At 40.7% G+C, this 576716-nt stretch overlaps 1 protein-coding gene across 2 annotated transcripts; it reads right to left on the reverse strand.

The window, feature by feature from the left end:
- Positions 1-20975: 20975 nt before the first annotated feature.
- Positions 20976-413251, reverse strand: PARD3B (par-3 family cell polarity regulator beta). Of its 2 annotated transcripts, XM_063400371.1 has the most exons (23): positions 412929-413251; positions 388115-388216; positions 295856-296024; positions 280600-280706; positions 250395-250486; positions 240314-240400; positions 236688-236813; positions 231793-232148; positions 230015-230154; positions 229100-229228; positions 215134-215319; positions 209028-209198; positions 205464-205593; positions 199721-199820; positions 197589-197704; positions 185951-185995; positions 157552-157758; positions 156353-156581; positions 117626-117736; positions 101810-102106; positions 71628-71763; positions 51516-51595; positions 20976-25642 (listed from the first exon to the last, which is right to left on the reverse strand). In XM_063400371.1, exons 1-23 carry the CDS (start codon positions 413046-413048, stop codon positions 25288-25290), a joined length of 3591 nt encoding a protein of 1196 aa, XP_063256441.1. In that variant the 5' UTR covers positions 413049-413251; the 3' UTR covers positions 20976-25287. The 2 variants fall into 2 exon arrangements, with proteins under 2 accessions (XP_063256441.1, XP_063256442.1); XM_063400372.1 differs by lacking the exon at positions 185951-185995.
- Positions 413252-576716: the final 163465 nt, after the last annotated feature.

Genomic DNA, 576716 nt, shown 5'->3' on the forward strand with positions numbered 1-576716 from the left:
TCCCTGCTCGTGGGCTTCCGCCGCTGCCGGCCGAGACCCAGAAGCGCCGAGCGTCGACCAGAGCCGCCTGCCAGAGCGGGGAGCGGCGGCGGGGAGCGCACGCTGCCTCGCTCCTGGCACCCGCGTTGCCGCAAGGGACAAACGCAAACCCCCTCCGGGGCCGCACCACAGTTGGCTTCCACGCTCCAAACCCGTTTTTTCCAAGATGCTCTTTAAAAACACAAACCGAGAGCAGCGTTCACGCAGTTATCCTAGCAGTGCTCGTAAAGTTTTTCCGCCTTTGCCCTGTGAGGGTGGGAGTCTCTACCCGAGCCGGAGCTGATGGGACCGTGCGGTTCCTTGTTGCTCGTGTTCACAGACCACAGCTTAAAAGCCGGTATCTGGAAAACTGGGGCTAAGGCACACCTCCATCCTCTTTGAGAGGTGAAATTTCAAAGCAAGTGAAATGAGCCCTAAAACCCTGCACCAAAAATCTGTTTAAAACCAGTTCCTTTCTGTTGTTGATGAGTTCCTAGATTTTAGATTCCACCTTCCAAATAAACAGTGGACAAAACAATTAAAGCCATGTTATCTCCGTTTTTTTAAGTTGGTAATTAGTGAAGAGATACTGGCATGTGGCAGAAGTGAGATACATCATTGTGTGGGTGAGAGGGAAAGTAAGAACATTTCACTGGTATTCATTTAGGGTGATGAGACTAATTATTTTGTACTCTGCTGTCTATCAGTTACGAGTAGCATTACCAGCTCACGTCAATGAAATCACGATGCCAACCTGTTTAAGCACATTCACACAACACAAACGCTTAGAGTTCCTCTGAGGCCAGTGGAAGTTCATTGACAGCAACAGATTTGGCCTGACAGATAGATCTGATATTTCAGCCGTTACCCTGAGGGCTGGAGCATCCCTTCTCCTTCTGTGTGTTTTGATACCTGATTTTGCATCTTCTGTGGCTCAAACGTGCTCCAGAACCCACCAAAGTCAATGCAAAGCCAGTGGCAACAGAGTCTACTGTCTTATTTATTGTATTTTGATGTGGAATTATGCAACAATTATTTACTACTCGCTTATAGTTAGACTACTATCAAGCTAGCGAAGTGTGATTTTTTGCGTGTATAAATAGCCCTTGCAAAACATAGCACAGATATCAGAGTGTAATATAAACCCACAGCATGAATCATTCCTTTCTTAAGACACGCATGGAAAAGGAAGAGGTTACCAAGCCCTAATCAGAGACAGCCCCATCTCACGTACCATATGGCACAGGGACAATTTTTCTTCTATTATGTTCTGTTTCCCCTGGTTAAGGTCAATAGAAGAGTGCAAACACAACCTTGAACTGATAACAGCTCTGATCTGTTACTGAATGAAGAGAAGATAACCCTAGGAAAGAAAATGGTGATGGGAAATGAAGTTACCTGCTGCTCCACAGAGGCTCCTCTCAGCTGCTTTTCAATTGCTCTCCACAAATCCAGCCCTGTGTTTAGTGTCGGATCTCAAGTCTCCTCTCCCCAACATGCCGCTGTCAGGAAAGGAAAGGCACAACTAAAGAACCAGGCAGTATGACTGCAGTTTCTACCACTGCAGGTGTTCAGGACAGGATGATAATAGAGCTGGTGAGACCTATTATTCCAGCTCAGGTAGAAGTGTGTCAAAAATACTTCTTTTGGGAGCGTTTAATACTCCGACCCTCTCTGGGGTTTGAAGGCACTGAGCACAAGGTGATGCCATGTACCGTGAGCTTACCTCTGCTGGTTCCAGGGGCAGCTGCTGCTGTGGGCATTGCTCCATGCCCCAAGGGAGGTTGGACTTCATCAGCTCTTCATGCTTCTGCCAAAGGGCTCAGGGCTCTGCTCAGTCCTCCTGTGGGTATTTAAAACTCACAAGTGAGCACTCACCAAACCCATCGGGAACTGCAGTGTTTTTCCATGTCTGTGTGTCAGAAACATCCACAAAACCTCACTGAAAACGAGACAATATGTAATTTAATGGCACTGTAATATTTAATGTACCATCTGCATTAAATTTGGTTGAAGGGATTTTGCAGCCCAAGCATTAGTCAGAGCTGTGATGCAGTGAAATTTCCCCCATCTCTCCTCCCCTCCAGCAGAAAGCCTCCTCAGACACAGCCTAGTTCCCTGCTGCTGACCTGAGGGCCTGTGTACCTAGGGTTTTCCCTGGCACTCCGCAGCTCTGCTCCTCTCCTCCCTCTAATTGCAGCTCCTTTTAAACATTGATCATGCAGCCTCATTTATTTTCAATCACAGCTTCCTCTTTCTAAATGAGTCCTTCTCTCCCCATGAACTGACCATCAGGAGATGTCTGTAAAGCAGGAAATCCCCAAGTTTTTCCTTAGAAAAACTTTCCTTCCTTTCTCAATCTTGATTTAAAAGAAAATAAAATTAAAACCAAGGCATCATGTATTACTGTAACTTTCTCTGGGCTCCAGAGTAGTTGGACAAACAGGTTGTCTCCCCCAGTTTTGTGTCAAAACATACTATTTCCAGTGCAGATCTTGACAGCCTTCCAGAGAAAACAACACGGAAGGACTGAAACGGGGTTAGGAATGAGAGAGGGGAAAAATGATACCAAGCCTAGATAAAACCATAAGTATTGTCAGTCAGCAGGAGAGCAGGGACTCAAACATTTTTGGCAGGGTATCCAAGGAGCAGGAACGCAGGGCATGGAGGCAGACAGCATGGGTTGTTTCCCAATTCCTTACAGAAATGCAGACTTCTGGTTGCACTTCTCCTCCTCCAGACAGTGCTTTGAGATCCTCAGCTAAAAAGCTCTAAGTGCATCATATAAAATGTTTTTATTAGTCCATCAGGTGCATGATTGTGAGCTCTCATTTTATAGCCACAAATAGCCAATAATTACCTTAGCATCCCATTAGCCCTAGCCTTCAGCCAGACTGTTTGCTGGGGAATTTGTCCATACTCAAAAAGCAGGCCACTACCCCAACCTGGACAAAGCAGTTTGGCACATTGCATTCAAGTCCATAAACTTCCAGTCTAGAGGTGGCTTAATTAGCAAGTTGGACTGTTAATTTTTCACGGGGAGTTCCACGTCTGCTAATCTGCTAATCAGCTGCTGCAGAGCAAGCTCAGGGGCTGCCCCTTCAGCCCTTGGGTGCTGTAGCAGGCAAGTGCTTGCCCTCCCCATCACTGCCTGCCCACCCCATCACTGCCTGCCCACCCCATCACTGCCTGCCCACCCCATCACTGCCTGTCTCTGGGGAGAGCAGGGGAGCAGCACTGACTGACTGCTGCAGGGGAAATGAGGGGAGTGCTGAGGCAGCCTGGAAAGGAAAAATGAGAAGAAGGAGGGAAAAAAAAGCAGAGGTAAAAGAAGAGTGGAGAAGGGAGGTGGAGAAAGAAACAAAGATACGGAACAAGGGGATGGGGGGGAATGCATACACGGCAGGAAACAGGGAGGAAGAAAACTAGTGGAGTTAAAATCCACCATGGGATTAGCGGAGAGAGGGAGGGTGATTCCTGCCAGCCCAGGGGTGCTGAGCTGCGAGAGGGGTGCAGAGGTGCTGCTGGGGTCTGCTCCGTGCAGCAGACTGTGTGGGGGGAGCAGTGGTACTGACATCGGGGAGGAAAGGCCCTGCATCTTCAGAGTTAATAAAGAAAGCTTTCAGACCTCAGCAAGCTGACTAAATTAGGCAGAATATAAAGGTGCTGTATTATTTCTCAATACAGCAGTGGTATGAAAGGAGGCAATGGGTTCTTTTGAAGCAGCTGCTGTGTAATCCAGGGCTTTCAGGTGTACTTCAACCAAATGCTCTCCTGGTTTCAGCAGGTTAACTTCATTAAAGGCTCCATCTACCACTTTAATGTTCACTGAAACCCCACTGGGTGGGTATATTAGGCAGAAATAACCCCCACAAGATGATTGCGTGCTGTTGTTTGGCACAGTGAATGGACCTGGAGGAGAAAATGGAGTAGGGGAGGGGGGCACACAGTGAGCCAGGCTGGAAGGACAGATCCTGAATTGCTGTAGTGTAGCAGCAGGCATGTCCCTTTGCTAAGGGCATCAGAAGCCACTGCAGCAAAACCCTAAGGAGTCATCCCTCCTGACCCTATCTCCACAAATAACCTGCTTGGTTCCTCTCTGCTTTGGCATGCTCCTTCTCCACACACCCACCGGTCCCTCAGCTTGTGAGGAGGATGGCGATTTCCCATAGCTTCTCCTCACTTGCAAAGAGCAGACCATGGAGCTGTAAAGGCCATCTGTTCTTCCAACAGACCCTGGAAATTCTGTGGGCTTTGCTACTGTGAGCTTTGACTGGGACTTGAGTATCTCACCCAACTGTAATTGTTGGGTGCAGTTAAGACTCTTGAAAAATCAAAAAACTTCTGATGTGAGGTGACCCAAACTCTATATGTTCACCTGCTAAAAGCCCCCCAAATGGCCCACTGACTGTGGTTCCTACCACTGAGCAGCACAAGGGCAGCTTCATTCTGGAGAAGCTCCAGTTGGACCACGCTTCTGTTTGGGTCAACAGCAAATTTTCCACAGGCAGCATTAGAGGACATATTTGTGGACTTTTACACAATTAGAGTCACAAACCAAGGGCCTCATTCAAAGTCTGCTGAAGCTGGTACGAATTCATCCATCAGCTCCACTGGTGGCTGGATGTGACCCAAGTGGCTGAGCCTTGCAAAGCCAGCATGATGCCTTTAACTTAAGTGCTGCCGTTGCCTTAGCCAGTCTGGCTTCCATGGTGTGTCATGGTCTGTAGTAAGCACTTACAGGGCTGTGTGCTCAGTGTTAGAAAGGGCCACACCACCGGCCTTACTAAAATGCCTCCTGAAAAATACACAAATTCTTAAACTAGCAAGTCACTTAGACCTCCCTTTGCCTGAAACTTGGCAAAAAAAATTCTTAGGACAGAAGCTATTTCTTTTTTCTTATAAACAAAATGCCATTACCCATGCTTTGGCTGTTAGCTTGATAGATTTTGGCAAGGAAACACATGTGTGTATTTTAAAGTGATTTCTCTTTTTCTTATCATGGTTTAGCTTTTGACCTCACCCTTCTTACCCCTCCCTCCCTCCTTCCCCATCCCAGGCACATTCCGGCGTGACTTCTGTTGTGGTACGTCGCAAACTGGGGTTAGCAGTTAGCTCCCTCCAGCAGATAGCACATTCTTCTGGAGCACTGTCATGGGGGAAAGCCTCGAGCTTTGAAAGGTTTTCTTTCCCTTTTAATCTTTTATTTTCTTTGATGTTCATTTTAAAATAAATTATTGTGCCTTATATTTATTATGGTACCTGGCTGTGCAAGGACCAGGACCTCTCTTCTGTCCAAACACAGACTCAGAGACAGTTCTTGCCTCAAACAGTTTACAGTCTGAAGAGACAAAGCAGACAAAAACCAAGAGCCAGATACAACATGGATGACAAGCCCGTGGATTACTTTAGCATTTAGTTAAGTTGTAAACTGTTGAGGAAGAGATTGCCATTTGACTATGCCTGTGCAATATCAGAAGTAGGAACTTTTGAGGCTGCTGAACTGTTGTTTGGTGAGGGTTTTTGACACAGAACACTTAGGTGAGGATGTCCCAGAAAGTCAGTGATTCCTAAGGGAACAATTGCTTTTCACTTGACTTCACCTAGCATACGTCAGTGACCTCGTAACAGAAAGCAATCTCGTAACAGAAAAAGCCATGCCTGATCTGCCAATAAAAGACAGATCAGAACAGATCTAGAGGATCCCAGCAGATAGCTGTAAGCCATGCTGAGCTGAGCTGTGTTTTCACCACGGCCAAACACTCCTGTGTTTTGAGAACATTTTAAAGCATTTTTGGCAAAGAACTTATGTAAATTCTTCCCTTCCTCAAAAGTTCTTGGTGGCACTATGGTCTTGCTGGAGCCAGCTCTGCTGGATGTATCAGGCTGAAGATCGTCTTCATAATCTTCCCTTTGGCATAAGCACACATCTTAAGTCAGATCTCACATTTATGCCACTTCCTAGACAGGAAATCTATAATCTTGGAGGAGCCCTGCCCTGATTCCCTTCCCTTTCTCTGAATGTTTGGAATCACAGTCATCACACTTTCCTTCTGGAGATGGGGCTGCTTCCATATCATTGCAGAGTAGATCTTTTTCCCAAGAGGGCTCACCCCTCTCTCCTCAGGATCCTGCACACAGACCCTATTGATTTTTTAGTGTAATTTCTGGAAATCAGTGGTGCTAAGGCTGTTTCGCATTCAATAGGGTGGCCATGAAGCCCATGACAAATAACTGCACCAGATGGTCCTCCAGGGAACTGGGACTGCACAACAACAGCCAGGAAGCAGATAATTTTCTGGCCAGCTTCTACAGCAGGGCAGTGAAAACACTCTTGTGCTCAGCTGCCTTCACAGGACATTAGGAGCATGTGGCTCCTCTGCAAATTCAGGCTGTGCTTCTCAGAAGTTCAAACCTAGGGCTTAGCAGCAAGAATCTGCTGCAGTAAAAAGGTGCACTAGGATAACTATTACCAGGCACTCTGAAATAAGGGGTGGTTTTGCGGCCGTGAAGCTTCAGATTTGGAGAATCTGTAAGGTCTTTTGGTCATTGTGAGCCAGACAAGTGACCCAATACCTGCTCCAGTGTAACCCTGTGGGTAGTACCAGACCTTTACCAAACTTTTCTTCCTTTCCATGTCAGCAAAATGAGACAGCTGATACCTTTTCCCTCCCACCCCTTGTCTGACTTTGCTTGATGTTGCACTCCTGACTGGTCTCTCCCCATGCACAGCACAGTGGATCCAGTGGTTACTGTAATACAAACAATCCTCAGGTGCAGGTTTTCTTTTTCCTCCTCAGTGTGCTGCATTTATCAGCATCAGCCATGAGCCCAGCACAGTCAGGCTTCCCCTTGCTCTCAGCACCTGAGAGCATTTGGGTTCACAAACCTTGCTATTAATAATACATTGTGCAAAGTTGGTACAGAGCTCAAAGTTTTCTCTGTGTGTGCTGCAGTTTGATTTTAACTGTGGGTATCATTATCATCAAAGAGACTGAGGAATGGCAGCTTTTAGTTAAACAAATGGAAAGCTGCATTTAGTCTCTTTTGCCACATTGTGATAAGAAAGAATAAAGGCTTTTAAATATATTTTACAGCTGCTGTTTCTTAGGTTTTTCCGTCTTACTGTAGTTTCTGTGGTTCTGACTGGGAAGTTGTTGCAAAAGGTTTTTGTTTTTAAGGCTCCTATTGAAATAATACATATTAATTGTCTCATTGCTGAGTTTTTTGTTGTGATGGGAATTTCAGAAGGTGGCGTGGAGGGACAAGCTGTAAAGCATCAACAGTTGAGAGAAGATGTTCTGGGTGAGTAATCAGAGAGGGAGCCTAGATATCACACTGCTAGCAAAGTGTGAAGGAGAAGAGGTGTCTGCCCAGAAAGTGAGAAGACAGTTGGCAGAGGAGCCCAAGGCTCCTTTTAGGGAGCAGGACAGAGGCAAAGCTGGGAAGGGGGAGCTGAAAGTGCTCAGCAAGGAAGCTAGGTGAGAGCAGGGACAATGCTAGAAAAGAGCAGCATGAAACTGCAGTCCTTGATGAGAAGAGTTGGACTCCTCTATACTGTGGCCACCAGAAATGAATATCAATGAAGTAATTAGTTGTGTGAGCAATGGGACAAATGAATGCTGCTTTCCTAGAGGTGCTTAGCATGTGGTTGGATTCATGGGTGCATAATAAAGGTAGAGCTCAGGCTTTTCCTGACATGGTCCCTCTATCTCCCCAGCTGTTTTTAGAAATCTTGCAGGAGCTTTGTATTTCTGATGAAATTGCCCAATGGTTCAAAAGTTGCTGTGGCATCAGCAGAGAAACACGTGGTCATATACCATACATAAGCCTCTTACACACAACTAAATGTATATAGGTATATTAGTACTTGCAACACCGTGCTATCCCTGAGGGCTACAGGCAGTTTGGGAAAGCCATGGTGGTTGCAGTTACCCCCATTTTACATGACACAACACAGAAATACTAGATCCATTCCAGGCAGGGCAGCGGCCCCCATGCTCCTCATCACCACTCACCTCAGTCTTAGGGGCTCTAAAAACATTTTGACCTTTCACCTGCTGAAAACATGAAAGCAGTGTCTCTCTTCGAAGTGCTGTAACGTGTTTGAATCAAAGGTGCCCAGAGGTGTCCATGTGAGATCTCTCCTTCTCTGGGCTCAGTCCCACAGCACAGCCACAGGTGGCTGTCACCCAGAGGAGACTGGTAACAGTGCTGATGCCAAACAGAAGGTGAGCAGCAAAGAAGCCCCATCTGCTAAACACATGAAAGGTGAATTGATGTGAGTTCAAGCCAAGTAGTGAAATGTAGCTGTGAATTTGAAAACTTTGTTCCAAAGAAACAAAGGCCCACTTTAAAATAAGTCCAAAAAAATTCCATCCTGCTTCTATTGAAGTCAATGGCAAAATTCCCACTGCTTTAACCAGGAACAGAATCAGGCCACTTCCAGACAGATTTACAGCCAACACATGCTGTAACGCTTGCATACTGCATGTGCTTACTTCTATTTCCAGCCATGTTAAAAAATTATAGCAAATGCCTATGGATTTCTGTGTATGAGTTATTGTGCTGCTAATGAGAGGAAGAATTACCCGAACATGGTTTAGATGGTCACCCGTTGCCAGCACAGATGAAATTGCTGGGTCATCCACTGGCCTCATACTGCTGTTCATCCCATTAGCATTTCCATTAGAATTATTGCAAAATGTAACTCAATTTTTTTTTTTTTTTTTTGCGGATGAGGGGAGCAACACAGACTGTGTTTGCAATTAGTGCTGCTAAGGAATTGCAACTGGAGCCAAAGGCACACTCCTCTGCCACACTGCAGCCACTAACATGACACTGCTGTGACAGGAGCACTTCTTTTTAACTGGGGCAGTAGGAGAGGTTCTAAGTATAGAAGCAAACAAAAATTACTTCTTCCAGCTGAAGGCCTCTACACATAATGCATACATGTTTGTGCACTAGAAAGCTCTGCCTAATTCATTCCCACATGCTTCTTGCTTTGGGCAGCTGAATCCATCCCTCATAAATGTTAAGAAGTTTGGAAAAAAAAGATCTGTGTGGGGTTTAGACTGCAAACTGCTGCCTGCAACCAGTGGGTTTCTCAGAAGCTGCTGTTTGCCAGCTTCTTTGGTAACTAGACCCCATTTTCTTTGAAGCTATCATTACCAAAAAAAAAAAAAAAAAAAAAAAAAAAAAAAAAAAAAAAAAAGAAAAAAAAAAAGAAAATAATCTCACGGCTAAGCCTCCCTCCCTCACTCCTCCCACTTGGAAAAAAACACCATCTATTGTTTTCCTGTAATTGATCAAGCATAAACATTCAGCTCCACAGTTTTACCACTAATCACTCTACTTCTAAGACACGTGTTTGCAGCTATGCAAGGCACCAGCTGCTGTCATTCCAATGGATATTAATTTATATTGTCTCCCACTCCCGTCCTCCCTGTGAGGATGCACAAAGGGAGTGGGGTGGTGGTGGGGGCTTTAGATGAAGACATCTGCTTGAAAGGCAGACAGTAGCCACGCTGCCGAGATTGCACCTGGACTTTCACTGCAAATCAGACACACTAGTTGCTTCCTAGCACTCCAGGCTTTGGTACTCACACAGGATTTTGACTACAGTTATTTACTGATTTACCTTATTTCCAAGGGAAATGAAATGTCTGGACAGAGGGAGTGAGGCAGATTTCAGGAACAAAACAAAGCTGATTGAAATAAAATATCACAGACGTCTGGTGCAGCAGCAGGGGGGGAAGGCGGGTGATCGGGGGGAAGAGGAAAGCTGGAGCCTCTAATTTTGTCCCCTAAAAAGATTCTTTCATGATGGTTGGCTATGCTAGGCTCTCTCCCTGGAGAGGCTAGCAAGTGTCTGGGCTCTTGTGCAGAATGAACCCACCATCTGCAGCCTTGGGAGGAAGAGGTAGAGGAGAAGAGGACTTGTTGGTTGTCCTTCTGTTAAACCCCACAGAGAGAGACAGAGCTCAACACTGGTGGTGGTGGCTTGGGCCAGTGATCTTGCAGCAGCACACAAAGTTTATGTCCCTCTCACCCACCAGTCACCTCCCAATAACTGAACTACAAAGCCTAGCACACAAATTCACAAGCTCTCCCTCTCTGCAGTGTGATGGTCTCAGCCCTGCACACAGTGAGCACCTGGGAGGCTCCCAAGCCTCCAGAGTCTGGCACAGACCTCCTTGGGGCTGCTGCAGGCTGCTTCTCCTTCACCCAGCCCACTGGGGAAGGTCCTGTGCACAGGGGCACACGGGGGGTAATGCACCCTTGAACAACAGCCTGTTCTGCTGAGGCATTCAGATGCCATCTCCCCGATAAAACAAAGCTGAGGCCTTGATTGTAGGGGATATGAAAGATTTCTTTCTCCTAAGAGCAGGGCTGTTTCCTAATCATGTTTGCTAATCAAATACCAATGTGACTGGGGTCACATTACACTATGGCTGTCAGCTCTAAGTGCATTCTGTATTTTTCATGTCCCATCCTGGTCTGCTGTGTTGTGTTGCAGTTTCACCCCAAGAGGCAGCACTAGAAGACTTTTCCTTACCATTTGCTTTGTGATTTTGCTTGGAAGCCCTTATCGAGGCTTGGATCTGATGCTGTCACATCCCATGCCAATGACCAAGGAAACATTTACTAAGCAAAGTAGTTGGTTAAGCAGTTGCTCTGTGGCATTTAATTACACGAGTAAAGAACTGAGGAACAGTAATGAGCTGTTCAGATATGAGGTGCTGTTTGCCCATGTTTTCTGCAGCAATTTTTCAAAATAAACAGCTCTTCTCAAACTGGAGATGTATTTCAGTCTTTTAAAGAAAGTTTTACTCTTGTCTTGTGTTCACAGAGATATGAAAGTTTGGCATTCTTTTTTATAATGTCTGAGCTAGCAGGGTTTCTGAGACAAATCTAAAAATCCTTTCTTGTTATTACATTACATGCCTGAATTCCCACTGCTATATACCACAAGAAGTCATTTACCCTCTGTGAGCTGGTGTAAAATACTACTTCTGGTGCAGAATTCATATCTGGGCATGTTTCATTTTTGCCCAAGGTAAATGAGAATGTGGGTGCAGGTTGGAAAGGACAACTTTCTTCTGTGTTTTTTTCATTAGCTTAAGCTGAACCTAGGGATTCTCCTGGCAATTGCATCAGAGCCAGTAGTTATGGGAGGTTACACAAGCATTTCCTTTTGCTTTGCAAACTTTTCTTTGTTCCCTGAGGTCACGGTTTCCCTCCTCCACTCTCCCTGCAGGTTTCCAGAGAGATCTCTGCTTCCCCAGGGGTGCGCTTGTTGCAGGGCACCAGCCACGTGAAATATTAGTGTTCCCTTTACATATACACCCTCAAATAAGTCAAAACATTTTGGGACAGAGAAGTTATTTTTAGTGTCCCTGTTCCTTTGCCACAGCCACTGCGAGGAGCACTGACCGCAGTGCCATTAGACAGCTTTGATTGACAAGTCCCACTAAAAGATGTGACTCCTCAAGGATGATGCCAGGAAGTTATACATTTTAACAGACGCTCACCACCCCCTTCTTTTCTATAAACAGAGAAGACATCTCAAAGGGGCAGGCTGCAGATGGGATTGTTTGTCTCTTAGTGATACTCATATCCCAAGTTGGGGTTTCATGGTAATTGTACCCCGGCCACTGGTAAGTCAATATCTCTGATGTGGCATCCATTTAAGGGGCTGCTTTCTGTCTGCACTCTTGGGCAGAGACCTCGGGTCTTGCGGCAGATCAGGGAAGACCCGTATCTTGTGGTGTCATGTTCCCCAAAACTCTTCCTCTGGATTGCCCAGCCCATTACCCACACTTTCTGTCAAGGTTGTCCAGATTTCTAAGAGCTCTGAGCCAGATGATATTGGGATGATTTACTGAGGGTGTGAGATGACAAACAGACTGGCAAGCATTTCCTTGTGGCCTTGGCCACTCAGCTTGAAAAGTGCTTGGGGACTGAGAGAGGCTATGAAGCATGCACAGCACAAACGTCCAGTGCTCCAGCCTATTCCATCTATGTCTGCACAGAAATCCTCACAGAGCATACATACACCGAAGGGAGAAGCAATTTGGTTTTTTATGTTAAATAAACCCTTAGATGTAAGCTGGGACCAGAATCTCAGAGCTTGCCCACACATTGATCTATATACTGCATCTATGCAATGCAAGTCTGTCTAGAAACCTGTATTTGAAACAACAGTTTCTTTTTTTCCTTTTACTTACCCTCTTTTTTAGAGTACCAGTGATTTTTTTTGTGTTTAGCCAGTGTTCCCCCCCAACATGGGAGATAAGCAAGGGTCTCTCCCACTTGAAAGGGCTGTGTTGTGTTTGTACAGATCCTGGAGAACTCTCGTCTCCAAGTGCCAAATCATGTCCCTCTTGCTCTCGCTTCCAAGCACTACAATTGGGTGGGCCAAATACAAGTACATGATACAAATACATGACTTATACATGTACTGTCCAAGGAAGAGTAAAAGTACAGCTCAGATCTTCAGGCCCTTTTCTATACATACATGGTACCTTCCTGCTCTGAGGCTCTTCTGCAGGAGGGACTCATGTGGGTCAAGCTATTGGGGCACCAAGGCTTTGGGGTCACCTGTCTTATGAAGGCACAGACCAGCTGTAGATCAGCTACACCGAACACTTTATCCAGCCTCCATCCAGGACCATCATTTAATCACAGGATCTGCAGCTGCTGGCACCACTGAGAACCATCCCTTGAAATGCAGAGTCTGCAGGGTCTCTTATGGCAGGGTGAAAGGGGACAGCTTGACCTTCCAGAACACAGGAAAATCCCCATGTGCCCATGACTATGGCCAGACTATCCAAGTCCAGAGAAATGGAACTGGAGAATTACCCTCTCTGCCCTTCCAACACTCTCCTGTCTTCCAACTGCTACGTCTGAGCATCTCTCTACTTGTACCATGGCAAAAAGGCATGACATGAGACCAAGAAGCCTCTTTCAATGGCTTATCTCAGATATGCAGATGAGTAAATGGCAGAAGTAGAGGGATGTGCTGTGATGCCTGCCACTGAGGAGCTTGGAGTGGACATGACCTTGCTGAAGCCAGGAGATGTCGGGAGGCAGGCTCTGTCTCTGGAGGCTCCCACATTGCCTCCTAGACAGGGGTGAAAGACTGCAGAAGAGACAAGTGGAGGGTTGGGAGAGGGCCAGGCACAGTCCTGCAGTGGGACCAAAGCCTGAACCTCTTCACCCGTGTTAGCTTGCATGCTTGACCCTGGCTGATCAAAGCCTCAATAGGACATTGCCCTCATCTTCCTGCCCTGTCACTGCCAGCGGGGGCACAAGTTATTTGTCTTTTGTGTGTGAGGACCTCCTCCTGGGGACCTCATCTTTCCTCTAATCAAATAATCAGATGGTGTTTATTGTTGTGGAAATCATGCCCTCCCCTGAAATGCCTGACCAGCAACAACTTCCTGGCTTTGTCTGCAGGCCTGCAGCCTGGACCCCACCTCTCTCCTGGTGTGGCCTGGGGGCTGTGTGGGGGCAGCCAGCCACTTGCTCACCCAGCCCTGTGTGTGCTGTGCCTCTGAGAGAGGGGACCCCTGAGGGGACCCCCACAGACAAAACTAAAAATGCACCCACACCAGGGTTACTGCCTCCATGGCCAACCTCTGTCAGGGGGAAAATCAGCTACATTCCAAGAGGAGGCTTGCATTTGGAGCAGATATCATGTCACTGGGACACATCAGCAAGGGGAGAGGATGTTCACCACCATGGAGCTTCCCCTGCCTGTGCGGAAGCTGGCTGAGGACACTTGAGGCTCTCCTTGCCAGCCCACAGTGGCATAACATGCTAGCCCAACCCACTGGTCCCTGAGTGTGAGGGGAGCGGTCAGGAACTGTTTGCTCATGGCCATCGCACCCACCGTGTGGGGCTGTGTGAGCCCTGCTGGTACTGTGCCAGTGGGGCAGCAGCTCTGCCGGGGCCATCGTCCGACAGTGGCTGCGCGGCCCTCTCCCCTTGGCTGGGGGTGACCCAGAGGGTGCTGCCCTCGCCCCTTGGCTGGGGGTGACCCAGAGGGTGCTGCCCTCTCCCCTTGGCTGGGGGTGACCCAGAGGGTGCTGCCCTCGCCCCTTGGCTGGGGGTGACCCAGAGGGTGCTGCCCTCTCCCCTTGGCTGGGGGTGACCCAGAGGGTGCTGCCCTCGCCCCTTGGCTGGGAGTGACCCGGCTGGTGCTGCCCTCTTCCCTTGGCTGGGGGTGACCCAGAGTGTGCTGCCCTCTCCCCTTGGCTGGAGGTGACCTGGCGGGTGCAGAGCCAGGCCCATCCGTCCCCTCGGGTGCCCTGTGTGGCCTCCTCGCCCACCTGCAGCTGCAGGGACACTGCTGGGACCTGCTGCTAAACTGCCTCTTCTCACAGGCTCTCCTGCTCAGACAACAATGTGCTTGATTTGTCTACTGACCCCCTTGCCCCCCAACACATGTTTCATAATGCATATTTTTAAACTCTGATCCCATATCCTGTCAGGAAAAGAAATGTCCTGACTGCACAGCACCAGCCTGAAGTTTTGGGTGTTTTTTTAAGTTGAGTTATTTTCCTGTGTTTACAGTCTTACAGAGCAGAATTTACTAATTTGAGGATAGGGACAACTTAAAACATCTTGGCTTATGCAGGCTGACAGCAGGGGTAAAAGTAAACTGAGCCCATGCCCTGCTTAATAAGCTGCCAGTGCTGACACGAAGTGCCAGGGCAGCTCCACAGGGCCTGGGACCCCAGCACGCAGCCCCGCTGCCCTCCCCTGCACACAGAGCTGGCAGGAGTCCGTGTGTTTGTCTGCTCGCCACTGAATCACCGTCTCTGGAGCCTGCCTGCCTTGTACAGCACCCACTCAGTGTGCCTGTCTGGGCTTGGCAGCTGTTGGGCCTATTTTATATCTGCACCCTGACTGGTGTTCTGGCTCGTGAGCTGAGGCTCCTGCTATAGGACGTGTGGGAGAAGGGCAAGGCAGGAGCAGACTGAACTAATTGGAAATGTGCGGTTTTTAAATAAATAAAGGATTTCTTAAAAATAAAAAGGCTTAGCAAATTAAAGCAGACAAGCAGGTTACTTGGCAGCTAGAGGATAAACCTGAACATCCTGGGCACACAAAGCATCAAAGCATTCCCCAACACACAGAGCCCCGTGAGCTGCCCTCTGGGCCCGGTACCCAGACCCACTCCAGTGAGGCTGTTTGCAAATTGTGTTTTCATCCCTGCTCCTGAGAGCACTGACAGCAGGGTGTGCCCAGGCCAGTGTTGTCCCCAAGCTCTCTCTGAATGGGGCTGCTGATGGGGTAATTGTTGGCACTCTACACCTAAAACACAAATCCAGCTGGACTCGACCTCACTGAAGTCGGTAAAAGAACAAGTGCCTTTTGTTCAGCATAAACATCCAAGAGGAGACAGGTAACCAAACAGCCAAAACAAAGCTACACTCCTTGAAACGCTGCCCCAAACAACTGTCCGTGTAGGCCGAGGGTTCCTGTTGTTCTCCCAGAGTCTGCAGGGCCAGGGAGGACCTGGAACTCAGCTGGCAGACAGGCTCCTCTCACCTCTGAGGCATAATGAGGGAGCATTAGCCAAATGTCACCACTGCTGGCCAAACCCATGACTTATACAAACCATGTTACAGGGTGACTTGAATCACTTGCTGGCATCCCTGAGCAGGCCCTTGCCAGCAGGACAAGAAAGTCCTACAGAAAAGCCACTGTGGTGGAGTTGGGGCTGTGACAGTGAGTACCCTGACCACGCTTTGGGACCTGCTGGTTGCACCCTTGCTGACCCCTGTCCCCCTCTCACAGGAATCCTTGGGAGCAACTGTCCTGAGCTGAGGAAGCCCGAATACATGGAAATCTCAGCAAGCCCTGCAGAACTGAGCCCATGACTGCACTGCTCCCTGGGCACTCTACCCCAGACCATCGAGGTGAGTCATGTGTGTTACCTCTGATCTGCAAGGGGCCCCAGGGCTCCCTGCTGCCTCCATGTCTCACCCCAGGAAGGGAAAATCCACAACCTATGAGAAGGCTCAAGATTTCCCATCCTTTCCTAATGCTAAACACAGCAGAAAATCCACAGGAGAGAGCCTAAAGAAACCAAACTTGGTGAATGCTGTCTCTGCTCTCAGGAAATTTGGCAGAAGTAAACGTGCAGAGGAATGTAACTGCTGCAGAAGACAGTGCTTGACTTTTCAAATCCAAGCCCCCAATAAACTGTGCTATGGCTATTTAGCATATTTAGCATTCTTTAGCATGTTATTTAGCATTCTTCCTCTCTTTTCTTTCCCTTTTCTGTTTTGTAGCAACAGCAGTCCAACCACTTTCCAATCCATCCTCACCCCCAGCCTGGTTCCCCTCACTGCTCCATCCACTCTGTTATGCCATCAAAGCAATCTGAGGAACTGAGCTGGGAAATGATCCATGTCAAAAACAGCCCAGCAAAGAAAAAACAAATCACTCTTTTTTTCAATAGCAGCTCACTTCCCATTGTCCTTTCACAGCTACAAAAATCCCTACAATGGGGGAAAGAGAAAGGACATGGGGATGGGGTGGGACCAAGTGCTAGGAGGGAGGGATGGGGCAGGAGGGGGAGCCTGGCGGCATGACTGTGTGAAATGCCCTTTACACTGAGGCCTTACTGTCCTCTTGCCATATATAAAGAAAAATGACTGGCCTGGAGGGCTTATTTTCAACAGAGGGGAGAGAGGAACAAAGAAGAAGGGAAGGAAAGACATTCTCCACGGTGAGGAGAATGTGCATGTGCCTCTGTGAAGAGATAAGAAACAGCCTTCTTAAACCTAACACCCCACTAGCTGAATTAGTTGTGATTAATTTGGCAAAATGTGAATACAGAGCTGGAAACTGAGCATGCTTAGAGTGCCTTTGATTTCCTCTGCCTGCTAAATTAACCTACAGACTGTCAGGCAGCTCCATGTTAAGAGCAGCCCCATGACTGCTCTAACTTATACTCTGGTTTCAATCTCCCTGGGGTGCCACCCGCCCTCCCCGTCCTGGCCGGGCTGTGAGCGCTGCTGCTGCTGCACCACGGCCCTGGTGCCGGTCCAGGAGCCCTCACCCCTGCAGCAGCCTTGCCAAGCCTTCCCACAGCCGGGGCAGGGGCTGCCCCGCAAACTCAGGCCACCTCTGCAAATTGTCACTTACAGGGATGCAGGCACTGCAGCGACGTGCAGCATGTGGAAATGCTGCTCTGAGAGCTTCCTCCTCGTTTTGCTTGCAGGGCTCAGGGGCTCTGCACATCCATCCACTCGTGAACCAGGTGCTCACCATTTATACTGCTTTCCTCACATGCATACAGTGCTGTAAATACTGACTCCTTCAGGGAGAGGCTAGAAATAAGCAATTAAAGTAAACTTGTTTTTAGATCAAAAGCAGCAATACCTAAGTGTGTGTCTGTAGATATATATGTATATATGTATATATATATATGGTTTATTCATTTTTGTTTACTTATAAACTAATTTCTTCATATTTGCTCTATTTTTTCTTCTCTTTTCATTCCTGGAAAAAATGTGGCAAACAAAACCTCTTAACATCATGGCTTGCTGGTTTGAAAATTTAGGCTGCAGTTTTTAAGAATTTTTTTTCCTTTGTACTCTGGATTGAAGGACTGATGTATGAAAACTCCAGTTTAACAAAGCCCAGAGGCTAAACCAGATTGTGTAGGTAAGGTTTTGGCAGAGAAGCAGATACTTCTTCCTAGTCAGTACCAAGAATTCAGAGAAGAATGGGGTAGGTTTTAATGTAAGTTTACTTTTCTTGCCATGAATTTTAATGACAGTTTTCACGACTGCTTCTGCGATTCGTAAGAGAAAATTAAAAACCTACACCTTGAAACTTATATGACAAAGCTGCTAACGTCTCACAGCTTCTGGCATTATCTTGGAGAACCCTTCAGTCCTTTTTCTATGCCACATTGTTTTCCACACAAATGTATTTTAAATATAAAACATTGAATGTTCATTTCTTCTTTATATCATTTTTATTCATTATCCGCTGGAGGCAAAGGGCACAGTTTTATATAGAAGCCTTATTGAATGTCTCATTTTGCTATTTTACTGTACTGTACATATTCCCCAATAAATTATTTCTTTCAGATGCAGATACTCTTCTGGAAAAGCGAAGCAGGGCTGTTTCCTCTGCACAGAGGTTTCCTTTTACCATGAGCACAGCCAACTCTTCTGGCTTGGATTAGTTTGTCAGGCATATTTTGGGAACGGGTTTGAGAATTAATTCTGCTTGAAAGACTATAATCACCTTTTTGGCCCTTAAAACTAGTTCAGGATTTTTGTACCAGGCCAGCAATAGAACAGCTTTTGCACATGTCAAAGGACAAGCAAAAAGGCAGATGAAATCTGTGTCTTTCTTACAATCTATACCCACAAAGCACTGATTCAGAAATGACTTGTCCCCGTCTGTAATGAAGGCACAGCCCCACCTCATACCATGTGGGGTGGTCCTGGGGACCACCTACTTTGACTCTTTCAGGTGCCAGCAAAATTATTGGTGTTGGTTAGCTATGCTGACAGATGGCACATGAGGCTTCTCAGCAGTGAAGGCAAAAGCTGTACTGAAGGTCAGCGTGGCACTGGGGACATCAGCGATCAGAGGGAACTGCTGGAAAGGGGAAAGGGGATTGTGATGTTGGTGGTACCCAGGGAGGTGGAGGGAAGTGTGCATGGAACAGGCTGTGAGGTCTGGGTGCCAGCATGTGATCTAGGGAGGAGCAGTCACGTGTGATGGGTGTCTCTCTCCCCATACTGGTTGATGGGTTTTCTTCACAATTCCTACTTGCCCTTTTGCTTTCTCACTCTAGCACAGGTAGCTTTGTGCTGCTTTGTCACTGGTCTTGACTCTGGACACAGTGGAGGGCTGTCACAAGTCTGGGATGCAAAATGGAAACTGGGGAGCTTTAGTTACCATTATCACGAAGTTCCACATTCCTTGTTGGTTTGTGAACTTCACACATCGGGGACAATCCCCTCTCTTTCCCATCTATTTCCTGTTCAGGTCTGACACCTCCTGCCCCCCTTTTCCAACCTATTTTAATTTCTCATCCCCTTTCCTTTGCTCCAGTTGATTCTCCTTATCATTTCCCACCCTCCACCCTTCACCTCTCCTTACCCATTCCCAGAGCAATCCTATCTCTCTGCTTGCCTGTGTCAGATCACTTCTGTCCAGCCCACTGAGAAAACCATCAGCCAAGATGTCCCCCCTGGAGTAAATCCCACACTTGGGAATTAGGATCCCTTCTGTCTTGTTTCCATCCTTTCTCAAGGCATGCCTCAGCACCTCCACACCGTCTCTGTAGGGATGAGCACACCAAGTGAAGAGAGTCTGAGTATCCTCCTCAGGAGACCTCCAGAGCCTTTGAGCCAGAATCCTCTGGGACTGACTGGAAGCCTCGAATGCCTTCTGGGAGGCTGCAGGAGCTGCTCAGCTCCACTTCAATCTTGGTAATGGCATTTTGCTTCCTGACAGGCTCCCAAGCAGCACAGCTGCTGCTCCTCATGCCTGAGAGGCTGCGATGCCCTGCCCGGGCAGAGCACATTGCAGCAGGTCACTGCACTGCTGCTGGGGCAGCGCAGCCCAAGACCCTCCGTGCGGAAAGGCACCGCAGCCCACTCTGCTTGCAGCGGGATGCAGGTCTCAGGAGGGCAGCCTCCTTCATTAAAATTAATTAACAGTCAAATGGCTCCACGTACTTCTTTACACAGGCAGAGCAGTGACTGCAAAATAGATTTTAACTTGAGCTCAGGTCCCAGGGAAGTGAGGGCTGTTGTGGGAAAACCACAGGGGACTGCCAAGGCAGAAGGACTACTACCTCAAACTGTGGTTTCTGAGTTTCCAGCTCTTAACACACTCCTACTTTGTCTTTTGTTACTCTTTGTACAGCTCCAGCAGGAGAAACTGAGGTATCATTTTTATTTGTACAGTTTTTAGCTGTGAGTGCAGGTTATGACCTGACCAGTTCTAAAATTGGCATCTATGTGGTTTATAATTTAATGCATGCTAGAATTGACTGACAGTTGTCCATGAGCTGTCTTGGCTGTAAACACCAAGACCTGCATTCAAAATGTTTTGGAGTGCAGTATATGTGTACTTTTATTGACCCATTCCTGCCATTTCAGTTACACCTTGTGGTGTAAACCTGCACCTTTCTGTCTATTTTGTTCTTTCATTCTTTCCTTTTTCTTCATAGTAACCCATAATTTCCATCTTAGGCATCATTATTCCTTCTCCCTGTACTAATGCCTTTTCACTGAAGTATCTATTTTGAATATTACTCCACCTAACATAACACTCTTGCCTGAATCTCACTGCAACCCACAGCCTGATCCTACAAAGATCTGTGGTTGTGCATAATGTGTGAAAATGAGAGTTACCAGCTTCAGTTAAATGACCAACGTACCTCATGTGAAAAGCCTGTTCAGAACTTTCACGGCATCCCAAATCTCTGGCAGGGGTCTCCAGCCCTCTCAGGTGGTTGGACCTGGCAGCTGCTGCAGGCTGCAGAACACCTTGGCTGGTACCACCAGCAAGAGCAGAGCTCCATGTTGAGATGAAGCTGCCTGGGGAACTTCAGCAATGAACATGCAGCTGCCTCAGTTGAAATTCTCTGCGCTGGCAAGGGACTTCTTTCTTGCTCTTCCTTTCAGTTCTGGGGTATAGAGGCAGGATTCAGGTGATACAACTGAAGACAATGCAGATTTGAGATGGAATCAAGTGAAGTCTTGGGATGCTTTTTTTTTTTTTCTACAAAGCAGCACGTGGCTGCTGTGTTTTTGGTTTTTTTTTTGTTGAAAAAGTCATCTTACCAATTCTGATCCAGCTTGATCATGTATCATCCTCTAATATCAAATCATATCCATGGCTGAGGATGACTTTGTAGACACAAAGAAGGGAAAGACTCTACATACAAGTACATAATCATATATAGTCTTAAAGCCTTTATTTTAATGCAAAATAAACCAGGTAAAATTTATATAGCCATATGTAACAAAAGATCAAAATCTTTGACGTGGTACTAGAAAAAACCTGTCAAATTACATGTTGAATTTCTCCCCCCAAACAATCACACATGATTTTTAAATCAGTTTCACTTAAACACACAGGTATTTTCAGGATCACAAGTACCTCTCTCTCCTCACAGTAACAGAATAGTGTCTTACAAAGCCTTCTTTCCTATGCAGAGATAGTGAATAGCACTTCTGATTTTGCATGTAAGGCTTAAGGACCCTGCAGGACAACTGTGATGGGGAGCACAGGTCTTTTGAGGCCTTTTGAAAGTGCAAAGCAGCCCCTGCTCAGAGCAGAGTGTCAGGATGGGGCCCTGGCAGAGCAGTCGCTAGGATTCACTCACAGCACTAACTCTGATAAACAAATCTGTGATGGCTGGGAGGAAGAGGTAGCACAATTCATCTGTAAAAAAATTAGGCAGCATGTGAAGCGATTTCTAGATCAGGAAGCTGGAGTGAATTGGAATTCAGGACTGTGTGCACTTTTTCAAGGCAAGAGCCTTTTTTTTTCTTCTTTTCTATGCTTAGTTTCCCCCACAAAGGGCAGTTGATATTTCTCTACGCATTCGAGGGGCGCCTAGAGACTTCTGCATCATAATATATCACAGTGGTAATGTCGGCTCACAGGCCAAGATCATGGCTCACTAGTGGGTGGTCACTCAGAAAATCCACAGGCTCTTTTTCTATCTCTTAATCTTTCAACTGCTGGGCCTGGCTGGCCCTGTGCCAGAGCCAAATGCAGGCTGCACGCCACCAGCTCAGGAAATCAAAGCTTCAGCTTCACGTGAGCGCGGGGCTCTCTCCCCAAGTCCTGATGCCTGTTCACACACACACACACACACTCAGGGCTGCTCCTGTGGCAAACCCAACTCTCCCTTCACACCCACCACGTCAGTAACTCTACTGCTGGACTGGCACATTTTGGATGAGGGAGTGCGAGGCAATTACGTGTCAAGAGCATTTCAGACTCATAATTTTCCCAAACATATGGACATATGGGAAAAGAACAACTTGTTACTTAACGGCTCTTTTGGATTTTGCAAGTGTGTATTTTCAACCGTCAGTTGTAGCACCTCGTGAATTCTGCACGGTACATATTTTTCCACAATATGGTGCTAAAATCATACATTTTATGCTGCAGAAAAGCTGACTATATATACTGTAGTTACACATTATACTTTTGAAAATACTGTACTTCTACCAGATATTAAATCAGGAAATGGCAATTTTCTCCCAGAACAATGGCACCAGAGATTGATGAGATGCTCTGTAATACTTTTTGGTCTTGCTCCCCCAGCTAGGTCACACTATTCTTTCCTTCTTCGCTCCTTACATGTAGGATGCATCCATATATTATACTTATAGCACTTTTTTTTTTTTTTTTTTTGATTGGAAGAAGCTCTCTACTGATTTCTGCTTACTGAGCAGAAGCATCAGTTAATAACCTGTTGGGTAAGGTAAGATTAACAGCTCAGAAGGTGTTTGTTTGATCTGTCTGCCTCAACTGAGTGGAGCCGATGCAGTCATGGGGAGCGCTTAAGGAAAGATTCAGGTTACGAGGAGACATTGGGCAGGTCCCTCAAAGGCTATAAATAACCCAGGAGCTGTTTCCATCCAGATTTTATTTGGCCCTGACTCATGAAATATTGTAAATAAGTTCTGTTCACTGTGCTGTGATGCCATTTGAAGGGTTAGTTGAGAGTGATTTACAAAGGCAGTAGCTTATGTTCAGAGCTGTTCTTAATTGTGGCCTGGCTTGATAAAGCCACTGTCGCAAACATTAGTTTCTTTACAGCTGGATCAAATGTATCAGGGGTTATATTTCAAGGAGGGAAAGGAAAGTATTTTAATTTGTTTTTGCTTCACTTTCAACAGCCCTTTATAACACCAGCGGCTATCCTGTGGCTGCCAAGTCCTGGCTGAGTATCCTACAGCATCTGAAGCTTTCTGAGAGAAGTACAAGGCTGTGCAGAGCACGTACATGACAGGCACAGTTTCCTTGGGGAATGCGCCTTATTTATGGAGGGTACTGAGAAACATCCAGCTTTACACCCAACACTCCCTCCAGAGGTTTTTCCCTCCTACATTACTAGGGAAGAGGGCAGAAAGAAATGGAGCAAGAACCAAACGCCCTTGCTTCATAATCAGTTGCATTCCTCTTCCTCTCTCCTCCCACCAAAGCTTCCTCCTGACTGGATTTAGAGCTGTGCCTGCCCCTGCCCCAGGGAGTCCAGCCCTCTATGTGAATCATGGAGGTGCTCCCCCACCACGGAAAGCTGTCTCCTCTCCCCTGCTTCCCAGCCTACTGGTGGGTGGAGGCTGGTGGGAATGCAAGCACTAGAGCCTGCCAGCCACTCAGGCAGTGCAAGCGCTCCCTGTGCCTGAGGGTTACGCCAGGCTGTAACCAGCACCATCAGCAGAGAAGAAAGTAGGCTGGGATTAATTGCTGCTTCTCATCAGGGCCATTACTGGCTGGCAGGACACACTCCTAGCAGGACAAACCTTCCTGGTGGTATTTAACACCTGGGAAATGATCTATGTTTTAATATGTTGCACAGTGAAGGTGTCAAAGTGACATCAAAGAAATCCTTATGCTTAATCCTTGGTCAGGTCACAGTCTTTTCCTGATGAGGAGAGGAGGTTTAGTGACACTCCCAAAAGGCAGAAGTCAAGGAATTAAGGACACTTGGAAATAACATATTTCTAGGTTGCAATACTGCATGGTTTCCTTGTGACAAAATCCTTGAGACAGATCTCTGAGCACTCAGAGCCCTCTTGGATCAGGTTGTGCAGATCCCTGTGGCTGGGGACACACATTCCTGGCTGCAGAGCAAACCCAGGCTGTTTGGGGCAAAGAACTGGGCACGTACCCCACCACCCTGTCCCCCCACCACGGCTCTGCTGTGCTGCTGACACCCCCTCCCCACTCACACCTTCTCTCTTCCTATGCACTGCTGCAGATAACTTGCTACACACAGCTATTCTCACATCTTCCCCCAGGGTCTTGAAGCCCTTCCTGTTACTTTCCTTGTCTTTTCCCTCACCCCTTGCTGTGAAAAGCCCCTTTCCCCACTGACCTGATGGCCTCTGGCTGCAGGAACTCGAGTAGTTTGGCACTTGGCACGGAGCAGCGCTGCCCGAGGCTGAGCTTCCCTCGTGGACTGAGGGAGGCCCCCATGCACAGGAGCCTTCTGGCGGTGCTGGGCTGGCCAGGCCAGGCACGCTGCTGCCAGGCACTTGGCTCCAACACCGCCTGGAGTGGGCCACGAACGGGCTGCCCTGATGGGCAAGGCAGCACCTGACACAGTAACTTAATATGAATTATAGAGTCCATGCCCATAGTCACCTCCCTGGTCACTTCCTTACAGGCCAGCTCCACCGAAACCCCTCAATAACACTTCCTGACAGCAGCTGAGGATCTGGTCTCCAGCGTTTACATGTAAGGACTGCACACTGTATAACTAACAACACTCACAACCACACACTCCCCCCCACAGACATGGTTCTCAGGTGGCTGCCTGTCCTCTGTGAGCCTGCCCAAGCACATGGGATAAGGCTTTTTGCCCTACTCCAACTGCAGCAGGTGCAATAAGAGAAGACTCTTGATACACAAACATCAAAACAGTGAAGGCTACAAAATAAATGTCGCCACCACCAAAAAGGCAGAGGAAGACAGAGGCCAGATCACAAATCTGGAACTGCAGCATCCTTAAAGCAGAACTGTTGGTCAGGACGTGCCTGGATGTGGCCACTGTCTCTGTGGCAGTCCCTTGTCACGACCACGCATTAGATACACAAGATGCCCAGCTCTGCAAGAAGTCCGTACTGCATGCTGTGTTCTCACTTAAAAGGCTCTACAGCAGCACTCTGAAGGAAACTCCAGTGACTCCGCTGCCCTTACACAGACAGCTATGTACTGTAAAGGTGTAACTGGATTCAGTAAATAGCCCTGAGGTGTATTAAGTGTTGTGTTTCATTTCCAGCAGCCACTTTCTATTTTTGAAAGGAATTAAAAAACACTCAACTGTCTGGTACCTCACATACTGAAAACACATCGTACCTCACGCGGCTTTAGTTCGCCTGTTAGAAAGCACCTACGCTGAGCCCAGCTCAGTAAGAACGACTCCAGGTCTGCTGTGCCATTCTTACAGGCAGCTGCGCTTGGGAACAGCTCTACCAGGACGATGCCCGACGGCTCCTCCGGGCCGTGCCGAGGTGCAGTGCACGGCTACACAGCTGCAGTCATGGGGTTCTTCTGCCTGGGCTCCTGCGGCCGGTACCGGTACCGCTCGGGGCTGGGGCCACGGTGCCGAATGATTTCACTGTAGGCCGGTGCTCGGTGGGGCTGCGGAGGGGAAGGCGGCACGTCCTGCCGGAGGGGTCCTTTGTGCTGGTTTGGGATGGGCTGGGCTGGGTAATACTGAGCGTACCTCAGGTCTGCCACTCTTGTGTCTGGCGTGCGGACGTAGCTCCCCTTGGATGGGTGGATAACGGGCTGTCCTCCATGGTAGTAGGGAAGATCTCTCTCTTTGTACATTACTCGTGGCCCTGTTAAATATTCTAGTGGCTCTGCAGGTCCACGCCTGAGGAGGAAAAAACATAATAAAGCACATAAAAACGCAGTCTGCTAGCCCAGTGATATATTATTGTACATACAATCTATGTTTACTTTGGGAGAGGAAATGCCACCTCAAGCATGACAAGTCCTGATGAATGAAAAGCACTTCTGAAGGATAACAAGCTTCCCACCTGCACGCTACAAAAGTCTGTAACATCCAGGACACTGTAGGAAGGGTCTAGCACACATCACAGCCCTTTTACAATGGGGGAGCACTGGAGCCCTTCAGCTCCCAAAGTCAGTCTCCTGTGATCCATTTGCCATAATGGAAACAAAGCTCCTTTAAACAATGCATGTTTGACTGAATCTTATCTAGCCTGAGGATAAACAGATGAGTTGGGTCTGCAAGTCTGCAAATCCCATAAGCTTTACATGCACAAATATTCACGCTTTCCAGGCTATTTCCCACTATTCTGTCCTAATATGTCAGCCTGTAAAACTTTCCAAACACCATAGTTGGAAAAACTGGGGAAGAAACACTAGGGATGTCAGGATACAATACCTGTGTTTAATGGGCAAGTTGCCAATGAGGTTTCAAAAAAATCTGTGATCTAAAAGGCCTGCTATTACAACGGCTCTGTAACTTGTCTGTATCAGTATGGATCTCACAAGCCCTAGTTCACGTGAAAAGCAACACTTGAATGTGTCATCCCCGAGGATGTGCCACAAAGCCCTCTCTGTAGCCTTCTGCATCTTAATTTCATGATTTGCACTAATGAAGCATTGATATTTTTTCTTAGTACAACTTAACTTGTGATACTTTTGAAACGGCAAAAATAATTGTTCTCACAGACATGTCACCAAGGCATCCCCAAAAGTTCAATTTAATTAGGAGTTTTTGCCAGTCTGACTGCAAATGTCTTTGCACTTTGGACAAAACCTCTCATTAACTGCACAGGAAGCTTCTCTGCAAATGAGAGCTTAGGTAAGAAGACAGAGTTTTGTCCCAAAACAGGGGCTGGAAGTATAAATCAATTACACCTGCTCTGTGTCTTTGGGATTGAACTCATCAACTGTTTAAATATACTTTGCACAGATTATGAAAAAAGTCATCATACTGGTACAGCAGATCAGGTGTTCAAAATTTGTCAATGACTCTCTTGTTCACACAGAGATTTTACAAGCATGCTCCTTCTTTCTTAACCTGGGCTCCCAGACTCCGCTGGAACTTGTTTAACATGTAGTAAAACAAAACATGTGGTTTTCTGCTGCACTCATTTAAGCCCATGGGGTAAATCACGGACACAGGCAATGAACAAACATTATCTGCCTTGAAATGAACCTACAATTCTCCTCCTGGAATAACTTAGTGCAAATGTTTCCTGTTTAAAATGGAAAGAGCAAAAGGAAGCATTCCAGGCCTTGGACTTTTAGGACCCTATGCTCCCCTGAGACTTTCTGATTTAAAAACAGAACATTATAAAAGACAGGCACTCCCAGCTTCCCCCCCGCACCTCCTGGTGAGACAGTCCAGACAAAGTGCTGAAGGGCCTGAAGCCACCCTCTGAGATACCAAACCACGCTTAACCAAACGTACTGAGACAATTACTGTCGCTGCTCACACACCTACGCCTTGCAACAAAGCCTAATTTCCAGAGCAGGCCTAAGAGCTGCTGCACATATTTCTGCATCAAGGTTTGTTCACTAGTCAGTCCCATCACACTCAGCTTTAATGTCTCTGTGCACAAAAATATACTTCCAATCATAAAAGGCCCTGCAATGGTAGGAACACAACTGCTTTGTGTCAAGCAGCACACCAACAGGAACAAAGGTCAAACTTACACCCATCACCTTTTAATATAAGGATCATACTCAAAATCCCATACATTGGTTTTTATAAGGTGTTCTCATCAGCAGCTATCATCAATGAAATTCTTGTGGATCACATTAAAAAAGGACTGAGCTTGGAACCTGATCCAGAATTCACTGAAAAGCCAGTGGTAGCTTTTGGACAGAGCTCTAACTGCAAATTGAATTACTCTAAAAAAGCAAATTCAAGATGAATTGGCACCAAAATGATGGCTGAGAATAGGACTGAGCCACCAGCATGACATACTGAGCCTCCAATACACAACTCATGCTTCAAGTGACACCAGAGGTCTGCAAGGTGCAGCAAAAAAGAGGGGAGTGCTCTGCCATCCAGCCCAAAGAGCTGTTTCCAGGAAAGCTCAGCCAGTCCAGTTTTAGGAATCAGTGTGACACTGCTGCCACAGAAGCTGTGACTGTGTAGAGGGTTGTGCACTCAGGCTGCTCTGGCCCGGGACTGTGCTGTGAAGAGGCGCCTGAGCAATCAAAGCGTGCCAGACCCCAGAAATGGCCCCAAGCTGCCTGAGCTAATGCCATCAGATCTCCATTGCTGTTACCTCTCCTGGCTGACTAAATCCACCATCACTTCACATACAGCTTAACACCATCTGTGGCTGTGTAGACAAACTGCAGAAGAACATGTGGGAAGAGCAAAATCTTTCTTTAAAAGATAAAACCCCAAGTTGTTCACTGTCAGCACCAGTTTCCTTTCTCTGAAGGCGACACCCATAGGTGGTGTAACTCTTGAGTGTCTTGCCCAGAGTCATGCCTTAGCAGCTGGGAGGACAGGTTGTACACTGAGACCTGACAGGAATCCGCTTCACACGAAACTTTTAGGAAAGCCTCAGGAAGACAGAAGGTATGTGAGTTATTTTAGCAGCCTTGGGGATAGTACAAGCAGTGATCCAGCCAACGATTAGCAGAACTTTTGCCTGAGTAAAACCTTGGGAAACTGGTCACTGTTCAAAAGGCTGACTCTGGGCAGCATGACTGAGGAAAGTTTTGCAAAAGATATACTCATGGCTGCTCCACACTCTCCAGCTCACTTCCCCTAGTGATCCCAATGGGTGTTAACTTGAGATACACAAGCTACAATGACAACACTTTTTTTCCCTTTTATGACCAGCACAGCAAGTTGAAGCAAAGTTATTTCCTGAGGATTCATTCTTCCTACCATCCATGGCTGGTGAAGTTTATTCTCAGGGAACTGCTCATAGTGCAACCAACCAGCCTATGGAGCCTCCATGAACCTCTATCTGACCAGTCTTAAAAAACAGGAGAAAACTGCCCCTCCCTCCTCAAGTGTGACAAATTAACCATCAGAAAGTTAATCTTTTTAATGTAGAAGAAACAACTGCAAATACCAAGCTCTGGCCGCAGAAATGCTGTCACCATCAGCAATGAGTCAGTGATGGAGGGCAGTTCCCAGTAGGAAGAGAACAGATCCTCTGAACCAACACTCTTCTCACTCGATAGCCCACAGTGTAAAAGTATATCCTGTTGTTTATCCTTAAAGAAATTGCCAAAACAAACCAAACCAAACACTTTCTACTTGCCAGTCCCTTGTAGATGCTGTGCTTTTTCTGCAAGAACGAAAACAACTCCTACCTTTTCCCTTGGCAGACACTGCCACCTCTGAGGAGGTCCTAATGAAATTCTTCTTCTCTCTCTCACTGTTTTTGTTGGCTTCTGATGAGTTCAGAGTTCACAGGGCCATATCACACCTCCCAAGTGACCCATGGTGTGGGGGTCAAACCAATAACCTCAAGTGGAAAATCAGTGACCCAGGGGAGTGATCAAAAATCCACAAATTGGGTCAAGCAGGTCCAGCCACTCAAAAGAACCAGGCCAGGAGCGTGCCCTCTGAGAGGACATGCTGAGTAGGAGCTGCTCTGACCGTCAGCTGTTTTCCAGATTTTTGGCCAGTTGTTTGACCTGGGGATATAGTGCAATTAATGGTAGGCAGAAGGCAGGGAAGCTGACACAACATCCTGGGAAGGAACTGATCTCAGAGCTCACAAACTGGTTTTGCTGGTGGTTCAGCTCTGCTGGGTCCCACTGGAAAGGGCATTATGGATGTGGGTCTAGCTAAATGCAGAGGCTGTTGCTGCAGGAAGCAGCTGAACCAAGGGAGAGAGAAGCACCAGGTTCCACAAAGGAGTGAAACTGGTGGCGCAGTGTGAAAACACTCTTCAAAAATGTCATGCACAACGTGCCCCTTAAAATGTCTGCTTTATTTTGAGGAAGCAGAGTCTCATCATCCTTCCCCTGCAGAGAAATTACAGATCACACACAGACGGTTGTGAACGTGTTTCACTTCATATGCTGGTTTGCAGCTCTACCAGTTTATCTTTTAAAGTGTTTCACAACTGTGATCCATTTTGAGCATTAACAGCACAAAATAGCCTTGTCCCAGTAAAGTAGGTAACTTATGACTGATAGTCAATTAACATGTTGTTATTTTCTCTATGACAAGTACAGCCTAAAGCAGGTTTGTTTTTCTATCTCTGCTTTATTTATCTTCCAAGCACAAAAATTATAGTATTTTCTGGCTTTAATGCAAAATTTTTAAGAGCTTCTGGGGTTATTTAAAATTGAACCGCAGGATTTGGAATATTTAGGTAAGACTTATTTTACCCAAAATGTTATTTAGTCACAGGTATCTGAAGGTTTTAAAAGTCCTAACGAAATACTTTTTGCTTTCTGTAGTTCCTTTTTTTTTTTTTAACCTCCATTTTAGTAATTCTTCAAAACTGTGGAAAATCTTACAGCATAGACTGGCATAAATAGCTGATGCTTCAAAAAAAACAATCAGAAAAAAAAATTACATTTCAGGTTTACTGCATTTCATTGATAACCTCCATTTGCAGGTCACCTTTAACATCCTTCGAGATATGTGCTTGGGCTATCTGAAAGGAAAGGAAAGCAAAATGAAGGTCTAACTGCTTGTGCTGTGCCCCATCACGTTGGGGGTTTGGATTTCATTGTGACAAAGGGTTTTTCTTCCCTCTGTTCTATAGGGAGAGTCACAGAGGTCACCCTCTTAGTACCTGGTAAAAAGCAAGGAAGGGAATGTTCTCTTCTTACATCACTATCTCCTCCTTGCTGCTAAGGGAATATTTTGCAAGGGATATAATCTCACATGAAAACCTCCCTTCTTACTTTGTTAGAGAGTACTTCTTGAAATAAACTTCAAAGACAGCCACAGACTAAGTAGCAAATGGAAAGTCCACATTTGGCTGCAGTCTCTTTCATGTCTAAGCAAGACATTCTGAGACTCTGGGTGATGGCATCAGACAGCCCAGGCTGTGATTAAAGAACAGGAGAAAGCAACAAGATCCTATCTGTGTCCAAATTCTCACTGAAGAACTCCATTGTATGCAGTGTGATTTTGTGATGTTTGCTCTCAGCCAGGAGGATCTACTTTTAAAGAAGAAAAGAGAAGCTGATGTAAGAATTAAATTATGCAAACAAACAATCTTGAAGTATCAAATACATTACACCGTGTCTTTATAAAGCATCTCAACAAACACTAAAAACAATTAACTGAAAGATCATGTAGTGCCTATCTCTCCAGATACAGTATTAAAGATACTGCAGCACTGTTTGTAGTCAGTGGCTTTAAGAACTTGCTGTTGCTTAATATTCAGCATGCATATAACATGAAATAAATAAATTAATGAAATTTCAAATCATTGCAAATTTCAAAGAAATCACTGAGATGCATTAAGGTCGGTGTCTGTGTCTTAATAGGTGAGATAATCCTATAATAAATATTCTTTGCCCTTTCAGATCAATACTTCCCACAGCCAAAGAAAGGGTTTGCATTTAAAATTCACTGGGAATCAAATTTGGTGTCTTAGTGCTGGGAAGAATCTGCAGCACAAGTTAATGCTCAGTGGCTGCTGTCTGTGAGAGAGGCTTGTGCCCCTCAGAAGAAGGCAGATGTCTAGCAATGTCATACTGACCTCAAACACACCATACACACTTTATTTATGGGCTGAGCTGGTGGAGGTGCTTCCTTCTCCTGTTCTTTTATCAACAATACAAGGCTGAAAAATCAGATAATGTAAACGAATACAATCCCTGGCTCTCATGTAGCACATGCCATGCAGAGAGAGCTGTTTTTAGTTTGAGGACTGTGTTTGGAATTCCTTCAGTGTCAGGTTTTCTGTTACCAGACCCTCTTCCCTGGGCCAGGCACGACTGCGGTCAGACTGGATTAGCAGAACACTCTGCAATGTATATTACACAGCTTTGACTTCTACAGGCTTTGCAGACCCATAAAAATAATGATCATTTCATGACCTGCATTTCAAGGTGGGGGTGTGTGTGCGTGTCTGTGTGTGTCTGTGTCCGTGTGAGTGGTGGGTGTATGAGTGGAAGAATCTCTTTAAGGGGAAGAATCTCCTCCCTTTTTAAAGAATTCCTGTTTGGTTTAGAGAAGGATGGGTCCCTATAAGTTTGTTTGAAATTCGAGCAATACATTTCAGATGCCATGCAGGCAGACCTCATTCTCTTCCCTTGCATACAGTTTTGCAAAGTCTAAAGTGGTGCTAACTGGCCTGAACAGAGGAGTTTATATGCACAGTTTCTCTCTCTCTCCAATATTACAGCTTAAAACATTTAGAAACAGTTAAAGCACCATAATCGTAGCAGGTAAATGCAGAGACGTGTTTATATTTCTCTAGTTGAAGTCCAGCCTTAAAGCAGTTGCAGAACTAAATCCTTTACTGTTTGCAGAGGGCCACATTTTGAGGTGTTGGGCCCCAGCGGCTCCCTGGGCCATTCTTAGCAATTGGAGACATTTAAGTGTCACATTTGCTTTTACATCTAAGACCAAGGGTACAGTTTAGTCACATACTAGCTTTCCATGCAGGGGAGAGACTGCAGAAACATCTGTAAGATAGGCAAGCAGTGTCTGATAGGTTTAAAACTTTAAATACAACTTATTTTGTATGCAAGAAAATAGACTGTTCTCAATCCCTAATGGAGCAAACTATGTCACAGATTGGTTAACATCAGAATTTAGAGTACCATTTAATTAAACTCCCATCAGCAGCCAAACCATAAGACAGTGTTGCTGCTTTGCTCCAGCATTAGTTTATTTTCCACAGCAAATCTCAGACCAGTTTCTGATAATCTCATGCTGCAGGCAAAGCTCCTCTTTCTTTCCTTCCCTAAATCCAACCTACAAGTATAGGAAGTGTGACAACCAGGATTAAAGCCCTCCAATCAACAAAAACAAAACCCGAAATATGCTAGCTGGTGCTCTATAAATGCCAAAAAAGCATTCAAAACAACTAGTGCAATAATCCTTCCTACTCAACTCCTCACTTGTTTTGTTCATATGCTCTCAGGCATGGTACATCTTTTCTACCAGAAGGCATAAAATAAAGCAGCACCTATTGAACAAGACATCGCTATTCTGTGATCTCTTCAAGCTTAAAGGGATCTTAAGTAGATTGGTACTTTAAGTAGCAAGTCATTACAACATGTGTCATTTCAGATGTTACTCATTATTCAGCACAACATAATGCCGTGTGAGTCATTAACCTCTGGGCACTGGTAACCTACTCTCAATGCTAAGCAGTCATGCTTGTTGCTCAGGAACCCCCATGCTCCGTTGGGGAGAGACCTGGCTGCGATTTTAAGGTCCCTTTGGTCTTTTGTTTTGCAGATCAGTGAGGACCAAAAGCCCTTCCTATAGACTAAAAGAGTTCTTGGCCTTTGGTCTTCTGAGTCACATTTTTGAGAAGAAGCTGACCAAGTTACTCTGGAGGGGAGAAAGCTTCTTTTTAAAGGAAATATGCCTCTTAAGCCAGCAACAGAAGCAGCTGTTTAGGTTTCTCAGTTGAATTTTGCATTTAAATGCAAATTTAAACTAATACAAAGAAGTACTGAACATGAGCAGAACTGCCACCAGTGGAGTGAGATGCTGAAGTGAAAACTGTGCTATGATAATACTTGCACTGTCACACTGTGTGGCAGCTCCCAAGGGACAGGGGGACCCCGCTGCCCCTGCCAGCTGCTTCCCTCAAGAGTGGGCAGTCTTTGAGAAGGGAGCGAGATGCAGAGGCAAGACTCCAACACAGGCTTCAGGGCAGCAGCAGCACAAAAGCCAGAAATACTGGCTGGATGCCTTTGCCTCATCCTAACCCCAACTGGAGGTCTCTGCTTTTTTGAAGGTTATCAGAGTAGAAATTAAGGAGTCTGTGGTGGTTTAGGAGCTTTTAATTTGATTTTAAAGAAATTCTGCTGCCATAGTCAAAATTGCTTTTCAGAAGGAATTGATCACAGTCCAGAAGAGCTCCTCCCCAGCAAAGAAACCTCGGCCCTTTGCCTACCATTCACAGCACTACTGTTATCCACGCTGGTTTTGTGAAGTGCTTTCAGAAATACATAAACTCAAATGCTACCCTGTTCTCATTTTTCATTTGAAATGAAGTTAAAGCATGCTGACCATTCAGCTGTACTATTCAAATGATTTTCAACTAATAACAGGAATCATTGAAAGAATCTTCCTAAGTAATAATAATATGGACCCAGGTCTTTACTATTCAGCCACTGGGACCTTAACATGCTGTCTGATCTTTAGTGGGCTAGTAAAAACCTGTAAGAAGTGGTTATTAACGTTATTACCAAGCTTTTAGGCTTTTCTTTTCTCTTAGAGCATTTCTCATTTAAATTAAAGCATTCCTTGCAGCACTTTCTCCCACTGCCATGATGAAGTATGGCTGTCAATTCTGCCTCCAATGGCACAAACTGGGTAGTAAAACCATGCTTCAGTAAAAAACGAATATATAGCAGATTTTTTTTTCCTTCATTTTGTTTCTTTCTGGTCCAGACATTCTGTTAAACTCACTACGAAGTATCACTCTTTTTTTCCCCCCTTTGCAACAAAGGCAAAGCTCAAGAGCCAGAGAAGAAGGATGGCTGTTTGGGGGGGGGGGACGGGGTGAGAGGGACCTTTAAAACAAGCAGCCCTTATTTCTTTCTTCAGGCAGTGTTTCAGTCCCCATTGTTTCCCTACTGCTCATGTACTGATTTTCTCCTAAGCAGCACAAACAGCCTCTAAGTACATCCTCCCCCCCAATACTTTCTTTTGTTAGAACCTTTCATTTCTATACAGGCATTAGATTATACATTTCCTGGCTTGCCGCACTCCATTAACACTCCGGTAACCACCCATTTTCCAGCCAGCCATTAAACACCACCTTTCACAACTGAGCTTTAAAGGCTCAGGGCATGATAAACAGCCGAAGTTATAACTTTACAGCCTTCTCGATGGAAATGTGTAAATCTCCAGATTTGGGTAGGCAAATCAGTTAATTAGACTTGCACTAAGCGACAAACTTTGCGGGTGCTCTGACAGCAGCTGTCCTGAAGCTGTAAATGACAGGGGAGAGGCCCGCAGTCGCACGGGGCTGGAGGGACGGAAGGTCCCGCGGTGCGCAGGGAGCCGGAGCCCGAGCGCGGCTGCGGGCCCGGGGCGCCCTCGCAGCTGTGTTTGTTTGTCTGCGCCCGGCCCTTCCTGCCGGCTCCTGCGCTTACACCAGCAGCGAGCCGGCCGGACGCGCTCCACCTGTGCTTCTGCTGGAGACAACCCGCGCTTCCCACCCGGCGTCTTCTGCCTGCCAGCTCGCAGGCTGCTCTCAAAGCAGGGCCCACAAGGTTAAGAACTGAGCACAGCTTCCCCCTGCCCCTACCAGGCACTTTACGTGCATGACCCTGAGTCACTGCTGGCCAGTGAAAGTTCCGAACTGGTGACACTGGGAGCTGCAGCCTCCAGTCTCTTTAAGTGCACGGGTAGTAAGAGGTTAACCCTGGGTCGTGAGGCCCAAGGGCCTGTGCTCCACCTCTGCACGAGTTATCTCCCTGTTGCTGCATTTAAAAATACTGTATGTAATTAACTGTTATCAGGTTGTTAAGCAGCAGCGTGCTGAAGTGTGAACTTATCATTCAATTGTTTCCTTTATTTACAAAGCCCTGCCATTCTCTTAGGCAGCAGCCTGGGACAGGCTGTTGACTTGCTCAGATGAAGAGGGTTTGGCAGTCAGATCCTGGAGCAGAAGCAGATTCTGGAGAAGCGAGACACAGATGAGAATCTGCAAACACCCCCTCAAGATGTCCTGCAGAACAGCTGTGCTTGAATGAGACACTCACACATGGCACCACTACCAAATACATCACTGTGAGGTTGCTTTGAGACCTGAACCACTGAGCATGGAGGAAACACGCCATACAGCTCCCAACTGCTTTAGGTGAAGTTTTAACTCATATATATGGTACTAGCTTTAACGCCTATAGATATACACAAATATGTTCCATTCTCACGTGAAGACAACATAACCGCTGACTTTCCTACACATCTGAGCTCAGTTCTTCCCTATTTAATTTGCTGGACGTTGTTTCCTTAAGCAAATCTGGAAGTCAGAGGTCATCATGTCAGACTACAAGATGGAGATGGGTGGACAGGACAACAGCACAAGATGCCGCAGGCCCTGCCTCTCTGTCCTCTATCCCCTCTGTCTCCTCCAGCAGGGCCTAGGCTTGGATTCCTAAAGCCCACCAAGTTTTTACCACTACCCCCTCCTGGCCTGGCCACTACTCTCTTCTTCACTTTCTTTGCCAGCAGCACCAGCGCTGGCAGTGCCAGCAAGGAGTCCCAGGTGACATGAGACATCATCAGATCTGTGTGATTTTCTTCCATGCATTCCTGGCCTGGGGCAGCACCATGCACCCACAGCAGGATTAGCTAGCATGGTCCCTGATCTACGAGCATCCCCCCAAACACTTGAATTAAATGAGATTTGTAGCTTCTAAACAAACTTCCGTGCCATCTGCACACTGTGCTGCATGACAGATGACAAGGTGAAATTTGCAACAGCAAAGACCTTAGAGCAAAACAACCTTTTAGAGAGAGCAAGTACAGGCTGTTGTAACAGTTCTATCAGCTTAGTCATGTATCTAGAACAGAAGATGTCAGGATCCTGGAGCTAAAAGAGGAGCACAAGCTGAAGAAAGAAAAGAAAATCCTTTAAAGACACACCAAAACACAGCATCCTTGGCAAAGCAATGCTAATAGCTGGGAATAAGCTGACAGAGGTGACAGCACAGCACTTGGAATATAGGGTAGGGGCAAGCCAGCACTGAGACAGAGAGAGGCTTTGGACAGCACGACCTGGTATAGACTGTAATTTCTTTTGAAAGCACACATACATCATGTATCAAAGATGGGCAACAAAATCTTATGTGCAGGACACGACAGTGTCAGCAGCTTCAGCTGACATTAGAAGGAACAGCACCACAATCAAAGAGGCATCCCTACTCCACCCAGGAAGGCTGCTGTGTGCCATCAGTGAGAAAAAGAGAAGCAGTAGTGCTTCCTGGTGTGAACGTGGTAAGAACCTGGCCAAGATTACAGACAGCATGTCTCAATTTGGCTGGGGGAAAAAATTAAATAAAACCACTCTCTAACTTGAAACAATCTTTTACATAATGAATCAATCAACTATCTTTGCTCTAGTATGTTCAAATCAAGGGAATCATCATTGAAAATAACAACCAATTTATATAGCTCATTTAAAGCCACAGTAAGCAAGGCTGCTGATTCACTAATGAACAATAAAGGTCACTACTATAATATCTCTCCAAGTATTTTCAGAATGTGTGGTGTGATAGACTTGAAGTGGCAAGTTCATAAAAAACCCATCAAGATACTTTGCAGCAGGAAGTAAAGACAGAAAAACATCTGTGCTTTGCCTAGATATCAGACTGAGAAGAGGGAATAACTTCGATGCAATGAAGAATTTTGTGGCTCAGCCTCATCCAGCCCAGCCAAAGGCTCTGGATGTCAATGGAAGCATTTCAATGATCTTTAGATTAGGCTTTTGCATAGAATGGTGTCTGAAAGGGGAGGAGAGGGCAGGGAGAGAATGAAACATCTGTATCCTGGAATGAAATCAGGAAGTTAAGGCTTGACAGCCTTAGACAGCAAATAAATACCTCGGGTACTAAATGTAGGTTGCTGAAATGCCTCACGTCAAGTGGAAACATTCCTTTTCAGTTGTGTCTTTCAGGTATTCAAAGACTGACCAGAATGCTGCTAATTTATGTTTTACTTTTTGAGTGCCCATGATCTAGAAAATGGTACATACATGTAATTACAAAGAAATAAGACATTCTGCCAGGTTGAACAACACACCTCTGCTCTGTGCATACTAGATCCACGATTATTAAGTGTGGCAACTGGGACACTGTAGTGGAGTGTGCCCTAATCTGCAGCACCACGTCTGGGACTATTACCAGAACCAGATGTTTCAGAGGAAGCTGCAATTCGTGAACAATTAATAGTTTGCAAAGGTCTTACAGCATAAAAGAACCTCTCCCTTCCTCCTCAGATGTTACACAAAAGCAACTACTGGTTTAAGCCTGGTTTTGCAGAGAGGTGAAGGTTTCAGAAATACAAACACGTGATGACATTTCTGTACCTGCAGATATTGATACCAAAAAACCCCAAACATGAGAATATTTAACCTTGACAGACCTACTATTGGAAACCCATAGGAAAAAAGCACAATAGAGCAGAGAGAGCCTGTGGTGAGCTGAGAAAGACATCTTTTCCAAATCTCAGTGTTAAATCTTTAATGCTGCCTTGGGTTCCTCTTAAAAAAAAAAAAGATATGTGATTCTACTGCCAGTAAAATAGGATTTTCTTTAAAAGAACTTTGCAACATTTCAAAGTCCCCTCTTTTTAATGATCAAAAAGTAAAAGAGAGAAACATATATCATATCAAGCAGCTACTATAACCCATTACTTAAGAACATCATTACAGTTTCTAAATCAGAAAAGCACAAAGTAGCAATACCATTTTGAGGATGCAAAATCGTCTCTGTATACTCAAGTCCCTTGAAAAACTTATAAAACTTGTAGTATAAACTAGTACAACTGAAAATAAAATATCTAAGGAGGAAAAGGCCAGGGCTAAGGGTTCTGTATTGATTTTTTCCCCCCTCACATTGGGATTAAAGTGATTTCAGCTGGGACCCAAAATTACAGATGTAATTATAATTTCCATTTATATTTTTAGACTGTGTACAAAGAATTGTAATAATGGACAGCTGAACATTTCCCATTGTCCATTAAAAAGGAAATGTTTCTGATGAAATCTCTGTAAGACCAAGTACCACTGCAGCAATCTCTCAATAACAGAGCTTGCTTCAGATGTTTGGTGACGAGAGAGAAGGGAGAGTTGCCACCCCTTCATACAAAGAAATCAAAATCCAAATGTCATTAAGGTTCTTATTTCCCTCAATAATACTAAAGAGATTTCAGGTTAAGATTAGTAATAAGTCTTTTCAAAGCAGAAGTCAAATTATCATTAAATAACCTTTCTTGACATTATTTACAGGGTATGTAACACAAAGCATTGCATTAAGGAGGCATTATTTAAACCGCATAAGGTCTAGGGATTGAAAAAGAGAAATTTCTCCAAGTACCATTGCCTGTCTGCCATCCTTCCTTCATCCTTTACAACGTCCATTTAAGCCCAGGTTTCCTGGAGGTCTCTGATAGCGAGGCAAATAACTGCTATTGAAAAGCAAAATGCATTCAAGGTAAAGCAGGTGCTTAAGTGCTTTGATGGATCTGGGCCTAAAAATTCAAGTTGTAAACCCCAACTCAATTTCAAATGACTAATTGAATTTGCCTTTTTTTTAAAATGCTAAATTCCCTTTTGTTTTAAACCGATCTGCTCTGTGCTTTCTGCCACGAAGTGTGGTGCAGTCAGTACCGCAGCACAGCCCGTCCCACCACGCTGCTCCTGCTTGCCATTCCAGAGGGGCAAAGAGATCCATACAGAAATGCTCAAAAATGCTCAAACCCAGCACTGCTGTGTTCAGGCAGCCTAAATTCAGCCCAATTCCCCAGTCAGTGAGAAACCCAGATGCCTTCAGAGACCCCCACAAAGCTAATTAGAAGACTAGCAGAAGTCTACGCACAGCGAAGTCACATGGGTTTTCTGAGCACGGCTACTGGGATCCTCAAAGCTTTTAACTGATTCTGGAAATCTTTAATCGCTGAATGTACAGTTGTGAAGTGTGTTTGCTGTTTGAGCATCTTTGGAGGAAGGACTGTTAGCATCCTTTTCCTACATGCTTTGTCCCAGCTATTGTGTTGGCTGGTTGAGTTCAGTTCAAGAGCATATCACTATTATCTCCTTAAAAAAGCAAAACAAGGGGAGAAACTGTGGCCATACCACGCTTCTAAAAATACATTCTTTCTATACTGAAGATGATTCAGTTCTCAGTAAACAAACATGCCTTTTCTTTAAAGCACAGGATCTCAGACTGAACCAAAACTCACAGCAAAAATGCTAAATGAGGGTCCAAAATCTGGTAACTGATGGGTCTATACATATAGCACTGCACTAGCACCTAGATCCAACAAAAAGCCAGTCACATGGATCGTCACTGTGAAATCGTCCGGAGATTGGTTTTTCTTGCCAGATTTTGCCATGATCTACAACAGACTGCTCTCAAAGCATCTCCTTTCACCTGTAAAACAAGAGCTATTTTTCTCCTTTAAATGAAGGAAAGTGCCAGCTACTCAATATCCAAGGACCCCTGTTGGCTTGGGGTTTTGCTTGATAACCTGGGCTGGGTTTTGTTCACACATTTCCTGCCCTCTGGATGGAACTCTGACTGCCAATTTCCAAGGCACTGCCTCAGACTATCTAGTGCACAGATCCAATCTCCTTGCTGAATTACATCTGGGGTGGAACAAAAATGGCAGATAATTCACTTTCTATTAAAGTTAACACTCTCCTCCACTTGCCTCCCACGTATGTTATACAGTGGACGTGTTTGCATGTTCTGCTCTGTTTTTTCAGCTGTTGCAAGCACAGAAGCTATCAATTACACTCTATGCAGAGAGAAGATAGTGATTTGAGGAACGGCTTCCCGTTTATATAACTCCTCACCTCATCACTGCTCAAACATTTAAATGAATGCTTTTGGGCAAGAGGCCTGAAGTAGAGAGATTCCTTAGGTGCTCTCTCCCCTGCCATTTCCCCCCTCATTGAATGGTTAATCAGAGGAGCATAATTCCTTAAAACTAATATTTATCCAAACAGCTGCAGGATCCCATCTGCTCACACAGAGCAGAGGACAGAAGCAGTGGAGGCCACAGCAATACCAGGCACAAGCCAGCAGAAGTATGAGTTGTGTCAATATCTCTATAGCCAGCCTAAGTTATGTTTGGCAGACAAAGATTTTGAGTACAGCAAAGATATTACCATTTCCCTAAGGACGTGGTTAAGTTTTTAGCACATGCATGATGGTATTTAATATATTTCAAAATAAGGCTTGCTGAAAGTCTGCCTAGTGGCCTATGTGCTATTTAAGACCAACCACACGCCTACCAAGCTTTGCTGCCGTGTTTCTGGCATATCCATGGCATCTTTACCTGTGGTACAGATGCTCAATGACTCATGCTGATTTTCCCAAATAAGCATCCACAAAAGAACAGTATCACAGTGCATCTTATGCTTTGTTTATGCCATATTTGAAAGAACTGTTCTAGTAGAAAATTTTGCACAGGTGCTAAATGACAAAATCAGTGCTAATTTGCATAACTGTTAAATGCTAGAACAATGCTATCTTTTCCAAGCCTGGAGATGAGGGCAAAGACTCTTAAGAAAGCAGGAATTAATCTTCTCTAACAGGGTACAAAAGGAGTTTTAAGTCTATGCTTGCTCTTAACAAAGTTACTGGTCCGTAACCACTAGCGATCTGAATGTTTGCAATTCTTCAACAACCTTGAATTACATTAATTTTTAAGGACTACTTTTATTTCACTTCTATCTGTGGTAAGATTGCACAGGCTGAAGAAGAACATGTAGAGCAACAAAAGATTTATTTCTTTTACTAGGATCTCCAAAATCTGGAGAGAAATTGTTAACATTGGTGGGCAGAATTCTGGGGGAAAACAAGAAGTAACCTAATCAGAGTTTGTCAAATCACTACCAGACTGACCCAGACAGCAAAGAAATCAAAGAATATGTCCAACAGTGGTTGCATTTCAGTCTCAACTGACTGCAATCATTAGGAACACATCCATGGATTGCAGTGGTTCTGGACCAGGCTCATAGTAGCTTCTAGTAGTAAATTTCTGGCTGTTCTCAAGCTGGATCAATACATCCAAAGCATGACTTTCTAAAGCATCATACTTGAAGAGCAACAAAAAAGCCTTTGGTGAATACGAGCAAAGACATTTGGACAAAACCCTCTAAAATTGAGCCTTTTCTCCTGATGTGTTTAAGGCTTCTGTGCAGAGAAATTAAATATGTCACCTACTTATGAAATGGAAGCAGTTTGGCTGCCAATTGTCTGAGCTGTGTTGAAACAGCTGCTCTAGCAACTGTTTTCACTATTAAATTCTTCAGTGATTCTCTTAATCCCAAATTAGATACCTCTTTCCTTTAATCACCAGTTTATATAAAAGCTCTCTCCTCACAAGGCAGGGTTTCACCAAGGATAACAAACAAAGGCAGATCTGCTCAGTGTGCTGCCCTTGTGTGTCTCCACTCCTCACATCTCCCCCACCCTGCTTCTCATTTCTCGGTGGGTGGCACACGCAGTGCTCACGACTCTGTCCCCTACATGTTTGTAAAAGAACACAGAACTAGATTTGAGGTCTTAGGATCTCACAGCTTGTCATTGCCTTGCAGCATGCAATTAAGACTGTCCACATACAATTCACTTTCCTACTTCATCATTGTTATCTTTCCTCTTTCCTAAACATGTACATAGGAATATCTATAACTGACTCTCTTTAAATGGCTTGCTATTAGAAGCTTGGAACTTGCCATTGTGACAGTACACCGTCCTGTAGGGCTGTGATTCTGGTGTGGGGTTTTTTCTGGTTGTTCTTTTTTATTTTCTTTTTTTTTCCGAATCTGCTTTGCAAAGATTGGATGGAGACAAAGGAATTGAGAACTAACATGGAGAACTAGCTGCAGTCTGCCTCTGAGCAACGGGTGCCACCGCAAAGCTGCTGTTTGCTCACAGGAACATAGCGGAGCAGTGACACAACATACAGGAGGTTCACGTACAAAAATGAGAGCTGCAGGAAGCTTGCTCAAAAATTCCTGAGCCAACATCCTCAAAAATAATGCAGATTTACACCTGATACTGCTGGCTTCCTACATGTTTCCTTTGTTAGGTGTTTTAAAGCACGTTTGCTGACAGCCGTCTTTCAGCCGCACCTCCAGACGTGTTTATCAAGGGAAAGCCGAAGTCAAGAACTGCAGCAGAGGTGTCTTTTTTACAGTGCTCTTTCTCACCTTTGCAGCCTAGAGTCCACACTTTTTGATGAGTTCTGAATTACAACCCAGTATAAGCAGCAACATTTTTATTCCAAATATCCCTACCTACAAGGCAGCCAGCTGAGCTTCCCAGACTGCTGGTCTCACGAGCCATTTCAATATCCATCTTAACAATGCGGTGGATATATTTGCATTTTGGAGCACACGTCTTATTCCCCAGGTTTCACTCAGCACATCACTCTGTTGATGCATTCTATGGGATATATGCTTTTGGTTTTTAATTTAATCTTCTTCTTAATTTGCATTCACTTATCTTTTTTCCACAGATCCTTCATCTCAACCCAACCATTTTGTACTGACACTTTTTTCTTTCATTAATATTTTGTTCCCTAACAGTTGTTTTGTTCTTTTACTCACTGGAGGCATAGTTAATACAGCTTTCTTTTCTGAGGCAATGTCTCCAAGACTTCATTAAATTTTATTATATTAATTCAAGCCCTTTTGTTCAAATGCAATATTTTCCTCCATTTCCTGTATTTTAAAGCTGAATTTGCTGCCCTTAGTTTGAGTAGGAGGTCCTTATGCCTGATTATACACTAAAATTCATACCAGATCCATGTTTTCTGTAAATGTGACACTTGAAAGTATTTTTATTTAGTCAGGATAGTATCTCCTTGCAAAAAGGCTGGCTGTTTAGTTTCAAAATATTAATTGACTTTTAAACTATTCCATATTGCATTAACTGGCTCTTTGCTATGAGGAGTTGACTGACTTATTAGGAAAATTGACAAACCCCATCCATGTCTGCCTCCTTCTACACTTCCAAAGTATTCTTCTGAGACATCAGGCTTTTAATGTTTGGGGTTTTTTTCCAAGCTATGTCCCAGTTGTTACAGACATTTTCTTTGGTCAATTTTCTTTAGTTATTCCCATGGAAATTACAGAGGTGGCCTGCCAGCTGCAATCCATGATTTGATGTCACGAACCTTGACCTTTCTGACTTTCTAAAGTATACTTTTTCATTATTTAGACTTAATTTGGCTTGGATGGAGGCATCATGTTCATTTCAAGTGATATTTCTATTTCACAAGAAAGCTGGAGGTATGCTTTACAAATAAATCTCCTTCCTTTTGTATTCACCACAGAGATTTCTGGAACTGCGATCCTGTTTACAAATTTCTTTCCTCCTTTCAGTCAGGTCTTAAGAGACACAAGACTATTTTTTGAAAGGTCTGTAGTACACTGACCCCTTTCCTACCTGCTCTGCTTTTAATGCCTGAGATTCTCCCTGTAGAAGGCATACACAGGTTATTTATGAACTCTGCACGTTTTTGGACAAAAGTATTTTGACATCATATATGAAATAAAGTCTGCAGACTTCACATATGGCTCTGAGGTGATATTAGGTACCATGGCACACCTGAGCAGAGGGACTGAAACAGAGGTGGAACAGAAAAAGTTCCAACAGAGCACTTCCAGCTCTCTGCTGCATGTACGTGTCACAAATCTCTCCTGTTACAGATTGGGGCTCTGGCCTTGAAGTACAATGATTTCCCTGACATCTCCTAGAGCCTGGGAAGTTTCTACAGCAATCAGCAATCAGTTTTAGTATCTTCTAGAGTTAAAAACGTTAGTTAGCTAAATCTTAAAACTGTTTGAAATTGGATTTAAGCTAATCTTTTAATGAGCACATCAGCTTGGTTCCCAAGCTTGAGCTCCAGCATTTACGAATTATCTTTTTTCTTTGCCTGTATTTCATCTTGGCTGGTTTATTGTAACATATCTTGGAGGTCCTTGACCAGTATTTCCATTAGAAATGATTCTAAATTCACCTGCCATCACTTAAAATCCAACTAAAACCATACATATATTTCATTTATAATGAGATCGCCGCGTTGGAAGATACAGACAGACAAGATTTTGCTGCATTTTCAATAAAAGCACAACTGTCAAGATAAAAATCATATTAAAAATATCCCTGAACTACTGATATCACTTTAGATGATTAAAACAGAAGAGAAAGTTAATAATCAAGTATACTGGAGAATATACTTTTGAATATTGTTTGAATATCACTCATATTTCACATGACTAGGGTGATGAAGTTAGTTGGGCCATTCATTTTTGCACCCTACTTAGTTGTAATCCTGTTGAAAACACCAAATCAAGTCTTCCTAGTTTTGAAGTTATGCCAGGGAAATATTAAAAAAGAAATGTTTTATGTCAAAAATTAAAAAAGACCATTTATAATTAGTTCTCGAATATTCCTCTTGACGATCTCCTCTTATTTTAATCAGTATAAGAAATGAGGGAGATACAGACTTTATTCAGCCACCTGTAACTACACAGTATTTTCCCATCAACCTGCCCTTTACTGGTTTCTACCCCTTTGGAGGGAAAATCCTGGGCATTGCTAGAAATATTGAGTATTATATTAAATGCCAGAAGGTAACAGGCTCACTTTGTAGCTGTGTAACGTATGTGCAATAATATGGTTTCACTGACAGACTAAGATGCGGGTGATTCTGACAGGGTTAATAAATTATTTCACTGCCAGTAAAGTTTTGGCCCCCTGGCCCCCTCCATGAGAGAGTATCTACAGATGCTCTTTTTAACCAGGTGAACGAGGCTTCAATTTAAACAGTACTGCAAGGCAACAATGGCATTTATTCCCTGCAGTTTACATCAGCATTGTCACTCTCTGCCTGCCATTAAGCACCACATTGGGCCAATAAAACACAGAGGAAATCTCAATTTCAGGAGAGCCATGTCATGGAGTCAGCTGGTGAGAGAACAGTGAAAGAGAGGCAGGCTGTTACCAAGGAGTGTCTGAGCACCAAGAAGGTGTCTGCAAGACAACCTGGCAGAACAGTAGCTGTGTGCTGGGACAGAGAGCCACTGTGCCACTGCAGGGCACTGTCACCAGCAGCACCAAGCAGGAGGAGCCTGACGTGCTGTCGGAACCGTGACTGCACCGCTGTGTCGATGCTGTGCAACAATCGGCTGTCTGCCAAGGAGGACACCAAACAAGAAAGAGGAGAGATTGCTTTCCAGCAAGTGATGGAATAGGTTAAATCAAAGTGATTCCAAAACCAAAAAATTAAAAAAGCTATTTAAACCAGCATGCAGGGAATTTTGATTTAAATAATTCTTTTTAAACCTTGCTTTTTCATCTGTGGTCCTTGGCTAGTCAATTCCCAGAGGCTGGGAATGCTCTGACAAGTTGATTTACGGCTAATTATAGTCTGCACTAAAACTGTGATTTCTTTTTTGTTAACCAAGAGAATACACTATATACATATTTAAGTAATGTCAGTATATTAATTTCAGATTCTGCTAGACAATGGTGAATGATGAGTCTTATTTAATAGACAATTAACTTCTTCTCGTGATTTGTGTCAAGTAAATTTCTGATGATGTTTTCAGGATTCAATTAAATTACAGAAATCTTGAATTTTGAAATAAACTCAGTAAAATAAAGGCAAGAACACTCAAGTGCAAGAACCAGCTAATGAAACATGTTAAGTAATCCATTTCTTCTGTTGGAGGAATCTTACTGGTTCATGACACAGATATTACCAAAACTTTGCCTTTGATTCAAAGGGCTCAAAATGTTTTCAAGTCAGCTCTAGAGGCTACCTCCTAAATTGACAATTGACTGCATGGGTACTCTGGCCCCTTGAGTCAATGCTTTCTCATTCTCTAGAGTGTAAGACCTAAGTGCTCAATCTATTTAACTTATTGAAAGAGAGGTGAAAACATAACATAAATGATCTCTGCATGGAAATACTCAAGGGAAGGAATTCTACAGGCTTGGCTCTTAAAATCTAGCAGACAAAAATATTTACTGTAGAATCTAGAATCAGAAAACTGAAATTGGGTAATGTCAGACTTTGAGGGGGGAAAAAAGGCATAATTTCTTTAAGCACTAAAATAACCTCCAAAGAATGTAATGAAATCTCCACAATGTGACATTCTAATTCCAGGTCAGATGCTTCTGTAAATACATTTACAAAAGTAATGGGATGGATCAAAATTGAAATTTAGTCTGATGCAGAAATGTAGGAAGTCTTGGAGGGCTCAGGCAAGGTGATCCAAAGTGTCCTTTCTGGCATCATACCTAGGAATGGAGAGTGTGCCGCTTTCAGCTACTGCTTTAAGAAGTTGCCTGGTCAACCAGAAGAGAAGCTTCCAGCATGGGAAGACTTCCCATTGCCACTGCATGGCAAGGCTAGCCTCTTTAATTAATTTCCAGACTTCCCAGTTGCAGGATGTGTGTTACATTTAAGACAGATACTCTCATGAACAAATTACCAGTTTCCTCAGTAGTCTTGTCCCAGCCAGAGCAATACAGCTGAACCCATCTACACAGCCTGAACTCATTTTTCCATGCTAGCAGTTATTTTCTAATGCTCTCACAGCCTTTCTGCTCCCCTCCTTTTCCTGACATAAATGTGTTCTTCAATAGTACGAGAATTCCAGAGAAAGTCTGAAGTACTGCTTTTCCATTGGAATCAGCATTTCTTATTGGAAAGATGGCTGAGCTTTCTAATCCACACTCATCACGTCAACCAGCGTGTTGTCTCAGTGTCTCTCAGTCTGCTTTTGGTCACAGTCAGCTTTTCCACCACCACAGAAAAGAACATGTCCATGTTCAAACATGAGGCTTCTCTGAACAAGGCTGCCATTAGCAGGACTGTGATCTACATTAAGACAGACTTCCATAAAAGCAAGCTCAAAAATAGAACTGTGAACAAACAGAGCAGCTTCAGCTTCATATCTGTTCCACAGGTCCATCAGGAAAATATTCTGAATTACACCAAGACAGTAGGCATTAAAAATAGTTTAAAAGATACAAATATTTTTCTGGCTCCCAAGACCTTGCCCTACTCTTCTTCCCAAAAGAAGAGGCTAAGAGGTGTAAGAATGAAGCCATTCTGCTCCTAAGCAGGAGGATTTAACATTGCTTAATACTACTACTCAGCACTACTTAGCAATAGCCTGGGGGCAACACATAAGTATTGAGTGCAAAGAACTGTATCTCTCTTGCAAAGCCTCCCATTCTGTCTCTTCCACTTTGCTGCTTTTTTGCAGACAGAACAGCACAATGCAGTGAGAAATGAAGACCTGCCACTCTCCTGCCACAGCCACTTATCATTTAATTCAGATGTTTGCCTCTGTAGACATTTCCAAAGCAAGCCTACAGGCTGGCATTATTTTACCTAGAAACTTAACTATGTAGCTCGGCTCACCACTCCTTAGACCAATGAGACAGAAAGCCTTTCTCCAAAGGCTGCTGCCTCCTGTTTCCCCTTTTAATTAAACATGTAACCTTACACAGGAACAGATCCTTCACTCAAAAGAAAAAAGGACATCACTGCCTTTAGTGAGACCAGGACAGTAATTTGCTGCTGCACCTACTGAAAAGACAAGCACACTTAACAGTTGAATTCCTCAAACAGAGTTAATACAGAATTGCATCACCTGAATTTGGCCCATAATATCTGGACTTAAATTAACAGCTTCAGAGAAAAACAGAAAGAAAAAAACCCCAAAACAAAACAGGTAAAGCCACAATGATGCTTCGAAGCTTAGAATTTTACAAGTCAGCAGCAGCTATGTCCAGATCTGACTTTATGCATGCCTTTGCAGAGGAATGGGACAGTGTCTTAGGGACACCAAACACTGATAAAGAGATTTGCTAGGTGAACATTCCTCCTTCTTGCTCGGTGAGAGGGAAGACCAAAGCTCTCTTAACCTGTCCATGCCCACACACACTGGCATGAGTCCTGGTGGCTTTCAGGTGAGCAGAACAGTTTCACTGTGTAGGTCCCAGCTACTCTTGACATAGCCCAGATCCCCTCCTCCCTCCTCATCCTGTGAAACTGGCTGCAGTCCAAGCGCTTTCCTCTCCTTCCTTCTGTGTGCCACACCAGAGCGGCAGGCAAAGGTCACATCCTCCTGGACTCAACACAATATTGCAGCAGGAATTTGTTTCCCAGCATCTACAACCCTCATCTGAAGCCTCTCTAAGTATCTCTTATTAAACTGGGCTTAAATGGCTGAGTATGCAGACACTTCCATATGGCATCGATACCAGTGCGGCTCAGCGGCCTCACCACTGAGAGACAGCACAAAGGAAGGGGAATAAACCCAAGGCCAAGAAACTGTGAACTAAGACTAAAATGCTGGAGAGAAAAAAGCTACTCTTTTGAGGAAATACTAGCTCTTCATTTCCTTCTACACTCCTGTTCCTTTCTCTTAATTTCTTTTCCTTTTTTTTTTTTTAAATAATGCGGCTCATTACAGTAGTTTTCATGAATCCTCCACAGAGAATTGGTTGGCAAATGGGCGGTTTTTACCTGGATTCCTCTATACTCCTGGGCAGTCAGCCATGAGAACAAAAGAAATCACTCATTTCCATTAGTGGCTGGCAATGAGACTGCATCCCCTTCGTCTGGATTTAGACTTCACTGTACAATCCAGTCATTTGTGACTGCCAGGGCTTAATTACTGCAGTAACATGAAACTGCAAAACTTACAGAACTGAAGTATAAAAAAGCAGCAGCCGATTGCTGAATTGTAGGCACACCCAAGATTGTGTGATATACCAAAGCTCTGCTCCTGCCAGGGTGGAAACCCTCTGGAAACACAGCTTGGCTTGCACGCAGCAGCGTGTTTGGGTTGGGAAGCACCAGCAGCCCTGCTGAAGTGCAGGTCTTCTCACTCTCCAGCATAATCTCCTTAGGCACAAAGGACACTTTCACAGTGATCTTCAAAAGCCTAGGGAATATTTGGATGACTTTCTAAATGGAGAGTTCCTGCCAGTTAAATACTCAAACTTGTTCTAGGAGCTGGAGGGTTGTGTCTCCAGCAAGTTACAGGGAGGTTTGGGGAAAAACACTGAAAAATTCATGATCTTATTCAGATAAATCAACTTTAAAAAAACCAAAAAAACCAAAACCAAAACCCAACCAAACAAACCCCACAAAACCACAAGTTGTAGAGAGGATGCAGCAGTTTGGCAAGGAACAGGACAGAAGGGATACAGAGAACATTTGGTACACAAAGCATGGGCATGTCTACATCTGCACTGCAGTGCTCACTTCTGGTCATTCTCCCTTGAAAGGAATACTGGGGAAATCAAAACAATTCTGTCTTATGGAAGTTATTTCATGGGGAAATTTTAATTTTACAACACTTGAAAAAACATGGTTAATTATCTTAAAGGGTCAATGAATGAAAGAAGACATGATATACAAATATAAAAATTGCTATAGAGAGTTACACTGGGTACCAATTATGAATTTAGTCTTGTAATCCACAAGGAAGTACTCAACAAAATGGAAGTTCAAAATAAAAAAGGACTGCGCAAAATGAAGTACACCTAACTAACATGCAAAAATCACTGCTAAAAACATGATGGGGAAACATGAGTGTTGGAGGACTGTAAAAAAAGATGGCTATTTACCCAGATGAGTAAATACCCACAGTCAGCCAGGAAATATATGCCAGACACACTGTAGGGAAGCAGGCCTCTGTCAGAAAAGCCAGTTACTGCACAGGATGCATCTCCAAGAAAAAATGGCTGACAAATATAATTTGAAGGCAGGAAGTAAACTGCAGACACATCCTTTGGTTTAGAAACCACATACATTAAAAATGCCTACAGATATCCAACAGTGTCTTGTGAGACAGCCTTTATATTCTAGTTAGCAAAAGGAAGATATTCTTTGTCTTTTCATCTGGAATTGGACACAGCATTACATATTTATCGATCAATCTTTCAGTGTACACCTTTGAATGTAAATAGCTGAGTAGAAAAAGAAGCAGCAAAAAGAAACAATTCACTGATCTCCTAAATGCCAGCACTACTTCACAAAAACAACAAAATCTCTTCTTGCATATAGATCTCTATTTTTGCTTTGCTTTTACAAATCAGCCAGCCTGTAGGTCAAGGAGGCATGAGGACTTGCCCATTCCTCTAATTCTAAAGGGGGAATATTTTTCTGTTTTTGTTTTTTCCTCTCCCTGCTTCCCACTCTCTCTTCTAGCATCCTCTCACTCCTCTTTGTGGCTTGATTTATGTTACAGTCTGCTACTAGAACTCCCATAGAAATGAGGCTGAAATCCCTGAAATGCTTCCTTTTTGTTATGCCCCACTGGTTTCAGACTAGAATTACTCTTTATTCAGTTGATAAGGATTAAAAATTAAAAAAAGCCCTCAGAGGATTCACTCATATTTCCAGAGCATTCAGTTAAAGCACAGAGATGCACTCATGGAATAGGACTGCAGTCAGACAGCCCTTGCAGCAACAGTGGGACTTTGGTAGCTGTGGCTGCTGCAGTTGTAGCTGTAGCTGAAGCTTTCCACAGCAACATTCTGTCAATGCCACCTAGGATTAGATCACTACAAACTCAGTCATTTATGCCCTGCTATGACCTGTTACAACTCTTGCAGAGCCAGCTCCCTCCATGTCATGGTCTCTACCTGTGGATCATGACTCTTGGTGACATGTTCAATGACAGAACTGGTTTTTAAAAATTCAAAAGTCCAAATTAATAGTACAGGTATTAAATGGCAGTAAATCAGCAGCAAAAGGTGACGAAAGTGCAGAATAATCTCTGATGTTAGAGCTGTGGGCTGCTTTGCCTCCCGTTGGAAGGAGGGTGAGTCAATGTGCACGAGGTTTGGTGCTGTACCTGGGTAAGGATGCATACTGCCTTTCCACCCCCTCGAAGTGAAGACTGTAGGAGCTCCCATCTGGACCTTTTCCAGGCACCTGTGGAGAGGAGAGTAATTAGAGATGAAGATCAATTATGCAGCCCAGCTACTAACAATGCATCTCAAAATGATAAGCAGATAACACATGATGCTGCAACATGCCAAAATCAACAAAAGAAAGGCAGGGGCTCAAAGAAGCTTCAAATCCCATACATAATCTTATCACTGCTAACAAGAAAGGCTTCTGTATCAAAGAAGTGTTTAGAACAGGTACAGTCTTCAGAGCCTTTCCCTCATCTGCCTGCTAGCTGGGATATTCTCTCCTCTTCCCTGTCCAGCCTTCCTCCTGGAATTCAGTAAAATGAGGACATGATCTAACTAAGCACACCTCCTCTGATTACAGTGGCATAACTACCTGAATCAAAGCTAAAATCTTACTACCAAGTCTGCTTTTCCCCCCTCCACTAGCTTGTTTTGCTTAAGTATAAACTATGATACAAACAGGTTTTCTTTCATTCTTAACATGAATGCAGAAACTTTGCCTAGCGCCACTGCAAAGCTGAGTATCCAGCTGGGAGTTAAGTGCATTTATGATGCTCTGGTGCCATTTCCAAAGTGCAGCATTAGTGCACTCAGTCAAAATGCCAGCGCTACTTGGTTTGTGTTCAAGATGGCAACCGGCATTGGCTGGGGAGCACAATTCTATCAGGAAGGCTCCAACCGGGTACCAAACGGTGAACTTCAATGCTTTTAGCACACAGGAGCTCTCCCAATTTCACTCACTCAATGCCTGCTGATGGCCCAAAGTGTTAAGAGCCTTGTTAAAATGGAGCTATTAGTCTTTTCTTCCATAAATGGAGGAGGCTCTGACTGCCTTTGGTGTTTCCTACATTAGTATGTATTCCTATTCCGGTGCTGCTAGAATCAGCAGTTTTATAAAGCAATATACTAAGAGGCCATTTAAAATCCCCTTCCCCTTTTACAGATTAATAGCAGAAAGGAAGATTTAATGCCTTTTCAAACATTTTTAACAATTCATTAAAAAGAAAGTAATAAATCACATCGAGCTTTCGGCAAATGCTCGATTAGAAAAAAGAGAAAACAAAAATTAACATGTTTTTTGCATTCTACAGGTTAAAGTACATTTCTGTCAGTCCTGTAATTTATGCACAATACACCATTTTCACTGAACAGATGTATAAACCCCTGCAATGAGAAAAGTTGTGCATTCAGGTGTATTAAGTGTTATCTACCTTTACAAAGCACTTCTGTGTACAGTACATAAAAGTCCAATGCAAAGAGAGGCAGTATCATTTGGAGTTATGAGGCAGCTTAGGAATTATTCCAGACAAATTTTGTTATGCAACTTGCCACTCATCAAACATCCAAGATGCTTGTAAATGAAAAAAAATATATAGTACAGGCTCTTGCAAGCTCCCTTTCTCTCATTCAAAACAGAAAGGTGTCCTCACAGAGCTGCTGGCCACAAGAAAAAAAAAAACCTCTGATTTGAAATGACCCATGGTTTAGCAGTGCCTGACTTTGGATGAGCAAAAAATAACAATAATTGCCCTACATTTCAAAAAGAGGGCAGTAGGCTAAAGGGATCATTCATTCATTTTTTCCACCAGAAAAAGTAACATGCAGAGAGACTTTATAGAGTCACTTAGGTGAAGAGTCACAGCCACTTTGGCTGTTCTTACACTACTAATTTCATCAGGTTCATAATTTCCCTTAAGTTTTCAGGTACACTGGTGAGAGAGGACCCTCCAGATTTCTCCCATTTTATGAAGAAGAATGAGGGGAAAGGAAACAAATGTATAATCTGGTCTCTCACCATAAAAAACATATAGTACATGGTCTACCTGTGTAGCTGCAGATAGATAATTAATTATGTGCATGAGCCTGGTAACGATGCATTCACAGCCCCGTGTGAGTTTCCTGCACTCTCACAACTAAAGGGAATAACAGCAGCCAGGCAATGTGAAAAAACAAAAACATTCAGAATTGTGACAGCATCAAGCAGTAATCCCAAAATTTATACCAATCACCAAAAGTAAAAAACAATTACATCACAAGGCCTTTTTTCAGCCTGAAAACACGCCTTTTTTGATGGTTTCCTACAGACCAAATAGAAGGCAGTAGCCCCTGCCAGGTCTGTTTGTATATATGATTTGAGAGACAGTTACCATAGAAACACCCTGGTGGCAGATACACAATTTTGCTAATTTGGATCCATCGAGCGGCTGAGTCTCCACACCCTATATAAAACCCCCAATGCACTGGAAAAGCATGCTCTGGCTCCGCACAGCTAATTAAAGGCTCAGCCATTTCTTCTGATTTCCCTTCTCCATCTGTCCACGCGACAGTAAAAGCGTATCATCACTCAGCCTGGAGTGCCAAAATGGTGCCTGGAATAAAACACTACCCTGATGAAAAGAGAAATCGTGAAAATAGAAACACCTCCTTAGTAGAAGTTATTTATGTTTCAGAAAGAGTCAAAGCAAAGGGTTCCTTTGCTGCCTTCTACAACAAACTAAGCTAAAAATCGGTGTGAAATGTACTAATTAGTAAGATCAAAATATTCCAGCTTCTCCTCCTTTCCTAAAACAGGACATACGCAGCTGGCCCTCAGACCAGGTGTGGAAGTTGTAGCACAGTTAATAACCACAGCATATTTAGGTGAAGAAACAGTAATCTTAGTTAAACAGGACTAAAACCTGGAAGTCCTATCAAAGCCAAATGGGTGGTGACCAAGAGGTGACCAGCAAGGGAGCTGACAGAGGGTGCAGTGCTCAGCTGAGTCCCTACAGGTGCATCTGGAAGAGCTTAGGAGACCAACACCCCAATCAACGGAGAACACGACAGCAGGTGAAATACACATTTTACAAATGTATGGTAACGCACAACAAAAAATGATCCAAAATGTGCTCCTATATTTTTAGGGTTTAAATTAACAACATCAACTTAAATAAGTGCCATCATTATGAACAGTTCATCTCTTAAGAGCAGCCTCAACTAACAAGCAAAAAATGAATATGCAAATATAATGGGCACAGATAAACACAGAAACAGCCATCATCCTATCAGCGCAATTAAAAGAGCAGCACACTTAAATTGAGGAAAGAAAATACTAACTTTATCAAAAAACAACAACAAACAATTCATGAAATGTAACTGTTGCAAAGTATTGGTAGAGCCAAGGCCTTTATGGAATGTCAAACTAATAAACTGGATATGTGAATCAAAGCAACTACATCCAGTTAGAGGAAGACAGTGAAGTCTTCAGCAGGTGGAAGAGAGGCAAGGCCTTGGAGAACTGAATGGGAGAGCAGGACCCCTGTACCAGCAGGTTGTTCTCCTAATTGCCCCTTTGGGAATCCCAGTCACAGCAGTGGCCACTCCTGGAGACAAGATCCAAGAAGAAGTGGCAAGACACTGCCTCCATATAACTCAATGCCTTCATTGTCAGGATTTTCTGTGTGCCAGAAAAGTGTTTTTTATACATGGCTAGTGAATGTTTTTGTTGTTTAAGTCTCTCTTTTTAGAAACAATAATTTTCACTAGCTAACAAGATTTCTGTGATAGAAAGGTATCACTTCAGAAAACATCCTATGACACCTCTGCATCCTTAATTAAACCCCTGCCAGTTCCCAGCAGAAGAACCAGGCTGGTGGAAGAACAGTGAAGATCAAGCCAGAAACAAATATCTTAGAGCATTTAAACATCTGCAAATAAGTTTTAAGCTCTAAACAGAGTATATCTGTGAGCAGGTGTCTTGAGTAAGTCTGGAATTTGCCTACAGGAGAATTCTGGGGTTGCAGAATAACAATTCTTTACAGGAAGAGAAAGGATTTATTTAATCCTGAAGCTCCTGACTATCTTGAAAACTGTACAGAAAACTGCACAAGACTGTGTTTTTTCCCCAAGAGAGCCTGCATTTCATTCCCCCTCACCTGTCTTACACTGCCTTCCTCTCGGAGCATTTGCTAAAGGCTACAATTCAAGCTGCTAGCAGGAAAGCCTCCCTTGCCCTTCCTTATGGATCAACGTGTTAGGGGTTGGACAGATGCTGTGGTACAAAAAAATAACAACTATAGTGATCTTTTTTGAGGTTTAAGCTTCATGAAACCAGAATTGACTTTTTCTTCTGCATCCACACAGAACTCAGGGTGAGAGCTACCACACTGCAAATAGAAATCAGCAACATCTCCTTGTCCCTACCAGCAGAATTCAGCAGGACAGAGTGGTTTTGCCTGGGGCTCTACTTCTCACAGATTCTCACCTGACTCCCTGCTCAAGGTCCATCCTGAGTGAAGTCAGCACAGTGAAAACCCAAGACCATGGACACTGCTTATAAGGCAAATAAATGATGCAGAGACATTTTCAGTTGGCTGTCTCATAAAGTTGCAGTTACTGTTCCCTCTCCTGCAGGTATTTAGATTTGCATACAGAAAACTTCATTGTCACTGCAGAGGGTGGTTGGTTAAAACAATTCTTTTAAAACTTCTTAACCAGCCACTCTTCTGCTCAGAGTCAAAAGTTTCCTACTGTTAAAAAAAGAATAATATACAATGGGTGTTGTATTTAGCACTATTAATTCTTCACTTATATGCTAAGCATTGCTGTCCTTTTACTTTTTAGCCCTTTTTTTTTCCTGACTTCTGAATGATAAGCCTCCTCCAAATATTTCAATTAGCATTAAGATCAGAAAGAAAATCTAGACGATGTGCTGCCCAAATTTTGCTATTATTGCTACTAAGTAAGCAATAATATAACTTCCTCAAGGCTGATGGGATTCTAGCTACGTATTGGTGAACCCAGGGCAAAACACTGCTGACTTCACTTGAGCCGCACCTGACTTATTTAAAATCATGGGAGATCAGGAAAAGCTTACGAAGATAGAAGTCCTGGGACTCCTAACATTTTCACTTATTCACTGTGTATGGTCAGAAAAGTCACTTGAGCTTGTGCACTGTGATTTTCTACCCATAAAACATGGCAGGATACTTCCATTGTATTTTATATGACTGACATGCACTATAAAGCAGCAGCCACCCCAGGAAGGCTGCAATGTGAAGCTTCTGCTCTGCCATCAATCCAAGTGCTTTGAAAATGCCACCCAGTTCTGCTTTTTGCCTGAAAGTCTGTGTATAAACATGACACACAGAACTGCTGCATTGCTTAGTGCATTTTTCAATAGTCTTGTGATCATCTGCTAAAGGACTTGATTCAGATGCTGTTTTGACCTCTGTTCTCAAAGCTTTTCTTTTGTCTGTGAGTGTTTCTAATCACATGGGTTGAGATTCAGCATGCCAAAAAGAGCAGTGGTATAACGGAATTTGCCCTTTAACCTTCAGGTCTCCCCTCTGCTGAGACACAGTTGGTTTTTGTTTTCAATTAAGTGAAAACTGAAGAAAAATGGAGAGGTAAAATAGGATTTGTTCCCCACCCTAGTCTCAATGTTTCATACACAGGTGAAGCATCAAAATTAACCCACTTATTTTTTGCATTTCAACTCTGCCCGGTTCTAGGGACTGCAAGTGAAATTTAAGAGCACCATTTGACTTGCTAACACTTTCTTTAGCTGCTGAAACAGAGCCGGGTGATGTAAGGCAGTGAACTGGATGGTCCATGTGAACTGAAGGAAGTTGATCGATGGGGTCTTCTTAATTCCTTACTGCTGTGATAGCCTCATTATCCCACCCTCGAAGACCTCCAGCATTTCCACAGAGAGCTAGGTCTCTTCCATCTACTTTTTTTATGTTTTGCGTCAAAAGGTAAAAGATTAAGAATTCTACCAGTGTCTACAATTCAAAAGAATTTTCCTGATGTTTTCCATACATACACAAAGAGGGATATATTTTGCTTTCCTGGTTTTGCAAGGAAAGTTGAAACAGTGATTTTGCGTTATTATAACACTCATCATTTCTCCCTCTAATTTGGATGGTTTTTAATAAAGCTCCATTGATTCCTCTGAAAGAAATCCCTCCTGGCAAAAGCAGAACACACACGCTGATTGCTAAATATGCAGCAATTATCATATTCAGCGGCGCACTTTAATATCTTATTTATAGATGTATCTATCTATAATTTGCTTTAATTAAGTTGCATTGATTTTAATGGCAGAAGTAGTCCTCGAAGAGGAGTCTAATGTTCTATGAGCCCATTGGTACTGCTTTACCATTGTTTGGATATAAGACAGAACCTTTAATATTTCTTTTTGATATTCCTAGTCGTGCTTTTCTTCACTAAGTGGCTGCAATGGCAAACCAAGGTGATGTTCCACAGGAACCCTTAAAACTACCTCCACCACTGAAGAGAGAGAGAACTTTCAACTTCCCTGTTACAAACTTGTTACAAACAAACTTCTTCCCAAGAAAAAGGAAGGAAGCAGTATCTTCCCAGCACATCCTGAGACACCTTGTTTTTCTGTTCCGGCTCCATTTCACAGATATCTCAGGACTACAATTGTCAGAGGTTCTTAAATCATGGTCCAGTGTCTTCAGGTTTGTTTTGGGTGGTGTGGCAAATGAACTTTTTTTTTGTTTGTGTCAACAGAAAATACAGGTCAAATAACCTGAAAGGTGAATCAATGGATGGCTATAGATGCCTGTTCATGGCCGAGTCACCAAGCCATGACCTTGCAGTCTCCTAAAGTTCTGCGTTCTGGGCTCAGTCCCAGGGAAGTGTTGTGCTTTCCTCTTGTGAAGCACATGCTCACTTTAAGCATTTTATACTAATCCAGTTTTGAGATTATTCCAAAGAACACTTGATGCTATTAGAACCATGACTGAGTTTGTCAAAGAACGTCTTGAAGAACAAAAGCAAGGTATTGCTCACTAGAAGAGTCACACAGCCTTGGTTTCTGCTAGGTGCCACCACATACACTGGCCCTGATTCAGGAAAGCATGCTAAATATTGGGGGGCGGGCTTTGTTTTAATTTCAATAGCATCTAATTCCTCTTGGAGGCATTCCCAAAGCTAACATACACCTGCATCTCTCAGTGCCTCTATCTCCTTTTTGAGCAAAAATACACAGGAAAAACATTTATAACTCTGCATCCTGAACATGTCTTCACAAATTTGAATACAGCATTCCAGTGAGGATGATTTTGGCATCCTCATCTCTTAAGTAAATCTGTAAGATATTACTGGTTTATATCAGCTGAGACTCTTGTCTCAGAGACTACCAAGGTAGCTTCATTGTATTACTCACACAGATCTTAATGTATCATTCCCTGTTAGTATTTCTTTTAAGTGAAAAAAAAAAAGTGCTGGCTTTTAAAATTACTGCCTTTTGGAATATATCAGCACTAATTTTATAAGAATTGTTCATGTTAAAATGCAAGGGCATGATCTCAAAGAAAAAGCACTGAAGCAGCTATGCAAGTACATTTTCTGTTTCTGGTCATCATTTTTCATTCACTGATTATTGCTTAAGCCTTGATTAATAGTTATGTTCATGCTGCTAGAATGCATTTCCTTGGATGAGAAAAACACCCTTGTCCAAAGGAAAAAAGAGATAGTAATCAAACCATCCTTCCTCTTCCCCGTAAGAAACACAGACACATACTCCAGATTCACTGATGATCTTGGCTTTGCTGTTGAATAGGTTTGAAGATTTTCACTTAGAAAATCAGCTGTATGCAATCAGAACACTACTTGGTTGGTCCGATTGCAAGGCAATTAAATGCTCCCCTTCTGACTGTCTCTCTCCACAGATACCTACATATACATACACATGCTCACACACAAATGTACATACTCAGAGTCACTTGTCCCTTCTCCCTATGCAATGAACACCAGGAACACTGAAAACAGCAGTGTTCCATGGAGGAATTAAACAGGGATGATTACCTCAGGATTTACTTCTCCTCCTTGGTAATGCCCTACCTCTTGTTCAAGGAGGTGAAACTAATGGTTTAGATTTAGAGGGAGCAGGAAATTCTTTATAAAGGCAATAGACTGAGGGAAATACAAACACAGATGGGAACTTTAAAAGGGAAACAGGCTGTTCCCATAACAGTTTAAAAACATGGCAATCGCCTTAGTTTTGTAGAAAACAAGCTCTCAGCATTTGCTGCATCTTGCAACACTAAAGAGAGAGAAAACAGCAAAGATGGAGGTGAAGACAGAATGGCAAAATGTTTTTGCACAGTCCCACAAAGAAAATACCCTGCTTTCTGAACCCTCATTCTGCAATCCCCCCATCCCTGGTGCTGGAACTATGGTTTCCTTTGACCGAGAAAAATGAGATAATTTCCTGGCCTGTGTCCGTCTCTGTGGGTGGCTTCCTTTTCCATTAGTTGTATAATATGTTTTGGTTAATTCTATCTCTTAATTGTCTTTAATGAGCACCAGATTTGCAACACCCTCACTTGCAAACCTATTCTCAAGTTAGAGGCAAACAGAAGTTTCCCTTGAGTTGAGAGAAAATCTTAAAAACAGCAAAACAAAAAACCAGAAAAACCCACAGCACCCATCAGCATTGATTCTTTCCTACTGCAAGGAGGCATTTCAATTGCTCTTCCCCTGAACCAGGCCAAAGTAATTAATCTCTTCCTAGCCACTAAAGAGAATAACTTAACCTGTCACAGAGATACACTTCTGATGCAATATACAGCATACTAATCCACATGTGTGAATACACTTCTAAAGCAGGTCTCCTTTAGTTGTTTTACACTACTATGCCTAATTCCTCTCTCTCCATGAAACCAGTTCTCTGCTTTATCCTGTTTGAAACTAAGCTGCTTCTTGTTCCTCCCAGTCTGGCATTCTTTGCTTCTCTTCTCACTGTAATTAGTTTACAAGACTACTTATCCAGATGATTACTGCTTTTAAATGACAGTCGTCTTTTCTTTTACTCCAGTTCATTGTTGTGTATCATTTTGTCTTGCTATCTGAATACCCAGTTCTCAAAAGCATTTTCTCATTATGTTATCTCCTGATATAAGGCATTTTGAAATACTTCATGAGAGACATTGTATGAAGTGAATTGAATTGAATTTTCTCTCAAAGTCAGGCTTTCAGCATCTTTCTCTAGCTAAGTCAGCAGAGTTCTTGGCACCAATGCCAGGGTGTAATGGTCATGCTTTGCAGCTCAGCTATGAGCTTGAGTACTTTTTAGGGAAAATTAAATGACAGTGTCAGTACCTGGAAAGCAAACAGAGGACAGATCAATATTTCCATTTATGATGAGGATGGCAAAATGAAAATGCTTGGTGTATTTTTGAGCGTTTTAATGCACATGTTGAGATAACGCTATTTTGCTGTGTCTACCTACATCTGGTGTTGGTGCTGAATGTGCACGCAGGGGGTATATGCATGTGTATGTCAGGGAAGAAAAGAGGGAGGGAAGGGGGAAATAGCAGGGCATGGAACTAAATTGCAGAGCAAGTAGTGGAAATAGACAGTGAAAAGCTTCCTGCAGGCAGGCGGCTTCACAGGGGAGAGCAAGCCTTTCATTGTCTATAAAATCATGCCTTGCTGGAGGTCCTCAAGAGTAGAAGGGGTAGCACCTAGAGGCACTAAATCTCTCACTGTTGTATTATTGCATTCTATGCACTTAGCTACTGTACAAACTAGCACACTGCTTCAAGAAAAGAAAAGGGGGAAGAAGGGGGAAAATGACCAAAGGGAAGAAAAGGAAGACGGCAATAAAACTGGAAAACAACCCCCTCCCAGAGCTCTCCCCAGGAATACTTCATATCAAAGAAAAACTGCAGAGTAAATCGTCACGGAGTTAAAAGTTAACTTCAACTCCTTCCATTGTGATTTGACACCACTACGGAACAGTACTCCTAGAATCTGAATGGTTAGTCTGTAGCACAGGGTATTAAATCCACCTTAATCCTGTTAAACATAGATGCCAATAAAGAGAGGCGCTTTCTCAATGGCATCGTGACAAAAGCTCTCCACACTGCAAATTCAATATGGTTAACAAAAAAAAACCAAAACAACAACAAAAAAAACAAACCCAAAGAGCCCCCCCAAACCTGGATTAATACTGAGCAAACATCAGCATAAGCAGGCTTAGAGACAGGAATTGCCTTCCATATGCTATGGCATCAGGTTCCTCCGGATCTTCAGATACCAGTCTGTAAATGTTACAGACATTGTTTCTCCTGCTTGCAACTGCTGTTGGGTGGTGACCTTCTTTGCTTGCTGATACCAATTTAGCAGTTGGTACAGTTTTTCTGTGATTTGGTACTGTCTGTTGTTTGCTGGTACCAGATGGATACCAGATGGGTTACTGTGGGCAATGGTTCCTCTGTGTTCCAGTCCCAAAAATCACTGCCTATAGGGTCAGTCTTGTCAGTTGACTCCTAAGTGGCACTTCAAAGCAGCATTCTGAAAAACCTCAACATCTGTTCCTTACTCCTAATGACCTTAAAAAAATCTTGCAGACATACTTTCCTTTAGCCAGGAGTTACCGTGCATCTGCAGGAAAAACACAACCTTACAGATGCTCACAGCCATCAAACTCACTCTCGCTAATGGCAGCTTCAGGAGCCACCACCTCAACTCTGGAAGTCAGCACCAAATGTGAAGTATAATCAATATATTCTTTTCGGTGGTAGCTCCAAAATGTAGGAGTTGAGAGATATTTCAAGGCATTTTTCAAAAAAGTACTTTCAGCAGTGAAGTGAAAGAATAAGAAAAAAAAAAGTGGCTTTGAAAGGCAGCAGGGATACATGAGGGCTAAGTTTAAGGCATGGAAGGAAAGCAAGAAAAGATAAAGTGATGGGAGAGATCTGTTAACTATTAATTTCTGATTAGTCTTTCAAAACATTGACCTAGTTGTCAAACGATAGACAGGAGCTGAAAGGTCAGTTAATGAAGTTGAATATTGCCTATTGCAATATTCTGTTTTATTCCATTATATTGGAATTATTCCATAATAAATATTCCATATTTATTATCCTGTTTTATTCCATACAACTGCTTTTGTTTCTAAGAACAGAAAAAAAAGTTCATTTAGGACAGTACACAAGTATTTTGGTAAATTCTCTATATGTGCTAGAGCAGAATGCCATCTACAGAAAAATATAGCTGACATGAAAGCATGTTCCCCACCCCCTGTCTTGTTTCATGGAGAAGTTATGATAAACAGGTTATGTGTTCCCTAAGGTTACCATGGAAACTCATTCTTTTCAGGCCATCATTTGCAAAGGTAAAATTTGCATTAAAATGTGATGGAATTTGATTTTGTGCATGTGTGTGTGAAACTCAAGTGGGGTCATGCTACCACGCAGTATAGCTGTTATTTCAAACCCAGGAGCATACGCTTAAGAGAGGGATCTATTAAATCGTGTAAACACCTCAGTGACCAAATTACAGTTTAATTGCTAACTTGACAGGTATCTTCCTGGCAAATTAAGAGAAATACATTAAAAATTAGCTTCAAACGCAAATGTAAATGTTCATACTGATCCACTGGTGGGTATCACGAGACAGCATTTTGCTAAATTCCTGTATAATCATTCCACAGGAAAGACTGGATTTCAGTTGTTGGAATAACTATGTTTTGATGATGGCATACCAGGGATGGAAGGCACAGGCAAGAATTTCAAATTACGATTTTTTATCTTATCTTGAAGAAGTTATGAACAAATTATGACCTATAGAATATAATTTAATATAAACATGCTTACTGCATTATAAGAAACTGTTGAATCCAAGTGACTCCCCTTGTTTTGAGTCACACAGTAACTTCAAAGTCAAATTTTCACTCTAGGTATCTGCTACTCTGACTTTTCTTGGAATAGGTGATGGTGGAAAGCAGAACCTGATCCAGGCTTCCCTAGGGTCCAGGTTCCTTCAGAGATACCGCCACTGTTTGCTGCCATGTGCAGCACTGGCATTCCTAACACAGAAGGGTATTATTTGCAATAGTAATTTTGACAATCATTATTCCAGCCTAGCAAGAAAACAGATGAATAGACTAAATCTAGAAAGATCTTATAATTGGTGACCAGGCTGCATTGTAGAGGAGATAGCAGTATTTGTTCTGCTGCTCAGTTGTACGCATTCACAACTTACATGCTAAATTTGATATACCACTTTATGAAATCTGTGCTACTCTGGATTATTCGCATATCATCTGTCCTGAACAGCAGGACACCCTTGGAGGCAGCAGGGTCAGAACTCATATTTCTGCTTGTAAGGCAGAAATTCCAATATCACCTGGATTACAGAAAACTCAATATCTCCTATCATACAGGACTTACGACACACTGTTCAGCTGGAATGACTCTGCTTAATATTGGGCAACATGACATTTAACACAGCAGTCAGGCCATTTGATGAGGAAAAAGCAGCAAAAACACAGGCAGGAATATGTGTTGTGCTTGCTTTCTTACTGTTTAGGGTCAAAACCACTTGTTTAACATAAAACCCCCCTTGATTAGTGTCTCAAAAACACCAAAAAAATCAAATCAAAACAAACCCTTCAGTTTGGGCTGCAGGTGCCATTCTGCACTGGGAAATTTCTGCTTACATATTCAATTGACTAAACCAAGCAAGAACACCAAAGAAATTTTGAAAAAACAGATGCTAAAAAAGATCAAATTGATTACTAACTTTTGCAGAACTTCTCAAACTCAGCACATTTGATAGAAGGAATGTGTTCCAGTCAGATTCCGTACAGAGTAAGAAGGAAGATGCTAGTCCTCCCTTTTCCAGTGTTTTTTAAGAGCCAGATTTAGGGCTGAACATTGAAGAGGGCTGGCCTTGAGCAGAACAAAGTTATGTACAGCACCAGCCTTACGAGGTAAATGCAGTTCTCTTTTTCCATATTTTGTACTTTATTTTAATGCAGTCTTGATATTAGATTAGCATCTGCACTACAGACCTTAGACTGGGAACTAATAAAGTTATCCACCCAATCTCTCCATGTCTGAGTCAGTGACTTTCTTTTTCATTTTAAATAATTACAGCAATGTCGCCTGTTTGTTGAGAAAAATAGGGCCTTTATATATTCACAGATAATTGCTTATACCCAGCACTCCCTGATACATTCTAATTACTTTTCACACCTTGCCTGTGAAAAAATCTTGAACTTTTTAGTATTTTACTAACTTCAAGACAACAACGTAGCCAGAGCACTGACACCCTGACTGCTGAAGCTGCACCTAGGATGGAATTTAACAAGCAGTTCTGCTAATGCATTTTACAGCGAGGAACTTCAGCAAAACTCGAGAAGACCCAAGGCCTCCACCTCAGGTCTTGTGCTGCAGAAATGAGAAGTGCTGCACAGTTATAGAACAGAAGAACTCAATTCAAAAATCAAAAGTAATGAAAAGTCCATTATTTCGGTTGGCTTCTGTCACATACTTAACTATAACAAATACAAGATCTGGGCTCTCTAACAGCCTCAATGACACAGTTGTATTACTTGACCCAGCTTCTTTCAAGCTCAACCCTTGACCCCCAAGTTCTGCACACACTGGGCAATCATTGCTGTTTGCCTCACTGAGGTCATTCTGCTTTCCCTGATGTTAAATGGACAAATTTTGCAGTCCTTTGTCTAAACCACTCTCTGTTTTAGAAGGATGTTGTCCCTAGCAGGCAGAGCTGGACAGTGACCAGCATCTTCAGGAAAGGGGGTGCTGTCTGGGATAACAGTAGCCAGGCAACTCTTTGGATCATAGGTAAGTTTTAGGGAGGAGAGATTTCTTTTTAATCAACAACACTGAACATGAACACGACCCAGGGAATCAAGTTGTAAGAATTGAAAAAGAAGTCAACCATGTCAGCCTCTATTTGACAAATGCACCGGATACCTGGTAGTAAAGGCCAAAGCTTGTGCCTAAAGGGGGTCAGGTTTGAGGCCTGATTTCAGGCCTGATCCAATGAATACCTAAGTGCATGCTTAGCTTCAGACATGAATTTCAGTGGCATAACAGATTTGTCATGTGATTAAAAAATGAGTGTTGTAACTGGGGCCCCCTTCCAGAAGTTGAAGCAGGCCTCTCACTAATGGCCTGAGGAAGAGGAGGTCAATTTTAAAAGGAAGCCTACTTTCCCCCCACCCTGTGGCCAGGAGCAGCTGTGTTTGATTCTGTGGGTGTGTGGGGCACTGAGCTGCTGGGGTCGGGCCCAAGCTGTCACAGGGAAGCATCACTGAGTCTGAGTAAGGGAGGGAAAGCCAAGGGTGCAAAGGACTGGCTTTGGCAGCCCCAGGCACGAAGGCTCAAGTCTCAGTGCTGTCCCAGCTGCCCCGTGTGACGCTGGCCTGAGAATTGGCACAGCGTGCACACATGCCCAGGGAAAGTGGCTGCACAGGCCCCGTCTACAGTGACCAACAAGGACACAAGAACTTGTTAAAGCCTGTACTGGCAGGAGCTTGCCAAACCCAAAGCAAACTGCAAAGACCCAGCAACTACTGAGAACTGCATCAGGCCAGATGACGGCTAAAAAGGCTATTTGTGCCCATTTTCTGTGCCCCACAGAATAAAAAACCCACAGATAAACGCTGCAGAGGTGTGGGCTATGTGCTCAATCACAGTAACTGTTCAGCACACTAAACAGCATGGATTACCTGCTCACAAACTGCCCTCATCAATACAATTATCAGAGATTTGTTTCTTGCCTCCCTTAAAATATTGGCAAATTAGGCGAAGTATATCCAGTTGAAAACCTCTAGGGCCTTTCATATCATATCAAGTTGATCCGTGGCAGCTGTCACGATCCCTGCAATGCCCCACTCAAATCCTCCATTTGGGCAATATCAGAAGAACCTGTCCTAACTGCAAGGGACATGATTGCTGGCACATTTGGAATCTCTCAGTACTGTGAGCCTGCAAGGACAGCCACAGCCTGGCAGCACCACATGCTTTTGTCTGATTTCTTTCAACAACTTGTATGAAATAAGAGAAATGCTTAGTGTTTGTCTTAGAATCTTAGAACCCCCTGCACTGAAAAGCAACAAAACCCAGCTGTGTGCAGAGGCACCTTGTGGAAGAGATGGCATGATGAATTTCTGGAATTCACATAATATTGTAGGTTATAAACAATACCAATGAGCTTTGATAAGACGACATATGGCACCAGAACTGTTTCCCCTGGTAAATGAGAGCATGTACAAAGTGTATGCATGAAGACATGAGCATTTCAGACTCCCCTCTGGTTCTGATAATCTGTGCCAAATCTAACCTTTGTATGAGTAGGAATGATTCCAAACAAGTTATAGAAGTCACTCTTTATTACTAGTATTAATGGAATTGAATTTGGCTCTCCTTGCATGTGCCATTTGGAATAGTTTATTTTTCACATGAGGTTTGGCAGAGATTTCTCCCAAATAACTTCCCCCCAAAAGCTGGCCTGTAAATTTCAAAATCGCTCTGCTTAGTTAGAAGAGGTCTGTACAATACATTCCAGTCGGAAACCTTCATTAAGCAGAGATAAGTTGGGACCATAAAAAGTTCTCTATCAGCAAGTTAATCATACATTCTAACAAAATATTTTGTGTACTCTCTTAATTAGTGTTTGAACAATAAATACTTCCAACCTGTATTCTTCAAAGCAGCTATACGTTAAATATGTTATTTTTCTTTTTTTTTTCAAATTTTATTTAATGTTTTCTAGTAATAGTCTGTGGACTCAGAAAGTCTGGAATTTGCATCAGTTTCTGCTATACGGTTTCACATAAAATTGTCAGCTTCTCCCATTGCGCTAGAAGACAGGAATGTTACTATTCTAGAAGCTGGAATTCTGGTTTCTAACTATAGTCCAACACAAACGTTTGTGTGTTTTAGGAACCTAACCTATTTGAAATGCAATATCCTGAACCTGGAATTAATTGATCATGAAAAGTACAAACAGCTCCTTATTCATCGTGAAGAGAGCACAGAACCCTTTGACACATTATGGAAAAATAATGCAGTTATTAATGCTCCTTTCTTTGTTCTCGTTGATTTTTAGGCTTGGATTCCTGCCAGGCACACAATAAAGTACGTGGCCTTTAACACACGCAGGCATGATTCTTTTTTCCTACTCTCAACTGGGAACTGACAAAACTCAATACATTACAGGTTTGTTTCAACTGAAATGTTCACAGTCGGTATCCAGAGACAGGTTTTCTCGTATCTTTAGGTTATTTACAAGCTTGCAAATCTGATCTGCAAATAAAGACCTGGCTTTTAGAACCAGTTAACACGAGGTTCTGTATGGTGAAGCAGATGTGGTCACTAACAGGTGAAGAACTATTCGCAATGTGGCCCGTGTTACAGTACTCCTTGAATGTACATTAAAAAGATAAAGTTTCAAGGATTTACTGCCATCCTGAAGGAAAGAATTGATGTTTTAAGTAACTGGATTTGTACAAAGTCTGTAAGACAATCCAAGTAAATCCTCAAATAGATGTTTAATTCCTCATTATTTAAATGCCCTTAAATACAAGTGCAGATGCTAACTGCATGGCTTTCTCTTGACAGCTCCTTAGCTATTTCTCATGATCTGCGATTAGGCTGTGATTCTAAAGCCCTGGAAAAGGCTGCCTGTGAAAAAGCCTTCCAGCTCCTAGAGAGATGAACTTCTTGCAGCTTATTCTTACACAGTTCTTTCAGGGTCTGACTGATACTGCAGCTCTATATGATAATAGTACACAAGCATCTGCCTCATTTGGGAGACCCAGATTATGTTTTTATTGGGTATCTTTGTGAGTGCTTTGAATATCTGATGTCCCACTAAGACATGAGCATGTATGCATGTGCCTAAACCTTTTTTAGAGCTGATACATCCCCAAATTCCCTAGTTGTCAGAAAATTTTAGGGTAATCTCATTTTACACTGACAACAAAAGGCATTTGTTTTCCTAGACAATATTTATACTTATTATCAGCCTGTCCTTTGGCTAACTAGCTGAGGTTTACTTTAAGCCTTGTGATCTACCATACAGAATTTGGTTTATTATTTATCCTAGTTATAAACCTGAAAAGAGGGGGTAGGTGATGGGGGAGGAGAAAGTCCAAAGGATGAAAAACTTGACAACAAACCAAAGCACAATGGAACTGTAAAAGAATTTTAAAGGCTCTGGCTCTATAGCAGAGACAGTGCTATAGACATTTGTCTGTTTATGGAGACACACTAAACTGAATTATTCAGTTTCTTACGAAAAGAAAAGGAATAGACTGTGGGGAAGAGAAAGCAGAATGAAGGCGCAAGAGAGCAAAACATTCATCCAGCAACAGATGAGAAGAACAGAGGAGAATTGGAAAATGGATGCAGGGGGGAGGAAGAGATGATGAGAGAATAGCAGGCCTATTTAAAATGAATTTTTGACCTTATTTTTAAAACATTTATGGATCCCAATTGCCTGTCATGAGATCATTTTCCCTTACAATGCTAGCTTTTCAGTCGGCTCTGCACTTTAACTTGATTTATCCCATTTAAAAAAAGTAGATTGTTAGAAATACCCCTTCTATTAGAAATTCTGTCCCATTACAGTGTCAGCTAAAGGCCACTTGTCAATGTCAGCTTTATCAGATAGAAATTTGCCTCTTGAGTTTTCAGATACTCTTTTGGAGGACAAGACCCAAGGTCCATTTTTGAGACTGCTGATTTGCGATGGGATAGTGTCTTCTTGAATTATCTTCTGCTTTTCCCAACTTATCCGCATGTTTCATGAGATGGTGGGAAGTGATTACAGCAGCTGCTGTACATTAGAAAGACATCTTATAGGAAAGTTGGCTTAGGTAAAACAGTTGACTGAGAAAAGTAAGGAAAGTACTAGTTGAGTTAAAAATACAGAGACCCAGCATCTCTTTTCCAGCTGCAGCTTCCCTGGTGCCATAACCTCCTGTGGGAAGAAAGAAAACTTCTACCAGAAGGTTTTCCTCCTCCTCAGCTGTCTGTTGTCTCTTTAAAAAAAGACTTGACATCCTGAAGATTAGAGTAAGTTTTTCTTTATTCGCAATCATGCAATTAGTCATCAGCATGTCTCCTCACTGATAAGTAAAGGTGGAAAAAAATCAGCTGTTGTTCAATCTGTGCTAACTCAGTACTGCTGAGGGTCAGCTGCCTGAGGTGGGAATGATGGCATTGCTTAAAAGTTATCTTGAGGACTCTCCTGGCAAGATGTTTTGAGACATTTGTGGGGTTTTTAAAATGTATTGATTCTATTTTTGTTCCTTCTTTTCTGTCTCTGTGGATTGTAACACAGGTATTTTAAGGGTAAAGCTACACGCAGGAGTAGAACTTTCAGCCATGAGTTGAGAGTAAGGTGTGGCTGTAGTATTTTCCAGACTAAAAGACAGTGCCTATGAAAGCAAGGCTGGATGGATCAGGGGGTGATGTTGCAATGAAGAGACCAGAAGCCTTTGAAGTTTATAAACTACTTCAACAAGAACTGTTGCAGCAACAAACTTCAGAGTACTAAAGTCCTCAAGATAAACTCTGATTTTTGAGCAGACTGCCATTTCTCACAACAAAACTGTTTACAAATATTCTGCACTGGAAGGACAAAGAGCAACAGTCCTGGTGCCACTATTATGAACCATTTTAAGACTGAGGTACTTTAAGCACCTTTTCAGGTGCTTTGATTAAGGACAACATGCCTCACGGGAAAAGCAAAGCTTTGGAAATCAGTAATCTCTGGGCATTATACCTAACAGGAAAGGCTTATAGAGGATTACCTAGAAGAAACCTTTGTGAAACTACACTGGATCATAAATCTTAACCTCATCTGAGCATTAATAAAGCTTTATCAGTTTCAGATAAGAAAATCCTCAGACTGCTGAAGAGGTAGCACTGACCCAGTCTGAGGCCTGTCAGGACACTTAACACAGAATTTCAACAGGAAGACACATTTGATGCGTATTTTTATTTTAGTTTACAAAAGCAATTCAGAAGAAGAATGGCAGGTACATTGACTCACAAATTTGAGTCACAAAAATTTAAGGCAGTGGATTAAAGTTAACTGCTTTAAGGAAAAAATTATTTCACTGCAGATGACACTATTGGTAATTGAATCAGAATAATATATACAACAACAGTTTTGGAGTTAATGAACAAATATATATGATAATTTATGTAAAAACACCCCTTTTAACTCTGCATCTCTGTGTGATTTCAATAAAGTCTACTCTTGCATAGGATTTCTTGTCCTATAGCTGCAATTACTGCAGATTTCACTTCAGCATTCACATCGATAGTTTGAAGACATTAAAACCAACATTAGTTCAAACTTCAGACAAATATAGATTCTTAAGATTTTTACATATACTGTCTTTTCTTAGACTAAAATTTTGAATTTAGCATAAATTATGTTTTATCAAAGCTTCATTTTTGAATGTTGGTTGATTACTTCTGAAGAGACAGAGTCCACATTCAAAACTTGCTCAGGTAGAGCTCTTGAGTACCCATAGACTATGGCTGTTGCATTTATTTAACAGATATTCAAAAATCTGGCACTGTTGATTTAATCTTTGATTCTTCTATAAGTTAAAGGTTACTCTTCAGTAGTGGGGTAGATTATATGTCTCTGTGTAGTGTGAGTCCTAGATGTAAAACAGGGAATACATCATGCCTGTAACAGTTCTACAGTGTTTGTAGAATATTTTAAGAAATTCGATGCAGAGGAGCAAATGATTACATTTTTCACTTTATAAAAGTTACAAAGGCTGTAACGTGGACAGATTGCTGCTGTCCCATGTGCAGAAGGAAGGGTAGGACAGATATGCCTCTATTTCCTCCCTTTTACTTTGCACCTAAGCACAGAGAGAGTCTGCTCTTCTAATGCTCTTGTTAACCCAGAGAATCACTGGATGAACAGCCAGAGTACCATAAATCCATCTGAAAAGCCTTGATGCTACCACACATGACAAACTTTGGCAGCGACTCTCTGTCTCAGATCTCATGGAGGAAACCTAGGCCTAAACCAAACACAGTGAACAGACCAGTTCATTTTAGCCGAGTTCTCATTATTACATTTTCTTTGGCGGACTGGCATTAAGGATTTCTCCATTTCTATGAACTCTCTAAATTCATGTTAAACTGACACAGGACTTCTGGAAAACACAAACAAGTCAGCACCTTGTGCTAACTCTGAATGCTGCCGAAGCCCTCAGGACCCCGCTGTGGACCTACCCAGCGCTGCTCGTAGTCAGGCAGCTGCGTCCTGCCCTCGTCGTCCTCGTAGAAGGGCAAGCCCTCGCGCCTGGCCTGCTGGTACTCCTTCCGCAGCCTCTGGATACGGTCAGCATTCCCACCACCTGGGCAGCCACTGAGGGGGGAAAGAAAAGAAGAGGTAAATAAAACTCCTATGAACACACATATCTGACACCAGGTACACACAGAGAACTGCCAGACTCCAGACAAAGGGATTGTGTTTGATTTTCCTGATTTGCATAGTTCCCACTGGCCCGTATCAGCTTTACTTTTGCTTTCTCCTTTTGACAGAGCTGCTAATTGTAAACTTGATCCCTGTTTTTAAAAAAGGCTATCCCTGTCCAAAGAACTTAACAATTCCAGTACAAGACAAGAGACAACAGATGGATGCAGACAGATGGGGAGCACAAGAAAACTTTTAACATTCCTGTGAGCAATTATAAATGACCATCATATTTTAATAGTAATGATGATAAGCTGACAAAAAATGTTTTCTTTCGCTCCCATGCTAAATGTGGAATTTCCCTAAAATTACATATGTTCTAGATAAAGAATAAACTATTATTCACAGAGAAGCACAGAAAAGTTTTGTCTCATAGAAAAACCCAAACTCATTCCCAAGCATACAAAGAACTCAAACATCAACCATGAAAATCCAGGGGAGGCAAGAGAAATGGGAAAGCACACTATTAAATCTTGACACCATCTTTTAAAAGTGGTAATTAAACAGTAATTTACTTAGTAATCCACAAAGACTCACTTGTATGCAGAACTGCATACACTGCAAACTGCTCTGGTAAATCCAGTGGAGTTTCTTAACTTAAAGTTTATCAAATTAAACACATGCCCTTCTCTGGGTTTTGACCCTAGTGAGCTTTCTAAAACCTTACAGCTGGGCTTGTACAACTGTGGAAGCTCAAGCTATAACCAGGAAGTATTAAATAAAATCCTGAAAATGGCTAAGAATTCAAAAAATGTTGGTCATATTTAAAATTAATAAATTAAAAGCTTCCTGCAGCTATTTCCAGCCCTGCTGTAGTCAGCACTGGAGTGAGTACTGACTGTATGGCTAAGTAGCATTTACTGGCACTCACAGGGAATTATTAATCATACAATTAATTTGTGGCTGCTCCGAAACTCAAACCATTGTTATTGCAGCACATCACCATATATTCTCTTAATCTACAACCTTAACTCTACCTCACCATCAGTGGACTACAAAGACAGAGATTTGTTCACATGAGCACAGAGTCGGTGGAGCATCTTGCTACATCACTCTCCACAATCAGCATGCCAGAATCCTGGGAAGCCCTTTATAGGATTTGAATAGCAAACTGAATTTGGACAGCACAGATAAAATATTGGACATAAATCCATCAGTTCAGAAATAGTTAGTTTCTAGTATGAATCAGCAATCTAGACTGGTTGGAAATTAACTACCAATTAAGAGAAATTCCACGTAGGCTGCAAATGCAACTGAATATGCAGTTAGGATTGGAAATGGTTACTTGCAGTATCAGTATGTTTCCATGAAAATCAGATGACTTCCTTTCCTGAAGCCTAAGTTATCCATCCACTCTATGAAGTCCCAGAGGTTTCAAGCTTCTCTGGCTGACTTACTGAAATCTTCCAGAGCACATGAAATTTTTCTCATGATCTGCCAAGACAGTACAGAAAACTTGCACAAACTCTGTGGACTACTGAGGGGAAAAAATTTTATTCCCTCTTCACCTTTATTCCTTCCACAGATAAATGCCTCTGTTCCTTGCACGGATTCTCGTCAAATAGTGCAGAACCATTTCTAGTTTGCAAAACACTGAAATTGAGATCTAGCTAATGGGGACTATCACTTAGAACAGTGAAGCTTGGTCCATAGCTCACGAGCAGTACAATACCTGTAAAATCCCCTGACATTACTTGTGAGTACAGATAAAGTGTTTAATGAGGGCTGCTAACATACAGATAAGGCCCAAAGTATTGTCCCCGTTGCTTTGCCAACAACATTGCCCAAAGCAGCACTAGCTAAGTGAAATACAGGCACTGAAATACAGACAATAGGTCTAGTTTGATTCCAGCCTATCTGGCTCCCTTCAACTCTCTGCAAACTGTCTAGCACCTGTCACCAGTGGTCTAAGCCACTTTTTGCCACCAGGTACTTTGGTTGAAGAGGCAAACTGAAAATACCACACACTTTGGGTTTCCCCCCACCTTTTAAAATTAAATCCGATATTGATATATTGTAAGACAGCCAGGAGCCTGTGCTCCACTGACTGTAGATCTGCAGGTGAACTTCTGCTCAAACCCTTTGAGCCAGTGAGTGGAAGTGCTACTGCAGGGCTCAAGATGATTATACATTTTACAAGACAGGGCCTGACAGATTTTGCTTTGGCAAACCTCTGCCACGCAGTATTAAACTACAAACCCTAACCATGAGAATGAGTAGGAACATTTGAATGAAAGATAGCAGCACATGGAAAGTTATCCATCTGGATTAGTGTGAAAACACAAGCATAATCTCTGTGGAAACAAGCAGCTCCGTGAAGTCTGATTTCCTGTGCTTTTCTCCTGTGGGTTCTCTCGTGTCTGATAATGGCTCACACTGCAGTGCTTCTCCCCAGCAAGAGCATTCATCCAGGCCTCTCCAGCAGGCTGCTTATCTGCACTTAGTGAAACTTCGTGTTCCAGTACCCCTTGAACATCAAGTCACCAGTCAAGGCTGGTCAAAAATGGCCAGCAGGTTCAGAATTTGTTAGGAAAGTGAAGGGAACAGGTAAGAAGAGGGTTGGTCAGTACATCCGCTTCGTATTTTCACAACACAGTTAAAACTCCACAATTTTTTTTCTCCACCAGTTTATGGGCACAAATGTAAAAGACACTGGCTTTTGAAAGAGCTGCATTCTAGCTTACCGTGGAAGTTTTACCCACTCCTGAGTAAAGTGAGATAAATATGATGCCCTGTGCAATGCTCATGAAACAGTTCTGAATTTCAACTTGGCTCCTGACAATTATGTGAATATATGAACCACATTCAAACTCACCAGATGAATTCAATCAGCACTGTGCAAATATCGCATACATAATCTATTAGTTTACCCCAAAGAAACTGAAGCATTGAATTCAAACAGAATGAAGTCATCAGTAATAAAAAAAAGAAACTGATAAGGCAATATTAAAAAAAAACCCAACACAATATTCCAAGATTTGCAGAGAAGATCATACATTGACTGTAAACTATTCTCCCATCTGCCTATAAATACATAATTAAAAAATATTGGTTTGATCAGATAGCGGTTCTCAGACAGGGAAACAGCAGATGAATACCAGTTCAAATGTTTCAGATGCAGGACTATTTATACTGAAAGGCAACCTGAGCTTACAGAAGAAATATAAAAACAATACTCCAATCAAAGTCAGCTTATATTAAGGATACTTACTGAAGCTTTTCAGCAAGCCTGGTAAATACAGCAGACAGATTTCTTTTAAAGTAGCTTTACATTTAATGCAGTGCTCTCTTCTTAAGGAGATATAAATATTGCAATCCTCATTGTATGTACAATTCTGTGCACACTTGCTTCCCTGACATGGCTCTGGAGCCACGCTGCGCGTTCTGCAGAGAACCATGCAACCACACATTTACCATTCCTCCACCATCACATGTTCCCAGGATCCAAAATTTAATGTACTCATTGACTTCTCTGTGTCACAAGACTGTGAGAGAACCGTTCACTCAGCATTTTCCAGTTGTTTTCAGAATGATTTCCTGAAATTGTGCTACATGTAAGGAGACTGATTCAGAAGCAGCTGACACTGGGAAGTTCTAAAATTACGTTTATGTGTAGGAATAAATCTCTGAGAAACTTCAAAAAGAGTTGTGAAGACTCAGGTGCTGATTTCAAACAACAGTAACAAACATGTCCAAAATCCCAAGCCATAAACAAACTTAAGAGAAGTTCAACAGTTCTTCCAATAAGTTGCAACACATTGGAAGGTTTGTTTGTTTATTTTTTAAATAGACAAAACCCCAACAAACTTATGTGGACATTCAAAAGATGAAAAAGTACATTCCTGTCAGTCATTCCATAGTTTTGTTAAATACAGTCCTTACTGGGAGAATAAAGGCTTCTTCTGGCTTGGGAGAAGGAGAAAAACAAGTCTGTGCTATCGTTTGAACCAACACGATGGTTGTAGCCCAGCTGCTGGGGCTGCAGCACCAACTGGATAAACGCTGAATAAACCACCCTCCCCTCCGTGTGCCAGGAGCAGCACGCAGGGCCCACCTCGCCCACTGCGGGTGCACAGGGGCTGCTCTGAAACGGCCTCCAGCCAGTGCAGCTGGAACACACAGCCCAGGACACAGGGGAACCACAGGGCAGCGCAGACTGAGCTTCAAGGCATTTCACATCATGTAAAATGTGACTGTGAAATCTCACCCCATCGTCTCGGGAGAGATGAACAAGCACCACAGCAATAATTATATATATATTATATAAAAAGCAAATATTATATAATTATATCAATAATCATATATTCAATATGACAGACTAGGAGTTTTTTCAAAGAACTGAAACACCCTACTCAGTATTTAATACATATGGGCTCATGTTTTGCACAGTAAAATCTCCTCTGTGTTGCTAATCTGGATTTCCATCATTCAAGTTCAAATGGCATTTTTTAAATTAGTGACTTCTCACTGCAGCTTTCTTGATAACACAAAATTAAAAACAAGTGTCGCACATATTAAGTAAGATGAACCACTTAAAGCTATATATAAACATACATTTAAAGAGGCAATAAACATTTTGTTTCCAGTGGTTTTCCTAAACACATTAATATTGCACAGGGCTTTTTTGCCAACCACTTCTTTCAAACACTGATTTCATCCTGCTGACTGTCAGTCCCCTAAGCAAACAACTGGTGCTTGAAAGTTAAAATAAGACAAAACAAGCAAACAAAAAAGAAGAAAAAGGAAAATTATTATTTTAGAGAATTTTCCATTAACAAACAAATCCAAGACAAAAGGTGATTCACAGACTCTACAGAATGGACAATCTTCCATTCATGATCTGCTAAAAAACAAAACTGATTTTACATACTGAAAGGAACACAGTGGTCTACAAAGATACACAGTCCAACAGAGCATGTAAGAGTATCTTTCACTTAAGATAAAACTTCCATTTTGAAGTTATAACAAATAAATATTTGAATAAGTTTCTCTTTCAGTTCCAGGCCTTGCATTTCTATCCTGAAGTACTACATTTCTTACGAAGATATTTTTGCAATCTCAATAGTAAGAAGGAATAAAAAGAATGGTGGGAAGTGATAAAAAGAAAATCAATGGTAAGAACATAATTCTACTGTAATTCAGCTTTCATCTTGGTGACCACCAAGAGAAAGAGATTTTAGAGAGAAACGAACATCTGTTGTTTTCATAGGCATTTGAGTAAGGAAATGGTATTACAAGGAAAGACTTGTCAGAAATGCTTTGCTGACATCACTGATGTTGTCTCGCAGGTTCAGGAATCACCTTTGATGTTCAGCCAAAGCCAGCCCAGGTTTTGGCTACACACACCCCACACTGAGGACCCAAGCTAAGAATGACACTTTCCTAGGAACTGGGACCATGCATATGGCTTTACTGGTCTCCACAACATCTGCTCTCTTGCTCTGGGCAGGAATATACTCGATGTATACACAACTGCTGTCTTTCTCAATGGAGAGGGGCTCCACGAGGACACTTGATTTGGATCTTGTGCAAAGTGACTGGCAGGTAGACTTTGAGCCCTGTTCCATTTAGGCAGGATTATCTGAGAAGGTCTGCATAGAGAGACTGATGTGAGAAGCATTAGAGGGATGTGTTTCTCTCTAGGTACATAAAAACATATAAAGAATCATAAACAAACTGCAGAAAAACAAGAAGAAGCCATTTACACTTAGTTATTAGCCTGTATATTAAAGTCCCCTAATCTTAATCTGTTTAATAATATTTTAAAAACTCCTACCTGTGCTTCAGTGGAATATGTGCTGTCACCTTTCCATTCTTTAGGTGAACATAAAAGCGGAACAACCACTTCTGTCCAAAAGGTCAAAGCCTCCTAGGGCAGCACATGACTACCATTTGTCTGGACGTAAATTGAGTCCTATTGACCCTGTAACATCACTACTGACCTCTTGACATTAGGAGCTTAGTGGAAAGAGAGAAGATGATATTCGCAGGTTCCTACAGACTCATTAGGAAGAAAGAAGGAAAGAGAACCTTGCATGATATGAATTAGCAATGTCATTAACCTTTTCTTTCCCCAAATAGCTCACAATATGTTTACAGAAGCCTCAAAAGAACCATTTGAAGATTGAGACCAACAGATTTGTATCACTTTCAGTTTTTCCAAACTGTTTATAAAATATCTCTCAGTGGCTTGACACAAGGCAACCTTTTATGCTTCCCTCCCTTCACATGACATACAACACCTTTTCCTGTTTGTCATGGCAGACAGCCTGGATATTCTAATGAGCATCATCTTTTCAAATCAGCCACTTCTCCTCTCCATTACTGTCCTTTATAACTTACAGTTGACTACAGCTGGTCAGGAATAATGGGAGGTATAGTCTAATTTGTTGTTTTACAGAAACAAAATTGGCACACTGAGGTTTAATTTCACTGTAAGCAGATACAGTATATGCTGCTCTAACAGAAACACATTATTTGCAATCAAGTAGAAAGGAAAGAGAAAAAGGCATACAATTCTTATTTGTAGCCAGATTGTCATCTTTATTTTTTAAAAAAGGTAATTTTTTCCTTTTCTCTGCTCAATGTACTGTGCCTCATCGAAGAAGGCAATCACCAGATCTTAACTAATAATAAAAAGATGCTTTTCCAGTTCTGGCTGGTTAATGGCAATGCCTGTTTCTGGCACGGGACCAGTTTACTGCTGTCTTGTTGATGTGAGATGTGCACTTGTCTCCGAAGGGCTAGGAAAGCAGGGAGATTAGGGACTCGGCTGCTGACAACAACCAAACTCTCCATAAACAATACACAATGAAAATAATGAAAAACAGATTTTCCTGGTATTTTCAGTAGCCTCTAGACAATGCAACAGTTTCTGGTTTCTTCACTAAAGATGATATCAATTATGCCTTTTATCCACCATGCACAAGTCACGTGTGAGGCATAATTGAAGGCCTTCTCTCCAAGGTAATTTCATCTGGATTTACGCGGCAAAGTACTTAAATTGCCTTTTTTGGCACTTTGTATTACAACACAGCTTGGGAGGGGGTATTTTACTTTACTGATGTAAAGCAGCTGGCATATTTACAATAGATAGGTCACATCAACACAGAGCAGATTTTCAGCCCTCCAAACTCCATTTACAGCAGCTTTAACAATCCAACAAAGCAAATGCTGAATGCTAAACTCCAGTGTAGAAATGTAACTCTATTTCTTAAAGACTATCACACCTGCCTGGAACTGCGTTTTTTTCACTTACAGGCTATTGCTTTTTGCACTACCATTTATTAAACTTATCACCAAAGCTGAAATAATAACTACTTTACAAACTTCCAATGAATTAGCTATTCAGGAGTCCCTCAGGAATTCTCTTTACCATGCACAAAGCAAAAGCAGGAGGAAGAGAAGGTGACTATTCAGTGCAGTCTTCATTTCTGCACTCCCTTGTGAGAGAAGAATTGAGGATCTAAGAATTCCCTCACAGTAGATGCCACTGCCCATGTTCTAAAACATATTTTGTTTAAAATTTCAAAGCACAGAGTTAACTATCCATTTTCTCTCAGAAATTACTTCTCCAAGTTTCACACTAGAGGCTCTATCATCTGCTCTTCGTTACATACGTGCCAATCTATGCCACTGGCAGTGGCAGCAACTAATCCTCTATGTTGTTTGCTTTTTCAATACTTGCCTAGCTAGAGAGGAGGTAGACAACTCAACCTCAACTAAAGAAAATGTTTTCTTTGTTTGTAATTCTGTGATAGATAAAGCTTACATTTTAAAAATGAAAAAGGATTCACATCATGTGCAAAACATCAGGGAAAAGCGCAGCTCTCAGAGCCAAAACACATCCTTACTATAAAGTTGGCTTTTTTGGGGGGTGTTTTTAATAAATGGTCACTACAAGGATAGCATTAATCCAGTGCTAGGACTTTTACAGGAAAAAAAATACAAATGTAATTTATCTTTTTTAACTGTCAGTTGCATTTCTAACGCTTTCAAATCTGTAGCTTCCAGCGGCCTTTTGTCTTTCTGCCATGGCAGGAATATCTTGGACAGCTGTAAGAGCTTTGTAAGCTATCTTTCTCAAAATCCATTAGCTAATTCAAGGAACCTAATTAGAGCTGCCATTTTGATGGAGCATATTGAATGCTCTGTATAAACTAGTAACACCATCAATGTTTATTAAAAATTGCAAGAACCAAAGCTCTCTGTTCCATATAAATATTAATGGACAGATACACAATACTTATTGAAATACAGAGGGCATTATGACCACAGAAATACACACAGGTATACTTACAACCCGTGTGATGCATTTATTCACAAAGGCTGAAGTTCGCAAGCAAAACCTAGGGACAATTTTACACAAACTGTTGAAAATTGACCAGCTTCCATTTACACTATCCTTATGTGCATTAAGGGAAGCAAAGCACACTAAAGATGATTTGTTTCTTGCGTTTTTTCTGAGTAGTGTGCTGACAATTTGGAGTGCATTTTGAGCTTACCTCAAGAATGCACTCCAGCTGGAACCATTTTATAGCTCCTCTTAAACCAGCCACTCCAATCACTGTACTTTGTAGACATTTACACATACTCCAGTACTATACTGTTTAAGGGTATCCAAAGATTCAAAGGGAATTTGCTCTGTAGAGTTAAAACTCAAATTTTGCTGTAGACAGCAACAAAGTCGGTGAAAGGAGCCAGACATCTGGAGCAGTGCTTTCCTACTTTGTGCTGTGTGAAAGCCCAACCAGAATGAAAAAACAGCTCAGACAACGATACAACACATGAAATACTGACCATTCTAAGAACGTACTGGAGACCTAATTAGGTTAGGCTGCACAAGCACATGCCTTTGGCTGCAGAAATAAAAAGTTTTCTGGCTATTTCACAGCTTTGTTTTTAACTTGATACTTCATAAATGGAACTGCAGAAAACCTCATATGTTACCATTTCAATCTGACGTTCACTTTCATATGCATCTAACAGTGCCTGGATTCTATTTATATATACAACTAAATATATGTGCATAGAAAAACCATCAGATTTGCTACAGAAAGACAGCAGATGCTCTTATTAAGCCACTGGCACATGCAAGGTGAAGCGTGTAAGCCTTCCAGAAAGCATTTAACACTCCAACTACAAGCTGAAGAAAAGACAACAAGTGAAATTTTTTCTAGCTCATTTTGCTAGCTGTGAGTGCAAGGCACAGCAAAGCGAAAGCACTGCTGAGTGTGCTCAAATGACTCCTACAACACACAGGGCTTCTTGCAGAGGGGGCATAACCCATACACACCCTTCAAAACATCCCAACTCCAGTGCCATGATCTGAAGTCCACTTGTTCAGAATATATACTAAAATGACACATGAAACTTTTAACAGATGTGCAAAAGAAACAGGCGTAGTAATATTTTTTACACTGTAATAGTGCACGGGGCTAAAAATTTGATGACAATCTTACCATGGGGACAACCCTGAAGGCAAATTCATTTTGGTTCTCTGATAGGGCAGTATTTCCAAACTACAACTGAGATTTGAGCAGTTTCACAGGAACACACTCGAAAATCAAAACATCAGTTACCACTGGCTTCTCTCAGGAATTATATATGGCAAATTTAGCTTGTGGTTATTGCTCAACAAAAACCCTGACAGATGCTGAAGTGGTAGATGGATTTTTGCAAAGTTCTGCTGCCCCCAAGGCCACCCTACCTATCGTTCCAGCAGCCTCCCCCCTTGGGCACTTCCCTTGGTGCAGCTGGGTCCTGGGACCACTATTGTTTAGTTTGCATTCACAGACCGGGGAGCACACATTCCTTCAACCCACTTTCATCACAAGCTCTGCATAAACAGAACTGAACTCTTTATAAGCCAAACTGTATTTTGGAGAAGTATTTCTGAACTTGGAGGCCTCAAGTTAGCAGTGTAACTTTATTGTTTTGCATTATGCAGGCAATGGAAGCTCCTGGAGTTAGAGACATACATTGTTTTTCTGGCTCTTCTTACAGCTGCAATTCCACTGCACTTGTGATAGGAAATTATTCCTGCTTTTCCACTTGGAGAACAGAACTGGTTAAGACTGAAGGTAAACCCTACTCCTTTTTAGTAATTGCTTTGAAAACTGTTAAATCAAAATGGAAAAAAACCAAAATAATGGAATCTTCAAACCGTACAAAAGCATTTTTTGGCATACCTTGCCTGGGAAAGGAAGATCAAACCTATCTCTCTGTGTTTGGCTGGGAATCCCAGAAATGCTGGAGCAAGTGTTCTGGTTCAGGCTCACCTCTGCCTCTACAGAATTATTCTCATATGCTTTCGACTGTCATGTTTACAGACACACCTTACCGACCCTTTCCCATCTGTTTTTGTCTTGCTGTCTCAATTCTCTGTTCTCATCCTGATGCTTGGAAGTCTTTCCCTTCCTTATCCTTCAGCCAAGGATGCCAATTTCCTCCACCCATTATTGGCTTCCCATACAAGCAAATCTCTGTCCCGCAGGCAGCTGTAGTACAGAAACCTCCCCTGAGGCACTTGGGTCAGCATGTCTCCTTCCAGCACTCCTTGAGACCCATCTCCCAGAAGCACTTCCCAAAGCAGCTGCCAGTGGGGATGGGGCTGCAGGTGGCATGGGACATCCCTCAGCACCTCTTCCTTTTGGCACTGGTTCAAACAAGGTGCTCATGTCTGACACACTAACACAGCATCCAACCTGCAGTACTGGTACACTTCTCTCTACTTCGTAGCATCCACAAATTGTCCACAACTACGCCCTGGCCCAGCACTCCCCTTTGCTCTCCCCATCCTCTAGCTGCTGCTCCAGCCTCTCCTCTGTTCTGATTCTTGTCCTGCCCCTCCATGGCGTTTTTTAGGGCATTCAAAGCAGCTCACCCCTTTTTCCCCCTTGAAAGGTGGGGTGTTAGGGCCTGGGAACACTGATCATCACTGAACACCCTGTTTACCTCATCCTGCATTCCTGCAACAGGAGTCTATCTGGTCCCTGCAGCCAGAACTTGCTACTGGAAAAACATGTATCGGCTCTGGCAGTTCAGGACAAGTGCTTTTGGTGAAGTTAGCAGCCAAGTTTCTATCATGTGTGTGGGAAGTACTCTCAATCTTACAACTTAGTCAAATTGTCACCGTTCAAGGGGTGGCAAAAGCCACAGTCTGGTGTAAGACTAGGCTGTGCTCCCTTCCAAAATATAAAGACCCCATTCCAGCATATGGAAAGACTATACATTCTTGTTGGAAGAATATATGCTGCTGCTTTTTACTTTTTTCACAGACAAAACAACCCCTTGTCATCTTCTCCTTCCAGCTACACCCCCCTAGAAAGCCCAGCTGTTATCTGATTCCATAAAAATTCAGCTTCAGCACCCTTCCTACATAGACATTTTCAACCCAAATGGTTGAAGATCGGTTATCAACATGTGGAAATACAGTTTTCCAAGGAAGTGAGGCCAGCAGCTCCCCAGACACCAGTGGCACAGCCTGTTTCCACAGCTGTCCCCCTCCCTGCCCTATAGGACTGCGTTCTCCCTGGTCCAGCAGGTTGCTCCTGGCATCTGCAGGATGAGCATTCCTTAACAACAACCACAACACCTTTGAGGGTACAGCCTGGCATGCACACAGTACTCCTGCATGTGCTCCAGATTAAGCTGTAGTCAGCTTAATGAGAGATTTAATTGATGAGTGCTACTTCCTTCACTTGTCCATTAAGATAAGTACAGCACATGGACATTTCAACCCATCAAATAAGAGAAAACGCATTAATTTTGGTTTTCTTAGAGCTGTTAATAAATCTGACACTGTCTGGCAGTTTTCTTCATTTCCTACCATTTGACAGATACTGTGATCACAAGTTACAGAAGATGTTTTTCCTCTGAAATTATCACTCTGGTAATACAAGCCAGAAGGAAGCTTTATCAAGATACCAAGAAGCTGGGTATCGGTTTTATTTTTAACTTCATGTGGCTGGTTTGTGAATATCTCAATGTGATAAAAAAATAAATTCCACCCAGTACTATTAAAAATAATACACACACACACACTCATGGACACATTACAAATGATGGTATTACAGCAAATAATCACACTTTATTTATCAGTAAGAGCCAGTATTCCTCTCATATAATCAGCCTGGGTCTACTTAGACCCCTTTACTGTAAAACCTCCTGCAACTGTTTTCTTCCCCTTTCTCTCTCACAAATTGACATTTGTATGGAATCAAGAAAAATCTTCCTTAATAATTTTTCATTACTAATGGCTTTTTTTGGTATGTGTATTTGAGAGGAGGGAAGGCAAAGGGCAGGAAAAAGGAGCTTTAAGTGCTCTGCAAATTATCCTCCTGAATCTGGGCCTCATAAATCCTATCAAATGTTATATTTCATCAATAGGCTGGAAAAGCTTTTTTCTCTGCAATGATGAAGCCTGAGTTTAAAATTTATGGTTTCATTTTAGAAATGGACTATAAAAAGAGTCTGACTTGGCTGTCCATCAACTGTAGCTGACATTAGCAAGTTAGGTGTGGACTTTCAAAGTGTGATATGTATTTTTTATTTATTGTACAGGTACACAGATATATACATACATAGAGGAGGACATGTATATCACTGTGGGTTTATGCATGCATAAATACACAGCTGGATTTAAAAAAAAAATTGTCTTAAAAACACATTTTTCAATGCAAGAGGATCTGAGATATTCAGCAGATTAGATTGCAAAGTGATAAAAGTGTCCAGAACAGAGTTGGCTCAAGGACCTGCAGCAACACAAGCAAATTGCATTTTGCTGCACAAATGATCGAGATAAAGTAGTTTAATTTGTTCTCATTCATGGGGTGGCAAAATGCAATTCAGCAATGGCAGAGAAAGGTTCATCGAGAGGCAGGGAAGATTCCAACAGGCTGTGAGGAGAAAAGGGGAGGGGAGCAGGCAAGGACCAAAAGGTTTGAGGCAGGGGAAGACAATTAGCAAAGGACTGATAGATTGGGGAAGAGTGGGTGCAGAGCTTCTGCACCCGTCATGCACGGTGGAAAGGGAGGGAAGGAGACAGCCTCTCCCATCTCCATGCAACTCTCTATCTCTACTGCCTTCCTCCTCTTTTTCCGAGCCCTGGAAACAATTCTGCCTCCCCAAGGAGCCTCTCCTACTTGCTCTCCTGCATTGCCTGAGGTAGGAGAGCACTGAGATTATGGCTCCCATTCCTGTTGCTGCCACCACTGATGGGAGCCATGTGGGTGCCACAGCTGTCCTCTACAAGCCCAAAAGCTTCCTCTGGCACCCACAACAGCATCTCCCTCAGATGGAGGAGGAGGCAATCTGTGCTTGCTGCCGAAACACCCACTCCTCTCCTCCCTTACCATCAGAGCTGGAGGTCTGTGGCTAGTGATTACTATTTAGTTCCACCTATGCTGAAAGGCAGCCTTAAAGACAACACTTCTAACAGAAGCATTACTGCTCCCCAAAATCCTTGTAAAAGGAAACAACATTTAAAATAAAAGTTAGATAAATAAAGCGGCATAACTGCAGTTAAAGAAAGTGAAGTTCCCTTCTGAATGCAGGGGAGCCCATTTCCCTCCATCTGCTACTAAAAAATGTCATTTTGTAACTCGAAGTATTAATGATGGATTATGTGAAAACAGCAAATCAGATCATGCTGTTGAGGCATTATACGAACTAAACAGAAGAGCAGTTAATCTAAATCGCATGTGGGATGGTTATTATTGTGTGCTGCCATCATTGCTGCTGAGTCTGGCTGTAATATTGGTTTTGGTGGCAACACATGGAAAAACCTGAACGTCCTGTTCCTCATTATAAAAGGAGGAGAAATCTCACTCTGGGGAACATGGTCAAAGCTGACAAGTGAGCACTGCGGAAAAGGCTGGGCAGGGGCTGTGGTTAACAGCAAAGGTACTCTGAGTCAACACTAAGAAAACAAATACCATCTTCCACCACCTCTATTTTGTAACACGAACAAGACAAATAAATAAAAGAACCCATCATCCCTGCTCAGGACGCTTGTAAACTGTGGCCTCAGATCACTGTTGAAGCTCCCTGTTGAGAGGATGTTTGGCAAGGCTGCTGTCAGCAGCACAGCCAGGGCCAGCGGATGAGGCCCTGCAGGGCACAGCCCCGCTCAGCTCCCGCCGCAGGGCTGCTGCCTGTGCAGGGGACAAGGGGACAAGGCTCTGCTCACCTTGCACAGCCATGGCACGAGCCAGGGACAATCACTGATGTGCTGTTATCCAGCAGGGAAGCGCGGAGGGGAAGTGGCACCCATCCGCCTTTTGCAAATCAGAATGTGTTCTGCTTCTGGCGCTAAGTTTCCACTGTAAACACAGAAAATACACCGTTCTTTCGGCAATTTATGGAAAGGAGGGGACATGAAATTGCCTGTATTTCCAAAAAAAGATATCTGTGCTAGGGAAGGGTGACTTTATCAAACCTTGATCTACAGATGGTCTCTGGAATTGCACATCTCCTACTGAAAGGTGGTATACAGTAGTGTCACATCACATAAGCAGAAGGTACTTAGAAACAAAAAAATCCTGAACTCTTTCAGATTCATACAAGTTAACCCCATTTAACAATGACAATCAGGACACTAAACCAATACTGACATGGTAGCATTTTCAAACACATATGCACTCATCCTACCATAGATCTAGAATATTTCTAGGAGTATATTATTTCCATAGTTTTCCTGCATGTTTCTCCTTGAAGGTTTCAAAATAACCAAGAAATTCAACTTTCCCTGAAAATCTTGAAATTTTTCCAACCTGAGTTAACTCCTCTACACAGACACGTTTCTGCCATTCTGCAAGAGAATGTCCTGTCACTGTTCAAATCCTTATTTTTTCTCTTCTAAAATCTTTTAATCTGCTTTTCCCCTCCCCCAAAGGATGTTTTGTTTAGTTTTGTTATGCGTTCTTTCTTCCTTCCCTCCTTATTTCCTCACCTCTTTCCCGAGAGTCCAGAGGATTTTAATTCTTTTTTTTTGCATTTATTTGTTATTTTTTTATTTTCCTTGAGCTCTTGTGAAACTCTGACCTCCTTACAGAGAGCCACTCACAGAGCTTAAGGGCTAATGTTTTACCTCCTACTCACCGTTGTGGATCTGGCTGCAGTTATCAGTAACTAGAATTCATCATCATCAATGGATTTTCAGTGACAGGCACTGTATTTGCTCAGATAATGGCCCCATATATTGCCTTTGAAATGAGGGTGTGACCACTACTTAGGATATTCTCAGGAGTCAGTAAGTGGCCCTGCTGCAGGATATGTTTGCTTCATGTTTTGAAAGCAGAGCTGAGAAAAACAAGCTTTGAAGTTTCGGGGTGCTTTGGATGGTACGGTGCTCTCAGGACACACCAATATTACTGAAACACATCACCTGGGACTGGAGCAGGCCACTCACCAGCTGCTTTGGACCACCGGGGAAGAGCCCGCAGAGGCTGCCTCTGAATCCCTCCTTGCAAAAGGCTCTGAACAGAGATATAATCAATAGACAGTCCTGTTCCCACACACAATGGGAGAGCATGGTTCCCAGCAGAGCAATGGAACCAGTGCAAGCAGGTGGGGGAGCACAAGATAACATGGAAACAACACTGGTCCACAGGATGCCTGGCAATGATACTTGATGTTTTAGGAAGGAGGCAAGTGTAATGTGCCAGCACAGGGTGTAAAGACAAAATCAGAGTTTGTGAGCCTCAATGCTGTTTAAAGTCACTATGCACAGAAGACACACTTTTTTGTTAAGAAGCACCAACAACCTGATAGAGCTATTGGACAATAGGACCAAGCTGCTTTAGTAGGTAGCTAACTGTAAAGAGTTTGCACTGAACACCTGGGAGAATGTAGCCTGCAAAATTACTATTTTTGATGTAGGAGAAACATCACTTTTCTAGTCCTCAACTGTACGAGCTCGCCAACCATCACAAATGCAGATCTCATGCCTTAAGTTTTAGCTTTCATGTTTTTCAGATTCTGTGCTGCCTAGGGGTGTAGTTCTGAGGCTCATATTAAGTGCCAGTAAGCTGTCTTCAGAGAGTAGAGAGACAAAACAAATCCTTTTCCTGCTGAAGACCAAGGACAACTTTCAGACCCAAAAGCACAAACAGCGGTGGACTGAAGGGAGGAACAAGAAGGATGGGACCTCACAACCCGAAGCTGTAATTGGACAATTAAACCCCAGTATGCAAATGGACCAAAACTTATAAAAATGTAAGACCCCGTGACCAGTCAGACATTTAGTGTCCATTCTAAGTCCACCTTGGGTGTAGCCCTGGTCAGGCTCTTGTCCTGCCCAAGGTGGATCCTGGAGGCCTTCCAATAAAAACCTACTTTATCCTCTAGCTCTGTCCAGTCTCTATTTCAGGTCAGCCTTCCCAAGGCATCAGATCACAGCCTCCATTCCTGGAGCAGCAGAGAGCTGGGTATGCTGAATCCAGTCTGAGTCTGTACACTGGTCCCACCAAGAGAGAATGCAAGCTAGCCCAGTGAGATGTGGGAGAAAGAAAGAGCGCTTCCATCTGCTGCATTTTTTCTGCAATGACCAAAGTTAAAACCCCATGGATGTGCCATCTCTCTAACTTAAGCACATTGACCATAAGACTTTTCCTTCCCTCATTTTTCTGCATTCAAGTATATCCTCCACTAATGCACCAAACTACCCTTTTTCCTCCCCATCTAATTCACTGCTCCCCAGAGGATAGCTACTAAATTTGATTCATGAATACAGTACATTTACAGGCAAAACTGGGAACAGAGAAGACCCCCCCCCCTCCAATCACATCACTCTCCAAGAGGGAGTTTGAGACACATTGAACAAAGAAGCCTCTAATCTTCCGGCATACAGCTTAGAAATCAGGATGGGATTTCCATTCTGTATCTCTTGCTTCATTACAGAAGATATGGTTCTTAGGCAATTTGCTTTAGCCAGTAATGTTTAAGGCACTAGCTTCGAGTTTTGGTTTTCTGTAGATTCCACGCTGCAGCAGGCAGCTCCCCTCCCTCCAGCCCCACCCTCCAAACCCCAGCTGCAGAGTGAAGATATCCAAAGGATTCAGGCAGCTGCAGGAAATGCAGGACTCTGGCTCTTGGGTCTCATCTGTGTTTCACTCCTTTCACATCCATCTGGATTTGACAAAGTCATGCTTATCAGTTAGATCAGCAGATAGTCTCCTAGCTGTGTTGTGGTGCAGAATTAGGTCAGAAGAGCACTCTGCCAGCTTGTGTTTTGCTGTTTAATCCGGCATAAGTAGTTGTGGAGACAGCAGTAAAGGACATCTCATCACACTAACCAAATTCTTCACCCCCTAATCCTGGTCAATTTTCCAACCTTGTGAGGAAAATGGAATAAAAATCACACATTACTACTATTTAACTGCCTATTCCAAGAGCATAAATTTTTGAGAATACAAGTGAGGCCAGGAGGCAAGTTTATTTTATGAAAATATATCACGTTCAAAGGCAAATGGAATGTTATGAAAATAAAGTCTGAAGAATAGTAGCTTTCAAGTTTTAAGCCGTCTTCTTCTGCAGTGCCATAGCTGGGTCTTCCAGCCGGCCTCACCAGATGGCCACGTTGGCCACCATTGGAATAGCAGTCTGGAAATAAGTGCCCTGCAGCCTTGCCTGAGCATCTTGGCTGGAATACACTCTGAGGCAGCAGTTCTGTGCTCACAACTCAGAGATATTCCCAGTGCGCTTGCTTAAAAATTCTTGAAATTTGTGAAGAGATTAAAGCCAAACTTCTGGTCCAGGAGAGGTCAGGGAAAATAACAGAATGTTGGCTACTAGCTTTTAAATGGTAATTGTCACAATTCACACTAAAAACAACTCCTCCCCACACCAGCACACAGTATGAAAATCTGCTCAAAAATAGTAATCATAAAGAAACACGGGAATTTTCTTTTAAATAGAAGGTAAGTTCAGCTGCAGAGTATTTCAGCAGCTCCATACAATTTTTTGTTTCATGGAAGCTGTACATTCCTCCTCTTACATACAACTGTGCAAATCAGTGTGTTAGTGATGCTTCTGCAAAGAGGGTTTGACAACAATAGAGAGTCCCCAGCCTGCTAAATAAGAAGTGACAACTCCATTTGAAAGCTGTCTCTGGATGTGTTTTATGTGCAGAAATTATCTGTGACAGTTCAGATCAAAATAGAGTTTTCATTTCATGTGGGAGGTAAATGGACGATAGAATAGGTTACTTTAAATGCTGCAGTCTAGTCCAATTAATGTTTCAGACTTTTCTGTATTCTGTGCTCCAAACTTTGGGGTAAAAAAAAAGTAAAAATAATTTTGTCAATAGCATGATGCAAAGAACAGGCCAAAAGGTAATAAAAGTGTTTAACAAAACCAGTCATGCAGAGGTATGGCAGAAATGCTGAAGTTACAGTAACCTGGCTGTGAAACTAATAAGTATAAAACAGAAAAGAAAATATCACTTCATTCTTCCAGGGAGAATCAGGGAGGGGAATCAATTCTGATTTCCCATCTCAATCAGCAGAGATTTTGCCATTTACTTTGATGGAAACAGGACTTGCATATCAGTTTTCTCTCTGAGCAGCAGACACAAATCCACCTGCTATCATTTGCTTTTCAGACTGTGCAACAAAAATTTATAAGTTGTGTCTTATGTAACTATATAAATGACATAATTTATGCTTTAAAAAAATGTCAATCCCAAGGTGTTCACATTTGTTACCTGTAAATCTATCAGTTGTTCTCTGACTTATTTTAAAGAAACATATTTTCTTAAAGGTTTGGACCTACTGCTGTGCTACTCAAGCACACCAGTGGCCATGGTGGGAACTGATACCGTGCTTGTAGCTTTCTATCTTTTTCAAAGTTGGTGGGGAAAGCAGTAGTTCTAGCACAGCTTTTTAGATGTAAGCATTAAGTACTGTTAGTAGAAAAGGTATGGACCCAAAAGTGAGTGATCTCATCCCAAACAAGGGCCCACGATTCTTATATAACCTATTTTGTTTATGCTACGCATTAAACAATTCATATTTTGATCTTTTCTGAGAAACAGCATTTTTCTTGGCACGACTTTCAATTTCCACCCACTTGTAAAAGCAGGTGTCTTTGTGTATCATTGCTCAACCCTGGGAATAAAGAAAACATTTAAAAAGCATGTTAAAATGGTTGTCCTAAAGTCAAGGGACATTAATTTAAGGTTCCATGAGCATTAAGGAACGGACCACTCACTTTAAATGCACTGAGCTAGTAGAAACACTAACTGAGACAAAGCATTCAAAAGATGAGAACTCAGTATCTAGCAGCCAAAGACTGAACACTGGTAATCTTATTCCACGGAGGCGAGTTTTAACACAAAAGAGAAATTAACATCTATCTATGCACTAGAATCTGGAAAAGAAAAACAACAGAACAATGAAGCTGCTCAGACATCTGGTATATTTTCCACAGCTAATAGTAATGAGATAGTGGGCAGAGTGCAGATTAAAGGCAAAAAGGTATGAAAGAACACTTATTTCAGAATCCACACAGACATGGAAAAAATACCAGTAGTCAGACTAACGAGTCTAAATTTTGGGAGGGATTCTCAAGCCCTTATCATGTTTAGATTGAGAATGTATTTGCCACAGCATTCAAAGAAAGAGAATGAGACTTCTGCCTATTCACTTTTGGAGCCAGAACGTGTCACTAAGAGCACGAGACTTTTCAAGCTCTGCAGTAAGGAGGTCAAAGCATCACCCCTGATGCAGACAGTGGTATTTACAGAGAAAAGGAGGAAAAGATCAATCCCTTCCCCCATCTCCTTTACTCTCCCTTTCTGAAGCAGCTGCTGCTTAAACATTGCCATTGTATACAGCGGCACAAAATAATTGCCTCTTGGTTTCTTTTAGTTTCTTTTTTTTTTTTGAATCAGGAACAGCAGAGGACGTTAAAGGAAGAAAACAACACCTTATTCAGGTGAAGGACTACAGACTGCTTGTCATTTGTGTACTACCAATCAATTACAATTAGAAACATTATTGCTCTGATGCTGTTCCCCAACCCTCCTCCACAACCTCACACCTTTTGCCATGGTATGTAAGTGTCTGCTGACACGTAAAGCAGGGACTGCAGCCAGAGGAGGCCTCCTCTGGCATTACCCAAGAGAAGAGCAGAAGCACCCGGGTGCCCTGGTCTGCAGCACACCTCAGCACACAAGTGCTGAGTTAAAGCAATCCTTTCAGACAGTTATTGAGCACTGTGGTGACTCAGGCATTGAAAACAGTCACCCCCTCCCCGCCTCTCCACAAGACCCACCATGTTTTATTGTGCTTCCATTCCTCTGAAGACGCTTTGCTGCTTACTTTTCAATTACCAGGCCATGTACAACACTTGCATTAGAAACATGTTCCACACATAAACTTACATGTCAGTCTCAAAATAATTGTTTTATATGCATTTATGTAAATACTATAATGATCATTTACAGTTTATTCCCATTTACAAGGTAATAACCATATGGAGGACTAAGTAGGCATTTAAGCCTAAGGGCAGTAGTGTTTATAACAGATAAACTCAATGGCTGAAGGACATGTTCTGGCTAATACTGGTTTGAGAAGAAATGCCCCTAAGATACTATTATGCTGAAAATTTTTATTTAAGATTAAAATTATGTGATTGAAGGAATTAAACCATAAATATGGGTCAAAGACTGAATGATGTTGTTTGAAATTTTAAAACATTAGTTGTCACTTTCTCATTTCTCCTTACTGCCACCAAGTCACTGGAGGGAGAGGGCTTTCAGCCTCCCAGGGTGCACGTTCAACAGAGCACTGTGACACTGCACAACTGTCACACTGACCTGCTGGTGCACAGGCAGGAAACTGCAGAGAAACAAGAAGGAGAAAAGAAACTGAGACAACACTGACTGCTCTACAAGCACGTTATATTTATTGCAGTTTTAGCACTTTCCAGAGGTATCTCATACTCACTCCTCTTGCGTTTTTTTATTGTGGGCTGTTTTTTTGTTTTTCTCCAGTTTAGTGGAAGGGAAAAATGAAGGCAGGTACCTGTTTTGCAGGCAACTGAAGAGTATAAAATCTTTCATGCAATCATCCTTCAGTGCTCTCTAAAACAGGCCTCCAGACATTAAGGACAAGTTAGTGATAAAAAGAGATAACCAGTGTGGCTATCTGAAACAACATGATTTTCTCATGTCCCTCTGTCGTAATGAAAGACCTCTCAGGTGCAGACCACGATGTAGATGAAGACAAGTTGTTTCTTTCATTTTCTACGAGAGTCTAACATGACTCTCCACAAAGCAGTCACAATTCTCTTAGACCATCCCAAGATCGATACTGATACCTTGATCAATGTCAGCAAATGCCGTGCTGCTGCATGACCTGCCAGAGGAACAGCTCCTTAGCCACAGTACACGTGGACTCCAGATGGTGCCAGGTCCCCTCGTGGGAATGCAAGGGCAGTCGCTGAGGTTCGGAGTATACACCAACTTAACTACATCAGAAGACTGGAGCTGATGAAACAATAAACTATTTCTTGGCTTGCTATGACCCCTTGGATTACTGTCTGTGCCAGTGGATTTGTGATCATGGATTGAAAAACAGCACGTTTTAGAGTTTGTCATCGACTGTACACTCTGCACAGCTGTCAGACAATAATCACAATTATTGTCTTTTTATTCGGCATCCTGTTGCCTATTAAGCCATTTCCATCACATCTCATCATTCTTCCCAATACTTCTGCTAGCACAATATTGAGTGATTTTCAGTTTTTCAAACAACATCAGTTTTTAGTTTTCTGCTAATCAAAAGATCTGGTTCATGCTTTTGCCTATACTTTCTGTCAACAACGCTGCCAACTAAGTGCTTGGGTAACTATTTGCCCCTGGCATCTTGACATAAACAGGGAAGAAGATCATGGATAATTTTTAGGAGCAGTTGTTTTATCCTGCTATTAGCTGCTTGAAATTTCCATGAGAAGATTCCCACTGATTCATTCTGAAGTCAGGTCTGTGGCCCCCTTAGCCCTTTTATATCTTATGATGCTGCAATTAGCAGTAAAATCCTTAAGATCTGCTGGTGTAAACTCCAGGTGAACTGTGACTGCAGAAAAATCAGTGTACAGTAAGAATTTCCTACATCTTATGGATACATAGAGATGACAGTGATTTCCACTGTGAGGCTTCCACTGCACAGTCAAGCTGTATGAGTGCCACACAGAGCTGAGCACTTTGCCTGGACACGAACAGCCATGCTGGAAAACCCTACCAGAGTTCCTGCACTGTGGCAGCAGAACCTGGCAATGCTGGTGGGTCTAAGGAGCACCCCATGGCTCCCTGTGCTGCAGCCTTTTCAGCTGGTGTAAGCAGCTTTCCTGGAGATCTAGGAAAACCAATTGTGTATTTATTTTGAGAATGCTGTCTCTATAATGAAAGAAAGAATCCCCTTCTCCCACTTCCTAGCAGCTAGGAAAAAACTATAGGAGAGGATTTTTATGAATGTATTGGTTTTGGATAGAGTGTGAGGTCCCTGAGGTCAGCAACCTAGATTCATCTTACAGTGGGCTACATAGCAAAGCTTGCACAAGGCCAAGCCACCAGGGTTTTTCTCTGAACTACTTGTATATCCAGAAGCTAGATCAAATGGCAAAATGAGTATGTCAGGAAGCTGGGGGTAAAAATGGAAGATGGTTAATAAAAAGATTGGGAACTGGGCTAAGAGAAAGGGAAAACAAAAGAAAAACAAACAATTTCTTGGCAAAGGACCTGCTGGAAGGACAAGCCTCACAACTGTGAGCAGCATAATGACCTTCTGCTTGTTTCTCTTCAATCAGGGAAATGGGACTAGGCTCACATTCATCATTTAACCAGAACTGCAGTACAGAATAAACCTGACTGAAATAAACGTCTTTTTTTTTTCCTTAGCTAGAGAGACTCTGCAAGGCTAATGATGGGGCCAAAGAGACTCGTTCTGACAGAAGACAACCTGGAGCAATGAAAAGCTGGGTATTTTGAAAACCCTGAAGTGTATGAAATACAACAGACTACTGGAGAGTAGTGGGAAAACAGAACCACATCCATCAGACTTAATCATGTCCTCTACACTTTAATTAAAGTAAGACTTAACAATCTTATTTAAGATTACCAAATTCTCAGAGGAAATGCATTTCTCTCTCCCTACTGCTACCAGACAACTGTTAACTTGGAAGAAGACACAGTACACAATGCTACATCCATCCATCCTGTGTATCCACTAAGGTATCCTCTCTGTTCAAAGAAAGTATCTAGTTACATGCTTGTCTACTAAATGGAAATACCAAGTGCTATCAGGGTTTGCACTTTCAGTATGGAAGTGACTGGCCTATAAACAAGCTTTAACAGCTTCTCAATTAAACAACCCAGTTTAATTAATCGTCAGCCATTAACCATTCATTTAAAATGCCACTTACAAAATCTTAATTTTGCACATTATCAGCTGGTTCACAAATAGCCAGCTATACGCAGAAGTGGAACGGCCTTCCTCTCTCTTACCAACCTTATAGTCAATTCTGGCTTCTTAATTAACCACACACACATATTAGCATTTAAAATTAAATGGTGTTTTGTTAAAAAAAAAAAAATTGTGCAGAGAGGTGTCAGTACACACATCATTCTGCTGCTGGTAAAGAGGCAAGTACGAGGTTTTGGTCAAATTACATCCTGTACAAGAGAGAATTTAGCATCTCTTGCTCACACTAGGAAATGCACTACGGCAGGAACACATGCAAGGCCATATGATTTCATTACAGCTGCATGGACGATCTCACTTTGTCTTTATTTGTACATTTAAGAGGATGACAACACCATCTGCATTTCCCTATATCCTGTGCTATGGTCTCATCTTCCCAGTAACAGACCTGGCTTTCTCTTCAGGGACCTAGCTTTTGCATTTGCATCCAAACGGCTGAAAGAAGGGGACATTAGCAGTAAACATGCAGAATTAACGTGAAATAATTCCATGGAACAATATATCACATAAGAAAACACAGGGCTGGAGGGAAAAAAACCTGAATGCTTAACACAGCTGCCAAAACTCAGGCTCCCCAGCATCTGCAGCAGGACAGCCACAAGGGAGTTGTGGGAGTGCAGTATATAAAATTTTACACATCTGTCAATAAGTGAGGTGATCCAAATGCAAACCCTAGCAGGCAGGATGCACGCAGGCAGATTTGTGACTATTCCTGACAGAATTTATTTCTGCTGAAGAATGCATGGCCTCAAACAAGCATGCACACATTACATGGGCAGCAGCAGTTTGACAACTTCCTTCTCCTTAGACACGCTCCTAAGTGCTCAGGGTCACCTGAGTTCCGTGAAATCTGGGTTTTTGTGAGAAGTGAACGATAGGGCTTGGGTGCCAAAGTTGGGAGATTTGGATGAGAGGTTCCTGGGAAAATGCAGGGTGAACTCTAAACATTAGGTAATTTTGCTTGAATGCTACCCAGAGATTTTTATTTTTCCCATATAGGTGGGAAATAAACCCAAGGCTTGTTTAAACATGTCTCGTCAGGCAGTCCAGCTACTCAACAGTTCCCCCGATTGGCACAGTGAGTAGGCAGCACCCATGCACCCTTTCTCAGGAAGAAAACTGCCAGCAGTATCAGGAGCAAAATACACAATACAAGTCTAACTCCAGTGGCACAGCCTGCACTGGAACTGGTGGCCAAAGGGCTTTCTGGACTACCCTGCTCCCATGAGCAGGACAGCTCCACTGAGAGCCCCAGAAACCACAGAACCCTGCTGCACTGCCAATGCCAGTCTGAATTTAACTCTTGTCAGAAATCCATCAGCCACAACAGACAGTAAGTTGCCAAACACTAAGATTTTGGTTTTAACTTTATGGGAAGCAGTGACCAGAGGGCAGCCAAAGGTTCGGAAGGCCCTGTGGTATGTTTCAGAAAGAATAAATTCCAGAGGAATCGGAGGAGAGTCTCGGGATGTAGAGTAGTACAACACAAAGAAAAAGCACAGGTGATTTTAGGACACCAAGCAGAAGAGACCTTATGGTAAGAGAGACTACATATTGTAGTATGCTTGTAGTTGTCATACTTTGTAAATCAAAATATTCCAATGCATGGCCATATTTCTCTTTCCACAGCAATGCAAGGTACAGTGGCAAAGGGCACATAAATACTACACAGACTCATTCAATTTCCACCTTGCCTCCATGATATCCATCTCAAAGAATAATCTTCCCTGAGTAAAGGACCATCCATTCCTAGAACAGTGGATTGCTTTTATGCTGGTCAGTGATGAAAAGTGTTGTAAATGAATGCACGATGAGCAATGCCCACAGTGCTCTGAACTGAGAACAAGAAAACTTCAGCTTCTGGTGTATGAGACACACAAGGCTAGGTGCCACACCTGGGCAACCCTACCTCACTCTTTTTCAACAAATCCTTTTCTGCTGAAAGTTCTTTTGCAGCTCAGGATTCCTATGGACTTGGACTGAGCAGAATGGGAGTGCCCATACCTGCCCTAAAGACAAGCATTTAGCCTTTTAGTAAAAAATGCTCTTTTTGCTACATTTCAAAACTCTGGACCCTTTTATACCCTCCTCTCAGGCTTTACACATTGCTTACATTTGGCATTTGGTTCCTCAGGACATGCACAGCAATTTCTTCCTTTGATCCTTTGGAGGGAGAGGCAGGCTGCTCCTCTCTCTCTCTCTAGACTCAGGCCAGCTCTGAGAGTGAGATATGGGGGACACAGAGGTATGGGGGTTTCATTTTCCCATTTTCAACTTAGCATGTTGCTAGACTGAGCATTCTGAAAGACTGCAAGTTGCCATAAGGAAACTTTCACCCTGAAACAGGGAGGATCTATTTTTCAATTAATTAATTAACGTTATAGAAATTAAGATCTTGCACAGTGGGCCCCCAAACAGCATAAAAAAAAAAAAAAAAAAAAAAAAAAAAAAAAAAAAAAAAAAAAAAAAAGCTGGATCAGACTTTGGTGCCTTGGACTTTAATCCTATGTAATAAAACAGTACTGGTTTTTATTGGTATTTTTTAAAACTGCAACAAGATACAGCTCTGAATCTATTCTTGCTAAACAAAGGAAAACTGTATTAGTTTTTGTCAGACCAGCACTTTGAAATTCCTCAAGATAAGCCACATAAATAAGTGAAGAATTATACTTGGCAATGAGTTTGGCATCAGACTAAGTGTTTCATAGTTCTGGGCTGAGAAAATAAGTTGAGCAAAGTCTCTAGAACCTTTCCAGAGATGTACTTGGGGTGTTTGGATATACTTGACAGCACCATCTTCACAGGAAGAAAAAAGACGAAATTGTTTATTCAAAATGTGAGAAAGGGTTTCACCGTGTGACATGCCTGACATTTAAGTGATAATAGTGTTGTGCATCTGCTCTTTTGGCTTTGGTCTGACACCTAGGCTCTGCCACGGTGCAGCTCAGCACTGTCATGGCACAGCCTTGATGACTGAACTCAGAGAAGTGACTTACCACCCCTTTCAGGAGCATATGGGCCACGGATCACTCAGCCTCTGCCGCAGGCTCGGAAACGCACAGCGTCTCCGGCAAAGACCCCGCCAGTTCCCAGCTGCACAGGGTGGCTGTGCAGGCCACACCATCCTTAGGGATGCCATTTGCATCACAGAAAATTGTGGCTAATTAGAAATAAACAGAAAAATGCTTGATTTACAAAGAAATGTGTGATTTTGCCAGCTAATTTTTTTCCACTCTAACTTAACATTCACAGAATACACCGATCATGCTAATGCTCTCGCTATATTCATTAATAAGGACAATTTACATTTATATAGCACCTCTCTTAGTTAAGAATTCCAAAGCTTTCAGCAAAATATACACAAAAAATTACCTCTATTTCACTGAATATAGTCATCGTTGGAATGAAGATCAACAATTGTGAAGCAGTGCAGGAGAACGCTACACAACAGTTATAAACAAGACACAAACCAAACCCCCAAAAACCCAAAGCAAAAGCCCCTGAGATGCCAGATGCAAGTGGAGGTAAATGGGATCTTAGTGCACAAACAGCAAGGTGAAGCAGGTCTGTGTGTGCCCTGAGGAGCAGCGTTGGAGGCAGCAAACATACTTCATAATGATTAAAGCAAGAGAGCCCCTACGTGTGCAGCCTGTTGCTTTCCTGCACGCTGAGGGACACTCTCAGCTTAAACTGTGAATCTGCAGTGAAGAACGAACCAGGAATACATGGTGGATTCTGGTGATGAGAGAAGGGAAAGTGACTGTATGCAAAATGGGAACAGCTCTTTTCTGACCACTGAACTTCATACTTTACAAATGACCTCCTGTTTTTAAAAGGCATTAATTAAGCTAATACATTATTCTGCAAAAATAACATAAAATAAAAATTAACTCCTTGTTTCAAATGATGTGTTTTCATTCTCAGTCATAATGATACATAACTGGAGTTCTCAGACCAAAATGAAGTAATCTATTCTCTCTGTCCAAATCCTTCTATTCCTAACCCCATTTACTTTAGTCACTGATCAAGTTTCCATGCACTATATTACAACTCGAGAGGCATGTGTGTGGGAGAAAAAAACCATCCATCTAAAGTAAAATTAATAGGAAAACTTTGAGAGAAAGCATGCGTGTGTTAGCAAGAGCAAAGCATAAGTGTTTACATGACCAATGTGTTGAGAAATGTTCAGCCCCACAAACACAAAATAACTGTGGCTTGGCTTATAAGCATCCATTATAACCTTTCCCATCATTTTGAGGCAGATAAGGTGGTTTTCATACTTGACCCTTGGAAGCAGACTGTTTTCTTAATTAATACATTATCCAGGGATTCTTCTTTCCACATCTCTTTCTCCTTTCAATACTCTCCCTCTAGCACAGAAAGATTTCCTTGCCTGAAGTTGCCACTTTATTCAACAACTGCTGGCTGAGACCTCAAGACCCACTGCATAAATTCACATAGAATTATTCATGTTTGGCACATTTCTGCTGGTGAATAACAACACCATTTTGTCTCTCAGACAAAGAAAAGAAAGATTCAAAAAAAGAACAAAGGCAGCCTAATAAGAATCTCACATTTCCTATTTTTTTTCCTAATCTGGTTACAAGCCTGAGAAATTCAACAAAGCAAAGTTGTGGACCGTTGGTCTTTCAGTACAGATGGAACAACCTCTCAGTGCGACTTCTGATCAGCTATGAGGTAACTTTTCCTGCCTGCTCCATGTTTTGGTTTTAGCTTTTCCAGCTCAGTTATTGTGGTATCATGCAATTACAGCTAAATCAAGGATCCCAATACCAAATCCAAACTTGGTTGGGACTTCAGTCTTGTCCCTATAGAAAGTCAAGAGTTCATTCACTGTAGTCAAAACCACAATACGATCAATCCACTAGAAGGCAGAATAAAAGACTTGAGCATTTATTTTTTCTGCATGGAAAGACCATCTATAGGTCTCATTTCAATACTGATGATGTATTTAAAATGTAAAGCTCTAAGGTCCTCGTAAAACTAAAATTAGGAAGCAACTTTTTAAAGTTTCTTAGTCCAGTTGAGCTACACATGTATACATTCATATTTGGAGGATACACACACCTGAATTTAGACACTTTCTACTGGGAATTCTCAGTTCTTGGTTTATTGAGTTAGCACAAACTCAGTTACTGATCCCTTTCCCACATGCAACTTCTGTCTGAATTCAGTGACAATTGCCTCAAAACCCTCTAGCTGGCAAAAAGCTGGGATCACTGACTCTTATTTTATGCAGAAGGGAATGAGTTAATAATATGGAAGAAAAGAAAAACCGGCCCTGTCATTATGTTTGGAAAGAACTCTACCATACTGTATTTAGGTGAGAAAGAGAGAGCTACTTGGCCCATTCTCTGCTATGAACTTAGATTTATGCCAGAAGTGTTTTATTATATTTATGGTATTTATAACAATGACTCAGTAGACATTTTTAAAGTAGTATGATGCCACAAACTGGAAACACTCCTATGTCTGTGCTGACATACTTCTCCAAAATTAACGAGTGTGGTATTACTTGGCACGGATTGAGGCTATGGGGAGACACTACAGATTGTAACATGAACTCAGAGTATGTGCAGTTCCTGAAGTCCTCCATGTCTGTTCTCTGTCAGCTCTTCCTTTCACACAGACTTGCCCACATGCTTGTACTTTGGTTTGAAAAAGTCAACATTGATATACTAATGCCACAAATGAAGTCTCACGTCCTTTTAGCCCCAAATTCCAAAAGCAACCAGTTTTAAACTCATCATAATGGTGGGTACATCATCAACTCAGAGGAATTTTTGTTTCCCCTTTAACCTAGGAAAAAACTTGACCATCTTTCTTTAAACCTGGAAGCTTGACAGTAAGGATTAAAAATTGTTCTTTCCTTCCCACTTAGTTATTGGAAAGGCTGTGAAAGGCAATCAGTCTTGTGCAGCCACACTTCATAGTCTGCATAAAAATGCCATGATTCTCAGTCCTCTCCCCAAACTAATTGAAAGTGTGTAATATCACACAGCTGGGAAAATCTAAACCATAAACCATACAATATATCATGCTATCACACAAAACCTGTTACTAATAGGCCCTTGATGATCTACAGGATCGAAAGGGATCTGAAAACTGAGATTATTTTTGCTGCAGGGTAAGAACTCTTCCCAATTGAAAGAGGAAAAAACACTCTTTCAGCAGTGCAGGAATTGAACTGCAGTCAGTTCATTCATTCTGTTGGTGAAATATGGACTTATCTTTAATGATTTCTGTTTGACTGCTGTCCTGCTCAGATGCTCTGGGGTTACTGCTGCAGCAAATCTTGCTTTTGGGTAAGAGGAAATTCATGGCTTTCTGGTCAGTGAAATCAGAACAGTCCCATGTCTGACCCCCTGCCTCAGCCCAGGCTCCCTCCCCACCAAGCTCCCATTTTCTGTAATGCCAGGTGGCAATATTACCTGTCACCAGAAGTCTGTGGGTAGTGCTGCTTGTTTATTTTTGCATACAGTCCTTCCAAGTGCTCCCTCTCCATTGGTGCTGAGGAAGAATCCCGCAGATAAACGAAGGATTCTCCTACTGCTGGTGATGAGGGTCTGTAGATGCTTGCCGGGGGATAAGCCTCTCGGAAGTGGTTCACTCTGGCATAGTTTGGATCCACCTCATCATCATCAATGTCAGGTCCTCCAGGACCAGCAGAAAAATCACTCAGGCCTCTCAGCTGCTTTTGCCGCAACTCCTGATGCTTTGCACCAATCCTAACAATGAAAAACAAAGAACAAATAAACACTGGGATCTGTTTCAACAGTAACCATCACATAAATCTGAAACACCAATGTTGAACCCAACCATACAGAGCTCTCAGAACGCTGTGAAACTGGTGCCAGATTAAACAGAGTGGTGCATGCGGCGATTTTGTTCTTTATCTCTGTCAATCACCTTTGTAGCCAAGCTTGGTCACCACCCTGATGAAAAAGAATCAATGCTGAATATAGTGTGGCTTTTCACAAGTGTGGATGCATGAGCACATGCAGGTTTAATTCTACACCTACTTTCCACACTGCAGTTGCATATACCTAACCCAATCCCAAAACTTTTAATCTAAATTAGCCAGTAAAATTGTTACTGATCCTTGGTTACTTGACCCACCTAGATTCTCCTAAATACATTAGCTTGTGAAAAGTGGATTAAATGTGAACATAAATGGAGAGATGGCCCATTTGTCTCAAATCAAAGGACCACAATTAATTTGCTGAAGATTTAATTTTTTAAAAAAAATTATTTTGGCTACATAAATGTGAAAATCACGCCTTATTATATAGGGGATGGGGACAAAGTAAAACAGCAAAGAAATTAATAGAAAATTGACAGAAATGAATTGGTACATATGAGTGAATTAAAGACTGTTACTGGCAGTATTCCACTGTGATAAAGCCTTAAGTGGTATTACAAAATGCTGCTGCTAATCAGGGCCATTGTGTAAGCTCTTTGGAATAGTAAAACATACTCAGGTAAATTTCAAGCTAAGATGATATTCAGTGATTCAACATTCCTGCTGAAGAAAAAAGATGTACAGCAAGACTGTGAGCTCTTCTGTTAACTGCTCAGCTACTCTTCAACAGGGTGTAATTAAGTGCAGTGAGATGGATCTGGCAGAATGCTGACCACAGTATGTAATAAATAGGATTTACAGAACACAGAGGAACATGGAAGAAGAAACAAGGAACAGAAGAAAGATACAGAGATGCAATGCCTGACAGAAGTCAGCATTTGCTTTTGACTGTAACTGGAACAGCGGTATCATTTGTACCACAGGAGCAAAAGCGAAAAGGGTCTGGCAGACTTGGTTATCCCAGTAAGGTTTAATGGTCCCAGGACTCTGCATATTGAAAAATGAAGGTGTCCCCGAGAAAGTCTTTAAAAAACATGGAGAAAAAGGTTCCCTAGAAAAACAGATGAGCACACTGGAAGCTTCCATCTGACAGACAGGAACTACTAAGTGCAGAATGGGATTCATACTACTTACTTTGTTTCACAAGATTTGTATCATCAAAACAAATGCCAATACTTTGGAAATAATTTGTAGATAAAAAGGTTCACAAATAATTCCAATGAGAACAACATGCATTTCTATATATACACTAGATATGTACCACCCATGTTTTCCAGTTCCGCATCTCCATTAACAGTGCTAGTACATATCTAGAGGTGATGCTGGTTTTCAACACTTAAAATGCAATCACACTTTACAGCAGGATGAGCCTGTGTGGACGATACAGTTGTCAAGGGGATGGGTGCCCACTATTCACTCTGCCTTCCCTCAGTGAAGCAGATGAACTTTCTCCTCTCTGTGTGCCCCACCTTGGGTACCACGTGCTCTGGTTGAGCTTTGGGCGCCTCAGCATAAAAAGGACATCAAACTGTTAGAGTGTGTCCAGAGGAGGGGAACCAAGATGATGAAAGGCCTCGAGGGTAAGACTTAGGAGGGCAGCTGAGGTCACTTGGTGTGTTTAACCTAGGGAACTGTGGAGTGCTTCATCCTCAGTTAGTGACCAGAAACCCCTAAACAGAATTCAGTGCAGGAATATATCAAATGAGATACAAATCCTGTGGCACACATGTACATATACACACAGCACACAGGCAGAAAAACAGGAGGACACTACACTTCAAAGAATGGCCATATCACATGTCAGTGCAGAAGGCACGGCACAGACCCGAGATGAGTCACAGCAATTTCTCAGAAAACGATGAGCCTTCATGTTCTCTGGACCAGCACATCACTGGTCCCCCAGGTATTTGAGACCGCTTTGAAAGCAGAGTAGAGCAGCCAGCAGCATCACGCTAATCTTGCTTTCATGTCTGATAGAATGAGTAATTTGTCCTGCTATCAATACTGGTATATTCTGCACAACAAAAGCTGGAATTAGGTCACCACAATTTTCTTTTGTTCCTGTGAATAAGCCTAGCTTCTTCAGCTTCTCCTTCTGAGCGCAATCTTCAATTGCTGCCAGTATTATAAGTCAAATTTTCTCAAAAACAATTATTTCCATTCTATATTATACAGACCAGTCAATACCTGGCTATGTGAAATTCTTTATGATCAGTGTTTCATCCTTTCAATACATCTATTACAACTGCATTAATATTTCTTGTTTTCTTTTTTAGTCTCCTTCACAAATCTATAAAATTTGCTCAGTGATCTCTTTTTCATTTCAATCCAAACGTTCAAATATAGGGAAACAAAGTATCAGATGGCTGTTTTTTCTTTCTTTCTATTTACCTGTCCTTTTATGCCTTTTCACATGTTTTTCCACCTTTGAAATGTCACACATTTTTTTGAAGTTTTAAACTTCCACACTGTATTTTGGCATCGTGTTTTCACACAGTTTTAAACAATCTTATCCATCGCATATACCAGTAGGTACCCAGGGATTGTTTACTGAGAAAAAAAACCAGAACAACCCAAAAAAGAAGTTGTTCCTTCCATAACTTCTTTAATCCTCTGCCAACTCTACTAAGCAGGCAACTTCTCTATATCCCACTCTAGTCATTCACCACGTCTGCACCTCCCTCTGAAATTCTCCCTATCTGAAACAGCAAAATCTTTATTCCCCTTCCCAAAAATGTCCCCAAACCAATCAACCAACCAGAAAAAAACAAAAGATTTTTGAATTAACACAACTGTAACTGTGAGCAGCTCATTGAACAATTACTACAAGACAACTCCCAACTTGCAGCACTGGATGGGTCTGGTTAAACAACTGGTGCAAATTTGTGAAGAAAGACAAAATGTCCCTCAGCACTACGATGCTGGCAGTGAAACCAGAGCTGAGGAGTGGTACAGATCACCATCTCAACAATTTAGTGTGGCGCTGAAGTTTCTACAAGCTTCCTGGTGAGGGAAAGGGCAAAGAACAATCCATACAGAATAAAGGGAAGTTACATGTATTTCCTTTTGAATACCTCATACCAATTCTGCTTGCCCTCTTCCACCACCGGAACACTGTGCTCTCCAGTTAAACCACCGCACAACTGCACCAACTCCCCTCAGCTGTGTGTCTGTAGAGACAGAGCCGTGGTACAGGACAAGCAACAGAAGTGCCATATCAGGAAATGCCCTTTCTTTTTTTTCTTGTGACTCATCTTTTCCTCAATATTATTCAAACATGTATCCTACTTGAGACTTTCCCTACAACAAAGAGGTTGGAATCGATGATCTCAAAGGTCTTTTTAAAACCTAGTTTATTCTGCGATTCTGTGAAATAATTTCAGAAAATATATGGTTTGATAAAAATATATATAGCCTTAATAGAACTCCAGGCAACTTTCTGAAAACATGTTGCATTTGTAGAAGTCAAGTGAAGACAGAATACATATAGATACTGTACTTATGGAACAGGAGACAGTATTTTGAAAACACTTCTGTACACCTCATGTACTGTTCAGTAGCACACCCTCAGAGCTATAAATCAAGGAATGCTCTCATTTGTCCTTCAAATAATCTTCCCATCTGACATATTTGCACAAATCATACATGGTCAGTTCTCATGTAGTAACACATGGAAAAATGCACACACCTAGAGCAGCAGCCAGGAGAGGGTTAACAGCCCAAACAGCTCCTTCCAGCTGCAGCTCAGACACACGATTGAGTTACTGTGGCTTAACAAGTTATTGTGTTTCTGCTGAGCTACTGTCAATGACCACATATGTATTCACCGCCTGTGACAAACACAATGTAAAACGCTTTAGCCTGACATCGGTGACAGAGACACTGACAGGCAAAAGCTGGATTAAAAGACTGCAGAATACACAGAGCAAAGCAGCTGCAGGAAGGGATGTGAACCACCTCAAGAAAACTCCAGAGGAGCTGAGCAGAAGTGACTTTTGGAGAAGACCCAGAAATGCTTTTGGGAATGGAATGCGAGGGCTAGGAAAAGCCGTAAGAGACACTTCTCATCTCCTGGCCATGAGGTTGGAAGCCGGGTGGGTTGTGAGTGGGTAACAAGAAAATGCTGAAGCTTCAAAGACTCTGTGAAAATTAAAACACAGGACTTAATGTTACCAATTCAGTAGCCCAAAGAGGTCAGAGTCATTAAAAGCTGTGGAGCCCAGAGATGGCCTTCAATGGGAAATGAACAGCAGGACACTGGCTGCAGCCCAGCCTGCCCCACTGGGGGCCCAGCAGGAGCCCCAGCTCACAGTGAGCTTTGCACACTGAGTGAGGCACAGGCTGCTGAGGGTCACTCTGGATCAGCTCGAGACTCGGACACTCAGGTCCTGCTGACTCACGTCTCCCAGGCTGGGGGGACAGGGTGCCTGCTGCCCAACAGGAGACATGAGCAGCACCTCGGTGGCACTGACAGCTGCTAGGTCTGAGCAGAGTGAAAACCCGTCATGTAGCAAGCTTGGCCCAGGACAGACCGTGGGCTCTTTCACTCGGAGACCCGCAAGGCTGCATTTCACATCGCAACAACTGAGTGTAGGGACAGCCAACCAGAACAAGCCCACAACAAAAAGCACCAATTTTTCAGAGGTGTTTGAATTCCTCCTCCCTTGCACTTCCCATGAGCTCTGAGAAAATCCTGTTTCTTCTGACATCGTGGTTGTTTTTTTTTTTTTTTTTTTTTTTTTTTTTTTTTTTTTTTTTTTTTTTTTTTTTTTTAATTTACCACGCAATGACCACACACTTAGAGCAGAGCACAAAGAATGACACATTTTGAGCCTCAAGGTTCATATCTAAGTAGTCAAATGCAGGACCCAGGAAGTATTTGCTAACCAAAATAATGTATTTCACAAAGAGACTTTGTTTATACTTCAGATGAATACAGCAAAATTTCTGACATGGTGGTGTAAAAGTAACAGGCTTTGTGGAAGCATGAGCAGGTACATGAATGAGCAAGACACTGGCAAAGTCAATGAAAGATGTTCCTGGGGAGAAGAGCGAATAAAAAGCAGACAAATGTATAACAGAAACTGGGCCATAGGTCTTTTAGGATAATTTCTATTCCATTTGCAGTAAGAGGAGCAGAATAAAAGTAGTGAATCGAGTGTGCATACCATCACTTTAAAGTATACCTAAACTTAAGAGGACCTAATCCTTAAAGTCTTTTGAGATTACTGAGATGCTAAACATTCTTGTACTCAGTTGTTCCTTGAGAATGGCAGAATAAAAGCTACTCCATTGCTTTTTTCTCCACTGATGTGACTCTCCCTGAGATCTACATACTGTAATGATTACTCAATTTACATCTGATTTAATATCTGCTTTTGTGTCTCATTTACCTAATTCATACATATATTGAGTAACGGGTTGTCTAGAGGCAAGCAGCCTATTTCTGCAGGAGGTCACTTAGATTTCCAGGGGGTTTAATGTTTTAATTCCTTTTTAGCTGCTAGCACAATATATTTTGGTAACTAAAATCTTGTTTTTTCATTCATTTACATAATAGTGAAATGAATACATCCTTCCTTTAGACATTCATAAGCCATAATCACTGATGGGAAAGGGTATATTTCAGATGAGTATCTCAGGAGATAATTTCAGTACAGTGCTTTTAATTTTTTTAAATTCCATAATCGTTTTTCAGACAGACATGGCCTACAATGACATTAATATCCTATCCAAACCTGCCTCTTTTACCAGGAGAAGACTAATTTTTGTTTTTCCAAACATCATCACCTAACAATACTCTAGAGGCAAGCAAGTCCTATAGCTTAAAAAAAATAAGAAAAGATCCACCTCTTGAGCAAATTGAGGGCATCTGATATGGACTCACAAAGAATCAAACAATATTTAATTCAGTATTATCTTTCAGGGTATTCTACTGGAGCCATTTCTGTCAGAAACATCCTCCCTATAAGCTATGCAAGCGATTCTCCATTCCAGCTCATTCTATTGCACTGGATTTGAACATGTGCCCCATAATTAGTATCTGTAATTGTAATCAAGATAGAAACAGTCTCAGAAATAAAGAAAGGCAAGCCACAAATTCAAGGGAGTTAGACTAACTCAGGGTAGCAAGCTATAGCTCTTTAGCACCATTAAATGCCCCAATGATAAAAACCTACCAATCCATAAAATATTGTCTGTTCCACAAAAGTAGCCTGTGCTTGTAAAATACTGAACTGACCCAAGAAGCTGCCTTTGGAGGGTTGTAAGTAAAGAAAGGGAGGACAGAAAAACCTAAGAAGGAGATAGAGCTATGCTGACCTTAAAATTTAAGATTATGAGAAACTGAAGATGAAATATAGCCCTTTCATACCACAAAACGAGGAATGGGAGCTTTGGATAGACAAGACTGAGGTCTTAATGTTCTTCCATTTATTTTAGAGGTGACAAGGAGTGATTACCAGCTTACACAGGATCCTGGCCTCTAAAGAAAATCCTGGCTCTAATGAGGCCAGTGTGTTTTTTCCTGTCCTATGAACTTCAACGAGAACATGATTTTTACCCTTGCTGTTAAATCAGAGAAAGTTTTTCTGCCTGTCTACATTGTACATTGGGTGAAATGCAGGAGATCACAGAAAGCCAACTATCAGAAAAGCCAAGTATTTTATAGTCTATAGTTTACTGCATTATGTAATTTTCTTTACTCACAACTACCCTGGCGCTATCATCTTGAAGGGACAATATCAGTAAAATTTAGATTGTGAGGAACCCTCTGAAGGTCATCCTGCTCAATCTCTTGCTGAAAACAAGGCTGACTGCACAGATCACATTTCTCAGTGTCCTGTCAACAGGATGTTCCTTGTTTTGTGACAATGGGGAATAGGGAGTGGAAACATTCCAGTTTGTCAAAATTACTTTGACATCTTTCACCTGAGATGTTCTGATGCCTTTAAAAGCTCCTCCCCTGCAAAAAGACCTTGGGCCTGCAGTGACTTTGCACCCCTTGGCTGCAGTTGCAAGGCCCAGCTCCCAGTGTTGGTTTAAAGGAACCCTCAGGTTGCTGTTGTTTGCACTTTTCTGTTAAGAAGACATGTAAGATGCTGTGCACATCATACTTGAGTCACTTTTATGAACATTAACTCATTCTGGAACAGTCATGAAAAGAGAATTAAAATAACAATACTCTTGGAAAATAAGACTTAACCTTGCTTACACTTTAGACATTGGGAACTTAATGTCAGGAATGCACACAATACCGATTCAATCAAAGCCACATAATCATCCCTCCAACCTCTCCAACTGACACATCAAACAAACTGTTTCAGAGAAGTTCATCAGACAAACAGAGAACAAGTATAACGTAACCACAGTATACCTGCAGAAGAGCTGTGGGGAGACAGAGACACCCACCTATGAACGGAATCAGTGCCTGTGACTTACATGGCTCCAGCAATTGCTGTAGCAGGTACCAATCAAAACCACTGAGGATTGGTAACACTGTCTTAGGAAAAATACCAGAGATGCTGTAATGACTGTGGGGAGGCACAACATTGATCTGACACCTCATGAAAACCCAACATTCACAACAATGTGCACAACAACTTGGGACAGACCCAGGAAAATTGGAACCAAATCTGTCCCTGGGCCACCTCTGTCAGTAAGGGGGTATTGGAACATCTCCTGGACAGGTACTTGCAGCTCCAATACCTAGTGACACCTCATGAGTTCACAACTGTCTCTGCAATTGCATAAACTTTATGCCTTCATTTGAATGAAATCCTAGTAGTGCAAGGAACTAGCTTCATGTGATATGATAGTCCATGCACATTTCTTTATTCTACACATGACACTGAACCTGGAACCTATTGAACAGAATTTCTCTGTTCAAGAACAGGAACAGTCTCCATCTGCTAGTCTGGGATTCACAGGTTGCTTCTAATTAACAGTCCTTGATTTGAAAGCAAAACTCAGCTTTGCCTGAGCAGTCAAAGCTTTAAGTCTTTCAGGTATTTTGGTTTAAGATCACTATGGAGATTTACACATGCAAACACATTTCCTGCCTGTCTATCCCCATGAGTTGCATTCTCATTTTTATGCTGTAGTAGCTAAGGGAGTCTGAAAACAGGAATTCTGTGTTGTGGCACTGCTTCAAAGTGCATGCCAACGATTTATGATAGACTGTCATAAATCACAAATGGAAGGGCAAGGAATGAAATGCTGCTTCCAAGTAATTCTTATGCCCTTATTGATTCCAGAGTGGGCAAGAGCTGACCTACATTCAGTACTACGTCAAAGAAATCCGTTAGCCAGGATAGTTCATCTCCTAGAAAGCACTCTTTTAGCCCAGTTGGCTAGTACATGGGCCAGTTTCACTTTATTAATTTGGCCTGTAAGTTTCTAGCAGCATTTCAGGTTTACAGAACCAAAACAACCATCAAGTAATAAAACTCGGATATAGACAGAAGAGAACCATGCATTGGCCCATTTAAGCAAAAAAGAGCCAGGCCACTGCCCCCTGAGCTGCCACACCTTGTGAAAATGTGCCTCCAGATCACACCAGTGCCTCAATGACGAGCAAAACAAAGATGCTAAATGGCTTGGATGAGAATTCCATGCTTACATTTTGAGAGCACAGCTATGACACACAGAAGTGCTATTTCCATCAGTGTGCAACACCTGGAATAGCACTGTGATAGTTAAAGAAAAAGGCCAATTCCATGTGCCATTCTGTTATCAGCAGTTCTCAATGTTCTTAACCTGGGACAATCTGTGACTAACTGTAGACCTAATGCTGTCTTGAGAATGTCCTCCAGCAGGAAAAAAGTCAAACAAAGCAGCTCAGAAATTGCTGTCTGGTTCTACAACAAAACCGTGAAAGGTAGGTGAGACCCATCTACTTCAGCTACTCATAACCAAACATCAATCTCCCAGAGTTCCATGGCAGGCTTTTATTACATGTTCTGGTATGCAGAGCAGCAGCAGATCTAAAATGAGAATCATTCAGAATCAATGGGTTGGGATTAATCTGTCCTCCTGTCCAGTGCAAGTGCTGCTACAGTAATAAACAGAAATCTGATAACTTCATACTGTCAGCACAAAATGAAACTATGACCTTGACCTGTGCAACAGCATCCAGTAATTTTTTCATAACTTCAACATACCATACTACACGGCTATGATCTAATAAGAATCTAAAAGTAATTAACTGGAATTTTTGAAAACTGAAGCCTTAATTAAATATGTATTCTTATCAGGGTTGCAAGCCAGCAATAAATTGGGACATTTAAAAAACTGGGATCCAATCCAATCCGTGATCTGATCAGGGTTCAATGGTTATAATAAATTGGGAGTATTAAAACTGGGATCACATCCAACACTTTATTTTGTCTAAACCACAGGACCTAGCTGTGCTGCAAAGTCAGGAATACTCAATGAACAGATATACCATGTTGGATTAACCCTTAATAAATAATGATGCACAAGCTCAGGTGTCCCAAAAACATGTGGTTTAGCACAGAGCTTAATGGTGAGAATAGCAATTATGACCATTTTATCAGAGATCAATATGAACTCTGCACAGCCATAATAATGCTTTTAGACTTGGCAGGAGGAATACACAGGAACAAAAGCGACATGGGGTCGCCAACAATGCGCGCTTGTATGAACGTGCGCTAAGATGCACCACGCATTTAAAAAAATTGTACTTTCATTTTTGCAACAGTCTGAATTTCAGCTCTTGATTCAAAGCAGTTTGGCTTTTCTACCATACTGCCATGTATCTGTCCATTCTCATTTTCATTTTGGTTTCCAGTAACATACAAACTGTTTGCAATTAAATGTAATAAAACAAATGCTGACAGAAAGGGAATGAAGTTTGACTCCCAAGTACTCTCTCCTCTCTAAGTGGACTCTGTTTTTATTTCTGTGTGATGCATCCCTTCATGCAGGGATCTTGCAGCTGCAAAATTAAACCTCTGTTTGCCAAATATCAAAAACATATGTATTGATTTTTTAACTATGGGAACAGGCAACAAGAATCAGGGCTGATAAAACAAGAGGGAAATGCTCTTCAGTTCCTGGAAGGTTTCTGAAAAGTAAAGGACTGTCAGTCTTTAATATAAAAACTGAAACCATTTAGTTTTACCGAAATTTGAGAAACTGTATAACTTTAGTATTCAGTTCAGACATTGAGAAAGCAGGGGCCAGATATTCCTTCTGCTTCTCTAACACTCTACTCAAACCTTAATACTATTACAAAATTTTCCTCATTTAATTCCAATGAAGGCTAGAAAACCAAGACTGTTTTAACAAAACTACTCCCACAAAAATGCGCAGAGGATTATTTTTCACATGGAGTACCCCCTTATTAACTTACTCTCATGCTACTTTAAAAAATCCTCCCATTTGCAACAAGGTGCTTCATTTTGTGAATTTCATTCTAATGTCAAGTAAGTGTTCAATTCTGTTGGAAGAAAGACTTAAGTCTCAGAAGGAAAGTCTCAGTAAAATAATATTAAAACAACAGGAAAAATATTTTTCTTTCAATTGCTAGTCACTTTATTTGCATTTAAAAGGCAAACAAATTATGATGTCTAAAATTCATGCATCTAATATATTTATCCAGTTCATTTTACAATGATTTTCAAACATTAGAAAATAAATAGAACCCCAAATGAGTGCAAAGAAATGGAGGAAGGGAAGGAAACGACAAGGCCTCTTCCAGAATTTAATAATGTAGCAAACATCTTGTCATTAAAATGATAAATTCTGAGTAATTTACACTGAACACACTAAAAATACATATTTGAGTCAGCTTGATCAAAATAACCCTCAGATATAGCATTTGTTTCTTCCATTTATGGGCAGATTCTCGACCTTTGGAGCACATGCTTTATTACAGCCAAACTCTTTGAAGCAGGAACAAAACGATGAGTTTATTTAAAATAAGGCCTCAGTCCAATGAAAGCGAAGCATGTGACTTGTGTAAGGAAGGACAAACCACCACCTCAAAGAACTGTACCACCAGTTAAGTCAATACTCTTCAACTGTCTTTCGATAGTTGAAGAGTATTGACTCTGGAAAAAGACTCTGGAGTCTTTTTCCACTCCAGTTTCACTGACATTGCATCATCACCTTGGCATAATGAAAATTAAAAGAGGTAGGTGGAGAAGAAGAAAATAATTTAAAGGAGGTGCTGAATTCATATTCAATTGGACACAGATAGGGCTATTACTAAAGAAGGAATGCCTAACATCCAAAGTTCCTGTTCACTACTTGAAGCTTGCAGAAGTAGTAGTCAAGTAATAAAGTATTGGCTTTGAAAAGAAAGGAAGCCTGGGGCTGAGGTCTGGAATCAATCTTTAGCCTGACAGGGACTTTTTAGGAACCTGGACAAGCAGCTGCACTGCCTGCATGTCACATTCCCACCCAGAGGACACTTGTTTTTTCCCTGTCAGATTTTCTCTCTTCCACCTCAACTGTAAGTGCTTGGGGTTAGGCTCAAGCTTTCCTAACAGCAATGAACACAATGAGACCTTGATCTTGGTGGGGATTGCTAGGGAGTACAAGCAATACAAGTAAAAAAAATAATGATGTCAGCATTTCAGTGCAGGATGTGGAGCTGCTTCAGAGAACTGCAGCTACAAGGCAGGCCAGAGTTGTACTGAAAACTGAGACTGGGACAATGTGGAATGGAAATAGAAACTACTAGGCTAGTGAAATACTAAATTTATTTTCACCTTCTGAGGTTCAAATCTGAAACTTGGCAGCCCATAAAAGGAGTTGCCAGGCAAATTTATGTTGAGGACCAATGTGCAAGCAGATCCTGTCCTTTAGGGAATCATCTGCATTACAGAGTGAGCACTGAATACTCTGTCTGCATACGCCCACTAGCTCTAACACATTCTGGATGTGCCAGACTTGTTGCACATGCACTGCTCAATTCCTTCCCTGTGCAAGCAGCAAATCCAGCCTGTTCCAGGCACGACGGGCTTACACTCATGCAGCACACCAGAAAGAGCTGATGTTTCCTGTCAGAGCCAGAGTCACTGAGCTTGTACTGCACAGCCAGCCCGTAATTGTGCAGTAAACACATCCAACACTTTTGCACGTCTAAAGCTTGTCAAAATTTCTGGAAGAACGCAGCAGTCTTTACAGAAAACCTATCCCTGGGATTTTGTAGAATATTGTTGTGCCTATCCAATACCAATCAAAAAACTCTGCAAAACTATGAGACAGCCTAGTCCTGTAAACTGAAAATGCACTTCCTACCAAAAAATATTTCTCAGCTGAGATCTTGGAACAGCTTTTTGGAGAGCTGCCAAGCATATATTGCATGCAAAACCAATATCCAAAACCAGGCGAGTTCCACAGCTGCTTAGATGCTGAAAAGCACTTGATCATTAATCCTGTCACACCCAGCCCAAAAATCAACTACTCCAACCTCTTCCACTAGAGTCCAAAATGGACAACATGGCCTCTGAAAAAAACCCAGTCAGATGAAAAATCATAGTATCAATTGGTATGGTAAGCAGTCAGCATTTAAGAAAACTGTTTAAGCAAAAAATCTGACTTTAGGATTGTTATAATTGAATTGAGGATCTGAACAAGAACTAGTTATACAGCTAATCTTGGAAAAGTAAAATTAGATATGCATTTAAGCTATTGTAGAAAGGCTAAATGTTAGAAAAGCAATTTTAGTTTGTTCAATATAGGACTTGATCACAGGTATCAGGGGATGAAACTTGCTCCATTTCTGCAGTCTGTTCTACTATGACATCCCCACTAGTTTTAACATACGCTCATTTCACTCAACAAGAACAGATCTGAAAATATGAATGTGTTCTACTAAGCTTGGGTTTTATAAATACGAGACCAAGTATGCAGGATTGCAGCTAGTGAAGTCATAGGAGCAGATGATCTATGGTGTGAATGTGCCACAAGGTTTTCCTTGCCAATATATGCATTAAAATCTTGGACTTGAATTACATTATAGAATTACTAAATCTTGGGACAGAGCTATAAAACTTGTCTTTGCTGTCTTGCTGAGCATCATCATTAGGTGAACAGTCAACAACTAAGCAAAAGGACTGATCTACCTTCAAGTCAGGCAATGTTTCTTACTGATTTTAATCAATTTCCCAAACAGGTTTTACCCACATAGGAGAAGCAGCTTCTTTATACAACTTTTCTCTAAGAAAAATAAAGCCTCTGCTATTTTATGACCAGCTCAAGAAGGGCTCAACAGTGAGGCTGTAGGTAGTCTTACGTGGGCAAATACAGCAATGCTCTCACTTCATTTAGAAAGTTGAAGCAAATTGCTTGTTTTTACAGCACATGTTGCATTTCTTTGAGGATAACATAGGAAGAATTTCTTTACTACTTTTCTGGCTTTTTTTTTTTTTTTTAATTTTTAATTTGAATTCCCCAGAGATATAAGATACAAAAGTGTGATATTCCTGATACCTGATACAAAAGTGTGATATTCCTTTTCTTGTGCCTTACAGAAGAAGAATCAAGTAAGTGAGTTAAAAATATCATCTTGGTTCATCCACTTCTCAACACACCTGCTGTTCTCCATTTCAGTCACAAACTCTTCCAGGTCAAAACTGAAATCATTACTAGAGAAACCAGAATGATGAAGACATTGAGCTGCCAGTTTCCAATGCAGCCGTACCAAGTTACTGTCAATCAGTGACTGTGATTTAAAAAAACCCCACACAACACTAAAGAAATATTAAGAACAATTATCTTGTGTCCAATTGGAACGCTAGACCTCTAGACAGCAGGGTTCATTCCGTCCAGCCTGCCAACATTTTAGTAAATGACACTGGCCCTTTAACAGATGGGATACATGCTTCTTAGCTTGCCAGGATCCTAATAAAAGACACTGGCTTCTTTAAAATGAAGGACACATACCTCTCAAATTGCCAGTATCCAAATTGGGAGTCAGCAGTTTAATATAAAGGCACTCATCAATCTGGCAAAATCAAGGACACGGCACAGAAATTTTAAAACAAATGGTACAAAGTTTCTCCTGACACTACTTAACTTAGATGAACTGAATACTTAAGCAGTGGCTAAGCATATCCAGTAGCAGTGCTGTAGTAACTAGATACCTTGCTAGCTTTTAAAATAGTAAAAATTAGCAGCAGACTTCAAGGGTTTGGAGTGACTTTTTCACCAACCAAACCCATTAGCTACCACTTACAGGGATGACCATGCAGTGCATGACTCTAATGAAAGCAGGGCGTCTTTTCCCTGGCACTACCAGTACCACAAAGGTTGCCCCATGTGGAAACACTGTCTGCCCAAAAGGAACCACGTCTGCTTCCATGCCATCTCCCAGGAGCAGGATGCTCCAGTGAAGGAGAGAGACCTCTGAAAGTTTTCTGCTTACACTGACAAAACATATTACTACAACTTATAAAGTTTTACAGCAACTGAAATACTTCTTGAGAGCCAGAAACTAAGGGCTCTTTAACTTTTCTGATAGCAGCCATCAGAGGGAAACAAAGACCTTCTTCAGCATACAAAGTACTTCTGGATGAGTTGGGGAAAGGGAAGTGGAGTTTTCTGAACCTTGTTGACATTGACAAACTGTTTCCAGTTTCTGAAGAGTAGACATGGGGAAAAGCAGAAAATTGTCAAATCTCTTAATCTGGAAAGATAAGGAATTCACTAAGACTGGGCATAGGAAAGTGTATTTTATGAACAGCACAGACTACCAGGGTCTTGCCTCAGAAATACAACTACTCCTAGCAGGCACTCCTAGCTTCTTGCCTTGCCTCTCTTGCCCATCCTACTGCTGGCAGACTCCTGCCTCTGCAGACTGATTTTAATCATCTGAACCTGCTTTCTTCCAGGTGTTCTCTCAGCATATTCCACATTTGTTCCATACAAATTTCTGTAACATGTGGCTTACCAGCAAACTGTGCACAAAAGAACATACCAAAATACAAAAACTACTATTTGATGGCACAGCCAGCTGAAGCCAAAGAGGTCTGAAGTGCTGGCAAACAACAGCAGAAGCTGTCAGGAGAGAAGAGAGGAGACTCTTGCTGTAGAAGTAGAGGAGAAAATTACTAAGTCAGCTAGCCTTGGAATGGGCAGAGGTGAAACAGGTTTTGAAGGAACTGATCTTCACCAGCTAAAGCAGGAGCTGGGATTTGAATGCAACAGCGAGGTTCACAGAAACTGCAGGAGAACAGAGGGCTCCAGTCCACAGCAGCTCTGACTGGGCCAGGACCAGCCTAATGCTCTGGCTAGCCTGGACCTGGCTGCAGTGGGCACTGTCTGGGACACACTGGCTGGCTGTTCCTTTGGGAAACCCCTTGCTCTGCAGTTTTTCACTCGATGAACAAAGATGCTGCTGCCATTTACTCACCTTTCACGCTCATCTTTCATTTTCTCCAACTCCTCCTCTTTAAGCATGCCTTGCTTTGGAGTCCCCTTCTGATCTGCCTTCCCACTTTTATCTTCTTTCTTCTTTCCAAATCTGTTAAAGATATCAAAGAAGTCATGAGGAAATAATTACAGAAGAAAAACAGTACTTATCTATCATAAACCACAGAAATTTTAGGCAATCAAAACACTGAGTTTTTATCTTGGTGACTCATAAATTTCCCACATTGCAAGATATGTTATCAGTATTACCTGGGCCATATGCAAGAGGAAGGACTGGTTACAGATTGATTTGGACCCTGTACTTTTGAAAGCTATTGCTTGAAACTTAGTTGAAAAACCCTGTCAAACCTGAAATGCAGGGCATTGCAGAGCTGGAGTACTGATTGTGGCACATTTTAAAGTGAATGAAGGCTCTCCTGGCCACATGACAGCTCTCTGAAAGGCATCTGCAGTGGCTGTGGTGTCAGCACCCAGACTGGGCCACTGCTCTGCTCCTACCAGTAACTACTGCCTCTCATTCATCATAGCCTAATTTTACAATTTGTTCTTTGTCTAAATGAGGATGCAATCAGAAAGAATAAAATCTTGCTTTGTTCCAAAAGTAAAAACCCAGACAGCTCACAAGAGCTCTTTTTAAAACTTCTGGGGTTTTCTTTCTGCCTAGTAATATACTATCATGTAATATTTATGCTGTGAAAGTCCTCCCAAGGCCCCAGTGGGTTTGGGGCTTGCACTGTTGCTTTATACACTGTACAAATATGCATAACAAGTCTGCTTTACCCAGCCTATAAAAGGTGGCTGAACTGGGGAGCTACATTTAATTTCTCGTTAAATTCAGAATACTGGGGTCAAATATATTCATGAATTATAGACCAAACGAAAAGTTTGAAAACCTCCCTTCCTCTTCATGAATTTAAAATTCTCAGTTCCACAAGTAAATGATCAACCTGTGTCTTCCCCTGCAAATGAATGTGTCCTTATATGCATGACAACAATGCAAAGGAAAGTAATTACTACTTGATTAAATATACTACATTGCAAACTGATTACTCTGACTCAAAACTGCAAACTCTTCTGTGAAAATCTGCAGCATTGCCTCGGTGATCTTTCTTTCACCCTTTTTATTTTTCATGTCAGCCCAAACTGCCTCAAGTGGAACAACTGAACTACTGTGACTACACTTAAGCTGTAATTCACTGACTTTATGTTTCTCCACAGACAAAAGCAGAATTTTTGCAAACAGTCAGGCTCATAAGACAATGATCTGATTTTTTTGGTGAATTTAATTAGTAATTCTGAGCTTGTAGTCACTGATGTGATGTGTAGCATGAAGTTACTGGGAACTCTGCAGCAAGTTTTCCAAACAATAACTTGGTTAGAATGGGATGTTAGAGACAGACACATAGCATGTGGTACTAATAAAAAGGGCAAATACAACAGGTAGCAACACGAGATGCTTTATTGTGTCCCTGTCATGGACAGTGCTGGGGAGCAGAGAGTGTCCTATCAGTGCGTGGTTTTCTCGTTTTTCCTGTGTCACAATAAAGATAGATGGTATCTTGCATTATTTGAGGGATCCTTTACTCAAAGTATACATACACCTTTGTCTACAAACAATCTTCTGTTCTTTTTTCATGGTCCCTACTCATTTCAGCACTTCCAGAAATACAGTATATACTTTCCCCACTTTTCCTGTTTCTGAGTGTAGAGCAGCACACTGATTTCACTGCTTGTTTCTGAGTTCCAGCAGTTCCAGGAGACTGGAGCCACACACCCCATCAGAAGGGGGCAGCGGCAGCGAAGGCAGCGGCAGGAAACACGAGAGAGAGACAGAGGCTGTACACACAGTGAGGTGGGTGCACAGGTATGAAATGACCCCGGTGAAAAAGAAAAGCCCAATGAAACTCTGTATGTGTTACTCTCTGCAGAGATGCCAGGCAGCCAAACAAGAAACCACCTGGGTTTGAGCACCAGCAGGCTGCTGCTGAAACAGCCCTGCCTTCTGACACTGGCTCATGCTGGAAGGTCTCATGGCAGTTTCCTCAAGAGGCCATATTAGCACTCGCATCTTGGTCATAATCCAGCTCGGGTACTTTGTTTATATTCAGACTGCCTGCTTTTCGCTCACGGTTTCAATTATACGTTTCTGGAGTTTCATATTTGACTGTAGCACGTATTGATTTTGAAAACATTATTCTTGGGCATTTTGTATTGCTGCAGGGAGTTGAAGTTGGATATGCTGCATACTCAAGAGAAATTTTAAAAAAAACAAAATAGTCCTTAACATGTGTCCCTTCCAAGTCCAGATATTATTTCTTGCTTACTGGAGAAATACATTTTAAATAAAATAAAGTGACAATTTTGATTGCAATAACTGCCAACATGACAAATCTTACAAAAACAGTGCTGTTTGCTGGTAGCGCCGCTCTTGCTGTAAATTTGGCAAGTTTCAGTGTAATTGTAAACTGGGAATAATGCTCTTGATGAAAACAATTTTTGTTGTTGTGCTGCAATAGAGGCAATGTGGCCAGCAGGTTGAGGGAGGTGATTTTGCTCACTCCACTCTCGTGGGACCCCTGAGTGCTGCATCCAGCTCTTGAGGCCTCCAACCTACAAAAGGATGTGGAGCTGTTGGAGTGAGTCCCGAGGAAGCCACAAAGATGGCAGAGGGGTGAAGCACTCTCCTATCAAGAAAGGCTGACAGAGCTGGGGTTCTTCAGCCTGGAGAAGAGAAGGCTCCAGGGAGACCTTATGGAACCTTCCAGTAACTAAAGGGGGCTACAAAAGAGATGGAAAGGGACTTTTCCCAAAGGCAAGGAGTGATAGGACATGGGCGAATGGCTTAAAGTGAAAAGGAATAGGTTTGGATTAGATATTGGGAAGAAATTACTCACTGAGGATGGTGAGGCACTGGAACAGGTTCCCCAGGGGAACTGTGGAGCTGCTGGAGGTGTTCAAGGCCAGGCTGGATGGAACTTTCAGTAACCTGGGACAGTGGAAAGTGTCCCCTGCCTACAGCAGGGTGGAACTGGGTGATCTCTTCCAACCCAAACCATTATATGATTCTGTGAGACTATTTCTTTGCAGTTCTTTGCTTCAGATAGGATTTATGCAGGCTTACAATTTTGACTTGTTATACTAAGTATGCAGCATATAGCTCAAGGCTAGGAAAATATTCAGATATAGGTGGGTTTTTTTGGCCTGTTCTGCACATTGCTATACCATAAAAATCCATTTTCTTATTATTACTGTTTTTCATTCTGTTCTCTTATTATGTTTTTCAGCTCAACAAAAATCTTGCACAAATATTAGAAAATAAAATCAGAACAAAATTTAACACTGTTAAGAAAAGCAATATACACAGACAACATTAAACCACAAAGAACCCAGTATCATCTCTGCCTGAATTTATACACCCTGTCCTAAAAGTTATGGTCTGCTCACTGATGAGTTCTAATTGCCACGGGTTTCTGATGATAAAATTAACTTCCAGCCACTGTAACTTTGCATGGGTTTATGCACTACAGGCTCAACAGTTTCTACTATTTATTGGAACAACAACAACAACAAGGTAGTAAGAAGTACTTGCTGCATGATCAAATTAGGTTTGATCATATTATCATTGATATCAGTACAAGGGCCTCCACTGATTTCAACAAGAACAGGATAAAATCTGTTGTCAAATTGGAATTAATCAAATCCATATTAAAATTCTATGGAAACTGAACGGCTTTAGGACTTGAAAATGCCAATTCTCCAGGCAATGAATAATTGGACTGTGGTAAAATTTGCCTTCTATATTAATACTATTGTTAGCAGAATAAAAACATTAATGAAAAATTGTATGGTACACAATTTTTCAAAATGTCTGTTTTGCTATACTGTGCACAGTCAAATTTGCTTCAACTTAATATCTGATAGATTTATTACTCTGAAAATCTTTTACAACAAATGCAGAGATACAACTAGAAGACCTGAAAACAAATGGATCAGCTGTATCTTCTCATTCTGTAGCCATCTATAATCAATTTATGTGAAATGAAGCCACTGGTCATTGCAATGACAGTAAGGAAATAAATCCATGCCTTCCCAGGTGGAGTGAATGTCCCAGTTCTTTGATTATCCACTGTAAATGCTTGGGAAGCACTGTTAAAGATGTTACAGCCCCGTTAACCTTAGTATACTTTTCAGTTGGGAAAGTTAATATTCCAGCTAGTCAGAGCACAGTTCTCCTGTAAATAAAAACGTAAAGGGACTTTCTTTATGTGAACAGATCTTTGAGCGCTTTGTGCTTTTGGGAAAAGCCCATAGGCGACTGTTGAAAATATGGCATGCAAGAGTGAGGCATTATCCTATTTCTATTAATTTCAAAGGGTGCCCTGCAAACAACTGAAATTGTTCCCCTCAGAACATTAAGGAAATAAAGCCTCTGAATACCAAATGTATGTTGTCTTGCAGTATTTATTACCATTCCATTGGCTATAGCATTAAAGCGTATGTATGCTTCTTTCCAAGGATTCTAAGGGATAAAAATGAAAACAAACCTACTACAGACCTGCTGTGCTATTACTTGGGATAAATGTCTTGCATGCAAGACCTAAAGCTGTGGTCATGGCAACACTTCGTTTCCGTGTGGAGCCGTGGGCTTCCAGATCTCAAATGTGTTGATATTTGCTTCAAGGATTAAAAAGCAGGCAGGTCTATAAAGTCCCAGACTTCTAAGCAGCAGAAACATCTGGTGGGTGGAACCTTGAAGCAGCTTGCTGACTAAATTCAGCAATTTGGATTTCTTAGCTAATTCAGTTCCCCAAGACTGGGAGGTTCCACCACAGCTAACAAGGTACATAATGAAAGTACAAACAGCTGTGGGAAAATAATTCAAGAGAGCCTATGACACAGTCAAGCAAGACAAAAAACCTCACACTGTCAGAAAATCTTGACATCTCCAGAAGTGATCTGTAAAAAACAAGAGTGATTTGTAAAGTACATATAACAAAAGCTCTGACTCTTAGTCATTTCACAGAAAAACGGGGAAAAATGCTGAGATTATTAAAGCAAGTCCCTTATGAAAGGCTAGAAATAACTCTCAAAATTAAATTTAAATGTGAGCAAGAATGAATAAGTGAGAAAGAAAGATAAAGATACTAATAAGGTATGATTTTCAGGTCCACATAGGGACTATAAAAAGCTTATTAACTGCCACTACTGCGGTGTGTTTTAAGTTATTTTATCACTCAGCTTTTACGGTAGAAGAAATACTCTAGAAGCAGTGCTGTGCTTTGATTAATTGCTTTCATACATACACTTTTACAGAGTATTAAACATTGCTGTAAAGATCCTTAGTGAATCAGACTTGATGGTGATTACAGACCAGGCTCATTTTACATTTATGTTAATAGCAGCATTAATGAAATACATCTTTCACATTTTTAGTGGCTCTCTAAATACCTAAAAGGTTTGTTACTAAATGTTTACTTACTGGGCAGAAGCGTGCCATTGAGTATTACACCAGTGGGATCAAGAGCTTTGCAACAGCTAAAAAAACTACTGAAAGAAAAGAACATGTTTTGGGAAAACATGTTTGATAATTTGACAATGGAGCACACACAGCAGGGGCTGGGCAGCAGTGTTCAAATCCTCATCAATATCCCAGAAGATGGAAGTGCCTCCACGCACTTCCAAGTGAAACATGGTCAAAGGGCAGCTCTGTGCTGGGGGGCTGTGGGCAGCAGGGGTTAAGCATCTCTTTTCCTGGCTCTCTGCCAGCTCCTTGCTTCCAGAGAGTGGATCTCATTCCCTCTGTGGAGGATTTAGCCCCAGCAACATCGAGATGCCCTTCCCAGTGCACAACACACATTACAGCAAAATTTCCTCATGGCGAAGCCTTGCCAATCTCCCTGCTTTGGCAGGGTGAAAGGAAGGCACCAGAAAGATGATCAACACAGGGGAGGGCTATTTCAGCCCCTGCTGCTCCCTGCTCATGGGTGGGGAGTGCCCTCAATTCTGGGGCAGTGCTCTGTACAACACCAACACTCTTGGGTAAATTGGAAAGAGCTCTGGAAAATAAAGAGGATAAAAAGAACTTTTAGTTGGATTTAGTGAGGTTTGCTTGCAGGAAAGACGTTTGCAGCTGGGCTGCTGCCTCCCTGTTCCCCCACTCCCAGGGCTCACTCCCAGGGCAACAAGAGGAGGGCAGCAAAAACAACAGCTTTACATGGCAAACAACAGGGCAGCTTGGGCAACCAAAACCAGCTCCCCTGAAAAGGGAAAAAATGACCTAACCTCTAATTTATCACATCAGTGGAGGCATGGAACAAATTGTCCAAGTAAGCTATTCTACAATTATTATTTGTGTTTCACAAATGCAGCTGAACTTCATGAATGTGAGTATCATCATATTTACCCATCTTCAAATTATTTGGGGAGATAATCCACATTATGCTAATGTTGTGATCAGAGTTAAAGTGATTATGATCAGCAGGAAGAGAGGAGTTATGCAGGAGTTGCAAATATAAAAAATCCACCTTATTATGATCCTTTTACACCAAAATTAAGTGAAAAAGTGCCATTTTTGTATTTTAAAATTAATTTTTATTTACTGTATCAGACTGGTGGAACTAGACTAAATGAACTTCCAGAATCAGTCTTATGGGAGTAAAACTTATCTTTAAAAACTCTGATTAAACACAACCTCCCCCCACCCGTTTATTTCTTTGATGCCCAAATTAGCATCTTTTCTGCAGCATGCTGAATTAATTAGTACAGTGACAAAGAATTAGTCCAGATAAGATCAAAGCTGAAACCATATTTATCTGGAATTTGAAATTAAGAGCAGAGAGTATTAACCCTCAGCACTTCAAGGAGCTTTCCACATGGCACACTTAGTAAGCCTTCTGTGAGTTCATTCAAAATAAATCAACAGTGTAATTTTTCCCCCACTGAAGTTTTGCTACAAGGAAAATAAATTTGCCATTAATTCTGCTACAATGCAGAACTGCCTTTAATGCAGACCCTGTACATGCTACTCATTATGTAACTTGTAGGCATCAGTAGAACAAAGCAAACAAAGCTGAGAAAAGATACTTAATCACATTTGTATTAATGCTTGGATTGTCACATTATTCACAGACTTAAGGGCTACCGAAAGAATTCCCAGCACTGAATTTGAGAAGCTGCCTGCTGTAACCCCTCACAGGTAAATAATCTATAATCTTCAGTGGAGAGGGTCACACAGAAATGAAATGTCAGCCAGAAGCCCTAAATTACACAGTGAAGTTTGAAGTTTACTCTGAGAGTATCAACCATGTGGACAGCAATAAAGGAAAATCTTCATTCCTGATATCATTGCCTCAGATTTTATCTGTGTTTCAGCACCAGATAAGACTGGAGGCTGCTTCCCATGTGACATGCAGGAGGCTGATCTTTTGTCTAGAAACTGTAGAATGGAGGCAATTTAAATAGTGACCCCAAATTCTTCTCACCCATCTTCCCAAAGCCTTTGAGCTCCCCGTAACCTTATTTTTTAAATGCAGAACTTGCTCTTAAAAAGACAGAGGTGAGTTACTGTAACTCATTCTGATAATTAGGTACTATCAGGAAATTCTTACCATTAGAATACTCCCGTTCATCTGTACCATATGCAAAATTTTACTTCTACAGTATAAAAAAATGACCAAAGACAAAACGCAAGGAGCATGATGGCAAAACCCTAGGACTTGGGCCACCTGAACTGAAGTGTAAACCACAAAGTCCATCTACAGAATCAATGGAATGGAGTAACTCTCATCAACTACTATGTAAACATAGACAACAGAAGGCAGCTGTGAAGAGTCATCCTTTATACTTCAAGGAGCTTATTTTTAGCAAACATGCTGAGGTAGTCTGAGTCCTGGAGGCAGCATTTATGAAAAGGGGTCACTACTACTATTATCTGACCAGGAAAACCGTAATGTTCAATGGCAGCTATGCACCTGCTTCCATGAAATGATATTGTAATCACCCAGTGACCACATTGCTAGGCTTTTTGGTCACCAGGATAAGAATTTTGCATCCTATGTTACTTATAGTGCAAAAGAAAAATCTGCAGTAAACAAAGACAGCTGTGATTTACAGCTTGATCAGAGGAAAAAAATCAATTTATGGTCTGTTCAATGCAACAAGAACTGCCTGTTTGTCCCCCAGACTGTGGAACTACCCTCTACCAAAGTAAGAAATTATTCCCATATATTCTTATTTGTCTCTACTTTCACAGAGCAATAGTTATTTTTCCCCTCTTGGTTTCTCTTTACAAGCATGTAATTTCTTCTGAAGCAAATACTAATTCTGTTCCAAATCGTGCAGAGAAACACTCTGTACCTTCCTGTAAGGGTCTGTAAATGACAACCTGCCAGCCTCAGAGGAACACGATAATCCCACCCATGTCTTGGGCACGGTAACTCCATATTCAAAGCAAAAGCAAAGAACCAGCCCTTGACTTTGCTTTCCTAATTTCCATTTCACAGTCCCAGGAAAGGGGAAAGGGATAAGAAGCAGGCAGTTAGGCTTGCTATGAATTTCTTTGGATATTTGTTATTCTCTGTCATGCAGCAAAAAAGAAATGCAGGTTGTGACTGAACCCATTCCTCTAAGGTGCAGTCAGTGAGGCAAAGTGGGAGACACAGAGTGGCTGTGCAGTCTGCCAATGCTGCCAGCTGCCCCTCCAGAACTACTCGCTCACTTTGTGATTTTCAAAATCCTGCAGCCAACTGAGAGCCAGCACACCTCTACCCCAGCAGCACCTCCAGCCCTCTGCAGACAGCTGAGAACCACTTGAAGGTGGGACAGGGAAAAGACCAACTGAAGGGAGCTAAAGGGTAGCTCTTTGGGTGCCAAACTTGACAAAAACAGGCTGCTAAATTTTTCTTTTTGTTTCAGGTTTTCTCCTATGTTGGGTGTCTTGTTCCCTTATTACCAGCCACATGATCCCAGAATTCACTGAAGTATCAACTACAGCCTTAGGTATAGGTATAGGTATAATGCATGTTTGTCAGAGGAAGGACTTTTCATTTTTCTCATAGCTCTCATGGTATTCATACTTTCCTTAGCATTTTAGCTACTCATGCACCTTGTGAGAATCTCCAGTTGCACTACAAAATTTTTGCTCAGCCCTCTTGGCTATGGAAAAACAACATAGAATTGTGACATTATCCGAACTGCAGATACAAAACTCATGAGGCAAATTAAATATACGACATTTGCAAAACAAAACTGAAAACCTGCTACGTTTGCACTCAGAGCCATGATATTTTGAGGTGTCAAACTTGCTAATCATCTCACCACTGCGGGGCTCACCTTCTCAACAAAATCACGTGCCTTCCTCCCCTTCCATGTCACAGTGGGGATTTGTTGGGGCTTATCTGACTTTCATGAAGCAAACCTGCACATTGCAGATTCCAACAAGATATCCAAGGAAAAACATGCTTGAAAAACAGCAGGAATACAGAGGATGCCCCTCCCTGTTCCAATTGAGACAACATCCCAGTCTTCATGAAGGCTCCATTCTGTAGAATGCAGTGAGTTTAATGAGTAGGTAATGTTGAGCAAGTATCATCATATCCATTCCAACATGAAGAAACTGAGTCACAAAGGGTAAAAATTATGTGCTCAGTTTAAAAAGTGCTGTTCTCTTTCTCTACTGATCAGCTCAGAGCTATATCACTGCATATTCACCTGCCTCACTTGCCAGCCAGCTTGCTATGATGCTTTTTCCCCTTGACTATTTCCCCCATCTCCTTTACGTCCTCTCCTCATTCATTTCCTTCTTCTCCCCAACACACTTCTCTCTTCCTCCTTGCTCCACACTCCCTTCATATGCTCTGCTGCTGCACTGCTACAGAAATTCCTCTTCATGGGATTTCTGCTGGAGACTGCACAAAGGGAATGTGTCTTGGGCACCAGCACTTGCTTCTGAGACTCTGAGCAGCAATGTGCAGTGCAGACGTGCAGAGATCTCTCCCGTGGCTCAGCAGCCACTCTTTCTCAGCAGGATGCATTAGCCTTATTTGAGCTCAGGCTCAGAGCACTTGAGAAACTCTGAACTAAGAGAACTCACAGTAAAGAGATGCTTTCGAAGGGAGACATAAGAGGGAGAGAGATGGCTCTTGAATAGGCAAGGGAGGTTGTAAAGGCAAAAAACCCCTACTTGATGACTTGCTTTTAGGTTTCATAATGAACTTCTAAAGCTAAAGCAACACAAATTCCTCCTCTGTGCCTTTACTACAGCTGGCATTTTTACAAAGCAGTAACATCCAAAACAACGCCAAAGTAAGAGAGGAGTTATGTATATAATGTATTTTGAAAGATGTGTTTTGGCATAACAAGTAATAGATGTTTTTGCATTTTTAAACTATCAAAATCAGTTCTTCTGATAAATAATACCTTCCCTCCCTGGCCTTGGCTATTGTACATTACTGATTAGACATAGTAGTTTGTGGTTAATATCCTTCCCCACAGATTTATTATTAGCTTGTATATTCTTTTCAGTAGAATTGTGCTAATGGTAAGGTCTGCTGGAGGCCAACTGCATGAAGCCATTGGGAGGAGAAATCTGTCTGCCTGTCAAAACAGTGGCTATCAATTAGAACTGTAAATGTGATTCCTTTAAGTGTCTTGGATGGTAGCAGAGACTTCCAGTGATGGATTAGGGGGCTGAATCACTTTCATATTGCACTAAAGGAAGCTTTCAAGCAAACAGCTATCTGCATGAAACAAATTCACCGGTTTTTTTGAGCAAGTCTAGAAGAACCTGTCTGACCTGCCAAAATTCCCCTCTGCTATTTTCCCAGAAATCCCCAGAAATACAGCACTTAACGTGGCATACTGACAAAACTGATACTAGATTATTCTGTGGTTTTCTTAGGACAACTTGGCTTAGGATAGCTACAGCAATAGAAGAAAAAACCAATGAAGCTGCTGAAAGACACAATCCATAACAAAGAAGTGATGCAATTCCACCGTTCAGTGATTTGGGATGCACTCCTGGCACACAGATAGCAATTTCCCCTCTGACACAAGCACCCAGCTCTCATTAGCATCACTAAGAGTTGTGTGGACATCCTGATGGGAATAGTTCCCCTGTATTTTGCAGGAAATTAACACCACTCGGGGACTGAAGGAGGCACTGTCTGTCACTCTCAGACATACCCTCTGCCAGTTAATTAAGCAAAAACCTCTGCCACAACTCTCAAGAGGAAGCTCTTCCCTATTCTCCTCGGTACAGCAAACCTGACACAAAGCGAAATGTCAGGAGCAGGACCTAGGAAATGAGGATGTTCAGGGAAGGTGAACTTCAGCCTGCGTTTTCCAAGCTCTTCTGCCACCAGGTTTTGGTGGATTTTGAAAATAGTTATTAGGAATCAAAATGATTAGTTATAGCTGAGTTTAAGCTTTCAGAAAATGTCTTCAGCTCTCATACATTGAGGCTTTTGGTTACTAGTTATTTTCAGCAAGAGTAATCCTACATGGCACTTATAAAAACCAGCCAGCCAGACTGCTAACCCTCTGGGACTCCACTGCTATTTTCATGCCAAGAGAGAGTGACTAACCAACAGAGGAAAAAGCAAAGGGCTCAAACTTATTCACAAAATGTGGCTCTGGCAGCTGAAGGACAGTGGTTCAGGATGGGGAAGGCTTCATCTGGTCATTAAACAACAGGCTTTCTCATCAGGCTGATAAGCTACACTGAACATACTAAAAACTTTTCCTTGGTACCATTTTGTAAATAAAAAATAAAGACCAGAACTAAGCAACTGAGAGCTTTAATCAATCATATGAACTTCACAGCTCTGCCATATCTGTTTGCAATAGTATTGGTCATGAACTGTGAGCCAGGAAATTTCTTTGGAAGGTTTCAATGAAAACCTGGCAATCACTCCTGTTTCTTGAATCTTAGAATAATTCTTGTGCAATCAGATAAAGAAATAAATTTTTCTGGGCGAAGTCAGAGAAAATTGCTAGAATAGTGTTTAAAACAATGAAGTACTTCACTTTGCTGGCTACTACAACCATGCACCTTGAAATTGAACGAACACCATCAACAGCCCAGATTCCCAAAATTTTTCCTTCTTGCATACTTCTTGCCTTTCACATATTGACTCCCTAACACAAACATTCATATACTATTTTAAAAATAATTATTTGTTATTGCTGTTTATATTGCCAGACAGATAACTTTTGTGTGACAGTGTGGGAAAAAACCTCTGCTTTCTTGTTCAGATACAGGAACACTTTGGTCACCAAACAAAGGCTTGGACTTCTTTTCTCAGTGCCTCCACAGCTCCACGTCCTGATGTTATATTCACTCATTCAACTATCTGCAGTACCAAACCACTGGTGCTAACTTTACCAAGAGTCCTAAATGAGAACAGATAGCTTAAAAATTCTGCATGTTACCATCTTAGCTCCAAGAAGTTAGTCTAAAAATGATCTTCATTATGAGGGTGATCAAAATAAGTTAAATTCAAAGCCCATAGTGGCATAGAAGGCTGAACAACAAAGATGAAGTCTGTTTATCTCTCCCTCTCTCTCAAAATTCTGCCACAGGAGCTGCCAGTATCACTGCATGAATAAAAACTAAATGGTGCTGATAAAAAACTACTCCAGGCTGTGTAGTCAGTCAATGAACCTAAGTCTCTTTTGTTTCCAAACTGAGTTTGATACAATCACGGTTTCTCCTGAATGTATTAGACATTAGCCATTGTCCATCAAACAATTTGTGAAGAAAAATTCTGGCTTACAAGTTACCCATGAATTACTGAACACAATCAGTATTCAGTACCATGAACATTCTGCTTATTCATCATGAACTGCAACTGATCACATGTACTGTTTCTATTTCTTAACTTGATAAATCGTTGTTTAAAAACTACCTTCACAAACACAGGGGAGGAGAAGCCACTCTGCACTTCTTGAAAAACATGTTTTGGCAACGGGCCCAAAAGTTTACTGCATTAAAAACCCCCACAACCATATGAACACAAATTGCACCACACGAGCATTCAGAGTTGATAAATTACATTTAGCTGAAAGTATTTAATCTGTAAAACAAACTGGAGACCTGACTGTGAAACAACTTAAGCATCTGCATTTCCATTTCTTTGGTGTATGCTTGGTCTCCTATCATAGGAAAGAGTGAAAAGAGTGCCTAATTTATCAAATACATACACCACTCATCATTTGATCTCTCTATACCACTACTTATTTTGATTTATTAGTTACAACATTCAAAACAATTTTTTGTCATGATAATTGAATTGTCTTTGTAGTCTTATTGTTGTGTAGCTAGACAACAGCATTAAAGATGTACCGAATTTCAGACCAAGTTGCATTATTGATTTAGAGTGCCATCATGATGTTATTTTGTCATGGTCTTATAACTAAAAAGCCCAGTTGTCTGGCTTCAGTTTTTCTTCTCGTGGGGAAAATGAAATCCTTTTACCCCTCTCCCAACAGTCATACATCTTCCTGCCACCTCCTGTCTCACTTGTACCACCACTGTCTCTTTCCCAGCTGCTGCTGAAAAGACAAGTATCATTCCAAATATATTTCAGTGGTTCTTGGGGAAAAAAAAGCAACAGGGTACAGGAATGTAAAGCAGAAATTAAGGTCAAATCCAATTTCAATATTTTATGAACTTCAATAACTGAAAAAAAAAAAAGCTGTATATGTGGAAAAAACATTCCCCTCAAGTGCACTCACAATAGCTGGAATTAACAACTGCATCTTTTGTATTGTTAGACATACTTCCTCTAGCAATTAGTTGGCATATTCTCTAAATAACCAGAGTTGTAAAAGCCAGCAAATGCCCTAGCACTTCTATTGGAAATCTTTAACAAAAATCACTAGTATTTAACAGATTGGTTGAAAACTGATTCCAAATAGGGTGCTTTCCTACTCTGCAGAAGACAGTGAGAATTTCATCTTACCTAATGCGGCTATTGGTGTTTGAAACAAATGAAAAAGGAAAAGTAAAGAAATGAAGGTGCCTAAAGGTTCTTATCTTGCTCAAGACATATCCAGAAGGTGCAATGGAGAGTCTGAAAAGCAAAAAAGCTGTGCACTAAATATCTTGACCTGTGAGTTGATTTTATGTTTGTTACCAGCATTTTCTAAAAATGTATTTAGTTCACACCACATTCCAATTTGTCTTACCAGCACAACTAGTCAAAGCCAAATACAAAGAGAGGCATGAACGCCACCCCACCTGGGCATTCTTTCTTTTTCTAGTAGCTGCTCCCTGAATTCGAGCATGGTCTAGGAGACAAGCTCAGGACAAGCTTCCCATGTCATTGTGATTCCAACCACAGCCTATCCTAAGGAAGATCTTGAAGCAAGGCCAAAAGAGAAAGGTCTATTTTATTCCAGCCCATCTTTTTAAGTCCCCCAGTAGATGCAGAGTTTACCATTTCACAGAACAGCAGCTCAGAACGAAACTCAAGAACAGACAGTTGAAACTTCTTTATATGGCTGGATCCTCACATCTCTGCCTTTCCTACTGCTTCTACCTGTTACCCTCATCTAGAACAAATTAATTGCAAGAACTGTGCATCTTTCCAGTCTGTTAACAAAGCAAAAGTTTATTCCATGCAAATTAAGTTAATGTATCAGTTTTTGTATCAGTTATGACTCTCTAAAGCTCACAAAAAACTACAAAACTAGAAAAACCGATGTTTTCAATTGGCTTCTGCCAGTGGTATGAAACATGCCCCTCCCACTCCTTAGTTTTGCTTACATAGCATGATTTCCAAGGGCCCAAAGTGTGGCCTCCCCAAAGCTACAGAACCTGCCAATTCTATCCTCACACTGTTCCATGTGTTTTTGCACCAAAGGGGGAATGATTTTTTTCCCGCAGTATCTAAGAAAAGTGATTAAGGACAGATTAGTGCTTCTGAACTGAAATGCACAGGACCCTATGGCAACAGATTCTTTTTGTATTTGGGAAGAAGCCTCATCAGCAAAGCAGCAAAAAGCCCAAAACTCAAGAACTGACAGTTGAAACTTCTTTATCTGGCTGGATCCTCACGGCTCTGCCTTCCCCACTGTTTCTGCCTGTTACCCTCATCTAGAACAAGTCAAATGCAAAAAAAGAAAACAGTACTGTTGTGCACAAGGTCAGTCAGTAAGCCTCCTGATCACCAGGAGAATGGGATATCCCACAGGCTTCAGGCAGCGACAAAGCCTAGAACTCCAGCTGGAATGTGGCAGCAAAGGGCTGCCAAGGAAGCAGTGGCATGCAAAGAGTCCTTCCCACAGAAGTTCTTCTGGGCAAAAGCTGGAGGCCTTGAGGTAATGCTAAGGCTGAGGTAACAAGATATATTAGCTACTCTGGGATTAACCAACTTTCAGCTACGCTGCCTGCATTCTGATCCACCATTATCCACAGCCCTCACCTCAGTATTGACAGAAATCAGTCAGTATTGGAACAAGTGGAACTGAAATCAGAATACACAAGATTTTTCTCATCTGACATTAACTGCAGAGTTAGAGTAGAACTTGTTTTGTTCAATGAGAAAATCAGGTACACCAAAGTTGAAAATAAAAGTGAATATAGTAAATTTATTCAGAAGTTTTTTGATCCGATCTACTTTTACTTCAAGAACTCCTAAGAACTTCTCATCTGAACTCTTAAAAAAAATCCCCACTCATTCAAGACCATGTCTTGTACAACACCACACTGAAAAAAGATGTTGCAAGACTGCTATCCACTTTTCTTTTTCAACATCCTTCTCCTAGGCAGAACGTGTCCATAGCAGAAATGTCATCACTCCACTTTGATTCAATGCCAGAAATGTGCCTATACAAATCTAGAAGTCCATAACACTCTGTCTGATAATGCCTGCAGGGCAGGTGGACTTGACTATATTTGGTAACCTTGCCTAGCTAGTACTTTTTCCTGTTAGCAGCTTATTGATGGTGTAGGTTGCTCAAGAGCTGCAGAGAATCAGCTGCAGTTGGGTAGAACCAGCAGCAGGGCACTCACGGGCACCTTCCACACCCAGCTCTGCACACAGCCAGCTACAGACAGGTCCTTTCTCAGCTCCCTTCTGAGTTAAAAACAAACCAACCAGCCCAAAGCAGCCTCTGGGGAGAATACATCTAGAAAGTTATCACTTCCAAGTGTCAGAAACAAGCAAAACATCTATCCTTCAAAACATCATAATGATCTCTTTAGGCTGTCAGCCCTGCCTAGCATCAGGTACACAGGGAGGGATGGTAGACTGGCTTAAGGAGTTACTTCTAATCAAGAGACAATTAATGATCACTGAAACGATGATCTCTCCTGAGCCTCACAAATGCCTAGGTCAGGAGGTGTGGGAAGTGAGCCATGGTGTTCCTCATGGCTGGGAGCTGCCTGCTGGCTGGAGGTGTAATAGGGAGCATTTCATGACCAGGGCAACAGCGTCCTCGTGCAGGTAGGGTGTAAATGTGTGCCTACTCAGCTGTACATGGATTTAAATATGCACACGATCATACCCATATGTAAACACGCCACACTTTGCAGTACACGCTTACTTAAATATGCACATATTTAAATCATAGAAATCTAACTGGGAGACTAACTTCCCTCCTTCTCTCATCACTGTGGGCCCAGTCCAATTCCTGGTGAAACAAACAGGAATTTATAAGTAGTCTTTACTGAACATTAGGCTTCAGAAGTCCCCCATGGTTCTCTCCTGTACATACACCATCAAAATTCTTTAACAGCCTAATATTTCCTGTGGCCACATATTACAGTGACCAGTTCAGACAAGGGAATATCAGGACACCGAGGCCTTGTGAGAAGAGAGGCCTGGGAGCTTCAGGGTAGTGAGAGAGGAGAGATTTCCGCCTGTGCTCCTTTCAGCACGTACTTTTTCATCAGATAAATACAAATATGTAGTACAGCAGTTATTTAGTGAGCAGCTTAGGGACATATTGTTCCCACTGTCCTAATTTTCCTGACACAATTGGTAAATTTAGACATCTAATTAACAGTCTGTGCCATTTATCAGGTTACTTGTTGCTGTTTTTTTTTTAAGGCTGTCAATTAAGCTTTCCATACCTTTGACATATTCTTCATTTCCAGACTGAGTCCTAGGCCTCTCAGAATGATTGTGAGTGCTTCTAACATCCCTTTTCTGTTTATGTGGGCTTTACATAGTCCCAGGGAGATGAACCAGGGTCATCTCTACAGCTAGTTTCAAAGTAATACTGTAACACCTGCATGTGTGGGATGGAACAGCTCACCAGGAGAAAAAAGGAAAGGATTTACAGTTCATCTCTCAAAAGTCAGCTGGGGTACAAGTTCATTCAGTAAGAGCCATTATAAACCATCTGCATATTTGTTGACATTTTCATAATTGCATTTGCAACACTCACATTTTAGGCCTTGCTGCTCTATGTTTAAAAATGCACATTTCTACCTTTGCTTATTTGTCCTCTTTTGTCTTAGTAGCTCTTGCATCTAGCATGTGAGATTTTCCATAGCGAAATATTTAACCAAAGTGGTGACATTATTGGACTAGGAGGCGAAAAGGAAAGTAAGGGAATTCAAATAAAAAGGAAGAGCTGTTACAGATTCACTGCCACATACATACACAAAAGCAGCTTGGAATGCTATGACAGATACATGTCTTGTTTGCAAAGTAGAGTCTTTGACCAGACAACACTGCAGACCTGCCTTAATGTGAATCCTCTTTAAAAAGTGTTTATTGTCACTTCTTACCAAAGAGAAACCAACATTCACGCAGCATATAAAGCATACCCCCTCACTTGCTCTGCCCACACAGGAAAGGTAAAATAGATCTTTAATGTTATGCTTAGCTGAAAAAATACAGATAAATGTGCATAGGCATCAAGATTCTATCACGATATTCCAGTCTGAGAAAGGTAGATACAGGATGAAAAAGAGAAGCCCCGGGAGAAAATGAAGCTCTCTTCACCCCAGATATTCTGCTCCTGGGCCATCCTGATAATTGTCAGAAAACCACTACCAGAAGCAGGCACAGGAAGAAAAAACTCTGCACAAGTATCTATTTGTACCTGCTCAAATGAGACGTGTTGCTTTATTCTGTCAGTAGTAACAACCCAATTAAAACCATAAGGTAAATTACCTTCAGGATCATGTGTTGACCACATGAACCTTGTTCACAGGAATGTGGTACACTCAATATCAAAAATGCCTGCACTGAATGTTTAGTAGGAAAAGACACTCCACACCATTATGCAGTGCCAAAGAAAGCTTTGCTACACCTTTCTTTTTCGCACATGCTTTAAATATTCAATTTTCAGGGTGGAGTTGCTGCTTGCTTTGGCAGGTTCTATGAAGCCCCCTACAGACCCCTGCAGAACTGGAAGAAAAAAAATCTGACAAAGATTTGTGAGAGGTTTTTTGTCTGACACCAATCTATCAGTAAATAAAAAAGGCCTTCAACTGGTTATCTTAGCAGATCACCTGACCTCCTGTAACAAAGTCTGACCTTACAGCCTGCAGCTCCAGGGCAGAGCAGCACTTCTGCCACCCAGCATTCCAGAGCCTTGGAAGGAGCCATCCAAAGCAGCCCTTGAGCAGTCTGCTGGGATGGAGGTGGGAGGAAACCCAACCACCCTGTCTCCCCCCACTCCCCTGCTAGCAGCAGTGCTGCTAACCTGTGGTAACCTGCTGGGAGAAGCCAGGGCTTCCAGGGTCCTTAACTCAACAACTGACCCCTTTTGAGTATTCCAGATTCCCTAGAAAACAGTCTCAGTGTCAAGGTGGGGTACTCAGGGAAACCAAACTGAGTTTTCAAAAACATCATGAATGCTTTCCACTGCCTTCCTCATCCCTCCTTGAAATAACTTTAGCTGGGTTCAAATTTCAGTATTGTGCCTAGAAATGAGGGCTCTTGAACATAATTCAGTAATAATAAACTGGGCAGCATATGAGCTTTAAGGTTTTCTCTTCAATTCTTTTGGTAGCTCCTTCTTGCTATGGACAGATTTCTACAGTAAGCAGCAACCCAAGTTCTGCTGGAATTGTGTTGCACACATGCTGGGAATACGATCTCGCTGATAAAAAGAAATCTGTAGCATTTCCTATCAAGATATTCACATTGGAGACCATCACAGAACTCCAGAAATTCAGGTCACAGGGAATTTATTTTTCTGAAAGAGATCAAACATTAGGACTAAAATAGAAAAAGCATCTTACAAATTTAAGCACAAGGTTGTGACCAGTGGCTAGTGAAAATCTACACAATGTCTGTGAAGAAAATAATTATTACTTGTTGCCAAGGTGAAAGGTAGCACCTTTGACTGAAGAGTAACAACTAACTTGGGTTAGCAGAAACCTTGATTGAAACCATTGTGCTTTACTCACTCTCTGTAGCTGATCATGCCTAGGGAGACTTCCTTCATTATATAAAGCGTGTAGGAGATAAATGGAACAGAAATCTCTAGGATAGTTAGGTCAGATGACATACACCACAGTGACACATTTTCCTCTGTGAAGCCAGAAATTTCCAGTCCTCAGACGTGACAGATGTGTCAAGTTTACTTTTCAAGGAGAAAAAAAAAAGGTGCTGTTGTAGTTCTGGCTAACCTTTGTAAAAACCCCTAATTCACAGAACAAGTGTGGAATCTTGTTTGGGAAAAGCTGATCTCCTGCACTATGCCTTGAAGCTACTACATGCCTTAAGTACCCTGACAAGATTTTGAATCAGACAATAAGGATGAAACAGAGGAAGAGTGTCTGCTGGGGCACCGAGAGGGAAGGGGGGCAGGATGAGAACAGCAGATGGTAACATTTGTTACATTTCACTTTCACAGTCCAAATAAGTCTAAAACCCAAAGCAACTATGCTGCTCCCATGTAATTAAGAGCTTCACTAATGTGAAAAACCTTTCTTTATGACACACATCAGAGTAGAGATGAAAGTTGCCTCTGAATGGCCACTCCAAAAAAACCCACCCTAATCAAAGACATTTGCCAGCCTTATCAAATACAGATGCACTAAGTCAGAGGCTGGAGAACATCTCTGTTAGCAACAAAAATTGGCAGCAAGTCTTGGGTAGATTTGAGTACCTTAAAACAGAATTTAACTCTTCATCACACAAAATTCTAAACAGAATTGGAGGTTCTTCAAAGTCCAAGCACACAAAATAATGTTGAACACATGTCGGTCTTCGGTGTACTTTTAACACAAACTCAAGCATTTAATCCAGACTAGCTTAGAGTACATGAGGAATGACTATGAAGTACTGAATTTAGTGGTGTGGAGGGGGAAATGCAAAAGCTGCAGAGGATCCAGCTATGCTCTCCCCACAAAGAAGTGCTCAGCTTCCCCAGATGGCTGTTAAGACCTCCAGAACATTGGGTTTGTAGTTAACAAGCACATTCCAAAAACTTACAGGGCACTGCACTTACCTCCACAGTAAGAGAAACCACTCTCTATTTGGAAAAGAAAACAATAAACTCAATTTTCTAGAACACATCACAGGCAAGACTTCCTTCTATATTATCTGTGAAGAATTAAGTACAGATAGCCAGAGCACAAAATATAACTCAAAAGTAATGGGCTCTGTGATAAATTAAGACATTCCTTTCATAGATTATAGTGCATTCCTGTCACATTAAGGCATTTTGAGCTAAAAAGCCAACCTAGAGATTGATTGGACTATTTTTTCAATAACTGAAGGGATTATATGCCAACATTTATATTCCAAACAGTTTCCTTAAACCTCATTGAGGATATTTTTCTGAATGTTAAAATGAAATAAAGTCAGATTTATGATTAAGCCTGGCATTACCAAGTTAAACTTTGGAGCAATGCTACAAAGCATGAGGAACAGTGCGTGTAACTGACTCATACATTTGGAAAAAAGTAAAAGTCCCACCACTATCAATGGTAATATTCAAAACCTCCTGTGAATCCTTATACCTCCCAGCAGTATTTATTAACCCATGATCCATTTCATGTACCTATGCAGAAGTTGAAATAAATAAATGATATTTATAAACTAACATACAGGTATTTTTTACTAAAATTATTACAACACTCCATACAGAGTAGACTAGCTAGATCTTAGATGCAATTGAAAAAACCACAATAAAAAACTTACTAAATATCTGCTTGCTCTTCAGGCCAGCTCCTAATATCCACTAAGAAATTCAGCTGCCTGACCTCTGCTGCCCAAGCTCCCCAAACGACTGCTTGGGAGAGGCAAATAAACAACATAAAACAGTAAAGCTAAAGAGATTACCAATTTCTCTCCTATTTCCTGCTGATCATTGCCAGACTATGTTTCTGCCCCAAAGTGCAGGCTTCATTATTAAAGATGGACAGAATACAAGCATATTCAGCGGAGGCCGGCTGCTCAGGAAATAGCTATAATTTGGTAAATAGCATAATAAACACTTGAGCATCCTTGATGCAATGGGTAATGAGCCAGTGTAGTCCTAAGTATGTACATAACAATGTTAAGATTATACTGTATTTCACATCATATATCTACACATACAAGTGTAGATGTCCACATAATATTTCAACTACTGTATTTGTTTCCCTTCTCACCTTCATTTATTACTTTTTTTTCCTGTACTCAACCAGTCATTTGTAAAAGAAAGCAACATTTTACTCGCATTCTTTGCTCCTTCTCTTTCATTTCACTCCTAGTATACCTCCATAAACCATCAGAAGCTTTTGTTCATCATGGCAAGCGAATGCATTACACTCTGAAGCACCAGAGCTCCTGGAACTAAATGTAATCTCACAGCAAGTCCTCAGCATGTCTGTAGCCCATGCGGTGGAATGCGATGCAAATCCCCAGCCTGTTCTCCTTGCCACCACGGAGAATAATGACAAACCATAACATATCCCATTCATCTAACAGCTGAAAGGGTAATGAATTACAGAGATAGTTCAGCCACTCATTATTAAAAGATTACAACATTAAAAATGAAGTGGTTTTTTTTTAAAGGCAAATGATCATGTTTTCATATAATGCAAGTGAAACTATACAATATTATGGATTCCTAGCTATATTGTAAGAGGCAGCTTGTAACAAAGGCTTCAAATTGAATTAGATTTAAAGTTAGCATTTCTCTAGCCTGAAACTCAATCCCAGTTCATACTGTTTTACTCTAAATACTGAATATATCAGTATTTTTTAATTGTAGTCTCTAGAATTTCTTGCTATTTTTCTCCGATTACCCATTTTCAGTGAAACTGCATGTGCACACAGCCAGTTTTGGTTAATATCATTCTTGGTCAGGATTTTAAAAAAACCCCACAAACCCCAAAACCCATCAAAATCCCCCAAACCACTACCACCAAATATAAAAATAAATGCACCAAATCCCCTCCCCCCCTTAACAACAACAACCCCACCACAAAAGAAAAAAACCAAACCCTGCCCCAAACCAGTCTACATTGCATGGTGCCAACAATGAAACACGTAACTGGAACAAAGCCTCTACATGACATGCTGGGCTTTTAAGTTATGCAGCCCACGGTTCCAAGAGAAATATCAGTGGCTTCATTTTAGAACAAACCTGTTAAGTTTTAGCATCAATAAAAAGTTCTTTATCAAACAAGCATCAAGCGAGCCCTTCCATCCCAGGGATCTGGTTACCCATAGACTTTTCAGGTTAATTCGGTGACAGATGAAATATGTACATACCTGAAACTGCTCAGAATGTACTACGGGTAAATGCATGTTTCCACAGGAGACTACTCAATCATTTGATACAGGACACAGCATCATCTAATATAAAGAGACTTTTTAATACAGAACATCTGCAACCCTTCTATCAGCTCCATCTAAATGTCTACCCAGGGTCAATTAAAAAATACCTCCAAAGTTTGATTCATAACTTTTTCATTTTCCCAAATACATTTCTGCTGTTTGCTGGGTAGGAATTGGGAGGTGGCGAGAGGTGGGAGGAGAGCAGAAGGTCTACAAGAAAAATAAGGTTGTCAGAAAATGTCAATAGTCACAGCAAATCTTCTGTAAATGATTTTTGGATGTCTGTTTCACTTTACGTACAGCTGAACAATAACAAGCATAATGCCAGCTTTCATTTTGGAAACAAGCTGCAAAGGGTATCTGTATATGGACCCAAACTGTAACCAGTTACAGCATAGGAAAATCCTGCTCTGGGACTTCAGTGGGGCAGCCTTTGAGGAAAATACATCCTTGGCTGGCACAGGCAGGGGAAACCTGGAAAGCTCCTGCTGCAGGGCTCAAAGGCAGGGAATGAAAAGGGATTGTTTTATCCTTAACTGTATTTCCTTTATTCATTCGTTCCCATTATATGATGGATTTCTTTGCAGTGACTGGGAAAGGCTACCAGAGGGTGGATGCATTTCTCTCACTGTCCCTTTCCCAGCAGGACAGGGCACTGTTGTCACTGTGAACACAGGGTGGGGCTCAGGGGATCCAGAGAGAAGAGCACTACCGAGGGAGCCCTTAAATCAGTGTTCTACTCTTTAAAGAAGACACACAGTGTCAGCCTCACTTTTAACAAAATAAGAGGCATAAAGGAGGGCAATGATATGCCTTGATTTTTGCACTGAGTATTCCCTCTCCATGCCTGGAGTGTTGCCATCATTCTTTAATGCTCATTTTCATCTTATAACCTTTCAGCTCAATCTGCTGAGTGGCCTTCCATGAGTATGTCTCTTAGGCCATGATGTTTCATTTTACTTTGAGCAGGTTTTTTACTTTCCTCAGAGCACTCTGAAAGCCACAGTAAATCCTACCAGATCCTCCTGGGCTCCAGCAGGGCCTTGACTGGCCATCACCATCTGTTCCTCACAGCCATCAGTCAGTGCCTTATTAGAAGCTTATTATTACTACTATAGACGATTTTGGAATCAGGAGTTGATTTCACATAAAAGTTCTTTTTAGCTCTGCTCCATGTCCCAGAAATGTCACAGGCCAGGTTTTTAAAATTATTAACAGCAATGACTACACAAAAGAAGTTACATTTTTCAGTCCCATCATGCACACCTTTTCACTATGTTAAACCTTGGGCACAATAATCACTCTACGGGCCTTTTCCTGAAGTACTATCAAATACCACTTCTCTTTCCTAGGATGGTGCTCTCTACTAAGCAAGCAGACTGTGGAGGTTACTGGGTGTTTGTTTGGTAAGCAATTTCTCTTTGTTCTTCAGTAATGTCACGAATGGATTTTTTAAATTGTCAAGTTTTCTTGTATTTTCACAGTAAGAATTTTCACAGTAAGGGTTTTTAAACAAAGTGGCTCTTCACATTAATATCCATCTCAGCCTTTATTAAAAGGATATAAAAATGAGAGGTGAGAGCAAAAATGCATATTTTTAAGTGACCAAACCCTTTCCTATTTCAGAATTAACCCAGTAGGAATATTTAAGTTTTGAAACTGTCTGAACACAGGCAAAATTTTATAGGAATATCTAAAAATTCCCAAGGACAAAAGCCTGTTTCCTCTCCTACCCAACACTGAGTGCTACACAGCACAAATAGGACTTTAACAGATCTGCTGCTTCTGGGAAATCTGCCATATAATAAGTAAATAAAACTAGTTTCTCCCATTTTTTTCTCATTTCAACCCTACACCCCAGGAAAGGTAGTATTCAAAAACCTGCATTTTGTTCTTTTTTAATGAATTACAAAGACTAAATTCCATCTGTAATTATCCTTGTGAAACACAACTAGAAACAATGGGATTGTACAGATGCAGCTACAAGATTAATTTGGTCTCAGACATCTTTGTATATCAGTGAGAATAAATGAGTAGCAGAAATGTCTCTAAATTTTGACTGCAGTTTTCAGGACTACCAGTTAAAATATATTTCTGAAGGAAAAGAAATCTGATATTGACTTGTTGGAAGAAACAGAGAACTTCAGTATACTGGTTTTAGGTTGCCTATTCAGGGAAGAAGTGGACCTTACAAGTTCTCACAATCTCAAGCTAGGATTTCCCCAGCAAATCTGAAAAAATATTCATCACTCCAAAGTCCATAAAGAACTGGGACTACAGTTAATTCTCCTACCCAAGGGAAAAAAGCATTAACCACAGCTTCATGCTGGCTCATTTCAATTTCACTCCTTTTCGTACACAGGACCACTCTGTGAGTCTCATCCAATACAAGACTTCCATGAAGTTCAGCAATCTTTGACTGGAGAACTTTGCCACAAAGCCACTACATGTTTGTGTTTGTGTGGCTTAAGACCAGTCCATATCTCTTTGGAACATCTGTTGTTGTTTATTTCAGGAGGACCGACAGGCTCCAGGATGTTCTCCACTATTTTGAAATGACTGCTGCTTATTTAGGTTCCCCAACCCTTCCTTCTGATCATTCTGCTCTGCTTCACTTGGTATTTCTGCTGCACTTTCTGCAATCAGGTCTGATCACTTCTGCAGCTGATCCCTATTCCTCCTGCTTTTGCCATGAAACAGTAAACATTTTTACCCTAAACCTCACCATGCAAAATGCAGTCTGACCACCTGGACTTTTTTGTATTGTCATCTGAATGTGCAGATGGTATCTCTGCTAAAGTAAGAGGTTATAAAACCTGAGTGCAGCTGTACTTCATCATCTTTCTTTGTTCTGCGTCTGAGACTGCTACTGTACATTGACTTTATTAAAGTTTTGTTTTTTCAAGAGACCAACACAATTATTACCAGTCCAGGCTCCAAAACGGACAGATACAGAATTGAAACTGCTGTATTAATGGGCTGTAACGATCTTTCTTTGCTCAGCCAAATGGATTGTCATCTGTGTTGATTCAATGCAACTCCTCTGAGCCATTCAATACAATTGATCACAAGATGCTTTTATAGAGCATTTGGTTATCCTCGAAATTTGGTACCCAGGGGTCCTGGAAAATGCCCACAGCTTGAACTGTTTTTCAGTGAATACCTTGCTCTATAGCTGACAGTAAAATTGTTCTTTTTCTTGTCTTGCTCCCAAAATTCCCCATACACATTCAGAGAAATTCTGTTTAAGTCTCACTGCCTCATTCTTGATAGCAACATCCACTTGGCAATTTTAATTAAATCTCATGGCTTCAATTATCTGTATACAGACACTGTATCAATTTAAGTTGCTTTCCAGCCTGGCTTTTTTTTCCTCCTCCCTGATGTTTTATTTTGGTCTCACTCTTCTGTTTGGTCAGCCTTTGAAAACTGGGTCCTTGAGAAAGCTATCAACTACAATTTTAAATTTTTAATTGCTTTTAAAATCTCATTTTCAGTCAATATTTACAAACAGAGTGAAAACCTCATACTTCGGTGCATGATTTACAATCTTTTCCTTTTTGCCTATAAATTAGCGCAACATTTTATGCAGCTAATTTAACTTAATTTTTTTTTCCTTCTCTGATCAATGCTAAATATGAAGTTTCCTCTGATTTATATTCCAGATTTCCATATCAACCTTTACATTGTACACTTGGTTTAGGTCTGTAGCTGCTCTGCCTGGTGGATGTTAAACAGAAACCTAGATGTTCAACATAATTTTCCATTTACTTATGTGGACACTTAAGGATGGAGCTGGTCTAAACATGGCTGGACAACACAAAATGTTACCCCTGTAGACAAGAACTCCTCTCCACAGAAATCGTTCTCCTGGTTTCAGTCTAACCTGCATTTTCTAAACACACATAAGATCCCTCACAAAGGAATCTGCTTGAGTAAGGAGAGCCCAAACTGACCAAGGAATTTTGTTTTCTACCTGGAACGCTGGAACTTTCTATTGAGCTTTAATGATTGTGCAAAGCCATTACAACACTACTGCAGTAACTGGTATCAAAGCCAACAGACACCAGTGCTATCACAGGCAAACAGCCCCCCGAGACTGACTTAACCTTTGACCAGCAAATTTGATCTGTTATAGGCAATTTGTGTCCCAAGGTACACAGTGAATGGCTGACGTACACAAAATAAACAAAGACTGAGAAAGACAATAAACTGACAGCCAAGATCAACAAATGGTCCTGGTGTCCCATGAAGCCATTAATAACAATACTCTGTCAAACACGCTTTTTTCCAGGCATGGGCTGGTTCAACATCTTTGAGTGCCTATGTGACCTTGAGAGATGGGGCAGATGTAGTGATGTGACAAGAATATTCTACTGGGAAGAAGCTTCTTTAAGCCTATGCAGTCCTTAAAGATCTCCTTGCTCCCCTCCCCTAGAGGATTTAAGTATGCAAACACGAAATCCATCACCTCCTCTCCTAATATTTTGCTCTTCTTTAAAACAGAGACAGAAATAGTTAGTAAAAAAAAAAAAAAAGAAATTTGGTAAACTAATATACAATAGTTTCAAAGATTTATGTGCTAACACATGAGTTCCATAAAAATAAAAGAACAGGTTAAAATAGCAAAGGTAGAAAGTTTTGAGTTTCTACATGTGATGAGTGAATTATACTTACACACAAAATCTTTACAGAGAACAAATACACTTCCCAAAAGAGTTACCTATGTATTTTAACTGTAGCTCTCCACTGTAGCCTTTTACTATGGTGTAAACATACTGTTTTAATAAAGATCTAGAAAAAAGAAGCCAAAGCACATATAATACACCTGTGGTCTATTGCTTTATTCTACTGGAGTGAGGTCCTAACACTCGGGTAAATCTTAACTACACACTTATTCTGAACCTGAAGTCTCACTTATTTTCCCCCTACTCTAGAGGAGTCGGTTACGTCTATTTTTTTTTCTTCTTTTTAATCTTCTCTAGTGAAAGATCATTTTGTCTGTGCTCCACTTTCAATTCCCTACAAGTGCATGGGCAGCAGTTTATGGTATAATGTAAGTTTTCCACAGGAGATATAGGGCCAGCAGTGATCCTTCTTCCCAACATGACAGGAAAATCATCCTTCAATTTCTTTAAACTCTAGCCTAAAACAAAAAAAGATTAAACTCATTCTCTCCAATCTGAATATCCCCACAGGGCAGAGGAAGCTGGTATTTAAACCAGAATACATATTAAGGATGAACTAAATAAATATAGTGTTATTGGAATAATTTTGCTAGCATATTTTAGACTAAAATTTGGTGTGTTTCCAATTAGACCCCTAGAACATATATTTTGTAGGAGTGTGGCTTCCTTCCTCCCCTCCAAGCATGCCAGAAACATGGTAAAATACTCAAGTATGTCTAAGACACAGATTTGTAATAGTATTTTCCACGCAGGAGATGCAATAACCCCAAATTCACTTCATGTCAGCACTGGGGACTAAAGCCAGTTATCCACTCAGAATTAGCAAGCTCACACTGCCAAGTCAGTTTTCCCTACTCACTGCAGACCTCACAGGCAAACCAACAAACTGTGCAGTTCAGAGGAGCAGCAGCACAGGATTTGGAGCCTCTCACAGCGGCCTTGCACAGCAGTGTCAGCGTTGGTACCACACACATGTAAATACAACTTGCACTGTGCAGTGACTGAAATTAGCACACATGTCACATGTAGGGACAGAGCAGCTGACACCACTGCTACAGGCAGAGAGGATTCACAGCAAATCCATACCTAGAAATTGCTCTTCCCATCTTCCCAAGCCACTTCAGCCCAGAGCTCCTGGAGCTCTGCCTGATCCTGCCTACAGCACCCTCCACTGCTGCAGATGACTGATGGCTTGGGAAGCAACAAATGACAACCAAGCTAAAATAGCCTGAATGGGAATTAATTACCAAAGAGATGAGGCAGAGGTCTTCAGAGATGAAGAGGTACATTAACCTACTGCAGCACTCACAATCATGATAATCTGCTGTTTTAAAGGAAAGAAATATTTATTAATTTCATTTTTAGTAACTAACTCCCTGGTGTATCTATACACACATGTAATCATTAAAAATAATCTGCAGCTGTATTTTGGACATTTTGTCTCAGAAGCAGTGCATTTTGGTTTTGTAAAGTCTTTATTTTGACAAAGATTTATTTAAAAACTTGTATTTTACATTGCAGCCTCTATCAAACCAAGACAAAAAAAATTCAATAATTTAAAAACTTATTGCTAGGAAGACTAAATGAATAAAATTGAACTTCCTGGAGTGTCCTTCCTTGCTGTCTGCTAGGGAAGGTGTCTGCTCAGGAGGCCGAGCAATCCAAGAACATGTAAATGAAAACAAACCCTTCCAAACACAGAAGAGGATATGGGAAGCGTATTTGCGAGGGGTGGGGGTGGACATAAAAAGGAAAGCTAACTTCTTTGAATTGTTTATTTCCTCAATCTAATTTTAATTAAAACCAGAACATTAGGATGTCTGTTATACTGAGCTACTGTAATACAGACTTCCACATTAGAGGATAAGAAGCTAAACACAAAGATGACAGAGGCAGAATGAACAGTGCCTGACTCATTACTCTCGAGGTTTCCTTGGCTAGAAGGAAAATAGCAACCAACAATAGTGGCCTTCTGTCACCAGAAGATAGCTTTACAATTCTATTTACACATTACTGCCAACCAACCTGATGGTAATCTGGGGTTAGTGTGGGGCCAGGTATTCACTGCTTTCAAATAAGGGACAATGAATGGCACAGGCACACAGCTCATTACTTCAAACCCAATATTGGAGTGAAATGCTAAAGAGCTGATACTCAGTGGCTCATGTATCTTGTACTAAATATACACACAGACAGAATTTTTAACACACAGAGGGGGACAGGGTTTTTCATGTCAGCATTTGGCTAGCATTTTATATTTACCCTGGTTACTTTTTATTCATTCCTTACTGTTTCTTCTCCACAACAACAAAATAGAGCAAAAGTGGGAAGTTGCAAGAACAGAAAGGGAAAAATGAGAAGACCTCTTCACTTTCACTCCTCAGAATTATTCCAAGATCTCTTAAAGAGCAAGATCAAACTCTCCCACATGCACCAGGGCCAAGCCAAGATCCTGGAGACGTCATTTTCACTGAATAAAGGAAGCAAGCAGGGGAAGATTCCTTAAACGTAAATATTTTTGTGAAGGAAACATTTGATAACATGATTAACTTGTATGGTAAAGGACAAACAGCGTTGTGACCACTGAGAAATCAGAGCAGCTGCTGCTCATGACAAGGTGCAGAATAGAAGCGACTCACACTGAGGGCAGGGCCCAAACCAAGGAACTCTGCTGGGCTTATTAGTCAGGGCTCTGCATAAGCTGGGTGACAACCAGGACAAGAGAGGTCCCAGGCTGCAGATCGGGTAGAGAGAGGAGGAGAACAAGCTCTGCCAGGATGCAGGGTTGGAGCTGACAGGAACACCAGTTACCTGCTAAGTTAACTGGGTAAGGATCAGTCCTGCACCTTTGCACTCACATCCAAACGAACGAGGGGAGGTGCAGGAGAATGGGACACGACCAAACGTGGTGCAGAGCAGGAAGCTGTGAAGTGCTTTTCTCACTGCTGCTGGCTAGAGATGGAAAGCAGGAGCTGGGCTAAAAAGGATATAAAGCCTTTCTTCATCATCCATTTAGCTGTGCCAGTGCTCACGCACATGGTGGCTGGCTTGCAGAGAGAAGGAAACCCCAGCTTGTCACCACATGCAGTAGCAGCAGCAAGAATGGGTATGGAGAGGAAAATCAATTTGAGAGTCATATGAAAGCTTACTACTTTCTCATTTTCTTAAGAATAAAACTATTTGCCTGCTACACTGTAACAGGAATAACCAGACTGGTTTTTAAATGTATTTAATTTTTAACTGGTTTAATGGAACAATGATAATATAAAGCAGGGAAATGTTGTTATTTTTATTTTTTACAAGCACAGAGGATAATTTTTGTGTCAAAGCTAGGGCTCAGGGCAGTGGAGTTAACCAGTGATTCTGAAGAAATCAGTGGCAGAGCAGGCACTGGAAACAAAGCCTCTTTCACAATATTTCCTGAACCTTGTCCTATCTAACCCCAAACCTAAAACTTTTCCTATCTCCTACATCATCTCTTCTTCATTTTCTGTCAAAAATCCCATGTGGAAATAAAAAAAAGGGAAGAAAGAGACAGAGTAGTTCAAGGGGTCAGGTTTTTTCTGAAGCTAGCATGCTTCATATGCTCTGAAATTGTGGCTACCCCAAAAGGAGATTTCTTTTATATGTCAGCAAAACAAAAGGTCAGCCTATTGAAATATTGGTCAGGTCTGACTTTCTTCTATTAATAACAAGCAGAGACACATTTTTTAAAGTAATAGTTAAATAAATGACCACATGTCTGCAATCATTTCGACTTAAAATGTCAACTGGATTTGAGATGCCATGTGCATTTAATCAATGACTCTGCACTATAATATAAATATTACTTTGGTTTGACTGCATTGTGTGGCATACATCATAATTCAGTGAGATGAGTATATTTAATTTTCTCTGCAGATGGCTGTTAACGGCAATGCCTACGAAACCAGCACCCAGCAGCACTCTGGAGTTAAGGAATCTGTCAGGAATCTCCTCCAGTATAATTTCTCTGTTCATTGTTGCCTCTCCTCCTAACCCCTCCATTTACCACGGTCATGTTACAAGAACTACTGATTCAGAAAATCAGCAAAAACCTGTTGTTTCTTTTGTTATCAAGGCAGCTCTTATATTCTGCACTGTATTCCTGAGCAAAACTTTGTATTTATTGGTTAAAATGCAGCACAGGAAGCCTTAATTCAAATTTTGTGGGCATGTCTTTAAACCCTCTAGGACCTTTAGCCATAATGCATCTGTACTACCTACAGAAACACCCAGGGTACCACAACTTCTGTAGAAAACATGGAATCCAAGCTTTATCCTCAGCTAGATTTTAGCAGGATTTTAGAGCTGGTAACAGCCAACTCCAGTGGATGCTGGATGAACACACTGCAGCAGTGTTCAGTATCCCCCAAGAACACACTTTGCTTTCTAGGATTCTTCTTGCAGAACACATTTCTTGGGAGATTAGAGACAGACACTTAGCAGAAATATGCTACCTTCAGAAAATACCTGGAGTTTACTTTTAGGAGTTGTGGCATGCGCAGAGGTCAATATTAAATGGGCGAGTATCCATTAAAGTAGAATTTAAAGTTAATCCTCACAGACAAAGCACACTGCCTTTTTTTTTTTTTTTTTTTTTTGCTTAGTAATGACTTGAATAATGATATTTCAACTTGAAGTGAACATGCAAGTTTTTCACAAAAAGCATGCTCCTTGCAAACAGTTTGTAATTTTGAGTCCTTTTAAATAGTCAGAGGGAACTTTCTGCTCTGATCTGTTAAGTAAATATAAATCTTGTTATCCAAGTTCAGTAATGAGAGTGAGGGGTCTATTCCTCACTGCACTTGCATACATCTAACGTTAATGAGATTTATGCATGCATATTAAGGGGAGAACAGATGCTTAATTAAACAAATCAGCCTTTAGTAGACAGTCTGCATGATCATTTTTAGTACAAAACCCCCTTATTTTCTCTGCTTTATTCTGACTATGAATGCAGCCAAGGAGGAATTAATATGGTGGAGGAAAAGAAAAAGTCATACATGTAAAATGAAATGCTTGGGTTTTTTTAGTTTAAAATATCTGACAAATTTGAGATAGATTAAATTGACTATTAATAGATATATACTCTCTCTCATTTTCTTATGCTCTTTAAAGGAAAGTGGAGTTTTATTTACCAATTTACCTAAATGAAAAGTGGGAATTTTATTATGCAAAACAAAATCAAGGCCTCTAAATAACTCATCTGCCTCATTAACTGATCCTGTCTTTCAAATACACATGATCCACCTCAGATAATTTTGCAACTGAGGACAAAAAAAAAATCTAAAATAACTTTAGCCTAATTAAAACATAATTTAAGCTCATTGTGGTTTTTTTATCTGTCAATGTCCATATTGATTTTCAGCATCATACACAGATAAATACATTAAAAAGTTATATACATCACCTCTCTCCAACAAGTCACATCTTTATTATTTACTCCTTCTTCATATACTGCTACCTTTTCTCTACAACACTCAACTTTTAAGGGCAACAGAGTAGAAAAAAAAATCTCTCCATAAGTTATCATACTGCCATACTTAATGGAAGTCAATATCTGTATATTATGCTATCTACTCTGCAATACCATTACAGGCTCAACAGTGCTGGTTGTAAAAAGTATCATTCTGAGCACAAGGCCTGTAATAGTGGTAATGAAAAAAGGGTCATTTCTGTCTTCCAACTAGAATGAAAAATTAAAATCACTAAGGCACTTAGCTCAAAGGAAAATTGGCAAATTAAAGGGACAAAAAATAAAATATTCATGGCTCATATTGTGAAATGGAAGGTAAATAATTTAAGATGAACTATTATGTGGGAAATTGCACTCTTTCTAAGAGCAAAAAGCAAATCTAACTAACACACACATATATATTCTTGCTTCCTGGGCTCGCAGTTATACGTATATGTGCACAAATATGCAAGTCATGGTTGAAGTACAATACTGCTGGGGGATAAGGCATTTTCTCACCTATGCTAATTTTTAAATTATTTTCTAGTGAAACAGTCAAGTTGACAAGCACTGCTGTATATGAAGGAAGTTGGTTGTTTTTTCTTCCAGAGTCCAGCCTAGAAGTGAAGACTGAATGAGAGAGTGCTCGCCCACTGCAGTCCAGTTCAGCACAACTCTTTACTCTGAGTCACCCATTACATACTTGCTCTTAGATTTTTATGCCACACAAAAAAATTGTGGCCTCAGCCTCCTGGTCTCTGCCTGGAGGAGCTACCTATTAAAATGCCATTGGTGTGGCTGCAGTCCATTAGCTATCTTACCTTCATATCCATAAAACTGAGAGGGCTGCCCAGAAATTTTACAATCACTATCTGGCAAAGGTAGAGAGAGTCACAGACTTATGTTTATTATACTCCAGCACTCTAACAACTGCTGTGGGATTAGGATACAGAACTGCACTGCACGGCAGAGGTCACATTTCCCTGGTGATTTAAAGGTTCAGTCTTCTGCCAACTTAATTTAGAAACACAAAGTCTACCTTTTTTAGAAGATAATATTTTGACAGTTTCTCAAAGCATTGCAATTCAATAACTACAGAGTACAAATTTAAAATCTGGAGTTCACCACCTAGCAAACTGAGGAATAATTTTTAAATTTATTTTATTAACCTCTTGGTTAGTTCAGCTTTGCATCCTTGGTCTTAAGTAACAATACATTTTGCATTAATGTTCAGCATCAGGGATTTCTAACACCCTGCACCAATGGGTTAATTACCCCTTCCAAACAGCCTGCAGAGCCCTCCTCACAGAGCTGTTGCCAGTACTAAACAATGACAACACACAGTACCTTTTTTCAAAGGCACAAATATGCTGTTTCACTACAGTGTTTCTCCTGAAAATAGTGAACACCTTCAAAAAGAAGTACAGGGAAGCTCATTTGCTCATTGTCCAGCAGTCTTCTAAGACTCACAGTGCCTGGAAAGAATCATTTCTCAACGTGAGAAAAGGGACGAGCCCAGAATCAAACGTGGCATTGTGCAATCTTGCTGCACTCATGTATCTGCACAGAACTCAGTATTATTTCTGTTCTGAAAAAGATTCAGTGTAGATGCTAGACACTAGCCTTGCCCTGAGACTGATATATGCATTTAGTCACAGCTCCAGTAATGAAAGTATTTAAGGTACTTGTTTTCTTGATACACAGTACTAATTTACTGTTCTGTCTGTTGTCTAGTGGTGGGTTATTAGTGAACAGTGACAGCATGATGTGCCAGAAAACATCAAAAAGTAAAATATAATGTTCCTTGGCCAATGTGACACAAAACCAGTTAAGACCCAACTTCTGTTGTTCTTTGGACTGCACATATACACTGTCAGAACTACAGCAGGCAATATATGCATCAGAACCAACCAAGGAAACAAAATTGTGCACTTCAGCACCACAGTGAAATAGTACTTTGGATTACAGAGACATTAACCAGTGTCATCAGCATTTCAAACCTCCAGTACATTAACCTACTTTGCCCAAATGCCACAGCCATTAATATGCTGCAGTCAAGAGTTTCAGTTAATACTGAGTGAAAAAACAGGTCTTTTAAAAAAAACAATGATTACAAAAATAAAAGCATGATTTCTTGATGGTCTCCCTGAATCACAGTCACCTAAATAAAGCTTCAATCAAGGAAAAGCTTAGCAGGAAAGCAATCATTCTTCTTTTTGTATGTGTAAAAAAAGACCAGGAACTACAAGTAAATAGCAGCTGAGCAACAGATGAGGCACTAAGTGAAATCTGTTAGCAACTGCTAACAGCTTTGCTATTTTCTGTTGTTAAATTAAAAAAAAAAGGCAAAAAACCAATGCAGTAGCAATTCCAATATGTTCAAAAAATCTCAGATGCAAAAGACTAAAGCTCAACAATTCTTGTACTAGAGCTGAATACTTGGATTTGGTTTTAATGCCTTGAAATGCTTTGTTATTGATTGTAAAGCAGAAGCCAGACAAGTCACATAGCCACTATCAAGGTAAAACTTACAGCTGTATGAGTGACCCAGCAAACACAGCACAAAAACCCACCATAGACAAGCAGGACATTTCCAGCAGCTGTTTTAGCCTCAAATTCTGCTTTCTTTTGTCCTTTACACCTGACCCCATGTCATTCACCAGAAAATGCATGTGTCTTAATTAGCACTGAGCTTTCTGGCAAGATCTCTCTTTTTCATTGTCCTTCTGGTCCTGGAGCTTTCACCACAGATGCTCAGTTCCTACTTATCTCAAGCCAATTTTGACATGGGTTCAGCAAGTCTGTTTTTCTGTTTGGATGCATCCCATAGCACAGCAGAACCATGCAGGAACAGCTGAAATAGCTCTGAACAAAGCTGCCCATGAGCTCCAAACAGCATGGACATACCAGAGGGGGCTTCCAGCTCCCGGTAGGATTCGTCACATGGCTGCAGTCACCAGACTAGGTGATAACATTCATGACATTGCCTAGTCCCAGGAATGTATTTCCTCTTGTCACCCCTGCCACTTGCTTTCATAACTTTTTTCCCTTGGCTTTATCTCTCCTGTCAGTCTAACAAGGGCTCTGTTCCTCCTTTTGGTGGTCTCATACATGGGGGGCCACAGCACAACCACCACCGTACCTACAAAATGCACACTACAGATTTCTTTCTCCACCAAGCTTTCTGCTCCACTGGAGGGTTTACATTTCTAATGCTCCCTATGTGACAGGTTCCCTTTCCAATTTAAATTCATCATGTTCAAAAACTGGACTCATCTCAGTTTGTAAATACTTCTCTCATTCTTTCTCTTAAGAAACCAAGAATTCGTAGCCACCTTGCCTGCTGTAGAAGCTAACAACTTCTGTCATCTTAAACTTCTCTCTTTCCTTCCACAGATGTTCTACCAATAAAACATGCCAGTTTCATTCCCACAACGTCATAAAATAATCTGGATCTTTCTTTCCATCCGTGTTGCTAAAATACTCATCATTCAAATGTCCTCCCCATCCCCCCTGACACTCCTCACCCTTCACATCAGTATAAGACTCCAGTTTGAAAAAACAATTCTTGAATCCAGTATTTTGTTGGTATTTGACCTGCTCTCAATTCCACTATTAGTTCCCTATTATTTCTTTTAAAAACATTCAGATCAGTTGGTTTTGTTTTTCATGTCATACGTGCCAGTTTCTGTCTGAAAAAATACCAGCCTGGATTTGCTCATCTTGCCCAGGACGTATGGTCCCAATTATTTTGTAAACTTACACTGGTTGCTCTTGTTAAAGCTCTGCTTTACTGGTCTGCACTCTTCTTTCACTTCTTAGTATGGCTGGGATTTCCTAACACTCTCACCTTTTCAGGAAGGAATTTCTTTTCAAATTTTACAAATTCTGGAAAGAAATACCACCAAGGACACAGAACCTCTAAAAACATCCCAGCTGAACTCCTAGTTCTTACCTACTTCTCCTTCTCTGTTTATTATAACATGTTGCTTCCATCATTATTGTTTTGTAGAGATTTTCAGTGGGATGGAAACTCCCATTCTGTGCTGCCATACAGATAAATATTATTAACATTGTCAGCTGGGAAGACTATCAGTCTGAATCAAAGACCAGCTTGTGGAAAGAGCAGATGTATAAACCTTGTGTACTACCAAAATGTGGAACATATTCTGAAAGAGGGAATCACTACAATTGGTACCTGTTGTTCCCAGCTTTGCATACTGAACATTATGAGAGTTTCTGTCAACTACGATAGCTTGTTTTGGATTCTGATGTCATCCCATGTTCTTTCTGGCTCAGATATAATACCCCTGTAAGACTTTACAATCCAAACTCTGAATCTGCGACGTATCTTTGATGCATGAATCAGTACTTATCCTTTTGTCAGACCTCTGCGCCTCTCCTCTTTCCTACTCATGCCAAAGAGCTAAAAAGAATGAAGAGATATAAAGCTTAAGATACACAAGAGAGTTTTTGAAGTTACTCTCCTAATTATTCAGATTTTGGCTACCCTTCCATATTAAGTCCTGTTTCTTTAAACAGTGTGAAAATGCACGGGTGTGTGTACATGCCTCCTCTGTTCCTGAAGAGCCCGTTTGAAGGCAGACTGGTATAGCCAGGTACATCTAATGAACACTAACAACTGTTGAACTCATGCAAATCTGGCATGCCTGTGTATTTCTGACAGTGTCTCCACAGTGCTCAAAAGCTGACAGGGCCATTGCTGATACGTGGAAGAAAGTCAGCTAAATCCTTCCATGTTAATACAACACAAGTAATTCCACTCTAGAGAACATAGTGACAGGAAGTTGTATGGCAGGTTCATACATTGCATGTCCTAATGAAGACCATGATCAGTGACTGATCTTGCAGCTGAATTTTTTAGATTACTAGTTAAATGTATCCTTGCCTAAGCAGTGATTGTAGGTTTTGTATTTATGTGTCCTGTCTACAGTACAGCATGACAAGAAACACCAATAGCCTCCTAAAGCCAAGGTTAAGTGTTCAGTGCCGTAAGTAACCACATGGTCCTTCAGTTTAACCTCTTCCACATGACTAAAAAATTTCATCACATACCCTGTATCAAATGCAAAGAGCTACTTAAACTGAAACACTTAAATCCTCTACAAAGTCAACAGGTACCAGAGTGAAGGGTGTCAGCAACCAGTCCTTACAGCACCAGAGGTTCCAGCAAGAGCAAGGAAACAGCCTGAGGAACTCTGATGGCTCCAGAGTATACAGAGCCACAGAACAAACAGCCACAGCAGCAATCCAAACACTTGCATGCTGGGCAGGGAGGACACTGAACTTTTGTTCACTGCAGGCAATGGCCGAAGCCATGAAGCAAAGATTTTATCATAGGCAGTGGCTTTCAGCAACTGCAAATAACAGCAGACCTTTTGCAGTAGCACAAGGACTCTGCTCTCCCTGCAGCTTGTGAAGGAAGCAGATAAGCAAGGGAAGAGAAGGCCAAGGTCTGACTGTGGGAGCAGGATTTGTATTACTCAGAAATACTCCCCACAAATCCTTCCCCACCGATACATGCCTGCTTTAAGCCTAAAACCTTGAATCTTTTATGACATATGGGAATGCATTTCAAAGGCACAAAAAGACATTTTGTCTGCCAAATGTCTTCTGCCGCAGTTACAAGTTTGGTGTAAAAGTATAAACTGCTTTCTTTTTCAATAACATAAACATTATTTGAGTCCAAGTGAAATAATTTTTCCACTACTTTATGAGAGCATCGGCTGTTTCCTATCTTAAAACAAGAATAGGTGGTTGTTTTGCTTTGTAAAATGTCATACCTCAACATGACACCAAAGCCTTTCTTCTTTTTCTTTTCTGGATCTTCATTCTCTTCCTTCTTTTTCTTCTCTTTGATTTTAGATTTGCCCTTTTTCTTCTCTTTTTCTCTATTTTTTTTGTCTTTTTTTGCTTTGATTTCTGTGTCTTCTATTTCAGGGTTCCCTGGAGGGGCAGATTCCACATTTTGAGCTTCTTGACCACAGTGAGAGCTCTTATCAGAGCCACCATCTGTACAGAATGAAAAAGAAGCAGTAAGGATGGCTACGGGCCACTGAAATGCAAACATGTGAAATACAGCAAGAGTGTCTTCAAAGAGCTCAAATGACTCACAACAGTTACTCATCTAATTGAATAATTTAAAAAGCAGACTAAACAGATCTAGTGGATTCAAACAGATTTGTATTGTAAATTAAACACAGAATTATTTTAATGAATTGTTTTCTAGTTATTGTTCCTGATAGAAGAATCCCGATGCAGTAAAGTACTCTTTGAAATCTAGCTTGTTAACCTCCATCAGCTCAAGAAAACCCCGTGCTGGGTTTCAAACAGAGAGCTTACTTCAACAAGAGATTCTGGTGACTGGCATAACCAACCTGTGCAACAAAATGACTTCATTCACTCCCTGGAATCTTTCTATTTTAGTGGCTGAACAAGACATGGATAAAATGTTCTGTCTGGCTGGAAAAGAGCCATGTTCTTTCTGCTGGGGGGCTCAGGATCCAAGCACAGTTTTACGCTCCATACTAAAGGAGATGTATTTCCAGACTGGGGTCTATAAAACCCATAGTGACAGAACGAGCAGCAGGGTGCTATCAATACACTCTGCCTTATCTACAACATGAAACAAATTTCCTGGCTGGAAAAGGGGGAATTGTAAAACAAGAGAGATAATTTTTAATGTAATCTGAAGAAAGCAGCTGCTTCTTGAAGTTGAAAAACATAATTATTTAAGGATTGAATTCTAAATCCTCCAACCCACCCCTGCCCCAAAGGAGATCAGTGAAAGACTTTACACTAAACCCAGTCAAGGTTGGATGGGGTACTGCAAAGACAGCTCTATTCAGTGTAAGATGTGAACAGCTTTTAAAATGCTATCAGCTCCAATTGGACTAAATCACAGCTCAGGGCGCTCTATCGAGCTGGCCCTCAGCAGTGCTAGGGGAGGGTGGCTCCCTCAGCCATGCCATCAGCAGCATACCCTCTTCTCCATCCTCAGGTCCATCGTAGGACTTGTCGATGGCAGCTCGGAAGCTCTCATTGCATCCGCGGCCCCGCACCACGTGAGGCCTGGGTCTGTGGAAAGGGAGCTCGTTCTTCCTTACTTCAGCCACAGCAGTCTGAAGACTCTCCAGAGAACTGGACTTCTTTAAGCCCAGAGTAGGACCAAAGTCTTTGCCAGAAGAGTCTGGAAAACAAATGGTTAAGTTCTTATACCAAAAACCACACAGAGAAATTAAACTAGTCAGATACATTTAATTGTGTACTTTATTACTTGGGGCCTTTGAAATAGTATGCAATCAATGTAATTTGTTCTAAAAATAACATCAAGTTAAACCTAGTTCAGCAGATATCCCCATTCAGACTTGGAGGGAATGGCACTTAATTCACAGACCTGACAAAGTGATGGGCGATAGCTGGCTCGCTCTGTGCCACTGTAAAGCCCACACCAGTGAGGAGAACGGGGCTGCCTCCTCCACCTTTGCAGTGATGTCCAACTGGACATTGCTAACAGGCTCAAGGAGAGCATTATCTTCAGATTCACAAAACAAACACTGCTACACAACAGGTATTCTGCTTTTTAGAAGGAGACAGGTTGTATGAACGGTTGATATTTTCAAAAACATTTCTCCTGAGAGAAGATATGTTATTAGTTCTAAGTTTTACCCAGCCTTTTTCTTCAAGCTGAAACTGGTGCTAAGATACCAACACGCACAGCAGCTTTTTTAAGAAACAAGCAAAGCTCAGGTTCACATAAACATAACAAATGAGGTTGCTGTCGCTGCCTCATTCCCTGATTACAGGCTTAAGAAAGCACTTCACATAAAATCAGAGGAAACATTGAGTGTCCCAAACCTTCTCTCTGTTTAAATCCTTGACCATATGACCTTAGAAAGGCTTTATTTTGTGGAAGCATTTGTGTTAATCAGTATTAATAAAATGATAGTGGAATAGGTAAAGGACAAAATTCAATGAATAGATGCACTCCAATCAATGAAGAAATTCACAGCTTAATTTAAAAGCCTTTGTAGCATCTACTTGGTTTTTATATGGCAGAACAGTAAATGTGTCACAGAAACACTGAGTAAGAGACTTTGCCTTGCAATATGCCTTCTGTTTTTGAGAACTCAAGGGCTTTTGGTTTCCACTTTTAAATAGTACTAACAAAAGTAACAGGAGAACATAACAGAAGCCCTTCACCTACATGTCCATACTGTCATGCCTGAAGGGATTCAAGGGTCACAGAAAAGACAGATATGCTAGTATGATTTGCTGTGATTTTAGCAATCCTAGAGTGCAAGTAATTCTGAACAGCATGTTCAGTGAATTCTTAAAAGCAAAAAAGCTGAGAATTGGCACCAAATAGAGACTTGTCAGTAGTGTCTACATAAAGCAATTTACACTTCCTTTACCTGCAGACTGATATGTAGCTGAAAACAAGTAGGGATTGGGGGTGTGTGTGGAGACAAACAGGTTTAAGGAAAGCCTGGCTGCTCCAACACAGAGTGCAACCTTCTTCTGCTCACTAAGTGCCATTCTGGACACTACCATTATTGACAAATTAGCAAGTGATAAAGCAGACTTAGAGGACCGACCGGCATAGAACATAAAGGTGCTAAAAATCACTAAAAACTTGTGCCTCAGTAGGAGGCACTGTGGTGCCTACCATAGGCTGAGCAGCAAAAAAACCAAGGCAAAAATAAGGGTGTGAAAAAGGCCAAGTGAAAGGCACTGATGGGCAGAGAGGAAGCTCTCTCAGGTTTCGGGCACCGGGCAGCCTGGGTGGGCTGTTTGGCAGCACCCAGGGCACAGCAGCCCGCCGGCAGGGCAGCGGGCCCGGCCTCCCGGGACGAGCAGCCACCGGGAGGAGCTCCCGGGAGGAGCAGCCACCGGGAGCGGCGTCACGGTGACTGCGGAGGCGGCAAGGAAGCGCCGGGCACGTCCCTGCCCGCGGCGGGACCAAGTGCGCCCATGACTTCGGGAGGTCCAGCACCAGCGTCGACTGCAGACTCTGCTACAGCTGCCTGGCTGGCCACCAAAGTACAAAGTGTTCCCAGTGCAAGCTGCGCTACACTCAATTACTGCTCTAAGCGCCATTACCTGAACAAAAAGGTCCCAAGTTCAATGCTGGTTACAGCCTGTTTTATATACAGCTGAGCCACTTCCTCAGGCTGGAAGACAGCAATGAAGGCAATTCCTCAGAAAACCCAAGCACCACTGAAGTTTGGGGCGCCGCCCTCACACGGCACATGTATCAGCCTGTGTGCTCAGCCTCCACACACTCACCCGAGCACACGGAGCTGTCCTCAGCCACCCAAAAACTTACCGAGAACCCTCACTCACAGACTGGTATTGAGCATTCAGCTGGCCCATTCTATGACTGCAATAATTTAGTATGAAATTTCATGAACAATAGTAAGAACTTTGTAAATTTTTTTACAAATCAGCTTTTATTCCTTGCCCCCCCGCCTTTCATTACAGAGCTGCAGTAATGACATACTGGAGCACAGCTAAAGATACAGGAGCTAAAAAGCCTCCCTAAGCAGGGAGACCTGTCCCCTTGCTTTCTGAGCCAGCATCTATTACTGGATGCTTTCCAGGAAAAGGCACAAGACTCCATAATGGGACTGCATCCCAAACTGGGAAATTTCCCTTTTTCATTTCTGCAGACCTTTAGAACTGCTGTAAGCCTGAAAATGTGATTACTTATCTCATGGGTAAAAAAAAAAAAAACAGATCAACAAATAAACAACAAACCCCCTCTCTTATATTTTACAAGTTATTAACAAGCATTTCTGGGGATACATGGTGTGTGTTTATATCTAGTCTTACTTGGATTTTTAATACAAAAACATAGTTTGGCAATATTCTCAAAATCGAGAAATTCAATTTCTCACGGTGTTAAAATGTTTCTTTTTATGGATTTTAAATTCTTGAGCTCTCCTTTTACTGCTTCTTGTAGTACAATGATAAAAAGCCAACTGAAGCATCCACTTTATTGTTTTTATAAATGGTGAATTACTTTATACATCTCTCCTGAATTTTTAAGAGAAAACAACAGCTGACATCACTACCTGCCTAGACTGGCTGAAATCAAATTGCTGGTTCTTAGATGTTATCTGTAATTGATCATCCTTTAACTGAAAGACAGTGTTACACATACTTTAATTTTCTGCTCAATGCCAACATGGCTAACACAGATTTTTAAATTCTTAATGTACCGGTAAAAGTAAACCTGCTTTCTGTTCTTTTATTACTATTATTATCAGTCAGGTCTTTCCAAGATTATCTTTTTCCCACATCTGCACATTCTTTTTTTTTTTTTTTTTTTTGTAGCCCAGCTGAAGGAAATATGCCAAAAGCATGATGTTGGTCATGAAAATCAAAGGCAAACAAATGACACAGCATTGTGGGCAATGCAAGCCACCCCAAAGGCACGTACAGAGGGAATCAAAATGAAGAGAAGCCATGAATCACTGTCACTCTGTATGAAATACAACTCCCTGGACACCCTAAAGAGTAAACATTTTATACATTTATCATTAACTTTATTTTCTAGATAATGTTTCTTCTTGAAAAGTACAGAAATATGCCTAAAGGAGAATATTCAGAGGAATGTATTTTGTGAGCTAGACTAACTTACTATTTACATTTTGAAAGACATAGTGTGGTAAAAAAAAAGCTATATAGGAAAAAGAAGGGAAAGCATCACTGAGACTGAGAAGATACAATAAACACGAAGTTGTGACAAATTATAAATAATTTGATTCTGGTTTTAGCAGTACCCTAAACATACAGAGTCCTGGTTCCTATTGCATGACACATAGTGGAGGTTTATTCTTCATAGGGAAGAGAAAATAGTTATGAAAACAATGAGTGTTGTACCCTGTGGATTCTGGAATGCTGGAGAGGACACGGGATACTTCCAGCAGGCAAACACTGTTTGAGCATGAAGCACTGACGGTGGCTTCTGTAGAGGCAGGACTCAGAATGAGATGTGCCGAGAGCTCTGAAGGAAGCAGGTACAGCCCAGTGCCTGCTCTGCTTTGGACAGAGCAGTAACCTCAGGTAACATTCATCATGTTCAGCGTGGGCTCACTGAACTCAGGCCTACCCAAACTAACCGAACACTACAAGATTGGAACATCATATGGTGACTTAAAGTACTTCACGTTCCATTCTTTCTTAACCATTTGTTTAATGTAGTTTCATTTATTTCTGCTAGGATTCACAGTATGCACAACTACAAAGGACTTTTTCCTCTCATATTTTTATATTCAGATACTCCTTCAATCATCCACCAATTCAATGCAGAGAATGATTTAGGAAGGAGGAATCTGAAAGTCATTACATCTTTTAGCTTGTGATTTTCAAATGAAGAGCTTTAATATAACATTTCTTTAGAAAAGTCTTAGATCACACCGTAGCTTTTTCTTCAACACTAATTTATACAGATGACATAGAAAAGATTAAGGGCTTGATGAAAACCAAGAGAAGAATCACTATCTTGCACTTACATATTAAAGACAAGATACATAGTTTTGCTCATTTAATACCTCAATCTAAGCATTCCAAATAATAAGCAGAAATACTGAGCACAGAACAACCCTGCAACTGACAGAAAAACAAAAATTGAATAAAGAGAAATCAAAGCATAGGAGAATTTAACATGTTCTCTGATTGTAAGAGACAGCTACATCTTCAGATTTACAGATATTTCAATCTATTTTACTACGTATAATGATTGCAATTCAGCCCGCATTTGCACAAACTGCAATTTCAGCTATGAATAATGACAGATCACAATTTGGGGCCCAGAAGGTAGGGTGAGCCTTAGCCAGCTGAAAAGGAAACGCTTGGGATAAGGCAGCCATTAGGCAAGAAGTGAAAATGCACTATTGTCATCTTGGAAACATGCTGATGTCGCTGTTTTCTACAGTCTTACCACTAACAAACAACAACGCTGCAATGAAACGTGCTACTGTTTCAAAAAGAGTATGTATGGCATTTAACATCTCAAAAATGCTAACAAGTTTCCCAGTGCAACAATATTAAAGCTATGAATTAGAAGCAAAGGCAGAGGTTCAAGCAAAAGCCTCAGTGAAGGGGCACATGCATTTCCCAGGTTAGTGATGAATGTCAGAGAAAATGCAGCCAAGTCTGTCTTTGCATAGAAACCCTGTGATCTTATCTGCTGGAATAATTATTTTTCTTCATCTGGTTACAGAAGTCTACCCTCTCACATAACCTTCCAGTTCACAGCATAGCTCTGCACCCAGCGCAGTCTTCCTAGACATCTGAATCCCTCTTTCTCCAGCAGATTAGTGCTCTCCCTCTGGTTGGTGCAAACTGAAGCACTTGCCCTCCAAACAGGTCCCAATATAAATCAAGCTACTTATCTTGTACAAAGCAGGAGCTTTCTCCTCAAGGATATTTACGTATAAACTGACTTCAGATATAGCTGTTACAACCTGCTACAGGAAAACTGCAATAGGAGAAGCAATGCAGGCAGGAAAAGTCCAGTTTTTAGAAAACAGGATTCCCCAATGGTTTCAGATACCTTGTAAATTGATCAGTCTGGAACTGAGTAGTAGCAAAAAAATTCCAGTGCCCTCTGATTGCTTTATTTCTACTTCCACACCCGCCCTCTGAAAAGGTCAAACATTTAAATCCAGCTTTAAAAGACTGGGAAATGTGACACTTTCTGAGACTAATTGATATAAATTATGCTTCTCAAACTAAACCAACATTTTTGTTCCCAGGCCAAAGTTTAATGTGAAGTAAAGAGTCCCTGCACTAATATTTAAACAGAGTCACTTCTGACGGTATGAGACTAACATCTAGAGCATTACCTTTGTTCAGTGGGGCAGATGGGGAAACTTCTTCAGTACCAGAGGAGAAGAAAGCAAGCCAAAACTTACAATAAAATCATGGTTATGGTCTATTTTGTTAAGTCTTAAGCTTGCTTTGAAATAAGCTGCTGAATTATTACACAATCTTAGTCATCAAGCCTGAAATAATATTTTGAAATATTACTAATTTAAATCAGAAGTAACTAATTAGAAGGATACAAGAAGTTCATATTAAGCTTTGTGTTTACATCACTAATTTAAAGGTTTTTTTGAGTTTTTTACATGTGAACACAGAAAGAAATTTGAAACAATCATATTATTTATAATTCAACGAGTGGTATGTCGTTTTTATGCATCAATTTTTGGCCTGGGCACATCTTTATAAATACTTACATAAGCTGCATGTTCAAGATTGCTTTAAGTGCTGTTTGGCAATTAATTTAGGCTAATGAAACAAGGAAGATGATTATTGTAAAAAAAAAAAAAAAAAGCTAAGGCAGCAAAGGAAAATACATTTCAATATCAGCAATTTAACTTGCAATTAAAAAAAATCCTCCTTATCTGTGAACATTAAGACTTAAGACAAGAGAGATTTTTAATGAAATAACCAGGAAAAGAATACCTTTTGCTCGTCATGGCATTGCTTTTGTACACTTGCCCTCACTTTGATCAGTGAATCCTACAGGCCTGAGATATTTATGAGCTCTTTTTATTGCTAACCCCACCACCACCGAGCTGCCCAACAGCCGCTCTAATTTAAGATGCTCTAAATATTGTTGCCATGGGTGACACATGAACACGGAGTAAGGCAAAGCTCTGCTAATAAAAAGGCTTTCACAGCATTTCAGTCCTTGCTCATAAGTAAAGTTAAAATTTATGGCTTTTAAAATACTGGATCTGAGAGAGGTCAGGTTAAATGGCTGCTAGTAATAAAAGGAATCAATATGCCACAGCATCTGAAGCAGCCAGCAAACTAAATAAACACTTCATCCAAATCCACTTGGCCCTGAATTAAAAGAACATAAAATACTGTATTTATTTTGTTTGCCCTCCACCAGTCTGTAGTTTGCAACACTACATCCGCTAGAATTCTACACAGAGCAAGCAACAAGCATATGTTGGCCAAATAGCAATTAAACTGTGTGTCAAGGCTAGGAGCAATTAACTGGGCATTAACCTTATCAGGGAACCATTTCTGGATTAGCCAGCTACAAACAGGCAAACATCTCAGTCTGGGAAGATTCTGCAACGTGTATTTACAAAAGCTTCAGAGGACTCAGACTTTCTGTCTCAGGCCCATACAGAGTAAATGAGCCATTTCCAGTAATAACCCTTAATTCATAAACCCTGAACAAAACCAGAATCACCTTTTCCAGTGATTAGTGTTTCCTATTAGCATAGGAATGCAAAACAATTTGTTCCTTACAGCACTTAAAAATAAAGCAGACCAAAAGAAGCAGTGAACTTGCATCTTGCACTCCTCATCTACATTTGGTTTGGTTTACAGATTGACTTGCAGGAGAATTTATGAAAATCTATGTTCTTCTGTTGATCAATTTGTATTTCAAAGGAAAGTGCATAGGTTACTTTTCAGTTTGAGAAATTAATGCACGTTTTGCTTGAAGTTGCCAGCAGATAACCTATAAAAAAGTTAGACATACACCTGTAATCAATCTATCTCTATTAAAACACAAACACAAAGGTCATTCACTAAGTCGTGCATATTTTTGAAATTGCTTTGTTTATGAGTTTAATAATATTTGTCTTGAAACAGTTTTGAAAATTTCATATCAAAAATCCATCTCTTAAATGGGAATATGCAGAATTTTGTCAAACCTCCTATTAACTAAGAGAAGGAGTTATCCGACATGGTTGAGACTCAAAATCCCTGCAGAATCTGAAAGGATTACGAAGGTTTTCAGGAAAAATCCTCAGCAAAGGTTCCTTTTTATTTCCTACTGAGATTTTTAATATAATTTCAATGCTTATAAAGTTGATAGCAGTATTTTATTACAGATTCCTCAAAGCTGAATCCATAGTTGTAGTGATACTGGGACTTTATTCAAGCTTAATTTTACATGCTTCAACTTTTTTCTCTTTTTCTACCCCCTCAAACTGTCCTCTGTGCTGAAACTTCTTCACCTGCACTCAGTACAGAGCTGAAGATTGTTTTTCATAGAATACAGCTGCCTCTTGCCACATCGGAATAACTAAAGTGGGAAAAATTCTTCCATCTGGGTAATAATTTTTCCCCTTCTATTCACCAATAACTCAAAATAGACTGAAAGGAAACCTTTCAAGCTTTGCGTGCAAGTACGCTGTGAATCAGATCCTTCACTGCAACTTTAGGAAAGGAAAGCTTGATTTTCACATCTACATTCTATGCTCTTCTAACATTAGCTGGATCAGGGTAAACTTGTATTTTCAAGGCTTTCTTCCACAAAATGGAATCCTTAGGAAAAACAAGTCCAACTCATGGACCTAATGGCACAGGAGTCTTCCTCTAAATAGCTCATTAAAGGATTTTGCTAAACTGTAGTGTGCAGACAGCCTCACACCCAATAACAGCTGGCTGTCTTCTGAGTTTTAACAGACATGAGTCACAACTCAGTTGCACTATTACACTCCCAGTCTTGCTTAAAAAAACCCCAAACCCAACAGAATACTACTTTAGCTGCACTGGTTAACTTTAAGGCCTAGTCTGTACGATTTACTGCATTACACTTCAGATATGTTTCAGCATCTGTAAGAAGTCTGCAGCTCCCTTGCTAGGTATGTCATGATGTGTCATTTAAATGGAAAGGCTGCACTTAAAAAAACAACACTGGCAAGGATAAAAGATATCCTAAATGAAGACCATTTCATAAATCTGTGTTTTCTGAAAACTCATTACAATCTTAGATGTTCAACAAATGTGCACCTAGCCTTTAATCTCCCCAGGGAAAAGGAACCTCCCCAGATCTCTAACTTTAATTTTTACTGCAGCAATTTTCAGTATCCTCAAGATAGTATGCTATTAATTACCAAGGTATGTATTTAGGATCTTTTCAATATTCAGTTCTGCTTGGTACAATGTGTTTAAATAACAAATTCAAAAAGCTAATAGGATTGCTGGATGGAACAACTCAGAATATGATTTAAACAGCAAATCAATACAAACTTTTCTTACCCATTTGTCTCACCTGTGTACAAATGACAATACTCTGTTCCTTTTCACTAGCCCAATAAATGGAGAGCAGTACATGCACACACACATAACGTGGCCCCAGACTGCTGAAATGTGGCATCAAAACAGAAGAAAGGGTCATTCCAATTCTTCTTGGTGATGTCCCTTATCAACCAATGTGGACATTTCTGGAGAAATTACTTGACTTCCTATCCTAAATTATGATCAAAAATTCCAAATGTCTTCAGGATGGTAAGCAGCAGCCACAGTGATACTGCAGCCAGGACAGCTTGTTTAAGCAGTCAAATGATGTTTTAATACAGACAAATCCAAGGTAGCAGATCTTAGCAAAATAAAGGTTCCCTCTAAGCTGGGACTCAATATTACAGAAAACACATCATTCTGCTCAGTGATCCCATATACTCTTGAAGAATGAACCAGAGTCTAGCTATGAGTAGATCAGGATAATCCAGTCCTTAGATAATCAGATGCTTGATCAACTCTGTCAGAAAACTGATACAGTGCCATGGATTGGGTGCAAAACTCAGTGCCCAATTTCATCCACTTCAGCAACTTGCTTGACGAAATTTCAAAATTTGGTATTACAAAGGCAAGTTTTCTACATAAACAAGCAGGTTTTTCAAAGAGACAGCAATCCAATCAAAATACATCAGTACAGTGAAATATCCTAAATTAACACTGAACTCTAATTGTGTGGAGCAGTTGACAGCAGCTGCAATTTTCAAGAGGCTTAATCCAGGATCAAGGCCAAGGTATGCTCAAGTAGGATAGGTAGGTTGATTTTCAGTCTGGTTCAAGCCTGGTGACCAAATCCTCAGCTGGAGTAAATGAACACTTTTCCACTGTCTGCTCTCTTACACCAACTGTATCTGTCTTTTGATCACTGTATTCTGCAAGCGCCACATTTTAGCATTACATCCCTGCCCAGGGAGAGGCCAGCAACAATAACTCATTCTCCACAAGTTACAGCATGAGTGTCAGATGTTAGTAAGTTCAGCCTGTAGCAGATTCAAAGTAGTGAACTGTAGATTAAAAAAAGCTTTTTCTTATTTTAACAATCCAGAGAGTCATCCTCAGCTACACCCTGGTCTTGCTGAAAGAATTAGAAGAAACACAAATGGGTTCATGTGCCTTTCAAGAGGAACCCCTTCACTCTCTGAAAACGCTGTTTTCACTTAGTTCAAGGAATCAAATGTCTGGAAAGAAGTTAATAGCTTTAGAAGTATAAAGAGCACAAAGATGCATCATTACAGATTATCAGCAGTTTTGAAACATTACTTCATGCTTTAAACACATCATCATGCGTGCATTCTGAGGCAAGAGCATCTCTGCCAACTGCAGTTCACAAGAATAGTTGGTTGCAGTATTTCTCCTGGTTTATTTTTTATCTGGTGTGTCCATCTGGTGAGTACAGTCCAGTTAAAAAAAAAATCAAAATAATTTGGAAGACACTTATCTACATTACAGTAAATTTCTACTGTGTTCTTTTTCTAGCTCTACAGCATTTAAAAATTAAGAAGTATTAACATATTTAAAAAAAAACCCACCACATGCTTTCCAAGCAATGTTCTTGATTTGTTCTTTTTCTTATATGAAGTAAGAAATACTATATTCTCATATGCTTCCTTTGCTGATCTTTTACTAGCTTTTTGGTCAGGACTGATGGAATCCATTGAAATATGCTGGATAATTCTAACTTCTGAAATAGGAATCTGCAAATCCTTCATCACAGCTTTGGTTTGCTTTGAGCCTGGCAGTTTACTTTAGCAGGGCTTGACCTCTAGGCAGAGCACCTTCATGGAGTCCAAGTAATGACATTAACGTGCCAGGCAGGAGTTACTGTTGATCATCACCCAACCAGGACATAAATGTGTGTTCAAGAAAATGTTGTCAGATATACAGCACAAATAAATAGAAAGAACTGATACTTTTATTAACCTTTTCCTGTTAGGCTAATTTGAGATTTAGCCGGTAAAAGGTTTTCAAATGCTGATGTGATATTGCAGATAACATTGCCATTTAATACCCTGAATCATTTGCAACAATATCTTCCTTTCTATAGTAATCTCATTTTGAATTTTGTATTTTCCTTTTTTAATACTAGAAGGATAACACAATGATAGCTCTTTGCCCCTAAAACATGGATATTGTCTACAGACAGAGTTTATTTACAAATGAAGGCAAATATATTTGGCTGTATAGAGCAATACAACATAAAGCTATAAAACTCCATTCTTGCAAACACATCACTTCTCTGCTCATGCTATGACCACCTAAAAACTGGAAACCACTGCTTGTGTTATTAGTCCAGTAGCTCTTTAAAACTAAATAACAAATATCAGTTATATTCTTGAGATCAGAAGCTTTTGCTCCAAATACAATAAAAGTCAGTCTCATAAACATTAGGAACAAACATTTTGAATAATGTCACAGATATTAAGCTGCTCTGCCAGATTTCTAGAGATACAAGAACATCCTATTTTGCCTTTTTAACAGTGGCTAATGCTGCAGTTAACTTTTTCAAGTTGACCAAGTCAGTAAGAAAAGAACTCTCATTCAGTGATTCCCTTACATAAAAAGTGATTATCATCTATATGATTATGCTAATTCTTTCTTGTGTATCAAGAGTGAACACTTGCATCTGTATTCCATATCCTATTTTTCATCAAATATTTTCACCTTCTTTAGTTTTTGATTGTGGAACAGTATTTTCTCCACATTCAGAGGGAAAACTGGTTAATCTGTATAATGCATGCCATTCCATATCCTCAAAAGGATAATGCAGAAAAAGCCATACTGCGGCTGAGTATAGACTTGTGGCAATCAATCACTAAAGTATTAACACAATTCCTAAAACTTCATGCATATTAGCACATGGTTAATCAGAGCTCTTCTTCAGAGCTGCTTCTAAAGCTTCACAGTATGTCAACTCTCATATTGGATAGTGAAATGTACTATGGAATTTACTTCAGAGCAAGAAGTTGTAATCAGATTTTGAAACACTGAGGCTAATGTTATTAGAATAAAAAATGTAATGGCTGTTCTACCATATGCTTAATTGGCCCCCCTGTGAAAAAGCAGTCCCCCAGGAAGGAGCTGAAAGCTACTACTTGGGTTCAGATCTTGCTGAAAGAGTAAAAGAAAGAAATGGGCAATCAGTCATAATTTCTCTTCACAGCAACAACCCTGATAGACATTTTTGTGAGTAATTTTTTCTGTTGTTGTGGATACTAAGAGTTTACATATGCTAAAAGGGAAGTAAGAAAACTCAAGAGAAACAAGATCTGTTGAAGATTATTAGCTGAAAAGAAACTGCTCTTGCCTTCAGTCTTGAAGTCCCTGAATATCTGAAGGCAAGGAGAGCTCTTGGAGGAAAGTAAGACAAACTTATCATATCTCTGTGTTTCTCATTAGGCATTATTAGCATTTGGTACTATCAGAAAAAGGACTTTTTGTCCGATCAGTATAATAGTTAATTTCCTGGGATGTGTTACAGATGAAAGGTGTCCAGAACAACATCCCCACCACCACCACCACCAATGATGCTGCTGCTTCCTGTTTCTATCAATTCCTCATTGCCTGCATTGTGAAAACACAGAAACATGGGCCAAAATCCCACTGCACTTGGTGTTACATCAGCTCAAAAGAGAATTAATATTTAGTACCTCTGATAATTTCTGTTTAAGACTACCCATATTCCTGCAATACTGGCTCGCTTTTGAGAGGCAAGACTACAGATCTGTGCACAGAATTTCACTGTGTTCTCTTAAACTGTTTTTGCTGTTTCTGTATTTCATGTCAGTTGTGAGAGAATGGTCCCTTCTTGCATAGATGCCCTTCACAGAATGGGTTAATTTTTTTCAGCACAGATAATTAAAAATCCAACAACCCCCAATGCTGTTCTAGCGCAGAAGCTCTCTGATTTGGAGTTGGTTTTTTAATGGCAGCTTTAATACAGTCTTATTGCCATGTCACTCATCACTGTCTGTACTCTTAACTCTAGAGAAGACTTAAGATGACATTCCTGCATGCTAAAGCATATTGCAAACATGCCTTCTATTCCATTCAGTTTGATCTAAACCAGCTACCCCGAGTAAAAACTAATATTGATATTGCCTGATACCACATGACTTACATTTTAATCACTGGGTTCTTAGTCTAATTAAGCAATTAAATTGCTTAACTGAAAACTACAGTGCAATTGATTTATACGAAGGTACTAAGAAATTCTGTTTGAAGTTTAGGAACAATTCCTTACCAAAGGTTACAAACACATAAAAGCTCTAATTGCAAAAGTATTTTTCAGTATTAGTCATTCTAATATTGTTCTAGGCCTTCTGATTGTTAATAGCTGCTATTTACTACAGGAGTTACTCCTGGCTTCCCTTTTCTAAAAACCACCACTAGGACAGGCAGTCTGTTCTGCTAACAGACATTACAGGAAGACTCCTCAGGCACTGTAAACGTCACTCATCATTAAACTTGAAGAAGAATTATTGTTTCTGCTTCTTGGGCTGTAAAAAGTTCCTTCAAATGTCTAATTTTCCTTCGTTCAATTTGAATCATAAAGTATTTGCTGTAACAAGATCAAAGATAGGAAGAAAGAGGTGGAGCTTTTAATGCCGAGTCATACAGGTCTGAAAGGAGTTATTGTTGCAGACACACTGAGGTCTGAGGAGCACTGAAGTGAGCAGGGCTACCTGCGAGGTGAGACTGCTCAAATAAACAAGGGCAGAGTTCACTCTACATTTTGATCATTTTACCATTTTTTACTCTAGGTGAGAAGATTCATCTATCTAGAGTTGACATGAAATACAACACTCACAGAAGAATGTCAGGACTTCCCCAAAACACCCCTAAAAAAAACCCCAAACCGCCATGAAAATAACCTTGTGTTGATCAGCACAAATGCTAGGAAGTTTTCTCCTGTAATGCTGGGGTTTCCTCACCTAACAGAACTTAAATGAACACATTACTTTGGCTTGAAGAAATCAAGTGTATACCCATATCTCTTAACACTGGTAACATTCACTACTACATAGACTTTCTCTGTTGCTTTGGCATCTCACAGGGTGAAGGAGCAGTAAAAAGACAGCTAAGCTAATCACTGACACATAGCACTGTGCTGACTGCTGAGTGCTCAGGTCAGAATTTTAACAGATTATTGGTGAGCTCTGCCAGGAGGGGAAGAAGGAGAGAAAAAACAAAACTAAGCAAGCAGAGTGTCTGTGGGATTTTATAAAATATTAAGTACTTGCTCTCAGAAAATGAATACTTTAAGGTTTTCAGCTTCAATCGTGTATGTCATAACCCATGACATACTTCCTCCCACCCTTATTTATAATAGCTAAGATAATTTATCTTTTTATACTATCACTCTGTATTGTTCCAAATCCAGAGGTCTGGCCCACCACTAGTTACTTAAAGTGATTCTTTATAGCCTATGTGGTTTATAGACTACAGCAGGATCTTTCAGCATAGTGTTTGTTATATTAATAAACATTTTTATTTGTTTACACATACAGTAATACTGTATCTACTCCATACTAAATAAAATGCATAATTTATTTGCATTTTCCCATCTGATTTTCTGAAAAGGCTCATAAAATTTTAATGAAAGTAGTTAAAGCAACAGACTATGTATTAAAATGATATACAAAAAATGACCTTAAAAGAGTACTATTAAAATCGCAAAGTAAAGCTCTTAGGCTTGAAAAATGCTATAGCAAAGGTGTCCAATTTCTCTCTCTCTCTCTGTGCACATTCTGATAGACTTTCATTTTATGTCCCAAATATATCATGACAATTTTATTTACAAAGCTCCAGCTTCTCTCTTTCAGGAAAGGTCTAGTATTTTCTTCCACATGTAGAGCAGTCCCCCTCCCCCTCTGTACTGAGCACAGATTTGATATCTGACATCAGCAGTAAACAGCCTTCATGCCTCTTTCTCAAAGCCTTAGCAGCAAGGGCTTTTCAATAAACACTAATGACGTCATTTTAAGACAAACACGCACAACCTGTGTCTCAGCGACAGGGAACTGAAACAGGAAGATGAAGACTCAGGTTCCCAAGCCTTCAAACATATTCTTGTAATTAACAGAGGTTTTATATAAGTTTTTCTACATGTGGGCTGTTGGTGAAGGGTTTTCGGTTGTCACTTTTTTTTGGTTGTTTTGTTTTTATGGGGTTTTGTTGTGTGGCTTGTTTTGTTTGTACTAAAAAAAAGCGGTTTTCTTTACTGTATAACTGGTTACCACCTTTTTCTTCTCACTGTCCTAGATCAGCACAAGCTAGTCTCTCCCTCTCTCTCAGTTATGTCTACCTTTCCCACACCGCATCTTCTCACCTACTGCCATGCCCAATCTCCCCTTTCCCCCCATTCCCAGCACCCTTTCCTAGCTCCCCTCCACCTCCCCTAGCAGCTTCCTATCTTCCCAGCCTCTAACTATATATTCTTACCTTTTCCTCTCCTAAACATAAACAAATATCAGAGTTATTTTAGGAGACAGTAAAAGAACAATCTCTGTCAAAAATAAAAGCAAATAACCCCACGCTTCAATTGACACTGGAATGGAAAGTTTTACTTCAAAAGGCTCCGGTTTCACAGAATTTGTAATGCGATGTGTCACGCGTGACACTTCACAGGTGATAACATGGTGACTGCTGCACACTACACTTTTGTGTACTCTGTACACAAAAAGAGAACAGGAAAACCAAACCTCAGTAAAGGAGAGCAAAGGGGTTTTTCTGAGACTGAATGAATTATCCATATTTCCTACAGAATGGCAGAAAAAGAATGACTACAAGAAATCGTTTTCTCCTCTATGTTTTTTCTTTAATGTGTTTGCTCCTTTAGTCTAAACTCAGACTGAGAATTATTCTTTGCAGCTATTTTGTGATGGACATTTCAGTCATAACCAGTGAGTTATTCTATGCAACTGCTGACAAAATCTAGTCCTTCATGTAATGCTCATTTTTCTGGTACCTTTAAAATTAAACTACTGTGCTATTTTTTAAAAAGGAATTTAACTCCAGAAGCTTTGATCGAACAATTTTGTCATTTTGCTTTCAGAATTAGGCATCTGAGAAGATTATAAAGCAATAAAAAAAGAGGCATCTGCTTAACTACACTATATTGAATTTCTCTTTTATAACATCTCTGTTTGTCAACAGCAGCATTACAACTGGCAACCAAAAATACAACTCCTCTTTCGAACACAGGAATTTCTGCCAACTGCAGATAGCAACAAAAATTGTAATTACATGAAAGACCCAAACAAATCAATGCCAGATCTTCTGGTCTGGTCTTCCTGCATAGAAACACTTGAAAAGTTCCATAGCAAGGTAACAGAGGTTTTTATTTGCAATCTTTCTAAGTGTAATCGCCCGTCAGTAATAGAAGCACAAACTTGTGTTCGGGTCACCCCTCCGTTTGCCAGGTCCTGACCCCAGCAGTGGAAGGGACACAATCCCTACATAAGCTGCCAGTGCAGCAGAGCCAGGGTGTTGCTGCTGCTATGGTTCTAAGGAAACCAGCATTTTGAAATTGGGCAAACTGTAGAACTGCAGTCTGACTCCCTCCGTGGAATTCTCTGCTTTGCCCTGAGCCCACTGGTCACACAGAATGAGTGGTTCCTCCCTAACCCCTTCAGTCTGTGAACTGAGCAACTCTAGAACAGGAGGCCTACTGAAAAATGCTCTGCAGCAACAGTTCCTGGCACTTGGTTATGCCCTGCTCCTTGAGAAACTACAGGTGAACCTTGCAGGTCACAGATGTGCTCTCCTCACAGACAGATATTCAGTCTGCAAAGGTTGCCTTTACAGAAGAGAACCAACTTGAAGATGGGGAAGGGATTAAGGAAAGAATTTTCACAACCAAAGGTGAATAATCAAAAAGGGCAGAAATCAGACATACATCAGCCTCAGTACAGAGGTCACACTACTTGGGGGAGGGAGGTGTGGAGGGAAGGAACTGGCATTTTAGTTTCTTTAAAAAACCCCAAGCAAACAGAAATAAGTTTGATCTCGTGTCAACAGGGATCTTCTATAGAATTAAGATACCAATCATTATGCTTATTACTGTAGGCCAAATCAGAACTATCAGAAACTACATCACCCCATGCGAGACTACATAAAAGCAAATGAAAAATTTATCTATTAAGACATCAGGCAGAAAAAACAGGTGAACACAAGAGGAGATAGGTTGTGCCACTGCCTGAGGTAAAGGGAAAGTACCTGCTGATGGTCAATGGTATCTCAAGGAAGTGCCTTTTCCTCTTGTACAAAATGCTTTCTGTTTGGGTTGTCACTGCTATGTACAGAAAAACTCTCCTGCTCTGCTCTTAGGCTTAGTAGGACACTTAATTAGGGATGATATTCTGGGTGCCTTTGGAGTGCTCTGTAAGTAAGTGCTAAGTAGCATTGCTGTATTGAAAGACCCACTAAAAATAATGCTGTTTTATGAGATATACAAATAGCAATGTAATTCTTTTCTTCAGAGTTAATTTCTGAACCATATTGCACTGCACAGCTTTTATTATACAAAAATGTGTATTAATAAATAGCACCAGCAACCCATTTTATATAATAAAGGCTTATTTCAAATGTTATAGGAAGCAAACATTGAATAAGATACTACTCCAGAAGTGAGCTGGACTAGAAATATCAATTACCTTCAAAATCCTTTTTATCGACATTTCAACATGATGGGATTTCAAAATAAAAAATGAAGCTGAAGAATCATTCAAGGTCGAGAATTAAAAATGCTTCTCTATCTATACTCATGCCACAGAAAATAATGCGTCTGGCAAATACACAGTGTAACAAAATTTATAAAAACCGTAAAGAAGCAAACTAACCACAAAACCAAAACCCCAAACAAACCCACAACGGTTGACTCTTCTGTGGGACCATGGAATTTTTAACTTTCAGTCAACTAATTTAAAAAAAGAAAAGTGTACCCTTCCTCTCTTCAGCCAGGAGCTCATTTAGTTCAGTGCTCTTCCTTCTACATCTCATACTTCATGCTCCAAAATGTAAGTTAGAGGGCCAGATGTATTATCTGGGAACTTTTCCAAATTCATTAACTCCTTGGCACCAGTGACTTCAGGATACCCACTGCCAGCACTGAATATTATGCCCAGCAAAAAAACCAGTTCCTGGAGGGAAAGTATTAATAAAATGAGGCATTCAGCAGTGGCTGCTGGTCTCATTGGTCGCAACAAGCAACTGAAAGAATCACAGTAGCTGCCAGCGCTGATCACAGCCAGCTTTCAGCACCTAACACTCAGAAGGTCTTTCCTGAGTATCTGCAGATCTTTCACCACAAACCCTCAAAAAAGCACAGGTATTGCTGGAAGGAACATGAAACCAATAGTCAGAGAAAAGACTGACAGGAAGGCTGTGACTCCAGTTCTAACTGCAGAGGGTGGTAAATGTTAGGCAGGGGTGTTAGAATCACATCATCACTTTCTCCTCAATTACAGAAGACACAGACTGTGGGAATTAGTTTTGCTTTCTGAAATGGATGCAGCCTGGCTGTCAACAGCTAAAGGACTGATGACTGAAGAGCCTTACAGAGCCCTAAAAAGGCAGGAGACACGATGGATTCACTTGTTGTTCTCAGCTTTCTTCTTAGGGCCAAGGAAGGAGTTCCATGATGGAAACCAGCTTACTATCAGTCATGTAGGCACTTTCATGAGCCATCTGTTCAGGCGCCATCACCAGAGAAGCTCTCTACTTTAAAGATCAACATACAGCAAGAGGCCCCTAGGATTTAAACATTAAACTTGCTTTGCTGGCTGCTGTGCCTTTGAATCTTCACAGTTTTAATGAAAAGCACTGATTTATTTACATTCTTCGAATTTCAAATATACTGTTGCTTAACCTTTGCTTAGGCCTAATGCCAGTTTTCTTGGGATCTTGCCATTTCCAGTCACTTAAAATTTAGTAACAATTCTTTCTGCATGTGATATTCCAGGATCCCGAGATACCAAGATGTCAGGTCCTAATGACCACTTCTGCAGAACTGCAGTATCTATTACCCCATGTGAAATTCTACACTAACACAGTTACACTGCTTTTTATTTCAGAGATAGCTTTATTTCTGCTCTCCTCCTCAAGACACATCCACCATATTTACAACCTCTCCCACGCTCGTATGAGTCAGAAACAACCTGGAACACAAGGCAGCAGGAAGCTCCAACTCACAGCAGAAACTTTCAGCAAAGACGAGAAATGTGGCAGGCTCAGCACAGACAGTCACAGAAGAAAGTGCTGCCAGTCTCAGCAAGAGAAGGCACTCCCCAAACAGCCACAGCTGGGAACTCCTGGCAGCACCACTCTGCTTCCCTGCGAGGGAATTTCAGTGCACACGGACAGAGCTCTGCAGGCCGGCACACGATGCATTCACCACAGACACGTGACCAAATACCTGCAGGCCTCATGTTGAGTGGGTACATTCAGCACAACTATTAAAAGTCTACCTTTTACTCCATTTTATACCACTTTAACATTCTGGGGATTTCAATGCTCTCTCGACCTGCTTCACTGAATTCTGCACAGAGCAATATTCAGCAATACTGACCTAGGGGAGAAGTGGCAACTATGGAATGTGAACATCAAAACCCATCTCTAAGCCTCAGTTGACATAACCATATGCCCAGAACCACTTCAGGAAATGAAAGAGGAGGGAAAAAATAAAAAGAAAAAAATAAAAGAAAAAAAAAAGAGAGAAAAAAGTAGAATTATTATTACTGCATGGCTGGAAAAATACCTGTGTGTGTCCGATTTATCTTTCTAATCACTTTTCCCACTTCTGTATCATAATGGAGCTGTAACACCGGGGAACTGCTGAGCTTGAAATTTCCCAAGCCACACTAAACAAAGTTCCTATCATTTTCTTTGCTCCTAGAGCAAAGAGTATTCTCCAAGGAAAAAAAGGCTGTTGCTTTGCAATCCCTGGATGCAAGTGATTCACACTGAGTAATACATAATTCCCATATTACTGAGATGTGATCGAAAAGAAGCAAATCTTTCACCACTATTGTTTATTTTAGAAGACTGTAGTTTGGATATCTGCCAGATCAGGCCTTCTCCCCTGGGAAAAGGCTGTCCTTTCTGTTATGCACTTGAAGTTTACCCAATTAAAAAACAAGGCATTCCTCACGCACAGAATCCCTCTTTGGCATCTTGCTCTAATAAACTCATGTTGCAGCTTTAGCAGGCAGTCCCCTAGCTATGCATTCAGAGGAGTATTTTCTAAAGTTCCTACCTGCAGGAACTTTCAAGTTTTATTTCATGCTTGTCAAATGGAAATATCTTACTTTGGTCTCCTTTCAGGGCACACGCTTCCTTCACAGAGAATTCAAGTTGTTTAAGACTTTCTCAGTAGATGTACGTGCACTTTTGCTCTTCAAGTGAGAACACAAACAGGGTTTTGCTGTTGAAGCCAGGGTTGGTTTACTACCCTTTCCTAGTACAGAAAAGTATCACTTTTCTTACCTAGTACAGAAAAGTATCACTTTCTAGGTGAGACAGAGTGAACTAAATGCTTCTGCTTAGGCTTTTGCAGGGTCGTTTGTTCTCTGGTTCAGCAGCTTTCTGTGATCAGCTGGACTGAAAGAAACCCTACCTAGGGCAGGGAACCAAGCCTGTGGCTCTTAAGGAACACTTCTGTCCAAGCTGCCTGTTCACTCCACCTGGCCCTTAGGAAAGCTTCTCCCTGTTTGTCAGACCCGGCTGCTCTCAAGGACTGCTCAATCTTCTCTCACTCCTCAGGACAGGACCAGACCCAGAGCGCAGCAGCCCAAACAAAACTGGGAGACAGTCAGAGTAGATCAGGAGCAAGTAACATCACACAGCCAAAAATACACAATACCAACTTTCACTGGCCATTAAGCAAACCTCTCAGAAACTCACTTTCAGTGTAGTCCTCAGCACAATAAAAGAGACTCAAACTTGCTCCCCCACTTCCTTTCTTTCAGCACAAAGACATCTCTGAAGATCTGCAAATCCTCTTTCATCCACACTTTCTCCCTCAGATGTGTCTGCCTACCCCCTCCACCCCAGTCAACTTCTTCGGCTTAGGCTGATCCCAGGATCAAAAAATGTCAGTTACAAAATCATTCTTCTCTTCTCCTGAACTTCTTTTTTTCTTGCTCCCTTGACTAAACCAGAAGAATACCATTCTTTTTTGTAGAATTATTTTTCTGCTAGGTTACTTTCCCACAACAGCTCATCATGGAATTATAGGAATAATAATGCTGGCCTAGAGAGAAGGAGAACAGAAACACGTGGCTCAGCCCTTATAAATACAAGGCTATTGTGGGATAACAGGAAAATATTCAGTCAATATGCTATTTTATAAAAACTCAATTACAGACCCTTGAATCTGCATCTGCACTGCTGTTGGTCTAAATTCAGTTTTGCTCTAGATCCTAAATCCCACACAAGAACATGGAGGGAAACAGGTTTCTCCTGCAAGCTTGTTATTGTTCTCAGCAGATCAGATCTATTCCCTTTAATAACTGTAATTCAAAGAAAGATCAACGGGCACTGCTCTGTTGTATCTTAATACAAAGCACACCAAGAGTCACAGAACACAAAGCATTCATAAAATCAAAGTGAGTAAGTGATTTTAAAAAAGATTCTTACATTCTAAGGATGAGACAGCAGGGATGCTCTTGATCAGTTTGCAGAGGTTTACTGCCACTTTTTATTCCCTGGTCCTGCCACTGAGAAAGTGGTTTTATTCATGGCGAGTAAAACAGTGTTAAAATTTTTTTTAAAAAATCAATGCAAGTTTAGCATTTGAATTTAATAAAGATAATGATTAGGTAGACAGCTGCCTCAGTTCTCATATCCATCCACTTGCTGAGCTTCCCTCTTCTACTGGCATGCAAGCTTGTCTCTCAAATGGGTGGTTCAAGGAGATAATCTCAGCACTATTCATTTCTTTCTTGTTCTAATTTTTAGCTGGTTTAGCTCTCTTAACCATCTCACCAGCCAAGCTGTGGGACTGGAATAAAGAAGCAATGGAAACCAGGCAGCTGCAGATAGGAGGCATGATGCTCAAGACTGCTTTATTTAGCAGCAGCAAGCTTTTAGATCAACATCACAGCATCAAACATCACCCTCAAGTGAGGGATTTTTATCTGCAGATGACTTTCTCAGGACCTAACAAAAAAAGGGTCACAACAAATCATCATCACACAGCTAATAAAGTCTTAAAAAAACAACAACAAAAAAAGGAAAAAAAGCTGTCAAAGGAATAGTTACAGCTGGTGAGTTACTGGGAGTATAAAATGATTCTTCTCAAGAGTAAAAATGAGTGCTTGTTTCCTTCCACAGAGGAGAACCATCTAACTGCATTACCTGAGAGCTGTTTATCAGCCACACAGACCTGGCAGGCATGGGGGACTGTAAAGACCTCCAGCCTGACATTCAGATGAGATTCTGACTTACAGCCTGCTTTCCACTAAAATTCAACAATACATTAAGTTCTGTGAATTTAGAATAATGCTTTGAGTCATAGAACTGTAAGTGTCCAGCCTTCCTTCTCCTGAGTCAATGACAAAGCAACCTTCTCGTGCACAAATATATACAATTTTTGTGCAACTAGCAATGTTAATCAAGGTTCTTAATCCCTTCCCAGCTCTAACCAATGAAGAGTCACAACAACAGATAACGTAATATATAACACATGTTAAAAAATTCCATTTTACAAGGGTAGCAAAGCCATATCTGCATTGAGTATTAAGTAAGTTAATGTATCCTCCTAGGTTCACTAGACAAGTTGTGTTTGAAGAAAAGAAAAAAACCTCAGCAGCCAGGGATTCAGTGAAAGCTGAGCATTTTAATTTTTGGACTAGAAATTGTCTTAAACCCCAACAATATAACAGATTCAATGTAACATCCTTGACTTTATACTTTTCCAGACATAAATAAAGGAGAAATCATACACTCCACAAGTGTGGGAAAAAGGAACCTTATTTTTTGCTTCTCAGCTGCACAATCTGATATATATTCTCAGATGAGACTTTATTTGGAACTGTAAGTTCAAAGCAACACTTTGCTTGGAGAATCATAATCAAAGTTGAAGATGATGATAATGTTGATAATAACAGGAACAACAACACTACCACAAGAATATAATCACTTAGGGAGAGAGTGAATGTAACAGGGAAAGAGTGAAAAATCTTGCAAAAACATTCCCCACAATAAAACATCAAACATAACCCACAGCTTAATGATTCAAAGCTCACAGAAGCACGAGTTGTGGGTAATAGAGTGAACTGAAGCATCACAGAAAGGTACTTGTGCTTGTTTTTGTGCCAGTCACACTGAAATGGCACCCAGCATCACATGGGCTGAATGAAGGGAAAAACCAGACTGCCCAGCTTCCAGTGACACTACAGTTTGGTTATATCCAGTATCCATGCCAAGACACATAGGTCAGGCTACACTGGCATTGCTGAGGTGTACTGCACACTGTGAAGCAGACAAGTCCTCCTCACACTTGCAAGAACAATTGAAGCAGCCAAGTATTACACACTTATTCTCAAAGAGAAGTAGAATGAATTAAAATCAAATTTCTCCTCTCAGAAATGCAAAGGGAAGGGTCAGATTCCATATGATATATACTTTCAGTTAGTAGCAAGGCCCTTATTTGGACAGGCACTTCACTGCATGTGTCAGGCAGCTCAGCCATTTACATGAGTCTTTTCTACTGTGGCCCTAGATAATATATTAATCCTTATGAACTCAGTGATAAACCCAACGCACCTTTGAAAAGCTGAGCTTTAATGATATCTACAGCAGCAAGAAGGCTTATTTAGTAAACTTATAAAGTTTGGCATAAGGAGAGGAGAATGGCACTTCCCTACCCACCCCTTCGACATAACTGTGTTACCTGCAAATCAAACCTGTTAAAATGGCACCAGCCTCAAACAAGCCCAGCAGCACACACTAAGCTTTCTGTAGCCTTTCCTAAACCCACTATTAACCCCCACCAGATTCCTGGATTAAAAGGAAGCCTCTTGTGCTACAAAACTATGCACAAATCCCTGGATTTTTCTGGTGTTCCAATAGCTCAGCTTCAGAAAAACCTCAGTAAAATGTCCTTAGAGCAGACTACATCCTGGCATTAAAGGATGCAGAAATACACCAAGACCTTTAACCTCAATTATTCCAGACTATCTCTGCTTTCCATCTGAACTGCAGTTTAGTCACAACTCCGTCACCCACACATGAAGCAGTACAGCTGTGATGGACTCAGGCCCAGGACAGCCTGCCCGTGCAGGATTTAGCTGCACAGCTGCCTCTCTCTTTCCCAGAACACCAACCCTACCTGCAGACTGAACAGCCACCTGGGACCTGCACTGGCAGCAAAATCAGCAGGAAGGGGCAGAGCTGGACCAGAAGCATCCCTCCAACTATCCCAGTGGGCCTTTGCCCACTCAGGTCTAACCCCATCTCTTGCCATGTGTTGTGGTTCAACCACACAGCATTAATTCAAGTTCAGCCTGGTAACAGAGCTGCCCCTGCCACTCAGCCTTGCTGGTACTAAGCCATAGCCCAGTCACACGTTCCTCACAGAGCAGCCAGCAAAACAAGATATTACCCATCTTGTCTCAAGACCGTCTTGAAACACAACCCCAACCAAAAGCATGCTCAAGTGACATTAAAATAAAAATAGGAAAGCTTTTTTGACCATTTTGCTAATTAATATGTCAGAGCTCATAAGGAAAGACTCATCAGCTTTTCTCCAGCACTGCATCATCTGAAAGAGCTGTGTCAGCAGAGACCCCAGCAGACAGTCAATACATACTAAAAAGTGTTCTAAGCAGTAAATTAGAACACAAAAAAGAATTCTAGAAAAAAATTAAAATAGCTGCAAAAAATTCAGTACTCAATTTCAGTATTTGATATAAATCGGGTTATATTTTATATGCAAGTCTTGCCCTTCTTTATGAAAGATATTCTCTTAACTGTCTTAGAACTGCTTTTATAAAAAGCTAGGAGTTTATGAAAAACTAAGCTAAAGCTCCTGATTTTTCATCTTTGTGAATTTTCAAGGATCTTCTACGCTTTACAACAGAGGCACCACTTGTCTGCTTCTCATTCTCATCATTTGTACTGGCATACCATTGCTGAGCACACAGGAAGGCAGGAAGGTAACAGGACAAATTTTTTCTTAGAGGGTTCAGAGAATGTCTCACACTCACACACACACACACTCATGCACTCTGAAGTCTGTTTTTTTTTCCAGAAAAGGACCAGGAGGGTGCATCCATACAGCACTCCAATGCTTTTTCTGATGGCACTGTGGAAAACATTTTCAACACTAAGAACACCTGTAAGCATGGCAGGGGTCCTCCATCCAGCAGGACAAAACACAGGCCAGGTATGAGAACCAGAATTCACAGGCAGATTTCTGTGAGGGTCATGTAAGCATTTGAAACAAAGCTCCAGCCATCCTTCCATAGAACATGCTTACAAGCTCAGGATATGCCCAGACATACTTCTAAAAATCAAATCTACTTTTTAAGGAGGGTGGGGGGAAAGGAACTTGCTTGGGGGTGCAATATACAAAGAGAGAGATGGGGCTAGAGCTACAGATCCTTGTAATGCCTCGGTCTTATAGAGAATTGTGATAACGCTTTTTGAAATTAATGCAGGCCTCTAACTCCTGCTGCTGCTGCTCAGTAACATGCAACATGTGATGGATAAAGTAGCTGTTCCAAAAGCTGAGACTAAATGCTTGAAGAGCCACTGCCCCAGAAGAAATAGAAAGGATATTTCCCTAGAGAGAATTACTCAGCTGTGTATTTTATAGAACAAGTCATGTTGAAGGAGAGATAGGATAATTGCATTGATTGTTAGTAGGTGATAATTAATTCTGTACAGAAATACATTTAGTCTCCCGAAGTCTAGAATAGGATGGAAACTCTTCATTTTGTAATGAGAAAATAACTGTGTTTTGCTTGCAATACAAGAAGCTGCAATGTCTCTCCTTTAACATTCTTAAGGTACCTACGAGAAGGCAGCACAATGAACGATGTTAAAACAGAAGTTCTGTGGTGGGACTGAATGCCAGACAATTGCACATATGACACATAATTCCAGAAAGCATAGAGTAAAAAGGGATCAGAGAAAAAGAACACCATGTTCTTGAACAGACTTTTAAATCAAATATTTGAATGGAAAAATGTGGAAACCAAAATTGCAGCTTGATTTCTCTTTATGAAGTGTTAGGAAATGGAACATAGAGAGCAGGGGAAATGGTATTTGAATAGTATTTAAAGTGGATAGGACCAATAAAAGTAATTTACACACCAACTGTCTCAGAAGTTTGCTCGATTCTTTTATTCTTAAAGTGAGAAAAAGGAAACAACTTGAGGAATCTTTATATCTATTCCTTGGGTGATCTATTGGCCACTGATTTTAGTTTATGAAAAAAGATCTTAGGTATATGTAAGAGATCTGTGAGGAATAAGTAAAGCAAGCAAGTCAAAGTTCAAAAACACAGGTCCACATGTTCATATAAAATTTGTAGGTGTACTCAAAGAGAAAACTTTTCAAAGTCAGTTTTCAAGAATCTGCATAAGTGTGCAGAAGGATCAAATGCTACTAAAAACTGTATTATAAAGCTTAATGTACCTAAAACAATTGACTGCCAAAGAGTTATAATCTTGCCCTCCAATATCCTTTGACAGCAGTGAATTCCGTGGATCTTTGGTAAACTGCATGATGCTGCAATGTTTGTAGTAATTTTTCTGAACAGGGAAAAGCCCAAGGGCAACACCCTCAGCTTCTTCAAGTTGACAAGATCATTTCTTTGAAGCTTTCACATTCCCGAAAGAGAAAGTTGAAAGAATTTTTTTCTTCCCAGGAGTGATAATATTACAAGACATATGAACTATTCCTTGATTCAGAAAGAGAATCCAAGAACTTCACAGGCTTAGGAAAGATGCCAAAAAATTTAAAAAGAATTTGTCTACTAAGTTCAGGAAAAGGTCTTCAGATAAGGAAAATCCACACCAGAGAACTAAAGAAGGACACCCAGTTGTACAGAGAAAGAACACCATAAACAATCAGGAATCTCATAGCTGACCTTCTTTTACATGAATTCAGCTTCTCAGATCTATCAATGGATGGGAAAGGGCAATGTACAATGAAGGGGCAGTCTGAAATTTCAGGACTTTGTAACATCAGAAAACACTGCTGAATAACTAAAGTCCTCTAGGAAGTTTAAGGTTTCTCATGTCAGCTTGCCCACAGCTCATGAAAAATTACAATCTCACGTGACATTGCCTTGGAAGCTTTTTTAATACGACAGCTACGAGTTGTACAATGCCATGGCATGGTTGGCAGAACTTATTTAGTAAGCAGGTACAGTAATTGCAGCATGAGAGATTAATGGTTTTAATTATTATTGCCTGAAAAGTTTAAGAAAAACCAAATTATTTCTCCTGCACAAGCACAAGAAAAGGAAAAGTGTTGGAGTCCAGGATATCCCTCTGGCCGCCCTGGAGGGTTTGAAGGCTGTACAGGAGGGTTTGGAGACTGGACAGGGGGGTCTGGGATCTGTACAGGGGGGTCAGTTAGACCCACACAGAACCCAGCAGGACACTGACTCTGATTCCTGTCCATGGGAGTGAACACTCACATGCAGGAAGAATCATAAGCCCTAAGAATTTAAAATAAGTAGTAGGACTCAACTTGTCGTCTCTGGCTTAGGTGTGAAACACCCAGGGCGAAGAGAAGACTGAAAACCTTATTATCCCTGGGAACAGCAACCCAGAGGAAGCTCCTGGGGAACAGCAACCTTGGGAGAAAACCTTATTACCTTGGGGAACAGCAACCCCAAGGAGAATCTCAGGGAATCTTAACCCTGAGAGAAAAGCTGTAACACTTTTTATTTTACCCTGCAGAATTTTTTTTAGCGTTGTCTTCAGTATTCCTGGTAATGGAAGTGTAACACAGAGCAGGAAGAAAAAGCAAAGAAATATTTGTTTCTCTCAAAGTGTGTATTGTTAAAGTCTCTACACTCCATAGGAGTGCATTTCCACTTATTTGAAAGTGCTTTTTCTTCAATTTACAACATCTGTACTGAAAAATAAAGTTGCAGCTCTTCCTGAGAATGACTTGGCTACGTACACTGCCTGGCTAAGAGCAACCCCTAATTCATCATTGTTCATCTTGGAGTCAGTGCTTGCAAAGTAATACCTCAACTTGCAAGTATCTTCATCACCACAGTTTCTGGAAGCTGATTTCATTTACTGCCCATAACACTTTCAAGTTGCTGACTTTTTCTCCAAAATAGGAGCACAGCTTACCCGATTTGTGTCCGGCCAACAAGCCAACTTTGCTTTCATCTGCCACTGGAGAAATAAAAGAAAAGACACAAAGATCAGAAACTTATTTAAATTCACAAGCCTTTGAAACACTGTCAAATTATTTCAGACACAGCATCCTGAATCTTTAAATTATAATAATCCAAAAAAAAAAGCCTTTCTTTACCTAATCCACATGGGGTGCTTCAAAGTCCAAATATCTGAATCAAAGCCCTCTGAAACCAATAAAAGGACTACCAGCAGTCCTTGTGGGTTACAGATCAGGACCTCAGAACTTACACACTCAAAACTGAGTTGTCAGAAGAGCAATTGCACTTGTAAATAACTCATCTTGCCAGACAAATCACAGGGCATAGGAGAGTTGTAACATTTTCAGATCAAAGACCTCAATTGTAAAAAGAATCCAGATGTGCAAACCTTCCCATCTGCAAGACATCTCACAGACTCACGGGACCTCTGGAGATAATAAGGTCTCCCAAACCCTGATCTTTTTAAAGCCTTATGCATTTTTTGTATGTTATATTTTATTTCGTCTATAAAATGTAACTTTGTAGTATTTCACAACATCTTATAAAGAAAGATGCATGCAGCAGCAACAGTTCGCAGAAAGCAGTGGAGGAGCAAATTCTGAATGCAAAAGGAATTTAAAGTTCTGTTCAGTAACTTCAGTTTATCGTCATATATCTCAAGAAACTAATTAAAATACTCTCCTGGAGGGCTGAGGGGAAGAACCAATTGCTGATTCTTAAAATGAATTCTATGCAAAGAAACAGTGGTAAATGTAATGTTAGAGATGATAAAACAAGAACAGGAAATGAATGTTAGGGTTGAAAGCTTATCCTTCAACTCTGTCTGCCCCAGCACTCCCTTATAACTCACCTTAAAACATTATCTCTTTATATGATAAAATAAATTGTCAAGTCATACCAAAAATTCCATAAATGCAAACTTAAACAAGCTCTGTATAGCGGCCACTATAAAAAGTTTACATAGAGGGTTATCTGCCATGATACCAGAACCTGCTATTTTCTACCTGGGAGAGTACAGTAGTTACTGACATTTAGAGTTACTACTGGGAAAACATTCACAGTAAATATTTTCTTTTATTGCCTCCCCACTCCACATTTAGGGAAGCTTTTACCCTCAAAAGTCAATGTCAAATTCAGGACTGGGATTCACAACTGGAGTCACGAACCCACAAATGTCCACTGTATCTCCTCTCTCCTGCTGTGATCTAATTGTCACCTGATTATCAGCACATGGACACAATGCAGGATTTTTATGGGACGTAGATGCTAAAAAAGGAAGACTAATTCTGTTCTCAGTATTATGTAGAGAGTCTGCTAAACAAAATGGCAATGAGACCAGTCAAAATCAGAAGTGCAACCAAAACTCAAGGAAGTTCTGCACTCCTTGATCTTTCAACTTTTTTCAGTCCCTGGAAATGACAACTATTCAACTCCTTGTATGCAGTTTGATCCTATAACGCAAAATGACTGGACAAGGACTTTCCTGCTCCCTCCCCAAAAACTTCTCTCTAAGCAAAGCAACTGTGGAAAACTTTGGTCCTAAAGGTTGGTGTTTTGACAAGTTATGATTGTGTGAAAACAAGGGATTATAATGGCAACCGATTCACAACCTTAATTACAGCAGTCACTAGTGGCAACCACTATAATGTATGATAATTACTTAAAGCAAGTAATGCTATAGTACATAGGAACTTCAACAAAAAAGACAAAACCCAAGGTTCACAGTATTTTTTTAAAGCTATGCTGATGACTTGGTTTGCCTGAAACTAAGTTTTACATTATTAAAAGGGATAAATCCATTTAACTTAATCATACTTTACACACCAGCTTCACACACAAAAATTAGATTTTAATACTGGAGGGAAAAAAGGAAGACTAAAATGATTAAAAAATGAAAAATAATCTTACCAAAGTACAAGGTTAGCATTATGAGTTTAAGCACACACACATGCACAAAACCTGGGAAATGCAAATATTAAAGTTCTATATCAAAGTTTGAGCAAAATATGTGTGCACCTCCACAGGGTAGTTTTCATTTCATGGGTTATTACGCTTAGGCAGGGCTTTCTAGACTGGCCATCTTTCACTGGACTGAACAGAAGCAGCCCAGAAAAGTTCATTGGATAAGAATCCCACTCCTTCTCTTGTTTCCCCTGGAAACAAAGAGAAGACAACAGAAAAAAAACCCGCAAACCAGAAAAAGGCTGAGAGAAGATAAATACTCTTGTAGCCAAGGTTGAAAACTTTGTTACTAAATATTTCATTTAGGAGGTACATGGGACATCCTGTTCCACAAAATACCATTTGAAAACATTCCTTTGCACGTTGTTCAAAATTGATACAAATATTCAGTTATGACAAAAATAGTCTTTCTCTAGTTCTTGGCCTTTGAAAAAAGGCAAGAAGAACTAAGAGGAAATTTCTTTCTTAAGATTCTACTAGTTTTGGTCTGTCTTTGTAGAAAATCACCTGAGAGATTTTAAACAAGAAAAAAATACTAGCTACTCTTAAAACTCAACTAAAAAGAATTCTAATTTTTTTTATATTGCAACATCCAAAAGTAATTACTTTGCAAATATCTGAAATATTTCAGCTCAAGAAGAGCACACTTGGGAATGCACAGGTAACTATTTTTATGAAGACACCAGAATTGCTGTATATTCTTGAGCTAGAATTACTGAATGCGTAACACCTCAAAAAAATTGAAACCACCTAATTTGGAGACTCCAAAGAAAAAGTTCAAACAAAAATCTGGGAAGGATTCATGCAAGAGAATAAACAGATTCACCAACAAGAAGATACTTCTCCTTAACTTGTGAATCAAACACTTCATTTTGAAATGTCCCTGGAACCACACTGATCTCTTAGTTCATGAAATTATAAATGTTTGTCCATAGAATCACACCAGCTCTTTTAGAGTAACATCTATTTAGGAACCACATTTTCACCACAGAAACCAGTTATGCATTCACTGTCAGTACTCAAAGTAATTGCTGAAATAAAAGATGAAAGTTCTACAGCTACTTAATAAAAGCATGGACATTTGGGGGCCTAGCAAGACCACAGATTATGGAAGATGGAATATTTCTAAACTGAACAAAACTGCCCAGCTGATAGCAAACAACTGGTACTTTTTTTTTTTTTCAACTATGCCAACAACCACTACAGAGGGTAAAAAACTCCATCTCTTTAAGCAATGAATGATCAGAGTTTTTTAGTATTCCCTATGGTAATACTCTGGAGAGCTGTTTTGCTTCAAGAAATTAAGTAGTATTGTTTAGCAACAGTAAAAGCACCCAACGTGCCTTGCTGTCCTTCCACATAATGTTTTGACTGCCATTTCTGTGCCCTGCTCAAGGTAGCCATTTCATTTGAATTGCATGACTTCCAGTGGTTTAGTACACAACAACCTTCTGTACTTCTCAAAGTTTGTGTCAAATCCAGTCCAGGCTTACACACAGGCCAACAATCTAGTTCCAACCTGTGGTTTAGAGAAGCACAAATCAATGCTGCTGCCAAGTGTCATAACCAATTTCCCTCCTTCCGCCCAGTTCAGTTGCATTATTTTTCTCCAAACCAAAGAGTTGCTACCATTCACAATATACAGGGTGCTGCTATTCAACTGAAGTGACTCTTCTGTGAAGGATCAGTTCTGCACATTGACCAAGAGCTCCTAAAAAATCTTCTAAACGTGAAAGTCACGTGTGTTTCTGCTGGACAAACTGACACGTACCTTTGAAGACCAGCTGCAGTGCTGCACTCAGAAAAGAAGCAAACAAGGATTAAAATTACAATTAATGAGGAATAATAAGACAAGACATTGAAACACAGAAGAATTTCCTAGAAAACAAATTTCCTAACAAATACCTTTGTTAGTTAATAGGAAGCCAAATATAAATTTCTTATTGTACATGCATCAATTCACAAGAAGCATATTCCTAAACTATAAATATAAATATGATGCTTCCACACTTCTCTGAAGCCATCAGTTTCTGAGGTATAAACATGTGATAAGAAAGCAAAGCCTCAAAGGGGTCCCTGTTTTGTCCTGGTGAACTGTATCCTTACTCAGCCCTTTCATCACAATGAAGACAGTCCATCATCAATTAGTTTTAGTCAGTGATAGTGCCAAGGACATAATTCTCCTGCTGGTTTTATTTTCTGGCCGAAGCATTTCTCCATCTAGGAGCAGCATAAATCACTTGGAGAAATGGTGTCAATTGCTGTCTCACAACCACCACTTACAAAATGCTGCTTCCTATTCTAGGTTTGCCCTGAAGTGGTACAAAGACAACAGGCTAAAATCTACAGTAGCAACAAAATGTCTATCAGGAAGGGTAAACTTGCACTGGCTTAAAATATTTTCATTCAGTAATTCCCTCTCCTCACCTTTCTTCCACTTACAGGCATTTGTTCTGGGTGACCTAGATACCCACCAGCTACTCACCCTCATAGGTTTAGGAGTCCTTAATAGCTTTCTGCTCACTTTAGTGTTGAAAAGCACAGAGACTACCAAAAAGCTTGCATAAGGGCCAAGGAAAAATATACTTAGGAACTACGAAATAATAAAGAAAAGTAAACCTTTTCCAAAATGGCATCTAACACAACATTCAGGATGCCTCGTTCAGCACATTCAAAGACAGGAATAAATCACATCCAAACCATGATTCTGGATTCTTCTTCTCTCCTGTACAAGGTTTTCTCTAATTAGATTTTTCAGAACAATTTTGTTAGAAGTGATTTAATACTTCAATTCAATTGTACTCAGAGAAGATCCCCAAGGGATACATCTTGTGTGTCAGCACATGAGAATGAAAATGCTTAAGCTTGCATTTGCTACTACTACTTGTTGAAGAACCAGCAGTACAGTTGAGGCTGTCCAGTGGGCACATTTAGCTTTAAATGGAAGTTTTCCTCCTGGCAGAAAAAACCCATTGTTTTACAATTTCCCAGCCAGCATGATACAAATTTCTTCACTTTCTTGTAGTGCCGTATCTACTCCTTCTTGAAGGTTACACTGCTAATTGAGGCCATCACGGCTTCTTTTATGCTTTGCTGTCTTTTCTAATCCTCTCTCACCTCTGTTCCAGAGAAATCATACTAGGCTAAAACTCCCCCAGTGCATGTCTTCTGCATGTCATTAACACTTCTTCCAAATTCCTAGGGTTAAGCTACAAGTTCCTAATGTAATCTGTCACTCACTGATTGAAAACATTGATAGGGAACAGATTTAAGACAAAGTTTAGACAACGTGTTTATACCAGGGTTCTTAAAAGTTACTTTATTATCATCTTTACTCTCTTTGTTATAGTAGCTATACATTAACTTAATTGCTATTTTCTCCCCCTAACACTTTAATAATCTAACTGCATTAACAGATACACTCAAACTTAACACCAAAGCAGCCTAAAAAAATTCCACCTCAAGCATGTGTCAGCATGTTCTCAGCTGTGTCACCATGTTCTCAGCTGTGTCACCATCACAACTCGTACAATGCTCTCGATCTGCTCCACAACAAACTTCCTTGAGTCCCAGAGGATTTCTACAAAACCTGTTGTCCAAACAGCTGATCTGCTCTTTTGCCCACTTCTGCCTTTATGCCACAACTCACTGTCGCCTCAACTGCACTGATTTGGTATAAAACTGAGTAAAAATAATTAGCCTTGTTAAAAGCCTCTCTTTTCACACAGAAAAAAACTAATTTCAGTCTCATTTCAATTCGGTTAACAGTGTCCCTATCACTTAAGGAACGATTTTGTTTCCTTCCTGACTTACAGATCTTACAAACAGAAATTTGAAAGTCATTTAAACTACGAAAACAGCATTGTGTTCATTTGTAAAAATTGATTCTGCAAAGAGCCTCAGAAAATACACATCTAATCTGACAGCACTAGAAAGCTACTCATGACGTAAGTTAGAATAAAGTTAAAATCTCTGTTGGCCCTTGAAAACAAAGATAATCACAGCCATAAGTGATACAGGTTTTCCTTAACCCGTAACATTTTTGTTTTTGAGAAGTCTTTCTCTTCCAAAGATGATTTTTAAATTACTGTTGTAAGCCAGTAACATGGAAAAGACTCTTAGAATTCTGATCCGTCTTCTCCATTTCCTCTTTAATGCTCTAACAAACCTAACTAGCTCCTAAGTGCAGTTCTGAAATTGGTTTCAAGTCAAAGCAAACAAATAAATGTATTCCATATATACAACATGGTTAACAAAACAATGACTTTAAAATACCAAACTGCTTTTTGTGCCACTAATACCATAACTCTCACTAGGGATCTCCCAAATGTGTTCTTTTAATTGTATCTGAATCGAAACATTGCTTGAAAGACAGATCTTCATTAGCTCTGTCTGGTCCTCATTTGCCCATGTTTTGGGATATTTATTTCAGTTTACAGAAATTACACTCTGAGTAACAATAATCTGCTTCAGAGCAAACCATGAAGCAGCTAATAACATCCTGATTCCATTTTCCACATCCTTCTGGATATGGGACACAGGTTTTCCTTTGTTTTGAGGCATTTTAAAACTGTGAACTGTAATTGAATGCATCCCTTCACTAACAAAGAAATTAGCATTCAGTTAAATACTGGCTTCCTTGCAGAATACTCCATACCTTCCACCTTGCACATTTACTTGCTAATTATTCCTAAATAAGTAAGTTGCCTGATATTTTAATAAATATGCCCCAAGGTTAAGGGACTCCAAGTATGTCTAATGATGTTTCAGCAAACAATATTTCACTCACATTTCAAATCGAGTAAAGGACATACCCATTTCTTCAGGCTATAGAGCTTAATCAGTTAAAATTTATGGGGTTTTGCCTTTGATGGGGAAAAGAAGAGGGAATTAAGCAGCACCTTGGGATAGTGGTCATGGGTTATTATACCAACATCCTCAAATATAAATCTACACAGTTCTTCGCCTGAATTGATACACAACAAAATTGCTATATATTCATATGATTCAATTTCATGTTGCTTCAGGTTAAAACAAGATAGACTTTCATGTGTTTGCATACTATTCCCATGGCTGTAGTTTTTACAGTACATTTATGCACAGCCTAAATCACTCCTGTGCATAAAGATTTATGGAAAGTAAGGGTGTTGGAGACAGATAATAGGACACCTTCTTTCCTTTCGTTTTCATAGAGCACACTGATTTACACTTTCTAATGCAACATTAAAAAACCATTTCACATTAACATTACAAAAATCACATTTTTAATATAGTTTAAAGAAAAGACACTATTGAAAATGGATTCTGACAAAATATTATATAGAAATTCTTCTCTAAAGAACTGTGGTAATGCAAGGGAAAATGTGTGTGTGTAGAAGGTTGTTAAAAGAAAGGGTAAATACCCTTCCAATGACCTATTTAGAAGCCATTGATTTCCTAATTTTCAATCTGCTGTTAAGTTCCAAAAAATGTGTTCCAGTCCAGTGTGAAGGGAAAACACAACATTTATTTCCAGTATTTTTGATTTTGTTTTTCATACTATTAACACTGTGCTTTTAGCACAAGTCCAAGCTTTCCATGCAGTGCAGCTCTGGTCAGTACAAAGCCAGATTTTGATTGGCTCTGCATAAATTCTTGAAGTCACAGTTGTAAGGGAGATCTTTGCTTTGCTAACATATGGGTGACCATGGCTGAAGAACAAGAAAAAAATGCAACTGAGAGAATGTGTCCAGTGCCAGGATTAGCAGAAAACAGGGGGCTGTGCTCTTTTTATCACCACCAGTTCAAAATAAAAGTAGGCAAGGCAAAGAAATATCTGCCATGAGACACAGGATATGAACTCTGCTAGTGATCCAGAAAGTGCTGTCATTATCTCAACATAGCAGCAGGGAAGAACATTAAGACTTATAGCTGACATGGAACTAATCTGTAGCCTATTACTCTGAATGAAGCTGTAAATTTTGAGAAGCATTTGATCTCTGGAAATGATGGATGCTGAAACAGGGAACCAGTCACCCTGCCCCCATACACTCTGCAAAAGAACATCTGTACAGATAAGGCAAGTTCTGCTCATATCTGCAAAACCAAAAAATTATCATTACCACTACATGTGCTTTTTTCAATTTTTTTTAATTTCTACAACAGTAACTCAATAACATATGCCATTGATTTTTATTTTTTTTAAAGTAGGTTCAAGCAAAAACTAATTCATCTGGAAAGAATCTGAGTTCTTGAAATACACCAACTTCAGGCAGCGCTGCTTTTGGGTTCCTGCTGTCTGAACTTGGCAGTTGAGGCTTGTGTCAGTCCACGGGACTCCCAGTGTGACAGCCTAAACACGCAGGTGGCAGTGGCTCACAGCCTCTGCTCCTGTCCAGCTGCCCAGCCAAGAGCCCTGACACGCACTAAATGTCAATAAACTCCACTCCAGCTGCCCCACTGGCAACTAACCTACAGCTGGATGTGCCAAGTTCCTTTCACTGCAGGGTTTGCTCTGGAGAGTGATAACAACAAATTGATGCACAATGGTAGCAGCACTGAACACTTTTATCACCCATCCTTATTACCTCATCATTCACTGAGGATATTAATTTACAGCAATTATTATTTTGTAAATAGCTATGACTAGAAAGCAGATTAAGCACTCAAAGATTTCTGGGCCTAAATATATATAAATCTGAAAAGATAAACATCAGTGTTAAATGAGTTTCCATTGTGTAATTATAGAGTAGTCTTTACTGAACAGATTTGCCTGCTGTATATACATCAGCCCTCATCAAAGCCAGGAAGACCCTTACTATACTATTTCACTAGCTCCCTAATTTAATGAATTTAATATTTTCACATAAGGTTCACAACCCCTAGTAACATCTGGGTTTTCTTCTGTTTAAATGTTACCCACCTTCATGATCCTTTGGATGGCGATGACATTACGCAATCCCAGCATTGGTTACTTTGTAATTAGGCAATGGCTGCACTACACACATTTCAAGGTGAAGTAGAATGTTTCCTATGCGAGTACCAGCACAGATTTCACTTTTATGCCCTGTATTAGATAAATTCTGTTGTCTGCTGAATTTGTGATTGCCATTCTGAGTCTCTAGACCCCTCAGATCTCTGGGTGATTTCACAGATCTGTGGAGACACATGATTCTGAGGCGACTTGGTTTAAAAAGAAAGAAACTGCACCTAAATCACGTCTTCTAAGGACTCTGAGCTCTCCTCCTGGACTCTCATTCTGTGTTTTTTCTGTTCATGATGTCAGATTTATTTTTGAGGAGACTGGCAGAACTTGAGAACAAAAGAAAAGTAGTAAGTGGACAGCATGCCATGAGTACGGGAAAAATAGGGTCTAGAACTTTTCAGAGAAAAGACCCCTTTGTTACCAAATTTGCTGGAAGATGAGTTCCCTCCTTCCTTTTTTTTCAGCAGTGCACTGAAATCAGTAATAGGTACACAGCTGCACATTGGGGTGAGAAGTTACTGTTGGTCATGACTGCAGTTAAGTAAGAAGCAAACTAAAAAACCCTAAGAAATAACTTTGCTTTCCCAAAAATCCATCCTGGAAGGTGTATTATATGAATTCTCTATTTGGAAGCACATTTTTATATACCAAGCTATTGGGATTTTATTTGTATTTGAAGCATTTTATATTTCAATTACTTCACTTGAGATTTTCATGTTGCTGTTCCATTTCCTCTTTCAGACAGTAGCTTCTGCTTAAAGTCTTTCAAAAGGTGTTAAGCCAAACATTGCACTTCACTGCTTGCTAGAGAATGACTGTAAAAGGTCTCAGCTTTCATCTTCCTCACTTTCATTATTTGCCAAGATGTGTGCAAGGAATTTTACTTCACCTGTTGTTATTTATAAAACAAAATGGTGCAGATCTTTCATAGCCCCTCCAGTTCCTTACATGAGTGTCTCAAGTAGCTTTACCTTCATATATCCAATCAGACTGGTTATTACCTCCTTTATTTTTTACTTTTATAACATAAGGGGACTTTTCAATAACTGCCTTCTACAGGCAAATATTTTTGGAACACTCTAAAAGATACTTTTGTATCCAATTGTTGTTTTATTTTTGCATCCAATTTTATTTTAGTTTTTAGCCACCATGATTTAGTTGTTCATGTATATTGTCAAAGGATTGCTTCTGGGTGTCAAGAGCAGATTATTTATAAAATCTGAAGAATAAGCTACCTGGTAGTTCTGAATATGCTCCCACACATGCTCCCAATTGCCTAATTTTACACCAATACTCACGAGTATTCTTTCCTGGCACTTCTGTGGGAACTGGAAGCAAACTTTCCAAATGAAGGCTCAGTAAAGTTTAACATTCATTTTTCTAGGGGACTGCATACAATATATGTTTTAACTCAAGTCTGTAAACTCAATCATCTCTGAGGAGCATTTTCATTCTTTAAACAATATCTAATCCATTACTCTTCATCAAAACAGTGGAACAGAAGAGCAAAGTGACCTGTTTTGCCTGGTCATGCAGTGGTGTTATAGTTCTGCCTTAAGACCTTTCTTCAATTAATTTACATCATTCTTATGCATTTCATGCATTAATAACTGTCTGGTTTTCTTTACATGCCATTAGAGGAGTATACAGATTTAATGTTACATCAAAATATCATTTTAAGATGACAATAAAAATCAACAATACAAAACCTAAGACCAGTCTGGAACATTTCATGGAAAAACAACCTGCAAGGTAAAAAAAAGCCACCTTGAAACTATGTATGAAATGAATCACGTTCTATTAATGGTGTACCAAATCTGATCCAACAAAGCACACAAATCTATTGTTAAAGATATCCTAATGGCAGTCCTCAAAGTTTCCCCATCAACACTGGAATTCAAAAATAAAAACCAAACAAGCAACAGATAAAGACTGAGTGTGGCCAAGAAGAATTAAAAGGAAAAAGAAAACCTTATTTGGTTTTCTTTGAGACTTAACAAGCTTTCTTGAACCCTCATTAACATGGCTTGGTTTTCAGCTGCAATAACCCTTCAATCTTCCACCTGCAAATGCTCTCCTGGTATTGAAAGAGCCTTTCACTTTCTGCTTCTCCCCCCTGCAAGATTTCCTGCACAGCACTGATGGGCAGAGAACCATAACCTTATACTCTTCAAGCATTTATAAAGATCTACTGCAACACTTCAATTTCCTGTGTTTGTCATTGTCAATGAAGAAATAAACATGTGTTAGGAATGTTAGCCTTTGTGCAGTGTAGTTTTACAATCATTTATATTCTATAAAAGAAATTATTTTTTGATTGCTGGTTTTGCTTTGTATTTTAGACATACAAAATTTGTATAGCAAGTCTTTCGGCTAATTTTTTCATCATTCCCCCTCTTCCTCAGCTAGGATTTCAATACAATGGGCCTTTACAAAAAAAACCCCCAAAACCTCAACCAAACAAAAAAACCAACAAACTTTCTCCAATAAAAAGAGTATTTGCAAATAGCTGCTAGAGGAGGGTGACCACTGTCCCCAGCACTGCAGCTCCTCAGCAGAACTTATCCCTGGTGTTAGTGTTAAAGGAAGAAAAGCCAGAAGCAGAGATGGTGCAGATGGGCTGAGGCCAAAACGCTGACCTATGTGTCACACCTGCCCTTCTTACCCAGATCCATGCTTTTGGAGGCTTTCAGATTAATTGATTCAGACTGCTTGGCTGGTGTCAAAGATCTGAAGTTGATGTGCTGATCTGTTAAATGCACTGCTGAATTTACGATAGGGCTGTAGGGAGAAAAAAAAAAGTTATGTAAAATATTAAGGTACCAGTTCAAACCACAAGTGAACTAATTAGAGAATGCACAAATATACATGTGTTTCTTCCTCCAGGTGCTTACAGTATGCATTTTTTAAATCAGATATTGATCCTCAACTTCCTTTTCTGAAGCTTAACACTTTCAGTTACCTGGTTTCTCATCACAGATGGAAATATAAATATCAGTAATAACTTTCTTTTCGTTCTGCTAGCTCTAATTGCTGCATTCCAAATAACATGCTACAGAAATACTGGCAATGTACCTGGATCAATTCTGCTCCATCTGCTAATATAGAATTATTTTATAGCCTTGCATCACTTACACAGAGGCTGGAGGTCTTAGGAAGCATGCTATGACTAAGAAATTCCAGGGTATTGTGTTTAGTTGCTTTGATTTTTATTTTGTTTTGGTGTTTTTTTTCATTCTTTTATCTTAAGGCAACTTTCTAAACATTTCAAAATTGCACCTGAGCAAACTCCAAGTCACTCTCAGTTCAAAATGCAACACCTCAATGCAATCTGAAATCTCACGTCTCTCTTTTTGATTAGAAACAGAAATTATTATTCTTTTAAGTACTCTTAGCAAAAAAAGGACATAGAAAGACAAAAAGATTTATTTCCAAATTGTTCAAAAGGTTTAGTTTTATAGTGTCAAAATAATTTCCTAAGTATTTCCCTATGCATTTTGTTGAAATGCAATTTCAGTGAAATCAGTGTGACTTGATACAGCAATTCAATTTCAAGAGAACTTAAGTTCTAAATGGAAAAACAATACAACACTGGAAAAGTCAGGGTGAGACAAAGGGCCTGTAAATTCATCATAATTTTACTACATCTTTAGCATTTAAGAGAATGTTTTTCTCCTAGCTTGCTGGAAAAGTTAGGAACAGATTCTAACAAACAACTGCAGCTGAGAATGTAATGCTGAATTGCGTTGATCTGTGTGGGCTGGTTTATCATGTCATACATACCTGCCTGGGAGACCAGAAATAACAAAATTATTCTGGTGTAATTACTCTGTGTTAGTGAAAAGAAAATAGTTATAAAACTCTTGTAAGGAGCATTCAAGGTGTCCATAATAAAATATATCTTCCCTTTGATACTACAAGCAACCAATCATTTAATGGTAGTTTTTACTCCCACCCATCCACACAAGGACAGACACATGGATACATTTTCAGCTGATATTCATACTTTCTTAATATCATTGCAGGAGATGCATGACTATCAGAACTGAGCACCCAGCAATGTTCACTGTTGCATTTCAGCATCATCATCAGGATTGGTTGCATTCCTCATCATCAGGAGAGGTTGAAATTATGCCTTTGATTTGAATCCTGTACTACTTGAGACAGAATGAACCATCGTGAACTTCAACATGTTTACTTTTTCCTGCACCTCCAAACCTCTGTATTTACTAAGGAAATTGAAGCTTATAGCTGCTATCAAGCATGTCAGGCTTTGAAAAAGAACCTGAAAAATCTACCCAATACCTTTACAACTGGTAGTGTGTTCATTAATTTTTTTTCCTACACATTTCAATTCAGACTCACTGAAAATTCATTTTGTAATCTCAAGAATATCTTTGTGTGATACAAGGAGATTCAGCTTCTTATAAACTGTGTTTGGTTTGGACTTTTAAAGCTTTAAGAGATTTCACACTGCATTTACACATTGCATCCACAGTACAGTTTTAAATTAACCTTTTTTTTAAAATTGGGATTATGCTTTGGGGTTTTTTTTGTTTCACTGAACACAAGACAGGTATCATCTCTCATGGATAGTAAGCATACTGCAGCTTCTGTACAACTGAAATGAGCAACACACTAAAATAACATTCACAGCTTATGTTAAAAGACCTTCCAGGTTACTAAAGAAAGTGGTACAAATTAAAAAAACAAAAAGTGGTTTATAATCAATTGGAACTGTTATCACAACCACTACTGAGCAATTAATGCAGTAACTATTAAGAGCTGAAGTCCAACCTGTTATTATAATCCTCATTCAGCAGATCCTCACTAGGATGTGGTGGGAGAGGTGGAGGAGTTTCATTTTCACTGTTGCCATGATCAGAAACTGGAAACTCTGAAAGAAAATTGAGAGAGGGGTTAAATGACCTGCAGAAACAACTACATTACACCAGTTCACTGACTGATGACTGGAAGGCCTCAAGCAGTGCTGAAGTAAATCACAAATTATTCAAATCCCTAAACTAACTAAACTAGAATTAAAATCACACCAAGCAGAAAATACGCCCCTTGGGATTCTCCTGAAGAGCTGATTTTCAGATTTGCATATATATAATTAAAGGTAAATATAGGGAAACTTTGTACTTATAGCAAAGTTGAGTGCAAGGCACAAATTGTTTTACTCCATTTTTAACTTCTCCATAGCTGCATGCAAACTGATTATAGGTTCATGATTTCAGTCCCTTTGGGGGGAGCATTTATCACCCTTCATGTACAGAAAACCACATTCTCAGCAGAGTTCAGAAGAAGAAAAATTTCTGTTTTCCTATAGCAAGACAACAAAGAGGCATTTCTTAATTACAGTCTTCACTTTCCTACTATTACTGTAACTCTTTACCTTTACAAACAGCATCCAGCTAACACCAGAAAGTTACTTTCTACAAAGCCAAATATGAACAACTCAAACCAGTGTTTAGCAAATTCAGTGGTTTGCTAAGCAATAACACTTAAATAGCTGCAATACTTAGTAAGTAATTTTAATATTTGCTGTGCTCACTTATGTGTCAGTTCATTAGCGTCCTGTAAATTCACTTGTCAGCCCAAAGGGATCATCTTAGAAAAAGTCTCTGCATTTTTCAATGTTTAATATGTCTTCAACCTCCTCGAAACTTAATAGGAAACATGGACATTTCCCTGGGTTTCATTGGCAGGTAGGCAATCCCACAGTATGACATGCCACACTTAAATGTGACCTGTTCTGCTGCATGGAAAGTTGGCAGACGTTTTGTACAATCCTGTCTAAAAGCACTATCCTAACCTGAGAGAAAAAGGGTTGGCAAGGAGGGATCAAAGGAGAAAGCAATAGATCATATTTATTTGATAAAAGCACTCATATAACAAACAAAAAAAAATTGGGAAAAAATTTCCAACAAAAAACTCTCCCAGAAAACCAAACAAAAAACAACCCCCACAGACCTACACTATTAGCTCAAGAATCCTATAACATTCCTATTGGCTGGATAGCCTCCTAAAGATGAGAATAAGAAAAAATAGCTCAAACTCTGTATCTCTGGAAAAGTGTGAGCGTCATCCAAAGGAAGTGAGGATAAGCAGATGAGGAGGAAAGTTTTAAAAATTTAAAAACCTTAAAAATGATTGCCAGTCTGACGTAAAATACAGGTATGCTACCTTACATATACACACAAGCTTCTTGCACTGTGATCCCCATTTTTCCAGGTTTGAATATAAGACCAGGAAACAAATGAGAAGAAAAAGGCAAGTTCTCACAGGAAAAAGAACTTAGAACAAAAGAGGAATTCATACTGTTCAATGTGATACCAAATGTAACTACCAAAAGGAAGGAGACGATGAAATTCTACAAGACGACTGCAGGACATTAGTAAGAAATGCAGGTGAAATTCCCTGTCAGAGACTCCCAAGTGATGTACATGGAAGCAGGGGAAAACTCCTGAGACTTACACAAAGGCTCTTATGGCTCTAGAGCAGTACACGAGATGTGCACTGGATTGTTCCTTCAATATATGCTCAGTGAAGTCAAAGGGAGGCAGTCATTCACAGGTGCAGGAAAGTCCAAACACTCCGACTAGAACTCAGCAGTTAATGGTGTGCCTCATTTTTAAATAGTGCCTAAGGTTTCATTCTCTCTGTCTGAAAAGTGACACAATATAATTCAGGAGCACACTGAAAAGACAGCAAGGGGGGTTGGACACAGGTATGAACACTCCTACAAGGACCACGGATCAGGATTCTTTAGTTTAGAGAAAGAAGCAATAAAAGGACAGACAAGAGGAGTCCACAAAATTCTAGAAGCTGTGCATAAGGTAAAAAGGAAGCTCTCAGTGTCTCATGCACAGTAACAAGAAGGCAACCAGCTCACCTATCAAGTAGCACACCCAGGACAAACACAAAGTAGCGTCTTTCACAGAACTGCCATGAAGATATTTTGGAAACAAAATTTTAAGAGAAGATTAAGACATGTATCAAAAGTTAGAGATATTTCCATGGCACACTGGTCCAGACAGAACTTTGAATTAGAAGTCCTTAAACAACTCATTATCAAAAGCAGGAAAGAGATGCCTGATGGAAAAAATTTAACCTGCCTCTCCCTAGAAAAGAAAAAAAAACATACAAAAAAAGGAAAAAAAAACCCTAAAAATCACCCCAAAACCACAAAAAACCCAACAAAGTAAAAAAAAGAGCTACACCACAGTTACACTGTGGTTAGCCTTTCTGAGCCAACTCCTATAGCCATGAAAAGTGATTGAGCATATCATGTAGTTATACCAACTTAGATTCATAGTAATTGGTACATCACCAAGGCTGTTTGATCATGGCTTACCACTGGTATTTTTCTTACAGTAACAAAAGGGTACACACAGAAAAACGTCAGACTTCCTCAGTGAATCAGAAATGATCACAAGGAATTACAGCTCCCAGTAAAATGGGAGCAGGAGCCAGAGTATGAGGGAATTTAACCTAAGGGGCAGTCACTGGCTCCATGTTCAAGACCTCAGGAAATGACCTTAACGGATCCAGATAAATCTAAGCACTGAACAAAATGTATTGAATTTTCAGATATTAAACAGACTAATAGAGTAAAAAAGTGTAACTCAGGCAGAGTAGAACTTGAGTCTGTCTGTAAGACATGCACAGTACTTACAAGGAAAATCTAAATAATAAAAAATTTCACTTAATTTTCTATCTTGATGCTACCACATGTATGAAAACAGAGGTGGTCGTACAACCATGAGGATTCGGCAGTCTCTGGTATTAGAGAAAGTTTGATTATTTTACTACTTAACAGAGAGATGACAGCATTTTCCCTTGTAACTATTTATAATATAGGGTTATAAGAAATATATCAGAACCTCTAATGAAACACATTCCGGTAATCTTTCAACACCAGAAACGTAAAGCTGCTGGCATCAAAGTATCAATTCTAAAAGAGATTGTTCTAAAAAACACTGTGCAACAACTTGGCAGCAAAAGAAGTGAGGACCTGAAGGCAGCAAGTGTTATTCATGCAAAAATAGAACAAACACTGGCATTTCAACATTGGATCACTATCCCCTCCCCCTTTATTTAAATATCCACAGGCAAGACAAAATTTAATGTTTTGGCTATAAGCACTTTTCCCCAGACATTATTTTTTCTTGCTCATGTATAATAAAAAAGACTCTTAAAACAGACAGCAATATTAGCAGGCCAAGCTTCAGTGTATTTTTGCTGAGCTTTTATAAGAATTTTATTAGTAGGAGCAGTGAATGGTACTGGAAATAACTTATTAGAAAACATTAATTAAGAAAGTGACAATTTATGAAACATAATACAGCTCCCACATTAAATTCTTACATCAAATCCCATATCATGTTAAAAATCTCTTCTGTGTTTTATTATTATTTGCAAAAATGTACCAACTGCACTTGTATGTTCAAGATGTGGAGAGCACACTGTGAGCTTGTATAGGAATCTGTTCCTGCCTGACACAAGAAGCTCACTAGGTCTGGGACTCCTGTCCTCACACAGACACACAGCCTGAAGTTCATAGCTGAGACGAAAGAGGGTGGTGCACATGCAAAGTATTTCACCCTTAGAGATGTCTTGAAACACTGAGGACAAAACTCTTTAAGAATCAATGCAAAAAAAAAAAATTAAACCAGTGATGGGAGGAAACAGGTGACAGGCTCATATGGAAAGCAGAATGAGTATTAGCTCAATAATAATTAATACTATGATTTCAAAATAAGAAAAATATTTCTGCAATGTGTGACACCAGCATAAGCCCGAACTGTCTTTCACCAAAACAATTTCTTATCAGAGCCGTCCCACAGCCCTGCTGCTGCAAAGGCCTGTGCAGTTTTCCATTAACATCACTGAAATTTTACTCATCAAATGCCAGATCTTCAACACAAATCACAATATAACGATATCTTGAGTAAGTGATAGCAACACTTTTGTCATCTCCTGTGCACTGACTCCAATTCCCATCGCTTCCCAGGCCACGGCTGTGAAGACCCAGCCACGCCAAACCCTCCCTGTGCCAGCAGCACTCCAAAGCTTCCTTTTCACACACAACACATCCTGTTCTGAGGCCATCACTTTTTTTGCTATAATGTCTTCTTACCACAATTCTTTAATTAAAAAGATGCCTATTTAAAATAATTTTATGACTGAGCTGAAAACTAGCCACACTGATTTTTGGATCACAGTTGAATTGTTATCTGACTCGTTATCAACTCATCCACATACTTTTTTGTATGTCACAGGTTAGCAGTTGCCATTCATCTGCATCAGTGGCTTCAGCATTTCTTTTTATGGTTTTTAAGGAAGCATTTAAAGGTATTTGCTGCTTTCTGATATTTCTTTGGTAATGCCTAAGTCTACAGGGCCTAGCTCCAAGAATTGGACCCTTTTCTTACAGAATGAGCGTAAATTCCATACAGGAGAAACATAAGGTAGATCTAAGAAAAAGGATCTGATCTTTGAATATTTACAATGCTTCAGACTATACCTAATTCTTTGCCTGGAGTCACACTGACAAAATATTGAAGTCAACATAAATAAGTTATCCCCAAATACTATGGGAGTTTCTCTTGAATTTTACAGATAAGGGCTCTTTGGTTTTGATTAAAAGCACCATACACAGTCATCACAGCAGCCTATGAAATTACTTTTTGCAGGCTACCCTGATTCCACAGTTGTCTAGGAAAGTGGGAAAAATCATGCATAATTCAACTACATCAAAGAAAATCTTTTTTTCCTACTGAAAGGTATTAAACTGTGTGCTTGGCTTGAAGACTGAGAGCACACTTAAAAGGATAGGGGTCAAGACCATCTCAAATACTTAAACTTTTCAAATAACTAGTACCTTGCTGAGTCAGGAGCACATTGGACAGATAGTACAGTTTGCCATCAGAAATGAAATAAAAGACAGGAAAAGAAGTGTCCTTAAATGCTCTCACTAGTATGCTTCCATATGCTCGCACATGTAAGTTTTCTTTGCACAATTTTCACAATTACCTAATTCTTTTTAATGAGTTCATTAATGTAATTCCAGTTTGTAAATTAGGGGAATGTTTCTAACCTTTGAACATATTTTACCTTAAAGTCTAAAATAAGCAAGTGCACTTTTCCAACATCATGTTTTAGTATAAATTAATTAAGCTTCTAATAACCTAGGACATAATCTAAAAATTAAACGTAAAAATCATTGCACTCATTAAAGATATATAGAAAATAAACATTTTGACAACATATATTTTGCACTCATCATTTGTTTTTTATCCAGCCTTACGTGTTGGGGCAGCGAGCTAGAAACTGTTACTTAAACTGGAATTTGTGCCAGGAATCTCATTCACAACTTCTGAGTCAGCTCTCCCACCCTCGCTGGATCTTCAAGCCTCAAAGTAACATGGTACGCACTTACTCTAATTAACTGCTTTTGGTGGCTGTGGATTTCAGGAAACAAAACCACAAAGCACTCTCTTTCTCAGCACAGAGAAGGAAATTTAGAGAGTACCTTTTATTCCTTCCGGAGGACTGCATGTCACAAATTGCTGGAGAATGGTGTCATTGCGGCGGGAAGCAGCTGCAAAGTTGTGACTCCTGTCAAAGGCTGATTTTTGAAAGACTCCCTGGTCTGAGCGTTCCTAAGGGAAAAACAGAACCACACATTGCAACACAAAATTTACATATTCAGCAACACAGAAGAGCATCCATCACTGCAGACAGTGCACGGACACAGTGTGATATAATGTGTTCACTGCATACTGCCTCCTCTCAAAGGAGAAACTTGAGAGAGCTCTTCCAAACTGCAGTCTGGTTTTGCTGGCCATGAAATAAGAACAACATCCAAGCAGTAACAACCATTAAGAACGATGCACGAAAACGAAGACTTTTTTTTTTTATGACCCACAACTGGCTTCATTTAAATTCTCCATCTGGGAGGGCAGCTTGTGACATTGTCAACACAAGAACATGGGCAATGCCAATGGTATTTTTCTGCCAGCCAGCTGGTTCCCTTCTCCCCGAGACTGAGTGCATATGTTCTGATGATCACACACTAGAACAGTTTTGCAAGTACGGAGTTACACCAAACTCCCAAACGCAGGTCTTCTGGCTAGCAGCTAAACAAACTCCTGTCACACCTCTAGTCAGCTTTTCTTTTGAGACATTTCCTACCCCCCCGCCCCATGCATGCCATAGCGCCTAATTTATTCTCCTGAGCAGTTGCTCAAAGGAAAAAAGTTGGGAAAAAAAAATCACAGTTTCTAAAACTGGGACAGACCCAGAAAGACATTTCTGTAGTCATTATCCAGGGAAAACCAGAAACCTACACAGGGAAAATATTATGGCTAGTTTTCAAAGCAACCTTTGTATTTTCTGTGATTTTGTATCTGTTTTTCTGAAGCAGGATCCAACTGGCTTCTATTTTTAAACTGCATGTTCATTATGTCAACAAATGTTATACTAAATATACATTTTTTAAAATTCCATAGTCATATCTACAGAAGAAATGCATGTATCTAACCCATATAATTTATTTTTTAAATGATGCAAGAGATTTGATGTATTGGCAAGTGACTGCCTGCAAACTAAGACATAAGGAAGGACAGCATGTTACACCTCCTTGCAACCTGTTTTTCAAGCTCAATAATAAAAACAAAACAATGTAACTTAATAAAAATAAAATCACAGTAAAATAGCGGTAAAATAAATACAATGAAAAGAAGCATAATAAAGTGGAAAATTTGCACCTCGGAACACAAATCAATGCTGGGATGCTCATGGTGACAATTTGGCTATGAATCTAAGCCTAGTGGACACACAGCACGTGTAATATTCTCTTTTCCTCAGTGCAGAATCAGCCATTTGAAAAAGTTTTTTTCAACACACACACACACCACATGGGCACTGACACTTGTGTTTCCTCTTCAAACGAGTCTTTAGTTTACATCAGCTTCCTTAGGTTCTAAAGTCCACATTTACTGCTTTTTCAAACTATCCATGGGAGACACAGTGGGATAAGGAGCCTTGAATTAACAGCAAGAACAAATCTGCTTTTCCAGCTCTTTGATAAATGACACAATCAATATCCCAACAACTGATCAGTAACCAACCTAATTCGAGTATTCAGCTTATAAAACATAGCTGTCATGGAAGACCTCCATTAGTGTCCTGCCCAATAAAAACAATAATGCATTTCTAAACATCTCCTCCTCCTGCCAAGCTGAGATGCAGTGCTCGGGCGGCTGTTTTGGGGAAAGGAAAGAATGGGCACCAGCCCATTTCTGCTACGGTCTCCAGACTCAAATGAAATTACAATTGAACGCAAAGACTACCCCATAAAAATTAATTCCTGTCTAAAATGAATTTGATTCAATCAAGACCTCATTATGCATTCTTCATAGGGCATGAGTCAAGACTATTTACCTCCTTCATACATCTGGATAATATTCAAAACTACACACTTAACTATAAAAAGCAGCCTCATACTTTTACTAGGTTAATCTGATGTTTGATTGGAAGCTTTTTAAAAAGAAGTAGCCTTAGTTGTAAAGAAAACTTGCAGGATTGAACTTTCTTTGAAGGTGAGCTATCTTTGTTATATCCCAAAAATGCACAATAAATATATACTTCATAATTCTTCCTTACAAGAGGATGCTGCCACGTATAAAAGAAAAGCAAAAATGTGTTTTCCTCTAACATATTCCAGAACTGCTAATGGATACTTTTCATATTTTTCTGGCACAACTGACAATCATGAGGCTTTTCCAAAGTGCCCTCCCAACAAAGTAAGAGCAACATATTTTGAAAATTATATATTTCTAAATCCATTTCTCAATCAATAAATGATGGTAGTAAATGACATAGAAAATTATCAGAAAAATATTTGAGTCAATTAAATTACAAGACACCTGCATCCTCTTCCTCTCTGGGGAATTTTATGCAAATACACCCACAAACATGATTGTTTGTAACATTTTAAAATGTTCCAGTAATGCTCATTACGTAAGAAGCTTGAAATATCTTGGAATTATATAATGAGATTTATTAAAACATTTAAACACCCCAAATCCACTTGCATGTATACTTTCATTTTAAAGAACTCTACAGGTATTTAAAGATGCTTAAAATATTTGCTCAAGGGTTAGAATTAAAACTGGGGTGAGTAGAAAAGGCAGACAGTTTACATGTATATTATCTATGCAAAGATGAGAAAAGAGTGTGTATATGTGTGTGCATGCATAAATGAAAGAGGGAGCAAGGGAGATCATAAAACCAATCTTTTGTTTTAAATAAAATAAAAATAAAATAAAAATAAAATAAAAATAAAAATAAAAATAAAATAAAAATAAAATAAAAATAAAATAAAAATAAAATAAAAATAAAATAAAAATAAAATAAAAATAAAATAAAAAGTGACTGGCAAACATCCATTTATATGATGTCTAGAAAACATTATAGTTAAAAATGTCTTTCTTTTCTTATTTTGTTACCTCAAATAGATTTTATATTAATCAACTCAGAAACCCATCTTGGAGGAATCTACATCTGACCAGGAAAAGTAAAATACTTAATTCCTTGAAGAATTAAAAAAAAAAAAAAAAAAAAAAGCAAGACAGGTCCAGAAAAACACACTAAAAAAAAAGTTAAGTACTAATGAAAAAGCAAGAGTAAAGTAAAATCCTAGTCACTCTAAGAGACTCAGTTGTCTGATTCTAACAACAAATGAAATCAGAATAATTTAAATTGCCTGTATCCCAGCAATTGCCTTGAGGAAGTGGCAGATAGAAAAAACTACATCAATATATTAATCCTAAATGAACTTCTTTTGGAGTGATGTTTCTTTTGTTCTGATACTTGTTGGAACAAAATAAGAAGCAGCTTTTAGCCTAGCCTCAACAAGAACAGCAAGACCAGGAGATATCAACCAGAAACACTTTGTGAGCCCCCTCTCCAGGAGAGAATTAATTTTGCCAGGAGAAGATCTCTGTGACCAAGACTTGAGCCGCCATCTCCTATGTGCAAATCCACTGGGGCTGGACAGACATTGCTCTGATAAATGCATTTACAGCCCCACCTCTGCGTGCACCTCCAGCCTGCGGAGCACCACCAGCTGGATCCTGCCACGGATGTTTCCCTCCATGGACATGGAGCGCCGGAGGGTCTCCATGGCCTCGTGGTTGGACTTGCCCAGGAGCGACTCCCCGTTCACGGCGACCAGCTGATCGTTGACTCGCAGGCGGCCGTCCTGCAGGCAAACACAAGGACAATTAAACAGCCCCCAAGAACTAGTCAGCAGAGGTGCTACATATGGGAAAGCACGATGCAGACAATCAGACATTGCTCCTACAACTCAGTAGATAAAAGACTGGATAGTGGCAGAAATAACTTTGTGTCCAGTAACTGGCCATTTTCTCCTCCTATTTACTACATTCTTGGAAAGAGTTCGTAGAGCAAATACAAACAGATATTCATGCACAGACTGCTGTTTTTCTTGCATTTGCAGTTTATTTGTATCAGTTAAAAAAAGTAAGTAATTAAAAAACCTGCAAACCATACACGCAAAACAGAAATAATACAAACCACAAAAATCCCCACTCACCCAGCCCGTTCCCAAAAAAAAGGAAAAGAAGCTTTTTTTAGTTTAAAGGGCCACACTGTAACTTTTAGTATCCACACTGCAACCACAAAGGAGTACTGCAACCTGTTTTTCATGCATTATTACCTGCTGTTAAGATCTGGTAAGAAATAGTTCCAAATATTTTGTCTTACAATCCTATTGGTGTGTATGTTGTCACAATTCTCATGCCATCACATGGGGCCAGTGTCCTCAGCACAGAATGGTCACTAAAACTTAAGCATCCTTACTAATTAATGCTGTCCCTATTTTACAACATCCAAAACTGCTGCCAATAACAAAATTAGGGTTGAGCCATATGAAGTAACCTATGCTTTGAAAAAGTAATTCAGCTTCATTGGCCAAGGTTAACTGACATTTGCAGGTGTAATAAAATTGTGGACACTGCTATTTTGTGATTTAGGAGTCCTATTGCTGTTGTCATAATGATCTGTGATTTATTTCTTTTCATAAAAGAACATGCCATGGACTTTTCTCTCTAACACGAAAACAAGGGCTATTTAATTGAGACACAGGAATTTCTTTCAAAGCTTGTGAAGTTCACAATTATCAGGCTGGCCTCAGACCTCAAACAAGGAGGAGAAGGAGTAAGAAACCAAAGACATCTGATACAAGGCAATGAAGAAACAATAATAGGGAAGATCTTGCACAGAAATACAGTGCTTGGTTAGGACGAGTCTGATTCCCTCACAGACTCAGCACAAACTCTTCATAAGGCACTCATCCAAACCGTTTACATATTTCATGCATCTGAGCAATATAAAATACATACACTATCTGATTTTTTTCTGTAACTAAGGTGTTCAATTCACTATTCTGCTATCGCTGCCAAGTCTAAGTCATTTTTGAGTGAGTTACAGTAGCTGTGACACACCCAGCTTTATTAAGTGTTATTTTTGTTGGAACTGCATATCATCATTACTAAAGCGGGGTACAGATAACTACAAAGCTGAAGAAAAAACAGTATAAAACAAAATCGAAAATGAACTGGGATGGACAAGAAGATGGAAAGAAATAATTAGGAGATTAGTCACTTAGAGAAGGAAAATGAAGAGAAATAAAACTTTTCTTGGGAGGGTGTGGGAATGGAGGATGAAAAACAGAGAGACCCCTTGAAAGAGATACCAAAACCTCTCCCATCTCTCTGCTGAATATTTTATGCCAACTTAGATGTACATACAGTCAAAGTCAGTAAGTTAACCCCACCCTTTCTCTACATACAAATGATGCCATCACAAGAGCTGAAGTTTAGAGAGACAAGAGTTAACACTGCTGAACAGAAAATTTTATTATTTGCACATGTTGTAATTCCTGTGTGTTCAATCAAAATTTGCTGAAATGAATGGAGCTATTCAGAGCAACAACAGTTTAAGGAAAAAATATTTTATGTTTTGTAAGTTTCTGTAGGACTTTGAAAATTTTACAGGCCCTCATGTCCTCCCTCTATGGTCCTGCATTTTCTTGGATCACTGTTTCTCCTTTCTGGAAAAAACCCACCATGTATAAATATCAGTTAAAGTTTCTTTCTAAAGTATCTACAAATACAATGCCAAATGCATCTTGTCACGACTACATCTGTTAAGTATGCAACTGTCCTGAACACAGCATGCACTTTTAAATGAATCACTGAGCCTCACAAGGCTCTGTATTGGCCCAACTTTTAATTTTCCTTATAGTACTTTTGTGTGAAACTTTTTATTTATTTATATTGTAACTATATTACTTCTTAAAGGGCTTCTTTTGATGCATCCTCCCTTTTCCCCACTCTGTTATGTGCAGCATTTAAATGAAAAATTCAACTTGAATTCAACACTTCAATTGTGATCAAAGAAAAAAGACATGCATCATTCATAACTGTTGATCAACCACACTTGCTAAGTCACCTGTACAAGACAGGCTGCAACACAGCTGAATGCTGTTCTCACACAACAGGCACAAGTTAGTTCACAGAAAAACCTTTTGCCTTTTTAGAGACCAGGAAAAAAAAATCCCGACATCTAAACAGTTTCCAAACACAGATTTTCACATCCCTTGTGTTATGGCCTGGTTTGGAAGCCTGAACTGCAAGAAAATCTGCTTGGCTCAAAACAAGCTCAATGTTGTTTTAACACGTTTCTTCTTTCATCTCTGAGAGGTAGGTTTCTTTGTGGCTTTTGAGTAGGAAAACAACATTTGGCATTTCAGCAGAACAGTTTTCAAATGCCATCTCTGGAACTGCGAGTGAGCTATTCTAATAGAGGCTGATGTTATTCTTGCCTCACTTATTCAAAAAATGCTGTTTTTATGGTGACTCACAGCAAGGGGCAGAATCTACCACCACATGGCTGCCATATCCTTCACAGTCATTCACAAGACTCCACCTTTTACAGTGGAGCAGGAAGATTTAATGCCATGATCTTCAAGGACTTACGTTTTTAATTAAGGCACAAGAAGCGACTTCCCTTATCCCACCAATGACATTCCTGTCAGAAATGCCCTAATGGCAGTTATTGGAATTATCCAATTTCCCCATCCATTGCACAAAACAAGCAGTGTTTATTGCAACAGCACGCAGAAGGACCAAGGATGTTTGGGCTACATCATGTTTGGTTTGAACAAATGCACACAGAAAAGATTACATTATTTCTTGTAATGGCTCTGTCTCATTTCAGCTGCAGTGGAGTGCAAGTACCTGATCCTCAGCAATGCACTGGAAGTGAAAAGCCAAAATGTCTTGAGGTGAACAAGGCTGAAATCCCCAAAGTTAGGGGGAATGATGATGCATTTAAACTCGGTCAAATGTTAGTGTTCTTCACATGAAAGGCTCTGCATAAGTACAAATATCAAGTATTCCAGTAAATTCTTTATCTTAGGGATGTTAAAAAACAGAAACTTCAACATTACAAAAGAGGGTTAAAAAGAGACATAATGGTTCAGTCAGCAACAGCAACTGGTTCTATTCCTGCGGGATACAGTGTTAGAATACACTGGAACTTTTAAGGCATTTTTATTTTTTTTGATTTTGTAGCGAGAGCATTAAAGAGGACTGGTCTTAACATAGCATGTATGATGCTACATGCATTGACATTTTCTAAAACCTTTAGCTAGGACAAAAGAAAAATCATAAAAGATAGAATGAAATACTGAGGTTCTCCATTGTGGTTTTCAAAATATCCCTTATTGCACTTTGTAATGCCATTGGATCTAGATTAACGTGTTAATATATCAAAATACTTAAAAATATTATGGCTCTCTTAAGAGCTCGGTTCAAGCCAATAATAAGTAACAGTAACCAAAAAAGATAGTCTGCATCTCATAGTGTACTCTTCATTCTAAAAAACACATGGGTAAAAGCAATTTAATGTCTCAAAACCTTTATACATCTTTAGAAGGATTGAGCATTTACTTTATCAGTGAAACAAATGTGTTGAAATTCTATGTATTACATTTCTTCTTCTGAGGACAAGCAGTGACTGTACAGACAAGGGGATAAAGTTCCCACTAACATTAGCATGATACACCAATACCAAAAAAATTTAAATTCTAAATGCAGAAGTGAGAAATAGTGAAAGAATTCTCATGTCAGTGAACATTAGGATTTCCTCCTGTGACAGTTTCCCAAGAAAACACTGCACACTGAAAAGCAAATGCACATGTCTTAATCCATAATAATCCATTTCAGAGAATACCAATGAATAGCATGGGAAAATGCTCTGGACAACTACCAGCTGGAAAGAAAGGCTTTTTATTTCAAAACTTGCTCCAAGAAGATTTAAAATAAGGACAATAGGACATCTTTAAATATTTATGTACAAATATGTGCACACTTTTTAACTTGATACAAGAAATTTTATTAATTGTTAATACCCAGTGATTAGGCTGTGTTCTCTGTAAAGGTCATTAGACAGAACAAAGACAGCTGTTCTCCATGCCTTACACAACAGAAGACTGAGACTCTTAAAACATTGCCAGAATTGCATTCTTTGAGCACTTGCACAGAGGATAGAGTCTCTGAACAGTTCTGGAAGCTGGAGCCTCTGCTACTGCCTCATTTGCTCTGGAGCCTACATTCAGATCCATTCCCACAACACAGGTCTAACTGGAAGGGTTGTAATGGAGAACAGGTCACAGGACTACAGGCAAGACAAAGCAACCTCCCAGTCACGGTGACCAACTGTGCCTGCCCACTCAGGGGTGAGCACAGAAGTCCTGCTTTAGGAGTCTGTGGACATCTCAAACCAAAACTAACTGCTCTGGAGCGAGTCACTGTGGGGTGACAGAGAGCAGCAAACACACAGAGCTAGAAAAGGTTCTCCTATGTGTCTGTGATGTGACAAGTCAGGCAGCCAGCCCATTAATACGGAATATGGCTCCACAGCTTGGCTATTCAAAACAAGGAGTTTATCCATGGCAATGCACTGTCCTGCAATGGGTGTGAACACAGGCTGGGCAGCCTCATTTCCACAGTAAAATGAGTCACACTCAGCACACATCAGCACATGAATTGAGTTTATCCAGGCCTAATTTGGCCAAATGTGTGTTAACTCACTTCTGGTGTAATCCAATTAGACGAAGATCCAAGCTTTGAAATAACTGGGAGACTAGGACAGGAAAATAACAGAAGCAGGGAACTATTAAACAATCTCATGAAACCTAAACCCTTGACTATTGCTATTTACTAGCTGCTGTAAATAGATGATCATTGAAGTTTTAATGCTGTGAATTGTCTTACTCAGCAGGCTCATGTCAGTAGAGCAATTTACATAACGCTGAATTAAAAGGTATTTTTACAGAAGAGAGATCTGCAAGGAATTGCTGAGATAAAAGACAAAAATTACATTAAGGTTCTACAGGTGTTAAACATACTAGCCCTGAAAGATTAAGTAATTTGTTTCCAATGCAGAGAAGTTACCTTTTCCAAGTTTTATTTGGGGCAAAAAATGCAGTCAACCGATTTCCTAAAGATTAGACAATAACTCAAATACTTTTTAATAATAAAATATACAACAGTCATTGTATAGTGCTTAGAAGGAACAGAACAAGTCATAATACTGTCATTTACCAATTTAATATTACCTATTCAATCCACCTCAGGAACAACTGATAACTTCTACACAACTGATGTCAAGCTCAGCCAAGACACATTTTTAATACAGTGATAAAATATTATGAATAAAAAGAAGAACATTATTAGAGTTTTTTATTTACAGGCACAGTGTAGGTATCAACTTCTCTGTCACTGAGCCAAACTTTTCTCTTTCTGTAGATTTTGGGGAGGCTGGAAGGCAGCCTCGACTCATACCTACCCACCCTTATCCTTCTTCCCCTTCCCCATTTCCTGCAGCATCCAAATGTTCCCTGAGGCTTGCACCAATTCACTTCCACTTTGGAAAACTTCCTTATTTCACACAACCCCAGAAACCACGGAACAAAATGTTAGATTTGTAGTTCACCCAACAGAACGAGCAACAAAGGTATTCATACCTAGAATGCTTCTCAAGTGAGATTCAGCACTCAATACAGAAATGGCAGAACACATTCACCTCCTGATGTGCTTCTTCCATACCTTAAAAGCAGCACCTCCGTGAATCACTGACTTAATGAAAATCCCAAGATCAGCTCCTGTCTCCCGAGATTTGTTGCCTTTCAAGCTCACACCAAGTCCAGCAGAGCCAGAATCATTCAGAGGAATCTCAAAGGTCAGCTGCTCTGTGGTTTCTGGAGAAAAGAGACTGCAGTTTGGCTCTCCTTTCTGTTGGAGAAAACAAGGATAAAAATAGGGGTGAAAAGTCAGTATGAGTGGTATCCTCAGATTTATACAATAATAAGTAGCCCTCTTTTCCAGAAAGTAGCTTGAAGAAACAGTTTTATAATCAACAGTGCATTTAGCTGACATTTTCACAAGATCTGGCTTAAAATGTTATTTTTAATGATACCTGAGAATATGCTTAAATAGAAGGTGAAATAGCTTAGTTCCACATGATATAAAACTGATGTTGTAGCAGAATGTAGAAAAGACGTTTATACACAGCTGCATTAAAAATGTAAGCCATAAAACTCAACATCTTTACATGCAGCTCACAAACTATAATGACAGTTGTACTGTTAAATCCCATTCCCCTTTGAAAATTGAGTTTCATCCTTAAAAAATTATCCTTCCCTTAAACCTGTCTGCAGAGGAAAGCTGGTGTAACAAAAGCAAAGGTGAAAATTGAAAGCACAGTAACATATTCTGCACTAACTCCCTTAGTACATACTTTTATTCCACAGAGGTTTGATTGTTCCTTTTTCTTTCTGGTATAGGTTAATCCTAAGACTTTCTCTAGATTAGAGAGCTGTTTACAAGACTGTCAAGTCAAGCATACACAGCTACAGAAGATCAGGAAGAACTTTCTTTCACTATACACAGTATCTGCAGTTTTGTATGGCTGTCTGTTGCTGGGCAGAGGGGAAGGGTTTCTAAAAGCAGGTTAGAATCACAAAATTAAACAAAATCAAATTTTTGCCTGAAATATTTATCTTGGCACACCTCAAAAATAAAACAAGGGTAAAGAGACCTACTATGGAATGAATTGTTCATGGAAGGTGTTAGTGCAAAAAGACCTTATGCAACCCGTTCATTTTTATCCCATTTTTCCTTCTCCGTGTAACACTAAGACAATTAAAGGGCTTTTGTTTCTTGTTATTTGGACATTTTCTATTCTTTGAAACAGTAGTAAAAAAGTAATAGGAGAAAAACTATGAAAAGGAAGCACATGGACAATTACAGGTTGAAAGATGACGAGCTGCTGCTTCCAAGGGTGTCAAATCCTTACACTGAATTATTCAGTGGAGGCCACCTGCAAGGAGTGCAGCAGCTGAGCCAACCCTCCTCTTCCCCAGCTAGGGTCACTTGCAGGACCTAAGCTGCAGCACATGCAGTATCAATGCAATTGCCAGCAAAGGTGCCAGCAGGACAGATGTTTCCTCAGCAGCCACAGCACACCTGTGCCTTCAGGTATCATGCTGTCTAAACAATGAAAGTATGACCCCAGAACTAAGGGCAGAAATTCATATCCTGAAGAAACAGCAGCACCTAAGTATCCTTGCACTTATTTCAGATGCCCTTTCACTGACACGGGGCACCAGCTGCGTAGAGAGGAATCACATCAGAAAACTGAGTACCAATCTCAATCCAAATATGCACCATGCTTAAATTTTTCCTGGAATGTAATTACATGATATTAAAGTCAGTACAATTTGCCTAACTGACAAATATAAAAATGACAGCACAAACACTGACAATTGTCTCGATACCAGCATTCATCTCCAGTACCTAAGTTACACATTTGTACTGGTTTTGTTCACCAGAAGTATAGAATTCTCAGTTACACATCTGTCACTTTTACTTCTTAGCTTTACTAGCTTCGGATATGGACATCCTGAACGTAACTCCCAAAATCTATAAATCTGCAACAACTGTGAGCAATAAAGAATGGTAACTTGTAAACGCTCCTCCTCTGACTTCAGAAGAACCAGTGTAGGGTAAAAAAACACTACTGGTCTTCTAACATAACCATTTTGCATTTAACTTCCTCAAGGTTTTAGAGAAAAGATTTTCTGCCAAATCTTTTGTTATTTTTCAACTTGCACATATTCTTGTCAGTTGATTCCGAACTCTTCCATCAGAACTCTACTCAACTGGCACATCCTGTCAAGATTTGGACAGAAGAAATTCTTCTCAGGGTCCCAGCATGTGATGACTCCTGCCTTTAGGACAGGGTTTGGTATTACTTTCCTGGTCCCTTAGGCAAGCAGCTCCTGTGTTTCTGCTCTCCTTCCACTTTAAGCTGTGACATCTGCTCTAGACTTGCCTGTTCTCTGTGTCAATGGTGGGGTTTTGTCTTTGCCCACACCACGAGCAGGGCAGTGAGGGGGTTGTTCCCACAGGACATCAAGCCCCCAGTGCTCATGCCTGTCTTAACCAGAGGAGTTTCCAACTGCTTTAGAGTGCGACCTCAGTACAAACTCGGATTTCATACAGAGCTGGATTTGGTCACCCAAAAGAGTTGCTCACTGTTCTCTTATTTCCGAGCGTCCTTTAACATAATTATGCTGTGTACTAGCCCTTGTTAAGTAACCTACCAAACCACTCTATGCAGCAGGGCTCCAGACAAATACAGCAAACTTTTGTCAGTATTTCATTTCCCATGTTTTCCTTACTACTTAAATTGGAATCTGCAACATTTGTCTACTATTTTCCTTGCTACCATTTTCTGTGAAACACATCAACTAGCTGTATCAAAACCTCAGTAAATTTAATGGAAGCTGCTTTTACCTATTATTGGAGAACTCTCTAATATTTTTTGAAGTCCGTCACAAGTTTCTTGTTCAACATAGTCCAATCATCCCAAACATCTCTCCTTTTCATTATTTATATTCAGTTTTACCCAAAGATGCAGCAAAAGCTGATTTTAAAATAATGTTAACTTTGTCTAATAGTAATAACCAAAAATTTGTTACCATGATGGAGGTTGGATGACCATTCAAAGATTTCACAGGGATGGGTAAGAGGAAATGAGATTCATATCTACAAGTCAGTGTTTAACTCACTGTAAGGCAAGTAAACCCCCTTAAAATTTCCCTCAGCTACTCATTGTACAGCACCTGATAGCAAATGCCTGGTAGTAAGTCTACAACATCAAGACTATTTGGTGCAAATACAAGACTGAAAATCTTATTTGTGGGAGGATGTGAGAAGCAGCACAAAGGAGGAAAACCAGAAGAGAAAAAAGTGACGAACAAAACCTAGAAGCTTGTTTTCATCCTATACTTGCTGAATGTTCTAAAATTATTATCCTGATCATAATGCTGTTCCCAAGCAATACCTTTTCACTGATGACAAAAAGGGCTCCAGTTAGCCTTAACTTAACAGCTCATCAATTAACTGCTTCATTTGGGCAACTCATTTAATGAATGATGGCCCCTGTTCCTAGAATATGCAGGTATGAATATTAAATGCTGATAGTGACTCACAGAGCTGGATTCCTACTGCTTCTATTTCCCTGACTTTGCTAAAACATTATCCCAAGACATCAATACTTCACAATACAGCAACCACCATCAGCTGAATTATGGTCTGGTAAAGGAAACCCTCTCCAAGGCACTAAACCTTGCATTCTATTAGAAACACTTCTTACCTCGAGATCATCCTAGCATCTGAACTCACTCAAACACGGAATGAATGAAATGAGCTGCAACACAAATATGTTTCTAGCCTGGAAAAAACAGCTTTATGTTATAAATTACCCAGTCAACAACCACATCGTGTATTTTCCATAATAAATGTATCATACCCCAGCAGCTCAGGAATTAGATGATAGTATATCACTGAAGCTATTCCCTACTGCAGACATGGGAAAGTAACTCAGTTGTAGCAGGATAAACAAGAAATCTTCAGATAAATCGAAGTCCAGATAGCTACGTGCTGATCCCTCAGGATGGTTAGAGCTTTGAGATGGCCTGGTCTGCACTTTTCACACAGTCTGAGAGGGGGCAAGGCTGGCAGCAAGAACAGTGGGTCATCAGGCCCAATCCTCCTGCTCAAGCAGGGTCATCCTGGAGCACACAGCACAGGATTGTGTCCAGGTACTTCTTGAATATCTCCAGTGAAGGACACTCCACACCCTTGAGCTCCCTCAGCCTTTCCTCATAATAGAGATGCTCCAGTTCCTTAATCATCTTCGTTGCCATCCTCTGGACTCGCTCCAGGAACTCTGTGTCTCTCTTGTGCTGAGGAGTCCAGACCTGGACACAGCACTCCAGATGTGCCCACCAGGACTGAGCAGTGGGGCAGGATCACCTCCCTCCACCTGCTGGCAATGCTGTTCCTAATGCCCCCCAGGGTCCCATTGGCCTTCCTGGCCAGAGAGACTCACTGATGGCTCAGGAACAGCTCATGTGTCCGCCAGGAGCCCCAGGGCCTTTTCCACAGGGCTGCTCCAGCAGGTCAGTCCCACTCTGTGCTGGTGCATGGGGTCTTCCTCCCTGGGTGTGGGACCCTGGATCTGCCTTTGCTGCATTTCAGAAGGCTCCTCCCTGTCCATCTCTCTGACCTGTCAGGGTCCCTCTGAAGGGCTGCACAGCTCTAGGGGGATCAGCCACTCCTCCCAGAAAACCTGCTAAGGAGACATCTGCCCCTTCATCCGAGCCACGGATGAATAATGGTAAACCTTGGGGGACACCAAGGCCTCCAACGAGCCCCTGTGCCACTGTTCAGCCAGCTCTCAATACACCTCACTGCCCACTCATCCAGTCCACTCCTCCTGACTTTGCCTGTAAGGATGTGGGGAAGAGACAGTGTTGAAAGCCTTGCTGAAGTCCAGGTGGACAGTGTTCCTCATCCATCCAGGTACCTGTTTCATTGTAAAAGGCAGTCAGGTTAGCCATGTATGATTTACCAGTAGTGAATCCATGCTGGCTACTCCTGATTACCTTCTTGTCATCCATGTGAACAGAGTTCCCCGAGTCCTTCTTGCCCCTCCTGAAGACTGGGGTGATAATTGTTTTCTTCCAGTCCTTGGGCACCACTCCTGACTGCCACGACCTTTCAAACATGATTGTGAATGGCCTCCTCGGCTCTCTCAGCACTCATGGATGCATCCCATCAGGGCCTAAGGACCTGTGAATGTCAGGTTTGCCTAGGTATTCTCTAACCCAATCCTTCCTGACCAAGGGAAATTCTTTCCAACATTCCTTTACCCTTGTCTCCCAGGTCACAGAATCCTGAGGGCTGGCCTTGTCAATGAAGACCAATGCAAAAAAGGTGTTTGGTAACTCTGCCTTCTCTGCATCCTCTGTTACCAGGCTCTCTGTTATTTGTAGTAATGGCCCCACATTATCCTTGGTTTTCCTTTTGTTGTAGATGTATTTGAAGAAGCCCTTGTTGTCCTTGACATCCTTGGCCAGATTTAATTCCAGATGGGCCACGGCCTTCCTTATCTTGTTTTTACTCACTCTGACAACCCCTCTATATTCATTCCAAGTGACCTGACCCCGTTTCCATCTCCTGTGTATTTCCTGCTTATGCTTGAGTAATGACAGGAGTTTTTTATTCATCCTCGCAGATCTCTTGCTCCCTTTGCCCAATTTCTTGCTTGTTTCTTTCCTTAAGAGGGGTACACTGAGACAGGAACACTCTCGAGTATTAATAAAATTTACTCAACAGAGACACAGGTTGAAGTTAAAAACTAAACAAACACCCCACAAGCAAAAAAAATTCCAACACAAAACTGAAAAACAACCCAACATTTCAAAAACCAGTCTCCAGTGTTCATTTTGTCCTTGCTGGGCAGGCCTTCCCTTAGCTTTGCTAAATCTTAGCCTGTCAGCTTTCAATAGCTTCTACAGCTCCAACAGCTCCAACAAGCTCTGAACTGTTCTCTCCTGGTAAGCACATTTCTGCAGCCTGGTGATGTTTGTTCTCCAGTATTTACAGGAGTCTCCCAGCCACAGCTTCTGCTCACAGCTCCCTCCTGGTTGCACCATCCAGCATTCCAGGCAGCTCCTGACCTCTCCCAATTGCTTGGGGAAGACAAAGATCTCCTCTCTCTTTCCTAGACCAGAAGGCAACAGACAGAAGTTGTCTAGAGGAAATCTTTTTGCTTGCTGTCCAGATTTGGTGGTTAAACAGAACAGAGCAAACAACCAAACAGGTACTGTCCCTCTCCAGGGAAATCAGGACAGGAACGTTTTAATCTACCCAAATGCCTGCATGCAACTTCAGTAAAATCAATTCTGACATTTACCGAATCACCAGAAACCAGACAAAAAAGTTCAGCAGAGTTTATATGAAGGTGAGAGAACACGGAGTTTGCTAGATATGAAAGCAGAAAGCCCTAATAACACAGTACTAAATATTCAGCAATGCAGACTGAAAACCTGTATCTAAGGGTCTCAGGATACATTTAATTAATCTTCTGTCTGAATGATTTTAATTCTTAGAAGCACATCTATACCTCAGATATCTGATTTCTTAATTAAAAGATTATAATAAAGGAAAAATAAAATAAAAATAATCTGAAATTTTACTGGTCTCACCAATTAATTCTCAGTATTTTAAAGACCACAGAGAATATATTTTTAGCTATCTCCTACTCTCACAACACACAACTGCTCAGTCACCAGAGCAGTACAATCAGAACTATAACCTTTGAAAAGAGTTCTGTGCATTTCACTCTTCCCCCTTCTACTTAGTCCATGGTTGTATCTACACAATATTGTGTCAATCCTCTGTCTACCATGGGACACCACTTTCAATTAGTCCTTTTATTTAATCTTACAATGCCTGTTCTCGTTGACCACAGCCCTTTTAATCTGTGGATTTATGATAATCTAATGCTAATCTCTCACTGGAAAGGTTGCCTTATATATCCTTATTGTGTTTTTTGCCAAAAGAGAAGCTTACAAAAAAAATGAGCTCTCACTTAGGCAGGAAGGAAATAGCATTTGTTTAACACAACAAGAGACCTTTCAGTACCTGTCTGGTGCCCTTGACCAACACTCTCAATATGCTGACTGCCCCTTGCCTGGCTGCTCATTCCCGATAAGAGATGTCAACCCCCTGGGGAGCCATTCAGAGCTGACAGCAAAAGGCAAGAGACCCAGGAGGGTTATTTTCAAAGGTTTATGAAGGAAATAAGACATTTGCATGCTTTTGCAATTACTTTCTGATAAAAATATTTAAATTGTGGCACCACATAACTATTATTGGCAGAAAAGCTTGAAAAGAAGATACCCCCTATTTGCATCATGCTCTATTTTCTTTCCAAGCACTTAGCCACAATTAAGAAATACTCTGCTGACAGCTCAGTCGTTCAGTCACTATAAAATCTGCACTGTATTTTGCAATAGACACATTCTAACACTCTTAAAAGTAATACTCAAAGGTAATATGCTGTTGTAGTCTTGTCACAATTTAGTAAATAACTGAAATCATTGCTGCAGGTATTCATCTTTAGCACATCTGACAGGTATTTTATATCGTCTTCTCTAAAATTATCTGTACTCTATACTGCAATAAAAACTAAATGGTCACTAATGGCACACCCGGCTAAGACAAGAAAGGCAGTAGCAAATCCATGGAGATACATGATAGTGTGCTTGGATCATTTTAACATTAACACAGTACACCACAAATTTGTGTCACTTTAGATAGAATGTGTCTGGTTTGAATAACATAGGCTGGCTGGAATTACAGCTTCAAAAACTGACAAAACTAGACTCGACTCTTCATCCAAGGCAGATACAGTGCAGTTCAGAAATGCAGATTCCCCAGTTCGCTTGAGTCCCCTGTTCAAGAACCCGCCAAGGAAATGGCTTGCCCTTGCAAAAATTTTATATTTGTAATTTGGTGTGCACTGCTCCTCAATATTAAAAAATGCAGTCCCACTTAAACTTTTAAGCTGCATAACTATAGGAAACAGAGGGAGAAAAATTAACTAGTTCAGTCCTCAGTCAAGGTCAGCCTCCCTTTTGAGCCCACACACGGGGTGAGCCGTGTGTGTACACAGCCTGCCGAGCTGGAGCCTTGTGCAGCTGACACACTGTGGCCCTCAGAGCCTGAAATCTTATCACACATGAAGATGGAAGCATGCATGATATTTTCAGGGTGGATTTACAGTTGCTGCCACTGCATCATTTCAGAATTCATTCTGGGCACAGGGGGATATACAAACCCAACTCTTTACTCATTTTAGTGCTTACTGTTTTAAAGGTATGGTAAACAATGCAATAAGCAGGGTATAATTCTTTTATGTCTACTTCAAACACCACATGCATATGTTTCACATTAAGTCAGCCTAGGAAAACTTTTTTCGAAGTTTTTAATGTATTCGAAGACAGAAAGATTTTAGAAGTGTTCACATGGTATATGGAATAGAGCTGGTGACCCTTGTAAATGGCAAGGCACTACATTTGTTAGCAGGATTCCAAAATTGCCCAAATACTCTGGTTTTATTAAATGCAAATACTGTAGACCTGGATAAATGCATCTAAATATATGAAGACTTAATTTCTGTTAAGACCAGATTTTACATGCCTCTATTCTGATGTATATATACTTACAATTTCATAGATTAAAGTGGGCTTCCAAATAATTTTGGGCAACCTCAGAGCTAAGATTTACATTATCAAGTAAGCAGCTTTCATTTTCCAGTGTTCTGAGGTAGGGTTCCTAAACCTAGGAATTTTGGGCAGTAATCCCATAACACATCCTAGGAATATATTATCTCATAGTACAAGTAACATTATGTTTTTCTCTCCTTACCCTCTCTCCATCCTCTCTAACTTATTCTTTACCAGCAGGCAGAGCACCATCAGAGGTTTCTGCAGACAATGAGGGTTTTGACCAGGTCTTTCAGACCATCCTCATATTTGCTGGAATATAGGAATATAGGAACAGTGGGCTCTGAAAAGCAAATCATAACACTCTGATGGGCCTGACACAGAAAGCAACAGCAGACCAGTAAGGTCTGTATATAACATGTAATATGCAGTAAGGTCTCTGTGTCCTCAAAAAGGCTGACAACTACTATCACATGGAAAAATCACATTTGCTGTGCTGGTACCCTGATGGGCACTTCACTACATATGAGAGCTCAAGAAGCACCACTTTTTAAAGGTACACGGATTACCAAGCAATTTATTCCCCTTTGGTAAATGAGAGAGTTGCATACAAACCCCGGATAAAGAGATCGTTCTCACTGTGACAGCAAAGATTGTCACATTCCTTCTTAACACTGATTTTTCACTGACTTTATAAAGAGCACAACTAATCAACAAACCTCACAGAACAGTTTCCAGTACTCTAAGACACAATGAAATAGTAACTATCTTCTGAAATACATAATGAAGCTGAAAAACTTTGAGGGGCTACACTACACAATGTTTGGCCTTTAAAAATATACATTTGTGTAGACACAACCTACACTGGCTTTTCGACCATTCCAGATGAAGAGAACAGGTCCAAAATAAACTTTTCTTTAAAACCCTCAGGATATTTAAAAACCTACAGTTTATAAATGATGAAAGGTGCCATGTGCATGCACAATACCCTTGACTTCATTAAATGGAACACCTTCTTGTGTGTACTATTAAAATTCGATATATACTTCTTTTTTCCCATCCAGTTCATCTCCCTTAAAACAGAGGTAACACAATAGAGAAATGGTACTTGCTGGAATCACTTTTTGACTGAAATTCATCCATTTCTGGATAATTGAGCACTAGAATCATGGTTTTGAACTACAAAAACAGGTGCAAAAATGGTTACGTCTAGGCTGTAATTTCACCTATTATTTCCTGCACATAAAAAGGCAAGCAACAATTAAAAGGAAGTAATAGAAATTAAGCTTTGAATATTAAAACAAATAGGCCAACTGGTTTTCCTTCAGGCTTATAAGTTCAAGGCAGTGGAAGAAATTAACTGGGGGAAGACTAAAACATAAAAGTTAATCATATGGTAAGTAGAAAAAAATGCTTAATTGAACTTGCCACTCATCCTGCTTCCTTCCATCCTGTATAATACAAATGTAAAAAAAGACTTAAAGACCAACACCATGTTTAGTACATTGTTCATTTAGCTATTGTTATAAAAATGATGGTTTGTTCCCTTTCACCTCCCATTCTTCAGGAATCAGTTAAAATGCCAAGAAACCACAGAAATAGCAATTACAGTTGCAACTGGTAAGTCAAAGAGATATTTAAAATAAAAAATAAAGGGTATGCAAAAATTACCATGTATGTGCTCTAACTTACAAAAAAACACATGCAAATGTTTCTGGTGCTATACTACTTTGGGCACTTGCAGAACAGCCACATTCCTCTGCTCATGTGCATCATACAGAATAAAGAATTGCAAAGGATCACAGCACAGAATGGGCAGCACCAGAGCTGCTCTCATCCAAGCAGCTTTCCCGGTTTTACCAATGCGGGGATAAAGAAAGAGAAGGGAAGCAAATGATTTTTGCATCATTATTAAGAGAAATGGCACTTTCAGATCACACATTTTCCCTAGAGAAAAAACATGATGCAGCAGACACATGTGATCAAAACACTGTATTTCCAAAACACAATGGAATGATAGCCACAGTTTGATGTGCATTCCATTCACTTTGAGAGGAGCTGGAAAATCTAAATCTATGCAGTTAAACCAGTTTCTTCTATAATATTCACCATTCTCTAAAAAAGAGTGTTACACAGTTTAAAACCCAAGTGCACCTTAAAGAACACACTTATCACTGGCCACTCTGCAGACTGTGGTAATTAAGAGAATCAAGATCTTCCCCCTGAGTTTTGGAATCAGCTCCTTACTTAGCTGCTACATTGTCAACAGCTGGCATGAATTACTAGGAACATTTGGCTAACTGGATAATAAGGAGGACGGCCTGTGGTTGGTCCAAATTCTACTTCACTGATCTGTTTCAATATTAAAAAAAGAGAAAATCTCATTAGAGCCTCCTTTTCTTTTTTTTGTTAAAGGAGTAACAACCTTACAAATATTGGGTTTTCAATTCTTTTCCCTTGTTATGCACAAACACTGTAACCGTATAACTCTCAGATGTTGCATGGCCCAGTGTAACCAAATCCCCAATTCCCTATAATTTAATAATGCTTTTTTGCAACACTGATTCATCCTCATCAGTATCACATCTGCCTGCTGTGGCAAAGGCTTGCTACTCTGAATACATTTTTCTACTTGCTAGCAATTCACAAGCACAGATCACAGTAACAAAACACCCAAACTCTGTTCCCATCTATCTTACTGCAGAGAAAATATTCATGAGACCAACCTTTCCCAAACCACAGCTTTATTGCAAGGTAAAGTGAAATTATATTATTACAGACCCATGCAACCAAATGCCACCCAGAGTGACTTTATGACATTATTTCCTTTGTGCCCATGCAGTTATCAGATTCTCTCCAACAAATCCACATAGAAACCCAGTTCTAGTGGAGTAACATGCTCAAAAGCAGTTCTGTGCATGAGTTTCTAGAGGGTCCAGCTTCCAGATGCATCGTTACCTTGAAGCTGTGGTGAGTGGGTACATTTACTAGGTGGCCCTTCTGCTCTTCAACAGGTAACAGGGAATCTAAAGAAACCCTCTCAGATTACAGTCCCTGGAACTGCTCAAAGCAAGAACAACTCTGATATAAAGCAATTACCGTATTATTGCCAGGCATTAACAAAATCCCCAAGTATTCAGGTAAATTCTGCATGCATGTTACACCGTCAGGGCACTCAGTTACGGCTGTCCTTGAAAAACGTTGGATTATCCACTGCTTTTCCTTCCAAAAACAAACATTTAAAGTGCTGGCATTTTTCTCCTCTTTGATAAAACAGCACTGTAACTTTTGAGGTAGCAGAGGATTAGTCCAATGTAATATCATGGCTAAAGCTGAAACCAAACAAAAAAGCTAAACCAATTTTAATTTATTTTTTTTAATCTTTGTTGAGAGTACTCTCAGACACCTCATGAATTCTAACAAGCATTGTGTTAGCATCAACATCTGGTAGCTTAGTGGAATGGTAACTCACACTTTTGCTGTAAGCTACCAGATGTTGCTGAAGGGCTTTTTAATTTAGATGGGCTGGTTCAATAAATTTATGTAATGTATTTCAGTAATTCTCATTTGTATTATGTTGTACTTGATTGAGACAATGAGGAACACAGAGCAGTATTAGAATTCCCACATCACTGTTGCAGTGAGGGCCATCAGTATTAGAATTCCCACATCACTGTTGCAGTGAGGGCCATCACTTGTGCATTATTCTTTCACAGAGAAAGCAATCAAAGAGAAGGTCAAGCCAGAAGGATAAATGTGGCTACTTCCAAGATTTCAATCATGTCAGTCATAAGTAAATCACCTTTTGAAAGGTGGTTAATCCTTGCTGTAGAGACTAGAATTTATTAACACACAATTGTGGCAGGTAAAAATTATAAACAGCTTTTAGATTCTTCCAATCTTTTATACCCACACACTGCTACAGTGATTTTCAGCAGAATTTGCACAATACATAATAATGGATAATGTTGTGGGAACAGGGGAGAGAAGTGAAGAGAAGAATGCATACTTTTTAAAGTACATTTTCTAAGTAATGTGCTTTATGACTTAAAAAACCTAGAAAAAAGCACTGCTGATGGGTAGCCTTTTCAAAAAATAAGCTCTTATTTAGAAAAGCTGGTGAATGAAGAGAAATTCTACATAGAATAGATAATTTAGTACTTTAAGACTCAGAAGTTTCCCTCGGATCCACACTAACACTGACTTACAGCTCAGGGCTTACTTGCAGAGCAATGCAATGAGCAACTTCTGTGCTTTGGGAGTCATTGACAACAAATGCCCAATTACAAGGCTGAAAACTGCCATTACATTCCTTTAAAATTACATCAGAAAAGAGAAAAATTGATACAAAAATAGTTTTGCTATGACACTTCATAACTGCTCACAACAAAAATTGGGCACCAGTAGCAGAAGAGAAGACTCACATGAGAGAACCTGAATGCTCCTCCAGCTCCCTATCCTTTCACAGCCAACCCTGACCTCAACAAGGTCCAACTGGCAACAGGGAAACAAGAGGAAAACTGTCAGCAATGTTTTGTGAGGAAACACCACCGAGGATTTCTGTAGAAGATCCTGACAACAGTCTAAAGGAAAAGCAAGAAGGCAGCGTCTTAAGAAAAGGATGAAGGCGGTTTGTGCTCTTTGAGGGAGATAAAATGACACAAAAGCAGGAAATGCTGTCCTTCCCTTATCCTGAGGACTTAATGAAAGGTCAAGTATAGCCATCAATCAAGATAAGGAAGAGGCAACCAGAGAAATGACCTTCTCTGAGGGGAAACAAGCGTGTATCAGATAGCACTTTTACTCTGATGCAGTTCCCTGTGTGACAGAAAAGAGAACACAGTTTCATGCCAGTGTTAATAAAAAACAAAAGTGAAAATGAAGTACTTGAGATGGAGAAAAGACAAGCAAAAGCCTATTAAGTCAAAGGCCAGCAGCCAAGGAGAAACTTGCTTCCACTGAGGAGTGCAGCAGAACTCGATTCCTCACCACTCCTGCAGCTGGGCACCTGGCTTAGGAGACACCTCCTGGGGGCAGCCACCCTCACTAGTTTGTTACTGATAAGCTGCAGGCTCATTGCATGCACTTTAGATTTCTGGTTTAAAGCTTGCTGCTTTTCTGAAAGAGAATAACCCATTTTTAGTTATGCTTGACCTCACACTCACAAAATTAATTTACAGTATTCCCCTGTGAGTTATGCTTATGCTGTCATTTTTGGGGATGAAAAATCAGATGGTGTGGAATTGCATTTGTAGTAGATAAAAATCAAACGCCCCCTCAAAATCTAATATAAATACTTCTTGGATACAAGCCTTATGTGACTACCTTTTATTGGCATTTCTCAGCTGACATCATTTCTATTTCTTGGGCTAGTTTTTGACCATGGAATTGTTTCCAAATCACTCTTTGGGAAAGAACAACAAGTTTACCAGCTCTCGAGGTAGAAAGGCCTCCTCCTGGCGAGCCACCACCAGGCAGACGGTCTCGCCCTGCTTGGTGCTCCTCAGCATAGCCACGAGCTCCTCCTGCGTCCTGCCGGTGATGTCCCGCCCGTTCACCTAGCAGCCACAAGAGAACAGAGCCTGTCACAGCTCTGAGGGTAAGTGCTTCAGCAGGTTTGTTAGGCTCCCCTCACCTAGCACAGGTGTCATTCAGGGACTGAGAGCAAAGAACAATCAGCAACAGCTCCCCCACTGCCTCCCCCTCTGGCCCTGCACAAATTGCTTAACCTTTCTCCTCCTCATTTTCACCATCTGTTAAAGCAGCTCTGTAGTACTTACCCACCTTGCAGGGGGTTTCTGAGGCTTAATTAGTTTGTAAAGCACTTTGAAGATGAAAAGTGCAGAAACAAGACCTTAGTATTAAAACTGTTTACCTTAAGAGCTTTTTGAGGTTAGTAAGTAGAAATAAACCATTAGATAATAAGATTGTTAAGTCACAAGATATCTGAAAATTTTCAACAGACCAATTTGAGCAAAATTGCCTTAAAATGAGCACTTTACCAGCTTGGTATTACTGCAGATTTTTGGATGTGGCTGAAGAGGCAAGACATGTTTTAGTCCTAAAGTGATTCATTTATCTGCTTTAAAAACCAAGATCTTATCAGGTTCCCCTTGTTCAAACACCCCAAGGACCCTTGTGAGAAGAACCATTTTTGCACTTCATGCCTTAAAACACTTGTTGACAAACAAGTGGAATAGAAGCTGTGAGAATGACTTTTGCTTAAACCAAGGGCAAGAATTGTAGTTCCATACATCAATAATATGTATGAGGAAATAAAAGATTTATGGCAAAGCTAGCGATCAATTTTAAGCAATGCAAATACAACTGATGTTTATCCTAACCTCCAGGATTCTGTCTCCTGACTGCAAACGACCATCTTTTACTGCTGCACCTTTTGGTAAAATATTCTTCACAAAGATTGGACCAGGACCATGGACTGAAGAGTCTCTGGTAACCACCGTGAAACCAAGTCCTTCTGGACCTAGAATGTCAGACAAAGAACTCACAACACAAATTTCAACACGTAAACGGTGATCATTAAAAGTAAGCAAACAATGTCAGCAAGATATCCCAGAGACTCATTCAGGTTAATTCTTAAAAACAGAAAGCAAACAAACAGCTGTAAACACGAGCCAATTTTGTGCCTGGTCTAGAGAAGAAATATATTGATGTCAAAAACACACACCCAAACCCTCTTAGAGCAGCTACAGATGGAAATATTTGGGTAAGCACATAATAATAAAAAACCAAGAAGGAACTCTCTCTTTAAAGCACTAACCTTTTCTTTAGGTCATTTCAATATTAGTCTTCACTTTAATGTCAATCGTTTTTCACAGAATCAGAGCAATTGGAATTGTTTATTTATGAGCATAAATATAATTTAGCAGGTTTTACTGAAACTTGGTAAATGGGGAAAAATCACACGATTTGAATGCAAAACTTGATGGTGTGCTGTTCAGAAAGGACAAAGTGGTATTTCTATGTTTCCATTAGTGAAGTTCTTTGCTGCTTGGAAATAAACAATCTAAAGTGTTAACAGATATGTTATAATAAATAATTAAGGAGTAAAATAAATATTAACAGGTATTGCTTATTAGCCATCAAAATCATTGGGAATAGCAGGGTCTATAAAAACCTTTTTATATTGGGTGTTATTATTATCCATGTGATAGCTTTCAAAGATATCATCATGTCAGTATCACATTGCTATAATTTCTAAAAATATAAGTGCTTCAAAAATCAAAAACATTAGATCTAGAATGGGGAAATTCTTAAGTAGGTTTTATTAACACAAAGCTGAATAGCTCAGAAGCAAAAATGAGTGATTTAAATAAAGAAACAACAAAAATTAAGAAGTGAGAGCTTGGTTACATTCATAATGTGTTATGAGAATAAAGTTACAAGCAGTTTTCAAAAGGGTCACTTTGCAAATCAAGTTTAACTCTCAGCCAAGCCAGAGACATAAATCAAATAGAAAATACAAATGCTAATTGGAAATTGGTTAAGCACATTTTAGTACATGTTCCTAAACCTGTTATTCCAGTCAAAGACAGACAGATGCACAGTGCAGCAATTAAAGATATACACACAAATCTGGCCTCCTGACAGCTGAATAAATATGATACCAAAAAAAAAAAAGGTTTGCAGAAAATAAAAAGGGAAAGACAGGTAAATAGGTGGTCAAGCTCTGGGAAAACACGAAACAGAGCAGAGTAGATTTTTAAACATACCTTTAAAAGAATGTCATAATAGTGTTGTGGTCAATTAGCAGGTTGAAGAAAATAACAGAGGTCAAAAGCAAACAGTTCAAACTTTTATTCTGTATTTGTGAAAAGACTGAACTATCTCTTAAAATCACTTGTTGCTAATGGAATTGCTTCCACAGTCAGTAACAGAGATGTCCTAATCAGTGAATCTGGCTAATACACATCCAAAATTCATGAGAAAGCCCACTGTAGAAAATGTAACTGTTTACATTCCTATACCTTTTGAAAGTTTTGGAACTTTTAAATGGTAAATAACTTGCTTGTATTTTCAATGTCACTCATTAAATTAAAAGTTAAGGTATTACTATAGAGAACATGATATCAAATTAATCATACCATCGCCAAAGACTTACCTTTTTTCAGGTCTATCTTTATTTTCTTTGCATTTCTCTTATTGCCAAAGCCCATAAGGGGAGACAGTGAGGGAGAAGAAGGCTTTCTACCCAGACGTGGGAGGTTGGGGCTCTTGGCTTGTTGCAGTGTTCCCTGTACCCCTGACTCCAAGCTTGCTCCAGGAATATTTACTGTTTTCACAGCAGGTTTTGGATGAAGAGGAGGTGGAATTTTTGTTTTTGAAACTCCTTCTTCATTGTTCAGAATACAAAGAGGAGCAATAGCAGACTTCTCGTACTGTTCTCGGTTATATGGAGGAAGGACTTCCAAGATGACACTTTGAAATTTCATTGCCTGACGGAAGATGTCCTGAGCCCTTTAAAATAAAGGTAAGAAAATTCATATGACAAGGTAGAAAAGTTGGGCAAAATTTGAAGTTGTTTACAGAGAATAAGATGAAACTTCACCTTATGTTCACATTTACAGTGTCCCTTTTTTAGAGAAGTACACATGAAATAAGATTTCAAAACTACAGCATTTCCTTATATTTCAAGTAGGAGCAGCATATCTGTCGAAATTCCTAAGCTGCTATTAAAACATACCTGCCAGAATAAACTAATGAACACATTTCTACATGCAGAGCATCAGAAAGAGAAGTTCTGATGGCAAAAGCTCATCAAAAGAGTGCTGAAGTTACAGCTTGGTGCTCTTTTCAAGTGCTTGTCTGTTATTTATTTTCTTGTTGGCATAGAGGCACACTGAGCACTCATCACCAATTGTTCTGGTGAACATATCTACTCCAAGCTCAACTCTTCATTTTTTCCAAATCCAGTCTAATTGCTCCTCAGATTCCTTTGTAATCCCTAGTGCAACTGCTGGCTGATTCCGCAGCAATTAAATAGGATTTTATTTTTATAGCATTTTTATTTTAATGTCTATTTTTCTAATAGACATTAGAAAAAATACTCGTGATCAAAACAGTGCAATTATTTGTGTTTCTACATAAATGGATACACAAATAGGTCGATATTACTCACGTCTTTCAAGCAGCAACCTTTTGCCAAGTGGATATGCAGACTTCACATAAACAATGTTTTTACAGATGTGCTCAAATGCAACACCAGAAACCGTGTGAGAGCATTTAAGGGAGCTACTCCCCTTGACATTGATAGGGCAATGGAGAATGGTTTAAAGCTAAAATAGAAAGATTAAATTCTTTACTCAGAGGGTAGTGAGGTACTTGAACAAGTTGCCCAGAGGAGCTGTGTATGCCCCATTCCTGTCAGTGTTCAAGGCCAGGCTGGATGGGGCCCTGAACAACCTGATCTAGTGGGTGACATCCTGTCCATGCCTGCGGGGTTGGAACGAGATTATCTTTCGGGTCCCTTCCAATCAAACTGTTCTGTGATTCTGTGAACTGATACCACAGTAATGACACTGTGCTCAGATTCCCATGCAATGTAAGGCAATTAAGACAAGTTGGCCAAAAGAACTGTTCATAAAGCCTTCCCTGGGTTTTGAATAAGCTGTAGATTCAGTCAGTCAAGCACTGTTACAAACCTTGGATTCTAAAGGAACAAAGGAACTTCCCTCTTTCTGGGCTTTCCTCTCCTACCCTCTGTTGAAGTGGACTGATTTTATTCCATACTGCAGAGGACCACTTGAGCACAAACAGAAGAAATAGCTGAAGCACATTTTGAGAATGAAGAACTGAAAACGTCTGCTTAGTTGAACTGGGGCAAGAGGGGAAGTAATAGCTACATTAAATTTTAAATAAATCGTGGAGTCCTTCTAAGAACATTGTACTTATCTCCTTCCTACACTTCTGTGGTGCATTTATTGGTCTGAGTCAGTATTTTACTGAAGTCATGGCTTTGGATTTACACCCAGTTATGTAACAGGAATCAATGTTGAAAACACTTGTGAACTAATTTTTTTTTTAACACTGACACAGGAAGGAAGCCACTGCAAATATAAATGTCTTGAAAACACACCTACTGCTTTCCCAGATGAACAGAGCTGCACAGTGTGTCCACCTTGCAGCTGTAGGTGGTGGAAAGAAGGGGCTGTTTTAAGAGGGTTTTCTGTAGCATGAAGACATTAAAGTCAGGAGTCAGTCCCAAAGGGTACTGCTGTGGCAAAGAACCATCCCTGCCACACTGAGTGTACAACCACCAAGAGTCAGAATAGCAACATTTACTGACAGGCAATGCTGCCAGAGAGAAACCTCAATCTTGGAAAGGAAAAGTAGCAGGGAGAATGTAGGAAGAATGTAGGAAGACATTCTTGTAGCACCAGCCTCAAGGGTTCTGTTTCAGAGCTGTCACACACTGTGCCCCAGTGTGCCTGCAGAGGTTACAGGTTATCTGTTCACCTACAGCCTGTCAAAGTTCTCAAGGACAGACCTTACCCTGACAGTAGAAACTACAGAACACTTCCAGCATAAAGGATGTAACATTTTAACTGTAATTCTTTCACATCCCATCTTCATTGTTGCAAGTAGCCACTCGGTCATATGTTACAGGGTAATTTAATAACTCAGTTTCAAAAGATTAATATTTAAAATGTATGCAAGGGAAAACATAAGATCTCCTTCAAACAAAAATTAGTGGAAATCACTCAAGACATCCTATGGGAAAGTCTAAACTCAGTCTTCAGGGGCAAAATAACTGGCTGCACTTCAAAGGGAAAAATAATGAATGGAGAAATTTATATTTCTTGAGACCCCAAGTGCATACTTTAAAGAAATAAGGGAGTCAGTTAAAAGAGGTGCTAGAAACTGTGCAGCACAACAGACTGTAATTGAATAGATTAACAGCAAATGAAAAAGCAGACCAACAGTCCCGATATATAGCTATTACAAACATGGGAATACAGAAAGTAGGCTGCTGCTGTTACAGCTGCAGAAGAAGCAATTGTCAGGAGCAATACTAGAAAGTCTTTGCTGAAATTAGAAAGAGACAGCATGTAACAGTCTCTTCTCTCTTCTAAGCGTTAAAACAGCTTTTACAAGGGTTATGAAGAAATGTCAACAATGAAACTAGCCAACAGATTTTCCTCTTGAAGGAGAATCTGATTGCTATTTCTGGGTCAACGGTCACTGGAACAATACTTTGTTGTATCTTTTACAATTAGTGGATTTCTGTAACTTGGACTTCTGTCAGGTTAGTACTGTTATGTCGTGCCAGGCAAAAACTAGAAGGCACCTTCATGGAGATAAGTTTCAACCTGGAAAGAGTCTTTCTTTAGCCACTTTCCACAGCCAGGGAAGAGAGACGATGTAGAAGGCTGTTTTGGAAAACAATTCAGCAGAACAATGTAAGACTTGGGAACAGGCTAGAGCTCATCCAAAATGTTCCCTCCCAGTCCCCAAATACACACTGAGCCCACAATTCCTGTATTTTTTTCTCCTCAGATCCAACGTCACTGCAACCACACTACTTGGTTTTGTAACATGAGGAAATTTAGACCAACAAAATTAGGCTCTGCTCTGAATCACCTTTAAGTCACTTTTCTCTCTCCCAGTGACAGAGTCTAACAAGACCAATCTCTCTAAGCTAATAAATAATCCTTCCAAGTCCCAAAACTTTACACAAGCTTTTAGAATGCAAGTGTCCTGCACGTCACATTGTGAAGGAAAGCCTGACAGAATAGGAAATTTCCTTAAGTATTTCAACCTGCCCCAAAATCTAGTAACCATACAAAAAACCACAGAGTCCTCTACTCCAAAACACCTCATGGGCTGAAAGCCTTTGGAGATGTAGTTGCATTCAGAAGAAAACAGAGGAGACGACACATTGTAAAGAAAGCATCAGATACGATTTTGAACAGAGAGGTTTCTACTCAAGAAGAACCTTATTTGTGAAATTTCATTACAAAACTGGACAGTGGGGCAATGAATGTTTTAGTAAGACATCGACAATTATATTCCGCTAAAATTAGTATTTTATTTAGGAATTTCCATGGATGGAAGAGAATGGCACGTGCTGTAACACAGTAGACAGCTTTTACCACCAAGTACATAGAAAGCTGTAATTGAAAAGTTATCAGGAGGGAAAAAAGCAGAGTGTCAGAAACAGGAATACCTATGCTACAGAACTACACTGGTTTAATAAAACCTGTTTTGAAAATATTTATTCCTAACTGTGAAATTATGTATTTGATTTTAATCTAGAAGCCTTGAACATTTGGCTTACTGTTTAGGAAGTTAAGCCTTGACTCCCTTGACATCCCAATAGGTTTTTGTTATATTATAAACAATCACTCAGTTGTCTAAACATATGGATTAAAAGCAAAAACAAATTTCTGTTTAATTACTACAGCAAATATCAGTGAAATTTGAGAGGCTATTCTTTTGTGCAACAATGCCACATTAATTCATAGATGATCAAAACAACCTATTAGTTAAAAACTATTTGAGATAGATAATAAATGTCAACAGACTTTTAATAAAAGTCACAAGACGTGTGACTTTCCATTTAGCTCAAGTAATCATAGTTTGACTGTAGACACATTTTTAAAAAATGAATAGTCAAAAAGGTGCAGCACAATAAAAAAAACTTATTTCATTTGGAAAAGAACATGAAACAGCATGATGTGATGTTGACTCATTCTGAAGATCTTATAAAGAATAAATTACAAAGAGAATATGGTGAAAGTAACAGAAAAACTAGAAAGGGAAGATAGCAGTTGCAAAACTTAATGGTATTAAATTAAGTAAGCACAGTAAGTTCACTAAAACTCCTCAAATTTCACCTTATTTGGAGGTTTCAGAAAGCAAATTATCAAGTTTCTGTCACATATCAATTTTATAGGCATTTTTTCTGAAATAAATATTAATCCCTTTACAAATCACTTAAACACAGCATTGTATAAGATCCTGGCTAGTTAAAAGCATTGGTAAACCAGGACTTACTGTGCAAAGGTTTTATCTGTAAGGTCCACATGGTTTATCTTCACAATGCATTCATTTTCATGGAAAAGACCATCACGCCTAGATCTGCTGTTTTCTTCAATACCACGGATGAAGAGTCCCAGCATCCTAAAAAGGCAAAACATGGGTGAAAAATATCCTTATTGTGCTGATATGAATTTATAGCAACTAAAACCAGGCATTATTCTCTACTGTGTATGAAATCATAGCCTAGACTGCCTCTCTATCCATGAAGAGTTTAACCTAGAGAAAGGTTTCAGCTGACTCATTAACAAAAAAGGAGGGAATTCCAAAAAATACCACGAAAAATTGCTGCACATTAATGCTTTACTACTTGCGAGAACCTGGGGAACATTAAGTCCTGTAGGTCGTATTTGGAGAAAAAGAGGAAAACACCTAGATCCCTCTCCAGTTCATAATGTCAATGTAGCTTATGCAGTATTTTTCTGCCACTGCTCCAAAGAAAAGCACAGAGTAAAAGTAATTTTCTACCTTGACTATAAGAAACAGGAGTTAGAATGAGACAAAAAAAAGGCTTTTCTACTTCTGAAAACATCTCCGACACGTTTCAGTTGCCAAAGCCCCTTGCTTTGATACAAGACAGCAATACTACTCATTCCTGTGGCAGGACAGCAGCACCTCATCAACACCCAAGCTGTCTGTTAACAAGGTAAGTGCAAGTGAAAACTGAGGTACAGCACAGAATAATGCAGTAAGTGAGCCAGTGTGGGTGGTGCAAAATTCCAGGGTTGATAACACAGCTGGGAGCACTAGGCTAAGCCTACCTGGCCTACCTGGAGCACCTCTGAATTGCAAACTATAACTCAACATAGCTACAACAATGATACCACTACAGTCTCCAAAAAATCCTAACAACTGCATGTTTGTGAAGAACTTTTATAATCAATTTTTGTCCACTAAATTTCCATACCACTTTAGCATCAATGATGGTCATCAAAGATGACCTTTAGAGACCATTTTCTATTGGTTATACTCCATAAAATATTAACGTGCAATTTTCAATGTGCCAGCACTCCAATCACAAAACAGAAGCCTTGTATTTTTGTCTCAGATTCATGACACCCTCATCTCTTGCTTCATTCAACAGATTCACAGTGTGTCATTAACTATTTCAAGTGACACTATACTCACTGAGCATCTGATTTTAGATTTACTGTCTAAGAACATTAAAATATTTGTACTTCTGTCCTATCAGTTACTAAGTGAAAAATTGGTTCCTACTGAATATTGGTTCTTTGAAGTATCTAACAAGAAAAAAAGTGAGTTAATAGCATAAAGGTTTTCTTGTTAGTAGTGTTATCCTTCCCTAAAGGATTAAAAAGGGCAGTGGTGGTGAGGGGCCACAGCCATTTTGATGACATCCAACTAGTGGCAATCGAAAGCTTAACCCTAAGAACTAATTAAATACAACTATGTTAAAATGCAAACCAGTAGAGGTACAGAAATTACACATGAAGTTCATTGCTCACTAATCCTGTGTGCTTAGACACTGCATTCATACAATGCAACAGGATTGCCTCCTTGTCTGAAACTTGTGTGTGCTGTACTGCCTGCGTGGCCTGAGTTACATAGACTGAGGCAGCTTCAATTCATTCCTCCATTACTTTCTTTCCACAGCCTAAATTTTAGCATTTTAATGCACTATTAAATTTTAATTTCCTGTTTTTAATGATATTTAAGTGCAAAAGAAAGGGGGGAAATTATTTCCATTACTTTTGTAGTTCCTGTATAAACTAAATTAATGTGATGTTTTAATGACCTGTAGAAAAACTTTGGCCTGCAGCAGCACCAGGCTAAAGCCTGCATTACCTTATTAGAAGATAACTTCAAAATTGAAATACCAGACCCAGTTAGTCACGGCCAGCATGTCCTCATAAATTCTACCATGTCACCAAAAGAAATAAAAGGTGCTCCTCTGTACTTTCTCATGTTATGATGAGTTACGATTTATATTCTTAGGCTAGATTAAAAAAATATGGTCAAGCCGTTTAAGTCAGTCCAGTGCTTTAATAAAGGTGTCAGTACAGTTCTGCCAAGGGTCACTAAAATGTAAAGACAACTAACTAAACAACCAGTAGTTCATCTGTCAAAGACCCTTCTACTCCAGCAGATCCCCAAAAGCATTTGTAAGCAAGGACATAATAACATAAATACAGTGTAGACCAAGGAACATTTCTTCTTGCACGTCTTTAAAAGCTGTACTCAACGCAGTGATACTTGAGTACAAAACTGCATTTCAGCCACAACAATTACTGATTTTTATAGCTTGCAAGTTTGTCAAAATTGTTTTACAGGAAGATCTTGAACTACAGTGTATGCACTACAACCTTTATAGCATGCCCACATTCAAGAGCTCCGGTCTGCATTTCAGAATGGGTAACAAACTCAAGGGGCTTCCTCAAGGCAAACAGGAGGGCCACAAAGCCAAGGACACAACTGGGATCTCCAAGAGTTGCCATCAAAGACCAACTTTCTTCTTGAGATAGTGATGCCATTTTTACAGACAGCAGATGGACATCTATTTTCCCTTTTGGTAAGTAAAACTATCTGAATTAATTTGGGTCCACTTACAAATTTGGATCTTGCCAATAAAACAGACCTTTACATGGTAATTCAATCCTTCACATTCTCTGTCCTACATGAAAGCTGACAAGTAAAGAGACAACTTAAGAATGAGACAATTTTTACTTCTGCAATAATTGGCTTTGTGTAACAGGCAGCCATTTTACTATAAAGTAGTGTCATGTATGGCTCTGGCAATTTCCCATCTCTTATTCACGGCTGCCAGTGTCAAATTAACTCTCTGGCTAAGCCTCTGTATGTCAAATTTCAGCCTAGATTTTTTTTTTTAACACATCCAAGTTACATAGCTTGGAAAACAGCTATAATGAAAATGCTGACGCAGTCTTAACTACAGCACATCAATATGAGCACACTGCTATAATAGGCTTTTGTGATCTCAACGGACTTTGTTAAATCATTTATAATTAAAGTAATTGTATTGTGACAAAGAAAGGTTCATGGTATAGAGCACATTTTATAAATGCTATGCAATCAAATGTGAAAGATGGCTTGAAAAATATGAGGTGTAAGCAGGCAAGCAGTTTTTTTGACTCTTCTTGTCTGGTATGTCACTAAGGAAGAGCCTATCCAGAGAATTGGGAAAAACAAAACAAAACAAAACAACAAACAAACAAGCTCACAACAGCACAACAAAACCAACCCCAAACCACACAAAACTACTGAGTCCAGTTTACCATTCAGAGAATAAAACCAGAGACAATTATATGAACAAAGACGTTAGTATTGATTGAAAACAACTGGATATGGCACTTCATGCCATGGTCTAGCTGACAAGACGGAGATCAGTCAAAGGTTGGACTCAAGGATCTTTGAGGTCCTTTCCAACCTAACAGATTCTGTGGTTGCCTTATATAGAACTTGGACTAGTAAATACTTTGGTAATGGAAGACAGTGTCATAGACCAATTTTTGTTTTCCTTTTGATAAACAGTAGGTATTTTAAGAAAAGCACAACTGAAATCCTTTCATTGATGTACTTCTTGAGCAATGCAGAAAATATCTTACCTTCCACTCAAGGATGAAAAAAAGGGCACTACATGTATCCCCAAGGGTCCACCTTCCCCAGAAATCTCCACTGTTTTTGTCATTTCACTAAAAAAGAGCACAGGGAAACACATCTCATAAGCTTATTCAGAAAATTTTCCATATTGAAAACAAATTCCTGATTCATCAGATAGCAGAAAGGGTAGAAAAAAGATCTGACTCAGAGCTCCCTAATATATGAAAATAAAATGAAAAGTAAAACAGCCACGAAATTCTGTAATAGTTTTAAATTAAAATTTTCTGGTTTTTAAAAGGGAAAGAAATCAAATACTAGACATTTTCCTAAGTTAGCCTTCAAGTAAATTAATTAGAATATTAAAGAATAAGCTTTTAAGTGAGCAGAGACTTCATCATCAAGAAAAGAAAGTCAGGTTATTTTACATGCTCTTAATTTAGGTTCCATGTGAGTTGCTTCAATTTTCCCATGTGGCCACATTATAAATATGAAGATGACATTGAGGCTTTTAAGTCAAATCATATTTAAATACACTGACTTCTTCCCTCAGTTGCATACAACCTTTCTGACAAACAAAGAGCAAAACAAATTGTGATCAGTAGTGCAACTCAGCTCATTTTATCAAGAAATTTCCTTCCTCAACCACCATCATTAAAAACATCTATATTATCTCTGACAGACTTATGATGTTTCATGCATGTGCTGTTTCACTTCCTATTGACTATTTTACACTGCCAGCCCTACAGTGACCTTAACTCTATTCTGGGTGACCGTGACTTGAAAAGGAAGGTACTTGAATTGGCTAGAACTCGAAAAAAATAGCAATGTCTGTATTTCAGCAGGCCTTGTTCCTTCTTTCCATAACAGTGCTCATCTTCCAAAACACTCCCTCCCCTCCCACGGTCCTGAACAGCCCTGGCACTCAGGATCAGTGGGCAGCAGACAGCTCCTGGGCATTCAGAACACCGCAGCTGTGAGCTGTGTGTGCATGCCAATCCTAAGTGTGGACAGAACACGGAAACTGAACCAAATGGCCCCTTCAGGTCCTGCCTGAGTTAAAGACTCAGTCTGAGTGATCAAGTGCTGACTGCTCATGAGGAAGACACTTCTGATCTCTCCCTGTGCACCAGATCCAGAGCGCACACGTGTGCTGGGTAGGATCACCAGGCTGACTCTGCTACCACCCTGCCCTCCCCCTCAGATGATTCCTCCCTAGTACCACAGCTTCCTCTGGCACCAGCTGACTGCTTTTGCTGATCCATGGTCTTACGATCATTTGATCTGATGCAAGAATCAGTGAAAATGCACCGAAACCCATCAGGAATCTGCAATCACCCCTGAAGTGGCAGCACAGTCACACCACACTAGGTACAACAGGGACCCACATGGCACAGCTGAGCCCTCTCACCAGGAGCACAATCCCTGCAAATGACCTGGGACAAAATCTGGCACTGCTTCCTAGTAACACAGGAATATTGTTTTGTTGTTATGAACCTTTATCCAGCTGCACAATGATTAATGAGAAGCAATGTGCTCTAAATACAATAATTCTTAGTTTGATTGGCTAAATATGGAATAAGGCTGGAAAATAAGCTTATAATTTTTATTTTTTTTAATTAGGGGACAGAGTGAGTTTTGGGGAGTTTTTTTTTTTTTTTATAAACCATTCTTCCAAAAACACTGGCACCGTAATGAATTTATGTTCTCTAGATATTAAATGGAAAGACCCTGAACAACAAGCCACCATTGATCCCAATATAACAGATTTACATGTTACTGTATTTTTAACACAGACACTATCAACAGCCATTTGTGGATTTTTCTTTCCTGTATTCTCCTGCTTCATTAATCAAATGGGGAAATCCTGACAAAACCTTCCTGTAAGATTTTTTAAATCCCTTTTTTCTGGTGAAGCTGGTTAGAAAAGCTAATCAGGGTGGTTACCAAAAACCTCAACAATGCGTGCATAGGAAATTAACTCCTCTTTCAGTTCCATCTTCTACTTCCTCCAATTCTCTTAATACACAAAGAAAGATAATTAAAGGGCCACTTTTATTGTCTTTTGAACTTCTACAAAATCAAAACGCATAAGTAAATTAAACAGCCAAGCCCTTTAGATACAGAAAATTATCAGAAGTAGTGAACGGGCTTTTATTTGTACAAGGAAAATTTAAGTAAGTTATAGCTGTCCCCAAATAACCCTGTGTGCTCTAGGGAGGAGTTGTCTTCCCAAGCAACTGTAAAACAGAGCAGGAATTTCTTTGAGGGCTATTATGACAGACAGGTGAGCTGTCATATTAAATCAGTGCACTTACAGTTATAAGTAGGCTGAAAGCCAAAGAAAACATACAAACTTATTTTTAAACTGAACATGAAATCTACACACTAAGAAAAATAGGCTTTGTGAAAAGAAGTAGACCACATGCACATTATGTATTACTTTAAAAATTTTTTGTACATCCTAAAAGTTATGGGTGTTTTAGAGCACTAAATGTCCACAATAAGAGCACACTTTATATACTTGTATTAACAACTTCACAACTATAATTTTAATCAAAAATCCATTACTCTAAATAAACTTCTTCTCAAAAAAATGGGACTCTTACATCTGAGAAAACAGCCTTTCACACCAACTTTCATGGATCTTTGAGGACATGTTCTTTTTGTATTATACCTATGCAAGCATGACAGTTAAAAAAATTAAGAACCAGAACATCTGGGATTTTATTTGTTTTGTTTTGTTTTTTTTATTTAAGAACCTCAAAGATTAGAGATTCAGACACATTTGGTGCCATTCACTTGTTCTGTCCCTCTCTGGGCAGCTTTAATCTGCCCACAAGGACAGCAGAACTCAGCACTGTATTATTTCATGCTGGCTTACAGTTTATACTGTACTGGAGAAAGTATTCAGGAGCAGAGTAAGGCTGAGTGAGATCCCAAATAGGATGAGCTGTAAGAACACTAATTATTAAACTCCAAAGGCACATGGGACACCCAGGTGCTAGGACTCTTCAGTTTGACAGAGCTAGGTGAAAAAAATTAAAGGAGTAGGAGAAAGCAGAATTACTGTCTAATGCAGGTTGATAGCTGTGACAACAGAGAATGTAATTAATAGATTTTTTTTCAATATTCAAGACATTTTAAAAACAAACATACATCTAAATAGAAAAAAAAAAAATTCCAGAAGTTAGTAACCTATTTGTGACCTACTTCTCTTTGAAATCTCCCCTACAGATCTTAAATGCCTTCTGCAGTAAAAGAAAACAAAAGTCTGGCCCATCAAGTTAGTATAAAAGATCTGGAGTAAAATTCCTAGCTGGGGATGAGAGGCTGGGAGCATCGGTGAGCGATGCACACAGGGTGTCTCAAGTGGGCTGCTCTGAGCATCTCCTGCTTGCTCTCCAAGGAGCAGACAGAGCTCCTACCTCAGGAATTCTGTCCTTGCTGCACTTGGAACTCAGTCTCTATGGAATAGGTAGAGATCCATTCTTACAGCAGTCAAAAAGCCTGAACTTTAAAAAGCCTTTATGTCAGTGAAATTTCTCCAAAGTGCAAGGTCCACCCCAAGCAGAAACACAGCACTCAGGCTTCCTCCAGTACATGCTGGCACCTCCCTTCCCCTTGCTGCACTCAGGTCTCACTCAGGGGAGAACACCTGTCCTGCACGACCTGACTCAAGATGTTGTACTATTGATTTTTAACCCGAAGAAGCTGTCATCATTTACTATTTAAATTCTTCTTTGTTTGATATTATTGATTTCTGATAGATTCTTTACAGTCCATCACATTTGTCAACAAGGCTTGCCCTGCATTTTATTAAAAATGCTGGTAAGTACTGTTCAGCAAAGAGATAGAGAAAGTGTACTCATGAGTAGTGAGTATGCACAGCACTGGCAACATGGAAAGCAAAATTTAAATGGAGTGCTGCACATTTAGTGGTCATATTTAGTCGTGAATCCATCTGATCCTCAGATTTGCAGTGTCCTTGCTGTGGAATACTACAGCTCCCCCTCCTGAAAGCTGGATCAAGAATTAGCAGTCTGTGAGTTACATAAAGGGAAAAGATCTGTGAGCTGAAAGCTTCTCTGCAAACCACCCAAGAACACACTGAAGAACCGACTCCAACCACTGAGCACACAGGTGCTCAAAAGGGAATCCTCTCCAGAAATAAATGTTATGTGTTGTTGAAGCAAGAAAGGGTTCCCTGAGGGGCTTTGACCTTCCCCAGCTACAAACACTTGGCAGGATTGCTCTTGGAGAATGCAGCAGGCACAGTCTAAAGCAGATTAATTGTTTTGCAACACAGTGAAGACAGTGCCTCAGAAAAGCTGCTTACTGCATGGGTTACTGGGCAAAACTTGTCATCGTGTGTATGTCACAAGAACCTACTGCTTGAGCAAACACAAAGTATTTACCATTCCAATGGCATTTTCCTTTGCAATTTTAGTGAAATTCAACACTTTCTCAAGTGTCCTAAAGAAAAGGTACAGATTAGTAAGATGCCATATCTGAAAAAAATCTTTTAGTGCAGAATGTCAATGTTTCCCTTGCAAACAGAAAAGCACAACTGATATTCTGAACATACTATGTGGTGTTTTTATTGACCACAGCCAAGTAAAAGGCAAATTAAATGTCAGTCAGATGTAGAGAGCTCACAGATGCAGTTATTAAACTGTATCTCCTTGCTTGTTCTTCACTTGCACCTCCAGTTCCATGCCTCTTCCTCCAGTGCTGCCATTCCAGCAGGGAGAGCATCCATCGACAAAAGGTGTTGATGTCTGGTAGAGAGCACAGACCTACAGGAGATGTCAAATTCCTATAGGGCATTTTAAAGAGGAAAATGCACAAATTTATCCAAATAAAGATACTGATGACTGCAGTGTACTTTTTTCACACACTAAACCAATACAGTTACTGATGGTAATAAAGTATTTGTCCTCACTCATCCAGAGAAGGCTTCCAACCAGAGTAGTCAGCTAAATTAAACCTCTCAGGCAGCATACTTCCCACCCACCTCCCACCCCTCCTCTGCATATTTCCCTTCCTCTTTTCAACTAGGTGCTCAAACCTTTGGTGAAAATGCCTCGAAAGCCCTAAAGAAGTTGGAACTCAAGACGTTACACAGTGTGAACACACTCAAATTCTGAAAATCAGAAAAATATCTAAATAGGGCTAGAGAGCAGCCTACAAGGAGAAGAAAAAGCAACTCAGTGTGCAGGCAAGGATAAATATTCCAGGTACAGTTAAGGAAACTGGTCACTCTTTTACAAGAGACAGGAACACAGCAGCTGCTCCACTCTAAACACTAAATCAACTATCCACAATTCAAATATTTACTATGAAATAATGTCAAAATCTTCCAGTTTCAAGTTAGAAGAGGAAACAAAGCACCTTCTCCTAACTAAAATGCATTCATCTAGCTCCTACAGACTTATTTTCCACACTAAAATTAGTTAGTTCTCACAAGATTAACTCTGAAGTTTTAGAGAGAAATCAGACAGCCTGCAAGCACTGAGACTTTGTGTCTTTTTTCTTTAAATCAAATTGTTCCAATTCTCTGTTGTTAGACTAATGAACAACACAGTAGGTTAAAAATAGGAAAACACAGAGAAGGAAAAAAAGCTTCAGCTACACTTTAATTATGTATCTACAGTGCTTAAACCAAGGAACTGACCCTGACCTCTGCTAAAAAGAAGTGGGAAGACAGCAAAAGCGAACATAATGAAAACACGCAATGAATTATCTATGCATAAATTACCCTTTGCGTTCCAGCTAATCCGCTGCTATTAAGCTAAACATCCACTTCCAAGCAGATCTGTGTTTACTGCTCCTTAACACAGTGATTTTTACTGAGAAAAGAAAGCTTTTCTAAACCACTATTCCCATGTACGGTGTGCTAAGGAATTCAGTGCTAAAAGTTGTGACCATCTATAGAGTACCAAGGGTCTGCTCTTACTATGAACAAGACTCTCTGTTTTACTAGTACAGAACATGAAAAAAGGCACTGAGAAATACAAAATTTTATACATTGATAGTTTGGCTTCCTTTACCCTAAACATCATCTTTACTCACAAATAAATAACAACAACAACAACAAAAAAGCCACCTTCAGAATTTACAAGAGGATTGTCATTATTTATTCCATTAAAAAACATTCCAATGACCCGATGTTTTAGGCCTCTCCTATAGTAAAGTTCAACTCTCAAAATGTCAAATTAAAATTTTCAGACTCCCAAGGGATACAGTCCTGAGGTTTCCCAGTACTTCTGCAGTGAAATGTTTGAAGAGAATCCAGGTAAGGGGATTTCCCATTAACTCCAAAGTAGAGGAGCCTAAACCTCTCCATACTGACACTCATTTACTCCATGTGCAACTGATTTCACAGACTTAAACCAGCGAACTGCCTTTCTTCAAATCAAACAGTTTTCCTGTTTGAGTGAGGAATACAAAACAATCCAAGTCTGGATCTTAAAGTTCAACTGACTAGGCTTCTCAGTCATGAAATATTAATCCTGGTACCCTTTTTCTCTGCCTCCCTCTGCAATAGCCATTACTGGCTGCAGTTAGAAAGGAACTGTGACCTCAGACAGGCTGCTGCTCTGATGAGAAGGCTCTGACCATTTGCCCAGGTGACGAGCTGCTGTTTGGCTCAAGCATTACAGGCCTTAAAGCTTACCAAACTCAGGGACAGGAAGGAAAGCAGGGAAGGACAGTAGTAGTTTTCTTTCTTCCACAGCCTTTTGTCCACAGCATGGAGTAGCTCACAATTAGGCTGAAATATTACTTTTATTAACATCTCTTCATGTGGCAGATTTAAATGAAGGGTTAATGACCTGGTGGTCCCTCATGGCCCTAATGACTTTAAAATTCAATAAGAAAAATATCTGAATAAATCAGAATTATGAGTAACACTTTTTTTTTCAGAAAGGAGACAAATTAGATATTAAGATGCTTGTTTTACTGCTTGTGGAAAAAATAGTTTTATTATTTAATATTATTTTATTAATATAAACCTTCCTCACAGTCAATCAAATAAAGATAATTGAGACAGACAGATGGTCCCTAATGACTCATTATTTCCCTTTATAAACCTTCTACTTCTAATGAAAACACTTTTGGAAAAGCAGTTTAAAAAACTCGACTTACATGAAAAAAGCCAAACAAAAATGAAATCATTGCTATAAAATTTAAATTCTTTGATTTTTGAAATTCCTGTGAATTTCACAGAGCTATGAACTAATTTCATCTTACAAACTACTGCGTTCAGAATTTCTCATGTTCACTGTTTGAAGAAGGTGGAATATTTTACAAATACTCCAATATAATTCACAATTTTGATGAAAAAGTCCTCATAATACCCATCTCAATTCTTGCAGACAAAACAGTGTTTATTAAAATCTCCTCAGGACACAGGAACCACAAACAAAGCACATTTTGGTAAAACTACTCTACTGTGACTCTATGAAAAACTGCTCCTTTCTCTCCATTTTGTTTTGATTTTCATTTGCTTGGTTGGTTTTGACCCATAGTTTTCAGATAATGCAGTCAAGATTAAGACAATTCATCTCAAAAACAGCACCAAAAACCCCTATTACCAATGAAAAAGGATTCTTGGGAATACCCTGTTCTGGCCAGCTTTCCCTCTGCTCCCTATCTGTTCAACACCTACTTGGTTGATACTCCGGCATCAATCAAGTGGGTCCAAATTTATATTCTTTATTATTTTTCCTTCCACGTTCCCATGTTTTGCAGAATTCAGTAAAAACTGAAAGAGATCAACAGAAACCCAAGTTTATTCTTGGCTGGTTTGTGACATTCCAGAGGAGACATGGCTGCTTCAGAAATCTGAATACCTCTGAAAAGTATCACCAGGGGTTTTGTCATTGTCAGTGTTTCCAACAGACACCAAATTATGAAGCAAACCAGTATCAGAACCTTCTGAAGAATCCCAAAGGCAAGCAACCAATTGTTTAACTTGACAAACAATAATATGCTCTCAGAAAATTCCTAAGAGCACTTAGGTAGCCTAAAACACCCTAGTAAAGGCATAAGGAAAACAGTAAATATGAACAGAGTGTGCACAGAGCTTGATTAATCCCCATTACAAATTAACGGATCAAGAGACAAATGAGTGCATATATTTGGTGATGCATAATAATTACCTCAGGTGAAACAAGCTGGAGAAGTCTTTAGCAATATTCCATGAACAGAAAATACACATCAGTGACTGAAGTAAGTTCTATACCTGCATGATGAACACTAATCAGCAGGCGTGTGACTTACAGGCCCAGCAGGTGCAGGGAAAGCTGGAAAAGCACTCCAGTTCCTTATCATGATGAGACCATTCTAAAAATATGTATCAGTATCGGCAGGCAGGAGAAGGAATTACAAATGGCATAGGCATTGAGTGACAGGGAGGCCTCCAGGAGGGAGGAAAATACCCAGACTGAGTCAAAAAATACAACTGTACCAAGATGATAAAACTGCCCACAAAATTACTGAAATTATGACTCAAAGAACAAGAAAACCTGAGAAATTAATCCCTTTGTAAGGAAAAGAAAAATTTTTGAGATTTTGAAATGCTGTGAAAGGAAAGATGACCCTTCCCCACAAATCCTGGCATGGCCCAAATCACCAGCAATGTTTGAGTCCCCACTTTTGCAAACTCCCCCACAGGCATGGGGTACAGATTCATGCCTCTTTCCCAGACCCCATGGAGGTAAAATTAAGACTTGTTTTTTCTCAGATGTTTGCAAGGATAAATGTTCTAAGATTAAGGCATGCAGATACTGTTTATTTCATGAGTTTTATCTTACACTGTTTTGACAAACAACTATGAGCTGCAGAATTATAGCAAATGACTATCTGCCATCATTAAAATCGAAACAGATTAATTTTTCACATTTTAGCTGTCACGTAGAAGTTTGTCATGTAACACTTCTTAATTTAATTATACAATGTGCTATATATATATATCTCAAGAGTTCAGCAACAAACACAAGATACTGGACAAAGCACTGACTTCCTTTACCTGCTCAAAAAGGTGACTTCGGCACAACCTGAATCACCAGTCAAAAATGAAATTTCAGCTTATGGTGAGATAGAAAAACAGCAGCACGCAAACACTCCACCACCACCACTGAGGAGCTGATTAACTTACTCTCTGACACTGTGGCACCCTGGCTTGATAATTTGGTGTAACAAATGCTATCTACAAAATCATTATTCTTCAATTTCATTTCAGCCTTTTAGAATTTTCCCTTTGATTTAAGGAGCAATAAACATTGTTGCTTATTACCAAACCTCTTGAGAACACCTAATTTCCTCTCCTCTTGTTTCAGCCACACAGGTCTCAAGTTTTACTCCACTGGTTTCTAACGCAGATTATATATTTACCTATTTATATATTTACCTAAATGTTGTTGAACACTTAGACTGGTTAAAATAAAAATTATTTCCCAAAATGGCAATGGGACCATGACCACATTAAGATACAAGAGCATATGCCATTTTAGTTTGTTATAAATGAAGATAAGAAAAGTGTTTATTCCACCTGACTTCTCTAGTGAAGAAACACACGGAAATATTGCAAATATTACCAATAGTTTACACTGTGTATGAACACAGATACAAAATTTACTGCAGGATATAGCAAAGCAATAACCTTACCACTCAATACTGGAGGTGGCACCTAAACCAAAGGAGATAATTTTAGGGTTATGTGGTTCAGTTAAGTAGTTATTTATTGAGATATATATGATTTAAGAACACCCTCTATCTCAAGACATGAAACACTTGCAGGACTGAACAGAAACCAAAATCCAGATCTTCCCCTTACCCTTATACTACAAACAACACAAAAATCATTCCTATTCAACAATGGTAAGAGATTGTCATGTTCAAATATGTGCTCTGGTATGTGAATCGAATGCAATTTTAGGGTGAGAAAGGCAGGAGGAGGAAGAGGTCGTGGTGATGAGAAGCACAGTGCAGAACCAGAGGTGCAGCTGGAATGAGAAGTCAGTCTCGTATTGCATAAATTGATGAATCACACTTGAGCCAGCACCAAACAGAAGATGCTCCTACCTGCTAGGGAGCCGGGCCCTCTGAGCCAACAGCAGTTCTGTGGGTCCAGCGAGGTTCATGTCCCCATCCTGAAAGGACGCCTGGGAAGCACCCTGTGGAGAGATTTCAAAGTGCACACTGAAACCCTGTACGGAATCATGCATATAGAACAGTGTGTGTGTTTTTAAGTCTCTATTTGGAAGAGAAGGTCAGTCATAGAATAACATCATCTCACTGACAGTGAGGACTGAAAGACCTGTTCTGGATGGAGCACCTGTGACACAGCATTTGGACAAACAGGAGAGTCCCTAAAGTCCTCTCCTCGTGCCAGTCGCACCACCCTTCCCCTGGAGAAGCTTAATGTTGTAAAGTTGTACTGCTTTACTTTCTTCTCTGTCTATCTAACCTGAATGCCATTCTCTCCCACTCTGAGCTGCCTCCTTTCTCCCAAAAGATCACACAGAACTTGAGTAAAACCAACTGCTTGTTTTTTTTTGTGCTCTATCCCTTGGCAGTGTTTATCTGGCAAAGACATATTTTCAGAGTAGCTTCCCAGAAAAAGAAATTATGCAGCCATTTGGACAATCAGACACAAAAATACAGGCACACAGAGTCCAGACACCAATGCTAAAGCTCTTGAAAACTATTATTTAACTTTTTTTTTTGTGATTCTTCCACTCAATGTTTGCATTTTTTTCATACTGGGAGAGGGAAATAGTTACCAATGAGATAAGACCACTGTCAGCAGGTGATGTATTAGCTTTAACATACTGTACTTCATCCCAACCCTTATGGCAATAATGTAAACAGAGCAAAATCCGTAACAAAGACCTTTTTTGGAGGGGTCACTTCTGTCAACTCCGTAACAGGAATAGAGCTGGAAGACATAAATCTTCAGCTGTCAACACACTAAGAGAATTGAATTCAGAGCCTGATCTTAACCAGATAAAGGCTAAAGTTAATCATTTTCTTTTGTTGTTGTTGCAGTGGTACAGTTTACCAGTGTATACACTTGCCATATTAAGTTGTTTCAAGGCAAAAGGTAGCAATGCTATAAATTAATTTCAAGGAACAAAGCCAACTAGATAGGTAATTTAATTTTCAATAAAAGTTCTGCACAGGTTATTAGAAGTTCCAGCTTCTCTCAAAAGATGGTTCTTTTCAAAAGATGGTTTTAAAGGTTTGGTGCTTCCAGTCCCTCAAAGATTTGTAGAACTTATTTTTAGTTTATAAGTATCACGAGAGTTGGGGGCAAGTGTGGGTTGCCTTGCACATCAAAATCATGAGCAGCCTTGCAAGCAAACCCTTGAGATACAAACGAAGCTGGATCCCTTTTGGTTCACGTGGTGCTTTGAACCTATAATACTGGCAGTGATGCTCTTTGTGTGTTAATTAGAGCAGAAGCCAACAGACTTGGCTTCAACTGCAAGGCCAATTCAGTTCACTCGAAGTGAACTTCTGTCACTAATAAAGAACCACTTTTAAAAGCTGTGTATTGAGTATGAGCCATCTCTTCCAATCACTTTTCACAGTGGAACCACATGTCAAGGAACAATTCTTGGTTATATGAAGTATGTTCCATACTAATCTTGTAAATCAAGAGTTCGACCTCAAGCAGTACATTACCAACAGAAATCAGACCCACAGCCTTCCTATGTTAAAACCTTGTCTTGACAAAAGCTTTTAAAAATGTATTTAGATAGCAGTAGATGCTGTAAGCAGACAAACCCTTTAAAAATAATGCTCCCAACAAAGCTAACCTGTGTTTCAGCTGCCACTGACAACACTGGTGCTCCTCCAAAGGCTCTTCTTGATGGAAAGCTCGATATAGTCACGCCATGAGCAGATTCAGGGTTGTGATTAACTAGACCCTTTTCCCCCAGACACTGGCTGCAACACAGTACATGACAGAGAATGTGCTGCTCACGCCTCAGAACTGTTTCAGGCCATCTGAAGCCTTCCTTGCACTCTACACCAGCCATGCAAGCAATGCTATTTCTCTGTTTCTGGGCTTTTGGTTACTGCTGTTTTTGCTGTGGTGAGATTACATCCATGCTTGTCCCATCTCCCCTTTTCTGGGAAACAGATTTCCCAGCAATGATAAATGCTGATGTTCAGAACACAATCTCGGATCTTGTTTCTCTTGAGTGATTCACAGATTTTTTGACCAGAAAGAAAAAATTTTTGATCAACAAGTATAAACTCATACTTCAATTTGCTTTGTGGCACAGCACAACATTGCTAAGAGCACAGTTACGCTCCAAGACAAGCAAGAGGTCCTTACAAAAAGATGGCAACAAACAGCTTTCATTTCTGATAAAGGCCAGACCAGCAGAAAGTATCTTAAAACTGGATAAGAGGATTATTATAGATACTAGAGCTATCAGACCTTTGGAAGAGGTCTTCAAAACCAGATTTATAAACATGTCTCATACACTTCGGGGCATGATCATTCCTGTGCCAGAAAATGTGGGGTAACCTTGTGAGGCAGCTGACAATCATACAAGTCCACGTTTTAATCTTTCCACAAGATGAAACTCCCATGAGGAATTACAGGATGAAGTTTGGAGTCCATAACCTTACAGCTTGCTTTTTTTGTTTCTTTAGTTTATGGGGTTTTTTTAGGTTGGTGTGTTTGTTTATTGTGGTGTAGGGGTTTTGCTTGTTTAAATTTAAGAATAAAAGCTACTAAGGAAAAGTAATCCTCTCCTGACTGGAGGGAAGTGTGCTGAAGGATTTCAGAAAAAGTTCCGTGTCAGAATCCCATCCTGCACACCACTGCCTGTTTAGATTTGCAGGAGTATAGTGCCCCCACATCTCACAGATTATCACATGCTCAAGTCAATAAACACAAAGCCAGATATATTTAAAGGCTTAACTGATCAAGGAAACATGAATCATAACACTGACATTAGAAGTGAGCTCTCTGAGAATGACATTAGAGCTCCAGTCACGTAACAATCACTACAAATGGACAAATTCCTTTCATACTTGAGCATTACATCAGAAGCTCAGTAAATTTAAACAGATCATCTCCTGACAAACAAGCAGAATAATAGCAAACCAAAAACGCACAATTAAAGACATTGTCAAAAAACAATGATCCAATACACACAAAAATGCTCAATCTCTGCTTCAGTTTTTAAAGACTGATTGTCAGTTTCTCAATAGTAGCAGGATTAAGGACATTGACTAACAAACCTTGACTCAAATTCAGCTGACACTGTAACAGATTTACAGTGACAGAACTGCAGTTTTCACTTAGGACATAGCAATAAAATTCAAAATGGTATGGTAAAAACAAAAGCCAAGGAAGCATATGCATCTAAGAACAGTGGAAGTTATTACAATTTATTTACATATTTATTTACACAGGGATAATTTGAACTAAGCAAGTCCTCTTAATGCTACTAAAAGCATGTTCTTCAAATTAGGGGTAAGCAGAAGAGAGTGATTCTATTAAATAACACCCTCTGCAAACAACTGCAACCCAAATGTTAGGAAGAGTCTTGTACTCATTATGGGACAGCTCTCGAGTTAGGTAAACGTGTACATGAGACAGTGGAAGGAGTGACAGAGCATGTACCAGTAGTGACATTTTCTACTTTTTGAGCATCCACTCTTCTAAATTCAACAGTCAGAATGGGCATATGTTAGCAACAGCAATAAATATGATGCAGTCAGTCGTGGTCTTATTGAGCTTAGGGAATATGACCAAGTGTATGGGTTTTTTTCTTTAATCCTTGAAAAGGCCTATTTCATAAAACCCACAAAATATCGGAGGGGAAAAGCAAGAGTGGCACTTTTGGACAGAGACATGAAAGTATCCATTTTTGGCTTGTAAAAGAGACAGAGAGAGACAGAATTGACTGAAAATGGTCAAACCAATCGTTTGTAGGGTGCAGCCCTGAGCAGCCAACACAGCAGTGCTGGCCTTGACTGCCAGGCTGCCCACCACTCCCCTGCCCTGTTTTCTCACTATTATTGCAACCCAAAAAATCTGGATTTTGGTATCTTCAAAAAAACCTGCACTACATCCATTTGCTACCTAAACTCTGGCTAGATTGTAGTTTTGAATTCCGTTTTAGCTAACAACAAATCTTCTGCTGGGGTTCTTCTGTAGCTGAAGTTTGCACATTCCCACAAGAGCAGATTATACCACCTAGCTCAGCAAGAAAACTTTAGAAATATTCACTGGCCACCAGTGGCTATAGAAGGGCCCTAAAGTCTGTCTGGTAGGCTCAGAACACAATTCATTCTTAAGACAAGTAGGTTTTTGGGTAGCATAAAATTGCCAATACATCATTTTTAGGAAAGCTGTGTAGCAAAAAACATCCTATCTTCTTTGAAAAAAAACTTATTATACAATAACCAACATGAGAAAAATCCCAAAATAGATAAATTTAGAGAAAAAGGACTCTAAATAAACAACTAGAGAAAATACTGAGTGCAGGATACACTTGGCATATAAAATGGTCATCAAACACTAGGAATAAACTTGAAGGAAATAAGTAAGATCTATTAATAGAAGAAGTACACGTATCTACTCAAATTAGCACTCAAACAGTCTGGTATACCCAAGGGAAAGTATCTTTATCTGAGACTTTCTTCTAACAACAAAGTTAAAAGTGAAAATGTCTGTCTGAAGTTCCAGTTTCCAGTACTGTATTCCCTGAGGGCCCCAGCTCTTTAAAACAAAGGAAGAGTGTCCCAATCAAAGAGCAGAAGGTCATGGAGCAGGGTGCCAGGCTGCAGAGCTCCCTCTCCCTGCTTGGCCAACAGCAAATCCTCCTCCAAGAAGGTTCAGTAAGAGTTCAGATCCCACCAACATAAACAGTGAGATGCAAGGAAACCTGGGGGTGAAAGGGATGCTTCGTTTACAAATGCAGGAAATGTCTCATCTACTGCTCTCACAACAGACAATTTTAATTACTGTATTTAAAAATTGAACATTTTTAGCAACACTTTCAGAATCATGTGAGCATTTCTGACAGCCAAAATGAGTTTAAAAAGCCATAGCACTATATTTAGCTTTAAAAATCAACACTTTCATAAATATTCCCAAACCAATTAGTTGGTGTTACAAAGTTGTTTACCTTTACCTAAAACAACAAATGCAATACCCGACATTGCATACAGAAAACCACATAATTTATGGAATACACACATGAAGGCCCCTTGTTGATCAGTAATAATATAACCAAACACAGGTTAAAATATGATAACCCTATCTGAATGAAAGTTACACATATCTTGCAGTAAGGCCCAGCAGTAACATTCTATGCTGTTTTCAAGTTCTTGGCCAACTGTTCATGACTTTCTAGGCCCAAAAGGCTTCTCTGTGGCTCACTTGGTCTGTTGGAACAAAATAAAAGTTGAGTGTTCCTGAAATGACTAAGAAACTTTGTTCAGCCACAATAACCACTGTCCTTCATTACGATACTAGTCAGCCTCAGTCTGCAAACAGAAGAATGCAGCACACCACAAGCTTTCAAAATATTTCAGACTGAAAATCAGTATCTCTCTTCCTCTATTCAGCCTTAAATCCACAATAGGCCTAATTGAAGATGTGGCACAAAATCCTTTCAAAAAGAAAACATTTATCTTATCTTTATTACTTCCCATGTGCAGAGTCAGGTTATCCCTAGGCCAGGGAACAATCTGGCAAGTGAAATACATAACAAGCTTCCAGTCAGCAGAGACCTGCACTGTAACTGTAGCAGTAACACCTCCGTGTAGGAAAAAGCTTTTGTCATGAGGAATCTTGGTTTGGACTGGGACAGGATTAATCTTCTTCCTAGTACCTGGCACAGTACTATGTCTGGGACTTAGTAAGAGTTAATGTTGATAAACTACCGATATTTTGGTTGCTGAGTAGTGCTAGCCCAGAGTCAAGGACACCTCAGTTTCCCATGCTCTGCCAGAGAGGGGCGCACCAGAAGCCGTGAGGGAGCACAGCTGGGACACTGAGCCCAATGGCCGAGGGGGTACCCCACAGCCCAGGACATCATGGCCAGGACAGAAACTGGGGGGACTGGCTGGGAGAGACCAACCACTGCTCAGGGATCAGGCTGAACATCACTCAGTGCGTGGTGAGCCATCGTGTCAAGCATCACTTTATTTTTTGGCTGTTGCACACACTCATTCAAGGATTAGGTATGAACTTGGTGTCAACATCTGCATTTCATTTGCCCAGCTAATATTTCATTACCAAGGTAATAACAGACTAACTTCCAATCTTCCAGTCCACACAGCTTTACGTAACACCCAAAACCACTTCCTAAAATATATGCAAGAATGGTTTAGTATTGCAAAAGCATGCATAGAAATGCCTCCAAAAATTCCAGATTAATTTTTTAGCTTAACATAGCTTTCCTTTTTTCCTTCTAAATAAGCATAATAAAATATAGTTCACACTGTAGTGCTAACATCAATACATCAAGGGTGGAAACCAATGCAGAGGAGGCTAATAAAATGCTGCTAAACAGAAGGAAAAGTATTAATGTTTGTTACTGTTTATTTCTTATTTTTCCAGTGGTCTGCTTGATTGAAATCACTGTGCCATAAAACGTGGGAAGTATTTCTAAACAGCTTACAATACTTCCATTTCACTTACTGATTAAACTACATCATCCTCTCAACTATTCAGAATGAAATTAATTTGAAATGGATAATTGATGCAATTGTGCCGTATCTACAAATGCAATTAATTACTTGCTAAAGATGATTTTTAGGCAGTCAACTATTATGAAAATAAGAATCACACAGCCTCTTTCAATCTTGTCAACTGAAATGTATTCAACTGGACTGGTAAAAGATATTTTTCAACATAAGAATAGCTGTATGTCTTCAGATATTTTTAATAACATCCAAGTGGATTCATGTTTAATTAGCAGAGCACAAAGAAAAGCCATAATATAGTACGGCTTTTAGCAATTACATGACAGTTTCAGGAACCACAACAGCAATATTCTTCCCCTCAACTACCAATGGATTTCTTGAATATTGTGGTGAGTTGTGATCTTGGCATTTAAAAGGTTATTTTAAACCAAGGGCATAAACGGACACTCTCCTGAGAACCCGTCTGGAGTAAGAAATTATTACCCCAAATTGTTTGTTAACAGCTCTCAGCTGAGGGTCATCATTAAACTGGTGGATTACATCCTCTCTGTGCAGTGCAGACACTGAGCTGCTGAGATCCCCCTGCCCAGCACGCCCAAGTGCTCCAGCTGAGCTGGCACTGAAGGAGGTTCAGAGCAACTGTATCACAGGTGTAGTCCAAGGGAAGTGCTCAGCATCTTTGGGAAAAGTGGGGCAGGAACATTTTTAAAGTTACTGCTTATGCTTTAGCTCAGTGGTCAACAGCTTCAGTCAGAATAACATGAGGGCAAATTCTCAGTAGCACACAGGATGTGCTGAGCCCCCAACACCAGGGAAGGGCACCCCGCTCCTGGGTTAAGCATGGGAGGCAACCTCTTCTTCTCTCCTAATTACTGCTGGCCCCAAGGCAGCAGACACCTTGGAGCCCCCTCCTCCTACATCAGGAAGATAGTGCTAGAATCAAACACACTCCCAGGGAGCACCAGAATCAGGGGAGCTTCACTCCTCCAGGGACACAAGCTGCACCAGCCAGGTTCCCTCCTCTGCCCTCCCACTGAGCTCTTCTGGACACGCTCACCTTCTGCATGTAGAACACACCCTGCCAACGTCAACCTTCAAAATGCTCTCCCTGACCCTTCCTGCTACACCCTACTCCCAATCTGTTTCATCCTAATCATTCAAAAATCTAGCTGAGGAGCATTCTCTGCTAGAAAAAACAATGCTCTTTTTCTGAAAGTCCTATGCAAACACTAAGGTCTTTATTATAAAGAGCACCAAGAGATCAAGGGGATTAGGCCTGGGGTTCAAAATTGTTACACATGATTTTGGCAAGAGAACTCCAAGAATCCTCATATGAAAAATTACTCTACCACTGAGAAAAATATTTTTCGAATTCCAACAGTACTGGAGAGTTCACATCTTCCTTGGCAGTTGTTCTGCAAGGGTGAAGGGAAGGAAGAGTTGCAGCTGGAGTGCCTAAGTATTTCAATTTGTGAAGGGCTGAGAGAAAAAGAAAAATGTAAAAAATACTTCAGAAGTCTCCAGAAGAAGCTTTCCTACACATAAAACTCTGGACTTAGGCCCAATATTTTTAACAATTTCTAGGCTGAGGTGTGAGCAATGCCTTTTCCAAAACAGCAGAAAGCTGCTTTTAGAAGCATTGATGGTATATTGATAAATATTAGGATCTGGCACCTCTACTGGCCAAGAACCAATTCTTAAAATAAACAGAAATGTTCCATTAAGGGTGCAAAAAAACTCCAAACCAAACAACCCACACATCAACACCAACCAAAAAACTACTGGAAACATAAGTAATATAGTATATGTTCACAACTTTTAGGAGCTGTCAATATTGGAATAATTATCCAAATAATGCATTTAGCTGGCCAGCCATATGATCACTGGCACCTTGAAAAAAGAGGATATGTTTATTAGCTCTCCCCCCATTTATCATGCTGGTTTTAATTGCCTGTGAGCTCTCTGCCTGCACTGCAAGCCTACAGAGACACCACAGAGCACTATCAGGAGGACTTTGTGCCTGAGTCTGTAATATTTGCATCTCAGGAAGATTATTAATTTGAACTAAGCCATGCTTAGAGCCCTTGAAATATCCTGGCTGACCTGCTATCTGCCAGGACATTAATATTTATATTTTATTTACCTTGTAGTGTTTTTATTATACTTACATATTTTAAAGACTGTTGTTAAATTTACTGTCCAGAAATACATTTGTGGCCTTTTAATTATAAAGAATATTTAGCAGTAGTATCAACAGTGCAAGGCAGCAAAGAAGCAGGTGTTTCCAAGCTAAAATTTGTAATTTTTTCTGTATCATCCATTTGGAGACAAAAAAATACATTTAAAAAAAGTACACAAACTTTGGACATCTGAGTTACTATATAAATTATTTGTAAGCAATTATTCCCATGGCAACAAGCATCATTTAAAAGTGCACTATCATTAGCTCCACACAAATGCACACTAATCCCTTCTTTTGGTTAGGAACTCCCACTGGGCAATTAGTATTGCAAAAAAAGGGGAAAGAAATTAATGTTTCTCCGCGAAAATCTACCAAATTTTCTCAGACCAAGAGAACACCAGCACGACCTTTCCTGGCTTGACTCACTGCTTGAAGCCTTCCAAGATCTTTAATTGACAGAACATTTTACAAGAGATTTGCAAACTACAAAGCTGCATTTTGATTAATTTCTTCTTTCTTTAGAGGAAAACTGCTCGTATTCCTTTTTTAAAGTAAAGAAAAAATATCTCCTAACCCACTATGTATTACATCAAGATAAACTTTCTTCATAAAAGTAGTACTTAAAGGACATCTAAATCTTATCTAGACAGTATTATCTATGATGCCACATCCCTGCTTCTCCCACAAATAAAATTTGCATTTTATTCCTGCCACATAAAGACACTAATTCTGAACACTTAAAAAAAATCCCACAAATCTAATGCACGATAAAGAAAACTTTAGAAATGTAATTGCACTACTGAATTAAAACTTTCTGCTTTTGTTACAACAGTATGCCCCCAATATTATCTCAAAGGCTTCTAAAAACTGTGTATTATCTAAGAGGTCAATGTACAAGTGGTACTTTAACCTTGCATCTCTATTCCTTGCAATAAATTCTTTACTGACTTCACCTGGTTTTTTAATCAAATTTAAAATTACACGTGTCTTCACCATCACCAATGATGGTGGGAGTGAATAACAGGGGTTTCCAAAATTTAAAGATCAAATCAAATTTTAAAGTTAAAATGGGTCCTCATTAAAGATTGCATATATTTTGCTGTTAATTCCTTGTATGAATGGCATATATAATGAGATGCCTTAAACACGCTGGGGGTCAGCAGGAATCCATAGAGCCACTGATTCTGGAACAGCAAGGTGAACCACACTGTCACCATCAGCCTACCAAGCACTGCTCACAGCCTGTGAGAGCCGGTGCTCCGCTTTGACTCGGATCAGAAATTTCTACTCATTGCTTTGGAACTGTAACATCAGTACGACGCTGCAATGGTATAAGAATGCTTTTTCTCTTACCTCAGCATTCGCAGCTGTAGCTATATTTAAGCCAAGGAGGCACTCAGTGACCAACACCAGAGGAAACTATGAAAAAGGCCACCCCATCTTCTCAGACCCGCCTGTTTGTAACACCCCTCTCACCGGGAATAGCCTGACACAGTCCCTGTGCCAGCAATCCCTGGGTCACACACCCAAATCCAGTCCACCTGGCCACCTCTCCTCCCAAAAGACACAGCCCTGCTGGCTGGGGCACTGCTGTGCTCCTGCTGATCTGCATTTGCCTGTGCATTATGTATTATCATTACAGTGTATTATGTTAAGTTCTCCTCAGTGTGCAATGTATGTTAGTAATTGCCAGTTACATTACTACTATTCCTCATATGGGATTATCATAGTGGAGCAACAGCACTGATTAATCAATTAGCATGGATTCATTAGAGATGAACGATAGGGCAATGTAATTGTGTTTACTGAACAATGGATGACAGTGTGCTTAAAGCCCAGGATTTCTAATAATGATATATACATAACATTATGAATATTTAGAGCACCCTCGCTGCAAAGCTAGAGAGACAACAATCAGGATGTGATTCTGTGTGCAAGTAATGCTGAGCCTGAAGAATGCAAAGATGGGAGAGTCACCAGACAGATGGCACAGTTAGATGACATTTTTTAGCTTTGACTAAATTTCTGTAGAACAGCTACAGCATTTCCTGTACTCCAGAATGCACAGGCACGTCTGCAAGATGCAGTGGCCAACAGTATAAACAGTCAAAGCCCCAGGTGTCTCAGAAACATTAACCAAGCCATGTTAAGCATAAGAACATGAAAAAACAGAGTCCACTCTATGAAATAAACAGAAGCATACAAGGGTAACTTAAAACCTTTTCTCCAGATACCTGAGGTGTACATCCCTTACTGTGTGCCCTTGTCAATGGCTGAACACTGAGCTTACAGCAGCCATTAAAGAACATGAACACCAAACTCCCAGACGCATCTCTTAACATATGATTAGTGCCCCTTAGGTATTAATGCAATAGTCACAGACCCTTCTTCTGTCTGATGGTGATATACAGACTGCCAGCAATTCACATGGATATCAAGAGATGAGACAACAATCAGTTGAAAACATGGTGCAAAGAAAAGATATTGAAATATAGCTTCGGCTGCACTCTGCCTGAAAGGAAGAACACTAAAAAGGAATGTAAAATGTTACAGGGGAAATACTTTGCTAAAAAGTTAAAGTAGAAAACATGTTCTCTATTATAGTCCAGGAAATCAGAAATCTTCACGTAAGTCCAGTACCCAGGTCCCACGAGAGAGCCAATCTACATCATCACAAGGACCTGAATGCTCTCAGAGATCACTCCTCCAGTATTTCCCCAGATGCTTCCACAATGTACCAGAGAAGCACAGTCTGTGATTAGCATAGAACTTCCTCAGCTTGGAATGCAGCCCTTCAATACAAGGTACTAAGAATTATATTGCCTGTTTAGATCAAAGGCACTTTCATTCCTGCAGGGAGTTAAGTATTCCTTCTTAACTTTGTGGGCTGCAAATTTATTTACTTTGCAAAAGATTCACACATTGAGTTAATTTAAAACTTAACAGTTTCCTCCAGTCTAAGCAACTTACTGAATCAGAGACTAACAGTATATTGTCCTGTAGACATCTTTAACCATTTGTTCCATATGCTTAGATATTTTAGAGTCTCAAAAGAAACTTTTTATATTTATATGTACACATATAAAAATACACCTCTGTGTGTGTGCATATATGAATGATGAAGCTTCAGATGAAGTTCTTTCAAAAATCTTATCTGGTCACAAAGACAATATGGCGGGTGCTCAGTATATCTCAGTACAGGAAGGAATTATCTTTAAAAATTCTCTCCTTGGCTCTGAGCATTCTACAAACCAAATTGCCCATCTGCATTATCAACCAAACCTCCCCAATACTGTGGCTAAAAAATACATGATGGCCTAAATTCATCTTGCCAGGCCTCTATTTGACAGGCAAGCCCTAGACTAGATATACTCCTAAGTTTCTCTGTTTCCACACATTAAACCAAATTTTTAAAAAGAATTTGTCAAAGAAAAAACAAGCCATCTATTCTGAAGATTTTTATAAGAGACTATGAGAACATCTTAACCTACAGAGCACTAAACAAGTAAAATAGGGTTAAAATGTTGTCTGAGTCTCTTCAAAGAGTTGAGTTGCTTGCATCCAAAGGGGAGAAAACACGCTGTCCTACATAAACCCCTTGATCTCAATCCCAATTCTCAATGGAAATTAAGGCAACTGCGTAGCATTTTAATTCTGCTGAACTGTGTACAAAACCTTGTTTTCAGATCTGAAAGTACAGGCACAGTGTTATCCCAAATTTATGAGTGAATATTATTAATAAACTTGAGTTGACTCCTGTGAGCCAACACATTACTATCACTGGCTTATCTTAAACCTAGCAGGCAATTTAGACTGGAGACAGATCACCTGAGAGTATATTGTTATTTCCAATAAATCCTTATGAAGCATAATGGTATTTTCAACCTCTCCTAGGATTTTTAAAAGTCATCATAGAATAACCTTTCATAAAATGATCTGGTTCCATGTTATTTATTAACTACATATTGAAATAACAGCACTGGTTAGTAAATAACTTGACAGCACTAAAAATTGCAGTGTAAAAAGACAGGATTTATCACAGGATAGAAAGGAAGATGGGTGAAGAAAACATCTTAAGCAAAGATGTACCAGCATATTTGCTGGGAATAAAATAGAACAGCAATTATAAAACCTTACAGATTAATTAAGCTCAGGAGATTTTAATGAGCACAGTTGTATCTACTAATCAGATTATGATAGAGACTCTCACATCCACTTTTTTTTTAATTATTTGAAGAGAATAAGCAAACAAAATCCCATGGGTAACTTCAATTTCACTTCACTACGAAGTTATTATCACCAGAAACAGCCTTTTTAAAGTTATAGGTGGATTTAATTGTACTATAGTTGTTGACTAATAGCAGCATCTCTAATTGCCAGAACAAAGGTCAGAGAAGACATTGTGTTGCTTAGGTGAGCACAAGAGGTGATGTGGACAAATGAGTAACTCTCCAAAAGCCAGAAAGCAGCAGGAGATCCCAACAGTCCTGTTTCCTGCATGTGCTCCTTGATATTGTTCCAATTCAATGCCTGTTTCCTTGCCTTTGAGCAAAATACAGGGAAGGTACACCAACAGAAGTGCTAGTAATAAAAAGGCCCGTCAGCAAAATTCCCAATTTTTGTTTATTCCTATTTTAAAATAAACATTCTTAATTGTATCAATGACTGCCTAGAAACAAAGTGTCACAGAGACATTTTTAGCACGTAAGTGTTTGCCACAAAGTGGAAGGAAAGAGCTATAACCTGTCTCTTTGCATGCCTTTTTGAAGCTCTACCACTTCCTAACCTCTCCACACAAGATGCTCCAGCTAGTTTCAGATACACAGAGAAACTACACTTGGAGACAAAAAAAGTTCCCTTGCTCCCAGTTCCTCAGAACTTGGAAACCAGAAGTATGGCACTGAAAAGCAGAATAAATCAAGTCTGGCTACCTGTGAGGGCCAAGGTCAGTTAAGACACAGAGAGGAATGTGACAGATGCACGAGTGACAAGGTTCAGTATATCTTGGTTCTTTATGAGGCTTCTCAGCTAAGACACATGAAGCCAGATTGATTTAAACATGAGTATTTCCTTAACTTACAGTAAGTTCCCTTAATTTTAAGAAATGTGTTGACAGAAAACTTGAGCGGCCTGCAAAGTTAACAAAGTTTTTATACATGTGAATTATTTATGCTTTAAAACTTCAGTACAATATGCTTAGATCTAAAGCACAGTAGAGTTTTATATACCAGTGAAATGTTTCAAATACTGTTACTTATGAAGAAATTCCATGTTACTTATCCAGGTCAGATGGTAATTAAAAATACTTCACAACCAGAACTGCAGGGAGACTGGCAGCATGCTGGGGGGTAAGGGTGTGGGTTGTGGTTTATAGTTTGGTTTTGTTTTTTTTTTGTCTCACTCCTACTACCTAGGCCAAGTTCATCAAAATTTACTATTTAGAAAAACAAATTTAAAAGCATTTTGTACATTCGAGTTTCTTCTGCTATCACACAGAAAAACAAAGTTTTTTTCTGAAGATTTTATAATTACATTATAATAATCCAAAGCACTGTAAGCTACAAGAGTCTGCATGCATCTTTCCTGTATTGAGCACTACTGATCTGCATATTTAACAGCTCCACAGCACTGTAAAGCATTCTGGGTACTCACAAGTAAAGACATTACCTTTTCTTCCAGAAAGAAAAGGTAGAAAGAAATAGCTTCAATGAGTTACTTTGTGAAGGCAAGAACAAGGTAGACTTCCTACAGAAAAGCCTCTCATTCAGAGATGAACTTTACCAAATTCAAAAGCAACCGAAGGAAGCATTCACTGCTTTCTTCTGAAAATGAGCTTAATAGTCCAGGAGCTGATACAACCTGCAGGCAAGACCAATGCATCTTAGACAAAAGTTGCCCCCAGGAGAAAAGAAGATCATGGAGGGAATGGCATTTTTTCAAGTGTCTGTGCATAATCTCATGCAGGGCTTTAAATTTCAACCAAAAAAAGCACTGTGAATTAGGCTTAATATTTTAATAGAAGCTACTGGATACATGAAACAAAACATTGAAATAACAGGCTAATACTGATCTTTGTTGCTAAACTGATGTACTGCTGCATTTTAAACTACCCAGTGCTTCTGCAATTTATCTTCACTCCTGTAATGGTACTGAAGTGATCAAGCCTGGAGATCACAAACACAGGGGCCTGGGGAGCTGAACTCCAGCTCAGAAACTAGTCTGAACAGTTTGCTCAAGCGTGAACTGACTACAGCACAGTGTCACGGGCACAGAAGGGGTCCGGGTTCTAAGAGGATAGAGATAAGGCTTTCTATTTGCTCTATCCTCTCCCACCAAATAACCCTTTCCTCTTTAAATGGTTACAAATTTCAATAGAGACAAGTTCAGCCAGTGAACATCACCGGAACTAAAAAAGGAATCCAACCAGAACACTTTCAGGTATAATTAAGTTGATCTGGACTAAAAATCAGTTTGTTTTCTTTGTGCAAGTATCCCCATGGCTGTATCCAATTCCAACACCTAAAAGTGCCATCAAGTCTGGAAAACACAAATGGAAGGATTGAGGGAGCTGAGGGCAAACTGAAATACATTTGAACCAGTTTATTTTTGTCTGGGTTTTTTTCCTGAAGCCTGAACTGTTTTACATACTGGTAACAATCAAACAGGAACTGGTTAGCATATGAAAGCAAATATTATTTCTGTTGTTATGGCTATTTGGACATAGGATAGCCTCAGGCAACCCAAAGAGGCCCCAACAACAACAGCTCAGCTTAAAAGTCAAAGGGCAGATACCTTTGAAGTGAGAGATGACACAGAAACAGCAGTAGACCTTGAAGTTTGGTCTGACAGAAAGAGCCTGAACATTTCAGAGTAAATTCCGTTCATCCTCACAATTCTCTTGACGGCAAAATAGGCACATTGATGCTGAATGCCAGAAAACCTGAGGGCAAAATTCTCTCCCCACAGACCCCTGCTGTACGGCAACACGAAAGGCTACCAGCATTTCAGAGAGGTTCAGCAAACAGCACTGGGGAAGGATTCTTGAAGTTGTTAATATTTTGTGAGCTAGCTAACTTTTATTTTATTGCCTGGTAAATACGAACGATAGGAAACCTCTGTCAAAGAAAACATTAGCAGCGTCTAGTAAGAGGATTCTTGGATTCTTTGGCATCTAGGCTGAACGAGCACAGAAACTTTTAGATAAGAGTGCGTGAAGGCCATTGCTCATGAGCCTGTTGAAACTAGTGGAAAAGACAAGACTGGATTTCCTGTTCTGCAAGCGCATTGATTTTTAGACACTTACAACACAATTCAGGACACAGATAAGGTACAGTACGGAAAATAAATGCTGGGTTCTAGAAGCAAATTGTTTCAAAGTGGAAGCTCACAGTTGTGTCTCTCAAATCTTCACCTGTATCCTGCACTGGTGATGATACTGAATGGCACAGGAAAAACAAAGTGGCAACTACCTTTCTGCTGGGAGAGGGGAACACGAGCCACTGCTGCACAGGAAGGCTGTGGTGTTGGGATAGGACCTCACCCCGCCCCTCTGGAGAAATCCCGCTTGTTTGTGCAATTGCTGCTTCTCAGCAGTGAGGAGAGGTGCACTAATGCGGATAAAAGGTTTCCATTGGGATGTATAAGCTGTTACACATTACACGATTTCAAAGCTGGTCTAGGACATAGACTTGTCATTCCCCTTTAAACCAAAGATTAATAGTAACCGTGCACCCAAGAATTGTAACAGTAAGAGTATATTTGCTATTGGCGTTTTTTATTTTATTGGTGCAGATAATGACTTCAATTTGTGGTCAACAGACCTCTAAATTCCTTGACTACTTTTAGAACATCATCAAAAGAAACTGTGAAGATCTAGCATAAGGTATGTCTTCACTGGAAAGTTTTTGGGAGTCAACAAACGAAAAAAAAAGTGAAGTTATAGACCATACTTCAGATTATAAATTGGTTGGCATTTCTGACACCGACAAAGACAATTACTTTTTTGGGTGGGTTTTTTTAGGGAAGGGACAGAAAATTCCTGGCTTTTGTTTTTCAGAGATAAAACTGAAATGTACCAAGGACTACTGCTGGTTTTTCTCCTGGATACACTTCTGATTTATTTATAGGAGGCTTTCTACCTTTACCTGCAAATGTCACAACTGAGCTCGTGACTTTTATATAGTTTCTTGGTTTAATAACTATGGTAGATATGGCACATGTTCTGCCTCTGCCCCTCTCCAAAAATAAACAAAACCTAATCACATCTAAAAACTAGTTTATATCTCACAGTTCATAGCAAATAGAAAGAGTTGGGCACAGATAACCCAATTTTCACCTGCTTCTGCTTACTGCATACACACTAACTCAATTTAGATCGATCTGCTAATGTTTGCAGACTTACTACAGTGGCACAAGGGTACTACATCCATTCAGCTTATTCTTAAAAAAGACAAACCAAGATGAAATGTTGTTCATACTCCTTTTTAATTTTATTTTAGCTCTTTGTTTATCTCTTCACTTCAAAGTGCTTCCAATATGAGGCACAGTTTCAGTGTGACAACTTCGTAAAATTAAAATAGAAAAAATGTGCCAGCATCAATCTGCTTTACATTGGAAAGCACAACAGCCTTGAGACAGAAATGACGACTTGTGAGAGCAAGCTATAATGAACCCAGAAGTGCTATCTGCACTAGGAAAAATATATTAGACTGGAGGCTGAACACTGCTGAAACAATTTGTCTTCCTCAATAGGAGTCCCCTATTCCCCAGTTGCAGAGTACGGCCAAGACTGACTCCAAAAGCAAGGGAAAATTGTCAATATGAATTGCCCACAGTTCTGTTGGCTAGCTTTTCTTATTTGGAGCTACTTAAAGTCCAAATTAAAAAAAAATACTGCCCAGAATAAAGCTGGTTCTGCAAGGGACAACCCCACACACGACATGTCACTGCTGGGCAGAAGGCAGGGAACCAGCGTGGCAGCAGGACCCCACGGGTGATCCCTGTACCAGGGGCAGGCCCGGAAGGTGGGAGCCGGGGCTGGGCAGCAGCTGCACAGACAGCAAGGCAACAGATGAGGCTGAGCCAGCCTGTCTGCCCTGACCCCAGGCCTCTGCACCACCAGGGCAGGGGAAACAGGACACCAAAGCTGCCAGCTCCATCCCCAGCTCCCCAAAAAGCCCCAAGTCACAGCAGGACAAGCACATCATTAAATATGGTCCTAGTTAAGAGGGAGGCTACAGAGGGTCGAGGGGCTGATCTCAGCAGTAGCAGCCAAGATCCCTGGCAGGTGCACCCAGGTAGCCAGGCCCTTCTCAGATTTCAGTGTTGCTAGGAAATAAGTTTTACTCTCTAGTGAGCTGTATTGTTAGATTCCTTTGCACAAACATCCTTCCATTACTTATGAATTGCAATGTATTTATCAAGTTCCTGCTCTTTTCACAACAATGTACCTGAGGCACAAATTCAGTTCTCTTAAAATACATTATTGGCAAAGGGCATCACATGAATCTATATGCTACATATGCATATATAGAATTAGTGGGTAGCATTACTTTATACTGTTTTCCCAAAGACATGCTCTCATGCTAAAAAGAGCTTCCAGTAGGCTCTCCCAACAGGCAAAGACATTTTTCTGTCTTCTGCTTGAAAATTACTTTGTTTTCCTTAGAGAGCTAGTGAAAGCTGTGAACTTGCTTTCCAACTTTAATGTGTACCTTTTAACTTAATACCTGTTCATCAAAAGCCTAGATTATTTTAACTACTTTAAAATAAAAATAAACCTGTTATAAACTGCATATATTACACCAAAGAGTATTTTCCCACTTGGTTTTTACTGTCCAGACTGAAGAGAGTTGCCAACCAGCCCTCAATGTGCATGTTTGGTTGTTACAGAACAAAACACCAGCAGCAATAGAAGAGAAAGCTAGACCTGAAGTAATCTTACTTATTAAACAAACAATAAGGAAGTAGTTATGGGGTAGTCAACATCACATTCATATGACTATAGAATGATATGTAATAAATTCTTAATATCAAATGATTTCAAGAAAATTTAAATCCCTATAAACCCTGAATCTGCATGTTGCTCCTGACCTTAACACGAAACCAACACATCTGACTCTTGAAGTCTGATTACTGTAGAATTTTAACAGAACTAACATCAATAATTTGATGTTTTAGACACTTGTGTAATATTATAAATACATGTAATAGGCAGCAGATTAATTTCCCAAAAGTCTTCTAATCTTTTGGCATACTGCCAACATAATCTTTAAAAAAATAATTTCATTTATGAGTGCATGCATCTGGTTCTAATGAACTAACTTTACCTGTAAATATCAGCATTTGTGTAACTGATGACATTAATATAATAAAGTTATCAACATGCCTCTCAAAACAGCCTTTTGAAAGTGACAACTGCACACAAAGTAGACAATGAAAGGTAAAAAGGCAGCAAATCACAGCCAGGCATTAAGCAATCATCAGGTTCAGTGTTTTGTAAACTCAAGGACAGCTTTGTTATCACTAACATGGTAGTCCCTAATCTAACAGTATTTCTTTTGTTCTGAAGTGCTTCAAAGAGAAAAAACACACACCAGAAATTCTCTTGTGTGTACTAACTAGATTATCAATTTGAGCACAGGACAGCATCCACCTCTTACCATCCTGTTATCAAGGGATGGACTTGCCCATGAACAGCGATCCAATTTCCCTTCTCCTCTGGATGATAGGATGGAACATTTTCCCAGGCTTAACAACAGCCAACCAGAGACACAATGGTCTGAAGACAAGTGGAACTGACTTCTTTTACCCCAAGGTAATTCCGCTATTTAGAAATCAATAGTACAATTAGTAAATAATACAAAGATTGGGTAAAAACTTCTCTAGCCCTTTCTGTCTCTACTCCCCTGAATCGCCTTGGTAGGAACATAAGGACTTACAATAAAGAATTTTGCATTTTTTCCACAAGGAGTAAAACATTCCGATTCTAGGTGTTCTCACCACTGTACAGCAGAGCACCTCAGTCACCAACATTTTCCAACATTTCGTAGAATAGTCTTCCTTCAGATATACAACATTACTGAATTCACTCTCTCAAGTAAAAATCCCAAAACATCCAAGGCAGCTCATACTTCTCCTGAAGGCAGACACATTTATACATCAGCCACACTGATCTCATAGCTGGTCTTTGTGCCACAGAATTTTACCAATACCATTAACTAAAAAACCCCACAGCTTTGCAGAAGCACACAGCAATATGTGAAATCTAGGCAGCTATGATGATGCTACACAGATCTGAGGAAGATGTTCCTATATTCTTTTAAACAAATACAGTTACGACTATTATCCTTGGCTGAAAAGAATACCACATCAGAAATGTCTGAGCAACAAATATATCTATCTGAAAGTACTACAATATTTCACAGCCTTGACTGGTTTATTTATTTTTAAGATGAAAAATTCATATTTTGGCTAAGTCTTTTAAAAGCAAATTGGAGGGGATATCCTTCTACCTGCTGATAAACAGGGTTTTTTTTTATTTTATTTGTGACTTAAAATCCATTTAATTTGGTTTTGTTCCCTGGCCTCTCCTCCTTTTATCATGCTTACAATTTCTCATAGAAGTGTTTTATAAAATTCCCCTTGGAATATGCCTCTTCTGCATATTCTGAAAAAGAATTCATTTGGTCTTTTATGGAAAGTATCCAAAAATGAGAAAACAAAGACTAACTAGCCCTTGCTCAGTAATGCTGCTTGCAGAACTTACTTTACCCCAAAACAATGTATTTCTGTTTGAGTTTCATCCTGCTGTTTGAAGGACAGAAAAATGTATGCAGGTCATAAAAGAAAGGGAGGGGTGAGGCTGGAAGTGAACGCCACATCTGAGGAACCCTCACCATATTCTTTGACTGACGTGAGGTCAGGTGAAAGAAGGGGGCTCCTTTTGTTTCTACAAAGCTGACAGATGAACCATGAACTTGATTGTACTTGGTTATTCCAAAAGACAGACGAAAGAAAAGGAGGAGGCCAATTTATCTCCACAGGTGTTAAAACGTGTAATCATCTCGGATGCACCCTATGAGGTCAATGGAGCAAGCATGCTACCAGAAACAGCAGCTCTTTCCCTTCAGGCCCAAGCTCATGTCACTCCAAGACAGCTGCTGCATAGACAACAGCACAAATACCAGCACAGAGAGTCATTCCAGCTCTAAGATACCGTGATATGCTCTCAAAGATAGCACGAGTCGCTTCAGTGCAGTCGCATTACATGGTACAGTTCCTATACAGAGGTATTATGGCCTCCCTTGGGACTGCCACAAAAAGGAAACTTTCTACTCAAATTTTAGAGAGGAGCTTGAGAATCCATACTGAAAGCTATATTAAATCAAGGTTTAAAACTTAATGAATTAAAGGCAAAACTTACTGTAACTAGTACTTTAAAGCAGACAATTTTTTAAAAAGGCACAAGCTGCTACTCAATTTGTTCTTAAAAAAACCCCAACAAAAATCTTACAGGAACAACTGTTCCTATAAGGCCTCTCTGGGGGGCATTTTTCTTCCCCTTATGATACTGCTTGGAACGTGTAACACTTTGAACTGGCAAATATGGTTCTTAGGATCTGAATATGTCTCGAGAACAACTGTGCCAAGTGAGACCACAGGTACGTCGAGCTTTGAATACCAGGCTGCCTCACAAACTATTGTCCCTCCTAGTACAGAGAAATAGTGACAACAATTTGCTCTTACATCAACAGTTATTCTTTTACCTGAAGATTTGCATATTTACTATATTGTTTATGTCCTAATTTTAGTTATTTAAAGTTATTTCAGAGAAGCTATACTGCTGACACTACAACAAAAAGTCACATTAGAGGCCAGAAGCAGTCATTGCAATTGCTGACAAAAATCAAAGGTGGAATATTTGTTCAAAATCCTGAAGCTCACTGACTCACCCTTACTATTTTCGTCCATATTCACACTGGTCTTAGTTTATTATTCCTGACTTGAACATGTCAGAACACCTGCAACAGCAAAAGCACACAGTATACAGAAGCACTAAAATATTCCTCCCTTCGTTTCGGTTGTCACTGTCAGAAATTGTTTCATAGGCATGGAATAAAATCATGCTGCCATAAAAAAAAATCCAATGGAATGTGCAAGTTTCAAAGAGACCTACATTATTATTACAGCTCAAAAACCTGTAAATCCAGATTAGCTGAGACACCTGCTATGCACAAGAACAAATCTCCAAAATAAAGTGTCTCCAACAAGTTGGGTAATTTAGTGGCAAAGAGGCCTCACCTAACAAAATAAAGCAAAAACAAAACAAACAAAATAGAAAAAAACCCAAAACCCCCACAAAATTTCCCATCTCCTTAGAGTGTGAATAACTGTCAATCCTGTAAGAGAAACAAAGCCACACATCTGGCTTTTGGAGAAACACAAATATAAACCAAACAAGAGTAGAACTACATACGACAGTGCACTGCAGGATGACATTAAAAAATCCAAAATCAGGTTTTCTCCTAATGTCACAGCAACACTTGTGTCTAGGTAAGTACCAAAGATCCCTGCCATTATTCCTAGTTGTCCATGAGATTGCTACATTTATGGAAAAAGTTAGCTGCAGGCATTTCAGTAGGATCCTGACTGAGAACCTATTTTATTTTAGCGAAATGTTTCTAGAGCTTGGCAGTAAATGATATGCATGAGCCATGTTGACTGTCATCTTCCACTTTTGACTGTCAGACATGGAAGTAACTTGCTAATGTTTCATTCCAATTTCAGCACCATGAGCCTGTTGCATAAGCTGCCTGCTAAAAGCTGTTCCAGATGGAATGACAGTATTTTGTAGGACCCCAAAGATGTAGCTATAGAGATGAGTATGTGTCAACAGCATTGACAGTATGACCTTTTTTCCCTTTTTTTGTCAACAGTTCTTATTTCCACCTTTTAATTTTCCCACATTCCCTGTAAGACAGGCCACATAGAAAAACAGAGTTTCAGTCTCTCAGCTGTCTTGGGTCACCTACAGTCTTTATGTACCTGACTGCACAAGGCAGAGGACAAGAGAGGAAGGTGTATAAACAATAAGGTATTTCCAAAATCACAGCCAAGGCCCAAAAATCACTTTAAAGAGGAAACAAAACCTACTCCCTTACTAACATAAGAATGATGAAGAGATTTGATGATTTTCATTAGAGATACTTTCCTTAATGAATAGTCAGTAAAATGCCAGTACTTCTCACATTGGAAACAACCTGTTAACAGTTAATAACAACTTCTACTGATTACACCATTTTTACTGATAAATTATATACTATATTAACATCACAGAACATTCTTTAGTAGCTCTTATTACATTAAATCACAAAAAGTCTACTTATCCTGCTGAAATAAAAATATGTAAATGACACTCGCTGTTCATTTTAAACAATGCAGGTAAAACAATACAATTTTTCTGACACACAGGCTGTGCAAGGAACACAAAGAGCACCTCTCCACACACACACATCTACTGCTTTACACCCTCAAAAGAGGAAATTACCACAGGGCACCTCTGTCCTTTTTCAGATGAACAGTTTAGTATTCTGACAAACATTTAATTTACATTTTTTAGTTTTTCCTCTACAATATAAAATAATTTCTTTTTGACACAGAATGCCACAGCACACAGTACAAGAAGGGGGGAAGAAAACAGTGCAGGGCTGGAAGGCAGCAGAGAGAATTGAGAAGGAATGGCTTTTGTTATTTCGACAGCCCTCAGCTCGCTGCATAGCTGGGTTTCTAATATGTTCTTTAAGAGCAGTAGTTTTCATGGTGTAAGAGTGCCACACAGCTCTGGTTCCTGCAGCGCTCACACCAACAACTTCAAAACTAACTCACTGCAGATGGCCCTATGATCATCTAATCAGACATCAAAAGCAATATACTGACAAGCTCCTGTGCTGATTAGAAGTGTTCTATATATGTTTCACAGCATAAACAGACACACAGTAGTTGCTTTATAAATGGATTCACCCACATCAGAATTCCCTTTTAAAAGATTCCAACTGTTTGGAACTCCCCAGCTGAATGACAGAAAATCCTTTTAAATCTCCCCACATCTTCTGTTCAGTTCCACATTGCAGAATTTCAAGAGTAAGAGTTACATTATTAATAGGAAAACTTTTACCAGAAAAAACTAAACTCCTTCCAGAATTTAAAAACCTTGCTATTCTGAATGACAGCCTGAGACCACACCATATCGGGGAGGCAGTCCTGCCTTTACCCTCCAACACACATGGCAATATCTAAGATCTATTTCTAAATCTACTTTGATGTCTGATTATTATACCTCAACAGGCCTGGATTTAAAGCATCACAAGTGCACCAGCACTGCTAGTTCCTGAAAAAATACTGTGCATCTACCAATATCTGGTTTCTTTCTCAGAGTCCACTCCCTGCAACACTTGAAGAGGACCTGTAAGAAAGAAGGGGACAGATTTTTTAGTAGAGCCTGTTGTGATAGGACAAGGGGTAATGGTTTTAATCTAACAGAGAGTAGATTTAGACTAGGTAGAAGAAAGGTGTTTTTTACAAAGTAGGTGACAAAGCAGCGAAACAGGCTGCCCACAGAGGCGGGAGATGCCCTGTCCCTGGAAACATTCCAGGTCAGGCTGGATGGGGCTCTGAGCAACACGATCTAGTGAAAAGCATTCATGCTTATGGCAGGAGGGGTGAAACCAGACGACCTTTAAGGGTCTCTTCCAGTCCCAAGTGTTGTATGATTCTATCACATAACTAGGGGAGAATTTCATCTTGAGATCCTAACACATACAAAAGGAACAGAGAGTAAAACTGTCTGACCTAGTCCAGGAAATACACTGGACAAAAGTTCTATCTTCTGCAATCAGACAATACAACTCTCACAGTCTCTTAGTGCAGTGCAGTCTCTTAGCTCAATCTTAGCAGAAATCTGCTGAATCAAGTTATAAACTCCACAGAATTTTTCCACCACTGTGCCAAGAAAGACCTTTTCTGCCCTGCCCTACTTTTAAATAGCATGATTAGATCAACTAATATTTCTGTTGGGTTTTTTTTACTGAAATACTCACACATTTTGTAAGTACCTAGTCATTATCTCACAGCCGAATTTGCAGTGCATCTTTACGTTTACATATGTATACATTATCATATAGAAAGGGAACAAATCATGAAGCTGCATCCTTACACATGTGGACATTATGCTAATCACAGACTACTAATCAGGAAGGCTAATACATCACAAGCACAATTAACAGCCAGAAGAACCAGAGGAGGTTTTGACCCTTTTTAACAAGAGCTTGAAACATAAAAATGTTCTAATTATATATCAACCTTATTCAAAATTGCAAATTACATGTCCACAATGCATGAAATACAGTCAATTTCAAGGCATATCTAGACAAAAATTGAAACTGTATTGACCACTGGAGCAGCTCTTCAATTGATCCAGCATCTCATTGTATCTTTAAATATGGATAAATACAATTTAATCCACCAATCCTATCGATTAACTCCAAGATAACCTAAGTATTTGTCCAGAAAACGTGTAACTATAAAAGAAAGTCACGCAGAAAATAGCATACAATAATAATCAGCAAGTTAACAAGAGGGGGTGAGACCTTAATCCCACCAGAATTAACGTAAAATTCTTATCAATTCAAATTGGATCAAAATTCTCTGCCCAAAACTCATGACAAATCAAGTCTTATGATAGTAGAGGAAATCTGTCCCTGGGCAAAAACAGAGAAGCAGAAGTAAGAGCTCCAGAAACAAAAGTTCAGATGTTATAATTATACATTAGCAATTACTACCTGAATGAACTGAACTGAGAAGAAGCAAAATGTATTCTGCTCCCTAACACCAAACCAAGAGAGCCCCACAATTCAACTTTCTGCCCTGCTGTATCTCATCCCTACCATGTTGTGCAGAAGGATCCAGTCAGGAACTCACCAGCTGGTGAGGAAAATTCAAAACTGCAGCTCTGCTCAGTAAACTGGGAACAAGTGTTGAGCTAGTGTTAAGTGCCCCAAGTATTCTTGTTTCCTCTGGAAGGTTTCAATCATCTCAATCCCACTCCACGGCCTCGCTCCAGAGGAGATCCCTGGCTGAAGACTACATGCCCATTGCTAAACCCACTGAGTGAGGCCAGGCCATTTGCAGCCCAAAAGCAGCCAGACCAACCCTCGGCGTTCGCCAGAGCAAAGCCACGGGCACAGAACTTTTCAGAGAAGTAGAATCACAGAATCCTAGAATGGCTTAGGTTGGAAGGGGCCATAAAGATCACCTAGTCCCAGCACCCCTGATATAGGCAGGGACACCTTTCACTAGACCAGGATGCTCTGAACCCCATCCAACCTGGCCTTGAACACAGCCAGGGATGGGCATCCACAGCTTCTCTGGGCAACCTGTGCCAGTGCCTCACCACCCTCACCATAACAAATTTCTTCCCCATATCCAACCTAAATTTCCCCTCACAGTGTGCACACATTATTCCTGTCCCTACAGTTCCTGATGAAGAGTCCCTCTCTGGTTTCCTTGCAGGCCGCCTCCAGATACTTCTACGAGGTCTCCACAAAACCTTCTCTTCTCCAAGCTGAACAGCCCCACCTTTCTCAGCCTGTCTTCACAGGGGAGGTGCTCTAAGCTCCTTACCAACTTCCTGAACTTCCTGGCCCTTCTCTGGACTCACTCCCACAGGTCCAAGTCTTTCCTGTCCTGGGGACCCCACAGCTGGATGCAGCACTCCAGGTGGGGTCTCACCAGAATGGGGTAGAGAGGCAGAATCCCCTCCCTCAACCTGCTGGCCACTTTTTTTTTTGCAGCCCAGTGTCCAGGTGACTTTCTGGGCTGCAAGGGCACATTGCTGGCACACGTTGAGTTTTTCATCAGCCATCATCCCTTCACTCCTTCTCTGCAGGGCTACTCCCAATCACTTCTCTGCCTAACCCATAGGTGTGCATAGGTACATTAATTCTGTATCACTGAAGTCCTCTCTGGATACCTAGTTTTCATTCTTGGAAGCCTGGCCAGGGCTCTGTGATCCTAAATAGGCAGAAGAGCTAAAGAGTAGCTTTAATAAAGTAAAAATTCATTAACAAATACTTTCTATTCAATACAAACAAAGAACAAATTCTGATATGTGTTACCCCTCTTTTTCCCTGATTACTGTCTCTAATTTTTTCAGTGGCAGCTATCACAATGAGGAAAGAGAGGTTTGGATGAAAAAAGAAACTCAAATTTTGTACCATCTGTTAAATGACTTCCAGTCTGAGGGAACAGATGCTGGACTTCACTATCCGTTTTTGATTGATCTAGAAGTATTTTGTTAATTGGGGCTAAAACTACAGCTAAGATGTGTCAGAGAAAATAGGAAAGAATAGCTCAAATTCTCCTCAAACTACCCGGTCACTCAGAAAAGATTTTGGTTTGCAATCACCATATAGCATTAAAAAATTAGATCTTCCTTTGAATACATGGGACAACATCTGAAAAACAGAACACATGCTCTGCTTGATGGCATAAATACTGTGAACAGCTCCAATGGTTCATTACATTCAACCAGTTCACCCGAACGGGATAGCAAAGTTCTTTTCTTGTATTACTGCATGTGTGCTGTCCTGTTTCCTGCATTACTCATGGCACAACTGAAGTTGTGATTTACCTCCAGGACGTAAATCAGCGCTGTCTTCAGAGAATCCCACAGTACTCACCTCTCAAAAATCTGCTGAAGCACTGGTGTGTCAGTGTAAGGCAGCATTCGGGTATTGCTCACAGAGCCCACTGCCAGTCCCACGTGTACCAAACACCAAAACTCCACAAGTGCCAACACAGCTCAGCTAATTATGAAAGCCAGTTTCAATTACAAAATAATGGCTAAGAATTGTGGCATAGTTACAGAGACTTAATTTTCACCACATGCACAGAAGAATGTTTCATCTAGTAACAGTTCTGGGTCTTCTAACTTGCATGTGACTAAAGGAAGCAGTTTAATGTGAAAAAACCTCTGGTTTGTGGCAAAGGAAATTCAGTATTAGTTTCAAATATTCAGCAGCAACGTAGAGAACAAATGAGTTTTTTCTAAATAGTACTTTAACACTTGAAAGACTATAGCTATTTTCAAAATGCAGTGTTCAGTTATTTCTGCCATGTTTTTTCATTTGTCAGATATTGATTTTTCTGCATGTTTTAAAACAATCTGCACCTAATTTAACCTATGTTATTTAAGCTTTCTGTGCCTCCCAGAACATTATGCCAAAGCATATTTCAGTATGATTGATGATGAGAGTTTTAGAAATTGTACTGTTGTGAAAATAAATATTAGTATAACATATTTTGCTGCAATAGATTTCTGCTTCCCCAAAAAAACCTCAGAACACCACCAAATCACAACTTTCAACTTTCCTCCCCCTGCCCTTCACTTTACATGATGTATTAAAAAAAGTCCTTCTCAGCCCCTGTTCCTTGCCCAGCCTTGACTGTCACCCTTACAGCTGACAGAGGGATGCTCTATATTTTAGCAAAGAGAATTTCTTTAGGCCCAGAGGACTCTTTTGTACTGATGCAAGTCAGTGAAGCATGGTGAGGTTTTAACCTCCGAGTATTACTGCAATCTTCATGTAATGGCATAAAATGCACTTGTCACCACTAAAATTACATTGAAAAACCCAACTCAACAGAACACTATTTTTTTCTTATTTTTTTTCAAAACACACCCTGGAATGAAACAGATTTCAGTTATTCTTCCACCTTTTTTTGCCATTTTCATGGTTATAAAATACCAGGGATCAGCACTGCGTACTGACATATATTCACTTTATATGTTTCCCAGCTTTGCCAAGAGTGTAAGATCTGCACTGTTAACCAAGAATTCTTCTTTGTGCTTTCATTTATCAGACTCGGTATTTCATTAATATGTAAATGCTTGCAACAAACATCAAGAAAAACCTCTCAACTCAAACAGGTCTGACAAATGATGCAGAACTTTGACAAAGTTCAGCCCCCTGTACCATCATAATGTACTTGGAGAGTCACCGAGACTCAAAATTGCACCACTTAGCAAATAACACAAACCATTGTAAAACAAGGTGCACACAAAATATTTAGATGCACGTGCATTTGACCATGGAAAGAAAAACAACGAACACTCAACCAAAATCCCGTGTTGGCCTTGAGAATGTCAGTGATAGAGCGAGACTCACACAACATCATTTGCATGCAAGTCAACTGACTGTATTTATCTCCTTTGACTGACATGACCTGAACTGGAGGGCTGGTCTTAAACACACCTTCAGCTGAGAGGCTCCCCCCTGCAGGATGTGTCGCTGAACCCCAGCGCTCTCCCTCCAGTCCCTGATGTGCCAACACAGCCGTTCGTGTTGGCACATTGGTGGAGCCTTGCTCTAGACTAGCTGTGATCTAGTCTGCAACATCCCTCCTGCACCAAACAAGGACACAGGGTTTCTGAGCGTTGTTTTGTTTTGAAATAAACCAGCAATAAATTGTTTTGCACAGCTGGGGACAGGGAGTGAACTGCAGTAAATTGCACAGAGAATCTAAAGGGGGAAAGGCATAAATACTACAAGCGAATGAAAGCAGCAGCATTATTTAAGCCAGCAATCATGTGGTCTAAAGAAGAATAGAACTAGACCCACCAGAGCTTTCTAGGCAAACACTAAAGAATAGCTTTATTCTGCTTGATACACTTCTGTGTCCCAGCTGACATTCAGAGATTCTAAAGAATTTCTTTGCTTTATAAGTAATGTAGGAACACTTTCCCCACACACAAAGCTTAAAACTGCAAGGTAGAACATGTGGCCCAAGTGTGACTAAGACAGCATCACTTTAAAAAGATTAAAGAGTCTGCAAAAACATATGATTAAGAGTTACTCATCTTCACTAATTGTGGCTTTGCAATATACCTTAGTAATAAATATATTGAAAACAAATTTGTCCTCAAAAGGGAAGAGTCAGGTAAAACAGTAAAGTGAGATAAAGAAGAGACCATGCAGTAAAGTAGCAGGGTACCAAAGACAACAGAAATGCCATTAGAAAACAAGATGAAGAAGTGAAAAAGGGTGAGAGACCAAAGAAGCAATGGTGAACTGGACAACACGATACAGAACAAATAAATAACTGCTGAAAGTTCAGTTCATATTCCAATGCCTTATGACACCATTGAGCTTTATGTAAATCTCTTATTAAAAATAAAATACAACCACTGTTAATTAATTGTATCATCTAAAATAACTATTTTTTTCAGAGGAAATTCTCTACAGAAAGTAAGTACAATGCATTTTGTTATAGATCCAAATAGATACATAACTTATAAAACTACTACATACCAACAGGTAAGAAAAGTTTTGGTCTTAATAAAAAGGTGAGTTAGATGACACCTACTGCCACAACATGCTTGAGGCCATGGTCACCGGGATGAGAAGCACTTGGGAAGTCAGCAGGAGCACCCAAAGCTGGATCACTGCTCCTCCGCACCAGCAGCGGCGTGCCTGTGAGACAAAAGGGAATTCAAAGGTTCAGAGATGCTAAATTAGCACAAGGGAAAGCTTCTTGGGGCTGAATAAGGGAAGTGTGCAGCACTTAAATATAAGCTTATCTGCGGTAATATTCACCTGTTAAATTACTAGACTTGATAGGGTTGTACCATTTCACATTTACTCAGCTAAGGAAGTGATAACATTTTTACACACTGATGTAATAGACTTCTATCCATAAGCTACCTAAATTAGGTAAAAACTGCCAACAAACAGGAGAAAGAGGCACTTCCTCAGAAAAACAAATGACTAGCTGCAGCTATCTGCGACCACACGTACCATCAAGTGAGTGAAATTAAGATTATAAGTGTCAGTTATTATACTAATTACAGTGGCTGGGGCTGATGGCAGCCATAATTATTAGATCTATAAAAGAAGTTTGAACATGCAACAGTTTTCTTGTTAGAGTCTAACAAAGCTGGAGTGACTCTACCACATTTACTTTCAGCACAACTTTGCCAATACAGCTGGAATAAATACCAGCACCTGATGAGCGGCAACCAGAGAACCTAATGCTCTTAACCCTTCCTCATGGTGAGCAAGTTTTTATATACAGGTCATCCCGCCCATGATCACTTCTGCAGGAAACCAGTAAGAAAAGCAGATGTACAACCTAAATTTGTGTCCTGGTATTAAGGGAATGCTTAAGTATCAGAAGGTGAACATTGTTTTTTCTGCCAAGTGATTATCATCTTTGTACCAAGAGCTATGTGTGTTTTTACAAGGAGGATGGGTAGAAAGGGATTGGTCACCAAATTTTGTGTCGTTTTCCAAATGTCAGTAGGTCAAAATGAACCAAATCTCTCCACCCAAATATTCTTGTTCTTCATATGAAGTTGAGGAGAGATTTGTTTCCTCTAGGCATATTTGGTAAGAAGGTGTATAAAAGCTAAAAACAAGTTACTCCCTTCTTAAGGATAAACACTTAAACCTTAAAATATTTTTTTCTGTGTATGACTAAAGTTTCTGGTGGCCTGTATCCAAATTTTTGTCTCTCTTCAATATAACAGTTTGAAAACAGATGCTGAAACATTTTTGTGTGATTCAACACAATTTAGTCTCCAAATTCTTTTGACATAAACATGAACAATACAGAGAAACTATTGAAAACCCTTTGCACCAGTACTTTTATTTGTAAAACTCAGTGAGCATACTGTTCCTTACACTCCTCAAAGCCATCATCCTAGCCCCTCCCTTTCCTCATTTCTGTCCTTTTTCCAAGGTGAGAAATCCACAGCAACTCAAAGAGGGTACAAAAAATTCCCCACAGTCAAGAGGTCAAAGATGGGAAGGGAGGGGGATGAGTGACCCCACACAAAAAGATCATTTATATCAAACTCATCCTCCTCCCAAAGCCAACACTCTATACCTAGATTTCTCCTTTTTTCCTGAGCTGTCTTCTACAACCAATTCCTCAGTTCTCCTTCGTTCCTGTGACTGAGAGGAAGAGGAAGGCTCCCTGTGACTGCTGGGAGACAAGACCCCAGCTTGCTCCAGGGCCTTCCAGCAGCTACACAGCAGGAGAAAGAAGAGGTCTCCTGTACCACACCCCTTCAGCACTTCTGTCTGCTCCTGTATTGACTCCTTCAAGATGCTTCTTACCACATCCCCCATCCTCAATTCTGAAGATCTCCTTTCACTCCCTTTTTGTAAGTTTTTTCCAAAGAAAGTGAAACAAAATTTACAACTCTCTAAACTTTGAACCCAAAGTCTGCAGGAACAGCAGGATTATAGAGAATACCTTTCTCCAGATTGGGAAGATGGCCTTGCAGCTCTTTTCTTTCTTTTTATTCCTGCATTTTTGTTCTTATTTCCATGAAGCAATGAAATTTATGGTGTTCATCTGGCATGCTTCCCTACTAGCAGAAAAACAACTGGACTTTTTGGCTATTATATACAATGTTTTCTCTTTTCTCACAGTATGTTGTAAATTTTAGGATCCTACAGATCATTTTTTACTTGAAGAGAAAACCAGGGTCTATTTTCTTCATTTTTTGAATGTATTTACAGACACGTAACATAATTTCTTGTACAGAAATATCGCACGTTGTAACATCTCTGTGAAACACGTCAGCTGCAGTCTTCAGCTAAAATTATACAAAACAGTCCCTCTGGCCCTTACTGTTTTACATGTGCACACCACAAAATCACAAAACGAACCTTTTATTAGACAAAGATAAACTGAACCAAAATGTGCTTGTTAAGAGGAGAAAATCCACAGCAAAGAGGACAACTGGGTGAAAGAGTGAGAAGCAGCTGTGTTGGCCCTCCTCTGCAGCAGAGTCGCCTATTCTCTTTCATGAGACAGCAACTCTGAGCAGCTCCCTGAGCTAACAAACCCTGCTCCATCTCCCCCCATCTCCTCTGTGGCTCGGGCTGTTCCTAAGAACACACTCCGTGCTGCGTGCCAGCCACTGCTGCGTCTCCCACGGCTCCTTCCTCTCTGCAGCCTTTCCCCGCCTCCCGTGCACTGCAGTCAGGTCTCTTGACAGCAGCCACGCTCCCGTGCATTCCCAGAGAAACCTCCCCACATCTCAGCCTGACTCGGGAGCTGGACCATGTCCACTGCCCACACCTGGAATTTGCTCATCCCCATCTTCCACAGATGTGGACAAAATGGACTGAAAACCCACTAGCAACAGGTTATTACAGAGGGGCTGTGGAACATTACACACATTTTCTTAAGAGATTGTGCCACCCATTTTCTTCTGTCAGGAAATGGAATGCTGCCTTTTCCTCACAGCTTTCCTTTAGTTGTGCTGTGTTTCCACGTTATTCCACTCACGCTCTTACATTTGTGCTGAACATTTATAACAACCAATGTAAGCTCAAACACAAAATCCATCTTTCCCTGAAGGATGAGAGAGAGAAGAACTCCTTCCTGCATACCAACTTGATCACAGAAACATGTTTTTTAATAAGCACTACTATTTTGTGCTAGAGTAGCACTTTGTACTTTAAACTTAGGAACTCAGTTTTAAAAAATACTTATCCTCGTCTTGCAGCGCTGCATCAGGAGTTCACAGACAACAAAAACTGAAACACGTCCTAAAATTTTTCTCATAATGACAACCTTAACCTCAATCACTTCAGGGTGTATACCCCATATTTCAAAAATTTGCAGAGTATCTTTTATTATGGTACCACAGCACCTTCTAAGCACATGTGTCAGCCTTATTCACCTTATTCATAACACTCTTATTTATTCATAATACTCTTAGACAAAGCTGATGAGGAAAAAGTCCTGCAGATTTCCTTGGTTAAAGTCTATCACTAATTTTCAACCAGTACAGATCAATCTTTTCTTTTTGCTAGTATCACCCTCAAAAATTAGTATCTACACAGACTCATGGCTAACAGTGTATTTTCCCTGAACTCTTATGTTTTGGAAATATTTTTTTAACTGCAAATATGGTTGAAACAAGCATATGGTAGAAACCACACTTAAGATTTAAATTGGTTGCATTAGGGAAGAAAGAAAAAAAAACACAGAAGAGAGATTTCTGCCATTTGTGTACAATTAAAAAGGGAAAACTTTCATCAACACAATGGAAGAAGCAGCATCTCCATACCAGATGTAACCCGATTGTCTTAGTTTGTTTTGCTAGTTATTTAAATGTCACCAGAAAGCTGTACACAGACATTAACACATACCATGACCAGCAGTGTGCTCTGCCTTACTGAAGCCCTCTGGCAGTGCAAAAATCAGCATCTGAGGTTAGGAGGGGCCTGACAAACTACAAGCAATGTGTTCAAGAAAACTCTGCAACTGCAGGTAAACAACGCTAGGTCTGGATTTCAGGACCTGAAAATGGTCAGGGGAACTTTGGAGCTCAAGCTGCCCCTGCTGGGGTCCCCCTAAGCACCACAGGGTTTCCAGGTGCTGAGTTCTGGCATCAGATTTCAGGCCTACATTCAGACAGTGGAGTACCACTCAATATGACCAATATCACGAAAAAATATTCCTATCCTTCCTTAATTTCACTCATTTGCTCTAACACCTCTTTGCTCAAGAAAGCACAGTCCATCTCCATGAAATTCCTTTATTCTCTGAGATTTAGGTTGCCAAAAAATGCTGAAGACAACCAGACTTTATCACCCATGCGCATTTTTGGCAGGCTGAGCTATCTATAATGCAGTCAAATCATGCACTAAAAATCGATTTTAGCAATGCTTTGGATGCAGACACTCTCAGACCACTTTTAGGTAAGCTGACAAACCAAGGAACACATGAAACACTAGCACAGGTGCATTGCTGTGCTGATGCATCCCTGACAACTAACATTCTCTTAGGTTGGTTGGGTTTTCCAGGTAACAGGGAAGAATTATCCCAGAGCAGAACTAAAGATACACTGGGACAGAATAATGTAAGTGGGCAGAAAGAGATTTACAATAAATCACCTAGGCAGTTTAAGTCATAATTTATAATTCTGCCCCTGAATATAAAAATGCTGACTATGATGGGAAAAGAGCTGTCCATCAATGTGTATCAAACTATCAGCTGCTGAAGGCCATACCAATGGCAATTACTCTGCTGCCTGCTTCTAAATTACCCCTGCTTGGACAGACAGACAAATTATCTTCTTACCTGCAGGTGCCTCTAAATGTTTTTTCAGAGCTCCTTCTGACTAAATCACAACATTTCAAGTCAGTTGAAACACAACACATAAATACTATATACATGCACACACAAATGTAAAATTGCACTTCAGCATGGGCAATTCTGGGCTAGAAGAGCTCTGAGCAGACACAAAACAAACAACTACCACTTATATCCAGAAGCCAAAATTGCTTTTTAACTGGTCTTGTCATGAAACAGGTCAGGCTCTGGAAACAAAGTTACAAGCAAGCTTTTAATTTATATTTAGATACATAAAAGATTAAAACGTGTGTCTATTTTTCTCCTTTTTATCAGTTTTCACATTAACAGGCATCCAGACAGTTCTTCCAGGCAGCATTTTTGAGAGCACTGGGCAATCAGTGTGTGTGAATTTGGTCACCCTCAGATATCTTGCTTACCACCACCTGATGCACCATGCAATGGTTCTGCCACAGGCTTGTGTGTTCTACCTTGTCATGGTGCTGCAATTTTAGTACCATCACAAGGTAGAATACACAAGTGCTATCAACACAATTTCAAATCTACAGCTGTGCTTTCCAAAGTGCACAGTGCACTTCTTAAATTCCCATGGATAGAAGATTAGGATGGTGTAACAGTTCAGACAATTGACTTAAATCTACAAATGGGTGAAAAACCAGGTACAGAAAGAGCTGTCTTTTACACATCAACCCAGCACAAGGTACTTCCCTATCACTCCAAATGATGTGTAATTTTTCTTACAGAGGAAAATGCAATGGTCTACAAGTAAAACCCAGGAATGGCTTTAAACAGATATTGTTTTGGGGTGATACTTTTTAGTGCCAGTTATTTCAAAAAAAATCTTTTCTCTGGTTGTATATGACATAATGTATTAAGCCAGGTTTCAGTTATGAAGCACAAGAACTGTTCTCTCAGTTTTTATGACCAGAATAAAATATCTTTGGTGTTAAATAGGGCCTAATGAAACGACCATGCAATGTTTACATTTACAGCCTTTACAGTTTCAAAGATGGACATGAAGAATCACCACACATTATTTCAATCATAAAAATCCTGTTTTCAGGATCAAAATCCACATCCATACGATAAGAAGTTAATCACTTCTCAAGGCACTAGGACATATCCATCTACAGAGGATGTACAAATAATGCTGGTACTTGCCTCGCTTTAAACATTATTCTCCAAAGAGCTTCCAGAAGGACAGGACTTAGTTTGGAGCTTACCCCGGTATTCTCTTCTTGCACTTAAGGTCATAACACATGCCAGATACAGAGCAATTTCAGGATCTTCTCACCTCTGTCAACACAGTGCTCCTATTTTCAGCTCCTCATCAGACAGACTTACTGGGGTCCAGGGAACACCGTGTCTCTGCTCCAAAGGATCCTGGCTGCAGGTACCACATGGATGAGACTGGCTAGAGCGGAAGGAGCTGCAGCAGAATCCTGCAGCAAGGATCAATCAGCTCACAACAGACAGTTGGGATTTTTCTTTTTTGCCCTCCAACTCAAACTCAAGCACATGTACAACTCCTTCCTATGCTGGGCAGACTGGTTGGGAGTTTTCTGAAAACACATTGGCCATTACATAAAAGAAGCAGCGCTTTCCAGTATGGGCCAGGTTTTCTCTTACACAAGTGAAGCATCTTCATAAATCTCAGTATTTTCCATCTACTGACTGATCTACATCCTACAATTTATGTCTTTAGACACAAGATTAAAAGTTGCAGCCCCTTCAAACATCTTATGTTTTTCAATTATTATTTTGGGGAGGAAAAATGTTGTGCTACATTAGAATTTCCCTACACACATATACACAGGGGGGTTTTGCTTTGATTTTGATTATTTGTTTGGGGGTTTTGTTTGGGTTTTTGCTTTGGTTGGTTATTTTTTTAAGCTTAATATCCTTCCAATGGCATTCAGATGTCAAAAGAAACTGAACTCCAGCTATACTTAAACCACAAGTTGTCTGAGTCATGCAACTTGCTGAACACAGCAAGAAGCATTCATCTTACTAATCACATTGGGTTTTTAAGCAGCATATTACCTGTAGTTACTGAATTTAAATAAATCATTTTAGGGTAATATATCCTATAAGATTTTAAAACTAATAGATCTTAGACTCTCGCACCTTATTTTCATTCACAGATTGAAAGGTGAAAATAAGTATTTCTTCTATTTCAATTCCCAGCCCATTTCTCAACTTCAAATGAAATACTTAATGAACTGTAGTTGTTGAATAAACTGACACAAAGAAAATATTCTGTGCACCTGCAAAAGAGGCCCTGCTGCCAAAAGCTGGTTTAGCACTTCAGCTAACATCAGTTACAGGTGCTTATGCAGTCACTTTTCCACGGTTCAATGATTTAATTTTCTTTAAAACTTTGGCAGCTAAACTGTACAGCTTGAATATCACTTTGGCAGCATTTTATTGCTGTACTGGAGCTGCAAAGTAATTTTTTTGAGTATTTTAATTGTATTTTAAAGAATGATCACAAATCACAGCATTAGTACACATTTCTGTAATAATTCAATATAACCACTGTTTTAGACATCTAATTTAATTTATAAACCTTTTCTGTTTTGATGTTTCCATAAAAAGAGATGTCTTGCTCTTGCAGATGTTATTATTTTCTATTCTGGTCATAGTAAACAAGGTTTAGTCTTAAATTTCAATCTGTCCCTGACAATTTTCAATTTAAGATAGTGAAACCTCCTGAACCTGAAACTTTCTGTGAGGTTGCAAGGAATAAGAACATAAGAGGAGCTACACTGGGTCTACCTCACCCAGCATCCTGAATCTAACAATGGTAGCAAAGACTCAGGGAGAAACCCTAAGAGTGTTGTATCCTACCAGCTTGCAAAAAATAACCTTTGAAATATTTCCAAATCTGCATAGCATTTAGACAACCATATTTCAAGACACTGATGAGCCATGTCCTGTGAATTTGTCTAATCCTATTATAACTCATCAATTTTGGTGTGTTACATCAAATTTTATAGTTTAGTTGAAAGCTTCATGAGAAAATGAGCGCAGAGTTGTTTTGCTTTTCAATTTGTTGAACAACAGTTGTGTTTGATACTCGAGTTTTTACATGGTGAGGAAATTGAATAATAACTTCTTATTGATCTAGTACCCTGAGACCTTTAGCTGAAGTCCCAATTGTTTTAACTTGAACAATTTCAAACTATCAATCAGCCAGGCTTAGCAGGCTCATTTTTTACCTGAAATACACATTTTGCCATATTGCCTCAGAGCTAATACACCAGAAGCACTGCAGAGAATTATAAACAGACACTCTCCCCTGTCTCACTCAACACTAGTGGGTACTGACAGAGACTGCACTGGGGTTTTGAAGCATGATATCATCCTACAGCCTTTCAAAACCTTCAGCTGCAAATACTTAGCTAAGTGGATTGGTCTTTTTCTTTTTTAAAAGACACTACCTTAAAACCAGCTATGCATCCTAATACAAAAATACCAACAAAAACAGCAACATCACAAAATCCGAAAAACAGGCAAAATCCGAGTAAAAGCACTGACATCAAAAAATGTGTGTCAAAAAGCATCGTTGACTTTTATAACGGAATCCCATCATTTATTTATTCCATCATTTTAAATCCCATTCATTACCTTCCCCAAAACCTTCCCCATGGCAATAAAAGGCTGGAAATCAACATCCCAGCTAGAGAGCTACTGAAGAAAAGTGTCTAACTTGTGATGGAAAAATATTTTTCTCTCTAGTTAACATATTCTCATGAAGATACCCCTCTTACTCCAAAGTAAAGCATATTAAACCAAGTGCAAAGGGAATAGAGACAGGCAGAATAATTGATGAGGAACAATCTTTGGGGAAATCAGAGACAGAAGGGCTATTAAAAAGAGAAGAGATACTTTGGTATCTATGCACATAAATTTATTACCTACCCTGGCCCTAAATTCCTGAGGACAGTGGAAGGAAGGAAATACTGGCTTGTTTTGTAAACAGGCAGCTCAAAGACAGAAAAACACATGGAAATTTTATATACATCTTAACAGAAACCATTACTGTGTTCTTCTGCTGCAATACAAAGATAAAGCAAAACTCATTTCCATGAATCAAGGACAACTAAATAAGACCAAGCTTAAGTCATGAGGTCAAAATATACCAGACTTTCCCTCTGACGGAAATGAAAAGTTATCTGCAAACCTTTAGCTTGCCTGAGAACAGAAACCATTTGTTTTAGAAATGCAAGTAGACTTGAATTGATCATCACAATTCTTTTAGAGCAGATTACACTGGATGCAACAGAGGAGAAAAATCTATCAAGTACAGTGTCATCCTTACAACACCTATGGCAAACAGCAGAGAACAACCCTTGATATCATTACTTTGAGAGGGGCCCTCCAGTGCAGTGAAAGAGGACACAGCAATATTTCCTTAAGGAAATCAGCAGTATTCCCTCAAATCACAGAAAACAGCATGTTCCTCCATAACGCATCTCTTTTGAAATGTACCAATTTCAAAACGTTAGTTTTTCCAGAATCTTACAGGAGAGAATTGTTACTTGAATGCACTCCACTTCATGTACTGACAAACATCAGAATGCTCAGCCAATAAACTGATGTGGCAAGATTAGGAAGAAAAAGATGGCTTTTATGCAAGAAAAAGTGTCTTTCCTACTTACTCTTTTATGCCATATATAAAGCATTAGTAATTTGATTTGGTTTATCAGATTAATAGTTTCACATAGTATGTTTTCACAAATTTTAAAAATACAAAATAATGTTGTTTCCTCTGTATTTAAAAACACAGTCTGCATATCTGTAGTATCTCAACTCCAACTTGAAAGAGGACTAATCAAATATATGTTGTTTAAAATGCCCCCAAGCCTATTACAAAGCTGCCACTTCAAAGAAGATGAGAAAGAAAAGAAATTCTTTCCGAGCTCTGAAGTTACACAAATTGTCAACATCCGCACCCTGCAGATAACAATTTAATCCTTGTCAGGCCTATCAGGGCAGAAAGTTCCAAAAACTCCTGGAAGAAACCTTCCCTTCAATTCCCTTAAACTTCAGACTAAGACAGTGCCAATGAAAGCACCTCTGCTGACTGACTTAGCAACCCAAACACAGAGGGCAAATCAAAATAAGTGTTTTAAACAAACCCATGAAGCAGAATTTAAACTAGAGAAACCCCCAAACCACAGGAATACATTAAGCTAATTGAGTATATTCTCTGTCTGAAGCACCTTCAAGGCAATTCTCTAAGAGCGCAAAGTAACCTTTCCCAAATGTCAAAAAGACATGGCCAGAACAACACCAACTGCATCAAAAATGGAAAATGAAAACCTTCTAGGCTACTACTCTTATTATCCTGTACTAACTAGCCCTTCTGAGGGTTGAAGCATTCCCAGAAATCTCTGTTTTCAGGGACAAAATGTTCACTGAGAAGAAATGACTTTAAATGTCCAGAACCAAAAGAACTGACTGCTCAAAAGCACAAGTGCCTGCATGTAACTTCAAAAACCACTACCATTTGTAAGCTTGTTTTTGGAGAGAGACCATAATTAGCCATTCCAACCATTATTTGCACTTCAGTCTTCCACTTGCCTAGGACACTGATCAGATGTAGAGACATGTACATATAAAAGGAGAAAATCTCAGAGATTTGCTATAAAACAGTCATGCAAAATTTGCAATACTGAAGTAAGACCTTTCAATGGGAAAACCAACACACTATTCAACAGTGAAAGCTTGGAAGGGGAGGAGTTTACAGGAGTATTTTTTTAACTGTTATAAGGAATTATTTCTTTATCGAATCTCAACTTTAAATGAAATTACTAGTTTACACTAGTAAAAGTATCAATCGATTAAGAACATAATTTTATTCTAATAGCCAACAAAGTAATCTAATTGTCTCTCCTTCCAGACTGTACTCAGAAAACAGCTTCAGGATTCTTCAAAGCAATTCCCAAATAAAGGGAAAAAGAATAAATAAAATAACAGACTAAAAAAAAATGGAGATGCCTACTTCAGAGTTTACTTTTTTTCATACCTTAGTATGAAAGCAACAAATATCTTTGAATACTGCCTGCCTTCCTCAAGGCAAAATCCTGACTACTTAACACCAAGGAGATGAGCAAGGCAAGAGCAACAACTAATTTTGTGTGTACTCGACCATCATTTACTGAACGAAGTAAACAAAACACTGAGCCAGTCATGAAGGCACTTCCAGCTCAGAGCGACTTGTCTATAAAACGGATCCTCCATAAATAAATTAGTGCTCTCTCCTTCCTGCCCATATGGACTGCAAAGGAAAAACAAATTGACACAAGGAAAATGACTCCCCACTTCCTGTTCCACGACCTACCACGTGGGGAAAATCACTAGAAAACAACAGTAAACCATGAGGTGCAAAAGGAAACAGGAGCCCTACTGGCACGCTTATAGGTGCACAGCCAATTACGAGATGGTTTATGAGGGCCATAATCTCTTTCCCTGGGATGAGTGTTACCTTACACTCACCACCGGCTGAAGTCACGCAGCTACAAAGTATTCAACACACTGTGATTTCACTGTTCATTGCAGGGTTTTGTCTAAACACAGGTTTATAATTAGGAAATATGGTACAAACAAAAAAGCAGTGAAAACTTTGCAATGGTATTTGGGGCTAGAGATGTTGACGTTTACCTCCAATACATTTTCCAAACGTACATCAGCTCTTTCAGCATTTAGCTGCCTGCATCATTCTTTGAGAACTGTTGTCATGGCCGCATCATTATTGTACTCTGGGAAATTCTGCTCACAAGAAACAACAACACGAGACAGGCTCTGCTGCCATCTTAGCAACTGTCTCAATGCTCTTGTATCCACAGAAATAACAAAATCAGTAGATCCATTTCTTCCCTGTTTCAAACAGCTGCCTGAACACATTAAACAGCTGTGTGCTTCACTAAATTTTGTCACATATCTTAGCAGGTGCTTTATACCATTTGTATTGTAGCATGAAATGTTTTCCTTACCTGAGCACAGATTCTGTCAAATTGGGATTTTTGCTTTTTCACTATTAAAAGACACTGTCAGCAACAGCACCTGGTAATCCAGTGATGTGGGGCAGGGAGGGAGGCACTTAAACCTGTTTGCACCTCACCTCGTGTTATGGACACAGAAGATACTGTGTCCATGAACACTTGAAGTCTTCCTGCATTTTTCTTAAATTAAATGTAAGAACCCTCAATTGCACCTGTTTGGGAACAGAGCTAGCTTTAAAAGTAGAGCAGTGTTTATTTCAGGGAAAAGAAAACAAACAGCTGAATATTTTCCTGAACTATTTGAAGGGGATATATATACTAAGAAAGTAATTTGATATCAAGTAAGTTAAACTTACTTTTTTTCTCTAAAATTTCGCCAATCTATGAAAGCAATGTAAAATATAACATTATTTTAGGTTTTGAGTCAAATATAAGGTTGTTTTTATTCTGGCTCACTTCTAGAGTTACAGATGATAAAGGGAAAAGCAAAGGGTAACCAGCTACATCATGAAAAACCTATGATTTCAGACAGTCAAGCTGATCAGTATTCTCAAATAACAAACAGAAAAATACCCTCAAAGAAGTAAGCATACAATAAAAACACCAAAAAGTAAAATTATTGCCATCTCTAGCTAAACAGGAAGGGCTCTAAGATTTGATGTAATACACAATTAATCTAACTAGGTCACACATACAATTTATAAAAGACAGAAATGTTTTAAGGCAGTATCTCACGTGTCTGTTCTAAGCCAGTGGCAATTCTCTCACATCTGACAAGAGCAGTGGTTAGTTTCATGTGCTTATTAAGCACCAAGGACTAAGTATTTCACAAGCAGATCATTAGCCAGACATTGCTTCTGCATAAAACTATGGATCTGATTTTGTAAAATATTAAATATCCAACAGAAATTAACAGGCAAAATTGTTCCACAATGAATTCCCTGCATTTCCCTCCTAAAACATTCTGGAAAAATACTCAGAAAGGTAGGTACATGATGGTTCTTGAAGCACAGCTCTACCACGGAAAGCAACACTTTCTTCCTACATATATATTCAATCACATCCTTGCTCCCAAAATAAGAACAGCTTTATAAATTAATATTATTTATTTCTGCTAGCAAGTGTTGAGTCAATTCAATAATTAGACAGGAAGCCAGATTACAGTGGTTCATGCATCAGTGATATTGATGCAACCAAATTGTCCTTCTATTTCTTCATTTACTTTTCAATTTGCCTGTAATGGAAATAGCCACATAATTTAAGGACCAGGAACTTGTACGTGAAAGACAAAGGCCAAAATTAAGTCCAAAGAACTGTAAACCATGATGTAAAATCCAGAAGAGAAAACAATTACATTTCAGAGTACAAACTAAGTTACAGGACTAACAGGTAGAAAATTTTTCACTCACCCTGTAAAATAAACCAATGTGAAACAGAACTGGTGAGACAAACCCACTACATTTATGATCTCTTCTTTTAAGAAGCAAGCACCATTTTAACTTCAAATATACATTCATATTACACTGAAAACAAAAAAGAACCCTGACTGCTCTTTCCACATTATATTTCACCTCCTTTGTGCTCTACAGTAGGACTCCATAAATACTAGGACATCAACTATGTGCTGGCTTACCGATGAGCAAAGGAGCTTGAGCACTTAACTGCTTCAAATCAAATTGTGTGAAGCTCTCTCCAACCCTCAACTCATGTAACAACAGGATGCAAGACAAAACACATTTTTTTAATAGTGCTCAGAGGTATTCAGAGAACAATCTCTACTTTCTGAAACATGCTAAAATGTGGTAACAGTGCAAGTTAAAAATATGCAATGAATGAAGTGGCAAAACTTTTAACCACTGAATCGTGAGCTACAAGCTCTTCTGTATCTCATGCTTACAAAAGACACAGACAAATACACACAAAGTTATGTCAATAATAAGTCTTGTCCCAAGATTTGTAGTTATGAGAAATTCCTGTGTCTAATTAAATACAGAAGAATATTTTTCTGCTTTAGAATATAGAAAAAAACACATATGGTCCATTGACAAATTTTACTGTAAAAATTCTCATGCAGCTTGAATTTTAGAATTTTCTACAGCAGGCACAAAAATGAGCACAGACTTCAGTTAGAAGTTAAGTTACACAGCTTCATCCAATGAACTTTAGTTGAAATTTTATTTTAGCTCACTGCTTAAATTAATTAGCCTTTTCCTTTAAAAGTGTAATTAAAATAGACAAGTGAACATTCCATTTCTCAAGTTGTAATCAGATTACTCCATGAGAGTAGCACAACTAGAGGTAGTACTCCTACCCTTCCCCAGCTGCCTATATTCAGATTTTATTGCACAGTGTTTGGAGATGTCCAGCAGCCCTCAGGAGCACGCAGTGAGCTGGGGCCTGCAGAGCAGCCTGTCCTGATCCTTACTCATTTGCTTTACAGGCAGACAGCATTCACTTTCAATCTGGCTTTGAAAGCTTCTGTATCCAGTGCTTAGGTGACAGCTCAGCCTACTCTCAATCTAAGAAAGTTCTTCCAAATGCTTTGTGTGCAACATACAAGACTCCTGCTGATAACTGGAAACCAATCTGAACTCCTGACCAGCCGAGAACACTTCAACAACACAGGGCACCAGGGCTGCAGCAGTTCATGCAGTACCCTCTGATGGAAGAGGGGATTAAGCAGCAGCCTTTCCTAATCACAGTCTGCTCACTTGAAAGTCAGAAAGGCAAACGCGCCCAGTTCTGCAACTTCTGCAAAGGCAAAGAGCAGAACTGTTTGTAACCAGCATATCCCTCTTCCCACCTCCCACCCCCAGAACAGGGCACGGGGTCAGATAACTGGTAAAAGTACTTGCACACAGCAGCTGTACACTCATTGAACCCAGGATCACCACAAAAAGAGCTGGCGTTGTTTTGGTTTTTTTCCAATGACTGTGGTATTTGAAAATACTTAGCAAAGGTTTCATCTTGTGTGCTCTCAGAATACAATGATGGATGGTCAGCAGCTCCTGGCCCAGCACAGGACATCCCCAAGAGTCACACTATGTGCCAACAAGAGTTGTCCAAATGCTTCTTAAACTTTGTCAGCCTTGGTGCTGGGGAACCAATTCAAGTTCCCAGCCACCCTCTGGTTGAAGAACCTTTATCTAATACCCAACTTAAACCTTCCCTGACTCAGCTTCTTGTCATTCCCTTGGGTCCTGTCACTGATCACCAGAGAGATCGGTGCCTGGCCCTCCATGACCCCTCACAAGAAAGCTTCAGACCACAATGAGGTCTCCCTCAGCCTCCCCTTTTCCAGCCTGAACAGACCAAGCGACCTCAGACACTTCAGGCTTCAAGCGACTTCAGGCTTCCCCTGAAGGCCCCTCATTCAACTTCAAGGCAAACAATGGGATGCTAAAAAAAAATTAACCTTTAAATATATAAAATCAGATTCCAGACATACATAGAAAAAGAAAAATGAAAGGAAAAAATGTACAAGATATACATACCCAGTTTCAGGGCAGAAGGAGTCACCTCAATCTCACCAATGGGCTGAAAGGCAGCCAGCTGAGTTGCTACCTCCGCCTCAAAGGAGTCTGGGCTGTTTCTGTCTGCCAAGTTCCCATTGGTGCCATCAGTCTTACGGGGAGTTTCTTGTTCATCATAAACGGCAATCAGCTATCAAAACAAAAGATAACGTAGTTTGATATTTAAAACACTTACAAACTTCACTCTTAAAAAAAACCCAAAAAACTTATACTTCCTTTAAAGTACAAAAATAATGATCTTATTTCAGAACAACTAACAACAAACACACAGATTCCAGAAAGGCAGAAAGACATTTGTGTTTGTGTTTAGATACATTGACTTCAATATGACTTAAGTATATGCTTCAGCACTGCCCTGAGCTGACACACATTTCTCAGAGTTAGCATGCTACCATTAGTGAGCATTTTACATTATTTCAAAACACTTAGAGATGAACATGTTTAAAAACACAGAACAGCGCTTAATTCTTGGGGGTAGAGGGTATTATTAAGTCTAAAAATTTTAGTGCTATGACTGACGTGCTGCACAAAGGTAACACAACCACAGAAGCTGCACTGAGCAAGCAGATGCACGTTTTATTTGTAAGAACACAACTACACTCCAAGGACAAGATCCATGCAGCACAATGACAGAGCATGAGGCCTCTCTAGCTGTCCAGTGTGTCTCTGTTAGGATGAAAGCTGCTGGGTCCAGCACAGCACACATACACCCAGCACTTCTCTACCCACACACATCCATCCCTCGCTCCCATCCTGCCCTGAAAGCCTGGGCTGGGTACCCGTGTCTGGAAACTGTCACTGCCTCTTACACCGCTCCAGGCACATGGGAAGGCTCCAAAGTCTGCTGCCCAAGGCCACGCCAATGTGGCTATGAACATGATTAAAAAACCCGTAATAATTTTTATTTTTTTTGCCTCTGTTAACCGGGCCTTTCACCAAGATCATCCTTTTGGTCTCTATTAAAATTAAATGATCAGACAGTGATTATGCAGAAGTGACTCACACACATGTGGCTGGGTGTAAATAGTATTAAAGTTCCAGTAAGACAATTGAGCATATTAGAGCTCTGGGAGAACAAACCAAAATATGATTTTAGAAGACATGATATTTTCAGCTCTGGGATGCCTGGCACTCCAGAGTCTTCCCCAAAAGCATAGGAGGCAAGAGCAGCAGTTTAAGTGTTTTCCCTACCCCATCACCTGACATGACATAGTTCTTGCACCATTTAAATGGCAAACAGTTCACCTAAGATGTTAATTTATTTTACTTTTTCTGAACTCCTTCAGATTATCCTATTGTTTTCCCAGCTAATTTGCCAGCTAATGAATCCAATTCATTTTCCCATGAAAAATACCACAACACCCACAACTGGTTAGGTGACATCAAGATATACAGAAACAAGTCTAAAGGACTGATTTACTACTTTTTCCTCTCTCTGTATGTTATTTTAAGGTATGCATATGCTCTCTCTTATAAAAATATTAGTACATCAAATTTCCTCTGACACTTCCAAGAAGAGTCAACAATTATATCCTATGAAAAACAGTACACTGAAACAAACGTTTAAACAAACTCATTTGCCCAAGGGAAGAACTGAATGTATGAAGGAAAAGAAAAGAAAAATCCTGAAGTGCTTCTAAAAGGAAGAAACTGACATTTTCAGGTCTTCCACTCATTTATAATTTGGTTGCTAGAAACGTGTCAGCTTATATTTACCAAGGCACATTTCAGAGACGCACAAAACCCTTTAAATAATTACGTAGAAAACTTGCTCTCTTTTTCCATGTGGAGCTGTTTCCTTTCCACGGCCATATAACTAAGTTTCTACAACACACAATTTGCTTTTCACTTGTCCACAGCATATAGAAAAGATTCATTCTAGTAACAAGGACAACTCTCTTTGTAGTTAATTCCTGCATAACATGTCAAGTACCCAAGTGTTCACACTGCATTTATGTTCCAAAGTTACATATAGCCAAAAAGGCTGACTGAGATCCAGATACAAACAGATCACAGCAATTTCCTCCAGTATCAAGAAGAAATAAATCAAAACCCCCATCTTATTGTATCTTTCATTTGTTTCTAAAATGACTATTCATGTTCCTGCTATTATAGCAGCTCATCCTGATTCAGTGAGTTCCACCAGCATTGTACACCAAAAGGTTTGCATTCTCAGTCTCACTTTCACTGTGGAAATTTAATTTCTGCAAGAAAGGCTGTTACTAATGAAGAGGAAATTGGAGATTGTGTAGGACTGTGGCACTGAAAGCACTTTAGGTAATAGCAGGATACAAAGTTCATTTTAGCATCCACAATGTAGAATGGAATAAATGGAACTCAGTTGTGATTTGATGGGAACAACTGAATTCCTCAGCCAGATGAAGCTGAGTTTCCCCTTGGTTTCACACCACAGAAATCTTATTAAATGCTATATTACTTTGGAATATTCTATGCTTATTGCCTCGGGATGTTGCAGAGGTGAAAAGCAGGAATTGGTTAAAAAAAATTAGATGAAGTCATGGAAAACACCAGGAAAAACAGTTAAATAGATATGTACAAGCACTGCCTCAGTCTCAGAAACCTCCAAAACATGTAGTAGTATAAACCAGAAGGGCAAACCAGGACAAACTGATGCTACAATTACTCTACTTCTATGTGCTTTCTGCAAGTCTTTTCTGCTGGTCACAGGCAGAGACCAGGGCAGCAGCCATGTACTGTTGTGTACTGTGGTTTCTAAGCACCACACCTTTCCTTAGTCCTCTAAAGCTCAAATGAATCTTGTGCAGCAATGGAAATATGAAATTATTTTAACAGGCAAGTCAGGCCACAGACTCCTAGCACTGAGATACGGCAGGCCCCTTACCCACCCTCCAGCCCCAAGAGGCGACCGCGTCTCAGCCACTGCACAGCCACTTCCCCACATTCCCAGCAAGGCTGCTCCTGCTCCTCCACGGTCACCTGTCACCTCCCCAGGGCAGGTGACCACGTCCCCACGCTCCTTTGGAAGGGCCCCTCAGTGGAGGGACACGGGTGGGTGGGCGCTGCCCCTGAGGGAGTCCTGCATTCACAGGTCCTGCCCTGCACGAGGCCAAGGCATCAGTGGTGCCCACCCCACCTGCCGAGGGCCCAGGTTAAAATAAAGCTTGGATTGCAATGACAATGTCCTCATGTCACCGACGGTCCCTAAAGCACCTGCCCTAGCACTGGGTGACACTGCCCAAGAGCTGAGGTTACAGTCAAACACCTTCCTCAACACCTGCTCAGGAATGGGCTGGGTTCAGGCAGGCTGAGGGGCAGAAATCACAGCAGATAAAGCCCCCAGGTCTTCTCCTTACATGGAAGGATCACAAACAAGTGATTTGATGCTGCTGTCAGCTCTGCCCCTCGATGCCCCTGCCACTCCCCATCACCAGTCATGACGGTTCCGCACGCAGGACATGCTGACTCCTCTCCCCAGCTCCTGCAGCAGAGGCATGGAGGAGATGACAACGCTACGGCCCTTCCCAGCTGCACCCACACCAGCACTCTGCTTCCACACCCCGAGCCCCAGCACACAGGGCACAGCTGCAGGCACAAACCTGCAATACAGCCTGGCAAACACCTGCAGGCCCATACCTGCAATACAGCCTGGCAAACACCTGCAGGCCACACCTGCAATACAGCCTGGCAAACAGCTGCAGGCCCATACCTGCAATACAGCCTGGCAAACACCTGCAGGCCACACCTGCAATACAGCCTGGCAAACAGCTGCAGGCACACCTGCAATACAGCCTGGCAAACACCTGCAGGCACACACCTGCAATACAGCCTGGCAAACAGCTGCAGGCACACAGCTGCAATGCAGCCTGGCAAACAGCTGCAGGCACACAGCTGCAATGCAGCCTGGCAAACAGCTGCAGGCACACACCTGCAATGCAGCCTGGCAAACAGCTGCAGGCACACAGCTGCAATGCAGCCTGGCAAACAGCTGCAGGCCCACACCTGCAATACAGCCTGGCAAACAGCTGCAGGAAGATTCCACCTGCCAGAGCACACGGGCACAGCACCTGCCTGGAAAGCAGGAGGCCTCTTACTGCTGACACTCTGTGAGTGACTTCTGAGAGAAACCCACAGCTCCTTAGTCTACACTCAGGCACTGTTTTGACAGATTTAAAAAAACCCAAGGAAAATCTATTTCTTTGCATTATGGAACACACCAGTAATTAAGTACCATGATCCAAACTCCCATTTTTTACAGTGTGGGAAGGAGATGCTACAGTACTGCCTGTGGAGGTAGCAAAGATGTCACTCCTCCCCAGGGAAATAAACAGCCATTTGTTTTCTAAAATGTTTATTTGGGAGAGAACTCCTCGGGACCATAGATGCAGCAGCATCTTATCAGTAGCAATTCTAACACAAATACACTGCTAATCAATCCAAGTATTATAAATATCTGCTTCAGCCTTTCAAAGGGAATTAATACAATTAAGGTTATGTAAATTAACTACTCAAAAATAATTCTCATAAGTGACTTCTCATTTCCAGTATGGAAAATTCTTTAATTGGAACAGACTGCCAAAATCTTCTGATTGAAAAGAATTTCAGGATGCATTAAGAAATCCCTGCAACATATCAATAAAACAACACCACTGTTTGCAACACTAGTTTATTCTTTACCAGTTCAATATTTACAAATATTGATAATTCAGTAGGTCAGCTGCTTAGGGTTTTCTTAAAATATTACTGTAGTCATTTTTAAATTGAGCAATTTGTACATTTTTGTAGACTTGCTGCAGTCAAGCACCTCTTTTTTAAAGGTTATAGAAGAACTTGAATATTTATTGTGAAAGATATATATGCATTTCTGTATAGGTGAAATGGTTCTACAGCCATTATTATTGTTATTGCACTATCTATTAACATCCTAACAGTTACTTAAGAAAATCAATAAATTATCAGAATTTAGTCCTTATCTATCATTTTTGATTACTAAACTCTCTCTACCAATACTGACATAGTCACAACACAAGGCAGCAATAACAAAACTTACATTTTCTTTGCATTTTTAGTGGTGTCTTATTACAAGGCACTGTGATACAGCCAAATTTTAACTTTGCATGCTGCCCTATGCCAGAGTTCGTCCAATACTTTACTGATATTTCAATTGCGAAGCTTGCAGAAGTGTAAAACAAGATTATGCACAAATTATGTGACTCCTTTCCCCAACACACTCCTTGGATTGAGATCCAGCGAAGGGCACTCACTGCAGCCATGCCTCCCTGGGCACGGGAGGAGACACCACACACAAGGAGGCAGCTAAAGAAGGCCTTCCAAATTAATACTGCAAGTCTTGTTTCAGTCCTTGCTAATTACTCTTAATTAAACATAACTTCATGGAGTTTCAGAATTCTAAAGAAAAACATGCTCACCTTTGAACAAACAGCAGCGATTTAAGGCGCTTGTTTGTTGAGTCAGAAGCAGCTGACTTCACGCTGCCCTATACACCATTTCAAATAAAAGGCTTCATAATTATTTCTCTTCAAACTACACTTTTGACAACTAGATTATTGCTAATAAGGTTAAAACCTGTATATTTTACTAGCTTTTCTGTACTGAATTAGAAAATAGACACCACTACTTCCCTTCTGACCTCAAACACCAGGCATTAACATGAAGTACTAAGGAAGAAATGGCAAAATACAAGCTTGTTTGCAATTAAATTAATCAGCTTTCAATTACTGTCAGGATAAAATCACTAAGAGAAGTTCTCAGTCATAGCCTAGCATTGGTACATGATTGAAAAGATACAATTTTCAACAGCTGAAATTATATACTCAAAACCACAAAAAGCAATTAAATGCTCAACTTCTATTAATTTTTTCTTTCAAGTTGGATGGCAATTTTTCCTCTTAATTTTTTTCCCACATTCATTTTATCTAGTTTCTTCTCTCACTTAGGGAAAATCAGAGGCAGTAAAATTGTGGATTTATTCCAGACATGTTTGTTTCCTGTTCAGAGACTCACTGTCCATGATTTCAGATGCCCATTTAGGACAAAAGATTTTTTTTAAACCGCATCTTTATTTCTGATGGCCAGTGCTCCTATGAGAGTGGTTCTCAGTTACTCATAAAATAATGTGGCTCAAACATTCTCTCTTTTTTGTGTTCATTAGTAAAAGTCTTTTCACAGAAAGCACCTGAATTTTAACCAAGAGCTGTCAGGAGGGGTGAATGAAAAGCTCGGTGACTCCTTCATTGAGCTTCATGGCTAAGGAGAAGTGATGGCTTAAGCCACAGCAGAAAGTGATGCTCACCACAGGGCCACATTACCTTGTTCTCTGGCCCCTCAAACTGGGATCTGTAGGACTAATCTTGCATTTCTGCCTACACACACATAACAGAGAGATACTAAGATGCACAGTGTCTCTGTATGTGACACACTGATACCAGAACACAGCAATGTTCGAAATAACATCTAAAAATAATTGTAAAAATCAGAATTTCAATGAGTTCTACTTTTAACTTATGTCCACGAGGGCACAAGAAGACTTTACATTGAGGCAAGAAGACTGAGAGTAAAGTGTACCATATGTTGAACCAAAAAATGAAAAAAAGTATCCACAAAGACACTGTGAAAGTTGATTCAGAACTCCACAAACCAATTAATGTAAAATCAGATTTTATATATTACTTATGAAAGAATCCTGTTCAATGGTTAAAAGATGAAAGCCTGGTAACAGTGCAACATAGGACTAAGGTAATTAAGGTAGCTCAAAATGGATGAAAGTGTTATTTAATTTTTCAATTTAAAACTTTCCTGGAGCTCTACAACTGTTCTTCAATGTTCTTTAAAGGTATTCTCCTGGTATATACTGATGAGTGTTTGAAATGGTATTCTTGCATAATAGTATGCCTTGGAATTCCTTAAACTTAAAATAAAGGCTGTCAAGGAAAAACACCAATATACACACCATATGGCAAGCCTTCCTTCACACCTACACATGAAAACAAATTACAGATATATTATATGAAAGCTATGGTGATTAGCTCATCTTGTTTACCTACATGCCAAAATGACATACACCAAAATGTCTTCCCAAAGACCACGTGACACTTTTCCTAGCCTTGTTATTCAGATTTTTTTGCTGTCCAAAGGCAGGCAAGAACAGAATCCTGCTACACACATACAAACACTGGTAGCCTCTGCTCTGAAAAGTTTCCAACAACACAAAAATATTAAATAGGAAGAGAAGCAGCATGCCTAGCAGCTGCCAGCTCAAGACCCAGCTATTTCAGGAGGAAGGGAAAGGAGTTTTTGAAAGGTCATGAAAAAAAAAAAAACATTACCTGATTGATAAGCCCTTCTATAATTCTTCTTCCTGTCCAACCTATTCCTCCGTGGGCACACGTGACTGTACTTCAAACAATGCTGCTGATTGGGTACTTAACGTTGATATTTGTGTCAAAGTTTGATGAGCCCTTCAAGCATGACTGAGATGTAATTTTTTAAGCCACTTAGTAACTACTTGAGAGCTGTTATGGAGATCCATAGTACAATACAGACATTCCTTGAGGGTTGACTTCGGGTAGCTTCCCTGGCAGATATAAATGCTAGTGCTAAAATGTCAAGGATTTATAATTATGATGGCGGATGCATAAAACACATAAAACAAGCCTTATTAGGGTTGATTGAAGTAAATATACCAAAGGACATTTCTCCTTTCTTCTGTAAAAGATTCATGTTCAATGCTATTTGTAGCCTGTCACACTCATTATGTTTTCATGTGAAATAGCTTCTGAGTTTTGCTAGATAACAAATGCCCTTTGCTTTTATTCTTCCTCTATCCAAGTGAAAAAAACAAATTGAAGGAGGACTGTGGAATGCAAGACTGATTATTTCCCCTCTGCTTAACTTGAAACCGACTACTTTCACCTATATGGACTTTACAGAAGATGAGCTAATTTTGGAGAGTCCATTTTAAATGGCACTATAAAAACATAGATAATTAATATCGAAGACTGCATTATTTACTAGAACATGCTTGTCAAATGCACTTATTGGAATCTGTTATTGAAAAGGAAAAATTTACTGTGCCATGAAATAAGTCTATACTTAGAAATGATAGTGACATCTTAGTTACTGTATTGTGAGTAAGGAGCAATGAATGCTCATCTCATAATATCAATTATAGCGACTTCATAGCATGAATTTTACCTACTTCAGTGCTAGATTAACTGCTTAGTTACACAACAACACAAACCAACCTGACAGAACAAGCATTTTGTTGAGAGAGAACCCACAGTGACTCTGGATGCTCCAAGCCACACACAGTCAATTGAGGCAGGGGGTGGAAAGCCAAACAAGGAGAGCTCAGGCTGCTCCCAGTTCCTACTGTGGCACAGGAATTCCACTCCTACTTTTAGCAGGCACCTTGGCATTCAGCAGACTTCTCCAGCATCAACCTCTCCTCGCACCTTTCCAGATGATTTTCAAGTCCTCAGCTGGCTTCAAATAAACTTCAGACTATACAGGCATGTGAACATCTTCAGAAATTTAAACCAGAGCAAACTGTGGTGAAGAGACATTATATCACTTCACCTAAGACCAGAGGGCATAACTGATATTTTTAGGAATTTGCATGCCTCTCCATAGTCTAGGCAATGATTTATGATGTTAAAAAGCAATATTTCAACCTTCTTATATCTTCCAGATTCCAGTTTAATGAGGGCCCACAGAACAATTTAGATTGGAAGGGATCTCTGGAAGTCACTGGTCCATTCTTGCACTCAAAGTAGGGCCATACTGGCATTTGGCTCAAACTAAAAGTTGACTTTGGCTGCTCAGAGCCAAACCAATTTTTCTGCATCTCCAAGGACAAATATTTCACAAGTCTCTGGGCATCAGTTTCACTGCTTGACCATCCCTGTAGTGCAAAAAAAAAGTCTCTTATATCTTAGCAGAATCTTCCTTATGACCATTTAATGTCTATTACCTCTTCATTTGCCACTGTGGACTTTCAGGAAGGCAGGATATAGACTCCTCTACACTCTAATCCTATGAAGTTCACTTACCCTTTCTCTCCAAGTCTCATGTTCACTCCCTGATCTTGCTGGTGATCCTGTGCTGAGCTGGCTTCAAATATGTCAGCGTCTTTCTTGCATCAAAGGAGACCAAAACTAAATAAAACAGTCCAGCTGTAGCCTCACAAGTGCCAAACAGATGGAATTCCTTCCCTTGGCTACTGTCCTGACTGTGTATTTAGCTTTCTTAGATGCCAACCTGAGACAAACGTAGAAAAAATCTGCCAAGTCACTCCTTCTTATTTTCTCTCTCATGGATTTGACAATATGCATCATGTGCAAAAATATCGTTTTGCTTTAGTCCCAATTACTCAATGACAGTGTATGAATTAGATGTTTGTTTGGTTTAAACAGCTTTGATCTTTTTAGAGGACATTACAGGATGGGGCAATGGAACTTTGGAAGTAGAAAAAAAAAAAAAGCACAAAAATGCTTGAATTGTAAAACCCATCAGAAAGTGTAAAACCATCTGTACAGCACAGCACACACAACAACTTCCACTAGTACAGACAGGCTTGATAAATCTTGGGATGCTGCCACACGTCATGCAGTTCTCACACTATGTTTCTGTCTGTGCAGAAAAACATTTCGGTATTTACAACTGCCAAGAGTCCTATTCCTACTGATGCCTTGCTTAGTGAGACCGCATTATTTGCCCTGTCTCTGACAGTTTATATGTCAGGCTCTGGAAAGGCAAAAGGAAGCTTACAAAACTGGTTGTCACCTTGATGAGGAAAGGTCTGTCCCTAATGATAAACTAATGTCAGTCTCTCCTAGTTTGTTATTAATTCTGTCAATACACAGTATTCCTGGGCACTTTCTAGTACATTATAATAAAGCATGCACAGCCCATTGAAAAAACTGGAAAATAAATACATTTTGCCTTTCACACAGTGACCTCATTTGCAGAAGCATCATGACCCTATATGCTTCAGTAGTAGAAGTCAGCTGACCTTGACCTCTAGCAATCATTTCTCTAATGAAAGCTCCTAAACATCATAATGCTCTTATGCATAAAATTTGAAACAGAGGAACATGAGGAGAGGGGAGAGAGGTTTAAAAGAAATGCAACAGAAGTATCATCAAATTCCTCAGAATGTATTTAGTAATGTCTAGTTCACATGAATTGTTTCACCATATTCATTAATAGATTACAAAGTCAATCATTGTCACTCACAGAAGAATTGTGTTTTCTTTTTTAAAGACAAACCAGTTTATGAAGACTACAGCAACTGAAAAAGAAACCTATAAAGTGATGCAGCCTCAGAAGATCAGTAACAGGCAAAATTGTGAAATATTCAGGAACTTTAGAAGCAGTGCAATGGTTCCAAACACAAATACGTATTCCCACATGAATTGCCAGAACAGAAGGACAAGAAAAAAATTATTTTGACTTGACACTGTAATGCACCATTACTGTGAAAACAATGAAACTAAAAGTAACATTTCTAGAGATAGTCACATCCCTGGCAATAACAAAAAACCCTTCAATAAGAATTACTCATTTCAGCAATCAGTTCATAACAGACATCGTACTGCTGCCTTGCTCATTATACTTCTTAAAAAATTATCCACATATTATAAATTTCAGTCATTTTTTTACCCTAACATTAGCTGCCCACAGCCTAATTGCATAGATAAGTTTCTTAATTTCCTAGTGAACAAATTAAATGTTGACATCATGTCCAAGATCCACAGTAAAATTAAACATCTTTTTAAGGTTTTCTGAGTGTTAAAATTCAGAATTCAACCAAGCAAATGGAATTTGCAAAGTCAGTAGCAGCTATGTATGTACACGTGTGTTATGCACACCTTGGACGTGAATGTGTTTCCAAGCAGACAAGACATGACATCAATACCCTTCTACTACCCACGGAGTGATCCCTGTTCTCCATATATGAACACATCCTATTAAAACCGAGTGCACAAGAAAAAAAATAACACTCAAAAAATTACAACAGTAGTCATGTCCTTGTCCTTCCACAACAGGATAGGCTCCAAAAGATAAAACCAAAGCATATTTTCTGTAAGTGATAGTATAATTGCTCATTAGATGGATTTTGACACAAACCTCATTTCTAAGGCTGAATTTCAATACCCTATTAAGTACACTGTTGAACATGTAGTTGATGCAAAGTTTTGTGTAACATTTAGCTATAAAAATGTGGACTGCATGTCTAACCTCTGAGCAATGATTAAAATTATCTTAACATTTCTTAAGCAGACTATTTTCTGCAAGAAAAACCTTGAAAGAAAAGGGAACTTTTTTGTTGTACTGAATATACTGCAATATACTGAGCATTGTTTCTTGGCTACCTTAATTAAACTAAAAATTTTTATAAGATAATAAAAACACTGAAGAATACATTTAGCCAAGATGTAGAATTCAATTAATAGAGTCCTATCCCTCCAAATGATGGGTTTAACATGATCCAAAGCTTTCTTTTTCAGGAAAAAAATAATCTTCATGCTTAGGGCACAGTTTAATTTTGATTACAGTAGTTTGAATATTCTGCAAAACAGTGATATGTCTTGGGAATAAATTACTTCAGATCATTCAGACCATTACTCAGAAATTTCAAATGTGATTTTTCAGAGAGAAGCTTGTTCATTCATTTCCCACTCCTCATTACAAATGATTAAATTGTATTCATAAAGCAAAGCACTTTTATATAAAAACCTTCAAAGTGAATGATATACCAGGCTCCACTTTCACAAGCAAGCTAAACTACTTAATAAACAACACAATGGGAAAGGCATAAAATACTTCAGCTAACAGAAAATTCTCCTGAAATTTATTAGTTTTTCTACATTTTCCAAAGTCTTGAACATCACAAAGTTCAAAGTTGTGAACATCACAAAGTGTCATCAAAACTGAAGGCAAACAACCAGCTCAGTATTTTAGGCACGTCCTGAAAAGTGATCATGGCTATTTCCTGACCTCTCCATGCAGAGGTTTCACCGCACATTTTAACAAAGAATTCTTGTTTTGGCAGCTTTACTGCTACTGCTTGAAGGGATTCACAGGAGAAACACATTTGCCTTCCTCACTGCCACATCACCTTGTTATCCAGCATTATTCAAGGGGTCTGAAATACATGAACGTTTAAGTCATTAGAAAAAGCTAAAAATATTCAGTTCTTTGTCAACTTTTATGGAAGATTTTTTTTTAAACATTTTTTTCCAGTGTGGGAAAAGAAACCAATATGAGAATTATGAGAATGCCATTCCTGCTCCTCTGACTCAGCTGCTGCATGCTGATGCCTTTCTGTTCTTCTGTGGCCATGCCACACTGAGCATTCAGTCCCCTCCAGCTACACCCCACGTTCATAATGGCATGCTGCTCTTTGAGGCTTATGAGGCTTTAGAAAAGCCAAGGGGAAAAAAAATCCACACAGAAAAATTCCAGATAAGTTAACATATATATTAACTCTGCCTTGAATCCTTATCCTCCAGTCAAATTATTTTCTGTCCAAGAAACTAAAAGTGGTTTTTCACCATTAACTGAAATCAGGTCTCAGGGGTTTCTATGCAATGTAAGTTAAATAGCTTTTATTAGTAATTCACCCACACACACTGCAGAACTTGACACTGGTCCTCGCATAGGTCCTTGAAAGTACCTTCACTTCTCATTTAAAGATCTGTGTGCCTTTATAAAAGAAACCAATCCAAAACCATACCTACAAAAGTGCAAAAAAAGCCCAAACCACAACACGATACACTCCACTAGTGATGAATGGGAGCCACAGCTGGCAAACCCCAGGATGTCCACTACTCACTTCAACACAAACTGGGGAGAGATGTTTAAGACAAAAAAATGCCACTCTTTTCTCTCCCAGGCTGTGCTTTACTCTGCAAGTTAAATCAGGGCTGCACACGGGCTGATGGTGCAGCCCGGTGCCCAAAGGCCAGGCTCAGTTTTGGCTGTTCTCACTGGGAGCTCCATGGTCTAACACTGGCACAAAGCATTGCTGACTGCCTGCCCCAGAAGGACAATGCTCAGGAGAAGTGCATGCCCCACGTAGCCCCCTGCATGGTGATAAAGGGATTTCAGAAAAGCTGAGAAACAGAAAACAACAGAAATTCATCTACTCTTCAAAGACATTAAATGACAAAGTACATTCTGCCAAATATCTACTACATGGGATATATCAAAACAGAACTGAACATTGTGTGCAGATAAAAGACTCTTTTTTCCCCTGCATTTTAACTTGGAATTAATTTTAAGTAAGTTTGGCTAACACAAGTGAAACACAAAGACATTATAAAAAATGTGACAAGGGATACATACTCTAAACAGAAGTTCTGACCATATTTGCGGTAAGATTTTTTTTTCTCTTTGCATTTTCCTATACGTGCTGGTTAGGTTACATGGGAATAGCACACAATTTGGAATCAAAATGAAGTCTGCAGAGTTGTGCTTCTAAGTATGCTAGATCCTTCCCTCTATCAGTAGCTTACTAATGACTCCTTAGTACTTGGCTACTAGTACTCCTAGTACTTAGCTACTAATGACTCCTTAGGCCACTTGGCTTTCAGGGCTTTAGTACAAGGAAGAGGCAAGGAGGGCATCTTCATCCTCTACCCTGGGCTGCAGTCCAAAGCCATCACAGTAGTCACTAGGATGCTGCTTCACTTTGCCTCCTCTCTCATTCTGTGCTTTCAGACTCCATCAGAAAACTCTACAGCTTCTCTTGACTCATCTGAGGCATCAGTCTTTGGACATGTCACTCCATTCCACCAGGATTCTAACTGTACACTAGTAATTTCCCATCTACACTTCAACCACAACTTGGCAGCATGAGACAGGTAGGCTGCTGCATCATCTGTAAGGTAATGCAAATCAGACTAAACGTGCTGGTTTGAAAGCAAAACCAGTGAGAGATTCCAAGTCAGAAATACAATTTAATAGGAGAGAGAAAAAAAAGGTAAAATAAAATGAAAGCAATAGCACAAAAGACCACTGACAGTCAGAACACAACCTGACACCCTGTTAGTTACAGTGGTGGTAGCAGTCCAGATGAAGCGGTCTTGTTGAAGCAGTGATCCTGTAGAAAGGTCTGGTAGCTCCTGTCCTCTGGGAATCCAGTGGGTAAGGCCCCTGTGCTGTCCCAAATCCCCCATTATATCCAGGTGGGAATGCTTGGCTCCTCCCCCTGGGCAGAGCATCTCACAATGGGCTGATCTCATCCCATGAGTCCTGCAGTGGGTCCTCGATTGCCCATTAAACAGAGAGAGCTCCAGAGGGAGTTGCCTGTGAGTCATGGGCAAGGCCTTGATGGGTCATTAACAGGAGATATCTGGAGGGAGGGGCAAGGGAAGCACTGCCCCACCTGGTTCCAACAGCTCCTGAAGATGGTGATAGAATACAGACTTTGGGCACATCTTACATTGTAACCTAGGACACTAAAAAAAATAGGAGGATTCCACAGTCAATTCCTACAAAGAACTGCTCACAAGAAGCATGTTCCTGTGCAACATCTGAAGGAAACTCAGAAGTGGGGAAAGCACAGAGCTGGCCTCATGGAAATAGAGCTTTCTGAAGAGATAAAATGATGAGCTCCTGAGAGCAGTAGATGACAATTCTTGGCAAAGAGTATATTCTAATTTCACTTTGTCTAGGCAATTCAACTCCAGAAGAAGCACGTTCAAAATGAAAAATCATCTGATCACTGCAAAGCAGGGAAATTTATTAGTCTTACTTTTTTACAGCCTCTGAAAAATAACTGAATGCAAGAGTTGAGCTCCATTCACTCCAAGACCCTGAGAAATTCCTCCTGGTCTCATCTACTCTATCAGCTGCACAGCCCATCATCTGCAAACTGCTACTGCTCAATATACCAGCTTTGAAGTAAAAGCTCTCCCCAATATACATCCAGAAGGTTTCACATATTTTCTTAACTAAAATTCATTTTCGTTCTCCGCAGTTTTAATTGAACTTCAATTACTAAAACTAGCTTGACACAAGCCATGAAGAAGGAATTAATAGTCTACTAAATAAGAACTGTCACTCAGCATTTCCTAAGCTAAATGTAAAAATTAAGACTCTGAATAAATGTATGTTAAGTATCATTGCATAAATATGCATATAATGCATTTTCTTCTTTTTAAAAAGTGTTAAATTTAATGTACAGACATTTGATTGCACATCAACATTTTAGTGGTGATCAATCACTGAAAATCAACGATTCTTTTAAATAAATGAAGAAATACATTTAATTTAAATCCAATTACTTTAAATACATTTTTGTTTACTTTTCAGTCATTTAAGGCTTCAGACAGTTCAGTGTATGGTTAGGAAACAGGATCTCAGGACATAACCCACTAACTACTGAAGCTTTTTTCCCTTCTGCAACCAGCACAGTTGTTACACTGACAGTGAAATACACCAGCAACCCAAATTTCTCATCCAAAAGTGCATCACTGAGGGTTTACCCACACTCAATCTCTTTACAGATTTTTTTATGCCATTAAAAGATTCCAATCCTATTAGAATGCAAATATAAAAGGGTAGAGAGAGCACACATAATACCATTAACATTCAAAGATTTCTTGCTCCCCATTATCAGATATTAATTCTCACATTAACTGATGTTTTGTTAAAAGAAAAAACCAACAAAAAAACCGGAATCCATTAGCAGCTGCATTAAAAGAGAACAAAAGAGGCAACAACTGCTGATGTGATTATGCACCTAACCCCTTCTGAAAGTTTCCACATCCAAGAGCACCAAACAAGCACTGCTTCAACTTTAATTTCACACCAGGTATGTAAGTACATGTTACTGAAAAACAACCTTGACAGGGTTTCCTGCATACCGGTATTTTTAGCAAGCTTCGAAAAACAATCACTCATTTTTAGAAATCTCTAGATGGTTTCCTTTAAGCTCTTTTAAAGCCACAATATGGCATGTCTGGGGGGAAGAAGAAAAAAAGCTTATTTTTCATATAAGCAGCATGTTTCAGTTTCAACTGCACCAAGGTGGCAGGTGCCAGCCAGGAGCCTGCCAGCAGATGGAACAGCCCAGCTCAAGCAGGCACTTGGAACACTGTCAGCCAGCAGAGCTGGTGCACCCCTCCCTTTACAGGCTTCTCTCTCCTGCATAGGATGGCACGCGGTGCTGTTAGGGGGAACAGCCAGAGCAGCCTGACACTTCCCACAGGAGAGAGATCCCAGCAAACAGCCACACTTCAGCTACAGGCATACAAACAGCACCCATCCACCCCGGCCACTTCATGGGCAGACGTCAGCAAATGCAAGGGGATCCCGGGTGATACATCCTCATCACGACTTGCATTCTCTCTTTGGAAATCCACGAGTCCAAGGTTCTCAGATCAGTGCTATGTTAACAGAAATCATGTCAATTGACAGCATTTCTCTGTTGAAGTCATATCCCCACTCACACCTGCAGGACTCTACCATTACTCTTCCTCATCTTCAACATGTGCTGACCAACTTTGTAAGTCTACAGATCTCCCAAAACAAGGTCACCCGGTGCAGAAATGCACTAAGATGTACTGCACATCCAACCAGATCAGAGCTTCACCAGCATTCAGTAACTCACTCAACTACTATTTCCTCAGGTATTATTAAAAAACACAAGTTACATCATCTGAGTCACTAACAGCGAGTGACTTACCTATATTGTGGGTACTTTCTTCCACATCATATGAACATGAAGCCCACCAACCAGTCATAGCCCCTCTGAAAAGTCTGGCACTTCCACTCTTTTTTCACAGATGTTCACATTACCAATTAATCATCACCACAGGGGAGTCTCAGCACAGAGGCTAAGGGTTGAATATACTCACTTCAATCTTACTTTGGAACTCTTTCAGTATTTTCCAAATAAACAACAAAATGTAAGAGAAATAAATTTAAAAATTCACATCCACACCCTAATGAATAGTGCAGCATAATGAATTGCCATATAATTTCACCTAAATGGGGTAAGATGACCTTAAGGTACCACAAATCCCATCCTCAGTTCTAGCTCCACTATCATTATATAGATTCAAATGCCTCTGACCACATAAACTAATATTTTAGGAAATTTAAAGCACATACAAACACTGTTCCATCATTTTAAAAAGGAACATGAACAGAAAGGCAGCAGCTCTACTAATAAACGGAAATTATTTTTGCATTGTATTTGATTATTTTTAAGAAAACCAAAAAGCTGAATTCATGTCCTACTGAAAAGATAAGACAATATGAAGAACTTCCTCATATTCTCAGTGGATGATGTGTTGATGTTGTTATTATTATTATTATTATTGTTTCCATTTGCATGAACAAAAAAAAAAAATCACAATTCCTTCATTTCAGCTGAAGCATCTCAACCCTTTATGTCCAGAAACTGCACTGGTTTCACGGAGCTTATTTGTTACTAACAGCACACTCTATCTATGCACTCACAATGGAAGGCCACCAAAATAACCAAATACAAGAAGCACACTGTCTATACATACGTGTCCACGTGGGTACATACATGTTTCATGAAGACTTGTGAAGTACAGCAGATTTATCCTCCCTACTCCACCAAGAGACATAAACGCACAAAGAAACTGATTTATCCAAGATCGTGCACGATATCCATGACAAACTTGGGAGTTCAGTCTACATCTTGCAAGACCCTCGCAAGTGAAATAAAATTATCTTTTCTCCTTACTCACATTTTTCTCTTAATAGCTCAAGTGCTTCATGAAGTCTTGATATTACCTTTCCAAACAGAAGAACTGATGTGCTCCATCCAATCCCTCACCCACGGCTGGCCACAAAACCAATGAAACATGTCAGGACTGAAGTGTGTTATCCACTCCCTGTGTTATCCACCAGGCCACAACAGCCCTGCAGGCAGCGTGAGCACTCTAACTGCAAAAAGCAGAAAGGAATTTTAACCTGTTCTCTTGCAAGGAAAGAATTTCAACATCATGAGCCACCTTGCTTCAAGCAAACGTAAGCAGATTTCACATAAATAGAAAGGTATTTGAAATTAGAATTCTTTATTCAGGGTTTCAGGTGACGCTGCAGTTTTCAAGAATCCAGAGCTCTCACAGAACAGACCAAACTGCCTGTTGTACGAAATAACTTTGTTAGAAATCCCCACCAGGTAACGACTTGCACTTTAATTACTTGCCAAGATGCTTTATTGGGAGCACACAAAGTCTGTCTGCAGAGACATGAAAATATTGTTAAGCAAGAATTCACGTGCTCTCCATAAAGCTTGTTTTCCAGCTTCGGATTTCTTTGTGTGGGAACAGAATTCCCATACCATGAGATGGAAATTTTAGAACTGCTGATTCACTCACAGAGAAGCTCTTACTCCTAACACCCATATGTAATCTAAAATAAGGACTCGGAGCTGCAAGGCTCATCTGTAGACAGTGCTGCTAGAAAAAATATCCTTGTCTATGTGGCTGACAAGCATACATTAGTCTGAATTTTTTCATAAACTATACACTCCTCAAAATTCATCCATTTTATGATAAATCAACACTGTATTCTTTCCCAAATCTCATAATTAAATGCACTCTTTCAAAGGAAGAATATATTTCAACAGCCTCTAAAGCAGTTGTGTCTTTCACAAGCCATCATCACTGTTTCTATACAGCAGCAGAGGAGTACATAGCAGGATTTCAGAGCAGACAAAAACATGCAGAAACCAAAGAAAATGCATAATTCAGTAGGTAAATACTAACAAGCTTCAGATAGGCACTATAGGACCTATAGTTTCAAGGTCTTCCTGAAATATGCACTTTTCTTTGTTGGAAAATAAGGATTTCAAAACATACTAAAAAAAAACCCTGTGACCAGGTAACTGAAAATAAACATACTAGGAAATATAATTTCAATACAATTAAGGCAAAAGCACTGCAAACCTACCTTTGTAGAGTTAGGAGAGGAATACCTACAGCATGCATGTAGCAATAACAGACTACTGGATCCTATTGAAATTTTAAGTATTCAAGGCTCAGTTAATAAGAGCTTTGAAAACTGCAGAGATGGATGAAGAGTTTTAACAGGAAGTTGAAACATCCCAAATAAGTAACTGAAAGAGTTGAACACTCGCATTAAATGTCAGCATATACAAAGCGTGTCCCATGACTTGAACAAAAAAAAACCCAAAACAAGAAACAGCCTACATTTAAAAAATGGGGAGTGGAAGGAAGAATAGATGCAGTTTCTCATAATTTGATCACAAAGAAGGAATTAAATCATAAGTGACACCAGTCTAATGAACCAGAACTGACTATAATCTTTTTTTAGGAAAAGGTATGCAGAACCAACAAATAAAATGCATCAGAGCTTGATAAAGATCACTACTTTAGCCTCAATGTTATCTACTGCACATCTGCCACACCGCATTATCTTACTACTCAAGCATCATTTTTGCATTCTAATGTAGTAGCTTCATCAGATTAATGCCCAAGACATTTCAGCTGCGTTTCAAGTAAATAAGTGGACATACAGGAATATTATGCATGGCCTGTACCACTGACACTAAGCAAAGAAAATGTGATTAGCACCAAATTGCATCTGACAGGGGAACCAGAAAGCTGTCAAACACAATGACATGGATTCAGTATTTCGAAGGTAAAAGGGGGAATAAAGAAGCTGGCCAGTCTGGCATTGAGACAGCAATAAAACACAACAGCTATGATAAATTAATTCATTTACTTATGAAAAATTAGAGGCTTCAACATGCAGCTCTCATTTATAATCTTGTCAATCTGGCAGAATAAATAAAAAGCCTATACAATGCACAGTGGGATGGAAGGGGGAAAAAACAAAAGAGGAGGGAAAAGAAAAACAGATTTTTGCATTTAGGCTAACAGAATAATTTCTTATATTAAATCACACCAGATCAAGCCTTTGATAGGAGTGACTAATGCAAGGATACATTACAGCAGGGATTACTGTGTTAACTAGAGGCACACAGTGCTAAAACAACAGGAAGGATTGAGATCAAACACTCAGTAACCACATAAAACAAAGTGAATTTTTCACATGCAAGAGATGCAATGACTAATAGGCTATCAAAAGGATACCAGGAAGAGCTAACAGGACAAAAGTGGAAGTAAACTCAAAAGACTGGTCCTTGGGACAAGAACAGGAACTGGAAGGAGGCAATGCCCTCCTACCAGTCTGCCTTGGAAATCCTTCCTGGATAAAACAAGCTCTGCAACATCCTGCAGCTCTGTCTGTGCAGCGCTTCCCAGGATGTTCTCCTGGGATCCCCGGGTAGACACAGCAGCTAATACCTCAATAGCAATATGGACACGGTAATTTTTCTACTGAGATCACTGTAATAACCAGGAGATGGTCTTTCAGAGGAGTCTTTCAGTGTCTGGCAACTGCCAGGAGGTGAGATCAGACCAGAAAACACCACTTTTCCTCATAATGAAAAGAAACCCTATCCATATCTTAACAGAACGTGATGGATCACCACCACGAGTGCAGCAGCAAGGCCAGCTGTCACCACCCCGCAGCGGATTTTAACCTCCCAGCATTTCACACCTTGGCTGACCACTGCAGATTATTCAGATCTTACCTATGCTGAGCCACGTATCTTGACCGCAAAGCATTTAGGGTACAGTCTGTTCACACACAGCTCTGCATACTGGAGAGATTGCTCCCAAACCCCGTGAAAAGAGCTGCCTCAAAGACAGACTTGCTACACATTTACTCTGCAGCAGCCTAGAAGGACCCCAGGAGATCAGGCAGCCACTGAGCCCCAGAAATCAGTTTTGATGCCCACGGCAAAGGCTGGCATCAAAAGCCAAGCTAGTCACTAGCTGCATTCTCCCCCTTTAACTGCATGTCCAGCTTACAGCGGAGTGACACACCAGGGCACATGAGGCCTTTGCACACCAGAAGTCTGTGGCAGCACACGTTCCAGGGCAGAGCTGGAACTTCAGCCCATTCTCATTTAAGACTAGGACTGATGGCTTAGTCCAAAAACACCCTTCTCCCTGTCAAGGGCAGTTCAATCTACAGGACTTATTTTTATCGGCACATGTGTGGAGTGGTGGAAGAAAAGAATGAGGAAGGCAAGTGTCACCTCTAAACCAACAGACACAGCCACGGAGAGCCAGGTCTGTGGCACACAGCAGATCTGTCAGCCTTGTGACTAATGCTAGTGTTACTTCTTGTGTCCTCATCTCCACAGTTAAAAACAATTAGTACTGGCACACGGCTATTTTGAAATCTGTGAGATACTTGAGAACAGATACTTTCTAGTTCACTTTGGAGAATTAAATTAACCTATTTTCACAAAACTATTAGCCCTCAAGGTTTTGACTTTTGTACCTTTGCCACATACCCCTAACCACTACGATAATTTTTTTTCATATGCATTATTTTAACTAAAATATTTTCATTTTGGTCTACAAAGCACTTTGTATCCAATTCAATATATATACAATTCAATGCACATATACATACTGTTTGACACCTTCTGTTGCAAATCCACAGATTACAAGTGTTGCAGGGCCAGCTGGGTTTTACTTGTGAATTTCTGCAAGATTCTGATTTTTCCCCCCATTTAAATTTAAGTATGTAAGCCTTATGTTTGAAGGACCAGCCCTCCAAATCCAGGCTTTATCCTGGTTATATAAGAAGATAAGGAAAACAAAGATGGCCATGGCTTAATGCCTAAGACAAAAACCATTAAGCAGGACTAGAGGCATAATTGATCTCCTACCTGTTCACATTTAGAGGCCCAGTGAAAATTATCTGTTAGTGAAATAACCATTTATTTTCCCAGAGTTCTGCATCTCCACAACAAAATCAAACCAATCCTGTAGTATTCCTGCAGTAGAATATTTACTACATTATCATATGGAAATATTTTTTTAATACAAGAGTACAAAGAGTAAGGGTTTAGGATCAGCCAGTACTTCAAGTTCTCTGCCAATCTGTGGCCTGCTTTGCTTTTCCATCACTGAATTTTACTCAACCTTTTGAGAAAGACAATCTTCATGTACTTTATGATCCCAACAGTCAAGGCCTAGAAGAGGGCACTAAGTGACCCTGAGGAAGCCACAGGTCAGGCTACCCAAGAACATTTATTAACTGACCACCCAACCTTTCATCAGTCAAATTCACAACCCTAACCTCAAATGAATTTTTAATTATTTTATATCTGATTTTTACAAAGCTCGAGACAGACATTTTAAAAGGCTGCACTGTATGTATTACTTGCAACACAACCAGAGGGAAAACCCCACAATTATTAAACGACTGCTAAACATCTTAAAATTTTAACATCTAATTTCAGCCAATTTCAAGCATAAAGTTATGAAAAATGTGTACGTATAGAAGTTTACATTACCTACATGAACTCAGGGCATAACCAGAGTAGGGAGAAAGGGAAAACAAAACCCCTGATGCCTCTGTGTGACACAGAAGTTACAGGAAATACTTGGCGCCTGGCTCGATTCCCACACCATGTAACCGCCCTTTAAAGCATGTTGGAAGTACACTTTCCTCCACAAATACCTTTTTATTTTGATACTATCTGCTCCACTATGGAAATGCTATATTACAGCTCAGAACCATGCCATAAAAGTCTGGCTTATGATTAAATTTCTTGTCCTGTACTCTGGAGCAGAGTTTTAGTGTTGTTCTTGCTTTTACAGCACGCCGCTAAAGAAAACAATTTTTTTGTTGTTTTCACTAAACAAGTATGTTAAAAAAAAAGAATTTTTCAAGACATTTATAGCTGGAATTGCAAGAAAGTATAGACCAGATAATCGCAATCCCACTGTCACTGAGAATTCACATTTGGTCACAATACAAAACATCCCCAGCTATTATAACTTGCTTGAGCATTTGCTGTTCAATCAAGACAGACTGTGGAAACATTTTCCTATTTTCTTTTCACCTGCACTATTGCAAGAGAGCCATTTTAACCCACAAGGCTCAGAGAAGAAGCAGATCACAGACAATACAGCATTACTGGAAGAATCATTTGGTCTACAAATTCTAAAAGAGCCATGGATATTAAAGTGCACTGCAAAAAAGTACTGAATTTCAGTCTAAGTAACTTGTTTCATTTCTAATCCACAAATTCAAGTAATTTAAGCAAACATTTGAATATTTTGAAATATTTAAATCTGAAAATGGTATAACCCCATCAATTTCTATGTTAGTCCAGTAGGCACAGACTAGACCCAGGTCCTGCAGTATCTGGCCCATTCAGGTACATCTGGGGAATCTGTCCTGACCTACAGGGGCATTTGGGGAACTGTCTACACCAAGGATGGCTGGGGATTGCAGCTTTTCAGAGTGCTGCCAAAATCACTCAAGCACAAACTGGCTTACACCCCAGTAAATGTAGCACAACACAGTCCACTGTCATACACAGCCAATCTCACACCTGCCAGCCCACAGGAGGAAAAATAAAAGCACTTGGCAGGTGACTTTCTGCAGAGGGTCCAAGACCTCTGCTGTTCACCAGGAACCAAAGTGGAGCTGCAGGTTGGAGCTGCCCAGTGACGCTGTCGGGGCATGAGGAGCATCCCCGCGGCACAAATGCTCATCCAGGCTCCCGCGCGCTTGAGCTGAGCTGCAGTCTGAAGGCCAGTGAGGGCAGGCAGGACTGATGGCATCACCAGGGCCCCAAACAGCTTCAACCTGAACTCTAGCCCAACTCAAAATAAATTTCTCCATCTCTATCCTAAGAACCACTTCTTACCCATCCTTGTGCATCACTGACTGCACCCACTGTCCTCCCTCATGTCTCCTCAGCACGTAAAGCCTCAGGGATATTAAACAGATGCCACTGATGAGGAACAGGAAAGAGAAAATAGGGACACTACAGGTGTATCTGAAACTGTAACTCAGCATAACCCCTGGTGATTACAGGGAAGATTAAACGAAACAGATGATCCCAGTTTTGGGCAACTCTGTAGGCTAATAAATGCCTGGTACTCTAGAAGTTTGGGATGTAAGGCGGGCTCAGTGGGGAATGAACACTGCACCAACTTTTTCTGCAGAACCCACATTACTGAGCATGCAGTTTTTCCCCATATTCCCCAATTCTTACAATATCTAGCATTACCAAGGGTGACGCACACAGACTAATCATTTTGCCTTCATATAACTGTCTTAAAAATTTTATTCCCACAAAGAATTTAGAATTTATTGTACTGAAGAAAGGCAATGTAACAGTTCTTTTTAGAAATGCACTAATACAGAATTAATGACGAGGAAATTGTTTATCTCGTCTGGTTTGCAAACATTTCTTTATATCTAATAGAGTGATATATTTGCTAAGTATTAGCAAATATATATCAGTATTAGCAAAGAAATTACTGCGATAAAAGTATTTTTTATTGAAATCACGTTTATACAAAGTGACTGATAAAACAGCAGCCAAACCAAATATTTAGCTTTAACAGTGAAACACTAGCTGACCAAAAAAAAAAAAAAAAAAGAATTTTAAGTTAAGAGTTAAGGCTCTCTATCTTCACTTTTGAAACTACATCTAAACTTCAGCAATGCGTTTTCATTTCTCTGCTTTTATCAGCTTGCATCCATAAAGCAGCACAACTTTGCTGTTAACTGGATCTGTTTGGTCCTTCCAGTCTGCTTCTGCCATTGGACAGCACCTTCCCTGAGTTTGCTAGGAGTGAAGGAAAAAGTCCCATTTCCTGAGAAGCAGTTAACAACTGAAAATAAGTATTCCACAGAAGGGCAAAGAAGCAGCATCAGATAAAGACAGAAAAGGTCAAAGAAATTGTTTTAAAGTAGATTTGAATACTCCAATACATAATTAAAATTTTGATTAATTTTTCATAAAACAGGTTTGCTTTGTCTTATAAAAAGAAAAAATTTTAACCATTTTTAACCTACTTGGAGCAACTGAGCAGATACAAACATCTTCATAACGATAATGCATCCAACATACAATGCAAAGAAATCAACTTAAGAATAATTCCACTTCACAAATCAGGAATACAGAAATATTTTCCAAACACAGTCAGATATTAAAAATCCTTTAAGTGGATAAAGTAATAATTAGTACAAACACAGCTATCATAAAACTTAAATACCAACAAGAACAATTCACCAGCAACCACTGGCTTTGGAATGTAACTGCAGATCAATCACTCCTGAGGGCACACTGGGCACCTGCAAACTTTGGATAAGCTGGTTTTCAACACTTCTTAAAACATTCACTGCAAATGAGCTAAAAATTGTAACAGAACATATTGACATAGCAGACAACACCGGTTACTTAAAAAAATAAAACCATTACTGTAAAAATCTTTAAAGTATAAACTCTCTGTAAAAAGCTTTATTATAATTTATCAGAAAAAGGAATTTGGCCAAAGCATCAGTTATTTTCAGGTTTAGAAAAAGTTTAAAAGACTAAGAACACAGCTGAGAAATCCCATGAAGCACCTGAAGTACTTCGAGTGTCAAAATCAAACCCCACACCGGTACTAACAGTCTTCTGTCAATTAGAAATTGTTGAAAAACATACTCAACATATTGTAACGCAGATTAATCACTTCACCATTCTCAATCGGTCAACATTTGCCCAATCTCTACTGCTTAAGTAAAGCTACACATTTCTGTTTTGTCACACATTACTGATTTCAAGGGTTTCAGGAACTTGTTCTTCTAGAACTCACTGGAAATCTGAGAAATTATGAAGAGTTCAAAAAAACCCTGTCAACAGCTGTTTCTATAGAAACAAATACTGAACCTGCAAAAACAAGCTGAAAGTTATTTGCTTAGTGGACTGTGAGAACTCTATTTAAAATAGAAAGTTAACAGGGTCTGAAAAATCATCACTTCTCAAAATAGCAACTGAAATCCAAATAGTTCATTTTGATTTTCACTGAAAATTAAAAAAAAATAAACAAGTGTACCTTATGAGACAAATCCCAGAGGTTCTCATAGCAACAACAATTTGCACACCAAGTCCAAGAGGCAAGGGGTGAGGAGAGGCTCCCGCCAGCAGCGGAGCCCTGGCACAGCCTTTATTTTATAATTTGGGGTCAAGCATAATTATTTGAAAGCAAACACACAGAGAAAATGGTGGTTTAGAAGTTACCCCAACAACAAAATCTGTGACAAATCTACAGCAAGCAGGGTACTCCCAGTATTTCAAGTACAGAATATTTTAATAGTTCTTTGCAAAGAATAAAAATCTGCTCTGAAACAAAGATTAATTGTACCAACTGAAGAAAAATCTCGGACACACAGAATACGCATTAGACCAAGCATCAAAACTATATTTTAAATAATTTTAAAATTTTCCCAACAAATAAAAGTATATTAAATTTGTTAGCTCTAAGCCATTAAACTACCAGACCAAAACTTGTGACATGGGATGGGATCAAACCATTAAAAAAAAAAAATTAAAAAATCATTATCTGGGTGGGGAAACTGTGAGTTAATGGAGAAATTGAATTTTCACTATTTAAAAGAGGACACAAACATTCTGCTTTCGCATCTGTTCATAGGTTCTACTGCAGCAGACAACCAGAAAACCACCAGAATTTTAACTGTCAAAACAAATCCTCAAATTAAAGAAATGAGGAAGAAGTAAGCACTGAACAATTACACACTCCCAGCACCACAAGTCTAGCATTTAGTCAGAAAAAACACGCATGCAAGAAGGACGGATGCAGTCTTAACACTCAGCCAAATGCTAGGAGGATGACTAAATTGGAAAGGCACTCAGACACCACACGCCTAGTTTTACAGCAACGTGCTGAGATCTATGAAAAAACCTGGACTCAGACTCGAGTGTTACTTATCCCTGCCAGGCCATCAAAACACATGCTCAGCTTCAGGCCCTCCAACAAAACCCCCTTGGTCTGGGGACAAGGCCCAGCGCTGGGCACCTTCTTGCACGGCTCCCTGGACCTGTCAGTACAAGGCTCCTCTTCTGATTTATAACTCTGAAGCAAGGTGGTGATGGTGAAAAATTATTACAGCAGAGCAAAGAGACACTCGCACTGCAGGAAGGCACAGAGTCCCTTTAAGTAATGTTCATGGTATTGCTGAATTGAAAATCCAACTTTATTTATCACTAAATGCAATTATTTCCTCTTCAAGGAATTTAACATTTACATTTCTAATGGTCCTACTCAGTTTCAGTTTTACTTTCTGCATTGTAACCATCCCTTTATTTAGAGTGCTTTTATTTTCTTTTTCTTTAATTTATTATTTTCTTTTATTTTAAAATAGAATTTTAAAAGATCTTAAAAATACACACACACCTGATGTAATGACCTTCCTTAACAATCCATATATGGGTTTTAACTAGTTTCTTCAAGGGGAGAACCTGGGAAAAAGACACTGTTGGAAAGATCACAGCACCATAAATGAATTGGGACATAAGGTGCTTAACTACCACTGAATGTCCTAGTAAATACTGAACTGGGATGCAAATTACAAACACATCTCACTCTCTTCCAAGCTTTTGACATCACAGACCCCAGGACCATCACACTGCCTTGGAAGATGGTCACTAGAGACCAATTTGAAAAGAACCCCACTGACTACAGCTTTAAACAGATTTTTAAACTTCAACAGGTGATGTTCCTGTCATCTGAGCTGATCTGACTTCCAAAGAAGACAAGGGCACCCCTGCAGTAGCTCCTACTACCACTGAAGAGTTTAGGGATTAGAGAATCTTCATGCAAACAAACACCAGTTTTGGAATCTGAGCTTGCATTCCAGCCTACAAAAAAAGTGACACAGAAGTGGAACTCAGATTCTCAAAATATTGTTCAAATCTTTCTTTTGATGTGCTATAAACAATACTTTAAAAAGGAAACTGTCATAAATGTAACTGAAGTGAATACAAGGCACTGGAAAAACCACTTCTCAAAGTTTTCTAGTTTTCAAGCAGCACGTAAGAGCTGCAGTTGGCATCTGAGGAATACAGCAGCAAGTCACATCAATATCAGGAACTCCATAAGGGCACATGACTAATCAGACCATCTTGAAATGAATTTTTCCTTCTGTAGAGACTAAAGAAAGGAAACAGTTGTTGAAGGAACAGACTCTTCTATCAGGGTCTATATTTTAGAAATAAAATACTTTCGGTTTGTATGAATGATGAACTTCTTTGCATATATACACATCCTTTCATGCTTTTGCTATGAAATTGAAAATTCAATACTGTCATGTTATTAATACCCAGCAATACCTACAATCAGCAGTTACTACTGCATGTGTAAACAGGTGCAAGGCAGTGCATATTTTTCCATATTTTATGAAATACATTCCATGATATTAAGGCAGGTGGGTAAATCAACTGCTCTTCTTCACAAACTGAATTTGATATCAGACTGCTGGCACAAATTAGGTTGTGATCCGATCCAAAATGTTTCATATTAAAAATGGAAAATGCCCAACAGTACTTCAGTTTTTTGTGTATCTGAACCATACTAAGCAGACAGGGAAGAATGCTTTTCTGTTTAACTGATCAAATTAAACAAGCAAATTTAGTCTGAAAATAATAGCCTGGAAAGTGTAACAGCCATTCCTTTTTGCTTCACCATGCAACACATCTTTGCCTATAAAAAGGGGAAAATTCACAATTAAGAAGCTCTGCTTCTCGACCTTGAACACAGAAAGACCAGTCATTAAAAAGAAAAGTTTTAATTTGAAATCATGTTGCATTCAGAAAGGTCTGAAATGAATACTGGACTTGAGCATCTCCTTCGTCCCCATCTTCCATATAACCTTCAATTTAGAAAGTCTCATCCAGATTCTAGGGCTAGTTCTGCAGAACTTGTAACTTGGTGCTTCTTCCTCCCACCCCTCCTCCTCACTGCAGTCTTTTAAGAGCGAAGTTTTAGTCCACATCAGGTGTTTGGGTTGTTTGCTGGTGGCACCAGGAGTAACACGGAATGGACCCTGTGCAGCAGACAACGAGCCATGTCAGAAACCATCCATGGTGGCTCCAGCTTTGAGAGCACATTTTCCAGCACACCAACATGAGGGCACGTCACTGGCACCAGCACTGCCCCTGCACATGGGAGCAGGCAAAGCACTGCATGGGGGCACTGCCAGGAGCTTGTTAGCTGGGACAAGCTCAGGACTGGACTCGAGAAAGCAAGTAATTGACGTGTTGGGCTTTAAAGGTGCAAGTCTGGTTTTCAGCAGTGCATTTCCCAATGAAGAGCCTGCTCCAAAAGGCTGCCAAAGAGGCAGGATGGTGCTGGGCTCAGCAGTGCCCAGGAAGCCCCAGCAGTGCAGCAGCAGCAGCTCACCCTGTGCAGAGACACAGCCCCCCAGCCCGGGGGCACCGCTCAGCTCCTGTATCCCCCTGGGCGGGGAGCATCACAGCTCAGCACCGACCTCTTACAAGGGTTGAGCCACGGAGCTCTCCTCGAGACACATCTTAGGCAATCAAGGAGCCTGCACTAAAACAGATCCAGCCAAACAATTGTTTCTGAAGTGGGGGAAATTTGATTTAAGTACTTTCTTCCTTATGGAACTTCAATACAGCATTCTGCTCCCTCATTCATGGTAATTTCCTTCCAGCCATTCACTGGAAAATCAAAAAAAACCCCACTTTTTACTGCACTTACTTACATCTCTTCCCAAGTTCAGTTACAGAAAAGGAATAATTCACCATCAAGTCAAATTACCCAGAGATCAAGATTTTAACAATACGTGTAGGCAGCCTTTTTATCAAAAACAAAATTGAAAGAAGTTTGTTTTCATGTCTAATAATACTGCAATCTTTACCACAGTGTTGGAACTGACCCAACATACAGCAGCCTATGAAACCAAGATTCAGATCTGCCGTGGGGAAAAAACAATTTTTCAAAAAACAATTAAAATAATTTATGCCAACCCATCTGACCACCCTCTTCAACACTGTAAAGTCAAACTACCCGTAACTTGCTGTGAAATTTGGCAGAAAAATAACTTAGCTCAAAAATCTGCTGTATTTGCTGTTTCCATTATAGAGACCTTTCCCACAGCCTATGCAACATCTATGTTTACCCTGGGTGCCCATATTATGAAACATCAATACAATCTGTGTTTATATCATCTCCACACTAATCAGATCGATTACTTCTGATATATTGCCCTGTCACACCACCATAATACTAATCAAACAAATGGAGCTGCAAGGAGATGAAGCTGATACATAGGTCTTTAATATTGCCTTTTTTCTTCTTTTTTTTTTTTTCTTTTTTTCAATGCTCATGAGCACCACTGCCACAGGAAACAACTGTCACAGAGCTGCCAGCAAATCACAAGCACTACACGAGTAGCACTGCCCAGTTTTGTTGGGGGCCACCCAATCAGAATATAATCCAGCACAGTTCGACAAAAGCAGCCTTGAATGAGAGCTGAGCCTGCTGGTCTGGCTGCAGTTCTGAGAGACAATTAGAACTCGCTATTTGAGAGCTCCCTGAGAGTGCCTTAGGGTAACAGCAGGACACTGACTAACAACCATTTGCCTGGTCAATCCTTAAAGAACTTGCTCAAAAGACATACAGAGATAACCTTGCAATAAAAAATGTCTTTATAAACATAATAGCTTTGCAAATTTTTATTATAGCAAGACTCTTTCACAGTTAATCACTGCCTACTGTAGTATTCCTGAACAAAGAATTTTAACTTTTAGATGTCATTATCTTTTGAATTCCCTTTCATCTCTAGAAGCAACCAACATTATTTCCAGAGCACTATTAATCTCATTTACAGCTACCAAACCAAGACAAACTGAATGTATCACTGAAATATACTTTATCTATTACAGAGCTGTTAAAAGCATTCCAGTTCATTTCTAGGTCTATTGAAGCCATACTCCATCTTAACATATGGAATGAAAAATTAGCCGACAAGAATTTCTTTCCATAAAGATAACAGGGAATGTAAATATGTAATTGTTTTTGAATGCTCTCTGGTCTAGCTTTATTGCTTTCTTCTATGTGTGGAAATGTCAATTAATAATATTTTTTAAGAAATTTTTCTGAGTTTGCTTTTTTCTTTCAGAGAACAAGAGTTCTTTGTAATAAAATCAACGTTTATACAACGTTTTCTGGACTTTGACATCCTGTTTCCCTGATAAGAAGGGGGTGAATTCTAACCACTGGCACTCTCAGAACAGTTCAACAGTCCAAGCCACAGAGTAACAGCTTACCAGCCCATAATGAGACGGAAATAGGTTATTCCATAATAAATGGAATATTATTTGGCATACGTCAAAAAACTTCCATAACTTTCCTATTTTCCATAAAGACAGGTGGGTGATTTTCTTACGGGGTTACCATCAGAGCTACTGTGCAGGCAGATTGCTCTCCTCCAGCAGAGAGAATTGTTGACCAAGATGTCAGGACAGTTTGCTCTGTGCTGCTGTGCTGCTCCCATTTCAGTCCTCTCTGAGAGCACATCCACCACCTGGGCAGAGCTGAGAGCAAACCCCACTGTGTAAGACAGGACAGGGCTATGATGAACACACAGGACAGAGAAGAAGGGGTTGCTGGCCAGCATCTCATTCACCCTCCAGGGAATGCAGGGAATAAGCCCTGTGCTGAATGACTTTGTCCTGTGTATGTTCAAGTGGCTTTTAAATGGAAAATGTAGCAAAAGGAGAAAGATATTCTAGAACGTGAACTAAAAATGCCCTAATTTACCATCTATAGGCAAGAGCCATAAATATCTAATGTGTTTATTGTACTGACTACTTGACTCCTTTCAAAGAAATAAAATACGTATTTTTTGTAAGCACACATTAGTGCTGTTACAAAAGTATTATTACTAATTTCAAAGCACTCTACTTACTCCATCTGAATAATCTTCCCAGAAAAACCCTCTAAGCAAACATTAAATCTGAAAAAATCAGTTTGGGTCTGCAATTGCTTAAGCTAAATACAATGACAATGAAAATCCAGAACATTATTCAGAAATTATAAAAGCTAACCTTGATTTCTTAAAAACACACCAACAGAAGCTTTAAATTTAAAAAACCCCTGGACTGTGTTCTTAACTTTTTTACATAAATGTTTTCAAATTGCTGGAGCAGTCAACAAATTATGGCCAGACACTATTCGTTTGGGCCAGAGGATAAAAAACACTCCAGAATACTCCCAGACCTCAAAAGAGCAGTAATATAGAGAAACCCTTCAGATGAAGACAATATGTATGTCTGAAATCATAAATTATTTCAAGAAAGAGCTAATGAAAGCCAATTGCACCACATCGAATACATGTTTCTTAAATGACAAGGGACACAGGTCTGCTGTGAGCTCCAGAGCCAAACATGGACAAACATGGCAGAAAAGCCTGTAGAGGAGGAAGGAACCATAAAAATTCTGGGCTGCTAAGGGAGACACATGCTTCACACAAAGACTTGGTAAGAAATTAATATAAATGCATGAAAATTCTGCTACTCTGGATTGTACATTAGCAGTGTGTTTCTCACTCTTCCCTCCCTTTTATTTTTAATACTGATCACCGGAGCATAATGAGACATTTGCTGCTGAATTGCTGATCTACTTCTGCTGCTTATTCCTCACCTAATATCTCAGCCTACCACAGGACCGTAATTAGGGCCATGGAGATGATTAGGTTCAGTTGTTAGGACTGGAACTGGGCACAGCCTGACATTTTCCATGAGGCTGGGGGGAGACAGAGGGAGCGCTTTCTCATGAGTCTTCTGCTTTGCTTTGCCACATACAAAGCCTTCCTCTGTCCACTACACCTCATTTTGAATCTTGCCTCAGTTACACACCAAAACATGGATTAACACAAATTTGCTTTAAGATGATTAATCAGGGCCTGAAGTTTCAGGTTCACAGGAAAATCAAGCAAATTCCTTCTAGCTCCATTGTGCAACTTGAACGCCACTCTAATTACACTGTCAAGCTGAGGATTGTGAACTCTTAATACACAGAGACCTGTTTTCATGCAAATTTTGCTGGTAATAAAAGGATAGGAAGAAACATATGTCAGCAGAATTGTTCCGGTAAGCAAAATGTTTTTCAAATGCTTTCCTGAGTTGTCAGCAGCTCTAAGCAAAAACAGTTACCAGGGTAAAGTTTTGCAGTAGCAGCTGAAAGTTTTCAAACATTCTACTTGAGACCAGCGCAGTGGAAAGGCAAAGGTAACAGCTATAAACACAGGCACAGTGGTCTGCGTGCCAGGCTTACACAGAGGCAACACTTCCACATGAATGGCTCCATTCCATTAAACACCACACGCTGGGCGTGGGGGAGAGCACTCACAAACCCAATGCAGCGCTCCGCTCCTCCATCCGTACGGATCACCCGCACTGAGCCCCTCACCTGCAGCACAGCACAACACACTGCCACGGCCAGCCCCAGCGCACTCAGCCAGCGCTGCTAGTGAAGGCTGCAGCTACGGCAGAGTCAGGGCACTCTTAGAACACAAGGGCAAGACTGCCACAGGAAAGTCCCATATTTATTCCAAATAACTCTCCCACCACCACAGTGTCAAGCTGAGGATGCCAAAGCATCCAAAGAATAAGCAAAATAAAACTGAAATAATTTGGTTTTAATCCCTTACATTCAAATGTAATATCTGGTATCTAGAATATACAATATTGCAGAAATTATTGCAATAATAACAACAAATTTGTTTTTACACAGAGTTAATAACAATTTACCCTAACTTAACAAAGAACTTTTCAAAATATTAAGGTACAGATCACCAACTAGGACCCAGTGAGCCTGCAAGTCTCAGGGCTCCCGGCTGCTCTAAAAAACAGCAGTGAAGAAAGCATTTACCTACTGCACAGGGGTGCAGTGACAATTAATTAATGTTTGTAAAGTGCACTGAAGCTGAAAATTACAAGATACCACGCTAAATATTAATTACCACAACTACAACAAGGAACCAGAACTGTCATAGTGTTCTCATTGTGAGCTTCACTCACTGAACAAGCTGAGAAAAGTTTTCAGCAGCAAGCTGAGGTGAGCACCTTCTACACAGACGTATGAACACCTCTGAGCGTGGCACCTTCCCCGGCAGGTCCCCTCTGAGCACACTCGCACAGGCCCACGGGCACGGCACACGGGCTCGTTCCTGGCTGTGGCTGTGAGCGGGCTGGCACACACAGACATCTGCCTGCACTTCCCCATCTGTGCTTGCTTCAGCCCACTGCGGAGTCACCAAGAGCCTGACTGCAGTGTGCCGGTGCTTCAGATCACCAGAGCACACTGACTGCTCGGGATCCCCTCTGCACAGGGTGTTTGGGGAAAGAAGGTAACTTTTTACAGACACAGTACTTCTAAATCTGGTAGAAATTGTTTCCATCATCGTTTTACAGCTTCATCACCTTTTTCCTTTCTGACATACAGCTTTTTCAAAGGGACTAAAATAAAGATAATTTAAAAGTGAAAAGAATGGCATCTTTAAAGCAGATAGTAAGTAAGTGATGCAATATACATAGAAATAAGCACTATCAAAATATTTTGCACTGTCACCTGTTTGGAGTACTTTAAACAAAACCAGTTCAATGGGAAGACAAAAAACACCCCCAGACTGGATTGGTAGTTGCCACATGTGCTGCATAGAGAATGCAGATGATGACACTCAACAAATCTGAAAATTCTAATCAATACCACATCCATCTCATCGTGAACTTTCTGCACTGAAGGAAATGCTGCAACCTGTTTGTTCTCAGCCAACCACAGGCATAAGTATAATCAATAACTCGCAGTGATATGAGGTCAACCCATGCAGCAGAGATACAAGTAGGGTTGAAAAAAACCACTTAACCATTCTTGTTAAGTAAGTGAACACACTACTTTGCTTCTAGCTCACTCACTGGGTGTTTTAAATAGGAAGATGATAATAAAACATTAATTGAATGTGTCAGAAGAAGGATGTCACAAGAAGCATATCAATACAGAGAGACATTGCAGCACATGTGCTTTAAAGTAATTGCAGGATGCTGGCTCTGCTCCTAAGTAATTATTACATCAGTTATCTTATTCCCTATAGAGTTATGCAAATTTATTTATTTATTTTAAAAGATAACTTGCCCATGGGAAAGTAATTGCTGTGCAGCTACACAACAGCTGTAAGTTTCTGGAAAATAATGATGAGTTTTACCCCATTGGTTGTCAAACATGCATTTTGCTGTCTTCCAAAAATACTGCATGTAACACTCAGGCTACTAGTCAAAGACAACAAGCAAAGAAAATCCAACTCCACTGATGGATGTCCTACAACTACACTAAACATTTTAAAAATCTCCCCCAAATCTCTCCCTTACAGGAAGAACAGCAGTCTTCATTTTTACATCATTTTGAATGTCCTGTAATAAAGCAGAACAGGGGCAATCAGAAAAGGAAAAAAGTCTCAGCTGGAAATGATATAGAAGAGAAAAGGAAGCCGTTTAGTAAAGAGAAGTAATAGCCCACACCCTTCCTTTTACAGAGAGAATAATTTCTTTCCAGATGGGATTTTCTACTCCACATAAGAAGTGAAATGCATCCAAATAGTTACACAACCACCACATCTTTTCCTATTAAGGCAAAGAAAACACTGTGCAGTTTAAGTGACTGTTGCAAGCAGGCAGATTTGTCACTCCCTCTGCAAACCAAGCAGCTCACATCAGTGTGTGTCCAATTAAACATGCACTGTGGCTGGCCTTTGGAAATGGCTGGCAGAGATCCTTCTCCAGCTCGTCTGGTACAGGCAACCAAGAAGCCCACGAGAGCCACGCTCCAGAGCTCAGGCTCTCGGGCCCCACGACGCACAGCAGCCTCTAGGCAGGTTCCTTCTTTTCCATCTTTTAAAATTTAGTAGGGGATACTCTTCCACACAGACCCACAGATCATCATTGTAATCCTGTCAGGATTTCATTAATGACAACCAACTGGCATACCTGGATACCTACCAGATGGTCTTTCCAGCCTTGTGACAAGCCAGTAATCCTTCCTTCTGCAGTGCCAGACACATCCCGCAGGGAGAAACCTGTTTCCTTACCTAAAGCAACTTGGTTGATCCGTTCCCACAGATCTCTGTTCACCCACCTCTCTTGAATGCTCTTAGAAAAAATGTATCTAAGCAAACTATGAAACCACGAAATATTTTCTGTATGCATTTGAACAATATGCAGAGTCACTAAAAATGGAATCTAACACTGCTAACATTCATACCTCTGAAACTAGAACCTAAAAATCACAAGGGACAACATATGAAATTGTAAAATCTGTAAGTTACTGAATAGTTTTTATTTCCCTTTTAGGATATTTCACCAAATATAGGAAGTTTTTTTAGATTCCCACCCAGTTCCTCCCTCTCACTGAAATCTACCATAAGAGACAGAACAGAGTCTTTTACTCAGAGTTGCCAGCTCCCAAAACGCATTAGTGCATATCTCACCATAATTGATCTTATCTCCAAACTGCAGCTCTGGGACACAGTTTAGGAGATGAAAGTTTCAGCTTTGACTTAAAGGAAGTTTGTTACTTTTTGCAATCTGAAGAAACTGCCAGTCATGAGGGTACATCCCACCAACCCCCCCAGTGAATTTACAAGGCAAACAAAGACACTGTTTTCTTCTTTCACAATATCTTTTGAAGGCACATCAATCTCACGGCCAAGGGAGGGATTAATTGCTGAAAACAGAAAACTTTAAGAGTAGGTGACAGTACATTTTCTAAGGATGGAAGTTAAGACAGAGCATTTGCAGGACACAGATGTAAGTGTACACTCACACATGCATTAGAAAGACATTAGCAGATTTCATCATCTCAAAAAGAAATAAACAGCACAAATAATCACAGTAACAATGAAGCTTGACAGTACGAGTATACAAAAGAAAAGCTAACTATTAATAAAGTATCATTAACTCTTCTTCTGAGCATCTTCCCAGCTCTAAACAGCACATTATCACTACATTAATCTAGGAGTACTCATGCAGCAGTAAATCACTTTGCTGATTATCTATTTTTATCTGTTCTCTATTATTTCTCTTCCACAATGGAAACAAATAGCCCATGAACAAACTCCAATTTCCTTCTTTTCTAGCCTCTGTATTTAAAGGAAAACAAGCTTAAGTATCTTGTTAAAATGATACAATGAATTTCCTTCATCAATAGACATTGAAAGACCCACTGCCCACTTAACACACCAGCCTATCCACAAGTCTCTACCAGCATCTCAATCTTTCTGCTTTTTCAGACAATGCAATGACCAGCTGTGCTCCTCTAAGCATCGTGGAAAGCTATCTAACATTGTATCCTAAATTTCAGTCCAGTATGAGGAGAGCTTGCAAAAAACCAAGCTTCAGGATACCCAGACTGACTATGCACACATGTATAAAATGAGAGACCTAATGTTCCTCCTTTTCTCAGTGGAGTGCTATTTAGGATATTGCTACAGAGGTAAGGAAATGCAGCTTCATTGCCTCTCTTTATACTGTGGCCAAACCACACACCTGCCCAGATTCTGCCGGTAGGAAACAGAGCAGCAGCTGGGCCCTCCTCATCTCACACAGAGCTGCTGCCAGCCCAGAGTGGCTTTGTGGTGTACCTCACTCACAACCCCAGAGAAGGTGCTTAAATAGCGACTCCGGCAGCTAAATTCAGCTAGCCTTGTTCAAAGGGCTTGGCCAGTCTTACTAAGGAAGATGAACTTTTCTGAGAACGTGAAAGGTGAAGACATGAGTGCATGCACGAAGTTATATACCTCATAATATTAAAGAAAAAAAAACTTTAGCTCTCTTTGTTACAATCCTACGAGGGAATCCACATCATCTACTTTATACATCACATTTCAAATGCTAAGATCTCTGCCTAAAGCAACAAACTCTTCCAGCAACCCTTTCAGGGTACATAATTTACTAAGCTTCTAACACAGGCAAATAGAAAAATACTCACTCTCCGATGGATGCAAACACTTGTTCCAATAAGGTAACACTGTAAGTACATTTTGAAGCAGACACAAACTTTAAATAACAGCAGATGGTGTCCATCCATTTCAGAGGTCTCAGTCTCTCTCTACAACTCAAGACAAATATTGACAAAGTACCCTGCTGCCCTTGTTCTTATCCACATACTTGGTCAGCCAGCAGAGCTACAACACACCAACTAAAAAATCTCATCTGTGAAAGAAAATTCAAGTTTTATTTGTGGTTTGGATCAAGCTATTTGAAACACACTTGTAGACACTTCCATGTTGAAATTTACAGCTCAGCTTCTTGAATGGCTTTTACTCACACAAGAGAAATCATGGGACTAGCTGAAATTTCTCCTACGTAAAAAATTGCAGCTCTGATTTAAATCAAGGGAAGGAAAGATGCTAAACACTAACACTAAAGATGCTCAGTGTTGTAATATTTGCATACAGTAATCAACCCATATACAGCAATTATGTATAACCTATAATACTTTAATGTTTAATACAATACTAGAGAAGTTTGTCAACTTTCTTCATAAGTGGAATCATTTCATAGTCCATTCATTATTGCAAATACTTTTTAAAAATCTAACAAATCTGTTTTTTAATCTATTCAAAGTGGGATATGAAGTATGCACAAATGTAAAGAACTGTGGTTCCACTGAAGAATGAAAACACATAATGAATACTATGTACATTATGACATAAACCAAGCACTACGTAAAAAATTATTACAAATACCTTCATCCAAAACTAGGGAGGAAGAACTGCCTGATTAGGATGAGGCTATAAAAAGGATCCCAGAGTGCTGGATTTTGTTCAGTGTCCTGTGACACAGTGTCCTATGCAACTCCAAGCCTTGCTTCCTCTATGCATTTCATGCCCGTAAAATAAGAGCAATATGTTGCCACACTGCAGCAGTGCCAGGGAAAAAATCATTAGAAACTGTACACTTATGAACACCACGCAAAAATAAAGAAATACAGGAACAAGAACGGGTAACCCAGAAAAGCAATTCCTATCTTCCTGAGAAAGAAACTGATAATTTCATATTCCAGACAAGCATAAGCACAAAGATGCCAATGCTGATGGTTCTCTGCCAGCAGACCCGCTGCAGACTGGAGACTGAGCCACCTCATTCAAACTGGACACTTCAGAGGTGATGAGCATCACCTGGAAAAGATATAACTGCTACCATTCCCTGGAGTGCTGCCTGTTTTCTACAGATAGAAATTCAGCCCTTGGGCCTGTCAAGATAGCATCTTTTGCAATATTCAAACCTCATAAATTCGGAATGGAGAAAATACTTTTCTATTCCTGTTCAGTCCCCACACCTGTCCTCAGCAAAGCCAAAATGACAGCCAGATAGAAGGAAAAAATTAAAATAAATAAAATGCTAATATTTTTAAGAGTTTGAGCAGTTAATAAAATACCTAATTGATTCCAGTGATGTTTGAAAACTTAAAAATTGTGGTGCTCACCATCGAGATTATCTGCATATGTTAACAGCTAAGGACCTGAGCAATCCTGCTAGAGTATCCAACACAGTAATTTATTGCAATTAACTACTTCAAAGGTGACCTTTATTAAACCATCTTACCAATACACAGGATTCTTACTTGAACAATAAACAAAAAATCTAGCACCTCATGTTCTTTTCCTATCTGTCATGCATTGGCAGCACAAAGCAACAGCACAGTTATGACAAGAGCGGAAAATAATGGGAAAAACTGGAGTTAGAATTCTCAGGCACTATTAAAAATTGGCTACTAGCTATCATATCCCTATATCTGTGCAGAACTCAATCCTGTGAGCTCCGCCGACCCTGCTGTGATTACAGGACCTTCAGCAGATTCGCCAGGTTCATCATGTGTTCATCCTTTCCAGTAGCATTCACGCCTTATGCAGTGTCCTCATGATACCTCAGATGGCAATTTTAACAGCACCTTGATGGCCCAGAGGAGCAAATTTCAAATGCAATTTGTGCTTTTCAAGTAAGGCAATGGTTGGCTACAGCCACAGTACACTCACATCCCAGGCCTTGGTTAAACAGTGCCGCTTCCCTGACCAAGCATTTATGGGGTACATGTGCTCATTCTTCATAACTCTTCAACAGACAAAGGCAGCCCAAAAGCTCACACAGAAACTTGAGAACTTGGAAGACTCCCTAGCACTGTACCTATTGACAGAAGATCTTATAGCTCCATCTAGCTCTGTATGGTGGAAATCACTGGGACACCTCAGAAAGCACAACCAAAACCCAAGGAATCTCATCACACACACACTGATGTGGGGTAACACTGCCTGTCACACACTAGTTCTTAATCAGTACAGTAGGACCATTCTTAAAGGTAAATGATTTAACCACTTTTGTGCATGTGTTTCTATTCTCCATTGCAACCATTCTCCTCTCAGCTACGTAGTTCATTTCATGGAAGGAGTGCCCAGTCAACAGATGAAACAGAAGGGCTGTGGGGTGGCAACTCCTTGACCTAAAATACCTCTTGCTGCTCCCGTTTCACGTGCATTATAGCTACAGGCTATAACAGCTACCTGAAAAGAGGCTTCAGTCTCCTCCAGAAATCGCAGCCACAGGGAAACAGAGAGGTGCAGTAAGCACCTGCAGGCAGCCACAGGCTCTGCCCCGGAGCTCAGCGGACAGCTCTCAAAGCGGCTGCAGCCCACAGCTGCTGATCCCACATGGGGCTCACTCGCAGGGCAGGACAGCCAACTGCCATGGAGAGCTCAATGTTCTTAAACAAGAGGGTACACACTCATTTGCACTGGGACAAAACATCAGCAAGGCAAACACCAGGTCACAATTCCCTTCCTCCTGTGAAAAAGATACACTTTTATAGCTGAATAATTTCACAAACTTTGTGCCTAATCTAAAGTACTATCATTTAACTCTTTGGAGAGAAAACATGCAATACTTGAACATGTAAATAAGAATATTTATAAAATACACTCTGTCAACGTTTTTCCTCAATTTATGTTAATGCTTATTTAATTAACAGCATAAATTCAACTATTTGAGCTCTCACTTTAAAGATTCTTCAACAAGTCATCACAGCATGTACTTGTATCAAATTTTCCTGCCATAGGGAAAACCATATCCATTACAAATCCAGAACTCAGATTCAGGATCAGGACAAAATACTAATTAAGATTAGCTCAGATAAAAAAAGGAATAGAACTCTGCTAATTTTCAGTAGGACACACGGCAGGTAACTGCGTTTTGCCAACTACACACCAAAAAAATTCAACAGCCTCAGCAATTAAAATAAATTCTCTTCATTTATCGATATGTTGTCCTGGGGTGACCTTATGATGCTTGTATCCCAAATGTCTGTTCTGTTTATGCTGGATATCAAGTTCTACACCTTTAAGACTGGTTTTGAAGGGGGAAAGAAGAAGAGCAGAGTTTGTTTTTAAATCTGCACTCACTCCTGCGCATTCTGCTCCTGGACTGTGTTGTCCACAGACACACAATAAGAGAGAGCTCTCCTTTGTTTTTTAGTTAGTTTTACCTGGCTGAGGCAGAGAAGTTCCCTGGACTGTTTTTTTTTCTTTTTCTTGGAACTGTATAAACCTATTTGGGACTGAAAAATTTTCAATTCAAGAAGAGCAGGCTCTCATTTTGGAGCAAATCTTCCTGAGGCTTCCTCTTTCATAACTGCTATTAAATCTTAACAAAAAAAAAAGAAGAAACATAACTATTCTAAAATATCATAACTACTTCTAAAAAAGGAATATTTTTAACATCTTCCATGACAATTTTTGTGATTCCTTTAGACTGCCAGAAAGAGTTTCCATAGCATCTCATAATTAGAGTTTCTTTAGGATTCTCCATCACTATATCTCCATCACTCCATCTCCATTCCAATATTCTTTCCTTCTTCGATGTGCAATACTTTGCTGAACAATCATGAAATAGCATCAGACATTAACATGTTGTCAATTTATTTAGGAAGCTCAGTACTTCTAAAAAAAAAAGGAAAATCTGCAGCAGTATTTTGAATTTCACATAGACTGCCTTAGAAGTTCAGCATGTTTATTCACAGCCAGAGTAATATCCTTATACATTAGAATACCAAATATCTCTACCCCCATTTGTGGAGAAGTTTTGATCACAGATTAAACTGACAACATCTGACCACTGTGCTGTAACGACACATCAAATGTTAAGAAGAATACATTTATAAGTAATCCTCAAGTGAAAAAAAAAGGTTTTTAGTACCCATTTGGCTTTCTTTTCTAGCATCCTTATGATTTGGAATGTTCTCATGCTTCTCAGACACTGTGTCTACAAGAAAAACAGTTCTGCTAAGCCAAATTAAAGAAATACAAATCTTCACAAATTCTGAGAATGAGCTGACACCACTGCATTTGGCTCCATGGTAAAGCTTACATCGAATTCCTGGATGAGAATTCTCCCAAGAAGACAGTGCCTTTATCAATACAGACTGAGCTAAACAACAGCAACTTGGCCATCACAAGCCCCTGCCTGCAAGGAATGGCTGTAAGCGCTACAGGAAGCAACACTGAAATAAATACTCCAGTGTCCCAGAGAGATCCCATGAGCCTACATGTGACCAGCTCATCTTCATCTCACATTTCAGCACGTCTTAGCACAGATGAGAACAACTTATTTTGTACCATCAGTCCAAGCAAAACTGAGGAAAACTAAAGACCTACTGAAAACATAATCTGCTTTTATACCCCAAACTGCTGGCTTCTAGAATTCGATACTGCTGATGGTGCTGTTCTCAGTCACAGGACAAGGAAGCAGGGAAACCTGACCTCACGTTACACTTAGCTCACTTTGGAACAGAGCCAGAACAGGAAGGAAACTGAAATCTACTATTCAAAAAATTCTCATCATGCACTCCCGAGCCAGCTACAGAAAACTCTCCCTCAGCATCTTTGTAGCCCAGTTCACCCAGCTTCACACGTTCACCTGTAAAAATCTTCACAAAATAAAGCACTCAGATTAGATTTGATTTTCCACAGTCACCAATACTGCAAACACAAATACAACTTTCCTTTCAATCTTCTATATTTAGTTTCTGAAAGGACTGAAGCTACCTCAAGATGCTCATATGCTCTCACCATGCAGTGTGAAACAAGTCCTTCCATCTCAGTTTTGAGGGTTTTTCCCATGAACTCTAGAAAGACACCTATAGAGTACCTTTCACCCTTCTTTACTTGCAGGATTCCACGTGTCATCTAAGCTACTGCCTGTCACCCACCATCCAGAGCTGGGGGTACTAGGAAAAAAATGAACATGTGCTTTCTGAACTACATGTCTCTGCTTAGCACTAGAAGTGTTAAAACAAAATACTTTGATTAAAATGTTAATATTTATTCCATGTCACATCTGATACCCTCAGCTGGGTTTCGGTTTTTGTTTCTTATCTGTTAGCAGAGAAAAACAAACACACATCACTTGAAGTAATAACAAATATCAGTGTGGACCTGCTGTACAGCAAAACCTAACGGGACCCAGCAGAAGATACACAGGATAAACAAGGGAAGACACACACACGATCATATTGTTTTCTCAAACGCAAAGGAAAGCTCTTTGAGGGACAGAGTCACTACCAAAAGCAAATCTTTGTTTGCTAAAGCCTTCTCACCCTGTCTGGGCTTACACTGTAAGAACCAACACAATGCTGGAACAAGCAAGCCCTGGCAGGACCTCCCTGTGCAGAAGAGATTCACAACTGCTAACTGCACACATCTCAGAAAGCACCCTGGTGGCTCATCTTGCTCTTCCCCAGCATCAGAACTGGGGGTAAAAAGAGATAAAATTGATGCAGCAACATCACTCAATAATCCATTAGCACTTTTCATTTGTAAACTGCATTTGTATTCAAGATCTGAAGTATTTTTCCCTGTTACAATTCTCTTTATTTCAGTTTCTATTATGACTGCTTGCAAGTCCTGTGCACTGCAAGAGCACAAGTTGATTGCCTTAGTAAGATACATCCTTTTCTTAACACATCAGGGGAGTTTTTGCCCAATAACCCACGGCATCCTGCTGCACTGCTCCCTTCTCCCAGTGCTGTCTGCCAGTCTTTGCATTTCACAGTCCTCTCCACCCTGAGACCCCCTTGCCACTCTAACTAAAAACTCTGCAGAGGTGGTAACACCGTTCAAACACAGCCCAGATCAAACAGACTTGTTATTTCTGATTAAAAAAAAAAAATACAATAAACCACCACAATGAACAGAAAGCATGTTTGCTGTAAACCCTTAATAAAGATCTCAAAAGAATTCAGACAGTTTTACTTTGTTGAGGATTTTTTTACCTAAGGACAACTACTTGACTGGACCTGCTGCTGAGGTTTAAGGTACATTTTACCAAAACAAGTGACTTTTACCTAAGAATTAACTAGACACTGACAACACCATAAAATATGATTCAGGCTGAGCTCTGCTAGTCTTCATATTAATCTCCTTAAAATTCCTGACTTTTAAGAACAAACAATGGTCGCATTACAGGCTTATAACAAGGTTAAGCTTGAGAAGTTCTATTAATACCCTCCCTAAGGGGCACCAGAAAATTCCTTAAAGCAAGTGATTTTTTTGCTTTGCCATGGGGATTATGCTCTAGGGTAGTTTATTGAAGCTCCCATAAAATGATGAGTTTATCTTATGTCTGCATCAGCAGCCCGTCTCCTTTCGGGGCTGAGATGCTCATCAGGAGTCACAGAATAAGTTAACAGAAAAATCTGGAATTCTGCCATATTCACTCTCTATATCCTGCACATAAATTAAGTTTTAACTGACTGTCAAGCATCTGATTCATTTGTGAGAAATAACAGTTTCATCTGTCTAAACTCCAAATACTCAAGAGCTGAAGTCCTTAGGAAAAAAGTGGTGATCTGTTGTAATGGATCCATGATAAGTGTCTACACACAGTTAATGCACTAACGCATTGCCCTAGTCTGAAAGGAGTAAAATCAGGGTCACCTTCCCTAACCAGTACTGTCTGCATTTATTTCTTTAATGCTTCTTCTTTATCACAACTGTGACATTTGGAATTTAAACAAAAAACGTTGCTATGGATATGTAACTCTAAATGAACCTGAAAACTGAGGTACCAGTTTGCTGTTAAATAAAACTAAGCACACATTTCTTTTCAATTGCTCAGATCACTGCCTGAATCTCATGGAGTTACTGAAAAACAGCTCCAAAATAATTTATTTCAGAAGGGTTATTAGCAAAGTCCAGAGCAACCAAGAGAATCATCTCAACAGTCTGTAAATAAAACAACTGAGCAGAGCTTAACAGAGCCTGTCAGCTCAGCTGGACTGTGAAGACACCTTAGTGAGCAACGCATCGCTATCTTAAGACATTCAATTTTGTGAATCCACAATTAGTAATTGTTTTGCCTTGTTCTGCCATCCAGAGGGGATGTCTGTAACTGTTCAAAACAAAAGAATGGTTGTTGAAGCACTGCAAAGGAGAGAAATTGGATGTCCACAAATGAAGCAACATTTACTTCTACTAAGTGATGAAAGTGAAGTTCAGCCAGGCAGCTCCCAGCATGCAGGGATGGGATCAGCTTTCAGTCACATCCACGGCTCAAGAAGTGGCCTGGGGAGGAGAGAGGGTGGTGGTTGCTGGTTTGGGGCGGGGGGGATGCCGAGGGTGGTGGTGTTTGTTTTTTAAATGAAACACTGCATTTGTGACTTTCCCTGCCTAATTGGTCCATCATATTAAAGAGCCTGGGCCTGTGATACGGCACTTTTAATAAAAAACCTGCTCGGCTCTTAGTCATTGAAGCAATACAACTTGTATTAGCATTTTCCTTTTTTTTTCCCCAGGAATAAAATGTTGGCACATGCTAAACACTTGGCCACGTTTCTTTGTTCTGAAAAGCCATGGTGATATTAGAATTGTGTTCCCCATAGAATGAACTCACTGCTACAGACCACTGGCCTTAATTGCTTAGTTGTGTAGACTTCCTAAGCAGTGTTCAATTAATCCACTGAAACCCACTTCAAAAACATTTTTGCACAAGGGCCATTCGTATAAACCATACACATTACAAATCTGCTCTAGCTACACCAAAGATATATCAAGTTTATCCAGAACACCTAACATTTTGAATTGTTTTACTATTTGAAAGTCTATCTTTTCCAATCAGAAATCAGTAACTACAGTAAAAGGGGAAATCTCCCATGCTGAAACAATAGTCTAACTATTCCAATTAAGTTTTGCTCTTTCTTCTTGCCTAGTAAATGCCCTGTTAACCAATGCATGTTTGAAACTTATTAACTGAAAAGAAAAAATTTTTGTAGAAAAAATATTTGTAGATAGCGTCTGGCAGAGTTATAATCCAATCAAAACTCAAAGAATCATCAGGCACTGTATATTCTGTAATATTAATACTGTGTCAAGAAATATCAACGTCTCCAAAACACAGACCAAACTATAAAATACAATTTGCTTCTTTATGTATATATATATATATTCCTGTTAAAAGGAACATACTGTTAATGTTTTTTCTACTTTTTTTATTATTATTTTTACTCAGAGTTAGTGTTTTCTTCCTGGAATAGCAACAGGGACATCATCAATATCTCTATTTGTAATAATTTTGGAAATTCTATTCAATGTAAGGCATGTCCAAGTAGCTGTCAATTATTCCTTATTCAACACTGCTTTTTTAAGGTACCTTCCATATTTAAGCTGATTAAATAGTTTTAACCAAACTGATGAAATTCTTAGTATGCCTGTTCAATTGGGAAGCAGTTACACAGGGCACACTGCAAGAACACATCTCCAATATCCTTTCAGGCTCAGTGTACATTGTACAGTCAATAACAAAAATTATTAGTGCCCTTTTTCTTTCAATAAGATTACCATCACCATAAGCAGGTGTCAGAAAAACTTCAGATATCTCTGCTTTCACTCTTTGAAAGCTTCTACACCAGTACATCGATTCTGAAGCGTGTGGAAGACAGGCCACTCCCCAAAAGCAGCTTTCCACAGAGACTCTCACAAGAGCGGATGTGGTGAGGCAAATCCAGGCTGGAAACCATCCCATCCCTTCTGGCCTCAGCTTTCACATCACCTCCAGCCTTTTGTACCTGGGCCTGTGGCACCAGAGGCTCTGACCAGGCATCAACAGCCACACGACGCACTGAACTCCTTACCCGGGCGCCATTTACACTGCTGAAGAGTATTGTATTGTTAAACTTTGTGTAATGTTCACTGAAGCCTGGTTAAGTGATTGTTGATGCCATCTCAGGAGGAAAAACACAGTGCAGAAAGGGAACTTGCAAACATTGCAGTAACAGTATGATTTAAAAAAACCCCATATTTTAGCAAGTGAAACCCTTAATCTCTTGCTTCCGTAGCACGTCCTTAATTGTCTTTTTAAGTAACACTTGTGAGATTTATTTGCTTCATTAAGATTCATCCAGGATGTTCATACCACGATGAAGTTATATGCACAACTTATTTAAGATAGTACTTAAAAATGGAACAATTAGAACTTTCATACAATTAAGAATCAGGATCCTCTAGAGGACAGTCTGTCTGCAAAACTACTACTTGTCACTGCTACATTAAGGCAGAAGCCAAAGGCAAATTGACTTCGCCTTCTGGGAAATTTAATGATCCCCAGAAATTGTCTGCTTAGAGTTAAGTCAATTTTTATTCATTAATTCTCTATTCCTGAAAAGGGGTTCTGCTCTCGCTTCACCTTTCTCTTCTGTTCATATCATCCTCTGATGACAAGTTAACCCCCAAGATTTCATTTTTAAAAACAATATGTGCAGGTCAGAGTTCTACAAAGATTTGCCAGGTTCAAACAATTTCATATTTAAAGGGACTTTTTATGGCACTTTAGTTGCTCTCTCACAGACAAGGTGCAGTAGATTCTGCAGTAAAGCTCTTCTGGTTTTACTTTTTAAGAACTGCAGTCATAAAAACTAGTGACCCAGTTTTAGTGAAGCTTTGCACAATTGAATACAAATACTTTATAAACTGTAGGGACAGTGATGTCAACTAAAAGCAGCACTGCTGTGACAGGAGAATCCCTGCTTTATGTTTAAAGGAGTCGGTTTGGCAGAATGCGCAGCAGCCCGGCGCTTCCACAGAGCTGCAACACTGAGAGCTGTGCTTTCCTTCACTGTTGACAGCTTATTATTTTCATAACCATTCCACTTTATCACTTGTTAGGAAAATTAAGAAATCTAGTTCAGGTTCATTGTCTAGTAAGCCGTGTTTCTGTCAGGCTGCCAAAAAGTATGTCAAATGTAATGGGAGGCAGAAAGCACACCGGGAATGGTTACATGGGAGAAACTGAACTGAAATTTTCAATTCATTTCACATATAAATCTTTCTATTAAAAGTCAATCCAAATCAAAAACTGTTTCTAAACTAAGTTTAATGTTGTATTTTATGATTGCAGGTTCTATTCCAACTTTTCAAGGCAAATCATTAAAAATTACCCAAATAATTTCATAATTTCTCACTTTTACTGGCTCCGTTGTACAAGTAATAGTGATCCCTTTGCAGTAAATCCTCTGCAGAAATGTACTCTCTCTTCATGACCCAAGATCACAAAAGTGATCTTCATCCTACTGATAACTTGTCTTTCTGACTTGCAAATTGAAGTTTGGTTTTGGAAAATGAAATACAGGAAGATGTTTGAAAGGTGTTGGACATGTCTTATCCCACTAACAGCACAGCATTACATTTTATTGATTTAAATAAGACTGCATTTTTTAAAGTTCCTTCTTATAATTGAGTTAGCTCTGGAATGTGCTTCCCCAATTTTGTCCTGGGTAAATTTGAGTTATAAACAGGACATTTTACACACTGCAGCATGATTAGATCAGGCTAAGAGCATAATTACAGGTCGATTAGAAAAACTGTAATGGTGCAAAAAACTTGCCTGCACAGCATTTCAGCAGCTCAGGCCTTCAGTGTGAGCGGAATGAAGGGCTCTGGAGCCGAGGCACAGGAGTCACGCTGCTCTCCCCTGGGACCCTGCCGTGCCAGCTGTCCCCGAGCCAGCCCTGTGCCTGCACTCACCTGAGGGGACAGCAGGAGCCACCCCGATACCCACACACAGAGCGCCGTGCTGAGCCACGGACCTCCACAGCAAAACCCCCCGTGGGAATACTGCTTCTCTTTTACACACCAGTATCTTCCAGTATACACTTCATACTGAAGCAACAATATCAGAATTAATTCTTCTCAAGACCCAGATACACAACAGTTCTTATGATAGAATTACTATATGAAACATTCTTACAAAAGTGTTTTAAGAAATTCTATCAATCTTTACTTATTTTAACAAATATTTAAAACTTTAAATTTACAATATCCAACATTGTTCCTTTTAGATCTACAGAAATTATTACATTTTTTAAAGTTTTTGCTTGTCTCAGCTAAAAAAAGAATTTCAGCCTACTATCCTAAAAGTGATGTTGATGAATGCTTCAATGAGTAAAAAGAAGCTTTGAGCTTCACCACTGCTGGAGATCCTCAATATTCTGTCACACAGTCCAAAGATTAGCCAGGGGCAAGAGCAAAGAAACAGCGAGGAGGTCATGACGCCTCTGGTTTAATCCCTCCACATCACATCCTGCTGCATGCAGATCACAAACTGCTCTCACCTTTCCACATGTAAAACAAGAACACCTACTACTGGAATGTGCCTTGAGTTCTCTTACTCTCAAGCTTCTAATGCATCTTATCACCATCTTATTTTTTTTTACATTTCCATTGATCTAGTACGTTGTTCTTCACACAAGAACAACCCCAGCCTTATCCTGGGAGTTTTGTTTTCCTTTTGGGAGAATCTAGAACTAAAAGCAGCATCAAAACAAGTGGTTGGTACATAGCATTGTTAAGCTACCTGGAGAAATCACAGTATTATGAGGTTTTGTTATCTTCACATAACAAATAAAGGATTTTTCCACAGCAAAGATTTATTCATTTGGTGAACAATTATTCTCTTTCATATTAGTCAAATCATTGGTAAATTCAAAAGCACAGCCCCTAGCATTGCATTCTTCAACTGATTCTGAGACCTTGATTTTGTTAGCTGGATTTTTTTTTTCTTAAACCTTGCATCAGCCATGCATCCTACAATTTAAAAAAACTTCTACAGAAGATGTCAATAAACTGAACTCTCTCCAGCATTAGAATTTAATTCTGTCCATTTAGAAGAATATAACTTTCATTTGTTTTCAAAGGAAAAAAGAAAAGGCAACTAAATCTACTTTTAATTCCACGACATATAAAGCAGAGATACACAAGCTTTCAGGCCTCTTCCTTCTCTGCTAATTCTATCAACATATTTAAATATTAAGTAGCCACCCAGAGGTTCTGACTCCTGTTTTATATAACTCCAGAGACTACATTTAATAGGCAATGAGAAAAATAAATGGTCTATTATTTACATTTCTGAATTATGATCATCATAGCATGGAATCTCTCTGCAGCCTTCACAAATTACCATAAAACTTTTTGAAGTAATAATTTCTAAGGTTTTTTGTCTTCACAGTGAGTTACTCACATATTAAATTTCCTTTGAAATTAACATGACTTCTGGAAATGCAACATCTTAAACTATATTACTTCACTTATCTATACGCCTCACTGTGCTTTATGCATTATTCCTAACAATTTCACAATATAAGGAAGTTAATTTCTAAAATTACTGCATTTTATTATTAATGTCGCTACACTAAAATCAAAAGTATTTAAGTGGAAATATGGTTCACTGTACAGTTTTCTAACACTCTGAATGGAGTGCAGCTGATAAAACTAAATCTAAGGCTGGTCCTTCTACTTTAGCTGGCCTGGTAGCCTTTGGAAGACAGGGGTGACTCAGTCTGAGGCCAGGCGGTGTCAGGCAGGTAACTCCAGGCAAGTCTCTTCCAGCACGCAGGAGACACGGCCAGACACATTCCCTCAAATCTGCTGGAAAAAAAGAGCTCACCTAAGGAAGCCTGGCCTCGTATTCAAGCCATCTCTTCAGAAAAGGATTTGTGTGAAGGCACTATTTTTATTGTCATAAAACAAGAAAACAAACACCCCAACCCTGAAACACTCAAAAAACAATCACAAAGAGTAATGTCACCCCTACTCCTCCTCTGAAGTACTCACAGAACAATCATCATGGAAAAATTCCTGGGAACAGCTATGGCACCAACACCAACCACAACACACTGACTGTCCGGCACAAAGTGCATGCTGAGGCTACTGCTACCACTGCTAGCATCCTGCAGCTACAGAAGGACTATTACACTTACTGAAATTTCCCAAGTAAAACTTCCAACGCCATCAGGTCTGAAAATCATCCTTATTGACAATATATACCATTGAGTACCAATCTTCCAAGCAGAAGTATTAGAGTACAATCTAATGAGCAAGAGCTAAAACCAGACAATAAATTCAGGGATGACAGGATTTTCAGGCTCGAGTGTTCTCTCACTGAAACAAATGTGGCTTATCTCATGCTTAACACTGTGCAAACATGTCTGCTGGAGAAAGACCAAAGCTCACAATTCGAGGAAGTTTTGAGAATGAGTCCTGAAGTCGCTAACAAACATGCATGGTTTACTTAATATTACCAAATAGCACTTCAAAGTTCAGTTGTGGACTACCTACTATAATTGTCTGATCTGGAACATGAGCATTGAGTTAATTTTAAAAATCGTGTAATTGCTTCAGTAAAATGTTCAAGGCACATTCAGAAACTGAGGTTTAAGCTAACAGAAAATACTTTTTGACCTTTCTTTTGAAAACGCAGCAGATACATTTTGAGATCAAAATGTTTCACTTTCTCTTTATCAGGCTTGGCATGCATGTAACAATTCTTAACCCAATTAGTTGGAAACTGATTTATGTATATAAAATATAGGTGAAAAACAGAAGAAACTATTGCAAGCAAGGAACATGAAAGACCTAGGAGGGATCTCACTAAAATGTCTACTATTTAGTTTTATTTACTAACTCATGTAACAGTAAGGGACTGACCCACCAGCCCTCCAATCCAATTGCCTCCTGTGCAGCACTGCTCATCTTTTGAAGTCAATTTTTATCGCTCACTGAGTCTTAAGCTCATGCTCTTCACTGAACCATTTAATTCACTAATTCAATGCAAGTGTTAACTCTGATCTAGAGAGAATGGGGGAGTAGGGGAAGTATCACTGGTAAAGCAACATGTTACTTACCAGTAGAAAAAGAAATGGAAACAAAAATTTTGTTTTTCCTTGCTCAGGTTTTCCACCTTCATCCTCAGGGCACTCTCACTTGATACGGCATAACAGAGCATAAAACATATTCAAATATCAGAATACTTTAATACCACAGAATGAAATGCAGGACATGCTAATTTAACTTTTTAAGAACACCTGTACCGGGCTTTAAAAAAAAGTCCTGCACTGCAATAGTAAATTCATTACTGATACCAAAATCTACCCATTCGGGCCCACATTGTCCTCTGACAAAAGAAGAGCTCAGACTATGAACTCAAGACATTGTGCTGCTGCTGTGAGTAGATAACACACTATCTGGTCTCCCAGTTTGAGAACACTCTCAATAATACTGCTTCAAGAAACTATTGTCACAGATACGAGATACACATGAAAATTAGGACCAGGATTCTGAACTGGGAAATGTAAAGACTGTTAGTATTACTTTATTGGCTTTCATATTTTGATAAAGAAAAATGTGATGATTAAACACTAATAAGGAAAAAAAAAAAACAAACACACCAGTGATAAAATTAGGAGCACTTGCCATGAACTGTTTTGACAGGAGCTGCTGATGTAAACATGATCACATCCTTGCTAACTCAGACATCCCACAGGACATCAACCTACCAGAATTTCAAGCACGGCACTATTAAGAAACCAGTGTGCAGCAACTGGAAATAAGATAAGAAAAGCCCTAAACATTTAAAGAGTTTGATGCCTCCTCCTTTTTCCCTTTTCTTTCCTTCTCCGAAGATTTTTTTAGATAAACAGTGTCCTTTTGCTAGCTGCATTTGCACACTCCTCAGTCGAAGTCTCCAGAGGCGGGGCTCACGAGCACCTGTGAATTCTCCGCATGCTCTGATCCAGCAGAGCACAGGTCAGTCCTGCTGAGGAAGCGCACAGGCACAGCGAGGGATGACTGGATCTATAGGAAACATCACACAGGCTGAGGAGAGCCAGCAAGAGACTCCACAGAGCCCTCAACAGCGAGAAACAGACACACAGCAGCTTCTTACGGGCTGCCATATATACACGTCTATGAACTGATACTCACTGATGTTACCAGCAAAAGGCAAACTGATGCAATTGCAGAGAAGAGCACAAAGGCAATTTTAACCATTAATAAGGAAGGAATCAACAAATTGAATATTCTCTCTGTCATGATACAACCAAAAAAATCCCAAAACAGGATACAAGGGCATCAGACAGAAAATAAAACAAGAGTTTCTATTGTCACGCACATTCCATAAACCATGTAAAAAAAGCATTTAATGGTATTTACTGTATTTGAATTTCTACAACATCTCCCCATGCTAAACTTTGGGAGTGACTGAATTTCAGTTGATTTCCTTTCATAGTGTGATCCCAGAACCACAGAAGTCACTGGGCAAGAAGAGCAGGTATGAGGACATTGGCACCTCCATTACAGATGGTTTTACTGCAGAATCCACAACCTGTTCCCATCGAACAAGGAGAACACAGTTCAAAGACAGACACTAGTTTCATTTAAACTGATTTTATAAATTATACCCCCATAGAAGAGCAGGATACTTCCACCTAGTGAAGCAGACACCTTTATGATCTATCATAACAGACATTTGTGTTTCAATAACCATCTTACTGAGGAGCCAAAGAACGGGGTACTGAAAGTACAGATTTGGAAAGACTCCTTCAAAATGCTGTAAGGATGCATTAAACCTAATCCTTAGGGGGGGAAAACAAAGCCTACAGTGCTCTGTCATGTTAAGATTTTTCTCTTAAGATGTGCGAACATGACAGTTAAATTAACTAAACAAAAATATTTGTGAATATTCAAACATTTCAAGTGATGTTAAAGAAGTACCTTAGACACACTGCAGAAAAAGAATCTATTCAAAGACAGCATGAAGCTACAAATAAGCTTTAAAAACTAATATGTACCATTTGTCAAATTGACAGCCTAAAGTGGCTCACTTGTGAGAACTCATGCATACTGCACAAAAAAGCCAGAATATTAAAAACCAGAGAAGAGTCAAACAATAAATTACAATGTATCTGTACATCATACTTTTGCCCCTCTATCAAAGCGTATTATCTGTTATGCTTACTCCCCACCCCTTACAACAAAGTTTTAGCGATAACATCTGTACACGATTAGGACTAACCAAATGATTAACTACCAGTGCGAAGAAAAGGTTTTTTGAAAAAAAAAAAAAAAAAAAAAAAAAAAAAAAAAAAAAAGAGAGAGACAAAAAACTGGTATAATGGTCTTTCATTTCCTAATCCAATAGCATTTTCCTATTCTGTGAAGCTTTTGAGAAACTGGGCAAAGCATTATCTACACCAGCTATGGTACTGAAGATGCCATAGGTCAATAAGAATTTATTGGTAAAATGAAAATTTTGACCCTATATGTATTATGTATTTAATTTATAGTCTATAAACATTAATATTAAGAGTAAAAAACCACAGAAGTACTTTGTATCAAGTGAAATGGGAGGAATTAACGGGGAGAGAGTATGGATTTTCAATCCACAAGGCAAGAACTTAACTGAATTCTTCTAAATCAAATGCCTGAAGACAACTGAGAGAGAATGGAAAAGCTACAAAGTCTTAGCAGAAATTTCAGTTTATGCTTGTAAGAACAGACAATCACAACTTGTTTCCAAGTATTCTTTAGTTCCTATACTACTGCTTTTCCCGTGAGTTGAAGACATGTGTTAAACTGGTTACAAGGAAAATGTACTGCTTAATGCTAATTCTGATTAGGAGACTCAGTTATTAGAATAAAACTGTCATGCTGACTACAGGTGTGTTTGGTCAGCATGACAAATCTCATAACCTTTTGTAAGAAATAATAATATTCTCAGCAATGATGTCAGAATAAAATAAAAGAAGGGTTGAGTTCCTTTTGGGGAACAGCGACTTCCTAGCTAGAAAACTTCCCTGCGTAGGGATTCATGTTCTTACGTGCCACTGTATTTAACTTTGCTTTCATTGGAAAAATCTATGTTCTCTGTGTAGACAGAGTCCCAAAAGACCTGAAAAATTCAGTGCCAGATTACAGATTTGTAGTTTTGCTGTACGTGAAGGAAGAAATGGCATTTCTAAACTCTATTGCTAATGGGCTGAGGCGACACCTCTACCTTGGGTACACGGGGAGCTGCGGTGGAACACCAGACTCGGCTCCTTCACTCAGCTACTTGCACTCCTTTCCTTTTAACTCTCCACACTACCCTTCCCTCTGCATTCTCCATGAAGTCTTGAGACCTGCCAGGTCTGCTTGAATCAAAAGAAAAATGTCTGTTGTCTAAACTTGGGAATTCTTGCCAAAACCCTTGCAAGTTCTTGACAATGAAGTATTTAGCAGGTATTTAAATGACTTAATACTGACTTGTCAGTATTTTAAAGCCAATACTTACACAATACATATTACATTATAATTGAATTTGTAGTCAATACTCTTAATATTTTTAGACATTAGGGTGGATTGCACTTTATATGTTAAACGCTATGAACTGTGATAAGGACCCGCCCAGTCAGCCTCCTCCTTGCTTCACCATGTGGTAAGGCGAAAATTTTTCTAAATGCAGAGCATTAATACCATGAAACTGCTTTTAATTAAATAGCAAGTAAGCATGATCCTGAACTCATCTGGTCTTGGTGAAAAACCTCACTGGACAGAAAAACTTTATTATTAATGAATTACAGTCTTTCCTACAACCGCTGGTTAATGCTTACTTTGGCGGGAAAGTATGAAAACGTACAAAAGCCACTATGCCCTTCCTCCACAACTAAGGGTCTACTTAATTCTTCAGAGAAAGTCTGAAATAAGCATGTGTCATGGCCTTTTGCCTGATTTGTGTTCTTAAAGCAATGCTTTGCTCTTTTCCCCTTTCTTCCATCCTCCACTATTCCCCATCTTGTCTATAAACTACATACAATGGAAAGAGACTGATAGGAAGTGTGAGCAAAACTTTACCTTCCCCAAACCAGCAAATCACAATCTCCTCCTTTGTAAAAATAGCAACCCTTTTCATAAGACTCCAGGTATTTATGGGAACATGCCAAAATCCTTCCTTGGGCCAGTCCTTACCAATAGTTTATGGAGTGATCAGCTAGAGTTACAACCTACTCAGGATGGTATCTGGGCAAGCACAATGAAATGAAACATTCTCACTGCAAGACAGGAGCCATCATTTTTAATTTGTTTTCACAAACTCAGAGGGCTTAAAAGCAGAGTAGTACCCCTACCATAAATTCTAGAACTGGTTAGCATAAAAATAGAGCTAAAAATTACTCCTTTAGGTATAGATGCATTGGCAGGTATGAATTGAGCATTCTCTCACAAAGATCAGAATTCAGACTAGCTCTAGGAGATCTGCTTTGCTGTGTGAGTGGCTGTATGGATAGACATGGATAGAGAACACACGAGACAGCACAAAGGTGGAAAACCACTTGCTCCATTTCCCATTAAGAGCAGAGCAGAAATCAAGGAAGCTACAATGGTAATAAAAGAAAAACTAAAGCTTTTCTACATTAAAGATTTACTCCAAAATCACTATCAGATTTTGTGAAACATTGCACGACGATATGATAAAGTCTTTTGCACAGACCACAATTACATATTATATTTTAAACAAACTAAAGTCCTTAAAGTTTACTGTTGCCTTTTCAAAATACAGCTCAAATAAATTTTGAAATTACGTACTGAAGCAATTGAAAAGAATGTGGGCAAGAAGTCTGCTGAAACAAATGGCAAAAAAAAAGAAAACATGGGTCATTCTCAGGTTAAAAAAAAATCTAAACAATATCCTGAATCTGATCTGGTAAGCCATACAAAACTGATGAGTCACTTATCTGCCAAATAAAAGTCATGTACAGCAAAGCATATTTTGAATAAGTTCATTATATTCTCCAGGTAATATACACACCCATTTTGACCAGATGGAATTCCACTGTCCCTAGAGGTACCTGTACACAACTGTCTACCAAGCATTCTGCTATGAAAAAAATTCAAAGGTATACAATTACTTACAGCTTTTTACAGTGAGGAGAAACATTATTGTTAGTCAGAGCTGTCTTTTATCCCCACTCAACAAGTAAAAAAGTCAGTTCTGATCTATATAATTTTATATCTAAACCCTAAATATAAAAATATAAACACTGCAGAATGGGGATTTGTGACAGTCACTTGCACAAACCCAGTATTTAGTAACCTCATCTCCTGTACAACAGTGAATACTTATTGGACTTCCCACACTCCACAGAGAAGCCTGAAAAAATATTCCAAGACAGCAGTAAGGTCAGACTGCTTGCATTAGTTCTAGATACAGTAACTTCTCAGTAACAGTGAGCATGGATCATTGCTTCATTCACATGATTTACGTCTTTAATCTCATGTTTGCTTCCAAGAAATAAACAACCACTTAAGATAGTGACTAATGACCCAAATATACAGACAAGGAAAGCTTTAGGAACTGAAAATTGCACCCAAACCAATCAAATATGACATCCGTCCTTTAAACTGCATTAAAGCATCTACTCATTGTCAAGCCTGCTTGTGTGAGGAGAGGGTTTTTCCCATTAATCTAACAGCTGTCCTCCTTCCAATGAACAATGCCAGCTTTCTCACCCCCATCTCAGTGCCTCTTCACTCTGTGGTTTTACTGCCTGGTACCAGGTCTCTGTTGTTCTGAACATCTCCTGTCAGCTGAACTAATTTTCACTGAGGTGCTGAAGTGTGTGCAGAGACCAGCAGTGAGGCTGGTGAAGGGTCTGGAGCAGAGTTCTTAGAGGAGGAGCTGAGGGAGTTCAGCCTGGAGGAGGTTCAGGGAGGACCTTATCACTCTGCAACTGCCTGAAAGGAGGCTGTAGCTGCAGGGCAGGCTCATCTCTCAGGTGAGAAGCAACAGCACAAGAGGGAATGGCATCAAACTGTGCCAGGGGAGGTTTAGATTATAAATTAGCATTGATAACCCCAGAAGGGGTTGATGGCATCAGAACACACTGTACAGGGGAGCTGTGAGGTTACCATCCCTGCAGGTATTTAAGAGATGTGTAGATGTGGTGTTTAGGGACGTGGTTCAGTGGTGGACTCGGCAGTGCTGGGTTAATGGCTGGGCCTGACAGTGATGGATCTTTTCCAGCCTAAACAGCTCTATCATACTATGGTCATCTATCTCATTCCAAAGAACACTTACCTACATGACACATCTGCATTTAATATAAACAATCAAGCCAGAGTCTGAATAGTGGAATACTTCATTAGAAGGAATACCAAAACTACATTAAGAAACCAATATAAGTATTTCTGCATCTTATAAGAATCATGAAATTCTCAGAGCTATACAAACACATCAATGAACCCACCTCTCTCATCCAAGCAAGTGCTGACTACATAAGTTACACACTGTAAAAGTTCAAAGAAAAATAGTCCATGGGGAAAACAGTAAATTCAACATAAATTTAAAAATAAGAAGTAGAAGAATAACTAGCTGGTGAGAAATAGGCCATTTTCACATGATAGAAAACCCAATTAACAGTGTTTTTCATTTCTTTCCAACAGATAATTATACCATCTACATACACGTTCTAACCTAATTCTGCATCTGTTTAGTAATGAAACTTTTCTCCAACACAACACAGTTTTCCATAATTCCTGTAATTTATGTGGGCAGGTATTTGTGACATTATTTTTGATAGCTATTTAAATGGTTAAGCTTTTCTTAATAGACCACAAGCTTATTTTGTCAGAAGTCCAAGAATGAACTGGACAACACTAAGTAACAAACAAGAAAGGAAAAAACAATATCTGGACTTTCCTGGGGGGAAAAAAATATCTGGACACTACCATGGCCAAAACTGAACATAAGAAATATATCCCAAGGTAGCAGTGAAATTAAAAGAACACTAAATATATATACAATATAGGCATATTATCAGCATGAGAAAGTGATACAAGTGATTTCCAAACAAGATTCAAGTGAAGGACACCAGCTATTAAACGCAAAGTTTTTTCTTATTATTTTAATGAAGGGAAAAGAAAAGCTCTCACATTTCACAGACAAAGCCATGTCTTTAACAGCCTAACACACTGCAGAAGACCATTTGGTTGCAGTTCCTGGGATAAGGTCAATTCACAGGAACAGCTCATCTGGTATCGATCTGTCACAGCCAGCTTTTCCACCCCACCTCACCCCTTCAGTGGACCAGGGAAAGCAGCTATCACACAGCCATGGAGTGCAACTATTTAAAACTGCCTTCTTGGGAGGAAAACCCAGCAGAAATCCTTTGGTTTGTGGAGGCAATCCTGTGCTCCAGTCTTAGCCCTCAAAGATGCTGGGTGGGAACACACAAGTCTTTCAAAAACCTCTGCACGTGGCTTCCATCCATAGAGCAAGAAGATTATCAAAATCAAACATTCCATGTAGCAATTCCTAAAACAAGGATTTTTACGAAGGGAAGCCCTCATTAAAGCAGCAATCAGAAGTGGCTGAGCCCTTGCTCAATCAAACTATGCATTAACCACAGCAGTCAGAGACATGACCTTTTTTCTTCACACAACATGGCTGCTTCTCACTCTGCCTGATTCAGAAGCAGCAGAGGTGCTACACTCCAATTGTAATATCCAACCTTGACTTGATATTTATCTCCAGGGAAGAAAATAATTGGATGTCACACCTACTAACTCAATTTCATTCTGCTAATTATTCTTTAGTGGAATTTTTTTCTTCCTTCATCACTGCATTCTGAATAGGATTAATGAAGTCACTGGTGAAATTATTTTGAAGACTATTGATCACATACACACAGTAAGTACCCCTCAATATCTCTTCAGATAAAAGGAGTATATATTAAAAAAAATCAGGTTTGGTATTTATATTGTAGTCTTCGGCAAAGAAGATCCAACACATCTCACTATCTACACTTTTACTTTAAAATGCTTAAGACATGGTTATTTTATTTTTACAGCACTGGAAAAAACAAACAAACAAACAAACAAACCCCAACAACCCAGCTGTATAAACACCAGTGAGCCCCCTTCAATTCAAGAAAGCCCTTCCTAGTTCCTGCACCACTCAATTCCTCACTGCAGCACAGGCTCCTGCAAAGGGCCTGGTTTTATTCAGTATGGTTCTCCAAGAAACCCACAGAGAATGAGCACCAAAATCTCCACTGTCCTTTCTATTACTGAGAAAGTATGTTCATGGACAAATACGTGTATCATTAATGTTCTATGTCAAATATGTACTGGATTCAAGCTTTTACAAGTCAGAATGTGACTCTTGCGTCAGTTACCCTGGTGATCCAAAGGCTAAACCAAGCGCAGAGAACACAACAAAGAAAAGATAAATTGCTGTTGTTTTGTTTTGGGTTGTTTTTTTTTAAGTTTTACCGAAGATTATAACATAAATAAATCCTTGCACAATTCTAATGACGGTCCAAAACCTAAACGCTACAGAATATTTAACATACACAAGCAAGTGCTAATTAACTGCTGCAACCTTCAGCTCCAGAAGGGCTGAAAACCAAAAAAAAACAGCAAAAGACTTGTTGTTTGGAGGGTGTGGACATAAGAAGGGCAGATTCAACAGTTAAAAGGCACATAAGAAATCAGTCTCTTGATTTAACAAGTTAGAGGTGCACATGAAACAAAACACACATGCACATGATTGCAGATTTGCAATTACTGTATATTATTATAATTGCCACAGGATTGACAAGTCAGTAGGATAAAAGGCTCCCAGGTGGACTCTCCTGGCTGCTGCATTTCCTTCTGGGCAGCCAGTAAACACTGAGCAGTGGGTGAGCTGTGCAGAGCACAGGAGAGGGCAGGCAGCTGGCACAGAAGCTTCTCCACCTCCCTCTGCCCTGTCCCCAGGGAGTCTCTGCTAAAGGACATCCAGGGCTGAGCCTTCCCCAGGAAAGCAGGGAGAACATACACACACAAACCTTGGAGGCAGCATAAACCCTTTCCCTTTGGCACTCAGGAGTCCAGAGGATTTGGTGTTACACAAGAGGCCCTCAAGGGCTGGTGAGCCAAAAACAAAGCTAAGAACTGGATGCAGCAGAGTGGGGTTTTGGGAAATCCTCTCCATGTTCTTGCCACATTCCATGTTTATGTTCATTTGTTTATATTCATTCCTTTTAAGCACCTTCACTATCCCAGGTCATGTTGTAATAAAAACACAGCTTTTGAAATCCACCATGCTGATAGACAGATTTCCCTTAAAATGCTGGCAGTGATGAAAAATACTACCTGCAAACTTCGCCCAACTTAACATCCCATCTCACATTTATATACATGTTCCAGTCATTAAAACATCACTATGAGATTAACATATCTGTAAGAATTAAGTTTGTCTCCCTCAGCATCAGTTCAGGGAGGCAACCATTTCATATATTTATGTGAAGGTACCCTGGAGACACACCAGCTGAAGGGACAGCTTTGTCCTGTCTCAGTAAGCCAGTGGCATCCTGCCAGGAAAACACCTGCAGACTGAACAACCTGCAATATAATATGAGATACAAAGAGAGATGAGCCCAAAAACAAAACAATGACAGCATTAATTACTCAAACAGCTCAATGACTCACAAGTGGGACAACATTTATGCCAAGTTAACGCAGGCATTTCCTCCCACTGGCTAGTTTCAACATTTTGATCCTGCCATCAAAACAAGTTTTATTTCTGCCCACTGCCTTGCTCCCTGTATCCCGAATACTCACAAACACAGAGGATAGTCTTGCCCAAATAATTTATCTGGTCCAAAGCACAATGGCTTGGGATTTATTTCCTTAAAAACAGCACCACTGCTGAAACAAGTTAGTTTCTCTCAATTAGGACAAAATCCATCCTAACATGTTTGAGCAGCATCTCATTTCCTGACAGTATGTTGTGGTACACTCTCCCCTGCATTTCCCAGCTCTAGCAACACAGAAACCACCATGATTATCACTGCTCTGTTCCAGTAACCTACCGCCCCACACAGGCCTGTGCTATAAGTATCATGAAACAATAAGAAGATTTTTGATTACTCCTACCCTTCAAATCAGGTTTCCTTCTACACTTCAGACAAATTATAAAGCAATTTAAACCATGAAGGACTGAGTTGAGTTCCTCCACTGCAAAAAAAGCACCTTCATTTTTCTAAAACACAGACTGGTAACAACTCAATCTCACAAATAGACAATTCCTATTTTCAAGCCTGCTACTCCTACAGGCCCTAATGTTGTCCAACAGTGTTCACTTTTGACATTTCTTCTCTTCCCCTTCCATTTCAGCGGTACTTGCCCCTACCACTATTTTGCAAACTGACACAGAATTTCTTTCAGTACCTCAATTATCAGTTTAAATCAAGTCTAACATTAAGAAATAACATACATTAGAAATATACTGAAAGCAAAATGGAAACACTAAAGACATTTTATTTGCTACTTCACTAAATTTTACCCTTAAATTGTCAATCTGGCAGAAAGGGCATGGGCATAATATTTCCACACAAAAGCTTTGGAAAATACATAAGGTATCTAAGAGTTTTTTTAGTGTTGTCTAGTAACTCATGCAAGTATTCTATCATTCCTGAACTTGTGCAAACTGGTAGTCCTTTTATCACATTGCTATTCAAAATTAAATAACCAGAATTTCACAATCTTCATCATTTTAGCACCAAAATTACTAGCCTTTGACTCTGGCCAGTATTCTTTAAAAATATTAACTCCATAATTTAAGCTAATAACTACTGAGGTTTCTATAGTTACCCGTGAAGGGGTCATAGCTCTCTGAAATACATGCAGGCTCTAATAATAAGCTCCACCACAGTATGCTAACAACCTTTAATGATTAATTAGGCAAAGACCAAGTTCCTGGTAAAGCAGAGAATCCCAATATATTCATTACCTAGTGAAGCAGCAAACAAAACAACTTTGGATTTTCATTTAAAGCTGTGACTTTACATTGCCTCTTTGCATTCTGGCAAGAGCAAAAACCCCATGTCCACAAGCTGCACAATTAGCCACAGCCCACAGCAGCAGCCAGCACAGCAGAGTTCCCACACATGAGACACCACCACCTTCTCCCACCTTTCCTCTCTGGTGCCTCCAAGGTGAGTGTGATCTTGCATTAGCCTCCCTGGAACTTTCCTGAAGAGATGACAAAGTATCTGGACTGTGCAGAGCACTTAGGAACAAACTGCAAGAGCAGTAAAAACTAAAGTTCATCAGCAGATCAAAGTATGGGACAATGCCTGTCATGAAAGCTAACACATTAAAAAAAATGCAACGCACTTGTACCTCTCTAAATTGCTGTTCTCGTGTTGGCATTGTGATTTTCAGGTTCTCTCATTTTTTTATTTTGCATTTAACCAAACCACATAGAATAACACATCACAGTAGTTACCATGAATCACTCCCAAGTATTATATGTTCCTATTGGCTTGGGAAAAAATGAAGAGTATTGTAGAAAACCTTTAAGCAGCTAGAAGTTTAAAAATTAAATAAATGCAGTCAGGCTATAAATCTAACAAAATACCATTTTGAAGCCATGTAGCGCAAAAGATAACACTCCCTTGAATGTTTGTGACCAATGCCTGTATATTTGCCAGGCTTCAGGTGAGTAAGAGACCCCTTACATCTCCAAAACCCCCTAACCTGCAAATGCATTTGTGGCATTATGGAAGTTGCTCATGTGTTAGCAAATGCCACTATTGGAAATGAAGACCTTCGTTTCTCCATGAGCTAAGAACTTTCACCCCACTCAGAGGGCCCTACCCTTACACATGCCAGACTTCAGCCTGCACATGGATCATGCAGATGACTGATACAATATTGAATCACCTATATATATAATATGTATTTTGCTATGTGTATATCTATTTAGATACCTATAAACCAAGATACATCATGTACGATTTATCTGTGTACTATTCTATTTGATATAATTCTGATAATGTTGTCTTTCATATATCTGTGATACAGATATAAATATCATATCTAACATAACACATTCTGTATTACATAACTGTATACATACCTATTTTATATCTACAGAGATATATTAGCTATATGTGTGCTCACATCTGCTATGTATATTACATCTAACATAACATTATATGTAATATAACTGTAAGAGGAGTTGCAGCTTGTTTTTGATCTAGAAATTAAATTATAGAGCTGGAAACAACAAAAATAAATGCAAGAGCTCAAATATAAGCCTAGAAGTCAATATTCAGAATTTGCAGATTTAAACCAAATGCTAATTAGAGTGAAGCCACTCTTATATTTTGCGGGATATTATGACTTTTTTGGCTTCTCACATTTCCAACAGCACTATCAAGTCAAGATCAAGTGAACCCTTGAGTTCCTCGTTGGGGGCAGACCATTTGGGGGACAGGTTGTTCGGCTTTTGTTGGGTTCTTCTACTCACTGGAAGCTTTCTGGTCTTTGTTAGATTTGGCATTTTTACAACACTGGTTTCAGTGAGAGCTCTTTTGGGGTTTTTTGTGTATTTCTTAAGCTGAAAGATTACATAGCTAGTTAAAAAGCTGAAAACACAACAAAACAACTTTTAACCTGTCAATAATACACCAAATTTGAAGTCATCAATAGTTAATTAATTCATTTCTTAAATCCTCTGGGATGAGAAGATAAGTTTGCTTTGCCTATAAATTGCTCTAAATATTAATTTTTTGCTTGCCTACTGGGACTAAATCAAACACAGTTAAAATGGTTACTGTGGTTACAGTGATGGATCAAGAAAAAATAGAAAAAGTTATTTAACCCTCAAAATACAAATGAAAATCCTGCAGAAAAACAGCAAAGCACTACTGGCATTTACACGACAAAGAAAAATACAGATCCACACCCCATGCAATTTCAGAAAAACAATGTTTGTGATCCCAAATCTCTGACAGGCTGAGTTTTTTTCCTCCAGTATTTATAAAATACAGAACATTTACGCATTTTTTCCAGAACACAAGTATAAATATATTATTACATCTTCTTTATAATCATTATAAAGCAAAAAGAAATTTTTTATCCAGCTAGTGAGGGAGGGCAAGAACAATGGCAAAATGTTTACATATTCCATATTCCAGGTGTAGAATTATTTGAGGGGGGACAAGGAACACACAATAGACACAGTTTTTATGTAAACCTGCTGAAGGAAAAACATTATTAGTAGAGATTTCAAATGAAATTACGCTGTGGCTAAATAGCCTATATGAACAGTTCTGCACAATCAAAGGCATTGCTCACACGAACAGCACTGAGCATAACAGCACCAATCCACAGCTGTGCAGCAAGTGCTGGAAACCAAAACCCAGCACCTCGGAAATAGTTTCTTTATAAATGAAGCAGCAATTTTAAAGGGTTGTGTAACAAACTCTAACTAACCAGTAACCCACACTTAGGGGTGGTAAGAGAACAATTCTCACACAGGGCTGGTTTCCTGGCAGCAGCACTGGCTACGTCAAAGAGAGCACGTGCAACATCACCTAGCACAAGGGGCAAAGACACCCCAGAGCTCCTGAAGTGGTACCCAATCCAACAAAACCACAAAAAAAGGGAGGAGGGAAAACCTGAGCTTATTTGAAATTAGTGAAAGAAGTCAATAAAACACCATAATTATTTTAATAGGCATTACAGCAGTGCCATGTAACTGAGGCTGGATTTTCACACGCATGCAGACCCAATTCTGCGACTCCTCATTGAGCATCTACAAATTCTACTTAATTCTAGTTACTTACTTGACAATAATCTGGTTTATATAACTCCATTTTTTTATCTATTGCATAGATCATTATTTTATTTCAAAATAAATGTCCTCACAAAAGTATTACAGTTCACATCTTTAGTAAAATGCAAAATACACAGTGCCAAAAACCTGTAAAGCAGATTCTTAAATACAAAAATGCTCCTGTTTTCTGTGGTGCATTTTTGCTTCAATAAGCATGGTTCAAGAAGGGCAAAGTCAGCATCCACTGCTTCTCATAGGAGAGTATGTTAAAGAAATAATCATGTTCATTACACTTCACAGAAAAGTTGGAGGACCAAGGATCTAAGAGACATACAAGAAGCATTAAATAAACCCAAATACAGACAGCCTTGTGCATATCCAAGGAATTTTCATAAAGATTTGACATCCTCTTCTACTGCATTTTGATTTCTATTTTTAGAGCACCCATTCCTTGTCCCAGTCTCCTGTAGAAGCTAAAAGTTTCAGCTAACACTTCTGAAGCTTGGCCAGCTTCTCAGAATAATCTTGCAGTTTCCCTGTACACATGGAACAAGACAGTCTGCGGAAGTATAAATATTTCAGTAAACTCCAGTCTTCCTAAATTATATGCATCATCAGTCTGTCATCCAAGGCTAGAGCTGCAGACAGCTATCTGCAAACCACCTACCCTGATTTGAACAGAGGTTCATCCAGCTCCCACTAAAACTGTGTGTGTAATAATGCAAGAATGTTGCCGAGTGTCTGCTTGTGTTTTATCATCACAACACAGCCTCATGCATCATGAAGCTTAAAAAATTCTCAGTCTTGCTCTCAGAACTTTACCTGCCTCATTAGTCTTACTTTTGTCTCTACAGACTAGCAGTGACAAAAAAATGATATATAAATTATTAAATGCAAGCTATAGAAGCTGTGGAATTGCACATCAAGGCCACATTTTTTTACTGCCTGATTATATTGAGAAGACACTGCTCTTAGACAGCTCTATATAGCTGTGTTTCTAATTTTAACGTGCTTGTTTTCATGATGAACCTGCCTTCCCTTTGACTATTGTCTAAAGCAAACACTGGATATTGAAATAGAACCTAATAAATTATTTCTAGTTTGCTAGTTTGGAGAGAGGAACAGATCTTTCATAAATAGGGAAACAGTCTTAAATTCCAATAATACAGTCTCTGTCCTGCTGCACAGTTATATCTAAATCACTGTCTGTTTCCATCTGCCTGGGTACCATTTCAAGTTCTTCTGAGAAAAGAACTGATGTTTTCAAGCAACTTGCCAAGCTCTGGGTCATTGTGACAGGACATTCTGCAGGAAAGGAAAATATGTAAATCACTTGGCATAATGTGTCTTTTTGCTTCCCAGTTCATTATTTATTACATATGCAAATTATGCTTACAGCAAACACTAAAATGAAGTTGTTCCCACTGCAGCAGTATCTGTTATTCTCTAGGTAATGGTTATCATCCATAACACTCACCAGTCTGCTGGAATTCCATTAACCAGCGTATCTCCAAGAAGGGCAGAGGGATGTATTCATTTTAGACCAGACATTTTACAGACACTGAACTGTTTCTTTCATTATTAGTTTTTCTGCTGCCTCAGGACAACTGTCAAGAGCTCTTTCCACCTCTCACTATTTCTTCTAGGAGTAAATATAACCTTTCAGTGCTTTTATTTTCAACAGAAATGGAAGTCTATGAAAAATGGGGAAATACAAAGGAGAACATCACTGCTGTCATTTTGAAGCAGCCCAGCAGCAGAAGGGGTAGAGAAGATGAGATTAGGTGCAACATGGCTTTTTGGGCCATCACTAGGGTAAGAGATTGACGGTATTACAATGGGCAAAAAAATATCTCCCCTTTTCCTACTCTTCCTTTGCTAACACTGTACTTCAAAGCCCTAGACACAAAGGAAATTTTCCTGTGGAATACCTAGCTATTTCATTCAACACGAAATAATTCCACTTGGTACAACACACAATCTTCACTTTGTTCTCTAATTGTACAGAAAATCCAATGTGATTTCACCACAAGTGAACCCACAGTTCTGGGTTATGTAAAAGTCCTCTCCATTATATTAATATTTTTAACATAAATACAACATGGAACACTTGCAGGTTTTTCAACAGATTCTTTCAAAGGTGAAGAAAGCCTACCCAAACCACAAAAGTAAACAACTGTTTGTCTCAGGGAACTATTTAATTGAAAAAGGAGATCGTGTAACAAAACTATGTTGAAGTACTGGTTACAAGCACTGGTTCAGTCTCCTTGGTCTAAAACTAGCTCCTATTGGGCTTCCCTTTATGATAAATTTAATTAACTGTAAACAACCCAAGCGAAACAGAGAAAGCACACACATGGAGGTGTACTAAACGAAGAAGAGCCCAGTTCACAGTCCAGCAACTTTAGACAGGTAAGACCAAAGATAATGAAAAAAACCTCCTCAGAGACAGCAAAACCACACAAAACTTCTATCCTGAGATGCTGACTCAAGACAAGGAACAGGGCTAGCATAAGAATAATGTAATAGAAAAGCTTTCAAAACTCATTTCATCTTGTTATTTAAAATACGATCCCAGGATTAAATAGTCAGATTTTATAACCACCTGCACCCACGTTCATTTAAACAACAGTTTATAGTTTCATGAGATTTGACATCTCTGGGTTTTCTTGCAAAAGGGGCAGATGTGGAATTTGCAGGGCCTTTTGCCATTACTGTAAGGCTCCAGAGGAATCAACTGCCATCCTGTAACATAATAATAACAGTTTTAAAGGTGAGTCCAATGCTCCTGCCATTCATCATTCTGCAAAGTGTTTTAAACCAAGTCATTATAAACAGAATCAGTGAAGACTATAAACAAAACCCCTCTTTCATGTATTTTTAAGCCAGTGCTCTTTAGACACATCTGTGCCTGCAGGCTGTGATAAACTACACAACATCTTTGTGAGCAGACACAAGGAGAAAAGAGCAAAGGTCTCAGTGTAGTCGCTAGGACACAGGGACACAGAACAGTAACACTGGACAAGGGCCAGAAAGCATCGCTGCTCCCAAGCCAGCTGACTGCTCCCCCAAATGGCAAAGTGCTGCCCTCCACCATGAATGGGACCTCCCCAAGCTACAGCTAAGAACAATACCCAACAGAAAGACCACAGCTATGAACTACTGCAATCCAGTAATCTGGAAAGCTCGTGAAAATTAATTCGAAGGATGAAATTAATTATGGGCAACCCAAACATCAGTTAGCTTCTGTAAAGAAGACATCAAAGACCTTCATTAGCTCCCTTATTTTCCTTGAAGATTTTAAGAAATCTCTCAGGCAAATAACCCCCATCCAGCATAATACAAATCAGCTTTAGTAACACTCCAATTAAGGGCCCCGAGTTCACCCTGATGACACTTTCAGTTCCGACTATCTTACAAGTGTTGAGCGGACAGAGTAACAGACTGGATCCTGCCAACAGCTCGTGATAACCCAGAGGAGAGGCAAGAAGAGAGATCAACCAGTATTAGAGAGCCTAAGAGGAAGAAGAAGGAAATGCTTATTTCTGATTCAAAGGGGTCTGACATACCCCTCTTTTTAGTGGCAACACTTTCCTTCTCTGATCTGAAGATGAAAGTATGTACAGAGTGGGAAGGGAAATCCTGAACAAAGAAGAAAGAACTGAATCCACACAAGCAATTGCCTTTATATGTCTTTAAGCACTGAATTGGATTAGATGATCCTGCAAGAAACTACTCTGTTTTCCAGGCTTGGCAACATACAACAGCAGCTCTAAAAACTAAATGTTCATTGTGTCATACAAGAAAGCGAAAAATGCTGCTAGGTCAGACTCAGAAGAAAACAAGGGACCAATTTTTTTCAAATTCCTACCCGCAGTAGAAAATAAATTTACCTTCTTCAACAGACACACAGCAAGATTTATTTAAGGGAAAAAAGCATAAAGTTTATTTCCAAGTTATTTAGCTTACACCTTTGACTTCTTCCAAGACAAAAGAACACACAATAGTTTACTGCCTCAAAATCGAAAATTGCAATGACCAGGAGACAACTGTACACAACAGCTGACAATAAGACACCATAAAAAAGCTTTTCCTATGAAAAATGAAGTCTTTTCCACTTTCCATAGGACTTTCTCTCCTAATTCTCTTCTCACTCCTGTCCTTGAAGATAACATTCAGTCAACAGACATTTTCTGAAGCCGGACTAAATATTAAAACAAACTTCCTGCTCTATAATTTCCAGAGTTAAACCTTTAAGTGGTAGGTACCTTTCAGTCATGTATTCTTACATTAAATAAACAAAGAAAACTTGCTTACAGGATAGGTACAAAATGTCATTCTTCCTGTAGGAAAGGCTATTCCTGGATTCACCAAGCATTTTATTATTTACACACACTGTTTTCAAGGTAGAGAACTCCATATAGCTGGATTTGACACTGTAGCTTTTTTTTTTTTTGCAAATACCCTCCAACCTACATCAAGTTTTCTACACCTATCCTGCAAAAGCATTTGAAAAACTGGATGCATGAAGAATTAATTCTTTTCCTTCCTTTATTAACATGACTTCTTTGTCTGTCTTGTCTGTGCCTGAAGGGAGATCTCACAGAAAATACAACTGAAAACTGTTTCTGATCAGAATAAACTCTTCAAAAATTTCCTAGATTGTAGCTTTCCTTTGTAACTCTAAACATTTAAAAGTTGAGGAGGAAATAAAAATGAAAAATTTGGATTTCAAGCCCATGGCCAAAGTAAGGAGATTGCCAAATAAATACAAGCTGAAGATGTTTTTACAGACAGGCATTTCCTGAATTGTTCATTCTCAGTACTGAGGCACAGGGGTGGCTCAGGACTCTTGAAGGGAAATGGAACAGACCAGACTTTAGTTAAAACCTTGACATTTCATAGACTATCAACTCTATTCCAGAAGACCCATGTAACCTAAATGTCACTATAATCTGGTAAATACAGGGAGTTTTGCATTAAAGGTAAGCGAGCAGCTGCAAAACATACAGAATAATTATATGTAACATGTTATTTTGACAAAAGTTTTCTGAGAGGCTTTCAGCTTTTTTTCGTCTTTTCTTGTTCTTTTAGAAATATCTAGAACAATGGTATTTCTTTAACTGTTCTCTCATTAGGACAGCATTACAACCAAAGACATTGGTTAGTTATTCTTCTAGGCATGCCCACACACCTCTAGAATGCTGATATACACAGTTACATATGGAAACTGGTAAAGTTCAACAAAAGCTATGTTTTCAACCCATTACAGGTGTTGCTTCTAGATTCTCACACAACTTGTTTATAAAGAAACAAAATAGTAGGATTTTCCCATTTTGTCATAAAATCCTGATTCTTGGAGGACAAAACCACAAGAAAATGCCACACCAATGTACCTCAGATGATACAGTAAGGAACAGCACGCAAGATTTCACACATGGCAGGGAGACAGAAGCCATTTCTAACTCATCACTTACTTCTATTTTTGACATGACCTCCCTCTGACTTATTGTCGACTTGCAAAACAGAAGGGTAAAGTCAGCATATTTAAACATCATTCTCAAGGTGAAGACTCAAATGCTGAAGGCTAGGGGGCAAGGATTGTAATCAGGATGTACTGCACATTAAGAAAACTGTAGTTCGTAAAACGCATGGCATAAAGCAGACGTTTTCCCTGAAAAGATAGAGATACCAGCACAAATCAGTCATAGATGGGCTCCACCACCTTCTCCCTCCCTCCAACAAGCTTTGCCTTTTGATTGCACAGTAAGATATGTACTCTTCATACTTCTGTTGTCTGAAATACTGATTTTTGTTATATGTGCTTAACACCACAGCCTGCTGTCAGCAGAAATCAACACAGAACAGAGCAAGTTGTGCCTTCTGCAAGCCTGCTGCTTCTGAAAATAAGTTGTGACATGCCTCACGTGATTTTTTTTCCTTCTCTTAAACTGGCTTATGTGCAAAATTAGACTGATGTTTAAACAGTGTCAGGCTGTCAGAGGGAGAAAATGACAGTGCTACTGTGACACAAAACATGACAAGGAGAAAGATTAATCACTTACTCGGAAGTGAAAAGTTGAATACAAAACACATAACCATGTGTCTCAAATTTGTTATAGCAGGTGAAAGACTGAATGCTGATCCCAAGATATGCTTCATAAATTCCAGTTAACTGAAAAATGAGTTTATTATAACAGCAAACACACTTTGAAAACAAAGATGATGGAGCTGGAGGTAAAAGTTCCCTAGGGCAAAAACATTTGCTTCAGGGTTAAAATATGTATATATACACCTGAAAAAAGTTAGCTTCCTACTCAGTACTAGAAAAGAATTTCCAAACAGGAAACAGCTCCACTGAGAGCAGACGGGATAAGAACTCAGCTGTAAATAAAACCAAAAAGAGAGTCACAGCTACAATCAAAGTATTTCAACTGTTTATTCTACTATTTTCCATCAATCATGCTACAGCATGGTAAACACTTAAATATGACCTCTGCTTCCACAACATTTCCATTTCTCCCTGAAATCCTGCATCCTTCTGTTGGGCACCTTTCAGAATGATTTCCCAGTTGTTGTGCATGTGGGTCATGCATTAGTTTACTAATGAGACATGTCTGAAGCCTGAAGAGGTTAGTCAGCCCTGCTGTTGGTGAATAGGTTGGCAAACTGCTGGAAAAACAAAGAGGGAAATAGGAAAACTAATTAAGTGCATTTATAATGATGTGGTGAGTGATAACCACAACTCGATGATTAAGGATTTTTAATTCTTCAGGTAAGAGGATATTTTGTTCCTAACTGCAGCACAGCTGAATTACTCCACTGGAGTGAGAGGTTAAAAGCATGGAAATAGCAGATGATTTACTCAAAAACAATGCAGAAGAAACCAAAATAAAAATATTTCCCCTTTTAACAGAAAGTTCCCATTTCCCTGTGTCCCAAGCACATCTAACAACTTCTTTATGTGCTCTGTAGTTAAACTACTCTCTGAAAAATAGTTCCCTATCAAACCTTTTTCCCTTTCACACATTTCAACCCAATTAAAGACAAGAAAGATTAGTGTGAAAGAGACAGTTAATTTTAGAAAATTTATGCATAGACCCAAATGTGTTTAATTACTTCACTATTTCCCACATGTAGGAAAATCACTTTTAAGTAGGCTGCAAAACAGTGTTCTAAAAAGCAAAAGCTCTGTACTGGATTGCTCCTGTCATTGACATCAAGTGGATAACAAATGAAAATTTAGCTTCTTAAACACTTTATTTATTTTTCATCAGATTTTTAAAGAAAATCACAAAACATACTCAAAATTGTTCACTTATGTGCTTATCATGAAGACACTGTAAAACTGTAAGGAATTGTACAATTGAATTATCTCCTTCTGCCCCTTTCCCTTCTCCAAGAAACAAAACCCGGACACTGTGCTTGAGATGAAGCAAGAAAAGCCCTCGTTCAGTTTGCCCCGTCCATCTCAGCAACCAGCTCCAGAGCCCACAAGGAGCCTGGGGCACAGTACAACAGAAGGGCTGAAGGATGCACAGAAACGTTCAGACTTTTACAAAACAGACAACATTGTGCATTTACAAAATGTTCAAATAGTATTTTTTAGTCACTTAGTTTTGCTCCAAAAGTCCAAAGTACCTAATATGGCACTGATCATTCAGAAAGCCAAGGACAGTAAGACTTAAAAACTGACAACTTCAGGATCATTCAACAGCACTGTTTTTCTTTCCAGAAAAGGAGTAAGAAAAAGAGGAAAAGACAAAGAAGACTATCCAAGCTCAAATGGAAAACTCAATACTTTTAAATAAGGTTTGCTGAGCCAGACACTTGAAGGCTATGTATCTACACATCAGATTTCATATAGAACCAAACCCATGAATGTCAAAATTCGTGTTATTTGTACCTGGAGAACTTGCCAATTTAATTACCCATTTTCCCACAATGAAAACACTAATGCCATATATTCTTGTACATGTAACCGTACACAACACTTTAAAATTGCCTCAACATGGTAGAAAAGAGAAAGAAAATCTTAGCAGCTGTTTAATACTTAAATAACTAGGCTTAAATTACTGGGAATCAGAAGCTAGAGCATTTGGAAGCCTGCTTTTCAGCCATGTAGCATTAAGACAATAGAAATTCGTATTTTGTTTAAATCTGTCTTCATCCTTTCTTTCTTCACCACCAAAAGCACTTCCAAGGGCCTTTAATAGCACCAAGTCCCTCAAGTTACAACACAATCATTAAACACTTTGTAAGTACTGCTGTGCACCACTTCTTTCAAATTTACAATTTGCTCTAAAACATGTCATTTAAAATCTATGGCGAGAGGAGCATGTGCTGAGGCACAATGCACAGCACGAGCAACTATCCAGAATAATCCACAGCCATTATCCAAAGGCATCACACACATGGGTCAGCTGATTCCATGTTCAAACAGTATCAAATCTAGGAAACAAAATATTTCAATTCACCTTAGGTTTTTTTTCTCCAAATATTTCTGCATTTTTCGAAGACAATCTATTCATCCAAAAATCTCCCTTAGTTCAACTTATTCAGTCCAAGCTTTAGCTGGAGCAGAGGCTTTCAATTGAAATACACAGCACAATCTCAAAACAATATGTAATTACACTGTAAGTCACTGCAGACAGAATATCCTTCTCCAAATACTGAAGTTTATCCAGATAGATAAATGAAGAGATGCTGCCTCACTATAAAAATGTAGTCAAAAAACCCCCAAAAGACATTATCTAAATTACACAAAGTATGTGATCACACTGTTGGGCTGTTAAGTTTATTTACATTGTGCACTGCTGAAAGCCAATGCATGCAGTAACAAACAACTGAACTTATTAGAAATTGTTTAAAGAGCCCTTTGCAATTAACAACTGGGAAGAACACGTCAATATGTAATTAATAGAAAAGGCAATTCTTGTACAAGTTCAAAGACATGTCTCTTAGATCCACTATAAAAATCCTAGTTACACATTTCTCAGTACTAGCCAGCTAACAAAACACTAGCTGCTAGAAATTTTAAGAAGTGCTACCAATGATTCCAATCTGATAGTTCTTCTTCCTTCTGCTGAAAATGTTTAATTGCTTAAAATGTCAGTGCATTCAGCATGATGAATAATATTCTACTGCTTAACTGGCTTTTCAAGTCTTCTTTCACAAAATTTTCTTTTCAGATACACTACATGTACAAAACCATTTTAAAATATGATGCACCATGCCTGTGCCAGAAGTATTACATAATCACTAACAGTGTTAGCTAAAGAATGAAAGGGGCAGGAGTTATGGCTCCACAAGCATTCAAATGCCACACACCAGGTTACAAAAGCAAGGGAAGAGAACATGGGAGCGGCAGTCTGCTAGAGAAAAAGGAATGGTGCCCAAGACATCCATAATTATTTCAAACATTCTCAAAAATTGTCTGGCACTTCCAATTGATTCTATTCTACACCTACAATCTTTCATAAAGCACAGGTGACAAGATTTAATAAATCTGTTGTTTGTGAAGAGAAAATAATAAATAATTTTTTCTTAAGAAGTTCCTTATGTGCTCCAGTACTCTGCCAATTTTTAGAGGAGATTGCCAAAATAAAGCAATCTCAGCTTGGATAAGCAGTTGTTTGCCACTCTGACAGAGCTTCTCAGACTTTATGTTAGACTTCCTTAAAGAAATGGTCTTGCTTGCAATATGCTCATCCAACCAACTGTCCCTATCTATTTTTCCTGGCAAGACAGCAGCTGGAAACAGAGGAATTAATGGGAAAAAGTTATCAGGAATAAGGAATATGCTTTGCACATTTGGAAGTTCTCTGGAAAACATAATTTAAAGGGATTTAGCAATGGTAACAGACCAGTCAGAGATTACAGCCTCTACAGCTACTGGTTTATACCATAAAGATCATCTAATCTTTTAGCCTTTAGCTGTATAGAAGAGCTGAATGCAGGTATCTGATGCAATGAGTATCATTTATACAATTAGTAAGATAAATACAGGTGTAACACATGCAGTTCTGAATGTCACACTAAAATGTGTAGGTGTAAGCCTGTATGTAAATGCAATCAGAGAGAATGAAGAAAGAAATGGAAAACGGCTGCAGGTTAGAGAGAAGTGAGTGATCTGAGTTTAGCCCATTTAGCTTCTCCAAAAGTTCAGAGCTGATGACATTAACACGTGATTTCTCAGAACAAACATTTAGACAAGGCTTGCTTATCAAAAAAGAATCAACAATGAAAAAGCTCACACTGGGCACATCCAAACAGGAAAGTAAAATAACCCATTTTCAAAAGTGTTTGTAGCCAGTCCTTTGCCCAGATTAACACACCCTTTTCCAAACCATAAACCAGGAATTGCCTAGTAGTTTGCACACTGAACAGAATACTGGAAGCAGAAGGGCAGGCAGAAACTGCAAAACAAGCTCTTGGGGTTCTAAGATGATGATGCAGAGATGGAAAACTCTGAAACTAAACTGAAATCACTCAATCTACAAACCCGTGTTCCCTAGTCCTGCTAAACAAGTGCTGCTGCTGCTGCTATTTCCATAATGCAGTAATGGTTTGGGGTTTTTGCTCGAGGCTCTTTGCTGTTGGTTTTTCTCTCTCTTTCTGGAGAAAAGAATTTGGGAAGGCAGGACATTGAGGAAGTGAACTACATGCTCTCAGAAACCCTGGTTTCTAGGTATAAACAAACAAACAAACAACCAAAAAGGCAGTCTGACTTTTTTTTTCTTGGTCAGTTGGTTTTGATGGGGGTTCTTTGTTTGTATGTTTGGGGGGTTTCGGTAGCTTTTTGTTTGCTTATTTAAGAGGGTCAGGAGAGGGTTTACTCTCCCCTTCACCTTAAGTATATGATTTTTTTTTCATCTGTTACTTCAAATATCTTTTTGGTAAATTCTCAGAATCGACTGGCAGCTAATAGCATCCTGTTTCATTATACTGTGGCTTTCCCAGACCCAATTCTGGTCACACTTATGTCAATGACTTTTCAAATCCTGCCTTATCCCTCACAATAAAAACCTTAGGTGTCTCTGCCTAACACAAGAACTAAGAGACAAAGAAAAGATCAGATCTCACCCCTAAATAGTAAGGATATTCCATTCACTACCCTCTCCACACAAGGCCAAATACTGCATCTTGTTCCTAATTTCCCAGGGAAAACACAGTAAATTGTTAGGTCAGATGGGAAGGGTAACATCTAGGGCCAACTGTTAGGGGCAACAAGCAAGAGCACATGAAGACCACAGAGGGCTAAAAGAAGCTTTTGTTTTCTTGGGACATAAGCAGTCTAGGAATTATCTTGACAAATGTCTGCACTTACAGAACAATGTACTAGAAATAAGCAGTTCCTCAGTTTTAACAGATAGTTCGATTTTCTCCACAACAGATTCAGTCAATAAGGTGTTTTCCAATAACTGGATGAAACTATTTTCTACTACTTGAAGCTCTACTGCACAAAAATTAAACAGGCAAATAAGATAGTGTTTGCAGTGTGTTCACAGTGCAAGTCTGGGTTGTTTTTTTTTTTTCCTTTCCTAAGAATAAGGAACATACTGGGGGAAAAGCCAAGTACTGCAAGTCCCAATAACACCCACTGTTTATAATGCAATCAAATGTTAACACAAGATAAAAATACTTCAAACACTGTTTGTTATTCTTCCTCAATTCTACCCTATATGACTTGAAGATATTTAAACTATGTTTATATTTTCAGCTATCCTCCACGGAGTGGCTAGTGTTACTAAGTAGACAGCCAACAACAAAAGGAATAGCTGGAAGTATTTACTCATATGCTTTAAGTAATTGGGACAATTTCAAAATTTCACTTATGCAGTAATAAATAAGCCAGAAGAAACTACATCTCACCTGAACTTCCAACAGAGCTACACCACATGTTTTATCTGTATTAATACAGGGATACAGGTGTACATGTAGGTCTAAATGATGTGCCATGCTTTGCCTACCAGGAAGCTGGACAGTCATCTGCAACTTTCCTCTTCTACTCTGAGGTTACCAACCAGATAGGTCTGCTACAGTATCTGTGCATATTAACTTTCAAGCTAGTTCTACCATAATATGGTTCATTAAAGCAGAAAAGCAGGCAGCCCACAAACACCTCATGGCCAACATTTATAATGATCCAGAGCATTCTGAACTTTTGACATAACTCTCCCAGTACCTGCTGACAGGAATGTACAAGTTTGGATTTTTGAAACAGTTGTTGATCAATTAAGTATCACAGCACAAGAACAGCCTTTTCAGTCCCACAGTCTCTGTTTCCAGGTCTTGTACTGCTTTTCAGGCCTCCAAACTGCAGAATTATTCATATCCTCATTAGTTTTAATGAAGAAAAGCTGAAGTTCCAACTGCTGCAATTATCAGGTTTTCCTCCCCTATATGTTACCAATCATCAAGTTTTCTAAACTTTGAAGCAGCACGGCTAATCAGCATAGCTACAAAGCCCTTTCTGCTGCAGCATAATACCTCTCCACATCTTTTTTTTTTTTTTTTTTTTTTTTTTTTTTTTTTTTTTTTTTTTTGTCCAAGGAGGTGAAAAACAGGTCTCCTGAAATATTTTTGACTTCACAAAATACAGCTTCTTGGTTTCCAAACTACATGTGGATGAAGCAGTACATAGGTTTCTTTTTTAAAAAAAACCCTCCTACATATCTGTCCTAAATTCTAAAACCTCCTTTAAGAGCCAGACCTGCAGGGCAGGATGAGAGACAATGCCTTCTTCTGGGCAAATACGTAGAACTTCCAAGCAGACTGGATACAAGAGCAACAGCCAGAGCTGGAAGGTACATGAAGTGGTATAGGACAGTTCTTACCACACATTCAATCACAATTTCTATATCTAAGGTATTATATAATCATTCACATGTTCTCTGCCTTCCAAGAAACAAATGGAACTTCCTTGATCAGAAGACAGTGGCAAAAATTAGACTGTGAAATGCCAACAAATGCTCTGAAATCTGTGAGCTACTACAGCAAAGAAAGTCCAGCTCAACAAAGCAGCACAGTCAAAGGAGCAAAAGATGGTCTCATTTCCCCAAGGATGTTTATTGTCCAATTCCACTGCATTATTGCTTAGCTACACATTTTGGGACTGAAGTTCTTTCTGTGGTGGTTGCAAGCAAAGAACAGGACTCAGCTCCCAATGTGTCACAGCAGCACGACCATTCATAAATAAACACCTGCCCCTACCCAGAACCGCTGCCTCTCACCACTTCTGGCAAGAACAGAGGCCACAAAAGAAATTAATTTGGAAAAGTGTTCTGGGTAAAAACAATTAAGTTTTAAGTTTGTGTCAAATTAGTTTAGAGGTAGAAGTGCTCCTGTACAGTTCAGAGGGCAAGAGCAGCAGGACTGGTGTGGACAGATATAACCCTATCTTCGAAAGCTAACCCTTAGTTTGGCTCAAGGCTGCCACCAAACCACAGCTACTGCAAAATTAAGCCTAAGAAACATTTACTGAGTGCCTCTTCTGCAAGAGGAGCCTTCAGCTACTGCAGGAAAAGCCTCTTTTCCAGAGACAAAGGAAACCTAATAGGCCATGTAAGCACAAGCACACACAACTGCTGCCATCTTCACTTTTGCGTAAGAAGACCAGGACAGCATTCTAAAATGGTTATAGGGGAATGGAAATGTGAATCGCTTATGTAAGATGTAAAGAGACCATATATAGCTACATCTCCTTTGCTGTACCTCAGGCGAGCTTTGTGGGGGCTGGACGGAGCAGGGAAGGTTTCGAGGAAGGGATTCTAAACACAAAAATGTTGGAGCTTTGTAGGCTTTCATCTTCAGCAAAAAAACCAACTTCAAAGAGAGGGGAAAAAACTTTGCTGTAGTGCATTTTGTATTTTATTTCTTAGATTAACTACTACTCTCTCCAAATGAATTCACTTTTCCAGGTTGTGTTTATACGGGAGACTCAATTCTAGCTGTGAAGGCATCACTTAAATAGCCATTAAGTGAAGGCTGCTACTATACAGAATAACAGAATAGAAACTGTTATCCAAAAGGAGAAATTTAAATTCTTCACTCCTTTATTCAACAGTTACTATAACCAGTTTGCAGGGAGGAGGCACAGAAATAAGAACTACAGTTCTATACAAGGATTACAAATAAAGCCAGTGGGTAGTTTTAGCTTCATACAAGATCTGGTAACTTGAAAACTAAATACACCACACACGGTGATCAAAGCTCCTTACATAATACATTTCATATCTACCTTGAGCAGTTTAGCTCCAATATCACAAAGGGACAGCAAAGTATCTTAAGACACCTGACTCCTGTTGCTGCATTGTTTGTCCATCTCACTATCATTATTCTACACTGACCCACAGGAACTTCTTGATCATACACATTTTTTCCTTGAGGCTTTGACTGCTAGAGGGAGATATTAGATATAAAGGAAAGTTTTGGAAAAATCTTCCTTAAAGGCTGAACATAAAACGATGTAAGAAACATGCCATCTAAGAAAAACTTTCAGAAGTGTTAATATAAAATGCATTAGCACCATATGAAAGATTCCTCGGATTTTTAAACACATAAAACATTAAGATCGGGAAAATCTCAGTACTCTGAAATTCAGTTCTTTGATTTCTTATCAGCCAGTAATCTTTGTGTAGTCCCAGGAAGGCAAGCAATCATAACTTGAAAGTGCCACTGGGTCAAGCTTAACCTAGCAGCTTAAGCTGAGGACCTCAATCAACAGCAAACGAGGACATTTCTTCAGCAAAAGAAGAGCAAGTCTTCATCTTCTCTAATAGACGTTCTTCCAAGAAAATGATTAGCAACTTGATTACATTAACTTGATTGCATGATCTACTGTGGTGTATTTTATTACCCTCTTGAGAATTACACCTTAAAGTTAAAAATGCATTGGAAAAGGTGTACTTAAAAAAAAAAAACAACCTAATTACTATAATTACTATAGCCTGCTAAATAATCACATAAGACTAGAACTTGAGTTCATCGAAAAGTTAGCTCTTATTTTGTTTGAAAAAGCAAAGACATGAAATGGCTTCGTCAGGAAGAGAGTAACCAAAAAAATCCCCTGTGGGCAGAAAACTATCTAGTTTTAATTAGTAAGAAATCACACACCACATGAAGAAATGCAACTTTGCAAAAACAATGGTATAAGTCCATGTACTATTTGAATGCTGTTCTAGGAAACCACATAATGCACATCTGTACTTGGCTAGCTGCTCATGCATTTTTATCTCACATTTTAACTACTGCTAGTCTTCAACTCAATTTTCAACAAAAAGAAACAGGAAAAGCATCCACAAATGAAGATTTCAACCGAGGTAAAAATAAATCAGCTTCATTTTTAGAGCTACCCTTGGCCATGTATTGTTTGCAATTGACATTCCACACCATTTTGCCAACATAAATGTATTTCAAGCATATGGGAAGTAAAGATTATACTTTATTCAGCTACAATTATCAAGGATTTCTTTATCAAATGTTTTTATCCTAAGGTTTTTTTCTGGCACAGGAAGCCAGGAAGAACCTTGAACTGGACAAGCTAAAGGTAGCCTAGATGCCCTAAATTTTTTCCTCCAGTTCCAGCACTCTCTCCTGAAGACAGAATAGTACCTGAAAACCTCTCAGAAGTCTGCACTTCTGCAGCTGCTCTCTGGCTACAGGAGAAACAGTGTCCCTGCTCTCTGCTGTTACTTCACCACTTACAGTAACAGCAGAAAGCAGTGACACGGTTGCACTCACACTTCTCAGCCTGGTCTTCCAAAGGTCTCTCTCCCCTCAATCCACCACCATCTGTGCCACCTGCTCCGGAGACACACTGCTTCCTTCTCCATGGCAACCTCTGTCCTCAGCAAAGCCTACTCTAAAAACCATTTTTAACATCTCCTTTGCTCTTCACACTGCTTCTTTCACACTTGTCCAAAATGGTTCCAAACAACAGATAAATTTCAATGATTCTTAAGATTCAGGCATCGTGTGTCCATTTTCAAATCTGAGTGATTCGCAAAACCTCTTATTTTCAGATATTGCAGGAAAATCCTGAAAGCTGGAAACCCTTCAGACCTGAACAAAATATTGCTGATGTCCCTTCTCCCAAATAGCTACTTTCCGTTATATGAACAAACAGGTACACCACTAAAAAATAATTTGTTTTAATACTTGTAGGAGTATTTGCTTTCACAATAGCAGTGGTATTAGACATCTCACTAGTACACCATCCTCCTTATAAATGGAGGGTGCCAAGACACAAATCCCAATTGTTTGCAACTGCTGAAGTGTAAGTGAGATTTCTACCAGTGTTTCAAAATTTTAAACAAGCTTTAACTTTCTGGAGGGAAGAGTCAGAGAACTCAGTAGAATAGAACTTGATACAGGAGTTGAGTACTGACCAAAAATAAGGAAAACTTACTAATACTGAAGCATTTTACCAAAACTGTACATCGACCAACATCAATCCATTAGGCCAGAACACAGTAATTTCTGAAAAGGAATGAAATACCAATACAAAACTTCTCCTTCACCACTGGGACACAAGGTATATCACAGCAGATGTTTAATTCCTTGTACTAAAAGAATCTTTGGAGCCCCAACTGTAGAACAGAACGAAAATCCCTTACTCAATTCATATGCAATCTAAATAGGACACGTGATATAGTAGCATCATAAATAGTTTGGGTTGCAAAGGACCTTTAAGGGTGATCTTGGTCAACCTTGCTGCCACAGGCAGGGACATCTTCAGCAACATCAGGTTGCTCAGAAACCCATTCAACTTCACCTTGAATGTTTCCAAGGAGGGGGCATCTGCCACCTCTCTGAATACCCTGCACTGGTGTTTTACCACCCTCATTGTAAAACCTTTCTTCCTTCTCATCTAATCTAAATTGACCTTCTTTCAGTTTAAAACCATGACCTCTTGTGCTATTGTAACAGGCCTTGCTAAAAGGTTTGTTCCCGCCTTTCTTATAGGCGCCCTTTAAAGTACTGAAATGTCGCAATGAATCTCCCCAAAGCCGCCTTTTCTCCTGGCTGAACAAGCCCAATTTTCTCAGTTTCCAAAACATATCATAATTAAACCACTATGTGGAAGTATTTTAAGAGCTCAGCTTACTTTATATAGCAAGACAACCCACCAAGTTATCTTACCACCACAAGGCTACAGCATTTTACAATGCCTATTACTCCCTTGGTAAGCATTACCATGTGTGTGCTTAAAGGCACTGAAGCATCAACACGCGTATACAAAATTCCAAGTATTCGTTACATCAATGAAAATCACTAAGAAGGACTAAGTCTTCCACCAGGTTATGCTTACACAAAGAGATATTAAGCTTCTTTTCATCAGGAAATTTGAATGTTCATTCAGTCCATTGTGGCCAGATGCACTTAGAATGACCTCCCTGCACCCCTCTCACTGTGCAAGGAACAGAAACCAGACAGCTCCACTTGTCACATCACCAATTAGCTACAGTACTTAGTGCCCAGATGACAACACACATTTTCAGGTCAAGAGAAAGTGTCCTGGCTGTACAGCCGAATACTCCCTAAAAACTCCCGAAAATCTCCCATTTAGCATTTAAATAGAAATTTTTATTCCTAAACTATCAGAAATTTTATTAATGTCACAGATCTGATGTCACAGTTATTTAACTATTTTTTAATCTGAAACAAGTAATGGAATACTTATCACAGTTGGAAAAAATCTGATGGTTACAGATGTTCACAGAAAGAGTTCACAGTTCAGAATCTTCAACCACAACATTACACTGGAAAAAACTAAAACTGTGGAGTCCATCTGGTAGGAACCCTCATGCCCACACTACTGTTAAAGTAGGTAGAGCTGAAACAAGTAACCCTTGCAAGATGTTCCAAGATATCTATTTTAAGAAAAATTACATTATACAGCAATAAATTTGTAAAAACTTATGAATTCTTCTAGGATAAACAGGAGGTAAATTTATGCATACAAGCACTGTGTTAGGTTCTAGTCTATAAAAGGGAATTTGCTTTAATAACCTAAGCAACATTTGACCAGGTGTCTGTTCTTAAAGCTATGAACTTATGCTGAAGCATATTGCTAGACCTGAAGTTTTGTAACAAGAATGTTTCCAGTAACCAGAAGCACATGATAGTGTAATTGCACACCCCGGAATGTAATACCACACTTAAAAAATGGTTATTTTAATGATTACGCTAATGAGTTCTGAACTTCCAACCCATGTGCATGCAGTTTCATAATTACACAGCTTGAAATCCTCATCAGCAAATCCAAATGCTCCTGAAATCCAAATCATTTTAGAATCTTGAATAATGCATGGCACCTCTGCAGCAAGAAATTAAAACAAATTTCATAAAAATGCAAAGCTTCATAATCTGTATTCTAAAAGACAGTGCATTACTCAAATACAGTGTTGCTTAGTAAGTACTAACGATGGTGATTTTTTTGCCACCCCCCCTGTATTTACAGTTCAGACCCTATGTCAGAAATAAACAGACCATCTCCTACCAAAATACCTTTTTTATATATTTATATGTATACAGTGGCTCACAGCACACCCTACAACACAAGAGTGAAATCAGACATCTGTTTCCTAAACAAGCATTGGCTCAAAATTGCATGAAACTTTTTCTTCCTAAAAAGTGTGAAAACATTTCCTTAAAAATAGGCTGCAGCTTGACTGGTTTGCATATTATTTTGTCGATAGCAAAAACAAAACTCCATCTTAGTTCACTGAAGGGCCAGCAAATCAAGGTCTACAGTTTCTCTGTAAGAATGACCCCAGCCCCAATGCCTTTTTTTGTTTGACTGATTTGAACTACTGGTAAACCCTAGACAAACTCAGTGGAAATTCTTAGCAAGCTTCAGTGCTGTCCTTTTGAACAAGTCCAAAAGTCTTGTCGAGATGACAAGAGAAGCCATTATTACAATCAATGAGCAATCACAGGATGGTTTTGGTTGGAAGGGACCATAAAGATCATCCAAGGCCCCTGTCACAGGCAGGGACTCTGTCCACCAGACCAGGATGTGCTCAGAGCCCCATCCAGCCTAGCCTTGAACACTTCCAGGGATGGGACATCCCCATCTTCTCTGGGCAGCCTCTGCCAGTGCCTCACCACCCTCACACTGAAGAATTTGCTCCTTATTACTCATCTGTCTCCTCTTTTACTTTAGAAACCTTCCCCCTTGTCCTGTCACCATCTGCCCACATAAAAAGTCTCTCCCTCGTTTGTGTGACCTTTTAGGCATCAGAAGGCTGCAATGAGGTCTCCTTGCAGCCTTCTCTTCTCCAGCCTGACCAATCCCAACTCTCTCACCTGTGTTCCCAGAACAGGTGCTCCTTCCCTCAGATCAGCTTCATGCCCCTCCTCCAGACCCTCCAACAGGCCCACATCTTTCTTGGGCTGAGGAATCCTGATCTGAACTCAGCATTCCAGATGGAGTCTCATGAGAGCAGAGGTGAGAGGGAGAAACACCTCCCCCACGTTGCTGGCAATGCTTCCTTTGATGCAGCCCAAAAGGATTGATACTCTGTTTTGTTCTTGGATTTTCCTGTGTCCCACATTTCCACATCTTAAGGTGCTAACAGGGATAAAGGTATTATTTAAAATATGCCCTGTCTAATACTTCCCTTCCTTGGGGACGTATGATGTATTGCTAACCATCAGACACCTGAAGAGCTTCTACTGGGACTCCCTTGACAGAACAGAAATGGCATGGAGCTTTTATTCACAATTCTGGTTTGTCTCTATAACTTCATCACTCAGAACTAGATATGAATATTTAAATAAACAAATACTGTCAGCAATAACAATTTCATATCCTAATAACTCTGATTATTGGAAATAACAGCTGAAACTTATTACAAAGAATTTACACAAGGAAGAAATAGAGTACTCTAAATTTAACAAAGATGTTAATACTGTATTATGCTTTTGGAGGTTGTAAACATGCTATTCAGAATAGACATTAAATCCATTTTAATTTTTACAACATAGGGTTTGAAAGAAGAATGCATTATTAGTTATCCTTTTGCTAATAAAATTTTAAGATTTCTGGGCATCTGTAGTATCTCATTACTGAAATCACAAAATACAAATACAAAACCAGATGCAGTGAGGAATAGTCACAAACAGCTACACATATGGCAGAGATACTAACCACAACTTCAAAATTAAAATAAGGGGGAAAAAACCCAAAACAAAAATACATTAAAACCAAATCAAAGAACAGCAACCCTTACATACAAGTTTTGCCAAATTTTTGCAACTTCCTTTTTCTCATCTTGATCATATCAGGCTTTTTGATCAATTAAACCCTTGGTTTACCTCATTAGCAGCAAGGAACTAAACATCAAAATTGGCTGCCTCTGGACACCCGTTTTTCCAAAAAGGATTCAAATTTACAGAGTGTAACCAAGGCTCTGCCAGAAGCACTAAGCGTCAGAAGCCTGAAGCTGTATTTGCTGCAGCCAGTTCAAAAGTCAGCAAAAGCACACACATTAGAGCAGCAATGGGCCATGGTATTCACCAGCCAAATGTCATAAAACGTTATGTCAAAGCCCTAGTCCAGGGCAACAAACCACCTTATGAGGAAGAAAGGCTGTAATTTTTTCTTCTTTGATTCTTCTTTCTTTTTGATACAGATTTTATGAAAGACACAGAGCATCCAAGTTTTAACACCATTTTGAGCTATCCTTTGTTCACTGCACACTTCCAGTGTTACCTCCACATTACATGAAACTAGCATCATCAAATTGCTTTCTGTGCTACCAGACATGTCTCTCACATTCTTATAAGAAAGGGATTTTTAAACTTCTCCAAGGGAAACTTGCCCAATATGCAATAATTTGTGCAGGAGTATACATAAAAACCACTGCAGCATAAGCTTCAATAGGTATATAATATACTATTGTACAACAAAAAGAAGAATAAAAGAATCCTCCATTCTACACCCCAGTTATCAGAAAGTTACAAAACCCTAGAGAGCTCAATTACACAGAAGTCTCAAGTTTGAACAGCGTTTCTCTAACTTAAGTATGCATTATTGCATGGATCATATATTTGAGAATCAAGACACACGCCAAAAAAGCTGTAAAGCATGACATTTACAGGCTCTGCTGACACACTGGGAGGTAACTTAAACCAGCACTGAGGCCTCTGCCACCAACATCCAGGGGAAGCTTCTAAAGCAGCAATGCTGTAATTCCATGTGAGGAGAGACTGCCTCAAAATACCCCAGCTCTTTATTTAGACTACTGAGACATTTCTGTCCACTAGCCCCCTTCTCATTCTCACTTAATCTTGCCATTTTTCATTTTGATGTAGAAATTTTCCTTATCACCTCATAGTCTTCAGTCAGAGCTTCTACACCTACCTAAGGGTTTACTGATTTACTTCTGTTCATGAGGAATTATTTCTACTTCTGTTTCATGAGGAATTTGATGGTTGAATAGAACAGAAACTGATCAAAGGGGGAATTAGCTCATTATAATTTAAATACACATTGCACATCAGAGTATACCATCACTTTCACAGTCAAAATGACAATGCTGAAGGTCTACAGAGTCAAACTCAGGTAAAAAATAACTGCTCTGTGGTGCTAAACTCACCCCCAGTGACTAAACCTGCTGCTAACAACAGAAAAGTTCCAAATTCACTGCCAGAAAACATGCCTGTCAGCATGTCTTTCTACCTGGAAAAACATTTCTTTTGTATAATTACATCAGTTTTGAAGTTCACATCTGCTTCATTTTTATCGCTTTGTTGAAAATATTTCTCCAAACCAGCCTCACACTTGCAAAAGCATCACTGCAACTAAAGCTACCTGCAAAGGCTTCTGTCTGAAGTAGGACTTCAAACAGTTACTTAGCATCTGTGACAAAAGCTTCAGCCAAATCTTGAGCTTCTTATCAGGAGCATGCATGGCCCAATGGCCATTTTGAACAGCCAGCAGCTGATTTCCCCAGCATTTGGAGACCATCCAGGAGACATGTTTTCTCAATATTGCACTTCTGCTGGTAGTGAGCTGAGAAGAATTCATTGATTTTCCTATTTAATATTTCATTAAATGCTTAGCTAAAATAGGTATCTGAGCTACACTTAATTCATACCATTTACTTGATATCATCATTAGAAACACTTAAATGACAGTTGCAGTCACTACAAATCTTGAAAGAGTGTCACTATTTCAGCATTTCATTGACGTTGCTTTGTGTCCTTCAAAAGCTTCCGCTGCTGTTAAAAACCCCTACTCATCTATATTTAACAAAGGAGGTACCCAAGAAAAAACTGATTTCTAAGATCATATTGGTATCCTGCTTGAAAATTTCAGTGTCAGCACAATGCCCATCACAAGGACTTACATTTTTTATTCCTTCCACTCCTAAAAAAACCACCCCCCACCACAAACCACCCCCCACCGTTCACAGCCGAGCTGCCATTGAACAAGTCTCTGGTGAGCTTAAACCCACATCACCTCCTAGGATGATATGCCAAATCTTTTGCCATCAGCACTGATCAGAAAATGGATCTTTACAAAAACATTCAGTTGTTGGCTCAACCGTAGCTACTGCAATACTGCCCTTGCAAACCCAGTGTTACAAAACAACACCCAAGATATCCAAAAAAACCCAAAACATACCAAGCAGCAAGACACAAAAGCAAACAAACAGATGAAAAAAACCTACTAAACAAAATCAGAACAACCCAAAGAAAAACCCAGCACCCTGGCCACAGACCACCATCTCCTACTTCAGAAGGGGTCTGTTGAAAAAGCACACCTGTAAACATGTTTTGCTTGTATTTAATCCTGTCAAAATATGAACACATATATACAAAGTTTGATAGAAGGGGTATTTCCCTGTAGACTTCTACATTTATTCAGGAAGCAGAACTGTTCTGATCTAGGAACCTTGTTGTCCTATAAGCAAAGCAAGTTTTAACTTAACACACTCCTCCATGACATCCTCTTAGCCTCCCCAGGTGTTTGCATGTATATGAAAACATGATTCCACATAAGAATCAACAGGAAGTCTGGATGGGCACATTAAGTTCATGCATTTAAGACATGTGCCAAACACAGGGCTCATGTACACAGTGCTGTGAAGGCAAACATTTTGTAGTCCATCTTTTACACAGCAAAGAAATTTTCTCAGAACGTTTCCTTGCTCAAGAATTCATTTCAAGTGGGAGATCTGTTAAGAACAGTTATACAAAGAGGACTCCATTTACAACTTCATCATTAAAATCAGACAATTTAAATAGCATGTTCCTACTCAACAGCCAAAACTTGGGGATTTTAATTAATTCATCATTCAGATTATCCAGACATGAATCAATTGTTTATAGGATAACTCAGGATAACTCACTGAAAACAAGCTATTTTAAAACTATTCTACAAAACTATGTCAATTAGCTCTGACATCCAATTCAGGCCACAGATTATTGCTGAGGCAACAGCAGCAAGAGGGACTCTCAGCCAGCAGAATTTCCAAAGCATTTTCACATGACACGTTACCAAGCACACATAATATGAATTTAGATCTGTTTTATAGGCAATTTAAAAATTCCACTCTGTCCAGCACGCATAACTGTGCGGTTGACAGCTCTTGATATCATTCACTGAACTGCTTATTTGTTGAACTTTGATTAATTGGGAGTTCAAGAGGAAGCCAGGAAGTAAACATAAGCAGAGCTCAAAACCACTGCCACTCCCAGAGATGGGCATTTTGCATTCCAGTGCCATTAGTTCAGGGTTGGAACTTCACCATTTTTATTCCATTTTTTGGTTCCCTCTCATTTGTACACTAACCCACCACAGCACTCACTGCTTACCCCATGAATAGTTGTGCCTCCTTAACAGTCTATTGTTAAGGACTGTCAAAAGCTTTTGAAATTCTAAATAAATTATATCTGATAACACTCTCACTGTTTTGTTGTCACAGTGAAAGAATTCAATAGATTAGCGGAGACATTTTCCTCTGAAGAAATTGTGCTAATTTGCTGCTATCAAAGTATGATCTAGAGTAGATTATCTCTTCAAAAAGCACCAGCATTTCCTCTGCCACTGAAGAAGAGCTTGATGGTCAGCAGTGCCAAATACAACTTTGGTTAAAGGCACTGAGGTTAAGTGCAAGCTTATTTTTATAGAGAGTGACTGATTTAAGGTAAAACTATGTCACTGGCTTAGATGCACAGCGAAGGATGACAAGGACAAGGGAGCAACAAACCCACGGCCTATTCATTTACCACATTTACAGATTATCATAACCAAAGACAAAACACAGTTAAATGAACCAAAAATTCCTTCATCTATTCAAAGGCTTTAAACGCCAAATAAGACAGCAGGTCTAGCTGACCTGAATATCTCCTCCCCTTTTTTGCAAAGCTTAGAGATCCTCTAGAAGAGATTCTCAGTGTGAAATAACTCTGGTGAAGGTTCAAATATTAACAGGCCACAGTCAAGCTACCAAAACTGATTTGCAAGCCTTTTATAGGGCCGGTACTTGGCTATCAGACCATATCAAACTTTGGAAGTAGGTAGTTTGGACAGCTCCTTACACATGCTATGGGCCAGCTGCACGCTCAAATGAAAGAATTCCTCAACCTCTTAGACCAGCATATCCCTTATAACAGTCTCACTTACTTTAATCAAAAAATCTGATTTTTCACTGCAGCTGCTCTGTTCAGCAAATCTCTTATCCCTGTTTCACCAAGCCACTCCAAAGAAGACAAGATGATAGTGATCCATCCCATGCAATTGAGACACCAGAGGAAGAGAAATTGAGGAGTTTGCTGTATTTCTAAACCACGCCAGACCACTTCAAAGAGTAAGATTCCAGTTTCCCAGTGAGTTTTCCCCAAGGCAGCCTCAGGGCCTCACTTAACATTGAGGAAGCTTAGACCCACAGCTGTGACCTAGAAGCTTATTCAGCTACACACCCTCAACCAGCCACCAACAAGGTAAAGGCTCTGGTCACAAGTTAAAAACTGCATGATATATCAAATATTCTGAACATTGATGCTCACATTTTCAAAAGTGTTCCTCTGTCAGTACTTTAAACAGGGAAAATCCTGGGTAAACATACTTTCATTAACTAATCAGACCAGCAAAACATTCCTCTTTGATGCAGTATCTCATTTTATGACATCTTATGCCTATGGTCTTATCCTTTATACACAGCTGTTCAATTTCAGAACTCAGTCTTTTTTTGTCCAAACACTCCTGGAAAAAAAAGTCTTAAGGTGTCTTAAGCATATTTTCAGTAAATATGAACAAGCAAGAAACACAAATATGATAAAAAGAATATATAACAAACAGAGTTCCGCTGGTTTTAAGAATTCCCACAAAAACCACCCTAAAATGACACTGAAGTATACCCTGAACAATTTTCTAGGATACAAAGAAGCAGCATCCCATTAATCATAAGCAAAATGTTCTGCTTTGTATTAAGTCATTGAAGAATCAACACAGCATACAAAACTAGCAATTCTGTTTGCAAGATACTAAATTATTTTTAAGTCATCAAGCATATGGCACTTTAAATAGACAAAGCAATTTGTCTAAAAGCACAGGCATATCTCATATTTGGATCTTCGGTTTAAAGCCATTAAACATTTTTTCCTCTGATTTTATGAAGAGAAAAAGAAAGATAAAAATCAACAAAGTTTTATAAATAATACCCTTCCCCCTCTATGCTGAATAAGTAACCAATAAGTTTCCCAAACCTAAATTTTTTTGACAATTAAAAATAAAATTAAAAGAGGTTTCTCTGCAGTTCCTACTTGTCTGCCCAGAAAGGAAACTTGTCTTAATTAAAATTTAGAGACATACAGCTTTTAAAATGAATAGGCAGCCTGCTTAGACTTCTAGTAGCAAATCATAGGATCTCCTTCCAAAATTTAACAGCTGAAATGGCTGTTCTGTCATCACAGGATTTGTCTATTTTGTCACACTCAACCACGACATCTGGATGACTCTCAAAAACTTAGATTCATACAACGGGAGAGATTATAGAAGATACTTTAAGTGGCATAAAAAAGAAAAAAAAAGTCTTGTAAAACTCACATTCTTTCACTATGCTATTTGAATATAAAAATAAAAAGAAACACAGAACTGCTTGAAAAGGTTCAGTGCTAAGTGAACTGCTAGGGCTTCTCTTCTCACTGCTCAGGTCATGCTTCCCAGCCCCCATTCTGCTCCAGAAGGGGAGAGTTACAGCAGTTATGGGCACATGTGTTTAAGAATATTTAACACCCACTTCACCTGCCAGATGTCCAAGAAATGAGAAAGCAGCACTCGTTAGCTGAAAAGACACATAATATTTTCATACAAGCTCTACCTTATCTTTGTCTTCCACAACATCTGCCAGCACATCATCTGGGTCCAGGATTCCTCCATCTGTGTACTCCAGGTGGTGAATATTTACCCAGGAAGCTGGGTCCTGTAAGACAGATAAAGACTTCTTAGCCTACCCTTGCATGATTTTAGTGCTGTCAGACAAAGCAGTTTTGTGTCCCATTTGTTTTCCATCTACGTCCCTCTATAGCCACAAGGTAGAAGATTGGAGCCAATACTCAAAACTGAAGAGCAAATGTAAACTACAGATGAAAAACAAGGAAATACCTATAGAACAGTGCACAAAATATCTTTAAAACATACGCTTTTATTTCCTTACCAATCTTTATCTAATTTGAATGGTGAATTTAAAATAATAAAAAAACCCTTTTTGTTTTACAACACTTTATAGATGGAATATTTTGGTTATTATCAGCACAAACACTTAAACAAACAAACATAGATAGATGGACATGCATCACTCCTGCCAGATTGTGGGGAGGTGTATATATGGATATTTTTAGATATATAAAACACATCCATCGTTTCTTTCTCAGAAGAGGCAGATAATCCTACTGTGGCAAAAAACCCCAAATGAATAAGTAAATCCCAGTTTGCCTTCACAAATAAATACTCTCAAATTCCAATGCAATACTGTGTACCATATTAACAGGGATAATATTAATTCTCCAAAACTAATGCTTTCTTCATACATTATTAACTCCTTCACTTCACTAACCAGGAGTTCAGCCATCGTTCCACTGACCCTGAAGCCAAAAGGCTCAGAGTGTACTGCTCAACTCTCCCTGACAGGAAACACAAAATCAGAGAGCTGACAAACAGTCTGCAGCCCCTGCCCCCAAACGGTACCTGTGTGCACAGCCTCCAAGTGATATTCATGTCTGAGCTGCCTTAGTTAGGACTTGTCCTCCTAGGACCAGTTACTGCTTAATGAGCTCATGGCAGCTCAGTGAGTCACAGTGATGTGTTTGAGTGCTCCGTGGTACCAGCACTGATGATGGTTCTGCTACAGCACAATGAAGAAAGAAAAATGCCTGGTGCCTAGTTAGGATTATAAAGGATATTTGAGTCCTCCATCAGATATTATGTGGAGTGGCCAGAATATGCTAAAATTGAGAGCCAGGAAAGGGGCATCCACACACATAACTTTGAGAAATGTTTCAGAAATGGACAAAAAAAAAAATGATTGCTGATGACCTGCAACTGAGGTGTAACTAGATACATTATTGCTGCACAACTACAAATTAAGCTTCTAAAAGTACATCTATTTGTAACATGTGCATTTAATCTCTAATTTACTCCTTACTACAGTTATTTCATTCTGCAATGAAACCACCCATTTGTGAAATAGCAAATGCTTGTTCATTCTAGGTATCACTTGTTCCAAATTACAAAATTTAAGAGTATCAATTAATACGCTTTTTTCTCTGCAAAGTGACAAAGTGTGGACAACTATTACAGCTCAAATTTCTATCTTTAAGCCCAGGGCTTAGGTATTTTTACCATAACCATAAAATTCTAAGATGAAAAGGCAGAAAAGAAACATACCTTTATGCAATAAATAAGCAGGTTAATTTAAATCATACAATTTACCTAACACAGATACCTTGAAAAAAGAGTGTCGTTTGACCCTACCAATAAACTTAAAAAATATGATACTCTAAAACCAGAACACCTCAGTAGTTACAGATGTTCCTCCTGAACCCTTTAACTAATACAACCACAAAGCTTTTAATAGTTAGCAGCACTAAAACAGCATAACAGAAAATCACTCCTCTTAACTGGGCAAACTTCTGTGGCTAACCTATTTGGCTGAAGATATATTAAAACCTGCTGTATGTATTATGCTGTTGAACTGTTAAGAATAAAACTGAAGTTAAAAAATACACAGCTGATTAGGATATTTTGCTTTCAGTGTTCACTTCTATTTGTGATTCAGTAGCTGCACCAACACAGATGTGTCATAGAAACAGAAACAAAGAAAAAACAAGTGTAAAACCCTATTGTCCCAATAGAATGCTGCAAGTTGGCAGGACACAAGCTCAAAACACAGCCACCCTGAACTACATTAAACTTAAATTCTTAACCTTCTTTTACTTTGGGCCACAGCAAATACAGTAATTTAATTATTTTTCTTAGTGGCAGTACCAAGAGAATATCTCTAAAATAGTCTCAAAGAGCAGAAGATGCCATTCCTCACCAATCTTCTGGAACAAGAGTAGCCAACGTAAGATTCTTTAAAAGAAAAGATTCAATTCACACTGAAGTACAAGAACCAAAGCAGAGCAGGATTCACTGTTTCTTTTGAAGACAAATACTTCTTAATGGTTTAGACACATGCTGTGGCTCAGGTACACACAGTATGAACACACTACGACCTTCTGATCTCAAGGACTCCCCAATTACAATAACAGCACAGACTACAGGAAGACTGAACACACTCTGCCTCAGAAGTACAAATGTGAATGGCTTCCATTAACTTAACTGAACTTCATCCCTCAAAGTTAAAAACCCATGCTGGGAGCAGGGAGCTCTTCATAATCTTGTTTGGTGAAGCAAATAGTAACTACTGCTACACAGCCTAGGTGGAAGAGGTTCCCTCTGCACAGCCACAAAACTAACAATGGTTCATCTGACCAGGAAACCCGCTCAGCCATTCAAAAAAGATTTCAAAGTCAGAGAACATTTTCTGTTCTTTGGATGAACTCCAAACACTGCCATGCATTGGATAAGAAGTGTCCATACAAAAACAAACAAAACACCCAAATAACAAAAACACCCAACAAAAAATCCCAAACAAACTAAACCCCCCCCCCCAAAAAAAACAAACAAACAAACAAAAAAAAACCCAAACAAAAAAAAACACCACCACAAACTAAAATCCATATACCAGCTGCTTCCATGTTTCTTTACTCACACCAAGAGTCCAGTCAGCTTCACTAAATAAGACATTAATATTTTAGAAAACCCACCATATAAAAAAACCCATTAACTACCAGCAGATGTAAAAGTTGAGTATCTGAAGTTCCACATAGCACTGTATCCACATGCATATGCACAAACTCACATTTTGCATATTATTTAGAGCTCAAAAGGAGTTGAATGAGTCCAAAACATAACTGTGGTACATCCGAGGTTGAATCATCATGAAAGAAAATGAAACTTGCTCAGGAAAAGGATCACCCTGTTTTAAGGTTCTTATGCTTTACTACGACAGAACAATCAAGAGGAGCACCAAGAGTTTCCAGGTGTACTTAGTTTTGAAAAACAAGAAAGTCTCTTATAAAATAAAACACTAACAGTGGCCTGGAAGCTCTGGGCAGCATTCAGGTATGGTTACCTGAATCTATCTGTGCTCCTAAATGCTCTCTTAGAAAGTTCATCTTGAAGAAAACACAACTACAGCTCCAAAAAATCCTAGCACCACAAGTGGAGAGAAGTTCTCTTAGGGCACAGTACGTAACCCTTAGGCAGAAATTCAGCTGAGGTACAAACCTGTAAAAATCCACATAAAGAAAATGTATGACTAAGTTACCTGGTATAATTCATAACAGCACTTGGCAAATGAATATTGAACAGTTACTCTAATGTGCATTTTACCTTAGGGCTGCAAGTCATGTTTGTGTTTAACATCAAGCCACTTAAAAGCTGTTTATCATCATTTCCTTTATGTGTGGGAGAACACTTTAGGAATTACTATGCAAATATTTACCAAATGTTAAATTAAAGCCAGGTCACATGAATGCACAAGTGCAATGCAGGCAGAGAAGTGACATAAATTTTAACAAATGGGCTTGACATTCATGCTGTCACAGAACCCTGACTTAGCTGTTGCCACCTACTACAACACTACTACAACAGCAGCACCGTTCAAAACATCTAAAACAGGTTAAAGAATTCTTCTACGTATTTATTTTCAGTCAACACACACACAAATGAAAGATACATCAATCTATAATTAAAGCACTTCCATTTATTGTTAGGTTTTTATATAAATCTATGGATTCACATTTTTAATGTATCAGAAAGTAGGAGTGCATTCCTAATTCTTTTTGTTCCCAAATCTGATAGAAAAGTATGTCCTTTTCTGAAAGCAAAGCAACATACTAAATAAATATTATAGTCCACATTGGGTATTTCTGAGTGTTAATGAGCAAGAGAATCCCAACAAGTTTAAATACGTTTCAGCTAACCATCAATAAAATAAACACCACCACTTAACGATTTCACAATTAATTATTGTTTGATGCTGTATTTTGTTCCACTGTGCAGAACACATAAAATTAATAGCAGACGCTATACTGGAATTTTTGTTTTAATACAGTAGCAATAGAATGCACTAAAAAAAAAAAAAATCAGGAAGTAGGACTGAGTTACAATTACTTCTCATGCTGATACAGTTTCTAAGTACCTTCACATCAATGCTTCACTAGAGCAAACAGACTCCAATGAAATACATAAAAATGAAAATCAAGTATGCCTGTTCCACACAGACAATGGAATAAATGCGAGGTCAAACTTGGGGGAAGGAGTAGCCTCTGGTCACATTGTTTTCTGTCATTTAGACAAAGTAAAATTAAAAATCCCATAATCATAAAACATTTTCTGATGAAGGGATATTTTAGGTTAAGGACAGTAAAAGAGGTATTCTACCACTTAGTCATTTTTAGATTATAAATTGCAATGTGATGCATTACCTCAATATATTAAGTAGTATTTAATGATTTCTATAAGCATTTTAAGGCTACACAATGTATCATTATGCACAGCCAAACAGCACTAAGTATTAGTTACTCTCAGACCACAGCTCGGAGAACAGAGCACATCTTGGAGAGGAACAGACAGATGAAATTGGTCACAGCCTCAAACTTCATCTCTAAACCCTTCTCAAAGTTTATCACTGAATTAGATCAGCCTTAAGCATTTTTGGTTTGCTTACCAAAACCACCTCCAAACAAGCCTGAACCAGTAGTTTATTCAAATTTCATCTCAACTGCCACCAACAGGGCTGCCATCTTCAGCTGTAGCAGAGGTGGGGCTCTATTTTTACAGTAATATGAATACTGAGTTTTTAAAATCAAGAGCTGATCACAAAGAAATGTTTGCACAACACAGACCATCACAATCTGGAGCTCAGCAACAACACAACGAACGGGCATTGATGGCCTTGTACAACCTAAGAGAAACCCCAAGAGAAGAACCAAACACCCCAACATGCATCACACCCCATCCTTACAGCAGGCAAACAGCACCACTTCCACTCTCTTCATATGCACCAGTGTAGAACTGTATCAGTGCACACAGTATTGCAGGTTACAGGCATAACAGTTTCATGGAATAAACACAGCCACAAGAAGCTTCTGTAAAAATCAAATCAGCTACCTGCACAAGAGATTAAATCTGTTCCAGACATTACTGAATGCAGCAGTTCCTGGCACAGACCTGATCTGAATAAGCCTCCCTATATAAAGTACATATCTCATACACACGTATATATATTTACATATACACACACTTGTAACCAAGTACAAACTGGGTCTTCTTTTCACAAACTTTAAAAAATAGAGAAAAAGCAATATTTAGGTTTCACTGCTCAGGAAGCCTCCAGAGTTTAGTTTACATTACATATAACAGAGGATGCTACAAGCTCATATTTCTAGGTCTTACTGTTAAAAAATAAATTCTTACCTCTAATTACATTGTCTTTATAGCATAACATTAACCAATAAATTTTAACCCTTTCCAGTTAGAAATTCAAAAGCAGCAGAAATCTTTAAGATTAACACACTACAACACAGTGAGGTAGTAAAAAAAAAATTCCATATATATTTCATAGCACTGTTGTTCTCCTTCACCAAAACTCAAACTTCGCTTGCATTAGAAGTGAAAATGCTGCAAGATGCTGCAAGAGAGAAGATAAAACTTCTTTATAGCCTTCTACCAGCTGGAGTGACACACATTCTCTCAAGTTATTAATATTTAAGAAAGATCTACACTGAGTGAGCTCAAAGACAGAAATTAAAGCTGAAGCAAGGGCAAAGGACAAGGTAGCCTACTCAGACAGAAACTGCTTTTAAGCATCCAGAAATAAAACTACAGAAAACACAGAAGGCCATACAGCAGAAATAGTCTTAGAAAGGTGACTTAAGGGATGCCTCCTAATCCATACTCCAGATGAAATAAAGTACCATAAAAATAAAGCCACACAAGAAAGGATCTTTGCAGAAGAATTCTACCTTAAGTGGGGGGGGGTGATGGGGAACAGACAGAAGTTCATTCCAAGCAATCAAACTTATGAGTACATGGAAGAGAAAGCTCTTCGCTTTTCACTATAAATTTAGCAGGCCTAATAAGCTTTCAAACCTCATGCCAAAACACGATCACAAGAAGTAATGCCAGTCTAAGCTGTCGTACCCATGACGCTTTGCTTCTGACCAAAGCACACATTTGGATTTTTTTTTAGATGGGTCAGGAAGTTTACTTCACACAGTAAGATAACACAAGAAATTTTACTCTGCCTAAAAGGAATAAATTAAATATTCAAGTATGAGGTGAATTAAAAATTATTTTCTTCAAAACAATACAATTTCTCCTACTGTTTAGAAGGATCTCTTTTCAAACTATAGTAAACTATTCCCTGTAAACAAGCTATGTAAAAAATAAAATCTCATTTTATGTATTTTCATACTACTAAATTTTTTATTCAGATTCATTAATTTTATCTCTTAATACTAGCTGTGGAAAATATATTCTTCCCTCAAGTACTTTTTTTTTTAATCATAATTAGATGTGATCTAGCCAAATGGTAGAAAGTAAGAAAGGAGTTCTGAAAAAACAGTAGTTTACATCAGATCACTTTAAATATTCCATTTTAAAAGTTTCTGTCTTTGAAAGTGCTAAAAACCTGATGTCAAAAGGGAAGCTAATCAGATCAGGTCAGCAGAGAAACATTTATCTTTGTCAGAAAGGCTGGGTTTATCTCAGTACACTTGCAGTTTTTGCACAGTCTGGTCACACTGCCCTGCTGGTCCTTAAGGATGGCAAGAGCACAGAACACACAACCAAACAATTCATCCATGAAGCCTGTGGAATACCACAGATTGCAACAGAAATATCTGTTACCCATCCCAAAAAAAATCAGAACAATCTTCTCCTGCTCTTCCCAGGCACAGTGAACATCCAAAAAGCAGAGCTTCTTTTTAGTCTTTGGAATGAGACCTAACACAGCACAAGTACAGCTCACCATCAGCTTTATATTTGATATCCCAAATGGTCCAAAATACCATGAGTCAATCCCCAGTCACCAGAGGAACCTAGAATACCTCTTGATCTTTAGCCATCTCCAAATTATTATGCTCTTAGAAATTACAGGACCAAGTATTACCATGACTAGTAGTCAAAACACCACAGCGAGAACTGCTGATCACTTCTTTCTATCATCACACCACCATATACCAAACTTCATTTCGGAGGTATGAAACTCCTCCTTCTTGCACTTTTTTCCTTCTTTGATTAATTTTCATGTACACTTAACACATTTTGTTTTCCTTGGGAAGACAGCAACTCAAACAGCAAGATGGGCTTAGACATCAGAGAGCTCTCAAGGTGAAGATGTGAGCTACAAGGAACCCGGCACACAGGAATATCTATGACTGCATATACATATGTTTTCATGTGTTACAAATGTCCCAGATCACATTTGAAGATAAAGATCCTGGCCTGAGATCCCAGTAGACAAACCACAGAACATGAACACAGTGAAAGCTCTTCACACAGGCTATAAACCAAGGACATTGAATAAGAGTCCTCCAATGAGTCACTCAGTGCTTGCATACTGCAGGTCACAGCAGAAGGAAGGACACCGAGTCTCTTCTGGCTCCCAGAGACAGTGCTGGCAAAGAGGAACTAGAGGATTTCTTGTCCTTTAGCCATCTTTAAATTATTATGTGCTGAGAAATTACCAGGACTATGTCTTAATAAAAAGGTCTCATTTTTCACAAGGCAGGTAAGGTACCTCACTGTAATCAGAAAAGAGGAAGAAGACAGTTGGTTTATCCTGACAGCTGAATATGCAGTGGAAAAAATATCTATCTCCTATATTCAGTCTGAGAAGGAAAACAGAAAAAGCTGCTACTATCTCCTTATCATGGAATTCTCTATTTGTAAGAGCACAGATATATAAATCCAAAATGACCCAGATTATTTCAACTAACACTCCAACTTTTACTTGATTTGCAGCACTGGAACTCTTAAAAAATAAGAGCATTCTGATTTCAGACTGAATGTGAATGAAAAACCACTCTCTGAATGTAACTGAGTATCACCTGAATAAAATATGATGCAGAGAATACATCAGTAGAGGTTCACATGGCCCACCTTTACACTACACTCCAACATTTAAGAAGACGATTTCAGAGAAGACCAAGTATGCCTTTTTTTGGTTTTACGAAGAAAGCTGGAGATACACATTTAGACAGAGGTCTACACACTGCACTTGTAACAACCAGCCAAAAGCTCCCCTCAAAGCCTCTAGGTACTGAATCCAAGATAATTACACACATGTAAGAATATAAGTGCAAACTGATCTTCAGTTATAAACTAAGAATATCCTTTAGCTTTTCAAGTCCATTAGATTAGACTACTTAAACAATAAAGAAACACAAAAGACTCAACCTTGTGCAAATTAGCACAAAAGTTCCTGTTTTAAACATCTCTAAATAAACCTATAAGATTTTAAGGCCTACCTTTCATATCCCAAGTCCTCCATGTCAAATATTATCTACAATATTCAGAGTACTATTGTTATGCTAATAAGCAAACTGCTACCCAGCTCCAGGCACCTGGCAAATCACCAATTACCATTGAGTCTGGCTTTTTGTTTGATTACCTAAAGGAAACACTGGGGGGGCTAAGGACCACAGCCATGATTCTTTAAAATACAACATTAAGACAGAACTATAAAGTTACTCCTTCAAACTGTCATACATTTCTCACACAGAAAGGAGAGGGGAAGAACAAAAGTAAGAAAGGCATGTGTCTAAAAGTAGTGTATATCAAAAATAAAGTCCAGACAACACTGTTATTTTGCCAATAAAAACTGACCATGCCTTAAATTCAAATCATTCTGTATAGCTACAGATAAAAACAAGGTTGGCTGCAAATTAACACAACTCCACTTTGTAACAAACGCAGCACTGAAGGATACCAGATCTCCAGCAAAAAATGATAAATGGTTCACACCTCCAAGGGCAGCCAGCACTTCAGCCCTGCATCTAGAAACCATCTCAGATTGTTTTATTTACAACTGTTGGGCCTTTCTTTGATAAAGTGATTAATGCATTTGCAGCTGACACTGGACTGCTTATCAGAAGCAGCTGGGAGCTTCAAAGATGTGATTGAGTAACAGAAGAGACTAAACAAAACTGAATGCAAATGCCTGTAAGACAATGTAGGCCAAGCATGCTGGAATCCTGTCAAACTTCAACATAAACTCAGCTTTAGACAAAGCTCAAGTGAGAAAAAACAGCAGTAAACTATAGGAGCATATCCTTAATTCCTCACAGAAAGTCATTTGATATTTTTTGGAATTCCACAGAACAGCAAGACTTTGCTGCAGTACCACCCTATTTCCTGCATGAGTCAAGCACCAAGCAGCGACTGGGGAGGAATTTTGGCAAAGACTGCCAGATTTGTAGTGTCAGTGGGACCAGTCAGAGCCTGACCACCGCTCCCTTCTCACACATCCAAAGCTGCATTTCAGAAATGTCACCAATTCCCACTGGTGACACTGCCCAGATCGACCTTAATCAACTCTCTCCACACTCTCTGAACACCTCCTAGCAGGCACAGCTCATTGCTCTCCTTGGAGAGCAGTGAAGTGTGGACCTGGGGTCTCTCTCCTGACTCAGAGAAAATACGTGACCTTCCACAGTACATTCAGTGACTCTGGTCCAAAATCAAGCCATAAGGGACAATCACAGCCCCAGTGCTGTAAAGATGCTGAGACAGCCACGGTAGCTTTAAATAACCAAAGCATTAGAACCACTTGAAGATGTAAGAAGGATCCCTTCAAGGCAGAAGTAAGTTCATTACAAATGAAAACAAAAAGGAAAAAAAAAAGAAAAATTAAAAAAAAAAATTAGAAGAGTGGTGGTAGAAGGTAACACTCAAAATCAACTCTGCACAGAGGAAAACAAAGGGGTTTAACCATAGAAGTGTTGGAGCAGGATTTGCAGGTCTGTACTAGATGATGCTGCAACCTATTTTGTCCTCATGTGAAACACTAAATTAACGAGCTTCTCTCCTCCCTCTACTTCTCAGGAGAAAAAACAACCTGGTCAATAATATTCTCAAGGCACAGCTAACAGCCAAGCACTGCCTAATTCCACAAAGCCTAGCCAGCTTCAGTGGTTCTGGCTATTGTTCAAAAGAAAATAATCTGGAAGTTTAAAAAGTAATACAAATATTTAGCATGTTAGTATTACACTGGGGGGATTATGATATAATCTGCCATATTTTGTGCTATATTAATAAAACTTATACCATCACAGTACAATGTAGGTAAATTTTAGTATTTGACTTCCAAGATACAGCAAATATACCTGGTGAACAGCAGAAACAACCTCTACCTCTAAACATATTGCCAAAGCCACGTGACAGAACTGGATGAAATCCAAACAAGGCTTCTGAGAACAACTTCCACCTTCACCTGACTGAAACACAGAACATGCCAGAATTAATACCTCATCAAAACTTGATGGCATATGCCTAACCTCAATGCATGATATGGCCAGATAAAAAACAGTGAAGAGAGTGAGATGATCCATTTTTTAATTGAAATTTAATACTACTAATGTGCATAAGGGTTCACCCTGCCCTGCCTTTATCCCAAAGGGCTTTCCTCTGCTATTCCAAGTGTCTTCAGGAAAACAAAATCACAAAAGAGCTGGGAAGAAACATCTTCACAGATTTCAGAGGGAAAAAGAAGGCAGCATCAAAGTCATTGCAAAACACGTAAAAGATAGGTAGGTCTAAGTAAGTCAAGTACATTTAGCCCAAATGTGAAAAATGACACCTGAGGCACATGTTCCAGTTACTGTTTGGTGGCGACTTTCCCCAATCCACAGCTTGCAAGGGGGCCACAGGGAAAAAAACCCCCCTTACACAACTTTAATCCAGCCAGTACAACCCCACAATACAGTAAAAATGAAAACAGCTGGTAAGAAAACTTGTTTAAATGCTGTATTTGCATATATTTTTCATCAGTCCTGAGATGCCATTACAACCTTCATTTTCATTTGCAGCTTGATGCCATCCATCACTGATACAAATGAGCCCAATTCACGTTTGAGTCAGCTCCCTCATTCATTCTCTTTGGCCTCCAGAACTGTATCTACATACATTAGCTCCAAGTACCAACAGAAATAAGAAATAAACAAAGATCTACTGAAAATGTCTAGAGCTAAGCGGACATAATACAGCCATTATTCACAGGCATGCTCAACTCTAACCATGCTACAGGAGTGCTTTAGCACAATGCCCTGTCAATAGGACTTGCAGAGTAACAGTTCCCATCTCAGTAAGATAAGAGATGATCAGATGTGGTTCCCAGCGCTCACACAAAAACAGGGAGAGAGCCTGCTGCTGACAAGTTCAGCCACAAGATGCTGAAGGCTTTTCAGCAAAGTAATTGGATCTACTGCCACTACATTTTATCACAGTGCCTGGAAAGGAAACCAGCACGTGCAATGAGGCAGTTCATTCTCTTCTTTAAATGGTTACTAAGGACACTGCCATTGTTAGTTAATAGGAAAAAATTATAACATCAGAATTTACTGGACTAATGGTCATAAAGTGAGTGATTTGGACTCCTACAGAACCTGCAACAGCTTTGGCTGCATTATTAAAGTTATCTCTTACACTATGACGTTAGGCTCAAAAGCACACAGAAAACCCCCAAGAAAAACAACCTGAAAATCCATTAAGTGTGCTTCAGCTTGCAACAGTATTTAACAGTTCAATCATGAACCTGTAGCTTGTATCTTTCAATGTGAACTCAACCATCATGAAAATACATGATTCAAACTCACCCTTTAAAAGTTAAATCTAGCTTTTTTCTTCCCAGTTAAAAGACGCTCAATCCCACAAAGCCTCCTTCACCAAAGTTTTTCTTCCCAGACTGCAAAAAAGTATTTTTTCACTAACAAAAATCACTAGCATGAAACTTATCATACACAAGATGTTTCAAAACTGAAACAACAACAACATTTTGCAGAATGTTAACAGTCCACTACAAGCTACTGCAAAACTACTTTGGTCACAGCATGTACAACTAAGACCCACACCACCAAGTCTGCTTCTGAACACCAGCATCCTGGATTTCGCTACACAATCAAGTTGGAGGTTTTTTTACTTTAAAATCCATATTGATAAGCCAAATAGTTAATCTCTAAACACACAATGCATAAAAGGGATCATTTCAAACCAGAAAAATGGAAGACACTTATAATCACCACAGCATTCACATTTGAATGACAGCTAAACATAAAGACACATCAAGCATTCAGCCATCTGGAAAGAAGATGGCTTTTTTTCATATTGTCTATTCTCAAAGCCTTAAGGCAAGAGTCAGAGGTTGACCAAGACTTCCATTTAGTGAAATGCTCATTTCCTATCTAGAGCCATTAACAAACTGCACTATGAACAATAAACCAGACTCCTCCACTTTCACTGCATTCAAAAACAGTTGTGTCACACCAGGACAAACAATGTGTGCATACTGCCAGATGTACTTTCTATTTGGAAAATAGGAAGTTGCCAAAAAAAGCTACCTAGTGTTTTCCTAGTGTCCTTGAATATGGCTTATTTAATAAAATTATGATAGCAATTAATACATATTAATACATTATGCCAGACAAGAAAGAATATGATACATATATAATTGCAAAATTCCTGATATATAAATAAAAACAACTAAAATATGTATTCAGGCACTATTCAGAGCTAAATGGTAGTGAATATTGCTGCAGCAAAACAAACAAAAAAATCACACTGCCAGCACAGCTACCATAGACCCAGGATGACCAGAGCAGGATGCAGTCCAGCCTTAGCATTACATTTTTAATAATATATGACAGGCCTAATAAGAAAAAAGCACCCTGAATGTACAAACACAAATCATCTACTCCTTTCACATTCTCCCTTCCAGCAAGTACTCCTCCACAACACACAAAATTCAATTTGAAGGGAAAACTACCTAAACCAACATTTTCCAGACTCAGGGATTAAGAGGCCAACACTGGCATGCTCTGATCCACCTTCCTCCAAGCGGACGTATGTGACAAGGAGAAGCCTTAGAGCAATTCTGTTCTGCTGACAGCTTGAAAAAGTAAGTGGATTGAACACAACAGTAATCAGAAGGAGGAAAACACCCTTAGAGTAATATATTTAAAATGCACAGGTCACGAGTGTTCTAAGCATTTATGAGATATGATGAGTTTTTGGAGCAACTATTAATTCTTAATTTTGCACTTTATGACATCAGTGAACTGGTTTCCATGAACTGGTTTTCCATGAACTGGTTTTCCAGGTAAAGTTAGTACCTCCCACCAGTGAGCAGCGGAATGAGAGCTATCCAAATAACTGCTCCTGAAACATTAACACAGAAGACTTCGCTGGATTTTTACGCGCAAATCTTCTTGCCTCACACAGAAGAGTCATAATTTATCACTGACAAATCCTAACATTAAATTATTTTTTTCACATACACATATACTTCTTTTCCTCAAAAAAAAAAATGCATCTTCCTTTTTTATTACAATCTAAACAACACCTGCATCCTGACTACTACTATGCAAATGCTGGTCTTTATGCACAATGTTGAAATGCCAATGAACTTTCTCCTTTCTGTCACCCAAAACAACTATTTCAGGTTTCCAGCTCTTCAGGGAGTTTTCTTTTTGTAGCTTATAATGCCAGGAACTCCTGAAACATTTGTTCAGGGTACATTTATTACAGCCAGCAGGGGAAAATTAACTGTGAATTGGCAGCAGCTTGGTTTTTCAAACGAGCCTAATTCTGAAGGAGCTGAGCATGTTAACTCCCATCAGTCCTTAAAAAATTTCAGCAAGTTTTTCCACTCTACACAAGACATGGGAAGAGTCAACTGAAGAGGGAAATCGCCTCTCCAATGCTCTATTCTTTGAGCAGACAATGAACAGGTTGAGGGGTGCCAATAACAGAAGATGACAAATTTCCAACATTACTAAAAAATATCTGTTAAATAAGGCAACCCTGAGAAACAGACTTTCGAAAAATATGCAAATTAATCAAATTTTATACATTATACACTGTTGTAATCTATGCTATAGAGTGGGGAGGGCTGGGGGCCACCCTAGAGAAAAATACAGAATTTGTAGAGAAATCCCAGCAGAGTGAGTAACCTAAAGAAAATACAATTGAAACTACAGTCAAAGTGAAGCATGCCACATTTTAATACACTAGAACAGAGCCGATATTTCCACAAATTAACTCATACTCGGTATGAAATAAACTACCTTGTAAAAATAATCTAATGGATTGCTGACAACCCCCTACTGCAGCCAATTATTTTATTTATTCAAAAAAAATCATTATATACCTTAACAAAAATCACTGTTACAGCAAATAACTTTTTAACTCAGTATGAGTAGAAGGAATGTGATTTAGAGGCAAACAGCATTTCATAGAGTTCACAATATATAAACATTTGATTGATGTATATTATATTTGCCTCTTTTTTTTTTCCTGTAAGCTTAACAAATACTGTACTTTTTTTTTCTAAAAGCAAGACCTCTGAAGTCTTTACCCAACAAAAAAAATCCTGTATGACTTCTGTTTTCCATACAGGCTTTCATGTAGTATAACCCCCAGTTCAAATAAAAACCAAGGTAATGAAAATAAAACATCTTTAGAGAAATAAGCAGGGAATGGAAGAGTTTGAGACTATTTATTTCAAAAGCTGAAGCCTGTTTCAGTTTAAAAATGTGTACAGGTGAGATGCAGCACCATCACCCAATTCACTGGTGATGAAGTATGACAAACTAGAGGAAGTCACTTGGTTTTGCCCAGGATAGAGTGAGGCACAGTTTTCACTGCACAGCTGCAAGGGTCTCACTACCTGTGAAAGAGAAAGGTACAATGAGCCACTCTAGACATAAATTGCTGCAAAATGGCAATATGGCCTGGGTCAGATTTGCAGAACCCCTGCACTACTTCTATTTCTAGAAGAGCTACAGACACACTGTCACAAGTAGCTTTCTTTATTGCTTAACCTACTTATGCACCACTGTATTTCTGTCCTGCCCTAGTGGTGTTTAATATCTAGGACTGACCAAAAAAAATTCTGAGATGAAATTTCTCCATCAAAATCCTTACTGAAATAGTTAAGAAAGCCTTATAGAAAAAATTGTGGCTGGAAGAGAGAGAATTTTAATAGCTGCTCAACCAGAAATCCATAGGAAGGATGTTCTGCAACTGACCGGCAGGCAGGAGGAGCAGGGTGAGATGGCACGTGGAATTCTGACAAGCTCTGGAGGAAGAAGTTGTTCAGCAGAGTTCCAGGTCACATTCTATCTTCTTTATTCATTAAACTCATCACTTAAAAAAGCTCTGTATCCAAAGCAGCCTGCAGCCAACATCTCCAATAAGAGCAAAGTCTTCAGAGGTTTAAATTTATAGTCTGTTTCACTCGCAGCTTGTGCTCAGAAATAAGAACTGGCAAGCAGAAGATGTTAGTGCAAAGCTTTCTAACACCCAAAATACTACCCACCAAATGAGTATCACAGAGGATTTAAAGAAAAAAAATTATTATCATCATCATTTTGGGCAAAGGTCACAGCAAGCAAACTGCACCACAATGAACTGCATTTAACAAAAAATGCCTGACCTACAGGAACTGAAGTGAATGGTGCCTTATACTCAGCAGCAGTAAAACTCCTCAAAACATGGAAAAATTATGGAATTATCCCCAAATCTTCACCATGAAGTTCTGGTCTTACCACCATTAATGACATCCAGCATCGCAAGACTAACAAAAAATACAAACAAAGGCTAGGAAAGACTACATGGCCTCAAAACTTGTAGTTGGAGAAGAAACATAAACAGTGAGCTACTTTACTATGGACATCACCAAAATTTATAAAGACACACGGAAGAGTGCCTGTCCCCCTGGCACACCAGCCAAGAGGACAAGCTACAGAGGAGGTACAAGCATCTTTTACCCGGCCCCTTCTGCAGCAGACCATCACCTGAAGATCAGGCAGATCACCCACGTACTGACTGGACAGACAGAACCTCTTCATGGCAGCTTTCAGGGCAATGTCAAAACACTTAACTGTTTTAACAGCACCTCTCATAGGTAAAATAAAAGGCATAAAGCCATTCCCAAATTATAAGAAATAGCCTTTAATTGTAAAATGGTCAACAAATGAGTGCTCCAGGGTTTGGATACAGAACAAATACTCCATATACATGGGATTAACCCACCAAGATTTATCACTCGTCTCTCCTTCAAAGGTCCAAACAGAGATCTGCCTGATTCTAACTTCTTTTGAGCTGGAACTATTCTTACTTGAACAGTACATTGACACTCAAAAGAAACAGGAGATGATTATATAAAGGATTTTTTGTCTCCTTTCAGAAAATCTACAATTTAGATGTTTAAATTTGCCAATAAAGACCAACTCAGCTGTTGATGGATTGATGAGAACGAGATATTATCTTCTACAAAAATGTGAAGGTCTTTGAAGGTTTTAGGAATGAGATACAAGCAGACAAATGGATTAGTCAAAGTAAAAAAATGAAGTCACACAATTTTCAAGGAATGCAGGTCTCTGTTCTCAGGATTGCACGTAATTCTCCTTTAAGCATTCCATTTTCTTCTACTCATTGAGAAATTACTGCATTTTTGTAAAGGAAATGACAGGGAGGGTGTGTAGTATGATTCACCAGTAGATAGCATTCTATTGCTAATCTGAAAAACACTCTATCAGACAGGCTATACTGCAAAATCATTTGGCTCAATGAAGCCTCATCTTTGAGGTCAAATCCCTAGCCAGGAGAAAGAGGGAGCCCAGTGCCAGCTGCTAGCTTCTACCCATCAGAGTGCATTCTGTGATTCCAGCTATCAGTCTCTGCAGAGTACAATCATCCATCTTCCTCCCTATCTACCCTTCATTCCAATGGCATCCTTATTACAGGCTATAAGAAGCATGCTCATTCAAGCATTTTGAGGATTTCTTTTCCATACACACAACAGCCAAGAAAGAAAAGCACTGAGGTAAGAAGTCTCTCTGTGGCAACAAACGCTGCCATTGCATTCTCATGAAACCAATGAGCAACTTGTCTGAACCTCCCAACTCAGGAGCATTCCCAAGAGCACCGGAGCAGTGCTGTGGCACCAGCCACAACACAGCCAAGCCACCAGCTCTGAATGGATGTACTTGGTACAGGTTTACACTGGAAAGGAAGAGACATCCTGATTACATTAACACATTACAACAGACCCTTCAATGGACGTGGCCCTAGCACAATGATTAGGCATAAAGAGAATGAAAACCCAAACATTTACAAAATCAAGTCTTACATACTTTCTCTTTAAAGTGAGGAAAATAGTCCAGGAAAGTCCTATCCAGTGCAAGGAGTAATTTGTTATAACAGTAAGTTTCCTTTACAAATGAGTTACTGAGGTAATCCTATGGAGGTAATAAAGTACTGATGAGAAGGCTTACAGAACTACCACAGCAACATATAACCTGAGGGGAACAAAAAATGCTTTTGTTAATGACAACACTACACAAACACTGCAGAGGCTTTTCTCCAAAAAGTTCTTGTAACATGTTGATTTTCTAAATTTCTCATATGAAGCAGCTTTCTCAGTTTAACAATGTACTCAGGGCACTGTCTAGTACAGTGGAATTTACAAGACAATTTCTATCAATAAGCCATTCACATGAGCCTGTCATTTCTGTTCAGTCAGTTCCCTGACACAAAATGAGTATATCCTTATGCATAAGATGCAAGAATGGAATATGAAAATACAGAGCAGAATCTGTTTTCCACGATACTAATTGCTCATGACCTTTAGTGTTATCATATTCATTAAGGATGAAACACAGGCATGTTTACAGGGGGTTGGTTAGAGGGAGTCTGTAATAATGAAGCAATAGGTCTTCATGCCTAGGAGAGCTGCAGTTCTGGCATTCAAATCATTAGGAAAGCCTAAAGAACGTTCTGCTCAACGGGGGAGGAAGTCTGCTGCTTCAGTAGCAGGATGCCAGACAGCACAGTATGTTGCAATTCAACTGACCTATCATACTGCATGAGTAAGGAGGAAAGTAAAGTCACACAACATAAAACATTATGCCCAAATAACTGTATCTCTTAATCTAAAAACATCATGTTTTTCAGAAATTATCAGTAGAACACAACCCCCCATTTTCAGATACTTAAGAAAAAAAAAAAACCATTAAAACTGCATTTTATGCAGCAAGCAAAAACACCTCCTGGTTCCATCCCATGCCAGAAATACCATTTGAGGTTTGAATTCTTTCTTCACAAATTCCTGCAAGTCTACTCAGAGTTCATCTTCAACTTGGCAAAGAGCAACAGCAAGCAGTCACTCCTTAGAACTCGGTACTGCTCTTTAATGGTTTCCTCCTATGACTGATTTAACACTCAGCTACCACACGAATCTTTGCTGCTTCTCAATTAATAACTGCTGAACAGCACTCAAAACTCGATAAATATGACCTAGGAGAAAAGAATGGACACTCGGTATTATCACATACACTGAAGTCTGACCCGCAGTGTTTCCAGGGTAGGTTACTCTCGTTTTGCCTATTGAATTTCCCCCAGTTTTATCCAGCTCCACCCCTCAGCTGAGCTCCCCTGAAACACATTAACGTCAGGTAACTCAGTATGCAGCCAAAAGACAATTACTGGCAATAGTCAACTTCTTATAAGGAAAAAGGGGATCAAAAAGAACTTTTTTTGCTGTTAGGTAAGTACATAATGTCCTAGAAGACATTTTCTATGGCAAATCTAAATTCAATGGCAGTTTTTCTGTAGAGATTATAAACACCTGCGAGAAAAGGAACCTGAAAATCTACCAAAAATCTCATTACCTCAACACTAGTGGCTATGATGCAACACAGCAGCAGCAGTTTTACACAAAAGTGATTAAAAGGCAGATGCTTTTTAACTCTCAGTTTTTCTGGGTCACTGTAAAAGTGATCCAGAAAATTCTTTAAGGGACCCAAAGTTCTGCCACTTGAAAGATGTTCCCAATCTCAATGAAATGTCACCACTAGAGTTTCTAAATCAATAAAGAGTTTCAGAAATCATTTGTTTCCTTCCATTTTCTTTACTTCCCCTACTCACATAGCCTGTATTCTCATATATGAGTCAGTTACTCAAACTCATAGAATAGTAATGAGAAAGCAGCATATCAAGTTATAGTCTCATTTTTTAGAACAGTACCATAGTGACAACTCCAAAGGCTGAATACAAAAATGATAATCAAGCTGTTCATTGAAATTTATCAGTTGCCAAAACAATGTATAAGCTCATTAACATTCTGTAGTTGATTAGGCATACTAAGAAAAATATGGAAATTAAGAGTTAAAATAATTTCTAGCCAAAAAAATAATCCTACTTGAAGACAGAGCTTAGAATTTTTTTGGTAAAACAAAGATTATGGATTCACCCCATCCCTACTGGAGAAAAAAAATAATAAAATAAAATAAGATAAACTGGGATAGGGAAAAATACCAAATCTAGAGACCAGGTCCAAGACAAAAGTACACACGTGCCACACAAATACAACTTTATTACTCTGCCTTTATAAAAGACTGAATACTTTCAATTTGCCCAAAACAGAAAAAAATGCCATTAAAAGGACTTATTTCAAAACTTTCCACCTATATCTTCTGAAAAAGTCTTCTGGTTTTGCAAACATCTTTTGTAAGCATTAGAGTCCAAAAAAAATTGTCATTCTTCCTATCCCAAATATATTCAGAGAAACTACAAGAACATTTAGTTCTTCTGTTTGCTGGCTGATTTACAACAGCAATACCTAATTCCAGAACACTAATTGTCATGTGCTCAGCAAGCAGGAACAGAAAGAAACGAAGAAAGTATTTTATTAGTAGAACTCACCAAATTATATAAACAATCAACCTGCAGCATTAGCTCTTTAAATGCATCTAATTTGGGAAAGATTAACACAACCCAAATCACCTATTTTTTCCTCATTTTAATCAAAACCACAGCATTCTTGAATTAACCTACTATCTTACTGCTTCCTGCTCAGTGTGACTGCAAATCAAAATTCTCATTGCCGTTCCAGGATTAACTGCTGCCCTCTGCATGTTCTCATGAATGGAAGACACACTCTAACATCTGATACAGGTGGAGATCCAGTTCCTGGAAGTCAAGACAACCAATATTTGACTGTCTCCATCCGCATTCCCAAAGGAGGCTCACAAGGGCTGCTGAGAGTGAGCCACTCAACAATTCAACTGTGCCTACAGTGACAAATTTTAAACCACAAATTGCAGTGCTTATTAATTTTGCTACACGACTTCCATGTACCACCCATTCAGCTGGCTTCCAGGAACAACACAGCAGACAGCCAAAGCAGTCACTTCAATCCAGCCATCCAGGTAAGTGCTGTGTATGCAAACATGAGAAAACGAATGCACAGATGATCACCACCACTTCCCCATCTCTGGCTCCTCCAGAGAGATAAGGAACATCTGGAGCAGCAAGACGTTTCACACATTTTCCTCAGAAAAGTTTCACTGCAGCTCAACGAAAAGTCACGGTGGATTTTACTTTGCTAGTCTCATTTCCCTGGGCAGACATCACTTTCTGTACCAACAACACTCAGGGCCTCCGAGACAGCAAGCAAGGATCTCCAGCTCAGCCAAGGGCTCCAGTGCAAGGCTGGTAATTCAGCCCTTGCCTCAAATGTGGGAGCACAGCAATTCCAAGGGGAGAGATGTGAGTACCACAGCACATCTACCTTGAGTGCATTTAACCCCACGTGCATTTTAAGGAATTGCTTTCAACAGGACCATGCCAATCTAGACAACATCACAGGAGCCCACAAAACCCTTCATAATGACCCAGAACTCCTCTTTTTCCTCTCATTCATATACTTGGGGGAGGGGAAAAAAGCCTCTGACAGCTGACTGGAAAGCAATCAGCAAGGTGCCTTGTCCTGCATCCAAGGCTGTGTCTCACAGCTACAGAGAAGCAAACACACCATCAGGCACAGCACCTCAACTCTTCTGCAGTACATCTGTTCTCACTCAAGCAAAGAATCCTAAACGCAACAGATGACACACAACTGCTCCCCAAGGCACCAAAACATCAAGTTAGGGACTGGACTGACGATAAGGAATCATTAATCCTGCTGTATCTACCTGTCAGCAGGAAGCATTAATGTACATTACTGAACAGCAACAAGAGCAGATCCTGAGTCACAAGAGTTCAAACAAACTTCATTCTGCTCAAGTCACTTTCTGAGACGACAGGGACTTCCCTGAAAAATTATTTCCAATTGTCAAAAAGCAGCTGATCAACAAACGATTTCTTAAACATCTATGACTACTCACATCACAAAATCCTAGACCACAGAAATCTATTGTTGATACTGTAACACAAAGTTCCTAAGTCCAGGCAGTTATTGTATCTCCAATGAATCAGACAGGACCTGCCCATTCAGAACTACGACAGCACCTGCAAAAGCCACTAAATTCAGTAGCATCCAGAAATAATTACTGTCTAATTTCTCAACTGAAACTGGCCCAGGGTTTTGGTTCAGTTAACAAAGCAACTTCATTAACTGAGGCAACTGAGCCTTCATGGCCAAACCTTGCCAACACAGTCCAGTCAAGAAACCAAATCAAATTTGCCAAGGAAACACAGGGAGGCTACAATAAGTAACTGCTCACCAAGTTCTCAGCTATCTACCAAAAGTCTCACAGAAACGAGAGACTTCATCATTTACTGCATCAACTTTCCTCTCATTGTAAGTATAAAGAAGTGTGAAGTAGTTTAAACCGATTTAAAATTTTTTATTTGCATATGGGTACTGAAATATTTCACAATATACACAAATTATTACTCTAATCTTGTATTTTCCCCTTTGCCAGACAAGTGACTGTAGTGTAAGACTACAAAGCTAGACTTCCAGGATGACTTCCAAAATGCAGAGCTCTCAAACATTTTTGTGGTATTTGACAGTACCATAACTAATAAAAAGTTCCTAAAGTTTGTATCCTAGCTACCTTTTTCATTTTCCCTTCTACAACTATGAAAGATATTCCTTGTATCAATTCTCCCTCCTTCTCCAAATACTTCAGGCACTTTAACAATGAAATTTTCCACTTAGCTTTTTAAAAAGATTTTAACACTTGAAAAAAAAAAAACTTAGAAAAAGAACACTTAACATGCCAACAGAAAGAGCAGCATTCTGTCACAAAGTATTCCAAACATTCTAAATATTTTGAAAAGAAAAACAAATAATCAGTTATCTTTAGCACAAACCTGTTTATGTGCACACCTCACAGCACATTTTAGCTGCTGATTATCTTGAGATAATCCCATCTCCAGTAAGATTTTACATACAAAAGTTAGTTTTAGAAAGAGCAAAGAGAAGGGAAGTGGCAAAACATCCAATCCATCACATTATATCAGAAAAAAAATGCTCCAAAAGGTAATAAAACTAATTGTTTGAGACATCTGTATGATCTATTCTACCAACCCCAAATTTTCCCCCAGGAAAGCAATCTAATGCTGAATGATCCTTGTCAAGATAAGAAGAAATTTATCTTTTTGGCCAGTTGCACTGCAAACCATGTAGATTGGAAGCCAGCTAATCAAAGCACTACAACAGAATTGTTTACATTTCCAGTGAACAGGGGGGAGGGAGAGAGGATCCACAAGGCATAAAACTTTGTTTTAGCAACTTGAATGAAAACCTATTCTGCTTCTCAAGTCCTTATGCTGCTCTCCCACTCTACCTCTTTACACATCCTTGTACAAATTCCAGCTCTGAAGCTCCAGTACTCAAAGCGATCAGCAATTCTTGAACAAATTGGCCCCTACACACTTTGTCTACAATGCAGAATAAGGAACTCAACATTTCCATAAGGAAATAAGACAAAAAAACCCCAAACAAACAAAAAAACCCGCACCAGCTTATTTGGAAAGGAAGAAAGGAAGAAATACAAGGTCACAAACATGGACTACAAGGTCAGAGACATGGACTCTGGCCTCTGGCTGTCCTATAAAGAAGGCTGATGATTTTGACCTCATGCTGAAGGGCATAGGAGAACATAGGAGATGATTACTAGGCATAAAAAAAATCTTCAGATACTACTTTAATAGCAAATTGGCTACAAATTCATGAGAACTGTAGTACACCTTAAGTGTCTGGCATTTATCCGAAGCTTTCTCACACTGTTGGAATTTCTATCCTATAATTGCTTATTGAGCCTTCTAGAACAGTCAGGGCTTCACCTGGAAAGGCAGGCACCCTTCTACTCCTTTCTAAAGGAATAAAAAAAAGTAAAAAAAGAGGAGGAAACGGATTTGAAATACTTTATACAAAGGTTTTGTAGGCCACCTTTAAACTCTCATCATGAAAATAATTGCAATGTCATCACAAGCACAAATCAAAAGCTGAAATCAATTGGTAAATTTCTAAATTCAACAGCTGAAAGTAGTTCTGTTCCTGATAAAGCCCATCTCTTGAAGGCATATTTTAGTACTCTGAACTATACTTTAGAGCAGAAGATCTCATTGACTGTTGATTCCAGCAGCACCAAGAATTCTATAAACATTTTGTAGTTATTACACACAGACAGCATAAATAGGAAAAAAGAATTTTAACGCAAAATATTTGTCAAGCTCTATGTGTCTTAAGGCAGGTTAAAGCATGACACTTGCCATGCATGACACAGAAGGACCAACATAGAGACCACAGCAACATCTACTAGAGCAGTCTTAGCTGTTCATAATGTATTTAACATATCAGTAGCAAGTTTTTCTCAAAGTAAATCTGCAAGAACAAGAATTTGTTTCCAGTTTTGCATTAAGGACACCAAACAGTTGACTGGGCCCATAAGAAACCAGCACATGTCACAAAACAGACCCCATCAGATGCTGGCCGTACTTTTTACTCAGACGTTATAGAAGAGGAACAATCCTACAAGCCCATCATTCAGGGCTTGTAACTGGAATCTCCTTCACAAAGCGGTATTTGCAACACTAGGCCCTTCATCACTACTGAACAGTACCCCGTTAGCCTTCAGCACCTGTCTCTTGGAGAAAAAAAGAGAAAATACTTTTATGCTCAATTAGGTACAGCCAAAGAAAAACTTAGAGCTCCTCTCATGTAAAGGAAATCACCTTCCCATGCAGACAGCACCTCACTGAGCAGCTGATGCCAGAAAACGCCAGCTTGAATGAAATTCATTTATTGTTACACTCCAGTCTGTTTCAAGTTTGTTAGTCAACACGCACGGCAGTGAGAGCCCCGCTGGCTGGGCAGCTGAGCGGGACACGCTCCCGCCCCGGCACCAGCTGCTCACACAAAGTGCGGGGCACTCGGGCAGGGCACCGTGCCCGCAGGGCCGGCACCCACCCGCGCCCCGGAGCCCTGCAGCCCGGCCGGCCCCCGCCGCCCCGGCCTTCCCCGGCGCCCCTCAGCGCGGCCCGGCCCCGCGCACGGCCCGGCCGCCCCTCACCTTCTCCTGGGCCTTGCGGTAGCGCTGCAGCGCCTGCTGGGTCAGGTCCCGCACGCGGAGCTGCCCGTCCTTGCAGGGCACCACGATGCCGGTCCGCCCGAAGCACACGGTCACTTTCATCTCAGCGCGCCGCCATGCCCGCCCTGCCCGCCCGCGAACGGCGCCCGGCCCGGCCGGCAGCGCCGGCAGGTGCGGCTCGGCGGCCCCGGGGGCGGGCGGCAGGTGCTCCCGCGGGGCTGCGCCTCCGAGCGCGGGCAGCGCCGGCAGCGAGGCCCGGCCGCGGCCTCTCCTTCCGCCGTGCCCGCCCCGCCCCGCGCGGCGCTCCGGGAGGCGCGGGCCGGGCCGGGCCGGGCGGGGCGGCCGCGGGCGGCGGCGGCGCTCGCCCGGGGCACGGAGCGCCGGGCCGGGCTTAAAGGGGCCGCGGGGCAGCGCCCGGGGCAGCGGCGCCCGCAGGACGGGTGTGCCCCGCAGGACGGGTGTGCCCCGCAGGACGGGTGTGCCCCGCAGGACGGGTGTGCCCCGCACGCCGCGCCGTGCGGAGCGGAGCGGGCAGCCCGGTGCGCCCCCGCCGCAGCACGGCTGGAACGCTGGCGCTGGAGCGCGGGGCTCCGCGGGGCACGGAGAGCCGAGTGCCCGGCCGGCCCTGCAGCCCTCCCGCCGGCACGGCGCTGGGCACGGAGCATCCCTCGCATCGAGCAGGCCCTGTGGCACACAAAATACACCTAAGAGAGAAACTGTGCCCGAGCTGCTCCGTGGTGCAGCGACCAGGGCCACAGCACAGCCCTTGCCCCACGAAGCTGTGAAACACCTGCACGCAGCTGCCCACCCCGACCTTCAGGGACCTCACACGCACCTTGCCACAACGCACAGCGACCTTCAGGGACTCCCCAGCACCACATCTGCTCCACAAGATAGGGCAACACACGGAGAAAGCCCTCGCCCCGATACAGTGACTGCCCATACACTTCAGGACGTGGTACAGCGAAGCCACACAACCTGCAAAATGGGATGTGAGGATCTGCAGCGCTCCCCAAACACCTGCTGTTCTGCAAAGTACACTTTTGTGTACTGCTTGGTAACCAAGTAGTGCTCCCTGCATCCTTCCTGCTGCTAGACCACATACAACGTAGTACAAATACTCGACACCATCACAGTCATAGCAGATCAATCTACCCACAGAGATGTGTGTTACCAAAAATCACTGCAAAGCAAAGGCAGTATAAAAATACCTCTAAACCACAGCATGACATCACACAGCACAAGGGGACTATTACTGCAGTAAAATTGCCCCACCAGTTCACATTAGCATTCAAACAGGCAGTCCAAGGCCTGTGCTGTGTGACATAACCAAATGACAGTACCAGAGAGGTTGCAGTGGAAGTGGGCCAGAACAGCATAAGCTGAAGGTTGAAGTAAATAGAGAAGTTTTGGGATGAGATGAGGACAGAGCCACATAAACTCCAGCAAGTAGAAAGTTCATCGTGGTTCCTTAGGAACAGGCACAAGTGGTGTGTGAGACTGGTGCAGGTGGTAAACAATTCCTCCTTGTCTCTGCAAACCCAGAAGTGTCTGCCACCAGCCGTGGCGTTTCAGAGCAAATCACAGGGAAATAATCAATTAAGCCATATATAGAACTGCTTTCCCTGGGTGTGTACGTGTGTTTGCATGTGCAAGTGAACAAATGTGCATCCCATATGCCTTGAGCCATAGAAAAATTACTTTGTTTTCCCTCCAGGAGCAAAGAAGCAATACAAAGGAACAGGAATCTTCTGTTTCTTCAGAAAACACTGTGGGTAAGGTAGCACAGCTTGTAGGCCAGGAACACCTCCAGAGCAGCTAGGACAGTGCTGGGGGCAGCTGAAAGGTTCCCTGGAGTCAGTCCATGTGGCCATTTCAGTCACACCACTGTGTCCCTGCCAGCTCAGCCCCAAGCCAGCTCTCTGCTGGCTCCCAAAGCAGAGCAGAGCTCAATGGTTTCTTGTGGGTCAGCACCACTGTAAAGCATTCATCATTCTAAATGGGCATTCCAGCCAACTGCTGGAAGGACTAGCAAGTCAGATAGGCTACAAAAGTGATTTACATGAAAAATAATCAAGGAGCAGGAAAAGGGAAGCCTTGGTATAACTCCTAGCCAGTTCTGTAACCTGGGCAACAGGGGTACCTGGCGTAGTGAGCAACAGTTCATCACGTCTTTCTCTGCTCCTGAGAAATGATAGGGGGGAGCAGTCCCACACAGCAGCCTCAGAGCTGAATCAGAGGGAGCAGGAGGCAGGAGGAGTTCAGGGCACTCCCCTAGTTCAGCTGCTGGCGTGCGGGTGGGAAGCCTGTGTCCCTGTGGTTGTATGGTTTTGGTTACTTGGGTTAATAATTGACTGTGAATGTAAAGGCTTCTCTCTTTCTCCCTTTCTCCCTCTCTGTTTATAAGCAAGTCTGACACACTGAGGAAAAAACGTGGTATGATTTTCTTTTTCCTCAAGTTCTGAGAAGTGCAGGTGATATGCACTGTAACTGGAGTTGGGTACAGCTTGTTGACAGAGAAAATGTGTTGTGTTAGACCAACTGCTATGTCTGAAAAAAATTAAGCCACTTTTTTCCCTAACCCCATACCTGAAGCATAAGCAGTGGGTTTCAAAGTGTCTGTGATTAGACTATAAGGACATATAGCTGTTCCAGAAAGAAAGGAAATAAAAGGTTGTCTTTAACTTTGTGTGTTTAGTATCTCACAGAAACTGAGATTGTATTTAATTATCACACATCAACAAGGGGGAGTGAGAAAAGGTTGCAGAGGAATCACCAGTGTGTTTACCGTCTGCCAGTGTTTCTTTGAAAGTTATGCATGGTATTGCTAGTAAGACATTATTGTGTTCTGGGTGAATTATACATTTGTTTATGCTGAAACAGTCTGAAAGTCTTTGAAGCCATCTGGTAACAATTAACACCTACATATCAAGGTTTTACCTGTAACTATCCCTGGGACTTCAGTCTGCACAACTTTCTGAAAAAAAACCCTTTCTTCTATCAGAGAGTCGGCAATGATGAGGAGCACTTTTCCAAAAGTAAGTTCCTCCAATGCAGGTAGGGGTGTGACAAAAAAAAGGTGTCATATTGGCACAGCTAAGAAGCCAAGTATGGGAGGACCAGGAGTGTTGAACTGGAATTCAAAGAAAACACTTCTTAAGAAAATACAGCATGAGTTGCAATATGGTGAAAGAGAAAAGAGGGTAATTTTTTACTTATCAGATCCCTACATCATTTGCTTTTGAATGAGATCATCAGGAATCATGATCAAAAACTACTTTCCTGGAAAAAAAAAACCTTATGGACCTCTGTGACCTGAAGGCTTCCAAATCCCAAAGCTCCAAACCCACTTCCTGTTGGGCACAAAAAACCCTCTAACAATCAAGTCATCAATATCTCATCCTTATGTCCAATTTAAACTTACTCAGAGTGAAATACAGCAACTTTTAAGACTGACTAATAATGAGGTCTTGTTTTTATTTTTGTGCATTTCAGAGGACCTGCCTGCTTGGTTCTGCAGCAGAAATCTGAACCATATTTCATTTGAAGTAGATCATCATCCAGCTAATGCTGTAAGCAGCATAAACTGGCTTTGCCCCCCAGAGGAGGACTTCTGCTCCCTCCTGGCCCCAGCTGTTTGTTCCCATCCATTCCCTTTCATGTGCCAGCACGCACAGTTGTAGGTCTGTGCATTGAGATGCTGTGGAAATTAATTTTTTTGCCAGATTAGCTTTCAGCCAAATCAGTTCCGCAGAAACCAGAAAATCAAGATAAATCAGAACTCAGTTCTGTAATGGGGTTTAAAGCCTATGCTGGCCCAAGGGAGAACATGGCACAGCAAGACAGCAGCCTTTTTCTTTTGATTTATATCAGGTTACAGTACTTTGCAGGCAGCCTGGTTATGAGCTTCAGACACAAATACATATCCATGAGATAATATTCATAACATTCAGGTATCAGTTTCATGAAAGGGTTGAGCAGATTTAACAACTCATTGTCACTGAGGGTTCCTACTCTTGCCTTCCTCCCTTTCCATCATCCTTTCCCACCTGATGCTTCTTGGATATCTCCATGAGCCATTTCAGTGCCTCAGTCTGATAGAAAACCAACACAGGAAAAAGGAAAACATTGTTTTCTGCTTTGTTGGCAAGCAAAGGCCATCCAGGGAATGTTCTGACACATCCCAGAGCAGGCTAGAGGGCAAGGGCAGGGCCCAACGGCTGGGAGCAGAAGGGGAGTGGACAAGACCTCCACTTTCATCAACCACAGTAGGTTCTTTGCCCAAATGACTGCCTTAGCTAATTTCTTGCACTTTTCATGTGAATTTGTCCCACAGCTGACTGGTCTGATGTCCCCTGTGGCTCCTCTCCACACAGGCTGTGGGTTGTCAGATCTGTACACTCAGTTCCTGAGCTCCTGAGCATTGAATGGGAAACTCTAGACACCACACAAGGTGCTGAGCAGGTATAAGCTCCCTTTACACCCCTGTCATCTCCTGTGCTGGGCCAGCCCTCCATGAAAGCCCAGGGCTCCCATCTGATGTGATGTTTCCCAGGGCAGCAGTGTGGTCACAGCTCCGTGCCTGACCCGGCTCACGTTGGTTCTGCTGGCAGTTTCCTGCTGGGCAGATGCTGTGCCAGCACTGCAGCCCCACTGACAGCCCTGCCCTCCCTGCTGACCATTCCCTCCCACAGCAGCACTGCATTAGCACAGTGCCAGCCAGAGGAGTGGAATTTAAAACTTCTGAAATCATATTTTTCTAGATTGAACGGTTCTTGCACTTTCTCTGCTGTAACTGGAAATTGCAATAAGGATAATCAGCACTTCACTTTTATATCTGTGAGACTTTATCTAAAGATCTCAAAACAATCAGCAATTGTGAAGATTTGCAGTCACTGTGCCAGCAGACATGGGCTGGTTAAGCAACCTGCTTAAAAACACAAAGGAATTTTTCCTCGTTTTGCTGCTAACAAGACAACACAAGCGTTGACCTTTAGTTCTTGGCTCTGAGCAGTGTCTCCTTCCTACACCATCACCCATTAGGCATTTAACTATTTGACATCAGTAGCCAGGGTTGCCAAAGAAGATGTTCCTAGAGCACTATTGGCTCAGCCTCTTTTTTGCTGTTAATAACCCATGTGAGAGTAAAACATTCAATCTGAGTTCAGAAACTTGAAAAAGTCCTAAAAGACCCTTAAGATGTTATTATTGCAGGTATGTTTTGTTCCGGGGTTTCAGAGACAGGAATGGATTTGAGATGAAGTTGAACTAGATGAAAAGAAAATAAAAAACTTTATCATTTAAATCAATCTCATGATCCCTAGAGATCTGGTTTGTGGTTTTTCAAACTATTTTCTGGTAACACAGTAAAATGTATTTGTTTGCTCCTTACTGAATGTTGTTACCAGTAAACCCTTCAATTACTAAAGGCAAAAAGGGTCATAATTTCTGCTGTTTATATTTTGCATTTCTCCCAGCTTGGATAATGAAAATCAATAAAACCACTTTCACTGCCAAGTCTCAGTGGTACAATGTTGGTGAATAAAGGGAAAGCAAACTAACAAATATTCTTGGAAACTGCGGTAGAACTTTTTAAAATACAATATAAAAAAATCTGTTTACAATCTATATAAAATCAAGTTCTTGCTAAAGTTTAATTTGAACCTAATCTAAAGTTGAAATAATAAATAAAGAAATGGTGAGACTTGCAAAGCAAGATGATTCTGTTTCCATTCATGATGCCACCCCTAGTTCACCTTGGATTTTCTTTCTGCTCATATATTGATTTAGCTCAAGAAAAACATTTTTTAATATCTGTGCTCCATAAGAACCTGAAAGAAGAGCATGCTTGAATATCCAGTACTATACCCCCTGTAATATCAAAATAAACATCTGGAACCAGATGGGAGAACTCCACTTTTGGTTAGTCTAGCAGGTTTCAGACGAGAAGGGATCTCTGGTTGCTGCAGGAGAGCTGGCCCTGCCCTGCCCTGAGCTGGGCACCAGCCGGGCTGCACCAGCCCTGCTGGAAGAACCTGGGCATCCCTCAGCTCCCACGGGCACAGGGACACCAGTGGGTGCACGCCTGCAAAGAACAGGCTGAGGGCACAAGAGCTGAACACTGAGGGCCAAACCCCACCCCACAGTGTGGAAAGGAATGTTTTGCTCATCGCATAATGATTTGTTTACAGTTAATTAAGCATAAGAGCTGTTGATAACAAGCTCTGTTTACAGTGTGGGCAGGAGATGGCTCTGCCTAAATAGGTCCAAAGGATATGAACATTCTTAAAAGTTTGGCAGGTGTAGAAATTAGTGCCTCAAAAAAACCCAAAGGTGTGTTCAGAGAAATCCAGAGGGGAAGGAAAATCTTAATAAAGCCCTAGGGGAGATTTATGTATAAAAGTTACATGTCTAAAGACCTCTTCAAAATGGTCCTCAGCCACAAAGTTATGTAAATACCTTAGTGATACAATCTTTAGGACACAGAGAAAGAAAAGCCTTTTGAAGCTAACTTAAAAGCAGAGGTAGATATAATCCTAGATTTCTTTTATATTTGTGTTCACATATCTCAAAAGAATCTTACTCACTGTTTTCACTTTGACAACTAAATTCTGCTTCACTCCAATCTCCACCTCATTTGGCATGAAGGGTGATTTTGTGGTTCACAACACTGAGGTCCCATTTATCACTTGATCAGGGTTTCATTCTTGCTCTGTGATATGTCTTGCCCAGGATCAACAAGATGTTTCTCCAGGACATCCAAGAAGGACCAAAGTCCTCTTCTGCTCTGCAACGGATTGGAAAGACACAGCTCTTTGTGGAAGACATGTTTTGTGATAGGGAATGTTATCTGGCAGGGACATGGTAGAGAACATGCCCAGCTCTGGACTCCCCATAATTCTCCGCAGTCACCTAAACTCCAGAGTAGAGGTTTATTAACTCTGAGATCATATCAGCTGTGTTCTATCACCTGGGATTTGGTGTGAGCCACCTCTCCATGACAATCTTGCTCATCTCAGGTAGCTCCATGTACAAACAGGGTAAATAGAGGTTGTGCAGGAGCTCATAGCCTGCCCTGAAAATCACTTAGGCTTAAATTTTCCTCACAGGGATTTGTGGACAAAAATCTTTAACGGCTGCACATCAGGAATTCTCCTCTTGAGCTAGAGAAGAAAACAAAGGTTCAGCTCTTTACTACAGCACTGATCAAGGAGATTTAGGTTAACATCTTGGGGTCTGTCAAATTAGTTCAGATACAGAACATCTTGTGTTTAATATGTGTTTTAGAGCCCGTGTCCATGGGATGCTCTCATGCCCCGTGACAGCTTTACAGTGATGATGTTCTCTCCTGACACGGACAGTGTCACCCTTCCTTAGGAGAGTGCTGCTCACTTCCCAGGGTGGCTTGGAACTGCAGCACAGCAGAGCTGCATTTGCTTACTGATCTGAGCACGGGGTGTTGCACCGGCTCTCTCTTCTTCCCACCCTAAGGCTATTCCTGTAGCAATGCAATTTATTCATCTCTCCTTACTCAAAGCTGTGCCTGAAGGCACAATATAGCCTTTGATTATCCAAGAGAAAAAAGTGAGCTTTCAAGGGCCACCACTGGCTTCTATTAAATAGTATGTAATTTCTAGATTCTGTTTACTTCGAGCTTTTAACACTCATTTCTTTTCCTTTGGGTTTCATTAGTTGTTTTTTGGGTTTTTTTGTGGTTGTTGTTTTGGTGGTTTTTTTGTTTTGTTTTGTTTTTTGCAGCTATTGTTTGTGACTGCTAATGGCAACATCTATATGTGTTGTAATCTGGCCGGTATCTATCATTTTAATTAATATATGTGATTTTAAAATGTCTGTTTCAGCACAAAATCCATGAGAAGACATTTACATCACAGCTAAAGGTGCAGGCTTTTAAAAATATTCCATCAATTCCCAGTTTTCTGTTTACTTTCTCCTGCCTTTTCCCTTTCTTCCTTTCAGGCTATTTTATATTGTCCAGTCATAGGAGCTCCAGATGCTAGAAGATTTTTACCCATTCATTCCCCAAAGCTGAAAGATTTGCTCTAAACATGGAAAACCTGTGGGCTCCCAGGCCAGATCAGCCCTGGGGAATGTCAGAGAGAGGAAATTTAGGTCTCTGAGATCACAAATCACTCTCTCTAACAACATGGCAGGGAGGAGAGAGGACTCAGTGCAGAGATGCTGTGCCTGTTGCCAGCATTACCTTCAGCTGCAGAAGGAGGAGGGTGCATAAGTGTCTGTTCCCCTCCCCTGACCACAAAGGATTTATTTAAAATGCATGCCAGAAGGAGGATTAGAGCAGAGCCCTCCCTCCTTTCCTTTGTTCAGGAGGAGGAAGGGAGCATAGCCCTTGGCTACTGGAGTCTGGGCTCTCCTACTACTCACAGCCTACTTCTCTTTGCCTTCCTCTTGTAGTTTGCCACCACTTCTGAAAAGGATTGCTTGCTATTCCAAGAATGACATTGTGCTTTACAGGAGTATCAGTCTCCAGCCTGCTCCATAAATTGTGCTCTACTTACATAGACTGTGCCTACAAAACTATCTGGGTCAGGCATGCACAGCAGTCTGCCTTTCCTTTAATGTTTTACCACCGGCAGTCCCTCGCATGATCCTTTTTCCAGATGGTCCCTAATCCTTGAACACATCCAAAATCCTTCAGCTATGATTTCTTGATCTCTTCAACAACAGATATTTTTCCTTAATGTACACAGTACATTGTGTGCTTTCTGCTTCTACAGCACTTTGCAGTATTTCCCAAAAGCGTTTCAAAATCTTCATTCTTTTCCGTTGTATTCCAGCTTTCACACCTAAGGCAACAGCTGAACACCAGTGAGCCAAGCCAACAGCCTATCAGCCTGACTTATGGTAACTGATGCACACCTTTCCTTCCAAGAAGCAATTCATTTATGCAGATGTTTTCTCCAGCTGTTTCTGGAATAATCACAGATTCATTGAGGGGAAAATCTAAACAACAGCAATGGTCTCTATCTCCCATCATAATGAGTTTCTGCTGATGAAACCTGAGCTTCCCATTGGCCATTTTTCTCCCCGTCCCTCTGTGGTTTTTACCCCAAGCAGCACATCTACAAGCCGAGCACTCCCAATCCCTGCATTACCAGGTATGGAAGAATGGGCTCCGTGCACCAGCAGGGGTTTGGGCTGCCTCTGGAGGGTGTGAATGTGCTTCCTGTGGCTCCAGCTGGGCCCTGGTAAGCAGCACGGACACGCCGTGGTGACTGCAGTGCGCTGCTCTCCTCGGAGCTCTGGGGCCCCTACTAACAGTAGGATGAGTAGGAAAGCAAATACTACTGAGACAGTTGGTACTGTCAGGACTGGGTTTGGACAGAACACAGCCATCAGAGAGAAGAAAGCTTTTCCAGCCATCAATCTCAGTATTTTGGATGACAGACTAATCTTCTTATTAAAAAAAAAAAAATCCTGCTCTTATTTTCTTTAGGGTTAGGATTCAGCCCTGCTGAATGTATTTACAACTACTCAGCATTCTGGCTGCAAAATGAATTTTGTTGCTATTTGTGTGGTATCCAATATCCTGTCTTTTGTATTCTCACCTCCTTCCCCTTTCTTTCCAAGAAGCCAAATAACATATTCTCCTAACAAGCATATAATTATTTAGTTATTGCACTGTTTGACGATTGCATTGTTGGTAATTGCTCAATATTGCAAGTGATTTATTAGTAATTGCAGAGTCTTTGAGATCTGTCTTCAGTAGGGGAACAAATAGCACCTTGCATCAATAGACATCAAAGTCTTCAGGAGGGATTTTTCTTTAATGATCTTTTTTTAAACTATCTTTCCTACTGCAGCCCTGAGGGCTAAAGTTTCTTTTTCTCTTTACAGAATAACTCGAAGTTTCACTCCTGCCCTGCAGTGGAAAAATACATTACCTCAGTCTTTGAATAGGACTTTATTCTGCAGTCTGGCTATCACTGTCTTGTAGTTTCCTCTGCCTCTAATGGGATTTTGCTGTGGTGATATATATTCAGGCTGCGTAACTCTTCAGCCACTCAAACTCTTCTTAGAGCTTTTTGACAATAATTAAACTGCAAGTGGTTTTCAGATATTCCAGCCATTTAGGCCTTCCCACAATGACTGCAGTTGGGATTCACAGGTGGAATAGCTGAGAATTCAACTCCTCTCTCATTAATGTATGCCTTCTGGTTACAGCTTGCCAGCCTTTGTGTAAAGCCCTCTATCATTTATAACACTCTTCCTCCTAAGGGATTCCTCAGCTTTCTACCAGCTACAGCAAGAAGCTCACGCTGCCCAAATTTGTCTGTGTGGCAAACAGGAGGAGCTTTCCCAGCTCCTCTCAGTGTGCCTGGAGCTGTGCCCCCAGTTTTCCCCTGCCTCCCACCTACTGCTGCACCTTCTCCTGCCACTGGTGCCCACTGGGAGCCCAGCCCTGGCTGAGCCCTGCGAGCACAGAGGCAGCAGGCAAGACAAACTCTCTCCTCTCCTCTCCTCAGGAGTCCACATGCAGCCTCTCCGTGGTTATATCCACCCTAACCCCACCTCTGCTGTCCCAAGCCTTTCAGGATGAGCTGGCAGCAGTGCAGACTGGGCTGGAGAGGCCATTCAAACCAGCCTCACCCCTGACCAGCCATTCCCGTGCTTCATGGAAGGTGTGAGGAGTGGGGGGACACAGGTTGTGCACCTTCACAGGGGTTACACTGTGCTTAACAGGAGTGCACCCACGGGGCTTGATTTAAACCTGCATTTAAACCACACTCCTGGCACTGCCGAGAAGAATGTTATTTTGAGCTGGACAGAAGAAATGAACCCTTCACAGATGGCTGCACAGCAGTACTGTGTATTTCCTCATTAGCCTGTGTGGGTGGCTTCAGAAAAGCAGGTAAGCATGGAGATAAATAAAAGATAAATAAATAAATAGATGCAAGACACAAATACTTCTGCTGACAGCTTTCTCCCGTCTCCCAGTAACAAACTGATCTTTCCTGTGCTGGAGAAGAGAATAATTTCCTATTGAATTCACTGGCTTCAAATGGAAACTGTGTTTGTCATGGACTCTTCCAAAACTTCTCTGCAGAGGTTCCCACACTGCTGACCCACCCCGTGTCTGCTGGGGACAAAGCTGCCCCCAGTCAGCTTGTGCAAGGCTTGAGGCAGCCAGCTTGGGTGCTGCACATAACAGAGGAGGCAATGGACCAAACCCAGACACCTGTGAAGAGAGGCACGAAACACCAAAAGAAACCACAACAGTAGTCCTCCACAAAGCAAACCTACTGTCCGTTTTATTAAATGTTACATTTTGGGGAAACAAGAGTTTACCTTTGCTCTCATCTAATAGAATGAAAAACAGGAATCTGAAAATTTGGGATGAAGTACAAGTAATGTTCTTGTTAGCTACATGCAAAGCCAAAGGTTTTTTTCAGAAAATAAACTAAGATTGTACCTGTATAGACAATGTCAAGTACTTACCAAATGCTGGATCTGTCTACAAAACAGAAAAATGACTCCTTTGCTATTATTCACTGCAAAGCTAAGGCTGGAGGCCATAACATTGATATTTAAAGTAAGACACACTGCTTAATGATAAATAATATTTTTCAGCTATAATTCTATTTCCCCAACATGTTCAGACACATTGCAGGGATCAGTAAGGATCAAAAATAAAATCTTGTACATTATCTAGATTCGTTATATTTAAGCAGTAATTAAGGACATGGCAATCTAAGCAAATATGGTTTAGTGTTATCCATTAACATCATGCTCCTTGGTTTCTCTTCTTTAATCCCACATGGAAGAGGATTTTCAGGAACCTCAAAGCTTGGGGAAGCACAAATATGTATCTGCCAGTTCCTCAGAGTAGGGGTTGGGTTTATCTGAGGCTTGGGTTTAGTTGAGGCTTGGAAATCTCAGTGATTTCTCCTGTGAAGAGAACATTACCCTGAAAAACTCTGCAGTTACACCCTACACACACTATCCTCTGTGCACATATTGACGAACACAGAGGGGAAGTTTTCATGTTGGCATTAAGAACAGCTTCTCACCCCTCCAGAACTCATATGAAATAAATGGCAAAATGCTCTTTTTGCCCTCTGCTAGGCTTTGGGAATGAAATACACCCACTAAGCCCATAAGGAAAAAAGCAAACAAACAAACAAACACATGCTGATTTCTTTTCCTCGCTGTTTCAACAACTCATTCGTATTTTTAAAAATAGATTATGATCTGGTCATACTAATTTGTTTGTATTTGGATTCATCATTAAATAACTTTGAACACTGAATAATCATTAATAATACTATGAAATAATGTTATTGGTGTTTTTAGGTTCTTTTCAATTAATGCAACAAAGCGTGGAAATTTTTATTTTTTACTTATTTTTTACTATAACTGGACCATGAAGTCTTTTGCTCCTTTTTCATGTTTGCTACAGCATGGATTTTTCATTATAATGTTAGCTGTTAGTTTTTCATCTGTTTACACAGTTTCCTGCAGCAGTTACACTTTTGGCCCCGAAGTTAATTTTATGGTCACATGAAAGTCTGTTCCTGGAAAGCCTGGGTGCTCCCTGCTCAGCAGAAGGATTAGGGTTTTTACAAGGTGCTGTAGAACCTCAGAGTAATTTGGGGTGATGTTTTGGTGTTGTTTTATAGTAGCTCCAAGGGAAGGCATCCCAGCACTGGGTGCCGAGTGCCAAGAGCTGCCACAGTCTTTGCAGTGCACCGCTGCTACTCAGCGCCTCTGCACCCCGGCCTCTTCAGCAGCAAAATCACCTTCTTACCACTCTGCTCCTCACTTTGTGTTCCCAATCCATGAAGGCACAAAGCATGAGACGGGCTCTGGGACACAGGGGGTCCAGGTCTGAGGCGGTGCTGCCTGCACTGTCCGGATCCGCAGCACACAGGCACAAAGGTTCTGTCCCAGGTGGAAGGTGGGGACGTGCCTGGCTGCCAACCCCCTCTGCTGTCTCCTCAGCTCAGCTGAATTCACACAGCCTCCCAGCCTGCCTCGGCAAGGCTTGTAATTAAAAACATCTTTTAGCTTCAAAACCCAATCCTGCAGGGTGGAAACCACTGGCAGAGACAAACAGAGGCAGACCCTCTGTTGCCATTTTGAGAGTCAGGAACACCCTCCAGCCAAGAGCGAGCTCCTCCGGCAGCCTCCAGCCAGCTGCAGGGCTCAGGTAGTGATTTGCATTCCTGAGAGTGCAGCAAGGACAGGAGTTAAGGCGCAGAGACACCACTGAGGTTTTCTGCATTCTCCCCCACAGGACTTTAAGGAGGCTGAACTTGGTTTTGTTTGAACTTTTTCAAGCTGACTGCGAGAGATCAGCTTTGGAGAGCCCCAAAGCGTGGAAAATTCCAGCTCTGTTGTTTGCAGTTTTATTCAAGTTCAGGCTGTTTGGGAGCACTGGATTCTTTTTTCACTAAAAATTTTGCAACTTCAGTTACAACAGCTGTTACCAGGCAACTGACATAAATGGGAACACTGTGAGCCAATGAAACAGACAGTTTATTCGAGTTGCCTGGTGCCCAAATACCATAATCATGAGAACAGCATTAAATAGATAAATAAAACAGCACAGGAGACAGGAGAGGCAAGGAGTCAGCATGAGGAATGGGTAAAAAAAGCAAACCTGACTGCAAGGGGGATAAGAGATAGGAAACCACAAGCTCGTGTGTAACACAGCAGGAATAGGAAAGGCAGGACACCTGGACAGTAGCAAAAAGCCTTGTCAAGGAATGACATCTTGAGGAAGCTGCTAAGCCAAGCCATGTATGGCACCCTGGTGCAATGGCCCTTTGTCCCAGCTCTCTCTGCCTTTCCATTGATGATCTGAGACAGCAGCACCACAAATGTGTCCAGGTGTGCTGTGAGAAAAGCCACCTTGAGCGTATGACCCGGGCAATGGATATTAGAGCTGGAGCCGTGCCCTGCTGTCACAGCCTGTGTGTACACACTGCCCGTTACCTGCTGTTGGAGCAGCAGCAACGCTGAAGAGCCTGTCCCAGACATTTTCCCAGGACTGGGATCTCATGTTGCCTGATGGCTGTGGTGGGAATGGTGTGAGGGGAGAAATGCTTGGGGTTGCAGCTGTGGGACAGACATATCAGAGACGGATTCAGTATTTAGTATTAGGCGATCTGGTATTTGAGGACACCGTTAATTGAGCAGTGTGTCACACTTTGGGATGGCCACACTTCAAAGCGGCTGTTGCAAACTGCAGAGGTTTAGAGGAGAGCTCAGAAGGACTTCAGCAGTACAAAACTGGCATCGTTGCCAGAGGCCATCTAAAGTCATTACACTGAAGAGGCAGGGCCACGGGGATCTCGCACCTCTGTGGCAAAGACAGAAGAGACAGCTCTCTATTTGAGCTGGATGGAAGTATGACAGGATCCAGTGGGCAGAAGTGCCATACCACGTTACCCATGAAATGCCAATAAAATAAAATAATGATTTCTCCATTAAACTTCAGCTCTCCTAATGGAATACATTACAGTAAAACTGGTTTTGCGTAAGAAAGCCGTAGGTGTTGTATTAGGAAGTTTCTCATGCGGTTCCTCACCGTAGGGAGCTCACTTCAGAGTCTGATGACATTATTTAATTATGCCAGTGTGTCACCGTTCTCTGGATTACCTGAACAGGGTATTAATGTTCAGCCTCCCTGCAAAGGAGGGAACTGTGCATGGGAAATGGCACAGTTCAGAGTACAAGGGCAACTGCAAACAAATATTTTTAGCAGTGCTGTGTAGAAAAATGGTGTTAAAGAGAAGTGATTAAGCACACAAACCATCAGAATATAATGATTAGAGATTTAGAAGCAAAGACAAAAAGAACAAAAAGCAACATTTTATATTTTGGATGCTGCAAAATGTGAATAATAACTTCTCTGTGATATTTTTGCCAGGTTTTTAATGTCTGCTACAACAAGTGAAACATACCATGGAGATGATTTACATTTTTCTAATTTATTTGACACTTTAACAGGGAACGATTTTTTTTTAGTCATTAAGATTTTTGAGGTAATCTATAATGCCAGTCATATCATTTATGGTCCTTTAAATACTTTTATTGAAATTTTGAATTGACTCAGAAGGATTTGAAATAGGATATTTTGAATAATTAAAAACATTTACTTAAAGATTTTAAATCAGGTTGCTCTCTTTTTATAAAGAATTTGCAGATTAATGGCTGGAAGCCTTAACATACTTCTTAACACTTTTCCTCATAGGATGCTCTGTTCTCAAAAGATCCTTGGGAAGAAGGTCTCAGCCACAAAGTTGTCCAGACATACATGGGTCTTTCAGAGCGTCTCTGAAAGAAAGGTGCTACCATTTTGGTATTTTATTGAAGATACTAGAGAAAACTGTGCCAGAAAAGTAGTATGGGTCAGAACTATGAAGTCTCAAGAGCTGTAGTCTCATTGTTAAATCTTGAAGGGAAATTTCTATTCAGATATATCCATTTCTATAGCAGGGAGTTCAATCCTGTAATCATCTGCCCCATCTGTGCTCCCTTTGGATCCATTATAGCATTTAGAACCATGTCTTCTTTTATTAGTCCTTGCATTTCTGGCAGAGGCAAGAGCTTATGAAACCACAGGGATAGCTTTGAAAAGGAAGTATTCTCTTGCAATTGATGGTGTGGAGTATTCCTGATCCAATGGGCATACTTGAGATATTGTCAGGTTACTTTCTTTTCCTTGACTTAGTTAGTTTTGCAGTCCTAACCTCACAGCTAATGCAAACTTCTCCCCTGCTGGCTGATAAGCTCAACTTAAGATAAAACTATGAATGGGCAAAACTGAATCTCGTGATACTTAATACCATGCTTAGAGCCCAGCAGATGGAGGCAACTTACACATACACATTTCAGATTTTGGTAAAAAAAACAGGCAAGAAAGACCTGCATTTATTGGGGCCAGACTTCTTAAGTCATGTGTTTTCACTGTAAAGACTTAGAATCCAAAAGAACATATTTCTTTTTATTTATTTATTTTAAAATTTGAATTTTAGGACATTTTCCAGTTGGAATCATCTTGCTCCGTTTTAGAGTTGTAGCATTCTTTTGCTTGGCTGGGGGCTTTCTGGCTTACTTTTTTGTTTGTTTTTTTTTCTTAATTGTTTGTTTGTTTAACTTCTGCATTTGTTTCAAAAGAATCATCATTTCAAGCAAGTCAGATAAAATCGTGAGTTACTGTAGTCAGTGGTGATGTATAAATAAACCAATGTATTTATGCATGCCTAGATGACAGCTAAGGGCTTTGCTGGGGAACAGCATAACAGAACACCACCAGAAGCAGTGCATTTGCATCTGCCTCCTCCTCTGCTTGGAATCCATCTGTGCTAAGCCTTCTTCAGCTTTGGTCCTAGAGCAAAAGTCAGTGGGAGTCACTTCCCTTTCTCTGCAGTATAAATAAAGCTCAGTTTGTCAGAAATGAAGTAAAACCTGTCACCCCCTCTCCACCAACCCTGTGCAGAACTAGCAGATCCCAGAAGGGCTGCACCTACACAGGACACCCTTCCTGTGGGCAAGGAACCCTCCACCTCTGCTCTCGTGGCCTTGCTTAGCTCTCCTGCCTCAGCTGGAAAGAGCACAGGCGCTGGGACCAATCTTCCCACAGGCTCTTCAGCTGCAGCAAGGACATCAGAAATGCTCTGCTGTTACAGAATCAGCAGCTTTGGCCTTCGAGGCCGCTTGACTTTGATGGTAATTGTTGCAAATCCGTTTCCCCTGCATGGTGTGCTGCAGTTTATGGGGAAGAGAAGCAGACTGCCCCAGAGAGCACAGCCTCCGTGCTGTGCGGGCCTCAGCCCGTGGCCTCTGGCACACTGCAGCAGCCACAGCCACTGCACCACGGCGGTGACCCCGCCACGGCCCCGTCCCCACCTTGACATTGAACTCATCTGCACTTCTTGTTTTTCTGTGTTTGTATACAAATGAGAGTAGAGCACCTAAAGCTGAACCCAGCACAATTAGCATTTATACAAACGCAGCATGTCTCTCTGCTCCTGTCTGTGAGCCATGCTTCCAGGCTCTGGCAGAGCCCACAAAGGAAGTAGTGAAAAAGGTTACTCATGTGCCCATTTCTGCAGAGGTGGGAACAGCATGCATATGCCCCAAGGTCACACTGAAACTTTGGAAGAAGAGTTAGGAATGCATCCCACACCCAGCTGACATCCACAGCTTAGCCAAAAGCAGAATTTTGTTTGGTGCACTGATGGATCTTCTGCTTTTTGGAGAGCACCACGCAAGCATAGTGACCCTTTTCCAGACTCAGCCGTGGTTCTGCACCCTCTTCACTGTGACACACACCACTTTGAAAGGCTGATAGTGCTTCTTGTGTATTTCAGCAACAATTAGAGCGTCATCACTTGTGGTTAAGAGCTTCAGGGACATGTTGAATTACTCTTCTGATTTTATCTTTAGATTATTTCAAAGCTTAGCATATTCCAAACATTCATCTTCTGTGCTGTCTTGAGGCAATGTGATAGAAATTGCTTTGTCAGCTAAGGTTGTGGCAAAAATGCCAAGCATGACTTAAAAAAATAAATAAAAAGTAATCACTCCCTCTAAAAGCCTTATTTCCCATATATGCTTGATGTACCCGTTAGTTCAGCCACAACACTTGCAGTCTTTACAGACATCTAGCAGAAGCCATTCATTCTTAGTAAAATAGGGCACCCAAAGTAAATTTACAGAGACAGACACAGGAAGCAGTTTCCCTCAATAAAACCCTCAATACACAGAATACAGAGGTTACCTTTGGCAAGCAGGGAGCACTCCAAGAGTGACGGCATCCATGGGTCCTCAATGCCTCTGAAATTCAGACGCCACCCTGCTGCTCACCACCCGATCTGGGCTCATGCAGGCACAGTCTGCAGAGCACCTCTAAGAACAATGCCAGGCTCAGGACAGCTAGGATGCCAGAGGGGTGCCACCACACCACAGGGCAAAGACAGGAGATGAAATGGTGCCCAAATTGTCTGCAGCCACCCTGCATCTCAGCTTTGGTCTGAGTGTGGAGCAGCAGCACCAGCAACAGAGGAACAGGCAACCAGATTTCCCAGCTTCTGTTTCTGGACAATAGGCCCTTACAGGGGGACCGAAGGTGGGGACTTATTAAATTACCCCAATAAAAATGCCAGGGTCTGCAGGAGTGCCCCAAACGTGCATCTTGCTCTTACTGTGTTTAGTGCTTCATATGTCAACACAGATATTGACAGTTCCTAAATCCTTCACACTGGGGGCAGCAAACATGAGGCATATGCTCAACCAAGCAGAAAGAAGCAATCCTGAAGATTAACAGCCATATCTGGCACTCCTTCAATGGCTATACTCTATCAAAACTCCTATCAAAATCAATACCATTTTTAAATGGGGACTCAATCATACTATGTTCAGAGTAAGGGGGCAGCTTATTATCAGAGTCCTGGAGCAGAGCAGAGCTGCTGTAAAGGCCTGGCAGTTACTAGAGGTGTGAAGCTCCTGCATGTCAAAATCTTGTGCATGCACACTCAGCCCCACACTGGCCTCCCTCTATTAGAGTACAGGCTCAGTACCACAAGCCTGTGTGCTTACAGGCTTGTCCTAAGGAGCAGGAACCATCACCCCTTTTGACTGCCTTGGGTCTAAGCTGCAAGACTGCCTGAAATAGCTGTGCCAGTTGCCCATGCTCACAAACAAAAGTAGGATGTGTGGAAATGCTTGGGTGTAGCTTTTCCCACTATGCTGCTACCTGTAGTCCAGGAGAGTGGTGATGAAGGCTAATGGGGCTTTGTGCTTCCTACAGCATCTATGCAGAGCACCACATTGCAATGAAGGAAATGCAGGATCAAGGCCCTGTTCCATTCCCCGTGCTTCACAAGGGTGTTTTCCGAGTTTCCTCAGGAGAGATGAATTTCCTCTTGAAGGCATGTAACAAAATGCTCTATTCAGAGGCTGTGAATGCACACTGAATGGGGGTTACCATTGCAGACATTGATTGCCACAGAAACAGTCACAAAACCAGCATTTCAGTGGGAGAAGCATTGCAGGAAAAGCCCAGGAGGATCAGTGCAGTCAGCTCAGAAGATCCTAGAGGAGCAGCTGCACCTAGTGAGAAGGGGAAAGCTGCAGCTTTTTTCCAGAGATACACACCAGAATCTCACATTCCCACTCCTCTAACACCTGGGTAAGCAACTGTCAATTTAATATCTGAAGTTGTGGGTTAGAATAATATCATTCACTGGAGAATAACTGGCTTGGGATATAATCCCGGTGATTGAAATACAATTGCAGGGAACAATTTCCAACAAGAAAATTATTTGTGCAATTTTGCGAGTGTCACATTCAAACCTGAAGTAATCCAGACAGTGTCAGGTGTTAAGCCAAATTCAGGGGTGTTTTCACTTAAACTTTGACTCTGAGCACCTCCTGGAAAGAAAATACAGACAGAAAGTCAACCATCTGCTAATGTGCACAGGTAGCTTTGAAAGTGAAATCATGAGAAAAAGGTAGACACTAAACAGAGGAAATGTCAGAGAAGTGAGTAGCACAAGCAAGAGTGACACCCACCTCCTGAGAATGCATCTGTTTCCTCTCATGTGCAGAGTGCACATTCTTCTGGGAGGATCACACTTCCCTGCTTTTATATGCTTTAATGTTTTAGCAACAGACTGACCCCACTGGCATCTCTGCCAACAATTACAAATCCCTCACTCCCTGCTAGGGACTTGGCATGTCTAGGACACCTGCTAGTCCCAAAATTAAGGTGGAATCACTGGGCAAGTATCAGCTGTGATATAACTTTTCTTTTGTGTTTAATGTCCCTGAAACGGCTGAGCAGGCTTTGCCTCAACAACATGGTAAAAGCACAGGCATTCAGCATGTATAATTTAGAGACTGAGGTTTTGGCCTCCAGGGCCTTGCTTAGCTGATGATAATCCACTTGACAGAGTGATTTTTTCCCTAAATGATTCAGCATATCACACCCCTTTTGTCCTGCTTATTCAAGGAGAAAATACCTAACTGAAACGAATAGCTTGTGGGGTGAGCCCACAATGTCTGGCTTTGGTTTCCTCACAAGGAAAGGGACCTTGCACAGAGCATCCAGCCCTGCAGAAAGGCTGTCTCCAGCCATGCTGATTTAACCTGAGGTGGCTGTGCCCTGCCTTTCTTTCAGGGCTCTAACTGACCCTGTGGCCAATGACAGCATTGCCACCCTCTGCCCTGGTGAGTAAAGGGTGAGAGGTGCCCTCCCCAGCCTGTCTGCAGTGATTCTGCATGCACATGCCTTGGGATGCAGCTGGAGCCACATGGAAAAATCCAGTGCCAGGCAGTGTGGGGCAGCCCGTGAGCAGCTGCAGTGGTTCTTGTGCCCTATTGCCTGCTGTTCAGCTGTGTCTAGAGAAGAAAGAACACAGGGCGGGCTCCAGGGCAGCACGTGAGCTGCTCACATTGTCCAAATTCAGCCCAGAAGCCTTGGATTTGTCCCTCCTATGCTGGTGCATTTCTCACAGTCAGCCCTGCCTTATTTTTCTCTGCCTTAGTGTTCACACAGACTAAACCTTTTTGTTAAACTAACATTTCAAGGAAAAAGTGCTTTCCTCCCTTTCTGTCCTCTCCCAATAGGCCAATGCAGAATTACTGAGCAGGTTTAAGTGTAAAGATGTGTGCCTGAGAGCAGGTTCATCCAGCACTAAGCAACTCAGCCATTTTGAAGCCTGAGGCCCCTGGGAGCCCTGCTTGGCTTTCTATTTTTGCAAACACTGCTTTCTAGGCTGTGCTTAATAATTTCTGTTAGATGTATCTCCACAGATGACCCAGATTCATTTGAAAAGCCTCTTTGTTTTAGATTGTTATGCACATATTTAAAGATGGGCTTAACGGCTTTCTCAGATCAGGGCCACATCAAAGAGTTTTGTTCCTGTAGCAGTAATGATTGCCTGCATTTGAAGTAGATGTGCAGTCACATGGAGCTTGTCAACAACGTGCAAATTCATCTAGGGATTCTCTTGGTTGCTTCTTTGCCACTTAAAACGTACATCTGACGTAACCAGCGCTTTTTTGCTTTTAAAAATCCCTGTTACAGCAAGCATCAAGCTTTGAAGGCTCCAGCCTGTCTCCTGTGATTTGTCAGACGAAGGGACTGCGCAGCATCCTCCTTGCATGGCAGCTTGCTCCTCACAGCCACGGAGTTCCCAGCTTTGTCACGTTTCCTCGTTTTAGATGACTGTGCCAGACTGAAGTGTCAACTACAGGAACTGGAGGAGGGATAGCTGTGTGCTGTTGCCTTACTATAAATGTAAAGTTGACTCTGGATATTTTACATTCAGTTTACTCTTTGAAATGGGTGGTTCTTCCTCTTCTATTCCTTCTGACTATTTTTCACCTTTATGGGGTGGACTCGTTACACAGTGATACCGCCGTGCTCCAAACTCTTTCCCTTCATGCGATATTTCAGTTACACTGCTTACCTGGCCTTATGCCATTTCTTAACTGTTTCAAGGTGTGGGCAGGAGAGTTAACACATCCCCCAAAACAGTACATGTGAAAATCTAAACAGCTAATATTCATGCCAAAATACTGCTACACCCATTGCATTAAGATAGCTACCAGACATGCACTGTTGTGACAATTGGCTGCAGGGTGTGTTTTGGCAAGAAGGGTGATCTGTTAGTCAAGTTGGAAAGGAGCAGCACAGCATCGGAACAGAGGGTCTTTACAACTCTGCTAATGAATTGTAACGTAGCCGAAAGTGTAACTTCACCTTCACAAAGTCAGCATGAAGAGTGCCACTAAAAATACCTGATGAGAGAGGAGGAAGAGAGGGGAAAATCAGAATGAGGAAAAGATGCAGTTTTGGTCTTCCTTTTACGAAGAAATGCAAATGATGCAGAATGCAGAATGTATTCCATTCTTTGCTAGAAAAGACACCACAAGTTCTGCATCCCAAGGAAGGAACTGTCATTGGAGAAGATAATTTATTGGCATGGTCCTTTTTCCAGTGATATTTTCATCATATTCAGCAGAAAAAATACTCTCTGGGGCAAGCCTCAGGCATGTGCTTTAACCAAGAGCCTGTAGAGTCATCCTCCACATGAAATACTTCAGCAGTCCCAAGTACAAAGTACAGCTGCAATCCCGTGAGAAGAGACTGAGTTCATGTTCCAAGTACTTAAAGCCTAGTTAGAAAACCCACCTAAACGAGGGTCCTGCTTAAAATGTAGCAGTTCTGAGAAGGATTTGAACCAGTCTCTTGACATTCAGGGAAGGCTTCTTAGGCACTGAGCTACTGAACAAGAGGAGAATAACAACATTGTTGCATCCTCAAGCAGTTTTCTGAATCTCAGTCCTTGTTTCTTCTTTTTACTTTTTTTTTTAATTGAACCAATCAAAATTTTGGGGAAGGGAAAAGAAATAATTTTGTTAAGCAGGACAATAAGTCTGATCTAAACCAATTACAAAAATTGGATGCCATCATTTCTTAAAAAATCAATTATTCATGTGGCCCTAATCATGAAGACATTTTCTAAGCTCATCATTTTCTACAGTCACAGTGTTCCAATAAATTTGCAGGTGCAAATTTAACTGTCTAAATCAGCATCCTGATTCTTTGTCACGGCTACAGAGTTGCTGAGAATGCTGTAACTTCTTTGGCAAAATGTATTAGATTTGGGGACAAAAATATGTGAATGCAAGTATATAACTAAGCCTGAAAATATTAGCCTACAGGAATAAAGACTGCATTTGTGTCTTCCTTTGTACATTATTAAAAACAAAGCGTTTTTTCCATGCTCATCTTTTGGCTAACTTGGAATATTCCCCAGTCAGAGCCTGGGGGTGATGTGCAGAGAGGGAGGAATGGTTGTGTTGTAGCTGTCTTTATGAGCCGGGTTCAAAACCACAACCACTTACACTCATCGATGCCAAGAAGCTTACAAAAGACACTGGAGATTGTAACAATCCACTGCAAAATTGGAAACACATTCGACTCCACCCCACAACAAGATAATCAAATAAAAACTTTAAATGTGAAAGCACTGGAAAATGTGATTCAAAGCTTCTTGCTATCCACTTGACCTACCTACCCTAAAATATTTAACACAGGCAAAATAGAGACTAACTGATTTGTTTTGTTTTATCTGTGGGAACATATTAAACTTAAAACTGCAAAATAAGTCTGTAAAGTTATTCCTAAATAAACTATGGCACTGTATTGAAATGAGCTGCGTGAGCATGAAGCTAGATGAAGTCACTGTAGAATAACACCAAATAATTCTTTAATCATTCTCTCCAAAATGTTGCCATCAGGTAATAGTTTATACTAATCTATGGGTTTGGGATAATTTAATAACATTATTGTTATTTCTTCCTTAATGAGGGTGTAGATAAAACAAAATGGCTTTATTTTGTTAAATCACAGTTATTTTTCTGTAATCTACATGTATCTTCTCATTGTACGTAATTTGAGTTAATAACATTCCCAAATAGTAACATATAAATCAGGATGTATTCCTGATAGCAAGACCTAACACACTAGTAAGCTTCTTTCCACCTAAAGGCATTTTTTCTCAGTTTTAATAACACAACAAGAAATGACTACATAGCTATGAAGCAAGGAAGGAAGCCTTACTGTACATATAAAAAACAGGCAAAAGATATTTTAAAGAAAAACTGGTTACAATCAAATTCTTATATTATTTTCTCCCATTTCACAAAATATGCCCTTAGCTGGACTATGGAATAAAATAAAGATTAATCTTATTTTTTATTATTATACAAGCTTTCATCTCAGGAACTCATCAGGAAGTTCAGCAGTGGCACAATATCTTTGTGGCATTGCTCAGAGTTACTGTCCCCGAGAGGCAAAGGGACATCTTGGGAACCCATCTGGGGCATCTCTCCCATACTGAAACGGCCGTACAATGCCAGCACAGAATCCCCACAAGGTTTGGGCTGAAGGGCTCTTACAGCTCACCCAGTTCCACCCCCTGCCACGGGCACAGACACCTTTCACTGGAGCAGAACGCTCAGAGCCCCAGCTGAGCTGGCCTTGGGCACAGCCATGGGCAGGGGAAAGCAGCTCTGCAGGCTGGCTTGCAGCTTGAGAGGAAACCCCCACACGTGGAGAGGCAGAGAGGGAGGCACATGGAGGGCAGTGCTCAGGGCATGGCAAATCCTTTGTAGACACGCTGTTTCAGTATTTAATGAAAGGCTGGGCTCACAGAAGGACTGCTTTCCTCAATATCCACAAGAATTTTGCTTCAGAGACCACTAGAGAAAGTACGAATTTACTCTAATTCACAGCTCTGTTTTATTTTCAATGCTCTGAAAAGAAACTGTCGGCAGCCGCTCACTATAAGGCCAAGGAGACTTCAACAAATACCTAACCAGTTCTCCCACACAATCAAAAAAATTCCTGCTGTGGGTACCCTCCCCCAGCAATACATGAACTGTGCAGCTTTCATAACAAGAGCTATATAGTGCTTATTTTCTTTCAAGAGAGCCTTAAGGCAGACAGATTATGGATGTAGGCCTCAGAAATCTCTATGAGGTACTTCCTACTTAAGAAAAAAGTAAAGAAAAAAAGCCACTGGGCAGATCAGCACTTTGTCACCGTTCACTATTAAATGAGGCAGGAACGGAAAATATCAAAATTGTCAAATCAGTCCTCTCCTAGTCCCAGTCAGATGCTGTATAGCTTCCTTGCACTCCGGCAGCCCTCGTACGGCTTGTTATGCTAATAGCTTCTAATTGAATTCTGTCAGTGGTGATGCCAGCAAAGCCCTTACTGCATGCAATCGAGTTACCGTGCTCTGCAGGTCCTTCAGATGGGACCAGATCCTTTCCGCCGTTCCCATCTGTAAACTTTAGGTTATCCATCAGTGGCAAAGCAGATAGATCTTTAATGCAGCCTGTGAGGGATCAGAGGTTTCTATTTCCTCCTGGCCCCCAGGTGACCCTGTGCCCGGTGGCAGGCAGGCTGCAGCCCACCCCCAGCCCACTCTTTCATCTAATAACACCGGCACAGAAAGTCCCAAACTAAAGTGGGTGTTGAGCCCACTGCTTTCTCTCCCTGCAGAAGCAGATCAAGTAACATGTCCCTGGGTGTGTTAGTTCATTGCCTTTCTCTTCCCTCTGCTTGCAAACACCGTGTGGGCATAAAATGCCTGATACAAAAGACCCTCTCCTGTCTGTGAGACCCTTCACTGACTAACCTACGCTGCCTGCACCTCTCGGGCTCACAGCTCAGCCTGTGCCAGGGCCAAACTCAAACTCCCCAGCTGAAGAAATAGGGCGAGCACAAAGCATGCATTGCGTTGGCTCAGAGCATGGGCCCAAACTGCCTTTCCTGTAGTTTGGGCTGTGCCCAGGGGAAGGGCTGGGTGTGCTTCAGCCTGTCCAACAGCTGAGACTTGTTCTCCCTGTGGGCACTGACAAACTATGTGTTAATTATTCTGGGTTCACTGCTGCGGAACATGGTCTGACATCCCTCATATTTGGGTTCATGTTGCAAACATCACCACCTACATGTAATAAACGAGGAGTAAAAATGTTAAACTACCAGGAAGTCAGTGAGGGCTATTTTCTTAAGACAAGTTCACCTTTTCCAGATTTCAGCTGCAGGCCTTTTTAAAAAAAGCTTGGCTTTCATTTTCTTGAAAGCTCAGAGTGTTGTAGGGCAAAACAAAACAAAACAAAATAAAAAGAAACCCCAAACAAACACAAAACCTATAAAAATAATGAAACTAGAGATGGAGGTATGTTTTACAGCACATTGAACTAGGAGCAAATAGTGCAAATTAGGAAAAAATAAGAGACTAGAGAGTGCTTATACAGACAAACCAATGTTTTCCTGAGACCTGAAAAAAAATCCGCCTAATAATAAATGACAACTTCCATCCCACAGCAAAGCAATAATTTAAAACTAAATTTACATTGTAATTAGCCTTTCAGAAATGCAAAGAACTTCAATATAGATGTCCATTAATAATCTCACTGCTGTCAAAAAGCCTTTTCCACCCACACATGATACTTAATTAAACTCAGAGTTCCTCATTCATACAAACAGACTGTTATGAAGAACAGGTGGTTCCTAATTTGAAGATAATGGATAAGTGAATCTCAGTATAACTTCAGAGGCCCAGATTATCTCATTTAATGTTTTATTTGTACTTTTGAAAATTTTACTCTAAGCGCAGTTTTGTTTCTCTTACAGCCGTGACATAGCATATCTATAATAGTTGATGTTTGTCTTTTGATAAAATGTCACAGATCACTTCCAGAGCCATTAAAACTCCTTAAAATGAGCTCAGGAGTTACAGCTCAGCCCATAACATGCTGTATCTTTGATGTGACCACAAGACTGTTGTTCACTCACATACATATGGTGGATAAGTGCTCGGACATTGTGAAAGTGCTGAACATTTCTACCTCCTTTCCAGGCTTCAGAAACGTCTGTTTCCAAAGACAGACTTGCTAGGGTGGCCTTCTCACACAGCAGCAGGCCTAAAAGATGTCTTTGAGATGGATCTAAAGAAAAGACTTGAGGACAGTTTCCTACCCTCATGTGGCATGAATAACGTCTTCCCACACAGGCTGGCCATTTGTAAGACAAGCTCCAGTTCCATCAAAAGCCTCTGTGCCGCAGATGATAAGTGCAGTGATGGGAAGGCTGGTGTGCAGCAAAGGTCTCTAAGGCTGCTTGCAGCTGGAAAATTCCCTGCTGCTCTGCAGGGGAACATATTGAGAGCATCCTCAAAAGAATCAGTAAAACCTCAGCTGGCTGGTGGGAGAGCTTTGTACTGTCAGAGGAGTAGTGAAGGCAAGAGAGAGGGGTCTGGAGAGAACAGAGGTGGACGATGAACAAAGCAGTCCCAAAGCTCCGTGCTGGGTTGCCAGACCTGCACTCAGGCTGCTCTGCAGGGATACTCAGGTGGTGCTAAAATCCCGTACAGCACACTCAGGACTGCTCCCAGAGATTTGATGGCTCCCTTGCATGTTGTCACAGTGTTGTGTCAAGGCAAGCAGCAAGCTCAGGCCTCAGGCCATCCAACTGCTGCTGAGCTGGCTCTGGACAGAATCACTACGGATACCCCTTAATTAATTAGTATTCAGTCTAATTAATTAAACGCATGACGGGTTGTCTGTGGGTTGATATTGTTCATAGGCTGCACAATATTTATGGGGAGTTCTTTGCCTGGCAGTTTCTATCTAGAGAGAGCACTCAAACCTGGAGGAATAGGCTCGATTAAACGGAGTTTTTACTGCCAACTGCAAATTTTAAAGCACTTTATGTGGGGTTTCACTACCCTCAGCTGACAGTGCATGAAATGCTGGAAGAAAGCAAGGCAAGGACGAGCTATGTATGAGACTCAGGTCTCCAGACACCCTATTTATCTGATAAAAATCACTTCACTTGAGCTGAAGCCTTTTTGTTTGTCTCTGTTTGAGAATTATTTGAGAATTTCTGGTGCTGCAGAAAGTTAAGTGGCTTCTCTTACAAGGGGGTGACAGTAATAACTCGTAAAGCCTTTGTATAAGATTTGGAGCTTCCTTTGGAAGGTCATTAAATAAAGAGGAGCAAGACTGAGTGAGATAACTCCCAAATATCATCCAGAAAAGCATCACGTTTGGCATTTCAGCTGTGCAAACTGCAATGACTAATTCAAAACAATGAAGCTTTTAAAGAAAGAGACTATCTATAGTAGAAACAAATGAGTCTTTTATAGCCAATTCTAACAGCTATTTAAAGAGAAAATATAATCACAGTGAGTGATTAAAATAATCAATGGAGTGAGTAATATTTACTGGTTGATGAATGTCTCTCTCTGGAAGAAAGAATATTTTTATGTTTGACTTCTGACAGCTGAGGTAGCTGTAAGATGCACTCTGAAATAAACAGCTCTTTTATTTTAAGAAAGCAAATGATTCAAATAGTGTAGGCAAAGCCACAGTAACTCACACCTCCACTAACAGTTTATTAGCACCAGCCTACTGTTTCTCTCGTTTGAACTCTGTTCTACCTCCCACTGTTACTGACACAACTTCTGTTTTTCAGTAGAACTTTATTACAGCCTTGCTTTTAAATAAAAAGGACAAAGATGTTATTCCATGATGTTACAGGTTACTGCCCACCAGCTGTCAGTGTGCATGATGAAGGTTTGAACAGGAAGGAGCGCCCTAAGTTGTGCTGCTTTGCACAGCTTGGCTAAGCCGGGATCCTTCAGCGTGGGCAGGGCCACGCCTGCAGTTCAGCAACTGCAGAGGAGGTGCCATTACTCAACTGTGTGCCACAGCCAGCTCCACTAGAGTGGCTGATTTTTATGTGATGAGACTCTTCCTTACCTGCATTTATTCAGATGAATATGCAGATAAATAATCTGTCATATTGAGTTTAAGGATGCTCAGTCAAATAACTGCGTCATGAGCAAGTGGAGAACACGATACCATAGAAACCACACACACCACATGTGTGTGCAATACATCTGAATTAAATGAAACATTGTTGGAAATTTTAAGGCTGAGATTTTTTTTCTTGGGGAAGAAAGACTGTACTAGGAGATATTTTTCTCAGTTATTCTACAAGCCTTTTGAAATATGCACCACCTATTTCATGTCAAGGATATGGAGGCCTTTACCACCAAGACAGTCCTGTGCCTCATCCATGATATCATTCTATATCATCCATCTTTTTGAAATTTCAAATAATCCTCATACTATACAGTACTTGGCAGGGAGATAGAAGTATAACAGTTAATACTAGTACAGGAGATGCAGTGTATTCAAACTCCACCATCAAACTATAGGCGTCTGGTAAAGGCATCAAGAGCAGATTGTCTCCTTCGTCTTAAATCAGCTCTGTGCCCATCAGGTGAACTCTCTTCTCTGTTCCTTTATTCCTACTCACACTGTTCTCTTCCTCCTGATAGTCAGCCTTGTGTTTTTCCTCATAGTTTTATTTTTCCTGTTTGTGTAGCCGTGTGACACAATAAGCATAGCTGGAAAGCTCCATTTCAATTACACAGAAATAAGAAAAATCAAATGAGAGGTTTGGGTTGCAAGATCCTTTAAGCCCATTGTGATGTTCGTGGATGAAGATGTGTCTCCTGCTATCAGTCTCCTCTTTCTAAACAGGCCTTCGACATTCCTCTGGAGTGCAACATCCTCATGCTCAAGTCCATACTTTACAACAGAGGTACAAACAGTAAGAGATTAATTTAAGGAAATAAAGACTTCAAAATGTGTGAGAGTGGAAAAGGTGTGTATTTGTTGCTCTTTTTGTCCAGGTCTCCAAACAATGTTACTAAAGCCTTGGAGAAAAGTTCATGTGCTCAGAAATTCATCTGGCCCCTCTCCACCAGCACAGTGGTTGATTTAGTGAGAGACAGCACCTCTCCCTGCAAGCCTTCTCACTCCAATAGCCAGTTTCTCCTGAACCTCTGGCATGAAAACCCTAATCTCCCCCACACACATTTTATTACTTTGGTGACTTTGACCCTGCTGAACACAAACTACGAGGCCTCTTGTTCTCCTGCTCTTACATTCCTGTAGATTCTTCCTTCTGATTGTATTTGTATACGTCTCCCTAAGGTCTATGTGCCCCAGCCCATCAAATGTCTGACTTCATGCTTAAACATTACCCTGAACAGAAACTCTCCTTTGAGTAGGGGCCTCATTTTGGAACAGCCCCAACTTCTAGTCCAACAAGCTCTTTTCTTTCCTTCAGAGCCCTCTTTCATCTAAGCGCTCATTTCAGAAAGCTTTCTGCAATCAATTTCCTCCTCAATGTCATCTCCACTTCCCCCTTTGTTTAAACTATTGCCCTCTTTTTTGCTTCTGTCAGATTTAGAGTGTAAGCACTGTGACCAACTCTGCATGCCTTGATGGCACTAATAATGTATCATTATATATAATGATGTAATCAGAGAAAGTTCAAGAGGCAGTTCAAGCACGGGGAGGCTGGAACTAGCCCATCTTCAGATGTGTAGAGCCTGACATACGATTTGAGATAAAAGGAAAATATGTAAATAAACAGTTAAAACCATATAGGGGAAAAGCAAGGATAAAGCCATGATATTAACTTCTTATTAACACCATATATATTGTGGGAAGAGAGAAGGGAAAGTGGATCTGAAGTTTCCAATTCCTCCAAGTAGTGCTATATCACTGAAGATTTTGCATGGGACTATTGCATAATGGGAAAAGCTCGTGCTTGCAGGACACATTCCAGCAGCAGCCAGGAAGAAAGGCACATGGTGTGGCTTTCACCTTCTCTTGCCAGATTCCCTGTCATTATTTTAGGAAGGCACAATTACAGGCTCAAAATTTTCATAGATTTTTTTGAAAAATGCTGCACTGATTAGATTTTACAAACCGCCCAGAAAAGGAACTCCAAAATTAATGGCAGGCTGACATAGCCTATATTAGTGTGTTCACAAAACCTCTTTGTAACTGTCAGCATGTGGATTCCATGGCTGCAGGATACACTGTCAGTTTCTTAGAAAGATGGAGGAACATTGCCAATTCATTTCTCTTTGTCAAACATTTCATTTATTATTGAGCCTGTATGCAAGTTAACATCTCTCTCCTGTGCCAGCACTACTGCAACATTTTTGTATTTCTGTTGCCAGCTAAGTTTGTGCTACCCATGCTCTAGTAAAAAGGAGATGTTCATGGCAGTACGCGCTTAATGAATGAGCATAATTAGCATGAAGATGTCTCATCAGGCTGGTGAGGTGGCAGCACACTAAATTGCTACATAACCTGTAAAATGAAATGACTCCCACACCTGGAGCTGGAGATAAATATGCCTGACACAATACAGTTGCTGGTCTGTTAACATGCCAGTCTGAGTTCACTTTGCTATGGACTGGAGGCTGGGGGAAGCCATGCAGGTGCCCTTCATCCTGCACCCCTGGGCTCTGTGGGCAGAGGTCCCTAAGCAATGGCCTCATGAGCAAAGGAGGCTGTAAGGATGTCAGTGACCCCCCAGTGCTTGACACAAGGGGCTCCCTTCCCTCCGCGCGGATTTGGGAGTGTGGAACTGACACTGTGTCCTTAGCAATTCCACCTTACCATTTGCCAGCTGAGAACAAATCTCCTTTTGCTGCTGATTCAAGGTAAGAAACTGCAGGCAGCAGTGGCAGCCTGGGCAGTGCTTCAGACTGCTAAACCTGTCACATAGGGAGTGACCTCTGGGTGGGACAAATTACCTGGGGAATAACCACCTTGCCCCCCAGAGGCAGGCATGCCAGAGTCCCTGTGGTGCTGGTGACACTGGAAAATGAACTAAGAACAAAAAAGATACACCTCTGCTACCATAAATCTTGCTAGCAAAGAGAAGGTACCTTTATTTGCATTTGCAAATATTTCTGGGTATATATTTCAAATATACCATGCCTGCTCCATGAGTGTGCCTGCAGAACCTATGACTGCAGCTTTGTTTCTCTGGGCAAAGCTAAGCAAGATGAGACTGATCTAAATGGAAAAAAAAAAAAAAAAAAAAAAAAAAAAAAAAAAAAAAAAAAAAAAAAAAAAAAGGGGAAAAATGTAAAGCTTGGCAGGTATGTAGTGACATGAGAACATGAGAGCTGGCAAAACAGGGACTGGGATCTCTTCATTCTTCTTAAAGACGAAAGAGAGCTGAAATGAACCTAGAGCCTGTGTTTCAATGAAGATCTCTGTTCTGCAGGCTGGGATGCACCCGAGTCGTTGCAGGTTATTCAGCACGCAAAGGGATGCTCATATGGCTCCAGTGCTGTCCAACCCCAGTTTATTGTGGGTTAGGCAGTCAGTGTGAGGGAGTTCTTCGCACACACCTACAAAAGCAGACAGCGCGGGTGGGTGCTGGCTCCCGGCCGTGTCAGACCATTCGCTGTGCTGCTGTGCCCCCAGCTGTGCCACCGGGGAATGAGCTGGGTTGGACTCCGCATCTCCCACACTCAATCACGTCCACATTCCTCGCTCTTTGTTACCAATGATGTTGTAATAAGCATAAAGAATGCAGCTTGCAGTTTGAGATCCCAGGATGAATTTGCAGTGCTGACAGCTAGAGAAATCATCTCTTGATATATAATCAGAGGGAATTTGATACAGGAGTCACTGTGAGAGGATAAATGTGTCATTTTTAGAGTTGATTTGACTATAGCCCCACTTTAATTGCAAAAAATACAAAATAAGTGCCAAATGGAAGTATGAGAAGCAATTTTTTCTGTTCATTACTGACACAAAATAAGCCATGAGCTTATCCTTTCAGACTGAGAATTCAAAACACCCTCTACATTTTAAGCCCTATTTCTCTAGAATGAGAAGTAAAGCATATTTGCATATTGTTACAATTATAAAGCTATAGGAAAAAAAATCTTTCTTTTTTATAAGTAAGATTGATAGGCATTTTCCACAAAACTTAATTCTGAATGAGAATATAAATTAGAATTTTCATGTATGCCATGCCGTATGAATATTTTTAGTCAGTATGGAGATATTTCATATTGTTCAGGGGAGACAAAAGAAAACCACAGCATCTAACAAGAGTTTTACTAAATATTAGTTCTTCCAACTGTATTTTGGCCAGCAGCTACGTCTTGCAGAATTCAAGTAACCATGGTGTCTAGTCATCCTTACATCTTCTGAGATCAAATGCAGTTTAAATAACCACAGTTAAAACAACTTTCTTTGGAAAAATAGTAAAATTCAGGGAACACACGTTTCTTTCAAGACACCTTCTTGTATTTATATATATACAAAAAGCTGCCACCTTTGACATCTGCAAGGGAGTTTAAACTACATGAACTATATATTTGCTAAGATACTTTCTCTTTACATAAAGTATCCTACAGAAACTTTATCTTTGGTAAGACACTAAGTTGCTGTAAGATACTATCTTGACTACTCAAGTTTTACACTGGTTTGGATACAGAAAATTGGAAGCGTATGGCTCAATTAAGAATGAATTAATGTGACATTCTAGCATGAAAAGAGATGCTTGGAAACCAATTGCAAAATAATCAGTTTAAAATGTCACACAAGTTTAAAACTACTCATAAAAGTACCAGTCGTGAAACTTGGCCTTCAATGAAGTCAGAGAGATCCTTAAACCAGCTTCAGGTTAGGGTCAGGTTTACAATTATAAGTATTTGGACATTTGCCCTGGCTTGCTGTCCACCATCCTCTGACCATCTTTTTCCTTCCTATTTTAGCTCATTTTTTCAAGCTTGTTTTCAAGAAAGCTCTGACCCTGGAAATGGACACACATTTGCACTTTAAACTTCACAGACAGGCTCACTAAGGCCACACCATCAGTTAACCACACATACTCTTCCCTACTCCCATCCCACCTTTCCTCAGTTGTCTCTACACTTTCCTTCCTGACACTCTAATTGGGGGCTTTAAACTGTTAAGTCTTCAGGATATAAATTATATCATCTTGCATGTTTGTACATTGCCAAGCACGAGAATAGTAACCGCTCGCCTTTGCTGGCAGTCCTATGACACCTTTGGTAAGGGGGTGGAAGCTCTGGAGGGATAATTAAATTTCAGTGTGGGTGATCACATTCTGCTTTTCTAAATTCCTTCTGCTTATCTAAATTCCTCATGTAGTTACAACCTGATACAATATTTCTCTTCACTTCCCACTCCAGCTTGCTGTGTAGCGTGACTTGGTGCTTTTCGGCAGCTGCCGCAGCCCTGCCCAGAGCTGCGTTTCATTAGTGGCTAACGCATCTCCTGGCTGTGTCACCTGCAACGCGAAACGCACAGCTCGCTGTGCCCGTGGATGTGTGTCTGAGAGAGACAGAGTATTTTATTGCTATGGATTTCTACAAAACACAGAAGAACACGCTGATTCTTAAACTATGCTCCACGGAGCACTTGTGGATGGCCCATTACGAGCTGGGATGTCACATGGTGTTCATTTGCTCCTTGTTTCCAGCTGCTAAATTGCACTGTGACACTCTTAAATATACGTTAAATACTTTCCTAATGCTACTTAAGCAAGGAAATTGCTTCCATTGCCTGAAGGAAATTCTGCAATTGCAAGCATGGGGGGAAAGGAATGGAAAGGGCGATCAACAAGAATCTCTCTTAAAAATGTCATTCCTGAGGTTAATGTGTGGATTAGTGGATTCCTGCTCGCAGACTGAAAAAAGACCCATCTCTAGCAACATTTTGTGTGCTGTTCAGGGCTGGATCCCACTAGCCAAGCTGTGTTTTGGGCTAGATCTCTGAGAAGTGCTAGTGCTTTGCTTTGCTTTGCTTTTTATCAGACGTACAAAGCTTTCCAGGATGCTTGGCACACAATTATTAAATCTCTTCAGGGGAGTGGATCAAGATCTTAGCTAGAGACTGAGGTACCTGGAATGTGATGGATCCTGGAAACCTCAGGGTAGGGTGGAAGGGTCGCATAGTGACATTCTACAAGGACAAAAGTCTGGCCATTTTACAGCAGCCTGGGGAGCTGGAGCCAGAGGCTGTGCCCAGCACTCAGAAAATGGTGTGATATTGTAACACAGTGCTCGAGGTACATGTCTATTTATTTAATGAATCCCAGCATTCCCAAGAACTGATGCCAGAGTCCATATGCCATTTTCTTTTTCTTTCTCTCTGTTTCTTTTTTTTCTTTTTCTTTTTTTAAAGCGAACCAGCAGAATATAAAATTAGACTTGCAACGCATGCTCTGCTTATATGGCTGTGACCCTAAAGATAACATGGAAAATGTCGACTAAAAATGTAATAAGTGAAAGCACTTTCTACACACATGTCCCTTCCCACCCCACTTATATAAGGACTAGCCAGAGGCAGAAAATAAGGGATTCTTGCTGCTCGCCAGCCTATCATCTTTTCCCCCAGGCCAGCTCCCAGTATCTGCAGGGAGTTTCTACCACTGTGAACATAAGGCTGTGCAAACAGGTTGTTTGCTACACAACTGTGCAAACACATGGACATGGAAACAGTTCAGCAGGGTCATGCCATGGCAGCCAGGCTGTGCTAGTGGGCCATGTGTGCTTGGGCAGCACACTGCAAATTTGGTTGACTTTGGCAGGCTTGTGCTGCTCTCTGCTTGCATTAGCATCAGAATATGTAAAAGGCTGTTCAGACTAGCTGTAGAAGTTGTTGATTTTAGATTTCTGTTTCTAAGTGAGCAGTTGGGGTTTGTGTCCTGTTACAGAACAAGGACCACAGATCTGTAACATGAGTATTTGAAGCTTGTACACTTCCATTCTCATTATAGTGTTTGTCACAAAGATGAATTAATGTTGTGCCATTTTCAGTTCTCATTACAATCTTTGTCATGAGATGAAATATTAGACTCTTAAAGTCTCTATGAATCATAGCAGCTTGCTCTATTATGTTGACCTTTTCAATATTCTGTGTTTGGACTGGCTGGCATTTTCTCTCCTCTTCCTCTGCAATAGCCACACTAAACTTGTGGGCAGGCTGCGGTGGGCTTACCAATGAAAATGCAGAATACTGACGAAGTCGACATTGCATACGCATGTCTGTATTTTGAGAATTGCAGAATTTGAATTCTTTTTACCATGCAAAAGGAGGGGCTAAAAAAATCAGCCTATGAAAATCCTTACTTTCTGCTTCTATAAGACACTTCTGAACAAACATACGTTCTATGAAAAGAAAGTAACTCCTACGTAGATGTAATGAAAAAGAAACACAAACCCAATCTACCAGCCATAGTTTGAAAAAAGAAAAAGAAAAAATAGGTCACAAATCTGTTGTTAAATGGTCTGAAATTGTCATCCAAATTCTTTATTTTCCAGTGCTAGGTGTGCAATTTCCTACTTTCTTTACAATGCTGATGGCACCACTGCATAACCAAAGCCTGGACTGGGACACTGAGGAGTGACTCTCTAGTATTGTCTGGTCTAGTTGAAACAGTTCATATCAGACTGTTTGTATGACACCAGGATCTTTTAAAGGTACACTGGAAATTATTTCGTTCCTGAGTTGTCATGGAAATTGCTTCATTCCTCAGTTGTTCTGAGGAGAACAGAGCTCAGATGACATTAGCTCAAGACACACTACTGAAGTGTCCCTTTGTATGCCCATTTTCATCACAAACATGTGTTTACCACCTCAGCTGTGAAATGATAAGACAGACATGTGACTAAGGACCCCAAACAACCCAAATCCCTCATAATTCTGTGCATGCTAAAGGGTACTTTAATCCAGGTAGACTGTTGAGACCCTATCAACCAGTGCATCATTTCAACAACCTCAGCCTGAGTGCAGGAACATGCCTGGCTCTGTGGAAGGCTGTGCTGCACATCCCCAAGGCCACAGACTGCTGCATGCAGGCAAGAGCCCTCCCAGGGCCACACAGAGGAGTGAGACTGCATCATTTCTGGTGCAGGGTTTAGTGCTGATCCTCACGAAGGAGGCAGGGGACAGCCAATGTCCCAGGGCTGTGAGAAAGACCAGACACAACCCAACAGAAGGAACTCTGGGATCTTAGCTCTGCCATAAAATGTCTGCATACAGTATGTTGCTCCTGTAGTTAAGTGTCATGCACGCTATGGATCTGAGATGCCTCTTAAATGCCTGTGGTTTCTGGCCCATTTGTCACATTTACAGAGATCAAAAACCTTTTATAAATAGGAAGATTTATTTATTGAACTTAAAATCTGTGAGCTTGACAAAAACGTAGCATTTTAAAACATTCCTTGAAGTAAAAAGTTAAATGGGTTGGAAAATGTGCCGGTTTAGTCCTTGTGAGAATCACAACAGCAAGACGGAAAGGGCCAAACTGCATCTCTGAGAGCACAGAGCAGGCACTTGGGAGCACCGGTGACCTGAGCACTGCTCAAACGCAGCCACCCTCGGCAGCCCACTGCCAGACCACTGTGGCCTCTGGTTTATTGCAGTGTCTGCCATATGAAGGTTTCTGAGCCCACTCATTGCCAGTGGGAGCACACTGCTCAGGACACCCACCCCGGCAGGTGGGTGATGCCCCCTTCATAACCCTTTGCATCTTTTCAGTGGAACTCCCTCCTTGTGCTCCTCCCCTCGGTTACTACAGAGGGTGCAGGAGAGCAGCCCCACGGCACAGCCTCAGTGTGCAGTGACTCACTGTCCTGTCCCCTGGCTGGAAGCGCTCACCTGCAGACACACACAGAGACCTGGGCAAGGTCCGTCCCTTCAAGCCACGGCTCCCTTCATGCGCATAACATCAAACCAGGAGGATAATGGCTGCCTGCAACTGCCTCCACAGCCCTGAAAGCCTCCCGCCCCAGCTGAGAGCAAAAAGTGAGAGATTGCTCCTGCCTGCAGGCTGCCACCATCCTCCTGGGGTACATTCAGCAAATGCAGTCTCGCTCTAGGAGACAATGTTCAAGGGATGGAGTCTTTAAATTTCTTTTCCTGACCTCTGTTGAAGTCCCTTTTCCAGTCAGGATGCAGGGCTTTGACAAGAACTCTGGAACATGTGGAAGACAGCACCAGCCTCTGCCTTACCAATTCATTTCTTGGTCCAGCAGTGTCACACAGTCCTGACCCTGGTGGTCTGACAGTACATATTCCCTTTGGCCAGTCCTATAGTGAACTGCTGTCGTATAGTGAGAGAACTGGAACGTAAGAATCTCTTAAACCAGCCCGTCTGACCAGCCACAGCATTTACTTCTTCCACTCATGACTTGCACACTGGTAGCAGAATGCAGAAACTGAATTAAACTGCACAGTGGCAGTAGCAAAGCTTCCAAGTGCTGGCCCACCCAGTCCAAGAGCTTTCACATTGGTTGCTCTTTGTGAAACAGTTACATCAATAAAACCTCTTCTGTGGATAAATTCATATAATTCAGAGGTACCTTTTGTGAGCAGTATATTCTCATTTCTCCTTAGGGAAGTGTAACAGGTGCATTAATACACCCATATACTTGCCCAGCCAGAATCCTTGTTCTACATACCTAATTCATAAAGCATGGACCAGGTTTTGAGAGCAAGGACATTTTTGCTTGTCTCTGAGATTGCTTCTGTCTCCGAAAGAAGTCACTGCCTGGACTTCTTATCAGTCATTGCTATTCACAGGACTGGGCTGAGAATCTGGGGGACACTGGTTTTGAAGGTGATACATGGACACACGTGACAAACTTAAATGCTTAAATCAATACTCCATATAGGAAAGCTGTCTCATCCTCCAGCTGTTAAAGCAGAGCCAAGTGCTGCTACCTGGTAGCCCTAGAGACTGGTTTATAGAAGTTTCTTTTACAGAAAAAAGGGCACTGACTTCATACCCACACACAAAGACACTACAAAAGCTGAGTTCCTCCCCCACCTGTAGGACTGGCAATGGGAGCTCACACAAGGCCCCTTCAGCTCCACAGCAATATTCTTTATTTAAAATCCAAACACGCAGCTCAGTGCAGCACTAGCTGTGAAATAATTCTTTCCCCTTAAGCAAGCTTCATCAGTGTTTTCCTTGTTTAGTGGTAACAGACCTGAACATATAAACAACCTCATGGCACACTCTGGGTTAGTCAGAGCCAGTCAGTAAGAGCCCCCCTCTGAGAAGACACTACTGAAAGGAATACTTCTAATTTAAAATCTTTCTAAGTGCTAGAGACATTTAAAGCATTAAGCAGCAATTAATACAAATAAGAAACTCAATCTCTCACATCATTAATACTAATTATGCTTTATAGTTACATTTTCTGAGTAAGATGACAGACAACATGCATATGGAGCAGGCTGCAGAAAGGAGAGGCAGCTAAATTGAAGTAGAAAGCAGTGTCAGACATATTTTAAAGGTCCTTTGGCTTCCTTGAGCAGGAGAAAGAATTTCTAAAAAAGCTGGAATTGGGCCCACAGAGAATGTTCAGGACCTCAGACGAGGAGCCACTCAGTGTGGGTGTCTCACGTGCTGGGTAGCCACTCTTGACATGCAGTGGTTGGTGTTTGCTGTGGGACAGCTGCTGTGGATGTGGGTGTTCGACATCCCTGGGACTAAGACCTAAGGTGTCCTCAGCTGGATACCAAAGCACCAGGGTCATTTGGGGAAAAGCTGAGCTCAGCTCCTTTCCACAAGGAGTATGACTCTGGTGACTCTGAGGACGTAAGTGATGATGCTCAGGACAACTGGACTGAAACTGGGCCAGTATTTTCACACCCTGCCTCTTTAGCAATGGATTTCCTGTCCTGTATGGTGAACATCACCAAATACCACAAGTCCCTGTAGAAAGAGCTGCTGTATTTTACTGGAAAGGTGAGGATTTTATTTCTCAGTATGTTTACATGTGAAATGATGAGTGGCACAAGGACTACTGGAAAAATCAATCTGGCATTAATGTGCTTGCTGACAAAATTGCTGTATCCAGAGAATCAGGAGTCAATTTCTACTAAAGCAAACAAAACACCTACTAAAGATTGCACTTAGCCTGTTTTCTCAGATTAGGACTATTATCAAACTTGAGTGTCACACCTTAGTGTTGTAACCAGCTCTGATTTTGCACCTTGTACTCTCCACGCAGTCATTACGTGCTCCTGCCCAGGTCTGCTGCACCACATAGCATGCAACTAAGCAAGGACTAAAGGTCCAGGGATTAAATCAATTACAAAATGCATGAAACCTCATACTAGTCAAAGGAAATCTGAACTATGCTTATGACAAATGCTTTCTGTTTGAATTCCTTATTGCTTCCTTTGACATGGCTCCAGCTGCTTGTCCTGTCAGGGGAAGACTTCATTCAGAAAAGCCAGCAAAAGCTGGAAAAGTCATGGCAAGTTTGACCCTGTCCTGCCGAGTGTTTTGCTGAATTAGACTCACGAGGCTACAGAGGTATTTGTCTTTATTTCCAACATGGAAGCCAGACCTAGATAAGCAGTGGCAGGGCATCTTTACTATAAACTCTTAAACACAGCCTTATGCAAACATATCTCAAGTTCCCATGTGGTTTCTGGACTCCCTGTGCAAAGGGAAGATACCCCTTGCATCATGAATAAGATGCAATGAGTAAGAACAACACAAGACATTCTGCCAATCAGTAAAACATAGCTAGCCTAGATAAAGGGGAAGGAGAAAACTCATCACATTTCACTGTTGGCAAATACTGGCTAGTGGTGATGACTTGAAGAACATTTCTTGTGCACACAGCCCCTGTTCTGCATCAGTGCTGCCAGATCAGTGAAGATCCCATGCCAGGGTGGCTGCACAAACTCTTGCTGCAGTGGCCTGTGCTCAAGCCCTGCAGAGCCATGCTCGATGCTCCCTTGCAGGAAGTACTAGCTGTTGTTCCACGGTACAGCTGCACTCTGCTGCTGGCAGCAGCCCTTCAGAAGACTGAGCACTTCAGCCTCAGAGAAATTCTGTACATAGCTTTAGGCAGTGGACATCATGCTGGCAAGAAGTAGCAAGGCTTCATATTCTTAGCTCCGCCAGTGACCCGCTGTGTGACCTCAGGCAAATCACTTCACTTTGGTGTGCTTCTTCTACTTCCCGTCTTTCATCTGTCTTGTCTGTTTGACTGCAACCTTTGGGAGGGGGATGAGTACGCAGCACCAACCACAGGAGAGCTTTAATCTCTGTTGGGACTCTGAGCACAGTACAAAACCTACAGCTATTCTGCAGTCCATACTGTCTGCATTAGGACTTTGCATGAAAGTATTGCAGAGTGGCCAAAATGGGCCACTACTGCAATCCTTGTCACATCAGCACTTCTGATAGCACCCAGCATGTACCCTGGCACTCTGTCCACAGAGCAGGAAAGATATTCCATCTAGCAGGCCCCCTATATTTTCATTTGGATTGTTGACTGTACATGAAAAGTCAGATTATGAATGGGGCAGCTTTGCCTTGAAGACATGCTTTGAATGTGCTTTTCAACAATGAAACAGGCATGCTGTAAAGAAGGCTCCTGCTTCTATAAATGACCATGTGAAGTGCAACAAAATGGACTTTTATGTCTTGAAAATGACTACTACCAAATGGATGAGTAATAGTGTTATTACTGCTAATGTGATGAAAACACCCCACATTTACAAGGTACAACAGAGATGTACAGGCCAAGGAAAGAGCTGACTGGTTGATATCCTGTTGGGATGGGTTCTGTTGGCTGTAGAAGGTGCACACTCACCACCAGTTCAGTTCTGACTACAAATGAGTGAATGGATGTCAGAGTGTGTGTGTGTGTGTACGTGTATGTGTGTGTATAGACAGAGAAGAAACAAGAAAGAGAATGAGACTGAAGACAATGTGTCAAAGAAGTCAAATAGTGGGATCCCACAGGTAGAAGAATCCAGTACTGTGTAGACCTGTTGCTTATCAAAAATTTTAAATACATCATTCCTTGCAGAACCATAATCTTTTGGCATTCATTTGCACTTAGCCTTTCTTCCAGTTTTCTGGGACAAAGAACATGTTATACCTCCTGAAAATACTGATGATCTGGAGCTGACTGAAAGATGAAGGTGTCCTCAGGTAGCCCGAATCAGCCCCAGGGCACTTATAACACTCTCCCTGAAGAAACTCTCACAAGGCCTAACATTCTCCTCTTTTACTGCATGCTTTGTGGGATCTCTGTACAAGGCACCCTTGTTCCAAGTGTAAAGCAGCTTTGGTAGAACCTGTAGAGAGCAGCTGTCAGCAAAGACAGCAGATCATGTTATCACACAGCACGATGCTCTGCAGCAGTATCATTTTGCAAGTTCTGCTGCTTCCTGTTGTCCCATTTGTAAAGGTGCTTTCTGGCTTTCTCTCCCTCTGTTGTGACAGCTTTTGTCTTTGCACCACTGGTGCAAAACTAAAGAGATCTAACTGAACAAGGGAGCAGTTTTGTTCTCCTGCAATAGAGAGATATGCCAGGCTTTTTAGATGAAAAATAAAATATAGACATGTTTTTGAATCCCCTTTTGTTTTTCTAAGTTTTACAACCTCACTTATCTGTAAACAAAATCATCATATATATTTTTTTTTTCATAGCACACTGCATAAATACAACTTCATGCATCTGGGAAGGTGACAGCTGCCCTGTGAGATAGATTGTGACAGTTTAAAATCAGGGAATCAGTCACTGAGATATAGTGCCTGGATGCTGTTCCACCAGGATGTATTGCAGGATCCAGGAGCTCGCTATTTGAGATATGCCATCATAACTCTGATAGATTAAAGCACCACATCCAGGAAACAATTGTGTAAGAAAAAAATGGTGTCATAGATCTGCCAGGTTACAGCACAGACTCCAGGAGCCAACCAAGGGAGGGCAGGGCTGTATCTCTGCTCCCAGAAGCTGCCAGAGCAGCATGATGACAGTTCTGTTCTCAAACAGCCCCATTATGACCTAATTAGCATATATGAATTGCAGATTTAAGGCATTAAAGTGATGTACAAATCATTAATTTTTTGTCAAATCCATGTCAGCCTTGTGTATGCCTTCCTATTTTAATGTTGCATGACAGTGAAAAGAAGTCTAATCCTCTGTATATAAAGAAGAGAGATTTGGTGTAGCTGATATAATGAGATCTATTTAAACATTGGATGTTTTGCAGCTTTGAGTGTATCTGCTCAGAGAAGAAAAAAAAATGCCACATATGTCCCATTAGGGTTAATTGTGAAAGGATGTAAATATATTCAAAGCCCCAAGGGCAGTTCTGCATGTTGTCTGTATGAAAGAAAAGATATAAAACTTGTTTTCCATCAAAACTTCTTTTTAGTTTTGCGACAAATAAAAGAAACCACCTGCTCACACAAGATGGACCTGACTTTCAAAAGAGATGAACACATAAAAATCAAGTTTTCATTTTGGAAACCAAGTCTGAACCATAGTCTCAGGAATGGAATACAAAAAGCTCAAACAGGTATCAAAATAAAGTCCACATTAACTCCATCTAATGCCTGCAGAGAATCATTGCAAAAAGGGAGGGCAACTGCTTTGAAGTGGGACTTTCTAAACTTCCTATTAGAGCTTCACAGTGGTGCTGGAGAGGCTCGGTATCACCTGCAGGCTGTGGCAGGCTCTCTCAGCCACCACAAACTGCTCATATTTCAGGATGGATCTCCATCTGTTCTGGCCTCATGGGCTTACTATTTTTTTACAGTCCCATTTCATATCTCTTGTTTTCCCTCCCTGGCTTTAAAGGAGCTCTTGCATCTCCTGCTCAGAACAGAGGACACAGTTCTGAGAACTCTACTCAACACCATTGGGCAAACTCTTCTGCCACCTGATTAAAGTGTCATCCAAGTGCCCTTTCAATGAGCCAATTATTCCTCCACAACAAGTGGCATTTCACAGGCATGACTGAACATCACATTTCCATCAAACAGGCTTGCATATTAGACTGACTGAAATGCAGATGCACGAACAGAGAGGTCTTCTTTGACAGTCTACTCCATCTCTCACACAGCCTGGCCTGGGGATGGATTGAATTCCAGGGAGCTGCACAGGAGGTAGGTAAGAGTCTTGACAGTTATGTTCAAGTATTTTATGCATCAAAAGAGAAGAATATTGGTGGCATAATTACAATGAAGTACATAATTCCAGATGCTGGTCAATATTTTTATTAAAGATAATGTATTTAGGCACCCAGTTCCAATTTGTTGTCCACGGGTACTGCAATCTTCACCCCTGCACCCCTTTGAAATCACCTATAATCCCAAACCAGCAGATTTGGTCAATTGTTTGTGTGTGTCTTTGTGTGTTTCTGCAGTCGACAGCACTCCTGGGGAGACAATTTCCCTTACAGTTCACTAGAATGACTTTCCCAGTAGCAAATAATCAGCAGTGTAGCTCATCTTTCCTGACAGGAGTTGAACACAGAGATGGCTCTCCTCAGGCTAGCAAAACAAGGATAGAGAGGAATGGAAGTGCCATTGAGAAACACGTTGAACTGAGAGGCAGCCTGTGTCTGCTCCATACCTGGACAGGTGCTCAGCACTTACCTCCTGAGTGTTATTTCAGTAGCTCAGAGAGTAGTGGATAAGGAGTCAGCCCTTATCACAGGATGCACTCAGGATCCCCACACTTTAGATGAGTTAAAGTGTATCTGTGTCTTACAGAGACACTTGGACACTCTCTTTCAGCCCAAGGGTATTAGCTTTGGGGTTAAGGAGGAAAACAGCAGGTGAAAGGCTATACAAGGAACAAGGTTTGGGAGGAAAACCTATGGATTTCACTTTCCCTTCAAATCTTACCAGAATTTTGGGAGCCCCTAAATACACTCTAACTCTCCTGGAATGATTCTATGATTCTGTTCTCTGATTTGCAGTCTTTACAGTAGTACTGTGTTTTAAAGTGAAAGATGGGAATGAAAATTGCGTGAATTCAGAGACTGCAGGGAGAGCAGACACCATCTCTGAGCAGAGCCAACACTCAGCAGCAGGCATAACTCCCGGAGCTGAAAGGAGAGAAGTCTCAAGGTCATTGTGAAGGGCTAAGGCAACCAGTCAAATATTTTTGCAAGAGCCTTCCTGAGAACCTCGAGGGACTCCAGGAGCATGTAGGGCTTGTTTTGGCCTTCTTTCACAACCTGGAATCCAAGAGAATACAGTTGCAGGGGCTTTCTCCCTGAAGACACAACAGCTTTGAAGTGTATTGGCAGAATGCAAATGAACTTCTGAGCCTTGGAGACCCAGCTTTGGCCTTGCTCCTGCTGCTAAGGACAAGCTGCTTGGCTGCCGCAGAGCAGTGGTTTCTTGCTTCTTGCTGAATCCTCTACCCTGCTCATCATTTTCTTCTCTGCACTTGCCCATGCAGAGCACCATACAGGATCTGGCCAGGTAATACTTTCAGTGCTTGCATTTCAGACCTGACCTGCACCTACTCCAAAACCTCTGTGCCAAAATGGCTCCTTGGCTGCAAGCTCCTCAGTTCAGGCTCTTATGGAGCTATGGGAGAACAGCCTGAACAAAAGGTCCACTAATGAAGTAGCAAAATCAGCTGGCTCCAGGGACTTGTTTAATTTCATTAACTTGAGAGTTGATGCAATATCTCTTGCAGTAATTGGTATGTTGATCTTGTCCCTGTGCTATGAAAGAGGGAAGCATAAGATCTTCATTTCATCCCAGAGCTCAGATGAGCTAGCCCTACATTGCACTCTGTTAGTGATCTTCAAAAGGCATTATTTATAAAAGTAGCTTTCTGGGATGCTGTTCAATCCGTGCCCATTATCCATGCAAATTCCTCAAGCTGTATTGGGTTAGATAGCTGCTGGTATTGCTGGAAAACTAACCAACCTGCAGAAATCTTTGCTTAGTTCTTTATTGAGCACAATGTGGCCAGGATTAGTCAGTCATGGCGTTGGATTAGCATTATTGGTAGCCATGGCAATTTCCATTTGTGTGACAATCCATGTAACCTTTCCCATTAAAATTCAGCTTAAAATACCTATGAGAATCCCACAGTCCTCACTGAATCCTAGAAATATCATATGGCATCACTCAAACTAGAATAAATCCAAATACATCTGAAGCTTTATTCAAATGAGCTGAAACCACGCTAAGTTCAATTAAAGAAGAGCATTAAAAGCCTGAAAAAGGGGCGGTGTGCATTCTAATTCTGATCTGGGTCTTGCCATGATTAATCACACTTCTAAGTCTTATAGTTCCTTTAGACAAATATGGGAATTGTTCCCTCTGATTCTTGTTCACTCTGTAGCTAAGGCTGCAGAGGCCAAGCTTTCACCTGAACAGAGGTGGAAATTTCTGGTGAGGTCAAAGCCATGGCTGCCAAAGATGCTGCACACATCAGTTGAGGTACTAAAGCTGCTGTACAAGGCCACACCAATGGTCCTGGCAACCCAGCTTGCCCACATCCCATTCTGAGTTCCACGTTCAATTTGGAGATATAAAGCAGGGTTTTCTTCACCTCAAGCCTATCGTGTTTTTCCTTATTTTGCATACTTGCCAATGAATTATTCTAACTGTGCTGCCAGAATTGCTGCTGTGGGGGCAGAATTTAAACTCACTGATCACACTGATTGTTAACAGCTTAAACATGGAAGTGGAACAGGAGATGACATCCTTCTGCCCAGGCTCCCGTTCTCTGCTCCTGCTTACTGACCTCCAGAGGAAGGGCAGTAACAAGTTGGAACCCACTTACATCTTGCACCACCACAGCTGTTTGCAGCTGACCTGCATGGCTGCATCCTTTTACCAATGCCAGGTAAAGAAAAAAACGATGAATTCTCGCTCTTGTGCTTTCCATTGGGAATTATTGCCTTAAGTCAGTGTGAAAGGCCTCTGTTTTTAAGCTCTGCCCAACCAAAAGATCTCTGTTTTGAAATGCATCCTGCTAGATCTCCATACACAATAGCTTCATTAAAAGATTGGAAGGAAAATAATAGGAGTGGCTTGATCAAAGTGTGTAATAAGCAAACACAGTAACAGACATTTTTATTCTAATATTTTGCATGTTATAATATCCAGTTTTATACATTACTAAGTTTCTCTAAGGGAAGCAAGAGCTCAGCTTGGCAATTTTTTCCAGGTGAAGGTGTACCCATTAAAATTTAAATTAAGGCTATACATTTGTTATCTGTCCCTGAGTTCTATCAGGTCAGCAGAGGGGAAGGCCTGAAAAATGAACTTTGCACACTGTTCCCTCCTCATTCTGTAACATTTCTGTTGAGAAGGTGTTGGATTATAGTGCTTAAAAATGCAGTACATCTAAAATAAAATAAAATAAAATAAAATATAAAACCAGGTATAAAAAGATATCTGTGCACATGAACAGTGAAACGATTTCACGCCTCAGCTGAGTACTCTTTTTTCCACGGCAAGGAATCCAAAGATACTGCAAATAGCACTGAGGCCACTTTTGAAAAACCACACCATTTTTCCTAGGTACCTGAGGGCCAGGGGGACTCCCAGAGTTTCAGTCTGAAGCAAGTGCGGGTGTCGTGCTTTGAAGAGCTGTGAGCATCCTGTGTCATTCCTAGAAATATGCCAGGTTTAGTCCTAGAGGTGAGATCACAAATTCAGCAGGATTTCAGGTGGCCATTTCAACACACAGCCCACTCATTTCTCATGCATAGCCTGTATCTGCCACACTGCAGTTGGTTCTTGGTTTATGCCTTGAACTTCACTTCCCTGCCACTGTGTCAATAGCCAGCCTTCACTTCTGCAGTCTGAACCTTTCATCATGTTGTGTGATTGCACAAAAACCCTTCTCCCCTAGATCTTGTGCTAAGACTATTTTTGTGATTCTGTTGCTAGAAAAGTCTTATACTCAACTATAAGCTAAATAAAAAAAAATTCTCGCCATCAAATATTTAAACCCACTGTGCTGGCATGGACTCAAAGTGAGGGAGTAAAATATGGCTGAGGAAAAAATGGGAAAACTGAAACCTTTATCTTACAGATACTTCCATTAATAACTTAAATTATGCAGCTGTCCTCAAAACAGATCAGACTCACCAACAGCACAGCCTTTAGATGCAGAGAGAACCTGATGAAAACCCATTCATTTGAAAATATAATGTCTTTGAGTATTCCTAGATATTTTCTGAAGCCTAGGACTGCCTGAATCATTGTGAGAGGTTAGAGAACTGTGAATGTTTTTTCTTAAGTTGCATGTGAGGTACTGGAGAAGTTGATATGTACTCAAATGAAAGGCTTTTTTGAAACTGAGCTCAAGTGAACTGCAAATTCAAGTCAGCAGGGTGCCAGTGCCCTCTGTGTTTGCTGTGTCCAAGAACACAGAGTTAAAGACTTCCAGCAGAGACACACGAACATCATCTCCTCACTGCCTCCCGCAATAGCGAGGGATGGTGCCTAGCTGTAAAACCTGTGTGTGTGTTCACAGGACGCTGGAACCCTCTGCAGGCACTCAGCTCCCCCCAGCGCGGCTGCTGCCCAGGGCCCCGGAGCGCAGTGCTGGGCTCTGCAGCCAAAGGTTGCTTCCAGGGAGCTCCAGGGCAGCTCCTACCTGTGGGGAGGCCACCATGGGCTGGGTCACCTAAAGCCTTGGTCTAGGAAGAGGCTGGTCAGGTTATTGCTGGGCTGGCAAGTTGTCCAGAGCTACAAGAAGGAGCAGTGGGACTTATTCTCTTCATTAGACTCCATTCTGAACATGTCCCTGCTCTTTAAGGACAGGGGGTAGGTCTGGTGGTTCCTGACTACCAGGAAAATTCTGGCAGGAGGTGTGCAGGGCTGGCTCACCTCTGCCTGCACGTATTGAGGCTGTGAGCACAGAAGAGACCACGGCAGGTGTTTCTATACGGTTCAAAGCAGATCAGTGAGGCCCACCTGTGTCCATTCAGAAGCCACTGGGACACACTAGCTCAAGCTCTCAATCTGTTCAACAGCTATGACGCCTCTGGGTTTTTTCTCTGCAGTGTGCCAACTGTGGGACAGAAAGAAAGAGAACCAAATATCACAAGTCTTCCAAAACAATTACAAAGGCTGAGAATACAATGGGGGAATATAGATGCAACTCAGAGAGACAGAAGTGAGGGGATGAAAGAAAACTCCTGGTTTGCTTTCCAGTGTTTTGTCAGAGAAATGAATGTTGGACACAAAAAACTGCACACTGTGTCTGAGTTCATCTGTATGATTCGAGAGCTTTTTTTAGTGATGCCATATGTATAGTCTGAAAAAGAAAGGACCAGCAAAGCTATAGGAACAGTGTTTATTTTTTGTGTTGGAGGAAGGAGGGGCATCCCTAGATACTCTTATTGAACCTCGGTAAATTATGCTATTTTATTCTGAAAATGGACAGGAGATTATCTGCATCATCCTTATTTGAAGTATCCATTGAAGCTTTTTTACAGAAAGCTTTAGTTAGTTCTTCAAGGAAGAATTACTCTATTTAAAAGGACATGAGATGATCTCATCTATTACCATTCAGAGACTAAACCTGTCCAGAGCCAGCTTCACTAGCAAACACATTTTGGCCTTTACACCTCTACTTTGGTGACATGAAGATACAAGAGTTTATGGCTGCTTTGTGTCACCAGCACAGCCCAAGCACCGGCACAGGCCAGTGCACAGACCTGTAAATCTGACATTCAGTATATACAAAACAACACTTGGAAAAAAAATTAAAAATTAAAGGCTTTGCAGAAGTGTCTTCTTTGTGCCATTATTAATACCTGTATAGTTATCAGACTCCAAAGAAGTTTGAATCAAATGCAGCAGCACTTTATGAAAAGAGTATCTATATCAATGTACACTGTGTATAATTGGTGCCATTTGAAATGATGAAGTGCTACTAACTGATCTTCATAAAATAATACTTTGCATTTTTATAGTGCCTTCCATCAGATCTCAGAGATCTTTGCAAACATTACTGAATTAACTCTCTCTGAGCCCTTCAATTCAGCTATTGCTCTCCCTAGTCTACAGATGTGGAAAGCAAAGGCAAAGAAAGATGAACATCACATGGGGAAACCAGGACTCAAAGGGCAGGAACTTCTTGCCCTGTAAAAAACTCACAGCCTTTCTTTTTTTGAACAGAAGCTGTAAGCTTTCAGCGCCTCTGACAATCAAACCATTTTAGTTGCACTTTGAATGCAAATGCCTAATTTAGTTTAAATGATTCCTTCAAAATCCTCCAGGAAATGTGTAGGAGAATTGACAAAAAGGATCCAGAAAGCTTGGCTCAGGGCCCTGCGTTTTGGCAGAGGGACTGTTCTCTGCATACTGCCTGACCACTGTGACCACAGCTTGGGAAACCTTGCTTTGTCTCCTCATGCTTTCCACCCTTCCTACAGTTTCCAGCAAAGATATAAAGGCAAAAGATATCTGCAGCTTGCCAGAGCAGTGCTGGATCCACTTCAACAGCACAGGAGCCTGGATCTATGGCAATAAGGGAAGGTTGACAGTTGCAAGCTCAGCAAACTGGTGAGGAACTTCTGAAATCAGATCAAGTCAAATGGATTAATTTAGTCAAATTAATTTCTCTGGCTAAAAACTCTCTCTGAAGAACTGATCAGACTGATCTGGATGGTCTGAAAGAACAAGGCCAGATAGCTCCTTGTTGGGATGAGGATGGGTATGGGATGAGTAGATGGAGGAGAGCTGGAGTGGTACCAAACCCTTAATCTGTGTAAAATGCAGCCAAGGCAGTGCATTTGGCTTCACAAATAGTCTAGGACTCTGCCTTCAGGGCTGCATTCAGACATCAATGTCCTGACAATGCCTCCTACTCCCTCGCATACAGTGCCTTATCCAGATCATTGGAGCCTTTTGAGATGTGGGTCTCCTCTCTCACCAAACTGGGTCAAGGACACAAAGCCACCACTTCATCTCAGACACTAAAACATAGTCCTGAGACCTCGAGGAGGCCTGTAGCTGCATTCTCCTCTCTTTCCAGCACTCAGGTTGCTGTGACTGCTGATTTCCCCCCCACATCCTGCCGGAGAAGAGCTCTGTAATGGGAGTTTGCACTCTCTGGCCAGGACTTGAAGACAGGCGAAGACGTAAGCAGGTGAAAAAGTGCTGATTAAACTTCAAAGGAAAGTGCCAGATGCATCACTTGGTGACTCTCAGAACAACCTGAATTGGAAGGGACCCTCCAGGACAATTGAGTCTAACTCCTGGCCCTGCACAGCACCATCCTGCATAGCACCACGAATGGGAGTTACAGGAATGGCTGTTGGCATCATTTGCAGCACTGCACTGGCACATCAGCCTCAGCAAGGAATAATCCCCTCCTCAGCAGAGTAAAGATAAATGATGCCACTCCAGAGAGAACTTGCACTCACATGAGGAATCAAGAAATAAAAGTCAGTAAAATAAAGTTAATGATAAAACCAGTAAAATAATATAATTGGACACATTCCTTTCTACTTTATATTAGGTACAGAGCCTGCCACTTTTTCATGGCATCTAATGCGTGGATCTATGTTAAGTGATTTTGGCCTGTGGTTAGATTCTAACTTGCCTCTATTGTCTTCTTTCTTTTTTGAAAAGTATAGCAATGAGGGATAAGAATGTATTCTTTGTCTTGTTTCTCAATTTATTGTTTTAAAGAAACATTTATTAAGCAAATATGAAATGCCTTAGAATGCTTTGCAGAGCTGCCAAGAGGTCAAAAGTCTGGGATAAAAATGATGTTGAAACAATAATTAATTAGCTGATGTTCTCTTAGAAAATTTGCTTTGGGAAAAGCTATAGTAAACCAAGACAACAGACAAAGTGACAGAAAAATTAATAATGAGGGAAAGCAGAATAAGAAGAAACCCGTATGGGTAGATTTATTCGTTTTTGAAAATGATCTGATTTTTCTCAGCCATTGTCCTGGCCCCCAAACAAAAATCTCCTGCAATAAATAATTTCAAGCTGTTTTCAGTGACTAAGCCTCAAAATGTTCCATCCTGAATACATTCTTATTTACTACATGCAAAACTGATTAACATCCCTCCAATACATTTGCAGGACTTCTGGTCTGCAGAGGCCATCTGTTGAGGGGAATTTCTGGAACAGTAGTGTCACCTCTCCAGAGGCCTGAAATCTCCATCATACTGTATACACAGCTGTATAGGTGATTCAGGAGCTACTTGCACAAAAAAAGAATTTGTCTAATTCACTGGGTAAATACGTCATCTCTGCCTACATAGGGAAGCTTTTCTAAGTCTTTTATCCAAATCATCTGTTAATTTAAAATGTTACCAAAACCTGTCTGGAAACAGCACATGCTAAGGCTCTGTGGGTATTTGCTTTGCATGTTGTTCTCCTTGGAACCCTGCCTTACCTGCCTTCGTACTGTGAGTACCCCACCTGGACAGAAGGGCAGCTTCTTGAGATCAGCAAATATAGCGGGAGGGGAAAGAGAGAAACTGTGTTTGTCCTTTAACTGCTCACTTGGGATGACTTATGTGAACTCCTCTGTCTCTGAAGACAGACCAGAGGCTGTAGTTCTCAAGGCAGAAATAGAGTTATGAAGGTTTCTGCCTCAAAGACCTCTCCAGATCTGCATGGTTTATATGGTGATCAACATAAGACATATAGGATGTAATGGCATCAGAGGGAAGGAAAGCAAAAGATAGGACCGTCAGTGCAAGTGCAGATCTCAGGATACTGTGAAAGCCCCTACCTGTGTATCCTCCACAACAGCACGTAACTCACTGGCCAGTCTGAAACTGAAAAAGGAATGGGAGAAGAGCACAGCATTCCTTTGATGGCAGTACCCTCTTCCGCTGCTACTGCCCCAAGGCTGAACTGCAAAGCACCAACTGGGAAGCAACAGGCTGGCAGCAGGAGGATGAGTTTCCATGTATTGATGTGGATACATGCTTGTTTGTGCCTAGGAAACTATTCAAGGTCAAGTTTTTCCCCTGCTGAGGAAAGCAGAGGAGTCCCATGGATAGTCTGGCTTAAGTCTATTCAAGTCCCTCAGCTTTTCTTGAAAATGAAAAGCTCAGCAGCTGTTTTTAAAAGACTCTGAGGATGTCTGACCAATATGTTCAATTATTTATTTTTTAACTTCCTCCTATGCTTTGTGACAGCAAATAGATACAATATTGTGAAAGAAATGTGAAAGAAATGCACAGAACAGATACAATTGGATGACATTCGACATGGATAGACAAAAACCTACTGTGATTTTGAAGCTTAAATATACCTCAACATATTGCAATTATTAAGCCCCAGGTATCAGGGAAATCACATCTGCCTGTGTTGCACAGCTGAATTAGCGAAGCTGGTTTCATCATCCAATAACTAGGCAGTTTTCATGTATTTGTTAAGACTTATATGTGTGTGTTGATACTTAGAAGCAAGTTGTCAAAAGCATTTTTTCCAAAGGTGGTATTTAGAGCTAATAGGAGAAAAAATAATCCAGATTTTGTATGTCTAAATGATGAGATTTACAAAGCTGCCTCGGGACTCTGTGACATCCTGTTCCTATTCAGAATGAATGTATGAATTGTAAAATGCAGCAAGGGCTTGAACTTCTTTAGATTAGGGGGATGATCCCCCATCTTAGCTCGAAGAAGTTTCCTCCAGAAGACAAGTGGAGCTCTGTATGGATTAGGTGTGTGGAACCAGTTTGACAGGCTCGTTGCATACAACGGGCTTTAGGTTTTGATATCCTCCATATGGCAACTGCAGCTTTTCTGTCTCTCTCTCCTTAGGATTCCCCAAAGAAGCTGATTTTCACCTGAGTAAATATTCTGCTCCTGTCTTCATTTTCACATGAGCGTTCCACTTTGTGCTAGAAACAAGCTACAGTAGCAGTACTCTGGGGATGCTGCTCTAATAGATTCACAAGGTTGACTTGTTTAAGTGGGATTTCATTGTATTACACAGAGGATTTTTTCCTAAGGATGTGATTATTCCAGGACTGATCCTACTGCTGTGATATGACCACTTTTGGCACTGTGCACGCATGGCATGGGATTAGTCTTCTGGCATGGTATAAAATGACTTAGACATGTTGTCTTACTTATTAGCATGTGGCATTACAGATCATTTTACAAAGGCAACAGCTGCAACTATTACTCCTACAGTTATGTCATAATTTGGTGTGTCAAACACCTCTGGGTAGCGCAGGCAAGAAGAACATTTATTCGTCTCACTTGTCAATACATTTATTTCCGTCGTCTTACGCTTTTCCTTTTTGAAGTAGTGAAACAATCCACTCTCCATACAGCTAGCTTTCCTAGGAGCTGATGAGAGCCTGCCAAAGGAAAGGTACTCAGGAGCTATGAAGACTAGCACATTGCAAAACCCTACACAGACCAGATTCATACAAAGTAACATTAGGAGCACTACTGCTCTCACTGCCATGACAAGTACTTCAGCTTTTCTCTGTACAGCAGAATTATTTTGGTATTTGGCACACCACAGACATCTGGCCACATTTACCAGTCATTTGATGCTGACTTCAGCTTCAGGGAGCCAGGATCACTGAGCATCTGACTCTGCCCAGAAGCTGGGGAAGGACTCAGCAGGGACTGGATGCTCAGTGCATAAGGGGGCAGCCCTGCTTGCTGGTGGGTTCCCCACCTGGTTAGTTCTGAACCATGACACACTTTTCCAAGCTTCAGCATATGCAAACCTTGATTAGTGCCAGGCAGGATGGCTGCTGTTCAAACAGGAACAGTGTATTCAGACAAAAGGCTCTGGATGATAGGGACCTCTTTGGGACTCCAAGTGTGCTACATGCGTCATTTCTGCAGTACATGAGTTAGCCACTTCTGACATTTACACCATCCCTCAGCCTGTCTCGCAGCACCCTCTGCCCCACAGCACCAACCACCCAGAACCCAGACTTAGGGAAGGAGAACCAGCTGGTAAACAGCGCCTGAGATGATACTTTCCTTCAATTTCTCTTCAAGTAATAAAATTGCGTGTAGACACAGGCAGGTTCAGTGTGGCCCAGCTGGGTAGCAGTCTAATACAAAATGATCTTAAGGAATGGGAGGTGTGTATGAAGATTTCTTCTGCCTTTATATAAAATTGGATTTCTGCAGGAGGTTAGAGGCAATCTTGCTGGACAAGTTGAGGCTCCCTTGTCCCTCTGCAAGAAGCTGGCTCCACCTCAATCCCAGATCTTCATGGTCCTCTCCCTGCTGCTGATGAGAAGCACACAAAGTGCAGCCAGATAAGCTTTCTGTGGGAGCACACCTTTGTCTGCACTGGGAAAATGAGCTGTTTCCAGTGTAACACATGTCAAAGCCTTCACCAAGGCAGCCAGCCCACTTCAGATCAAATGGGCAAGGAGCATTCACAGAAGACACCAACCAGCAGACCCAAGCAGGGGGCCTGTGTCAGACCATGCATGAGGAGCAGCTGGGGTTTGCCCCAGAATGGCTGCCACTAGAAGAAACTGTGTTTTCAAGCCATCCATCCTGGGAAGGAAGCTGCCCCAAAGTCACATCTAGGGGAGCACTGCAAGAGACAAACACACGGTGACTTTGGAGCTGCTGTTGAGAGAAGACAGATTCTGCGTTTGGTCCTCTCATGATTTATGTTAGCCCAACATAAATCAGCACAAGCTGGCATTTTGCAGCAGTCCTGTTCTTTGACACCCCCCTCCTCCCCATGACTTATCTATCTGCTTTGAAAGAAGGAAGAAGAAGGAAGGGAGATAAGGGGAGCGGAAGGGGATCCAGATTGCAACTTGCAGCAGCTGATGTTTTTATTGTCTTTTAATTAAATAAGCCTCAGACACAAGAGCACATGCAAATTCCCCTGTGTACCCACTCCTCCTCCTCTTCCTCTTAAAAACTCATTAAGTATGGAGACCACAATCAAACCAGGAATGCAGGGTTGCCTCTCCTACTTTCAGGACCTCATCTGCATTCCTTGCCTGGAGAAAAGGTCACTGCAGAACAATGCAAGATGGCTGTAGCTGTTTTTTTGCCCTGTCTCCAAAAGGCACCAGGAGAAATCCACTATAAGTCTGCTTTTCCTCTGCAGTCAGTGTGCAAGTGTGTGTGGGAAGTGTGCAAGGGGAGAAATCAGCTTGTGCTTTCCGACATCCCGCTTTCTTCTCCAGCTTGGTAATAGCCTGGAGTATCTCCCTGGATCCACTAGAAACCACAACTGAATAAGAGGCACTGCATTTGTGTTGCAGTGTCCTCCCATGCACAGCAATGCCCAGAAGGGCAGCAAGCACAGAAGCTGCTGCCCACCTCACTCATCTTTTCCAGCCTACATCAGGATTGCAGGTGGAATTCTGGCTGTGAAACGCACCTTACTCCATTGCTTCATGGGCTGCTGTTTGGCTTCAAGGCATTTTCTCTGTAGGTCCAAGGGCTTTGAAGTGTTTAAAGGCCTCCTCTTTCTCCACACACAAGTAAATGGGATCTCTAAGATCCAGATCAGCAGGAAGAGAAGAGCTCCATCTGCACAGACCCTGTAGAGGTTGGTAGCTGTTAGTTACCTCCCCTTTGGAGGTAAGCTAGAGCAGAAGCTATGTTAAAAAAGGCTTGGGATACAAGTGTAAGCTCGTAGCTAATTTGATGGCAAACATAGATAAACATACACAAATATGTGTGTGCATGTTTGTGGTGCCCTTTCTATATCTTGGTCACTGTGATACCTCTGATTTTTACCTTATCCATGCTTTTGTCTCATGGAGGTTCTGGTGGGATTGGGCAGACAATAACTGCACCCAGTCCTCTCTGTAGGCAGTTCACACCAGGGCTGTTCTCTGCCAACAGGTGTTGCTCTTGCAGAAGGGAAAACCCCTCCCAGGAGAATTGCCAGAGGCAGGATAGGAGGATGACCTCCGAGGGGGCCCAGCACAGTCTTTGAAATGATCTGTCAGCATTTTTCTCTTCCCACCGAGGATCTCTGGGGAGAAGGCAGGGGGTCACTCCCTCACTGAGAGGCTCTCCCGCCTGCCCTCCGGAAACACTTGAGGGCCAGGTGAATTTATTTGCTATTGCATCATTTTTCCTTGCAGATCTGACAGCTCATAATACCTCTGGTGCCTGACAGCCTCACTCTTTTCCAATTGATAAATAATCTCTTCCTGATCTGAGCAACCAAGGAACATCTTGAGCCTGTCACACTGGAGAAGATCCATCAGGCTCTCGTGCCACAAGTGAGGTGTTTGAGAAATGGTGTTTGTGCAACCATTCCGGGGTATTAATTCCTGGCATCCCACTTGTATTTTGATTGCTTCTCAAAGAACAACAACGTATTTTAACTCTTTGAAAATGAAGCAGCGTTCTGTTGTTATGGTAACTCAAATTCTAAAAATAATGTAAAGAAAAGACCACCTTTAATTGATATCACAAGAAGTTGTTATGGTAACTGGAATTTTAAAAGTAACTAGGTTAAACTCCATTTCTTTTTTATCCAGAGCTTTGCATAAACAAATTCTGATTAAAATATCAGGTTTAATTTAATCAGTTAATTAATGTCACTAAATGTCATTTATCTTATAACTCTCATTTATATTCAGTGCAAAATTACCTAACTTGCTGAGTTCCAACTATTCATCCATCAATCTGGTAGTCTGGAATAGGATGACTGTACAATTTATTTTTGGTCATGGAGTGGTTAAAATGGAATGCACTGCTTTTATATAATGTGAGGGGCCTGTTTTTTTCCTCAGTAGCATGGATGTAATGCCGTCAGGTAAGCTTGTGATTAAAGTCAAGCGTGTGCTATATGAATGAAGGCTCATGATCTGCTGACTTCTGTATTCTCCAAAGCAAGTATCCTTCAAACCTTTCTCTACTGTCTGTCTCACTTCTCCTCCACAGTGTCCAGACTTTCTATCTCTGCACCCTCTCCCCCAAGGCTGTCTCACCTTTCTGCCCAAATTACTCTCTCTTCCCTTCTCTGTCAGAACTGGCAAATAATTTCTCACCCTAACGCCCAAATCAGCAGTGACATTTCCTCCCGTGTGGACTCATTTTCCTCTTTCAAGAGCTGCCTGTCACTCCATCGCAGTCTCTGCCATTTGCACCAGTAATACCTCCCTGTTCTCTTGGAATGTCCCACATTGTTCCACAAGTTCTTCTGTTGAGCCCTGAGTTACTGCAGCCAAGCCCAGCTCTCTGCCCATTTTTCTGGCAGATTTCTTTGCAAATTCCTTTTACCTTTTCCAGCAAATTTAATAACCCTGTTCTTGCTATCCTCAGTCTGAACTGCAGGGGACCTGCAGTTATAACCTGGTTATCTGTCGATTGTCTGCTCATTTTTTTCACAGATTAATAGAGTGAAAGGCTAGGCAACATTCATTATGAGCTTTTAGCCTAACAGGCCACAGAATTTCATCCAGGAATTTCCATGTTGAACCTTTAACTTCTGTTTGAACAATTAGTGTGTCTTTTATAGAGGCACCTAGTCTTGATTAAAAGACTGCAAGTAATGGAGCACCCTCTACATCCCTAGATAGCCTGACCTAAATATTTAACCCTCCCTGTTAAAAAGAAATGCACCATATCTTTCATCCAAATGTGGCTAGCCTCAGCTGACAGCCCTTGGACCTCTCTATGGACTTTAACATCTGAACAGTTCACTTCAAGGGAAAAAATTACTGTGGGTCAGCTTCCCTGAGGTGATCACCCCCATTCATGTTCTTGCCTACAGCAAACTACACTAATGGTGAGGTTGTATGTAAGGGCAGCCTGTCTCCCAGGGTAAGAGGTGTAGACACACACTTGTACACAGGGGACAAACAGCTCCTGTAGAACTACTGGTATAAGGTAATATATTTTTCCTGGTACTTTGTATGTCTTCCTTTCTGCTGCAGTTTCTTTCCTATGAGGAAGATCAGCACCAGAAATGTTCTCATGATATTGATGTTTGAACATCTTAGTCAAATTACTTCTTAACCTTCCACTGGATAAGTTAGAAAATAGTTGTTAGAGATTTTAAGTCTCTTATTGATAGATAGACTATATTTCATTTGTTTTTGTAGTGCTTTTCCAGTTTCCTGCATATTTTCTGGATATCTGAGCATGAGCAGTAGCAATCCCCAGCCCTACTAAATACCTTTACTTGCACAAGGATTGCATCAGCCCCTCTAGCACCAGCCTCACACTGGGAATTCACATTCATTTCTCCATCCAAAAGAGCCTCCACACTGTTTCCAGAATTTCTGCTGGCTAGTTCCCAGTCTGAAACTGAAAATATAACTTGCATTCTTGGTTTATGTGTGTGTGTGACCTTCCCAGAGGCTGTGTGTATACACCAGCTTTCTAAAACAATCCAGCTTACCAAGCAGTCCAGATCTTGCCGCAGGAATGCTCTGTGCTTATTAGCATCACTTATCATGCCAGAAAAGTTTATTTAATCTGCAGAGTTTACCAGCACTGCCATGTTCTTCCACCTCAGTTGTAACTTCTTTTACATTTTGCCTCCAAGCTTTCAACCTTGCTTCTTTCCCTGCTCTTACATCTCCAGCTCTCTAAATCACAACTCCGAAGCAATAATTTCCCCAAAGCAACAAGCTTGCCTCCAGAGCAGTGCGAGCAAATAATAAGATCGAAGAATCCCCTTAAAAAACAAATCTCAGAAATTACCATTTGAGGGAAGCACATGGAAAACTGCCCTGTCACAGCACATCCCAGGGTGCTGCATCTGTTCTTTAATCAGTCCCTAACTATTCCCTGAACTGTTTCAGTCAGGTTCCTGTTTGCAAAGTTTTTGCATACAGTTAATACTATCAGCATATTATTATAAATCATACTAACAGCAAATGCACATGCAGTATGTGATCTGTAAGCACAAGCATGCAAAGAGCTATGAATCAATCTCTGACTTTTTGATGTCCTGTAATCAATCTATAATCCAGTTGTGGAAAGGATGGTGTTTTGTTCTTAAGAAATTAAAAATTCTCCAAGTGCAAGTGGTTTCATATTAAATGTTTCTCAAAAAATAAGCTTTTAATTTAATAACATGAATTTTAAAAAATAATCTTTCTCCCTCACAGCTGTCAGCTAGAGAAAAAAATTATTTTAAACCTAAAAAATCCCACAAACAACCAAACAACAGGCTGCCTTGTCTTCCTTTTACATGTTTGATTGCCACTTATGACTCAATTTGCTGCAACTGTCCTGCTTAGCTCCCTCATTGAAATGGACATTTCTAAATTTCTGGCAACCTCTCTACTCCTTGCTAAGGTTGGTTCTGACATTTTGCTTTCCCTGCACGTATGGTCTTCAGTGAAGACGGGTGGTGTTACCTGCTTATACCAAGAGTAGAATATTTGCACCAATGAAATTCACTGAATAGCTGAGGGGAGCATGTTAAGTGGAGACCTACAAATTTACACACCAAGCATTATTCATTGTTGTCGTGGAGTTTATGGAGAAACATCCCTTGTGTCACTCTTAAAAACTGACTTAAAATCTTTAGTCATTGGATTTATGGAGAGGAAATTTCTTGTGTTAAATGACAGGCAAGGAGTCACCAGGTATTACTGGTTAACATCAACGAGAGTTTGGGAAAATCCCAGATCACCAGACTTAACTCAGATGTTCAGTTAAAGTCTCATATCTTCTACCATGCACCCAGAGTGCCTAATTCAAGAAAATCCCTGTGAGTTTAGAAAATGCAGATGATTTTTAATATTTTATGTTTGAGCTGCACATAGCAAAGCAATGTGCAAACCATTTTCTAAACAGTAATTAGGTTAACAGAACTTATTCATCATTTAATATAGTCATTAGAGATGACTGAAATTAATCTTTTTCCTGTAGAAGCTTTTAAGAACTTTCCCCTTTATCTTTTTCAGAGAAGTTTCAAGTTTTTGGCAAAAAAACCAACCCCTGAGTATTTGCATTCCAGAATACCTCTTGGATATTTGTGGTATAAATATCTCCCACTCCCTTCCACTCTGCCCTTCAGCACCATGGCTATATTCCAAGTCTCATGGTGTCTGCCACCACTTTCCATGCTGATCCTGCTGTGGGGATGTGGCTCTGCTGCTGTTACAAGTACAGTTTCAGCCCAGGGCAAGTTTGTTCTCTAGTTAGAGAACAACAGATTTCGTGTGGGGCATCACAATTTTACCATGAAGACAGCTGGGAATTCTTTTTGACAAATAACAGGAACTCTCTGTTGAAAGCAGTCACCTTTCAGCTTTGTTTGAGCGTAATTTTCTTCCATAAAGGAATTTTCAGGGAAAATTCATGGAGGAGTTTTGGCAGTCATCACATAAAAGTTTGATAAATGCTGGTAGAAAAAATGGTCTTCCTTCCCAAGCAAGCCAAGCCATGGAAGGATGAGGTACATTTGAACCTGACACATGGGACTCTGGTTCCCACAGAAGCAGTTTGCTGACCCAGTGCTCTGACTGAAATCTTTTACTTACAGGTATTAAATGTTTGTTCATAGCAGACTGAAGAAATAGTTACTACATATTTTTCCCATTCCACGCAGGAAGAGGTTTAAAGTCCTGGCCCAGCCAGATTGTTAAAGCAGAAGAATATTTGGAAGTATAGATCCAACTGCATGAAACTGCAGCCAGGCCAAGCCTGTGTAGAGCAATTGAAGTTACTAGGGGCACAACAGCTGGAGGACATGCAGGGGAGCCAGAAATTGCTCAGCTGAACCCTCTGCAGACCATGTTTGACACATTATTTATCTTCTTCTTTTACAGGTGTCTCCTGCCAAGTAAGTGGGGCCAGAAGTATAGCTCAAAGAGATATTTACTTTCCTGTTGAATGAACAATGTTGAATGAGCAGGATCAGTCTACAAGGATGAAAACACAGCCCTGTCTTGCTAAAACAAATAGGTAAGAAATTAGCTCTTCAAAAGTTTTTCTACCTCCAGGAGAAGCAATGGAGCTTAATTCCCTCTGTCACTCCCCTCTCAGGAGAGGACATATTATCAGCCACCAGACCAAGAGCCTACACATCAGACAGAGCCACTGTCTTCAGAAGTGACAGGCATAGATGTGTGTGACTGCAGCATTCACAAACAACCCACAGCTTCTGTCAAATCAGTTGTACAATGGCACAAAATCCCTTCCTCCCTGTGCCAGCACGTGCTGTGCACAGGGGGCACGTGGGATGAGGAGCAGCCAAGGTTCTGCCTCTCTGCCTGTAATGCATTCCCTCTGCAGGGCCACATCCACTCTGCAACCTCAGTGCCTGTGGCAGGGCTAGGTCTGCCTCCTGGACATGGGCACTGGGAGAAGACAGAGGATGCACTGGGCATGTGACTTACGTGTTACTTACTGGGACCCCAAGGGGTATACTATATAAAAATAGTACATGTGTATATATATATATAGTATAGATATAAAAACAGGACATACTGTATTAGATATTGTAATACCTAATGGTAATCCGTGTGAATATTTTGCAATGTTTTGCAATCTGCAGGTGTTGAGATTATTCTTTCCCAAAATATCAAGGTTAAAAAGATTCAATTTCGCTGTAGCTGGGCTTCCAGATTCCAGAAACGAGACAGTCCTAACTGCATATTGCAGCTCTGCTCAGAACATTTTGTCCAGCAGTTGTATTCTGTTGGGAAAAGGATCACAAAGTTCAAGGCAGACAGCTCCTGGACATACACTGGGAGCGTATGTGCTGGCTTCCCCAGGCCCAAAGCAATCCTAGAGCAAACTTTCTGCAAAATGGACTTTAGATTCCCTCTGGATTCGGGTTAAACTAATCTATCTCTTCCTTTGCTTCATTGGCAATTTCCAGCCAGCTCCCAACCCAATTCCAAATGTTGGAAACACAACTCCTTCTATTTACAGCGGGTACTGTAAGCAAGAGAAGCATGACGTTACATAAAGGATTTTCATTCCTTCAGAGATTAATAATAAGCAAGATGAGCTCCCCAACAGAAGGAATTGCCCTTGATTCAGTGGATTAATTTGCTCAATAGCATGAAATAAGACAATTTAAAGGAAATCAGAATTAATATAAAACATTTGTCTTCAGACACGGTTAAGCAATAACATGGAAGACTACAATAGTCAATAGGATATAGAAAGAGGTTTAGATTGTAATACTGCAGCCATCTTAAAATAAAAGGTTCAATGCCAGATATTGTATCTGCTTTTTCCTATCACAATACAGTTGCTATATCACAACCACAGTTGCTGTGGGAAACTATACAACCTTCTCATGGAGGCAGACTGACAAACACACCTATGTTTATGATTTTACCTAACCTCTTAGGAGCCTTTGCTTTTGAGCAGCACCCAGGAAGACAGGTCATACATAGACTTGTTTGCCATTTTGCTACATGCAGACCACAAACACTGGTCTTGCCTTTGGAGAGTTTACAATGTGCTGTCTCTTCTTGCTCTGCCATGAAGGGCTACATCTGATGGGGAATGTTCACAGAACGGTCTCATTTTTTCTTAGGATGCTGCTTTGAAAAGCCCACTGCTGCCCTTTTCATTGTTCTATTACGAGGGACACATGTCTAAGTCACAGGTCTCGTATCCTTTCTCCAGTCACTTTTCTTTGTGCTTTGCCCCTGCTCTGTCACTTGGTCAGAGGATGACACTCTCTGATGGGCCTGCATACACAGAGTGGTGAGAATAATGCTCCAGGGTCTCTAGAGATGTGCAAGTTCACATTCCCACCCACGAGTAGGTGATCTGAATCCCTTACTAGCCCTGGCAGCAATGGGTGATGGATTGCCTTGAGTGCAATATTACCAAGGTGCACAGCACTTCTAACACTGTGAGCTGCTCTTTGGCCACTGTGAACATGGCACAACTGGCAGTATGACCTCCTCCTGCAGAAATTAGGTCAGAGGATAAATCACTATGGGTGGGCTTGAATGCACTCCCTACATTTTTAAAGCCCTGCTGCCTAGTGAGTGGTTGTCCCTGGGCATACTTATGTATGGATGGACATGCTCCCCATAAATAACATTGTTCACGGTTAAGTGGGTAAATGTTAGAAATAGTAATAATAAAGAAATGTATATGAGAAGATGATTCAGCCTAATCATATTCCAGACATTTGGGACTCAACATCTCAATGAAATGGCTCCATGAGAGCTCACAGGGTAAGAGAGAACAAGAAAGAAAACACACATCGTTCCTTCTGGCTGTAGCTCATATCCTGCACTTCAGCAGCAGGAGGATTCCCAGCCATGTACTGTGCTAAGGGCTGGTTTCAAGGAGGACTTACACCACACCCACAAGAGCTAACCTAAGTGATCCAGCTGACTGCAGCTGGACAACAGATTAACAGATCAGACCTTGAATGGGAAAGGATGTATTTTACAGGTTCTATGCTGAATATCTTGTTTGAATGCAACCGCAGAGAAAATACAGGGTGGCTCTCTGCCTGCAGCCCATATCTGTATTACCCATAGTGGCCTGGGAAAACTGCTCAGAAGAGAGCTGCAGGCTTGGTCCTTTCTGTTCCCCAAGTGCTCCTTGACTAGCCAGAACAGTTGTGTTACACAACCCCTGAGAGCTACCGGGGGACATCCTGCCTGGGGGCAGCCAGTCCTTCACAGCAGCCTGGACCCAGCGTGGCAGGGACTTCTCACTCTCGTGGCCTTCTGTGTGCTGAACACTTTGTGTCCTGGGACTTACATCTCAGCTTAGCACTGTGGAAAGGGGGCAAGCCTCTTCTGGGGCTTTGAAAGGGGTGAGGGTGTAAGCACACAGCCCTCCCTCCACTGCTGAATTAAACCAGTCCCCAGCTCCATCCTAGTAAGATGGGGCCGCAGTGGAGGGATGTGACCCAGGCTTGAGGAGGATTAAGAACAACTGATCTATGGCTGTTACTGGCTGTGCTTTGCTCACCCAGCTGGGAGAACACAGTCAGCAAAGAGATTTTTAAACTTCATTTTCTCTGTCTACAGGTGCCTGTCTTCCAGTATTAGTCTAGGGAACTGCACACCAATTACCTCATATATTCACTGAAAGTGCAGCACAATACAACTTATTGTTATATAGTGTCCTTGATAGAAAGCCCCATGAAATGCTTGACAGTACTATTGGGTCCATAAAAGTGTGCGTGGTCATGAATACATGTGAAGGTTCAGTCCCTCGCTCTTGATTCCTGTTCTCTGCTGGAAATCACTCTGTTGCAATTCTCTCAATTTCAGCAGTTAGACGAGGTGGAGGAAGGGAATATCACAGCTCTGTGTCACTGTCTGCAAATGCATTAGGACACAGAAGGGCCATCCTGCTAGACCTAAGATAAACGGGCCCGAGGGACACACAAAGACATGCAAATACAGGGCCAGGAATGGTGACCCATAGCTGAGCACTGGTGCCCGGCCTGACCCTCGGCACCATTAGGGCTCCCAAAGTGAGGAGTTGTGTGCTCAGTGCTTGCAGCAGAAGGGACCAGATTTTCCATGGCAGTGCTTTGGCTCAGTCACACACACTGTACACAAGAAGCTTGATCTAATCCTTGCAGCACTCAAATGAAGAGCATAATGTCGCATCATGAATCACCTGTTTTCTCCAGCACTGAGCCCACAGGAAAAAAAAAAGGATTTTGCTTTCCAAAGTTTAAATTATTTGTAACCATATGACTAAATCTGCATCTAAAATACACAATAAAATGTCGGTGTAGCAGTTCTACCACAAGACATCTGGGGCTATATTTAAGCAGCCAACTGCAAGTTTGAAAACAAACGTACCTATCTAATACAGCACCTATACTGAAAAAATCTGTGATAGATTCCTGATGTGCCTGACTTTTAGGGCTGCTGGTTTTAGAGTCTCTCTGTTCGGGTAGTGGAGAGGGATAGGAATGAAAACTAACAAGCCATTGGGGGATCCTGAGGTGCATGAAGGGCCATTCTGCAGGGACAAAACAGCCCACCCAGGGAGAGGTAACCCCATTACCAGGGACTCATCCATGTCCAGGAACACCTATGCAGTAGGGAAAGTCAAGACAACATATGGAAATGTGCTGCCCCTTCCCACTTAGAGACCAGTTCCCCACCTCATCCTAGACGTAAACCTCAAAGTGATCCAGCAGTGACATTTTGTGGCTTCTGAGGGGCAGCTTCTTCTCTGGCTGTTTCAGAAACCATTTCAGAAACCATTTCAGGTCCCAAGAAGGTCAGTCAAAGTAATTCTTTCTGTTGCTGGTTAGCATGGCTGCAATAAAACCCATGTGCCACTGCTCAGGCTCAGGGATTTCCCTTGGGTTTGTGGGAATATTTTGCAGAATGAGACTGGTGAGTAGTTAGAAAAAGTACCCAAATACTTTGATTTCGTCTTAATCGGCTGTTCTTCCTTACAGCCCTTGAGTTTTCTTTGCTATAATCAAGGCACAAACAGAAAAAAATTTCCAGACTTAATTAGGCCTGATTTTCCTTAAAACCTTATAGATATCCAAGAAAGACAGGACTAAAATCCAAGAAAGCTAAAACCACAAAAATTTGCCTATCACTAAGCTTCACATATTATTATCCACGCAAATAGACAGTCATCTCTCCAATGTTTACACAAGCAGTAGTTAATGAAGTGCATTACAGAGCACTGACAAATCTCAGGTAGAATGATTTGATGCCATTTAAAAAGAAATCACAATTCTCTTTGTTAGGTGGTGCCCCGGGTAGCTCTGGGAGCCTCTAGTACCCAGGAGATGTCCACAAAGAGGTTCTGTCTTGATGATCTTGTGATAGCTGAACCCTGCAAAGCATTAGCTGTCCTTCAGTGCCTGGGAGGTGCAGAAAGGAAGGGTCCACTGAAACTATAGTTAAACATTGATGTATTAGCAGTGTCAGGGGAAAAAGATGGGGTGAAAATACTTCTAGGCTGACATCAAGTACAAAAACATTGCTACACTGAAGACTGAAGAAAAGTTTGCTTTGGATTGAATAGAGATTTGTATTCAAGCAGTTTTGCTTATCTGTACATTGTGTAAACAAAATCAAAATAAAATGGGAGGTTCAAAAATAAAAATGTCATGCTGATAACTGAAAATCAAAATGTTTAATTAGGAATAAAATACCAAATTGAGATAATTTGAGCTTTGGGGACTTTTTTAAACACAGCAAGTAAAATCAAGATTTATTTGACAATTACCTTGCTACTGTGAAATCAGGCCACGTATTTCTCACTCAGGGATGTGCGGCCCTGTGTCACTCTAGTCTTGGGCTTATCTCTCTGCAGCGGTGGGGATGGGAGACTAAACATAGCACTGTGCCTCTAGAGAGCCCTGTTTCTGTATCCATCCAGTTTGGTCCTTCCCTATGCCATCACAGTGTTCTTTGAGTGGCTTGGAAATGGTTTGCTTGGTCATGGAACCCTCTCACTTTGACTGTTAAGACTGGATCCTTGCAGTTCTCCGCTGACCAACCTTCTCAACTTCAGTATGGAAAAAGCAAGGTTAGACTCTAATATCTACCCAGTGCCCTTTAATTTCCCTAGTCTGGTGCTGATAATGGAAAAAATGAATATTAAACGGGCATCAGAGGGTGGCCGCAATCGGTTGGATATAATCAGCATGTCCAAGTTAGTCTTGTCTTATTTTAATTCTGGTAATATTTCTGTTTAGAGCCAGCTCATTACGGGCATCTATTGAAAAGCTGAAGACTACATCCAAAATGAAAGTAGAAAAAAAGGGAAAAAAATTAGCATAGTGTGCTGGCTTTTCACCTCCCTCTGCTTCTTTCCCCAGCAAATTAACAGCAAAGACCTTTTAAAGCACGTCACGTAGGCAACCCCGTTGTCAGAAGTGTGCTGCTGGTGAGAATCAGGCCGCGGGCGCCGATGGCTGGGGTGGCTCCGGTGCGGATCGATGGCTGGCCCGGCTCCTTGCGCAAGGAGCTGCAGCGCTGCTGCAGCGCTGCTCGAACGCGCGGCGTTGCAATTCCCTGCCGCATGCAGGCAGCGCAGGCCCCAGCCCAGGGGCACAGCGCATCCCTGCCTCCATCGCTGGAGCCCTTGTTTACGTGCCGAGGTTCAATGGAATTTCAAAATGTCGGGAGCAGGAAAAGAAAAGGAAGGGGAGATCATTATATCCTGCGTGTCTTTATTTCATAATGTATTTATGTGGGAATGGAAGGGGGGTCCTGGGGCATCACTCGGTATCTGGTTTGAAATGTCTTTTTTTTTTTTTTTTTCCATAAACAGAGAGGTTTCAGAAGGAGAATGCTAAGCAGAACACAGAAATGACACACTATTTATCCAGGTTTTGTTAAATAATGAGCTAGATTCCTCAGTGATCAATCTCTCCCCTTCAATTAACAACAATGAATTCCTCATAAAATATTCTAAACAATGCCGGACTTTCTCCATGCTTTACATTATTTATGCCGCGTGATTGCTATTCTTATCCTTAGAGCAATTTTATATATTATGTCTTGTTTCTCAGCCAGGAAAACAGCTTGCCCCTGCGGAGCGCTGCCGGCAGCCGGCTCTGGGTGCCCGGCTGGTCCCGGCCGCGCGATGCGCACACACACACTGCCCCTTAGAGGTGGCACCCACGCATGGCCGCGGGCGAAAAGCCCACAGCTATTGAGATGTGTTTGCAGTGCAACGTGTTTGTGCAATTTTGACCAGCTGTCTGGCTTAGCAGAAAGAGCTGCTGCCTTTTTTTTTTTTTCTTTTTTTATAACGAATGTCCATATTTTGATTTCAGACAAGCACTGCAAATCTTCCATAGCTCCTTTGACTTTCAATACTGATTTTTTGCAACCAACACATCTGGTGTCAGGTTCCTGACCCCAACTCCTTTTCCTGAAAACTCTGTTATGTAAAGATTGCAACTTCTGCCACCATGCCTTTCCAGATGCTGCTGGACATGGCCATGCTTGAAATAAAAGAAACCCCATAGTGCCCAGAGGCAAATTGACATGTTGCCATCCACCTTAACAAATGAGTATGGAAGCGATGAGAAAGGAAACAGCAGGCAAAACCTTTTACTCCATCGATTGCTACAACAGCCACCAACCCTAATTCTGCTCTGCTCTTGACCTCATGGAAAGCATGACTGTGACAACCCAGCCAGGCCTCAGCTACCTCAAGGGACACTCTCTCATGTCAAGTGCTTTGCTGTCTCCTGCCCTAATAGAATAATGAAGAAAATCTGTCTCGTTCTTTTTAGCAGCATCTGCCTCTGCGCTCCCCAGCCATGCAGAGTTGAACACAGGGTTGCACAGAGAAGGAAAAGAAGAGCAGCAAATGATTTCTTGTGTCCATTTGCCTGATCTGACAGTAATTTCTCTAGCTAGAATTTTATATTGAGCAAAGCAATGTGTGCATGTCTCCAGTGCAGGGCTGGAGACGGTGAATGAGCAGTGAGCTGTGTGGGACACAATGCCATCATGTAAGCATGCTGGGAAACGAGGCATTTAATTTAAAATAAGCAGAACTAGGAGCTCCAGGCAGGCAGGAATTGCAAGCCACTCCCCCAGAAAGAATTAGCAAAGCATCCCCCTGGGATGGACTTAGCATTGAAATTTCAGCCTGCCCTTTCACACACTGGCAAGGAGAAAGCAGGCATGCAGCAGAGGGTTGGGGCCACTCTTCACTGAAAGGGAAAAGATTCCACAAACATGACTTGCCCCTTCTTTTGACACATGTTAACTCCAAACGCTTGCATGCTTCATGATTTATCTGTGCTCTGCACAAGTTGATTTGCCTCCAAGGCAGAAGCCCTTCAAGAATGAGATGACCATTTCCCCAGGCTAGAAACCTGAAGCAGGAGGATGTACGAACTGGGTACATGGGTTTGGCCCTGCTGTATTTGGAGGAGTGATAGATCTGCTGAGAGATGTGAGGAAGACTGAATCAACCAGAAAAAGATAAGATCTAGCCCAATCTTTGCACTGTAAGCCAGGAGGTGGGCCTGTAGGAAACTGAGGTGCAGATTGTCCTCTTATAGCTGTCCATACTGGTATTTGGGCCACTCTGAAATGCAAGGGAAAAGTACAACCCCAACAGAGTGTGACACGAGCCCTTTGGCAATGAAAGTCAATGTCCTTGTTCTACAAATTAAAATAATGAATGTTTTGCAAATAATTACTGGAATTATTCTGCCTGGCTTCAGTGGAAGGGAGTGGGATTCATTAGTTCCCATTTCACCTTCCCTTTTATTTGGTAACTGGGGTCAACCCACAAGGGGAACACACAGCCAAACATTAACAAAAAATGTGCATGTGTTTGTAAGGGAAGAGAGAGTTATAAATTTTTTTTTTCCTTTGGAGAGAAACTTGCTACAAGAGATTTTTATGAGCAATTTTATTCTTGGAGGCTGTCCCTCTACACAAAATTAACTCAGTAGTGCTAGAGACAGAGGTCAAAAGAGAAGTCCTCTCCACAGGCGCTCCCTTTCCCTTGAGGGAGTGGTCATGCTGGGTGGATGGTCATCCATCATGCCTACAGCTGGATCAAACTGTGGATCAGTGTGGCTGAAGATGTCCAGAGCCTGGAGTTCAGCAGACCAGACAGTGCCACAATAGGTCCCTTTGTCCTTGTAATAAAAGCCTCCACCACATCTTCCCTTACCCCATTACTCTGCCTTCCCTTTCTTCTTCCTTTAAACATGTGGCAGCACACCCTGCAGGGCACCTCCTGCAGAGCTACACTGTGGGACAAACCTTGTCCACACACACTCAGCTTCAACAGAAGGCCCAAGGTTTCTGAGGGAGATAATGCACTGTCGCCATGCACAGCACTCAAGAGACTTCCACACTGAGGGACCTTCATCAGACCCGACCAGAGGCAGGAATATTTCTCGGGCTGCTTTTCTGAGAGCAAGGATGTACCATTTGCATGTAAGTGACTGCAGAAGGAAAGCAGAGCAACAGTATGTGCACTGTGGGAGTACTTGAGAAGGAAGATCTCCCAACACTGGTCAGGAAATGAAAGAACCAAGTCACTGACTCAAGCTGGTGCTTGCACAGGCAACACCCCCACACAGATCTCTCCATTAAATACATTTAGATTAAATACATTAAATACATTTACAATACCACTTAGAATGGCAAAATTGTTTTCCAGTATCTCTTGTAAGGATGCAGAGTGTTGTACAAATACACCAGCTACCATCCAAACTCTCTCCACTACAAGAGCAGCTGCAAAATGTTCATTGTGTCCTGCAAAGGAGTGACTGGATGCAAAAACCCCTCAAAGCTCCCTGTGAGGCTGTGCTGGTGACACCCCGATTCCCAGCCTTCCTCCTCCTCCTGAGGAAAACAATGTGGCTTTGTCAGCACCAGGAGCAGTGAGCACTAGCAAAGGACAATGGCCTTTTTTTATCATAGCTTCAAGGCATTCATGATTGGAAAAAGGAATTCATTAATCTTGTGAGACCAAGGAATATCTATGTTAGAATTAGGCTTTGCCCACAATTCTGTATTTGATCTCCAGGGAATAGATCTGAACAACAATCACAGTCAAAACTTTTTGGCCTACTTGTCTCTCTCCACTTCAGCTAATTTTGAGAGCCAACACTTATTCCTTTACCTGTATACTAATTGTAGCAGTGATCTACCCTCCAAGGTCCTTAATGTCCTCCCTGGCTTGGGGAACTTAGTAATGTCATCAGTAGGACAGGGAGAAACACAGGCCTGCTCACTGCTCATTAACAAACCCATCTTTAATTCTTGAAGTCCACTTAGGTAGGAAAGAGTTAACACCCACACCTCTCAGTCAACAAATTGGCCCATCCAGGAAAAAAAAATCCCAGAAAATTGGATGTCAGTAGATTATCCTTCTGCAGATCCACGGATTAGAGTGCTTGGAGAGGGTATCCAAGTGGAAAAGAACGTAATAGCACTGTATGTGCAGGAACAGCCTTCACCTCCACTCCAGCTCAATTACGCATTTCTCTTATCACAGACATCACATGGCCTCTAAACTCATGCCTTTTCTTGCTTAAGACTATTATTGCATTTTTATACATATTGGAAAGCCTCTTGAAATTGTGAAGTTGCATGCTGCAATGGATCATATGCTAGCTAAATAATTTTGTTTTCTTGGTTGTCTCCCACTCTGCCCATCCAACATCACTTCCTTATTTGCCCAGTTCCTTGTGTTAAGTGATTACAGCATCAATCCTCCCTTCAATTTTTCCATGATACACACACTTAAAGGTTTCCAACTACAGATTAAGGCCAAAGTCATCTCAGATTCTCTCTGGCCAGCCTAGACCAATACCACAGGCACAAATATTTGAGGAATCAAATAAATGACTTTAGACTTCCTGTAGGCTAAGGGCAGTTTGGAGTGCAGAGAGAAACAAGGAAGCAGTATAGCTGGTGCCAGCTGTGCCTTGAGTGCCTCGTGCTTTTCCATAGAAGAAAGGATGAAGTCAAAGCCAGAGTGGCTGAATGGCAATGTCTGAAGTGACAGCTCTTTAATTTATTACAAGTATTGTGTCAATATTCCATTTCTTCTTAGAGCCCTGGCCTTGGGCTCCAAGGTCTGGTCTCACATTATCTTTTCTCTTTCTTCTCTGGGCTTTTGTATTTGGGGGGCTTCCCCCTTTCTTACTTGTTTTTTCCCCCCTCCATTTATTCTTCATATTTATGTAAACAAGGTTTAAAATAAGGATCAAACAGATTTAGTTTGAAAGTGCGAGGGTGATTACCATAAGGAGAGGCTCTCTGGCAGGTCGAGGGAGGTGGCCCTTCCCCTCTCCTCAGCACTGGTGAGAGCACAGCCCAGCTCCAGGCTCCCCAGCACGGAGGGGAGCACAGGCATAATGGAGTGAGCCCCGCAAAGGGACAGAGAGATGGATTCAGAGAAACTACCACACGAGGAGTGCCTGAGAGAACTTGGACTGTTCAGCTCAGGGGCATCTTATCAGTGTGTATAAACTCCAGAAGATGGCCGGGGAACAACTATAGATCCTGACTTTTCCTAGCTTTGCCCAGTGGCAGAAGAAGAGGATGTGGGCACAAAATTAAAGACAAGAAATTTCATGTAAATGTAAGGAAATATACTGAGAACTGGCACAGACTAGGCAGAGAGGCTGTGGAGTCTGCATCCTTAGAAATATTCAAAAACCTGACTGGGTATATCCTGGAGGAGCTGCTCCAGCTGACACAGCCTTCAGCAGGAGGTGGGACTGGGGGATCTCCAGACACACCTCCCAACCTCAGCTCCTCTGCAATGCTGTGATTCTCTAACAGGATGCCAGAATTATGATTTTAAATGTTAATTTCTAGATTTAAAGACATTTCCAATCTTGGAAGACGGATCTCATCTGTTCCTTTTCAGGATCTTAGTTGGCAATGTTATGTTTTCCTTGAGCTCCAGTCCTCCTTCTTAAGTAGGTGGAAGCTCTGGACCAGCTCTGGCCATAAACTGCAGGGCACATTAGACAATCAGCTAGAACAGTTTCTCAGGTGAGATGTGAACATCCCTTTAAGCAAGCAAGGATGAAGCTGGAGCTTCAACACTGAGCTTGCAATGCCAGGGAGTTTCCAGTGTGTCTTGGATGTTTCCCTGTTTAAACAATCACACATGAAACTGAACCTAGAGGTGGAAAAGAAGGAAGACATAAATTTGTTTGACGTTTGTTTTAGAGATTTGCAGGAGGATTTTCATCAGCATTATTGACTTTTAAAGGTTTTGCATTTAATTTTCAAAAGTCTGACAAAATTAATTAGTAGCTGTATTTATTCCTCTTAATTTTTTACTTGTCTGCTGCCAACTGAGATTAAAAAAAACACCTTCCACATATAAAACAAAAATTTAAAAGCACTAATAAACCTCACAGAACTACTGCCAAAAAAAAAAAAATCAGACTTGCCTCTTTTTTTTACCATCTCAGATCACAAACATATTAAAAGAGAAAGTGGTAGAAAACACTTTGATATGTTTAGGTTCTTCATAGTCCAATGCAAAGAGATCAGTCTCAGAATCACAGAATCATAGCATGGCTTGATTTGGAAGGGACCCTAAAGATCATCTACTTCCAACCCCAGAGCCATGGACAGGGGTGCTACTCACCAGATCAGGTTGCTCAGGGCCCCATCCAGCCTGGCCTTGAACACTGACAGGAATGGGGCATCCATAACTTCTCTGGATAATCCATTCCAGTGCCTCACCACCCTCACAGTAAAGAATTTCTTCCTGATACCCAACCTACACCTCTCCTCTTCTAGTTTAGAACTGTTCCTCTTTGTCCTATCATTATCTGCCCATGTTAAAAGTCCCTGTACCTCATTTTTAGGTCCCTCTGAAGTACTGGAAGGCTGCAATGAGATCTCCCTGGAGCCTTCTCTTTGCCAGGTTTTTCAGCCCAGAGAACAGAATATTCAAGTATTGTAATGAAACTGATCAAGTTATGAATAACTGGAGAACTTAATCCTGTATTGGGTATTTGATTCAAAAGAGGGGAGATACTTTTAATTAAATAAGTATATAAACCTACAAAATCAGAAGAGTTTTCTGAGTTGAGATTGCTCAGTTTTGTTTATACCTGATCTGAAACACTGCAAAGGGGTCTGATTTTGGGGAAATTGGGGAAAATGAGAGTTACTCTTCTGAAAAACTGTCTTTAAGTGATGTAATCCAAGTGCAAGGATCAGCTGGAGAATACTGGCCACAGCAAAACAAGTATTGCTGGGGAATTGTCCCTTGAATCCTTCATGTGCTGAATTATTGCAGAAGAATATTTCTCCCTCCAGACACATGCTGAGTTATCATTTGCTCATAGGCTTGAAATTACATTTGGAAAAAATATTCTAAAAGAGGGTAAGGATGGAAAATACTTTGGCTTTTAGAAGTTCAATACTGAGTGGACAGCTGTGATTATTATCCTATTGTAGCAATAAAATATTACTGTACACTAGAATTGATTAAGAAAAATGTAAGTGCTTATGGAATAAAAATAAATTCAAAATTTATTTTCTTTATTTAATTTTTTTTTGTGATCTCAGCCATTTTCTCTCTTTATATGTGATCTCAAGTTCGAGTAACATGATTCAACTGATCTGTCCTAAGACACTTAGAGCATAAGGAATGCCTGTGTATTAGGATACATTCTAGACTTGCTACATACAGGCTCTAGAGAAGTTTACTGTGGGATTGAGTGAATTATCTTGAAAGGAAATTATGATATCTGGTAATCCCAGCCAGATTCTGCAGAAAGAAGCTCAGGTAGGCTGTTCTGCTCAGGTATTTGTAGTCACTCTCCATGGAAGTCACAAACTTTTTGGAAAAGAGGGACATTTTTCAACATCTGCAGCATACTAACTATGCTGTTTGTGCCCAGTAAACTAATAATTTGAATAACAAATGGAATTGTTTCTAAATATAATGTTCCACAATGCTTACAGAGATGCCATCTGCTCTGTAAGGTAGAAAGTTGGAATCTATAAAAACTCCTATGTATGCTTAATTTTACACCCTCATGCAGCCCCAGAGCCATTCAAGCATATTAAATTGAGCAGATCTGTAAACATTTGCAGAGTTACAGTTCCATAATTGATAATTTTGCAGGCATTGTATTTTTCAAGGACCTGGAAAGTAGTTCTGTGGCAGAAGGTGCCTTGAGGGTCGACAGAAATAAGCTGTGGACAGCTCATCTCCACTTTTATTCTAGTCCTTGGCTTAATTTGCCTGTCTCCAAAACTCGCCCAGTTCACAGTGGAAGGATGGCACATTCCCATCCCTCTGGCATCTGAGAGACATCTCACTCCTGCTTAGAGCTGGGAGTGAAAATAGAGTGCGAGGAATCCAAAAGGAAGTTGTTGACTGCGTGGCAGATGTTGTTACATTTGGCCTAGCAGAGCTCCATGTGGTAGGCACATGACTCGCGATCTTCGCCAGAGAGGTTAACAGCGATAGCGCTTCCAGGAGGGTTTTCTTTCAAAGGGGACTGCAACAAACGTTATACGTGAACTATTAATGGCAGCAACAATACCAACAAAATACTAAAATAAGGAGAAGGGGCACTCAGAAATAATGGTGTGGCGGCTGGGAAAACAGTACATCAACAGCAAAGAAGAAACATAAAACCAAAGTTTTGTTTTATGGGAAAGTGGCTGAAGAGACATCTTAAGCCCACTCCGTGTACCACCATCCCATTTCCCTGAGTTTGGCTGGCACCCACATCTCCAACAAACAAATTCAGAGTGAGGAAGTGATGCACACTGGTATGAATCATGGATTTCTAGGCCATCATTCATAACAGGAGCCATGCCTGAGCAGAGGTGCATTACTTGCATATTGAAGATGATTTATGTGTGTTTTACATGGCTTTTGGGCTTCAATTATTCACTTGATTATCAATAAAAAATAAGCAGTGAGCAGTACAGGATGTTAGCATGTCTCAAAGGGACATGCAGCTACTTGTGTGAAACAAATGTGCACATGCATGGAGACATTCTGTCCTGTCAGTGCCAGGTATGAGGACAAATTCACAAGCAGGATTAGCACATTTCTTTTCTTTCTCTTCCTCTTCACCATCCCCTCCCCACCCTTTTCACAAACAAAACCTGCCAACCTGTGCATCAGCTCTGTGATGGCAGACAAATGTTTCAGCAAAACATGTGCCAAATACCCATGATACTGGCTGAAATTCAATATGATGAAATGAATTGATGCTGGCATCCCATTTGGTGCAATGCAATATCTGATCAATAGCAAGTAATTGGACATCATTTTGTGCAGGGTAGAAAGCTGGGGCTGCTACATCACTCTGAGTTATGGATCATATTAATCACTGCCTAACTGTTTCATCAATGTAATTTCTTTTCATCAACATGCTGTGGCATTTAGAATGTTGGACATAAAACCTTGATACTGTATTAAGTAGAAATTAAAAGCTGTGCAGGCCAATGGAATGGAACATCATTACCATGGGTGTGAACAGTGTTCTCACATCATAGCACAAAATTACACAATTGGCACCTTTAACAAGCAGAGTGAAGTGACAGGGAAAAAATCAAATAGCAAGAACTCATCTGGACTGGGGGGATATGCACTCATATAAGCCTTACCTTCCTCCTCTTAATTGCTGTCAATGCAAGACCAGCAGGGAGAGAAATACATGCTTCTTTCAAGCTGTTGCTAGTTCCCAGGTGTTTTTAAGTTGTGGGATGCTGAGGATGTATTAGCAGGACAGGTCTGGCAGAGGACGAGGTGTCTCCATCCCCCTTCATTGCATGGAAATATGCACACAGGTGTCACTGATCACTGGGATTCCTATTGCTTAATGCTCTTAACATTTTAGCTTTCTTCAAGCCTCTCTTTGCACTCCACCAGAGGTACATTTGTGGAGGTTGGTACCATCACCTTCTATCAGATGATTCAAAGCCACGTTTTTTTCCATCCCACAGTAGAGGGCATCCATAGGTGGCATTTGGCTGTGAAAGAAAGCTTTTAGGCTGGTCAGTCAGTCAGAGAACTACTGCCATTGGCTCTGCCACATCCAGAGAGGAGAGACCATGGCACAGTCCTGCTCTGAGTGACAAAAAACCTTTTGAGGGGTACACTTCAGACACCAGCTCAGGCTACTGCCTGCAGTCTGGCACTCCACTGAGCCCAAACCTCATAACATGTACTGCTGTTTGCAATAAAGCCATCACAGAAAACTGAAAGTAATTCTTCAGCCAGGTTCACCCTGGCTTTGTGCTGGAGGAAGACAGTCATATATATCCTCCCATGCTCTGGTTTCTGTGGAAATAAACTGGGAAAAGTAAAAAGGCCAGACCCCTCTTTCAGACCGTAAACACAGAGCACTCAGTTTTTGTCTTTCCCAAGAGGGTGAATGATCCTGGCTAAGCCATAGATGAAGCTGGCAGAGAACAGCCACAAGTCTGCATTATTATTACACAGAAAAGCAGTGGGACTGTGTTCGGCCTGAAGAGTGAACAAGAAGGCAAGTCAACAGCAGAAAAAAACCTGACAATCTCATCTTATTCTTAGAGCACCTGCATTTCCCACTGATAGCAGAGCTGCGGGTGCCTGGCACTTCTTAAAATGTAACCAGCTTATTCATCCTGTCTCAGGTGAGAGCATTTTCTCTGTTCTCTGTTTGGTGTGAAGCCTGTTGGGAAAGACAAGATGAGAGCAGACGATAATAATAATAGTGTTTCAACATCTCCAGCTCACAGTTTCTTGCCATATTTGGTGATTGTTTTCTTTAAACTCCAAACTCTAGGTCTGTGGGAATCTCAGCTTTCTCTTATGAAAATGCTTTTTTATTCCTTTTGATGGGGTAAGGAAAGGCTGAAAATCTGTCATCCAACAGAACTGCAAAATTATGAAGCTAAAAAGAGGAAACTTAAGAGTGCGTTACTCTTAAACATCTGAATTTTTAACAGTGACCTCGTGACTTTTAGGGAAGTTTTGTTATTAGGTTTTAAGTGAGGGAAAATTTGAATCTCACTATGGTTTGCAGTTTGAATTAAGTCCTGAAAGAAATACTTTTGAGTGCCACTGGTCAGAAACAGACGTGAATTATGGCAAAATGGCTTTCATGTAACATTTTCTGTGCTTTGTTTTTTCTGTACTTCCAGCTGGAATTAGAAACACAGCAGACTTAGTTCAGGGGTGGAGGCAAAAGGGAGACGGATATTTTATCTCCAACCCTGCTAAGGAAAATGGTTCCTCACATGATTAAATTTAAGTATGTACCAAGATCCTAGTACAACCTGACTTCATATTTCAAGTACGTCAATAGGAATGTTTTATTTATGTAGAGAAAAAGAAAATGGTGTGACTACTGCTTTCAGAGCTAATTATGCTGTATCTCTAAATAAACCCTGGAAGGATGTATGTGAGTCCAGCTTGGTCTTGCTTTTAGCTAAAGAAGTCTGAAGCTATGTTATTGTTGAGTTGAGACATTAATTTTCTCTGCCCTCAGTGGCAAGCCTGTACAGTATTGTATACAGCAGGAGCCAGTCTCCCGTTGAGGCCACATCAGCCACTTCTTCACTGAATCTGCACATGAGACATTTTAAAAGTATTTCAAGATCAGACAGTGCCTGTACAGACGAGCACAGGACTGTAAGGGAAAACAGCACGGTTTTTTTCTGTCTGTGATTCTTAGGAGGTTTAAGCACCTCTGACAAAATCTTCATTTCTCCTCTCCCCATATCTGCTGCTGACCCTAGCTGTTCCTGCCTTTAATGGTATATGCCAAATATGTAAATGTGTGCCTGTGGTTTGTGGTTTTTTATTCACAGTGTTCCATTAAAGCTTAAAGTGAGCCTGAAGCCACTCTTTAGGGAGCACTCCTTCTGAGCAAGGTCCATTGTAGTCACTGTCAGAGAGCAAATCATCTGTGCACACACACACACACACACACACACACAGAGCTACCTCTTCATTTCCCACCCACCATTGCTGCCAGCAGCACCAGTAACTCTGTACTGGTATCTGTCGATGCATTGCCATGTAGATCTACATGACATTGCTAAAATGAGAAGATGCCTCTACAAGCCCCACAGAAAATCAACCGTAATTGTTTCATAGCTCCACCCACTTGGTTCAAACTCCCCCTCACCCTCTGTCTCTGCTTCCTTTAATCTGAAACAAGAGTTATTCAGAGTGCACAGACATTTGCTCCTTGTCTGTGGAAAATAACTCCTCATAACCCTTTTGTGTGTTCATGTCACTCAGATGATCAGCCACATCCTCTCTACAATGACGGCTCTCCAAATGCACCTGCTTTCTGCTTCATTGTTTTACTACTGCATTTGGGAGCATCACTTATCTTAGCAACTAATTATACTAACAGCCATACAAAAATAGGGCCAAAACCATGTAAAACCACTTAGAGCAGGGAAATGAAGACACTGTTATCTTAGAAGGAAAGAGTCCACTACTAAATCCATTGATGTTAGCCTGCTGGGGTTACCTACCAGAAAAGGTCACGATTTAATTATGATGGATGTGTTGAGTGTATTGTATCCCTAATGCATTAGAATCTGTTAGGTCTAAGTATTTTAGCAGTACCCAAGACAGATCAAAACTCTCTGAGAACATTAAAAGCAAAGTAAATGGTAAGGTCCTATCTAGGGGATGATGCTCAAATATCCTGCAGGGAGAGCACACCCTGGAGCTCTGAAGCAAGAATCTGGTGCCTTGAGATCTCCTCATTTCACAGTGTATTTACTGAGGAGTAGATGGGCAGCTGTGCTACTTTGTGCTCAGCTCCTCACACAGAGATGTCATGATTATTTCATCCTACCAGATTCTCGGAAATCTAAGAGTAGATGTCACAATGTCAAAGACTACTGTGCTCTTTGTGTATTACTTCCTTGTACAAAATGAGTTCCCATACTGTAATATGGTATTTGTATAGCACTCATTACCGGGGTATTTGTGCCTTCTACAAAACCAGACATTAAACAACCTTTTTTCCCCTGCAACCAATTAAATCATTTTTTACAGGCATTCAGAGAATTTGCACACTCCTGTAATTGTTGCTGCATTGTCCCTGTCATTCTTGGTCATGATCAGGATCACAATTCACTTGTCCCAGTATTAATGGGTAATAAATAATTCATACAAAAAATAAAAGAAACCTAACAAAAGAGACATTGGTATACTTCATGTGGTGACTGCATCTTATAGTCTGTGATGTCAGTTTCTGTGGTAAAGTCCTGTAGAATCCAAGGGAAAATGATAACCTTTCCTTACATTTTGAACAACCCATAGAATAGAATACAATCTTTGTCAAATAATATAATCTGGTAGGATGGCTCAAAAAGCTCTGACAACACAAGACTGTATTTCAAGTCCAGAATAGAGCACTGTTATACTTCTATAGGCTGTTAAGGGGTTTCATCCCTCTTAACTTCTGCAGGACTTTTCAGAGGGTTTGCACATGAAATGAGAATAATGATGGGAGAAAAATTACTGTAGAGAGACACAAAAATGTCTGGTCTAAATTTACTACCGAAAGCTGTCTTGGGAGGCTTAAACATAATGTGACTATTCAGCTTCATGATGAAGGGGCCAGGTGTAGTCTGAAGAGGGTTAATGGGATAAAACCAAACAGGGCAGGGCCTAGCAGTTACACTGGTTAAGTGCTTTACCTGCCTAATAGTGGCAGGTGGAGTACAAAGTCTCTGGCTATGACAACTGCCCCCCAGCTCAGCAGAAGCAGCAACCAGCCATTCTGTGGAGCTGCCAGACTGATGATTTCATGGCCTGTGAAAAGCTCCCTCACCCCAGGGATTCAAAGAAAACATTTGGTCCTTACATGAGAGACAATTGAATTATTTTGAGCACAGAAGGAATCAGACATTTTTGTTCACTTAGGATGTATCTATCCTAATGGGATAGATACATCCTAAGATGTATCTATCTGTAGATGGGACCTTTCAGCTGTGTTCTACACAAAAGAGCTGCATGGTAGCCTGCCATGAACACTGTCCATGCCCACATTAACCAATCTCTTCCCTGTCTTCTGCCTTCTTATACCTCTCCTGTTTTGAAGGTATCGCCACATAAAGGGTAGAATTTCATTTTGTGTTTTTCTGTGGCTGTTCAGTTTTATTGTTGTTTTTCATGAGAGTGGCAGAATGAAACAGAAAATACTAAATTATTGTTGTTCATTTTCCTATAAGCTGATGCTGTAGGGAGTTGATCATGACCTAAGCTCTAAGAGGGATCCTGTGCTGTTGGGCAGGGGGTACTTCAATGCAGTTAGGCAAGCAGGGGGGGGGAATGAAAGTTTGGTTGGCATTAAAACACAAATACTTTTTGTTCTGACATACAAACACAAAAGTTTAAAAAAATCCCTTGAAAAACACCAGAAAGCTAAGACTGCAAATTAAAAAACACACAGATAGGAGATGTCAGAACAGTGCAACCTTAATTAACCCTCCTGTGTGCATGCATTATCTAATTGCATAAGCATGTATTATTTCTCCCCAGAGGGCCTGTGTCTCACAATGCGAGGGACAGACTAAATCCACTGTGCAAGAAACTGTTCAATATTTTCCTTTCCCCTTCTGTTTGTGTGGTCCAGGTTATTTACTGAACACTATTCACTTCATGCTGAAGTTAGGATTACTCATCTTATCATGGACATTCTTGTCACATTCCTGACTTTAGCAGCTGTGGACCTCACATAAATTAACGCATTTGTTTTCATTTGTGTAAAAGCAGGGCTTGGCATTATCCCCATTTAGCTGAGGAGATCACTGCTGAGCAATTTCTTTGAAAAATTCAATTGCTCTTTCTAAAATGCTTAAAAAAGATAATGAAATATGGTTTCACTATGAAGATAGCTGCTCAGTTTTAATACTAAGTGATTCTACCAGTCCCGCATTTTTATCCTAACCAATTTAAGCAGAGATACCCTCATTATTCTTAACAATAATTAACCTGTTTTCAGGATCCCACCAACTCCTCCTCCATTGAACAGCCATTGTGAGATGAACCCAAACAACAGACTTGCCTTACTCTGCCACAGGATTATCAAGACTTCAGCTGACCTAGAATGAAGTCCTTTCCACCACTGAGGCTGACTTTCTCAAACTTTTGTCACCTAGCTCCTTGCCACACTAACTAGTCTCATTTGTCTCCTTCAGTCTCTCTTTCATGGCCTTACTTCTGGAGTTCTTCTATTTTGGAAATATGTGCCACAAGGGAAAAAATATTATATTCCTTTAGTTTTAGAATCCCACAGTTTTTAGAAACACCTGTCCTTGTTTCTATCTCTCCAATCAGTGAGCAGTACGGGTGTCTCTCTCAGTGGGAGATGACAATTTGATGATAGTTCATCAGTGTGGGACTCCTGCTGAGAAGTAGATTGAGACAAAGGAAATGCCTCTCGGCATTGGAACAAATAAGAAATCAGATTTTCTAAGTTTTTGTTTGGTAAGTTCAATTTCTTTTATATTATGGAGTAAGTCTGCATGTGTGTATACTGGCATTAACATTGGGCAATTCACTTCTGTTTCTCTCTCTCAACTACACAGGCATTAATGCCACCAGCAAAATGACAGTCTTCAGAAAAAAACACCATGCTGAGATTCAAGAGCAGTACTAAAATGCTGGCCTCACCAGAGATTTTCTGCAGAGCTCAGGTAAGGTTTCTTTAAGGTCTCAATTCACTGAAGAACAGAAGCCTAAAGCAACAATCTTTTCATCAGAAAGTTTATCTTGTTATCTGGTGGTATTTGTATTCTGATTTGTATTTTCAGGGCTTTCTGCTTTATCAGAAAGGGCACATATACTTAAGAAAAAGAATAAAAGAAGGCCTTAAATTCCAAAAAGAGTGTGTTAGTACTCAAAAGCAGGGCAAAAGATTTGGAGAGGGAGTGCAAATCCAACCCCCCTGAAATCAGTTGAAGATGACAAATCAAAGGGAGCCTTCCCACTCAATCATTGGAACAGAATGCCCTATTGCCTCCTAGATTGCTCAGAGAGAAGAGAGTCACAGGCTCTCTGCAGGCTGACAGAGTATTCAGTGTATGAATGGCAACAGAATGCCCAAACTCGGGCCATATTAAGAATAGCTGTTTGATGGAAATTGTTGGAAATCCTCCTTGTCATTCAGTGTGATGGGGTTCCCTTTTCTTGCACTATGGACTGGGGCTGTGTGAAGTTGCATAGCAGAGAGATTCCAGAGCATCTGCAAGCAGCATCTGGACAGTAAGCAATAAGATGAGTGGTAGGGGTTGGTCATATTTGTGGTGCTGTAGGGTCACAAAAAGCAAGGTATGTGTGCTCTTAGGGTGATACAAGTGCTCTTTGTACTCCTGCACACTGGGCCTGCTTCCTCTTCCCTCCTAGGACAGTTTCTGTCCCTTTGGTCAGGCACTGGGCAGCCCTCAATAACCAGGACTAACCCAGTATAGTGTAGGGAAAAAAAGCTATTTTTCTGGGAATTTACATGCCACTGTGGCTGACAGAAGTCCAGGCTGGAGGGGGACTTTTTACATGAGCTTGCAGTGATAGGACAAGGGGAAATGGATTCAAACTACAAGAGAGTAGGTTTAGATTAGATATTAGTAAAAAAATCTTTACTCTGAGAGTGGTGAGGCATTGGATCAGGTTACCCAGAGAAGTTGTGGATGCCCCATCCCTGGAAGTGTTGAAGGCCAGACTGGTGAAAGATGTCCCTGCCTATGGCAGGGGCTTTGGAACTGGATCTTTAAGTCCCTTCCAACCAAAACCACTCTACGATTATGTTTTAGGAATAACACCTGCCCACTTCTAGAGAGACTGTGAGCAGCCATTCTTGGGTCTTTGAAAGGCATATTGCAGGGAGAATGCAAAAAGTCTTTCTCCTTTAAATGCATTTGCCTCCTTTCTTCCTCTTCTTAATTCTCCAAGGTCCAGGGACTATTCTCTCCTGGTGTCCCCATTCATTTCAACAATCTCATGTAAAGGATGAATAGAGATGATTTTCTTCCAGGCAGAAGCCTAGCTCATGCTGCATTTCTTCTGCAGACAGATGAGTTTCTCAGGACACCATGAGTGAACAGTGTAGCACTATTAGCATCAGTTCTGCTGCATGGTAGAAACCTGTCCTGCACCTCCACGTTGTGATGTCTTGATCCTGCTGACCCACAGCCACACATTAGCATTTTTCTGAAGCTTTGTTGTGCTCCCTTCAGGTTCCCCAGGGATGCCAGGTCTTGAGCAGCCCACAATAAAAAACCATAGCTCATGATGTCCAGCTGACTTTTAGTGCCATAAACAGGCTGATATTTGTTTAATTTAGTGAACTAAATGCCTCTCCTAGCTGTTTGGAAAGCAAATCCCTCCTTACCCTCCAGCTGGTATTTGCTGTACTTGAGTGAGCATGCTAAAAAGCTCAGGTTATAATTTAATGCTTCTCTGTTTGTGCAGAACCAACAAGCATTTCTTAAGGCCTCTGAAGGTTTTTTAAGGCAAGGAACTGCTCTTATCCTTGATGGAGCTCTCTGATGCCTTAACAGCATTGCACACAGCACGTCTTCAATCAGGGACAGCAAGAAAACAACGTGCTACTTGCAGAAACACACACTGCTAACAATACTAATATACTGATGTAGGACCTTACTGAACTTTCAGAAGTTCCATGTGGAACAGGATCACACAGAACCCCTTTTTTTTATTTACTGGGATGGGTTTTCCCTGCCTGGATGCCAGGTGCCCACCAAAGCTGCTCTGTCATTCACCTCATTTGGACAGAGGAGAGCAAATATAATGAAAAGACAGGTATAGGACAGGGAGATAAGAACAAGGAGAGATTAATTCACCTGTTACTCTCATGGGCAAAAAAGAATATACTCGGGAAAATTAGTTAAATTTATTAGCAATCTAATCAGAGTAGGATAATGGGAAAATAAAAACAAATCTTAAAACATCTTCCCTCCTACTACTTCCTTCTTCCTAAGCTCAATTTTTCACACAAATTGCCTGCTTTCTCTGCCTGAGCAGTGGGGAGTGGTTCAGTCCTTCAGGAGCAGACTGCTCCAGCACGGGATCCTCTCTCCACAGGGCCACAGGTCCTACCAGCCAACCTGCTTCAGTGTGGGCTTCCCACAGGGTCACAGCCTCCTTTGAGCACCCAGCTGCTTTGGCCTGGGCTCCTCCATGGGCTGCAGGTGATTATTTGCTTCACTGTGGATCACCATGGGCTGCAGGGGGACAGCTGCCTCACCACAGTTTTGACACGGGCTCCAGGGGAATCTCAGCTCCAGTGCCTGGAACATTCCTCCTGTTTTTTTGCCAGGTTCTCACTCCTCCACCTGACTGCAAATGCAGCTGTAGGCTTTCTTTCCCTTTGTTAAATATGTTAACCCAAACACCACTGTCGTTTGGCCACAATGATGACATGGCCCGCCTTGGAGCGGCCTGGCATCGACACTGTTGGACAGAGGGGAGGCTTCTGGCAGCTTCCCAGGGAAGCCACCCTGTAGTTCCCTGGTACAAAACCTTGCCATGCAAACCTCATACATTTACTGACAATGAACTGCTTGTCGACCTCCTAGCATGCTGCTACTGAAGGGCAGGGGCTGTTGCTGTGTTCTTTTCCATGGGTCTGCTCTATAACCCCGAGGTGAAAAATCTGGACTTTACCATAAGCTGGCATCAACACATCTCTGTTGATATCCCTGCTGAATGACTCCAGAGAGACTATGTATGAATCCAGTGCTTTTGAGCACAGTGATGGTCTTGCCATTCTTTTCAGCAATGCTCAAGTGTCAAGACAAGCTGTAGAGATACAAGGTCAGTATAGGTGCTGGTTAAATGAGTAGAAGCTTCCAAAGAGGATAAGACATAAAGGTCCAGTTTTTTTTATTTCTTCCCAATTAGCACTGCAAGCTAAATTTATAGAAACACACATGCTTTAGAATGTAGCATGTATTTCCTTCTTTCAAAATTTCAATTCATCTACTAATTTATTCTTTTCCGTGATGTCAAGAAGAATTCAGGTCAGCACTATACTGCATTAATAATTTGTTTTCCAAGAAAAAAATCTGTGCTGCACAGCCAAAATCTATTTCTCTGCTTATAGTTGCCCTAATCCTGTGTATAGTCCCATATGCCCTCCACTCTCTTCTTCCTGTTCTTGTCTCCCCAATTCCCCTTCCCTTCAGTGGCTCTTAGGGGTTGTCTGATCGTGTGCCTAAGTCAAAGAGATTTCATCCAAATGACTGCTTCATTCACAGTTCTCAGTTCATGTTAGTGAAGAAATGTACATACAGGAGTGAAAAATTAATTGAAAGGGAATGATTTGTAACCACAGTCTCATAAACAGTAAGGTAATAGCTCTGACCAGGAACAAGCAGTGTTTGTGGTTTCTGGGGTGCCAGCTACCTGAGAGAGTTTGGAGGCTGGAGAAGTCCTCACCTGGCGTGTATAAACTGAAAGGGTGCACACAAAACACAACATTATTATTTCCTTTTACCTTCATATATAGCATTTTCACACTACAAAGCAAGAGATGGGAGGACACAAAACCTTTGCTTGAGAGTGCAGAAATCATTCAGCCCTTTCATTTTAACCATTTTTCATTTTAACCATTTTTCATTTAGGAAGTATGAGTTTGATGAAACAGCATCAAAATTTATGCAAAGAATTGTGTTGTTTATGTGTGAAATATTATACTCTAAATGAAAATTACTTCGTTCTGAAGAACTTTCTTTGGAAATGAGTACAGCTTCTGGGCATCCCAGTTGTTGAATGAAAATATTCCAGAAGACCACAACAACTTTGGCCAATATTTAACGACTCACTGTGCCTCCAGGGTATAACTCTGATATATATTCTAGAGAGCCCACTAGTGCCATATCTGAAAGTAAATCATGCTTCGATTATTCTGATTTACAGTCCACTGCAGAACAGGGAACATGCTTTGCCAGCAGCTCTTCTCAGTATTCTTGGAATTCTTGACTGAAATCATTGAAAGCCTAATATGAGAACAAAAAGCTACAAATTATTTCTACGGTAGGTAAAAGTTAAGACAGAAAGCTGTAAAACAAAGAGGAATCTCTCTATTGTATGGAGCTGTCTCAGAGTCACTTTTTCCTTTGGAAATCATGATCTACACAGTTTCATAAATTCATGAAAAGGTTTTGACCATTAAAGTTAATTGATAGAAATTTAAAGGCATGAACTTAAATAATTTTGTTATTGTCTTTGACAAATAATTTTTGGCATCGCATTTGCCTCTAACACTGTATGAAGCAAAAAATCACAAGTACTGAAGAAGCAAAATTAACATGTACAGAAGATGAAGCACTGAGAGAAGCGACATCTGGGGCAATGCAAAAGATGTTTCAAGGAGTGTAAACAGGGAGGAGTAAAAACAGAAAATAAAACCTGACTTTTAAGTAAAAATTAGCAACAACTTGGATTTATATAGTGTTCCATATGTTCTAGCTGAATAACACCCAAGGCGTTTTAGAGTGAAGTAAGGTAAAAATCATGCTTGAGGCGAGAAAGTAAGAAAATAATTAAATTTCTTGAAAATGTTTTCAGCTTTGAGTAGGTGCAATTCTTCCCTTTAGATGGCTGTGGTAATGGTGCCGAGGTGCTGTTGTTTTACATAATTGGCTTTGGATGGGAGCCATACTGCAGTGAAAGAGCAAAGACTGCTTGTAGTTGAAATGCTCATTTTATTTATTCTTATTTTTTTTAATTGAATGCTGCAGCAGAATTCTGATTGCTTAGAAAAATCTAGCAAGAGAAAAGGAAAACATACAGCTGTTTGGAAGTGTAATTGGGCCAGTTATGAAAGAAAACAGGCCTTGGATGGGAGAGGAAAGCAGGAACTGCACAATATGGATGGCTTTCCCCCCTGTTTTACTGGGGTTTTACCACACCTTCCATTCCACAGGGGTAGATTAAGAAAATGGTTCTAGATGATTGTGCCTAAGTGGATTTCTCTAGCTCTGAGTATAGTGAAAATTATAGCAACACTGTTGTAATATCTACAACAACAACAAAAATAAATCTGGCACAACATAAACTGCTGTTTAACAGTCTTGAGCATGAAACATGAACACAAGTGATGCATGTTTTGTGTTTTTACAGAGTGAAGATTGGCACAAGTATGATACAAAATGGAGTCTTTCCTTTAATACCATTCACCAAGTGCACACTACCACATCAGCCAAAGCCTGCTGAAAGAGATGCACGTTTACTCTCCCTAATCCATTTCTTTAGAAGAAAAATGACATGTTTGAATCACTCTTCCACCTTCATTTTACATTTTTCACAGGAGAAAAGCTCAGCAAGTCAGTAATTTGTTTGGGCCACAACTGGAAAACTGCAGATGGGTACATATTTTGGATACGGATATTTTCCTAATCAGAAACTCTGTCTCTGTAAGAAATCTCCCCATGCTTTCTGGCATAAAAGCCATGCTTAAACACTGGACCACTGCTCCTGGAGGCCTGTATGGCTGGAACCTCAAACACAGGTGTCAAAATAAAATCTAGATTTGTCAGACTTCTGTGGAATTCCCAGAACAGTGAAACAGGCAACCATTTCACTCACTGGCTATGAGCCAACAGCTGGAGTTTTACAGCTTATTAAAGCAGTCATCATGATCATCACTGGAATTTATCAGCTGTATTGTCCTGAAGGCCCCAGACAGAATTGAGGTCTTTCTGAGATAGGTTTTTTTTATAGATAGCCAGAAGATATGGAACATATTTCAAAGAGACACAGATTTATGCTTGAAATAAGTTATCAAATGACTTCTGTCTTGGAAAAGAGCATTGATAACCAGTATTCAGACTGTCCAGCTGGCTCGAGGGTCCTTCCTGATTTGGAGGAAGGAAACTTGCCAGCTTTTGAAATTAATACAGTATTTTTACTGGTATCTTCTTTTTTAATCCTTCACTATAAAACAGAAGGGTGTGCACATGCTGCCAAAAGTTTGCTAGGAAAGAATTCTTGGCTAAATTTTTCAAAGCTGTTTGAAAGGATTTCCTGCTGACTTCAGTCCTGTAAATCTACCCTTTGCACAAAGGTAAAGGAGAAGCTACTCATCAACATTGATTTCTCTTTATGATCAACTTATGTTTCCCTTTTAAACTGGGGAACCTTAGGGCCAAAGCTTCCTCTTCAGCAATGACCCAGTCCACTGACTGTGCCTTTGTATAAGGGTTAGAGCAAAGGCAAGTTCTATCCACAGCCCATTGTATGAAAAAGACCTTGTTACAATCCTGAAAGTTCATCCATGGGCTGAGATGTGCACCATAATACAGCTCCTGATGTTAAGGAAAAATTATTCACCATCAGTAACTACCCATCACATGAAATAGGCAGCAAAAGGTGACTGAACTGTGTTTTAATTTCTCATACAAAATAATGCACAGAGGAAGAGTAATAATAATAATAATCCAGATTGGGCCAGTAAGGCAGTGATTTTGTGTTTATATTTATTTAGTATGTGAGGAAGATGTAAGGTCAGTGAGAGGTAAATTTTTGGGATGAACTGGAAGGCTTCTAATTGTCAGTTTTACTTCTCCAAGGTATTTCTATTGAGCCTTATATGCTAGATTTTTCCATTAACATTTCTGGAAATTACTGCTAAGTTATGAGTTCTGATCAAGATCCAAATGATGCAAAAAAAGATTGTTCCTCAGGGCCATGAAGAGTTAAGAGAAAGGCACTCTTGGAAAAAACCACCACAGATGAGCAAAGCACATAAGAAAATGGTAACTCAGATTTATGTCACAATCTCATTTGTGATTCAGTAATTAGGTGCTAGGAAGCACATGAGAATCTTGTTCTACTCCTCTGAGCAGCATACCAGACTGCTAAGGCAGTTCACGATGCTCTGCTGAAAATCAGAATTGGGCTCTCCTAATAGCACAGAACCAAAAACCAGGGTACATTAGTTACACAGTCAGCCATGATACTAAAAGAGATGCGACCAAAATTGCCACAAAGCAGCAAAACTGCAATTTCCAATAAGCCATAGGCTTCAAATTGAATGCCACAGCAGCTTTCCTGGAACATAAACCCCTGCTCTTTAAGCTAGCTGGAAGAGAAGCAGCAGTATGGTGTTGCATAGAGCCAATAACTGTCAGAAAGGTAAATTCCCTAATGCAAAAAGAACTACCATACACTCCACCCTACAAAATGAACATTTTGAAAGCCACATTTTGTCCTAGGGGCACTCGGCACTGTACATATCCCTTATAATCCATCTCTCTTTTTTTGGCTCAGTGGCTGCAGCTGGCTTTCTCTTTGTTGTTTTCCTATGTGGTAAGCAAGGATAAAACACAACCTCCTTTACAAAGAGAAACTTTTTCTTTCTTCTACACACACTGTGACTCTGACCATGCACTTTCACTTGCAAAGCATAACCCAAAACAACAGCAATATCATTCTCCTGGTCTCCACTCCCTCCACAAGTTCTTCCAATTGCAGTTACCTGAGCTGGGAGAGAAGTTGTGGAAAAAGGGAAATGGCTTGTGCTCTTTGGCTTCTTCTGTTCTAGCCAGCAACACACTGGCAGTAATCGTTTCTCCTATGGAGATAAAGACAGATAATTAAGATAAACTAGACCTGCTGTTGTGCTCCCTGCTGGGAGGTATTAAGAAGGAAGACATGCTGGCCTCTTTGAAAAGATTTGTGAGGTACAGATCAGCTTTACCCTTTGGAGAAGGAACAGAGGCTTTTCATGTGTTTTACTTAGAATAATACAACAAAATTATTTTAGGTTTTGGGGGAGTTTTATTCCTTTGGTTTTGTTTTAGTTTTGCGCAGGGCTCAGCAATTGGACCTAGTGTTGAACTTATGACTTTATACTTGTGTGCTGAAACAAGGGATCAGGGAAGGGCTGCTTTAGTGCCTCTGGAAGGAACAAAACCCACATTATATTAAATGCATTACTAAATGTTAGGTAGTTGAAAACTTCCCTCTTTCCAAACTTTCTTCTTGTGAGATGTGATAATACAGGGTTTTAAAATATTTAACAATTTGCATTTATCTTAAAAAAATAAAAGAGGGAAATCATGTACGAAGAAAAACACAAGCATGTTCAGAATGCCTACCGCCAGCAACATCTTGGCATTTGCCAGTACTTAAAGGTTACGTCTGTCATGTTTAGATGTGGCATAAAGTCTTTCACCCTTTCCCAAGTAATTGGACATCATACTGATAGGTAAAATTGAATGTGTTATGAACAGCTCTCCTACAGACTTGCAGGGCTTATTGACAGACAGTGCTTGGAGAGAAGGCCTAATTTTATGCATGAACATGTCATGCTGGAATAATTATGCAACTGCCTGCTTTCCTTGTGCAGTACATTGTGAAACCCCAAGATGGTTCGTGGGAATTCATACCTTCTTCTGGTTTGCATAAACATAACTGCTGTACCTAACAAGGGGAAATACATTAATAACGTATTTAATCGTGAATAAAGATCTGAATAATTTGTCTTGCTTTCAAAGTGTATGAAAGTGACACCAACCAACACACCTTCTGTAAAGAGCAGCAAATGCAAAACTGGCTCTCATTGGGGAATCTATGCTCATTGATTTTCTTCTTCTACTTTGTTGTCTGACTGATGTGTGCAAAAACTAGGGTTGTGTTTTGCCTCTGGTAAGCCTAACTTATGTTTTTTGGTTATTTTTGGTTTTTGGTATTTGGCTCATGGCAAGTTTAATCAGCAAGAAGAATTCCTTCTTAGTCTAAAATAAGAAATCCTTCCAGATCATTGCTGAAAATTATTGGCAGCTGACTATAATCTTGCTCTCACATGAAAAATGATGATTTAGGGAGGAAAATGTTGGGATAGGGAGGACATCTCTTGAGCTGAAAAAAGGTGGGTGCTGGGAGGGTGGTATTAGGGGAATGAATTACTATCCTTATGCTTTCTCTGTTCATATTCTCTTCAGGCATCTGGTCACTGTCACAGTTGTATCTATTTTGTTGTTTTTTTCTTAAACTGGTACACAATGTTCATGCCTGTATTTCACATTTGGAAATACATATTTAAAACAGCAATAAAAAAGTATCTTTGAAGAATTTGTAATCTCTGAAAAAAATGACAGCATTATTGCTACTGTTTTCTTTCAAAATCCAAACATGACTGCCATATTGCTGTTTCTGTTTGTGTGGTTAGAAAAGGGGTGTTTTTTGTGAGTGGCATGAATGATAGTCTTCCTCTTTTGATTTCTTTAACATTTAGGATTCTTAAGCTTGTAAACCTGTTGAAGAAAGATGCAATGAGTGCACAGCTGTCTCATGACATTCAGTTTAGGACAGAGCTGAAATGGTTTCTGCGTCATTTACAGCAGAGGGAAGCCCTTGAGTTGCTGAGTGTGTGGGTCAAATAAGGTCTGCAACCCACTCTGCACCCATGGCTGCCCTGGCCACCCTGCTGCTGGCCATCTCTGTCTCTGTGGAGGGGCAAGTCTCTATTGTTAATTGCTAGCTGTCACATGTTATCAATTGCCTGCTGCAGAAATATGTATTACAGTGAACCCCTTGGCTCTTTCACTTGGGAGGAACAAATGTGTTACCTAATCAGGATTTATCAGTGGTAAATTCCCTTCCTTCACCCTCTTCACAAGCAGGTTTGGGAGTCATAGAGAGATTGCCTTTTCTCAGTGATCTTGCTGCTGCTTTTGACCAGGCTTTCTGCTGGTACATTTTTCCCTCCTCCCTAAGTGGCATGCTAGGCTGGCCACTTCATTCTTCCCTTCTGTTGAGGGGGCAGCATATTCTTGTGCTCCTTCTGTGTGATTGCTTTGCTGCATGTTCTGTATCCATGCTAGTTCCAGCATTTTCCTGGAGTCCCTGCTCCCAGCCCTGCCAAATCTAGGTCTGACAGTGAACTGCACTGGAAGGATTTGGGTTGGAACACAAAGGTTGTTCTTACATCCCTGTGACATAGCATACATCACAAACTGTCTGATTCCTGTGGTGGCTTCGTGCCGTAGGCAGAATGCTTAAAGTTGAGCTTCTCTTCGGCTGTCAGTCAGATTCAGCTGGCCTTCTTGCCTTCCCTCCTCTGGTACACTCCTTTGGGTCCTCTCCAGCGTGGCTGGCACCAGCAGCAGCACTGCCAGAACACAACTCTGGTGTACCCAGAGTGAAGCAAAACCATCTCCCCTGCCCAGCTGCAGCTCACCCTGTTATCACAGATTACTGCTGGCAGATGAGAGACAGACATGAGTGCTCATGATGGGTACCTGCTTACAGTCATCTGCTGCTAAGCTGCCCGAGCAGCTCCGGGGTTGTAGGACCAGGATTCCCCTTGTCTCTGTGTGTCCTGGTTCTGATCACATTCTACTTACCCTTAGCCTCCACTCCCTTGTTTTCAAAGTCTGCATTTAGTCATCCTGGCCTTCAGGGGTGGGAGAGGGTCAGAGCAGTTTGAACTCCTGCTGCATGGTGTGCCTTGGCTCCTGTGAGTCCCACCCTAGAGGATACAGTTCCTTCAGGAGCCAGGCTGGAGCTGCACTTCCCAACTACGGCCCAGTGTTCAAAACCACATAATTTCCAGTCCAGTCTGACTTGAGATTCATTGATGATGACAGGAGTGAGCCTGTTCTCACAGTTTCCAACCAACAAGGGGCAGGTAAGCCATTAAACTGAACCCCTAAAATAACAAGATTGTTTATTTAGGGTAATCGCTTGACCCTCCTTTCAAGTATTCTGCCATGTGAGGCATTCCTAGTAGTGCAAGCTAAACAGCATCATGTTTGTTCCTTCCTTTTCCCATTAATTTTGAAGCATTGCGTCCGCTTGTCATGCGCTCATTTTTTTCATTTTCTTTTCCTATTTGCATTTACTCAGCAGTAGCCATATCAGATCAAATGGAGCATATCCACTTTTGACATTAGTTTAAAAAATGCTGTTAGTTGATGACTATTAATCCTACACAAATGCTTGCACAAGAAGATAAGTTTTCTCAAAGCTGTTTGCTCAGGGGTAGAGGTTGTTCTAATGGTATGTTTATTGAACAGTGATTTATCTGCTGCAATTATTTGCCCTTTAGGGCGGCTGATATTATATTAGTAAGTTTGATCTCTGCCAGCACCTGGATCCCTCCTTGCAATTAGCAAAGTGATACACTGTGTCTGCCATTCTGCTGCACACCCCCTCCTCTTTTTCCGCTTCCAAACAAAAGGATGAGCACAGCAAATCTCACCCTAAAAGCAGTAAAAAGAAACCATATTGCTCAGTACCTGTGTCTGGATTTAAAGGGAAGGACAGATTACTCAAAGAGAATGCAAGAACACTTTCCTTACATCAACAAATAATTCATGATGTGTATATGGGTATCCAGCAACTATATTATTGCAGTAGTCTGACAAATATTGTGAAGGGGACAGCAAATGGGACATATCATTCTACTGTCTTGACAAAGTTTATAACAGGAATGGGAAATGGACAAATGTAACTCATCCTGGAGACAGTCCCTGAGCTGTAATCTCATTTGTTCTTCAGCATGAATTATACAGCAGTGCAGAGGATGAGAAGATGATTTTCACCATTTGTATATTTTAATCACTTTTCTTTGCTACTAAACAAATAACTCACTGTGAAATGCTAATAGATGGGTAATATTAGTTTTTGAGCTATGCACTAAATGAGGAGAAGGCAGCTGTAATATTAGAGTTCTGCCAGTTGCATTGAAATTCAAAAAGGATCAAAACCATCTCAGGTTTGCACAAAACGAATTCCTGCAGTTTTCTGAGAATCATCTGCCATGTCCCAGAGTGGAGCTGGATCCACGCCCTTGCCTTCCTAGGCTTGAGATTGAGTCTCTTGGAAATCATACCATGGCCAGAGCCCACAAAAAATGGGTGGCTGCTTGGTGGGAAGTCTTGAGCTGGAAGCTATGGTGGAAAAAATTATGATTGCTAAGTCCCATTGGACCTAGTTCTTCTGGCAAGAAGAGAAGGCAGCTTGAATGTTGTTTATGCCAACAACTGATTTGGATGCTGTTTGGTGTGGAAAGGCAACATTCAAAGCTTCCCAAGGCATTTATTCCAAGGCTGAAATGTTTAAGTAATCCATTCTGTAGCAGAAGACAACTAGTAAGATCTCTAAGGGACCTGTGGTTTTCCAGACGTTGACTACTGGGTAAAGGTGACTTCCATGAGAGTCTGTATCAGAGAGGAAGAACTATTAATTTGTGTGTAAGTTATTTTCAATGTGGCTTACTGTCTCTTTAAAATCCCTTTGATTATAAAAAATTCCTTAGGTTTCATATGCCTGTTGTTCAGTGCCAGACTGAAGAATGTGTTTTCTCTTCTTCAGTTTTGTGTTTGCTGCTTGTAACTCGAAGGCACCATGCAAGGGTGAAGGGCTGACGTGACCACCCATGAATTAGGCTGCTATGACAGCCAGCAAGAGCAGAGAAACAACTTGGGCCCTGAATTTATGTAAATGGAATTTCCATGTTCCAGGTGGCTGGAGGGCTTGAAGTGACAACCAATCCTTCATGAAGGTAGATGAGAATATCAGGAGTCCCCTAGTGGGCAAGCAGTCATGGTATATGTGAGAATGCTGGAGACAAAGTTTTGATTTTGAATCCGAAGTGTGCTCTAATGACAATGCAAACAACGGAGTGGTTTGTGTGATTTACAAAGGAGTGCATGTGAGCAACGAGGAACAGTCTGAGCTGTTTATGAATGTAAGAGGTCAGTGGGTTTAAAGATGAGAACTGCCTTTGGAAGCCTTAGGAACTGAATGCTAATTCTGTCTGTCCTGCCAGAATGGGGACAAAACATGCCAAATATCAGTTTTACCCATAGTTCAAATCTGATTTTAACTTTTAGGAACAAATTTTCAAAATCTGTTGAACATAATTGTGCGTCACGTGCCAATGCTTCTGCACAAATCCAGCCTTTGTTATAAATTACTTCTAACTGTCCATCCAGTTTCTACTGCCTGGCTCATCCTCCTGACTCGAGTGAAGTGCTGTCAGGGTTAACTGCGTAACGCTGTAAACCAGTTAATCCTTGCTGGGTAGCAGCAGATTCTAACATGCTTGATGGGAATTGAGGGACAAGAGAATTCTTCTGGATGACACTAAGTCATTGTTTTATTGGGAAGTAGGAGGCCTTTAAATGAACGTGCTCAAGTTCTGTTGGAGATCCCAGGTTACACTTTTATTTCATTAGTTTTCTGAGAGACCCGCTGAGATTGTATCAGCAAGGGAAAGATGAGGAGGAATTTTGCTTTCAAGTTGAAAGGTTTGGGAGAAAATAGAATGTATTAAGACTGGTCATCTTCTCCAGAGTACAAGACCTGATCTTTTTAATTGTATTTTGAATTAATAGAAAGGATTTGGGCTAGCAGGAATGCTTCACTAGACACAAATTTTCTATCCAACTGTCCTTCCAGGGAAAGAGGTCATGGACAATGTTCAGTGTCTGAAACACCAAGGTGGTTAGCTTCACATGAGTGAAGTAAGAGGAGTTATTTATGATTCATAGCTGCTCTAGGTCAGATCAAAATTTATTAGTCTAGAATTGTAATTCCCTTGTCTCCAGGCTGCAGTGATCTCAGTTTCTCAGAGGACAGATTTGCAAGCAGCATGGCTCAAATAATGAAATATTAAATTCCCCTTATTTAAAGAAAAAGACTGAAACAGAACTAAACCCTCTTTCTCTCACATGGCTACCACAAGATGCATCTTCTCTACCCTGTGCACAACAGCTGTGCTCGCTGGAGTTCAGCAAGCTTGCACAGCCAGAAGTCGTCTCCTTAGAGAGGAAGCACCATTCCCTTCTAGCGAAAGGCACAGAACCTACTCCCAGGGCAGTCAGCCACTGAGCCAAGCCTGAAAGCAGGTAACAGAACTGAAATAAGCTCAAGACCTTCCTGATACTTTGGGGTGGGAAAGGCTTCCATCTCTGAGCTAGCAATAGGGAATACATCAGAATACAGAAGACCACAGTGCGATGAGTGGCCTGAAACCACCTTGTGGAAGAAATGAACCCCTGGCTGGCACTGGCCAGTGGGCTCATGCCAAAGAGCTGGCATAAACCCATCTTTTTCAAGAGAAAGTGTTCAGAGCTCTTGAATCCTTTCTTTGACAGAAAACTGCCAAGGTACAGTTCTCCTGTCAAAGAGCAGAAATCGTGAGAAAAGCTTCGATGAGTTTGATCATGTCAAATTTCATCCAAGTTCACAGCCATATAGGTACTGGATCAAGATTTCTTTACTTTCTGCATTGCCTAGTAAGTCAGCTGATTCATGGCTAGATTACTTGTGTATTGGGACAGTTTACACTGTCCTATGGTGTTTACATTTGTGAAACTATGATCAGGATCTAGATCACAGGGGCAATCCCTAAAAATAACCTGGGATGGAAGAAGCAGCCACTGTGTTAATCCTTTACAATGGCAACAGCCTTGTGTCTTAGCTATGAAGCATGAGGGGTTTGGGTATACTGTTTGAGATAAACAGGGCTAATTTTTGGCTGTCATAGCAGAATACTACTTTTCCATTCAAAAAATCCTGATGAAAACATGTTTTGTTAGAATAATAAATCTGGCAATAGCCTGCCTGTTGTCAACATGCTCTTTGGAGACAATGGTGAAATGAGGTGATATGGTAGAAACCGTATTTTGTAGTTTTGTTTTCCTTTGTTACAATTCCAAATCCTCTGATTTCACGGTCTGGGTGAAGTTTAGACTCCAAAGAACAAGAGCTCAGCATAGTGATGGCAATGCATTCAGTTTTCTCATCCCTTCCAAAAAGGCTTCCCAGTGGGTCCTGATGAAGGATCCCTAAGCTCTTCAAGCCTCTGCTAAGCAGCCTACCCAAATGCTAGCTGCTGCTCCTCCTCTGCCCCAGGTCAAGGGCAAAAGCACAATTGAGAGAGGTCTAACATCAAGAGAGGAGCACAGTCTCAGCAAGCCAGGTTCCTGCTCAGCAGCCAAGAGAGAGTGGTTTGTGCATTGCTACGTGCTGTTTTCACTCTCTAAAGCCTCTGTGTTAGATATTAGGAGGATTTGGAGACTGCACAGATGTAACAGTCCTTTCTGCCATCCTCACTATCTGCTCCAACCTGCTTTTGGTCACTTTCATTCATCTGTCCATGGCTTGCCGCCTGGATTAATTTCTTCATTGAATACATTCCCTTGTGTGAACAACATATGTGACAAATAAGTAATGTGACTCATCAAGAGGCACGGGAATGCAATGTTCCAGCTACTGAAGGACATTTAGAATTCAGCAACTTGTCACCTCTGTGTCACTCCTAAAATATTGTAAAATGTAAACAGACAGATCTAAAAGGCGATGCAGTTGTACAAACTTGCACAAAACTCTGCTTGTTTTCTTTCTCAGCTTAAATAAGTAAACTGTAATGAAATCTACTGACACAGTTTTGGCAGTCTTGATTTATATTTTCTCTGAGGCCCAGTAATTATTTCCTTGAGATCTTATCTGGGATTAAATATATTTCCGTGTTTCAGCCCACACCTTTGAAAATGTCAAACACTTTATCCACGGTTTGTGCAAATATAGTTTTTTCTCCCTCTTTTATTATGAAAACCTTCTGAAAAGAGTATTCAGATGTGACATTAATATCTTGCGAAGGGTGCTGAGTATACTTTTTGCATAAATCACCTGTCCAGCCTAGATGGTAGGTCACTCTTAGAGCTAAAGATGGGAAAACTCCTGATTTTGAAAGGTAAAGCAGGGTGCCAAGTGAGCTGTGCTAATCCTGCAAGCATGACTTTTCCCTGACTTATACACCATAGCTCCTGGTTATGTGCAACAAATATCTTGAAAAATTCAGTTCATATTCTGCAGGTTTTGAAGGTAGCTAGCCTGAATTTCTTGTTGAGACACAGCCAGCATGGCAGCTAACTCAGCCAGAGTACTTCTTCAAGGAGCAAATGGGGGCAAATGGACTCAGGCCCAACACGAAAAACTACTTTCATCTCACAATGCACTAAAGAAGTGGGGAGAGGCTTCTTGTATCTGCATAGACTTCATCACAGTCTGACCGTAACCTTTGTTTCTCACTACAAAATTTACCATGAAGCTTACAGATACACAAATTACCCTGAAAGAACAGAAGAAATGTGTAATTTGGCTTTCCTGCCAAACCAGACACTCCAATAAGGAAAACAACCAGTCTACTGAGACTCTCACAGGTTTTTTTCTGGGGATTTCTTATGTCCTCTGGAGAACTTCATTCCTGAAACATTTCTTCTTTGACATGGGCTGCAGAGGTGGCTTTGGGGTGTGCCAAGATCAGCTGTGATACCCTGTGACAGACTTCCTAACTGGAACTGGGCAAGCTGAAGACAGACTGTCATTTCATCATTTTTGGACAGAGATCCCCCCTTTAACACTTAAATATTATCCACATACTGGTATTCTGGCAAGCCTGCTCTTATGCTAATCTGTTAGGATGGTCCTGTTCCCACTCATAATGTGGCACAGCATGACAGCTTCAACCAGGCAAGGATGCCAGCCTCAGTTGGATTGTGAATAGCCTGCAGAAGAGGCTCCTGCTAGTGGAACAAGTGCCAAATTAGGCCACATGCTCTCTCATTGGGATGCATTGTGCCCAAAGCTGCTTTGGTATCAGTTATGGAGGGAGTGACACCTTTTTTCAGAAAAGAACCTGCAAGCCCTTTCACTTTGTGTGCTCTGCCGCTCCTGTTCAATTTCTATCAATTATTTCTGGGATTTGCATGTATAAAAATAATATATTCTTCCCTGACAGCTAAGGAAAAGGTCAGACATGGCTGTTCAGATTATGAGCCCCAACTGTGTTTGTTGTTGACTTTGGAGTTGTCTCTTTCTGTTAAACCATTTACTGTTAAGACAACAGCACAGGGTACTGCACAGACAGTAGTTCCAAAGGAGTTTTTGGTCCCAGTGAGATTTCTGTCTAACTGTTCAGCACCTCCTTGCAGAACTCCAGGTGTCCTGTGTTCCTGAACGTCCTGGCTCCCCCCACAGTGCTGCTGAGTAGGTAAGAGAAATGCTCTGCTGCATGTATCCCTCTGAGCAGCACTTCCAGAAATTGCCAGGATTCACAAGTGACACATTATTTGGGACAGAAGAGCTCCTGCCTTTTTTTAATCAGGATTATTTCTACAGCTTATGGCAGTTGCATAAGTAAGAATATCTTACCTATCAAACTAAACACTGCCTGCCAGCCTCAGTGTGACATCTCATCAACAACCTTGCATTGGTGCTGAATTGTAACATTTTCCTACAAACCCATGGTTCCTTCTGCCTTTCCAGCTATGATGCTGTTTGTCCTTTGTGTGAACACCCTCCTTTTTTGAAAGTAATATGAATGGGGAATAATATACCACCAGCTAAAATGGTTGCCTTTCCACACTCGCTCACCACAGGAACTCTTTAATCAGCAATGTCAGCCAGGAACAGAAATCTCATAGTTGAGAGATAACAGTTATTTGCTGGCAACTTCTTGTATGATAAGCCAAACAACTGAGTGATTACACACTTTCTCAAACAACACAAGAAAATGCCACACCACATCTCCAAAAATACATGTTGCAGCATCTGGAAGCTGCATAAGAATATTGCTAAGGTATTTTCTCCTGTTTACATTTTTGGTGTTCTGAAATCTGAATGCAATTTTTACATTCTTAAGCTATCCACCAGCTTTTCTGCAATGAAAGGCTTCATAAAGAATACAAAGCTAATGCTACAACAAAGTGTAATTGATTAATGGCAGAGGATTTCTGCCATAACTAGGCTGCTTAAGGTCACAGTTAAACAATTTTTCATAGATGCTTCATCCACTGAGTTGCACTTGCATGGTTGCATGGCTAGTTGAAAGGGAAATGAGTGAGTACATGCTGGTTGAGGAAATTATTAAAATACATACAACAGAGCAATGCTTTTTCTGTGAAAACCCTGCTAATGAAGAGAGACAATGCCTTTGCGACAGTGAAATTAGTTTAAAGTAAACAGCCATTTCTAAACACTGACCAAGTGTTTTTAAGGTTCAGAGGAGAGATGTGTGAAATAATAAGGTTCATCTGACTCCCTCCAAGTACTGTTTGTACGATGCTGTCTGCATGGTGCACCTTTACAGTTAGTAAAGGTATTTGGGCTGGTTTAAATGTGAACCTGTGTTTTCAGCTACTCTTGGGGTTCAGGCCACCCCAGTGTATGTTCTCAGACTTCTTTCAGTGTGAAACAATAGTTTTGGGACTGTTGTAATGCGAAGGACCATCTGACATGCTGTGCCTACCCCCAGGTCATGCTGTCACTGGCTGTCATGCTAGGCAGCTGTGGGCCATGTTCTTGCATGCAGGAGATCAACTGCCTTTTCTCCATTACAGCTGTACAGGATGCAAACAGCAGGCTGTAGAATAAAGAGACCTGAAGCGTCCCAGAGTGAGGAAAGGAGCCACAGTACTGCTCCATCAGCCACTAAAGCCACTAAAGGTGAGAAGAGTGATGATTAGGATTCAGAACAAGATCCTCTATTTCATGTGTGAGACCTGATGGATCAGTTTTGTTAAATTCTGCAGTGGTCTGAGATATTCTTGAGATTTTTATCCCAGTCACAGTATTTTGTGATATTTGTGCCACCTCCACTGGTTGGGCCTTTTGTGCCAAAATCTCGCATGGGAAACTATTAAATTATTTTGGGGGGAAAATGGTCAGAGCTGTTCTGGCTTTGTATTCAAATTTAAGGTCACTTTCAAACAGAGGTAATTAAGTCAAAATGTCCTTTTGTTCTCTTAAACTGGCATGATGAATAAGGTCAGGGTTTGTGGTTTCTTTGTTGGCTCTCTGTGTCAGGGACAATGAGTGCAAGCTGAGATTTTTTTTAGCATTGGGTTGCATTTCAGTGAGGAGAAAGTCATGCAGATTACACTTATTTTGCGCCTCCCTCCTGTCAGATATTTATTTTTCACTTGCAATTGTAATGGCAGGTGCTTTTGTGCTTGCACTAGGATTAAGTAAGAGACAGACCTACTAACCTGCTGAATTTCAGGGACTGGTTTGCACAGGTGAGAAGACAAATAAACAACATTAATGGAACTTGCACATTCTAATCCCCACCTTACTTCTGTCCTGAAATTGAAGGTAATCATTCCCTTTCCTTTCCTTAGTATTTATTGACTCTTTCTTCTTTCTCCATGCCTTCACTTTCCTCTTCTTTCCTTTCTCAAGCTAGATGCAGTGCAACAAACCAAGAAGGACCATGTGCTGTCTCTGATGGTTATTGCACAATTGACCATGCTAATGCTTCCTATATAAGCTGAAATTGGGCCCTTCTCCAAAACAGCACATAATACAAACATAACCTGGCAACTTTTTCAATAGCTCCAACGAGACTGTGACTTTCTCTTTCTCTCTCTGGAGAATGATCTTTAGTAATCTTCATACACAGTCTTCAGGTTTTAGTCTACAGGTAGTGTAAAAGGAAAAATAGGTCTGCAGATTGCCACTGGAGATTTAAAAGGTTGTTTCTGGCTTCAGAAACCCACAATTCTTTGTAAGTCTTTTTGAAACAGTTAATCTGCATTTATTCATACTGGGTGAAGTAGACAGCTGGCACTTTCTGATTCCAAGACCAACAGATCCTGTGGATTTTGCTGGCTGAAAAGAAATTAATACTCCAGAAGTGGAAATACACATAGCTCCCAACAATGAGACTTGTGTCAGAGAAGCAGCAAGATTTTAAGTGTACTGTGTGTTTGACTGGCAGATTCTGAGTTCATTTAACCAACTGACATCAGGTTAGTGAGTTATATGTACAGGTTATATGTACATAGACTTATTTCAGACTTATTTCTTATCTCTGAGATCAAAATTTGACCAACTGACATCTGATTAGACAAGCATTTTTCCGCCTTTCTATATACAGCTACTTGTTGTCTTATGTTATTTTATATGCTAGATGTTAATCTTCTCAATGGTAATTTTCAGAGGTTTTTACTTCAGAAGAATACTTGTCCTTAGCAATAGATTTTGAAGCACTATATGAGTAAGAAATTCTGTATGAAAAATACGTGCTTAGCACAAATCTTGCAGTTGCCAATAACGACTTTCCTAAAAAAACCCCAACCCTAGAGTAACAGAAACCTTCCACTATAAAGTGACTTGTTCTTTAATAAGACTTAGAAAGTGACTGAAATCTACACAATTTCTCAGTTTCTCGTGCTCTCTCTCCATCTCTTTGCCTCTTGTCTCCTGAAGGACAATATCTTTGCCTTATATGAATACTGCTCAAACTTCTATAACTTAGTTGGGAATTGCTAGGTGTTATGTAACATCAATTAAAATTATTATCATGCAGTGTATGGCTTGATTAATTTTTATGATTCTCAGAGAGAAAGACTAAATTCCTACATAAGAGCTTTCAAATTGATTCTCACCAATTTAACAGAAAATTCAATAACAGAAACATTGCAACTCAAGCTGATATATGGAGGACTCGTGAGTTTGGAAATGAGGTGGAACGTAGTCTGGGAATATTATTCTGTTTCTATGCAAATCAATGTATTGTTGCTCTGAATTAACATGGTGTGACTGGCACCTTTTCTGAGGTCCACTCATGGGCAGAACTGGTCTGACATTCATGGAAGCATTAAGCTGACAAATGGTTTGTATTGGGAGAGCAGTGCTTATCCTTGCCAGAGAAACCACCCAGCACGCACGAGAAGACTCGTACTTTGCTCGGTGTGTGATTTGGTGTCTTTAGTGGACAGCCTCCAGAGCAGCAGGGTGTGGCAGAAAGAGTCGAATCATTCAAAAGTGTCCCATTTTTCTTGAGTGATTCGTTGAGTGCAGATATGTCTTACCTTCAGGTGGTGCCACAGCTCCTGCAACTGTGCCTTAAAATATGTAACACATTAGGCTTTTTAAACAGGTTATTTGAAGTACCTGAATGTTATGGTGACAGTATTGCTACTGTCACAAAAACTGAACAGATCTTCTATTTCAATGAAAATGATGAAGCCAGTGAAGACCTAGAAAGCAAGGTACTGGCTCTTTTTCTTGTCTGTCTCTGTTGTTTGATGCTAAATGGCTTGTGTGATTTACAGTGCTGTGGCCAGCAGCCTGCAGGTTTGCCCAAGGAGGTGCAAGCTAATCAGAGCCGTGAAGTTACTCTATTACAAGGGTTGTAATGTGCTGCAGAGCAGCCAGAAGACAAATAACTCTGCACATATCAATAAATTTGTGTAACTGGCAGGTGTACATCAGGAATGGCACATGTTTTTATTTGCCAAGGAATCTGGATATACACCTTTAGATGCAGAAAGATACTTTGTAAATAGTGGTCTGACCCAGCTGGGGATGCTGGCAGTTCTCTACAGGAATGACCATCTTGGGCTCTGGCATGTTCCTTTTCTTCACACCCATGTTTGCTGTGCCTCTGGTGTGGCAGGATATGTCTCTTGATGCTCCCAAGCCTCAAGTGCAAAAGCCTTTGCCTGTTGGCACTGCCTTCCCGCAAATGTTCCAGAACAGCAGCACGCTTACATGTGTGCTCTCTGACTGGTTCCACACTAAACCAATTCAGCTCAGCTGACAGGAGCACCATGGCACATTCTGTGCAGATCAGGGGGCAGGGAACCACACTGTCCCTGTGGCAGAGCTGAGTGCCTCTCCAACAAGGCTGTGGGCTGACAGCCATCTGTGGCATTAAACACTTCCATCCAGCACAGAACGGTGAAAAGTTTGCTGGACCCTGTTGGAGTGTTGCAATGATCTGCAGCAGGCTCCTGTTTTGGCCATTGGGCTGCTTTGCTACACAATGAGGATGAGAAGGCTGCTGAATAGTCCATTAAGGTGCCACTTGCCCAAGATCAATAGTCCCCGGGCAAAGCCAGAGAAGAAAACTGAGAAGCATTCTCACCTCCGTTCTTTACCCTCTACCCAATTCTGCAGCTGTGTCTTCTACTGCACATCATAGTTGCTCCGGATCTGCTGGCTCTTCCCACCCTAAACTAGATTGAAGCATGTAGGGAACCCTGATCACAGGCAGGAAATGATGATCTCCTGAGCAGGCTCTGCCCACCTTGCTGCCTCCTGACACTAAGTCAGACAGATTCCCCTCTATCCAAGGACTTCACTGCACAGGATTTGCCCTGCAGCCCAGCCTGTGGCTGGAAGAGCTGCACTTTTAATGTGACAGCCTTGTTGTGTCGCCGTTGCTTCTGTGTCGACATGTGTCAGACAGGAGAGCTCACTGTCTTCTTTCAATAGGCTTTTGTGGCTCTTTCACCTCTTTTTGTTGTGAAAAAAAAATCCCTAAATCCATTTCACTTTCATCTGCCTGCAAGAAAGCATCTTGCTTTAACCCTCTCCTGGCTTTTTATCCATGTACAGTCTCGGTGCTGAGTGGCTCCTCTTCATGGAAGTGGCAGCTGTGTTCCTCCTTGTGGGTCTGTTGCTGCCCTGGTCTGTGCCTTTCTATGAAATGCTTTCAGAATCCCGCTTTCCTGGCACTTATGGCTCAATTTGTGCAGAGTGGAATTACACTGAGGCCTGTGAGTGAGAGATGCAACAGCAGAAGGCAAAGCTGGGAGTAGTGGGAGCAGGTGTCTGGCACCTCATAGAGTTGGAGCTAGTTCCCTGACATTTAGAGGGGATAATGGCTGTGCTGTTCCATGCCAAGAATTGGGAGCATGGGATTTATCCAGCCTATGCCCACCTACTTTTTGCATGTGGACATTTGTTCCCCCACCCACCTAATTAGGAAAATAGAGTGTAGAAAATGAAGGGGTGGATTTGTTATTTTGTTGTGGCTGTTTGAAAGCAAAGTTTGCTTTGCAGCCTCATATTACTGTCCATGGAAGGACAGTATTGTCTCCAAACCTGGCATTAGAGTTGGCTTTCCTCAGGAAGCCTAACGGGAGAAGAAGCGATGCCACAGACTGTCATTGTGGCAGGAAAAAGGATCAGAGTCACTGGAACGAGCATCCATACTGATAGTGAGTGCTTGGGAGAGAATTGCTATGGGAGAAATAAGCCTGGGGTAAACATGGAAAATAAGCATTTTCAGGGTGTTTCAATACAAAAAAAGCCAGGGATTTTTTTAACACACTCTGCCACAGTCCAGTTAACATTTAAAATTCAACTTCCTTGAAGAAAGGAGCTTTATATTCCTTTAGCCATTTCCCTTTATCCAGTAGTTACTTTGCTTCTTCTGTTTTGGCCCCAGATAATTTGCTGTCTAATGGTAAGATATTCAGCATATTTAGAGTGTCCAGGGAAAACCCATTTATGTAATTTACCCTGCTAGCCATTATCCTGTTTCCTTCACCCTTAGGTAACTTATTAGGCTGCAGAAGCAAACAGTAAATAGTGGGTTTGTTTCACCCAGGACTTCATCAGGAGTCAGGATCACAGGACTGCAGAAAAAGAGGGCTGGAAGGGATTCTGAGAAGGCCATCCCTTGCTCTAGGGCAGGGTTTGCTGTAGCTACCTCATTACTGGCAAATGACAGTCTAATTTACTGTGCAACAGAACAGGCTGAAAGAGTGGTACATGGTGAAAACCTCTGGTACATAACAGATTACACACCAATTGATTTTCAGCCTGAGGAGTCCCCCCTTTCTTCAAGGCCCCCTCCCATAGAAATGTGCCTTGGCTAACAGACAGTGTGTTATACAGAAGTGGGATGTCTTTGGAACCTCTCCAAAGGATTGTGTATGTTTGGGGGTTCAGAGAGATCACACCTTTCTAACCTGATGTACAAAACACTCAACACGGAGCTGGGATTTAATCCTTGCCCCCTTATTGATTAGTTTTTGAGGGATGACTGCCCAAATCTGAGGTAAGTTCACCTGCCATTTCTGAGGGACTCTTACACTGGTGACAGTCTACTCTATCACTGCGCTGAATCTAACCTTTCATTTCTTTTGCTTTTCTCATAAATCCTTGAAAACAAAACATCCTATTTTGGCTCAGATGGGGCACTAGTACAATCCAAAGGAAGGATGATAGATTTAAAAACAAAAGCTTTGGTTCAGTCCAAATAAAATAAAATATTTACGCTTTTTTTTCTGGTTCAGCTACTGAGCTGAAAAATCGCTTTTTGCAAGCCCTTGATAACCACTGGCTGTCCCACTAAATTTGTGTCAGGTGGTTGCTCCTATTTCTCTTCCTACTCATAGTCATAGAGCTGATCTTGCCACAGCAGAAGTGTCTCTTTTCTGCTTGCAGTCCTGCAGAGCTGTTTTGGCCTAGTCATATCAGCAAGGCAGAGAAGAGGTAACTTCCCACATCTCTGCTGATAATCTAGAGAGCTTGTGACGGAGCATGCATGGTAGCTGCTCAGCTTACTCAACTTTAGGCTATGTTTATAAACTTGATTTTTCTTTCCAGCTGAGAGTGCAGTTATGTCAGCACTGGTAGTTTGGCTGGCAGCATCTCTTCCTCAGGAGCTGCCCTCCAAACCTGAGCATGTGAGGTAAAAGCCTTTAGGATGGGTGAAAGATTGCTTCTTGAAATATGCAAGAGCACATAATTGTATCCACATCTGGGACACAAAGATGTAAAATTTTACAGCTTGTAATACCACAAACCTCACAGAGGTACCTATATTCTTTCTGCAGTATTCAGTCAGAAATAGGCATCCCAGAGAGCAATTCACAAAAGCCAGCAAGCTGGAGATAGATGTATTTAACTTTGTATACCTTTCTAGAACTGAGGTGCCACAATCAGCACTGTCAGATGAGACATCTGCACACTTAGGCTTTTCAATTCTGTCACTTGTACCTGTTCCAGCAACTCCCTATTAGGAACTCTTAATGCAAAGCCTTTGGTGCAAGAATGAGGACCCATGTCTGCTATGTCTCAAGGAATTTCCCTGTCCCTTTGATCACATTCCTCACTGCTCATGGCAGTGCTGTAGTTTCAGCAGAAGTATTTTCCTGGAATTAGTCTGATGGTTAAATCTGTTCCATCAGAGAGCTAAGAGCCTAATGCCTCTCAGACAAGGAACAGAGCTGAATCCAGAGTCTCCACAACTTGTGTCAGTGCTTTGAACACTGAGAAAACAATTGATTTTTCTTCCATATAAAAGGAAGGCAACTCACAGCTACATTTTCTCTGAAGCTGGCCCTGCAGTAATGCACGCAAGTACTCTGGGGTGCTAGTGTGAGTGCTGTAAAACAGAGTATCAAGAGCCTGGGGGCAGTAACACAGAGGGATTTCAGATTCCTAATTAGTGCATTTAGTGAGTTTGGGGATACAGGCCTGGGGAATTTTCTTTCACAGGCTACAGGAATGCACAGTTCCTGCTGGCTCTCAGCTATGGAAGCAGAGCTTTTTATTTATGCTGAACAGAGCTTTCTTGGAGACACAAGTTACATGAAGATTAGCCTGGGTACCAAACCTGCTTGTGGCTTGCCATAGTTTGAACTGAAGCATTTTGCAGTAGAAGGCCTTTTATAGTATTCATCTTCCACCCATTTCTGAACTCAAATCCAGCCCGCATGAAATTAGTCGGCAGTGATTTCACAATTGGCAATAATCAGACCATATTGGGGCAAAATATTAAAAATACATAGCAATGTGGGACTTGGGAAAGTATCAGTATTAAAATTATGGCTTCTGTCATGCCAATGGATGTGTTGGAGCTGATTAACATGATTTTTAATGAATGAGACTCTGGCTACACTTCTTGTTTGGCACTGGCATGTCAAAGAGTATAGCTTTTCTTAACATCTTTTTGAAGGGATTCAATTAAATTTCTAGCTATTGGGTTAAAAGAGTCATTAATAAATCAGACTATAAAAGTCTGAGTGAACGTAACCAATTCCTACTGAAAATGTGCTGAATAAAGCAGATGTGCTCAGGTAATTGGCAAACAGGCCACCTGTTGATTTTCTTGTCAGTGTTGTTGCTACCTGGGGTATGATTCTAGTCAAGGAGAAAATAGGGTTCTTTTAATTAAAACAATTTGTGCAATGTCATTTCACTTAAAATCGACCATGACTTTTAAAAGAAGATTGAAAACTGTCTGATCAGGCCTTGACTTGGGTCCTACAGCAGGAGAAGAGAAGCAGATTATCAAAGGGATTTTCACAGGGCATCCGTTAAAGAGCTAAAATATAGGTGTTAACCTTGGCAGTGGAAGTTAACGAGCACCCTGATACTCCAGTGGTTCCTTTCTGCAGCTGTAATTGCATGAGTGCTCAGAGCTGTTTCTTTCTGTGAGCCTGGGTTGTGTGTCTGTGTTTCCCTTAAGTCTTCTGGAAATAGCAGCTGTAATCAGCAGCACCCAATTCCAGCCGATCAGGTCCTTTACTTCTGTGTGCTCAGACGCTTTCTACAGCCATCGCCTAGGTAACAGGACAAACCAGGAGCTCCTGCCTAAAGCAGTATTTAGTTTTTAAGTAAATCCAACACTCTTCCCTAAATTCATAATAGAATGTAGTTTTGAACATGTTTGCAGATAGCTTTCTGCAAAGAACAGTAGCACTGCATGTGCATATAGCATTCTCAACTCCAACACATTTAAAAACACTGCCCACAAAGCTGCACCAATGTAGCTGCCCTGTGGAGTGCCTACCTGACCTTTCTAGCAGCTGGATTCTAGGAAAGAAATGGAAAATGCAACAAAATACATCAGTTAAAAATGTAGGCCATAATGAGATGAGAAATCAGGCTGCAGTGATCAGCACTTCTGTCTTATAGTGTGGAACACAGCCAGCTTGAGTTCAGTGGTACCTCAATCGATGAAAGAATGAGAATCCTGAATATTAAATCCACGGCATCTGTGAATATATTTGTTATGTTCTCAACCAGTAGGGGAAGCTAGGTGGGAATGTGAAAACAGAATTACTCATAGCATCTAAAGTGAGTATACTTCAAACACCACTTAGCATCTAGTCTAGACTAAGACAGGCAGGTTTAAAATGGTCTATCTGCTTGTGGTTAACCACAATTGTTAATTGTGGGTTTTCCCAGTGCACACCCATGTACAGCTTAGCTGGATCTGGAAGGTGCGTTTGTAAAGGGACTGAAGCTTGAGAAAGGAAAACTTGTCAAGGAAGATAATGATCAGTACTCATTGATATGTCTAAATAATACCCAGTCTCCAAATCAGAAGGGGAGAGGATGCTTTGTTGTTCTGCCATTCTTGTGAAATGGATTTGAGGAGGCAAACGACATAATGGGAAGAGCAACTGTGAGAAAAGGCAGGAAGAAGAGAGACATGAGAAAAACTAAAGCAGTTAAAGTGGAAGATTATGGAAGAATGGAGCCACCCAGGCAAAAGAAAGTCAGGAAGCTGGCAAACTGCAGGCACCTGAAATGCCTTACTCAGAGAAAATAGAAACAGATTAAATGCTCCCTTCTGCTGCCCCTTGTAATTTTCCAGAAATCTTCTGTAATTTTCCCTGGAGTCCCAAGCTGACAGTTGGCAGATGCTGAATGAGAGAGGGTCCTCAGAATGAGTGATGGCAAGGTCACAGCTGGAATGCCTACGAAGATACTGATGTAGTGAATCACAAGCAACTTTTGCTGCCACATAGTGGCAGAGAGAAAAGCTGCCATGACAGTTCCTCCTTTGTAGTCCCAGTCAAAAGGTGATGTCTTTATATTTTTATTAGCCTTGTTCTCTGGTAACAAGTGTGCTAACTCTAGGAAGATAATGTTGGGGAGAAACGGGAAGACCTCGAGCAATAGAGCTCCTGCAGACTTAATTTAGTCTGTCAGACGGTCCTTATAAACTTCATAGCATTCTCCTCTGTCACAGGTTTATCAACAAGTGTTGCTAAGAAGGTGCTTAAAAGCTTGTATTTCAGAGACTGTGTATGAATAGTACCTCTCACTGCTGTGGTTGCTATAGTAAATCCTTGTTCTTAATTGAATACTACAGTAAATAATACTTTAGAACTGAAGAGCAAAATAAAAAGCAAGAACTCCATTAGGAGTTCCCTGTGCTACTTGAAATTACTGCTCCTTTTTCATGTACTACAAGTACAGAATTCTTTATGTAGTGGGTTATAGAATAGCAGTACCTGCATAACTGATGCTTTCTCTGCACAATTTCTTGTTCCTCAAAACTTTACAGGAAATTATGTGGTTCAGAGCACCTATGTCAAAAAGGAAAAGAGTGATTAGTAGGATTAAAATTAGCCATTGTTTTGTATGTTTTCATATATGTTTTAGACCAAATTTTGTAGGAAAAGAGGATGCAAAAGGTTTAAGTAATCCTTGAAATGATCCGTGCTGTAACTGTTGCCACCGGAGTTATCCTGGAGATAAATTCTCCAAAGTTTTCCCTTGGTGTTAGGCTGTAATGATCCATAAGCATTGAAATCCGAGAGCTCATGCTGATGGCAGCTTTAGAGCCACCACAGATAATGCAAAGAGACAAATACAGAGTACTATTGTACAGAGAATCTGTCAGGGTGAGTGTGCGAAGGGTAACAGGATGGAAGCTGGTGAGCAGCTGAGAACTGCAAGACTTCCTTGTGTACATGGGGGTGAAGAGGAGCAGGAAGAACCTTGAAGGTCAGATGAACTCTTTGAAGGCTAAGAGAAACATCCCATACATCACAAGAAATAGCTGAGAGGCAGAAGACTTACAGGGCCCTGAGGGGAAACAGAAGTAGCAGTAAGGTTAATAGAGGTAGGAGACTATGCTATCACAGGGTAGTAAAGCAGGGAAAGAAATCCAGTGATACACGAAGTGCTGGGTTCAGAGCACAAGCCAAACAATAGATTTGTACTTAAAACACTGGAGTACAAATAAGCTGATTTGAGCCTATTTTATGCTTTGTTTAGATTCTGTATATGTCCTTGAGCCTCAGCTGCATCTTCCTACTTGTATATTTGGACTAGTGCTTTCGTCTCTTACAGGGCTTTTCTCAGAGGCAAACATATCATTTGTGAGTTGTTCAGATGATGTGGCAACATGAGTCATAGATATAAGACATCTTTTGTGGGCTGCTGCTCCCTCAAGGAGTGGGAGACATGTTTATTCCTCACCAGCTAGCATGCTTGTTATGGATCTGCATCCTCATTAACAGACAACAGCTGTTTCTACTTGTAATTAGCTCACAGTTCAATAGGTAGCTCCAGTCTCTTTTACACCTGGACTACAATCAACATGGAAATCACAGAAGCACATGTCTCTCTCCTCCCCACTTTAAAGCAGTCTGAGTTACACACATTGTTAAACACCTAATAGACAACAACTGTGTGTTAGAGCTGTCCAGCACATGTGTGAAATAATTTTTTTTTTCCTTTCTTGAGGAGCTTCAGTTCCAAATGTGCTAGGGCTTCTCTGGCTTCTGTGTTAGCCTCAACCCACCGGTCATGGATTAGGCCATAAAGAACTGTTTCCAGCCACCTGCACAATGGAAAGGGGAAGTGAAGTGAGGGCTGCTGAGGGGGGGAGCGTGCACCAGCTGGCCCTGCTCCTGAGGCATTATAACTGGATTCTTTGGGGTAGAAGGGTGTGAGGTCTCAGGTCATTTCCTGCCAGGTTTGCTCTGAATGGGAGAGGGATATGTAATTGCGCTGTCTCCCTGTACCATTAGTGTCAAGACTCATTAGGAACCCAATCTACTCAGTGGCAGTAGGCATACAAAAGAAAGAACTAGCCAAAGTCTGCAGACTGCGGAGAGGGAGTTGGTGGAGGAAGCAATTGTAAAATTCCCGTCTGGGTAATTAGAGTCAGCAGGGAATCAGATTGGCTACGGCAGGGCTTTCATTTTTCCCTTGCTGTTTTAACGGGATTGGCAGGTGCTGTTTTATTCCAAGGGTGAGGTGATGTGCCTGTGTCATAATTCACAATGAGAAATGATCATCAATTTGCTGCCATGTTCCTGTGGTGAGCTGAGCTGGCAAACTGTGATTACTATTGTTATTAGTACCTTGTTAGCATGGAGCAGGAAGATTGTTGTGGGCAGTTGCCTCTGGAAGGGGCAGGATCTGTGTGCACAAAAGCATGTTCCTGGCAGCTTAGCTACATTTGGGAAGTTTGGCACTGCTGGCCAAGATTCCCTTTACATTGGAATCTATTTATCAATGAACAAAAAGAGGTAACATCTTCAGTGATGGAAAATTTGTTCCATGCTTAAAGATTGGCAGTGTATTGGCATGCTTTATGATCAAGACAATTTAATGGACACAAAAAAGCAAACAGACTCTCTTTCTTTGAATGCACTGCTTCCTATTTATTTGTTTGCTTAGTGAGAGCTAGAAAGAGACATTAACAAGCTATTCTGTCTGCGCACAATGCAGATTAAGACCTGCATCAAGGTGTTGCAAAATCAACAGAGATTCAGACTAACAACTTCAGATTCTGACTCAGCTCAGTGGGCTTGCATTCTCTGATGGTTGCCACAGGAGTTGAAGTACAGCAGTAAGAGATGTGCTGAGAAGCATGACTTCTGGGAAGAAAGGTTTTCTTAACACATTTGTTTTATAAGTGTTTCTACAGAGATGTTTCCATTAAAAACTAGTTACATTTACCAATCAAAATGGAATTCTCTCAGCAGTTTTGCTTAGCTGAATTCCACATCTGAGAGTCAAACGTTCTTTCTCCATCCATCAATAGTCAAATGAAAGTAAAACTTTGCAGACAAGTTTGTTGATGATATCAGCATAAAATGCATTTCTCTTCCCTTCCCTGCAACTATGTAATCAAGGTGCTAAGTTCTTAGATTTTTATTAAAGGATGCAAGACTTATTCTCTACTGTTGGCAAAAAAACTTCACATTTCTGGTAAAACATACACAATTGGATCCACAAGGAGAAAATACATACAGTGGAAAGCTATATTAGTTTTCTAGGCACTCTTTGGTAAATTGTTGAATGGGAAACAATATTTTTGTCCAGAGATATAAGCCAATACTGTAAAAAAGGTTTTGCTCTCCATGAAGTAAAGCTGAGGCCTTTCAAAATTTGGACCCTGGTTAGAGTTGTCTCTGTCCCTTTTTTTTCTTGTTCTCCTCTGAGACTGTATTCTGCTGGCCAGGCTGTTCTGAGCTGCTTCCTCGGGCTCTGGCCACATTTTCCCAAGCCTAAGGTGGAACTATGTCTTATTGGAGGCCTAATGAGGCCAGTATGTACTCATGAAATTTTTCAGTTTCAGTAATTTAGTATTTGCCCACTAAAGGAGCAATTTCATTTAAAATTATGGTGGAAAAGAAAAGAGATCCCCGCCAGCTCTACCCTTTAGACTGCAGCTACGTTTTAGGAACCTATTTCAAATGCAAACAATAAAAGATGTGCATTTCCCTCAGTGCATCTCTTCAGCATGTTGGGTCATTTGTAAAAAAAGAAACTAATACAGGAAAACCATTCCTTCCCCTCATCTCTGGGTTCCTGGATGGAATGAATCAAACTCAGAGCTATAAGCTGCTTAGACCTTCCAAGCACTGTTGATTAAATTATATTAATAGATGCTTTGGTAGCTCCTGATTTTATAGCTCAGTGTCTCTCAAGCCAAAAGTGACTGTCTATACAGATACATGTGTTTTTGCAGATTATTCTCAGGTTTTGCATTTGAGTTGTACATGGTAACTTGGAGTTTGACCTAGCCTGTCCTCCCAAGGGAAAAAATGCATGCTTGCTTCTCTCTTATACCCCTCTCTCACTTAATTGACAACTACTTCTGTCAAAACTAGGCTCACCCTCTTCCCTCCTCCCCCTCACCCATCCTTGGCGGGTCCTCTGTCTAGATAGCTTTAAATCTGATTTGGGATTTGAGTGTTATTTGGATTAACTCATTAACGGGTCTCCATTCTGGCAAGCCTGCTAATCTGTGGCAGTGGTGCATAGCACTGTGACAATATTACACTGAAAATGAGAAATCTAATGAGATTAGCATTTTATGCATTCAGACAGGGCTCGGGTGTTTGACTGGTCTGCAGACATTTGGTGTGAATCACAGTAGGCCCAGAAGGAGACAAAGTGACTGGACTGCAACAGAGCACCCAAACACACAGAAAGAAGATTGCAAAGAGGCACAGGAGCATCAGTAGCTTTGTTTTGGAGAATTAAAACATCTCTGTCCCCATGGGCTGACTCTGACAGGCATTCGCACGTATGCCCAACAGATGAGCTTTCTTTTTTCCTAGGAATGCAGGAGGGCTGGTCTTTGTCAAGGGGATCACCTTGCAAGTTAGTCCTGCCCTGACTAGTGGTGATGGAGGTGGTGAAGGTTTTGGTGGTTGCTTACATGGGAAAGAAGGCTGCTGACTCCCAAGTAATTTACGTAACACTGGGATGCAGTGCAAGGTATACTTGTTAATGTTTGTGACTACCAGAGTGCTCCATTCTCAAATTACACCCGTGTGATCAGCAGTGGACTGGAAAAGTCACACTTTTCCCTCTCAAAGGCATTTTTACTTCAAGATTAAAGAGACAAAAGGATGAGCCAGTATCTGCAGCCTCCTTTGGCTGCAGGGATAGGGAGAACCCTGCCTGGTTTCTTGGGTACAGCTAGTAGAACAAGGCAGTCCTCAGTGCTGGGTGCCTGGGCTTCTCCTGCTCTACCACCCAGCTAAACCTTACGTAGCCTTTTGTAGGTGACAAGGAGATACTTTGGGAGAAGCTGAGAAGTGCACCAGGGCCGGGAGTCACTCCTAAGTGCTGTCCTAGCCTGCCACCCAGTGCTGGCTTCTGGCACTCAGAGCTGCTCATGTGCTCCCGCAGCTGGTACTTGGCACAGAACCTCCCATGCTCTTCCTGGACTCTGTTGGAATATTCCTTTCTGAGTTACGGAAACAGATGCTCAGGTCCTGTCAGAAATAAGTAATATTTTAAAATGGGCTGCTTTTGGACAACTGTGTGACAACTTCCCCAAATTCCTTCTTGAGTACTGTGGACTCAACAAGTAGGTGGTGCCTCTTGGCTGTTGTGCACTTGGAAAGTGATGGGCTAATGTCTGGTTTTAGTGCCCCTTAAACAAAAAGGGAAAGTAATTATTTCTGGTCTTTTTTTCCCCCCAGGACCGTTTAGAAATTATCAGAGTTTCACAATCACTCAGAATGGTGATGAATCCAAAACACATCCACAAAAAGATGCCGAATTTGGCAAGAGTGTTCAAATTGCTATCAGAGTGTCATCTTTACAAAAAACAGGTAACAGAGCTAGGGTGATAATTTGTAAAGATACCACAAAACTACTTGAATCCCAGAAAAGAAGAGGAGGAAGGAATATTTTCTTGGGAAAGCAAGAATGGTTAACAATACTGTGGGGCTGGTCTTCTCCTCGGAGAAATTGAAACATGGTGGTGCAGAAGATGGTTCATTCACACAGCTCATCATGTCCACAAAACCACCCTCCTGTCACAAAGTTAAAAGTGCTGTAGGAAGAAAACCCATTATTTTGTATATTTCACATAAAATCTGGAGGAATAATATAGAGAATTTTAAAATTTTAAAGTGTTTGGTTTCAATTTCTTAAAAATTTTTTCTGTCACTTCACTTCTGTCACTTCTTTGAATAAAACTAGTAATTGAGTGCTGTCACCAGCAGAAAATATGTATGTACAATAGATTGCTTTAATTGGGTGAATTAGGTAAACATCTGGCACAGTCCTAGAAACTGCTGTGTGTCTGACTTTACAGACTGACTATGGCATATTATGCTATGGACTAAAGCGATCACAACAGTGTTTTATCAGCTAAAGAATTTAATAGAGCAGCAGCCTTTGTGACTGTGGCCTGACACTCAGTCTTGACAATACTGCCCGGATTTATCTAGGTGAGCAGATATATTGAGATTTTTCTTTGTAGTGTAGGGGGTGGCAGATGGGATGAGTGGTCATTTTTCTTTAACCAGTGAGATAGTTTTTGCTGCCAGCTGAAAAGGAAGGGGCAGAGAAGAAAGAATGTGAAGAGGTGGCCTTGTTTTAAAGTGTGTGATGCACAGAGAGCTGACATAATACAGGAAAATGTAAGTACAGAAGGAGAGGATGAAAAACAAAGGAGTATTTACTCTGACGGATGCTTAAATGCTATTAATAAAGTATCATAAATCTTTAAATGCTCTGTTATCCAAGCATTGTATTAAGTGGAAAGAAAAAAAACCCCACTGCTCCTGATTTGCATTTTGTTATTAATTCAGAGTAAAAGAGAGGAAAAAATGTCAGCAAGGTGCCTTAGTGAATCTTTATATAATAGTAACAATTTATGTATGGGAAGCAAATACTTAAAAAAATGAGTAAAATGAATAGAAATGTAATTCAGAGCGGCACTAGCACTTCATCTTCATGTAATGATATGGGCAAAGCCTGAATTCCAACATTTTGCAGTGAATTATGGGACATGGTAGAGCTTGCAGGTCTGCAGAAATAATACACGGTCAGTTATAATATCCCATTAGGAAAAGGTGATGTAATCAATTCTTCTTTCATGGCCTAGCAATGACACATCTAATTTTCTAGGTTATTTACCCCCTGGATAAAATTCATAATCACTCTCATAATATGAAAATATCTCCTTGGATACATTTGTGGGGAATCTCATTAGAAGGGTTCGCTGAATGTATTTTTCTGTCGGAGTTGAAAAGGCAGAGAGCTTCATCCACAGGGAAGCTGGACTAGGAGCCAGAAAGCCTGTGTTATATTCCTAATTCTGCTGCTGTATGATACTGAGAGAGCATCCTTGGCTGCTGAGACTCTCTCCTGTGACTCTTCCAAGTCATCCGTCAGCTGACATAGTAAAGACTCACTTATTTAAGATGCTTAAGTCGACGCAGCTCAGCTGTGTGAAATGTGCTGGGGTCACTTAACCTGTCAGGGAGGTAATCTTCAGTGGGAAAGGTCATACACAGCTGTGCAAAGGCCTGACTAGTTGTAGCTCAGGTTGGGAGAGGACAGATGCCCAGAGCTGTAAGGTATCAGCTCCTGGGGACAGGGTGTTAAAAGTGCAGGAAGGGGTAGGATCCTGATTTCTGGATACTCCCGAAAAGCTGTCACTTATGTTGTTGTTTTCTTTTTTGCACAGTGCATAGGTTGAGGCATTATAAAGAAGACTGTCCTCTATGGGTCAAGTTTGGAGCTACTCTGCACGAGGAAATTACTCCTAAGTAATTTCGGCTGACTTGCATAATTTTCTGGACTAGGGAAGCAGGAATGAACAAGAATGCACACTGTTCAGCAGAGAGAACTGCTTTTAAAGGAAATCTATTTAAATTCGTTCTATTTTTTCAAGTCCTGAAAGGAGGCTTGAGAATTCTTAAAAAGTTTACCTAGAAATACCATTGGCTTGGAATACCATTCCAATCTCCTTGTTGTAATATGTATCCTATCTGTCTCTGCTAACATGTATCTTATAGCGCATCTCTACAGCTCTGTAAATATTCAAGATGTAGCTTTAATGAAAAATACTGTCTCTCTATAAAGAAAACATAACTATTAATATGCAAATGTTACAGTGCTATCTTTTTAGTTATCTCAGTTTTTTAAAATCAAACCATGGCCTTCAGTCCTATTTAAATGTAATAAATTTTTTAAAAAAGCCTTTCTCTCCAGAGATCCAAAAAGCTGAATATATTTTCCTAGCTGATTGATGCTTTTCCATTTATTTTTAAATGTAATTTTCCCCGGGTAAGGAATTGTTCTCTTGAATGTCAAGAAGGAAATATTTTCCAAATCATAGGCTTGGATTGGCTGCCTTGAGACTAATGAGATAGCTCTGTTGAGAGGGATAGGCTGGGGAAGCAGAGAAGGGAGTGATTTGTCATACTGGTTTTCCAGCAACTGCTAAGGAGCTGCTTTGTAATGCCAGCCTGCCAAATCTCCCGGCCACAATCAAATTACTCCCTCCACATGCACGCACATCCACACCCTCGCCCTTTAGATCTATCACTGACAGAATAGTTATTAAACAAAAACTCAGCCCGGGGAATTATTAATCGCCAGGCTTCATTTCTTTATCAAATGTGGTGGCCCGAAGGGAGAGCTCTTTAAGCTTTCAGAAAGACCGTAGCACATTAATCACTGAAGGGAAGCGGGGTGTGAGCTAGGCATTTGTAATACTTGTCAGATCAGAAATAGGAGACACAGAGATCAAAAGAGATGTTTATGACTTGGAGGTGAAAGGGCTTCACTTTTCTTGCTCTTCTTTGCATCCTTTTTTTAAGGTTTGTTTTGGGATTTTGTTTTTGGTTTTGCTTTATTGGTCTCATCCTAGAACTTATACTAACTCTGTGACTGTACCACTGGCCCACACACTGCCCAGTAAGAGAAAGGCCATGAGTTATGGAAGGAGCCTGCTGTGTACCCATCAGCAAAACAGCAGCCACTGCTTTTGGGTGCCAGCCCATTGTAGTGCTGCGCTTGTCCAGGCACTGAGCAGGACCCAAACTACAGCATTGGGGAGTGGAGGTACTCAGGTATTTTCTGTGTAAACTACTTAAATTAAGGTACCCAGCAATGAAGATCAGTACTGAAAGAATGCCTGACTTCTTGAAAGTTTAATACTTGATTCACTATTATATGCAACAAATTCATATACACATACACTTTAAAAAATTACAACAATCATCTCAGCTCCAGACCATGTATAGGGCAGATGAAACCAGTATTGTAGGCTGCCTGTGGCTGGAAGCACTTAACCTGTGATTAGTTAAAGCATTAATTAACATTGACCTTGTTCACTCTAATCCTGAGACCTTTAGCTCCGGCAGTGCGTGGGGAGGTTGTTACTCCTGTCAGGGTACCCTGTGAGGAATGCAATGTAAGCTGCTGTTCAGTTGACATGTTTTTCCTCATAAAAGGATCAGCTGAACCGAGTGGCCTTTATGGTAACTCTTCAGCAACGCAGAAATTAGCATTCCTGGATCTCTGTCACCTGAAGAGATTCCTCAAACTGCTGACTTTAGGAGGTAGGTTTGCTGGTACAAGTCATATCCATTTATATACATAATCTTTCCTGCACTGGAAAACTCCCTGGTTTCTTACTAATACCCTGGCTTGAAATATGTAACAATTTTAGTATATATCATACACAAACATCCTCTTCTTATATGACCTGGAGCTGATTATCCAAACAGCCTGCTTCTTCGAAATAAATCATGTCTATATAATACATGTATTTAGAGAAAGAGAAGGAATACGGCTGTATAAAGTCTGTGTATGAGCAGGTAAAATCAACTTAGAGATATTGTAAATAAATGTCAGCTTTCCTTCTCATAAGACTGCACTTTGAATTTTGTAGCATTAATTTCCTATTAGGACTGTTGAGGGAGAGCATGGCAGGTACGTAGAACTTTCCTGTCTCACAGGAGCACTTGAGGGGAAAAAAATCTTTAATTCTTTTGTGTATACATGAGGCTGCAGTGAGGATCCCAAGCTCATTGGAAAATGGGCTGTGTGTTAACATGCATTTGTACCATGGCACACAGCCTGATTTTGTACAGCCCTGCAGCTAGCTGGAGCCTCTAAGCATGACTGTAATATAAATATTCTGGAAGAATAATAGGGCTATTTGCGGCTCTTGAGGGCAGCTAATGTATCTGGTATGCAGCATGTTTTTCGAGCCTTCATCTCTTATTTTTCCAAGCATCCAGCAAGAGAGAAGAAACAAACCACATTTTCTGTGCGCAGACAGAAGGAAGGAGAGGAGGGATGGATCACATCAAATGGATTTTGAGAGAGCCACAAACACTTGTTGCATGTTGTCCTGACACTGCAATATGATATTTGCATTGTGATGTTGTATCAATATGTGAGACGGTCTGTCTTCTTGGGAGCCTCATGTCTGGCAAGGCAGTTCTTAACTCACAGGCTCACTTCTTTTAAAGGGATTTTTGTCAGTACATGTGTAAACAGCAGCCAATTCTTTGGGATCTCCAGAGCAATCCATGAAAGTTTAAGCACTGAAAAAGTTGAATGACCTACAATTCCACAGGCAAACAATTCAAATGATTAATTGTACTCTCAAGTATATCATATACTGAAAACCATGTCAGCACACTACTGTGAGTAATTGTCAGGCAGCCTTCCTAATGAATAGCACGGCAAAAAGAGTGTATGGGCTAAGAGCAATACTCAAGGAGTCTGATTTGTCTGTCAAGAAACGCCTGAAACCCCCACACCTTTGGATAGGCTTTGCACAGCAGGAACTGTCTCTGTTCATTGTTAATTGAATCCAGCACTGAAGGAATTGTTTCCATGTCATTAAATGGGTTATCCCCCATGTGATATCTTGGGGTTTTGACTGTTTTTCAGAAGAGGACCAAGTGTGTTGTGCTACCATTTTTCTGCCCAGTTTATAGTTTTCTAAGAAACAGCATGCAAATGTTATAATCCTCTGACTCCTGAAACACATTCCTATGAAGTGGTTTTGCTTTGATTATCAGGGTATATTGCAGCTAGTACTTGAAGAATCTTCAAATCAGGGGGATTGAGATAGGATTCTGCAGTAAAAGAGGAATTATTAGAAGGGAAACTCTGCATAATAAGTAGCACATTATCTTTTGTTCCATCACAGCCCTTTTTCCACCATTCTGTGACGAGCAGTGGGTGAATTTCTTCATGAGGGTCTGTAGTCAGGGTATACATGCCTCCAACAGCTCAGATAACTAATAGAACCCAGGAAGCTTTAGGGTTCAAACATGTATTTGGTCATGAATGTTTCTAATTAACAACATCCTTTCTTCCTTTAGCTCTGTCATGTTTTGCTTTCTATCTGCCGAATCTAACAACAGGCTCCTTGCGCTCAGTGCTTTCCTCGCATCAGGTTACCTCAGGTTAGCTGCTCCACCATGACTGTTCTCGGGCTATGTCTTGTTCCCCTATGGCTGAACTGAGGCCATTTACTCTTCTATCCGAGCAGCGTGTGCCACCTCAAGGCACTAGAATCATTGAACGATAAGATCTTGCACATAGGCCGTTCCTCCTGAACACCTGATACACAGTAGCACAAATATAGGGCACTCGGACAAACTTAGCAGTTCCCAACAGCAGTAGGATCTGCACTTTTCAGGTGAGGATGTGATGTGCCCCTTCAAGGTGGAGGCAGTGGGTAGATGGCTGAAGACAAGGAATCAGAGATGCCTGGGCAACAATTTCCTTCTAGAGCATTTTTAAAATTTAATTAATGAGCACTGAAACCAAGTTTTATTGCATCCTGCTCTACATGTTTAATGGTAGTGGCTGCTCTGTCTCAGTGCAGGCTTAGCTGCAGTCTTGGAAGAGCTTTCCTGGAGACCTCAACAAAACTATCTGCCTTATATTAGTCAATTCCTGGTAGAACTGGTCTTGAACTATGGTTAAAAGCAGGGTTGTGTCTGCATTTATCTACTTCCAGGACTTACGTTTCAGTGTAGGTCTCTGGCATCCAAGCAAAATTATTCATCTTAATGATAGTGGTTATTACCAGTCACTTCACTGGGTTTATTTTTTTTCTCTGAAGATACGTATACTATATTCATATATATTAATGTATTTCTATGCATATATATTTATCTCTTTAATATAAATTGTAGGTATAAATGTATGCACACATTGATTCTAAAGCATGAGCCACTTCACAGTGGAGAAGATACGTAAAGATTCTTCTACACTTAGAGATGCTACTCTGATGCAGAGGTAACATCCTGCTGCTTCTTTTCACAGAAATTTGCAGTCAGGAATAACTCTCAATGTTAATTTGTTCCACTCCTGCCTATTAGTTGTGTTATGGTAATGCTTAGCAGACTGACTTGACATGGAAACCATGTTAGAATTAGTGCTGGAGAGAGAGCTAGCAAGACTGTCCTCACCCCACAATGCAAACAGGGCTTGGCAGAGGACAGAGGCATGAAGAGACCCATTAGTATCACCAAGCAGGTGGACAAGAGTCAGAAACAACCCTTCCTGGGACAGCGCATGCTCTCGTGGAGCCATAGACTACCACCGTCAGACAGAGCTCTCTTTCCCACCGTCAGACAGAGCTCTCTTCCTACTAATTTGGTGGGACGTCCAGGAGCCATTTTCATTTCTTCCACTATTAGTTCTGTGTTCGTACTGATTTACCTTCAGCAACTGCAAGACCCTGTGTACAGGCTGGAAGCTACACTACCTCAGCTGTGAACAGGGTGAAATGCTGCTGAGCACATGGCAAAGAGACGTCTTGCACAGAACCACAGGAAACGGTGGGGAAGAGTTCTTGAGTCTTCACAACCAGTAAAGGGTCTGCTCTGCCCAACTTACCCTGCCTGCCTTGCCTCTTAGAGGAATGGTAGAGAGTGCCAGGCCTCTGCATTCAATCCATCTCACTACTCCCCCATTCCTAAAGTTAGAAAAGTATACTCCTTTATTTGACTTCCCTTGGCTTCAAGATGAACCATTACTGCTTATACTCATCTATTCTTTTTTCCCCTCCCTTTATAACTATTTTGTCAGTTACCATGAGTCCTTTCAGTTTATTTTTCTGTTAACTAACATCAGCAATTCCTTGTTTTTCACTTATGCCCATGTATTTTGTATCTCTGCTTATTCTTCATCACTCAACTCTGGAAGATTTCCAATTGAGCCACATTTTTCTTGACTTCTTGCTAACACTCCCTGGCTGGGAGCTGAGACTGAGGGAGGGAATGGGAATCCTGTGTTAGAGAAATCCCTGGTATCAAGTTTTGCAAAGCAGAGATGGGGGGAGAAGGAAAGAAAAGCAGGAGTTGGAAAACATCACCAGAGACCTCCTCTAAGTTTCAGGGCAATTTGCTGGTATGAGGTCAGAGGATTTAGCACTGAGAAGTGCAAAACAATGCACTTTGTAAGGAACTGCTTAAACTACACAGAACTATGCATGTGTGCGCATGCAGGGATTATGTTTTCCTCTGCTACAACCTCTGTGGGGAAAAAAAAAAGGTGTCAACAAAGATATTATCTCTATGTGCAGAGCTGGTAAAAAATAAAAACCCAGTAAAAATGCCAGATTGTATAAAAGAGGGAAGAATAACGTAGAACATATTAAAAAATGATTATACTGATTTGTGTTATGGGTCCAACTAAACTACTGCATTCAGTTCTGGTAGCTTCATTTCTAAATGGCCATTGCAGACACCAAGGCAGACAAGACCCCAAAAAATTATTAAAGACACAGCATGAAGGAATGGAAGAGTCTATGCCAGATGAAGTTGAAAAGGACAAGGATTACTTCATTTGAAACATTCAAAGTAATAAAGAAGATAACAGATAAGAGGTAATTAATTTCATTCTGTCCCACAGCCTAAATGCAAGTCATCTCTTGATGAAATAAAAAGGTACAAATTTAATATCAAAAGAAATTTTGTTCCCAGTGCAGTATAATGGCCAGATACCTCGGCCTGACTTTTGAGTGCCTTGCACAATTCAATGCAAGACAGAAATATGCCAGTATTTCTAAGCTATTTCTGATAAGAGTACTCCTGCTCTGTGTCCTGGGCCAGATCTGCTGCTGCAGGCAGCCAGGTCGTCTGGGTGGCCAGTGTTACCTCACTGCTCAGGACTGAGTCCTTGCTGACCACTCTGCTCCAGAAGGGCTTCATTTTCCATTAGTTCCTGCTGCAGGTAATCCTGCTTTGTAGTGTCACTCCTTGTTAGATGCACAGTGCACTTCCCTAGTCATAGGTTTCTAGTACTCTCAAGTGTGTCTGAGCTAGTAGTTGCCAACCTCAGCTGAATAAATAGATCTTTCAAGGGAAGTGTTTTTTCATGTTGTGTTTATTTTGAGAGGTAAACAGCATTTTTCACCTTTTGTTATTGCCTGAACAACAGGCAATAACATATTGAAAGCACATATTGCTGAGGATCTCAATGTCTGAGGTATTCTGGGAATGCATACTCTATCAAGAATAAAACACAGGTAGAAGGGAGAAAAAATTCTCAACAGTTGCAACTCTGACTTGTTTCATGACTTAGCAAAACTGCCTGCCTGTGAGTTAATCTGTGTAGCTCCATGGAACCAATGACTCCATAAGTTTATCTTAATTCAGCTAATACAGCTACTATCCAGAATACGCCAGCTGGTTTGAGAAAAGCTGAGGTCAAGGATGTAAAACTTGATATTACACCAGTTCAAAGAAGACGATAATTGAAATCAAGAGGAATTTGGTGGACTTCCTTGAGGTTTCTCAATTTGCATTTACACTACTGTAATAATTCTGCGGTTGTTTGAAGCTTCTTTTCCTTCAAAAAACTCTTCCTGTAATCTTGGGAACATCTCTAAAGCTACCCAATTGGACTTTGGCTTTAATTAGGCTCAAAAAAAGAGTCTCTTAATTAAAGCTCCCAATGGAAGAGCTCTAGGAGCATTCCAAGAGTATTGAAAGAGAGGAGGATTAGCAAGGAATTAACTCCCAAAGTTCTGGTTTTCTGGCCATCTGTGGTACCCTGCCAGCATTGAGCACTAATTGCTTCATGAACTAAACAGCACAGCACTCTCTGGCATTGGTCCTTCCTTGGCATCCTGAAGATCACTCTGGAGAAAAGAACAGAATCTTTATTATCAGAGCATGGCTGGTTCTATCACCATGACCTTATCTTTATATAGAAGTTATTGGGCAGTGTCCAGCAGCGTGAATTTGAATTGCTTTAAGCAAATCTCCATCGGTGCATGCAATCAGAGGGCTACCACCACACAAAAGCATGTGCTGTCCCTCAGACACCAGGAGGGCATTGCAAAGTAGGTTGTAATTGCTAAATTCCAGCCATGTACAGAATACCCCTACCTGGAGCTCCCTCTCCACAGGCAGGAGAGGGCAGCTGGGAAAGGGTCTGCGGGGAGCTGGTGTGCCAGCTGTGAGAGTGGCTGGGCTAGGGGGATGCCAGACAACTCTGTAGCTGTGGCAAGGCACCCTAGGAAGGAGGACATGAGTTAACTCCAGGCTTTCCACTCCATGTGGCTCAAGGAAACCAAGCGTGATCGTGGAACCGGGAATAGCGGATTTCTTTACCAAGAATGGTGCAGGCTGTTCATATATCAGAAAATTTTAGTGGCACAGGGAAGAAAAAATATTTATGTAGTGAAAATGTCAGGTATTTGCGGGACTCTTTACACTCAGATGATAACACCCTCTAAGAAATTAGTAACCTGAAAGAACCTTATTTAATGGCATATAGAGAAAAAGGCTGAACTCTATTTTGCCAAAAACACAGACTAAGGCCCTAAAGTTGCACTGTATAGAGGCAAAACATTTCTGAACAAAAGAGTAGATTTCGAATGGTCATCCTCAAGGAACTCGTGACTATTCAGATAGAGGAAAGCATTTGAAGGAAAAACAGTCAAAGTCCAATACCAGAGAATTAATGGATTTGCAGGTTTAATAGACACTGCAATCATCCAAGTACACATGATACAGAATAAGGTTATAAAGGGAGCATGGCAATTACAATAACTAAAGTTAAATAATAGAACAGTGCTAACACCACAGTTATATTTTACATCTGCACATGCTGGTCCAAAGGGGTGTGTCTGGTTGGTCACAAAAATGTATTTATATATTGGTAGTTAAAATGTGTTTTATAATGGTATCATACACTTAGAATTCAAAAGTTTGGGGTAGGGATTGGACTTTGAAATCACTTTAATTAAAGTTACTAAGCTTTCAAAAGAGGCAGACACTGTTTTTTAGTGTGGCTCAATCAGCAAATCTCCATGCACTTTGTAACAGCCTTCTGAGTACATTTGAGTGAGGTGATTTTGCCTGGATCACAAATCCAATTGCAGTGGCAGAACTGGGAACAGAGTAGAAGAATTAAAACTCTCAGCACTCCTTATTCCTGCCACTAGATCAAACTTATGCTTCCACATTTCAGCACAGTACAGCCTTCATTAGGAAAAACCACTTTAAACAAACAGATGAAGTGCACATAATATTTTTACTCCTCAAAATCTGGAATACTATATGCCATTAACACTGAGTCATTGAAATTGCTCCAAAATGAAATATTATAGTGTGTTGTGCCAATGCCTTGAAAGTCTTTGTGTTAAGATTTCAACAAGAGAAACCAAAACAAAACTCCAAACCTGAAATGTTCAGTCTAGGCATCCCATTTCAGTCCTAATGTATGGGAAATATTGAAGTATTATGAGCCATCATGTCTACGCAGAGAGGCAGATAAAAGTCTAAAGTTGACAAAGATCAGACTGCAAATAGGACACACATTTAACAGAAGATAATTAACCACTGGAACAGATGGTAAAGGGATGTGGTAAATTAATCGCCTAGAGTCTTTAAATCAAGATGGGATGTCCTTCCTTCTGAAAGAAATGGCACAGTTCAGCTATAAATTTCTGGGCTTGATGGTGGTATTGCTGGGTGAAATGCTCTGGATTGTGTCATGTGCAGGAGGTCAGAGTGGATGAGTGTAATAGTTCATCCCTCCAGACCTGCTATCCATGAATCCATTTTGTTAGGTTGAAAAGTTTTATATTTTAACAAGGCAGTTACAGACTGTTGAGCTCACAGTGTGTAGTTTTAGATTTTAAATACTCTTTCATTCTACATTCTAAAGGGTCTGAATTAATCTTGTTAATATTGTTTAAAAGCATGCAAGTGTAAAATATGAACCTGCTTTCTTTTTAACACATTGATTCCCATATCACACTAAAACATAAAGAGGTCTTCAGGCAGCATTAATTGTGTACTCCCCTATATGTTCATTGCACCAGCTCTTGGGCAGGTAGGTGGTAGAAAAAATTCTTCTCCATCTCTCTTGTGTGATGTGAAGAAAGTGAAGTATCCTAGAGTGAGCTGTAACTCATCTCACTGGTGCATCCCCACTTTGGATTGCTTGAAGAGTTATGTGGCAGAGGACTACTCCATCACTCATGGCTGTGAGAAAACTGGTCAGCTGTTAACCCCCCTGCTCTTTTTCACTGAAATACCACACTACCCTGATAGCTCTTATTTGACTCTTCATTGTGTTAACTGAATGAATATGCTTTAGTATCTTTTAGGTGAGACGTGGGCTGGGATTCAGATGCCTGAACACAGGCATCTAGTACCTTCTCAGACACTCTTGAACATTCTGCCTGGACTTCAGCTGTTGCTGTGAAGGTTGTAAGTGTCTACGCCCAGAGCCTTCTGGAACAATAGCTGGAAAACTACGTAGAATAGCCAAGGCCTGATCACTCTAGAAATATTTTTGGTCATTAAAAATCCAGTGAGCTCTTGGGCGAACCCTAAGAAACTGATCTAATCAGGCTGCAATTTGGAATATTACTTTCTGCCACCCAAATTTCATCCCCACAATTTTATTTGCTTACAATACTTCCTGTCCATTACTTTTGTCCTGAGCTACTGTGCTGTGGTGCTGAACATCTCTGTGTGGTTGCTGAATTTCAGAATGCATTTATCTGTGTTGATGCTTATTGACAGATACATTGTTTTGTAAAATGTTTTGGGATCAAAAGTATATCTTAGGATATTTTCAGTGTTTAAAATCCCACAGCAGTCTGTGAGAGCTATACAGAGAAAATAATGGGTTTTCCTCTCTTATTACAGGACAAGGTTTTTGATATTTGGAGTTTCTGGTTTTTAACATTCAGCTTCTCACTTTTCAGACACATTTGAAGGATCAGTCAAAGATAGACTTTGTGAGTCCTAAGGCAAACAACCCATGCCAGAAACACCCCAAAATTGTAATTTCCTTCTTAGAAATCTTGGTCTTAGTGAATTTTCATTGTCATTCCATGCACATGTTAATACCTTTTGTGATTATGAGAAACAGCCTTGCATGTCTACAAGGCAGTTTTTAGTCAAGCACCAGGGAAATAACATTTTTAATATCTAGTCCCCTAATGCTGCTTAAATTAAATCAGTTTCTCCCCTCTCCTTTCTCTTTTCTTAATTCCGACTGACCCTCCATACCCATTTGAATTACATTATTTTTCTGTCTTTGTCTATTCTCAAAGTTTATAGTCCCTTGGTTAGAAAGCCATAAACATTCAGCTCCTCTCATATATAACCAAGATTAAAGCTGTGTATATAAATCTGGCAGCAGAGTAGTATTTTTGCCCACTCTTGAATTGCAGCTGTATTTCTTCAGTAATGACTGAACAATAATTCATCATATTCACTTTTTCAATCCTCCATAAATGTGTAAACCAAAATTGTAACAAATATTTTTGCTGACAGGTGGCTATTGCAATTAAACACCTGAGAAACTCGGGTTATATCTGTGAACAAATGGGGTTATTGATTCTTTTCGTGTTATTACAAGTAATTCTGTGTCACTTGCATTCCAGTTAGAAGTTGTATAGTAGAACACTTGGAAAGAAAGGTGATTGAGTTAACTTCCCTCCACAGTGTGCTGTACAGTATTTGTGATCTCTTGCTTAGGTGTGCAGGAACCTAATCTGCCCTGTACATCTTCAGGCTCGCTTATTTCCTGATTCCCACACACGCTCCTGCACGTGTAGCTGTGTTCAGCTTTATGGTGGATCCCACAGGTCTGCCTAAGCAAATCTGTGGTCACATGGATATATCTATTGCAGGTGATTTATGAATGTCCTGTAAAGGTTGCTGTGGTCAAGCTCCCTGCACACCATTTCTAAAGCACAGCATTGCTAACTGAGGATAAACTTATCTCGCCTGCTCTTATTTTCAAGGCCATTGCTGGCTGCAACCCTTATGTCTACTTCAGGTCCTGTGGGAATGTGTGAAATCAAAGCTATGGATCCTTGCATAAGTTTTGCTGTGGGTTCTGTTTTGCTGATGGTCACCCACAGGTTACAGCATGGCTCCTTGTGGCAGCTCTGGGAGAGAGGCACAAGGTCTAACACTGGTCAAACACTGCAGGCTTCAGGAGAAAAGTTCTCCCACCTTTGCTTGGAATTGTTGAAGCACCGCACCAGTACACGTTGTGGGCTCTAACTGAACAGTTCTGTGACAGGTATCCAGACATCTCACACATGTGTAAGAGATGGCCTCATTTCTAGGTGGCCCTCCTCTGAGAGTCTACACCAGCAGCTCTCTGCACGGCAGTCTGTTTCCTCTGACTTCATCTCTTAGAGCTGCTTTGGCTCACTCTCCCCCCGTTCCCTCCTTCCAAGCTGCACTTCCCCTCACAAAATACCTCAGTAAACTCTAGTCTCCAACCCACTTCAGACCTTGACAAAATGCTCTTTACCTATAAAAACAAGACACTGTCCCTTGTCCACTCTAAAGTGCTTTGTGTAGCACTCTTGTTCACGCTGCACATTAACTGCCTTTTACATTTCCTGCTGCACCTGCATCTCTCTCTCTGCCCCAGTGCCCAGCCAGATGGGAAGCTGCATCCATCTCTCTCGCACACACAGGAATCTGCAAGCACAGGGTCTGGTATTGCTGTCAGTTCCACCCCAAAGGTCTTCACATTAAGTCAGATTAAATGCCCAAGGGGTTGGGCAGACTCAGACTTTCTGTTTTCACCCACTCAGTCCAGTTTTCAAACACAGAGTGATTGAAGCTAATCTCTGTTTCATCTAATTTTGGGGTACAGACTTTTAGTCTGCTGAATAAGCTTGGATGACCTATGTCCTAGAGAGAGTGCTTTCAGAACCTGAGCTTTTCCACAAATAAAAAATAAATGACATCTTCCCGATTGCTAAAACAAGGGAAAAATTGATAAATATACTATATTTTCAAGTCTAGATCTATAGGGAAAGGTATTGAGGTATTGTTTTGTACAGAGCCACACAATCCAGCAAAAAAACAAATAGGCAAGGTTTTGAAACAAAGGTTTTTTTCAGAATGTGCAGGCAGCCTGTTCTGTATTTGAGCTGAAATTTCATCTGCACTGAGTACCTCAGGGCATTACTTCTCCAGCTTCATGATACTGTAACAGCCTTAGCAGGAGCTTCTTAGTATTAGTGATTGGAAGTTGTTATAAAGACAGAAAAATGCAGATTAGAGAGAAATCTCCTCTTAAAGGGGAGGGGGAAAACTTGGGTAGAGGAGGGTGAAGAAAGAAAAAAAAGAAAGAAAAAAAATAGAGGATGGAGCAGTAATTGAGCCCAAGCACAGCAATGTGGCAAGAGGAAGCTACCTTCCTTGTGAATCAAGTCAACAGCGAGGAAAGCAACTAGTGAATAATGGAATATCCAAAAAGGCCAACTTTTCATCTTGTTGCAAACCTGCTGTCAACATGGGAGAACGTCTGTAGAAAGTAAAGAGCCCTTGATTTATTCACACAGAGGCCATGATTAGAATTAAGCTTCCTTAAAGAAATTTGTCTTATGTCCTCCTCCATCAATGACCTGCTTCTCAGAATCAGCTCCTGACTATTTCGCTGGTTTGCAGTAGCTGGATGTTTCTCAGATGACAGCTAAACCTGGCAAGTAGCATGATCTCTTCAGGGAAGTAATCCAGGTCAGTCCCTCAGGCAGTGCTTCAGGCTCCGGCAGTGTTTCAGGCTCCAGATCCATATATAACACAATATACAGTGTGTGCAGCTTGGTTCAGACAGAGGAACTGGCTTTTGTGTGTTAAAGGATGACACCAGACAACTGGAAGGCAATTCCTGAAACCTACCCTCAGGCACCACCAAGAAAGATCAAGTCTCATCTCCTGCTCAAGAAGAAAGGGATGAATAAAGCTGGAGGCCAGACAACCACCCAACTCCTTTAATCTTAAAACTGTCTTGGCACTTGGGTAGTGCCTGATACACGTTCAGGACCTGAAGGCAACTTTGCTTTATGCTATGGCTAAAAGAAAATGTAGGATGAATTCCCAAGGATGCTTAGGCCCACAAGTAACTCTCATTGAGGGCCAAAATCCTCCAGGTTAAGATACATAGAATGTGTTTTTTAGAGAGAAACTCTCTAGTATTATAAAAAATGCACTCATCTAAATTTAAAAAAGAAAAACCAGCAGCATTTGTTCTCTTATAATTTTTCTCTTATAATTTCACCCTAGGTGTGTGGAAAACATATTTTAAAGTTATGAATAAGAAAACCAATCCTCTCCTTAACCACAGCTGGTAACGGCCAGGTCTGAGTTACAACCATATGGTCCAGCTTTGCTTTGCTGTCAGTCAAATTTTATTCCTTGTTTTGCCATGATTCATTGCTATGAGATCATCATATTCATGTTCACGTTTCTGTTTTTCTTCCTATGCTAGAACTCAGAAATCTCTTATTATATGTCTGTACCAACCTTAGAACAGGAAGCGGGAAGCTATGTTGAAGTTTTTTACTTGCTATTGTCAAATGAGCAAGTGCTGTTAAACAGCATTGCAGCTGTTTGTCCTGGAGTTGGGAACAGGAGTGATGGGAACAGCATGCTTACATTTTGTTGCCAACTGGCCAGGGAAAAATAATGTGTATGAAATATATGAATTGAAGGGGTTATATGTGAAACATGGCCTGGTAATTAGAGACTTGGGATAGCTACACTAATGAAGGCTTTTATGTGACTTGTGGTGAGTTGATTAACAAGCTTTAAATTTAGGACATTTTTATTTACACACCTTATGGTGCTGTTAAGAGTGTAAGCCATTAAAGGCTTAAGGCACCCAGAAGCTGGTAGCAGAAGTGTCAGCTCAATGCCTACAGCACACACTTTCATGGTGGGCTGTGATAACCCTGCTCTGTTCTCATTCTTCTGAGAGGATGTAAGGACCAGGCTCACAGCTGTGGTATTTATGGGCATTCAGAACTCACCAAGAGACTTTACATCATTCTGTTTAGGGGCTGCTGTCTTTACATGTTGTGTATGCAGAGGAAGGGAGAGAGCAAGGACAGCTAGCTGCCATATGAAATCTGGATCTAGGTTGTGCCTTCATTTCAAGTTGCTGCATTAAAGTGGTTTCCTTGCGAGACAGCAATCAAAATAAGCATTTTTGTCTTTGACTTCAGATTGCTTAGGAAAGCACCTGAGCATTGTGTATGGAGTAAACAATATATATTAAAGTCTTTTGCATTATTTGCCTACTCCTGGGTTGAGAACCTTGTGCAAGCACAGAAATCTGCGAAAAATAAATCCGAATGTGTCTTTGTGGCTTTTCCCCTTGACTTTTGGATAATCGGGGCTTCTGTATATTTTTTTTCCTTTGTAATACCCCAAGATGCAGCTCCCTTTGGGAGTTCCCTAATCTGTATATCAGTGGCAATCCTATAATCCCATATAATTGTATTAGTCTCAATAGCAGATTAGCTCCAAGTGCCCCTACAGACAAGGAGATGTCAGCTCTGCTATTGTTTCCCACTTAATGTGATTCCAGACAGCAAAGAAGAAAAGCAGCTGAGAGCCCTCTGTCTCACATTACAGCCCACAGTTTCTAAACCAATTAAGAAAAAGGGATTTACAGTCAACTGGATTAAGGGCTCTGTTTATATTATCCCATATTTCTTTTTATAATACCTTCCATTTTCTATCTAGCCTTGTAATCAACTACCCTTTTCTCTGCCTTTTGAAACACCCATCCATGTCCTTACCTATTCATTTACCAATCCATCTCACATGTGGGATTTCAGCCATCTGTCTGGTTAACTTCACCAGCCTGCTTTAGTGCACATTTGTTTAGAGAACACATGGTGTATGAAGCATACCAAGTAATGCTGAGATTAAAACCGATGCCTGATTTCAGATCAGTTTCAAGATGACCTCACTAATGTAAGTACATTTGTGAGACAGTGTTTGGGCAAGCCTCTCCTTGCTGCTAAGTAAAACATTCTACCACCATCCTTATCAGAGCCGAACAATGCTGCTATGTAAACAGCATCCTGGTCAGTCATTATTCAGCCAGAAATGGTACCTATAAAATTCTGCAACACTTACAGAGGAAGAGGTAAAATTAAACTCCAGCAGAATAATGTTAATAAGACGAAAGATCAGAGTGGTCCTTGATCTGGTCAACTGAGCAGCAGATCAAGGATAAAAACTGACACTTTGCTTTCAGAGAGGTGTCTCTCCTGCTGTGACACGAGGTAAAGGTTGCTGGAGGATGTGGTCTAAAACACCACTTCACCTGAGAACAGACAGCAGCAATCAAGACCCTGGGATTCAGTCGCCACTATGGTTTCTGCTGTTCAAAATACACATAAAAAGTCTTGCATCCCCTACCAAGAGTAATTGTTTTCTTTTACTTGATCAAAATAAATCAGTAAAATACACTTAGCACAATCCATATTGCCCAAAATTTCTGTTATCCTGGAGGGATGATACCTTGCATTCCCTTGAATTCCTAATTCAGCATGAATTTACATTAATGGGCATTAACATGTTCAGGTGACTGTGATTTTATGTGCTTTCCCAGATGGAAGTTGCCCAGTGAATATGTTTCTTAATGGTTTGTTCTTATGACAAAATTAGTTTGGGGCTGTCTTTCTTCTGAATGGAGATTCATTTCCTATTGAATACCATTTCTCAAAAATATTTTTCCCAATCAGCTTAATATTTAAACAGGTTTAAATTTTAAATCTCACTGTACAAATCTACTTAGATTTTCAAATTACAGTAATACTTCACCAGGTTTCATTTTTAAGGCAATGTAACATGTATAATTCATTCCATGAATCTTAGATAAGGTTGGTATTATGCTACAGTGCAATTTGCTGCCTTGCAGTGAAGTTTTACAGCTAAGGTGAGTTCTTCCACTTCAGGCTGTAGGTTTATTACAAAGGACTTTAAAAGAAATAAAGATGAAAAATGAGAAATGAAGTGTTTCAGTAGCTGGAGAGCTCCACAACCAATGGCTCTTTTACCCCGTATGCGTGTTTGTGGAGGGCTCATGGCAAAGTACTCCTCCATGTCACAGCTTCCTTGGGGCAAAGAGAATCTTTTATTGAATGAGTTCCCTTCATTACACCTTTGAACCAGATATGTTCAGGGCAAAGCTTGGATAAACAAAGGATAAACAACTGATACTGTGAGAGGACGGATGATGTCCAACAGAATAAAGCAAATATGCAAAAGTTTTTAGAAGTCATGATTATTTTTCGGAACTTCAACAGTCAGGTCCCAAATCTAAGACATTTAAAGATGGTTCTCTCTCTCTCTCTCTTTTTTTTTTTTTTTCAGTTTAGTATTCCTCATTCCTAAAGCCACTAACCAAAATCTGTAAGAAAAAGGCAGAAGTGCCTGAGTTCCAAATAAGCCAATGAACTCAGTGCATGCAGACCCCCCCAGATATTGTAACAATGTCTGCTTCCAGGTCTTCTCTGCTACTGAAGCACTGACCTCAGTGAGTGCCACTACAGGGTGTGCTAAACTTTCCCACTATTCCAGGAACAACAACTGCTTACAACTCCCTTTGATAACCAGTCAGCAAAGAGAATTACCCAAGCTGGGCACCTAAAAATGAATATACCCCAAATAACAAATTAGTTCTGACCCTGGACCAGCTGGGTGCTGCTTGTATGACAGCAGCTGATTCAGGAGCCAGATGGCAAATGAACCTTATACTGTTACATGATGATGGAAAATCATTCAGAATCCAGATGGAGCTGGACTGCCAGTTTGACAGTCTTAATGCAAGCTACTTAGCACCTATTTTCCAATAGTGGCACAGTTCTCTCCAATGCTCCAAAAGGCTTTTGAAGCACTAGGACTGTACACTCTGGGCTGGCCTAAGGATGTAAGAAGGCATTAGCATTAAGGTGAACAGGTGCCAACACTTCAGCATTACTCAGGTTGTCAGGCCTTGGTCCTGATCTGCTCTAGCAGAGCTGTTATAATCAGCACTGCTGCAAGCTACATTTTTGTCCATAAACATTCACAAGATTTATTAGAGTAGGCACAAATTGTAAGCATAGCTTCTGAAGCTTTCAGGCAGTAGCAATCTGGAAAAATTGATGTTTACACAGAAATCCTGCACTGTTCATAATTTGAAGATGCTGCTGCCATGGTATATTTCTGTCAGCTTGCCCAGAATCAAATCTCTTAGTGATAACCAAGGAACAGGAACATTCCACTCTTCATGGGGAAGTGGAATCAACTGAATACAGAAATACTTGGTTGACAAAGAAAGGAGTGGCATTGGAGGCATTATTAAAGGATCTTCTGTATTGCCTTTCAAAGATATTTCCTCTCTCCACATGCTGTTCTTTCTTTTTTTAAGAAAGACCATTTGAAATTTCCACTATTTTGTAATTGTTTGGAAGAGTCTGGTCTTACCTTGTTTTCGTTGGTTTTGTATATGGAAAAAAAGTGGTATGGTGACATTGAAACAGGCATGACCAATATCTTAAAACCAGAGAAGGGACATACACATGATTGTTAAAATCTGCTTTGTTCTTTTGTACAATGAAAACCTGAAAGACTTAAATTTTTAAGAATTAGCAAATTTCAACCTGCTTTTTACATTAGGAATATCAGGACTCTTGTCTACTGGAGTTTTGTAGAAAGTCCTGCAAGATGTTTAATATTGCATCTGTACTGACTCTTTAGCATTAAAACACAGAGTTTTTCTGAGAAAAAACAAACTGCAGTGAGTTTTAAACAAACTGGGGAGAAACCTCATCCCTTCTGACTGTTCCACTTCCGGTCTTGCGGGTTTTATACAGTGATGATTTTGGTAACCAGTAATTGTATCATTTTCCTGGGATGAAAGTAGCTAAAATGTTCACATATAAAAAAGCTGTGCTGGGAGGTAGGGATAATCCTTAAAGAAAGCAAACATTTTTTCAGACTATTCTGTTACATCATAAGAGACAACACAAAGCCACATCCCTGTGCATTTTGTCTGATGCCATAACCTAATAACACAACAGGAAGAGCTCCTTGATAAATCGACTGTTTATTTGGCTGAGAGCTGCCCTCTGCTCAGTATTTCTGAGACTCACCTCTTATCCATCTTCTCTCAACCAAAGATAGGAGGATCTATATGGCTTACATTACAAGCATCCTAAGACAACAATTTAGATATCTTTACATATAATAAATGTGTAGAAGGCCTTCCTCTACTACTTTTTCCCCCACAGCATCCCTGGTTGCAGTTCCTTTCTGAAGAAGTCTACTAATTATTAGATCCTGTTGGCAAAGCAGTGGGTTAAATGTAGCCAAAAGGCTTTTGGGCAAGGTAGGGTTTTTGGTGAGAAATAGTCTACTAGTAGTCTGCATAATGAATTAAGCAAGTGAACCTGGAATGCAAACCCAACACTTATTTTCTAGTACCCACAATGTGGAAAAGTCAGTCGTGAGAAATACACTCTCAGTTCATCCCCTCTGTTGAGTAATGTTGCCAATACACTGATACCTACTTCATAATGTTCCCTCTTGCATTTACTGTAGGTGTTCTCCTGACTGCAAAGTTTTTCCTGGCTGCATTTAAACTTTTTGAACATATATAAATTTTTTTATCTTAGATCTAATAGTTACTATAAAATCTGTAGGTAATAAAAAACAGGCAACCATAAAAGCTGTTTTTTTACCTTGATTGTGATAAAGATACAATTTGCCTTTATGATTAATCTTTTATAGGTTGTAAAGCACACTGATTATATGGCATATGAACCCACAGCAAATATCACATAGCAGCAATCTAATACACATTACTAGAAACAATTCAGCATAAATTGTTTCCTTAACTAGTAAAGGCCACAAACACCCACCTTATATGTAAGTCTTGCTGGATATTTCAGGGCACACTGAGTTGTTGGGACATGGATTGGATTTGGGAAATAAAGGAATGTGAAAGACAAACAGTGTCAGGCAATTCAAATCTGAAGATGCACAGGAGATTTTTAGTGTGTGGGTTTAGTTATATTTTCCACTTAAATTATCCTAAAAATACTGCAGTTCACTTTGTAACACCCTGTGCTAGTGCAAAACAGTAAGAAATTGCCATGGAGTCTGAAGAGGTGAAACATTGTTGCCTGAATTAAAAAAAGACAGTGCAGAAGAAGAGCATTGGCAATGGGCAGCTTGCTGGATGCTTACAGTGCCCTGACACTACGCCAGGGTCCACTGGCTAGCCCTGCCCCTGTAGAGACTAAATTGTTAAAATTGATACAAAGTTCCAATAAGTTAATGAAGAGAATGAACTGTTTGTTGAATGTTTTATTGTAATGTAAATCCCCTTACCATCAGGTATGGCCCCTGCTGCTCCCCTCTCCTCCCCTCTCGGTGAGCCACCGAGACCATGAGGAGGAGGATGATGTCACCCAGTATGCAAATACTGGATCCCCATGAGCCTTAGCAGAGAGAGAGTTTGCCTAGTGGAGACCCCTGGAACAACGAGTCACGAGCCACCAGGCAACTAGAGAGCTGAAGTAACACCTCTGACCACAGGGGACATGGGACAGCATCAAAACCCTAGTCAGGATCCCTCACCTTCGTCACCCTAACTATATGAACCAGGAATAGTGTGGGCACCATGAACCTGAAACCAGCGTGTGTCTTGTCGAGGTCTCTGGTGAGGAAGGAAGACCCAGATCTGCCAGATGACAGAGCTGCATCCTCATCCTCCACGCCGTCTCGAGAGCAGCGGTGGTGTGTGCACAACCCACGGACGCCCTTCCCAGACTGTTTCTGATAAAGCTGAACTCGTTAAGGAGCTGGTCTCCCGGCATTGGTAACACCCCCTAGCACTGGCATCAGGGGGGCCACTACTCCCAAGCAGACGATGGGAGCAGCGGCTTGTGGATAAGCCGTGGTGATCTCCTGAGTCGCAGTGCAGGTTGGGGGCAAGGACGAGAGGGAGGCTCTCCAACTGGTATGGTACAAGATTTATCCCCTCGAAAGGACAAGGCAGGAGCAGCAATTTCAGCTAGGGAACATCGGGTTATATGTGGGGGAGGATCAAGGGGTGGAAACTTGGACACAACCAACCAGGGAGAGGGATGGGAGGAGACTCACTCAAACTGATGGATTTTGGGAGCAATGGGAGGGATAGGGAGAGGAGGAAAGGTCATGTGGACCAATGGGGCATCAAGGAATGGGAGAATTCCTAGGCGGGGTTTAGGCAGGGGCTGGGTCTCAAGGAGGACTGACAGGGAAGGAGCTGGAAAAAAGGACAGGGTAGGGCTTGAGGGACAACTCGAGGGAGGGTACAACTTACGGACTTACTAACAATAACGGGGGGTTACAGAACATACCAACACAAATTAAGATAACAACCTTAAGGTACACCGTTACAGTGCCCTACCTTTTAACCAGCTGTTTTAAGATACTTGGAGTAGAATAGATTTTAAAACATAAATGGATACAAATTATGTTTCAACTACATTAAGGTAAGAAAAAGTACTCAAAAACAAAGTAACAAACAGAAAGGCTTCCAGTTTGCTGCCTTACCACGATTTTCATTCCTTTGACACTCTTCTTGTTACAGTAATTCAAATTGCAAACATGGTCAGTAGAGTTTTCTAGTAAGTAGGGGTGTATATTGATTGATTTAGCTAGACATGTTTGTCTAGTAAGCACAGATAGTTTCAATTCAAATGCTTTTACACAAATATATAAGTATTTAGAAAAACATTAGTTTTAAGGTTTTCTAACAAATTCAGTCCATGGATATACCTGGGCCTGAGTGTGAACTGGCAAAATCTGTAAATTTTCAAGTTTGCTATTGCTCTGTCTATACCTGAGAGCTTAGTGAGATAACAAGGGGCATAGGGTCTGATTCTCCAAGGACTCATTCACTGTCAGAAGCAATGGCATATTCTCTGTTATTCAGCACCTGTTAAACTAAATTTTTCTCAGATCTGTGCATTCAAAACTTTTCAAAATTTTTTTCCACTATTGCATTTAATAGAACCCACCAAGTCTGCCATTTCAGTACTTGGGAGCTAGTACAAGGCCAATGTCTGAGGGGGAAGCAGGAAAGGAGCAGACTTACCTGGCTTGCAGGCTTTTGGACACCTTCAGCTTTATCCTTTGCCATTCTTCTGGCAATTCCTCAGAAAGATGCATCCCAGCCATCAAATGTGCAAGGAAGTAGCAGCAGCTGTCCCATCTCACCCGGCTGCTCACAGCCTGAGGGTGCAGAGGACAAGTTCCAGGCCTCTCACTCTGCTGCAGGACTCCAGCATGGCATCATCTCTTTGTGTCAAGTACTGCTGAGTGAAAGTCTCTCACACTCTGGCAGAGCTCAGTCACCATGGCCTCTAGGATTTCACTTGCTGTGTGTCATTGTTGTCATGTAGAGAGCAGGGATGGGAGTAGACTCAAATCAGTCAGTGCATTCACTCCCTTTCGACACAGTGTCACTGTGGCCCAGACTGAGACCACAAGATCAGCCCTCACAGACACACCTCGCACACAGCAGGTTCTGTGGGTGCTGAGCACAGGGCGCCCTGGTGTCTGTACCTGCACACCCTACTGCCTCATCTGCTCCTTGGGGCTTTCCAACCAGGGCTCTGCTCCCCTCATGTGGGGATGGGCCGCTGTGACTTGCCCTCGTGTGTGGTCCTGCCGTCGTGCTGCAGCCTCTGTGGCAGCAGAGACGCGATGACACCCCGGGATCCCTGCCGCCATCCTGCAGTCTCTCTGGCAGCAGACACTGGAGGAAACACTGTGGGTGCCCACCTTTTGCCGTGCCAGCTGCGTGCCCCGCTGCCCGGCCCCAGCCGCCTCTCTCGCCACAGGCACACCGCTCAGCTGGCAGGCGGCCAGGGACCGCGGGGCAGCGGCACGGCCCGCCGGTCCCGCGGGGCTGGTGCCAAGTGCCCGGCACCACAGAGACGGGGACTGCGCTCCACCTGAGGAGGTGAGCGCCTGCTCTTGCTGAGGGCATGGCAGCCACTGCTGTGCAGGGGAGAGGGGTGCCAGTGCCTGCCAACAGCCGTCAGTGCCCGCTGAGGGGATGAGCGCTGCCTCTGCGAGAAAATGGCCAACAGCGCCCTGCTGAGGAGGCGGCCTCAGGTGCCTGCAAGGTGACAGGGGCTGCCTTCCTGAAGAAATGGATGACAGCCACCCTCTGAGGAGTCGGGTGGCAATATCCTCGGAAGAAATGGCCTGCCAAGGAGACGTGTCCTGCCTTGCTGAGGAAATGGGCTTTGAGGCCCCACCGAGGAGGTGTCGGTGACACAGCAGGAAGAGGCCAGGTAACTGCTGGGTGGTGCGTGGCAGCCTCAGGGGAGGTGCAAACAGCAATCTTTTGAGGGTACCTCAGGAGTAAAGCTTATCCACACAAACCCTCTGTGTTCACAGTGTTGACAAAAATGGGGAGAAGCTTGCATTTGTTGCTTTCCATTTTAACCCCATTATAAATCCTTCATAGAGCAGTGAGCAAGTGCATGGACACAAGTATTGGAGCCATTGCAGGCTACGTAAACCAGAAGGCATAGGAAAGCCATGCCGAATAGAAGCCCTTCTCAGGCAGAGCTGCTTTCTTCAGATTGAGATTTACAGGAAGTGGTTGTACTATTTGAAATAATTAACCTATTTAATGAATTGAGCTTCATACTCACTTTTCAAATTGTCATTGAATATGCTCTGAGTTTTGTAAACATACTTGCAATTATTTCAGAAGTGGCTGATAAGGGTTGTCATCCAATACATTTCTCATTAATTGTTTGCTGCTCCACTTTGAGAGCAGACTGTTCTACTCTGTGTGCTTGATGGCCCACGTTTTATGGCATTCCCCCTGAGCTCTCTGCCCTTTTTCAGCCTGTTTTTTGAACAGTTCCTCCACAAGTAGTCATGTGAATATGATACATCCATTTGCACATAGAGTTATAAGCCATTCTTGAGCATTTTGAATGTTTATTTATAGCTGTAAAGCAGCCAGTGTGGATATTTGCAGAATAATAGGAGAGAATTTGGATGGAAGTGGGACTACCAATGAAAATAAGCCATTTTGCTCAAATGAATATGTTCCCCCCTTCTCTTCCAGCTTTCATTCAAGAAATACAAAGGTATTAGATACTTGGCCCTGCTCTATCGTGAAATAATTCTTACAGTGTTAAACAGATGGAACTCTACCATTCAAATGTGTGATCAAAATGTTTTTCATTTATGTAAACGTAATGGCTGGATGAAGAGTCTGTGGAACTCCTTGTATCAGTACCACAAGGTTCTGGGAATGGCTTGTTGGGAGTGGGGAGAGTATGCTGAGACCCTATTGCTTCTCCTCCATGGGTGAATAGCATCAATCTGTATATAAGATTATGGGGGCTGCTTTTTTTCATTACACTCTGAAAAACTCGGAGAATCTAGAGTCCTTCAGCATCACTTTGTCTGTTTATATACATAAACAAGAAACAGACGATTCTTTTCTCTTAACTGTAGCTCCCAGATTGCAGATATATTTTTCATGCTCACTTCCTTTCCCAAACACTTTTTCTTTCAAAAATTAAAAGCATATGAATTCAAAAGTATCTCAGAGAAGCAGCCAAAAATCAGGTCATAGGCGCACTCAGATGGTGGAGTCTCTATTACCAATGTTGTTTGAGCTAAGGAGATAAAAATCTCTCTGAGTAGCTTTGCATTCTCTGACTTCAAACAATGCTGTTAAAATGTAGCACAATTCTTAGGATTCCTGAGCAAAGCAAGGTTGTGTCTCCTTCCTCTGCATTAACATTCTCTTCGAAGTCCTGGAGACTTTGGGGTATGGTACCTTATTTTAGTGCTTGCTTTATACCAGCGATAAAGGGTTTATGTTGTTGGAGTTAAATATCACTTAAGAACTTCAAAGCTGCTCCTTTGAGAGGAGGGTCTTTGACTTTACATCTGGGTGGAGGACACACATGGAAAGGGTTACCATGAGAAACAGTCTTTCCCAGCTGCTGCCTTTCTTAAATTACTGTAGCAGCAGCTGCCACAGTTACTCACTTATGCCAAACATTGTTTTTTGGCATATTTCAGCCTGATCGGTTCCTTGCAGGAATTCCCACAAGGGTAGAAGGGATATCCAGCTTGTGGAAGCCTCTTTTAAATAATTTAAAATGGCTCTGGCAGTTTCTGTAGCTTAAGTCAAGACTGGAAAATGGAATCTTCCAAAGTCAACAGCCATATTAAGTATGGAAAGGAACTTGTGTAAATAGTTGTTCCCACATTTTGAGTAACCCTTCATTTTCTGAAATGAGATACCTGCCTTTTGCATCAGATGTCTATGTGGCTTAAATAATACATAGTCATTGTTCGTTTGCCTTCTACTTTTGGCTGATGTTATTATTGTTTTGTCAAGAAATAATTTCAGCTTTTACTTCAGCATTGCTATTTATCACAAATTCACTAATCAGGTAGGTTGAAGAGAAAAGAGCAAGCCTAGCTCCTCATTCTAACTGCTTAGTGGTGAAAATGTGTCTTAATTATATTCAGTTCCTGCACAAAAGGCGTAGTCACTCAAAGTTAATAAGGCATAATGGCTTCCCACCCCACAGAGTGCTCAGCCTGCCATGCAGCTCCTGCTCTGAGGCAGCCGTGTGATGGACAGAGTTGAGAAAGGCAGCAGCAAGGGTGGCTCTGAAGATAATTGTTAGCAGATCTTAGATTTCAGTGCCTTAGATTTCACTTGCTCGTTTGAAAACAACCAGGGCCCCTTTCACAGCGTTCAGGAAAATTTCTCAGAGGAGCAGACTCGTGCTCCAAACACTTCTTAGCACCATACCTTCATTATGTCACTGTAATGGCACTTACAGCTCTTTTGATGTGCCGGTGCACGGCCTGGCCTGTGGCATGCACCAGCAGGCAGCTGGATGCCCAGATGGGCAGCAGTCTGCTCTGTGATTCCTGTAGACATGCTAGTTTGGATCAAAACCTGAACAGAACAAGGCATGTTCCCTCCAATTTTCTAGACTCTTCCTGTGGAGGTACTACAGTTCTGTCTGCTCACTGAGAGCCCAGCACAGCCCAGAAGAGGCCTGGTCGAGGAAGAGACACAAGCAGCCAGTTGCCCATGGCAACTGTTGTCCCATGCTTTTGCTGGTTTGCAGTCCCCTGCAAAGCTACAGCTCTGACTGCTGATGGCTCCTGTTTTTCCTGAGAGAAAAGTGTGTGTGTGTGTGTGTGTGTGTGTGTGTGTGTGTGAAGTGTGTGTGAATATCCCTTTACTGTGGGATGGAGAAAAATGGGATGGCAGAATTGGCTGGATGGGCAGCAGTGTTTGTTGCCCAAGCTACTGTGCAGTCAGCAACAGAGGGAACAGCAAGCCCAGATTCTCATGTCTTTACTGTCAGGCTTTGCTATCCTACCTTAGTGACCTAAGAGCACCCCAACTCCCTCTATCTGCCCTTGGGTTGGGAGGGTTCGATTTTACATTTATTACAGGGAAGCCTTGAATTTAATCTCAACTCAAGCATTTGATGAGCTGCATTTCCTTCTAGTCCAGGAAACTGGTCTGGAATCTAGTTAAATTTAAATGTCTGACTGGTCTCTCACTTTCATTCCTAATCCTGAAAGGAAACGGGAGGAAATTGCTCTTAGAGTGTACAAGTCAGGAATTGCTGCAGGAAGTTTTTTGGCTGGAATTCAGAAGGCCAGACTAGATAATCAGGGCAAGCCTGTTACAAATCTATGAAACATCATGATGGAGGTGCTGGAAATGGGTTAAAGTTAAATCCTATATAAGCCTATTCAGTTTTTATTTTTTGCAAAGTAAACCCTTTCTTGATCATGGTTAATGCCTTCTTAAGAGATCAAAAGAATTATTTTAAAGGACACTGCTTACTCACAAAATTCATTATGGTAATGCTCCATCATACTTTGCCAAGCTGCTGTCTCTTTGATCTGCTGCTGTGGCCTTTTGTCTGTTTCTGTAGTTAATCTACATTTTGTGGGTGTCAGGTTTTTTCATCGTTTACATCTCTGTTTTATTCAATATTACAGTAGCCCTATGGAATCCCACCATCTAGTTTTAAAATTTATTTTGGTTGAAGAGTTTAAAAATTCCTCCATTATGAAAAAAGTAGGAGTCCTTGATTGATTATTGATAGGAACATTTGCTATTTTTTAATTCAATAGTGTAACTTAGTAAAGAGAGTTTCCTGTAATGCAGGCTGCTGATCTCATAGCTGGGATTTATTTGTATATTTTAATGGATTTGGCTTATTTTGATAGAGATTCCTGTGATAATTTGTTCTTGTCAAAAAGTTTGGGTCGTGTTATATGACACATTCCATGTGAGTCAAATTTGACAAAAGCCTTTTTCTTCAATATCTTCACATCACAGCTTTTCATTGTCACATCACTTTTGTTCTAATTTATTTTTAGTGGATGTTAGTACTTATGAATGGCAGTAAGATTGACAGCCCTAGACACTCCTGCTTACTGTAGAAGAGGACCTTGATAGCATAGACATTATTCAACAGACAGCTTGAAATATGATGCAATGAAAAAAATCAATAAGATACTGTAATTCCTGGCTATGAAGTATACCCAAAGGACACAGAGGTGTGAGGAGAGTCCTGTAACTTTAAAGAAAGAAATTACTCTGAATAAACTGATGAGGTAAAATTTTAGTGAAATATATGTGACAGTCTGTATAGATAGAAATCTCCCACAGTCTGAAGAGGTGGACTAACAGCTTGTGCAGACAGCTTTTTCCTCAATAAATAGATACTGCATACATGCTACTGAGGGGGCTCTTGGAGAAATCAGTCAATGAAGCAGTAATAACAGGGGAATTGACACCAAACATACATGAGCTCCTTTGGGTATGACAAAAGCACAGGGGTTTAAAGCAGCAGCTTCACAGGTTGTGAAGCGGTTGTTCCAAGAGGATGGGTGACTCTAATTTACATGAAAGATTCCTATGGGAATTTGTTTGAGAAGGACCATGCAAGTCATTAAAAAATCCAACAATCGCTTGGAGTTCAGAGTCCATGGGGATACCAACAACTTACTAGCTGGCATTTCATTTTAAGAAGAGAATTTCCAGAAGCAGACAATGCCAGTCAAGAAAAGGCCTTTCACATAACAAAGGATCTGGATGAAGAGTCAAAATGACATGGAGGAGCAAAATGTGTGAAAGATAAAAGTGTGTTGGCAAACACAGAACAGAAAGAGCACTTGAGACTTTGCTTGTCCCTGTCACTGCAGTTTCTGCCCAGGATGTGTGACCAGAAATGAATAGAGTTCACACTAAAGCATACCATTAATTTATAGGGTGGCGTTACAAAAATATAATTTTCTGCCCTCTTTCTCATTCATCATTGATGTTCCTTTCCTTTCCTTTCCTTTCCTTTCCTTTCCTTTCCTTTCCTTTCCTTTCCTTTCCTTTCCTTTCCTTTCCTTTCCTTTCCTTTCCTTTCCTTTCCTTTCCTTTCCTTTCCTTTCCTTTCCTTTCCTTTCCTTTCCTTTCCTTTCCTTTCCTTTCCTTTCCTTTCCTTTCCTTTCCTTTCCTTTCCTTTCCTTTCCTTTCCTTTCCTTTCCTTTCCTTTCCTTTCCTTTCCTTTCCTTTCCTTTCCTTTCCTTTTTTTTTTTTTTTTTTTTTTTTTTTTTTTTTTTTTTTTTTTTTTTTAAAGAAATGACCAGATGTTTTCCACTGAGGATGTCTCAAACATACTTAGGGGCTTGGGGTGGGGTTTTTTTGCATTCAGGTTTTTGTTTGGTTTTTTTTTCATTTTTTTCCTAGAGTAGTGAAAACTGATTTAGAATCCAGCTGTCTTGTTAAACCTGCCAGTGTCCTCATGTAACAGAATGAAAGTGTATGTGAGGTTCAAATGCTTTCTTCCCATTTCAAGCTAGCTCATTTGAACACAGTGTTGGTGTTGGCTGACTGGAGAGCAGGGATAGAGTAGTTTGACTTTCTCATTTAATATCATGTAAGGGTTAGTTACTCCAAACTAAACACATTCATAAGTCTTACAAGTTCTTTGTAGGAAGAAATCTGGGTATTCTGGAAAGTTACAGCTAAAGGAACATGGGAAATAAGGAGTCTTTCTAGCAACTCAGCCAACCACCAGGATAAGCTAATATTTTGGAATTACTTCAGTGTTCTGGTAGACCAGGTTTAATTATAGACCATACTGCCTTTTCCTGGTTTGGGAGGCATATGTATCTTTAGAAGTCTATGGACAGTTTCAGCTATAAAGAACTTGGAAGTGGTGCTAGTTTGAATTTTCATAACAAAACACAGGAATTTCATGAAGCCTCTCTCTTATTTTTATTCTTTTTTTTCCCTTGTGAAGTTTCAGCTGAGTTTAATGCCTGAGGGGCTCATAGCAGGATTACACAATAGACTTTTGCCACAGTTATTCTATTTGGAGATATCATCCTTGACAACATTAGCTAGTAACAGTTTTCAGCCAAAACTTTGCGGGCCATTGGAACTTATTTCACAAGTGGGATGTATAGAAAGTTAATTTCTTATTATAATACGCCATGTGTGATAAACAATGGTATACCAATGTGTTGTAAAGATATATATTCTTCTTATATGAAGCAACAGATGAGGCTCTTTCAAGCCTGATAAGATAATGTATTTTTTAAAGATCTGTAATGTTGGAGAGGAGGAGCAACTAAAGAGCATTTAAATGTGCTCTGCTCTTTTGAATGCCAATAATATCAAATATTACTACTCTGGGAGCACAACTTTACATACCTACATCACTGTCTCAGTCCTGTGAGTACGTTTACAGATGTGGCGTTCACATTGTCCAGATTTCTGGAGCACATACCTCTGCAGTGCTACATACATTATATTGTTTCATAAAACACACTGTAAATTTTTTTCTTGTTCTCAGCAGGCCTGCTTATACCTGCAGGCTGTAAGCAAGGATTCTGGAGAAGAAAAACAATGCACAAGTCTTTTAACAGCATTAAAACAGATTTGGAAGAATTTTGGGGGCAGGAAAACCACAGAGAAAATGCTGTGCTACTGAAATGTGCATCTTCTGCCTAAGACAAGAGGTAAATATGTATTTTAGGCCTCCGCTCCGAAAGGTGTAATTGTGACATGCGCCCAGTCTTTCCCTTCGATTTGTTTTATATCTTTAGAAATGTTTAGCCACTAGACTTAGTGATTTGATGAGCTTTGAGACTCTCTGAAACTAGGCTGTCATATCTGTGGTACATCCTTTTCTATCTGCACTCATGTTGTCACACAAGTTCGCTGGCAACTTGTCACTAGCTCTTTGTGGACGATCTTTTCCTTTGTAATCTACTGGTGAAGCTGCTCTTATGAGTGCTGCCTATCACATTTTGCTCAAGATGAAGGGGGTTAGTGAAAGCCTGACATTTAAGCTGTGTCAGCTCACCTGGTGACTGTGGCCATGCTTATGCAACAGCTCAGTTGACCTGCCTGAGCTGGAGAAGGCAGTTCTGGTGTACAGAGAGCATGGAGGAGAAGCACAGGTGGGAAAGGTAAACCACTCTATCCACAGCTGCCATCTCACGAGGACCTTTTTGTTTGGGACTTATCCTTCACACACCTGTGCAGGTCACGTAAGAAAGCTTGGGGTAGAACAGGAAGGCATAAAATGAGGTGCTGTATTCTCCCACAGACTGTATGTCTACAGTAGAGTCTCAAGGCTCATACGCTCTGTTTCCTGTCCAAAGCAGAAGCTGCAATTCTGAGTCTTTCCAAGCAATGAGGTGAGTTCCTGCTGCATTTGGCTCCTTGGCAACCCTCTCTCTACAGTGTGCTACAGGCAGTTCTAGCACTACAGATCTCTATCGTTGTGTTCAAGGAGCAGGGGCTGGAAAATCAGCAGCTTTAGTATGCATGTCACTGTCTCTAGAGCTGGGCACTGACCCTCTTTATTGTTACAGTAAAATTAAACTGATGCGACAGTCTTCCATGGCACGTTTCCAGCTCTCTGCTCTTCTTGAGGGATTACCCTGTCCTTAGAGAGTAGAAGGACTGGATACTTTCCAGGAGGGAAGGAAAAGCCTCCTGTGACCACTGTGAAACTGTAGATGAACCTACCTGCTTCCGAAAGAAGAAGCTTACTGTAAATACAGTCAGTTAGAGCTAGAAGAAATAAATCATAAATTATAATGGGGACATCCCCTTTCTTCTCCTCAACAAAGATAGCATCTATGTGTAACCATAAAAGGTACTTATGCTTCTCTCCTGCATACTAAATAGGAGCTGTCTGACTCATGTGTTTCTTGGAGTCAGAAGACTGATACATCCCTGCTCTTCGAATTCTAATTTCTTACCAAGCCATACAGCGTAGCAGCAGACATGCAAAGAAAGATGCATCCAGGTGGAAAGGGGAGACTCAGGCACTTACGTTGCCTCAGGTCACAATATCACTTGGGAAAAATGTTGTGTCATCAGGGCTTATCTGCACTTGTGAATAATGGAGTTGGCAGTGTATTCCTGTTTTCCTGTGTGATGGTTGGTTTTAAAGTGTCAGGTTTGGAAAGCCTGGCATCGAGTCAGGGAGTTTTTTGTTTTTCTTGCAAGCTGTTGCACTTAAGCACTTGGAGGCAGCTGCTTTGAGCTTTCTGGGGGTAGGAATGTGTTCTCTTTAGTACATCCAGAGGAAGGTATTACCATGAAAACCTTATCTGAAGTCCCATTCTTGACTTTATTCCAGACTTCAGGGGGACTTCAAGCAAGGATACATCTGTTTTGTTCTGTCTCTGGTTCTTTCCTGTGACTTCACAGAGGGCTAATGTCTGCCATTAAAGGCACTGGATATCATTAATCTCCATGTGGAAAGCATTTCAGCATTTCAACTCTTTAATCTGTTCCCTCGTATGTTGGCTCACGTGAGAGGACTCACAGTGCAGTCTGTGGCTGAGGCAGTGGGCTGTGCTCAGTTACATTCCAAGAGACATGCTGAGGTGCCAAAGCACAGGTAGGTAGTGGAGTTCATAGTGGGGCTGACCCTGCTGTGTAATCTCAAGTATTTTTAGTGCGTTAAGGAATAGTCCAATCCAGAGAGGAACATGGAGCCCAAGTCAGAGACAAGCTCTGGTTTGATGGGGCAGAGTGACTCAGACACTTGCTGCAGGTGGGACGTGCCTTGGTGAAGCACATGGGTGCTGAGATCTGCTCTTGATTTCAGTCCTGGTGCAGCAGGTCTTTTGCTGACCCAAGGTAGCCACAGCCTCTTCTGGGACAGCATGATTTCCTCTTGGTCTACTCTAAGTCAAAGAGCAGCTAGAAACTTCCATACCAGCCAACCTCTTTCCAGAAACACTGGCCAGGAAAGCCTTTGAGCTTTTGGGTAAAGGACACTAGCCAAAATCAGGAGGAATACAAGTACTGGGCTTTTGTTCATAATCTGTTCTGTTTAAGTCCAGCACAAGCATTGTGAATTGTGAACTGTAAACTGAACACAGAGCTGAGGTCATACAGAAACATACATATGTATTTCTTGCACCTCTTTTCCCTTCTGTCTGAGCAGTGAACACTTTTTCAGGTGTGAAGTGCCTGGTTTCAACATCAACATTTTTCACCACAGCTGATTTCTGGTCATATTTGGCCCTGATCTCTCATTTAGTACTTCCTAAAAAGCAGAATGGAGGCTTCTTAAGGAGCCATTTTTGAATAATGCTAAGTGGTGATTTAAGCAGCAGAGGCAAGATAGGGAGAGGGAAAAAAGGCTTTTTTTTTCCAGTGTTAAGTGTTGCTTCTATATTTTTATGGCTTTTGAAGTCAGGCAGACACTGTTGCTTGGTCCCAGCTGGACACTAATTCCTGCTGGGAATGCCTCGTGGCAGCTTTCAAAGTGCTCTGAAGCTGAATTCGTAATTGTGACTCAGAGCAGATCAATTCCCGTTCCTTTCTGCAGTGAAATTTAGGTTCTGTTACAGACATGAAGATGTCCCAATGTGCTAGCAGCATTAAAACACCAAAGCCTGCCAGGCACCAGAAACCAGTGTTACACAGGATGGCAGCTGGGGTTTGGGTAGATATGTTAAAGTAAGACATGCAAATAACAGAACTTTGAATAGCTGAAACTCTCCTTTCTTCATCTGATTGGTCTTATAGCAATGGCCACAAGGGCTTTCTTGTCCTAGGGGTTATTAAGTCAAGGTTAGGATTGATTTCAAAATATTTCTACTTTACTTTTAACTGTGGCCTGCTGCATTTTTGGAATGAGGCCATAGAGGAATCCTATTCCTCTGCTAGTTATCCTTGTAGCCTTATCTGTAGCCTCTCAGATAGTGGTGTCTTTGACATCCTGTGAGAATAAGTCTGTCATGCAGCTTACCTATCACAAAAATAGAACAGGATGATTTGTCTCTTATTAAATTCAGGGTCAACTAAAAACTACAGAATGATAGGTCTAAGCTGTAGGTCTGCCCAGAACTCAGGAGTGTATTGTCCAAGTATTTAAACGCTAAACTGAGCAGAGTGAAAGCGGTGCTCTATCTCTCTGCTCCATTACTGGACACCCTCTCCTAGTACTTCATTCCACACTTGTACTTCCTCCTCTTTTCAAAGGCTTTTGAGCAATGGAGCAGTTAGTAGTATTGACACTTAAAGTTCTGTTTGGAATCCAAACCAGATTGGACAGGAGCAAAGCTGGCATTTCAGGCTATGTACAGACTGAAGCTGATCTTTTAAGCAGTGATACTAAGGCTGCTTTCTCACAGTTCCCTTATCAATTGTTACACCTACAAGGGTGCTTAAAATTGAAAGTGTCTGGTGAGCAACTGAGACATCTGGCTGTGTGTGTCATGTCCCATTGCCCATCCCCCACACCTCTACGCCCCAAAAGAACGTGCCTGCTCCTTTCGGGAAGTGAAATTTTATGTTTTATGATAATTACGAACATTTTCTGGCCTGCTCAGTCTAAGAAGTGCTTTCATATTGATTTCAAAGGGGACATGATTTAGGCTTCTTTTATACTAGAATGGATGATGTGCGCTTCCACTTCAAACTGATGACATTTGTGACTTCTGAAGCTCACATTCAATATTAAGGATTTTATTATCTGGTCAGTGCTGCATTAAAATAACTGAGGAAGCTAAACTGTGCAGCAGAATTCTTCTCAGACAGATTCAGCTTATATTTCTCTTTCCAGCACACAGAGCACGGTCCACTAAGCTTTTGAATATCAAAGCAGGAGACACTGGTGTCTGTCATTTAAAAGCAGCTGTTCCCAGAGGAGAGCTAGGGGGTGGTGGACAGTAGTGTTGGGATCAGATGTGCTGTCATATTAATGGGTTGAATTTGCAGCATGGTGCAGTGTAACAGCCTGCAGAGATGCTCCAGCTCACAGTCCCTGGAGAGTATTTGGAGGAGAAAAGTTTGAGGGGGAAGCAGAGTGTAAACAAGCCCCATTGGACGTAAGCATGAAAGTCAAACAAAGTGGACCAGGCTTTATAGTTACAGACTATGCAAACTGTACACTGAATAATGCAAGATGTGGCATTATCCTTAGCCTGTCACTGAGAAAGTCTGTTACTCTGCAGTCATCTCCAAGCAAAATCTATCTCATTAATTTCAACTGGAGCCTTTACAGAGCAAGCTCATCTGCCGATGGATTTTTAACCCTCAGAAGCCTGACAAAAGCTAAAATTACAAAAGACCCCAGTGTCCACCCTACCCTCATGTGCCCCTCCTGCCCCTCTTCCCTAATGCTTACAATGACAGTGAAATTGCATTCCATTCTAGGCAGCGATCCCTTTGAAAATGTATATCCTCCTCCAAATGGTTTCGTTTTTCCTAAATGTGCTAGAGACACTGTCTCATGATCTGCAGTAATTATCTTGACACGTCAATTATTAAAAAAGAAATTAAAAAATCAAATTTAAAATATGACTTAGGAGCTTGGCTGCTGGTTTTCCTTTTACTGCTATTTCTCTGCAGACTGCTTTTGGCACCAACTGACATGGGAACTGCATTGCACCAGAGAGGGAAGCTGTTTTCCCCTATTTTGGTGCCAGATTAAAGATAACCTCTAGGCAGAGATTTCTCTCTAGATTTGTGGGTATTCAGAGCAGGAACAGCACCCATTGGCACAAGGCTGATTAGAGTTCCTGGACTATTAATCTGAATACTCATATCATTTAGTCCTACTGGCCCACCTGAAAGAACTGCCTGTTTAGGAAAAGAGACTTGGCATGGTAAGTGAATGGATGGTGATAACCATTCTTGCTTTATTGAAACAGCTTAAAGGAAGATGTGAATTTCCCCCTATCTGATATCTGAACAGTTTAATAATATTCACATATTAAACCTTGTGTTTTTCTAAAGAATCCCTTTGAGCCTGTAGGTTGGCAATATGTGAGTAGTATGTACCTACAAGATTCACACTAACAGGTAAATTCTTTGAGAGAAGCTGTGCATCTGTTACTTCATTTTTCTTGCAGAATTGACATTAACATGCATTATTGCAAGATAAATACTTCAGCACATCATATAAACAGCAATTGAAAAAGGTACCAACTGGAGCCCTTAAGCTTCTACACCAGTGAAGGAATGCAACATAAGGAAGAAATTGGGTCCTCAAGGTGCCTTTCAAGGCTGATTGAGAAACTAACTTGACAAAGAATCTCCTCAAATCTTGTTTTCTGCTCTGCTCTGCTCCTCTCCTGGGTCCTGGGATAATTTGTAATTCAAGCTTGGAAGGAATCCTGTGCTATTTCCTTCATACTTATTCCTTCCACATGTGAAATCTAGTAATTTAAACACCTCATCTCCTTTCATAACTGAGACAAAAAAAATAGCCAATGATCACTGATTGAATCCATATTTCCACAAAGTTCCAGTTATTTTGTTTGATGCTTAAGAAATAAAATTAAATGAAGGTAGTTAAAGGCATAAGTATCCCTTTTAAAGAAATACACATGGTTCTGGCAAATGAATCAGTACTAATATGGACTTGCAAATAAATCCCTAAAAACCTGCTGGCCCCATTCCTGGGGTGTGATATCAAGCAATGAATTTGAAACCAGAGACAGGTTTAGTAGTAAGTGCTGGTTCAGCTTCATAGGATAGGAAGCAGCTCAGAATGAGTGATGATGTATTTTGGCTTAAATCTTTAAGAAGAGTATGGGATAAAGATTGGAAATAAGCTCCATTACCTAATTACTTGGAGCTCAGCGGGAATTGAGGATGCTTAGTATCTTGAAGCAGAATTTTTCATACTTTCAAGGGTTAGCTCTTCTTCACAAAAGCCAATCATGGATCTCCTGTGCTGCCTCATGTGGTTAAGGACCTAACCATAATTCAGATCTTCATAGTGCTATACTCCTTACCCATTCTTACATGCCAAGGACTGTGGAGGAGCTGGTGGAACTGCTGGGTGCTACAGTTCAAATGAGAACTGACTTGCTTTGGAATGAAAATAGCAGATCATGCAGCTCAGAGCTGATGTTTCAGGCTCTCTGCAAACTACAGCAGAAAATGAATTAATTGCATTTGAGTTGTGTTTCCACAGTTGTTTGGTTGGCGTGTTTCTCTTTCACAAACCCTAAAAAGCTACAGAAAAAAGAAGAATACTGAAACTGAAAAATTAGAGAAAGGCCTGAGCATTCTTTACAGCTTCCTTGAAAAATGGCAGCTGCATGGCAAACTGGTTGTAAACTAAGAATCTTCCTGCTTTTGAACTGCTTCCACATTATACACAGAAACTTGTATCCCATTTGAAGGATGAATTTTTTGTAGTGAGTGGTGTCACTAAAGTGCAGGAAACTGAGGAAAGCAACAGAAGTTTTCCCATGAAGTTCAAGTCTGTGTTTCCTCCTAGCCTCCTACCCAGATTTTTTAAGCAGTATCATTGTTGACCAGGGACTTTTTAAAACCAGAGGGGACCCTGGCTCATTCTGTACAGATTGTTGAAACAATGAAAACACCATAACTGCAGCCACATTGTAAAAGACAAATGGGTAACACTGGGGAGCTTAGTTTTAGCCCTCTTCCTCCACATGGCATGTTTTCTGCAGCAATTCCCAGCTGAGCCATCAGAGGAAGAACAAGATGCTTTTTCCTGCATCAGCAAAGCCATTTTACATGTGCAAACTCCTAGGTTTAAAACAATCCATTTTTTAACTGTTGGCATTTGAGGTGGAAGGCACGTATTCCACCTGCCACCAGCTTTTCCCTTGCTTTCCCACACTTGTTCCTGTTCTTTGGCTTACTTGTTCTAGCAGGGAATACAACAGCAGAAGTAAGTACAGTTCTGCTTCATAAAGCATTTCTAAATGATTTCTGCCTAATCCCAAAACAACTGCCAAACCCAGCTCTCCAGACACGTTTAGTCAACTTGCAATGAGTGGTGTGGGATGAGCCTGCATTGTGTGGTAAAGCTCAGTGCCTGCTCTGGGATGGGTGGAAGGACTGGGTGCTCCTGTACAGTAAGGTAAGGACCCACGCAGTGCTTGGGGACTCTGCTCACTGCCCGCTTCTGTCGTAACCCTCTCCAGCAGAACAAGAAAACAGAAATGGTGTCTTGGCACAACCCTGCTTTCTCAAGTCCCGAGGCAGCCCACACAGAGGGTTTCCATGAGAGTGGGGCCTTGGAATTATACTAAAGAGATGCTGACTTTTTCCCCGACTGACACAAAACTGGGTGTGAGTAGCCCAAGATTTGCAGAGACATGAGTACTGGAAGTATTCCATATTCATAGGGATTCCCAGGTCTTCCCTATAATGCGAAGGGTCCTTTACTAAACACTAACAAGACCCCATTGTCTTGTGTGTCTTCTTTTTCATTAGACAGCCACCTGGCTGAGTGCTGCTGGGTCGCCAGGGATACCAGGGCCCCTCTGCAGATCCTAGCCTTAGCTCCTCTCTGTCTAGGGATCACCTCTATAAAACAGGGAGAATTTTTCCCCATCTGCCAGGGCTGCAGGGAAGATAAGTTTCTTGTGCCTGCAGAAGACCATTACCGATAAGTCTGCTAGGAATTATGTGGTGTACCCTCATCTAAGGCTCTTACAAAGAGAGGGGACAAGGGTTTCCACTTACTCTATCCACACAGAGAAGATACCCAGAAAACCTTGCAGGAAGCAAAACTTATTCCACTACACTGAAGGAAAGAAATTCATGAGCAGTAGTATGGGTACAGCTAGCACATTATTTACTATCTTAAAAACACAGTCTGTTTGCCTGTGTTACCTCTCTGAAAAATTACTGCATTTTCAAGTGGATGAAGACTTCTGTAGTAGAATCAGAGCTCTCATCTCTACTTAGACCAATCTTTCTAATGAGCTGTTTAACTAGTACAAAGTTGTCTACCTGATGTATGATAAGACTGAAAGCTTATTTAAGTTTTCATTAATTAAGACAGAAGAGCAGAGACAGGAAATGGCCATGACTAAGAAGGTATCAAATCACGATTCACTTCAATGAAGCTTCAATTGTGCCACAGGTGTGTAGCTGTACGCATCTCCTCTTTACCTGAAAAAAGACAAAAACATATTCTAATAATAAAGAAATAAAAACACCTCTTGTATTAATGCCTGACCATCCTGACCTCTCTGCAATGCATTATTGACAATTCCTTTAACATTTATTTAAACTTAATTTCCCAGAGCAGAACATGACAGAAAGTAAAAAGCATTCATTTCAATTGTAAAAGCTTTCACTTTAATGCATCTCTGAATTAATTGGGCACAGTCTTCATATCAAGTGAAATAAATGGGCTGATAATTGATTAGGACCTCAAGGAACAATGAGATCTGATTGGTTAGGAAAAGAGAAGTGACCTATAAAAGGTCAGAATTTTTTGAAATTGCTTTTTTAATAAAGCATGTTGATGAAGAAATTATCTGCAAGGCTTAGATGAATTATTCTGATTTGATATATAACTTCTGTCAAAGTGAAAATGGGATGTGATGTAACTTAATTCTTTGAAAACATGAGATCCCCTTTGAAGGACATGAGTCCTTCTCTCAGTCCCAGTATTAGTCTTTGAAATGTTGGTAGCCCAACATCACTTTCCTTAGCTTACTTTTCCATCTTTTTTCAGGAGAAATCTGCCAGGTCTCCCCTTCTGCTGAGGAAAGGAAAGAATCCAAAATGGATTTTGCTTGATTTTCTACCTTGCCTATTATGAACATTTTTACCTTCTAAGATGTCTTCCCCCCACCCCTAGCTGAGTATTTAGTTGGGAAGCTGGGATGAGCAGATGGAATACTGATGCTTGTGATGAGGCTGATAGTCCCACCTTCATCCATGGCCAGGTCACTTTTGAAGCAAATCCCTTTCCTCTTAGCTGGAGTGTTCAGCCTGTCCTCAATCCTTGTCCTTCTCTCAGCTTCCCTTTTGGACTGCTGTGCCTTTTCTCCACACTCTTGTGCTGACACAGCACCACAGCGATTTTGTGAGTATGGGAGTATTACAAGTGTGTCACCAGAGGAAGGTGTGCTTCCTTTTCTTGTACTGCTGGCTCAAGTGTCTATCCCAAGATGAGAGATTATTGGTTCATCTTGACCTTCCTGCAAGATTCTTCCTCCCCATGAACAAAAAAAAGAATACTCACCGGGCTTTGTGCTGTGCTGGTTAAATCAATTAGAGCACACCACTCCGAGACATCTCTTCCTTGGGCTGAATCCCAAATAATCAGTACAGCAATAATCAAATGCTGATGCCTGTGTGATGGACAGCCTCCCTCTCATCCATGAAGGGGCTGCTGGAAACTCCGTGTTTCTGGGAAGCCTTCCAGTGCTGATGGCCACATACCCATAGCAAATGCTTTTTTGGCTCCTGTGTGTGTTGTAATGATGTGCATTGCACTCTCACTGTAAGGTTTGTCAGCACTCAGGTTTGTCAGGAGGAGAAGCAACAAGCCTTACAGTAGATGAATACACAGTCAGCCTCGTCTGGTTCCTGAAAATATCTACTTTTTGCAGGAGAGTTAATTATGTTGTTGTTATTGTCATCCTCACCCCAGCACAAGGTGATCTCATTGCCTGCATCAGGTTTACCCTTACCTTTTCTCAGGCATTCCTGCCTGCACCTCTGGTTTGCCTATTTGTGAAGCATCTTAAGAATTGCTGTAAATTACAGCTCAAACTGTTAAGGAAAACCCAGGTGACTTCTGGGAGTTAGTTCCCAAGCAGGACAGGAGTCCTGCTGATGTCAGAGCAGGAGTACCTGATGTCAGAGCAGGAATCCCTGGGAGAATGACAGAGTGGACAGCTCAGACAGCTTGACAGCTTTCCCAAAGTAAGGCATTTCCACAGACTCTCTTGTCTGTGACATGACAAAGGTGTGTAATTGGCAGAAAAGGTTAGAAAAAAATTAAATAGAAAAGAGCAACATTTGGAGTTTCTGTCCTGTGGAAAACTTCAGGGTGTCAGGAGTTTTTTTATTCCTGCTTAGACAAAATGCTGATATGCTAACCATTATTTTTTAAGAGAACAGAAATTCTGCAGGAAACAAAATTAAAATGTTGGAACATTGCATTTTAATTTTTAAAATGAAAAATATGGGCTTTTACTTCTGTGTGTTTCATAGCCAGTCTTTTCTTTTTGAAATGTCTTTCATTTTGTCCTTGCCTTTCATTCCCTTTTCACTTTCCCCTTTTACCTTTCCTGATTTCCCATTTCCCTTTTCCCTTTTCCAGCTTCTCTCCTCTCCTCTCCTCTCCTCTCCTCTCCTCTCCTCTCCTCTCCTCTCCTCTCCTCTCCTCTCCTCTCCTCTCCTCTCCTCTCCTCTCCTCTCCTCTCCTCTCCTCTCCTCTCCTCTCCTCGAATCTCCTCGAATCTCCTCGAATCTCCTCGAATCTCCTCTCTTCGAATCTCCTCTCCTCTCCTCGAATCTCCTCTCCTCGAATCTCCTCTCCTCTCCTCTCCTCTCCTCTCCTCTCCTCTCCTCTCCTCTCCTCTCCTCTCCTCTCCTCTCCTCTCCTCTCCTCTCCTCTCCTCTCCTCTCCTCTCCTCTCCTCTCCTCTCCTCTCCTCTCCTCTCCTCTCCTCTCCTCTCCTCTCCTCTCCTCTCCTCTCCTCTCCTCTCCTCTCCTCTCCTCTCCTCTCCTCTCCTCTCCTCTCCTCGAATCTCCTCTCCTCGAATCTCCTCTCCTCGAATCTCCTCTCCTCTCCTCTCCTCGAATCTCCTCTCCTCGAATCTCCTCTCCTCGAATCTCCTCTCCTCGAATCTCCTCTCCTCTCCTCTCCTCTCCTCGAATCTCCTCTCCTCTCCTCGAATCTCCTCGAATCTCCTCTCCTCGAATCTCCTCGAATCTCCTCGAATCTCCTCTCCTCGAATCTCCTCAAATCTCCTCTCCTCAAATCTCCTCTCCTCTCCTCGAATCTCCTCTCCTCTCCTCGAATCTCCTCTCCTCGAATCTCCTCTCCTCGAATCTCCTCTCCTCTCTTCATTTTCTGTCTATAGATTTGTAACCACAAGACTCTTCTGTATGAAACATGACTCGTTTTGTTCTAGAGTGACCTCAAGCACCCTGCTGAGGAGCTGGTTAAAAGCTTTGTCAAACAGTTCCCCCAGCCCTTGGTTTTTCTTTTAAAGTCTCCCAGTCAAGTGTTAACTGAGCTTAGTCCTAGTTTTAAGATCTAAGATCACATCTTGCAATGATTTGACTCTAGGCATGAAACAAGTGTACTGATGTGTTAGCCACGCTTAGAGCTACACTCATACATCACAGGTTGAGAGTCTGTCCTGTTCCTTTCAACAGCACCTTAGAACTGCTGCCACACCAGAGCAATGCAGTAAGAGTCTGTGTTAGCGGGAGTGTGGAAAAGGAGTTCAATTTGCTGCACAGATGGATGCATGCCCTCCTTTCAGGAGAAGTAAGAGTTAAAATGCAGTATCAAAAGGGTAACTGGATTGTGCTTTTGTTATTCCAACACAGAAACAGCTCTGAGCTTCGTATCGTACTGTCTAATGCAACACTGTGTAAATACAAGGGTCTGCTCTTGCTTACACCCATGCAAATGGGGTGTAAATTCTTGATGTACTATAGTAGTGTTGGCCTTCATTTGGCAGGCAGAAGAATACCTGTGAAAAGTGTACCATGGAGGAACAAAATCCTCTCTGATTACATCACAGTTCAGGAAGCAGAAGCACTAGAACATTTGTGCTTTTAAACTTTGGGGTGAAGTTGATCCAATTTGGCACTATTTTTTTCAATATGAAGGTGTAGTCCAGTTCTCTGTCCTAAGGCATTTACACCTAAACCTATTTTGTTCTTTGAAGATACTTTATCTAACTTAGAAACCATTGGTGATTTGATAGGCTTCCTAGAAAATCTAGTTTTGTGGTACGCTGTTGATAGAATTTTTAATGATTAACCTGATGTTTATGGTAATTTCAGTCTATTACAATTTATCCTGCCCACCAGTGGTGGAAAAGCAAATTCATTTCTTTCTCTGAAGCTACTCTTTCTTCATTTCAGGACTCTGCACAATTTCCCTCCTTGTTATCATCACCACACCAAACAACAATAGTTTATGCACTCTTTATTCTGTCTTTTCTTGTCAATCTCCTTTTGTTTCCCTGTATGGTCTGGGTGTCTTTTGCCTAGTTATTGCTCCAGTGGAGTCCTTAATAATAGGTTGAAAACATTATTTCATAAGATATACATATTATGCTGTTGTTTGTACAGAAAGATATGTGCCCCTTTTTCCTTTTCCTTTTCTTTTTTTTTTTTTTTTTCCCCATAAGGAATGCTATGGTGCTGTCAACTCATGTTCAGTTTGTGATCCTTTTCACAGAACTGCTGCCCAACCTTGTTCTGTGCAAGTGCAGTAGATTGTTGCTGGTTGATCTCTGCCTCGTTTGTAGCTTTGGTGGATGTTCTCACTGATCTATCATCTGGGCCCAGTGAGAACATTAAATCATCCCTGTGGAACCTCACTAGGCCCATCTTTTTACTTTGACAGTGAATGATTTTCCAACCAAGTCGCACTGCCTGACCCTTGGAGTACTTTTGTCTGGCCCGCATTTCCTCATCTGCTTTTTCAAAGTAACATGTCAGTGTCAAAACCCTTAGTGAAGTCAAGATACATGACATTTTCTCTTTTTCCCCTACAGCTATTCCCCTGATATACAAAGAAGTTACACTGGTTTGACATGGTGTCTTTGTGACAAATCCATGTTGGCTATTACTCATCTTTTTGTTTCCTTCAAGTTCTATGAGTAATTTGTTTATTTTTTCCAACATTTTTCTGGGAATTGAGTTTTAGCTCTATTATTTCTTCTCAAGTATTTATTTTTCCTTTTCTTATTTTTCCCTTTTTTTTTTTTTTTTTTTTTTTTTTTTTCTTCCTCAAGATACAGGCATTCTTCTTGCCCTTTTGGAGTTTTCTGAAGCCTCACCTTTCCTTTTAGGGATGTCAGTGCTCAGAGACATCTTTGGCCAATTCTTGAAATACACTGGGATTTTCATTAAGCCCATTTGATGTGAAAATATGTGAATTATCCTACCACTCTGTACTGCAGCTTCAGCACGTGTTCAGGACAGTGTCGTGCTAAGTGCTGGACACAACTAATAAAGACAGTCCTTTCACTGAAGACCTGATTAGCTGCACACAGGAATACGTGAGACTAAGCAGAAGCCCCTGGCCAGGCAGAGAGGCAGCTTAAACAATGAAACATTCTTCATTAGCTTGAAAGATAAAAGTGTCCTTTTGTGCGTGGTCTGGCTGTTATCAAACGTTCTGCAGGCATTTCAGCAGGGGGGATTTTAAAGCAGGAGTCAGAAGAGGACAGTGTTTTAGCAAGCCTGCCTTTTTTACACAGATCTGTGAAAGCAATGGAAGAGGCAAGGATAAAGACTAGACAAAGGAACGAGTGTTAGGAGCAAATGGTGATGAGGAGATCACCTGGACTGCTGGGCTGGCCACTGTGCACAGAGCTGGAAGCACAAGTCATAGGATGAGTTAAAATTGTTACAAGTGGGGGACAGGCCTCCTGCCATCTGCAGTCTGCCAGCAGCTGGGGTCCCCTGGGGTGTTTTGGTGGTGTGTGTCACTGGCCGGTGGTTTCCCTCAGCATGTCTGCCCTGGAGCCCGCCCAGGTGACCTCCCATCCCGGTGCTACAGCTCTGGGGAGGCGGCGTGAGTGCAGCTGAGCCACGGTTTAAGTGAAACCTTATTTTGCCTTCTGTTTTCTCCCTAGTTTGGCATAGGGTTAAGCTGCACAGCTTTGCATGAAGGCACTAGTGGAGTACAGTGTGGACTGAGCACATTTGTGTTCTGATCTGCTGGGTGCTCAGCTGCAACTGCTGTCAGTTCATCAGCCCAGGGGCAGGGTGGATGTTTGACACTGGGAGCGTGGCTGTAATTTTCTGCCTGGAAAGCCTGGGAGCACTGGGGCAGAGAAATGGGATGCACATCCTGGTGAGAAGGATGACCAGAACAGTGAAGAAAGAGGAGGCTGTGAGAAGTTGTAGGCCAAAGGTGTTTTTCACTCGGAAGTTGTGGAGAGCTCTTGGTCCTGGGCAGAGTCTGAGACACTCAACAGTTCAGAGGTATTGTTCCTGGCTGCTGGAATAGCAGGATTCAACTTGACCCAAAAGTGGCTACAGACTAACTATCCCAGCCTTTTTTTCTTCTGACACATCTGAGTCTGTTCTTGAAAATGACTGTTTTAATAGTTGATGAATAAGTTGTGAGCCACAGGGGGTAATTAGTCTGCTAATCACCAGGTTCCACAACCTCACCAGCCGCTCAGATTGCTCTCAGTGGCAGCCCTTTTACCTCCATAATGCTAAACTGGCACTCAGGAACACCATTGATGCTGTGATGCTCCAGTTGAGCTCAGCCTTGCCAAATAGCAATAAGCTATACATACACTCTTCCACACATGGGGCTCTTTGCTGTAGAGATTGTTTCTGCATTGGCCAGCTTCATTAATTCAGTCATTGCCTCTCACCATCTAACAAGAGAGAAAAGTGCACTGGCTGAAGATTTCATCCTACTACCCAGAAGGTTTAAATAAACAACATAAAAATAAAGAATAAAGCCCTCTAGCCCATGTGTTGTGCATGGCCCCAGCTGAGCTGGTTGGCTGTGCTTGCCAGACTGCTGCTGAACTCTGCTGCAGGTGTTCTCTGTCACAACGACACATGTTTGAACCAGGTGCCCTGTGAAATCCAAAAAAGTGCACTTCCTCTGCTTTGTCAGCACAGCTCCCCTTTGCCTGCAAGGCTTTCAAAAGCATGAGGGAAATGACTCACCCAGCAGAATGTGGGAATTATCCTGTTTAGCTGCTCTGCTTTATCCTGTCAGAAACACACGATGAAAAACTCTAGTCACAAGAGACCGAGGGGGCTCCCATATAACTGACAGACACCAACTGTTGGAGAGCACTCAGATCCTGTTATCGAGAGGAGCCTGACCCCTGTGCTGCACCTCCATTTATCATCATTTTAATCCAATTGGAAGTCTTTTCAAAAGTCTCCATGTTCTTTCATCCTTTTTCCACTTTCTCTTACCCGAATATTCTCCGATTTCTCTTCTTCCTTTTTTTTGTGTTGTTTACTTTTAAATTCGCTGCCCTCCCGTATATTTTTTTGTTCTTTTAACTTAGAAAAGTATACATTTTTAGACATAATCCCAGGCCGAAATTTCTCTGTTCAAGTGGTATAAAAAGAAGATTGCTTCACCAAAATCAATGGAGCCAGTCCAGATTTAGCTGTCGAACTGGTAGAATTCATCTGGCTAAGTGACTTCTCATTTTTTCTTTTTTATCTTCAAAGTTGTCCTGAAAGGTTCCAGATAGCAACTGAAAATAGTTTATTCATACAAGCTAGGGCCCAAATTTCTCCATCCCCTGTTTGTCATTAAGGTAGTGTTACTCTGACATGTATTTTTTATATTCAGAGCAAGAGATGGTTCTTATCCTTGAGGTCTAAGCCTTTCTTCATGAAGGCATTTAAATGCCTGAGTACTTCCTCAGTGCTGAGATTTTGTCTTTAACTTCCTATATCTGTCAAATGCATTCTGAATCAGTGTCCAGAAGACCCAGGGAAAAAAAAAAGTTGCTTTTGCCATTCCAGTTTTGCAGGAGGATTCTAAATTATTATGTCTCTTGAAAATAGTGTCTTGCTGTTGATATGCTGACACAGTCCTCCTGACTGTATTGCTTACCCACGCTTGGACCTTAGTCAGGATCTGGCTGTGATGACACTAGGATGAGGTTGTGGAATTTATCTTATTTTTAATACCCATTCAGCACAGAGGAAGCCACAGGACACTGAGGAAGTTGTGAGGGCATCATTCTTCTTTCCGCTGCCCAGCTAGTAGGTGACGCTTACATGGCTGTCCTGTGTCTTGGAGCCAGAAAGAACCATAGGATGCCTCAGAATGCAGCTCTGGCAAGGGGAGGAAGAACTGCTGACACCTGCACTCAGAGTAGCAGGTTTGAGGCATAACAGCACAAGTACCTCCTCAGCAGGTACAGATATGTCCCTGGAGTACAGAACTAAGGCACTGCCTACTTCTAGAAATACTCTGAAGTAGTTATAATACAGCATATAGCCTGAAGAAATAGGAGACCATAGTGTTCAAACTGGTTTGCATTTTTGTTAGGGAAAAAAAATCACCTGATAAAATTTCTCAGAAATCAGGAACAGAAAGAGCAAGCTTAAGCTCAGAAATTTTTTACCTTG

Source organism: Prinia subflava, chromosome 6, assembly GCF_021018805.1.
Source record: "Prinia subflava isolate CZ2003 ecotype Zambia chromosome 6, Cam_Psub_1.2, whole genome shotgun sequence".
Classification (NCBI taxonomy): Eukaryota; Metazoa; Chordata; class Aves; order Passeriformes; family Cisticolidae; genus Prinia; species Prinia subflava.

What these genes read in the sequence shown, in the direction of transcription:
- PARD3B (XM_063400371.1), bottom strand. Translation starts at nt 413,048, where the DNA reads ATGAAAGTGACCGTGTGCTTCGGGCGGACCGGCATCGTGGTGCCCTGC. An exon ending in ACCGCAAGGCCCAGGAGAAG is followed by an intron (nt 388,217 to 412,928) that starts GTGAGGGGCGGC and finishes TCTGTCTTACAG; the next exon opens with GACCCAGCTTCCTGGGTAAA. An exon ending in CAGTATGCATCCTTACCCAG is followed by an intron (nt 25,643 to 51,515) that starts GTACAGCACCAA and finishes TTTCCTCCTCAG; the next exon opens with GCGTGGACCTGCAGAGCCAC.